We start from the raw sequence: 429124 nt of genomic DNA on the forward strand, positions 1-429124 counted from the left end.
CTCTCCATTGGTGATGTCATAGCTGTGACTACCCTTTATGTCATGTAACTTCTTATGACATACTTCCAGCTCAGATGAGGTCTGAGTCCAGAAAAGATGATGGAGTTTAGTAGGAATTATTTTCATAGATGTAGGTTAGGTTCCTGTGTTGTAGGAGGGAAACAGGCTGAAAGATAGAGGCTTGTCTAAGGCTACTAATACATTTTGGGCAAGCGAAACATGATCAGGTGTCAGTTGGAATAGGTGACAAAAATTGCCCAGTAAACAAACACAAATGGACCCTGCTCAAATGGAAACAATGTTTATATAGGGGCTGTAGCAACCTTTTACTGAAGAGTGTTTGTTATGGCAACCTCCAATTGTGAATGAACTTTTCTAGATTACCATAGTGAAGCTATTGAAATTATGTCCAATAACATAAGTTGTAAACAACTAAATGAATAGTTGGATTGGGAAAATATTACTTTGGATGGTCTTAAAAGGTACGTTTCAAAATGTTGAGATTTATGGGACTGCTGAATTCTGCTCACCAGGCATTTTTCTATCCACGCCAGACCCGACAACTGGTGCCCTATCTGTCAGTGTCTGACCTGGCCACAGTGATCCATGCAATGGTCACCTCCAGATTAGACCATAGCAATTCACTGTGTGCAGGGCTACCCTTGTGCCTGATCTGGAATCTCCAGCTGGTGCAAAATGTAGCGGCTCGACTCCTTTCTGGAATCGAGTGGAGAGAACATATTCAACCAGTACTCTCCCAATTGCATTGGCTCAAAGTTGAAGACCAAATCAGTTTCAGGGTGTTGGTATTAACCTTGAAGGTCCTAAATGGTCTGGGGCCTTCATATCTGTGGGACCACCTCCTCCCCTATGTCACTCAAAGAAGCCTCTGCTCCAGCATGCAAAATCTGAAGATCCCCAGCCCTAGGGAAGTAAAGCGGGCCTCAACCAGAGCCAGGGCCTTCTCAGCCCTGACGCTGATCTGATGGAACACACTCCCAGAAGAGACCAGGGCCCTATGGGACCTACAACAGTTCCACAGGGCCTGTAAGATAGATTTGTTCTGCCAGGACTATGGTTGAGGCCCAATCATCCACAACAAACTGGCCTCCTTGAGCATTGTTTATACATTTGTAGCACCAAGACAAATTTAAATGCTTTATTTAACACTTCCCTCCTCCCCACCACAATTATTGAAGAAGAAGGGCCACTCCTAAGCAGTAAGGTATAGGAAATAAATAACAGTGATTTTAATTATGTTTAGCTTTCTGTATTTTGTTATGGAATATTTTAACTGATTTGAATCTGTATCATTTTACTGGGATGTAAACCACCCTGAGCTTCTTGGAAGGGCAGTATAAAAATGTAATAATAAAATTAAGATGATCTAGAATGTGAGTTTGTATGTTGCTTCTATGAAGAACATAGTTATTCAAAAATACAAGCCCAGAGATTCCAAAATCTTTGGGCTTGTATTTTTTTGAATAACAATGTCCTTCATAGCAAGCATCTTTTGAAACTGAGGAAAGTTATGATGAAGCATTGGGTTTTGAATTGAATTGGGATTTCTGGATTTTATGAACAGATATATATATATATTTGGATTTTCTCCTGTGTGCTGTGGTAATGTCTTTGGTGTTAACTCAGGGTGACAAAGGGATTTTCAGGGAACTCCAGGCCATGAGTGGTGAGAAGAGGAGCCTTCTGTGGCTTACCACCCTCCTGTGACCAGGGACTAGGGTGCAGAATATCCCTGGCAAGCTTTGGGCCTCGGGTGGTGAGAAGAGGGTCCCACCACTGCCTAGCACCCACCCTGGTGAGCTTCAGGCCTTGGGTGGCAAAGAAAGGGGTCTTCGTTGACTCCAAAAAAAGCCTGTCTTGACAGGGAAAGCTACTCAATGGGTTTCACATGGACTGGTGATCCTAGATGTCCTATTCCGTTGTCCCTCATTTGTGTTAAAAAACTTGCTAATGAAGCAATCTAGGTGATGTCACTTCCAGGTGACGTCATCCCCAGGGGGCATAATAGTGAAGCTTGTCCAGCTGATGTCACTTCCAGTATGCCTTGAAACCTGGGGAAAAAATTCAGAAGTGCCTCCATGTTGAAAAGGTTGAGAAAACACAAAAGTTGTGCAAGACTTGTCAAAATACCAGAAAATGGTTTACAAACATTAAAATACATCCAGAATTTTGAATCAAGTTGAATGTAAAAAAAAAACCAAGAACGAACAAATAAACAAACAAACAAATAAATAAATGGGACAGATAGTGTTTTTCAGGCCTCTAATGTACAAATTCTACAGAGAACGTTGCAGACTTTATTAGACTGGATGGTGCTGGATGTAATGGGCTTAAAGTTGTATGAAATCCATTGGGAAGAACAAGGTCTAAAAATGGAAGTTACCATTGGGAATATAAAAGCCAGTGGTTAACCAAAAATCATTCCAGTATTAAAAAGAACAAAGATAGAAAATGGGGGTATCTCTTAAAGTAACAAAAATGGAGATTTAAGATTGATGACATACTAGGTAAGTCTTTCTCAACCTTTTACCTTTGAGAAACCCTGAAACATTCTTTGAGCTTTGAGAAATCCTGGAAGTGATGTCAACAGGCCACACCTTCCTGCCATGCCCCCCAAAGTGACATTTCACTAGAAGTTGCATCATCAAGATATTCCCACAGGATGTGACATCACCAGGCCATTCCCACAGCATAGTAAATGACAGCACAGACATATTTTCATTTGATTTGTGAACAGAACTTTATATCTACCTGCTGGCTCTTCACCAAAGGAAGCCTGCTGTGGAAAGCTGCATAAACAGGGCCAGGGTAGGCCTATGCCACTCCATCACCTTCACCCCCTCCAATGCCAGAAGTAGGGCAAGAGCAGGACTATGCCACTTTGTCATCCCCCCCCCCCGGTGCCAGGAACAGAGCTAGGGCAAGCTTATGCCACCCCATCGCCCTCCTACCCTAGCGGTTAAGTTAAAATTAGAGTACTTATTTCTCAGGATCTATTTGCTATCATGTGCAACAAGTCTCAACCAGCATGGATTTGTTTGGCCAGAGCCCCTTCCCTTTCCACCCCATCCAGGCCCATTTTTGGCCATTTTGGAAGGAGGGAGCAGGTTGACATTATCATATATAGTTATATCTCATCAATATTTTTTTAAATTACAAATATAAAAAATAATTAACCCCCACCCAATTGGAGAAACTCTTCCAGGCTGTCAGGAAGCCCCAGAATTTAATGAAACCCTGGTTGAGAAAGCCTGGACTAGGTACACAGTCTGTTTTTCATAGTGGTTGCAAGGAACTCCCATTTCTCCCCCCCCCCCCCAGAGCCATCCTGATGAAGAGTTCTGGAAAAACTATTTTGTGTAGTCCTACTAAAAGTATTTATTCCTTTCGAAAATAGACTATGTCCCTGTGAATTAAATACTCCTGGCACCATGCAGCCTATCTTATTGGATTGTCCCTTGTTTATTGTCCAGCGAAGGCATATTATACCTCTTATACCCAAATGGAGAAATCATTCAAAATACCTGATCTGCCAATTTTTGTTGAGCCATAAGGATGCCAATGTCACCTTTATTACGGCTGATTTTTTGTCTTCAGTTTTTAAACTTAAACTGTTTGGTGTATCCTGACTATCTCTGTTCATTTTGCTAATCTGCTTTATGCCAATAAAGGTATTGTGTGTGTGTGTGTGTGTGTGTGTGTAAGTATTTAATGATTTGTCTGAGGATTTTCTTTAAATCAAAGTTTCTGTCTATGAGTTATATTTTGGAAAATCAGGATTTAGATATCAAAGAGAGAGAGGGAGCTTGCAGTTGGAGAAAGATAATCTTAAATGTGAATTTGTATGTGGTTTCTTGGATGTAAATACTTTAAGACACACCATAAATGTTGCATAAGAACTATCCTTAATGTCAACATTTCCTCATGTTTATGCAATACTATTGTTTTCATTATAGAGATTTAATGGAAGTTCTTATAAGACAGTTGTTATAGAACTTGAGTTATGGCCTTCCTTTCCTTACTCAGGGGAACATTCTATAATTGAGTAAAAATTCCTGCTAGAATATAATTTTTAATTCTTTGTGTACAGCGATGATCTTAGTGATTCTGGGGCCCTGGGCAAAAGTCCAGGATGGGTGCCTAGAATCAGTGCCACCTCAGTGAGGCCAAGCAGGATGGTAACCTTGCCTCATTCAAGGTGGGCAGGAACTTCCAGCAACACTGAAGACTGTTGCCTGAGCGCCACTTGGGGCAGCATGAGTGGCAGCAGCCGCCTGTTCATCTTTCCCCTTCTTTTGAAGGAAGGCATCGCTGTGGGTGGTCAGGGTCCTTCCAACATAGAGCTCATCTTTTCACTGATCCACTTCAGATTAAAACCAAAATTTATGGAAACCTCACCTCCTTGTGTCTTTCAGCCCAACACAATAATTCTATATACACAATGTCCATTGTTTTGAACTGTTTTGTACTTCCGGCATGCATCAGTTCAGTCTCTTTGATTCAAAAAAATCTATGTTTGTAACATGTTATGTTAGTAACATGGGGCATAAATATTAGCTAAAGTAAACAGTTGCATATTAAAATACACTAAATTTTGCGTTCATCAGTGTAATTCTAAGCAGCGTTCCACCCCTGTAAGCCTGTGGACATCAACAGACTTTCAATGGGCTTGGAAGGATACAACATTGTTTAGGAGTGTGCTGTTATGTTGAACATATCCTGAAGTGAGCTTTCATACCTTGCTGAGTATCTTGCCCTTGCTCTTTGAAAAGGCACCCCTGTATTTTAGCAATATTATTTAAGCAATAATCATAGAAAAAGGATTTCTCAAGTGGCTAGTTTAAGAAATTAAATATAACTTTGAAATGTGTTTTAATATTGTCAATAATTTTGGATAATTTCTACTACATTTGCACTGAAAATAAATTTGCATGCCGACAATTAGAAATAGTCAGCAGCAGACTATGGAGTCAAATGGTAATTTATTTTTAAAAAATCATAACTAGAACTTATTGGCATGAACAAAATAACACAGTTGCAGTTAATATTCTAAATACCATGTAGAAAGTCCTTATGAAAACAAAATTTCCTATTCAAGTTTTTTAATACATGTTATCATTGTTGAATTTCTGGTTTTTAGACTCAAGCTAACCAGGCATCCAGTTTGTTTTTTCCCCTCTACTGGGAACTATTTTCACCAAATATCCCTGATTGTACCCTAGAAATGCAGCTATCTATCCAGGTTTAACAAAACAAAAACAGGATAGTGGAAGGGGAGGGGGAAATGTCTGTGTTCTAGCCTCCAGTGTTCTACTACAAAGAACAGCGGATAATGTGAAGTAGGTCAAGAGTATGAACTGTTCTCTCATGCGACAGTAAACTCAGTGAAGTCTGTCTTGCTTTCTTTGCAACTGACAACGTGGGCTGTAGTCCACAAATGCTTATGCTGGGTTAAAATGTTGTCAGTCTTGAAGGTGTCAAAAGACTTTGGTGTAACAGGCTAACACAGGTACAACTCTGGCATTGCCTTTTCTGTTTCCTTTCCAGAGACAATGCAGACATAAATTTAATGTCTACCAATTTATCTGAAAACATATTAGTGGATCATTAAAATGGATCATTCAGATGGAATGACAATTGATTTATATAATCTCCCTCAGTCTTGTAAACTGGAGCAAAAACAGTTCTGAAAGAGGTTTTTTTAAAAGAGTTTTAAGGCTCCAATCTGATGCCTTTGGAGTTCTCCCTTCCTGAAATGGACTTTTTTTATGTATAATCTTGGGCTATAAACCTCTGCTAATTCCATTTTAACCAGTGCACACATTATTAGATATCTTTTCATTCCAGTAATTCATATGCAAATTTGTGACAAAATTTAGGTACAACTGACAGTCAAAAATTAAGTTGTAGTTACAATTAGTAATTAGAGGAACAGGTAAAGTCATGCCTGAATCCTAAGATTACTTCTAATGTTTATGTTGTTCTTTGAAGCTTCAAATGTTTTTGTGTCACAATGCGGGACTCATAAATCTTAAACAATCTTCCCCTCCCCTCTCTTTGGCATGCAGTTTTCTGAAGCACCCGATAAATGCAGGGATATGGTAACACTATGGTTGGATTTAGAGCATGTTGAATGCTGTAAGAACCAAATACAGTGGTTGGAAAGGGTTGAAAAGCTGCTTCTTGCTCCTGAGAATAAACCATTTATTTGTTTGTTTACATGTATGTCCTGCCACCATAAATCAAGATTATCTTTGGGCCACCTTACAAAATTAAGTACAAAACCCATTGAACTAGCCATAAAATACTGAAGATTACAAGAGGTTAAAAGCAGAAGGGGTTCAGTTACAAAGCATTGTGCTTCACCCTTTGAGTCCCTGATGGAAATAAGAAATTCCAGAATCATGTGTAACCACTAAGAAAGACCCTGCTACATCTGACTTCAGGCACTGAAAGGCAGAAATGGCAATTTTGCAGTCGGCTTCTGCTAAGGCAAAGGACCAATGCCTTGTTTGGAAAGATAACTACAGTGGCTGAGGACCAAATGGATTGATTGGGAAAGAGGTAGGATGGCTGTAGCTTCTCCTTTTCCTTCCAGGATGGTCTATAAGCAAGGCCGTTTTGTGAGATGACACTCGCCTGTAACAAGTACCAACAACTTTTTCAAGGCTCGCCCAAATACTAATCCTCATACACTAGCCCATCCCACTTAGCAAGAGAAAGAGAGTGGATGCCTGGGAACATCCTAGTAGTATTCTGCGATGGGGAACTGATGGAAATTGGCACAACCTTATATATTAGTACTGAATACAAAGTAGAGGCAAATAACATACACTGCAGTTGTTTGTAGTTACTTGGGATTAAACACCATAAACACGGTGGACTCACTTCTGAACATATATATGACGGGTAATTAGGGAAACATGATTAAATCTCTGGCCTAAACACTAATTGTAGGCTTTTAGACTGTTAACTATAGTCAATATGAGACATTTCTGATTTTTAAAATATCTTCCTTCTAATAATATCTATTTCTGTCCCGACAACACACCCACCAATATTTGCCCCACTTGGCCCTCATTGGGGATATGGACCCAACAGGGAGAGGGCATTCCCACACTGGGGACCAATTGTCACTTCCCTGTCCTCCACCTCCTCCTTCGTGGCTGTTCTGGGCACTTGGAAGCACAGGGGAAGAGTTAGCCCTGTTCTGCGGTCCTGCTTCATGGCAGGACTGAAGAAAGACTGTAGCTGGCTAACTAACTCCTAATATTACCACATGTTCTACAGACTATTTGAAGGACCCATTAACCATCTTTCAGCTGAGACACATTTGGAAATGAATCACAGAACTCGTCCTGGTTATACTGTCTGGTTGAACTAGGGGCATTGAATCTTGGAATCCTGCCTAGCATCGTAAAAGGGCTGGATGCCAAGTGTTACATGCTCAGACAATGCATTATCCAGTTTTTCTGTCTTTCCTCCAAGAAACTCAGGGAAGCATACATAGGATTATCCTGTTCTATCCTCATATCAACTGTGTAAAGGTTGAAAGTTTAAGCTAAAAGACAGTAATGTACAGTATTTGCTGGTGTATAAGACTACTTTCCCCCCCTGAAAAACATGCCTCCAAGTGGGGGGGTTGTCCTATACGCCGGGTGCACTTCAGTTGGGATAGACATAGCTGCCCATAGTACTGTAATGTAATATAACAAACTCTATATTTTGAGTGGAAATGTTGGGGGGTCGTCTTATATGCCCAGTCGTCTTATGCGCCGGCAAATACGGTAGTTTAACCAAGCAGTTCCTTTCATGACTGAAAAGCATTTGGACCCAGGTTTCTTTGCTCTAAATGTAACGTTTTTATCCATTGCACCTATAGCTGGTTGAATCATGTAGCACATGTAGCACATGCTATGGGCTCTGCACTTTCAGGGGCCCCGCATAGTGCCTCTCCCCCAGGGCTATTCACTTTCCAGTGTTGAGAGGAGGAAAATAATAATAATAATAATAAAAGAACCCTGTGGGGCTGCAGCCCTTTCCAAACAAATTTGTATGGTGGCTGATACAGGACAATACAAGAAGACAGTCTACCCTGCCTTACTACCTTCAACTTCTGATTGGATGTAGTAGCTGGGGGTAGTGGTGGGGATTCTTGGTTTCCTTGATGCTGTGCTCAGGAGATTTGTTCCTTCATTGCATAGGAGGTTGAGAGGGGACATGTTAGCCCTCTTTAAGTATTTGAAAGGTTGTCACTTGGAGGAGGGCAGGATGCTGTTTCCGTTGGCTGCAGAGGAGAGGACACGCAGTAATGGGTTTAAACTACAAGTACAACGATATAGGCTAGATATCAGGAAAAATGTCTTCACAGTCAGAGTAGTTCAGCAGTGGAATAGGCTGCCTAAGGAGGTGGTGAGCTCCCCCTCACTGGCAGTCTTCAAGCAAAGCTTGGATACACACTTTTCTTGGATGCTTTAGGATGCTTAGGGCTGATCCTGTGTTGAACAGGGGGTTGGACTAGATGGCCTGTGTGGCCCCTTCCAACTCTATGATTCTATGATACCCTTTGCCTCCCCAGCTCCTGCCTGCTTGGAGACATAGTAGCACATGCACGCATATTTATGATTTGTGTTCTCCTGAGGAGCAATGACAAGAGCCCCGAGTTGGCCACCCGCATGCCAGATGCCTGCCTTCCTGCTCTGTTTGGGTTTGGGAAGCAAGCAGTCGGGAGGTCGCCTCATGAGCAGGTTTCTTCCTTCAGGTGCTGATGTTTTGTTTTGCTTCCCTGCTCTGCTCTTTAATCCACTAGTAAGTAATGGTTAAATCTAGGAAGTAGAGACTGAATACTAGTAGTATGCTCCAATGATGTGTGTGTGTGTGTGCGCGGGGGGTACAAATCCCCCCGAGACATTTGTTTACAAGATCACTGTTTGTGTTGAAGGATTTCCTTAAAAGCTGTTTTTGCTTCCCTCTGAGGCAGCAAAAGAATGGAAGGGTTTAGCTTCGTTCATGGCTAATTTGTTGCAAATTTAAAAATGAATCCTTTTTTTCTTTAACTGAGTGTGCAGGCACATGAAAGCTTCTATCTTGAATACAATTTTGTTAATCTTCAAGGTGCTACTAGACTGAATGTTTCTTTGACCTAGCTTGCTCCGCCACGTAGCTTTGTGTTGAAGTATGTGGTGTGATCATAAGCATGTTTGCCTGTATGTTCAGTGGTGCCTACTGCCAAATTAGTGTGGGTTGGGGTGTTGATATAAGTGAATTGACCTAAAAAAGCATAAAGAAATGACTGCAGACATACCTGGATGGCGTGCCTTTGTTCATATAGTCACCATGAGTCAGAAATACATTGATGGAACCTACAACAACTTAGACTGGACCTAATTGCACCTCATTTTGTTGGTAAAATGCTATCAAGTTGGAGCCAACTTATGATGATTCCAGCAAAGGGTTTTTAAGGCAAGTGAGAAGCAGAGGTGATTTGCCATTGCTTTCCTCTGCAGAGTCTTCCTTAGTGAACTTCCATGTATCAATCCTGTTTAGTTTCTGAGATTGATTGCTTATATTTGTATACTGCCCTCCCCAGAGGCTCAGGGCGGTTTACATAAAACGTATTAACAATACATGAAACAATCCATAACATAAAAATAACCATAATAATAATACTAATAACTGATCATTGTAACAGTGCAAACAGTGTAAAGAATGCAACAATGCAAACAGGTCCAGAGCACACTGATGGAGTTCTGGGAGGGAGGGAGCAGAGGCCCTTCAGACGTTGTTGGTTATGTCTGGTCTCAACCAAATGCCTAGTGGAAGAGCTCCTTGCAGGCCCTGCGGAACTGTTTTAGTTCCCTTAGGGCCCTCATCTCCTCCAGGAGCTCATTCCACCAGGTGGGGGCCAGGACAGAGACTGTTATGGCCCTGGTTGAGGCCAAGCAGGCATCTTTAGGGCCAGGGACCATTAGCCGGCTGGTGGTGGCAGAGCGTAGAGTTCTTTGAGGGGCATAGGCAGGGAGGCGGTCCCTCAGGTACACTGGGCCATGACCAGATCTGATGAAATCAGACTATACAATGTCACCTTCCTTCCAAACTCCTGGCCCTCATTAGGATAATTCAAACAGCTTCCTAATCAGCCTGAAAGCACTGAGTCCAGGATGTATTATGTAGCATGGAAAACTCACAAGAAGACTGCCAAAAACAAAGTCTTATTTTAAAATTCTTAACGTAGCATCGTTTTCATAGCGCAAAACCTATTGTATTATTTTCATTTTTCATAGTTCATAGTTCCCATAGTTCTGGCAGCGTTTTATCAGCAAAACTTCTGAAACTAGCTTTGTGATTACTTTTCTGTGTGACGTCACAGAGGATGATCGTTTTTTATACATAAATGTGAACATGTTTTTGGTCTCCTCCCCTTTTCTGCACACAGTCTCTCATATACCAGTGAGAGCTCAGGCACCTGCCGCTAATACTCTGCCTTTGTCAGCAGTCATATGAATATGCCATTTGCTCTAGTAACCAAGCCAACTTTATTGCTGTGTAAATTAGTAGAAATTACCCTGTGGTATGCATGATATTTCTCCACAGCCTTCTGCAAATGCTCCTGAGAAGCATAGTTGCTTCAGGCTATGTGCAGAGGCTCCCATTTTGGGCTTGCCAGTGATTAACTAAACCTTCATGGGGGAAGGGATGGTATGGTGGGGGCTTTTAAGTTTGCATGGGAGCCTGTAGTATGTTGTGATCCATCCTGCCTACTGTCTACGAGGAACAGTATACCTCAGAGGAGGTAAGTTGGTAGTTTTGGCATTCAGAAGTCTGTGTGTCCCCACAGAAAAGTCTCCATGTCCATGAACTACAATTCTCATAAGGCACCAGCAGCATGTGCCAGAGTGGCGGTCAGGTGACTTTGCAGCACAATAGAGGAAGTTCCCCCTTTCACAGTTACAGTCTAAATGGTTTAGAATGCATAATTGCTCAAAAAAAAAAAACAGCATAGAATCAGAGCACATGCACGAAAACAAATGTTTTAAAATGTTTTAAAAAACAATTTAAGAGGGTCAGCTAATTGAGTGCGGAGGTAAGCAGTGTATGCATAATAGGCTCAGGTGTTACTACTAGACTACATATCCAAGAGCAGAAAGTTTGGGACAAGTCACTGTTTCACACAATATGTCACAAAGTGACTTTATTTACATTGCTCTTGACCAAATTATATGTGATGGGGAGATCCACATCTATTTATTTATAGTAGTACTGTTTACTGTGTAAAACAAAGGCTCCCCCTTCCCCAAAAACAATCCACAAGACAGGGGAGCTAATCTTGCCATCTCCTTACTTTATTGTACTCTGCTGTTCTTGAGAGCAGAACCAGGTTGGAAGGGAAAGGCTTAAAACAGAGTGAGGAAAAGAGGAGACAGGGTTTTACTCCTTTTACTCATAGACTGTGTTTTCTGTAAAGCAAAGTAGACCTCTGCTGTACACATGAAGAAATAGGTGCATAATAAATATCTATAGCACATCCCCTGTCCTTCTTTCTAGTTTGGCCACATTCTCCCCCATAATATTCCATGTTACATTAAGGCCCTGACGCTCATCTCTATTATGACAGTTTTTCAGGTAGCCATGGTTATGTAGAACCCACCTTATGTCTTTATAAGGCAATACTGAATATAGCAAATTATTACTTGGCAATAATACAAAGCCAGGAAATGAGGTTTGGATCCAGTTTCTTTTTAAAAGTTATTTACCTCCCCCCCTCCCTTTCCTATCAGCAACCCTTCAGAAACTTTTTCTAAATATGACTTTAAGTACATAAACATATTGAAAAGTGGCACAGGCCTAGACTTTTCTTAAATCTTAATGGTTCTTCAAAACCGTTATGTAAAATAATATGAAGAATACTGACTGAACTTTCTGTTGTATGTGTATATTAAAGATATCAAAATAAAATTTCCTAAGGTTTAACAATTTCAGCAAAGTTATTTTGGAATGGCTCTTTGAATGCAAGCACATATTCATAGAAGAAAGACCTATTGAATTCAATAGGATCGTAAGATTATGTTCTGAATTAATTATAAGCCTGTACTTCAGATACTGAATAGCAAATGGGCTGGACAAGGTAATTTTTTTGTCGCTTAAGTGGTACTACAGTCTTTGCGACTTAATTATCCACATGATATGTTGAAGAATTATCAAGAATCACAACTACAGTTCCCACTTGATAGTTTTCCTGATGTTGATGGTACCCACTGACCCTTCGTTATAAGCCAATAATTAATGCACTAGATCAGCGGTGCCCAGCATGATGACCGTTGGCATCATGACACCCATTGACATCTTTTCTGGTGCCCACCAACTGTTTTTCAGAATTGGCTGGGGTCATGTGGGGCTATGTCAGCAAGATTTCTGACTGAGTACTGAAGATATGTTTGGCTGGGCAGATTTTGAAATAACGGTGCTTTGGCAGCAGCTACCACCACAGCTCAAGAATCTACACTGTGTGATTCAAGTTAAGCTATTGCAATCATGTTGTGGCTGGCTGTACCTCCTGTGGCAGCCATTTTGTTGATGTGCCCACCATGCCATATCATAATTACAAATGTGCCTACAGACTTGAAAAGGTTGGGGATCCCTGTATTAGATTATTCTGTGGACTATGGCACCTGACCTCCTCGGTGGAAGGCCAAGGTGCGGGTTGGAGAGTATTTGATAGATCTTTCTTTCTTATGGAAACTTAGGAAGAGAAGGAACAGGGCTGGATTTTTGCTAGGGATTCTACCACCTATCTTGCTAGGGATTCTACCACCTATCTTTTATTGGATTGGCAGGAGAAGAATAAGGTTCAAACTGAACTCCCACACAGTAGGATTGGTCCTTTCTTGTTCTGTCTTGTCTGGGAGATATAGAATGAGGAGAAGGCCTTCTGAACACTCTGGTATGTTTCAGAACTTTTTGTAACTTTAAATCTCTGATTCAGGAATTTCTGAAAGGATACAAAGATGATTATGCTGGTTAGATATTCTGCTAATGAAAAGAAGAGTTCGGAACAAAGAAGTCAGTATTCATGTGTCTTGTGTTGTGCCCTGAAGGTCACTACACAGGCTCTGATGGCCTGCCAAGAAAAGTGCATTCCAAAGGTAGGGGGCCCTAATAGAGAGGTCATGACACAAGACAAGCAATGCTCAGCATTATAGTTAGCAGCCAAACTATCTCAGCTGAATTTTAAATTAGGTTATCTCAGAACATTGGTACTATTACTCTCAATGAAAATGTGCTTTTCTTTAAAAAAAAATAAATCCGACCATTGCACATTAATAAATTACATTACCAAATCATTTTAAATAAAAACTATTTTAAATGTATGGAAGATCTTGAGCATTCTCATTAGAATTTATTTTAACTAGCCAAAAAGCCCACTGTATGCCTAAATGCAGCGAGTGCTAGCGGGACAGCAGTTGGTGGAGGGGAGGCGGAGGAAGGCAGGGCCATGTAGGTGAAGTGGGCAGCGGTCTCCCAGGCCCTCCCGAACTGTACCTGGATAAAATGAGGTGGGGACGGCAGCATGGAGTGAGGCAGGTGGTCTTTGGGCAAGCTGGCAGCAGCAGAGGCAGTGTAGGCCGATGGAAGAATGGGCAGGGTCGGTGTGGGCCATGAGGTGTGGGAGGCTGATTGTACCCAGAGTGGGTGGTGCTCCGTAGGGACTGGCGGCTTCTCGTGGCATGCGCCCCAAGTGTCATCGGGTGTGTGCGGTGGGTGATAACTTGTAGGCTGTGGTAGTGGTGGCTCAGGGTGGGCCGTCTGAATCGCGGGCGCAGGGGCTTGACCTGGCAGCGGCATCTGCCGGCTTGTGGCGGGCGCAGTAGGCGGGAGGCAAAAGGCAGTGCTGTGTGCTTTCGGGTGCTGCCTCCTCTTTGGATTCCCTGACAGCTTGGGTGCATTACCAGGAGCTCTTCGTGGGCACCACTGCCTCCTAGGAGCACCACTGGAGGCTCCTCATGGCCGGAGGCGGCACATCGCAGCTTAAGTACTGGCTTAAGTGGCTGATGGGGGGGCGCAAGGTGGCGCCCACCTCACATCCAGGTTTTGGGGCGGGTGCTGCAGGGGATTGGCTTGCGGCATCGTGAACACAGGCTGGACAGTGGATATTGTCCCAGACAGCAGACTGCTCATTCTGCCATTTCCCAAATATTTAGAAGCACTATGGTTAAGATTGTAAAATCATATCACAAATTTTTACTATTGAAAATTAGAAGATGCCTGAAAAATGGAGGTTTGTGAGGGGTCGGGGGGAGGACAGTATGAATCTGAAATCCCGAACCTGCATAGATCTCACCATGTTCACGAACCTTTGGGTTCGCTTGAGTTCGTTATCTATTTAGCTGTTTCCAGGGGTGCTATAGATGTGAAGCATGTCTTGGGACTTAATGAACTTTTTCATATGGACACTTCTTGTACTTTGTGTTAGGTGAGATATTGAAGTCAGGCATCACTGTAAGTGTAGCGTCTCCAATGGGGTTTTGTCTGCCCTCAACCACATGGTGGGAGCTGGAGTAGGCGATATATGGTGGTCATCAAACCACCATGTCTCATGACTACCACACCATCATGATGTCTTGTCTGGAGCCCGTACCACCTGAAACCATTTTTTCTAGGCAAGATCCTCATCCCTCTTTCCAGACCTCAAATATCCCTCCTTCTTCGATGGATACACACTTCCATTATCTGGATTATAATAGGAGGGTCATGGATTGTTTCAAGCTGCTGGAGTGCTACCGACATGTGGAGCCCCATGAGTGCATCAACACATTGCAGACATGGTTTCTGGGTATGGGCCACCCTTATTCCCTTATGAATAAATGTAATGCTTCTAAGTGGGCTTTCACTGCACAATGAAGATACCCAAGTGAAGCTATCATGATGATGGGTTGTTTTGTTTTTTAACTATATGCATTTTAATTTTGTGATACATTCATAAATTAGGTAATCACAACTACAGAGTTTACGTGCATCCTAGCTCCCGGTGCATTCCTGGGTGCAACTGGCTTTGCCCCTAGTTGTAGTATAGTGGCTACAGGGGTCACAGTAGGATTGAGGAGATCCAGGACTGAATCCCCCACTCTGTCATGGAAGCTCGCTGATTTGACCTTGGGCTAATCACACACTCTCAGCCTAAACTGCCTCACAAAGCTGTTGTGAAGATAAAACAAAGGACAGGAGAATGATGTTAGCCACTTTGGTTCCTCACCAGGAAGAAAGGTGGGGTATAAGTGATAAACACCCCAACCCTGTACTCTAACAAGGACACTCTAGCCTGCACTCAAGCACAGATTATATAGGAGTAATTTCTGCATATGGAGTCACAATGGGCAAAAAGGGTGCACTTTTTCTTTTATGCAATTGTGAGCACTGCATATAAGATTGACATGTTCAGTCCACATATCTAAAGGACTGCATCTCCCATTATGATCTCATATGACACTCTGATGGTCCCCTCCTGCTCACAGCATAACCCTCCTCTTCCTCTGCTTGCTCAAGGGCATGCTTGGTCACTGGGCCAACTGTGTGGAACAACTTTCCAGAAGATGTTCAAAGATTCTCCCCATTTCTAGAAGGGCATGTAAAATGGCCCTCTTTGTGTGGTTCTTCATCTGATTGGCAATTGTGGCTTGATTAAATTGCTTGGGAATGGTGGAATCAGTAAAGCACTTTATTGTACTGCTCCCAGACTCCCTCATGTTTTTATTGCAACTCCCCCACTCCCAGAATGTATTTATTTTGTGTTTGTTTTCTTAGCCTTGAATCTGCAGGAAATGGTAGGATGAAATGAAATTAATTAGATATACATTTTAATTATCCTGTATATCTTATGCTGTGATCCTGAATTCTGGAGACAGAAATAATTTTTTGCTTCACTTCTAGCAGCTTAATAATCTTCTTAAAGCCACTTCTGCAAATGCAGCTTGTGTTCCAAAGTCTTGTTGCAGCCTTGAAAACTGTTTTCTATATCTACTGCCATTTCTTGCCACTCAGACCTGGGTCCTTCTAATGTGATTTCTAATGTGACTCTCAGGATCTCTCTCCCTGAACTACAAAGCAATTTCACTGCACCTTTGAATGTTGTGGGTTCTCCAACCTTCATGAGCCAATACGTGCCCAACTCTACTGAAAATGAGCTCCTCATGTAGGCAGTTTGTGACCCATTAATGAAGCTTGCTATCCCCTATGAAATAGCATTTCACCAAGTGTCTTGAATACCATCCAAATTGGACTATGAAATGCAATGTAACTTTTTAAAAGAGATCAAAGATATCTTCACAAATCACCAGCATTGGTTGTCTCTGAGTTCATAGGGTCTCACTCCTTAATAAGTGTTTCTTTGAGACCTTATCAGTTCTCAAAGCGTGCTACTTATAATAGTTTAAGCACACAAGAAGAATCAATGCCCCGTGTATGAAACTGAGGCAAAGCCACTCTACCTGCTTTCTCTCTCTGTCTGTATGAGTCAGAAGTTCTACAGTCCTAAGGGGAAGGGAGAGTGCAATGAAATTAGTGACTCTCCACTGCCATTGTTCAGCCACATCTCTGAGGCAAAACTCCTTCAGCTGTATTCTTTTCTCTGAGTCTGTGATAAGAGCACAGTCCTGGGGGACAGGGAAACAGAACCAGAGCATTCCATGTCCGAGGAGAAGCATCTCCAGTTTAACAGTGTTTTGTCATTTTGTGTAAGCCACCTTGGAAAGCTTTCTAGATCAAATGGTGGGGAAGCTATCAGATACTGTAAGGTGCCGCAGCCCTTTCTTTTGCACAAGGACCTTAGCTAATTCACTGGGAATCCTGGTTTAAGATCTGAATCCCTGATACTATAAGGCAGGCCTACACGACATAAAGACCATGAGCAGAAGGTGTCCCCTTCCCCTGTCAATTTGTGCTCCTTAGTGGACACAAACACTCCCAGTTCTTTTCCTTATGAAGGAGGAGCAAGAACAAGTTGCTACCTCCAATTCTGAAAATTCCTGGAGGTTTCAGGGCAATGTCTGGGAGCAGCTGAGGTCAAGGAGGGATGCTGAAATTTATTCCAGAAGAACTGATCTCTGCAATCTGAAGATGTAATGCTGAAGAGCTCCAGCCCCAGAACAGGTAAACCAGAACAGGCCAGTGAAGGCAAACAGCTCCATAGCCATAAATTGTTGTAGACTGGACATCAACTGCTGCCCATTATAACTCCACTACTTCCATAAAGTAGAACAACTTGTATAAAGCCATTTAGTTTGCTGCAAAGAAGAGATTTGAGCCATGGATGCTTCAGTTCACAGTTTAGTCCAGCTTTTCTCAACTTTTTTCCATAGAGAAACCCCTGAAATATTCTTCAGGCTTTGAGAAACCCTAGAAGTGGCACAGTCATGCAGAATATGGTTGGGAAGCACAGCTGTATGTAGGCTTGTGCGATTCGGCTGCGCCTGCGTGGTTGTGCCCGCTGTCACTCCACTGCCGGCACCGCCCTCCCCCCCCCCATGGCGCAGTGCTGGCTGCGCCCGGAGGGAACGGCCACCGAAGCGGCCGAATTGCACAAGCCTAGCTGTATGCACACTCACCCTAGATCCCTTCTCTTCCCACCCACTCCAGACCCATCACTGACCATTTTGGGAAGGGGCGGGGAGAATTGAGATGATCATATATGATCATATCACCCAATATTACAAAACCCTGGTTGAGAAAGCCTGGTTAATCTCTCAGCCACTGCGCTATACCAGTGTAGTGATGAGGTTGGGATTTATCAGTACTTAAAGAAAGTATTTGTTTTTGGAGTGGTCATACCGTTATATTTGTTACATTGCTTATTGGTAAAGTAATGCGAAATGTCACGATCTTATATACTAGTGAGTATGGATTGTTGCATTGTGTGTCAAAGGATTTTGGATGGTCATGGAAAGAAAAAAGAGAAGAATTGGGGAATTGTATGTATTCTGCAATGCTGTTGAATTCTGATCAGGAGATGGCTGCTTCATTACACACACACCCCTCTTTCCCCATTAAAACCCAAATGCCAGAAAACACGAACAGAGATGCGTCTTGGCTGCATGATCCCAAAACAGACCAGGACAATGAAAATAACATTTTATTTTAACTTGGGGAATGTAGCTTTGCGGTCCCGCAGCAACATGGACTGCACCATTTAAAAAAAAATTATCACAAGCAGGAAATGGAGAGGGGAGGGTGCATGTGAGGGTGGGACAATGCTAGTGCGACTGTCGCACATTTCTCCCTCCAAATGGCCTTCCCTTTGGTTGTTTCCCTATGACCGTTTATGCACTGGGAACTTCACTGCCCCAGCTCCCATGCAGGAGAACAAATCGGGGGCAGATGAGGTGCACCAGTCCAAATGCTCCCCTATGTGGGTGCAGGAAGAGGTGGGCCAACCTGCCAGGACTAAAACTCCAGCCTGCAGCCCGGTATGAAACCTCCAGCGCATAAACGATCAATGTGAAGCACAATAAGGAGTGGCAAATCCAGTTTTGGCAACCTCCCTCATCACGTGGCAAATCTGGCCAAAACTTGCACCAACCCCTGCACAGACTTGGGTTGCTGCCAATGTCATGTGGAAGCAGCACTAAAACCCACCAGCAACTAGAGATTGTGTAGGGGCAAATTACTTGTGTGAAAACCATCTTAGATACCTCTGGAAGCTCAGAAGCAAAGTCTTCCCCTGCTCTTTGAGTCAGGCATCTGAGACTCAGAGGTATGTTGCGTTGTAACACTGAGGTATCAGATATCAGAAGCTAACAACTCAATGAAGTTTTGTCATTCATTTTATGAAGCTGTCTATGCCAGTGGCTGTCACCTCATCTTGTAGCAATGAATTCCATTCATTAATTATGCATTATGTGAAAAGCTAATGTTTGCAGCATTGCTTTGTGAGGCTGCCTGAGTTTGTTTATTTTTCCTGAGAGAATGTGAACTACTCAGAGAATGACATAACAAGGCATTTTAGCCCATGATGGACCAAAAGAGTGATAATAAATATTTGGCATACAGCCCCCCCCTACCTAATCTTTATCTTTTATTAGTTCATGGCCTTGGGCTAGTCATTTTTCTCAGCCTTTCTGATCCACCGGCAGCAAATATCAGGAAATAGGAAGAGTAATTGTCTAGGTCTTTACCTTGTACATTGTTTATCTTGAGCAAACTCCCTTGTGTTTATTTAGTACAACTTTATGCTACAAGATGAGGCCCATCCAATGCTTCTGGGAACATGACAACTCAGAAGGATCATGTGGGGAAAAGACTTCCTCCATTTATCCCCAGCATCTAGCATTCAGAGACACCTCCTCTGATTCTGAATGTGCAGTTTCCATGTAGCTGTCATGACTTAACAGGAGTGTTACACTGCCAGAACAGGAGTACATCAGGAAGACCTTTAAGCTGAATGATGATGAAAATGGCTTGTTAGGGTAGGTGGAGCTTATAGCCTCTTCAATCTTGGAAGACACCAATTACTCTTACTAAAATGGTTAGAAAACTCCCCCCCCTTGCCAAGATCCTGAGAAAAATAAATTATTTTCTACCATATTTACATCTATAGCTCTTGGCTCTTCTCTATGTCCAACTTTACCACTGTGCAAAACCTGCTTAGGTAGGAAGGGCTTCTTAGAGAAAATAATTATCTGAATAGTGATTAAGCTACTTTCCCCCTAACTCAGAAAAATAAGACACTGACTGTTGCCTATAGATCTGCCCTCCTTTGTGCACACAGCACAATTCCAACCTACCAGAACCTCTTTATCATTCCCACTCTGTCATTCAAATTCCCATTTCCCTCTCTGATCAAAGCCATTGAAAGTCCTGTTTATTCTACCACCTCTGCCTCACATTCCACTTCTCCCTTCCCCACCCTCTCTCAATGGTCTTTCCTGATCAAACCCATGTGTTGGTCTGTCTAGTGTGAATTCTGAGGACGGTATATGCTGAAAGAAGATCTCCAGTCTGCTTTACCTTGCTTTATCTCAATACTTCTATTATCATTCCATCCCTGCTGTTCTCCCATTTTTGGAGCTTGCTTTTGGCCTGTAGAAATGCAAGACTATTTGTTTAAAAGAGGGGAAAATGATATTAAAATAAAATGATAAATTAATACATTTGTTGCTTTCCATTTCCATACAAACTCAAGTGCCCTGGCAGGGAGGAAACCCAAGTGTCCCCACTAGAAGAATCCATCTAGAAGGGCAAAAGAGGTCATAGTGGATTTAGATCATTTGTTCAACTTCTCTTGAGGAATATATTATGGCTCTTTACACATTACAGAGTACGAGGTTTGGATCTGGGTTTCCCTATCCTGTGTCCAGCAGTCACACATCAGTCCCTCAATTCCTGTGTGCAAAGTGCAAAATTTGAATAACAACTGTGGAACATTTGAAGTAGAAGTTTTAGCCTTCACCCATGCATCATTTTCTTCACACAAAGCTGTCCTAGGGGGTGCTGTTCATTTTATTTTATTTTATTTTTTTATTTCTATACCACCCTATCCAGGAGACTGGCTGTTGGAGAAACCCCTGTATGCTGGTTTTCCCACTGGCTAAATGGACACATGGGAATGGAAAAGAACCCGCAGCTGACATCTGACTGTTATATCTGACCCTGGATTTAACTTGTGAACTCTGTGATCACTAGTGGTTGTTTTACATTTGAAATGTAATGAACCAATCTGAGCCAAGCAAGCAGGAAATGTGAAACCCTTGGGAATGACTGTCAAAGGCCATTTCCATACTGGGGACTTTACTGTTCTGGCTCCCATCTGGGAGCACAAATCTGAAGTGGACGAGGTAACTGGACCAAATGCTCTCCTGCGCGGGGCAACCAGGCCCTGGCTCAAACTCCAGCCTGCAGACCAGCACAAAGACTCCAGTGTGGAAACGGTATAATTGTGACATTCGTGCATTAAATAATGTGAAAAGGTTTATTAGATAAACGGAACTTGAGTAAAAATTCTGTGGACATCTTTATTGCCTTTGACAGTCTGTGATGTGCTTATTCCATATGTCTTCTCTAAACGGTCCAAAATTTTCCTAGTTTGTACTTTTTTTAATTGGCTGTTTTAGAAAAAAAATTCTTATGCTCAAGTTTGCTTTGATGTAACATGTCCCTTTAAGTTCTTTATTTGTATCCTGTCTTTCTCCCCTATGGGGACCCAAAGCTCTCCTCTCCTCCATTTTATCCTAACCTACCTTCTGGGGTAGGTTAGGCTAAGAGTTCATGACTGGCTCAAGGTCACCCAGCAAGTTTCTTTGGCAGAATGGGAATGATAAATAGTATGTTTAAAATGTCTATGAATTTGAACAAAACTAATTTTTCAATGGGGATGGAACACTTGTTCAGTAGGAAGAAATGTACACAGCTTTGATGTATTCTAATAAATTAGAATTGGCCAGAAAGTATTTGTAATGGTCTAATGGTTGCCATACAAAATAAACATGTCTTCAGAGTGTTAGATCCTTTCAGTCTAAAACCATAATGATGACACCATAAATAAGATGGAATGTATAAAGGACTCTTTTATAAAAGACTAGGACATAAAGGTTATTCATAAAAAATGTAATTCATAATGTGTGACAGTTCCTGAATTTCTCCTTATTTTCATAAGTGACCTTTTCAGTTGAGTAAAATTTAATCTATTAAACTTGATTCTTCCAATTATTCTTACAATGCATGAGAATGGTGACATATCCGCCAGGAGCACATATTGATTTATTTTGTTCTCTGTGCTCTATCCAAAGTATCAGAGCTAAGCAGTGCCATCCTAAAACATATGTACACTCTTCTGAATCAGTTGAATTCAATGAATTTAGAGGGGTGCACCTCTCCTTAGGATGGTGCTATTAACCTCTGAACTGTCTGTGAAAAAAGTTAGACTAAAACAGTGATGTGGCATCTAGTGAGCTGTATAAAATATTAGTGATTTGATTTGAATTCTTCACATCCAAGCCCAATGCTTGAACTGCTGCTGTTTCTGCCTCTGCCACCTTGACATCCATAAACATTTATTGACACTACAGTATATATCTCTAAACTCAATGCGTGGATAAGGGGTCACAGCATTGCTTTGGCAGTCATGTACACTTCCTCAGACACAATAAACAGTTAGCTTCTGAATTAGCACAACCAAGTTCTTACTTGAGGTGGGAGCTCAAGTACTTGTTATTTTTGCTCTAAGGTGTGTGTAATCAATTTCTTATTTAATTTGCCCTGTATTTAGTTCTGTTTTTAAATTTTTAATAAAGTATTGCAGCTTCCTAAAAGCTGATGATGAGCTGCAAACCATTAAGTTTGCAGCATACAACTCAATTTTTAAAATTAGAATCCATTAGATGATTAGAAGATTAAATATTTGTGAATGTACTAGTTTTAGAGGCTAACCATGATGGCCTTCAGTCTATCAGCTAGATTCAAGTTGAATAGTACCTCAGCGATCAACAAGAGAAGGTAGAAATGGAGATTTGCCCATTGTTATTTTCTCATCTATAAAATGGGAATCAGAACTTGCAAAAGAAGTGTTATGACAACCTGAGACATGAAGAGGAATGGGAAAGCGACTGTAAGCCGCTTTGAGCTTCCTTCGGGTAGGGAAAAGTGGCATATAAGAACCAACTCTTCTTCTTCTGAAAGTATCACTTGCAAATTGGACCATCTTGGTTGGTAAAAGTCATCAGAGGAAAAAAATAATTTGATTGGCTAATTTTCAGTTCTTCAGAAACAGGGACGCATGGCGAAGACTTTCCTATAGAATCGCCGAGGGTCGGACATGACTGAACAGATAACATCATCATATGTTAAGGAGGGCAGAATACATGGGAGTTTTAAACCTGCACTTTCTAGCCCCTAATTTTTTTAAAAATCTAAATCTGATGTTTATTACTTAACCAGTTATCTGTTGACATAATTACATTTTTAGGAAAAAAATAGTTGGGAAAGTGGTAATAAAGAACCCATTTTGATGTTAATGTTGATAAGGAAATAATGTTGATTTGAGAAGGAAAAGTTATGGAGAAGAATTTCAGTAGTTCTGTTCAGAAACTAGTATAGGACCATGCAAGGTCATACAATGGAGAATCTAAATAAGATGTTATTTTTGCAGGAATATGGAGAGGGATCTCATTGTTCTAGGTTTAAAAGTAGAGAACTATTGCAAAAAGAAAGAATGAATCTAAAACTTGCCTCAAGAAAGCAAATTTAAAGGCAAACTTGTTTATTTGGAAACATCCTACTGAGATAAATGGGACCTGCTTCTTAGCAAGTTTGATTACAATTATAGCCTGAGTAACAACATTAACACGTTAGACAGGATCTGTAATAAATGTAGTAAGCTAGTGGGAAGTAAATGCAATAAGAGTGCAATTATACTCTCCAGGAGAACAGGTCATTCAGCATACAGTATAAATAATAATAATACATGTCCTTCTTCCACACACCTTGGCTTCCTTACTTGATTGATGGATATTACTCAGTGAAGTTATAGAGATCTAATTAATCTATTTATATGAAAATAGTCAACAGCGTTGTTGTTTAGTGCTCCAGTGGAACTTTGATGTAAATTGTTTATTGAGATGCCAATTCCACACTGAGCAATCACTCCATGGTGATGTTTACTACTCATCAAGCAGATGTCTACTAGTATAGGACCATACAAGGAGAAGAGAAGAGATTTCCATCATTCCATAATGATAGAAGAGAGTTCCATAATTTTGGCACCACAACCAGAAGACCCTCTCTTAGCTTGCCAGAAAGTAGGCGCAACCAAAGCAGGGCCCCAATGATGATGTGACAGTCAATTATGTTTGCATGAAAGTAGGCAGTCCTTAAAGTATGCTGTTCCCATATAGGGTTTTAAAGGTTAACATCAGCACCTTGAATTGAGACTGGAAACAAATTGGGAGCTGGTATAGATTAAGTAAGGCCAAAGTGACATGGTCTCTTCAACCATACTATTATCTTCCCTGGGGAAAATCTTTCCCTTCTTCATAATTCGTTAAGGGCTAAGTGGGCGGAGAGTGGGTGGGACCATTCCGAGTGAGGGGCCAATTGGCCCCTCATCAGGACAGACAGCAGGTCTAGCCAATCAGGTGAGGGCACAATCTAGGGCCTCACCAGGACAGGCCAGAAAGGCTTCTAGGCCCTCACCAGGACAGGCCAGAAAGTAATGGGGAAGCGGCAGGACACCATGAGTAAAGAAGGAGGCCTTCCCTTCAGGCCTAGAAGTACACCTGGGGCCTCTTCGAGGTCCCGGGTGTGCTTCTAGTCCCAAGGGGAAGTCTGAGCCGCTACTGGGGGGGAAGGGGGAAGCAGGCCTTCCCACTGGGACCAGAAACGCTGCACCCAGGGGCAATGCCGCCTCTATGTGTCTGCTGGGCAGCCACGGCAGGGGGGGGGGGTTCAAAGCCCGTTCTCATGAACTGGCTTTGAATTTAGTGTTATTCATAAAATTTGCATAGTGGACTGCAGAGATTGCTATATTAATGCCAAATCTAGTAATTTACTATTAATTTCTGCTCTCTTGATTTTTTTACACAGCTAACTGATAAAGGAAATCATTTATACATGAGTTTACAAGGATTATGCTGTGCGCAAACTGATTTTTTTACTCACTAGGATATTTTTAGTTGTGCATCACAGATAAGAAATGCAGTCGATCAACAATTTGAACCATAAGCACTTAATTATAATATGACTATTCTGGGTCAGGATTTGGTTCAGTGTATTTCTTGGGTTATAGAAAACATAACAGAGCTTCTAAGGAACAAAACATAATTAGAGTGACAGTGAAGATACAAGAGGACAGTCGGGCCAGCTACAGCTAAGAAAGCAAAATTCATAACTGTATGATACAGTTGACTTTCCAGCATTTTTTAAAAGCTGTTGATCTTGAGAACTCTTTATTGGAATCACTGAGTTACATAGTATGCTAGATTATTCCAATATAATTTGATAGATTGCTCTAGCACTAGACTAGCACACGTTGGAATAATCCTAGAGTTTAATGTACAGTTTTAAGATCTCTTTTTGTTCCAAAGATAGCTTACACACAGCTGGTTCTGGAGGAACAGAATGTACTTGTGCATTCCTCAGTGTCTCAAAGACAGACTACAGGTAGACAAAGTAAACGGTGAAGGTAAAGGGCACATGTAGATAGCATTACTCATGGTCACAACTATAAAGCAGAAATAGTCATCACCTTCAGCTTGGATGACAATTTGTCAGCGAATTGTGATCAGCGCTCTCAGAATGCTGGGGGGAGGGGATCAGATTTTCAAACACTGCAAAATGCCCACAAATAATAAACTGTAAATATTTTGCATGCAGTCTCAGAATAGTTTGCCATGGCTGTCACTTTTCCTATCTTAAGTGCAATAATCTGCTCAAAGCAGCAGAAGTTTTTTTGGAAGAAAAATTATTTTCTTCTCCAAGGAATAACAACATGCAAAACAGTTTGCCTTTAGATTTGAGATGAGCTCTATATAGCCAGGAAATGGTCTTTCTTTCTTTCATTCATTCATTTTCCTAAGGTTGGCATCTCCATGTCTAAGAAAGCCTTTGTTAATTTCATTTATTTCCAAGTCTGGCAGCTGTGCTCCCATCCAAACTAATATACCGAGTGCTGTCCTAGTGTATTGAAAATCAAACTGACCCAAGCTTTCCAAAGCTTTAGCCAATTTCATTTCCAGTATATTAGTTTGGGTAGAAGCACAACTGCAAGGCTAGGAATAAAATACGGATAAGTTCCTCGTTGTGAAGAGCAAGGGAAGAGGAGGAGTGCTGCCAACTGCGGAGGCACAAAACATGCACACGCAATGAAGCTGTTTTTAAATGAGAGATCCAGTGCTGACCTGTGGTAATGTGATCAAGCATGCGTAATCAGCAGGTACCTAGCCAATTGTCATGACCAACACTGCAGCTTTGCAGATGCAGAATTGTTCACAAGACTGTGAGCACGGCAATCAAAAGAAAAGTCTTGAAAAATGAGCATTTTGAACAAAATAACATCTATTCCAGGATTGGGGTTTTTTTAAATTAATTTTGTAGTGACGTTTTTGGCATTCCTACCATGAAGTATCTGTGCTGGGGCAACGGCAGTTGAAAGAAAGCGTCTATTTTTAAGGGAGATGGATGAGTCTCAGAACTGCAGCAGAAATAGATAAAATCTTTATTATTATTATTTAAAATAAAGACTTTGGGGGAAAGTGGATAGCATACAGTCTAGAGTACAGTTTTTGTTCAGGACGAGTTTTGAACAAAACAATGGTATTAATAAAATCTATTAAGTCAGGGTAAAAGGAGAAGTAAGTCTCTAAAGTCTCTGACCTCTACCTCACAACTAAGGAGGATCTAGGCCAGTGGTTCTCAACCTTTCTAATGCTGCAACCCTTTAATATAGTTCCTCGTGTTGTGCTGACCCCCAGCCATAAAATTATGCAAGTGTTCTTTCACAGGAATTAAACTGAAACTGACCAATGGTGTGAAGATCCATTGGTCATGATTTTATATACATTGTTTTTTTCCTGGGGGTTTCTCTGTTCAGTTCTGCCTCTTGTCCCACCATACATATCTCACACCGCCACCTGAAACATCTGGCAGGAGACTGCGCTGTGCTGGAAGCACTGCTGGAGCAGCTGGGAGATGAGCATGGATGCCTGCAGGAGGAGAGGCAACCGTGGCAGCGCACCCCCCAGCCAAGCTGCTAGCCCTGCTGCGACCCCTGTGAAAGGGTCGTTCGACTCCCAAGCTGAGAACCACTGATCTAGGTGCTTGGTGAGGCATCTCTCCTTTACAAGTTCTGAGAAGCCACTTTTGCCTCACAGAAGGAGCAGAAACCCCATAAACATGGTGGGAAGGCCCTCACCAGAAAATGGACATCCTTCTGCTAACTTTTATAATAACTGCTCTTCAGGTTTTTCTTCTGTGAAATTTCTTACACAAAATGTCTCCACTGGCTTTGAAGAGGACACCTCAGTTTCTTCTCTTTCTCTCTCTTGACCTTCACCCTGTTCTCCTTTTCTGCTGCCAGGCAGCCTCGTATTCAGTCTCTTGTGTAGAAATCACCTCCTTCTAAAAGGCAGTGTTTTTAGACTAAGCCGTGAGGTTGTGCAGGGAAAAACAGGTCACAAAACTTGCTAATAATAAATATTTTTACAAGGCTTACACACCCATGCTGCATTCATTGGTTTTGGTAATCGCTTGAGAAGCCTTTTAATGGCTTTGTACCCACATATTGGCAGAACTGCCTCTTCCACTATGCTCCACTGCCACAGCTTCACATTTTCAGCAGCATTTTTTTTAAAGATTGTTGTTGTTATGTGCGAAGTCGTGTCCGACCCATCGCGACCCCATGGACAATGATCCTCCAGGCCTTCCTGTCCTCTACCATTCCCCGGAGTCCATTTAAGTTTGCACCTACTGCTTCAGTGACTCCATCCAGCCACCTCATTCTCTGTCGTCCCCTTCTTCTTTTGCCCTCGATCGCTCCCAGCATTAGGCTCTTCTCCAGGGAGTCCTTCCTTCTCATGAGGTGGCCAAAATATTTGAGTTTCATCTTCAGGATCTGGCCTTCTAAAGAGCAGTCAGGGCTGATCTCCTCTAGGACTGACCGGTTTGTTCGCCTTGCAGTCCAAGGGACTCGCAAGAGTCTTCTCCAGCACCAGAGTTTTTTTAAAGATGCCCCACTACAAATGGATCAGATTCACAACTTCCTGTTCATTCACAGACATTCTCTGTGGCGGCTCCTACCTTACAGAATGATATGCCTGAGGAGGTCAGAAAGGCCCCTACCTTTCTGTCATTGTACAAAATGTTCAGGAGGGCATTTTATATAGGCATTAGAAGACAACAGGATTGTAGTCTATTGTTTTGCTTTTGTTCATACGGCCTTCCTTTTACTTTGCTGTCTTCTGTTTTTTGTAATCCACTTTCTGCATTGTGGTACATCATGCATTAGTGAGGGTTTTGTTTTTGTTCTTCATTTTTTTATTTTAGAAAGAAAGGAAATAGACAAACAGAAGATAATAAATTTATACATTTATACAATTAAGGATTATTGTATTGTTATATTATCCATATAAAATTAAAGATTATTGCATATTGTGTTATATAATAAAATAGAATAAGCAACAAAATTATCCCTGTCTCCTCCTCATCTAAATCTTAACAATAATGTATATTTAATAAAAAGGTTTACCATTATGTTTTCCACTATATTAATATTTTCCTTATTACAACTTATTCCATTAAACATCTTATTTCCATTTTAGCATATTATTATTTAAACCATAATTAAAAATGTTGCAGATTAAGAAGGAAATAGTAAAAGATATAAATTTTTATTCATCTATTATTTCAAATTGTTTCACGTAAAGTGAACTTTTGCTTTCATAATAAACTCCATCCTTCCTCAGACTTTGAAATTGATCTATTTTTCAAATATGCCATTAATTTCACAATCACAGCAGATACAACCATTTTGTTATTCCAGTATTCTAATCCTGGACAAGTATAATTTTTCCATTTTGCTGCATAAATAGTTTCTGCTTTTGTCACCGTATATTTTGCTATTTCCAAGATTTTTGATAGTTGTTGGGTAATATTCCCGGTAGCATATTCTCACCATCCAGAAGATATTTAAAAGGGATGCTGTCATTCAGTTCTTATTTATATCCAGAAACTAAACTTTGTTGATCTTAAAGGGGTCACTGGGCTCAAACGTTTTCACATCTGTTGTTAATACCTTTATTATATATATATGTCCTAATTTGCTGCTACTTACATGTCTTACCAAGTATGTGATTCCAGTCTTAGCTGTATTTATTGCTTGATCCATGTAATTAACCCTTCCTGGCTACTAACCCCCCCCCCCATATGTAACATTTAAAGAAATCTGTGTCAATGCAACTGAAAGATGCACAGCCAAATCTGCTAAGTCTTTCAGTCTTTCAGATCTGTATGTTAATTTATTGCTATTTACTTGTATCAGGATGCTAATTTACTGCCAGTCACAAATCTTAACTGCCTTAATCCAATCTCAATTATTATCACCCAGTTTCTTATGCATGAAACTAGCCCTTCCAGGCAATTACCTTCCCTCCCCACCCCTATGTAATGGTTGAGGGAATTTTGTTTCCTTGGATCTGAAGAAGTATGTGTGCACATAAAAACTTATACCTTGAATGTTGGTCTTGAATGTGCCACTGGTCTCAAACTTTGTTCATAAATGATTATGTAAACCTTCTTGTAGGTCTGCTAATTCCAGTTTAACTGTTACTTGTTTTTAATCTTTAATTGAATCTGCAATCCAAACCAAATCTGCTGCTTGGTAATATAATTTTATATTTGGAACTCCTAACCCTCCTAGCTTTGTATTAGACAGGTTTCTTTCTTTCTTTGTCTTGTTTTTTTTAATTCTATGATCCAAGTTTTATGGTGCTACATATTGGGTGTCTTCTGCTGTTTGATCAAATTGTGTTTTTAAAAAAATATTTTGTAATTTGCCTTGAGTTTCAGTGATAAAGCCAGGTGATAAATCAGGTAGATAAATTCAAGTAGATAAATGAATATAATAAAATACTAAAGAATATGCTTGAGAATTGGTCTGTAATCTATTTGACTACATTTTTCACTTTTAATAGTAAAAAAAGCCATACATTATTATATTATTAATTGGGTTATTGGTCAAATTTCATTTTGAACACCTTTTTAAGGTCAAAACTAATGTTCCACTTCAATGAATATTTAAGTTATTTTGCACCGTTAACTATGACATCTTTTTTTGAAGTCCAATTAAGTAATTTGTCATTCCTACATTTCATAGTATGTGAGAACAATATGGGCCAGAAAAAAAAAAGAACCAATTCCTGGAATTCCTGTGTGTACTAGGTAAATATTATCGCTGAACCAGATGACTAATGCATGTCAAAAGCTGACAGAACTTCCAGATTTTCTGGTTTGTTGGATTCCATTACCTGCCTGGAAAGCATTCCAGTCTTATCTTAATGCCAAAAATAATGTGATGGCATGTCTCTCCAAAGGCTTTGGGCTCAATTCAGATTTGACAGCTTCACTCAAGTAAAGTGTTATAAACTAAAAACACACTTTTCTGTATGCTACTGGCAAAAGGAAAGAAAAGGATTTTGTTCCTTGAAAAATGAAGCTTTATGAATCACAGCCAAATTGTACAGAAGTTTTATGTTAATCTGTGGGATGTCAGTACAGGGAATACTGCTATTAATAAATCTGTGACAGTTTCCACACAGAAGTTGCCAGATTAACTTCAGCCAGAGGAAATAAGTTCACCGTTTGTTGTTCCAGAACAGTTACACACCAGAATTAGTGACACAGAAGAGGACTTTGCAGCAAAGGTAACTCCACGGGATAACACCTCCCTCCTCCTCTTCCACACACTCCATAGTTATGGCTAGTCATTTTAAAATTGTAGGTGTAAAATCAACCTTGTTTATACCTGTTGAATATAGCTCTATTCTCAGTTACTCCTTTATGAGAAATCCATTTGTTGCTCTATGCTCTGAAGTTTGGGGAAAGGGTAGGAGGGAATAGGTCCTGGAAGAGTCCAGGGAATCTTAGTTATTGTTTACCTCCCAGTTCAAGGAATCTCAGAGCTGGACAGACTCCAGCTGCTTCCTTCTTTGATGAAGCTGTGGGTGGCTCACGTCCATGTCCTGAACAGCCAAAACAAATCCTGCCTCAGGCTTTTCCTTCAGTATTCTCTACAGAACATGGAAGTCGAGCTTTAAAGAAGTTGACTTGCATTTTCCCCTCACGACTCTCACTGGTTTTAAGCACTAGCACTGTAAGAGTTTATAAAAATGAGAGCCCCGTTATCCTAAAAATTTTTCTCAGAGGATGGGAGGCCGGGGTATATCTAGTTTGAGACTTGAGTCATATATTTGAACTAGGGGCCAAGCCCATTGCATTCAGGAATACAATGGGCGCTAGAGTGTGTGTGTGTGTGTGTGTGTGTGTGTGTGTGGAAGACCTCTGTAGATGGCCTTTCCCTCCTCCCAGAAAAGGCTGCAAACTGTAGGCCCAAGGGAAAGGAACTCACCAGCAGGGGCAGCTCTCATGTGGCAGGGATCTGCAGCCTTGGAAGGAAGGAGGAAGCAGTGGGGGATGGAAGGCGATTGGCTGGCTGCCGGACAGACAGGCAAGCTGGTTGGAGGAGGAGGCCCTAAGGGGTAGGATAGCTGCCCTGAGCCGGTGTTAAGCACTGAGTGACACTTAAGCCATGAGACACGCTCTTCCACCAAGGTCTTACCAGAGATATGTGGTACAGATAATAATCTTACTATATGTTAACAAATTTCCTATGGAAAGGAGAAATAAGCACTGAAAAATATGTATGAGCAAAACATAGTAACACATATGAGTTATGTGTGTTACTATGTTTTGCTCATACTTACTTTTCAGTGTTTATTTTTCCTGTCACCATATTTATGACAATATGTTATTAATGCCACAAAGTGCTACATCCATCCCATCCTTGTTTTCTTGCTTCACTTATTAGGATGGCAGTATCGTGAGGTGCCTCGGGCACTTCACATCATCTGAAATGTTTGTTTCATGGTATCTGTCCACTCCTGAATTCCATGGGGCTGAAAATACTTTTATCTTCAACAATTAACATTACAGTTGATTCATGGGAACTTAAGTACCATGCTTCAGGCATGGGATTGTGCTTCAGCTGCGCTGGCACAAGTTGCTGTATGTACTGCTGCAGCTCAAATGGATAGGGTGGAATTACTCATCACATTGAAATGGAATAATTAAAAACAGACCGCCTAGAATTTGGTAGCAAGACAACTGCAATGTTTTACTTCTTGCTACAGCGCAGGTGGTTGCCTCACCTGTACTATGAAAGAGAAGGAAAATGTGGGCTACTTACATGGCACATCTTCCCCAGAAATGTCCCTGAGTCAACTCAAGGGATATATTCTGGATTTTCACTTCAAATTTGGATTGAGACCAGAATGTCTAATTAGAGGCAGCTTAGGTCTCTCCCCATTTCACACAATTTTCTTGACCTAAAATAGCCCTGAGAAGTGTAACATGCAGCTGGTCAGGACATGTGGAATGTTCATGATATGTTTCCTCTATGTTTATTAAACAAGGACCACAGTGATGTGAAGGGCACCTTGATCTGTCTTTATGGGGAAATCTTCCTATTCTTTCAAGCACTTTTGTAGTTCATCTCTGAACTGCATCTATTTTTGTCTCGCTTAGATGTAATCAGTACATTTTATTTAGAAAAATTCCACAGTGTTACCAACACTGCATAATTTTAAGATCCGTTTTCCTCTACATAATGTAACAAAGTAGGCCAGTAATCGTTTAAATAGGAAATATATATTTTTTTCCAGATGCTTGATACATTTAACCATACATTTTGTTTTTGCAGAAAACTCACTAATTACGTAAGGAATAATTTTGAGAACAATTGGACCTGATATTCCAATTAATCTAGCAGTGGGGTGTCAGTTACAATAGCTGCTTTGAAAATCATCCTTCAAATCTTGTAAGTGCTTTTAGCAGCTAGAAACTGGCAAAGCTCCATAATTTATGAATTTGTTTCTGTGTGATTAAAATACCACTACTCCGAGTTTCTAATGATATGCTACATCCACATACTAATACACGATCATGATTTCGAAATTGCAGTTAGCTATGTTGCTTAATTGGAAAAATTCCAGTGGCAAAAGTAGGGCAATACATTTTATTTTGTCCAAATAACATATAACAAATTAGAGAGCTCCAGATTTTTCTTCAAGTTCAATGTTAATTCAAAAAGGGGGATAATTTTGGACAGTAATTTTAATGAACTGATTTATGAACTCTCTGTATAGGAGTAATAATTTCATGTATTTTAAATGCAGTCCAGTGCAATTATATACTGAAGTGTCACCACCTTAAATAAGACTTATGGACATGCAGATGCATTGTTACAGACTAATCAGCAGCATCAGCATAAACCAATATTAGTTCTTTTCCACTTCCCACTAAACTTCAATAAAAATTGCATTTAAAAATCCATCAGGATAGCTCATTATCAGCTATTCTAATGACTTCCAAAAGATTGCAAACAACATAGGCCTTTTATGCATGGATATTTTCCCTTGTTTTCACCATGCATGTCCATTAGGTTTCTTTTTTGATTTGTATTTTCCTCACTTTGACTGTTCATGTTCTTTGAGTTTTCTTTTTCTTTCTGCAGTACTCAATTCACTTTCTGGTTGCTGTTTCCCTGTGTTCTCTGAAAGTAGTTTTGTGGTGGTTTTTTCCCTTGCTTCTCTCCCAAGCCAAAAGTCATTGAAAAGCATACAGATTCCCTTGGATTCGTCTGACTCATGACATGGCGAAATATAGTTGGGTTGAATGGGGGCGAGGTGATGCAGTGTTAGGTAGGGGAAAGGTGGCATGGGATGGGTGCCTGCGGAGGTTGGTATTTCTAGCAATGTGTGAAAGTCAAATCTAGGTGAGAGTGGGTCTAATAGATATGTCAATTCTGGTGACACAGGAAAAGGCCTGGGAACCCCAATTCCTGTGATGGGAAAGTACCAGTGTCTGTAGTATCACTAATAAAAGAAAATGCTTGTTAAATAAGTTAGTTTCATTTTTGTATGTGCAATATGCTAAATAGCAAACCTCTACTGAGCAAAACAAGGATGTTTTCATCTCAGCTGTTATAAAGTCCACCATGTAAAGCAGCAATTCTCTTCAGAGAAAATGATCTGTATGATTTGGACGTGTTCTGGGGAGATCCCCAGGCAACACCAGGATGTTGGCAATCCTGGGACCTGAGAATATATCTTCTCAGTGTCAGAAATGGCTGCCAGGGCAAAGGGAAACCTGGGAAGAAAGAAATCGATATGCAGGCTGTGCACAGTCCTTGCAATGGATCCAGATGTAATAGCTCTTGGCTAGGGATGCCAGCCCCGAGATGGGACCTGGTAGTCCCTTGGAATTACTGCTCATCTCCAGATGACAGAGATCAGTTCCCCTGAAAAAAATGGCAGCTTTGGAGGGTGCCACTCTGTAGCATTGTGTCCCACATAGGGTCAGGGATGCCAGCCTCCATGTAGGACTCCCTACTTTCTTTCTTGCTATTGGAGCATACAGCAGGAGAGAGAGCAGGGGAGAGGGGCTATGGGCTATTAAGAGCCAGCCTCCTTTCTTCCCCCCTCCTCACACAAATTCTGGATCCCTTTCCTTCCCAAAGTTCACCATTTTAGGCAGAAAAACAGAATCTCCCAGTAGCTCTGCAGGAAAGGAACATTCTCCAAGGAGCATAAATACTAACAAGCAGGCTTAATGAGGACTGTGGGGAGAGACAGTAGGCAGTTTAAGTTGGGATACGTATGATCCACCTTCTCCCATCTGGGAAAACCATCAGCAGATTGAACCACTCATACTTGAGGGGAAGGGGAATGAGGAAAATGGCCACTTCCCAAGCATAGCTAAGGCAGCAGGAGAAATGCCAGGGACCCTTTCCATCCCCCCTGCAGACCCCTAGGGATCCCCAGACCCCTGGTTGGGAAACACTGGACTAGTGTGTCAGCAGTGCCTGTTTCTGGTTCTGTTAGATCTAGGCACAGTGATCCATGCCGTAGTTACATCCAGACTGAACTATAGCAATGCACTTTACTTAGACCGTTAATGCACTGGAGGTTTCATGTTGGGCTGCAGGCTGGAGTTTTAGTCGTGGAAGATTGCTCCACCTCTTCCTGCACCCACACGGGGGAGCCTTTGGCCCATTGCACCTCACCTGCCCCCGATTTGTGCTCCTGCACGGGAGCTGGGGCAGTGAAGTTTCCAGTGCATAAATGGTCTTAGAGGTACCCTTTAAGAATGTTCAGAAACTGCAGTTAGTGCAGAATAATGCGGGTAGACTGCTAGTTGTGGGCAGCTACTGGAGGCATTTGCCGCTGATACTAAAGCAATTGCTCTTCTATTTTCCCCAGATCATTAAGATCTTCAGAATAATATCTGCTTAGAATCCCAAGACCAAAGGAGATGAGATCAGCATTTACCTGGGCCAAGGCCTTTTTGACTCTGGCCCCAGCCTAGTGGAATGAGCTCCCAAGGAAGTTCTGGGACCTGTGGGATCTTAATCAGTTCCACAGGGCCTGTAAGACAGAGTTATTCCACCAGGCTTAGGGACGGGGCCCAAAATAAACTCTGGCCTCACCAGTAGAGAGACAGGAAGACTAGATCCTGATGCCAAATCCTCCTGCCTGGAAATATTAGTTTGGGGCATTCAAATTAATAATGTTTTTCTAATTTATTTAGTATGACGTTTTATAAATGTTGTTACCTGTCCTGAGCAACATTGGAAGGGTGGCCTAAAATATTTATATTTATATTTATATTTATATTTATATTTATATTTATATTTATATTTATATTTATATTTATATTTATATTTATATTTATATTTATATTTATATTTATATTTATATTTATATTTATATTTATATTTATATTTATATTTATATTTATATTTATATTTATATTTATATTTATATTTATATATCCACTTCTGAGCCTGATTTAAGGAGTTGGTTTTGTCCTTTAAAGCAGTGGTCCCCAACCTTTCTGAGGGTGGGGACCGGCAGGGCAACTGCCCCACCCGTGCATCACAAAAGTGCCACGCATACGCGATTTTGGCCGCGCATGGTGCATGTGCGCATGCGCGGCCCTGATTCACTCTCCCCGCCCTCCTGCAGTAAGAAGCTTCCCGGGCCGCAAGCTTGCGGCCTGGGAAGTTTTTTACTGCGGGGGGGGGGCAGGGAGAGGGAGCTGCGGCCCAGCGCCATGGCCTTCGCGGCCCGGCACCGGGCCACAGTCCGCAGGTTGGTGACCACTGCTTTAAAGCCCTACATGGCTTCAGACCAGAGAATTTGAAGGACCATCTTCCCCCAGTGTTCCTGTTTGGAAATTAAGATTACAGGGAGAGGACCTCCTTACTATCCCATCAATCATAGAGCTAGTTTGGTAAATACATAAGAGAAAGCCTCTTCAGTGGCAGCCCCATGATAATGGAACAGCCTACCAGGGAGGTGTGCCTGGTCCTCTCACTTTCAGGCTTCGGAAGACACTTGACAACAGTTTTATTTAAAATTGCTTTGATTTTTTTTTAATTGGCAATCCTAATTGAAATGTTTAAATTGTGGCCTTTTAAATTTTTTTAAATAATCATTGTTTTGTTCATATTGTAAGCTGCTTTGAATTCTGCAAGGTGAAAAGGTGGCTAATAAATGTTAATACATAAAATAATTTAAATGCTTCCATAACATCTAGTAACGCAAAAATTTGGTACACATATATACTCAAGTCGATAGCAGGGAATGTTTATTTCTCTCACGAAGAATCTGCTTCGTAATAGCAGCAATTAGCCCGGCACAAAGCAAGCCAAGGCATGAATGGCTTGGAAAGTTTAACCGTGGGTGTTCCAACTAATATCGTATGAAGGGAGGGGGATTTGCAGTGTCAGGCAAGAATATCACACAAATGTTTCACCTTTCCTGCTCATATATTGTAATTCACAGTTTGAGAGCAGAAGAATTTCCAGTCACAGCCAAAAATTATTAAGTTTTTGCAGAGTAAAAGTATTTTCTACTACATAATGAATATAAACACATCTCTTAACATTTGTTTGTGTGGCACATAGGTTAAGCAATTACAAATGCAATGCTAAGACACAATGTTAAACAGTATTAATTGTTCACTTAGGCTATGTTCTTCAGATCACATGCTCCAGAATAAGAGTGTTGATCGTCATCGGACTAGTGGGAGAATTACATTTCCTAACATTCCAATATAACTCTTGAGGCATTTTGGCACATTAGTAAAAATAGCGTTACACCATCTGAATGGAAAAGCTAAATTTTATCAAGCTTCCCAGCCCCTCCTCAGCTTTTTGCTGTCTCGCCTTTGTCTGCCGCCTTTTTGCATGTCTCACCCGCCACATCTGCTGCTGGAAATGGCAGAAGAGAGCAACGTGCCTTATACATGTTGCTCTTCCACCTGTTAATCAATTCAGGCAACCAATCCCCTTCCTCTATTGACTACAATGTAAATTTTGGCTTTTTTGTCTTTCCCAGGGCCTGGGGAGCGGGGGTTTGAGGTACAACCTCCAGGAGGCTCTTCACTGACTGCCCTCCAAATTTCAGAATGATTGGTCCAAGGGATCCATGTCTAGGGGCTCCCAAAGAGGATCCCCCATCTCTCCATATATTCTATGGCAGTAGTCCCCAACCTGCGGTCCACAGCCCGGTGCTGGGCCGCGAAGGCCAGGGCGCCGGGCCATGGTTCCCTTTCCCTGCCCCCCCCCACAGTAAAAAACTTCCCGGGCCGCAAGCCTGCGGCCCGGGAAGCTTCTTACTGCGGGAGGGGGGGAGAGGGAATCAGGGCCTTGCCGCGCATCGCGCATGCGCGGCCACGGCCACACATGCGCGCTGTACGGGCATGGCCGTCGCCCTGCCAGTCCCCAGCCGAAAAAAGGTTGGGGACCACTGTCCTACGGGATGGCCTCTCCATTGGATATAATGGAGGAATGGGGGCACCCTCTTCGGGAGCACCTAGAAGTGGGCCTCATAGACCAATCAGTATGGAATTTGGAGGGGAGTCAGGGAAGAGCTACACTGTAATTTTGGAGGCTGTAACTTAAACCCCCATCCCCCAGGCCCCAGGAAAGGCGAAAAAGCTGGGATATAATGCCTACATTAGGTAAGCATTTCACTAAATTTATCATGTGCAGAAAAGCCCTTGGCTTCCTGTAGGCCAACACAGGGTGTAAGCATCTTTAAGAATCGTTCCAATGTGTAATTCTCTTTGATGAAACTATATGCTGATTCATGTCTGTCAGATTGATTTGGTGGCACATAATAACTTTTGTCAGCTTTGATTGATAAACCAACAATGACCATTCCTGAAAAGGTGATCCATGTCTGATCACATCCAAATTAATTATTTCACATGAGGCTGCATTTGGAAACTCTTTGAATATTGCAATCAGTCAAAAATAAGGTGGCCAGGCTATTATAAAGTGTTTCACTGATTGGGTGGGAGTGGTTTTCATTTTTATACATTTAAAAATTAAAAAAAATCCTGATATGACCATATATGGTCATGTCAAGCCACACACCCTCAATGGCCAATGATGGACCTGGAGGGAGTGGGAAGGGGCGGGCTGTCCTCCATACATGATAGTGACTGTAGTACAAAGAGCTAAGTACTCTAATTAAAACCTAACTCTGTGTGTGTGAGTAGAGGGTGGGGGGTGGGGGTGACAGAGAAGCATAGGCCTGCCCCTGCACTGTTCCTGACCAAGTGGAATAGGCCACTGGGCTGTTTCTCGCATGGAGGGGGGCAGAAGTGATGGAGTAGCACAGGCCTACCTTGGCCATTTTCTGGCAAGGGTGGGGCTGGAGACAACAAAGTGGCATAGGCCTGCCCTGGCCCTATTTCTGCAGGCTCTCCTTTGGTGAAGAAGAGCAAACTGGCAGCCAGCCCAGAGTAAACAAATCATCTGAAAAAGTTTCTGGGCTGTCGCTTCCTGTGCCGTGGGAGTGTCTGGGTGATGCCGCTTCTGTTGACATTTGGGGGTGTAGTAGGAAGGTGTGGCCTGCTGACATCACTTCTAGGGTTTCTCAAAGTCTGAAGAATGGCAAAAAGGTTGAGACAGGCTGCTTATAGAGGTTGGGTGGATCCCTGGAGTATCACTGAAAACGAACCCCTTCCCACAAAACTCTGCCTGTAAGTGATATTGCCTTCTGTGACACTTTAGGACTTTTCTGGTCTCTGTGGGCTTTTCTATAGAAATTGGGAGAAATTCTCGATTTGGAGGGTGATGCTTGGGAAAGTGAAATTTTGGGGGATGTGAAATCACATCCTCTGTGATGGCTCTATAAATTCTCCTAGTTTCTGGATATTTGTTTGAAGTGGTGTTCAGCTGCTGCAATGAAACTTCAAGTAACGCCGCCCCACCAAGTTGCAGCGGGCATTGAAAAGAGAAGCTGGGAGGTGATGAAGTGAGAGATGGTCTGCCTAACTGGGTTCCACCCCAATTACCTTGATGTAGCCCATTTATATCATTTCAGAACTAAAATAGTGTGTGTGTTTTTTCCAGAAAAGAAATCATGGTACTGTGCATATAAAAAGAGATCATGTGTATGGGGAAAGTAAGGATTTCAAGCACACATTTCAAAATAAATGCATCCTACTTCCATCTAAATATCTCAAAGATTAATGTGATTTTCCACAAGGAAGGAATTGGGGAGCTTGTTCTTTCCACGTCTGAACTTGTTTGGCAGTCACTACATAATGATGGGTGGTTAAAACGATAAAAACTCTGAGGCAATATCGCCAGGATGATTAAGTGGATAATTATATATTATTTTGATTTATCATGCATGGCTTCAAGTTGCATCACAGGAGAACATTGTGTCAGAACTTAGCATCTTACTTCCAGTGTTTAATGATTAGAAAATATTTTTGACACTACGCTGTATATATATTTGGATGAGAATCCTCCTGGTTCATTTATCATATATAGCTTATTCATATATGAGATACTGGTCATTCTCCCCCTGATCAGAGGACATCTGAAAAGCTGGATATTCCCATTGGCTGTTCAAGGAGTCAGGGTCAACGTTCAGTCGCCCTCCTTCCTGCTGCAGTTCCTGTCATGCTCATTGCTCTCCTTCCCCAGTCTTTCCCCTGCTTTGATAGGGAGACAGAGTAGCTAGTGAGCTCTGCTACTAAAAATTCCTTTCTCTCACCTTTTCTTGGATTTCTTCTCCTACTCCTTCCTCTTCTTAACCTTTTTCCTTGGTGGTTTAGGTGGCTCTAGACTGCTAAAGAGAGGGAAGGTAGGAAAATAGGGGAAAAGTTGTGGGAGTGTTTTTTGCACGCGGAGCTGTGGTGGCCATTTTGAGTCATTTTTCCCCCCTATCAGCTCAAGCCCGAAGCTGTTCATTTCCTGCTTTGTAATGACGTCCTTTCGGGACCAGGAAGATTTCTCCTCTGCAGATGAGTTGGAGGGTCCTCTGGGGTCAGTGGGTGGAGAGGCAATGGGTCTGGTGAGTGCTGCCCCCTCCCATTGCTGCTCCGACTGAGGCGAAGAAAGCCCACAAAAAATTAGCTTGCCAAAAATCATCCACTTCTGGCAATGGCAGCCACTCTTCACTATGGGCTTCTAAAAAATGGCCAGACCAACCTGGCCGCCAAAAAGCCAGCCCAGCGGCAGATGTCTCTTCTAACACCCCTGAGCAACCTGCTAGGGCATCAACAGATGCTGCTGGGGCTTCTGGTGACACAGAGGACTGCCAGTTGGCAGGTCACATCAATCAAGGGGACAAAAATAATCCCTTTAATGCTGAAATGTTGACTTTTTTTCATAAGGCGATAAGAGAAGAGATAGTGGCATTCTGTCATTCTGAAAGCCCCAGATATGAAAGAGGGGACTCCCCTCACCCTTCCACTAGTTCCTATGGCCAGGACTATGAGGGGGGTTATGACAACCAGAGATCTCACAGCTGGCCCACTAAAGTGGCCAGAAAAAGGGGCTTTTGTGCCTCTGTCCACTATGACTCCTCTGATGGTGAACAGAATAATAAAGATGGATTTGGAGCTTACAATCACCTTTCCCCTCCCCACAACAGACACCCTGTGAGGTAAGTGGGACTGAGAGAAGTCAGATAGAACTGCTCTATTAAGAACAGTTCTAACAGAACTGTGACTAGCCCAAGTTCACCCAGTTGGCTGCATTTGGAAGAATGAGAAATCTAACATGGTTCTCCAGATTAGAGTCCATCATTCTTAACCACTATACCATGAGGGCCCTCCAAAAATTCCATAGATGGTAAACTAATGAGTTTGAAACAGGCAGATTTTCTTTCCCATGTAACTGTTCTGAATTTGTAATCAGTACTTGGCTGTCCATGTTCAAAGAAACAAATGCCACTATTCTCCCAGAAGTTATGTACAGCCTGTGCAGAGAGGTGGGGGAAAAATCCATTCAAAGCAATCCAAATCTTTCCTTAGAGGATTTAACTTGAAACAATCTGTTTGCTTTGTCAAACAAAGTCTTTGATGTTATATGTTCTAGTGTAGTGTAAAAGGAGACCGAATTGGTTGAATTCTGCTAATTAGAGGAACAATTAAGAAAACTTATTTTTGTTTGTTTGCTTAAAGATAGGTGTATTATGAGCAGTCAAATTGTACAATTTGCAAATAAAATGAAATCAAAATGAATGCATGCCCCTGGCTTGTTTAATGGAAATAATGACTAAGATGGAATGTATATGAATGCCCTAAAAATATCTTGCATGGCATGGAAGAGATGAGTTCTATACTTCATAGTCTGATATTCCATAAAGAATTTTAAAACGGTAGAATCCCCGGACATAACAGTCCCAAAGGTTTAACTGACTGGGTGGTGTTGAAGCCATAGCTGTAACCTTAATTATGGTCAACATGAGTGCGTACTCTTTTCTGTCTGGTATTATGATAATGCTCGTTGCTGAAGTAGCAAACCTGTACAAACATATAAGCACACAAGAAAAAAAATGTTATTATTTTTGCACTTTGTGATGTGGTACAGAATTTTGGAGACAGAGATTAATTTTAAGGATGGCAGTAGCGAACTGAACATATTCCCTGCTATAAAATCAAATAGAATGCACACTTCAGTCTCGTATAGTGTGTGTCAAAATTGTTTTTATCCAGAATTCTGTAAAGCTGGAGCGATTATGTTCTGTGTGGGATTTAATCTGTGAAATAAGTCTTTATCCCATACATAATTTGTGGGAAATCTATCATTTTGGAAGAACAAGTGCCTAATTTGTACTCTGCTAATGTTCAGGGGCTACCTTAATACAGCTTATTAGAGAATCCAATTTTACAGTTTCTTGGCTTAACAGAGCTGTAGAACTGGTTTCCCTGGTTAGCTTTCGGCTGGGCTTTCTGGGAGGATTGCCACAGATACATAAAAATGGTACTTTCTGAGTCTGAAGCAAGTCACGTCCCCAATGGAGGCACACTGAAGACACTAACTCTGCCTAAAAATTGTCATCATGTAAGGGGTGGAGTCCAATATACCTAACAAAAAGAATCATTTATTAAGGGGCTTGATTGGAATGCCAGGAGAGCATCCTCAGCGATTCAGATTGTGAAGAAAGAACTGTTGTCTTTTTTGGCAAGTGTCTTGGCTGGGGAAAACAGAATTTGACTTCAAGAATGTCACCTTGACAGAACCAATGCAAAAAGATGGAGACTGAAATCTGGTAACAAGTTTATTGTGCCTATCCTTTAAGAGCATTGTAGAGCGATAAGGTTTAGAACTAGGGAAAGAAGAGTGTGTTTATTATTCCATCCTTAACTCAGTAGTTATTATTTGCTTACTATTAGTATTTCCTTTCTGTAATCAGTGGCTTCAATAAGAATTAAAGTTACATGTGATTTTTTTACAATATTGTTGTAGTCTATGCTAATTAGGGGACAAGAAATGTGATCAGCAGAAGCCTGGTGTTCTTGAAGAAGAGGCCCTAAAACACTTGCTTGTTTGTATTTGTACAATGTTCTGGTGGTGGCAGTGTTCTTATTTCTCTTGAGCATGGTGAATGAAGCTGGAGAACTAAACTTATCCTTATGACATAGTCAATGTCTTGGAATCCAGACCAGCTGAGTAAATTCCATATTTCCTGCTAGAAAAGAGGTGTCTGAGACATTTATTCTACTACTTATAGAACCACCCGGATGATGTATAAGTTGTAAGAGATGTAGATGAACAAGATATACTTTAAGATATTGCTATTAAACATCCTGTTGTCAGTAATATAATTGTTACTAGCACTGTAGAAAAGTAAAAATAGGACTTAGACCACAATCTTAAGCATGCTTACTTGGAAGTAAACTCCACTAAAATCAATGGCATTTATAGTTATATATAGCTAAAATCAGGCTAACAATGGTGTGAAGAGTAACTCTCCCCCCACACACTCCAGACATACTCTTAATTCCAGTTTTCCTGGGGCTCATTTTTCTGCTGTCATGATAAACAGGATGGCATGATAAGCAGAGGATGAATTCAGATTTTAGACTTTAAACAATGGAGATTGCCTGGCTGTTTTTTCTTAGCAAAATCAACAGCACAAATTTACTATTGAAATTCATTATCTCAAAAGACAGGGGAAATATGGGGGAGGATTATCACAAGATGAGGTAGACACCAGATCCTGCAAACAGCACAGTATCTGGAATGATTCTGAGAATTGTAGTTTGGTGAGGGAAGTGAAAACTTTCTGCTGAAAGATTTGTAGCTAATTTTAGATAACTGCACTGTGCACAGGAAAGTGTACACGGTGCAAATATATTAGTCTGTGGTATAGTCATGCCCTCAGTATTCAAAGCTTGTTCTGGGGGGGGGGGCGAGATGGTGGCTTAGCATGTCTGCTTTACAGTGAGCTCCTGATCCAGGCAGGGGGGGGGGGTCGAATGCATTTGCATTTGGCAGAAGCAGGTGAGGTGTGCCAGCATTGCCGAATTTTGCCCCCTAAGGGTTTTCGAGCTCAAGGGGGTCCTCAGCTGATCCACAGAGAGCTATTCTCTGAATCAAAAGCTTGTTGTGAGGTACACTTGGAAACAGCTGATACTGTGACATGTCTGGCACTTACACGACAATGTTGTTCTTATACCATTGCCATGAAATCTCCAAACGACTTCAAGGCCATCCATTAGGCATATCTGAACACCATTAGGCATATCTATGGATGCAACACTACTTAATTCTGAAAGCAGGTTTTAATAATTAAATTGAAATGAGCCAGAGTATCATTTTAAAACAAACAGTAAAAAGTATCTCTTTTTTTAGTTTCTTGGAGAATCAGTTTGTTCAAAGAACAAATTTAATAGAAGCATTTGATAATCTCTCACATGCCTGTTTTAAAAATAATTATTTTAAACCCAGGAGGGGGGGAAGGGCACAGCTTTCAATGCTACCTGCCCTCTTAATCTCTTTTAACTTGATTTTATTGCTGTTTTTCCATCCCTTATCATTCCTCTTTAATTCTGTTATTCCTAATCACATAATTTTTGTTTTCACACATCCATAATCTGGTTTGTATTTTGATTGATCATTTCCTCATATGTGGTATGTCTGTGAGAGGTATAATTTAGGCCTTGTGTACACTGAGGTTTAAATATTTTTTTAGTCAATTTGCATAGAAATGCCTGCAAGGCAATGCACTTCCAATAGGTATGAGATTAGCAGGTTTAACTTGTTAAGAAATGTTTTAAAATATAATCCTATTAATATTTTATTTTACTTTGGTATTGTCATAAATTGGATTCCTAAGCAAGCTATCTAGTAGACCCCTTGCCATTTACAGATTCATAATCCTCAGTTTTACTTGTTTGAAAAAAATGACCTGACCACCTAATATGGCTATCCCCGTGCACATGGGGCCTTCCCGTGGCCATTCTGATCTCCCAGTCTGCTCCTGAATCTAGTGGACACCCCGGGCCTTCCAGTATTTTCAGATTGTTCTTTTTGCAGTGGTCCAGGAATGATATTGCAACAATCCTTTTCTATCAACTGATGAGACACAGCCTCCAATAATTTTGGGGGAGACCAGGTTTATTTTAAACTATAAACCTTGAAATGTAGCAAGTGTATAGGCTTTGTGTTTGCCGCTGTGAGGTATATTTTGTGGCACACAAGTAGAATATGGTAACTGAGGCAGAAATGATAATTAACCACGAAGAGTGTTTTTTTTTTTTAATTTCCAAGTAGGTTTTAAGGAACAGATCAGCAGCACAGGTATCCAGATAGAGAAAAGAGAAACCTGGCTGAAACACATCAATTTAGAGAACAGTTTTAACTTTCTTTCATTCTTCCAAGCATAAACATACTTTCACCAATTAGCTACTGGGCTAGATTCTAACACACTTACAGGCTTCTACCACACTAACCTGTCCTTTCCCAAGAGTCTATGGCACAAGATCTGCTCTAGGCATATGCGATATATATATATTTGGACCATTTTGGGTTTGGAGGGACTTGATTCAGACCATTAAATAGCCATCTGAATCAGCTGATTTGGATTTGGGGCTGGCCAAATTAATTCAGACACATTTGAAGAGATTCAACCAATAAACTCAATGGCATCATTAAAGTCAATTACAATGTTCATGTTTTTCTCTGTGGCCTGGATGGGCGTGTTGAGTTAGAGGCTCCAAACTTTCAGTGCAGCTTGATAACCCTCTTCTCCAAAGACTCCCCAGGTTTCAAGAAGATTGGACTCGGGGGTCCAATTCTAGGGCTACCCAATGAGGATGCCCCCATCCAACCTCCATTATTTCCTATGATGAGAAAAAAAATAGATTCTGTTATTTCCTGTGGTGGCAATTTATGAACAGCTGGGGAACTCTCAGAACCGTAAACAACAGTAAACTACAATCATAAGCATTTTGTCTGTAAGTAAGCTCCAATTATCTTTCTCTCTCTCTAGTCACTGCCAACTTATGGCAGCCCTGTAGGATTTTCAAGGAGAGAAGAAAAGCTGTGTTTTGTATTGTGCTTTTTGCTACTCAAAGGAATATCAAAGCAGCTCAATTGCCTACCCTCCTTTCCCACTGTGAGGCTGAGAGAGCTCTGAGAACTGTGACTGGCTGAAGGTCATCCAGCTGGTTGCATGTGAGGAGTGGGAAATCAAACCTGGTCATTCATTCATTCATTCATTCATTCATTCATTCATTCATTCATTCATTCATATACCGCTTTTCCATATGGCTCTGGGCAGTTTACATAAAATGTCATAGAACAGTTACACAGAACATATAGCAATATAACAGAATACAGTCATGACATAACATGCCAACTAGAACAGTATTTTAACAGTATAATAACACTGACAATCCCTGGGTAGGTTTGGTTTTTCAGTAGGGGGAGGGACCTGTAGATGTTTATGCAGATTAAAGGCCGCTGATCTTAACAACTTCTGGCTCCACAAGCCAGGAGGAGGTGTTCAGAAGTGACTTGCCATTGTTTTCCTCTGTGTTGTGACCTTAGACTTCCTAGGTCATCTCTTAGCAAGACTAACTTCACTTCTGAGATCTGATGAGGCTGGGCTTGCCTGGACTATGCAGCTCTGGTTATTATCCAATCCAGCTACAAAAAGAAATTTTGATACAGCTGCACAAAAATTACACCCTGACTTGGATGGGCCAGGCCAGCCTGATCTTTTAACATAAAAAATAACGGGGGGGGGGGATTTGTACATCCGATGGCATTTTCTAACCATGACTCTAACTCTTCCCTAGCCCTAGAGCCCCCTCTTAAACTAACTACGCTCCAACCTGTAGCGTACCTAAACTAACCCAAACCCTAATCCAAAATTTAAACCCAATATGAATCCCCATTTCCCCCCATATCTTTTCATGAAAAATCATGAATATATTTGTACATCTGAGTGTGTTTCCTAACCATGATTCTAATTCTTCCCTAGCCCTAGTGCTCCCGCTGAAATTAACCACCCCCCAACCTGAACCATACTTATGTTTACCCTCACCATAACAATAAGTTAAAACCTAGTATGACTCCAAATCCCCCCCCTATCTTTTACATGAAAAATAATGGGGGAAAAATGTTTACGTCTGATGGCCTTTCCAAACCACGAATATAACCCTAGCCCTAACGCTCCCTCCCCAACCTGAGCCATACTTAAACTAACCCTAACCCTAAATTGAAACTCATTATGAATCCACATTGTTTTACATAATATTTGCATGAAAAAATATTGTAAAAATATTTATTCATTTAATGGCCTTTGCTAACAAGGACTCTAATGTTTCCCTAGCCATCATGCTTCTGATAAAACTATCCACCTCCTGACCTGAACCATACTTAAGCTAACCCTAACCCTAAAATTAAACCCAATATGAATCCACATTTTAAAATATATTTTACAACTAAAAAATGGAAAAATATTTTTTTCATTTCATAGCCTTTTCTAACCATGACTCTAACTTATTCCTAGTCCTAACGCTCCCTCTGAAAGTAAACACTTCCTGACATGAGCCATATGAAGGAGCTCAGCAGGAATATGATCTCATCCAGGAAACTAAGCAAGGTTAACAGTCATATGGGAGACCACCAAATAAGTTCAGGATTGCTACTACCCAGAAACTAGCAATGGCAAGCCACCTTGAAACATCTCTCGTTTGGGAAAAGCAGCAGGAAGAGTCAGACTGCCGCCCGCTACTGTCCCAAAATTCCTCACCACCCCCCTGGATCCTTCCACCACCACCCGAGGGGGGCATATCAGCCACTTTGGGAACCCCTAATTTAGACAATGCCAAGTAAGTGGACAGAAACTGTGGACAGGGACTGCTAGATGTGCATTTTGTTGATTTTGGGACATATTTCTTAAACAAGATTAAATTATAGCTAGTTAGTAGCTTTGCCTTAATTAGAAGCCAAATTCTCAATCTACTTTTAATGACGAATTAAGAAGAACTAGACCTGGGGCAGACTTCCATTACAAACTCTTGTTCTTTCACCACTACTGAATGCCCTCATTTCCCTAATACATTACAACAATTAAATACCTGCAGATCATTATTTCAGAGATCTGATCACCCTTTTCCTGTTTAGTCAAGAGTGATGTATCTAGCTCAAAAATAATCATTAAAGTGTAATTAATTTCCCCCCCTGATAGGAATCGCCTACATAAATAAAAGTAGAGTTATCTATATAATTTACTGGAGGCTGCCTAATTTGAAACCCTTTTCTGACTTCTGACAACACGACAAGGCTCAGCATGAAGCATTTTTTGCACAACCAGTTCCCATGCCACATTCTTTTCAACAGTGCTGACATTTTAGGATCTCTATGGTTTCAAGAGTCCGTTCTGTAGAGACAGAAATGTTTTCTTACACTGTATTGTTAGAAAGAGTTCTCTGTACAGATAATGCAGCAGAGGTTTGAAAGTATTTTTGGTTTTGGCTCTTTTCCACTGAGATCCTACAAATTTGAGGATCCACTGAGAGGCTGCATTATGTAACAGATATGTCTCTTGTGGGGTTCCACAGAGATTTGTTCGTTCTTCCACATTTTTAAGCATTTGAAATGTCTCGGAGAGATTCTGAATAGATTTTGAGTGCATTATTATGCTCTTGATTCACAGCTCTGTTTTTCATTTCCCTCTAAACAAAGTGTGGCAGTTTCATTTGTGAATTAGTGACTTATGAGAAATGCCAGTTCTATATGAGGCCTTACTACCCTTAAAGATTTGATTTGTAGTTTAGGGCTTGTTAGATCTAGGTCTCCTGAATTTTTAGGTGCAGCCATCAGCTGGAACTTTTCACTATTTTTGCAACTGCATCACCCTTGAAGACAACTTAGAATGCAAAGTTTTTTTATTTATCTGAATCTTCATTTGTTCATTTGTTCATGGAAATGGTGACCAGATTTTATGTTGGTGTTAGCTGCCAGGATCATATAATACCTATATGGCACAAGTTCGATTTCCCCACATAATTTGTAGTCCGTATAAACAGCTCTTACCTTCAAAGTCGTGTACAGCCTGTGTCTAGAACAGCCTTTCTTGACCTTTTCACTGTTGAGAAGCCCCTGAAATGTTCTACACTTCAAGAAACTCTGGAAGTGATGTCAGCAGGCCACACCTTTCTGGCATGCACCCAGGAGTCACACGTTACCAGTCTGTTTCTGGATCAACCTTTAAGGCTATACGCGGCTTGGGCCCTGCATATCTGCAGGACCGCTTGTCTCCTTATGATCCCCCGCAGGGCACTCGGCTCTACGGGTATGAATCTGCTGATTATCCCAGGCCCCTGGGACATTCACCTGGCCTCAGCCAGAGCCAGGGCCAGGGCCAGGGCCAGGGCCAGGGCCAGGGCCAGGGCCAGGGCCAGGGCCAGGGCCAGGGCCAGGGCCAGGGCCAGGGCCAGGGCTTTTTCAGCCCTGACCCCGGCCTGGTAGAACAAGCTCCCGGACGAGCTAAGGGCCCTGTTGGAGTTATCAGCTTTCCACAGGGCTTGCAAGACAGAGCACTTCTGCTAGGCCAGTGGTTCTCAACCTTTTCTTCACCGCAACCCCATCTTTGGTTCTGAAGCCCAGCGGGGACCCAGCCGGAGGACCTGCCAGATAGTGCTGAGGAGGCACTTCCACCGGTCCCCCCAGCCGTGGTTATGGGTGACCCCCAGCAGGAGGTGACTGGAGGGGGACGAGGGGGCTCCCGCTGCCACCGCATCCACATTGGGGTGGGAGCACTGGTGTCCCGCATAGGACCTGGCGGTGGAGACACGGCCGGCGCCCTGGGTGTGCTCGATCCCCTTCTAACCTCCGTCCCATCCCCAGGGCTGTGAGGGTGGAGGCTAGGGAGGGTCCGATCTTGGTCCTGTGCAATGCAAGGTCGATTAAGAACAAGACCTCCACTCTGCAGCACTTCTTTGCAGAGTCGGGGGCAGACCTTGCTTGCGTGACCGAGACCTGGGTGAGGGAGGGGGAGTCGGTGGCCTTGAAAGAACTGGCCCCCCCAGGATTCTCGGTCCTACACCAATCTCGGACCCATAAGAGGGGAGGGGGGGTGGCAATCCTGGCCCGGGAGACTCTTGCCTGCAGGGCTCTCCCGGTGCCAGAAATCAGTGGAGTGGAGTGTGTCGGTATTGGGTGGGGCTCGGTCGAGAGCGCGGCCATCTGGCTGGTATACCGTCCGCCCAACGCGCCACCAGATGCCCTGCCCCGCCTGCTGGAGGCGGCGGCCGCCTGGGCGTTGCAGTTCCCTAGGCTCTTAATCCTGGGTGACTTCAATGTCCACGCGGACTCGCCCACTTCAGGACTTGGTGGGGACCTGGTGTCATCCATGGCGACACTAGGGCTCTCGCAATTTGTTGCCGGTCCCACTCATCACGCCGGCCACACGCTTGACTTGATTTTCGGTGCCGGGATAGAGGTGGTTCTGGAGCCAGCTTTGGCCGTTCCATGGTCAGACCACTATGCCCTGCGGGCCCGGCTTGGGATGCCACCCCCTCCCCAGTTGGGCGGCGGGCGCATTTTTGCCCGCCCGCGGAGACTCATGGATCCAATTGGTTTCCGGAATGCTCTGCGGGGCCCGATGCCTCCTGGCAACTCACTGGCGGCGTTAGTAGAGGACTGGCAGTCCCGTCTGACAGCCGCTATAGATGAGATTGCCCCTAAGCGTCCTCTCTGCCCTCGACTCAAACGGGCCCCCTGGTACACGGGGGTGCTCCGGGAAAAGAAGAGGGAGGTGAGACGACTAGAGCGAGTGTGGCGGAAGACTCGCGACGAAGCTGCAAGAACATCTTATCGCACGCTTATGAGGGCGTATGAGATGGCGGTGAAAGTGGCGAAGCGAGAGTTCTTCGCCACGGAAATCGCGTCCGCAAGCTCTCGCCCGGCCCAATTATTTAGGGTAGTTAGATCCCTTACCGCCCTTCAGGGGCGCCAAAATATTAGTCAATTGGCACTTGGCTGTGAGGCATTAGCGAGCTTTTTTGCGGATAAAGTCTTGTCGCTTCGCCATGACCTTCCTGTCACAATTAATACAGTAAATGAACTGGAGACCTGTTGGCCGTCTTTGGCAGCGAGGTTTGATGGCTTCAGACGGCTCTCTTCTTCCGAAGTGGACAAGTTGCTGGGGTCGGTCAGGGCGACCACCTGCCCCCTTGATCCCTGTCCCTCTTGGCTTCTCAAGGGGAGCGGAGAGGGGATAGGAGGCCAACTCAGGGATATTATCAACCTTTCCCTGAGTTCCGGGGAATTCCCCGAGCGGCTGAAGGAGGCAGTGGTTCGCCCTCTCCTGAAAAAATCAACGCTGGACCCACAGGACCCTGCCAACTACCGCCCGGTGTCGCACCTAGCGTTCCTGGGCAAGGTGGTGGAAAGGGCTGCGGCGGACCAGCTCCTAGCTTTCTTGGATGAAACTTCGGCACTCGATCCATATAAGTCTGGCTTCCGCCCTGGCCACGGGGTGGAGACGGTGTTGGTCGCTTTGCTGGATGATCTCCGTCGCCAGCTGGATAGAGGCGGGTCAGCCGTTCTGGTCCTTCTGGATCTGTCGGCTGCTTTCGACACCATGGACCATGAGATATTGGGCCACCGCCTCGCCGGTACGGGGATACGGGGTACAGCCTTGCGCTGGATACGCTCCTTCCTCCAGAACCGGACCCAGAGGGTTGCAGTGGGGGATGAGCTCTCGCGCCCTTATGGACTCCCTTGTGGGGTCCCACAGGGCGCGGTTCTCTCCCCCACACTATTTAACATCTTCATGCGCCCTCTGGCCCAGCTGGTACGGAGTTTTGGGTTGGGCTGCCATCAGTACGCTGATGACACCCAGCTCTATCTCCTCATGGACGGCCACCCAGACTCCCCCCCGGAACCATTCGCCAGATGTTTGGAAGCAGTGACAGAATGGTTTGAGCAGAGTCGCCTGAAACTCAACCCCTCCAAGACGGAGGTCCTGTGGCTGGGAAGTAGGGGGCGGGAACAGGAAGCGCATTTACCCACCCTGGCAGGGGCGCATCTTACCATCGCGTCCCAGGCCAGAAACTTGGGTGTGACCATTGATGCCTCCCTGACTATGGAGGCGCAGGTCAGGAAAGTAGCCGGCCAGGCATTTTTCCATCTTCGCCAAGCCCGGCTACTAGCGCCCTACCTGTCCCCCGAACACCTGGCCACTGTGATCCATGCAACGGTCACCTCCAGATTAGATTTCTGTAACTCTACGCGGGCCTATCCCTGTCTCTGATCCGGAAACTCCAGCTGGTACAAAATGCAGCCGCTAGGGTCCTCACCGGCACACCTTGGAGGGCCCACATCCAGCCTGTGCTGAGGCAGCTGCACTGGTTACCAATTGCTGTCCGGATCCGGTTCAAGGTTCTGGTTCTAACCTTTAAGGCTTTACGCGGGCTGGGACCCACATACCTGAGGGACCGCCTAGTGCCCTATGCCCCCCGCAGGGCTCTGCGCTCTGCGAGTGAGAATCTTCTGGTCGTTCCCGGCCCTAGGGAAGCACGCCTAGCCTCGACCAGGGCCAGGGCCTTTTCGGTCCTGGCCCCCACCTGGTGGAATGAGCTCCCGGGTGAGCTGCGGGCCCTGCGGGACCCTTTAACATTCCACAGGGCCTGCAAGACGGAGCTCTTCCGCCAGGTCTATGGTTGAGGCTGGGGCTGCCGGGGTACATCGACTGCTCTCCCCCGGGCTTCTTGAACATCGTTGACCTCCTTCTCCTCCACCCCCCCCTTTTTTAGGAATGGGGGTAGGAAGGGGATCTTATTATTGTGCTGCCATGTTGTGACATTTTAAAGTCTTTTAATGGGAGTTTTAATGGGTTTTTAAAGATATTGTAACCCGCCGCGAGCCATTTGGGAGTGGCGGGAAATAAATCGAAATAATAATAATAATAATAATAATAATTGCTCACAGTCCTGCTCCAGGCTGGGCTTGGACGCGTCTTGCTCCCTTGGTTCGCTGCTTCTCTCCTTTCTCCCTTCTTTTAACCATGGGGGTTTCTGCGGAGGCCCTGCTCCTTCAGTTAAAACACTCCAGACAAATAGAAGTCCAGCCCTGCTAGAAGAAATCTTCTACACCTACTCCTTGCTGTTCCAGTTTTCTATTTGCAGGGAGGTTTTAAAGCAAAGGAGCACTCAAAGTTGAAATCCAGTGGAGGGAATAATAAAGATGATAGCTACTTTGGGTCCCCACTGGGGTGAAAGGTCTGGTAAATAAGGTAAATATTTATCCTCAGTCCCTCTTCTGATGATCCCTCGTGCTGCAGCAGCCTCTCTTCCTTGCTTCTGTGAGTGATGCTTGACTCTCCTGGTTTAATTAGGTCTGACAAATCTTCTGACAGAACTTTTCCTCACGTGTGAAGAGGTCTCATCAGTCGTCATGACAGGCTTTGAAAGTGAAAATGATAATAAGACGACCAACAACATGCCTTTTAATTCTCTCTCTCTCTCTCTCTCTCTCTCTCTCTCTCTCTCTCGCACGCACGCACACACACACACACACACACATACTCTTTAAGATCCTGCTGGACTGTTGTGTTGTTTTCCCATGTGCCAGAGAGAAAGTAATAGCAAAACTTTCTCCCTGCTCTTTTGATGCGAGCCAGGCTGCCATCAGTCAGCTGAGACAGGTCAGAATAAAAGTCTAGAAAAGTCTTTTTCAGGCTGGGAACCGGCAGCAGCAGGGAGGGCAATTGCCCGGCCGCGCATGCCACACATGTGCCATGTGCGGCCAAAATTGCGCATGCATGGCTTTGGCTGCACATGCGCAACGCGCATGTGCGGCCCTGCTTCCCTCTCCCCCCTCCCACAGTAAGAAGCTTGCCGGGCCTCAAGCTCGTGGCCTCGGACGTTTTTTACTGCGGGAGGTGGTGGTGGCGGGGAGAGGCAGCCGCGGCCCGGTGCCAGGGCCTTCGCGGCCCACCACCGGGGCACGGCCCGGTGGTTGGGGACCACTAGTCTGGAGAACAAAAAAGAAAGGAAATTTACCAACCACAATTCAAAATAAAGACTGAAGAAATGTTTTTTTTTGAAAAAGAGACTCAAAGGCTAATGATCATAGAATCATAGAGTTGGAGGGCCCTCATGGGTCATCTAGTCCAACCCCCTGCACTATGCAGGACACTCACAACCCTATGGCCTTAAGCCTTCACAGAATCAGCCTCTCCATCGGATGGCTATCCAGCCTCTGTTTAAAAATTTCCAAAGATGGAGAAACCACCACTTCCGGAGAAAGCCTGTTCCACTGAGAAACCACTCTGTCAGGAAATTCTTGATGTTTAGATGGAATTTCTTTTGAATTAATTTCATTCCACTGGTTCTCAGAGAGAACAACTCTGCTCCTGTATATGGCAGTCTTTTAAATACTTGAAGATGGCTATCAGATTCTCCTCTCAGTCGTCTCCTCTCCAGACTAAACAGACCAAGCTCCCCCAACCTTTCTTCCTACATCTAGGTTTCCAAATCCCTCACCATCTTTGTTGCCCTCCTCTGGACATGCTTCAGTTTGTCTACATCCCTCTTCACCTGTGGTGCACCCAGGGAATTGCTAATTGCCGCTGTGGATAGGTGAATTCCCTCCAAGCCAGGCTGGATTCTGGATATTTTTGGTGTGGGGGGATCACTTGGGCATGAAATTGGGGTCACTGTGGGCAGGCAGGTAGTTGTAAATTCTTGCATTCTGCAGTGGGTTGGACTAGATAATCCTGGAGGTCTCTTCCAGCTCTATGATTCTATGAGTTTAGGTACCATTGAAGTCAGTTTAGCTTTAAATGTGTTGCAGCTAACAATCCATTGATATTAATGAGTCTTAAGCACAACTAACTTCTTTTAGTTGGCTTGGAACCCAAATGTATAATAAAGTTAGACCTATGAGTCATGAGATTTTTAACTTAATTAGTTCATATTTTTCCTATTTGTACACAGAGATGCCCTCCCATTTTGTTGTCTGTCTGTATAGGAAAGTATTATTCCAGCAGTTTAACCAGTCAGTAGAAGAGAAGGAAATATATCTAGTCTCAATGAATTTCTCTGTTATTAAAACCTAAATTACTTCACAGCATGTGGCTGCATCAAAAGGAATATCCTGTGCTGGGAAACAGAGGGAAATCTCTACTACTTGTTGATGTTTCATTTCACACAGCTTCATATGGATCAACAGGGATAGCAAGGGAGCAAAAAATGAGAGAATAGACAGGTCATACAGGAGCACAACCACCTGAGGCAGCATAAATAAGACCAAAACCCCAGCAAAACTCAGTTTTATTTCAGAACAAATTCTCAGTGGACTTAAACTGATGGAACCCATTTCCAGCATTTGGCTGAACTTTCTGTCTGTAGTGCTAGTTTAGCTTTCTTTATGTGTTGAAATTTCTTTCCTTCTCCCCCAGGTTTCTCTTTTTACTGTAAGTGGGATAATAAGACTGAGTGATGTTTGTAGTTTTCCTGCTATTTTACATGCCATTGTTTTGATCTCTATTTCCAGACCTCTCCTCTTTTAAAGAGAAAGCAGAAGGAAGAGAGAGTGACCTGGACTGTGTACTCATGATACTTTTTCAGAGACTTAAAAACGCCTGATAGAACTCAGTGCTTGAACTACACACTTGATTTGTTTTCTGTCCTGCTGTAGTCTCTATTCAGACAGGTTCTGTAGATTTTTAAACTATGCAGTCTCCTTCCACCTCCAAACAGCAGGATAAAAAAACATAGATGTGAATCCTAGATTGCCATAGTTCCCCCAGCATCTCAGTGGAATGCTTCAGCAAGAAACCTCTGAGCTGTTTCAAGAAGCAAAGAAGACAGAAAGAAAGAGAGCCAGGCAGCAGCAGGAAAACCAGATGGTACCTGTCAGGAAGCTAGAGTTACCCTTTAGGGTGTGAGTTGCTGGCATCTATCACAGAAATAAACCCTGTCTCATCTGATCCGCTAAGAAATGCAAAGACTCAGGGTATACATCAAAGTATACCTACAGAGAGCTCTATCTTATCACAGTTTTGTCTCCTCCATTGAGTACAGCTCATGGCCTTTTATGTCTTGTTTTTATGGGGTGATTCTTGTGGCTTGGTCATTATGTTGTAGCTGCATGACTTTAATGGTGATTAATTTTAATTTACTTTTGTGAGCTGCCTCAAACAGTTCTCTGGAAAGGTGGCATATAAATTTTGTAAATAAAGAGGTGTTTGTCTTCCTCCTCTATTTTGTCCCCACCACAAACCTGTGAGGAAACTTAGGTTCCCTGAGCTTAATAACAGTGGGGATTTGATCTTGCATCTCAGGCTTTCTCCAACTCTTGTATCATTGCACGGTAGAGGTTCTCAAAGCAGTGTTGCTTTCCCTTAAGTTAAATGGAAAGTTTGAAGCTTCATGGCTGTCCTAATCCTGTCAGGATTCACTGGACTGGGCAGCTGGACAATTTAAGAATTAAGAATTAAGACACCAGAAGAGCTCAGGTACACCCATCGAACTTCCTTGCCACTCAACCTTGTGTACTATACATGATCACATACTGCCCTCTCCCAGCAGCCTTATCTGTACGGCCATCATACTTAAGTTTCCTTTTCTTTAGCTTAGAGTTCTAAAACAGCATAACTATAGTATCATCAGTGAATCTGAAGAATTTGAGAAAGTGAAAGTAATTCACAATGGCATGGGGCAGCAGCTGGATAATTCGGTTGACTAGAGAAAGGAGGAATCAGCTACGTGTTCTCTGATTTGTGCTTCCAGGCAGGGTCAGGTGTGTTGCTGTTGCATGGATCACCATGGCTAGGTCAGGTGACAAGAGGTAGGGCGCTAGTTGTTGTGCCAGCCAGGTGAACAATATTTGCAATCTCTATTAATAAGGAGAAGTCCAACAACTAGGCTCCTGGCGTAGGTCACAGGTTTCAGTTGGATCCCATTCAGTGCCGGGATCCTCACCACCTGCCTCTCAGTGTGCCAGCTCTTGGCTGGATTCAGCTTCAGCCGACTCTAGTGCAGACTGTCAGGCCCCACCTGAAAGGTGGCAATCCTGTTTACAGAAAACAGCTCTTGCCTGCTGATTGTCCACAGCACCTGACACTGAAATATTCTGCTCCTAATTCCAGAGGTTCCATTTGGCTACCACAGCTGCACTCCACCCTGAGGATATGGTCCCAGATTTCAACCTCTGGTCATGTGGAAGACATCTGCAACTTTTATAGGGTTGCCAGCTCTGAGTTGGGAAATACTTGGAGACTTTCAGGGTGGAGCTGGGAATGGGCAGGATTTGGGGTGGGAAGGACCTCAATGGAGCATATTGCTATGGAGTCCACCCCCCATAGCAGCCATTTTCTCCAGGGGAACTGATCTCTGACACCTGACCTGTCTTGTGTGGAAAGGAACTAGGAGTCTTAGTAGACCATAGACAGAATACGAATCAGCAGTGTGACTCAGTGGCTAAAAAGGCAAATGGGATTTTGGGGCTGTATCAAACTGAGTAAAGTGTCCAGACTCTGCTTTGCTGGGTCAGGAGGGAAGCTGGGAGCAGAAGCAACTGCTGGGCACCATTTTAATCGAGTCTGGAGCTTCCTGCAGCCATGGAGGGTGAAGAGTCCAAGCCAAGAAGTCCAGATGCCAACAGGGAGTGTTCAGATCCAGAGTCATTGCTACTGGTCCAAGTTCATCAAGGAGTTTCCAGAACAAAAGCATGGAGTTAGGCTGTGTCAGGCACTGAGCACGTTTCATCTGCACAGTCCTCTTTATGGCTGTGCCTTAAATCAGGCACAGCAGCCCAGCTGGAAGTCATCCTGCAATCAATCACTCAGGCTCTTTTGCACACTGGCAGTTTAGTAAGTGTATGGAGCACTGTCTTTTGCTTATGGTGACCCTAAGCCTATACCAACAGCATCTATGTGCTTGGGGGTGAGTCTGAAGAACTGCTCCCTTCAGAGGCTGTAGCTTTAACAGGACAAAAAGCTCTTGCTTGGGGTTGTTCCATATCAGCTACAGATGGCCAAGCCAGCATTCCTTCCTCCAATAAGTTTTCAGCTCTCAGAAATCAGCTCCCCTGCTTCACCTGAGGAACTGTCATTGCTGGTGAGGGGGCCAAAGCACTGATAAGTTCCCCTGATTTTTCAGAAGTGGTACTGGACCCTATTTAATTACTTATGCCATCCAGGGGTAGTCAACCTGTGGTCCTCCAGATGTCCATGGACTACAATTCCCATGAATTCCACCTGACCTAGCGTTTGCTGGCAGGGACTCATGGGAATTGTAGTCCATGGACATCTGGAGGACCACAGGTTGACTACCCCTGACATAGGCTACTTTGTAAACTCACCTCCTTCATTCCTCTAGAACAGCCTTTTTCAGTCTTTTGACTATTGAGCTAATGCTGATAGAATGTCAGGCTTTGAGGTACCAGGAAGTGATGTCAGCTGGCCACACCTCATTGACATACTGGATGGATCCCCAAAAGTAAGAGAGACAATGGTTGGCAAAGGTTTAACTGATGGGTCCCTCCCCTTTCCACTCCTTCCTGGCCTAACATTGAACATTTGGGGAGGGAGCGGATCAACCTGCCAAAATAAGGATAATTTAAAAAAAAAATAAAACCTTTTTCTTTCCTCTTTGTTTGGAGCTAGAAACAACAGGCACAGGGTAGGAGGGCTATCCCCAGTTGCCAGTTTGAAAACCCCCATGCTGCAGTACCATTGAGGGGCCTTCACGATAACATATGGGGCCATAGTACTGTGGTTAGGAGGCCTTGCTATAGAATAATTTTATATGAATTCTGCTAAGATAGTGACTGCAATGAATTGCTGTTCTCACCCACGTTCTTACAAACATCTCCATGGTAAATAGCACATGGATAATAATATAGCAGCAGAGGAAGTAAAATTAGCAACATTCCTGTTCAGCCAATATCAATAATTTTGCCCAAGCCACCCCCTTTGAGAGGCAAAAACTAGGCTTCTAAAGAAGCTCTGATTCCTTTCTTCAGTGAGAGCTCTTGTTCCTTTTTCTCCAGTGCTAATACTACACTGAAGGAAAAAGTAAATTTACACAGTCTTTTTATCCAAAGCTCTCTAAATGAAACTACAGTATCTGATGTTTTATGCTTCAGTCGAAGCATGAGAGTCAGGAAATGGTTTGCTCTGACTACATTTTATTGTGTTCTGTCTGAACATTAACAGAGAATGCCTTCTCTCTTGTGTACTTTGGAGAATTCTTCACAGCTTGGCCTTTCTCAAACACTTTGGTTTGGACTGGCACATAATCTGATGCTTTTACTGAATGCCTCCTGCCATCATATATAACACTTGAATTCACACAGGAATGGCTCCCCCCACCCTTTACATGCAAGGAAGGTCAGCTCTATGACTTCCTTGGAATTCCTCTTAGAGGGTTGCTGTAGAACAGTATCTATTGTGCTGTGTGATGCTGAGGCCCATTCCTTCTACCCCCCAGTTTTCCCAAAGGGAACTCTCTAAAAAGGTATGATATTTAATTGAAGTCTCCCTCTACTAAACACAGCTAGAGGCACTTATCCTCACCACTAATACAGCTGAACAGCTGCTGCTCTGTACCTTCCCATATAAAAACCTTTTATCTCAGTCAGCTAAGAGCCTGACCTGTAATCCTCTGGTTCAAATCTCTTTTCAGCCATGATAGCTTTAAGGTAAATTGTGGCCCATTCCGCACCAGGATCTCTGTAGCAAATTGGTTGTAGAACGAAAAACGCCATTTTAAATAGTGGAATTCGTTGTTATGCATACCTACCTTTGTAGTGGAATCCAGTTGTGTTTCTATTGTTTCCCACAGGTTTCCGGTCTCGGCAAAAATTGCTAGCCAGGAAGCAGTATTGATGAGCTTTGTCCCGCCCCTGGCCATCAATCAAATGAGCAGCCATTGGGCGGCCGTTATCAAGCTCCTGAAAAGCCCCTTTCCCTTTAAGGAAGGTTAAAAAAAAAACGTTGCAACGAATCAGCGTTGATTCGTTGCAACGGAGAGACCCATCTAGCTAGCAGGTGGTGTTTGAGCTGCCGTTTCATCGTTGCCACACTCCCCCCGAGTGAAAAAAAATAACAGCCCCCCCACACGGGCGTGATTTTCGGCCGAAAATAGAGTGAAAAATAAAGGGAAAATAAACCAGCAAACGGGGCTGTGTGGTGCTTGGTGCTTGGTGACTTAAAACAGTTCTGGGGAGGGACTGCAGCCGGGGAAGCCTCACTGGGTAAACGTTGATCTCCGCTCGCTCCGAGAAAAAAAATGGCGATCGCTTCGCCGGAAGATCAGAGGAGAGAACTAGGGGGAGGGACTTTGCAGAAACTGCAACAATGGTAACGCACAGAACTTTCCTGCTAGTGTTGCAGATTGGTTGCAAGAGTGTAGCGCTTTCTGGAAGGTGAATCCACTTTTTGGGATTTCCCTGAAAGTGCTACAATGAAGCGCTTTTTGCGGATCGGTTTCAGGAGTGTTGCAGATTGTCAACAACATTGTGCATAACAGCAAATCAGTAGCGATTTCAATTTGCAACCATTGTGCAATTTTGAATGAGTGCGGAATGACCCTGTGATTAGCCTGAGCCCTCCATCTTCAGTATGGGAACCCCAATACTGACTTATCTTCTCCCTGATCCGTGTCCAGATTTTGGGCCACCAAAGTACATTAGGCTTTAGAGAGTCATTTTCTCTCCATTCATACAAACGTATCTGCAAATGTAAGTTTCCACATATTTTAGGTAAATCTAAAATACAGTTTCATTGGCAAGACACCGATTAACCTCCTGGGGTATATAAAAGCTTTTATTATTTTTGTAAGATTCAGATTTAAACAGTGAACCTCCCATATAAATAACCTGTTTCTGTTCAGCAAATGTCCTCAGCAGCAGGACTTGCAGCAGATATTGCCTCATTAGGCAGTCAGCGAGAAATGAAAAGTGCCTTTTTCTAGCATCTGAAGTGCTAGAACTTAACCTGATTAGTGTAGTTGCCAAAGTATACATAATATTCTTGAGTTACCTCCAGGCTGTAATCCCATGTTTCTCTCCCATCAACTATTCCCATGCCTTCTAACTCACTGAGTATCCTTGTCTAACACAACATTCCTATTTTTATCCCCACCCCTCTCTGCTGCCCAGTTCACCGTTTTTATAACCTTTCCAAATTCCTCCTTATCCCCTCAAGAACACGTAACCCTGTTCAGCATCCACCTCCCTGTCTCTGCAGAATTATTAAATCAGTCCCTACAGTTTCATTCCTTGCAGACGTCCTGCCAGAGGCAGAGAAAGCTGACTCTGGGACATCTTCCCTCATGCTTCATTTGGTGGAACCAAAGTTGAACTATTCTAGCAAGTAGCAACCTAGATGCTAAGATAGGGTGTGAAAATGAAGGGCAACAGGTAAGTGTATTTCTAAGTGAGAGCAGCCACTGGAAGAGGGGAGAGGGAAAGATCAGTGGATTGCATTTAAAACAGACTTTGCTGCTTTTTGGTATGTCACTTAAGCATTTAAAGATGAAAGTCTTTGTCAGCTTTTCAAGTGCATTTTGTTGCATTGGGGGAAAGATACAACCATGGAATCTTAAGCAGCCTTGCTTGCAAACTGCTTGCTAACAAATCTTTAACATCATTTGCGGTGGTTAAGCGATGAAAGGGCATGACTTTATTTGGAAGTGTTCATTCATGTTGAAGCTGTCTTTTCTTACAGGAAATATCCAGTTTTCTTCTACATGTGCTGTTTTCTGGGGTTTCTGGCATCAGCGACTATTCAACAGAAAACAAGTAAGAATCTGTTTCATTATATTTACTAAAATTGTGGCAATTAAACTATTATCCCATAGTTACCTATATGTACAAGTGTAAAGTGGTTAGCAGTATAACTAGGTTATTGATGAATGAATGATAATGAGGGGTTTGGAGACCAAGACGTATGAAGAAAGGTTGGGGGAGCTTGGTCTGTTTAGCGTAGAGAGGAGACGACTGAGACGGGATCTGATAACCATCTTCAAGTATTTTAAAGGGTGCCATGTAGAGGATGGAGCAGAGTTGTTCTCTCTTGCCCCAGAGGGACACACCAGAACCAATGGGATAAAATTAATTCAAAATAAATTCCGTCTAAGTGGTTTCTCAGTGGAACAGGCTTCCTCGGGTGGTGGTGGGTTCTCCAACTTTGGAAATTTTTAAACAGGCGGAGAGGCTGATTCTGTGAAGCTTAAAGGGGTGTCAGGTTACAGTGGTTGAGCGATAGGGTTGTGAGTGTCCTGCATAGTGCAGGGGGTTGAATTAGATGACCCATGATGTCCCTTCCAACTCTATTATTCTATGATTCTATAAATGAGGGGTAGGACTGTATGGCAAAAATGCCGTTTCATGATTGCCATTTTAAATGGCTAAATTTTGTATTTTTATCTCCCCCACCCACTGTGACGCTTTAAAATGTTCTAAGATAAAGGTATTACACTTCTGAAATCAGAGATTCAAAAATAGTTATAGTGGCGTAGGCCAACATTTTTTTGTTAGAATATTTATTTTTATTAGTTTTAGATTTATTTCCCTCCACTCTCAGCCGTGCCGGCTTGCGGCAGGTTACACATACACATGGAATCTAGCTAATGAAGACAGGGTTCTCTGTAGTCTGAAAAAGGTTCATACTCCTACACTTGACCGAAATGCATCCAGTAGGTGTTCTGACTCAAAGACACAGTGAGATGTCCTTAAGCCAAGTAGTTTTATTCAGGACATTGACTTACTAATTTTATAATTCTTATGTTCTCAGAACAGCCTGTCAGCACTATCTTTAAAAATCTCTATTGTGCAAAGATACTAAATACTTAGCTGTATTAGACAAATAAAATAATTAGAATGGTTTCTTGAGTGGGAGAGGCAGAAGTTTTTGATGTATTTCATTATTTAGTCATATGAGATGGAAACTACCATTTACTATCAGTCTTTGGACTAGACTTATATCAGATTACCCCACTTTTGGAGGGACATCTGGGTTCACCTGGCAAATTGTACTTATGTTGAAATTAATATATTACAATACTATTTTTGCATTCTATGCATTCTATGAAACTTTTTGTTGCTCCATATAGACCAAATCTTAAATCAAGAATTCCCCCCCCCCCCGGTCAATGGTGTCCTGCTTTACCAATGTTAAAATCTGGTCACCTTAGACTAGACAACAGCGTCTCTGTGGGCTGACAAGGTATTTTATTATAAGCTGTGTAAGTCTCTATTTAGTGCTCCAGTGATGTTTTCCTACTGAACTCGAAGCACTGTAGAAATAGAACTTTTAAGTCAACATAAACCAATGTTTAGTTTTCCTTTTTGAATCTTTAGGGAGGGGTTAAGAGGTACACAAATGGGTGGGGAGCTCCCCACCACCAAGTCTTCACAGTTGCTGCTTTGAGTGAGCCCTTCAAATGGCTATAGCATTTCAAATGGTGAAATGGCTATTTGTCCTTGCAAGAGACTTTCTTCTATGCTCTTGTTCACAACCCTGAATGCCATTACCCTGTAGGGTATGTGATCAAACATGGGAGAGGAAGGAGTGGGGACATCTGAAATATGAAAGGCGGAGGGAGGGAAGCCAAGAGCTTTGAATCCCGACTGTTGGTTGGGTTGAGGTAGACTTGGCACTTGTTTGTTTTGAATTAAGTGTAGCTGTTGACTTAGCTAACTAGCTAGCTAGAAATTTTTAAAGGTTTTCCAAACCACTAGAAGTTTCACACTGTAGATTTCTTTATATTAGTCTATGCCTGGGAAGGTAGTTGACTTTCAGAAAAGCAAGGAAGAAAACAGTTATCCACCACAGCTATATATTTCATAAGAAATTGAACACCATATTCACCATTCTCTGAATGTGGTTGCAGTGCCTCATTTGTCTTGAGCTGTGGACTTCAGCTGCACTAGAATATCTTCCCTCTTTTGGGTGTGTCTTTAATTAATTTGTCTTCCTGAATTTTTTGTATCCTAATTCACTTTGAAACAAGCACTCCCTCAGGAATCAGGACAGAAAGCAGTCTTGGGCATCAATAGATGGAGAGTGTTGGATTTATTTTTTAATAAATAAGTGCCGTTGCTCTTTGTTGAGTCACTTGCCTCCACGGAATCAGCTAATGTATCTGATATTCCTTGCAGGGTTTCCACTAACTTTCAGTTCCAACACACAGAGTGACCTTTGCCCAGTTAGAAGGATCGGCCAAGATGACTTACCAGGCAAGTACATACTTGCAGCTACAGATATGCTTCTATCAAATAAATTATTTTATAACATTTTTATGTCTTCCTCCAGTCTTGATTTTGCTTCTTCAAGGCTAGTAGAAATCTCATTTTGTTAGGAAAAAAGCTACTATTTATAGACAATGTTATTCCACTTACTCTATTTCTCAGTCTAAAATTTCCAAATTTACACATTTGTTCCTTTTTAGGCTATGATTTGATCTCACAGTTCCAGCTTGACAAAGCAGCTTCCAGAGGCATTATCCGGCGTGTGGTAGGCTCCACAGATTTGCAAGTGGCTTACAAGTTAGGCACAAATGTAGACTTCAGGATTCCAACTAGGTAATACATCAAATGACTTTTATCCTTTTAAATATGTGTTTAGATGTACTGTCATCTGCCTACTCAGCTGGCCAAGCCAGACACAAAAAACAAATTGTACCCTTACTTCTAAGCATTCTTTCTTTTGCCTATGTATGACGCTACCAAAGATCTGCCTGAACCAGCATTTTTTGAGTGATTAAAATTGTACTTCAATACATAGCAGAGTTGAACAGTTTTTTCCTTATACAGTGCTCCAGTTAGCCCTCTGTCTCTATGCTAACAGCATGATAATCAAGGTAGGTTTGTGCTTGCATATTCATTATCCAGAAATGGCACTGATTTGTACGTATGAAGTACCCATCAACAATCATACACAGTGAATGGAGGATTATCACAAAAATCTTCAATGAAAGGAGTATATTCCTGCACCCAACTACAAGTAATTGCTGAATAGTAGTTTACTGAGTCATATGATAGTGGTCTAAATCCAACCACAAAATCTGAAGCCAAAAAATGGTGGTGGAAGTGTCCACCAGGTCCCTCTGCTGTTCCACTCCTGCCCGCCCCCCATTGCTGTATCAAAGGTTAAGCTGATCCCCAGGAACAATTTTTCTGGGATGCAAAATAGGTGATGGCATTACCTGAAATCATAGTCCCCTCTTAAGAAAATGTAAGTCATTGGAATACTGGATTTGTATACAGGCCACTGAGCATTATACCTGCATTTGAGCTAGTGTTTAAGATTTTATACATCAAAAAGTAATCCTCATGTCATCTACTTTATGCTTGTTTGGGCAGACTTTCCCCATTCAAGCAACATCTGGATGCACGTAGTGTCAACTACTGCCATAACTTTAAGTGTATATTTCCACTGAGTCACTTTCCACCCTGGCCCCAAAGAAAGCTCAATATTAATTTCTTTCCTCCTGCTGCATAGGCTCATAACAGCTTTGCATCTCCAAAAGATCTAAAATGAATTGATTGTATGAATCAGGAAGAAGAAATGTGTTTATGGTATTCTCAGTTTCCAGGTGACCTAACCCTCCCCTCTCCCCTAGCTTTAACCAATGTAATGCAGCAGGATTTTAAGTGCTGGCATCTCAATTTTTTTCAGTGTTTTAAATCTGATAGTGAAATGGCCTGTTTATAAAAATGAAATGTGAAATTAAATTAAATGAAAAGTGAAATGATACCTTGTATCATAACATGTTGCTATCCTTCAATGTTAAAAAAATTTATTCATATTTATAAATCATTTTAAAAATATTGTGGACTTCAAAACTTTTATTTTTTGCCACAAGTACAATACTATGTGAACTGGGAAAAGGACATGGCCACAGTGAAGCACAGCAGGCTGTGGCTACTGGCATCCATTCCAAGCACCCGGCTTATGAGAAATTCCATGAATGAATCACAAAAGGCCACCTCAGAAGAGAGGGGTGTATATTTGATGCAGCTTGAATAACCTGCTTGTGAGTAATGCAACCATTCCAAACATCCAGGCTACTGAGAAAGCCATTACACCTCACTATCCCGAGACTATCATTTATTCATATATGAAGCATGTAATTATTTTTAATATTAGACTAGGATACAACAGTGAGCTATTACGCAGGAAATGTGATTGCTTCCCTGCAAGTTGTTTGGGTTTGACTGAAAGGACTCACTGTCTTTCACTTGCTCCTTAATAGATTGAATGTAGCTCCATCTGGTGGAGTTTCAGTGGTGCTGTTCACAAGCACAAGTGCTGAAAGACTCACTGTGGGCTTTTATAGGCCAAACAGATCGATTTTTACATACTGCTGTAATCTATACCATCAGCTGCATCCAACTCGCCTTTTTCTTGATTTAGGCGGGATCATGTCTCTTTAGGGATCATTAAGGATCATAGGAAACATTAGAGGAGTTGCAAAGGTTAGTTGGAATTATTCCACAATGAACGCCAGGAGTTAGGGTTTGAGCTCATGGATACCATGGTAAATTGATATAGGACTCCAGAGGAATATAAGTGTAAATGTGTTATGTAAAACATATCAGCTAGGCCTTCCCCAAATGGAAAGGAGTCCTATGAGGATCTATTACATAAGCTTATGTATCATTGTTTCACTTGGTCTCTTCTGGGGGCTTTTCTACCTTTTAATGTATCTCTTTCTGTGCTTTATTTTCTATGTAACATTACAGTCTAAGGTAATAAGAAGGTCATCCACTTAGATTTGCACTGTGTGGAGAGGAACTTGTACAAACTCTTTGACTATGAGTTGGATTTTAAAAAATCCTTTTAATATGAAGGGATATTGGGATTATTGTGAATGATTTAGATCCATTATTTCAGCCAAATTCCTGCCTATCACATTCCCTATTTTTTATAAATCTGAAGAAGCAAATATAATGGCAATGAAATGTAACAATAGTAGTACAATATATCTTTCAGTTTTATGTTACTAATCCTGGTGATTTTTCTAACAAAGCATTATAAACTACTTTGGGGATTTTATAGAAGTGTTTAGGTGATTGTTTTACCTTCTGAATTAACTTCAGACAAATATTATGCATAGACAGAAGGCCACGATTAATATGATTAAAAAAAACATTTGGAGTACATTTGGGGATTTCCTCTTTATTGTTTTGCTGAGTGAAGAGCTGAGAAAGAACCTTCACTAGAGGGCATCCAGTATTATGAATATCATTTACAAGGCTTTTGCTGGCAGTTTAAATAGCTTGATATTTTACATTTTCTGTTATCATATAGTTTTCTATCTTAGAGCCCAGAGCCTAGGAGAGTGGTGGACTTATAAGTAAATAAACAAGAATACAAAATGTCAGTCTTGCATCCCTCTGTTTTTCACAGTGCAATTCCAACAACACGTTCTATTGAATGCACCTGACAACATTCTGAGTAGACCTATTTAGGATTGTTCTCTCAACCTTTGTTACTCAGTAATCAATCTCAAAACAGGAAACATTTTATTACCTAAAGCTAAACCTTTAAGGCTGAAATTCTGTCACAGTTTCCTAGCTGTAAGCTCCATCAAACATGATGAGCATCATTCATGGGATCAGGACACAGCAGGATTGTATAGAAGTATGCTAATTTGAGTGTCCAGGAATTGCTGCAATTCTCTGTCTCCTTGTAGACAGTAGGATCTATTCTGTTATGTGCTTAGTTACAAAACTGTAGGCCACCTCCTGCATCCTTGGATGTTCAGACACATTCAAGTAGTAGCAGAATCTTTATGTATAGATTGATATGATATTAATAGTTTTTATCATCTGTTGTGTGAATGGGACCTGTGTGTTTTGTTATGTCTGTGTCTGTATGCTGATCTTGGATGGTAATAAAGCAATTGAATGATTGAATAGCAGAATCATGTTACTCAAATGCATTAGTCATCTGGGTCTTGGTTGTTTCCTAGAGCAGAAGACTGTATCTGTTGTCGAAAAGATATAGTTTTGATTTAAATGCTCAAGTTTGGCTGGACTCCTCTGAGCCTATGCTGTAAGAATCCTTAATCTTTTTTGAGATTGGTCTGTTGTCTCTTTAATTAATTGACAGTTAATTAATTTACTCCCAAAAGATATAGTTCTTCATGGGGAATTCCCAGTGAGAAATGATGTCCAGCTCTAACAGACAGAGTTTAACAATTGTATAATTTTTGAGATTTTTTCCCTCAGTCTCTGGATGAATTTGCCTGTGTCCATTTAAAAAAGAAAACCCTGGAACATTCCTTTGTGCAAATCCAAGGATATGCAGAGTAGTTGCTCAGTCAAAAGAAACCTTGCTGCTGTCCACCAGAATTTTGAGCAAAAAATGAAAAAAAGCACTGGGGTAACTGACCCATGCTGGTTACTTATATATGTTTATATTAAAAGTAAAATATAATATTAATATTAAGTACAATTCAATAACTTCAGACTTATTATTAGGCCCTGTCTATTCTGCACTTGTTATTAGGCCCTGTCTATTCTGCACTGATTGATTCCCATGTGCCCCTATTCTACCTAGGAGCCTGGAATTAGGCATTGTAAACAGTGCACTGAGTAAAACGGTTCGTTCGGAATTCATGGATCTCTATGGTGATAATTGCTATAGACTCTGTGTGTAGAACTGGGCAATGTAACAGTAGAGTTCCAGACAGTGTGTGAGAGCAGCCGCTCACTAACACAGGAAGCCCCACTCAGCTGCACAGGGTCTTGCACATTTTACCATTGCCGCAACTGTATTCTGCTTTGGATGAACGACTCTGCTTCATAGGGAGGGGAGAATTAGAAGGAACATTGATCCATTAAGTTTCAAAGTCTGGCTGGGGGTCACAGTCCATGTACATTGTTAGCCTCAACTATTCCCAAGCTTCACCAGAATTAATAAAACCCTTTTGCATTTGTATCTTATTTTGAAGTGCCAGATTCTAAGCGTTCTAATCCAGCGAAAAGATGATGTGGGAATTGTAACACTGGCACCATGATGCAAAAGTCTAGCATGCAAAATGCTGCCTTCTTTGGCAAACCTCCTTTGTGGAATGAAGTGAATTCCAATTATTATTCAGTGCTTCTGATTTGCATATCTCCAAGGAAACCTTGGAAATTAATGTAAGAATAAAAACTAGAAGGTTATCTGTTTTGTTCCAGTGATTTTCCCATCACCAATAAATAATGCAAAATGAATGAATTCTTTGTCAGTGCTATGCTTTTCACACCAGTGAGAGACAACATATAACATGGAAGTTATTTTATTGAAATTGAGTTTGATATCTTGGGAAACAAAACTGAAAGGCCTGTTTCTGTGCATGACATGTGATTGAAGATCCTATCTTCCCACTGTGTAAGCCCAGGGAGAGAATGGCCATGTGCCTTCTGATAACTTACACAAGAGCCAGCCCGCGTTGGCTTGTTGAATGGCCACTGTTGGTGGTGGAAAGTACTGTCAAGTCACAGCTGGTTTACAGGAACCCCATAGGATTTTCAAGGCAAGAGCCATTCAGGGGTGGTTTACCATTGCCCACCTCCGCATCACAACCCTATATTCCTTGGAGATCTCCCATCCAAACACTAACCTGGATCTTGCTTTGCTTCTAAGTTTCAATGAAAATCAGGTTAGCTTGGGCTACCCAGGTCATGGTGGAATGGCCAGTGCAAATGGTCTGAGACATTGCAGTGAGGGGTGGTATATAAATCGAATGAATGAATGTTTAAAAAGCAACAGTTGCTGCTTCATCTGGATGTTGAATGTGCCAGCAGGAAGCCCATGATTGCTTTATTACATCGAGGATATATATATAATTTAGTAGTGTAGGCTCATGTTTTTTGGTTCCTGCTGTACATTGACAAGAATGTGTGAAACCCTCCTCAGCCACACATCTCATAGATATATTGACTATCATAGCCCCATTCAGTTGTTACATTCTTGGCACTGTGACTGTGTTGACAGAATGAATGTACTAAATGCAATCTTCTCAATATTTGAGAGTTTGTTCGAAATGGGTTGTGTAGATTGTGTGTATCAGATGTCAGGTTTATTTGAGGCCTGGAATGTGTATTCAAAGCTGGTATATATGTGTGTTACTCCTTTCAAAAGAAACAATGATTGCACATTTTATAAGACCATTCAAATGAAATAACTGAAAAGAGCTCATGTCTTAACAGAAGCACAGAACAGCTGTGAAGTTCAACTTGGACCCTAACAAGTTCCTTGAAAGTCGGGTGGGGTATTAAATAATTTGCAACTCAACCTACATTTACCACACCCATGCTAAGTTAAAGTGTCCTGAGAAGTGATGCTGTACATGTCAGTTGAAGAGCTGTGGTGTTAAAGATGTTAAAGCTCATAGCATACCAGTGAATTCAGTCCATGACTTCACTGTCAGCAAATGTATAAATCTCATAAGGAAGCAACCGTGCAGCTATTTCAATGTCAACAACATGTATCCTAGTAATGCTCACTCAACTAAAAATTTGCCTGAAATATTATAGTAATTTTAATAGGTCCATTGTTGTCATTTTTGTCAGCAGCATTACCAACATTGTGTTTACATTACTTTACGTTCACACAAATTAAACATTTTACATAGTACCATAAACACTTCTAAAATCCTGTCAGAACTACCAAAGAGTAAATTTAAAAAGAACCAACTGAAACATCTGCAGAAATAAAATCAGGTAGATGGAATGGTGAAGGAATAAGAATATGTGGGTTAGTTCCTTTGATGAATTAAGAAGTCCATCAAAACAAATCTACTGTTCTGATTTTATGACATGGACCGTTTATGCACTGGAGTTTTCATGCCAGGCTGCAGGTTGGAGGTTTAGTGGCAGGTTGCCCCACCGTTTCCTGCACCCACATGGGGGAGTATTTGGCCCAGTGCGCCTCATCTGCCCCCAATTTGTGCTTCTGCAGGGGAGCTGGGGCAGTAAAGTTCCCAGTGCATAAACGGTCATGGTGATCAAATCAAGTATCGATGTATAGGGCACAAGGCAGGTGTAAATACGATCACACTTGCCTAAAGATATTGTTATAGGTTAACACTGTTACAAGATTGCTTTGATTTAATACCCAGCACTGGTTTGTTGTTTGCAAATTTCTAAGCTTAAAGCCTTGTCTTGGAGTTATTTGTGACATACAAAGTTACTGTTGAGTTCTCTATCTAGTAGGATTGTCGCACTAATGGTACTCTGGGCACCCAAAACTACCAGTGCGCAGATGGTATGTTGAGGCAGTGGTCTCATTATGTTTTTTAAGTGATAATTTGCCCCACACAGGTAATAAATAACCTATGACATCAAGCTTGGATTATTTCCACCCTACACAGGTCTTTATATCCTAATGGATTACCTGATGAGTACTCCATTCTAACTACTTTTCGGATGGCTGGAAATACGCTGCAGAAGTACTGGAGTTTTTGGCAAGTTTTGGACTCTTCTGGAAAAGAACAAGTTGGATTGAAGTTTAATGGACAGGCCAAGTCCCTTGAATACTCATACCGAGGAATGGATGGAAGACTCCAGACAGCAACATTTTTGGATTTGCCATATTTGTTTGATTCCCAGTGGCACAAGGTCATGATCGGTATAGAAAAAAGCACTATCACTCTTTATGTCGACTGCATTATGATACAAACTCTAAGCATAAGGCCGAGGGGAAAGATCAACACTGATGGCTTTACCATGCTTGGCAAACTGAAAAATAATCCTCAGATTTCAGTTCCGGTAAGTTTTCTATGTTTACCTTTGCAAGTAAAGTGCTCACTTTGGTGCAATGTGATATATTTTGTTTCAAGTAGAGCAGTAAGAAATGCATCTTTGATCTTATAGCCAAATAATTATCATCTCTTAAAAAGATTTAATCAACAAAATCTCTTTACACTGAGTATCTGGAAATGTGCTTATTCTAAGCCTTACCAGAATCATGAGGAAAAATCTAAGGAGAGGCATATTTAAAGCATGAGTTGAGAACAGATGCTGGCTTTATTGCACTGCTGAAGATTTAAATATAATTCTTGTCATGATTCAATACTAAGCACAATCAACAGCTTTGCAAATTAACAATGAACATGATTGAATTATGTTATAGCTAAACAACTTATCAAAATTCATTATGAGTTCAGTGACATGAAACATGCAACCAAATGAAAGGGTTGGCCACAATTTTTTTAAAACTAATTTTATTTGTAGGCCACATTACTTCAAAGATGCAGCCTAGCAATAATGTGTGAGAATGGTCAAAATTTAAATCTGCAGTATAGTCTCATGTTTGTATGAAATGATACATTTTTAAAAAGAACTTCTGTGTTTGGAATATATATTCACACATATATGCGTATACGTAGATTAAATAGCTGGAATCTTTGGAAGTAGTACAAGCACCTTGCTTATGACATTGCAACATGGGCAAAATATATGAAAAGATTGTCACTGAATAATTCTGCTCATGTTGGCTTTTGAAGGTTTTTCTGCTGTGCTCTTCTGCCAAGAAAGTGGGACCCACAGCTGTGACACAATGTGACAAGCTTATTTATTTGCAGAGATGAATTGTGATTGGTGTGAAGTATGTAAGAAAAGTGTGAAGTATCTACAGTCAGTGATGGACAGAAAATAATTTGTACCTGCCACGTTCCAAGCAGGCTTGGATATATTCTTGAAAGGTTGTTTTCCCCCCTCAGATAATGAGTCACGCTGCATTTTATGTCCAATAACATAATAGAGATTTGTTTCAGGGAAACAGAAGAGAGACATTCAGGGATGCATGCACACCAAATTTAATCCAGTTCCATCATGCCATATATGATCATTCACTGCTAGTTTACCCCACTTTACAACATTTGCTATTTAGTTCATTAGGATCTACTAGCATTGACATTTTGTGATTAATACAAACAAACTGATCAGGAATTCAACTGGGAGCCAGTGTGGCTGCCGGAGCACAGGATGGATATGGGTCTTCCAAGGTGTTCCAGTAAGAACCCTGGCTGTTGCATTCTGGACCAGTTGTAATTTCCAAAGCAGGAATAAGGGTAGACCCATGTAGTGTGAATTACAGATATCTAGTCTAGAAGTGATCATCACATGGATCACTGTGGCTAGGTGCTCCAGGGCCAAGTAGGGCACTAGTAGCTTGGCTTGGTGGAGGTGGAAGAATGCCAGCTGCACTACTCTTGTGACCTGCCCCTCCATAGAAAGGGATGCATCGAAGATCACGCCCAAATTCCTGGCAACATGTGCAACAGACAGCTCCATCCCACCCAGGCAGGGCAATCACGCTTCCTTTTTTGGACTCTTCCTAAATAGCCACAGGACTTCTATCTTTGAAGGGTTGAATTTTAGATGATTCTGCTTGAGCCACCCCATCACTGCATCCAGACATCTGGCAAAGGAATCTGGGTGGGAGTCTGGGTGGCCATTGATCAGGAAGAAGGGCTGTGTGTCTTTTGCATATTGATGACACCCAAGCCTAAACCTCCAGACCAGCTGGCAAGAGAATGCCTGAAGATGGTGAAAAAGATTGTAGAGATGACTGCCCCCTGAAGTACTCCACATGGGAGTTGGCAGTGGTGTGACTGTCTCTCTCCAACAGCTACCCTCTGTCCGTGACCCCAGAGAAAGTCCCCCATATTCTGGCATCGGTAAGGTGGAGCGCTAAAGGTTCATGATCAAATGTCAAATGCTGCCATAAGGTCATGCAATATGAGCAGTGCTGACCCACCATGATCCAGCTGGCACCAGAGGTCATCCATCAGGGCAACCAGCGCCATCTCCACCTAATAGCTAGTCTGGAAGCCTGAGTGGGATGAATCTAGAACTGAAGCTTCATCCAGGAATGCTAATGATTGGTCTGTGACAGCCATTTCCATGACCTTCCCCAGAAACACTAGGTGCGAGATGGGGCAGTAGGTGGTAGGTTCCCATGGGTACAATGATGGTTTCTTCGACTTCTGGTGAACCATTCCTTTACCTGAGGAGTGGGGAGAGAAGTTTTTGTTGTCTATGCTTTCGGATTCTCAGCCACCTCTTTGGGAGGCTAAAAGCTGTGACAAGGTGGTGGGGGAAAGTGGGAGGAGTCTCCCACCAGGAAGCATGCAATTGCAAGATTTCCAACTGTGAGTTTTCAAGCAGGAGGCAGTGTATGCTTTACAGTCTAATCTGATCCCAAAGGGTTGTGACAATGTTTCAGACCATGTGAATGAGGATCAGTGCCACCGCTATTCCATAGCTGTAGCCTGGAGTTTGAAACTGTAGCTGTGTTTGTAATTGTCCGTAGATGACATGACTTAAATGCATGAAACTTCATACATGTCCTTTGTAAGGTGGTTTTTGTTGACCAACATGCCATATATTTGTTTTGACAACACATTTACTGAGGCACTGGTTTGTATTAGGATCTGTTTCTTGCTTGCATAGGAATATTTTGCATCATGATTAAATACTACTTCTACTGTGTCGCTTGTGCCCTGAGGAGATGGTAAAAGTACAGAGGCTATATAAAAGCATGTTTGCTCCAGATGGGTCTGTTGTAGGGTTGACAGCTCTGTGTTGGGAAATCGCTGGAGATATTGGGAGTGCAGCCTTTGGAGCAGCCCTTCTCAACCTTTTTACCATTGATCAACCCCTGAAACATTTTTTAGGCTTCAAGAACCCCCAGAAGTGGTGCAACTGTGCAGAATATGGCTGGGAAGCATAGCTGTCTACACATGTACCTGAGGTCCCACCCCCTCCAGGCCCATCATTGGCCATTTTGGGAAGATTGGGTGGGTTGACATGACCATATATGGTCAAAGCACCCAATACATGTTTAACATTAAAAATAACTATATAAAAATTAATTAACTCCCCCCATTTGGAAAACCCTTCCAGGGCCATCAAGTCCCCCCCTGGGTTTCATGAAGCTCTGGTTGAAAAAGCCAGATGTGGAGGGTGGAGTTGGGGGAGGGAACTCAGCAGGACATACTGCCATAGAATTTATCCTCCAAATCAGCCATTTTCTCCAGGGGAACTGATCTTGGTTATCTTGGAGATTACTTTTAATACTGGGAGATCCCCACGTGCCACCTAGAGGTAAACCTAGGCTATTGGGTCACAATCAACTGTGTTCATATTCTTTGGTGCCTTTGGATTTCTGTATTGGATTTCTGTGCCTTGTTTAAGACAACTTGGGAAATGTCTTTTCTGTAAGAGGGAATACCTGAGCCAATGCTTGCTTGTGAAAAGAGCTCTTTCTCAGAGGAAGGCAAGCAGCCATTTTGTCTAAATCCATTCTGTGCTCAAGTGTAAGATTCTGTATATAGAGAGAGCCTCTTATAGACCATTTATGCACTGGGATCTTCACTGCCCCAGCACCCATGCAAGAGAAAAAATCAGGGGCAGATGAGGAGCACCTGGCCAAATGCTCCCCCGTGTGGGTGCAGGAAGGAAGTGGGGCTACCTGCCATGACTAAAACTCCATCCTGCAGCCCGGCATGAAACCTCCAGTGCATAAATGGTCTTAATCAACACAGAATAACTTTATTCAAGAGAAACAAATGAACACAAGATGTAACTCATTCCTTTGTAGCAGTTTTCCAGCTAGTTTACCAAGGCATAAATAAAACCTAGGTTGGGAATACTCCAGGTTCTAGTATCCTGGAACATAAAATAGACAAATGAACATTACAAGATCTTCCACAGATTGACCCCAATAACGTCTTGCCCTCTCTAGTAATCCTTGCCTCCTTTGGCTTCTTGGTTGCTACACATGGCCCTCTGTCAAAGGATTTCAGATCCATTGGTGCTGTGGGGGGCACTTTTGGTAGCAAAGAGGAGCTATTCAGTATATTGACATTACCTGGAACTGATGTTGGAATGTCCAAGGGCAATACTCTGACTTTTGGGTAAAACTCTGTGGTAAAATTTGCTACTAACCATAGAGTTTTGCCCCCAAAACAGACCATCACCCCTCCCCCAATTATACCAATGTGCTGATGTTACTTATGAGTGATGTCAGCATGTCACATTAAAATCTGCCAGTTTGGTGTAAGTTGCACCAGGAAAGCTGGGGACCCCCCGCCTGGACCATGGGACCTGGCGGCCCTTCTCAGTCACTATCATTCCCTCATTAGCAAGTTTTATTATGCTCCTTTCTGTATTACCCCGAATGTTTTCACAATCATTCCTTTGGACTGACTTGTTCCAAACTAGAGGATCCCCAGCTCCAGTTAGCTCCTCCCCCCCAACTCTTTTATACAGGTTCAGCTTGTCTAAGAATGTTCCCCAGTGCCTAAAAATTTAAACCCCACTTCCTGGCACCACTTTCTCACCCACGCATTGAGACTCCTGATCTGTTCCAGCTTGGTGTAGTGGTTAGGAGTGTGGATTTCTAATCTGGTGAGCTGGGTTTGATTCCACCCTCCCCCACATGCAACCAGCTGGGTGACCTTGGGCTCACCACAGCACTGATGAAGCTGTTCTGACCGAATAGTTATACTAGGGCTCTCTCAGCCTCACCCACAGCACAAGGTGTCTGTTGTGGGGAGAGGAAAGGGAAGGGGATTGTAAACTGCTTTGAGACTCCTGGTAGAGAAAAGCGGCATATAAGAACCAACTCTTCTTCTCCATCCTGGCACTAATTCTCTGAATCCCAGAGCCAGGAGACAACATCAGGGGAAGAAGGGCTTTCCCAACCTGGATCTGGCAACCATACCCCCAGACACCCTTTGGTAGCCAGTGGTGAGCTTGCAGCCCTATTTGTTATAGATATTTAAGATGAAATGTTTTGTGAAGACACACGTAAATATATTTTAGCTTATCCACACAATAGGGTAGCCCCTTCTAGGTTGGGAAATATCTGTAGATTTTGGGTTGAGACTAATGAGAGCAAGATTTGAGGAGGAGAGAGACTTCAGTGGGGGTATAATGCCATAGAGGCCACCTTCCAAAGCAGCCATGTTCTCCAGGTAAACTAATATCTGTATCCTGTAGATCAGTTGTAATCCCAGGAGATTTCTACCCACCACCTGTCACATAGCCATCCCAACACAACATACATAGAGAGACTTTTCTTTTTTTCAGCCCTTTCAAAAATGTTTGAAGAAGGTGTAAAAACTCACAGAGTTAAAACTGACTCCTTCCAGATGGCTCTAGTGTACACAGAAGCCAGGTCTGCAGAATTTCACTTGGGCATCCCATTCTTAATTCTTACCGACTGACCCCTCGACACCCACTCTTCATTTAGTCTTCTGGAACGAAAAAACTCTTTTTCATAGTGTAGCTTAATATAGCTTAAATCAAACAATTACAGTATATTGATAAAGCGCAGGGCAGAGTTTTTGGTATAACTTGAAGCTTTCAAAGGAAAAACAGCATCAAATATTTGGCAAGGAATATTCAAAAGCAGTTATATGAGCCTGGTCTGTTCATACAGCACAATGAGGTGGTAGAATTAATGTGGGGGTGGGCAGTTTTCACATTTTCTAAAATTAGCACAGCATGTGAAATACTAGGATATGACAGATGTAACCTGTTCTTTACCCCCCAATGTGCCCTTTTGATTTGCTTGCAGAAAGTTTTTTGGGGGAGGGGGCATTAATGAGGAATCTGTTCCTGGACAGCCTTCAAATGTTGGCATGTTTTAGAGCCTTTTCCACATGATGTCGCCTGCATCCTGAGGCTGTCCAGTAGCTGGGTCGAGTTCTGGCCATTTTAAACTCACAATTTTGGGAATCGCAAAAACTGGATTTACATCCCTAAATATTGCATCCCATCGGTGAACAACCAGGGATAAGCCCATATGGGGGAAACATGCGATAGTCTTGACAGCCTTGTCCCGCCCTAGTACCCGCCCTTGTACCCGCCCTCCTGCTCCGAGTAATATTTTTTTTTATAAAAATGGCACGTTCTGCAAAGCTACATTGTCAAGAGTAAAATAAAATCTTCTTTAAAGTGTCCATGGTCTTTTTGGGATCAGGCAGGCAAAACACAGCCCCTTTTCTGTTTTCTGGAGGTGTGATGGGGTAGAGGGAAAACACGGGAGGGGTCTCCCTGTGAGGAGGGCTGCAAACGCGAGATTTACCATCCCTCATTTGCAAGCAGGAATCCCCTCGTGTTTTGCCCCTCCATACGGAAATTATCTGCGTTTATGTTGTCCCTGAAGAGCTGACTCATACCAGCAGCATTATGTTTTCCTAAACAGGCAAAGATTGTTCTAGTAATGTATTTTTCTTTATAAGGAACTATTTATCTTCAGTTTATGCATATATTAAACAAAGGAACAGAGTTAAGCAAATTTTGAGTCGCATATCTTAGAATGCATTGTGTGTGAACACAGCTCATGTAGGGCTTTTTGCCTCTCAGGGAAAGCTGTATACTCCTACCAGAACGATTTTGTCTGTTTTTTTTCTTTTGTTAATTCACATTCTTCTCTTGAATCAAACATATCCAGGAAGCAATTCCAGCTGCATTTCCAATTACTTGGTCCTCTGGCTGGTGTAACCCAGTTAATTTCTTTTGACCTCGGGGACCTTGGTGCTATTCCCACCTCAGCCAGAGAGTCCTCAAGTGGCCTTTTAGTTAATTGTTTCCTGTCAGCCTCAGTTTCCTATTCATAAAATGGGAGAAATTATTTCCAGTCCTATTAGGATCAATGAGATAAGGAAAGGCTTTTATCTATGCTGCGCCTAAAGGAAAGGACAGTGTTAAACAATCAAAGCAAATCATAACTGTTTCAAAACATGCCAAGGGCCGCTCAGCAGAATACCTGTGCTGCTAAATCACTGTCAAAAGATGAATTTCTGCTAATAACATTTGTTTTGTCCTCCCTGTCCCTAGTTTGAAATCCAGTGGATGCTGATTCATTGTGACCCTCAACGACCCCAAAGAGAAACTTGCGGGGAACTTATAAGCAGCATCTCGGTAAGAAGAAAGCCAAAGACCAATCTCCTAACTTTTGGTGTCGATATTTAGAATGCCTTAACCTCTCCCCCTCCTTCAAATGTATTAAGGAGTGTGTGGAAAATAATGTCAGGTGGGGTTGGGGTTTGTCCTTGCCTAATGATTCTGTTCAGAGGCTACATCAAGGTGAGTGTTGCTACAGATATGCATAGAGCTAGCTGCAGGGCAAAGGGTTAAAGAGCTGGTGTCATTCAATCCCTCCTTTCTAGCCATCAGGTTTCCTCCAATCTCCCTTACCCTCCTCCACAGCCATTCATTAGCAGAAAGAACGGTGTGTATTGCAGGCTGTGCCTTTCGAGGGCTTTGGAGGAGTCCTTCTGCAGGAGATTAGATCCTAAAATCCATCTGGGGCAATCGGAGAAGTGTCTATGGCTAGCCCAGCTCCAGGCAAGGGATTTTCCTGCCTCCTAGGGGTTTTCCTGCAAGTCATTTGCCTTTGCCTGTCTCAAGTAAGTTTTGCCTGACTTTTTCTTGTTCTTTCAGATAAGTCAGACAACCATTGAGGTAAGTTTTAAAGGAAGGAGGCTTGCATAGTTCAGAGATTAAAGTGTTTTTGAATACTCCTGGCTGGCCTCTGTGCTCCCCCCCCCCGTTCATTTTTTGATTGGCAATCGAGGTTAGTGCAATGGATTTCTAAGGATGTTATGTCAGAAAATATACAAAAACTATGTTGTCTTCCTATTCACTTCTAGCAGCATCTAGCTGACCATTCTTAGAGGCACAATACTTGACTAGATGGATGTTTGATTTCATACAGCCAGGCAATTTATTGTTTAATTTAGTGGAAACTGCTGTGAAGTATTGTTTAAATAGGACAGAAAGGAAAAGTGAGTTCTATTGTTCTCTGATCTGTGGCCAGAATCATACATGTTTACAGTTGTGCTCAGGGGGACCTTTGTTCCAGCAGTCTACTGAATGCATGCAGGACAGAGGTAGGGCGGGGCAGGGCAGGGCCTGCCATTAGGATCCCCCCATAACCTTCACCAAACCTAAAACATTATCTGAGAAGTGTTTACATCTCTGGCCTATACAATGCTGCCACTTGTCCCTCAGATATGAAATGATGCCCCTGCTGCTTTGAATGGGGTTATTCTGTTCTGTAAATTTTTTTCATTCTGTCCAGTATAAGTTGTCATTTCATATGCATACTTGAAGTGACTTAATATGTATTATCTGCCCCTTACCTTGTTAAATACTCACCCCTGGAATCTGAATCAGGGCCAATAAAGAATGGCAGAAATAAGGGTTTACAACAGGGACATACAGGGATTTTAATCCATTTAATAACTGTGAATAGAGAACAAGAAATTGTTAAAAATATTCTGAGGGTACAAACACCCAACTGTGTGCAACACATGATACTATTAGCTGTTATGCAGAATGGAGATCCTTGATCAGGCTTTCAGAAGCAGGGAAACAACAGAAAATGATAAGAGTGTAATGAAACATTCCATGAATTAGTCATATGTTATATCAAAAATAGTCATCAGTAATAAGATAATTATTCTCTGAAGCTGTAAGGTGTAAGAACACATATTTTGCACACAGAGGATCTGTTTGAATCAGTTCAGTCCGGCTTAAAGGCTTTCAGTTTGTGTGACTATTAAATAACTTCTATCTGGCTATGTCTGTGGTCTGATGCAGGATTAGGCAGCAATTTATATCCCCAGGTTTTTCAATAAGGAACAAGTCTTTCAACCCATTCTTAAAATGTCAACTGGAAGGCCTGAGACAGGGATATTGTTTCCAAAGGATGCCAGAAATCAATTCTAACAAGAAAAATCTGGGACTGTATTGTAGCATAATAATCAAAGGCCGCTGTGGTACCTGAAAGGTTAATACATTTATACAAGCGAAAACATGCCAGAAAAATAATAACTGTGAATGGCTTCACAAAAAAGGACAAATATGTACCATGGTGACCCGTGACCCCCCCTCCCCCCCAAAAAAAGAAAAACCACCACATGAAACTGTTTTATGCGGAAGGCTGAAATGGCTGCTCTTCTGAAATCTGCATTAAGAAAAAAAGTCTGTTTTAAAATACTGTTTGAGAAGGAACGAGACACAACAATTATGGCTAAAACTGGAATTCTCAGCCTGAACAAAAAGGAAAGTGGGTGCCCCTGAAAGCTGCCTTCAGTGTCAGCAGTTCACCTTCTCTGCAAAACGTGTGAGGGCAGAGAAAGGGGCCTGGTGGAGGTTTACTTCACAAAGCACCTATTGTGAAGTTAACTTTGCCTGGCAGTTGGAATTTAGTCATAAAAAGGAAACAGTGACATGTTGTAGCACACGAGAGCCCTCTCCTGAGCTATTCTGAAGAATGAATCAATTGAGCACTCTGGGGTTCCATGGAAAAGAAAACCTGAACGTTTTTCTGGAAATGTTTAGGGTTTATTTGGGGTGGCATTGAGGGTTTGCTTTAAGTTACTTAATAAAGCAGAACTTATTTTTAGAAGAATTTACATTGAAAACAGTTTTACCGAGGGATAGGGCAGGGTGTATTTAAAGCGGAAAAGTCTCAGAACACTGACTTGGATATTTAACTATAATGTTTCTTCTGGGTTGTTTGCAGAGATCTTCTGGGTTATTTGCAGAGATCACTTTACTTTCTCTTGCAGCATTATTATTGGCTTTGCACAGGAACAAAGTTGATGAATATCTAGTCCAAAGAACATTATTGTACTGTACCCCATGTTAACACTTGTTCTGAAATATGCTGCCATCTTCCCATTGCAACATACTTTGTATGCCCCTCCCTATGTATTCTTGAAATTTGGAGTCTGTCCCTCACTCTGCACACACATATGCAGTGCGTGCCATAGCTGTGCACCAAATGGCACCTCTTAATCTCCAGATTATAATTACATTTTGCAAAAAGTGGCATTTGATTGCCTCTGCCTTGAATGATCTGTCATGCATTTAAAATAGTTATTGTAGAAGGAACAGAGTTCTGCACGTCTTTTAGCCCGGGCACCATCTTGGATTTTTGTATTGCTTCTCAGCCTTTTGTCTACGATTGAGCATGTGTAATTATATGGATTAGGAAGAGGTGTTGGGGTGGGAATTCAGTGGAACAAGTGCAACTGTGTGGTACATCAGGACAGGGAAACCAGTCATAGGTAGCTTCTGTCAAAATACCTTTTGGCTGCTATCCCCCCCCCCCCGCTTGTAGCTTGATTTCTAAAATTTCTTTCCATTGTGTAAACCTGTTTTTATTCCTTGCCAGAGAGGCCCCCCAGGACCACAAGGTCCCCCAGGCCCTCCAGGCCCACCAGGAGTTCCTGGCATTGATGGTATAGATGTAAGTGTTTTTTTCTGCATGACGTGGACTGTATAATATTATACAAGCAGCACTTGAAGAATTCCTCTCCACCATCATACAACGGCACTGCTGTCCCTCTGAGTATATTTAACATGTAGCCCTTGAACTTGGCTAGTGTTCTATTAATCGGCAATATTCTGTGCCAAGAACCTAAATATGTATTCCAGGTGATGTACCACAAGGAAAATGCAAAATTTTATGTAAAAAAAAATCTGAATTACGAATATAATGAGATTGTGTTTATTTGTAATAAGGATTATGTGAGATTAGTATTTATAATCTGCAATAAATACCAGATATGACTATTACATTGTAATTCTTCTCATATTTAAAATTAGTAATAGAGGCTTTGTAAGAACACTGAGTTTTTCATTATATGGGAAGAAGCTATCAGGATTTCTCTTGATAATATCTGAATTAGTATTTTACATATGATTCTGTTCTGTTCACATTATCACATGCCTTAAAATGCATTTCATTTCCCTGACTCCTTCTTCTATTTCACTAGGGAGACCGAGGTCCTAATGGGCCCCCAGGACTTACGGTGAGTGTTTTGCATATGTTGACTGAAACGAAATATAGACAGGAAAAAAGTATTGTAGGATCTCTGTGTACAGATCTCACTTTAATTTTTTCTTTAACAAATTCATTCTTGCAGGGCCCAGATGGTGAACCAGGCAAACCAGGGGCCTCTGGAATGCCAGGAGAACCAGGAGCGGATGTGAGTAGAAGTTTCCTTCTCTTGAATCAGTCAGAGCCCTCTCTGTCTTCTGTGTTATACGTGTTAAGGTTGTCTGGTGCAATTCCTGTCCAGGGCTTTAGAGCAGGGGTAGTCAAACTGCGGCCCTCCAGATGTCCATGGACTACAAATCCCAGGAGCCCCCTGCCAGCATTTGCTGGCAGGGGGCTCCTGGGAATTGTAGTCCATGGACATCTGGAGGGCCGCAGTTTGACTACCCCTGCTTTAGAGCATCGTTTTGAATTGGTAGTTCCATAGAATTAAAATGGCATTCTGGTGCAGATGGAATGTGCATTGTTTTCTTTTTTAAAATCTGAACATAGCAGCTGGTGAGCTAAGTAACTGGGGAGTGGCATCACAGTTTACACTGAGATTTCTGAATGTAGGCAAGATGAAGCCATGTTTTGCAGCCTGCCTTCTTTGCTTGGCATAGCAGGGTATAGCAAAACGAATGGGAGATACCAGTAGGAGGAAGGTTGGAGAGACTGGCCCATATTTCATGGCAGGAATCCAGTGTTTATTTTAGCATCAGAACCTGGGAGTAATCCATCTGCTTCCTCTGTCCTTTCCCCCCATCCATCTGATGCTCAGGATGAGATAGCATAGGCTCCCTTGGGGATGAGTAAAGTGAGAAACAGTGGATGTATTTATTAAACAGACCCAAATACCAGAGGTTTTTTTTAGTACAGTTACAAAATCCTGTCTGAGACAGCAAGATGATAGGATTGTTTTTTTTCCTAAGGAAGTCTGTATGTTTCCTGAAAACAATTTTTCTGCTTAATTTTTCATGTGAGTTTTGTGCACACTGAATGTGGAAATAAAATAGTTGAGGTGTAAGTTCATTGTACATCAAAGATTTGTGACTTAGTTTATGCCAGCAGATATTATCATGATCCCAGATCTGTGTGGGCCTCCCATGTGTGCAGAATACCTCCTGTAGTTCAGGTTGGATTTCTAGCCCACTTGGTTTGAGCAGACGAATCATAAGCATATGACATATATACACATCTCCCAGGTCATGTGGCGTTTTAAATACAGGCAACTGGAGGATGTCCTGTTTATGTATCTGGTATGGTTTGCTCTTTCCCCTTCAAAGTGGTGGAGAACAAAGCCAAATGGCTGCCAAATATTTAACCTTTCAGATTTGCTCCCTTTTGCTTCAAAGGAGGGGGAACAAAACTGAAGGGTTAAATGAAGCCCCTTCCTGGGCGCTCCCTGCCCTCTTTCTCCTGTCTGTGGTTAGCCATGGCTGGAAGAAAGGTGGAAGGGAAGTCTGCGGCTGGGGCTTGCCACAGCAGGGAGAGAAGAAGTTGGACCAGTTCAATTTGTGGGCCACCTTGAACTGAACTGCTCTTTTTCAGTTCATGCTTATCCCTAGTATATCAAACATGGACCATCCAATGAATCATTTCCATACACTAAGATTTATGTGGAGTACTTTGTTTTGAGGGGTTAATTGTCAAGGTCAATGTAATGCATAACTGTGGCCAAATTGCATGTGACAATGAGGAGGCGCTTTGTGGCACCTTCCCCTGAAGATTAACACAATTCTATTCCAGCAGAAGCTTTCATGGATTATTGCCTGTTTATTCAAACAGCAGGTTCAAGAGGTCATGAAATGTAGGAAATACAGAGTAAAGTATTATGCAACATTGAAATCTATTCAGGGAAATACAGTTATGACTAGCTATTCACCTTCTGTTTGGGGCAGAAAGTGTCAGGTTTTGCTAAGATAGCCACAATTAACTGTATACATAAAATCATGACTATACACCCCGACAAAATGCTGAAGATTCCAAAGCCTCCTATTGGTGGAATCTCTACTCCCCCAGGGCCAATTGCTGCTCTTGCTCCTTCCTTCAGGCCTGCTATGAAAGGAGCCTCTAACAGCCCCTGACTGAGGGGAGGGAGGTGTTCCTGAGAGCAATGCAAGGGAGTCTGAGGGCATGGGTGTGCTTTCCTTTTGATGGGGGCTGGGGGGGGGGATGCTTTGCCCTCCAGCCTAACCGCTGGCTGACAGGGAGGCCACAGTTAAGCACCTTCTCACAAAATACTGCCGTAGCCGGCCTCACTGCTAGAGGGAAGATGCAGCCAAGCCATGAGTGTCTCTTCACCACTCTCTGAATATTTGAGGCCTACTGTGCAAGATTGCTGTGGAGATTGAAGACATGAGGTCTACTGTAAAGGGTTGTTGTGCAAATGAAACTGTTGCAGGGGTTCTTTTGCTTTCTGTTTCATTTATACAACATCCCTGTGCAGTAGTCCTCAAGTGTTTCATCTCCAAACCAACCTGTGTGGGAGGCCTCAAAGGTTTCTTTTACACAACAGCCCTGTCTGCCACCCCCCACCCCCAACCAGCCAATTCTGCCTGGAGAGCTGATCTTTATAGTCTAGAGCTGAGCTGTAATTCCAGTCCTCACCTGGAAGTTGGCTACCCCTGGGTTGGAAATATTCCTTGAGGTTTGAAATATCTTTTATTTGAAGGATAGTGACTTTAAGATCTGAAACTAAGTCTCCCAGTTAACTGAAATGTTCTCACACTGGTTTATGTTTTTTTAATGGAAGACTGGTGTCCCTTTATTGGGTAAGGATGACTAAGTGGATGAACCCGGGATGGTATAGCTATACTAGATGGACCAATGGTCTGATCCAGCAGAGCACTTATATCTCTGTTCTGATATATCTCAAATATATGTTCCCTCATGCAGATGCATTTCTTTAATGATATTACCAGAAAGTATTCTAGATGGATCTAGGGTTCTAGTCCTTTGCTTTTTGGATTCAAGGCCACCAGAGCATTTCCCAGGTTTGGCTGTGTCTTTGCCAAGTTTGCACCCTTACCCCAGAAACTGAATATTCTGCACTCTTTAGAGTTGTGAACTCCAGGATGGAGATGGAGTCTGGGGAGAGCAGGGCTTGGAATGGGGAAGGACCACTCAACAGTGTATAATACCATAGAGTCTACCCTCCAAAGCAGCCATTTTCTCCAGAAGAGATGGTTTCTGTAGTTTGGAGATCAGTTGTAATTCTGGGAGATCTCCGGGCTCCACCTAGAAGTTGGTACCTCTACCATTCTTGCTTGAAGGGTTTACTGGGGTCTGCTTCATAAGTCATATCAAGTGTATGAGCCATTAGTTTTCCTTTGATAGCCAGTAGGGTGCAGTGGTTGGAGTTTGAGATTAAGGCTATGAAAAATTGGGCCATAGCCAACAAAATGAATTTTAATAGGGAGACATGTAAAGTATCACATCTGGGTAATAGTAAAGTGACACATAGGTATAAGATGGGGGATACCTGACTTGGCAGTCGTACATGTGAAATGGACTTAGGACTTTTGTTGGACAATAAGTTGAATATGAGCCAACAATATGATATGAAGGCCAATGTGAAGGCTATTGTGATATTAGGCTGTGTTGCATGAAGCACAGAATATAGAGCAAGGAAAATTATTATACACTATTCTGCATTGGTCAGACCCCATCACAGTCCAAGAAGGATATTGGCAATGTAGCTTGGAGAAGAGCTAGGATAGCTATGTTTAACTACATGAAAGGTAGACATGTTGAAGGCGGAACAACGTTTCTATAGCAGCTTTAGATACAAAGACTAGGAGCAATGGATTTAAATTACGGGAAAGGAGGTTCCACTTAAATATTAGAAAGCATTTTCTGATTGTGAGGACTGTTTGTAGACAGAAGGTGTTGGAGTCTCCTTTATGGAAGTTTTAGGTGGAGATTGGACAAGCACCTGTCAGGAATGTGTGGTTTTTAAGACTCTGAGAAAGTGGTGGTGGGGGGGGGCTGCACTGGATGGTCCTTTGTGGTATCTTCCAGCTCTCTGTGATCCTATTTCTGAGGCTGAGGAGACGTGTTCCAGTGTTTGCTCAGCCCTGAAGTTCAGTGTGTGCTGTTGGCCAATCACAATTTTTCAGCTTATCCTTCCTCACAAAGTAGGAATGAGGGTTAAATGGAGAAGAAATGATGTATGCTGCCAAGAGGAAGGGTTAGGCAAGAATTTAAGATATAGGTAGTGGTAGTTTGATGGTTGCACTAATGACTTTATATGGATATGATTATCATGGCAGTGTATGAATGTATCTCACAGGCATGGTTTCAAAAAAAAGGTTTTTAAATAATGGGGATGGGCAGAAGGAGAAATTTTCTATTAATGATTATAAGAATCATGTTTCCATTCAGATCTTGTTACTGTTCCAGCTGTCCCGGTTGTCTGGGTCCCCACTCCAATGCCCTGGACTGCCCCTGCTTGCTCCAGGAGACACTGCCCCACCCAACCCAACCCAACTAATGGGGCACAGAACTCTCCTCAAGTATATGAGGGGCCCTGGAGAGCTGCTACTGACAGCGCCAAGGGTGGGCCAGCTTGAAGATATCCCCAAGCCCCAGAGAAACAGTGAAAGGGCTAGATGAGTTCCCATAAACAGCACCTATCTGAGGAAGACATGCAAGAGGCCCCAGAGGACAGAGCCAGCCCCTTGAGAGCAGGCCTGTAACCCGCAAACAGACCCTGAGCCCCCATGTCCGTCCTGTGCCCCAACAACTGCACAGGCATGGAAGGAAAGGACACAGATGTGTGGCTGGTAACCAGAAGGCCTAAGCTACTAGGCATCTAGCCAGCTGTTGGGTGCTGTCACGACCACCCTTTTAAGACCTTGGGGGCAGGAGCATGAGAGCAGTGGCACAGAAGGCAGCTGGGTATAAAAGGAGGGAGAAGGTGCTCAGGGTTGGATGCAAGAGGGAGGAGGAGAGCAGATGACTGATGGGTGAGGAGGAGAGACAGCAAGAGAGATAGAGAAGGAAAGTGATGGAGGGAGGAAGACCAGATGGAGGAGAGTCAGGAGGAGGAGAATAACAATGGTGAGTGGAGAGGGAGAGGGGTGAGAGAAAGGCTGAGAAAGGTGAGGAAAAGTTGGAGGCACAGGGTAGCCAGCTGAAGGGCTGCAGCCTTAGAGAGACCTCAAGGCCTTCACAGCAGTGCTGCTGTAAAACAATTGGTTTTATTTCATTCACTTAGTCTTCAACATTTTTCTGGTTTTTAAAGCACTCGTGCAGCTCTGTTTCTTGGATGTTGTCTGCCCCCCTTTTAATTGTTCATTGTGGTAGAATATGCATTAAAACATGTTTTTTTGGTCACAGTCTGCCAATCACTTCCTCTGGAATAATGAAAATAATGGAATTTCTTCCACAAAGTTGTCCAAATCTATTCATTCTCATATTTTATTATTTGATGGGTCTTGTTTAGAATTTATGGCAACATCTGAGGTCACAATCTAATTTACAGTTGATTTCAGAGGTAATAAAAATATGCTTAACTTGGTTTTTGAACTGTGGCAGTAAATTAGTGGTCATAAAATGCCACATACAAATCACATCTGGAGAATTGTAAGACTGGGGGTGTTTCCGCACAAAGACCAATGTTGCCAATTGGTTCCACAAAGTGGAAATGCTATTTTAAATAGTGGAATCTCAGTGTTACGCATACCTGCATTTGTAGTGGAATCCAGTAGCGTTTCACTCGTTCCTCAAAGGTTTCCGGTCTCACAGGAATTGCTAGAAAGGAAGCGATTTTTTCTGTGCTTGATCCCGCCCCTGGCCGTCAATCAAATGAACAGCCAATGGGCGGTTGTTATCATGCTCCAGAAAAGCCCCTTTCCCTTTAAGAACAGGTTTAAAAAACACACACACACACACGTTGCAACGAATATGCGTTGATTCGTTGCAATGGAGAGACCCATCTAGCTGGCGTGTGAGCTGGCGATTCATTGTTACCACACTCCCCCGAATTAAAAAAAAATCCTCCCCCCTGCATGGGTGCGATTTTCGGCCGAAAATAAAGGGAACTTGCAAATGGGGCTGTGTTGTGCTTGGGGACTTAGGGGAGCTTTAAAGCACTTCTATGGGGGGACTGTAGCTGGAGAAGCCTCACTGGGTGAATAAAGCCTCGCTGGTTCGTTGCTTTCCCTGCTCGCTCCGAGGAAGAAAAAAATGGCGATCGCTTCGCCGGAAGTTTGGAGGAGAGAGCCAGGGGAAGGACTTTGTTGGAACCGCAACAATGAGAACAGAACGCACAGGTCTTTTTCGCTAGTGTTGCAGATTGTTCGCAAGAGTGTAGCGCTTTTCGGAGGGTGAATCCACTTTTCCTGATTTCTCTAGAAGCGCTACAACGAATAGCTTTTCGCGGAACTGTTGCAGGAGTGTTGCAGATTGTGTGCGACATCTTGCGGAACTGCAAATTAGTAGCGTTTACAATAAGAAAGCCTTCTGCTACATTAAACCCGTGTGGAAAGGCCCTGGATCTAGACAACATTTTTCATTGCTTTGTGGGAGATTTGTTGTGTCCTGCTCTAAGCATAAAATGTGAGATTCAACCAGTGATGTTGTTTGGAACATTTAGCATTTTATAAACAGTTTCTTCTTGTAAGCATTATTGCACTAAAACTAAATATCTCATTTTACAAGGGATTGACAGGACCTGATGGATCATTAGGCCCAATTGGTCCAAGAGGACAAAAGGTAAAATGAATTTCCATTATCAGATTTTCTTTCATATTTTGAACCTTACAATTATTTTACAAGTTTTCAAGATTATTTTATTAGCTATTGAGTTAGGGTTGAATTATTGCAGAATCAAATGCTCAGCGATATACATCATTTTTTTCTTTCTGTGAATTGCATAAGAGTTTTTAATCCTTTTAAGAATAGTATAAAATGTATTTACAGGGTGAACCTGGATTGCCTGGAGGCCGTGGACTTCCTGTAAGTCATGGATTTTATTTTATATCTATTTCCAGATCAATACTATGAATTACTTTTTGTTAGAACAGTGAAAAGGCAGGGGACGAACTCTCTCCCTGAAGGAGTTTCCAGTCACTCTAAAATAAAAGAATAGGGTGAAAAGAAGAGATGTTATCTTGAAATAATTACAGGACAGATATAGTTTCTTTCATTTGTCTTAGCTTTTGTAATGCGATTTTCAGAATTGGCCTTCAAAAGAAAGCTTCAAGAATTTAACAGGCATACTGTGGGAATTTCCATAACTAAAGCTCCTCATGTGCCTCTTAAAACTCTCATATTTACTCAGAAGGAAGAGGACCCTGAATGTAAGATACCTACCCCCCATAATGTTACATGCTTACAAAAATTATATTACTGAATGTAACTGTAAGCATGATTGCATATTTAGCCATAGAACACAGAATTAAGTGGTAGGCTGAAGGCAGTGGTGGGTTACTAAATATTTAACAACTGACTCAGGGATATATATACAGTATTTGCTGGTGTATAAGACTACTTTCCCCCCCTGAAAAACATGCTTCCAAGTGGGGGGGTCATCCTATACGCCGGGTGCACTTCAGTTGGGATAGACATAGCTGCCCATAGTGGCCCATAGTAATGTAATGTAACAAACTCTATATTTTGAGTAGAAATGTTGGGGGGTCGTCTTATACGCCCAGTCGTCTTATACGCCGGCAAATACGGTATGTATCATTCCATATATATAATACAAGCTGTGATGGCAAGGGAATCTACCCAGCAACCACTTTGGCGGAAAAACCCAGCTACAACCGCCCTGACTACTAACCATTACAGAATAGAATATAATAGGCCCACACACATTACCTGCAAGTCTCAGGAAGGCCTTGCCCATTTAGTCCTTGATTTTCCAGGGCATTTTGAGGAGGAACCCAAGATCTTCCACAGCCTGGCCTCAACTGAATGTCTAGTGGAAGAGCTGTATCTTGCAGGCCCTGTGGAACTGTGATCGCTCTGTCAGGGCCCTCAACTCTTTGGGAGCTCATTCTACCAGTCCAGGCATGCTTCCCATGGGCTGGGGACCACTAACAGATTCAAACTCACAAAGTGGAGAGCCCTGGTGGGCCGTAAGAACATAGATGGTCCCTCAGATATGTGGGGTCAAGGCCATGGATAGCCTTGAACCAAAACCAGAATGCAATTGGCAACCAATGCCGCTACCTCAGCACTGGCTGGATGTGGGTCTTCTAAGATAACCTTGCAGCTGCATTTTGCACCAACTGTAACTTTCAGGTCAGGGACAAGGGAAGGTTTGTGTAGAGCAAGTTACAGAAGTCTAGCCTGGAAGTCTAGTCCCTCAAACCCAAGTCCCTGCTATTCCCGGCTAAGTCAGTCATCCCTCACTCAGCTCACTTTCTGGAGCCTGGGAAGTGTTGGGGGGGGGCACCGCCAAACAGCTGATCTGAAAGAGTTCTCCCAGGTTTTCCTCTCCAGTAGACATAAATAAGTTTCCTTGAAGGACATGACTGTTTTGGAAGGGTGAATTCAATGAAGGGCAAGGACTCTATCCCAAAGTCACCAGGAATTTAACAACCCGAAATTAGCTTCCGTATTCCCAGGCAAGGTCATTAGGAGCCGACCACTCTTTAAGCAGTCCTGAGATGTTCTTTTCACCTTCAGTGAGACCAAATCACATGTCATGCCATGTTCTAAGGATGAGCAAGCTTCTAGAGAAGTGGGTTGAGATCCTTAGTTAGCTGAGTGGCCTTGGTCCAGTTGCTCCCTCTCTCTTTCCCTCTTTCAGCTTAAGGTTTACACTAATACACTTAAGGTTTTTTTTAAATGAGGAAAGGTAGAACCATGTATTCTGTTCTGAGATATTTGGAGGAAGGGTGGGATATAATTGTGCTACATATTAAGGGAAGGATTAATTTAATTTCTCTGATTTTATGTATATAATGCTTATATGTCCACCTTTCTCCTAAGCATCAACAGTTTCTGAGAGCCCGTTGTCAACTGACTACATGAATATATAATAAAACCCTCTTCCACACATCCATGACCCAATATTATTATTCCTATAACCACAGAATACATGAAGAGAGTGGTGTCAGGATTACACATACTCTTCTCATCCCAGCTCCATGTGTTCATCTTTGCAAAGCCCTTTTATGTGTGACTACTCAGTACACACATAGGAGTAATCCTGGCATCCTCTCCCAAACACTCATTTGTCATCTACACTGGACTTGTTCTTTTAGCTATGAACCACCATCTCACCATGAGTCACCATGAGTTGGAAACGACTTGATGGAACATAACAACCCAACAACAACCATCTCATGACATCTCACCTAGAAAAAAATTGTCTAGACTTATTTTTTCAGTCATCCCAAAGGTAGGGATGGAGGTGTACTTTAAAGTTGTAACTGAAGCGAGACTGCTGAACTAAAAACAGTATCTGTTGAAAGATTATTACCTCATAAATTCAACATTTACAAAAATAACATTATCACTGTGTTCCAAATACCTAGACACATTTTGAATGAATGTTCCTAATGTTGGCATGTAATGACATCTAAGTGTACACAAATATAAAAATACCCTAAATTTTTAATTTTGTTTGCAGGGAAAAGGAACTCTTGGATCTCCTGTAAGTTGTACCTTAATAGCTATCAACAGTTAATCACATTATTACAATTCAATGACTTAATGAATTTAATCTTCATGTCATGAACCTATTTGTAGATACTATTTTAAGATGTAATCTTTTGTTCAAGCTCTTTTTGGGCAACTTTTACCGTTAGGAAGCTATTCATCTCCTAAGATTGGCTGTTTCATATACTGTTTCATCAACTAAGTTAATACTTTTTCCAATACAGGGTCCTCCTGGTATAGCAGGACTCCCTGGAGAAGTGGGCAGAGTTGGACCATCTGTGAGTATCCAGTAAACCATTAATCTATAATTTATTTGCCATTTATACATTAACATGGTTGTGTTCCATCATCCATTGATCCTAAGCAACCCATACTTATATCCTAAATGGGTTACTGTCATTACAAGGGTGCAGTCAAGCAATGGCAGGCAGGTGAACCCAGTCTGAGCCCCACTGTGTAGATTTGCTTGCTCTGTGGACTTACACAAGAGGCAGCTACAATTACTGCCTTCACTTCTTTTTGAAAAGCTTTATCTCACAGGATGAGAGGAACTGACTAAAAGGCACAACAAACACAAGCATTTAGCATACTATATAGTTTTAAACAAAGTTCTCTATAATAAGCAGGTAATATTATTCGCATTTTCTGAGCACACAACATGTCCCTTAGTAACTGGTCCTAGTTGTCCTTCCTCCATCCCATGATATCACTAACCACCAGGGCATCTCCTTCTGCCTGTTTGTGTGCTGCTGGCATGCTTAGGCCAGTGCCTGTGTACCACAACTTCTCTCCCGTGGGCTGGGTTCTTGGGGATGCAACATCAGGCCTGTTTCATAAAGTGACTCAACTAGAGAGATGACGGTTCACTGTACAACCATGTAGGTGAGTTTCACGTGGTAAGTTTCTAATATGAATGCCTTACCATTATTCAGGAGGATTTAAGCCCCCACCATCAGTCTCCAAAGGAAGGAGCTAGATTAGTATGATTAAAACTCTTCCAGCTGGTGCAGGCTTGAAACTGATTCACTTGCGTTGCAAATGGCCACATATTTACTTTAATGTGCTGGTTTGCTGGATACAGCAGTATATAAATAAAATAGATAAATTAAATACTTTTTAATTCTATCCTTCCTCTGGGGAGCCATAGTGGCATACAAAATCCCATGTCTCCCTCACAATAACCCTGGGAGGTGGGTTAGTCTGAAAGGTGGTCCTGGCCCATGGTCATCTAGTGCAGGGGTAGTCAACCTGTAGTCCTCCACATGTTCATGGGCTACAATTCCCATGAGCCCTTGCTAGCATTTGCTGGCAGGGTCTCGTGGGAATTATAGTCCATGAACATCTAGATGACCACAGGTTGACTACCCCTGATCTAGTGGGCTTCATGGCATTCTGAAGATATGAACCCAGGCCTAGTCCAGAACTTACTACTATACTGAACCTCCTTTGTGAAAAGTAAATGAAATGTAGCTCAGTGGAGCTTCTAATATCCCATGCCTAACTCTGAGTGTTGAGTGATTCAGTTATTTGTCTTATAATGACTGCAGCAATGCATTCTAAGACTTTAATCATAAAATTCCATATTAAATGGTTGTATACCCTTTATGAAAGCGAATTAAAAAGGATGATGAGTGATATGGATCACTACAACATTTCTTCCTCCTGTCATAAAAGTTATTTCTTTTTTTGTATTTTCTGCAATATGAACGTTCTCAAAGTTTGAGCTCTGGAATTTTATTATTGGTCTCTTTTGTGGTTGCATCATGCTTATTTATAACAAGCTTCAATATGTCGCTGTTTAATATCTCATTAAAGTGAACTGATAACACTTGTTTTAGGGTGATTCTGGAAGAAGAGGCCCCCCAGGACTACCAGGACCTCCCGGCCCTAGGGTAAGTTAGCAAATTTAATATCAGAATCCCTTTAGTCATCATGGCCCCTGATAGAGCCAGCCTCCATGAATCTGTCTAATCCTCTTGCCTGTGGCCAACACTAAATCCCCTAGCTTCTACATTTTAATCACTCATTCATTGTAGATGTATTTCCTTTTGTTTGTTCTGAATCTATTGGCCGCCAAATTCACAGGTTGCCTTTGATTTCTAGAATTTTGGGAGAGGGAAAATAAGTTATCTGTCTACTCTCATTGTCCCGAGCATAATGTTGTAAACCTCTCTTATGTTGCATTTTAAGTCATCTCTTTTCTAAACTGGAAAGTCCCAAACTCTTTCTTCATAGGAAAGGGTCTCCAAATCTCTTAATGAAATCTTTTTTGAGATACAGTGACCCAAATGGCACACAGCATCACAAATGAGGCCTCTCCATATTGGCTGCTTGATTTTCAATCTCTGTCCTAATAATCCCCAGCATAGAGCTTGCCTTTTTTTTTTTTTTACTGCTGTGGCATACTGGATTGGCATTTTCACTGAGCTCTTTACTGTGACTGCAGGTCCTTTTCTTGGTTTCAGCAAGTTCAGACCTCATTAGCATGAACACACACCAATCCATCAAAGTCAGTATTGTCTGCTCAGACTGGCTGTGACTTTCCGGGGTCCCAGGTGGAGGACTTTCATATCACCTGCTACTGATCCTTGAACTGGAGATGCCGGTGGCTGAATCCGGGACCTTCTGCATACCAAGCGATGCTGTACTCCTGAGCCATGGCCCCTTGCCTCCCTACTTGAAGTTGGGGGGTTTTGTTCCAGATTGCATCACTGTACACTTACCTACATTGAGCTTCATTTGCCACATTGCTGCCCACTCATTTACTTTGTGAAAATCCTCCTGGAGCTTTCTACAGTCTGCCTTAGTTTTCCAGAATAATTGCATATTATTTGCAGAAGTGGCCCCAGTTCCAGATCTTGTCTGAACAAATTAAATAGCACTGGCCCCAGTACTGATCCTTGTAGGACCCCACTTCTTATTTCCCTCCATTATGAGAGCTGTCTGCTTATTCCTATTCTCTACTTCCTGCCTGTGACACCCCCCCCCCCCGAGCCAGGGAGCACACCAGAACTCTGAAGCTTGCTTCACAGTGCCAACTCCTGACATTAGCCACCACTTTGTAGCTTGGCCAGTTCCTCTCTCATCTATTCCACCCATTCCCACCTAGGTGCTGGACCAGGATTCTTAGCCTGAGTACTTCTCTGCTCCTTCCGCTTGTATCCTATGTGCTGCACCCTTTCTGCAGGGTTAAGGCCGTTTGGAAGCCAATCAGCCTGAGTCAGGAAGAAAACAGCCCTTCTGGCTTCTTTCTTTGTCAGGAGTGGCACTGTTTAAGCTTCCAGGAAAACTTGGTGCACTAAGCCTGACACCCCAACTTTCAGCCAGCTAGCTGCCTGCCCTACTTTCTTCAGCTGGGGCCTTATATCTCTTTCCCTGCTCACTTCTAGTACATGTTTCCCTGATACAGCTCCTGAGTTGGCCTTTCCTCTGAAGAATCCTTTGTTCCACAGGCAACTAGGCCTTCCTCTTGGCTGCTCTGCCCTCGCGGTTGCCGTTTCCCCTGGGTCTCTTCTCAGCTCTGCAATGTGGGGGTTGTCTTTTTGAGGGCTGTGCCATCTCTTCACCCCTCCTCCTCAAAAGGAAGTGTATTCTGGCTATGATAATGCCATTTAATCAATTTTGAACCCACAAGAGGACCTTTCCTCATACCCCATGACTGCTAATCTTACTCAGGAGTTTTTACTGAAGTACTTTGTCAAAAGCCCTTTTGATGTTTAAGTGCAAGTTGTCTATGGGGTCACCATTATCTACATATTTGTTCACTTTCTCAAAGAGCTCCGAAAGGCTGGTAAGCCAGAAGTGTTCTCTGCAGAAGCCATGCTCATTTTATCTCAGTAGGGGCTCTTCCTCTATGTGCCTAATAATTCTATCTTTATTTTCAGTATCTACCAATTTGCCTGAGGCAGGAGTTAGACTGGCTGCCCTGTAATTTCTCAATTCCTCTCTGAAACCCCTTTTTTAAGAAACTGGGGTAACATTTGCTACTCTGCAGTCTTCTGGTACAGCAGCTGATTTTAGTGAAAAGTTACATATACTGGCTAGTAGAAAGAAATAGTATATATAGCAATAAACAAGAATGGTTAGTAGAAGGAAATGGTATATAAAGCAGTAAACAAGAACTGAGCCAGAGGCAGCAAGATGCATTGGATAAAATCTCCAGGCTCTGATTCTCTTCCCTATCTTCAACGGATGGCTTCATAGGGCTGGGAAATAAGGACTGTGGAGAATAGACAGCTGGGACTATGAGGAAATACATTGGTTCAATTATTTTGTTCCGTTTTCTGTCACTTTTTAAAGTCTTGTTAATCTTTTTTACTTCAGGGAACTGTTGGGCTTCATGATGGAGATCCACTGGTAAGATATTTGTCTTCCTCTGGGAGAAAAGAGTGTCCCTGAAACTTATTCCTATTAACTTGTGTCTTCCTTTCCAGTGTCCCAATGCTTGTCCGCCTGGCCGACCAGGATACGCTGGACTAATAGGCATGAAGGTAAGAGAATCTGCAGTGCCTAAATGTGTTGTGACTGTTGACAAGTACTAATTAGGTCATGGTGGTTGCTGCAGACCTGGAACTGGCCTACTATTAAAATTATGGCTACATTGCTATGGAAGGCCATGCTAGATCTGACAGGAATAGCAGATCTCTGTCAGCTTTTAAAGACAAACTAGAAGAAGAAGAAGAAGAGTTGGTTCTTATATGCCACTTTTTTCTACCCGAAGCAGTTTGCATTTGCCTTCCCTCTCCTCTCCCCACAACAGACACCCTGTGAGGTGGGTGAGGCTGAGAGAGCCCTGATAGTACTGCTCGGTCAAAACAGCTTTATCAGTGTTGTGGCCCAAGGTCACCCAGCTGGCTGCATGTGGAGGAGGATCAGGGAATCAAACCTGGCTCACCAGATTAGAAGTCCGTGCTCCTAACCACTACACCAAGTTGGCTCAGCTACACTCTTACTGCGCCCAGGCTAGCACTGGGGATCCTGTGGGGAAAACATCTTCACTTAGTATCACTAATTAAAAGCACAATTTTTCTTTTAAAGGAAAGTGCTGGCACATGTCTCTTCCCCTCCCCCCTCCCCCCCACCCCATAAAGTTCCATGATGGACAGTTCAGTTTGCAAAGTTGTGCAGGGCAATGGATCACAGATCTCCCAGCATCTCCTCTTTTTGTGCTTGAAGCACCTGGGCAGGGAGGTCTCTGCTTTCCCCATGGCTTGTAAAGTCCAAAAGGATGTCCTTCATTTCAGTGTTCTTTTTTCCTTTCTCTCTGTACTACCCTGAATTAAGCAGTGGCACAAAGGTCAAAGGACAGCTCCCTCTGACGTGGCTTTGCTGGTTGACCTATATCAGCCGTTTCAGGCTGTATCTCATTTCATTTGCTTATAAGCAGATTAAGAGCTTGAAGCATTTCCCCAAATTAAATGTGTATTAGGGAGTTTAGAAAAACTAGAAGAGTGATGCCTTAAGCATTTGAAATTAGACTTTTAGTCTCTCTGGTGCTTACCTAGTTCTAAAAGGCAGAATTCAGGAATTAAGATTATAAATAAAACCTGCAATTTACAACCTCACAGCTATAAACATTCACAGCATTGCTCCTTTGCCTGGCGAATGCACCAGGATGTAAACGGTGTGTTCAAATCTTCTAGCAAACAGCGGGCAAAGGAGGCCAGATAACATAGCCTGGAATAAAATTACATGATTGGCTGTAAGACTGTTTTATTTTCAGATGTGACAGAACTACATGCTAGGTTTTGGTCTTGTTTTTTAGGGTCACAAGGGTGCAAAAGGGGAGGTTGGTGAACCAGGAAAACAAGGCCACAAGGTAAGAAGAAATGGGTTATTAATGAGTTAAAATTATGTGGAGAGACAGTACGGTAGTTTATAGAGAAATCATCAATTTCATCATGCATTCATTAAATAGGGGATAATTATCATCCATGGTTGCTGAAAAACTCTTCCAGTAGATATAGCCCACATTCTGCTGCACTTCTGATCAGCTTTGTTTGAAAAGAAACAATACTCCACACATTGCGCCACTTACTCCATAGCATTCGTCCTCCATGGGTTGGTGTAAGAGTGTACTAAGTGTAAGAGAAACTAATATGCAGTAGGGTTGCCAACCTCCAGTGTTACCCAAATTGCTGGACACGTGTCCTAAAACACGTATCTTTGAGCTTGTGGGGAATATTAGCTCAAATGCTGCGAGAGGGGGGTAACTTAGCGTTATCGGATCGTTACCTTTGTATATGAGGGTCGATTGCACCCGTAGGAACTCAAGGCAAACACAGATGTAAATGGTGAAATATTAATATAAGCTTTTATTGAAAGGAAAATGACAAAAAGACACACTAATAGCTAACACACATACAAGCAGTCATATAGAGAAGGGGGAGGAAGAGTGGAAGGCTTGATAGTTACCTGTCCAAGGAGTGGTGGGTCAGAGGAAGAAGCACGAACCAGCGTGGGAGGTCCCGGGTTGGAAGACACTCAGAGTGGCTGTGTGAAGCCACAGTTTTTATAGGATTTTTGGGAAGGGGGCTATGTGACAAGGCTCAGGTAAGCATGTGCTGGAAGTTTCCAGGGTCCCCAGAGATTAGGACAATACCTGGCCAAGTGGGGGGGGGGGGTGATGGCCGTAAATGGATTTGGATAAAGGTATTAATGGCTCTGAGGAAGAGAGCCATCAGGTCTAGCTGGCAGGGTGTGGGGAGGAAATATCCCGTGGCAGAGGGGCCAAGTGTGAAAAATGTTGCAAGACAAAGGATTTTCCTAGGAGCCCTTAGGCAAACAGGAGGAAGCCAGTCCACTCACTTAGAAATACAATGGGGGGGGGGAGCTGATGCAAGCTTGAGTCCAGAGGCACCTCTGGGTCAGGCAAAGGCTGTCATTCCAAACCTAAGGCAGAGAGCAAGATTTCTAAGATGGAGTCTGGCCTGGCTTGGCTGACCCTAGCAGTGTCATGGCTTTAGCTTAAGCCTAGACTATTGTGGGGTGCCATTGGTTATAGAAGACAGTGTGCCAAGGCATAAGGCAGGGATCCTGCCATGCATAACACCAGGTAGCACCTAGGGATCTCCCATTGTTACAACGGTAACCAGATGACCTAGATTAGTTCCCACACCATCCAGTGTCTCCAACCTCCACACCTCCAGGAATTTCCCAACCCAGAGCTGGACACCCTAGCTGCATGTATAACCAACATACTACAGATGTACATTTGCAAACAGGTGCGCTCCCTGTCTCTTTATATATATATACATACACACACACACACGCCAATGAATAATAAAAGGTTGACTCTTTCAGTCTTTGAATGTTCTGGGGCTGATTTATTGTGTTTCATGTTTCCTTAGGGAGAAGAAGGTGAACAAGGAGGCATAGGTGAAGTTGGAACTCAAGGCCCTCCAGTAAAGTATTTCCTTTTAATTAATATTTTAATTATTTTCTGTTTTGTGGGATGGCTTGTCCACTAAGTAGCCTAGGCAATTGTCCAGCATGCCAGAAGTTGCTGAATGCCAACCAACAAGTCAATCACGCTGCATCCTGCCTTCTGTTCCTTGCCTGGCTACCTTCCTGTAGCATTGAGGAGGTTCTGCTGGCTCCTGTGAGTGGTAGAGGAGCTTGATTCCCCCTTCCCTCAGGTAATCAGGGCAATCAGATGTTTGGGGCAGTCCAGCTCCAGTCCTCTTCTTTGTTCCCTCTGCCTCTCTTTTCCTGACTGGGGGTGAGGGAGGAGGCAGGCAAGAGCTTCCTGCCACACTACATAATGATGTGGGGAGCAAGGAAGGTGGGTGCTGCTGCATCCTGCCACTGGAGCTTACCCAGTTGCCAGGAGGTGAGCAGGTAAGCAGAAGCTTCTCACTGAGGCATGGAGGGAAAGAAGGGTGAGCTGTATCTTCCTACTTCTGTAGGATGCAGTGGTGAATAAGGGGGATGAGAAGGGTGAGAGAAATCTTCCTATCCCTCTGCAATGTGTTTGGGGGAAAGAGAACAGGGCACCATTTTTCTCCTCCCTACAGTGTGGTTAGAAGGCTTATGGACACTCTGACCTCGGGCATTCAAGGCAAGCTCTGTTTCTTCAAAAAGTTCCTTACGGCCTAAAGCACCTTCCTCTAACTCGGGCTTTCTCAACCAGGGTTTTGTGAAACCCTGGGGTTTCTTGATGGCCCTGGAAGGGTTTCTTGAATTGGCGGTAGTTAATTTTATGTATCTTAAAAAAAATGTTAAACATTTATTGGGTGATATAACCCTATATGGTCATGCTGATCTATCCACTCCTCTCAAAATGGCCAATGATGGGCCTGGAGCAGTTGGGAAGGGGAGGGGCCCCAGGTGGGCATGTACCCAGCTATGCTTCCCAACCATATTCTGCATGATCGTGCCACTTACGGGATTTCTCAAAGCCCAAAGAATGTTTCAGGGGTTTCTCAAGGGTAAAAAAATTGAGAAAGGCTGCTGTAACTTAAAAGGCTCTTCCTCTAGAAGAAGTTGGTGGAAGGCTCCTTAGGCTAAAGTAAATAACAAACTTTGCTCAGTGAAGTGGTAGGGTCAAGGTGGGATCTGCTATACTATATCCAGTGCAGGTATGTGGGTGCCTGAATTTAATTTAACTTAGATCCAGATAAAACTGGTCATGATTAACATGACCTTTGAAACCATTGTGGTAAATTAATTGCAACCATTGTTTTCAGAGGGAGTTTTTGTGTCTTCCTTCTGTCTGCTAAAGTGAGCATAATTTAGCTTTGTTGAGATGAGAACATCTTGAGTTCCTAGACTGAATGGATGGCCAAGGTAAAGGAGAAGATGATTAGACAAATGGGCAATGAGTGTGTTACTAATGGGGAAAATTAATGAGCCGTTAGAAAGGTGGAATTATTCCTCTCCCTCAGATTATTGTAACTCCTCTGCTTGCTGAAACTATTGTGTAACATTGTTTGACCTGGATTAACAGGCACACCTGTACTATTAGTCTCTGTTCTGGATCTCATCTTAGTGCTGTTGTAGAGAACATAACCTTTAGTAGCGAGCACCTTTTGCTATCTCTAAAGAAAGATGGTCTGAAATGAATGTGTATATATGATGAATCAGGGACACCGAGTACATGGCCATAATATATTTTATGTTTTCAGGGACCTCCAGGCTTAAGGGGTATAACTGGCATTGATGGACCTAAAGGTGATAAAGTAAGTCATAGCAATGATACCTTTGTTAGTTATAACTTTTTTGTCAAGTCTGGTTATGAAGCAAGTTGTTTCACCAAATTAATGTTATAATGAATTAAATATGGTCCATCTTGTTTTGTTTCATTATTTGCACAGATTTGTCATTGTTTGTTTACTGCCTTTTACAGGGTTACCAGATGCTCCCTTTTTAGAGGACACGCTACCTTTTTTTGGTGTCTATCTTCTTTTGAACTCTTTAAAAAAGTGATGAAAATATCCAATTTTGGGGTTCGAAGGTTAGGAATATTCCTAGTTAGCAGCAGTTATCAATTAGTAGTTTAAATAGTAGAGGTATTTTAAATGATATTTGTCATAGTGATCCCTTGTTTAAATAGTCAGTCAGGAAATATTTCTTTGCTTCCAAAATATAGTAGCTCTAACTTTTGTTAGGCATACATTTGTATTTCTATGTAGGGATGTACAGCTGTGTCCTTCCTTTAAAAATTCTGACTCTGCATTATCCATATACTAGTTTCAAAGCCCTTTCCTAAGAACGGGCCTTGAAAGGGTCCCCTCCCCTGACCTGGCAGCTTAAGGTGGCATTGGACGGCAGCTCGCAGCCAGATCCAGTGGGGTGGGTGGTGGCTGGGCAGCTCGTTAGCAGGGCCTACAGAGCTCCTTAGCAGTCAGCTAGTCAGCTCCTTAGCAGTCCTTGAGCAATGAGCAGGCTGAGAGGCCCTCATCAGCAGGCCCAGCCTAGCAGGCCAAGAGGCCCTCGTAAGGAGGCCCTCCACCACAACCCTTTGCCCAGGGCCTCTCCCCTTACCTGCTGCTGGCTCCAGGCACTGAGGCATCTAAGAGCAAAGAGACTAGAGTCCTGGGACGGAGGGTGGGAGCTGCAGGGGCAGGGCCAATCAGAGCAAAGCTGGCTGCACCCTGATTGGCCCTATTCCAACTTGAACAGCCGGACACGTCCCACCCCCTAGGCTATTTCAGAAATATATAGAGGAACAGCAATGGATAAGGATGATTGGTTACATTTTGGTATTCCTGTGTAACTGAATGTTATTATATCAATAAAATAAACTCTTAACCTGGATCCTGGATGTTAAGCTGGTATCCAGCTCTCCCTGAAATATATGAATAATATGGACTTTTCATGGGTGGGATAGGTAGAGAATAAATAGCCCCGATTTAGCTGCATGCAGGTATCTCCAGTCAAATAACTGACAGTGGGGCTAATCAACAGTTGGGGCTCAGAGAGCCAAGAAGGGGAACACTCAGTCTAGCTAATTTCTTTTTGACTGAACAGATGGTCAGTAGGGCAATAACACTGCAGTCTTGGCCCCCAGCTTTGGCCAGGTACCCTTCATGGTAGCACCGGTTTACAAGTATGTTTCCTTATTGTTTGAGATACACATGCTACTAGCAGGATCAGAGTGAATGTATAATATGGAACACACTATTTTTACATATTTAATGATCCAAACCATGCCTATGAAAGGAATACAGAGTAGCTTAATACTGTAATCCTGTCAGCTAACATTTTGTCTTAATCTCATGAACATCTCTACATTTGTATTTATTTATATTCTGCCTCTCAGCAAAGCTTTCAAGGCTGCTTGGATTTTTTTAAAGCATGTATTGAGAATACAGCTCTTCTGAACCTCATTTTCAAATGCAGAAACGAAAATTCCCTTAATGTATAGCTGCCTGTATTCATATATCCTGTAACTTGGGGGCCCAGTCATAAGAGACGGTGGGGATTCAATGAATATACTCCCTAGTTGTTTACTTCTTGAGGCACTGTGAAGGGAATGGAATTTAAGCCTCCCCCTTTTTCAGTCAGAAATGGTCTGTTGAGGCAAGCATATAGGTACTGATGCATGTAGCTGTATGTTTATCCCAGTGGGGCAAATTGTGGCTCCTCAGGGCCATTTTAGATTAGGGAAACTGGAATGTTGGGTAAGACTTAAATCCCTCCCTCCCTCCTACTTGTACTGTGGTCCATATCAGAACAGGATCTGGAAAACATGATTTTTATAGCTAACTCTGGAAGCTCAATTCTTCAAGCAAGCACATATTGAATTGAATTTTATTTAAACTGTCTTAACCTGAGCAATATAAAAGAGTGTCACATATAAATTTGCTCTTAATTTCTCTTCTCGCATCACAGATATTAGTCTGCTGTGATACTTCAAATCATTGCATTTTCTAATATAATCTGATTAGAGGTAATATTTGACTGGACAGGAAGAAAAAAAATCCTAATTAATTTGGAGCCTTTTACTTCCTTGGACTTCAATTCTGACTGTCACTATGGATGTGATCCAGATAGTTATTTATTTTATTTTACAATGTTTATAGTTAAGTATTCATTTAATCAGGAAAGACTGGAACAACTAACTCTCCCAAGGAAAGTGGTGAGACTTCAGTGAACAAATATTGTGCTGAATTTCCATTATCATTATCTTGAGATTGTTTTCACTATTCATTACTATCAGGCAATAAGAAGACATCCTGGATTCCTTATCTGTATGATAAGTGCTCTTATTGCAATAATGAACCATGAAAAATTTCAGGCATCCTTGATAGTGTTGCCATCAAACCTGTGTTGGATCGCTGTATACTCATATGTCAGTTTTAAAACTGGCTATGGAACAGCCTTGCATATCTCAATCTTTCAATCAGTATTCTGCTGTTCTATACTTTGTTTACAGATTTATTGTGATTTTCTAAATGCTACTGTTCAGGGCAGAGGTCCTCCAAGTTTTTGAGGCTATGGGAATCTTTGGAATTCTGACACAAGGCACCAACCACAAAATGGCTACTACATATTTACTATTCCGTGTTTGGTGGTGCTAACCACAAAAAAAGCTGACAGAACCAGCACTAACCACAAAGTTTCTGGGAATGCACAACTCTAATAATAGCTCTTTACCATTTCAGGCACAAGCCCTGCTTAATAGGATGCTTTTTTAAATGAGCATTTTGTTTAAAAATATTTGCTTGCATACACACAACCTAACTTCAATCAATCAGTGATGATCTTTATGCTCTAGTAGCAGCAGGTGCTGAAGCAATTATTTTTTTGTATTTGCACAGCCAATCAGAAGCCCTGCTGGGTAGAAATCCCACTTGAACCAGCTCTATCAAAAAAACCCCACATTTGGTAGATGCAACAAAATGTCTTGGCAGATGATGTTGTGCCTATGGACACCTCATTGGAGATCCCTGGTTTAAGAGTATAACTACATTAGCTAGACTTTGGAGAATTTGCTACAACAATATGTTTTTGCATGACCCTTACTCTCCAGAAGATAAGAGAGAATTCTGTACTTTATTGCTTGTGGCCTTCCTGTGTTTCAACTTTTTTGACACCAAAGGATGTTTTAATTCCACGAGGAAGCTATTTTTTCATGTTAGGAGATTAACTGTGAAGGCCCATGCAGATCTAGACTGATCTAAGCTCATGGATTTTGGTGGGCTTGGATTGGAGTAACGCTGTTCAGGATTGTGCTGTAAGATATTTAACTTTTATTTATGCTGTTTGCCTGTCTCCTATGCTGCTTGAAAGAAACCAAAATTACTTTTCTGATTTTCCAAGCTGTTCATCAAGTGACTCCTCTTGATCTCTCTGAATCCCTTATTGATCAAGAGCGAAACTCTTTTATTGAAGCCAACAGAGTTATTTTCTTGACTCATCACACTTGCTGTTATCATTACCCTTACCATTTACTCGTTATCTTGCCAAATTAAATGCGTATTTCTCTGAGATACTCTTTTTCGATTACTTCAAATCTTCTGTTATATCATTGCTGTTTTCTTTTCCTGCGCCTTGCATGGTTGTCTCACAAAAGTTCAATTTGCTATAATTTTGTAGAATAGCACATTCATGTGTTACGTGCAGGGAACAAAGAATGAGTAAAAAGCAGCAATGGCTTGTGACCAAGGAATCTATTTAGAAGAATCTATTAGCCCGTGCCCTATACTCAGTAAAACCATTAAGGTTGAATGGGATCATTTGCAAGTAATAGTCATATGGCAACCTGCTATTGTCAGTCTTGTGTGTGGTTTTCAAACGTTTATGGTTTGGATTCACAGTAACTTTCCCACTTGTCTGACCCCTGTCACTCAAAACATCAGCCAAATGCTGCTTCTGGCCACAGAAACAGTATTTTGGGCAGCATTTGGGACTGCAACAGGAAGGGAGTTCAAGAAAACAAGTACCGTCAATTCCTTGTGATATCACAGTCCCATGAAAAAATAAGAATTATCCAGGCTATTCAAAATCCAATAAAGAATTCTTTAATTAAGGTACGTTATGAAGAATAATTGCTGTGACACAAGATTGGAATTCAGTAGACGGTTGTTACAAATAAATTTGTTATAGTATTATTGTTTCAACAGAGCCATAATCACTGATGAAGATAAGGAAAATGGGGGAGAGTTTACCTGGGAACCCGTTTTGATTATGTGTAATTATTTTGTATGATTAAGAATATTTACTATTATTTGGATAACTATAAGAAGAAATTAAAGAATTCTTTATTGGATTTTGAATAGCCTGGATAATTCTAAGAAAACAGGTTGAAATTTTCCCCCATGGAAATGCTCCCTATGGAACTAGGCCTTTGTTACGTTACCATCGTAAAGTTTGTCTTGTAGTTCACCTTTGTAGTATGATTGTCATGCCTCCTTTGCTAGCTTCCACATTGTATTGGTAATCACCTGAATTGCGTTAATCATGCCAGTATCCTCATCCCTGATGAAGGGAAATTTCTGGCAGTGTAAGTATTATCCTCATTATTTAGGTGGACCATAGGATGTCTCAGTGTCCCATATCAATATGGCATTGGAGCTGACCATATGCTGGCAACCACATTAGAAAGAACAAGTGGGAAGCATCTCATTTTCTCCTCCTCCACTATTTCTTCTTTCTCTTTCCTGAAAGCCCCCATAGTTTTGCCAATTTTCCTGCTTCTTTCTCTCCTTCCCAACCAACAGTCTATCTACAGTCCAGTTATGTGGTGCCAGCCAATGGGCCAGGCCTGATTGTGTGGTAGGGAACCCTCAAGGACTTGTAGAGGAGCGCCTCACTTTCCCCTGTATTCCACTCCCTGCATGATTTCCTCTTTCATTACTCCCAGCAACCTCCATATCCTCTCCGATTTCTCTGCCTCACTTTCTTCTTCATCTTTGTCATCTTCTTCTTCATCATTGTCTTCTTCTTCTTCGTCATTGTCATCATCCCTGCCTTTTATCTACCTTCCATCTCCAGCTGTATTTATTATTTATTCATTTATACCTTGCCCTTCTCCACAAGGGCTAGAGTAGTTTACACTGTTCTTCTTCTCTTCTTCTTCTCTTTTTATCTTCGTAGCAATTCTGTGAAATAGATTAGGCTGCAAGTATATGGTTAGTCCAAAATCACCTTGATAATTTCCGCACTGGGAACTTCGCTGCCCCAGCACAAATCTGGGATGGACGAGGGGCTCTGGGCCAAATGTTCCCCCATGCATGAGCATACTCCGGCCTGCAGCCCAGCATGGTGGCTCCAGTGCAGAAATGGTCCCTATGAGCTTCCATGACTGACTCAGGATTTGAATGTGGGTCTCTGAAGTGCTAACTGCTATACCACACTGGTTTTCATAGGGTGGCTGACGTTATGCAGTATCAAAGAGCTAGGCCATGTGCATCATGCCAGTTGAATGGTATCCAGTCACCTAGTGGTTGCTGCTAGGCCTGGCCCTGATGAGACCTTCTTCAGTGACAAAACAGTCCTAGGAAGGGCCCTGCCCCCTTTCCCTGCCTTTTACTCACTAATGCCAAACCTAGAATGCTGTGGTTGCCTAGCACTGTCCACTGAAGGCTTGTGTTTGTTAAATGGATTAAAAAAATGATTTCATATTTTTTGGCAAACCTGGGATGTTAGGTTTGTGGAAAGAACTGTCTGATCCATTCATAGCTCCAGTCAGTGGATTTAAGTACCCTCAGAGTTGGCCAACTTTGTGGTTAGAATATCCAAGTGTGTACGTCTGTGTGGGGGAAGACTTGTGTATGTGAATTAGAAATTCCATCTCCTTCCCATTGTTACACCTGGAATGCCTCTAGGCCTCACCAGTCACCTTGAAGCCCTGCTACAGTGGCAGCAGGGATTGGGAGCCACTCTAATCAATATAAGTATGTTGTCTGCATGTGTACACACAATGTATATATTTTTTTATTTTGGGGGGAATTTACCCCCCCCCCCAAATGTTAGGGTTTTGTTTTAAGATTTCAGATTTTTCTGCAAACCTGTAGGGTCCCTCAGATTTGCAGGGAAATCTATTTAGTGTCTGTGTGACCCAGATCCATGTAAGTATATACCCACAAATTGGGGGGCATATGTGGCTATTGTATAGGTATAATGATGATGTAGAGCCTTCTCAACTTTAGCATTTAAGTATATAGGATATGAGTATTTGAGCCAAATGTAAGACACCTCCTCCTCTGATTGTCCTCATGGGAAGGATGTCATATCCTAATCTTGTTCTTTTAAAATATATCCTTTTGTAGGGTGCTCGGGGTCTTGATGGAGATCCTGGTCCTCGAGGTCTTCCTGGGGCACCTGTAAGTACACCTGTGTGTCATTGAGCTTTCTTAGCCCGCTGTTAGCATCCAGGTAGGATTCACAGCTAGGAGTATTAGAGAAGCTGTCCCATCCTTCCTTTTTCTGGAGTCTATCTCCCCTTTCATGTTTCAAAAGCCTTTAGCCTAACAAATCCCAGGCTGCATGCTGAGGCATCTAGCATGCTGTGAGCAGACTGCTAGTCTGCCATGAGAATTAAATAATAACTAAGGACTCCCGTGATTCCAAAGCATTCACCCACAAATAAATGGCTTTGCCTGCTTCCAACCAGCCTCTGCTGGGGGTGGTTAATTCTTTTGTGTCTCCCTCAAGGGTGCTTGGATCACTTGGTTGTTCCTGATGTGGAAGTGTAACAATTCCCCAACCTCAGCAGAGGCTGCCTGTTTCATCTCCTTATGTCATAGCTCTAACCTTGCCTCCTTCCAGTCAAGAGGCATTCTAAGATCAGTGTGCCACAGAACAGCATAAGGTGGTGCAGCCTTCCAAGGATAGGTTGTTCTTACTCCTGCATGCTAAAATGAAACTATTGGGGGGCAGAAGAGAAGTAGATCTTGTTTACCAGATACATAGGAAAATACTGCTTGAGCATTTGTAGCTACTGATAAAAACTTGGAAGTGTGTTGACTGTATCAGTGGGGAACTCTGAAGGAAGAGACTTCCCTAGTGCCTTGGGTGTGGTCAGTGTCATGGAGATCCTCTGGGAGGAAAGGGCAATGAGGGCCTGATGTGTTCTGCTGACAGCAAGAGCCCACTTGTTAGGTGGCTTCAGAAACAGCTCACTTGTACACAGGTACCAGGTTTCCCTCTGCTGCCTCAAACACTCTCTACAGCAGGGGCTCTCTACAGCGTTTGCTGGCAGGGGGTCATGAGAATTGTAGTCCATGACCATCTGGAGGACCACAGGTTGACTACCCCTGCTCTACAGGGCTAATCCGCATGCAGAAACTTCCTTCTAACCTTGCTTCTGTATACTGACTGAATTCAATCTTCCTCATAATGATGCTGTGTTGACTTTCCCACTCGTATGTGCTGTTGGTCCCTAATAGCCACGATCGCCTCTCCCATCCAAGATCAACTCACTTTCCCCCATCTCTTTACATTTCAGCTGCACCCTGGAGGTTCAGAGATACTGGGCAAAGGAAAACTCAAATTTGAGTTTCAAGATCTAGGCTGAATGGATGTCTGCAGTGCAAGGGAAGGGAGAAGGAGAACAGCTTGCTCGAGGGCCCTCAAAGCTCTTAATCCGTGGCCCCCATTAACCTTAGGAAAGTTTCTTACATGGTGTGTTAATCTTTGCTTTTGCAAAGGGCTTTCACATCCTACAGGTCAAGTTGAAATACTTCTGTTCCCCAAGAAGGCCGTAATAATCTCCTTTCAGTTTCACTACAAACTTTGAAAACCTTAAATCAACCTCAAAGGTTTATTCCCCACTCCACCTCGGAAGAGAAATCTGTGATGGTTCTGATTTGTCTTCATTTTTTCAGCTAAAGTTGTCCTCAAACCTTGTGTTTTATAATTGAACACAGCATGTTGATAACTTGGCTTTTAGTTTCAGTTGCAATTTGTACCATGAGCCATATTTCACTTGGGGTCATCTTTGCCAAGGTTATAATAAAACTTTAAAACCCTGGAGCACAGGAATGAATTCTTCCCCAGGGACCTTTGTGGATTTTGAGATGAAATGTCTCTGTTCCCAGTTTATGTCATCATTTGAGATTTCAGTAACTCTCTGGATAAAACAGCGTTTACCTGGCCTATATCAATTGCCACTACAACTTTTATGTACTTAACAGAAGGAAGTGGATTTAGAGTGAGCTGACAAATGTATGCATTTGTTTGCAGGGTGATCAAGGGCAGAGAGGTGCTCTGGGAGAGACAGGGCCAAAAGGGGACAGGGTAAGTTCTTATATAAATGGAATAATTGTCTAAGTAATAATATCGCATTACTGTCACAGACTACAAGCCTGTTCTTATGCATGTTTACTTGCAAGTCACTTTGTTTACTGCAGTATAATTTTGTCCCAGCCTTTTCTTCAAGAAGTTCAGAGTGGCAAGTATCATTGTACTTTCTTATATATAGTCCTCACAACAATGATGTGATTTGAAGCTGAGAGAGAATTACCCTCCCAAAGCTATCTTGCTAAGTGAGGATTTGTACCTGGGGATCCTAGGCTAGATCATGGTCTCATACTCTTAACACCACACTATGGAGAAAGCAGGAAGTCCTCCTACACTCAGCAGGACTTGCTTCCAAACAAACCTGCATACGGTTAGCATTTCATCCAAACCAGTCTGCATTCTAAGGACTGTTAAAACCATTGAAGTCAACAGGGAATACTTAGGTGTGTGCTGTTACTGGCTTTGAGAGGTGCCATTTCTTTCTTCTAGATATGAATCTATTAATACATATGACACAATTTAACTTTTTTTCTTTCCCTGTAGGGACCACACGGTATTAGGGGAATTACAGGGCTCCCTGGGCCTAAAGGAGAAAGTGTACGTATAGTGCAATTATTATTACTGTTTACTTCAATTATTATTTCCAGTAGCTGCTGCAGTAGCAGCAGCGTTTGTGATTTGCATTGCTATCATTCTTAGTCCTCTATCAGAAGGGGGGGGGGGAGCGGTGATTAGCTTGATAACAACGTGTGACATATGATGCCATTTTTCCTGAAGGGCTTACCAGGAATTGATGGCCGTGAAGGGATCCCTGGCATGCCTGGAGCAAAGGTACTGAAAGTTAGCATATTAATGTTTAAATTATAATTTTCTTTTCTGAAATGGCAAGTTTCTCCCCCACCCTTCACAATCCTGTCTTACTTTCAAGAGATTCAAGCGAAGCCTGCCTTAGCATGTTCACAGCCCACATAGTCTAGCTCAGGCAAGTAAGACCCATTCTTATAAAAAATCAGGAAGCTCTTCTGAAGCCAGCTTGGGTTCAATGTTTGGCAGAAGACAGAGCCAGCTAGGTGTAGTGGTTAGGAGCGCCGACTTTTAATCTGCGCCGACTTCTAATCTTGGGCTCGCCACAGCACTGATAAAGCTGTTCTAATCGAGCAGTAATATCAGGGCTCTCTCAGCCTCACCTACCTCACAGGGTGTCTGTTGTGGGGAGAGGAAAGGGAAGGCGAATGTAAGCCGCTTTGAGACTCCTTCGGGTACAGAAAAGCAGCATATAAGAACTCTTCTTCTTCTCCTCCTCCTCCTCCACCTCCTCCTTCTTATACCCAGTGTGGTGATCTTGTTTGATGGGAAGGTGGGTTACCTCTCTTGGTTGAATGACGTCCCTGTCATTTAAATTGTTGTAGATTATGGGGTATGTCAACTGTCTTTCTTCACTGCTCCTCCCAATTACTTTTGCCTGCAAATATGAAGTTTATGTCACTAAAGGTAAATCAGTCGAATTTGCAGAGTTTATCTTCTTTTTCCTCCTGATAGTAGCAAAATAATCATTAGACCAGAATGCATCTGACCATATCTATATGTCAAAAATTTTGTTTGGATTTAGAGCATTTATTATAATTTCTAAGTTGGACATAGGTTAGATCAGATTTCAATTTGTTAACATATGACCACACATGCTATCAGGAAGAAAAAGAAGATAAACTCTGCAAATTCGACTGATTTACCTTTAGTGACATAAGTCTTGCATCTTCTTAATCAGGTTATTCTAACTACCTCCTTAAGAAGATGCAAGACTTATGTCACTAAAGGTAAATCAGTACCCAGCTTGCTGGGGGGTAAACGGTAATGACTGGGGAAGGCACTGGCAAACCACCCCGTATTGAGTCTGCCATGAAAACGCTAGAGGGCGTCACCCCAAGGTCAGACATGACTCGGTGCTTGCACAGGGGATACCTTTACCTTTTACCTTTAACTACCTCCTTAAGAATAAAGAAAGCCCAGTTTCAATCAATGTGCATTATTTTTGCCATGGGGTTGCTTTGTATTTTTTGCTCTGATGATGATGAGTTTGATGCCTTGGGCAAGCCGAAATGGATGCAATACAATGAAGTCCATCTGTACACGTACAGTAGAGTGATCTAGAAGTGTAAGGTGGAGAAATGGACTGTGCCATTCCAGACAGCAGGAGGGTAGCTATATAATCAATGCAAATGAATGAACAGGAAGCAAGACCAAACCTTGCTATTCACATGCAGAGCTAATTTCCCCCTAGCAGGGAATTATTGATTTAAGGGAACTTTGCAGAAATGTCATCTCTCACCTGCGGTCTGAAGTGGTAACATTCCAATCTATCACCTGAGCACCTCTGCCTGCCCATGTAAGGCTCCCCTTACCTTCTTTTCTCTGAGCTCTTCAGTAGGAATCCTTATTTTCACCTAGCATTTTCTTTGCTACATGGTTAGATACCGAAGTTATTGCTTGAATTTGTAATAACTCTTCCAGTGTTACACTGAGCAATATATATGGGTTTGTATACACACATATAATATTGCTCTCCAGAAGCAGTCAGTCATCTTACATAAGTAACTAGATTAAAAGCCCATTGTACTTGTAAATATAACAGGTGCTAGAAAGGGTGGATGAGAGGAGAGAGTTCTGTGAATGAAGAAAACAGTTCTGCAAGGAGGGAGAAAAGAAGGGAAGAATGCAGAGGGGGTGGAAGGCAGGTGTAGGGTAAGGAGGTGGGCCAAAGTTGGCCGAGTTAAAGAGTGAATGGAGAAAAGAGGGAGGAAGGTAGCAGCAGATGGAGAGGAGTGAGGTCACAAAAGAAAGAGAAAGATAAGGGTTTGAGAGGGCTCCTGGCCCCTGCCCAGCCCTGGCAGCAGCACGGCTTTCCCCCCAGAGTCCCTCCTCCCCCCCAGCTGCGGCGCAGCCTTTCTGCTGGGCCCAGAAGCACACCTGGGGCCTCAAAAAGGTGGGGAAGGCCTCCCTCCCCCTCCCTCCCCCCTCCCCCCCTCTTCCCTCCCCCCTGCAACAGCGCGGCCTTCCTGTCAGGCCCAGAAGCAAACCTGGGTGTGCTGCTGGGCCTGGTGGGAAAGCCTCCTTCCCCCCGGCCTCGGCGTGACCTTCCTGCCGGGCCTAGAAGCACACCACTTCTGGGCCCAGGGGGAAGGCCTCCTTTCCTCCCTCCCCCCCAGCCATGGCGTGGCCTTCCCCTTGGGCCCAGAAGCACACCCGGGGCCTTTTCGAGGTCCTAGGTGTGCTTCTGGGCCCGGAGTTAAGGCCTCCCTCTGTACTCACACTGTCGTGCCTGGCTGGAACTCTGTCCTGTCCTGGTGAGGGCCCAATTGGAAGGAACTTTGCGCCTTCCGATTGGGCCCTCACCTGTACCAGCCCTGCCCACTCTCTGCCCACTTAGCCCTTAACCAATTATTTATACTGCTCCCCAAGCGGTTTAAAGATGATTAATATTTGACTAATGCTAAAAACATTTTCTTTCAGGGTGAACCAGGAAAAACAGGCCCTCCAGGTGATATAGGGATTCAGGGACTGCCAGTAAGTATCCTCTACCTTTAAAACCTAAATCATAGTTTACAAACTAACCTGAAACCAAATGCTTATTGGTTCTGTGTTTTACTGTAATGGTAGATATGAGATTGTGTTCATGAAAGAATGGTGTGGTGGAATTTGGAGGAATGGATCTTGGGGGAAATGTGATTATAGGGGATTGGACATGGTATGAGATGGGTCTTGTTGCTCATATTACCACTGCCGGAATCCAGTCTGGGCGACTGCCATAGTTTTGTATAAAGTGTGGATTGTCCGATGTGAACGCCTTTGAGCAGCTCCTACTCCGGGCCCTCTGTACTACTGAGGGAAAATGTTAGATGCTTTTATTATCTTAAATATTGATTGACCATGGGTGTTTTTACCCGCAAACTGTATTGAAGATGTTTTAATTTGACAATTTTTGTGAACTGCCCAGAGCCCATTTGTCAGGAAGGCCAGCATATAAGCTTTCATGCAATGGGATTGAGACCATAGATAAATATTTCTTATTTTGCAGAGTGAGGAATAGCAGTTGTGGAGGGTAGTGGTGACTGATTATCCTTGTAAAAATATTAAATATAGTAGTATAAAATCAACTATAACAATATTTTATAGCCAGAAATGTTTGTCAATATCTATAGCATTTTAAACAATGTGGTTTCCCCTCCCCCAGGGTTTACCTGGCTCTCCAGGAGCAAAAGGTGTTGCTGGCCCAAAGGTAAACTATTCTACATCATTTTACAGAATTTGCCTTTTGTCTTTTCTTTGAGGATAGACCCAGCCTTTCCCTTTGCTGCATACTGCCATCCTAAGCAATTACATTTAAAAAAATCTCAGTGACTTCAGGAGACTTAGAAAGGTTTAACTCTCTTTAGGATTGCACTGATAATCATTTTTAGATGCATTAAGAACCCAGAGGTTCTTCCTCTGGGATCACTCTAAGTACAACAATCTGCAATCTGACAAATTAATTCAGCATAAGCATTTTTTTACCTCACTGTATTTCCTTTTGGTATGGGATTTAGAGGGAAATAAAATGGCCAGTATTGTAATGCCCCATCTATGGCGTGGCCTCATCTGGAATACTATGTGCAGTTCTGGTTCCTGTATGTGAAAAAGGACAGCAGACAGCAGGAAAGAGTATGGAAGAGGGCTACTGAGCTGATTCAAGGGTTGGGGACCCTTTCATATAAGGAAAGGCTGAAGAGTCAGTGAATTTCTGGTAATGAGAAGAAATTACTAAGGGACGTTTATAAAATTATGCATGGGATAGAGAGAGTGGACAAAGAGATCTTTTCCCCTGAAACTCTAGAACTCAACATCCAATGCTGAGGGGTTGTAGATTCAGGATAAACAAAGATAACTATTTTTTAAAACTTATCACGGATGATATTGCATTGTTAGAATCACTGTCAGCAAACCCAGATGAATGACTGCAGAGAGTGAGCTGGGTGTGGTGGTTAAGAGCAGTGGTTTCTAATCTGGTGAGTTAAGTTTGAATCACCGCTCTTCCACATGCAGCCAGGTGGGTGACTTTGGGCTAGTCACAGAGCTGTTGTCACAGTTCTTCTCAGAGCTCTCTCAGCCTCATCTACCTCACAGGGTGTCTATTGGAAGAGGAAGGGAAGGACATTGTAAGCTGCTCTGAGACTCCTTCAGGCAGTGAAAAGTGGATATAAAAACCAATCTTTTCTAATATAGATGAAATCAGTAGATAGCCAGGAGAAATTGGTTCAGAGGTTGATGAGTTCTTAGAAGTAAAATATCTGATGAATGAAATCAGAGGGAGACCGAGATCAGAATATATGATTTAATGTATGCTTTTTCATTTTCATGTAACTCTGCTAGAATGGCCTGATAGTATTTGGCTTGTTTCTTTTTAACAGGGCAACACAGGTCCTCCAGGAATACCTGGCTTGATGGGGAATTCGGGTAAACCTGTAAGATACTTTCTACCTCCAGTTTCCTGATTTTTTTTTTAAATTATAATGTTTGTATTTTGTGCTGAATCAATTTTGAAGCATGTTCTATTTCTTGTAACTATGAAAACAGGGTGAACAAGGGCCACAGGGAGAACAAGGCACATTTGGACCCAGAGGGCCACCTGTGAGTACTTCTTTACTCTTTGGTTGTTTATATTTTAGATCTAGATTGTCAGATCTGTGGCAATAATGAAGGACATGCTGGCATAGTTCCAGTAATGGGCAGGTAGAAACAAGAATGGACTTAGTGCAATTCTACTTGTGCGAGATCCTGGCTCTTTCCTCCCTATCTTTAAATAGGACAGGGTCCTATTAAATAAAAGAGTAAGGCCACCTGGGGAGGAGTTAGGGCGGGCCCTGTCCAGGATAAAAACTCAGAGGGCCCAATCAGGAGCCGTGAAGTGTCCATCCAGAGCCAAGCAGCCAATGGGGAGGCGCGCAAAGTGCCTTCCTATTGGCCCCTCACCAGGACAGACCAAAATTCCATTCACCCAGCCCAGTCTGGCTGCCAGTCAGCTCCTGACCACCAAAGGGAGAGGAGGTCAGCAGGGCTGCCAAGGGGGATGAGAACAGAGGCTTGTCAGATGGCCGGGGGTTAGACACAGCCAAGCCATGTGTCTTTTTTCTTTGCAACTCTCTGCAGATTTGAGGCCACTGCACAGCGCTATTCTGCAGAGGAAGCTGGCTCTTTTGTCTCCTGTTTCATCTGCTCAACAACCCTGTGCAGTAGGCCTCAAGTCTTTCAATTCAACAACAATCTGTGTGGGAAGCCTTAAATGTTTCTTCTCTACCACAACCCTGTCCAAAGTAGCCCTTTCTGCCTGGGGAGCTGATCTTTATACTCTGCAGGTGAGCTGTAATTCCAGGAGCTCTCCAGGCCACACCTGTAGGTTGGCTACCCCTGGGTTGGAAATATTCCTGGAGGTTTGGAGGTGGGACTTCAAAATCGTACAATGCCTCAGAGTCCAGCCTTCAAAAGAGCCATTTTTCCCTGCAGTTGGTAGGTAGTGGTGCAGGAGTGTCCCTCCTGGCCTATGGGTTATGGCCAGCCCTTATTAGAAACTGTTTGTATTCTGGGGCACAGACAGGCGGACCAGTATCAGTCCTGTGAGTCTGGAAAGTGCAGGAAGATCTAAATAAATATTTACAGCCTGAAACTAAATAGAGAACAAGTAAATGTCTGGAGACACATCGTAACTGAAATAGTAACTGGCAAATAACCTTGGCCTGGCAAATAAAAAAACAGTATTAAAAACCTTACTAAGGTCAAGACTGCTGTGCACAGACAGTCTTCCTCTTAGGGTTGCCAGCTTCCCTGTGAGGCTCGCTACCCCACCTCCCTCATGGGGAGTCTGCTATGGGGAGAGAAGGGGAAGACGATTGGAAAATGCTTTGAGACACCTGAGGCCTGCTGGGTCACTGCGGCCCATTCCCAGTTCTTTCAGATCTCCCACAGCCCCACATACCTCACAGGTTGACTATTGTGGAGAGACAAATGGAAAAGGTGTTTGTAAACCGCTTTGAGACTCCTTTGGGTAGTAAGCAATAGGGTACAAAAATCCGTTCTTCTAAGGAGCAACCATGAAAGAAGCATGTGGGCACATAACATTTTACCAACAGTGAAAATATGGGAGACAGAAGGAACAGGGTGGACACCTGTGTACTGTGACTACCCTATGTGTGTTAGGGCAGAGGGACATTTCGGTGAATGTGGCCTAATTCACACAAGAAGGGAAATGATGCAGAACTGGGGGGAACTGGTTGCCATGTAATCTTCCCCTAAGAAGAGTCTCCAGTCTGATTTCCCCTTCACATATCTGAGGACATGGCTCTGGAAAGCTCATCTGTAACCACTATGCCACAATTCCCAAAGGTCAGTCCTCTCCCACAATCAACGAACATTCCACACCACAGGTTCTTGACACCCATATCTCCACACCCATGGCCTCATTTGCCACCATGCCACCACAACCTCCCACACAACACACATGACAACCCCATGCCCTTACAGACTGGACAACTCCTCCCCTTCCTCTTCCCACTGCCAAGCTCTAGCGCCCGTTGTATTCTTGCAGACAACGGGCTTTGCCCCTAGTATATAATAGTGTACATGAATTAGTTGCACAAGATAGATTCAAATGGGTAGCCATGTTGGTCTTAAGTAGCACAATAAAATAGAGTCCAGTGGCAACTTTAAGATCAACAAAGATTTATTCAAGGCATGAGCTTTCAAGTGCAAGCACTCTTTGTCAGACTAAGAACTGATTACAAGCCTTTAGGAATACAATTTCTAACAACACCATAGCTGACCCAGCCACCAAACTGTGCCAATTTGTTCTCACCCATAACCACTTCAGATTTGGTGATGACTTGTTCCTTCAGATCAATGGTACAGCCATGGGCACCCGCATGGCACCTCAATACGCGAAGATCTTCATGGCAGACCTGGAGCAAAGCTTCCTGAAGAAGATCTCTAGTCAAAGTGGGCATTTTGGCCTGTATCAAACGCATTGCATACATGTCCAAGATATTTTTGTTTTACTAGTTTCCAATTTAAAATCTTGAGCAGTTTTCTCAGTACTGCAGTATGTACTGATGTATAATTCAAATAATTTTAAATCCACGCTCTACAATACAATGCCTTAAGTCAAAACTCTTAATTTACACCTAGAATCTTGTACAATGCACCAAAGAGACAGAGAGAAAAGAAATCCATACATCCACATCAAACAGTATTCTCGTAGTCAGCAGAATGACTGAACATGTGGTACCAGCCATTGACTTGAAGGAGGGCATTTTGGAGTGCAATAAGTCGCGACACACTGATATTAGGTACAAACAAGGCCACAGCTTTATTACCTCCCCATGGGAGGGTTGGTGCAGCATGGGAGAGGAAGCCTGACCTCGCAGTCAGTGGACTGCACCAAAACCCATGGCTTCCCGAGGTGCCCTGGGGATCTGCACCATTCCCAGCCAGGAGAGCAGATCTCCTTGCCTACTGAAGTCCACCCTACAGGGGGCAACCGATGTGGGGGGAGCCACCAGGTGCCCACCTGCTTGGGCTGCCACTCAGGCCACCTGGCAACGAGCCCCTGGCCTCCCAGCTGGGTAACCTGTGCTCATTTACCTGCTGCCTCATTTTGAGGCCCTGAACTCCAGGGATTCTGACTACATACTGGACTCCCTGCCAACAGTCTCCATCCCATGTAAAACCCACAGCTGTGATGAAATATTAACCATGAAACATCTACCTAGAGGCTGTTTACACATGATAGGGTGGGAAGGGAGGGAAGCTGCTCCATGGAGAGCTGGGCGAAGAGGCTGTGACCCATGTGCATGTTGCCTTTATAGGCGTTGTGGGTCCCGCCTGCCTCTTTACACTGTGCATGCCGCATGAGTGCAGCACACACCCTGCACAATCTGGGAGGTGGTCACGTCCTGCCTCCAGCCTGCCCTCCGCCCCATCAACTGACAGCACAGTTGATTCCTTGCCGCACATTTTGTGTGGTTCCAGGATGCATTTTAGCTATTCTGCAACACGAATAAGCATCTCATCAAAGACATTTCATGCCAAAACTTTATCTAGATTTGTGTGTGGAATCGGTTGTATTTTTGAATGATCTGTTGTACTTCATCCAAAGGTGAAACACTAAACTGTCAGTCAGTTCTTCTCCCTTTGGTCCAGCGAAAGCAGATAAAGAGGCTGTCTCTGTTCAGACAGTGTGTTTATTATTTTACCCAATTTGAGTGTAAAACATGTAAGCTTTGAAATGGTTGAACAAATCCAGTTCTGGAAAGAGATCTGCTTTAATTCCTTCACTGTAAATGGCTACTGTGATAGAAATCTAATTCAGAGAAGCAGAACTCTTTTGGACTCTACAACTCTAGTAGCACAGGATTTCCTGGAAGGAAGAAAGTGGTGGTGTGGGGGAATAGGTTGCAGGAAGAAGGAAGGTATAGGAATAAGAGCAGTATAGGCTCTTGGGGGCTGAATTGTTTTGTTTTCCATCTTTACATGCTTTCTATTGTAAAAGTAACTAAGATAACACAACTTGATAGTAGTCATTTCCTGGCATGAGCATATAAAGCCATAGTTTTGCTGAGTACACTATAAATAAGCAATTTTTATGAATATTGGGAAGCAATCTCAGGCTAGCTGGACTCTACAAAGGGGTGGTTAATATGGAGGCATGAAGTGGAAAAGAAGAAGGAAAGAAACTGTTCATTTGGGCTTTCTCAGCAGAAAATAATATGGAGTTTTGGGGGCCAAACTAGACTTTACTGGTCAGCTTCTTTCACATATAACACACGAGGAAGAGCAGTGTCTGGAGGAATGGTATTAGAGGGAAGGAAGGTTCAGTGCCCCTCTCTTGTTACCTCTTCTACTGTTAATAAAGTCACCAATGCATTTTTGCAAGAAGAAAAACACACAACCACCATCCCATCTAGCCAGCAAAATGTAAACAGGGATCCTAAATATGCCACATGGCATGTTGAACATTCTTATTGACACAAAGGAAGTGGTTGAACCCATCTTTAATCCTACTTAAGGTTGAAGTGGAGTAAGGATACTTCCAGCTCACATCAAACTAGCTACAGTTTTAAAAATCATTCCCGAAGGCTGGGAGAATTAATTGTATGTGACCCTCTTAAGCTCTTCATAAGTGTCCTTCTGTCCTTCCACTGCCACCTGGTGCCCAATGTACCACATAATGCAAAGCTGATGATGTATATGCATGAGCCCCTCATCATGTTGCCTGAACACATGGGCAGAAAGAGCAGGCACAGTGCACTGGTCCAGCCCTCATGCAGCTGGTTGGCCACTGTGTGAAACAGGATGCTGAATTAAGATGGACCATAGGGCTCTTCTTCTGACAGTGATCACATGGGAGGAGAGGCTAGCATGCTCATGCCTGCTGTCTGTCACCATGCATTCAGTTAGCTTGTGAAGGGATTGTGTGTACATGCTACTGTCACATCTCACTGTAGGCTGGACTGCTTGAGATGATAGTTACCCAGAAGTTGTGTGTGTGAGAGAGATCAAATGGCTTCAGCCTTTGATTAAATTGATCCTCTCCTGGGTTAAAATTGCTGCAGGAAACAAACAACACAGAACTGTCCTTCAAAGATATTCTGCTTTTGTCATTCTCGTGTTTTTTTCTTTTACAGAAAACAGTTAAATGTATTCTAGATGTCAATAGTGTCTGCAAATGTACAAATAGATACATTTAAAAAACCCTTTTGGGATTTACAGTATTTGCTGGCATATAAGACTACTTGTTTCCCCTGAAAAACATGCCTCCAAGTCCTATACGCCGGGTGCACTTCAGTTGGGATAGACATAGCTGCCCATAGTGGCCCATAGTACTGTAATGTAATGTAACAAACTCTATATTTGGAGTGGAAATATTGGGGGGGTCGTCTTATACGCCCAGTCGTCTTATACGCCAGCAAATACGGTAATAATTAGCATCAGCAGTGCATGCACTGCTATTGTCTCCAGTGTCTGGGGGCATAAGAAACGCCTAAGACAGAGAAGTGTGGCTTATGGCCTGGTAGTACTGTACTGCAGTGGCCAAGACTAGGTTGAGTCTCATGAATCTGCCTCTATCCCTTTTCTTTGTCACCTGCCATCTTTCTCCCCTATGTCACCTTAATTGTGATCTATAGAAATATGGCCTCCACAGTTGTGTGCCTTCCATGTTCCCTGATGAATTCTTGTCTCAAAAGCCAGGACTCCAGACATTTCTAAACCTACTATGCAAGTGTTTGGTACTAAGGAAGCAGTACTGGGGTACTTCCGCCTTTCAGGGACCTGCTACCCATCAGGAAAACTTTGCACCTCATGCCAAGGGAATCTGTGGAGAACTTGCTCACCAAACCCCAAGGACTTTCCCCTTTCCTCTTCAAGCTCTTGTTCATGATGCAATGGCTTAATAGTGCTTCTGATATTCTTTAACGTTTACAGCAATTTATGATCATGAGTCTGTTTCCCAAATGTGATTAACGATTTCCCATGCTTGTGGGCATTTCTGTGGTTAATTAAGGACAAAGTAGTTTCCTAACAGGATATTGTGGGATAATCTTCTAAACTATGTTCTAATCCCTTAAAAGGCAAGTAAGGGTTTGTAAAATCAGCTGTCCAGAGAAAGTGAAGGTGTCACGCTGTGTTAATGATTGCCAACACCCATTGCTAAGCCGAAAGAGGCATGTTATTCCAGAGACCAGCAAGACGTCTCACTGGAATCTCTTGCTTTGTATAAGCCTCCAGGTTTTCAAAACTTCATGAAAAACTGTGGTAAAACTCGACTGCTGTTTCAAATTCCAGTTTACACAATGTGTTCGCTTCCAACTAGATTTACTGTCTAGTGTTAATGCTTACTTGAGGGTCATTCGTTTTATTTCAAAGGATATTTCTTCCCAAAGGAATATATATCAAATTGCAAATGTGCAACCTGAGTGTGTCATGCCTATTTAATCCAAATAAGCCAGTGTGTGCTTTAGACTGTCCCTTTACATACTTCAGCATGCTGGTCCAATACAATGACAGACTCGCTGGGTACCTTGTCACCAGTTGGTTCATGATAAGATGTTCCACCAGCCTCTCTCAAATCAGCATGCTTTCACATATCCTGGTTTAGCCTCATTTACATCAGATCTAAAAACCAGGCTTTGCAAGGGGAGGGGGATGGCTCAAATGAGAGAGGTGCTGCATTGGTTCAATCGAAACAGGTCCAGTGGCCACACATAATGTTATGATGCACAGCCTTACCTAGTTAGACATGGAGTGGGGGATAGGATGTGAGAGTGGCAAAATTATACGCAGTCCTAGACCACATGTTCTATTGTAGCTGGCATAAGGTTTCAATCAAAAGATAAGAGTACCATTTTAAAAACACATCAAAGTTCCAGGAATTCACCAACATGTTTAATACAGCAAAGCAAGATCCTGACTAGATAACATATTGCCATTACGGGGATTCGCCACAGACTCCTGGTTCCCCAGTCACATTCGAAAGCCATTGGGCCAAAAGCATAAAGGAACGGGTAGGGGGAATCCTAGTGTTCACTTTGCAGGTGTTTAGAATGGTTCTACTCTGCTATCACAGACAGTAGGATGCAGACAAGCTTTGCACTGATTCAGATGCTTGTGCAAAGCAGCCCTCTGCAGGCAAACAAAAAGGCATCAGGCTGTTTGTTTGCAAGTAAGGAGAACTGGGGTTCAATTTTAACTTCTGTTCAAACTTATTGTGTCACAAGATTCAAACTTGCACTTAGGGAATCAAGTGGGTAGCTGTGTTGGTCTGAAGCAGCACAACAAAAATGGAGTCCAGTAGCACCTTTAAGACTAACAAAGATTTATTCAAGGCGTGAGCTTTTGAGTGCAAGCACTCTTCACAGGGTTTTTGGATTTACTCCTATGGGGAGGAGTAAAACAATCCATTGGTCCTATGAAGTATGCCTTCTGGTTACAGTAAGAACTGTGTGTATGATGGGAGCGGGAGGAGAAACCTCATCTCCAAAAACAACAGAATAGGATTTTAATGCCTTAATTCAAAATATAGCTTCTTGCCTCTCATATTTCTAGCTTCATACATCTTTTGGAAATTGCTCTGCATCATTACCAAGCTCAATTTGTGGTTGAAATCCTTTTAACTTGCTGTTATGATTGTTCCAAAGTATTAATTCTTAAACATCAAAGACATATCCAGTTATATTTGCTTGAATCCTGCCAACTTTTCTACTGGCATAAGAGGGAGGAGATGGGATCTCTCCTCCCTCTTATAGCGACCTCATTCTGCATGGCCCTTTTCCGGCACTGGCCCCATGATTCCAAGCATGAAGAAGAAGAAGAAGAGTTGGTTCTTATATGCATGGCTTTTGGGAGGACCAAAAGAGACCAAAAGTTTGTTATGTAGAGAGAAATAGTTAAATTAATGATCCATCTTGCAAAACATAGTAGCTCTCTGGAGTGTGTTCTCTGTTTTGCTTTTTATTTTATTGATTTACAAAACCTCAGTGCAACTTTAGGTCAAGGTTTCACAATGGTGAACAGGAAACTGTTACGTGTAGATTTATTAAAATTTCCAATATATGCCATCTTCAAAACATATCTGTATATACAACAGCAGACACACTGACACTAAACCAGAAGAACTCACCAGGGACAGGGATGGAAGCAGATTGACCAATCATACGGCAGCTGAAATGAATACATCTTTAGCTAGGCATCCTTAGACACACCAACTAGTGTGGCGTGCAATCGATACCTTGACGGATGTGAATTTCCAGAGCTCAGGAGTGGCTGTGGAGAAAGGCCTGCTTCAAGGCAGAGCTACATTTGCCTTGACATAAGATAGTATAAATGCAAAGCTATTTGCATCAGTGATGTGGCTTCCATCCTGAGTCATGGCCAGAGTTGTTCTTTACATACGTAAATCTTATGTATATGATATACTGTTATGATAAGTTTTACTCAGAACTCATGTTGGATAGCTAGCACAAGGTCCATTCATGCATTTTGATGTAGCAAAGTCAATACAGGAAGGCTTTATCAACACATTTTCATGGGAGGAGATTTCTGTATCTGAAAACCACTGTAATATTGTCAGGATGTGATAATCCTGCTCTAATTGAATGCTCTCAGCTATATCTATTTTTTATAATGTCCTTCTTCTAAGGGCTCAAGACAGCCAACATGTTTATGTTGTCTGTTTTATCCACAGAACAAATCTATAAGGTAGACTAGGTGGAGAGGTACTGATTAGCTCAAGGACACCTTGTGAGATTTTTGGCTGAGTAGGGATTTGAACCAAGTTAGGGTTCGTCTTAATTTGGCATTCTAACCACGTTGGATATGCTACAGCCAGTGGTCACAGAGGCCTATCCACATAAAATGATGCAGCCATCCAATACAGTAGGACCCAGAAGAGCACTGTGATACAGAATCAGGGATGACAGCCTCCAGGTGGGATCTGGGGATCCCCCAGAATTACAGCACATCTCTAGACTACAGGGATCTGTTCCCCTGAAGAAGAAGAGTTGGTTCTTATATGCTGCTTTTCTCTACCTGAAAAAATGGATGCTTTGGAGGGGGAGCTGTATAGCATTGTACCCCACTGTGGTCCCTGTCCTCCCAGGATCCACTCCCAAACCTCCAGGGGTTTCCCAACCTGGATCTGACAACTCTACCCCCCCCCCCCCATCACTGGTGGCCCATGAGATTTGACAACCCTATGCAGACGTATTCCACATATGTATGTTTGCTTCTGTTCTAACTTAATAAAAATACATTTTGCTTTAATTTGCTTCCAGAGGAAAATGCTCCTATGCTATAACAGTGCTCTCTTGTTTTTTGAAAGGGTAGCAGAGGAGAGCCAGGTCCTGCAGGTCCACCAGGCATACCGGGTAAATTGGTAAGCAGCCAGTGCCTCTTTCTATCTGGTTCATGTTTATTTTCTCAAGTGCTGGTGTCCCTCATTCACTTGTGAAAGGAGTCAAAAGGGAACATGAATAGAGCTGCTGTTTTAGCTTTCCTTATCCCAGCTAGGGACTCTACTGTAATCACATTTTTCTGATTAGGAATCCCAGGAAACTCTTTTTGGAGCGGGCAATTTTTATGCAGTCCTATGAAGGAGAAAAACCGGAAGTCTCTCTTTGTATATGGTGTTTAGAGAGGTTATTTGCTTGTTTGGAAGTGCTGTTCAGTTTTAAGAAGCAGAAATACTGAAAGACTAGCCCCCACCCCTCCAGCTTTTATTTGGCATTCATAGCTAGTGACCATGAATGGTTTCTTTCAGATGATTCAAACGCCATTTACATGATGTCTGCTCGAAGGCAGCCTGAATATTTGGGGTCTGAAAGAGCTCACTGTTAGAGAGGAATGCCCGCACACTAGGGGAGAGGGGTGATAGTATTTTTAGCACACCCATGAAAAGCAAGAAACTGCTGGTTTCTCACTGCCATAGTGAAGTGCCAGAGACAGCTCAATATGATCTTCCATTTAAAAGAAAGGGGAACAGTCACTGTTACATTATGTCCTGCAATTCATAGTAAGTCCATAACTTGCTTCACGGAGGCTAGCTAATGACTAATAACTATCACTTTATTTCATCTAAAAACTGTCTTAGAGTCTGTCTCCTTGATTCTTTGCACAGGGTGCCGAAGGTGACCTAGGCCTCCCAGGTTTACCTGGACCTCCAGGACTACCAGGTGCTACAGGTGACCGGGTGAGTGTACAATTTCCCAGTAGGAATTAATGCACCTCATTCCAGCATAAATCTTCTCACCAAGAATAACTATTTAAATAACTCACAAAATTCTCGAATCCACTTATGAAGCAAAACTGGAAAAATAGTACTAGCTGGTTATAGCTTATAGTTTTATGTCCCTGAAAGTTATTGCGGTGCCACCATCAAAATTGTCCCCTTGGATTTTTCTCCACTTCTCCTTCTGCTTTAATGAAGCTCATAAAAAATTCTTTTGTATATGTTTATTGAAGTTTTCACACAAATACCGTAAGTAAAACAGTGCGATATTTTTGCCCATTCCATCCTTCTGAATCCCACATACAAATCTGGTTTCCTATTGTAGCTCTTCACACCATGACTTCCATGATCTTTGAGAGCCATCCCATGTCAGTAAATGAGCATGACTTTCATGAACTTTTATTGTTTCATCACCTGAATATTAATATCACCTGGACCTTTGTAGAAAGCTTGCAAATTTTGATTTTGACATAATTCTGTTGGTATTTTGGAGAAATCCGCCATTTCTGTTGTATCCCGTATGCTGGATAATTTTTAGTATCTGCTTTCATATTAGTCAGAAGCTTAGTCTTATTGATCCTCTGACAAGCAGCATCATTATGGCTTTTACCTGGCAACATGCTTGGAGGTCCCATGGAAATCACTTCCTAGGACATAACTTGGAAAAAGTTCACTCCCAATCAATAGTAGTTGGCATTTAGCATTTACTAGCATTGTTTTGCATGCTTCATTGCATCTGAGATTTCTACAGTAACCTTTTATGGGGTCCCGAGACCAGGGGAGGCTGGCACACAGGCTCAGCCTCCTCTAATTTGAATCTGGCCCAATGCCCAAATGCTCCTATGGCTGCACCAATAAAAGGAGGGCATTCCAAATGCCGTACAGCCATGCATATTGACCCCATTCTGAGATAAGTACACTATCCAAGCATGAAAGGGCCACGTCATAATGAAATAGTTAAATAATGCAAAATGTAAAGTTCTGCATTTAGGTAAGAAGAATCAAATGCATCACTATAGGATGGGTGAGACTTGTCTTGGCAGTAGTACATGTGAAAAGGATCTAGGGGTCTTAGGAGACCGTCCACTGAACATTAGTCAGCAGCATGACTTGGTACCTAAAAAGGCAAACGGGGTTTGAAGCTGTATTAAAAGAAGTAGAGTGTTCAGATCACGCAAGGTGATGTTATCAATTTACTCTGCTCTGGTAAAACCTCACTTGGAGTACTGTGTTCAGTTTTGGACACCACAACTGGAGAAAGATGAAGAGAAACTGGAGCATGTTCAGAGGAGGGCTATGAACATGGTGAGGGGTTTGGAGACCAAGTCATATGAGGAAAGGTTGAGGGAGCTTGGTCTGTTTAGCCTTGAGAGAAGACGACTAAGAGGTGATATGATAACCATCTTCAAATACTTGAAAGGCTGTCATATAGAAGATGGAGAAGTGTTGTTTTCTGTTGCCCCAGAGGGTCGGACGAGAACCAATCAGTTAAAATTAATTCAAAAGAATTTTTAGCTAAACATCTGGAAGAAGTTCCTGACAGAGCAGTTCCTCAGTGGAACAGGTTTCCTCGGGAGCTGGCGAGTTCTCCTTCTTTCGAAGTTTTTAAGCAGAGGCTAGATAGTCATCTGACAGAAATGCTGATTTTAGGAACTTAGGCAGATTGTGAGCGGGTGGGCTGGTAGTTGTGTGTTCCTGCATTGTGCAGGGGGTTGGACCAGAGAACCCTGAAGATCCCTTCTAACTCTATGATTCTATGAAATGTCTGGGTGCCATATGATGGAGCCACCCACTGCTTCCATAACTTGCGCGACCACACTGCTGCCTTTCTGCCTGCCATATCAATCCTGGTTGAGGACACAGCCTTGTACCATTTGCACCAACCAGAAGAGCTGTGCTCTCAGGAGCAGGAAACAATGAAATGAAAAGCCTTGTCCATAGCTGCTGATAAAGTCACCCTTCTCTCACATTCACCTCTCTCTCACTTTTTGCCCAAGTGGTAATCTTTTTTTTAGAAACATTTATTGGCATACAATGATGATCAAGGTATTTGGAGGTCCCCAAAGGATGTCTTGGGAGGTGACGGTAGTCATTAGCTCCTCCCAGCACATCCCCATGCTCACAGACCACGTGACTGAGAGTGGTTCCTCCAACCCCAACACTCTCCCTCATCAGGATGAAACCATGTAGATCCAAGCCCAATGTATGATGCCATGGGCCACTATCCAGACACTGCCCCGTCCAGTCAGAACTGAAAGAAAGGGAGGTAGCTAGTGGAGTAAAGCGGGTGTTAATAGAGGACTTAATTGTGGATCTCCAACGCTGATGGCCCGGATGCAAGCTGGAGAGAGCCTAAGCACCACCACTTCTTTGGCAGTCTCTATGCAAAAGGAGGAGCCTCTTGTGGCGCAGAGTGGTAAGGCAGCGATATGCTGTCTGAATCTGTCTGCCCATGAGGTTGGGAGTTCAATCCCAGCAGCCGGCTCAAGGTTGACTCAGCCTTCCATCCTTCCGAGGTCGGTAAAATGAGTACCCAGCTTGCTGGGGGGTAAATGGTGATGACTGGGGAAGGCACTGGCAAACCACCCCGTATTGAGTCTGCCAAGAAAACGCTAGAGGGCGTCACCCCAAGGGTCAGACATGACTCGGTGCTTGCACAGGGGATACCTTTACCTTTACCTTTATGCAAAAGGAATGCACTCCAGAGACCTTGGGATAGATTTGCAGGGTGCCCAGCCCAGTCCACAGTATTCTGGTGAACTGGAACCTGGTAAAGAAGGTCCCATCTACCTGGATGAGGAAGGGTCCAGTGATCCAAGGCCTTATGGCTGTCCCCGTGCAGTTGCCTGAAGGTGTATGCAAGCTTGCCACCCCTTCTGGTCCACTTTAGACTGCTGTAAAACCACGTGGAGCTCCAACTCACATGTGGTGACATTTTAATAATTAAGGGCCTGAGGCATCCCAGCATGATGCCATGACTGTTATGTAAGGCTCCTGTAGAAGATCAAAATGAAGGCAACCCAGAACAAGGTGACATTGAACTCCAACCAACAAATTGTGAGCAGCTGCCTGAAGAGCCTTTTAAGGATAGCAAAAGAGATGGGCCTGAGGGTATCAGATGGTGAGGGGGGACTCTTCCTCTAGCTTTTGACCACCTGCTGAGAAATCAAGAAATTACAGGGATTGGCAAAGCCAAGGGCTTTGTTGTCGATAGAGATGGCTCCTAGGTGAATGCTCATGATTTTGGGAGCTGAATCCTTCTTCCTAGGAGGAACAAGGCAACGGAGCACCATGGCTTCTTAAGATCTGAGAATCAAGAGCCAACTAAGGCAACTTCCTGGGTCACAGCTTCCTAAGTAAAGGAAACTCTCCTTCCTTATACCTCCCAGAAGCCCTGCCCCAGCAGACCCAGGCACCCAATTCATTGCCCAAGCCATGGCTAGAGCCGGGTAATGTGCCCCTCAGTTACGGCCAAGGAGCAGAAGGGGAAATTACTTCCTTTTCACTCTCTTCTGAGCCCTATGGCTACAAAGCAACCCTGTGTGTGTTTTTGTTTGTTAGACAAATATTTGTGAAAAGGTTGCTGAATTTGTGTTGACAATTGCTTTTTAGTTGTATATGTGGTGAGATGGTTTTATATATATTTTTTAAAAATACACTTATGCTTTACTCACACGTTTTGTTACAGCCAAAGGGTTGGCTACTGCAGTCTACTCGCACAAAGATCATGACTCTTCTCCATTTCCTCCCCCCCCCCAGTATTCCTGTCTGCCCCTGGGTGGCAGGACTCATGTGGAGTACTAGCTAGGTGGGTTTAATTTGCTGTAGAAAGGTGAAGGAAGGGGATAAAATTCTTCTGTCTTTAGCACAGCTCTGCTATTACTCCTTATAAGTTCCACAAGCCCAGGAGTCAACCTTCTCAGGGCAGATGGGACTGTTGTGGAGGTGAGGTGAAGGCCCGGAAGAATCTTGACTATGAGCATCATAGTTTGATCCCAGCAATCTTTGATAGAAGTTAATGTCTCTCTTTTGAGCTGTGTGCATAACAAAATATTTTGAGTCCATGCCACTTGATGTATTTTTTCAGATTCTCCCTCTTTCCACATCAAAAGCAAACTGCCATCTGCCCATTAAATGATATGGAGAAAATACTGCCCGTCCCATCCTGTTTTAAGTTATGTTTTCTCCACTTAAAATTTTAGGATAACAGTGTTTTAAATGTGGAAGCAGGAAGTTCTCATGATGTAGCAATAGCAACATGGGACTCAACAAGAAGCACTGCTGGAAGAGGGAAATGCATCAGAGGTACCAAGGCTGACATTTCCTCTGCATTTTCAGAACTGTCTACAAGGGTTTTACAAACTGGATTTCCTTACTTGGGTCTATAGGACTTGAGACCACCAGGAGGCTCACAGCATATTGCCCAGTTTTGCCACCTAGTAGGTCTTGATATCCATCATATTTTTGCAGTCCCAGGCAGGCCTCAAAAGTAGGGGTGTTGTTCCATGGCAGGCTTCTCTGCTTCTCTGGTTTTTTGATAGTTGCATTCTTGTAGGGACCAGTGGCCCCAAATCAATATAATAGTCCAACCACAATGAAGAAACCAGCTGTGTCTCTATACTGAAAATGTAGCTGATATTTTGATGTTACTCTTTTAGAGCTTCTCTGAACTCAAATCCCTGCATAACATTGCTGTGCAAACACTGTAGGCATAAAGCTGGCTTTACAACAGCTTCAACTAGATTATTCTTGACAGATGTGTCTGGGGGGCAAATCTGTAGTGCAAACTTAAACTAATTTAATAGTAATTCTTTCAGGGGTTTCTGGGAACTGTAGTTCTGCAAGGAGGCTAAGGAGCTCTAACAGCATTCTCCTTGCCTTCATGCAATTATATTTTCCAGTATTCTTTGGGAAAGTTATGAAAGTGTAACTAGGATAAAACCAATGTGATTTTGTACTGTAGATGCCCCTAGATGTTGATTGTGTAAGGATTGGTCCACATATACAGCAGAATTAATAATTAAGGTCTAAGTAGAATGGATTGTACCACTTTACACTGAAGGGGTACAATATAATGGGATACTCCAATGAGTATGTGTGTGGGGGGGGAGTGGGGATCCTTGCAAGTACAAGCATTAGAGAACATTAGGAAAACTAATACATCGGATGGGGGAATGGTTGAAACCTTTATGTCTGATAGGCTGAGTTTTTATTTTCTATTTGAAAAGAATTTTTGACATGGGGGAAATGATATGCTCTACTTGTAACTTGAGAGCCTCTTGTGGCACAGAGTGGTAAGGCAGCAGAAATGCAGTCTGAAGCTCTGCCCATGAGGCTGGAAGTTCAATCCCAGCAGCCGGCTCAAGGTTGACTCAGCCTTCCATCGTTCCGAGGTCGGTAAAATGAGTACCCAGCTTGCTGGGGGGTAAACGGTAATGACTGGGGAAGGCACTGGCAAACCACCCCGTATTGAGTTTGCCATGAAAACGCTAGAGGGCGTCACCCCAAGGGTCAGACATGACTTGGTGCTTGCACAGGGGATACCTTTACCTTTTATCTTTACTTGTAACTTGAGGTAGTACAGTCCATTCCACCAGCTCAGAAATCTGCCAACTCATTCTGTTGATCAGATCTACAAATAAGGCATGTCTGTTCTTTGCTCTTTGTGTATGTGTTTTGTGGAGAGGCTGTCCTTTCTGGTCCATCACAAAAAAAGCACACATGAAGCTGCCTTATCCTGAATCAGTATAGACTGCCCCTCCCATAATGTCCCCTAAAGCAGGGGTAGTCCACCTGTGGTCCTTCAGATGTCCATGGACTACAATTCTCCTGAGCCCCTGCCAGCAAATGGTGGCAGGGGCTCATGGGAATTGTAATCCATGGACTTCTGGAGGACCACAGGTTGACTACCCCTGCCCTAAAGAACTCTGGCTATCTGGCTATCAAGATCTGCTGAGGATCCCTGGCCCCATAAAATCAGCCTAAACCAGGGCCAGGACTTTTTTGGCCTTGGCCTGGCTTGGTGGAATAATCTGATGTGAGCAGAGCCCTGCAGGACCTTAAACAGTTCTGCAGGGCCAGCAAGATGGAGTTGTTCCTCTGGGCCTATGGTGGAGGCCTTCGGGTCCATTCAGTTTCAGCTGATCTCCCTGTCAGTTTCCATCTAGTCATCTTGATTAGAGAATTGATATTCCTCTATACTGCTACCTCCCTCTTCTAGACAAAATTTAGAACCTGGCAAGATTCATAATTGTGACAAGCAATGCTATATTTTGCATTGTCACAAAGTTTATATTTTGTGTTTGTTTTTGTTTTTAGAATTAATGTAAGATTCTATATGTACATTTTTGTATTGTATAAATTTGTATATTTTTTACTTGTTATAACCATCCCTGAACTCTTGGAAGGGCAGGTTAAAGTAAGCAAGCAAGCAAGCAAGCAAATAAATAAATGGTCAGTATTGTCAATTTTTTAAATGGGAGACCTTCCCAATTTGTCTCACGAAAATAGATTTCTGATTATTGAGAAAGTTTGCCTTTAAGAGCTGCATGACAGAAAATCAAGGGCAGAAGCTTTTCCTGATATGAAGCTTCCTATGTTAAATGTGTTTATACAGCTGTAAAAAAGGCAGGATCCCCAGCAGATGAAAAGGTGGCAACCACAAATACCAAGTTTGCCCCAAGGGCATCTTGAGAAAATAGACCAGTAAACCAAGCCAAATGGTAAATGAGTCACCCTTGAAGGCAGTAGGCTAAGTGGAGGTACACAGGAACTCTGGAGTCTGGACACAAAGACAAGGAGGAAGTGCTGAGGTAGATAAGAGTAAACGCTAAATTTACATTGAAAGGCTGTCAGGGGAGCACCTCTTCACAAAATTATGCATTTTTATTCTACCTGGAAATGTGCATTTGCTTCTTAAATCTTCTGAATTCAAATGTGTGAAGATCTGAACTGCCCTAAGGAGTCCGACGCCAACCTAGAAAGCAGGCTTCTAGGACAGTAGGCTGAAGCTACCGAGGGAAACTTTGAACTCAGCCTTACTCTGGGCAACAGTAGGGAATTTTTCCTTCTTCATCTCTGTCCCTCATCCTTGGTTCTTTGCCTCTAATGCAGTATATACACTTTTAACCTCTTTACCGATATAGCGCTTATTGTATCTGAATTCATTTAAAAATTCAGTGTTGCTTTTATTTCTTAACTTTGTGTTTATGAAAGAGTTCTGCAATGAGGATGTCATGGTTATCATATCCAGTGATTCTCATGCACACAAAGCCATTTAACTTCAGTACGAGGGACAGCTCCAAGTGCTTAAAGGGAGCTGCATTGCCCATGACCTGCAAACCCTCAGCTAGCCTAATCACATCAGAGCTCAGAAGCTAAGCATTTGGATGCTTAGTATTTGGATGGGAGACCACCAAGGAATACCAGAGTCATTGTTAAGAGGCAGGCCATGGTAAACCCGCTCTGAACATCTCTGGTCTTGAAACCATACAGGGTTGCCATAAGACAATTGCAACTTGATAGCAATAAACAAACAAAGAAACAAGTAGTCCATGGACATGAATGGAAAGGTAGCTTTCAGAGGGAACCTTGTGTGCATCAAAACAATACATACAGAGCTTAGATTAAGGGGAAGGATTTCCCCTGAATTTGCCTATAAAACGTGTATATAGATATGGAAGAAGAATGTACTTCATTTATAAAAAACATATAGCATGCCTTTGTGGATTCTTGGGCTTTGGAACCAATTGTTAACCCCCTGGCCCCCGGGTTTTGTATGTATACAAGGCAACTGCATAATCATGACCATATTTAGCTCCATACATCACCTTACCACTTCTTTCCTGCCCCTGTAAGATTTTAATACAAATACACTATTTCAAAATTATAACTTTATTTACATAGAGATGCATGTTCATCTGACTGACCCAATGTCTAGTGTCACAAAACTGTCATCTGCATTTGCATTGTTAGCAACACCAACCCAAGACATCGCAGTGAGGGGCGGTCTATAAATCAAATGAATAAATGAAATATAAACATAATTCAATAAATGGAACTATTATAGAACTCTGATTTTATTGAATTTATATTTGTTAATATTGTTTTAATTTTTTAAAAGTAATCATCTTTTAAAATTCCAAATAGGGTATAATTGGAGAACCAGGACCCAAAGGAGAACAAGTAAGTATATATCTGTGTTGTTTTTTATGTTTCTGATATTGTCATAATTCTGCAAGAATACCTGATACTAACCTCTTGTTCTAACACAGGGTTCTGCTGGTGGAGAAGGGGAGCTAGGAGGAAGAGGAGACCTAGTAAGACCTACTTTCCATTTCGTACAGTTTAAAGCTTCGTATACATCTAAAACAGACAAAATTGGAAGGTTCTCCCCTCATGACATGGATGAAAAGATCATATTTCATATTTGAAATGAGTGAAAATGAACTGGATATCTCGCAATAATATCACTAAGTGCTAAATAAGACAGCTGAAGTAATAGATAAATTCATAAAGAATAAATTTATATTAGGTTTTCATGGCCATATTTGTTGTAGAAGACTCTGGGTTGCATCCAATACTGTACTGGCACAAGTAACCTTGTATCTCTTCCACAAGCATCCTAAACTGGATATCCCAGGCAAGTCCGATCTTACCAGATCTCAGAAGCTAAGTGGGGTCAGCTCTGGACAGCATTTGGAAGGGCAACCTCCAAGGAATATCAGGGTTGCGATGTGGGGACAGACAATAGCAAACCATCTCCAAACATCTCTTGCCTAGCTGCCAGACAATCTTAGGATCTCCTGGCTACATTACACACATGCCATGCAATAAACAGACAAGAATGAACAGTCTTACATAAGTCTTACATAAGCAGGATACTCCTTGCATTGGAGGAGAGCTCTGACCACTGTAAAAGCGAGAATATTGTGGTTCTTTCTGAATTGGCTCTTGTACAGTGAATAGGACATGCTAATGGTAGATGAATACTCTCTCTTCAGCATTGCTGTTTTGAGGCTAATGGTATGAGTTTTGAGGCTAATGGAATGAATAGTATGAATTTCTTGTTATAACTTTTCATCTTTTTGGGGATTTCTTTGCACATGCCAGGAATACTCCTTTCTTCTAATATTTAAGTCAACATAGTCATATACCATCTTGACATAGTTTATCTTGTTTTGTTAGGGTGACACGGGTTTGCCAGGCCCTAAAGGATCTGTAAGTATGATGAACTGCATTGTTACGGAAAATTAAAGGCATAATAAATCAGCAGAATATATCAAAAAGAAGATGGTTGTTTGGTTTCACAAATGGAGCTTAAATATTTAGTTCCCTAAGCAAGGAAGTTAAGGCAAATGTGATCCATCATTCATTTTTTTATTTTTAAGCTGTAAACTGCTGGAGGGGTTTGCGAAGTTAGAAACATGAGCACCCCCCCCCCCCCAGCTGTCTGGGGATGGAAAGGGAGCACATAAAGAGAGAGGCAAATTAATAGTGTGAGAATGCAAGAAGGAACTTGCAGACTGAATTGAGTCTGTGAATTGCATTTTTGAAGAGGTCATATATACAGGGTTGTGCATCTTCTATGCATGTCACACAGTACACTCACTGAATGTGGATGTAGAATGTAGTCTAATAGTAACACTACCTTTTTTTCTAATAAAAAATAGCAAGGAATTTCAGTGTGTGTATGTATATGTATATATATGTATATATGTCTGCTTGATGGCTTAGAAAGAAAAAAGGGATTAGCTTAGTTGTTGGTGTATATGAACAACAAAGACTATAGGATTTGGAAAGAATGAAAAATGAAAAGGGACTCTCCTGATGATATAATAGTTTTAGGAGGCAGCAATAAAGCAGAAACAGGGGCCCAGATTCAGCTCCCGTTGAGCATCTGAAATGGCACAGAATATGCTACTGTTTATAGGCTGTTGCATCTGACTCAATTTTACGATGCTTTATAAGTACATCTCTGTGATGAGTAGACCTTTTCAGACAGTCCAGGTATGTTTAATGCCTGACCTGGATAGGCCAGGCAAGCCTAATCATGTCTAGGAAGCTCAGCAGGGTTGGCCCTGTCTTTGCTCGTTGGAAGGACTCCAAGGAATGCCGGGGGGGGGGAGGCACCTCCAAACATCTCTTGCTCAGCAGCCAGACAATCTTAGGAACTCCTGGCTATATTACACATATGATAAATAAATAACTAAGCAGCATGTTTAATGAACACATTGCAGGAAGGCATGAGATTGCAATGGAGAGCTCTCCCCTCCAGATAGATATGCATACAGCTCTGCTTCTATGCTTATGGAAGAGTGCAGATTGGGTGTGGAGTGTAAAGTCCAGTTGTACAAATGAGAGGCACCAATATGTGAATTAGGCAAAAAAAACCCCTGGATGTCCCAGCAAGTGGGGGCCATGCTCTCTCAGGCTCAGCGGGGACGAGAGTCAGGGCAGGGGAAAGAGTTAGTGGTGCCTCTGTGGGGAGGGCAGAGATGGAAGATACTGGATCAGCAGGCATTTGTCCTGGAATGAGTTAAGCCTGCTTGTAATGTGGGAAGAGGCTTCTCTGTGTGCTGGGGACTACAACCTCTCAGTGCGAGGGATCACTGCACAGGTGCACAAGTGCATTGTGTAGTAGATAATAAACACAAATGTTAATTTTTTATTTAAAAAATTAAAATAGTAACAATTATGCTTTTGTCACTAGTGGCTCATGTTCTACAGAGTAGCAGCAAACAGTTCATAAAAAAGAGGCTGCCTTTTTGCAGTATACGAAGAAGGTATAAAATTCAGGAGATTTAGTTTCAGGTTAAGTAGGATTATTTGAGGCTTGGAAACACGACAAATGCAGGTCCCTTGTGGACTTGTTTGATTTCCATTATTTTCAACACTGAATCGTAACAATAACATCTTTGCAATATCTTTCCTATATATGTATTTTTACTCCAGGAATACAAAATACTGTGATTAGAAATCCAGGCATCAGAGTTTTGTATTTCTCTGAGACGCAGAAATAGTTCAGGTTATTTCCCCTTCGCTCTACAAGGGCAGCCGTTTGCAAACATTTGTAACACCAATTTCTAGCTTATCTAATATTTATTTCCTTCACAGTTATATTTATAGAATGCAAAAATTGAGAGCTTAAAAGCTGTTGTGGTTTATGGTCTTCTGGGTAGTTAAGCTGTGTTTAAATATTTAATATATTCATGGGGCTTTTGCAAAAGTTTAGAATTGCTTCAGGGATTCATATTGCTTAAGTTATGTATCGGCACGGAGGTACCTGGAGGGAAAAGCGAAGGCAAATGCCGCTTGCTGTGCGGATGTCTCTTTCTTATCTGTTCTCGTACTGTGATGCACGTGTACAGCCCTCCTTTATAGCAACGCCACCTTTGCCACCAAAATGAAATGAAACTGAAACTGAAAGCCTCAGATGAGGCCATTGCTGCATTCTACAATTTTTCTTAATTACTAGGGCTACTTTGAATCTTAGTTAAAGAATCAGAACCAATTTGAATGCTGAGATTTGAATGCGGCCACACTCAAAAGAGACAGGCAAATCACCATCTACTAACTAACCTTTCCATTTTCCACATGCTGTATTATCGCTCAGCAAAACACAGGACTAAATATGAAATTATACCTAGGGTTGCCAGCTCTGGGTGGGGAAATACCTGGAAACTTTGGGGGTGGAGCCAGGAGTGGGGGGATTTGGGTTGGGGAGGGAGCTCAGTGTATAATGCTATGGAGTCCGCCCTCCGAAGCTGCCATTCTCTCTGGGGAAACTGGTCTTTTCAGTCTGGAGATGACCTGTAATTCAGGGGGAGCTCCAGGTCCCAACTGGTGAGTGGCATCCCTAGATAGCCTTCCTCCAACCTAAGTAGACAACATAGGAGACTCAAGAGGCCACTTGCATTGGAGGAAGTCTCCATAGATTGGAGGAGGGCTTCAAACCTCAGCCAAAAGGAAAACTGGGCTATAAATATTTTAATAAATACACTTTGCTCAGAGAAGTGTAGGATAGGGGATAGGATCTACCGCTGTTACAGTGGGTTACCTAGGACATTGTGGAAGAGTAGCCATTCGTAGGAAGGAGTAATATGCTCAGTACATGTCATTTTTAGGTTGGGAATCCTGGTGAACCTGGGTCACGTGGGCCTGAAGGCAGTCGTGGTTTGCCTGGGATAGAAGGATTGCGTGGGCCACCTGGACCTCGTGGCATGCAAGGGGAACAAGGGACTCCGGGGCTACCAGGAAGCCAGGGTCCAGCTGTGAGTAACAACTTCCTTTTACTCATGTGTTTATGTAATTGGCCTGTTACGTGACAAAGCTGATGGCTGTATTAGAAATGAAAAATACATATGGAAAGAATACCTCTTTATACGTCTCTCATCTTTTTGAAAGCAGCAGCTTTTAATCCATATGGTGCAGGCAACAATCTGCTAAACCTTATTTGTATGGAAGTGAACTGGTAGGGAAGGGTATGAAAGAATAAGTAGGAAGTCATCATGTTCTTATGCAGGGTTGGTGCCTTTTTTTTAAAGGTGGTGTAGCAAGTTGGTTGTTCCTGCCTCTGCTACTCTGTCATTGACGGTAGCATCTGATCCTGTGTTGGATGTCACACCATTTTTATCCTGGTACTTATACACAACATATGCTGTATCTGGAGAGTGGAACAGTGGGATGTAATCCATCCATATAAATAAATAAATAGACCTGCTCAAAAGAACCTGAGCTGTGGATAAGATCATGGTATCATCATGGGTATTGCTATTTTGCTGTTTAGTGAATATATGCCAGGCTTCCTCCAGATGGCAGTGTCCATAGTTAATCCAACTGCATTTTGTGGGTACATTGATCATAGCATAAATTCAGAGGAATGCAAGATACTAGCACTAATACTGTGGGTTACAAATGCTTTCATTTTGTAATTTGAATGTCTAGAAAGTTAACATGAGAAACTAAAATGCTTAGTTAAATTAGGGTTGTCAGGCCTGGCAACCAGAAGGAGGGTTGGGTGTAGGGATGATGTTACAAGTGTGATGATGTCACTTCCAGTGAAAATCTGGAAGCTGCAATGGTAGCTCAAGGAATTTCCAGAAACTCGATGGTTTTACCATAGAATTTCTGGCAATTCCTACAGCTGCTTCTATCATTCCTGGGTTTTCCTAGAAAGTCACATCATCATGTCTGTACTGCTGGTAAATTTTTTAACTCCCCCCCCCACACACACACACTTGCAGCAGAGAACAGGAGCTCAGGGCAGTGACTAGGGGCTTGGCAGTACCAAGCTAAGTTTATCTGTGATAGTGCAGTACCCAAACTTATCTGTAGCACTAATTTTGCCATGTCTCCTAAAACAATGCAGCTCGGTGGAACTTATGACTATTTTGCACCAATAAATACTAAGGCTGGATGTTGAGTTCTTGTTGAAAGAAACATGTATCCATTTGTGTGTTCAGGAAAATACGAAAGGCTGAATGGAATCGGGGGGGGGGGGATTGTGTGTATGTGTGGGCGGCTTCTGCGGCTGCATGGGGGCAATGTGCCCCACTGCTGAAACTCACAGCAACTGAGCCTTCAAGGAGTTGGAGACCCAAAATAATCTGGCTATGATCTGTACTGAATGCAGCAGGATACTGTATTACTACATCCTTTCCCCTCCTATGGATTGTTTCCTTCTCTGCAGTGCTTCCTGTACCTCTATGGTAAGGACAGAGGCAAATTGCAGACAAGCTATAGAAGGAGTTCATGACTGAACAAGGGAAGCAGTGCTCTCCTCCCCTTTTCCTGACTCCCTGTCGCTCCATGATTGTTGGAGGTGCTCTGGCCAGCAGAAGTAAAGGTGGAGGCATGGTTTTCAGCTGCTGGACTGAACCTTTCATCTTAACAGTGTTTTCATTGCCAGTAACCTGCAATGTGCGTCAATGCTTATTGAATGATTTTAATAAGATTTTTATTCCAGGGTAGAGGGCCAACTGATGCACACATTAAGCAGGTTTGCATGAGAGTAATGCAAGGTAAATAACACCTCTATCTACTTACATGGCTAGCCAGAAGGCTGTGCGTGCATTGTGTCCTTTGTCTCGTGTCAGGGAATGCATTAAAACCAGACATTGATTGTTAAATTCCCTTTGGTAATATTTTGCATAAAGCAACTCAGATGGCAAATTTGGGGTTAACTAAATTCAGTTAGTGAAAATGGTATAATCGATTTAACTGATCACCTGAGCCAGCTTGTTGTAGTGCTTAGGAGTGCAGACTTCTAATCTGGGAAGTTGGGTTCGATTCTGCACTCCCCCACATGCAACCAGCTGGGTGACCTTGGGCTTGCCACAGTCCTGATAAAGCTGTTCTGACTGAGCAGTAATATCAGGGCTCCCTCGACCTCACCCACCTCATAGTGTGTGTGTTGTAAGGAAAGGAAAGGCAATTGTAAGCTGCTTTGAGACTCCTTTGCGTAGAGAAAAGCGGCATATAAGAACCAGCTCTTCTTCCTCTTCTTCTTCCTCTTCTTCTTCTACTACTACTATCATTTTTTTCATGTATATTTGCTGCATTGGTGGCCCTCATAAGCGCAGAATGATAGGATACAAATGTTGTAGACTGAATAGAGCAAAGCCTGAGTCCCATGGCACAACAAAGGTTTACTCACACTGAAGTGTGCATGCCATGGAAGTTTACACCTTGAATACAACTTTGTTGGTCTTAAAGGTGCCACTGGGCTCTAAATTTGTTCTGCTGCTTCAGACCAACCTGCATCTAAATCAATAAACAGTCCTTCATGAGGTGGGTGAGCAAGAACCACAAAGCGTGGGGTCTGGTGAAGCCTTAGGGGGGCGGGGCCTGAGTCCTCTGGGCATTCCGTGACATCAAGGGCCAATATAAAATCACCAAGATTGCATGAGGCCCATCTACGAGATAGTGCCACTTGTTACAAATCTCTGTGAGAAGCTGGATGTAAGAGTAAAGGATTCCCTCCGAGCATGTGGGAGCTCAGCTTTTGATTTCAATCACCCACAATACTCGAGGCCCAGGGAACGCAATGGCATGTGAAGAATACAGTGGGGTCATTGTTTGACCTGCTTTCTTATGGCACCAACGCATAAGAGCGCCCTAGACTGCCTGACAGCTGTCATCCTGGAGAGCCTCTGCAGTGCCAGACCGTCGATATAATTAATGCCAAAAGAATGAGCGATGATAAATAACTTTACTGAACCATTAATTTTTAATTTGCAATTTACATTTTATGGAGCTTAAGAAGTCATTTTTATAGGGTTTAGAAGGAGGTTGAAATTGGTCGTGTTCAAAGTTTGCCCTGTCGTTATAGCACTCCTGCCATTCAATTAAAGCAGCGAACAATTTCCTTAAAGCAGGGGAATTAATAGACAGTGGTGGGGTTCAGCAGTTTAAAATATGCTGAGGTATGTGGGAGGGCAGCTAATTATCATTCTTTTTCTGGGATGGATAAGGTTCATCCCTTGAACATTTGTTTCATTCTTGATTTATATTTTAGTACTTAGTTTCTGGCTGGGATTCATTGTGTGGAAAGAAGTGGCCCAGCAGGTGGATGCTCCTGAGCACCTCCCGAGGGATATTGGCCTGATGCAATCCAGGACATTAAGAGGCTTGCATTGAGCTCTGTGGTTTGATTTGAGACAGTCTCTCTTGCCACTACTCTTTTTCTTAAAATAAAATGAATTGGCCAATGGAGTACAGCACGAGTTTCCAACAAAATATATTCCTCTCTTTTTATCAGACCAGGGTTGTACTTAGAAAAGGAAATTCAGGATTGCTAGATAATGCAAAGCAAATTGTTACCAGCTTCAGTGCAGCATTCACACAGGTAATTTGCAGGCACCTGAAAAAAGTGATAGTGAAAATGTTTGGAAACTTCTATGCCGATCTCTCTCTGGCCCAAATAGAATTTGAATCTTTTCACAAATCCCAGGGTGCAACAAGTGTATTCTCTCATAGCTCCTTTCAAGAGCAACATTATTGTGTGAATAATCTTCTCCCGACTACCCACTTGAATACTGTATCCCTTTTCACCTTATTTTCTGTAACTATTATATGCTAACTCCTGATGGTCCCATCTCCAAGCCTGTAAATCTTGTGCTACCAATTTCGTGGAGGTGTCTAAGCTAAGGAATTTCAATGTCAGGCCCATAGGCCCCGTTTGGCAATTCTGCACACTCCACTGGCTTTGATTAGAATAATGAGAATGTTGTGCTGTAATTTTAAAGAAGAAAATCCTCATAGATACAGAGGCTGGTTTGAAAACATATTGACAATTGCCGGAAGGCAAGAAGCAAACTCACAACCAAAAGAAGCCCAGGAATAATTGCTTTCCGATTATGTAAATGCTTACAAATAACAATCCACAGCAGCCTTAATTTTATCATTCCTCCCTTCACTCTTTGAATTTCACAGAACAACTGGCTCAGCTGGCTGCCAGCCTCCGGAGGCCTGAATTTGGTGCTCCTGGCCTCCCAGGCCGACCTGGACCCCCTGGGGTCCCTGGATCCCCTGGAGAAAATGGCTTCCCAGGGCAGGTTGGAACCCGAGGACTGCCTGGCCTTAAGGGTCCTCCTGGTGAAATCGGCCTGAAAGGGATCAAAGGTAAGAGACTCAGGCTCCAATCCTTATACTTGGGGGTGACTCCCAGTGAAGTGGTCAAATGCCAGATCCATTTTAGCTTACCCATATCCCAGTGCTACTAATATGTTAAGGGGGTGGGACGTACCAGCCTACAGTTGTGAGATGGTGACAGTGCTAACTCAGCCCCCTGCCTCAAAAATGAAATGACCTCATGCACTCAAAGGGTAATATAGCCGCCCTGAGCCACAGTGGAGGGGCGGTATATGAATACAATGAATGGATGGATGAATGAATGAATGAATATACATGCAGCCCTTCAAATCGAAGAAAGGGAATACACTCAAACAACATGCTTTGACTTTATGTGGATAGCCACTGATGTGAGGTGGGTGATATAAAGCAAAAATTTCAGTGTACTGCGCAGAGGAACCATACTTTCCAGTATTATGCTAGAAATCTGTTGCCAGTTTAATTTGATTGTTCTCTTCTGACAGTGCAATAAAACAAAGGAATGACACGCAACAAAGGCAGATTTCTTGATCTGTCAAAAATACGATAATGTGCCAAAAATAGATTTTTTTAAAATCAACTCACCGCTTGTAAAGGAGTATCCTTCTATGGTCATATTTTACTTTTGACTTGCAATAATGAACTTTCATATTTAGTAGATATGAGATATTTTATGGTACCAAGTGATAAAACTGTTGCGGCGACAGTAGTTTCTTCTCTAGCCAAGATCTGTAGACAGCAAGTGGCTTTGAAGAGGGTGGTTGTCCTCTTCTAAAGCATTTAGAGCTGCAGAAAAAGGCCTTTACTTAGAATCAGGCTGTTAAGCCTCCTTTCCCAACTAGGATGTTAACTAGAGGGCACAGATTTCCCTTTGTGCGTGGAGACCAGCTAATGCAAGTGTGGGCTCACACACTTACCACTGAATCAGTCTTCTATGTGGGAAAATCCAACAGTAGCAGAGGTCCACTAAGCCCCTCAGGTGGAGGGGCTTTTGGCAGTGGCAGCCAACTTACAGTGACCATGTATGGTTTTTCAAGGCAAGAGACATTCAAAAGTGGGTGGCTATTGCTTGCCTCTGCAATGTGACCTTGGATTTTATTGAAAGTCTCCTATCCAAATATTGACTGGGGCAGACCCTGCTTAGCACTTCTGAGATATGATGAGACTGGGCTAGCTTGGCTTATCCAGGTCAGGGCCCAGCATATTCTGCCCTCACCAGAGCCAACTAGTGTAGGTAGATCTAGGGGTCTAAGTTCCTTCTGCCCCCTGCATCCATTATAGAGACTGTGTTATCAGCTGAGGTGCTACCATTGCCCTTTTATGCCACAGTCTCTGTTTAATCCAAGTGATCTGCATCCATGGGGCCTTGTGCCATGTCTCATAAGACGAGGTGCCAAGTTAGGACACCACAGGAGATCTCCCACTGCCACCCGCACTGCATGGTGCACAGTCACTCCCCTGGTATTACATTGGGTTGGATCTAGATTAAATTGTTGGTTTCCACCAATTTGCTCTTTTCACTGCAGACACTTCTGATACCACTCCTCATGGTCTCCTGCCCTGAAGGAGTGGCACTTCATGCAGGTCAGTCTGGGATATTTCCATTCACAAGCAGGGAGGTCTTTGCCAGTGTAAGTGCATGTGTTCATTGGGCCTTCAGGGGCTTGAAGCCACACTTGCATAAATAAATCCATGTAAATAAATCCATCCATGTGAACTTTAGGCAGAATCCAGTAAGCAGCACTTGAAAATACACCACATGTAAATGTAGTGGAATAATGAATGAGCCTCTTGTGGCACAGAGTGGTAAGTGGCAGAAATGCTGTCTGAAGCTGTCTGCCCATGAGGTTGGGAATTTGATCCCATCAGCCGGCTCAAGGTTGACTCAGTCTTCCATCCTATCGAGGACGGTAAAATGAGTACCCATTACTGCTGGAGGGTAAAACAGAAATGACTGGGGAAGGCACTGGCAAGGCCACCCCGTATTGAGTCTGCCATGAAAACGCTAGAGGGCGTCACCCCAAGGGTCAGACATGACTCGGTGCTTGCACAGGGGATACCTTTACCTTTACTTTTAATGAATAAACATGTAGAGCTGAAAAAGGACATGTGCTTAGAGCACCTGGTTAATGTACATGGAGAAGAAACACAAACCTTCAGATACATGCCTCACAGATGGAAAAAGTAGACAAAGATGAAGAATGATTGTATAGGAACTAGAAATGAACAGAACGAAGTATGCTCGCACTCAGAAGCTTAGATCTTGAAGAAGAGCTGCACAGATCACGTTGGCTTATCCAGGTCAGGGCCCTAGGGGTCTAAGTTCCTTCTGCCCCCTGCACCCATTATACATTGGGATATACATTGCATTGTTATAGAGATGATAAAAAACCTTAAGATTACCATTTCCAAACTAAACTGTTATCAGCAACATTTTTTGTGTTGCTTTAAACCGGATAGAATCCCTGTCCCCTGCATGCATTTTCTGTATTTTAGATAACCAGTACTGGATCTTTAGGATACTGTTTTCTTTCCATTGTTCAGCATACACCAGCCTGGCAGCTGATGGCTACACACCTGAACCCATCAGAATTTATGGCATGGCAACAGTTATACCTTTGCATGGTCACAAAACATTACATGTGGTCTTTCAGCTACATTACTGTCAATGGCTTGCACTGAACTATTTATTAGTTTTGCTAGCTAGCTGGTTTCCAGTGACTTTCAGTACAGAACATGTCTTGACACAGCCTGAATGCCATGTTTTATTGGTCTGTTTTAGGTGAAACTGGTGAAAAGGGGGAAAGAGGGTTCCCCGGTCGAGGGCCCAAAGGCTTGCCAGGGACAACAGGACTCCCAGGTAAATGTTGACCACTGTTTGGGGATCAGGTGTCCAAGCAGTCCTTATGCAACTGTGCATTAAGATTGATTGTAGCTTTTAAGAACATACAGGAAGTGAGTGTACTGAAACAACAACTAGCTTTCCATGTAATGCTTTTGAACAGTCATATTTATGTAAATGCACAATCTCCTTAGTTTCTCCACTTTTGCAAAAGCATCTTTCGATCTGGAAAGTTTCTTCACTTCTGTTCCAGTTCAGAGGTCTACATAGTAGAAGGCAGTGTTCATTTTAAGATGAGGATGCCTGATTTAAATTGTACTAATTTGACTGACATAATTTGTATATTATACAAATAATTTGTGAATTATGCCAATTAAATATCTGAATTGTTGTGTTACCTACTAGTCGCTTTGCAATTAGGAGTGGGAGATTGGTTTTCCCAGACTTAACTTTGTTACCTGCAATTTTTAAAACTAACCTTTGAACTCTGGAGGATATTTTTCATTAAAATAACAATTGGGGGGATCACTCCAGTGTGAGAGTCTGGAATATTTATGTGCTCCCCACCCACTAATGCAACCAGATTGTTTCCTTTTAATTTGAAAGGGCATTTTTAAAAATTTATTCTTACTATTTTTCAGTTTTGAAAATATGAAGTGTGTTTGGCTATTCTCAACCTTATAGAGCTAGAGGGGTTCTCTCTGATAGGAACCTTAGGGAAGTAATCCAAACAGGGTCCAAGGTAGCTGCCCGTTTTCAACAGGAATGCTTCTTCGATGCTTACTTCCTTGATAAGGTGATGGCTTATACAATTAAATGTATTCCGGAATGGTATGAGCTATTAGCCAAAGTGACACACTTAGACGTATATTTAATTGTATAAGCCATCACCTTATCAAGGAAGTAAGCATTGAGGAAGCATTCCTGTTGAAAACGGGCATTTACCTTGGACCCCGTTTGGATTACTTCTGATCACAGCATAATTCTTCAATTTCAACATTTCTTGCAATAAATAATACAACAGAAAAATTTATTGGATTGAAAAAAAACAAACATCTTTATTAACCAGCTGCAAGATTTCCTTTTCTTTTGCTTGGACACTTCGAGGAATCAACAGTTCTTTGGCTTAGTTAATGAGCCAAGCAACTACTGGGTGACATGACCAGATATTGGATAAAACTTGGCCAAGTGAGTGTCACATTCCAGTCGATTTCTCAATTAAACAGGCTTGGCATTTCAGCAAAAGCACTTTTATTGATACAGCAGAACAGAGCTCATGATACTTGTCAAAATTGATTTCTTAGGCATATGCAGATCAACGTATTTCCTAATCAACCCACCCCACAATGACCCACGAACAGCCCCCAAGAGAACAGAGGGCCCCTGTTGATACTCCCCAGGTGCCACATCCGGTACTTCACATCCAGGCCAGGCTACAGATAACAAACCAGCCCCACTTGTCTTTTGGGGTGATTCTGACAGCACCAGTCTAGCTATTAGTTACACAAAGTTCAAAAGCACAACAAGATATAAAACAGACCAGAGAAGCCCAAAGAATGTACCCTTCCCCTCCTTTCCACTCCCACAGCTGTAATTATGGCAGGATGCTGTGGTGCTTGGAGATCCTGACACTGGGCAACCATTTTAAGACTGCCAGTTCAGCTTCTAGATTTCAGCCAATGAAACTGATGGGCAATAGGTCCAGACACACAAAAGGAAGTACTACTTTCCGTAGAGTGATTCAAATGTGGAATTTGCAGCCAGAAGATGTAACGATAGCTACAGGAACAAACTGCTTTAAAAGGGCACTAGATAGAGTCATGGAGGATAAGTCTACTGATGGCTATTAGCCATTGGTGACTGAGGGGAAGTGCCATTTAGAAGCAATTAGGATAGTGGACTAGATGGGCCACTAGTCAGATCCATCATGGCTCTTCTTAATGTTCTGATGATATATCAAATGTGACTGCAGTTAGGCTCAAACTCAATAAGTAGTTTAAAAGAGCAAGTGGGTTTATCACTTATCGTCAGGATATACACAATGTATAACAGTTTGTGTATCCTTCAGGTCTGATTTTGGTTGGCCAGCATTTCAAAACTTAGTGTACCGTAATTTACTGTGGAGCGCTGCAGATATAGAACTCCTGGAAGCTCTTTTTCATGTATGTGACACAAGTGCCCTCTAGTGGGAATTGTGGTAAAGATCCTTTGCCGGTTAAAAGTTAAATTTTGAGTCTCAAAGTCCTATTTTTGTGAATCATAATGTTCTAAATTCATTCTTCTCTGGAAGTTACAAACACTTATTAAAGTATACTTACTAAATAGCCATCTGTGAAACTTCAGTAAGTAGAATTGTTTTAAATTGCTTAGCAGCCAAGTTATATAAAATGTTTCTCTCCTTCTCCCCTCATCGGTATGCTAAATTTTCTACATGAGCAAAATTAGTTTCAGATTTCTTCTCACTTTGAACTATGGAGTCACAGTAGCTGGCAACTGGGGGGGAGGAGGATTTGGTCTTAATTCTCCCCCAGAGGGAGGGACATAGATCAGTGACAGAGCATGTGCTTTGCTTTGCTTACAGATAGTCCCATATTCAAGGATTCATGAGTATGAATGGTCTTTGCCTGAGGTCCTGGGAGATTATTGCTTGTCAGAATAAATTGTACTGGGCTAGATGGACCAGCAGTCTCACAGCATGAGACAGTTTCAGATGCTAAAGAACTTCCCCCACCTTTACCGGGGGAGAGGGGACTCCGGCTTCAGCCTCCGTGTCTGCCACTATCAGGGCTTAGAGGAGCTCCAGGGTTTTGCACCGGTAGTCTGACTCAGCTGGGCTCATTATGCACGGCCGCCAAAACGGCGATTTCGGGTCACATGGAAAACGCGGAGGGGGAAGATGCGAAGCACACCTGTTATGCACGGGGCGGGGCGCAACGGCGGCAAAACCCAGAGTAACCGATTATGCACGCGGTGATCCGGGCGCCGCTTATGGTTGCGCCCCGGTCACCTGGAAGCTGCGCTTTCTTCTGCATTTCGCAAACGCGGCTTTTTCGGCGGCATGCACCGAAGCTGCGGCCGGTTGCAGCCGGCACCGTGTGTTATCGGTGATTTTAGTCGCCACCATTCCACCCCGAATGTGCGCTAAAACCCCCGTGCATTATGGGTCCTGAAGACAAGTCTATGTGCTTTTGCTGGACGTCTTAATGTGTGCTGGTGTGAGGGAAGGAAGACTTGAGTGTGAGATTTAAGTCCCTCCTGTCAGAGGAAAAGGAAGTATATTTTTGTAAATTCCATTTTTCAACATGTTCAGATGGCAGTTTCACCTTCCAGACTAGCACCTCCTCCTAGTGATAAGGAAAACCACCCAGAAGAATGGCTTCCTGGAACAGTCATTAGCAAAAGCCACTCAGCTCCTGGAAACTAACACTACTCTAACAAGAATAGTAATAAACTTACATGTGGAAAGTGCTGTCAAGTTGCAGCCAGTTTATAGTGACTCTATAGGGATTTTAGACAAACAAACATGGTTTTTCATTGCCTACCTCTGTGTTGCATTCCTGGGCTTCCTCAGTTGTCTCTCACCTGAGTACTATCAGGACGACCCTGCTTAGTTCTGAGATCTGACAAGATTGGGCTAGCCTGGGCCTGGCAGATCAGGACAGCAATAGCCCTGCAGGCATTAAACAAGGGAAGGACAGAGTAGATTATGCATTTACTAGTTCCACACTTGCCCAAGAGTGCCACCAACACCAGGACGCTCCAAAGGATGGGTGGACAGTCCTTTGGAGGTGCCCAAGAATAGGCATTTATGATTAGTAACCCTTCTTTTTCCTACGCCCATAGTCAGAGGGAAGTCTTTGCTTCTAGGATGTGAAAAAAGCAGCTCTTACTTCTTAGGTCAGGCTAACGCAGTACACATTAAGGAGCTCATTGTAGAATTCTGTGCCTGAAAGCTCCTGTTGGCTGTGGCCACTTTGTGATATTTAGTGAATGTATATATTGCAGACCAGGTGGCAGCTCTGGATTTACTCTCCAGGAGATCTTCTCCTGAAAGTGGCGGATGAAAGGGCTTCCCAGACAGGGAAGGCAGAAATCCTTTTGAAGGAGCTTTGCTTGAATGCCCTCAGTGGTCCCCAACCTTTTTATCACTGGGGACCACTCAACGCTTGACAATTTTACTGAGGCCCGGTGGGGGGGAGGGGTAGTTTACTCCTCTACTCTCAACCACTGCCCTAACGCTCTCTGATTGCTATGGTAATGTTTAAACATCCCTTCAAAATAAGATACAGACATGCCACAACAATGAACATAAGGAACATTTTATTTTCATGGAAATTTTAACTCATGACAATGACAAATCAATGGGAACCCTGAGCTTGTTTCTCTGCAATGAGATAGTCCCATCTGGGAGTGATGGGAGACAATGACACCCAAAGTGTGTTGTAAAGGGCGGGGGGGGGGGACAGCGTCCTTCGCAGTCTACCTCCAATTAGTCGACGGACCACATGTGGTCCGCAGCCCACAGGTTGGGGATCGCTACCCTATATGCTTCACAAGTAGCTTTCTCTCGGGTTTTCTGTTATGGTCATCTTCCAAGACTTTCTTTTACCCTTGAAAGAAACAAAGTGTATTTGAGCCTGTCCTTATTCTTAGGTTTGTTAGCTTTTGTGATAGCACTTTGGGCCTTCCCTTCCCCTTCCAGCTTGGCCAGTCTCGGAAGAGATAGAATAGAGCCTTGTACCTTCTGAAGCGCTCCCAACTCCAAATAGAGTAAGGTGTAGCCCAGGTGAAAATGCATTCCTCAATGAGATTGCTGCTCTTGGATTCCTCAAGGGCACTGATTGCAGCGGAGGGAGGCATGATGAGGAAGCTGGGTTGCTGGGCTGGTGATGACTGAGTGCAGTCCTTTCCAGTCTCTTCTCCCAAAATGGGGGCTGCAGCTTGGAAAACACTGCAAAATACCACAGGCTGGGAGTAGGCAGTGGTGACCAGATTACTGAGGTCATTTGTCTTCTGATAATTCTTCCGGCCTGAAGGCAGAAAGGACAGACTGGGATGTCTACTTTTGCCTACTTTTCCTGTATTATGTTGTTTCCTGACTAGGAAGCATGAAGGGAAGGGGGAGGAGCAATAAGAAAATAAAACATTTTCAAATAAAACTGAGTGGTATAGTGGTTAGAGTGTCAAACTAGGATCTGAGACCCAGGTTCAAATCCCCCCTCTGTCATGGAAACTTGCTGGCTGACTTTGAGCTAATTGCACTCTCAGCCAGACCTTTCTTCCAGGGTGGTTGTGCGGTAAAAATGCAGGAAAGGAAAATGATGCTTTGGGTTCCCATGGAGGAGGAAAGCAAGGTACAAGCTTCTAAATAAACAAACCATAGAAATCTGTGAATTCAGATGATAAACACCAATAAAGCAAGTGCTCTTATAAAGACCCTTCTTCCTACCCAAATGTCTTTGATCCCGCCAGTGGTTATCCTGGACTCCGTAGAGTTATAAGTGGGACCCTTGTTGTGTCCAGGAGGAGATGCTACCCTGGAAGAGGAGGCTGTCCTTTCCCCCCCTCTGTTTAATGTTCGCTTCTAAAGGATATGAATGTGCTGAATTAGTTGTCTGTGGTTTTGCAGGAGAGCCAGGCAAGCCTAGCTATGGCACAGATGGACGAGACGGTGAACGAGGCCCACCAGGAGAGGCTGGTCTGCCTGGAGTCCCTGGCCCTCCTGGCCCTCCCGGCCCCCCTGGCTATTGCGAGCCATCAGCCTGCACTGTGCAAGCAGGGCTACGAGCCGGTAAGAATGTGAAAGGGCCCTGAAAGGGGAAAGGAAACGGCCCTTGTCATTGGCAACAGTGTACTTACCTGCACAGACAGTTGACAAGAAAGAAAACAGAAGCACAGCATACTGTAAACACGGAGAGAATCCGATGAGGCTTGACAGACTTTAGATGCACCGGTTGTCCCTTTCTTCGCAACTTGTGTAAACAGCACATGGCAAACAAATTTTTTAAAAAACAAAGTGGTGCTTACAAAAATTATACCAGATGGCTTTTATTTCTTCTCATGGTGAAAGGCAGCTGTCCAATTCTTTTTATTTCTGAAGGACTTCCTTTTAAATACTTATCCTTTCCACCTACTCGTGTTGTACTACATCAGAGAGAATGTTGTAATTCAGCTGTAGCTGTTATGGTCCATCCCTTTTGTAAATTAAATTAAGGTAAGGTGCATTCATTTTGCCATACTGGTGCTATGTGTTAGCCAGCCATGCTTGCCCCTGTCATTCTGATTTCAAAGAGTCAGACATGGCTGCCATGTAAAATCATGCCAAATACCTTTCCATGCTGTAAAACACTGTGTGCGTGAATGCTAGGTCACCAGGACTATATTGTGTGAAATAACCCTGACACCCAGGGGCAGTTTTTAATCCTCTGCTCCAATATGTATCAAATCCTGTTTCATATGACACTGTCACTATTTCTGCCATGTGTCCTTGTCTGAAATCAAAGAGGTCAAAAAGCCACTGGTAAAATAATTTTAATCTTTGGAAACAGCTGTGTTTATTTATTTTGAAAGATCTTAAATACATCTTTGGTTGTAAAGAAAAAAGTTGAAATAAATAAATGTTTTTTAATCCTGTGCATTTTTTGTATGAATGGTAAATAAGGCTCAAACACTTCTCTAGACTTGCCTTCCCTGAAATTTCTTCCATCATTCTTTCGGTACTAGTTTCATTTCTCAGTGAAACCAAAGTGTATTGTATAATTCAGTGTTCTTTTCCTTTAGTTTGTAATTTTTTGGAATTATATATATTCTCAGATTTGATGTCTTGCAAGACAAAAATAAAAGTGCTTTTATTTTAATCATGATCACTACCCCCTTTTCTATGTTGCTATTAGTATTTTTTTTAGCAAAAGAAAACTTGGTTGGGAACCAACTTGGATTGAGTTGCCATCAGGAAGAATCAATCTTTTCCTCTGCATGCTTCTCCATTTCCACTAGCAGCCATCATCTTTAACACTTTTTGCTCCCTTATATAAAATGGAAATGGCCTCCTGGGAGGAGACTGTCCGGGGCCCTGTCCGTCCAGTGCATCCCTCCTGATTGGCCAGCGACCATACGGCCTGCCCACCACAAAGCCCGCAAGGCCAGTAGCTGCCATTTGGCCACTAGACATCACCAGAGACAGAGGTCAGAGTCAGGGCACTGGTCTGGAGAGTGGGTGACTGAGGGGCCCGCCTGCTGTTGCCCTCGCTGCCAGAAAACCTCTGCTGCTTGGGAGTGGGCACTGAGGCACTGACTGCTGCTCTGGGTCAGGGGCCAAGTGACTGCTTGCTGCCCCCAGAGCTCTCAGCCCCACTTCTCTCATAGGGTGTCTGTTATGGGGAGAGGAAGAAAAGGGGATCTTAAACTGCTTAGAGACAACTGAGGCCTGCTGGGTGACTGTGGGCTATTCCAGTTCTCTCAGAGCTCTCAGCCCCATTTCTCTCATAGGGTGTCTGTTATGGGGAAAGGAAGAAAAGGCGATTTTAAACTGCTTAGAGACAGCTGAGGCCTGCTGGGGGAATGTGGACTATTCTAGTTCTCTCAGAGCTCTCAGCTCCACTTCACTCACAGGGTGTCTGTTATGGGGAGAGGAAGAAAAGGTGTTTTTAAACCGTTTAGAGACATCTGAGGCCTGTTGGGTGACTCAGGGCCATTCCCAGTTCTCTCAGAGCTCTCGGCCCCACTTCTCTCATAGGGTGTCTGTTATGGGGAGATGAAGGGAAAATGTGTTTGTAAACTGTTTTGTGATTCCTTTTGGTAGTAAACAGCAGTGTACAAAAATCAATCTAAGGGGCAACAGTGAAAGAAGCATGTGGTCACATAACATATCAACAGTAAAAAAAATGGAGACAGAAGGAGTAGGGCCACAGAACTGGGAGGAATTGGTTGCCATGTAATCTCCCCCTATTAATAGTCTCCAGTCTGATTTTCCCTTCACATATCTGAAGACATGGCTCTGGAAAGCTCATCTGTAACCACTATGCCACAATTCCCAAAGGTCAGTCCTCTCCCACACTCAACAAACATTCCAAACCAATCTAAGATTCTTGACACCCATCTCTCCACACCCACGCCCTCATTTGTCACCATGCCACCACAACCCCCCACGCAATGCACATATTCAGCCTCATGCCCTTACAGACTGGACAACCCCTCCCCTTCCTCTTCCCACTGCCAAGCTCTCTCTATCTTAATCACTTTCTTCCTTTCTACCTCCCTCTCTCTCTGCTATTCCCCCCTGCTAGCGCCCGTTGTATGAACTACAGCGGCCTTTAATTCTAGTACATTTATAATAGGAAATATAATTCTGAGACTTTTTCAGAATGGAGGTTTATTTCATAACAAGGAAATGGATAACATTTTTATTAATCGCTTAGAATGCAGTCGCAGTGAATGTAGTCCAGATTGATTAGGATCAGTAGCAGGTAAGTTGTATCTCTACTGACTTTTAATTTTGAATTGTGTCTCTGAAAACGTTGCATACAGCTAATGTAGTATGTACCTCATTGTGGCCATCATCCCTAGACAGGGCTCCATTTCTGAGCTGTGTCATGAGAAACTTGATTCCTCAAGTAATTTATTTTGCACAGTTTTTTTTAGACATGTCAGACACATGGTGTAAAAAAATGAACTCCAGTGACTACTAGTGAACAAGCATGTCTAGGTATCTTCTTGAAAAAGCAAAATAGATTTGGTTGTTTCTCTTTTTTTTAAAGAAAAATTGTATTGATGTCCTTGTAGCGTGTTTGTTTCAGGCACAGAAAAAGAACTAACAAATACCAACACCTTTGCGATCACAAAAAACACAGCGATTGTGTAATGGCATGCATAAGCTCTTATAATAACCTATTTATATATACAGTGGGTCTGGTAAGTAATAGGTATTTAACTTGCAGATTCTGTAGGCAGGACGGTTTCCGTGCAATGTTTCTATTGTGCTGACTTCTATAAATTGCTAACTAACTTAAATATAACAAAATCACATTAATTAAATTTTATGATCCATGGGAGAGAAAGGCCTTTATTTCCTTGAGAGTACTGTTGTGTTGGATCCTATGCTTGCCTGAGCAGAAGAAACTTGATGCGATAGATTTTCTCCTTTCTCCAACAACTCTATGTGACCTTCAAAAGGAATTGCCAGAGTGATCCTGTGGATCACCAAATAGGAGGCAAAATTGCCACACTGCAGACTTGACCAATGGAAATGTTAGAAAAAGAAGTAACAGCTTTGTCAGTGCAAGATCAAGTTGGGGGTAATTGCACCCAGTTTTCCAAGATACAGACAGAATCCTTTACTAGATGCGGTGGACTTGTAAAAAAGCAAAAAAAAAAAAAAAAAGGAAGGAGGAAGGAAGGAAGGAAATATATGGGAAAATGCAGAATTTATTAAAATTTAAATTCCCTGTGGAAATTGCCTAACAAATTATTAACAAATTGCCCTAATGCCTAACAAACACTGCAGGAGCTCTAAGAAGCCTATTTGGATGAACAGAGAACTTCAAGAGGAACTAAGAAAGAAAAGGAAAATGTTCAGGAAATGGAGGGAAGGACAGAGCTCTAAAGAAGAGTACCTACAGGTTACTAGGCACTGTAGATCAATCATCAGAAAAGCCAAAGCTGAGAGTGAGCTAAGATTGGCCAGGGAAGCCCATTGTAACAAGAAAAGATTTTTCAGTTACGTGAGGAGCACACGTAAAGTAAAGGAGGCAATAGGCCCGCTGTTGGGTGCGGATGGACAAACTCTAACGAAAGATGCAGAGAAAGCAGAAAGGCTTAGTGCCTATTTTACATCTGTTTTTTCCCCACAGATCAAAGTGTTTAGGCACATCTAGAGATGGCTGTAGCCAAAGGATAGTGTCTGGGTGGCAGGTTAACATGGATAGAGAGGTTGTCGAGAGGCATTTAGCTGCACTGGATGAGTTCAAATCCCCTGGTCCAGATGAAATGCACCCGAGAGTACTCAAATAACCTTCCAGAGAACTTGCACAGCCCTTGTCCATCATCTTCGGAACCTCTTTAAGGACTGGAGATGTCCCAGAGGACTGGAAAAGAGCAAACGTTATTCCGATCTTCAAAAAAGGGAGTAAGGATGACCCGGGAAACTACAGACCAGTGAGTCTGACCTCTGTTGTGGGGAAGATAATGGAACAGATATTAAAGGGAGCGATCTGCAAACATCTGGAGGACAATTTGGTGATCCAAGGAAGTCAGCATGGATTTGTCTCCAACAGGTCCTGCCAGACCAACCTAGTTTCCTTTTTTGACCAAGTAACAGGTTTGCTGGATCGGGGAAATTTGGTTGATGTCATTTACTTGGATTTTAGTAAAGCTTTTGACAAGGTTCCCCATGATGTTCTGATGGATAAGTTGAAGGACTGCAATCTGGATTTTCAGATTGTTAGGTGGATAGGGAATTGGTTAGAGAACCGCACTCAAAGAGTTGTTGTCAATGGTGTTTCATCAGACTGGAGAGAGGGGAGTAGCGGGGTACCTCAGGGTTCGGTGCTCGGCCCGGTACTTTTTAACATATTTATTAATGATCTAGATGAGGGGGTGGAGGGACTACTCATCAAGTTTGCAGATGACACCAAATTGGGAGGACTGGCAAATACTCCGGAAGATAGAGACAGAGTTCAACGAGATCTGAACACAATGGAAAAATGGGCAAATGAGAACAAGATGCAATTTAATAAAGATAAGTGTAAAGTTCTGCATCTGGGTCAGAAAAATGAAAAGCATGCCTACTGGATGGGGGATACGCTTCTAGGTAGCACTGTCTGTGAACGAGACCTTGGGGTACTTGTGGATTGTAAACTAAACATGAGCAGGCAGTGTGATGCAGCGGTAAAAAAGGCAAATGCCATTTTGGGCTGTATCAACAGAGGCATCACATCAAAATCACAAGATGTCATAGTCCCATTGTATACGGCACTGGTCAGACCACACCTGGAGTACTGTGTGCAGTTCTGGAGGCCTCACTTCAAGAAGGACATCGATAAAATTGAAAGGGTACAGAGGAGAGCGACGAAGATGATCTGGGGCCAAGGGACCAAGCCCTATGAAGATAGGTTGAGGGACTTGGGAATGTTCAGCCTGGAGAAAAGGAGGTTGAGAGGGGACATGATAGCCCTCTTTAAGTATTTGAAAGGTTGTCACCTGGAGGAGGGCAGGATGCTGTTTCTGCTGGCTGCAGAGGAGAGGACACGCAGTAATGGGTTTAAACTTCAAGTACAACGATATAGGCTAGATATCAGGAAAAAGTTTTTCACAGTCAGAGTAGTTCAGCAGTGGAATAGGCTGCCTAAGGAGGTGGTGAGCGCCCCCTCACTGGAAGTCTTCAAGCAAAGGTTGGATACACACTTTTCTTGGATGCTTTAGGATGCTTAGGGCTAGTCCTGCGTTGAGCAGGGGGTTGGACTAGATGGCCTGTATGGCCCCTTCCAACTCTATGATTCTATGATTCTAAATTATCAGAAGTTTTGGAAGATATATTTGAGTATATGGTGACAGTAACTAGAATCATCTTTGTAGCAAAATGGAAATTAGATGTCTGTCCAAGATTAGAAGAAATGGAACTTAAACTTGTCACTTATGCAGTAATCAGCCGAAGAACGTCCATTTCTGAGGTATAATGAAAGGGGAACATTCCTGTATATAATTCTTTTTGTATTATACATGTAAATATGAATTTAGATATTGATATCACATTTTTTGTTTAACAGAAAAAAGCCACTAAGGAAGGATTACTTCTGAAAATGAAGTAATAAGTCTAGGCACCCCTTCTGGCTGGCTCAGTTTGAATTTTGAGTTAATATGTAGTCTTTGAGTTAATACATAGTTATACTACACGAAGAGACTTTGTGATTTTTTTGGAATAAATTTGTTTATTGTTTGTTTATCGGACTGTCATTGTTGATTCTCCTTTTGACATATGCAGTAATGATAAAATTAGCAACTTATTTAAGAAACATCAATTTTGAAATTTGAGGACAGAGTGTTTATTATGTAAGAAGCAGACAAACTTAGAATGAGAAATAGTTAAAAAGCTAAATAAATGTATTGCAATGCATATAAACTTATTACAATGCAGAATCAGGATGAGAAAATCTTTTGAATATAAAGGTTTAAGAATGTGGATTTGGAACAAAAACTTCTCTTGATAATAGACTCTTTAGAACTTCGATATATTGGAAACTGGCTAATATGTAGAAATAACAAAATATGTGATACAGACCATGTAATTACACTGAAATTAATTAATATAGTTGTAAAGTACATCAGTTATGAAATTTGCAATTGTTTGAAGTAGGAACTATTGTATTTTGTAGATAATGTCTTGAGGATTATAATGAAGGGGATTTGGGGGAGAAATATTTGTTCTATACCTGGTAGTATTGTAATGATTTTTAATATTCGTAGTCCCTCTTTTTCTTTTGTGCCCATTTTATACTATTATCTTGTTTTTCAAAATAAATATATAATAAAAATACTAGCCTTCTGCACACACAGCAGTAGGATCTACCTTACTGAAACTAATCCACTTTTTCCCAGGACAATTTGTTTAGGATGAAGACATGGGGAGGGGGGAAAGCATCACTCTTAAAGCCAGTCTTCCATCAATTAACTTTTATTTTAACCATAGCAACACCATATAAATAACAAAGTAATCTGAGAAGAGAATGAAAACAATTTTACGAAATTTAATAACATAAGACAAATGTACAAGGAGAAGAAATGCAAAGTCCATCAAATGACTCAGGACAGGATTTTACAGTGTCTCTCTAAAGAAAAAGGTAACTACATATTCAAAATTGTAGTTGCACAAGAAACACACTTGGTATTACCAGTTCAGTTCAATTAAATTTAAAATTAATTTAAGACTTAAAGAACCAAGTAGATAACAATCACTTGAGCATGTGCAAAAATCTGAATCTTCCACTGGTGAACAAAAGAACCTTGTGGACAAATAGTGAAGGCTATATTGAAAAAGGTTATTCAGATATTAAACATAACAATAAAATAATGCTGTTGTCAACTTTTGCATATTGATGGCAAAAAAAAATTGAGTAAATAATTTAAACGCATTTGCGTTCTGAAGAGAAATCTAAAAACATACTAAGGCCGTAATCCAACAGGGTCAAGTAAACCTACTAAAATCAATGGATTTTAGCATGCTTAACTCTGTATTTCATTGCAGCATTGATATTAGCTGGAAAATCTGTAACTAACTTTGGTCTACTTATTATTAACACCTTTCCTTGCAAGCTGGATTCCATTCAGTATTTCCAACTCACCTGAAAAACCCCACCCATCATCATCATCATCTGAAACTCTGTTAAGGTTATCAGATATATTGAAAACTAGCTTTAATAGTACGGCAAACATTCACTTCCATCAACTGCAATTGCATAAAATTAGAAAAATGCAAAGAAAAAAAATCAAGGTCCCCCCCCCCCCAATAGCCTGATGCACTCAGGCCCGTATTACTCCTAAAACCATATATGCATTTTATACAAAAATATTATTATTAAAACATTGATATCAAAGATAAATGGGTGCCGCATCCTTTACTAGGCATATTTATTTATTCAATATTTAAATAGATTGACTGCTCCCATAGTGTTATGGCAAATTTGGGGGAAGAAGAACTCAACAGAATCCTTCATGGGTGATATTCTCCCATATACACAAAGCTGCAGTTATAAGAGGAGCAAGAACATGCCCGTGGTTTTGTTACTCTTATTTGTAAGCTGCATATATATATATTATATATATATATATATTAAATTGGGAATGATCCAACCAAATTTCAGCACTGTCATCTCTTCTGTTCTCATGGGGAAACATAAGCAAGTGCTTAAATGATGCGACACTGGGAGAATTCAGCCAAAGGTACACTTTTCAAACATTTCAAAAATGTAATGAACTATAAATTCTGAGACAGAAATTTAATGATAAACTTAAAGAAAAAAATGGAAACTTGGTATAAGGTTTAAAAAAATCCTATGTAGTGCATTGTTTTCTGCCTTCTATACATTTGTAGACTGCAGTCCATAGTAAATCATATACACAATTACTGATGTGCTGCATGCCACCTTATGGACCTTAAAGTGGTAGAGCACAGACCCTGAAGAGATTTGCAGTGTTCACAATTAACTAGGTTATCCCATTTGGGGAGACAAAACTAAATAATTCTATACACAGTGTTCATTTAAGACATTTCAGAAGACCCTTTAAGTAATTTTGAGGTGGTAAGACTTCTATTATATTTAAAACAAGGAATATAAGAAGCACATCTCATTGTATTTTATTACTAAACTAGAATAGTTACAGTAGCTTCCTTAACCTTTCCTGCTCTCAAGATACAAGATCATGTAACCGTACAGAAAAATTGTACAAGGTTCCACACGAACTACCAAACTGCAATTAGTAAGTGTGGGTAAAGAATAAAGGAAGTATAGATAAGAACTTTGAGCAAAATGCTTTGTCCACTTACAGCAATGGGCTTAGAGTAAAAAATAAAACATCTCATGCAAATTCTGGAAACACAGCATTTATTTTTTATGCCAACAGCCTTACAAAGCACTGTGGTTTTTGTGGCTTGCAACCATAAAATCCTACATGCCCATCATTGTCTATTAGATTGTAACCATTGGCTGTGATATAGAAAAGCACACTTGGGAGGCAGAGAGAAGCTTCTGCATGCAGAAGGCATCTTCTATGACACACAATCATCTTGGGCAAGGTAGGAACACAGAGAAAATCCAGACCAGCGGGATGATGCCTGCAGTCTACAGGGCCTCACTCATGGACCTTGATCCAGAGATATGCTTGTGCCATGGCCACTGCTTCTCTGCTAGCAAAAAGATGGTGAAAGGAAGAGAGGACCTCTGGACCGAGACTTCCTCCCCGCATCATCCCAGGTGTTCAGCATTGTCAGAACAGACTACCATGCTGATCACTGTCCATTTGTCAGTGTTTTTCGGCAATGCAGGGGCAGCACTGGAGAGATTATCTCATGGTAACACTCACTTCCATCATTCCCAATAGGGAAGCCTGCAAGCAGAAACTTCTTGATGTGCATGGATGTCATAGCCTGAGTAAGCTGGATGGTAGTGTTCATTTTGCTTTTTTAAAAAACTATTTTGATATATAAAATTCTTAAAAGAGAAAAAAAAAACTAATCAAAATAGAAATTACCAACAGGAGATTTTCAACTTCGAATGACTAACAGAAGCTGCAGCTGTGTGTGGTTTTTGCACACACAAGATAAAAAGGACAAACCTGAGTGTGTGTCTCAGATCACAGTATGGCCTTGGTTAAATGCATATCTACGACATTTTCCTGAAATGTCTTCAGACACCGGCTGCCTTCAAATGCCAAGAACAAACCTTTGTTTGTTTTAGGGCAGGTGCCAGTGCAGTTTGTCACCCTCTGTACAGACTCCCTCATTCCTCTTACACACAGAGAACACAGAAGGCTTCTGCTTGGAGCGCTTTCATCCAGCTCCAGTTAGCTGGGGTATCTAATGGGAGTTGCCTGGACAAATGTTAATGCTTCCTCCCCACAAAGTGGGATTCGAAACCCCGGTTTGTGGGAGAGATGCAAACCCTAATTAAGCTAACTGCTTGCATGAGGACACCACCACAAAACGGAGAGTGCCGAAAGAGAAAGAATTTGCACGGCCTCGCACTGTGTAAGGAAGGTGGGAGGCAGCAGGCAACACTAGCAAGCTGGGGTCAAGAAAGACATCTGCAGAGAGCCATAAGAAGAGAATGACTTAATGGCTTGAGAATTGCATAAAAATACTAGAACACAATGATATGTAAAAACAACCCTTTTTTAAAAAAGGAAAGCATTAGACAATGAAAGTGATTCAAATGTACATCTATCCACTTCCTATTAAAAGTTTCAAAATGGCAAAAAATATTTGCAAGAAATATCATACTTAGAACAGATAAAAATATATCTAAATGATGTGAGTGAACAAATATATTTCCACAAAATATATAAAATTTTCTGAGAAATTCAAGTAAATGAACCATTATATAATATTGCTCAGTACCTTATTAAGGTTTGTTCAGCTAGCTAAAATCCAAAATATACACACAGCACCAAGTAATATATCACACCAATTGATCTGTATAGTTTCCTAAATGGAACATTTATACAGAATCTAATTACTGTAACTTCCATGAAAATACAGCACTTCTTAAAATCTTACAGTAAAGTCTAAAATAAATTCTAAGTTAATTATACTGGGAAGATTTTCAATTAAATTTGGAATCACCGGAGAAATTCAAATAAGACAAATTGAACAATTTAAAGGGGAAAATATCCCTGCCAAAGATTCTATAACAGCTGACCGACACAATGTCCTCCTATAAGGAAAATATATAGAGACAGTGTCTTGGCTAGACTGGATCCTGTTACTTCATCAAAATGTTGCTGCACCTTCTTAAAGGAGAGGTTTATATAATCTTAATGAAGATAAAGTTTCATTTGCAGGGACTTTAGTGATTTCTGACAAGTCTTCCACAGTTCAAATGCCTTAATATTTAATTCCTTGCTTTTGTGTTTTAAAAAAAATATCTAAAACCTTGGGAGGTATAGGTCATCCTGCCATCTGACTTTTCTTACATAGGTCCAAGTTGTGCTGGACTGCAAGTGTAGCACTGAAGAGAAACTGGTTGGGCTTTCTAGAGCAGGTAACAGATGGGTTCATTGCTAAGCACTTACATCTGCCCAAGGGCCAGCATGGAAAGGAATGGGAAGAAAAAGCTATTCCGCCACACTTATGTGAGAACAAATCATGCCCTAAATCAGGGGTAGTCAAACTGTGGCCCTTCAGATGTCCATGGACTACAATTCCCAGGAGCCCCTGCCAGTGAATGCTGGCAGGGGCTCCTGGGAATTGTAGTCCATGGACATCTGGAGGGCCGCAGTTTGACTACCCCTGCCCTAAATGAAGCTTTGGCATGCAGAAGGTCTCAGAACTAATCTCTAGCAGGTGTGAAGACTTTGGAGAGCTGCTACCACTTGGTGTAGACAATACTACACTAGATAGACCAATTGCCTGATTTGATATAAGGAAGTTCCATAGATGTTTAGTTTTTCTAAATATATAATTCTCACACTTGTGAATACAGACTTTGAGGATCTAAATGCCAAGAACAAACGCCAGAACTGTGGAACGTGGCTAAAAGTCACATCAAGGAGCTCTAACATCATTCAGTAAAGGAATGATTGCATTTGTAAACTTGCTGCAGCTTCCATTCCTCGAAACAGTTTTGACCGATCAACATTTCTGCCAGGAATAGCCTCAGGAAAGACCATTGTTTCCTAGACTGATTTTGACTGTAAAGAACTAGAGTTCTACATGGCAGAACTTCCCCATTACTAATGCTCTACTTACAGCTGACATAACGTTCACTGTGTATTATCTTATTCTCAAGGGAAGCAAAACATCCGTTTGCCCCAGCAAGTGGCAAACTAAAAGGCTACATACTGATGCCACTGTGCATTTTCCTGAGTTATGAAACTTACTTTTGCTATGATAATCATATTTGATTGCTATTAGTGAGAGGGGCAAAGGCAGACACCAGGTGGGCGCATATCAGCTACAAATGCTGGAAATGGATCTTTCCTGCCTTCCTGCAGCAGTCTAAGTAAAGTCACTGCTACAGAGCAGTGGAGCCCAATGGATGCTCCCCCACCCCCCGACAAAGTATGAAGGATGTAGCAAGGAGGCAGAATTATGGGCAAAATTGCATTCCAATTCCCTTTTGTCCTTATGGAGCCTCTTATACAAGAGGATGCTCTGCTAGAAGATGAGGGAAGAGGGGTGATTCTCATGTTTTCTCCTCCTCAGTGAAGTCTCATGTACCATATGGTTTTTGGTGCACAAGGGTCCACTGATCATTGGAAACACTGTTTTTGAGCTGCTATGGGAAGACAAAGGCAAGGGAAGAAACATTTCCTGATCCTGCCCTGCTGTTTATCAAGGTACTTGCTGGCCCTTTGGTACTTATCACATTACATACTTCTCATCAGTCAGGACCTCTCCACACACAATATCCTAAATATCAAGGGTAACTTAGGAGGTGAAAATACGAAGCCTGCAATTATACTTTTGTAAGTCACAGGACTAAAATCAGCAAGAGGTTAACAAGGACATCATGACACAAGAAAATAACATTTCATAAAGAAAAGTAGTCTAAAATCTTAAACATATGGAATGCACTTAAAGAAAAACTCTGAGAAAAATGGCTCCACTGAGATACCCTGAAAAAAAATAACTACACAATGTAGTGTATGTAGACAAAAAACCCCACCAAGTATTTTAAAGCTTAAATTTGAAAGTAAGTGTTGGATTGGAAGGGCCGGATGAGGAAGGGCTAAAACAGGAATCACAATGTCTTCAAAGAGAAGATTTTCATTTCCTGGCTGTCCGTGGTTGAGTCTGAGAAGCATGATAATAGCAGTCTGCTGGGTTGCACCTTCCAGTTTGTCCAGGAGGGCCTTGTGAACCTGGTACTCCTGCAGTTCCGGGTGGACCTGGCCTACCTGTGACTGAATCAAAGAGTAAGAAAATAATAATAATAATAATAAACAAAAAACAAAACAATAATCGAAAACCCTGCAATTAAGATCTATCCCTGATATATTTAATTATTTGATCAATTTATAATGTTGCCTTTCTTTCCCACTAAGATGCCCCAAAGTGGTTCACAATTAAAATCACAAATTAACCACCACCATCGTATATCACCATATTAACTGGAGTAGCTGTAAATTTATGCTCGCTTGGAAATAAGACTGGCACCATTTTTATCTTGGGAGAGATCATCCCACAGTTTGGGAAGAGGGCCACTGAAAACAGCCTCTCCAGAATTCCCCAGCTGTCAAATCCCATATAATGCTATTTCCCATAAGCAGTCCTTCCCCATTAATCCAAAAGTTCAGGTGTTTGATCATTTGGACCCAAGTCATTTAGAACTTTATAAGTCACACAGCATTTGTAATTGAATGCAGAAACTTAGGGGCTTTCCGCACCGGGATCCTTATAGCAAATTGTTTGCTGAACGAAAAATCGCCATTTAAAATAGTGGAATTCGTCATTATGCATACCTGACTTTGTAGTGGAATCCAGTTGCGTTTCTATCGTTTCCCAAAGGCTTCCGGTCTCAGCAAAAATCGCTAGAAAGGAAGCGCTATTGCCAAGCTCGTCCCGCCCCTGGCCGTCAAGCAGCCAATGGGCAGCCGTTAGCATGCTCCCAAACAGCCCCTTTCCCTTTAAGAAAGGTTTTTTTAAAAAAAAAAAACACACACCCATTGCAACGAATATGTGTTGATTCGTTGCAACGGAGAGACCCATCCAGCTGGCAGGTGTGTTTGAGCTGTCGTTTAATCGTTGCCACGCTCCTCCTGAGTGGAAAAAAAAAATTCCCCCCCCCCTCACGGGCCCGATTTTCGGCCGAAAACAGTGTAAAAAATAAAGGGAAAATACATCAGCAAACGGGCTTCTCTGTGCTTAGTGACTAAACAGCTCTGGGGAGGGACTGAAGCCGGGGAAGCCTCTAAACAGAGGCTCGCTGGTGGGTTGAGCCCCGCTCGCTCGGAGAAAAAAAAATGGCGATCGCTTCGCCGGAAGATCAGAGGAGAGAGCCAGGGGGACGGACTTTGTAGAAACCACAACAATGGTAACGCACAGAACTTTCCCTCTAGTGTTGCAGATTGGTTGCAGGAGTGTAGCGCTTTCCGGAGGGTGAATCCACTTTTGGGGATTTCCCTGAAAGTGCTACAAGGAAGCGCTTTTTGCGGATCGGTTTCAGGTGTGTGGCAGATTGTCAACGACGTTGTGCATAATGGCAAATCAGTAGCGTTTTCAATTGGCAACCATTGTGCGATTTTGAAGGCGTGCGAAAAGCCCCTTAGTATTAAAAATATTGAACCTAGGATGTTTCAAAAGTGAACGCTTCACAGGTGATAAAAATCCTAAGGAATTTTACTTTTTCTCTGGTTTATGTCATCTATGGCAGGGTTAGTCAACCTGTGGTCCTGGCAAGGGCTCATGGGAATTGTAGTCCATGGACATCTGGAGGACCACAGGTTGACTATCCCTGATCTATGGTATAAAGTTTGGTGTCTTACCTGATGGGCCAGGTGGACCTGGTTCACCTGGCAGCCCAATTCCAGGCTCCCCTCGTTCACCTTTCTGTCCTCTGTAGCCTAGAGAAAGAAAGATACAAAGAAAAGAAATAAGAGTGCCTGGTAATTTCAAGATTATCTTCTTCAAGCTACCTTCATAGAATACAGCAATCAAAAAATGCCATTACCATTAAGGGTGCCAGCCATTTAATTAATACTTTACCTTTAATTTATCAGCTGAAATTTTTCTATCAGAAATGAACAGATCTTAGACTAAAGTCATTTCAGATAGATCTACTACCTCCTGGTTTATATTTACAATCATTAAGAGAGATAAGAAATCCCTTTTGGATCACAAAAGCATGCATTACCATAGCACATATATATATTCACATCCTCGACACTTGTTTGCCTCCCTAATAAGTTTGATGAGGAGCTGCCAGGGAATGACCATAGTCTATGGGGAGGGAGGGTCATGCAACACAGGAGATGGAAAAGAATGGCAATATGTGCTTTGCAGTCTATGAGTTTACAGCATTTTGGCATATCCAAGCAAAAATCAGAAAAGAATAAAAAGCTTTAACTGACTATAGAAAGAGCATGTGGGAGCCAGTATGACCGTTTATGCACTGGAGGTTTTATGCCGGGCTGCAGGATGGAGTTTTAGTCGTGGCAGGTTGCCCCACCTCTTCCTGCACCCACATGGGAGAGCATTTGGCCCAGTGCACCTCATTTGCCCCCGACTTGGGTTCTTGCATGGAAGCTGGGGCAGTGAAGTTCCCAGTGCATAAACGATCTATCATACTGTAATTGAACACAGTCTCATGTCCCGACGCCTGCTCAGTCCATGCATCACTAAAGGCCAAAGAAGAAATTGCAACCCTTGCATGGAAGCTTGGGGGAAGCGCACGACATTTCTACATGGGGGCTGTTATCATGCCCTGCTTGCCAGCTGGGATTTTAAACATCACAAAGAATGTCATGCTGCATACAGACCCACGATGTGATGCAGACAATCCACATGATGTGGGAGGAGGGGGTCTTGTGTATTTATTATTTATTGTAAACTTCTCTGAGCCTGCTTGTGGGGGGGGGGAGCGGTACATATATAAAAATAAATAAATAGTAAACAAACAAATAAATGTGGCACTACCGAATAGGGGGGTTCATTGCAATCCTTTGAGACTTTATGTCAGCCTTTCTCAACTTTTTTACCATTGAGAAATCCCTGAAGCATTCTTCAGGCTTTGAGAAACCTGAGAAGTGGTGTGATTGTGCAGAACATGGCTGGGATGCATAGTTGTGTACACACTCACCTGGGGCCCTCCTCTCTCCACCCCTCCAGGCCCATCACTGGCCATTTTGGAAGGGGTGGGTGGATTGACAGGATGACATATGATCATATTGCCCAATAAATGTTCAACAAATTAAAAATATCCAAAATAGTTGCCATGTGGACCTGGCAGCCATTGCTGTAAGTGCTGCCACCCACCTATGCCAACTTCTGCTCGACCTCCCCACCCTGAATGTTCTGTGTGCCAGACTTCCTGGTTGCAGTCCTTGCCATCCTTGCTGGCCACGGTACCCCCCGGGGGGGGGGGGAGGATCACCTAACCCTAACCCTAACTCCTCAACATGTGGCAGAGAGAAATTATGAAAGGGAACTGGTGGCTCCAACACAGGAGAGGGCCCTTTGCTCAAAATGTGCTTATGTTCTTTATGCTCTTTGGTTCCTTGAATGTTCCTTATATGTTCTGTATGTCTTCCTTGAGATTCCTGGATTCTCCCTTATATGTTCCTTATGAGTTCTGTGCAGAGCAGGTGCAGCTCTTGCCCTGAGTGGGGTTTGCAGCCTCAGCCTATGCTGATTCTAAATGGGAGCAAGGTGAATCATCCCATTTAAAAAGGGGAGTGGGGGGACAGGTCTGTGGTTGCTTGTTCTGATAGCCATGTGGGACACTCAGGCTTAGAGGCAGAAGGGCCCTTAAGTGCCAGATGTTGGAGAGCACTTAGCAGAGATGGGCTGGTTTTTGTTTTTATTACCCATTTTAATTTTTTTTTATTTGAATGTGGGGGCATGGCAGGGGATGTGGCTCACTGACATTACTTCTGTGGTACCCCAAAGACTGAAAAATATTTCAGGTGTCTCTTCACAGTCAAAAGGTTGGAAAGGCTACTCTAATGAAGTTCAGCAGAATTGCACTGTTACTGAGAAATGAGGATTTCTCAGCTATACTAGAAACAAACCTTTTCCTAATAATTATGGATGAGGAAATGAACTTAGACCCCATTAAGGTGACAAGAAGGAATAGGTCTGCCAAAAGGAATATTATTTTATCGGCATCACAGACAGTGTTCAATATTGTATTCAAATATTTGTAGTCTATGTATAATTCTTCCATTTATTTTATTTCACTTTGTAATAGCAACCTTTTAGCTATATTTTATAACTTTTAACTGATTTCATTTTCTCTATGCCTTGTGGACAAAGTGAGACTGTAGTTATTTGTTACCTGGAGTGATGTGTATTTTATGCTTGTTATGGCTTCTGCTTCAACAATAAACTATTGATACACTGTTAATGTTCTCTGAAGTGGAACAATCTTTTTTAAAAGAAAAAGAATTTTAAAAGGAGAGGAATGAAGGAACTTGCCATCTAAGATCATCATGGATCCGTCATGCAAAACACTTCTCTGGTCTCAATGAACAGGAAAAAAATGTTTAAAATATAGTGGCAGGCATGATTCATTCAAACTCTTGCATAGGTCATAATTTAAGTCCTATCGCTTTAGAGAATTTGAACAGAACAATTCCTGTGGCAGTTCTCCTAAGATCTGCATCTAATTTTGGAAGTAGCTATGTGTAAGTGGACCATCTGTGAAGACTGTTGAATCTGGAAACATCTGGAAAAGCAAAGCTGAAATGGAAACCTCTGTTTCAGGTTATGACAATGAAACTAACACATATTCATTCAAGATGGGTGCGTAGGGAGGTTGGCTGAAGTTCATAATTGTTCTGCAAATGCTCTAGTTCCATATAGCATCATGCATTCCTTGGTAAGGTTAAGCTTAACCTCTGTGGCACTTGACAGAGGGCTAGAAGATATTTTAGAAGGGGACACGTTCTATAATTACAAGAAGAAGAGCCCTGAAGCAACATTTAGTTGACAGCACTCAGTACTAAGCCTTTGCTATTGCTTACACCAGACTACCTGTAGCGCCTTGTTACACTGAGCTAACTGGAAACAAGCAGCTAAGCAAAATGTTAGCATGGCAGGCACCACGTTGGACTCCAGAAGCCAGCAGGCACAGGCAAGCCTGTAGAACATGATCATGATCAGAACGGCAAAGGGGCCTAACAGACCAAGATATTCCTGACAAGGGAGAACACTTTCTTTGCATCTGTTCTAGCCTGTTCCCAGTGTTAGGCAGGACATTCTTTCCTAGGGCTGTTGTACTCTGGCTGAGACAATTAGAGGAACACAAATGCAAAAGACAAACTCATAATAGCTTTTGCTAATATGATCTTAATTCTAGTAGGGTCAGCTGGGAGGGGGGGATGGGAACAAGTCATTTCACATGGGAATTGTTCTCCACACCATTCTCAGGGCCAAACCTCAGGAAACTGAAAGCAAGAAAGTAGCACAACTTTGAACAAAACTGAGATCTAACGAGAAATGAAGCACAAAATGCACACAGTCTTCCTATTAATTAACCAGTTGGTAGTAGCGGGATAGTCATTTATTGTTGTCACTGTGTGGACCCTGAAGCACGAAACCCACAGTTGTTTGTTGTTAATGTCCTAACCATCTGGCTTGGAAGGACTTTGTCATCAGAGCGGAGAAAAAGGAAATGCAGCTTGGTACAATACACATACAGGGAAACATGCATGGCATGGCATGACAGAGCAGGCTTTCATTTGAAAAAACACACAAGCAAGCAGGCACTGAGATTGGCAAGAGATTCTCTGTAAAGTTAAGAAAAGCATGTTAGTTGTGAAAGGTGTGTCCTATTAAGTAGAAATGTAAATTGTTATTTAGTGATCTTCAGTTACCATGATGCATTCTTTATATGACTGTCAGCCAGAAATGTTAAGCAATTTGTTTTCATTGCTTGTTGTAACTGTGCTTGCCCCCCGTAACCAGGGCACCTATTACGTTTCCCACTTGCTGTGCCACCTCTGTTCACCTTACAATAGGAAACATTGATCAAAGCTAATACATTCACAAGAGGATCATCCGGCTAATCACTTATCTTTTGAATTCCTATCTGCACCATCCATAAAGAAAGGAAACAATGTTCATAACAAATCACCTTCAGAACTCCTGTTCCAAACCATATGTACAGAATGAACATCCCAGACACAGAATCAATACAGATTTGGGGCACAAGACTGAAATTCAAGTCATTCAAGAAATTTAATAGTACAACAGTCAATCTACTCACATTTTATGGTTATGAATACTGTAAACAACACTTAGGTATATCTGAATAATACACAGACAAATATTTTGTATGCTATTGAGTAACAATGCAGCAAACATGTAATAACACATTTCATCAATGGCTTTCAAAGCATCCATTTTATTTTACATAATCAGAACAGTAAGAAAAACATTTAAATGTTGTATGCAAACATCATTCAAGAACAACCCAAAATAGATGTCTAGCAATAACACAATTTTACATGAGGTATATGTTATTAAGAAGTGCCATGATTAAACTTCTGGAGTTTAATTTCACAGTCTACCTGAGCGCATTTCAGGGAACCTCGTCTACGTGAGGTGAAAGAGCTATAGCTCTAGAACCAGGCTGTTAGTCAATTAAAAGACCACGTCCTTTGGTTTCTACTGGCTGGTTAGAGCAAGAATGGCTGCACTACATAAGGCTACCACAAGGGTGGGATGAGGCTCACGAGAGTCACGGCTTCGTAAACTCCTGTCTCTGAAAGCTTATTAGAAATCAAGGAGGGAACAATGGAGCCTCATCACACCAATGAGCAGTGCTTACTATCTCCAAGTGGTGATATACTTTGGGATGTTTACTTTATATTTGTACCACCCTTTTCAGCCAGGGTGGACTCCTAAAGCAGCTGCAGTTCATCAAAAGAGAGACCGTCTACTACAGTGTTAGGAACACATGGTTGGGTGTGTATTCCTGGTGGGGAGAGAAGAAACGTCTCCAGTTTACATTATTTCTTCCATTTTGTTTTTGTTGTATGAAATCAGCAACTGGTCTTAATTCAAAATGCAGAGATTTTGTGCCGGCTCTTGGAGAGGATGGTGGAAGGAGCATATCTGAGATATCTGCCTGTTTTCTGGAGACAGATAGCGCTGGGAAACTGGAGCATGTCTGGAAGTGGGGTGCATTGCTAATAAAAGGTAAACATGTCTCTGAGGTATGTTTAGAAGAAGCCTTAGAGAATGGGACAATAGTCAGAAACTGAGTCATTACTGGGATCATGAGAGACAGTGTTGTATATTTGAAGACAAAGAAGAGTTTGTTTTTATACCCCGCATTTCACTACCCAAAGGAGACCTGAAGCAGCTTACAATCACTTTCCCTACCTTTCTGCACAACAGATACCCTGTGAGGTAGGTGGAGCTAAGAGAGTTCTGAAATAACTGCTCTGTGAGAACAGCTTTATCAGTGCTGTGGCGAGCCCCAGGTCACCCAGCTGGCTGCCTGTGGAAGAGCAGGGAATCAAACCCAGCTTGCCAGATTAGAGGCTGCTTCTTTTAACCACTACACCAAGGTGGCTCTCAATTTTTGTTTTACTTTGTTCAGATTCAGGAAACCTTTATTAGCATAGATGTTTTCCTTTTTTTATATTTCTGTGTTTTCTCTGTAAACTGCTTTGAATCTCCGGTAGGGAGAAAAAAAAATTTTTTTGGGGGGGGGGGGGAATCCAGTGACAGCAGATAAATGCATTAACCTTTTTTTCCTCCCTACATAAGGAACAGCTTTTACCAAATATTATAGCATTTGTTAGAATCTGGCAGAACACTAAGAACCTGCTTGTGCCATTCATTGGCTGGCACGAGGAGCACATCACTCCAATACGCTACCCCCAAGCTGTCAATAGCTGCTAACTTCTGGGCTGTAGGCATCCTTGCCCATGGATTAGAGATTCCGCTCAATAAAATGAACCAGACAACGCAGTTGGCCTTTTGTGTGGAGATTTGGCAGCTATTCCGGCACTCAGGAATAGATGAAGAACTTTAGCATGAGCTATTTTCACAAAGACAGCCCAGTTTTTTCTGTACTTGTGAAAGTTTTTAACAAAGGGGGCAGCTGAAATCACAGAAATGGCTGCAGCTGTCCCCACAAAAGTAGCCAGTTTGCACTTGCACACTTGAGTATGTGATAACAATAAGAAAACAAACATTGCCTCTTTGCTTTTGTGAGCTTTGGTTATGCCTTTAGAAAGGTGAAATGGATATTGAGTTCCTCTACATGGAGCTGACTGAAATGGCCACAAAGATGTCTAAAAGCTTCTTTTGAACCGTGTTGAAGGCATAGAACCTAATTTGTGGCCTATGAAGGGTCCCTATATCTCTGAAACCAGAGTGTCAATCTGCCTTTTCCTGTCTTCCAGACACAGAGGCCAATTTAGCACAGGCAGAAAAGGCTGAGAAGGAGCTCATATGGAAGTGGGGCTAATCCACATGATGCCAACACCAGACCCTCCCGGCCCTGCCCCAGATTGGGCCCTTGTTTGCCCCACCTGAAGGGAACATGATAGAATTCATGTTTTCTTTTTAAAAGTTGAGGCCAACGGGGCCTATCTAGCGGAAGGCCCGTATGGACGGGGAAGAGCCTGGCTCCTCCCCATCCTACAGTGGCACAGAGGGGGCAAAAAATGCCCTGGTCGGTTTTGCTGTGCTTTGCCCACTGTGGGGCAGATCAGGACTTTTGTTTTGTAATTTGTAGAAAGGTGGGATTGCACTCCTTCTTGCAGTATAGCCCTCCCTGCCCCACCCCCCACATGGCAGAACCTGTTCACTACAGCTCCATTTCCTGGGGAGACTCATTTCAGCAGGGGACCAGGGGTCTGGCTGAAATGTGTCTCCTGTGGGGACACACTTCAGTGCAGGAGCAGATCTGGCACTGAAACGTATCCCCCATGGGGGCACAGAAAGCTGCAGAGCATAAAGGTCCACAGGACCGCACTAGCCAGAGCCTGGCGCAGCCACCACTGTGTAAACTTGGCTAGAAAGAGGCAAACACCCTTTCCCTGCACTATGCCAAAAGAGAGCTAACATTCTCTTACTGTTTGATATACAGGACAGATTGCCAATACATTTTACTCATAACTGGTAACATACCCCTCCTGCTGCCCTATACCATGTTAAGGGAGCATGTATAGATCTTGAGGGATTTCAAAAGGAGGCCAGCATAAACTACCACAGAGACACAGGAGTTTTTGTTTAAAATCAGAGTCTGACAGTGCAGTCTTAAACAAGAGTCATACCTTTAGCCTGGAGAGAAGACAACTAAGAAGTACTTGAAACACTGTAACATAGAGGATGGAGAAGAGTTGTTTTCCCAGAGGGGCAGACCAGAACCAATCGGATTAAATTAATTCAAAAGAATTTTTGGCTAAACATCCTGAAGAAGTCCCTGACAGAGTGGTTCCTCAATAGAACAGGCTTCCTCGTGAGGTAGTGAGTTCTCCTTCTTTGGAAGTTTTTAAGCAGAGGCTAGATAGACAGAAATGCTGATTTTATGAACTTAGGCAGATTGTGAGTGAGTGGGCAGGAAGGGATGTATCAGTGATTGTCTCTTGTGGCCCTTTCCTTGCATATCCAGGAAATTGCTAATTGCCCCTGTGGATAAGTGAATTTCCTCCAGGCCAGGCTGCATTCTGGAGATTTTTGGTAGGGGGATCACTTGGGTATGAAATTGGGGTATGAAATTTGGGTCACCGTGGATGGGCAGGTAGTTGTGAGTTCCTGCTTTATACAGGGGGTTGGACTAGATGATCCTGGAGGTACCTTCCAACTCTATGATTCTATGATTCTTAGCTCATTAGGATTGCACTGCCAGAAGCTCCAGGCCTTCCTCTACCTCACACCTTGACAAAAATTAACCCAGCTTTTCTCATATATCCATCTTTGTATTGGATAACTCACAAATGCAGGACATTAATGATGCAAGCTATCTTAAGAATGCTTGGCAAAAATACTTTTTTATCCTGTAAGCATATAAATCTTGGAGGCATATTTTCTGCATGAAGCCAGTTCACAACCACATCATTAATCTGTAAACCAGCTATTCTGGTAACACAATTCACAGATAATGTCCCTAAAGCTCCAGGGTTAGTTGACACAAAATTATCTTCTCCATACAATGAAGGGACATAGTAGTAATGTTTAAGCTCACTAAATAGGAACAAGTAAAGCTGACCCACTCCCTCCAACTTGAGATGGTTACGTTTCTAGCATTTTCTAAACTTCTCCAGAATCACACATTAAATTAGGGCCAGTGGAGCGAGGGTGCACATGTGGAGGGTACTTTAATGCAAGAAGGCATCTGAAAACTTTGGATCCCCCTATGATTTCCTGGATTATGTGGGAGTGCCAAGTGCTACAACTTGACAATGTGTACCCAACTATCTGTGCAGAGCTGTTTTCTGCACTCTTCTGTTAGGTTTCCAAAAAGATCACTGATTGGGTCACAGAATTCACAGAGGAACAGCCATGAAGGGCAGAGACAAGAAAATGAAACCACTTTCTTTCCTCAACAGTGTGTTTTCCATCTGGATCACTCTGGCTACATCAGATCAAATATGTCTTGGCAATATTAAACTTGTATGTATATAAATTGTATGTAAATACAAGAATTCTGCCAAAGTTAATTATATGTAGCTTAGTGGTAGAGTTAGGTACATGCATAGCTCTCATAGACTAATTTTAATATTAATAGGAAAGGTTAACTGTGTTTGTATCAAGCCCGTGCGTCCCTGAACAAGGTAAATAGTCATGTGCATTCATGTTCAGTTGCTACCATGAATCCCTGAAGTGCTGGTTCTTTAATACTAAAACTGAAAGTGACAAGAATTCTGCATCTCTCTCTTTTCATTGTTTGCTATGGACGAATGGATGCCAGCAGATAACATGGAGAAGGGCCATAAGGCTCCTTCAGTGCACGTCTATTGATTAGTATACTAGATTAATCCATCTGGAATTTTTCAGTTGCAGATGTAAGGTCCAATTTCCAGGTTATACACTAGTATTAAATACACAATTACAACTCCAGAGCTGGTAGCAGGAGTAGCTATGTTAGTCTGATGCAGTAAAAACTGGTGAAGAGTGTTGTGGCACCTGAAAGATATATGGAACGGTGGCATGTTCAAGATAGGCTTGAACCACCTTTGAGAGAAGTAGGAAGCATACAACAAGCGCTGGGTCTTTGCTGCTGTACATTTATCGGCATTAACGGGTGAGGTACCACAAAACTCTGTTAGGTTTACACTGATATGAGAGTACTTTCTTCACTAAGCTCTGAACTCTGATAATACTTTTTACAAGGAAACGGAAAAGCTCATCCGCCCCTCCATAGCTGATTAGACAAAAATAGCCCTCTTCTGAATTACTGAAGATAATTAAAGAACTGCCTTGTTCTGCATTTAAGGAAGAGCAACTAATGAATGGCATTTCCCCCCACAGAAATGGGCCTTACAGGTTGTGTGTCTACAAAGAACCAAATCCCTCCAAATCCAGTTGGGACTTCAGTTGCAGCTTGAGATTTTAATTGCTGACTCACATCTCACAAAGGTGCACTTGCTTTTAACAATGTATTACAGACATGTTTTAAAATGTACCCTTTATGTGGAGAAAAAACAAATGGGAATATGCTGTATAAAGTGTAAGTGGATCTACGTTTAGTTGGCCTGACTTTTGTTCAGTCACATTAAAACCACAGTGATTTTGAAGGTATTTTATGTTCAGCTGCGCAGGACTGCTCTTGTCATGGACTAAAGCACTACAAGCAGCTTCCATTATTCCTCCCTCTAAAGCACAGTTCACAGTCATCATTTGGGCAAACATGCGGCCGGGAAGGGATTCACATTAGCGTAGCTTAAGCTATCCACCGTGTGCATTCTTATTAGACAATCTGGAAGAATCATTCAAGTTGACCATTTTACAGCACGTTGAATATTCAGACGCTGAGCAAACCACTCAATGTTTAAAAACTCTAGTCCCTTTTAATGCTCTCCTCGGTCCTTTAGTCTGGTTCTTCTCTTCCTGAGCTCATCACACTGTTCAGTCAAGGATTTGCTCTTATCAGTCTCTCTAGCCTTTATTCTTCTCCTCACAGCTTTCCGTTCCGCCCCTCTTCAGGTTGCTTTCTTGTTTCTTCGTTCCAGTCTCACTTGCTCTGACTCCAGAGCAGACCAAACTAACAAAAGATAATAATTAAGAACTACCTATATACACACATGGTTCATTATTTACTACTCCAATAACCTTCTTTTTTTTTTACAATAATCTTTATGGCATGTACTCTAATTATTCCCTCCTATAAATGTAAAATGACAATAAAATCTGATCCCAAAGATACATATAGTAAAACAAGGAGGAAGAATGATTTATTGGCAGCTGCATTTTTATTTTAAAAATGGGGGGGGGGAGTAAATCAATGTATTGTCTAATACAAAGTACAAATTAACATATAGTCCCCTTTGCAGGCATTACATTTCACTACTCAGGTAGAAATAAGCACTATGTACATCTCCCAAATTTTGTCTAAAAGGGGCAACATATGTATATTTAGTCTTGGTACATGTGTCACCCTTCCAGACAAAATGGGTATTCAATACTGGGAGGATTGTATGTAGTGCATTCTCTCCATATACGTGGCGAAATCTAGTGACTGAAAGGCTAAGTATGTTGCAAATCTAATTAAAAGGGAAGGATAGATTTCACTAGAGTCACAGTATAGTTTCATCATTTGCTTGCTAGAAAGTGATTTTTTTCCTTAGCAGATTGGAGACACAAGGTCTCAGGCCCAGCAGTCAAAATCTGTAGGATAATTTCCTCATTGCTAGAAAGTTGTTGGGCCTGATCACTGGGACTGAAGGCAAATCTAGAACTTCAGCAGGCTTAAGAGTATCAGTAACCTAATGTTATCAGTTATTAGGATTATTATGCATTGATTAGAAGTGTTTAATGTACAAAAACACACATCTATCAAGGGTTAATATATCGGTCTAGTCTGTAAAACAGTAGTTTCGATTTAAAAGTTAATTATTAGGAAGCTACATATTTAATTCTACCCAGCTTTGACAGTGTTTGGAAACTTTAAACATCAAATACATATAAAATGTATGTCTGGAAGTCCTACCTGGGGGTCCAGGTTCTCCAGGTGGCCCAGGTAATCCATCTTTTCCTGGAAGACCCGGTTTTCCGTGAGCTTGGGAAGCTAACATGGCAGCTGGCAACTTGAGCTGAGAAACAAACTGAGCCATTCTCTCTGCAACAATGAGAGATTTTTTTAAAAAAAAAATGCATAAATAGTCTTTGGGTTTTCATAAAATGAAAAAGTGGCCACCACTGAACTCTATGTTTTTGAACTAGTTGAAATTTGAATCTTCCAAATTACTGCTAGTCATTCAGTCATCTGGCAAACCAAAACAAGTTTAACAAATTTTAATATCTCTCCTGATCATTAAATAGCTTGATGAGTTACGACACAGTTACGACACAGATATTGCAGTTACATAAGGAAAAATGTCTCCAAGGGAATAATGACAAAAAGGTTGAAAATTCTGAAGTCTCTCTCAAAATTAAGGAATAAGATATGACACATTAAAAGTCAACCCTAAACAGTCTCTGGATATCCTAAAATGCTTTAGCCATAGAGCAAGTCTAGCAATATTTCTCCTTTATCTTCATCCTATTAACACAACATAATTGTATCTGAGTGCAGAAAGCCCCAATTTGACTAGTGGTCCATCTCCAACATCCTATCTTACACTATGGCAAACCAGTTATTGTGGGTGGGTAACAACTGGGCATAGAGGCCAAACCCCCCCCCCCCAATGTTGTCTCCTAACTGCTATTCAGAAGTTTTCTGCAAACTCTGTATCTGTCTATTAAAACCTACTGGTGATGTAGTAGAGGTATTCAGCCACTTCCTGACTGCTGTGGTTAAAAGGCTGAAAATTAACACATTGAAACTGAACTCTGGAAAAACAAAGGTAATGCTGGTTAAAAAGGCAGAAATTTTGATGGACACTGTGTTTCTATCCTTTGCTGGGATTCAGCTGATCTTTGTGGACTAAATTAAGAGCCTATACGTTAATAGGCTTTTTTCCCCGAGAAGAGCCCCTATCTTGACTTGGCCAATCTGGCCACCTAGAACCATGCTACAGTAACATTGAGACTTGGCTACTGTAATGCATTTTACCCTTCAAAATCAACTCAGAGATTCCAGCTGGTGCAGAATGCTATAGCTTTGTTCTTATCAGGAGCTAGGCAGAGCAGAGGTATTACACTCGTTCTGCAGTCTCTTCATTAGCTACTTATCAAGCTTCACTCAAGATATTTGGCTATCACATACAAAGTCTTTCATGGCCTTGGATCATCATATTTGCAAGACCGCCTCTCCACTTAGGTTGTGCCATAATGAATTTGCTCATGTGTTGGGGGCCAAGACCAATAGCTGCTCATACACATGCCTCCTTTGTAGTGGCCCTCAGTTTGACCCATTATGCACGGGGGTTTTAGCGCACATTCGGGGTGGAATGGCGGCGACTAAAATCACGGATAACGCACGGAGCCGACTGCAACCGGCTGCAGCTTCGGTGCATGCCGCCGAAAAAGCCGCGTCAGTGAAACGCGGAAGAAAGCGCAGCTTCCGGGTGAGCGGGGCGCAACCAGAAGCGGCGCCCGGATCGGCGCGTGCATAATCGGTTACTCTGGGTTTTGCCGCCGTCGCGCCCTGCCCCGTGTATAACCGGTATGCGTCGCGTATGCGTCGCGTCTTCCCCCTCCGCGTTTTCCATGTGACCCGAAATCGCTGTTTCGGCGGCCGTGCATAATGGGCCTTGGTGAAGGTCAAGAAGGCGCCTATGCTCCTGGTGTTTTGCCAACTCTGTAAAACAGAATTGTTACAGAGGGCATTTATAGAAAGGGAAGAGGGCTATATTGTTAGAGATTGGCCCAGGAAATATATACAGTGTTCTTTCTGATGTAATACCATGTTCTAAATTGGTTTAATAATTATGCTTTGTTCAGAAAACAGCTCCATTTCAAATTTCTGCTATTCCTAGCCCTATTGCATTATTTATTAGACATATCATTCCATAGACTCAATGCTTTTTGAGTCTCAGTGAGACTATAAATGGCAAATAATACATAGAATTGCATAGCATATTTTGTGGTCCGAAGCTCTAAACTCTTTTTGTCAACCTCATTTATTGACATGCAGCATTAATTGCCCAGAATAAGATCAGTTGGGAGAGGAACTGGAAAAATCACATGTGCCTGCACACTGCCTTATATGTCCCAAGGCAGGCTGCACATAAATCCTGAACTCTTAGCCTTGGTCAGTTCTTCAAGGCAAAGATGTCAGCTGCATACCCAGAAACAGATATAATTTGGTCATGTAAATTATTACATCAGGCCTGCCTAACCTGTGACTCACCAAGCTGAACACAGCCTACCAGCTACATATAACCCCAGCAGCCTCAGTTTTGCTACCTGCTTGGAACTTCAAGGACAGAAGCATCTTCAAAAAACTAGCAAGCCAAAAAATATGGCTGGCAATTAGCTAACTTTCATTAACTGAAATTATAGATGTGCCTTATGTCAGGGGTAGTCAAACGCTGGCAGGGGCTCATGGGAATTGTAGTCCATGGACATCTGGAGGACCACAGGTTGACTACCCCTGCCTTAGGTGATCTTTCAAGACCTTACAATTTTTACTATCCAGCTTGGTGTTGTGACGAGCTGGGTTTGATTCCCCACTCCCCTACATGCAGCCAGCTGGGTGATATTGGGCTCCCTACAGCACTGATAAAACTGTTCTGACAGAACAGTACTATCAGGGCTCTCTCAGCCCCACCTCCCTCACAGGGTGTCTGTTGTGAGGAGAAGGGAAGATGATTGTAAGCTGCTTTGAGGCTCCTGGTAAAGGAACATATAAAAAAACAACTCTTCTTCTTCTGCTGCTTCTGCTTTCTCTGCTTCTGCTTCTTCTGCTTCTTCTAATTTCTCCCTTGCATTTAACAGTCTTTTGAATGCTAAGTTATTGAAGACTATTACTACACTAACAATATCATTCAGATTTGCATTTTAAAAAGGCTAACTTTTCTGTCCATTTCTGCATTAAAATCCACCTATTACACACACAATCCTAAATTGCCCTCTGAGTTACCACGTGTTTTGGGAATTCCAGGTTACAGTGATTTAATCTGCCAAGGTAGAATCTTTTTTGGGCTGCCCAATGAGGAAATTTGTGCATTTGTTTTTTACCCATGACCACCATTTTGAATTATTTATGCATACCCCTTTCCTCATCACCATCCTCCCTCTCCCCTCCCTCCCTCATTCAAAAAAATCTGCCCTTGCTTTTTTAAAAAGGGTGATCGCATTACAATGCTGTTTCTTAGTATATAAAAAATCAGTTTTGCACAGCAGCATTATAACACAATAACCTATGTTTTTTTTGTAAAAAAATTACATTCAGTACACTATGGAGGGAAGGAGTGCAGAATGGTGGAATTATGGGGCACAACAAAAAGAAAGATGCAAGCAGGCACCATTATGCAAAAATAAAAGAAAGAAAGAAAGAAAGAAAGAAAGAAAGAAAGAAAGAAAGAAAGAAAGAAAGAAAGAAAGAAAGAAAGAAAGAAAGAAAGAAAGAAAAGGGGAAGGGAGGCTGTCTCTGTCAGACAAAGAAGTGGAAAGCATATTATGAATTTCAGCCTGGGAAATGAGGGGAGGAAATCCTAAATAAGGAAAACCCAGAATCAACTCATAGCACCCAAAAGAAATCCAAGTAAGGCTAAAACAAGGTATGACTCCTAATGTGGAAACAGTTTGAGTATGATCCATACACTTCTAGAATACTTAGGGATCAATACTATTCACACTTAGAGGGGCATAGGCTTTTCTGAACACAATAGAATTTATTTCTGCGTAGACATGCATAGGATCATCATAGTCTGGCAACTAAGGCTACAATCCTAAGCATTCTTACTTGTATATCTCGTATATCTCGTGGAATTCAATGGGATTTACACTGGAATTTACATGTTTGGGATTGCACAACATGAATTAGCCTTTCTCTTTTTTTTCTACCTTCAGTCTTTTTTCTAGACTGCAGTCCTAAACCCACTTGCTACAGAGTAAATCCCAAGGAATATGAACAGGACTATAGTGTGCATGTTAAATAAACCCAGAAAAAGATGCTTTCAAATGTTACATTCTAGAAGTGAAATAAAGAATTAAGTGAACATTTACAACTCTAGTAAAATGATTACATTTTGCTTTCCTCACCTTCAAAAACTCTAAGAACTTCTTGTCTGATATATTTTTTCATTTCTTCAAATGAAATGGAATCAGCCTGATGAATTAATTTAAAAATGGTAAATATAAGGATAGATGTTTTTAGTATCAAAAAAAATCAAAGCAAGATTATAAGTAAGACTTATAAGTGTTTGGCTATCAGATCAATATTTATAAATATAACAATGAAAAGACGAAAATTACAATGACAGTAGATGCAGTAGATTTAAACTTTAGTTTTGATTTAAAAATTAGGTCCTTTAGGCTTCTTCCTGGGCCCGCTGCCTTACCGGTAAACCCGGGACACCTGGATGGCCCTGAGGACCTGGTGATCCAGGGTTGCCCTTGTCCCCACGTGGCCCCATAGATCCTAGGGATCCTTTGTCTCCTGGTACGCCAGGTTTTCCTCTTTCGCCTTGTGGCCCCCTGTCTCCTGGTATGCCTTGATCCCCCTGTTCAAAAAAAAGAGAAGGATTTTTGTTGTTGTTGTTGCAGTAGCTGTTTGACTCTCATTTGTCTTCCATTTGTTGAAATCTGAGTCAGGGATGCTGAGAACTATTTCATTAAACTGCTGCACAAGTACAAAGAGAAGTTACCGACAGGCTACAATGCTACGCTCCTGTAGCCACACTAGCAGAATTATCTGAGCTCTACAAAAAAGAAAATATATGAATATATGAGGCTAGAATGACAATGACAATCAAGTCTTGGTTTTCTAGACAGATGGAAACAAACAATCAGCTTCTTCAGGTTTGTTTCTAATCAAAATTCTTGCTATTTTCTGTAATGATGGTGCCAGAGGTCATGGAAGATTTTAAGAATGTGGAAAAAGTACTTTAAAAGCAGCAGAATAACAATAGCAACTGAATGACTTGAAAAGGGGTACATGGGTTAAGTATACAAAATGCTGCAAGAATCTCACAAAATGCTATATAATGCGGCTCTTTAAATTCTAGTGAGCTACAGAATGGTGACATTACTTTTGTCCTTAGCTGAGCAGCGGCAACATGATGGGGAGGAGAAACTGGATGAAAAAAAAAGTGGCAATCCTAACTGTGCCATTTGATGAGACAGATTTTACCATCTCTTAACAAATGTGAACTCTGAAGCAGTGATGATGTGCAAGCACAAAATATAGCCTAGTTCCACCAATAACTGGCATCCCATGAATAAATATGCTGCTGAGTTGACATGTAGCTCCCATAGAATAAATTTTCAACCTGAAACTGAGACAGAAAGAACAGGAAACCTTATGTGGATCCATCCTTCTTCCAAGAAACCTTTCCTTTATTAGAGGAAAAGCCAATTAAGTTGGTGGAAGGCTCCATAGTATGGAGGAGGGCTTCAAACATACAGTGGGGTGATAGGATACTATTAGGATTCACTCCATGGAAAGCAACGGCTAGTATAGTTACTAGCATACAGGATATGGATGTCAAGAAAAACAGTCATAGATGTCAAGAAAACACAGCTATGAGGTTCTATTTTGGCCAAAGAATACTACCCAACGAAGCTGTTCAGCCTTAATGGTAAAGTTCTGTTCTATTTGTGGCAGATATGTGAAATAAAATGTCTCAGCAATTTAAACAGTAACAGTTTTCATAACTTCAGGTGGGTACCCATGTTGGTCTGAAGCAGCAAAAAAGAAAAAAAGTTTGAGTCCAGTGGCATCTTTAAGACCAACAAAGTTTAATTCTAGATAGAATCATAGAGTTGGAAGGGGCCATACAGGCCATCTAGTCCAACCCCCTGCTCAACACAGGATCAGCCCAAAGCATCCTAAAGCATCCAAGAAAAGTGTGTATCCAACCTTTGCTTGAAGACTGCCAGTGAGGGGGAGCTCACCACCTCCTTAGGCAGCCTATTCCACTGCTGAACTACTCTGACTGTGAAATTTTTTTCCTAACAGAATTTTAAGAATATTCTCTCTTATACCCACATTCGCTGAATTTTCAAAAATTATTTTATATAAGCCAATCTACATTTTTCAGGTATATTAACTGAAAAATTATTTCCCAATCTATATAAATATTACTTTTCTTCTTCACATTTGTCATTAAAACATAAATGGTTGCCACAAGCCATTTCCATTTTTGTGGCTGTACAAAAATTAACTCATTTACTAAAAAGTTTTAAAAAATTATTTGAGATTGTTTAACTGGTAGAACCCCCTTCAAGGATTGCTGCCTTGTTGTGGCAAGGGGGCTTGCGTAGTTCAGTGAAGCTATGAGCTATACCGTGCAGGGCCACCCAAGACGGACAGGTCATAGCTGAGAGCTCTGACAAAAGGTGATCCACTGGAGAAGGAAATGGCAAACCACTCCAGTATCTTTGCCATGAAAACTCTATGGACAGTTCCAATAGGCATAACGATATGACGGAAGGTGTCCAATATGCTACTGGGGATGAGCAGACGGCTAGTACGAGTAGCGCCAGAATGAATGAAGCGACTGGGCCAAAGCCGAAAGGACGCTCAGTTGTGGAAGTAACTGGTGGCGAAAAGACAGTCCGATGCTGTAAAGATTTTTATTCCATAGGAACCTGGAACGTCAGATCCATGAATCAAGGTAAGCTGGACGTGGTCAAACAAGAAATGACAAGACTGAACATCGACATTTTAGGAATCAGTGAACTAAAATGGACAGGAATGGGTGAATTCAATTCAGATGACCATCAGGTATACTACTGTGGACAAGAATCTCGCAGAAGAAATGGAGTAGCCTTCATAATCAATAAGAGAGTAGGAAAAGCAGTCTTGGGATACAATCCCCAAAATGACAGAATGATCTCAGTTCGAATCCAAGGCAAACCATTCAACATCACAGTGATCCAGGTCTATGCCCCAACCACTGCTGCTGAAGAGGATGAAGTTGATCAGTTCTATGAAGCCCTACAACACCTTCTAGAAGCAACGCCAAAAAATGATGTGCTTATCATCATGGGGGATTGGAATGCTAAAGTAGGAAGCCAAAAGATAACCGGGATAACAGGCAGGTTTGGCCTTGGAGTACAAAATGAAGCAGGACACAGGCTGGTAGAATTTTGTCAAGAGAATACAATGGTCATAGCAAACACTCTTTTCCAACAACCCAACTCTACACATGGACATCACCAGACGGTCAACACAGAAATCAGATTGACTATGTGCTCTGCAGCCAAAGATGGAAAAGTTCTATCCAGTCAATAAAAACAAGACCAGGAGCTGATTGTGGTTCAGATCATGAGCTTCTTGTTGCAAAATTTAGGCTTAAATTGAAGAAAGTAGGGAAAAGCACTAGGCCTCTCAGGTATGAACTAAATCATATCCCCGACGAATACACAGTAGAGGTGACAAATAGATTTAAGGAATTAGATCTGATAGACAGAGTGCCTGAAGAACTATGGACGGAGGTTCGCAACATTGTACAAGAGGTAGCAACTAAAACCATCCCAAAGAAAAAGAAATGCAAGAAATCAAAATGGCTGTCTGAGGAAGCTTTACAAATAGCTAAGGAGAGAAGGGAAGTGAAAGGCAAGGGAGAAAGAGAAAGATACACCCAACTGAATGCAGAATTCCAGAGAAAAGCTAGAAGAGATAAGAATGCCTTCTTAAATGAACAGTGCAAACAAATAGAAGAAAACAATAGAATGGGGAGGACCAGAGATCTTTTCAAGAAAATTGGAGATATGAAGAGAACGTTTCATGCAAAGTTGGGTATGATAAGAGACCAAAATGGTAGGGACCTCACAGAAGCAGAAGAGATTAAACAAAGGTGGCAAAATTATACAGAACAACTATACAAGAGTGAGCTTAACATCCCTGATGACCACAGTGGGGTAGTTACTGACCTGGAGCCAGACATCCTGGAATGTGAAGTCAAATGGGCCTTAGAAAGTCTGAGCAACAATAAAGCTAGTGGTGGTGACAGCATTCCAGTTAAACTATTCAAAATCCTAAAGGACGATGCAGTAAAAGTGCTACACTCAATATGCCAGCAAATTTGGAAAACTCAACAATGGCCACAGGATTGGAAAAGGTCAGTTTACATTCCAATCCCAAAGAAGGGCAATGCCAAAGAATGTTCAAACTACCGCACCATTGCACTAATTTCTCATGCTAGCAAAGTTATGCTCAAAATCCTACAAGCTAGGCTCCAGCAATATGTGGACCGAGAACTTCCAGAAGTACAGGCAGGATTTCGAAGAGGCAGAGGAACTAGAGATCAAATTGCCAACATACACTGGATCATGGAGAAAACTAGGGAGTACCAGAAGACCATCTACTTCTGCTTCATTGACTATGCCTTTGATTGTGTGGAGCACAACAAATTGTGGCAAGTTCTTAAAGAGATGGGAATACCAGAGCATCTTATTTGTCTCTTGAGAAATTTATATGCAGGTCAAGAAGCAACAGTGAGAACTGAACATGGAATCACTGACTGGTTCAAAATTGAGAAAAGAGTTCGGCAAGGCTGTATACTGTCGCCTTGCCTATTTAACTTGTATGCAGAGCACATCATGAGAAATGCGGGATTAGAGGAGTCACAAATTGGGATCAAGATTGCAGGGAGAAATATCAACAACCTCAGATATGCAGATGATACCACTCTAATGGCAGAAAGTGAAGAGGAACTAAAGAGCCTGTTGATGCGGGTGAAGGAGGAGAGTGCAAAAGTTGGCTTGAAACTCAACATCAAGAAAATAAAGATCATGGCATCCGGCCCTCTCAATTCCTGGCAAATAGATGGGGAAGAAATGGAGATAGTGACAGATTTTATTTTCCTGGGCTCCAAGATCACTGCAGATGGGGACTGCAGCAAAGAAATTAAAAGACGCTTGCTCCTGGGGAGGAAAGCTATGGCAAATCTAGACAGCATCCTAAAAAGCAGAGACATCACCCTGCCAACAAAAGTGCGTTTAGTCAAGGCTATGGTATTCCCAGTTGCAATGTATGGCTGCGAGAGTTGGACCATAAGGAAGGCCGAGCGTCAAAGAATTGAGGCTTTTGAACTCTGGTGCTGGAGAAGACTCTTGCGAGTCCCTTGGACTGCAAGGCGAACAAACCGGTCAGTCCTAGAGGAGATCAGGCCTGACTGCTCTTTAGAAGGCCAGATCCTGAAGATGAAACTCAAATACTTTGGCCACCTCATGAGAAGGAAGGACTCCCTGGAGAAGAGCCTAATGCTGGGAGCGATCGAGGGCAAAAGAAGAAGGGGACGACAGAGAATGAGGTGGCTGGATGGAGTCACTGAAGCAGTAGGTGCAAACTTAAATGGACTCCGGGGAATGGTAGAGGACAGGAAGGCCTGGAGGATCATTGTCCATGGGGTCGCGATGGGTCGGACACGACTTCGCACATAACAACTGGTAGAAAGTTCTTAATTTGAAGATACTGACAAAATTGTAGAGCTAAATCACTATTTTATTATAATTCTGAGAAGTGCATAATGGTATGCTTCTTAAACAATCCTCAACTGGATTGTATCCAAAAATTGCTTTGCTAATGTGTTTCTGCACGATGCAAAACCAGCATGCAGGGAGATACTTGCAGACCTAGCCTTATTATATATTTAAATTTTTTTTGCTTTACAAAAAACATTTTCAGTTGGCCACCTCAGTAAATTCCTTTAGTGCTTGCACAAGAGCTGTTCATCAGTGCCTTTGTTGTACCATCTTTATCCAACTCAGTCAGTGGGGATTGTTTAAAAGATAAACAGACTGCATTGTTTGACCTGAACAGCTAGACAAATTTATGAGGAACCAAATTCCCGCTATAAAGATATAACTTACTCGTTCTCCTTTGGGGCCTCTGTCACCAGGTCTTCCCATCGAACCCTAGAAAAGGGAAGACATTGCAAAAACAGCAGTTATGTGGTTAAAAGAATATCTGAATTAATCTTCAACGGTGGCCCAAAGCAGTAGTTTGAAATGAAGAATTACAAACTTTATGTAAATCCGAACTCATAAACCATAGCTTTCCTACCTGAGGACCGGGCAATCCATCCTTCCCATTTATGCCCTAGGGGAAAAAATAATAATCATATTCTTTAAAAAATAGCTTTGGATCTCTGATATTGCAAGCAATTATTATCTTAAAACAAAAAGTGCTGAGTGAAATGTCTACACTTTTTTCTTAGCAAAACCAAATATGTACAGGCCTAAAGCCTTAGGGGAATTGTATGAAAAATCTGAGCTGATTAGATGAAATAGTTGTGATTATTTATGAGGATGCACTATGCTTTGCAACAGAGACAGCAGCTGCTGCATGGAGGCAGCACTTTTTGGATGAGAAAGCAATACACTGTTTCTGCCCAGACACCTGGATCACAAGGATAAAAAAAGGCTCACAGGATTTTGGAAGACACAAAACCCCTGTGGAATTTTACTTCCAAGTCCTCAGGTTGCTGACTTTGCAATGTGTGAAGAGGCTTCAGGTGAACCTGAGTTTTCAAGCCCAACATGCAATGGACAACAATCTCTGGGAAATATTACTTAAGAACTTAACATATCTTGTTTGTTTGTTTGTTTGTTTATATGTCACCCTCCCCTGAGACTCAGGACTGTTTACCTAAAAACATAGAAAATAATACACGGAACTCAGCTTTTCACATATCAATCTTTAACTGCTCCTGCGGAGCGTATTAAATAAAGGAGTAAGGGCTAAAGGGGAGGAGGCAGGGCGGGCTCTGTCTGGGATAAAAACTCGGAGGGCCCAATCAGGAGCCGTGAAGCACGGCTCCCCATTGGCTGGTTGGCCCAGCCTCGCCTGGGCCGGCCGGGGAGTTGCTGCTCAGAGGAAGAAGCCTTCCCCAGCGGTAAGTCCTCCGGCCGGCTTCCCCTCACCCAGGGAGCCTTCCGACGGGCCCTGAGGCAGGCTTGCCAGCCCCTGGGCCCGGCAGTAGGCCGCAAAGCCTGCCGCCACCTTCCTGAGCCTTCTGCCAGGCCCTGGGGCAGCCAAGCCTGCCCCTGGGCCCGGCAGTAGGCCGCAAAGCCTGCCGCCGCCTTCCCGAGTCTTCTGCCGGTCCCTAGGGCAGCCTTGCCTGTCCCTGGGCCCGGCAGTCGGCCGCAAAGCCTGCAGCTGCCTTCCCGAGCCTTCTGCCGGGCCCTGGGGCAGCCTCGCCTGCCCCTGGCACTAGGCCGCAAAGCCCGCTGACCCCGTCTGGAGCCTTCTGCCGGGCCCTAGGGCACCCAAGCCTGCTCCTGGGCCCAGCAGAAGGCCGCAAAGTCCCTTTTCAGGCCACCTACCTTACTCTATCCCTGCCTTCCTCCCAGCATTCCCTTTGTCCTTCCCTTTCTTCCTTCCTCCCTCTCTCCCATCTGCCTCTTTCTCGCTACATGTTTCTCTCCCTCTTCTTCTGTCTCTATCTTCCTCCCTTTCTTTCTGTCTTTCTCTCTGTCTCTCTTTCTCCTTTTCCTTCTTCCTTCGCCCGATCTCTCCACCTACCCACCATGCTAGGGCCTGCTGTATTTTGGCCAGAGCGGGCTTAATATCTAGTACATTTATAACTTACATTTATAACTTATGAATTAAAGACCTGTGATTTTATAAGATTAAGAAAACATGCTGGGTAAAACTACATAGGATTACATATAGGTTTTGGTGCTGGGGTTTTGTATATCAAAAGAATTTTAAACGGTCATAGTAATTCCTTCTGAACAGTTTATATGCTTTCCATTTGGGGATTGCCCAGCACTGAAAGTTCTCCTGCAACATAGCAAGAGGGGGATAGCTATTCAAATATGTCTGAAGACAATTTCCATTTAACTATATTGTAAATTACTTACTGGTGTTCCAATTGGTCCTTCTGGCCCAGGGAAACCAATGTCTCCGACAGGGCCCCTTTCACCCTTGAGAAAAGGAAAGGTAACCATAAAATCGTTCTGATGACTGAAAATGACCAGAATGCGAGTATCACAAACAAAGCCTCCGTTGTAGGCATACTTACTGGTTCTCCAGGAATCCCTGCTGGGCCTGGAGCACCAGGCTTTCCCTGTAGAAATTTAAACAAACATGACTTAAAATACAAATTTGGACTATATTATAATTAAAGTTGATTTAATAAATTTAGTAATATTAAATGCAGACTACGAAAAAACTGGTTTAATGAAATTCTTTAATTATAAGACCCCTGGAGGTATCTGAAAATGATTTGAAAATCTCCATAGGTATCTAATCCAAAAGGGATACATTCAAAATGTACTGGGATAGATAGTAGATGACAGAAAATAAGCAAAACACTACTCACTTGGTGAGCTACCACATTTCTTTAGGATAGCTCTGTGACGTAGAACACTATTCATTCTCATATTATAAAGGACGGATTGATATTAAGAGTCAATTAAAAAGTTTAGGAAAAATCATGTGGTTCCATAATATTTCAAAATGCTTGGAAGAAATCACATTTGGATCCCCTCTGAATCTTCCCCTCATATGAAAAGTCATCAAAAAATTTAGGCTAGCCATGCTCTTCTGATGTGGGGAAGCAAAAATGCAACCTACTCACACATTTAAGTCCCCAAGTAGCACATCTTCAATTGACCATATTGTGAATCACACAGAACAATATCTGAGACAAAATTGATTTATTCATAATTTTTATATCATTTGTCTCCTTAAATTTCCAAAACATTTTACATACAAAAAAAATATTTTTTTACTGGTCTACTCTTTCCCCCACATCCACAGCTATTAAGACCAATAAACTAAGGATGGAACTAAATTGAACTGAATTGTGGTTTGCAAACTGAAGTTTATGATGGGTCTACTATCTTGAATTTTTAAAGCAGTTTTGGGCAGTTCATAGTTAAGAGACTTTGAGTCTCTTAAAATTTCTGCTTCTGTACTCTACAAAGCTGCAAAAATGGCTAAGTGGTGGGGAGCAGCCTGTTCCCTGCTGTTGGCTGTTTTGGGCTTTCTTTTACTGTTTTCTGCAAACTTTGGGGAAATACGTCAAAAAGGTTCAGATCCATCCAACGAACATGAATAATGAAGTAATTTAAGAAGCAATGAGGGAATGAGATCAAGGAGAAAATACACCATGGGTTGGCATCTATTGTTGTACTGAGACTTGATAGGTCTTATAAGTTTAGCATAGAATCAATTAGGTGTAGAGTAGATTCTTCCCACAAAAAAGGGTGAGGTTTTAATCTTAACTAGCAAGAAAGCCCATTGCAAGCAGGAATGCAATGGGACACTGGGAGGTGCAGATCTCTCCCTCTCCCTCTTGCTGCATGTCTCTCAGTGTGCCTCGAAGTAGGAGGCATAGCAGGTAATCAGGGTTGGTTTATAGGAGTGAAGGAGGGCTGGTGTGCAGTTTGGGGCAGCTCTCTGTGTCTTTCTCTCTCTCCTTCCATCTCTCTCTGTCTCTGGTGCATCTGAGAGGAACGTGGCTAGCGTCCAGGGAGGGAGGGTGGGAGATGTAGGGGCAGGGCCAATCAGGGTGCAGCCAGCTTTGTTTTGCTGGCTTCACCCTGATTGGTCCTATTCCAATTCAGAGAGCTGGACATGTTCTACCCCTCAGGCTGTTTCACAAATATATAGAGGAACCATGGATAAGGATTAGGTGACCATAAGAATGGCTATTGGCTAATCTATATAATGGAGAACATTCTATTCTGAGGGCCATTCCGCACCAGGATCTATGTAGCAAATTGATTTCGGAACGAAAAAACGCCATTTTAAATAGTGGAATTCGTCATTATGCATACCTGCCTTTGTAGTGGAATCCAGTTGCGTTTCTATCATTTCCCACAGGTTTCCGGTCTCGGCAAAAATTGCTAGCCAGGAAGCGATATTGCCGAGCTTTGTCCCGCCCCTGGCCGTCAATCAAACGAGCAGCCAATGGGCGACCGTTATCATGCTCCCAAAAAGCCCCTTTCCCTTTAAGGAAGGTTTAAAAAAAAATAACACACGTTGCAACGAATCTGCATTGATTTGTTGCAACGGAGAGACCCATCTAGCTAGCAGGTGGTGTTTGAGCTGCCGTTTCATCGTTGCCAGTGAAAAAAAAAATACCCCCCCCCCTGCACGGGCACGATTTTTGGCCGAAAATAGAGTGAAAAATAAAGGGAAAATAAACCAGCAAACGGGGCTGTGTGGTGCTTGGTGCTTGGTGACTTAAAACACCTCTGGGGAGGGACTACAGCCGGGGAAGCCTCACTGGGTAAACAAAGGCTCGCTGGTGCGTTGATCTCTGCTCGCTCTGAGAAAAAAATGGCGATCGCTTCGCAGGAAGATCAGAGGAGAGAGCCAGGGGGAGGGACTTTGCAGAAGCCGCAACAATGGTAACGCACAGAACTTTCCTGCTAGTGTTGCAGATTGGTTGCAAGAGTGTAGCCCTTTCTGGAGGGTGAATCCAGTTTTTGGGATTTCCCTGAAAGTGCTACAACGAAGCGCTTTTAGCGGATTGGTTTCAGGAGTGTTGCAGATTGTCAACAACGTTGTGCATAACAGCAAATTAGTAGCGATTTCAATTTGCAACCATTGTGCAATTTTGAACGAGTGCGGAATGGCCCTGAAAGTATACAAGAGGTCGAACTTGGGGGGGAACTTCAATTCCTTCCTTCAGAAGCAACAAAAAAACAAGATGGAGTAGATTGGAACTAGCAAGATGAGTTACACTGTTGTTTTCTTTACATGTAATCCTTTCCCTGTTTCTGAAGTAAAAATTTTTTGAAGTTAAACACACATGGGTCAGTGCTGCATTATTCTGCTGTGCTTCATTTACTCTGCTAAATTTCCAACAAGACTTCATTAACTAAATACTTAACACTATGGATGAAACTAATTGCATAGTTCTTATTCAGTCAGAATGCTTAATGATACTTTATATGCGGAGCAAGGCCTTGGGTGTACCCACAGAGAAACCTGTGTATGATTAACCTAAGTGGCAGCTTCACACCTGATCCTTAATGTCTTAGACAGTAGATAAACCATGATCATAAATCAACATGGCAGGAAAGCATTAATATAGCTTTATGAATTAGACAAATTACCCTCTCTTTTTCTTTCATATTATATATTTATTTTAGGGAAGTTACTAACATTCAACTACTTATTCTTTTTGTTTCTCGGTGGCTTCACATGAATGGAAAGTTGTATAGCCTCAGTTGTGTGTCTGGATGTTTTTAAAATTTATGACAGCCATTCATAATTAAAAAGCAATTCCTGAACTGCATGGGAGCTGTTCCAATTTAACAGCAAAATGTTAATTTGCATAAAAATTACTTCATTATCCTGAAGGCTGAATCTCTCTTTTTAAAACAGAAATGTAATTAAAACAAAATAAAAAAATCTATTTATTTCCCTTAGTAAACCATTATATTTATCTACACAAATGGCCAAATCAAAATATCGGCTTATTGTCATATTTACTTGTATACAGCACTTTTATTGGCTTTGGGAAAAGTGGTTTCTTGAGAGTCCAGTTGCAACTAGACATTAATGCAAACAACCACTGGGTGTCTCCTCCTCCTTTCTTTTCCTCAACATTCACAGTGCTGTCTTAGCCCTACACAGATTTACACTCTTTAAAGTCTACTGAAGGCAAGGGGCTGAGAAGAATTTAACTCTGATTAGGACAGCACAGAAAGTAAAGCAACACGTCAACACAGCAACATATCTTTTGTCTTCTTCTAAAAATACGTTTGTTCACACTTTTAAATTGATCTCTTTCTGTAATGCTTTCTCACACTTTGAACAGCAGTTTGCTTTCACATTCTCCCAGTTACAGCTAATGAGGACAGCACAACGAGGACAACAGGTATAAAACTTGTGTCACTAGGTGTACATGAGAACTTTATTCTACTGCCACTAATTAAAATCCTATGATGTCACAGAAGGTCTAGGAGCAGAATACCCTCAGTGCCAATGATGTGCTGATAAAAAGGATTGAGGGAAGGGCTGGGTAGTAAAGGAAGCTGGGAGGACAATGAGAATGCAGGGGAAAGGTGGCTGATAATATGTTTTTTACATGAATCTGTTTTGTGTGTGTGTGTGTGGCCATTGTAATATCATAGAATGTTAAATATAGGGAGACAGCATGGGGTACTGGTTAAGAGCTGTGGCCTCTAATCTGGAGAGCTGGATTTGATTCCCTGCTCTTCCACATGCAGCTGATTGGATGACCTTGGTGGGGCCCAGTCACTGTCCTGTTAGAGCTATTTGCACGTAGTAAAGTTAGAGCTCCCTGAGCCCCACCTACTTCACAAGGTGTCTGTAATGGGCAGAGGAAGGGAAAGTGATTTTAAGCAGGGTATAAAAAACAACTCTTCTAAATAAGTGTAAAGAAAAGCTTTGGGAGTGGGATATGGACTGGGTAAACAATAGATGATGGTGACACTTCACTCTTTTCTCTGCAAACTGCCTCTAACAGCAAACCTCCAAATATGTGTTTGTCACTTCAAACATATTCGGAATTTCTCAGAAAGGAGGGAAGGACTGTGTACTGCTAGAAGGAAAAAGTGAGGTCTCAGTCCAAGGTATTTATTTTCACAAATTAGTCAACATGTGACACTTTTCTAGTAGAATTTACTAACGTGTCCTTTTTTTACTATCAAGTTGCAGCTGACTTGAGTTTTGAAGGCGAGAAACTTCAGAGGTGTTTTGCCATTGTCTACCTCCAAGTTACGACTCTGGTATTTCTTGAAGGTCTCCTTTCCAAATACTGGCCAGAGCTAACCATGCTTGGCTTCCAAGAGCTGAAGAGATCAAGCTAGCCTGGATTATCCAGGTCAGGACACTGTATTATATACTTACCATTTTATTCCCTATATGAAAACAGTGTCTTTAGCCGACATACTTACAGGTATTCCTGGTATTCCCGGAGGACCTGCTGGGCCACGATCTCCCTTTAAGAGATTAAAGAGATGCAAGGAGATATCACTGTACTGCGATATTTTGTGTTAACAAGGTCAAGAACTGATTGAGCCTTTGACATAGCCAAGGAAGCTTAATGAGCATAACAAGAGGTGAATAGAGCCTCTATTAGGTGCTTTCTATCACTTGTGTTTGGTTTGACAACACTGCCTAAGTTACTCTCATCCACGAATCTCTTTTCTGGTGAACTACATTGACAAACACTTCATTGGGCTGCACTTGAAGATAATTCATATCTTAGGAAGTGATATGACAGCCTTGAAGGGCTGTCACATAAAGGATGGAGCAGAGATGTTTTCTGTTGCCCCAGAGGGTAGGATCAGAACCAGCAGGATTAAATTAATTCAAAAGAAATCGTTCCGGATAGTTAAAGTGGTTCCTCAGTGGAAAAGGCTTCCTCAGGAGGTGGCGGGTTCTCCTTCTTTGGAAGTTTTCAAAGCAGAGGCTAGATAACCATATGACAGAAATGCTAGTTCTGTGAACTGAGGCAGATTATAAATGGATGGGCAGAAAGGATTATGTCGGTGCTTGGCTCTTGTGGCACACCCAGGGAAATGCTGATCATCACTTTGGGGTCAGGAGACAAATTTCCTCCAGACCAGACTGGCCAGGGATTATGGTTTGGGGAGGAATCATCTGGGCATGGAATTGGGGTCACTGTGGTTGACAGGTAGTTGTGAATTTCCTGCATTCTGCAGGAGTTTGCACTAGATGACCCTGGAAGTCCCAACTCTATGATTCTATGTTTCTATATGCTACAACTGTGTGGCAGCCTGACTGCTGTCAGAGACTAACTAATGGATGCACATTTTACCTATGTTAAAACAGCTACATTAACAGTTTATTCTCAAGTCTGATTCAAGGTGTTGGTTACACCTTTAAAGATCTTAATGTATCTGAAAGACATATCTGGCAGATCTGCTTATCTGGAGGACCATCACTCCCACACGCCTTGGTGAGTCAACTGATCATCATCTTTTAGTCCAGAGCCCCCCACTGTGGCACCTGTGGTGTCTGTGAACATCATTCCTGGTGCCTGCTAAGTAATTGGGTTGGACAAAGTGGAGCTTTTGCCCAGCAGGGGTTCTCACCAGCCACTGAAACTCTTTGGCTGAATAGAATTTAAAACATTTCAGCAGCAGCTGCCACCACTGTACATGGATCTCCACTCTGTGACTGAAGGTAAGCTGTGGATAGGCAAGAAAATATTTTAAAACAATATGTTTATTTTAAAAGTCATCATGTTAAGCGGAGCTGCTGCCTGAAATGTTTAAATGTTTCTGGGATTATGCATAGCTGCATTTCCTGACAATTTGCCTCCTGTGGCAGCCATTTTGTGGTTGCTCATCCTAACCTGCGTAAAATTTTTAAAAGAGTCTTCAAGCTGGGGGAATACAGGTGGTCTACTTGGCAGCTACTAGGCCCCACTTCGTCTTTAGAGTGACTGCTGATGATTGCCTGAGGAGATGAAGGGGGCACTATCTATAGAAGGTTCTAGAGGGGACTGTAAGGCCATTTTATTTGTGAGGGCTTTTCATGGGGTTTAAACTGCAGGCATTTTCTTGGGGATGAAGTTAATGGGATTTCTTGCATTGTGTGTGTGTTTTAATTTTGGAACTGTAAGCCACTTTGAGCTATAAGGTAAAGGCAGGGTATAAATAAATCATAGAATCATAGATGAATATAATATAAATAAATGCGATAGTGCCTAACACTGCTTGCATCTATGAACAAATACAGGAAATCCATGAAGCCTAGTTGGGAGAGCCAGTTTGGTGTAGTGGTTAGGAGTGCGGACTTCTAATCTGGCATGCCGGGTTCGATTCTGCACTCCCCCACATGCAGTCAGCTGGGTGACCTTGGGCTCGCCATGGCACTGATAAAACTGTTCTGACCTAGCAGTGATATCAGGGCTCTCTCAGCCTCACCCACCTCACAGGGTGTCTGTTGTGGGGAGAGGAAAGGGAAGGCGACTGTAAGCCGCTCTGAGCCTCCTTCGGGTAGAGAAAAGCGGCATATAAGAACCAACTCTCCTTCTTCTTCTTCTCTTCTTGGTCAAGTAAGGTTGTATCATAACAGTCACACTTGCAGTGTAGGACTGTTTCAGCCAGTCTAGCCAATGGCATCTCTACTGGCTTATGAACAATGAACCAGTTTCCTGCTTTGAGTTCTATTAGCAGAAGTTGCATTTTTGCCAGGGACACTTCCTCTGAGACAGAAAGACTTTGTGGAAGCATGCAGAACCAGCTTTTTTTAAAAATTGTTGAGTGATATATAAATGGAGCCTCAGAGGGGAAGAAGAAAATAGCAGCTACTGTTAACAGGTCCCCTACAAGTGGCATTTTAGGGATATTTTGGGCTGTGGGAAGAAAGGAGAGGTAAGAAAGTTACAGCCTAGAGGCTGCAAAAACATTCTGTGGATCCAGCCCTAAGAATACGTTTCCATTCACATTTACACCAAACATACTCAAGGGTTGTCATACCATTCATAAGAGAAGCTGCAATGTTAGTTCTTCTGCTAGAGAGCAGCAAAGAGGTGGCTCATGTGCCCTCATCGCCTCCTTTCACACAGCATTGTGACCTTTTGTGTATGCAGGCACATAATATTTGATTTGGTTGTACAGCGGTCTCTAGCTAGTCGTGTTGCCCTCTACTGTAATAGTTCATTGAGGAAATTGCTTCTTGCCAGCACCAGCACATACTGTGCATTTGCAAAAGCATCATCTTGGCCAATGAGTAATACATGTAGTGAACAGAGGGCTCAGGTTTATTATTAAAATCCTACCTTCTCTCCTGGAAGGCCCTCCAGTCCTGGTAGTCCCATGGGACCTGGTTCACCCTTGTAAAGAACAAAAGCTGTTGCTTCAGAGCTCAACTTCCTCAATGCATAAAGTTAAACATTCAATCTGAAAGAATTTCATAAGCTGCTAAGCATGCTGCTCACTTGGAGATGAAAATGATTGCCCCATTGAGTGTTTTAATGACCTGAGAATAAAAAATTGCTCCCGGAATAAGACTATGCTTATTTTCCGAATAAACATCTCAGTTTTGATTAAAAATCCTAGTCAGGGATGAAAAACTATTTTAATGGGTATTGCTGATCATGGTCAGTTTTTTCCTGATAAGCCAACGACAGGGCCGTTGCCCCCACTGAGACTATACATGTGTGTCTGGGCTATAGAGGGGGGCTCATATGATGGAAAGTTCCTTGATACAACAGAAATTCCTTCTCTGGAAGATGTCAGGGAAAAGTGGAATAACGTAGCCCTTTCCTTAACATACTAGTTTTTCCAACATAGAAAGTTATTGTTACTATTTTAAATATGGAGAAACGTTCATCATGACAAGCCCCTCTGCAGTCTGTAATGGTTACAGATCAAGTACAAGTTTACCATCTTTCTGAGAAATGAGAATAAGGTGCTTCCAAAATCCTTTAACAACATCTGTATAGCTTGTATTATGTAGACTTATACTTGTTCATAGGCAGCTTGAATGAGCTTTGCATAGAACAAATGAATAAAGATAATGCTTCATATATATGCCATATAACATGTCCCCCATACATCTTTTCCATTTTACTGCACAATTCAATCAAGCAATGTAAAGTAAAAATCTTTAATCTAAGCAAAGAAATAATCTCTAGGCCAATAGGAAAGTCTGTACAAGTCCTGAAAACCCAAGGGAAACCCTACATTTATTTACTTTATTTTATTTATTAATAATTTGAATTCTTATCTGCTGCTCCCAGCATTTAGTGGGTTGCAACAATAAAACCCCCAGTGGCAGCGCTCAGTGCCAGATGGCAGAGAGTGGCCAATTAGAGGCCCACTGGCACCCAACAACCGCCGTCCCTCCATCTAGGGTGGTTCCCAGATGGTGCTGCTTGCTGATTGAGGGCTGCCTTGACTGCAAGAAGGCCTCTGGGGAATCAGATGGACCAAATATCCCCCTGACTGTAAGAGAACAGCTCCCCACATGCTGCGCCCTGCTCCTGTAAATAAATAAAACTGTGGCCTTGTTTACTCCAATGCGTGTGTCCGAGCGTTCTTTCAGCCCCAATCCTGACCGTCTGCTATGCAATAAAAACAATCCCCACCTTAAAACTTTAATCCTCCCAGATGGCGAATGCTAAACCTCATCCTCTCCCCCCAACTCAACAACTCCCCCACCCCGTTTGCTGAAAAACAGTCTTTATTGAACAACGCTAATTTGGGGGTGAATGCCTCCACTTTACTTGGAACATCTATACTTGTGTATACAGATTTTCAGATTTCAGGGGCTTTTGGGATTGCTGTAAGAACAAAAACTGGCATGCCAAAACAGTAAGAAGGTGGACTGGAAGTGAAAATATTTATACTCTGTTTTCTTGCCTCTGAGCAAATTACTGAGATAGCTAACAGATTAATTAATAACACATAATAAGAACATGCCTTAGAAGACAATAGAACTAAACATAAAACACATCATGAAAACAATTAAAACCAAAAGACCATAAGATGTAAAACAATACAAACAAATGGCAGGAAGAAGGAATTTCCCCCCTGTCTTAAGGGCCTCTCTTTCTTTTATTATAATCAGGATTTTTTTTTAGGCAGCAATTTTTGGGCTCATGTCCTTCCCCAAAATGTCAAGCTTCATTAAATGTCATACTATTGCTTCTCTACAAGTAAGCAAACCTTTGCTTCACTGTACCACTGAAGAACAGAATTATACACTACTTTTATCCCTTTGCATAAAGAAATTACTCTGAAAGTAGGCAGTTTGGCAAATGTTTAACTACCAAATTTTTGAGAAACATTTTAATAATTTTTCATCTTAATAAGTTACATACCACTGCTCCAGGGTCACCTTTTGGGCCCTGGAAGAAGCAGATTTTACAAAACATAAATAAAATCAGAAAGCCATCATCAGAAATAGTCAATAGAAATAGACAGACGGATAAGACAGCATAATTCTGAAGTACAATCAAACCATGCTCAAATGTTGCACTAAATCAGCATTCTGTACTGTTGCACAACACTTAGGGGTATCTCAGATGAATTTTCTAGCACAGAATGCAAACAAAATCATAAAGAGAAATCAATTCAGCAGCACTATCGTCAAAAGAGCTCTAGAGGGCCAGGGAGGTTACGTAAGTGCACTAGGTGACACAGCTTCCATATATGACCATATTTCCCAAGTTGTATAAAGTATCTGCAAGTTTGCCCTCCATACACATCACATCTGTTACTCTGAAGTAAAATACTAGGACATTGCTACTGTACTGAGCCATGGGTCAGAAATATGAACTGGTGCTTTCTTCTAGTACTAGCCTCAATCAATCAGCATTAAATATGTAGAGAAACTCCTCAAAATAATGCTTTGTGACAATCAGATAGCCTAATAAAAGTATCATTTGGTCCTGTTTGCTCACATTTGCTGATCTGTAGCAATGTGAACTGATCAGCAACTGACATTCCAAAATTGGAACTGTTGGAAACAGTAGGATGTTGAGAATATACGTTTCCCTTAATGCTCTCTGGAGCATTATATTTTCCTCTCTGGAAGATTTTTGCAGGGGGACAATACTCTATTTCTGTTCAAGTACCATACTTTCATAAATGTTATGACTCCAGGGATCACACCCTTGTTTTTGAAAAGTAAGCCAAGATATGGGCAAACTACTTTTAACATCTCCTTCTCATCAGATGTGTCTGGGACATTCATTGCATGTGTGGCTCCCCGATGGGGCAAGTTTGGATCACGTAAAAGTTTTGGATCACATAAATGGCATAGGGGGAGTCTGAAACATCACCCCCCTGTTGCCATGGTCCTGGTCTGAACTAGGTCACTACAGCACTTGTGAACTTGGCTCCCTGCAGCTGCCATGTGGAGGATGTACAATCTAATTTGGACCATAGATTCTAACTTCAGCTGAGTGTAGAACTATTGTTTTTAACATATTTGGGCTGTATTTTTATCTATATGTACTGTATGTATATGCTCTGACTTGATTAGTGTTTTTCAGATCACTGTATCTGGAAAGACTGCATGACTTTTGATGCAGATAATGTTTTTTGCATTTCTTGTAAAACTGGCTCTACAGAGGCTTTCCCTTGTCTCTGACCTGGAAACTGCAGATGGTGCAAAATGTAGCTGCTAGGGCCCTCACAGAGTCATCCTGGAGGTCCAATGTCCAGCCTATGCTGAGGGAGCTGCATTGGTTGCTGATCAGTTTCCGGATCAGGTTCAAGGTCTTGGTTCTTACCTTTAAAGCCATCCATAGCCTGGGCCCCACTTATCTGATGGACTGTTTATCTCCTTATGCCCCTTGCAGAGCTCTTTGCTCTGGGGGTAGGAATCTGCTTGTTGTCCCTGGTCCCCAGGAAGTACGCCTGGCCTCGACCAGGGCCAGGGCCTTTTCAGTCCAGGCCTCAACCTGATGGAGTGAACTCCTGGAAGAGCTGAAGGCTCTGTCAGAGCTGTCAATATTTCGCAGGGTCTGCAAAATGGAGCTCTTCTGCCAGGCCTTTGGTTGCATCTGAGCTAGGAAGAGTGGCTCCTTCCCTATACAGGTCTGGTAGGTATGTTTGGCCAGTTATTGCTGAATTTGCCTCCTGGAAGGCTGTTGGCTATATGAATGGGGGTTGCGGTGGGAATGGGGACATCCTGCAGATCACGTTTCTGCCGCTGTCTGGACTGTGTATATTGTTTTTATGTGGTGTTTTTTTTTAGATTTTTATGTAAACTGCCATGAGCTGGCTAGTACCAGGAGTTCCAGAGGTTCCTCTACATTAGTTTTGTGAATGTGATCTCCATTCAAGGAGTCAGACCATATTCGTTGATGTACATGTAACCTGACCAGAGGCTATATGAAAAGTATGGTCATGTTTTGAAATTCAGTTTACTGTACATTCAGGCCAATACACAGTATATAGTGCTGAAATACTTACAGGAGCTCCAGGTGGACCAGCAACATTGGCACCCCCCTGCAATGGGGAAAACACTGCATATGAATTCATGGAAAGTAGTCATTAACATAGAGTTTGGATTACAGGCTATTAAATACCTGTAGTTTATAGAGGCTGCTCATGCCATTTCTTTCATTGTATGGCACACCCTGAAAAGTGGGAAGGAAAAGAATAAAACATTAGAAGGGCTAAATCATCTCAATCTGGTTTGAGCAAGGACAGCTGCCAAACAGTTTGTGGCCACTCAATTGGTAGTCTGGTAGAGTTTCGTTTCCTTCTGTTTTGCAACTGCGTTTACAATTCTCCTCCAGGGTAATGGGTGATTGGGTTAAGTAATTACATGGCATTGGGAACAACAACACTGTGACACCCATAATACAGTGCAAATTATTTATTATTAATTATTATAATTATTTATTGTATGGTATATGTGTAATATAGCCAGGAGAGCCTAAGACTTTGGTTGCCAGGACTTTGGAGGTGATTTGCCATTGCTTGTCCCAATGGTATTCCTTGGAGGTCATCCTTCCAAGCAGGGCTGACCCAAGTTGGGTCACATGGTATGAAAATGCACGTGTACAAAATAATGTTAATAACATGGACTTAGGTGAACACCAAATTACAGGATTTAAAAAAATGGTTATTTATTTATAAATGGCAGATTGGTTTGCTCACTATTTAATTGGCTATCGAGTGGCACATAGCAATTTCAGTGAGAAAGGGAAAATTAGGATTCCCGTTGTGCTGTATGAGCACACACATGCATAAAAACTACTGACTGCATTGCCTTGTTTGTATGTATGGGGGAGGGGGAATAGACTTCAACTGCTCATCAACAGCTGAACTGTGCAATAAAAATCTGGGTCCCATCTCATGAGTGGCAGATAATGTGAGCTCAACTGGTAGGTACTTGAGCATCTACAAAGAAGTCAGTTCTACTGAAACCAGTGGAACATTTCCATTTAAACATTTGTCATGTCCAAATCATACAGTTCACTTACTGGTGGTCCAGGAGGTCCAGGTTTTCCAGGAACACCTTCATTTCCCTGCACCACAAGAGAAATCACATGCTGTGGATGCCTTTTTTGTGCAACATCATGTGATCACACTGATTTGAAATACAGAGGACCCTAGAGCTGGAAGAGCACCATTCATTTTAGTGAAAATTATACTCAGTGATGTCCTAAAGGTCACTCTATCCATTTGATAGCATCCAATAAAAACAGACAAAGTAAAATTATGCCACATTTGAATATTATATCTGAAAAGAACATTCTAACAGCTCCAATAATAGCACTTTGCTTTTATTTAGCGTACTTCAGAATGTTCAAGGCACTTCATATATCTTGTCACTGATACCCTTATTACAGATGTGTCTGAGGGTCATGCTAGACAAGACGTGGGGGATTCATAGTCAGATTTTCCCAGCATTCAAAAAAAGTAAATTGCAGCTGTATGGGGTCCCAGTTCCAATTGGGCTGTACAGGGAAGAGAGGGGAGGGATCAAATATCATAACTAATATGCTCCCCTGGGCTATTATTAGCCCTGGGACGGAACACGGATATATACTGCACACACCTACAATTTACATTTTAAAACACTGGGAAGGCATTGATCTCATAGGGTCTTTGTCTAGTCTGACCATCCAAATAGTGATTTGTGAAGGTGAATTCCAACTAGTGAATTCCTGACATAGATCACATTTGACATTAGCAGTAGCATATGTGGAAAGGGCCTAGGAGTCTTAGTAGGCCACTCACTGAACATGAGTCAACATTGTGACTCGGTGGCTAAAAAGGCGAATGGGATTTTGGGCTGTATCAAACAGAGTATCATGTCCAGATCACGGGAGGTGATGGTACCACTTTACACTGCTCTGGTTTGGCGTCACCTGGAGTACTGTATTCAATTTTGGGCACCCCAGTTGAAGAGGGATGTAGAGAAACTGGAGCGTGTCCAGAGGAGGGCAACAAAGATGGTGAGGGGTTTGGAGACCAAGACGTATGAAGAAAGGTTGGGGGAGCTTGGTCTGTTTAGCCTGGAGAGGAGAGGATTGCGTGGGGATTTGATAGCCATCTTCAAGTATTTAAAAGGCTGCCATATAAAGGATGGAGTGGAGTTTTTCTCTCTTGCCCCGGAGGGATGGACCAAAACCAATGGGATGAAATTAATTCAAAAGAAATTCCGTCTCAACATCCGGAGGAAGTTCCTGACAGTTAGAGTGGTGGAACAGACTTCCTCGGGAGGTGGTGGGTTCTCCATCTTTGGAAATTTTAAAACAGAAGCTGGATAGCCATCTGACAAAGAGGCTGATTCTGCGAAGGTTTAAGGGGGTGGCAGGTTACAGGGGATGAGCGATAGAGATGTGAGTGTCCTGCATAGTGCTGGGGGTTGGACTAGATGACTCCTGATGCCCCTTCCAACTCTATTATTCTGTGATTCCATGAATAAGGTGCATTCAATTGTTGTTGACTATCTTAGCCACTATGCTAACCATGCAGGACCATGAATTACAGCTACCAATTATTATTCTTTGGTTTGACAGATGGTGACACAAATAACATTTACTATGATTGTTGGGGTTATCTTACCCTCCCTTCCATGGCAATTTACAGAGTCTAATTGCTCGCAGCAGGCAGTTGTTTGGACAACTGCATGTAGACTATTCTGAGGACTCAGTAGTCTCAAAGTTATGAAAATAACTTCCAATTGTGGCTGTTTTGGCATGGGTGAATGCTGTGGAGGGGAAAACAAGAGCCTTCCTTCCCTTCAGTGTTGAATTGTGCTCCTATGCAGTATAAACATGCCTTTGCTGCAGCTGCTGTGTGAGTTCAGGGGAAGCATGCTGGGTCTAGGGAACCCCAACTCTCCAAAAATGTGATCTGTAGTTTAGCCCTCCGGTGAAGATAGCTCTCACTATTTATATTGTATATTCGAAGGTTTTATCAGCGACTGCTTCACAGTGGAACAAAGGAACTCATAAGGATGCGAAAGACTGGGAAGTTCTGTTGACAATTTTAAGGAATGTTTGTTCTCTAAACATTCAATTGCAGAACATTTTAATTTCTTGCAAAACAAAAACAAAAACAGTGGACCACCGTCAGTTCACCCTGACAAAAATACCCCTGAAGTATATCAAACAAAATTAGAAGATTCATTCTCTCCCCCCTCCCTTGAAATCAGTTGTGCTGATAGAGACTTATGCATAACATAGAACAGATTGTTGTGGCTGAATATTTCTGTTGCCTTGGGCTCCAACACCTAACGGTAAATTTCAGAACCACAGATGGGCTGAGGACACCTCAGGGATGCTCCCTCCTGTTCTGTGAACACTGAAACCTTCGGAAGACTCTGAAGTTGAAATTGCCGTGAGCCTATCTGCAGCACACTTAAATTATTCTATCAGCAAGAGCATACCTATTTTAAGGCCCAAATCTGTCTTTTTAAATATGGTCCAAATATTGTACTTGACTGTATTTAAAGCGATAATCTTTGAAGCAATAATCTTTCAGCAAGCAGGTGGGAATCAGAAGTAGTAGATAAAAAATGATTTCTGATTTCCTCTCAGAACTACCCAGTAAACAGAAATTGTGATCATGGGGGCTGGGGTAAAGCAATGATGGCGGAAAGTCTGACTAAATAGAATATGTACACCAGCCTCACAGAACAGAATATTTATGAGTTCAATAGGACAGACATGACTTCAATCACAACGGTGGCATGTGGGATTGTGATGCCTCTCTCCCTTATATACCCTTTGATCTTTGTTTGGATAGGCCTGCTCGTACTGGATACAACACCATTATAACATCCAAAGAGTTCCTTAGTGAAAGAAGCGTAGATGTCAATAGCCTGAAAGCAGATGCATTAGTTGAATGACACAGAGAGAAAAAGACTGATGTCTTTTTCCAGAGCTGTAAAGAATGGTATGGGTAGTGGTATGGGTTTAGAAGAATTTTGACAAGGTTAGAAAAGGCTATGGGATGTTTAAGTATTTTATGACATAACTATGCATGGCAAAATAGATGGATTTTTATTAGCGTAAATTCTCAGATTAGGGTTAGGGTTACCATAGGCATGGCTCCATTTTTATTGGTAGTGGGAGGGGAGGGGAAAAGAAAAGACTATGGAATGTTTAAGAATTTTATGACATATTTATGCATGTAAAAATAGATGGATTTATATTAGCCTAAATTCTCAGATTAGGGCTGAGCCATAGTCATGGCTCAATTTGTTGAGTTAGTAGGTTTATTGGTAGTCGTAGGGGTGGGGAAATTTTTGTGACATGGTTAGGAAAAGCTATGGGATGTTTAAGTATTTATGGACATTATTGTGATTGTAAAAATAGATGGATTTTCATTAGCATAAATTCTCTGATTAGGGTTAGGGTTAGCATAGGCATGGCTCCGTTTGCCAAGTTAGTAGGTTTATAGTAGGTTTATAGTCTTCTGGGCCAGATGAATTGCATCCAAGAGTACCAAATGAACTTGCAAATGTAAACTCTGAACCTCTGTCCATTCTTTTTGACATTTCTTGGAGAACAGGTGAGGTGTTAGATGATTGGAGGTGGGCAAATGTTGTCCCATCTTCAAGAAAGGGGAAAAAGAGGATCTGGGTAACTATGGACCTGTCAGCTTCACATCTGTAGCTGGCAAAATTTTGGAACAAATAATCACTCGGTCCTTGAGCAGCTGGAACTGAGAGCTGTGATTTCTAAGACTCAGCACGGGTTTTGCAAGAACAAATCATGTCAGACCAATCTTATCTCTTTTTTCGAGAAAGTGACTACCTTACTGGATCAGGGGAATGGTGTGGACATGGATTATCTGGATTTCAGTAAAGCATTTGATAAGGTTCCACATGATATTCTTGTTGACAAGTTGGTCAAATGTGGTATGGATCCTAATTCTATCAGGTGAATCGATAACTGGTTGACAGATCGTACCCAACGGGTACTTGTTAATGGTTCAGCATCCTCCTGGAGAAGAGTGACAAGTGGAGTTCCCCAGGGATCTGTCCTGGGGCCTGTGTTGTTCAACATATTTATAAATGATTTGGATGAGGGATTATAGAGGGCTAAACTGAATAAAATGAAGTTCAATAGGGATAAGTTCAATGAAGTTCACTGAAGTTCAATACAGATAATAGGGATGAAAAATGAAGTTCAATAGGGATAATAAGGATAAATTCTCAGGTTAGCAGAGACATGGCTCTATTTGCTAAGTTACTAATTTTATTGGTGGTGGTAGGGGAGGAAAAAAATTTGTGACATGATTAGGAAAGTCTACGGGATGTTTAAGTATTTGTGGACAGTATTCATAATGTAAAAATAGATGGGTTTCCATTAGCATACATTTTCAGTTTAGGATTAGAGTTAGGATAGGCATGGCTCCGTTTGGCGAGTTAGTAAATTTATTGGGAATGTTAAGGTTTGGAAAGAATCTTTGACAGGAAATGTTATGGGATGTATCATTATTTTTGGACATTATTGTGTATGTAAATGTTGATGGATTTATATTACCTTAAAATCTCAGATTAAGGTTAGGGTTAGCAGAGTTGAGCCTCTGTTAGTGGGTAATGGTAGGATTGGGGAAGAATTTGTGACATGGTTAGGATGGTCTTTGGGACGTTTAAATATTTTTTGACATATTTATGCATGTAAAAATAGATGGATTTATATTAACGTAGATTATCAGATTAGCGTAAATTAGGGTTAGGGTTAGCATAGGCATACCTCCATTTCTTGAGTTAGTATATTTGTTGTAGATGTTATGGTTGGGGAAGAATTTGTGACAAGGTTAGGAATGGTTATGGGATGTATCATAATTTTTCGACATTGTGCAAGTAAAAATCAATGGAATTATATTAGCATAAATTCTCATATTCGAGTTAGGGTTAGCATAGACATGGCTCCGATTGTTGAGTTAGTAGGGTTATTGGTAGTGGTAGGGGAGGAGAATAATTTGTGACATGGTTGATAAGGCTATAGGATGTATCATTATTTTGGATATTATTGTGCATGTAAAAATAGATGGATTTACAATACCGTATATTTTTATATTAGGATTAGGGTTACCAGAGTTGAGGCTCCATTAGGGGAATTATTAGGTTTATTGTTAATGGTAGGGTTGGGGAAGAATTTATGACATGGTTTGACCTAACTATACGTGTAAAAATAGATGGATCTATATTAGCAAAAATTCTCAGATTAGTATTAGGATAGGTATGTCTCCATAGGTTTCTTTGTAGTGGTAGGGGAGGGGAAGAAGTTGTGACATAGTTAGGAAAGGCTATGTGATGTTTAAGAATTTTTTTGACATAACTATGCATGTAAAAATAGATGGATTTTTATTAGCGTAAATTCTCATGTTAGGGTTAGGCTTAGCATAGGAATTGGTGAGTTAGTTGGTTTATTTGTGATGTTAGGGTTGGGGAAGAATTTGTGACATGGTTAGGAATGGTTATGGGATGTATCATTATTTTTCGACATTATAGATGGAATTATATTAGCATAAATTTTCAGAATCGGGTTAGGGTTAGGATAGACATGTCTCTATTTTTTGAGTTTATAGGTAGGGGAGGAGAAGAATTTGTGACATTGTTAGGAAAGGCTATGGGATATATCATTATTTTTGGTCATTACTGCCCATGTAAAAATAGATGGATTTTTATTAGCATATATTCTCAGATTAGGGTTAGGGTTAGCATAGTTGAGGCTCTGTTTGGGGGGTTAGTAGGTTTATTGGTAGTGGTAGTGAAGGAGAACAATTTGTGATACAGTGACTATGGGATGTTTAAGTATTTTTTGACGTAAGTATTCTTGGAAAACATCTAGATATTTAACTATACCTTTTCGCCCTTTGTTCCTGGTGAACCTGGATGTCCAGGTCTTCCTATTGCTCCCTGAAAAACATAAAATTGATTCACATTAAAAAGAAACTTTAAAATTCAAATTTGGATGCTAAAAGTTTGGCAGTTAAACTGTATTACAATTGTTAGTTAACCTTTTACCTATTATACAAATATTATATGGGGTGAAACTTTTACTAAAATATGGTTGGAGAAAGTCTTTTTTTTCCTGAATGCAACTTCCTTCTCATTTTGAATGCCAGCCTCCATGTGAAACCTGGGGTTCCCGCAGAAATTTCAGTTCATCTTCAGACTACAGAGATCAGTTCCTCTGCAGAAAATGGATGATTTTTCTTCGGGAAGGTACTCAATGGCACAGTACCCTATAAAGGTCCCTGTCCTCCCTGGGCTCCACCCCCAAATTTCTAAGAGTTTTCTGACTTGGATTTGACAAACTCACCCTCTGACAGTGGTAGGGTTTCCAGGTCCATTGGCGCTGCCAGCAGGGTGTGGAGGGTTCTTCCTGGGACTGGGGAGGAACACTGCAACATGCTGGAAGTGATGTCTGTATGTCATAGACACTGGGGGTAATCTGCTGTATTTTGGGCAAAGCTCTATGTTAGAATTACTTTCTAACCATACAGTTTTCCCCCAAATCAGAGCATCATGCCCTGATGATCCTGGCATGCTGACATCACTTCCAGGTGATGTCAGCAAGTTGCAGTGCTCTTCTGGTTTGGGAAGAGTTATAAGGGGGGCAAAGTATACTTGGACATCGGGGGAGCCCCACCTGGACCAGGGGACCTGGCAACCTTATTTGTAAGGTGCCTCTAGCAACTTTATCCTCACATTTGTACTATAGCTGCTGATATAACTGACATATCTAAATGCTGCTTATTATAATTGGTCAAGAACAATGGATGTAATAATTATTTTTCTAGAAATGGAATGTGGAGAGTTATTTATTCTTCGTTTATCTTTCTCCAGGCCTGCAGAATTTAGCTTGGTTATACAATTAAAAAGCTTTAATGTCTATGGTCATTCACATTGATCAGTGTGGCAAATACTTACTCCAGACATTGTTGGTGCAATCCTAAGCAGAGTTATACCCTTTGAAGGCCACTGGATTTAGAAGTTCATAACTCTGCTTAGGAATGCACTGTCAGTCACTGTGATGCTGCTTTCTACTCATACAGAGTTCCTGTCACCCTCTGAAAACTCTCTTTCAGGTTCTGTGTTATCAGTAGATCAGGATGTCACAAACTGCCCTTCTTGGTCTCTTTGGAAATATACAGAGAGCCATGGCCACTTCACACCTCTCTCACATTCTTAGAGACATCCACATGCAGGGTTGCCTGGCTCACTTTAATAATAAGCTCTCACTAACGCAGTGGTATTGGGGTTCATTGTGCAGTCAGTTTTGCAGTCAATCACTGCCACTATATGTTCATATCCTATAATTTATGTAGATAAACTGAGATACTGAACTATGTGTGTGTGTGTGTGTGTGTGTGTGTGCGCATGCGTGCGTGCGTGCATGCAGCCCACAGGATTAATCAAAAGAAGAAAACTTTTGCACAGTCCCACTTAGTCAGGAATCTCACCCTCTACTCCTAAGCTGCCAGCTTCTGCTACGGTCAGTTTTAATGGCTGCTTTCCAAGTCCTCCACTCCCAACATCCCATCAGCGGTCACTGGCTGCTCTTAGAGAGAGGTGGAACTAGTCTGTCCATCACAAGCACTACCTTTATATGTGGCATGTTTTTTAGACTAGGCCTCAGTGACCTAACAATCCAAGCAGAATACATTGGCCTTGTGATGCAGCCTGCCAGGTCCTTTCAAAACTACCATAGACCCCCTTTTAGTGTCCCAAACAAAAACAAAAAACAGAACTTTAGCAAGTTCCTGGAAATAAATTCCTTCCTAAATCGAGTTATTCCAGTCTGAGCCTCTCCATAGGACTGCCCTGTTCAAGGCTCAAAACCTGTTGAGGCTGAACTGAATCATGCCTTATGTCCTGGCTTATTTCTTCTCATCCCATTTTTATCAAGAATAGGGCATACCCAAGGATTTTTAGCATTATGGATATCAAATTACTTTGCTGCACCCTTCTGCAGAGTGGATAATCTACCCCCTGCACCACAGGGAAGCCACTGCTCACCTTCCCCGCCCCTTGTGGTGAGGTGGGAAGCTGACGCCACTTTCCTTGCCTCCCCCCCCTAGTGCAAGGCAATGCAAGGCAGGATGAGACTGGAAGCCACCACGTGCCCTCTCTCTCCTATATTTTGGCATCCTCCATGTCCCCCACCATGACATGGCACAACTCAAAGCCACTGACTGTCCTCTTTGCTCCTTGCACCATGATGGAAGTACAATGAGGCAGGAAGCTGTTACCTGTCCTCTTTGCCCCTGAGGAGTGAAACTGCCACCTGCTCTCTTTGTCCCCTGCAGCAAGACAAGACAGGAAGTAGCTGCTCAACCTCATCATCCCTCTGCACCACATCATGGTGAGGTGGGAAGCCACTGCCTTGCTCTCCTTGTTCCTGCACTGTGGGAGAGGGGAAAAGCAGGCTCTTTGCAGGCTGTTCACTAGAGGCAGGAGTACCACCTAGATCTCCTACTTGCTGTGGCAGCCCCAAGGCCACAGGTGGGCAGATGGGGAGACAGGGCCTGTAGAGATCTCTCGATCTCTGGAACCAAGGTGCACCTAGTGGATGTACTAGTTCTGGTCAAGGAAGAAAACTGAGACACTGCACACTTACATGAAATAAGTGTAAGTGCAGTACAAATTCTGGTGCAGTCAAGTGGTTCCTTTAGAACTGGCAAATGGCTCTCTTACAAAATGACTTAACTTGAACGATTGTTAGCATGTTTAAGAGGAATTAGGTTTTTATTTGTAACATTTCAGTGATTTGGGCAAAATGAATAATTCTGTTGGATACAATTCACAACTCTTTGAATACACAGTTAAAGGATAACGCTGCCATATGTGGACTATAGTCTGTGTTTTTCTTAACTTAATATCATAATTACATATTTCCTCTTCCCCCACAGTGACCCACTGTGTCCGGTGCTTGAGAAAGGAGATCAGCCCCTGAAGGGCTATTCCACATGTGGTTCCCAATCTAGTAAATTAGATCCATGGAAGCCTGCTTCTGCATACAGATATCAGGGCTGCCATTTAAGACTTTAAATTGGTATAGATGGTCCTCATAAACTTCAGTATAACCCCTTTTTATGTAACCAATGGATGGGAAGCATTCCACCAAGCACTTAATGATGCCAGCCATTTCAGCCAGGGACCTATTCAGTTCTTATTGGCAAACATGGTAGAGAGAAAGTTCTGGGGAAAGAGTCTTTCCGTCAGTGGATTCATCAGTACAGGAAACATCATACACTTACAGAAGATCCGGGAGGCCCCGCAACACCAGGAAGTCCTGGAATACCCTGAAGACCCTAAAATGAAAAGGAGAAGAAAAATATTTCTCTGTGAAATAAATCAAGACGTTTGAGAGGGTTACTTATTGTTTATACCAGTGCCCTATTTAATATCCTGTAAAAACTTGGACTGATGTTAAAATCCACACAGTAGGAAATAGGAACGTAGGGCTTTTTAATAGCCCCAGTAGTTTGTAGTGATTAGCGATAGGACTAGGCAAGGGGAACACAAATTTCAATCCATGCAAAAGTCACTGGTTGCCCTTGGGCTGATCATTCTCAGTCTAATATGCCTCCTGAGGTTAATGTAAGGAGGAGAGAGCTATCTATACTACCTGGAGCCCCTTAGAGAAGAGCAGGATAAAATGTAATGAAGAGTTAACTGTATACATAATACATGGATCACTCCATGTTGACTTACTACAGAACTGCCTACCTTCCCTCCTGGGCTGACATTTGCATTTTTACAATACTCTTTGTTTAAAGTCTCGGCTTAAGAACCTGATGTATTAAATTTATCTTCATTAAAGACAGATGATTTACTTTAAAACAGATTACATTTAGTAATCAACGGTGTTATTGACACATCCTTTCAATATGATTTAATCTTTTGATTTGGTAACTCTGCTGCAGCAGACATCTGCATAAGGTTTCAAAATGTGCAATGCTAAGCATGACATTACATGAGGGGGTTCTTTCCCCACAGGATTTTTAAAAGCAAGGGAAGCACAGGCACAGCAGCACGGAAGGGGAGGGTCCTTCTCCCACATACTATTTTCATAGAGCCACTTTAAGCTGCTTGTCACCATTGGAACAAGCAGGAAAACAAATGTGTTGTTCTGCCCTAAGTTATATCTTTCCCATTGATATGATGACTTTTTAGGTCACACAATAAATGCCTCTGACTTGATGAGTTGTAATGGCTTACAGATTAATTGCCCCCCCCCTTCAGCAATGGAGAACTATTCACACACACTTTTTGATGATGCCTAACCACTGCTGCAGTAGGACACTGCTTGTTAGCTTCTTGAGTTTTTTTTTAAAGAAAAAAAGGAATAAAGAGTAGATTTCCTTTACAATACATAATGGAGATAGTGCACCCATATCCATTGATCATAAATCTATTTTATGTTCTGCAACGTCACTTTCCTACCTATCCACCAGCAAGATTCATTTGAATAACTACAGATTGAATTTCATCAGAGATGAATAACGAAGAAAGCTGAATGCAGCTTTCACTAGTCACATTGCTAGGTTTCAGAACTCAATTTGGAAATAACACATTCAAAGCTTTTTTAAAAAAAACCCTTTGAATCTTGCATATACTTGTAAATAGGCCTCGGATAATGTTGATCTGACTTGCCATTTCCTGTTGGTAAGGCCTTCGGACGTTACAAAGGCCACCAGGCAAAATGGACTTCCACACAACCCATTAAACGTTCCCTGACATAGCTTGATTATGCACTGGGCCTTGTTTAAAAAAAAATCAGTCTGCACTTGATGCTGGTGCCATTCTGATGTCATTCACTGACTCTGAATCTGCACCGCTCAAGAACCACCACAGAATCACTTAATGTATCCCCTGGTATATCTGGGAGTGGATTTCCTGTCAGGATTGTAGAATTCCTGTCATAAATTAGCCTGAGTCCCTCCATGTCAGTTATATGGTTTTATATTGCTTGCCTGGCTGCCCCAGGTCCTGTATCTTTGCTAGTGTTAACAATTTGTTTGGATAATCTTATCTCATGTTTGGGGCCTCTCGGAAGAGCCTGGGTTTGTTGTCACCTCTTCAAGGCTATGAGAATGTATGTCTGTTTTCTTTACACATGTGGTTATTCTCTTGCTCCCCTCCCTTGGGAACTGTCAAGTTTTGGGCGGGAGAAATGTATTGATAAGCTGAGGCAAATCTGTACTCTAGTCAGATTTGACTTTTCAGTCCTATGCCTTGTAGTAATTTCCAATAAAGCTTTCTTTAATTAAGAAGCCTGTTGTGAGTTCTCTTCAAGCTTGACATTTCCTCTGCTTAATCGGAGAAATGTATGCCTGTTGCCCCCTCTTCCAGGAGCATACGTGCTGTCTCTTTGACCGTTTATGCACTGGAGGTTTCATGCTGGACTACAGGCTGGAGTTTTAGTCATGGCAGGTTGCCCCACCCACACGGGAGAGCATTTGGACTGGTGCATCTCAGCCGTCCTCCTGCATGGGAACTGGGGCAGTGAAGTTCTCAGTGCATAAACGGTCTTTGGGATTTTCTCTCCCCCTGGCCACGCCTCCAGCACTGACACTGTGCAAAATCTTGCTAAATGGTTAGTTTTAGCGAGGATCACCTTTTGAAACTGTAAAGAAAGCTGTTTCCACTTCTGGGTTCAACAGTTTACTGAAAAGTTTTCCAGCCTTCATCTTGTCTTGTATAATAATTACAGAATGGAAATTGCTTTTGCTTTATCATCCCCACATCAGTCTTCTGAGAGTCAGGACTGAGAATTACTGTCTGAAATAAAAAAGAGCCTTTCTTTGCTGTAGCTGCTACACTTTTTAATGCGGGAATCCTCCCCCCCCCCTAATTACCCTCCTGGATCTTACACTGACACAGTGCAACTTTCAGACATCTGCTGTGCTGTGGTTGCTTATTTGGTTGCTCATCTGTTTATATTTGAATACTTTCAAAGAAGAAAGAGTAGTTGAAGGTTTCAGCCTACTTCCATATGACATCTGCTTCATGCCGCGGTTGAGAAATTTCCCAAGGGATGTCCTCTGCCATTCCCCCCTTTCCCTCTCGTCTTGGCAAATTCTTTTTTTAAATTAAGAGAACACTGAACAAGCCGTTTCCTGAGGACTGTCCAAAAGGTTCCCCTCCCCTCCCCTCCCCTCCCCTCTCCTCTCCTTCCTCTGCTCTCAAATGTGCTGAAAAATCATCTTCATTAACATTCCAGGCGGGGTGGGGGGGAAAGAACATGAGAACAACCTCTCAAGCTTCCTCAGAAGACAATAAAGATCGCAAAAACAAAAGACCTCATTAAAAATAAACTATGGTGAGACAGACAGATATTCTGGATTTGTCTGCAGATATGTGTGTGTGTGCATGTGCATGTGCGTACATTTTCTTCCATGCAACACAGAAGAGCTTGTATTTCTTGCAAATACCAGAGATTTGCCATTTCTCCTTAAATTGGTAGCTTTCTGTGCAACACAGGGGAGAAGGGGTGGTGGTGGAGAGAGAGAGCCAAGGGAAAGGAGAGCAATGACATGTACACCCCCACCTACTGCCCAACCAATGAATGTTGACTGAAGTGCTGCCACAAATAGGGGTTTTCCTATTTCTGTGCAATGCCTGCTTTTGGTGCAGAAAGGAGCACTCAGTAATCACACTTCAGAATTGGGACTAATAACATTTGCAGGCCCAAGGGCCGGATCCGAATAAGAATTAATTTAAGATCGATGGTTCTTATGAAGCTAAAAAAATGGTGAGTGCAGAATGTATCATACTCCTTCCCATAGTGGGATGGGGAGGAAGGAGATAGCTATGCTTCAGCTCCTCCCTTACCACCCCTTTGTCCCAGTCGTTGGCGATAAAGTCAAAAAGGGGCAAAGGGAATTTGTAAAAATTTCTCGGGGAGGAAGCAGCCTGGCTGTGATCTTTGCTCCCTTCCCCTTTAAAAATAACCCTCCTCTAAAAAGTATCTAGTGGTCATGATGCAGTGAAAGCTGAGATACATTGGAAAGATGCACCATTACACTTAGTTGCTCTTGAAACATTATTTCTTTCAGGCTGACTAATGGAGCCACGGTCTGAGGTGCACTCTCCTGGAAATAACATTAATTTACCCACTTGCGGTACGCTAAGTTAACAAAATGGCTAAAATAAAAAAGAAATGCTGAGAAGCAAGGGATTGCCCAAGGACCAGATGAATAGAGCAGCAGTATTAGTCCTGCTTAGCAGGTGAATGAGTCCTTATGGCATCCCACTGAACCAATAAAAAGTTTTGGCCAGAATAACCTTGCTCTGGAGACCCCTAAAAGACTGAGTGCCAATTATAAGTGGCCGTTTATTATTATGTGCTCAGTTGCTTCTTGATTCGTAGCAGTATGGAGCTGTTAAGAGTTCCTTGAAGTCAGTTCTTTGGAAGTTCTGCTACTGTTACATTTCCTGCACCGAAAAAGTCTAATAAGCACACAATGCTTGGCTGCCAATGTTAGGTCCTTAAAATACAGTGTTACATTCTGGTTTACTTTTACAACCTAAATCACTATCAAATTCTTATTTACTGATGCATCTACATGGTACAATCTGTTTCCTGAATTCATTAAATCATGGGGATTTCATGACTTTAACCAGCTCACATGGGGACATAATAAGCATAAGTTTGTGAATCACCACAATCCTTGCCTACGGTCCACACATACTACTTTTAATCCCATCAGAAATTACACCCAGACATCAAAACTGCAGCTGAATGGGCACAGATGTTCAAGATCCAGATGACAGTTTAAAGTGTATTTGTGTGCGTGCACAATTATTATTGGAGTCCTACTTAAAATAGCTCTCCCAAGAAACAGTCCTGTATGGTACCAGATTATTGAAGTTTTTCAAATGAGAACACCAAAAACGCTTTATTGTTGTCAAGATGAATGACCGCAAACAAATGTCCTATCTGAAAACAAACCTTCCAAAAATTATGCATAGTGATAAGTTGGAAGGTTTCTGACTGAATCTCTAATCCAATTTGCTGTACTGCGTCAATTCTTCATACTTAAAGATACTTAGTGGCAATGATTCTACACTGCCCCAGTCTCCTTATTCTTAGGTATATAATAATAGCAGCTGGATAAGTCATAGCTATTTCGGAAGCTTGGAGAATGAACAGAATTAGTTTCCCTTGAATTCTTTCACCATTCACCTCTGAATAACTGGAACAGAACAATAATCATGGTTTTTAGTCCTATTTACCTCATCACCTTTTTCTCCAGGGAGACCAGGAAATCCACGTTCACCTTTGCTTCCCTAAGATGGAACAAAGCAGCACTGGATAGTTAGTACATCCTGTTATCAGACCTGCTGGCTTATTAAAGCCATTTCATCAGGCATGTTAGTTAACTATGCTAGCATACGCAGGAGAAAAACACCTTGGGCAAGAAAACAAGATTCTAACCAAAGATCTATGGCCCAGAGGGACAAAGCCAAGATTTACTAGAGTACCTAGTTGCAGCATGAATTCATTCAAACATTAAGTTATACACCATTATGTGTTAAGAGGCAAAGGAACCAAATGATTTAAATCTATATGTGAACAAGCCCTCAGATGAACTTGAAAAACTACTGTTCTGTTGCCCAGATCTTTCTGAAAGAGATGACTATTTGCCTGATGTATTAGTCTCCTTATATTTCTAAAATCTGTCAATAAAACAAGAACAGCAATCCATCATGAAAAACGCAAAGGCCCATGGGCCTTTACTTAGAATACTTGTATTAGACCATGGTTCTAGTTCAAAGGCTGATTTTAGCAATGAGAAAGTTTTGTAATGCCACATTACACATTACACATTAGCTCTCCTAATTTTATCAGTGTTTCATATTCAACAAGAAGCTATACAGAGTTCTTGTACTTTGTCATTTCAACCAGGTATGACTGGAAGGCACAGGATGCAGAAGTCTTGTTGGTCTCTGTCTGGATGGAATTCAATTGAGTAAGCAGAGCCGTGGCGGAAGAAGAAGTGTTAAGAGGGTCTTGTGCTATAATAAATACATGAAAGTAACATTTCAGGAACTCACCTTAGGCCCTTCTCTGCCTGGAATTCCTGAGGGACCTCTTGGTCCAGGATCACCCTGGTAATTCAGAACAAAAAGAAATGATGAGCAGAAATTTTAGCAAAAGCAGTCAATATGGCAGAGAGCCACAATGGCACCCATACCTTCCTGGCTTCAGGGCTATCCCTGCCAGACAAGCCTGCTCCTCGAACACCAGTCAGTCCTGGAACCCCAGTCTGACAGTTTCCACAAACATTCTACAACAATAGAAAATAACACAACAAAACAAAACAAAGTGGTCATTCTACCAAAAAGAACAGCAAAGTGAGGTAGAAAGGACAAATTAGATGTGACAAGTGGGATTTGTATATAAGGAACAGGAGGGGGGCAGATTTAGCTATTTTGGTCACATATAAAAATCAGACAATCCCATGCACCTTGCTTTACATGTGAATGGATGGACACACTGTAGGCAACTGAAGAGCATGCCAGAATCTCCACTATTGGGTTGCGCCAGCGGACCAGCCTCAATGCCTGGCTGGTGTGAGGGCATCACCTTTGAAGGGATGTATGCCAGCCAGTTGATTGGCAGCTGGCCCTTTAATGTCCTGTTCCTACCAGTTATTGGGAAGCAGCTTTGGGACAGGAGTAGGGAAGCACAAGTGTATTCCACTACCAGACCCAGGACCCACTGACAGCTTCTCATGGTGATCCCTTCCTCTGGCAATTCTGGTGGTGGCGGAAAGTTACAGGGCCTATGCCTGATCTGGCAAGATCCTACAACAGGATGGAGGTAGGAGAGAGGGGACAGTGAAGAAAGAAGAGTGAATAAAGAAGATAAGAGGAGAATGTATGCAACCTAAACCCCTTCCCTTCCCTGAACGAGGACACAAGATAACCCTGGAGTCTCAGCCCTTCCCCATCAACGTGGGACAATTATCTGTAGCCCTAATAAAACCAAGTTTGCATGCTGAAGATGCACCAGTTAAAACCTACTCATATTGCATCCAGTAGGGAGAGGGAACTCCTCCAATGAGGGCTAATTGCAGGTTTCCCCCCACCCCATCCTCCTTCTCCTCCTTTGTGCAATTTATGGGTACTTGGCAGAAGATAAGCTGCGAGGGGAGGAGGCCAGCTGAACATGCTCCACTGTGGGAACAGCACCACTTATCTCCCATGGCTGGCCCACTCCACTCCAAGCCTCTTGTCTGCCAGTGAGCGGGGGAGGCTGGCTGACTGTACTCCACATTGCTGAAGGCGCACCACCAGAACTGGTTGTCCAGCTCCTGTGGCTTTGCCAAAGTGCTTCAGAGCTCCTGCCACTGGCAAGCAGGGAACGTTGGCCGGCCACAATCTGCAGTGTGGTGCTGGGCCAACACACTTTGTGGGAGTCCTCTTGGCCACTGGGGTGTTGGAGATGGCAACCGGATGTGCCCTGCGGTGCTGCGCCAGTCCAGGCAGCCTGGTTTCCCAACTGGGCCACCATGCTTCCTGGTGTCATGTGCCACCCCTGGCTCATGTCAGCTTGGCTGTTTTCTCCCATCTTGGAATTGAACCAACCTAGCCCAAGCAACCCCCCTCCTGCTTATTCTACACTTCAGAGATACTCTATGTTCTTATCTGTGTTCTTTCATGTTCTTTCATGTTATGCAATACAATTCTCTAGTGGAGCTAATACTGGCTGTCTCCTGTTTTGGCATCCTGTTAGATCAAACATGAGTTCTGTGGGAAAGTGGATTCCCAGCTGAATGTGGGTTTGAGGGGGGGGGGTGTTCTGTTCGAGAGTATAACTAGTCACACTCTCTTTTGTTCTTTGTCTTTGACAATGTTTATCTGCCACTGATTCTCCTGTAGATGTTGCCTTCCCCCAATAAAGACTGACTCAGGTTTTCCAATGTCTGGGACTCCTGTGTGTTTGTTCTGAGAAATTTTTGGAACTGCACCCCAGAGTCATGACACCCAGCCTCCTGTTCACCATGGAGCAGGAAGAGGCTGGCTGGCCCTGATAGCATGGCTTGCTGGCTGGGTCTCCCCACACTGTGGGAACCCTCCAGTCCACTAGCTATCTCACTGACTGGGCCACCATATTCCCAGGCCCCCTGTTCACTGGGGAACAGCAGGAGGTCAGCTGGCTGTGCTTTGGGCGCTGCACTGGCCTTGGCAGCCTGGCTCACCAGTTGGGCAGCCCTGCACAGCAGTAGCCCTCCTACCTGCCCCCCTTTTTTGAAATGGGCTTTGATACTAATATGCATACATATAAACAAGTGTGTATTTCACCCCATCTAGTTTGGCAGCACTAAGTTTAAATGCAAAAATACTAAACCAAACTGGATATTCAAAGCTAGGCCGTTAATAATATGCACACTTATAAGAATCTTGTCCCATTGGATTCATTAGGACTTATTTCTGAGTAAGCAAGCTCTAACGCTGTGAGTTTTGTGCTATTTTTCACCAACACAACCAAATGCATTTATGGGAGAGAACTACATTTACAGTCAGAGTTTTTGATGTTTCCCCCCAAAGCTGCTCATGCTCCTGTGATGCTAAGCTGCATTTTAAACTGAAAAGGGGGTAGGTTTATCAGCAGTATGAATGCCTTATGTGAAAATGAAAAAAAATGTTGCTTAAAATAAATAAAGATAAATGGTAAAATTGGTCCACACAAATATTAGTTCAGTTTATAATACAATGTGTGGAAACTTTCTGGTGTTTCTGGTTTAGGACTTCTAACTTGCTTTGAAACCTTTTGCTGTGGTTGACTATGACCTGGTGGTGCTTTACACCTACACAATGCCCATTTATAAGAAATGCAAAATCAATATTTTCATACAGTGTGATTACCTTCAGAAAGGCACCCATATCTCCCAGAAGCGGAAGAGCAACCTGCAGCAAAGCAGAGTTACAGAGCTGTAATCCTATTCAGTACGCTAGGCATTCATTGTTTAAGACAATAGTCTATAAAAACAGCACCTTTGGAGATATAACTTACAATTCACTTGCATAGTATCAAAACACTATATATTGTCTGGTAACATATTATGTATTCTGAACATTCCAACTAGATCAGTTTGCATAATTGTGTTCATCCATCCCTGAACTCTTGCTCTGTATCCCCATTCTGTCTCCTCATCCATCCAAGGGCCAAACCAATAAAAACCTTAACAGCCACCATGGCCGAATAAAATCAGAGTCCAGTAGCACCTTTAAGACCAACAAAGATTGTGCTTCTTCAGACCAACACGGCTACTCATTAGGAACTATGGCAGAACGTTAACCATCATCATCAGATTGTCGTCTGCTCCAATGCTTCAGCATAAACCTTCTACAGAAGGAGGAGGGAAACCACAATAGTATCTAGCAGCAAATCAAGGAACAGGTTCAGCGTGTGGCATGGGTGGGTGGGGATGTGTGCGAAAGATCTTAGGGGTACAGTGTTGAAAAAGAAATGAGAATTTACATAGATTTACAGGTAAATATGGGAAGGATGAGAATTGGGAAACGGCATAGGCATTTCAGAATGTAGGAAAAAATATATTAAGCTGTTTCAGAATAAAAGAACAGGGGAAAACAAGTTTCAAAAAGAACAGGAAAAATGTAGAAAAACTGGGATAGCAAGGAATTGCTAGATAATGGGATAGCAAGGAATTGCTAGATGCAAGTAATTAAATTAAATTGCACTTCTCAAACAAATAAAGCCCTAACTAATGGAGACTCGGGACCTATTCAAATGTTGGCTTTTTTGCATTCAATATCTAAAATAAAATTTTCAGATGGCAGTGTCGTATTGTAAATGTATCATCTGTAATATCAACCCCTAATTACCAACAGAGGCCTTGGTCAGTATACATACTGGATCACCTGGAGGCCCTGGAAGTCCTGGCTTTCCATCACGTCCTGGAATACCCTGTTAAGAAAATGGTACTGCATTTTATATTCTTATTTTTGACAAAGGGAGCATCTTGGTATTACAGTCTTTGCAAAGCCAGTACTTACATCAATACCTGGGTTTCCTGGCGTTCCGGGTAATCCGGGGGGTCCTCTTGGGCCCTGAGGAAGAGCAAGTTTGGTAATCAAGAACTAAATCTATATCTATATATTTCATCCATCCTTTGCCATATATATCTTACCTGGATCCCTGGTTCCCCACTAGGTCCTCTGATACCCTGTAAGGGAGAAGAAGGGAGAGAGAGTATTTTTCCTATCACACAATGGTTATAAGACATTGATTTTGAACACATCATTAACTTTCAGTTGTGGTGGTGGGATCTGCTTCAGGTTAATGTAGCAGCAAGAGCCTGATCTCTAATTGTCTTAGGAGATGGGGGTGGAAAATAAATACAACAACAATAATAATAACCCAGTTACAAATGTGAAGCTCTAATATATGCACATTAATTTAGGTGTAATCTCCACTGAACTCAATGGAATTTACTTTAACATGCATAGGATTAATCTGAAAGTTAACCTCCTGACAATCTGATGTTAATATTTTACTCAACAATGACAGAGAAAAAAACTGGTCCCCTCCTTCCTGGTGACTTTTCCTTCTGTAAGTCAAAGGAAGTTGTACTGTTCTCCCAATTGGGGCCTAATGTTGGGGCCTAATCTGTGGTGATACATCAGTAGTAAGATATAACTAAAAGCAATCACAAAATCAGTCATGAAGATGTATGTAGGAATGAGTGGATTCTGCCACCAATGCCATATTTAGAATTTGATCTCACTCTATTCCTGTAGTTTTCATCCAACAATCTGTTCAGTTTTGAGGATCTTTTTTGCAGTAGGAGACACAACATTGAAATGTCTATACTGTTTATCACAGTGATCCCTGACTCATAGTAATGTATATGCAGGTATTCAATTTCTCCCCAGTGTTATAGTTTGGCAAGCTTATGGAACATCTGGATACACTGTTTTCAGTATCCCTGAAATGCAGAATCACAGAAGTTCATACCCATGCCATTAAGAAAAATCACTTTGATGTCCATGGCCTCCTTATAACCTGGGGGGGGGGAGAAACAACAACCTAGGGTGGGAATATGAAATGTCAGACTGTTCAGCAAAAGAATTACAAATTGGGTCTTGGGGGCAGGGTAGATGGACACCAAGATTCAATTGCAGCACTAACTTCAAAGGGATTTTATGCTCATCCCTACTAGATTAGATTTGTGCATGCAATGGAAAGAGATGGTGGAATGCTGTGATAGTAATGTGGTCTGTACTATTTAAAAATGTAGGTTAGAAATATGTTTGAATGTGTCCCCCCTCCCCCACAAAAAGATCTGTAAAGAGATATCAAGGGGCTAGGTTCCAGCTGAGAACCTTTGTAACTATGCCCTTTTTTTTGGACAGGAAGTATTAAAAATGTGACCCCCTTCTTGAAATGGATCTGCCAACTCATTCTGTTGCATGTCTACAGCATTCTGCAATCCACATACAGCTATTAGTTTGAAATGTGCCAAAAAGGTGTGAAAAAATAGCTTTCCCCAAGTCTGCTACAGCACAATAATCAAAACATATGTTCCCGTAACTTTCATGTCCCTTGCAATGATTTAATAATTTTGGCAAGCGGAAAGAATGCTATATCAGTAAACAAATTTTTGAATAAGACTTGCTACCAAGGTTGTATCCTCTGAATGACTATGCCATGAGAAGATGGTATTCCCTTTAACACCTGGCATAAAATCACTCCATTTTCTATACTTACAGGGGAGCCTTGGATTCCAATCCCTACAGGACCCATTTCTCCAGGGGGCCCTTGTACCCCAGGAAGCCCTCTCTCTCCCTGAGGAGAGAAAGCTTTGTGTAAGCCTATTTAAAAGCACACATTATACAAACAATTTGAAAACAAAAATCAAAACAGCTTGTTCTTACCTTAGGTCCTCGTGGACCTGGTGTTCCAGGAGAGCCAGCTGGTCCCTAAAATACAATGAAATATGGGCTACATGGGAATTTGACAGTCATTGTCTGAAGTCCTAATTATTTTAAACAGTTAAGTTTACAAGAAATTCTTTCCAGAATTACAGTCACACAAATCCAAGTCAATGGTCTTAGAAGATTGCAGTGTAAATATATCATAATTAATTAATTTATTCATGTTTTAGTTATAAAAATCAAATGCTAATCATATTATTTCTGAGTTACATTTGGCAGGAGGGGGATAAGCCATAAAGGAATGATAAGAGAAGGAACGGGGAGGATGTGGCTTGCTTACTTGAGTAATTCAGAGTGATCTATTCTACAGGTACTTCTTCTTCTTCTGATCTTTGCTTACAGAGGGTTTTAGAGGGTTCATTTGCAGTGCAGCAAGAGTTTATGTTGATGACTGCATGGTCTCATCTATGGAATAGTTTAATGATACTTACTGGTTTTCCAGGGAGGCTCAATCCTGGAGGCCCAGTATCACCTTTAGAACCTGGAGGTCCAGGGGGACCTATAATTCCTCCAGTTTCCCCCTGTGTAATACACATGAAAACAATTTCATAGAAAGAAGGTAACTAAAAGTACCCTGTCCTAATTAATATATCAGCATTTGGCTATTTATTCTGGATTTGCATGTATGCTGGACTTCCACTTCAACACCAACTGTTATTTCACTTAGACAGCTTTCCTTTTAAAAAGGTGTTCCCATAAAAGGACAAATATAATCACTTCTTCAGATTTGTTGCTTTCCCGACTACATCCCTGGCAGACTTTATTTTCTTATTCAAAACTCTGATAACTCATTACACAACAACTAGTCAATTGGAACATTTCTACTAATGAGAATTTTATTTGAGTCTGTTCAATAGATGAAATGTTTTAATAGCTAGAACTGCCAATGCTTATTCTGTTAAGAAAAAGGACTCTCCAACAGTAAACAAGCACTGCTGCCCTCCTTTGGCAGACAAACCAGGTGTGCTTTTCCTGTAATATTCTATTATTCTAACCTAAGGTCTTGTGAACTAGAACCCATTAGGAGATCACAAAGAATAAGGTAGAATAAACCTATATAAAATAAATCTTTAAGGTGCCACAAGATTCCTGTTGGTTTGTGCTGTAACAGAATAACATGGCTGCCCCTGGACTATAATGTAAACCGCTCAGAGCCGAAAGGGAGGGCGGTATATCAATATAAATAAATAAATGCTTGCTCCATGGCTCACTAGCAATGAGAATGTTCTCTGTGGCAGTTCCAGGAAGGAGCAGAATGTCACCTGAGAGTAGCAAGGAAAGAACATTTCACGGAGAACATGGGGACAGCCTGTGGGATGAGACCAGTGGCCCATCTGACATGCAGTTTTGCCCAAAGGTCAAGCAGTTATCCTGAGTTCTCTGTACTTTTGAACAAAAGTTTATTTAATCTCAAAACGTACCTTTTCTCCTTTCATCCCTGGGTTTCCAGGTGTTCCATGGTTTCCTGGTAAACCCTGGTTAATTAAAAAAAAGTACCCTACTGTTATATTTGTTTTCTTTAGATTTTGTCTTACCTGCTAAGTTAAAAGAAGCCTGTTTGGAAGAACTAAATGACAGAGTGTGCCTCACTAAGTTTTCTATCCTTGCGACAGCAAGCATCCTTGAAGTGCTGACTAAAAAGTGAAACATTTTATTCTTAAACATTTTTACATTCCATGCAACAAAACCTCTTGCTTACACATGGCTTAGAAAAACTGAACATATCTGTAACTAGCAAAACATACTCTATTTAGAGTCTTGTAAGTCAAGAATCCAAAATTTTATTTTTAACCATATTTTATTAAGTTTTCATATTAAAAGAAAGAAAGAAAGAAAGAAAGAAAGAAAGAAAGAAAGAAAGAAAGAAAGAAAGAAAGAAAGAAAGAAAGAAAGAAAGAAAGAAAGAAAGCATAGCAGTTACAGAGAATATTGCCTTAGACATTGGAGGGCTGCAGTTTTCATCTTAACCATATTGTATAATACATCCGAAAACTACCCATTCAAATAGTGCAGGTAGAAATGCCAGTGGTCCTTAAATTCTTCCAATGGTCTTCTGTTTACTAAATTAGTTAATATAGCCATCTTAGAGTTGGGGCAGGGGAGTGAGGCAGGAAGCTAGATTTTCATAATGCAGTATTTAAAATGGTAGGTAATATGCTCTTGGATTTATTTTTTAAATGTAATGAAAGCAGATGCCAGTTATCAGAGGCTGGTTCCTTCCATCTTCTGTCTTTTCCTACAACATGAAACACTATTTTCTTCATTCTTTTTTTTCTCCAGTCATCGTTTTTCTTCATTCATCAAAATAGTTTTATACATTTAAAAGGCACAATTTAAAGCATTCAAGATTATCACAATGCTGATTATAGGTGCTCTTAGGGAAGGGAAATAGTAGAGGAGAGAAATGAGATGGCCGCTCAAGTCCTTGCTAGCCCCTCGCTTCTTACACACACACACCGTTTGTGCCATATGTTAATTTTGGAGGAAAAAAATCAATTATTTCCATGAAAAATTACAGGATTTTACTTTTACTTTTTTTGTAGATCAAAATTTTTAGCCTTCTTAACACTTGAAGAATGAATTGACTACATTTACCTCCTTGGAAGGTGGTGGGTTCTCCATCGTTGGAAATTTTTAAACAGAGGCTAGATAGCCATCTGACAGAGAGGCTGATTCTGTGAAGGTTCGAGGGGTGGCAGGTTACAGTAGATGAGCGATAGGGTTGTGAGTGTCCTGCATAGTGAAGGGACTTGACCCAGGAGATCCCTTCCAACTCTATGATTCTATTTTATGATTCTAATATTAATAGAATCCTCAAGGTTGCATTCTGTATGGCTAAAATGTGTGCCTGTGACATTGTCTTGTGCAAATAGCATAGAGCGTGTATTAAATCTGAGCAAAAGGAAAGAACCCAATGCTGAGCAAGAGGATGACTATGAAAGAGGACAGAGATCAATTCTTTTTTCAAATTCAGTAATTAATTGCATATGTTACTTTAATGTTACTGCTCATTTAGCCTACAGGCCTTGAGCAATGTCACACTAGATACATCAAAAAAGAAAAGTAATTTAAATAACCAACCAGCTACTGTGCTTGAGGTCCTTTGAATTTAATTATGTGGGCAAAAAATAAAATTAAAATGTCTACAGCCAATATAACACCTAAATCCAAGCCTGCTGAAATTTACTTAATCCTATCTGATATAGACAGCTGCTCCTCATTAGTGCAGAAAACAGAAATAATCCACAGATCCCTAATACTGCAAAAAGGTGCCACATTCTAGTAAGCCCCAAATATCTCTCTATCCAGAAGCACAGCCAAAATGTCTATCAGAGTATGCAGTCCTTTGCATTTGACTCGGTATTACTTGAGAAGGGATAGAGCTTAATCTCAGTCATTAAATGCAAAAAAAATATTGCTAGTTGATTTCCTGACCTAAGCCTTTATGAAAAGGAAGCAACAATTAAACAATATAAGGGGTATTAAATAAAATTGTCCCCTTTTGCTAACGGGAATAAGCTATGACAATCATTTTAAGCAGCTGTTTATTTTGTAACTGCTTTTAAGTAATAGATTGGTATGGATGGTAGAAATGTTGGAGTGGATCCAACTATTCACCAGGAAGCCTTCTAGAGATGGAAGTTCATCCCCATTGTTCTTAGAACAAGTTCACCCATGATTTTCATATACAAGGCCATCTTGTATATGGATTAATTTGTGTCATTCATATAGTGAGTAAGATGCTTCAAGTGCAATCCATCCATAGAACATATAAGAGAGTTAGTGTTTGTGAACTTAAAGCAGTTGGCTCTCTAGATCTTCATACCTGATCTAGTAGTGAGGGCTGTTTTTTCTGAGATAGATATAAAGTGCAAGATAACAGAGTACAAAACAAATTGGTAATTTGCTTGTTATAAAAAGGGAAATGTTCCAAATATGACTTTTTCGTTCAAATACACGTAATAAATACATTATAGTTTTACTGACAGAAAGAACTAGGCCCAACTCCCATGCATATAAATAGGGAAAGTGATGTTTTCTTTATAAAGAATATAAGTTATGTGTGTTTTTTGTACATGTTTATCTATACTAGAATGTAAATTACAAAACACAACTCTGAATGCTTTACATTCTCAAGATTCTACTTTATAGCATTGACACATCACTCATGATATAGCAGGACTGTATGTTGGAACTCCTTCCTGACTCCTACACTTTTAAAAAAGGTCTGAATGTAACATATATACATGCAACTACATACACATGGGACTCTTTCCGTATGTTAGCGACAAATGGGCATGAATGTTCTGCTCTAATCTTAGTAGAGGCTCATAGTTGGAACATAGTTGGAACATATCTGTAACTAGCATTCATGATTCCAATCTCTCTTCCACACATTCAATTAAAAACTGAAAGGGCTTTAGTTATATTGCAAAATATTAATGTTTTTGTTTCCACAATCCATTATACAGGCTATTCCAAGGTTGGGGAGAGGGCGTCAAAATGGGATAGGATTATACATTCTTACTTGCTAGACCATCATGCTTTTTGTATTGCTAGCAAAGGATGGACACAGAAAGATTATACAATTTACATCAAATCGATGCAATCTCAGGGGCTCCACACCATCACACTTTTCTTCACACTCCTTATCAAAACACTGTGGTAAAACTAATATTTTTGACCAGCTAGCATTTCACATTTTATTGCAAAAGTGGAAGGTCAACACTTACAGCTTCTCCTGGTTCTCCTCTGGGTCCAATTGATCCTGGGGGTCCCTATGGAGTAAAACACAAATCAAGGTTATATTACTACTATCTTTAAGGGCTAAAGAATGGAACACAAAGCATAAGAAAACTATTATTTTCCCCCAAATTTATCTTTATGGCATAAAAATTAAATAAATAATTTCCTTTAATAATTTCCTTAATGTACAAATATGCAATAGTTCCTTAAAACTCAAACTGAGGCACCTAAACTGGCACCCGTGGATTGCACTAATGACTTGCGTAAGAGCAAAGTTACTTCTGCTTCTGCAGTGGAGGGAATTTTTGCAGATTCTCCCTTCTTGATGCAGAAACAACTTTGGGGGGAATCAGCAAGAAGGAAGAGGATATACAGATGTGTTCTGTGAGTGGAGTTCCTCTCACAGTTATCTGGATTCATTCAGCTCTTGTGATATCTTAGTCAATGCCTATGCCAGGCTTTCTCAACCAGGACTGTTTCCACACTGGGAAATTTGCTGCCCCATGTGGGAGCACAAATCCAAGGCAAATGAGGTGCACTGGGCCAAATGCTCCCCCATATGGGAGCAGGAAGAGTTGAGACAACCTCTATAAACACCTAGTTTATAGTTTATCCTACACCTAGGATCCACCTAGGATCCACCTAGGTAATTATCTGCTCGTCAGCGTGACATCTGTAGCTGGCAAAAGTTTGGAACAAATAATCAAACACTCGGTTCTTGAGCAGCTGGAACTGGGAGCTGTGGTTTCTAAGTCAAGAAAAAGTCGTCAGAAGTCACCTTATCTGTTTTTTCAAGAAAGTGACTACCTTGGTGGATTAGGGGAATGCTTTAGACATAGTTTACTTTTGATAAGGTTCCACATGATATTCTTGTTGACAGATCGTACCCAAAGGGTACTTATTAATGGTTCAGCATCTTCTTGGAAAAGAGTGACATGTATAGAGGAGGGCAACAAAGATGGTGAGGGGCTTGGAGACTAAGACATATGAGAAAAGGTTGGGGAAGCTTGGTCTGTTTAGCCTGGAGTATTTAAAACGGTGCCACATGGAGCAGAGTTGTTCTCTTTTGTCCCAGAGGGATGGACAAGAACCAATGGGATGAAATTAATTTAAAAGAAATTCCATCTAAACATCAGGACGAAGTTCCTGACAGAGCAGTTTCTCAGTGGAACAGGCTTCCTCAGGAAGTGGTGGGTTCTCCATCTTTGGAAGTTTTTAAACAGAGGCTGGATGATGGATTTGATGGGTTTGATGGAGAGGCTGATTTTGTGAAGGTTCAAGGGGGTTACAGTGGACAAGTGATAGAGTTGTGAGTGTCCCATATAGTGCAGGGGGTTGGACTAGGAGGTCCCTTCCAACTCTATGATTCTATGAACCTGTACCCCAGTGCAAGGCCTCCAGTGTGGAAATGGTTCAGGTCACTATTGCAAAGCATTCTGGTACTGAAATCCCTCTGCTGAAAACTGTGACTATCACTAAAGCTCTATTAGAATGAACTCTGGTGATTTTTGGCAGTGGTTTATGAACCAATTTCTAGAGTGGTTGATGAGTTAAGGGGTTTGAAATTCCAGTGTTGAAGCAGTGTTGAAGCAACCTTTCCTTGGTTTGAGATGGAATAACAAACAAAAACAACTTCTTTCTAAGTCTGAAGATGGGTTAGACAAGAACGAGCACAGAACCAGTTGCCAGTTGAGATGAAGCAATTAGATTATATTTGGCAAAAACTATCTTATATCTGTGTAGAGAAACCCAGAGAGGGGGATGGGGAACCAACATCACCTAGTTTACTGGACTGCCTATCGGGGTATATTGAGGGTTGCAAAAGAACTTAAGACCTCTGAGGCTCAATTGAGTTAGGGAAATAGGCATCCTTGAGGTTGAAACAGCTCTCACTATGCACCACGCTGAGCCTCTTGGGATCAATGAACTCGGACACCCCAGAGATTAAATATGGAAAGAAGTCTATCAAATTTCTTCAGAACAGTGGTGTACTAAGAGTAGAACCTAGCTCTTCCTTAGTAGGGGGGTATTTCTTCTATTGACTGTTTAAAGCCACCGCCTGCCACATAGCAAGAAATACAGAAGGGGAGTCTGTCTCATGATATATGAAGGCTAAATACATTATTCTTAACCAGCAGGTAGTCCAAGATTGGTGAGATCTTCTTGTATGGAAAATGCCAACAGTATGCCAAATAGGCTAAGAGCTAGCCATGTATAGGGAGAGAGCAGCTGAAGAATCCATAATTCACTCCATAGAATTCAGTTTTTATCAGTAAAGAGGCAGTAAGAAAGGGAGGTCTCTGGAATCTTTTATTTGAGATGCTTCAGGTAGGGATCAATGGTATATCCAATTCACCCAAGTTAGAAGAATCATCTGCACCCTCAGCTTTGTAAACTTCTGACTGTGGTTGCTCCATTTGACATTCTGGTGCTCACAAAGGCAGAAATATACCTGTCATGCTTGATGGTGGATATCAACTTGCACCCAGCCTCCTGACACCACTAACAGGCAGTTTGTTCTGACAGGAAAGAAATGCATCACAAAAAATTGCTGACAAAGGCTATCTACAAGAAAAATGTGGAGACACGAGAAAATAGAAGTAAAAGTGCAATAACTCACGCAGCTGGAAAATTATGAGCGAAGGTCTTTAATCAATGCTGCTTCAGCAGCCTCTGAAAGTTTACTGAGAGGGAAATCACAAGTCATCCCCCTTGGGAATATGTGGCGGCACATCGGCTTGAAAGGGCAGAAATGTTCACACTGAAAAGTTTAGGTCTAGAAAGTTTTAAGGATTTCAGCAAAATATTCAGAAAAACTGTCAGGAAGATGTGCATAGTATTATTTGCTTACTTTCTTCATTTACACCCTGCCTTCCTCTCCAATGGGGGCCTGAATTGGCTTATTCTCCATTTCGAAGGACATGAATGTTACAAACATTGAATTGTACTGTAGTGATGTCTGGAAATCAGTATTGGTATGAAACAGAAATACAAAGTTCTGAAATATTATTCTGTACAGTTTACCAAATATAATGCACATACTTGTAGGCCAGGACTTCCAATAGGCCCAGGAGAACCAGGCTGTCCAGTTTCACCCTAAACAAATGTTTTCCAGAAAGGCAAGTTAATTTCTACATAGATTAAAAAATGCATTGCATAAATCCTCACAGACTGTATGCTAATGATTTTCTCTGCAATAGAGGCTATTCTCTTTAATGCTTTTGGTTCCCAGCATGCTAAAGATGCAGCTTGATACCAGTCAAACCCCAGGCCTACTGAAGTCAGCAAAACACTCCACATTGGATGCTGACAAAGAGACCTTGAGATCGTGATCTCTCCTGCAGAACCTTCAGCAGGCTTTGGAACCTTCAGCATTTTGACAGGGTGTACGGTCACGATTTTATATATATAACACAGGTTGGGGAAGTCAGCTGTTTAACCCCAAGGTCTATCTGCAAACAATCTATGCAATCATCAATCTGTAAACCGCTCAGGGAGCGGTATAAATAAAAGAGTAAGACTAAGGGGGGTGGGCTGAGTCCAGGATAGAAACAGGGGCCAACAATTGGCCCCTTGGCCCCAGACTGACAAGAATTCCAGCCAGTCGGGTGAGGGGCCCTCACCAGGACAGAACAGAGTTCTATCCTTCCTGACCTGCCCACCTAGCCTACCCAGGGGCAATCTGGAGACATTGCTGCCAGTCTGCTCCTGATCACTGCAGGGAGAGGAAGTCAGTAGGGCTGCCAAGGGGGATAAGAAGAGAAGCTTGGACAGGCTGCGCCAGCCCTTTTCACCCCAAGGCTGTCCAAACTGTCATGTCCAACTGTAAATTGCCTCAGAATCCTGACAGAGCTGGCAGGAGGCTGGTGAATGTGCTCCCTCCCCCTCCCTTCAGGCCTGCTGCAAAGGAACCTTTATTAGCCCCTGACTAAGGTGTTTCCGAGAGCAACGCAGGGGAGCCTCAGGGCATGGGGGTGGCCATTCCTTTTGAGGGGGGGATTTCTCCTTCTGCCAAACAGCTGACAGGGAGGCCACAGAAAAGCCCCTTCTCACTTAAAATACTACTCTGGCCGGGGGTTAGACACAGCCAAGACATGTGTCTTTCTTCTTTGCAACTCTCTGCAGATTTGAGGCCACTGCACAGCGTTATTCTGCAGATGAAACGATGCTGTTGCAGAGGTTCTATTGTCTCCTGTTTCATCTGCACAACAATCCTGTGCAGTAGGCCTCAAGTCTTTCAATTCCATAACAACCTGTGTGGGAGGCCTTAAATTTTTCTTCTCTGCCACAACCCTGTCCAAAGTAGCCCTTTCTGCTTGGGGGCTGATCTTTATACTATGAAGATGAGCTGTAATTCCAGGAGCTCTCCATGCCCCACCTGGAGGTTGGCTACCCCTGGGTTGGAAATATTCCTTGAGTTTTGGAGGTGGGACTTCAAAATCGTACAATGCCTCAGAATCCAGCCTTCGAGGAGGCCGCAGGTGCGCTTCTGGCCCTGGGGACCAAAAGCACACCTAGCGCCCATTGTATTTACAAGTACAATGGGCTTGGTCCCTAGTAACCTACATAAAGTTAATGATACAACTGTATAATTATAGTTTACTTATGCAGGACCTTTGTAAGCAGAATATCCCTAGGTAGATTTCCCACAGTTCTAGAGGCAAGAAGGGAGAACCCAGTAAGGAGATACTATCTTACTTCCCCAAAGCTGGAAAACTATGTAAACTGGACATCTATCATCTGTTTACCTGTAATGGCATAATTTTGACATCCATGTAACTTATAAAAATGCCCAAGGAATCTTGTCAGTCAAAGTATATATAAAATATTCAAATACGCACATGAAAGCAAGTTTCAAATCTATCTATATCTATATCTATATCTATATCTATATCTATATCTATATCTATATCTATATCTATATCTATATCTATATCTATATCTATATCTATATCTATCTATCTATCTATCTATCTATCTATCTATCTATCTATCTATATATAGAATGAAAAGAGATCACAATGAAAGGTTTCAACACTTACTGGATCCCCCTTTTCTCCTTTTTCAGAAGCATCTCCCTATGACAGAGTGCAAAGTTTTAAAATTTATACGGACATTTGAATACACAGCAATCAGCCAATTAATGAAAGCTAGTTTTTAATTAACATTAATATTAAATTTAAGAATTATACTGGTTTAATGAAATGTAACACAGACAACAAGCAGGGGGTCACAGAACCTTGCAAGGAGCACCTCTGTTATCTGCCCTCATGTCTTCATAAACTCTTTGTAAACAATGACCAAATGGAGCTGTATCAGCAACCAGGCCAGGGCCTCTTGTGTGCTGTGGAACCCGGAAAGACTTGCAGGGACTACTTCATTTCCCCCTCACTATTCCTCTCCCCACACTATTTTGTCTTTCCCTCCTCCTGGCAATCCCTACATCTTTACCTATCCATTTTAAATGGATAACCCCGGTGTTAAAAAGTTTTCCTGGCTGTTCTGATTCCATGCTGGTAAAAATGCTATTGAAGGATGAGATCCCTGAGTTGTCAGCTGTTACAGAAAAGTTCTGTGCTGCCTCTTGTAAAATTCATTGCCTCATGGTTGGGTGAATTTTCTGTGAAAAAAAAATATTGGGATTGTCCTATTTTATTCTAGTTTTATGAATAAGGGATTTCCCCCTCCTATTTTATTCTATTTGTTTCTATATTTATATTTTATTATTGCTCTTTGTAATTTTCGAAGTATAAAGGACTAAGCCCAAGTTTTATTATCTACACTGAGTCTATTGTCCCTTCTACATGCAAGATACTAATATTAGAATAAAATAAATAAAAATAAAGCTATTACATATATTAAAAGCATTGTGAAGTATGTTAGACCAGTGGTCCCCAACCTTTATTAGGCTGGGGACCGGCAGGGCATTGGGCCGCGCCCGCAGGGACTGCGCGGGCCATGCCCACGAGCCGCGCCCGGCCGCGCCCGCGGGCCGCACCCGCGAATCGGGCCGCGCCCGCGGGCCTCACCCGTGGATCGGGCCGCACCTGCGGGCCGCGCGGGCGCGGCCCGGCCCTGATTCCCTCTCCCCGCCATCCCCGCAGTAAGAAGCTTCCCGGGCCGCAAGCCTGTGGCCTGGGAAATTTTTTACTGCGGGGGGGGGCGGGGAGAGGGAGCCGCGGCCCGGCGCCATGGCCTTTGCGGCCCGGCGCCGGGCCGCGGCCCGCAGGTTGGGGACCACTGTGTTAGACTATGTGTTGGTAAGCGGCCTAAGGTCATCCAGCAAGCTTGCATGGCAGAGTGGGAGTTTGAAGCAGGGTTTTCAGATCCTAGTTCAACACCCTAAGCACTGCCTAAAAGTATAGTCTAACAATGGTACCCTGATGGAATTGAATCAGCAAACTTTACTATCCCATCCAATCCTAAATATGCTTGCTCAGAGTAAAGGTCTATTGAGTAGTATGCAAGTTTAGGATTGCAACCTTCAATTCCGTTCTCCTGCAGAACACAATGACACTTCTTATGTTACCTCATTGGCACCTTCCTCAGACTACAGAATTAATGTAAACTCGAATGTGTTTGGGGAGCCAAGAACTTGCCTACTTCCCATGCTAGCACTACCTCGTTTTGGAAGGGAAAATGCTATACTGAAAAGTAACTGTCCATGCAGTATCTTAAGATTCAGTGGATACCAATGTAGTGCAAATGGATGCGACATTCTGACTGGAGTACTGGTTATTTTACTTTTTAAAATGGGCTCTTTTACTTGTGACATGGCAGCTTCCTCTTATGAAAAGACCATTAAAAAAAAAACCAACCCAGAAATATATTATAAAAAGCATTGGTTGTAGCTTCAATTGCTGTAGCATTTCATAATTTATCTAACCACCCAATTAATCCTGCACAAGATGCCCTGTAGCTTAGGATCAGTTTTTCAACATCACTGTTATAAGGAAGAGGACAGCATCACAATGGTTTAAATCATAATATTAAATAAATATTATAAATATAAATATAAAAAATAAATATTAAATAAAATATTGTTATTGGTGTGAACCCTAAACTGTTTTGGGAGCCGATCTGGATGAAAATGTATAAGTAATAAATAAATATGTAAAGCTGCTTTTAAAGGTTTCAGCTGGAAAGGGCAAATTATGTTTAACTTACTTGATACGCAAATAAATGCACCTTCTGCACCCCAGATCTCTGATTAATTATTTACCTTTTCACCTTTTGTGCCTTTCAAGCTCATTTGTTCTTGATGACTCTTAAGAAAAAGGACATAAACTGTCATCGTCAGGTAAAGGCAAAACATAACTTTCCTATGCTGCCTTCTTTCTAGCTACCTTATATTGTTTTCCACAAAATATGACTAAAATTCAGGTCATACTGATGACAATTCGAAAATACTTTTATGTCTGATTTTCCATTGGAACAGGAGGGCCTGCATTCTGAAATTTTCATAATCAAAACCTTTTAACATATATATCGACTGCTATTTTCAAGTGATTGTGTTTTTTTAAAAAATAAATAATTCCCAGAAGTTTATATACTAATTTATTCTCCCTTTGTAAATAGCCACAAGACTACAATTGAGTTGATCATAGGTGAAAGATGAATCGATGGCTCAGGACTGATTCACATATGTGCAGAAACTACTAAGCAACACATTTACTTAATTCACGTCTGCACTGCCCATTCAAAAGTGCTGGGGGTGGTTAACTTTGGCTAAGAACAAAGCAAAAATAACCACATTGAACAAGACTAAATCAATCAAATTGAAGTCACCCCACACACCCAATTAAATGTCAGCCTTTTGAAGAAAGTTTCACAACTCTTCAAGGAAGCACATAATCTTAATATACAAGTAGATCATATATTAGAGAGCAACAATTGCTTCTTCTGTCTTTTAAAGAACGTACAAGTAGGATCACTAGGTGTGTGTGTGTGTGTGTTAAAAGTATTTCTACATACCTAGAAAGGGCAGCTGTTTACACAGGGTGAGGAAAAGGGTTAACCCCTCTTCTCCAATATTGTGGTTCTACTCCAAATCCCCTTTACTCTGTCTACTATTTTAAAAAAGATAGAGCTAATGCTATCATGGAGCTCCAACAACTATAAAGAGGGAAAGAAATTTGTCAGCAGGCAACATAATGGTCAAATAATTTTTATTGTCTAGTTTTATTTGTCTTATCTCAGGGGCTCAAGCCCTTCTGATCTGTAGAACTATTTTCAAATTCTACTACTGCGCATTGTATGCTGTGGATTGATTTATCACACAAGGCAACAGTTTCATGAAGCAGTGACTTTTGATTTTTCTAATAAGGTTTCCAAGGAGGGCCAAGTTCCAAAATAAAATGAAGTATGATGCTTTAGAAGCTCTGCCCAGTTCCATTTGCTTAAATATATTTGCCATGAAAAAAAAACACAAATTCAAGAAATACAAGGTACACTTTTTTCTTTGATGAACTTCTGTTCTATAATGCAGATTACATGTGAAAGAAATGGGCCTACCCATAGAATATAATCATTATGAAACCTCAACAGCTCAGCCACACTTCAAGGACAGGGCACAGCATAATGCAATACTGCATGTTTAAATTGATTTAAAGACAAAGCAGTTATTTAAAAAATCAAGCTTAAAAAATATAATTTTAATGTAAATAATTCCCCTGAACTTGGAATAGGCTGGATTAGAAATCAATAATGCATTAAAAATTAATCAAGTTACTTCCACTAAAAATGGACAAGCTTATCCTACGCTTCATGGGCATTTATCTCCTCAAAATTGCTTTCCTGACATCCTTCCCTGATTGACCATTCCATTTTTCCAACTTTTAATAGCATATTTGTTTTTGCTGCTGCTGTGTTTTATCGTTGGTATTTTACTGTCAACATTTGTTTTATAGGTTTTGTTTGATGATTTATCTGAAGTCTTTTTATCCATGTTGGATACTTAAAAAAAAGGGAAATAAATATTAAAATAAAAGTATATCAGAGAATCCCTCCAATTATGGACCCTCTGCCAACTAAAACCAAACACAGGTCCTTTCTTTGAACTGTAGAGAAACATCATCACTCTTTAATGGGACAATCAACAATTAACAAGCAGGTGGACAGTTGGGCGGACAGTTGGCTATTTATGCTGGCAAACAGGCCACAGCAACAATGTGTTGGCTAACAAGGGGCAGGAGCCTAAACTTTTCCTGGGTCATCCGAACCTTAAGATACTCTAACGGCACCCTGGATATCCCATCCCAGACCTCTGCTGGGCCATGTGATCCCTTGCCATAGAGTCTACCTAACTAAAGATCAGCCCATGCCACTACCTGACCTTGAGCTCTTTGGACCTATCTGTCCATGTTGGCAGCACTCAAGGCTGATGCCTCTTCCTGAGGCCCCTCCAACTGAGGGAGTACCATCCCTCTCCCTCTTCTCCTTTCCCTTGTCCCCCGCCAGCTGTGACAAATGAAAAAGATTTGCATAAAATTCCCAGCACAATGTAAACACTCAAGAAACACATTAACCGTGAAGACCCAGAAACATAGGGTGAGAAGGCGGGATGCTGCTCCCTGGCCTGCGGGGGAGGAAAGAGGCCACCTGAAGCAGGTGGTGCTATATAAGCGCCACGCTTAGCTCCTCCCTTCCTCCACAGCTTCTGATGCGGAACCTCCCTGCCACGCATGCTCAGCCCTGCCAGGGAGTGTCTCTTGAAGTGCACCATCCCCCTCTGCCCCACCCCATCACTGGTGGCTGTGGTAAGCCGTGGCCGTGCTTTCCTACTTCCCTCATCGCAGTAGACAAAGTTGTGATACAGAACTATGTGTGGACCTGATGTTTAGGTTGTTCCTCACTTGAACATTAACATGCAGCTTGTCTTGGCCTCATGCTACTTTAAAAAAAACGGAATAGACTGGGGAGCTTAAAATGTAACTGCTGCCTTTCAGTGCAATGAAGTACTTCTGAGCTCTCTTTTAAACTCAGCACTTAGCAATGCACGGCAGAGTGATTTTCAAAATGGTATGAACATTTTATTTGCTCATTAAAAGCACCATTGGAAAAAAAAAACATTTCTCTACATCAGACTGACAAAGCAGAAACGAAACACAATACTTTTAAGAATGCATATACATTTTAAATATTGGAAATGTTTTCTAATGGGAATGTTTCAGTTCAATAAATCCATTTAGATCAGGTAACTGGTTGCATACCCTAAAGAAAACTCTAAATGAGAACCTATTCAAAAGGTATCGTGGGCTCTGCAAAGATAAAGATGAGTATTTGAACCATAACATGCCTGGTAACTGACAAGGGTGCTACAAATCCCTACAGGGGAGCTCATAGGAGAAAAAACAAGGGCTAAAAATATGAACTAGCAAACTGACTGTTTGACTGACTCCTATTCCTCCTATTCCTCCTCCCACTGGTTGCTACTCTTTCTGCCAGAGGCAACAAACTGAGGTGCAGTAATACTATATAAAAAAAAGAACATTGCCAATGTTGATGTTTAATTGGTGGGAGACTTCTTAGGCATATGGTCTATGCATATAAAGGGCAACTATTCATTTTAGTAATTCCTTAATATCTAAAAATGGACAACATTTTTTTCTGTGCCCCCACCCCACCCAGTATATTGCTTCAAGTTTCATTGATCTATCCCACAGCTTGAAGGGTTGGATCAGCCCCGCTTTGTCTGAGAGCTGGAGTTCTGGTTCCAGAGAGTCTAGATATTTAAATCTGAAGTTTGGATTGGTAAATCATCTCTTCTATCAGCCTAAATACTAAACTTAGCACTCCTTTCCTGGCTACCGGCTCACTTGAAAATAAGTAATTAAATGCTTCACATTGGACAGCTGAGAGGAAGAGTATGCTAGTGTACTGTAAGAGGATTTAAAAGATGATTAATTTCTTTTTTTATATATAAAAAATATTTAGTTCTTGAAGGCAAAACAGCTGGCCCACATTTTGCCAGAAGATATTATTTGGGAAACATGAGAGGACTTAGGAATTTGTAGAGCCTTGTGGCAGTGGGAAACATGAATCTCACAGACAGATGCATCTCAAACCCAGAGGACCTTTGCTATGGCTCTTATAACCTGTCTCAGAGTTAAATAATGTGAAATTAGGAGGCTGCTATAAATAGTGCCAAATATACCAAGAATTATTCTGAGAAATAAGGAATGCATAAGGAAGAGGAAAATCCCTGGGTAAACACATTTTTGTAGTGGTACCAAGTGTAGTGAATGCAATGGATTGATTGCTTTCTTCATTTGCTACATCACCACTGACTCCTCCTCCTCCTCCTCCACTGGTGCTTGAGGTAGCTTGCAAGAATTCATAAAACAAATCACACTATCATAAAAGTCCATGCCCATATGAATACAATTGTAACGCTTATTTAAAGATTTCCATAAACACCCATTTAAAAAGTCCACTGGGGAAAGGTTTACATTTCTAAACTCCAACAGCACCATAAAAACCACAGAGATTAACTAAATGAACTCCTAAACAGGAAGATGTTTGCTGCACTAGTTATGAAAATAACCTGTGTGCTGAAAACCCTGGGGATCCACAGGAAGGATCAGAGATTTCTCAGTGTGAAGAGCATCAATGGTGCACAAATTCTTACAGGAAGAGACACACATAATCACGGACCTGTCTCAGAACCTTCCATCTTGGAGATAGATTATTGGAAGATTAGTGGCAGAGAAACTCCAGAAATTCTTGGATGAGATATATGTCCTTGGTCTTTTTCAACTTCATTTTAGGCCTGGGTTCAGGACTGAGGTCTTAAGTGTTGCTTCTGCATGAACTCCATCTTAACATGAATAAAAGCAGGGCCCTCTATTGTTGTTGCTAGATCTGTTAATAGGTTTTGATATGGTCAACCATGCTATACTGATGAGATGCCTAAAAGATGGCAGTGGAAGATGTTGAATCCCTTGGGAGCTGACTAGTGATGGTTGAGTGCCACAAGGCTACATGTTATCTCCCATGTTGTTTAATATCTGTGTAAGGACCTTTAATGAGTAGGTAAACACACCAAGTGTTATCAGTATCGATAACTAGCTGGCTGCTGCTGTCTCAGTTTTGGTCCAGTATCTCTGAATGTGTTGGTCAAGTGGCTGAGGAAGAACAAAACAAAACTGATTCCAGACAAGACAGTAGTGATGCTGAGTGGAAGGGGCTTGCTTTTCTTACTATTAATGGCATGTAGCATTTGCTGAAAGCATTTGTTAAAAGCATATACATTTTGCTAAATCCGGGTCTCCTGTTGGAAGCAGGTATACATGACAACAGAAAATGCTCCCCCACCCCAACCACATCTAGGTAGCTGGCTCCCTATTTGCAAATTATTTATCTCGCCATGCTGATCCATGTTTCAGTAACCTCAATGCTAGATTACCCTAACATTTTCTACATGGTGTTGCCCTTGAAGATAATCTGGAAGTTGCCACAGATGCAAGGTTCAGCTGCCCATTAGTTACCTGGGACTATATCACTCCTATTTTGAGGTCCCTTCATTGACTATTGGTTGGTTTCTGGGTCTAATTCAAGATGCCTGTGTTCAGCTTTTAACCCTTTCATGACCTAGAGCCTACATATATGAAGGACCACCTCTCTGGGCATATTTTCATATAGCAACTTAATTCTTCCTAGCAAGGTCTCCTGGCAAAAAGCATCCTAGTCTAAGGCACAATTGGCAACAGTCTGGGACCAAGCTGTCAGTGGTTTCCACGTTCATCTGAAACAGCCTCCCAGAAGAGATCAGGGGGTTCCTGCACTTCTCACTTTCTGACAAGCCTGTATAACTGAGGCCCCCCTCCCTGATTTTTAATGTTTTACACCAGTTAATGCTTGTTTTATCAATTGCTTTTTATGTTGTCATCTTGGATCCTGAGAGGCTCAGAAGAATGGTGGATTCATAAAGATTTTAAATTAATAAACTATAAATAAAAAAAATAAATTAGCAAGAGCTTTATAGAACTTGCTCCCCCACCTGTGCTTCATATGTGATTGAATGTCAAGGGGGTAATTTAATGCCTGAATGGCTTTGTAAAAGTTCTCATGACATTCCATTCTCTTTGTTTCCTTCCACATATAAAAGAGACATAAGTACATGAAGTCATGTGAGACAGTAAGCATGCATTGCCTTCATCTTTGTATAGGTGCATTAAATATCCATACCTGGTAATACAGTCCTTTAAAGGAATCTGGATATCCTGGCACAGCTGGAGAGCCCTAGAATGAGGAAAATACTTACTTTATAATTTAGATAATATTTGTGTCTACTTGTATTTCAAATTAATATTTTAAATTCCATAAAATAGATGATTTGTCATGTTGAATACAAAAATATTGGGAAAATATCAGAAAATATATTCTTAAAAAAACACTCTGCTGAGTCTGAGAATTGAGAACCATTGAATTATACATTATATCAACAAAAATGTAATTAGTTTCATTGCTCTAGCCAGTTATCTCATTGTCAAAAAGATGTGCACAAAAGAACCTTGTAAGTCTTGCTCAGATATAGCATATATATATTCTTAGTAATTAAAGATACAACCCTGTAACAATTTCTGTAAGACATGCCTGATATCCAAGCTTACCTCCGGCACTACCAAGAAAATTTTTAACTGTTAACTATATCATCAACCTTGGGATGGGTTATTTTGATTGTCAGCAGCTCTTCAAAGTACTGGATTGATTTATTCCTTTTAATTATTTATAATCCACTGTCCCCCCTGATGGGGGTCCCAGTGTGGCATTCCAAATGGCTTCTCCCTTCTCCACTTCTTCTCTCCCTTCTTCACAGCCACCAGGCTGTGATGGTGCTTTAAGTTAAGAGTGTGGGATGGGCCCAAGGCCCCCTGGGAGGCTCCGGAGGTTCGGCAGGGAATTCAAACTCAATTGTCCCAGGTCCTAGTCTGACCAAGCCACACCAGGGAACATATTCATACAAATCATGCCCTTATGTCCCCGTTCCATTTTTTCTGATCCTTTGAATTGCATTATTGTGCTTTGTGGCTCTGAGGGCTTCTCCATACAGTTTATAGCCTAATGTCTGTGGGCTTCCTATTGCCTGCACCTCATACTTACATTCTTCCTTGATCTCATACATTGAATCTTGACTGAGAGGCATTCACAAAAGAAAGCAAAATGACAGTGCAATTAAAAGTATCACGAAAACAGTCAGCCTTGGAATTATCCCCTTTTCAACTGAATTCTAAGAAGCCTTTTTATTTCGTTTAAGAAAACTGTCAGTTTCAGAAAAGAGTGAACTGTCCTGGGAGACTAAACAAGCCTCAGCAAAAGCTCATACACTTTAGTAGCTGACTGTCCCAAGAGAAATATCCTGAGAAAACTTCCCATTCTGAGACGGTGTAGTCAGGACATGCTAACAAGATTCATCATAGCGGAAGCCTTCTATGACCAAATTTATAAAACTTTCAAAATTTATAGATATGTAAATAGATGTCATTTTGAGAACCAAAGGAAACAAAACAAATGATGCCAGCAAAGTGATTTTGAAGGGGAGAAAAGATAAGTTCAGGAAAAAAGGGACACCACCTGCTGTTTATATTGATTTAATCCAGGTATAAAAGTTAGTTTCTCTCATGCCCCTGAAAGGCCCCTGTTTGTGGCTGCCTTCCACTGTCTCAGTGGAGGGTGTAAAAACCAAGGTTCTTCCATGTGTCAAGGGTCCGCTGAGTCTCAGAATGGGAAGAGTTAAAAGTCACCCACGCCCTCTGCCTCCCCGGTTAGCTGTCCTAACAGAAAAAGAGAGAACCTGTCCCAGTTAACAATATATTTATATAATCTATATTTTAATGATAAATGAAACAACCAGAACGGACTCTAGATTTTGTTCCATTTTCAAAGTAGACCAGAGTAGAACCAAAAAGGTTAATGTCTCTTGAGAACCCAACATTGCTGGATGGGAAATTGCTAAAGTGGAGCAGGCTGTTAGCAATTGCTTACTGAGTTTCATGGTTGTGAGAAGGCTAAATTGAGAGTTGATGAGATTAGTAGCACTTTTCCAAGAGACTCTGTTGTCCCAAAGATATGCATTCCTACATTGGGAGGGGAGAGAGGTGCAACATGCCCTGTAATCTCACTAATCTAATATAAAAAGCCCAGGTAAATCATGGAGATCTGACATCCGGCTGACCTCCATGTTTTCTGCTTGGGAGCAGACCATGTACTAGGGTTGTGGGATTCGGCCACTAAAGCAGCCGTTCCCTCCCCTAGCAGCCAGCTCCATGCTGCAGGTGGCGGGAGGTGTGGGTGCGCCGGTCGACACACGCACACAGGCATGGAGCTCTGTTTTTTGTACCCCCTTTTTCCTACCAAAGTGTCTTACAATCACCTTCCCTTCCTCTCCCCACAACAAACACCCTGTGAGGTAGGTGGGGCTGAGAAAGCTCTGTCAGGACTGCTCTGTGTGAACAGCACTAAGGTCACACAGATAGCTGAGTGGGGAATCAAACCCAGCTCTCCAGATTAGAGGCTGTCACTCTTAATTACTATGCCATGCTGGCTAAATAAATAAAACAATGCCTATGTGAGTCAGGATCCCAACCAACATTCCCATGCAGACATCTCTTATTCTAGCCATTGATCTATACCATAAAATCTATAGATGAAGATTCTTCATTACAAAGTATATGGTTATTTGTTTCGTTATCAATTTGTATACCACCACTATTGACAAAAGCCACCTTGTGGCAGTTCACAGAATAAAATAATAAAATTACCATATAATGCCCCTCCCCCATAAAAGCCCCATACAAACAAATGAACAACATACACAATAACAAATGGTGGCCTACTTAGGTTCTATAGCCCTTCTGAACCCAACCTCACTGTTTCAGCCTATGGGTCTATGCTGATGACCCTAGGCAGAGATAACCTGGGGGTCTTGATCGTTAAAAAATAGAGTGGGATTCACAGATCAAAAATCTGTTCACCGGCCTGGCCTCAACCAAATGCTTGACAGGAGAACTCTGTCTTACAGGCCCTGCGGGACTCAGAGAGCTCCGTCAGGGCCCTCATTCCACCAGGTTGGGGCCAGAGCCGAAAAGTCATAGAGCGAAGAGCCCTGCGAGGGGCATAAGCAGACAAGCAGTTTCTCAGATAGGTAGGGCCCAGGCCCCATGTAGCCTTATTATTGGAAGACCAGAACTGATATCAGACAGAATACGGTAATTTCATTCCCACTGTTTTCCCAACAATCATCTCTACAGGCAATAGTTTCTGGAGTGACATAATGTATGATAATAATGGTATTTAGAAATAGCCATATGGAGCACAAAGTAGAAAAATAAGCTCAAAAGTTTACTCCTACACACACACACAAACACAGACACACACTTATTTCTAACATAATTTTACTTTCATGAAAACTTAAGAAAAGCCTTGCTGGATTACATCAGTCATACAACTAATTCAGTATCTTGTCTTCATATAGTCGCTAACGAGTTACTCTGGAGGGCCAATAACAAGGCACAGAGGCTGAGGCCTTCCCCTGAAGCTGCTTCTTGTCATTGTTATTCTGAGGTTTACTACTTCCGAATGTGGAGGCTCAAGGAGTTACCATGGCCAGTAGTCATTGATATACCGATCCTCCATGAATCTCTCTTATCCCCTTTTCAAGCAATCCAATTCTGTGGCTGCCACTTCCTCCTTGGGCAGTGAAATCCACATTTTAATCACTTGTTGTATTAACAGGTATTTCCTTTTGCCCTTCCTCACTATAAAAAAGAATGTCGGGGACTTGTATCCAAGGACATATGCATTTCTTTCTATTTCAGGCCTTTAGGTCTACAAAGGTGCCCTCTATGATACAGCTTGAAACACTGACGCTTCAAACACCTATTCTGTGTCCTTATATCATACACCAAGCCAGGCATCAAGATTAATTCTAATTTGAAGAAAGAATTATGTTAATTTGAAGCAATAGTATGAAGAATGTGACACTAATTCAGTGATTTTGTTTTGCCAACTAAAGTCAGATGGCTGTCCTAAGGCAGGCATAGTCTGGCTCCGGTACATCATGTTGAGAAGTGTCTTAACAAAGCCATAAATGAGGCAAATATGAAACGACAAGGGAGTGTGATTTGCATTTTGACACTGAAGCCTTTCCCAGAAAGCTCCATCTGTTCCACAAGAGTGCAACAAATGGGCAAGCACCCAAGTACCCTTCTGCTCCTTGCTCACATACCAAAAACATGATTCTGCAATATTCCTACAAAGGCCTCTCCTGAAATGCCAAAAATGTAATATTTTTGAAGGACAGCTTGCAAGCTCATTTGGTTGACAGAGGTGCTGATTTTCCCTGCGAATGGTGGCAATCCCTGAAAGGGGGTCCTTTCAAAACTCACTACAGAATTTGAAAATTTAAGAGGGGGGCGATTGCTGTAAGGAATCCTAAAAGTTCAGCACAAGAAGCAATTCAGACACCAGTCCAAGTCTATGGATGCAGGGCAGGTAATCCCTATCAATTTGGATAAGCACATTTTTCCCTTGGATGAAAAAATGGATGCTGCCCCTACGAAGAGGACTAAAGACAAAACTATGAGTTAGGCATAGGGCAGGCTACAGATCATTTAGGAACTCACTGACTTCCACAGTGAACACAACAGTGGGAAGCTTCTCTCATAGAATCATAGAACCATAGAGTTGGAAGGGACCTCATGGGTCATCTAGTCCAACCCCCTGGACTATGCAGGACACTCACATCCCTATCGCTCATCCACTGTAACCTGCCACCCCCTTAAGCCTTTACAGAATCAGCCTCTCTGTCAGATGGCTATCTAGCCTCTGTTTAAAAATCTCCAAAGATGGAAAACCCACTACCTCCCGAGGAAGCCTGTTCCACTGAGAAACCGCTCTGTCTGTTAGGAACTACTTCTGGAAGTTTCGGTGGAATTTCTTTTGCATTAATTTCATCCCTTTGGTTCTGGCCTGTCCCTCCAGGGCAAGAGAGAACAACTCTTCTTCATCCTCTATATGGCAGCCTTTTAAATACTTGAAGATGGTAATCAGATCCCCTCTCAGTCGTCTCCTCCTGTCATCACTTCTCCCCCCTCCTCTTTTGGCTTGGGAATGAGCAGGAAGTTGAAGCTGCAGCCCACTGTTTGCATTCTGACAGTAAATATTATCTTTAATGTAATTTCCTTTGTTATTTCAGCCACTAAATTTCATGGCAAAAACTCAAAGCACTGGGAGGACATCCACTGTAAAATTACAATTCCTTGGTTCTATGAGTACTGCATAGTACTATGGTTATGTCCAACATTGTGCAGCAGAAAGATTCCATTCAGCTTAGGCTTGTATTTTGCAAGAATTTATAGTAAAGGCCATCCATCCTGATATTTGATTCATGATTACATGGCTGTTTGCACCCTACATCAATATGCCACTGATCTTTCCTGTCCTGTAATAAAGTGACTCCGTGGTGCATCAAAGATACATACATCCACTTTGCCATGACACAGTACAACAAAGAAGTCCATTATGAGCAAGTTTATTCAGACCTTCAAGCCTCCCTCGAAGCAATGTGATATATAGTTATTCAAACTAAATACAGATTCCATAGCAAGCTTTGTCAAAAATTTCCTGTGTGATTTTTTATGGCTCACCGATCGGATGATCCCTGGGCTGCCAGCTGGCGGCTGACACCCACTGGGGGACCTCAAGGTGAGGGGAGTCGAGGGCACTGTTACCTCAACAGTATGATGTAATTTTGGTGGGGAATCCAGAAATGCTCCATTCCGCAATTCCTACTGAGAATCCATGCTCAGTTCCTACTGTGATGATAACCGAAAGAAGTTCATTATATAAAACATATTAAAGTAGTGCTCAGCAGAAGAGACTCCTTAGAACAGGGGTAGTCAAACTGCGGCCCTCCATATGCCCATGTTCTACAATTCCCATGAGCCCCTGCCAGCATTTGCTGGCAGGGGGTCATGGGAATTGTAGTCCATGGACATCTGGAGAGCCACAGTTTGACTACCCCTGCTTTAGAATATCCAAGTTAAACCTCTTCACCTCTTCTGAGCTTTGTAAGTGTCCTTTGTAAGTGTGCTTCCTCTTCTAGTTCATTGTTCCTAAGCATTCCATGCAATAGGACATGCATTATGAAACTAAATTCTCCCTTCCATTCATGGGTATTTCTGTTTCAGTGGAAGTGGAATGGATCAGTACAGTCGGATCCCGTCTGATCTCAGAAGCTAAGCAGGGCTAGTGTGCTGGCCAAGCAGGTCAGGTATGCTGCTGCCACAGCAGCAGTGCTGGTTCAGAGGAGTGACCTTGAGCTGGAGCAGCTGCTGAACACAGCCTGAACTGGAACTAGAGTTCCTGCAGCACTGAAAGAAGTGTCCCAATTAGCAGAGTTGTAAACAAGCCAAGAAGTCAACACCAGGGGATTACCAGAGTTGAGAGTGTCCTAAAGCAAACCGAGAAGTCTGAGCCATATAATCAAGGTACCAGTCACAGAGTTTCCAGATACAAGGTCAGGTTTCCAGTCCGGGGTCATCAGGAGATTCAAGGTATGCAGGTGGAGCCAGGCTGTCTCAGGTTGATACACAATTGCTTCCACAGCCTGTTCCTCTGGGGTCTGCCTTAAATCCAGTGTGCCATTTGTTTCAGAGATTGCTTCTTGCAAGCAACGACGCTGGCAGATTTCTGCCTATTCCATGGTTCTGTCTTAAATTTCCATCTGTACCTATGAGCTGGAGGAGGGGAGTCAGAACTGTCAATGTCTGAAGGCTGACTAATTGCCTCTGACTGAGCATTCTCCATCTGAAATGCCCTGCCGCTCGTTTCTGGCTGGGCTGGAAGCTGATTAATTTCAGGTGCCTGCACTGTCTCTGCAGACATGGACAACTCTTCCTCAGAGGATCTCTCAGAGCCAACAGGAGGGCTCTAGCGACAACTAGTACTGGGATGGAAGACCACCGAGAAAGACTGCAGAGAAGTCCATGACAAACCATCTCTGCTTCCCACTAGTCTTGAAATCCCCTTGCATAGGGTTGTTATAAGTTGGCTACAACTTGATAGCGCTTTATGTACACAAATACTTTTCTGGTCCAGGCATCCAGAAACCATGAGATCAACCTTTCAAAAGCCAGTCCCACTCTGATAACATCTGCCACTTTAAATGCTTTTGCAAAATTGATCCTTTATGCATACCACTGAAATGCTCAATTATATTACGTTTCTGTATTTTTGGTGTGTGTCTGCAAATGTAATGAAGATAACTGAATCGCAAACAGAAAGTAGCCCCTTGCTGAAGTTGTACTCTAATTATGTCCCCAAACTGCTCATACATTTTGGGGAAAAGGCAAGGAATATACAGATGCAATTGGACAGGAGTTAAATATATTCAAGGTACAATAAGACATCTAATTAAATTTTCATTTTGTTCCTAACCTAGCAGATGGCTTCTTAAGCTTTGTGCCACATCTGCCTTTACAGCCATTATGATAAGATTGCAAAGACTAATGGGCCACAACATGCTGTAAATTAAATCAATATAATGTATAAGATACACTGCTAACATATTGGTACCCTAAAATTTCTGGAAGTCTTTCACAGGATTACAGAAATAAAAATTCAAAAGCAGAGTCTATTCATCTAGTCATCTGGAAAATATTTCTGAGTCACCACTTCCACCCACGCCGTGCCTCCACTGGTAAATGGAATGTCCCCCCTCCTCCCCACAACACTGCAATGAAACATGGAGATTTCTGGTGTGGTTTGTTGAACAGGGCAGCAACCTCAAAGCGAAACTGCTAAGAGCCACAAGAAGCATGACATCTACATTAATGAGATGAAATAAACCAGGGGTAGTCAAACTGCGGCCCTCCAGATGTCCATGGACTACAATTCCCAAGAGCCCCTGCCAGCAAATGCTGGCAGGGGCTCTTGGGAATTGTAGTCCATGGACATCTGGAGGGCCGCAGTTTGACTACCCCTGAAATAAACCAATGATGCTCTTGCAAATTATTTTTAAAATAACCAATTTGACCAAACATTAGTATCTATTTTCCCCGCCCTCCAAAAGTCTGAAATACTCACAGCCCATCAAGCCTTAGACTTCCTATTTGTTAGTGCTGTAGTTTTTGTTGAAAAGGGGTGCTAGTACTCATATATACGGTTGTGCCAATTTCCTACAATTCCCATCTCCCTCTTCAGGTCTTCATTAAGCTGTTCCTGAGGGTCCACTCTGTTTTTCAGGCTGAGCCAGGCAGGCTGGTGCATGAGGATCAGGACTTGAGAAAGCCTTGAAAAAGGTGTTGGTCTTCAGCTCTGGTGATTACTGCCAGGAAGAAAGCCCTGGCTATAATTAAATTATTAATTGACAGTATTCATCTACTTTTGTGATTCTCGCAGAATGATAATTTTTCTAGAAGCATGGGAAATCAGCTTTCAAAAGCAAACCGCTGTTTGCTTAACTGTTCTTGTGTCATGGATACATGTATATTGAATTGCGAATAAATCAGAACTAGGCATAATTAATATGCATACTAAATAAATATTCCTACTCCAGGCTACCAAGAGGGGGGACTGAATGATAGAAAATTCTAGGGCCCATGTCTGCTGGATCCATTCAAAAGCCTTTCTATTTGTTTTACAGTTAATGAGGTCCTGGTTGCAGCCAATGGGGGCCCAGGAAAGCCTAAGCACAGTAAAAGGCACTTTGACTATCAGCTGGACTCCTGTTTCTGCAAGACTGAAGCAAACTTGCCTAATAGATGATGCAAAACAATTGGTATGGAGCCTATTACTGTTAGGTGAATTGAGAACTGGCTGGCAGATCGCACCCAAAGGGTGCTTGTGAATAGTTTGCCATCCTCTTGGAGAGAAGTGACAAGTGGAATGCCTCAGGAATCTGTCATGGGCCCTTTGTTGTTCAGCATATTTCTAAAGGATTTGAATGAAGGACTAGAGGGGGTATTGATTAAATTTGTAGATGACACTGAACTGGGAGACGTAGCAAACACTGCAGAAGTCAGAATCAGGGTACAGAATGATCTTGACAGGCTAGAAAACTGGGCTAAAATGAATAAAATGAATTTCAGTAGGAATAAATGCAAAGTTCTACATATAGGTATAAAAAATCAAATATATCATTATGTATTTGTCATCTTAAAAAAAGGAAATTGGGGAATACCAATATTAAAGAAGTAATTGTCCATTTTGTTTACCCAGAAAGTGTGCATAGCTGTGAGATAATATTTCTCTCCTTCCATGTGAGAAAAAGTGTCAGAGCATTTAGATATGGAGTTATTTTATTTGAAATAGACTGGCATGGATTGTTCCAAGCAACATTTTGGGTATTTAACTATTACTTCTTCAATACTGTTATTTGTCAATTTCCAATCTTCTGATGTGGAATCCCATGAAATGGAATTGGCTACATAGTCCTGCCCTACAGAGAATGACAGAAGAGGCAGGGAGGTGGCCAGCAGAGGAGGCCGAGACAGTGGCTACGCCAACCCCAGAGGCCCAGGCAGCAGTCTCACTCCCTGTCTTCCGAGGAAAAAAGTTTTTTTTTCAGACGACAATCTCTTTTGAAGACTACCACTACATTTATTGTTAGGCTTTCAACTGTACAATAAGAATCAAAACTCATCAACATACATTTTAGGCCTATTACTAAGAAGGATACTCTTTCCAGGTGCAAGTCTGGAGATCACAGCTTTGTGAATTCAAGGCTACGTATTGGTCTTTATTTTTTCCCACATAGAATTTTTTTAACTTTTGAAAACATGATACAGCCATTTTAAACATGAGATTTTAAAAACAAAAAGAATTAAACTCTGACTGGGAAAAAAAATAAAGACCAATGGGTAACCTTGAACTTACAACACTATGATCTCCAGGCTTGTACTTTACTGACTGAACTATCTGATCCACAGTTTGAGGCCTATAAATTAAATACAAAAGGTTCTCTGGTGTGTGTGTGTGTGGGGGGGGTTTAAAGAAAGCAATGCAATTCTTTGGTAGATTTGTATTTTTTAAAAAGGAGTCCAATTATACTACATTCCCTTAATTAAAAAGAAACTGCCAAGAAAGGAACAAGGTGCAGGCTCTCAGCCCCCACTGCTGTATGAAGCACGTGTCTGGAAGAAGAAGAGAGAAGGAAGTGGCTGTAGGTAAGAAGGGCTCATGTTTAGTTCTTCTGACACTAATGCCAAACCCTGATTCTTATAAGACGTAAGAGGGCGTGTAAAGCAGAAAAAATGCTTTTGCAGTATGGAAGCTAAGACAAAATGAAGGTGGGAAAACCTTCCACTAGAATGGTAGCCCAGAAGTGAAAGCAGCTTTAAGACTACTCTCTCCTTACAGTTCCAAAAGACACCTCCTGCATGAAACTGACCAATGAGCAGAGACCAGCCAGAACTGCAGAAAAAAAGGAAGAAAAAAATCTTGGCAATCCGGTTATTCTCATTAGTATACAGAATTAAACTCTGCTATTTGGAGGACAAAAATCCAAGAAAGAAGATATGTGCAGAGTGTGGTAATAGGATGAAAATGGAATGTGAATGAGTTTCAATTCAGTGAGAACAGAAATTAAGCTGTGAATGCAGAAGTACCCAGGTCTCTGGAGGATATGTATAACTTGAGTCCCTCAAATCACTTATCTAAGCATTGTGTACATTTTTGTAATCTAATTTAAAATTTTAATTTGCTTTAAATCTCTCCTATGGATCTTTACCACCCCACTCTCCTAGGCAGGTGCTGGAAGCTTTAAAAATGCCTTGCTAATTAGTTTACAGATCAGTGAAAAGAAAGAGACGAAACATCTACTGCCATATGGCAGAAGACCTTTAAATGTTGCAGGATTAATGTGGGATGTCTAAGTATGTATCATACTTGTTTTGATCAGACCACTCACGTATGCTTCTGCAGCTTGCCTGCCTGCAATATTTCTGATAACTGACTGTTCCTATAAAAGCTATCCTATTTCTTAATCTGTGAGGCCAACTTTGAAACTTCAAATACTCCTAGCAAGCTATTCCATTTAAACTTTTCTATATTGTTTTATAAGGAGAATGTGACTGCAGAAACGGTAGAGGGAGCTGCTGCCCTATTTTAAAGAACACAGCCTCTTGGGTAGTTTCAGCGAGGAAACTAAGCTGTATTATGATGAGATTTCTAACACTGAAATAACAAAACAGTCTTAAACAATAAAAGAAACAAACAGAACCCAGGAATTTGGCATCAGAAGGAATTTGCAACTGTTGCGCATAATTACTGATTTTTTAAACAAACAAATATATACCCTAAGATACAAGAAAAAAATAGTCTGAGTGAAAAAACATGGCTTCTGTACAATTTGGATTTGTCTGGTGAGAATTAGGCATAAAATAAGTCCAAGTTAGCTGCCCTCTTTCCTCAGCCAGTTTGCTTTGAACCAATTATGTGGTGTCTGCAATCAACTGAAATGCTCTTAAATCATTCAACAGCTGCCAGAAACAGAGCCCTGGGCTGATAAACCTCAGCCGGAACAAACAGGGTTACAGATGGCCTAAATTTTACTACACAAATTCTAAATGCAAATTCAAGTCACAAAATGTATTAACTTTCTACTCAAAAGCTGTTTTACAGGTCTACAACCTCTTGCCACCACAGAGTCGTTTCACTATTAGGATTCCTGGTCAGCACTGGACCGTTCCCCAGAACTACCAGTCCCCCTCCATACTTGGCTTCCCAAGCATACCCTCACAACAATCCTCTCGGGCACATTTTATGGTGGGGTGGAGAATGGAATCTGGTTCTTCCTGATTTTCTAACTCGCTCACCACTATATGACCCTGGCTTTCATGGACTGAGACTAGAAAATCCACATGGCTGGATGTGGCGTGTCTTTTTATTAAACATTTGGCTTGACTTCAAGTTCATTAATGATCCCAATTTTATAAGTTTCTCTTAGGGCAAGTTCTCTTCTTTTGGGCCAAACTTGGGTTGGATGAAATATGGGGAAATTTATGATAAACGTGTGTTTTGTTCCCTATGTGGCATGTAGCAACCAGAGAGAGGGGAGATATTTAGACTGGAAAAGCAAGTGTTAAACAGCCCCCTTTCTCAGCACCTCTGACACCAACCTGATTTGCATCCGGTACAGCTGCTTTGAACTTAAAAAAGAGAGCCCAACTTCAATGGAAGAGTGCTGCCTACCCCTTGCTCAGGCTAATCCCATCTGTGTTCTCTTCCCCCTCTCCTTCAATCCCCCTCCCCACCATCATCATCCTCCCCCAGCTACATACAACACCATTCAGTCCTGATAGAGGGAGAAAGAGCACAATAGAGCACTATGCATTCTACCACCATAGCATCGTTTTGTGTTGATGTCTATGGAGGCTACAAAGGTGCCATGCTTTTTTCTTAGCATTTTAAAAAGACTAAACATATTTAATGCTTTGCGACAGCAAGCCATGCTTACCATTTCTATAATGCAGAAGGGAAAATGTAAGACTCGTACCAGGAAAAAGCTCAGCACATTTCCTTATCACAGTTTTTTTTAAGCATCCGTGTTTGAGTAAACCTTAACCTCCCAGTGTTTTCCATTCTGCTGGGTTTTTTTATCGTAAAAGATTCTGCCTTAAACTTATAACTGTATTCCCCGAATAGTCTCAATATATCTATGTCAAGTAGAATTATTACTCCCTTGTTTTCAAGGTGATAAATGGGGGCATGGGATGGGTCACTATCTTTGTTTTGTTTTCCACAGATATATTTATGTTGTTTGTTCTTTTTGTCTGTACTTAAGTGAAGGCCTTGTGAATGCCCATTTATTCATCCTTCACTTCACAACTGCATTTGTTACTGTGTCCAGCAATATCCTTGCTGCAAAAGTCTAATAGCCAAAATCATCTGAAGCTCAGAATAGACACAATTGTATACTGTTCCTCTCCTTGACCACGGAAAAACTGAAAAAATAATTTAAAATCAGTAGAAATATTGTGCATTAAATTATAGAAGTTCCATAAAATCCTCTTGGAATTTTTATGTTTATATATTTTTAAGGAGCAAGAAGCCTGTCGGACCTCAACCAGGGCCAGAGCTTTCTCTTGTCCTGGCTCCCAGCTGGTGGAACAAGCTCCCTGAAGAGATCAGGGCCCTGCCTGAACTCCCACAATTCCTCAGGGCCTGTAAAAAGGACCTCCTCCACCAGGCATTTTGTAGAGGCAGCCCGACCCAACAATATCCGCTGGCCCTCCAGACATCCCCTCACACATGATCTGAACCTAAGCTGATCTCTCTATGGATTTATATTAGACTTCGTTATATTAGACTTTATTGTTGTATTTTAAATTATTATAATCACTGCTGTTCAACTTGGAACCCACTGTTGTGACTGTTATTGTGATTACTGATATTATGATTCTATGTATATTCTTCACAGTTTGTGTAAACCGCCCTCGGCCTCACAGGACAATGGTATAAAAATGAATGAATAAATGAATGCTGAACATGAATAACATAAGATGAGCTCAATCTTGGCTTATCAAGCCCATATTTGTCCTGCCCCATCTAGTGAATTTTCCTAGAACAGTTTCATCCATTGCATTAATTTCATAGCCAAGTTTCTTATAAATATATATCCAAGACCTTTGTTAAGGACCTTCACTATGGAGCTAGCAGAAGCTGTTGTCCCTGGATTCCATGCTACATCTTCTGCCAGGAGGAGAGAGGAAGAGACTCTTATGTTTCTCACTCCAACTACTATTTCCATTGATCACAGGACCTTTTGACCTACTTGGCTATAGTGTTTAACTGGGACAAATTGTTGTGTTGTTGTTGTTAGGTGCAAAGTCGTGTCCGACCCATCGCGACTCCATGGACAATGATCCTCCAGGCCTTCCTGTCCTCTACCATTCCTCGAAGTCCATTTAAGTTTGCACCAACTGCTTCAGTTACTCCATCCAGCCACTCATTCTCTGTCGTCCCCTTCTTCTTTTGCCCTCAATCGCTCCCAGCATTAGGCTCTTCTTCAGGGAGTCCTTCCTTCTCATGAGGTGGCCAAAGTATTTGAGTTTCATCTTCAGGATCTGGCCTTCTAAGAAGCAGTCAGGGCTGATCTCCTCTAGGACTGACCGGTTTGTTTGCCTTGCAGTCCAAGGGACTCGCAAGAGTCTTCTCCAGCACCAGAGTTCAAAAGCCTCAACTCTTTTACGCTCTGCCTTCCTTATGGTCCAACTTTCACAGCCATACATTGCAACTGGGAAGACAATAGCCTTGACTAGACACACTTTGGTTGGCAGGGTGATGTCTCTGCTTTTTAGGATGCTGCCTACAGTGGTATCATCTGCATATCTGAGGTTGTTGATATTTCTCCATGCAATCTTGATGCCAATTTGTGACTCCTCTAATCCCGCCTTTCTCATGATGTGCTCCGCATACAAGTTAAATAGGCAAGGCGACAGTATACAGCCTTGCTGAACTCCTTTCTCAATTTTGAACCAATCAGTGATTTCATGTTCGGTTCTCACTGTTGCTTCTTGACCTGAATATAAGTTTCTCAAGAGACAAATAAGATGCTCTGGTATTCCCATCTCGTTAAGAACTTGTCACAATTTGTTGTGCTCCACACAATCAAAGGCTTTAGCATAGTCAATGAAGCAGAAGTAAATGTTCTTCTGGAACTCCCTAGCGTTCTTCATGATCCAATGTATGTTGGCAATTTGATCTCATTCCTCTGCCTCTTCGAAATCCTGCCTGTACTTCTGGAAGTTCTCGGTCCACATATTGCTGGAGCCTAGCTTGTAGGATTTTGAGCATAGCTTTGCTAGCATAAGAAATTAGTGCAATGGTGCGGTAGTTTGAACATTCTTTGGCATTGCCCTTCTTTGGGTTTGGAATGTAAACTGACCTTTTCCAATCCTGTGGCCACTGTTGAGTTTTCCAAATTTGCTGGCATATTGAGTGTAGCACTTTTACTGCATCGTCTTTTAAGATTTTGAATAGTTCTACTGGAATGCTGTCACCTCCACTAGCTTTATTGTTGCTCAGACTTCCTAAGGCCCATTGACTTCACATTCCAGGATGTCTGGCTCCAGGTCAGTGACTACCCCCTCGTGGTTATCAGGGATGTTAAGCTCACTCATGTATAGTTCTTCTGTATAATTTTGCCACCTTTGTTTAATCTCTTCTGCTTCTGTGAGGTCCTTGCCATTTTGGTCCCTTATCATACCCATCTTTGTATTAAATGTTCTCTTCATATCTCCAATTTTTTTGAAGAGATCTCTCGTCCTCCCTATTCTATTGTTTTCTTCTATTTGTTTGCACTGTTCATTTAAGAAGGCATTCTTATCTCTTCTAGCTATTCTCTGGAATTCAGCATTCAGTTGGGTGTATCTTTCTCTTTCTCCCTTGCCTTTCACTTCCCTTCTTTCCGCAGCTATTTGTAAAGCTTCCTCAGACAGCCATTTAGCCTTCTTGCATTTCTTTTTCTTTGGGATGATTTTAGTTGCTGCCTCTTGTACAATGTTGCGAACCTCCGTCCATAGTTCTTCAGGCACTCTGTCTATCAGATCTAATTCCTTAAATCTATTTGTCACCTCTACTGTATATTCATTAGGTATATGATTTAATTCATAACTGAGTGGCCTTGTGCTTTCCCCTACTTTCTTCAATTTGAGCCTAATATTAAACACTGTAACTTGCCTCCTTATATGCATGTGCCAACTTATGATGACTCTATAGGCAAGAGACTAACAGTGGGTGGCATAGTGACCCTGCAGTCCCTTGCTAGTCTCCATTCAAATACTAACCATGTCTGATCCTGCTTAGATTCCAAGATCTGGTGAAACTGGGCTAGCCAGAGCCATTCACAGCTTCTCTGCCTCTCAAAAAAGAATTAACATCTGGACCACAGATATGAGTTTACAGTTCCCAATGCCTGCAGCAACTGAAACCTAGATAAAAGACTGCTTTCGCACATGTAGTTATTTAGCTGGGTTGAAGAAAGGAAGCATGCGGAGAAAGGATAAAAGGAAGGCAAAATTGTCCTGGCCCTCTTCTTTTTATGGTGGAACGGAAAGAAAAGAAAAGAAAAAGAACAACAACAATGGAGGTGGGTAAACCTTGAAAATGTTTCATGGATTTGCTCTTTCCAGAATATATTAGTGACTGAATGAAGAACTAGGTTCAGTCTACTCATCAACTGTTCTCCAAGACTGGTACACATACCAGGCTACTGAGTCATCACAGGCGCCATGTAATGATACTCTCTGTGATCCCCCAAAACACTCAAACCCAACCCAAAAACCAGATAAAAGGAAATAATGTGATATGATTGGCTTCATAGGCCATTATATGACCAGAGACCCCAGAATTTTGTTCCCTGAGCCCCACTTTCAGCTACCCCATGTATTTACAAATAGCTGCCCAAACTTTACCTATGATCCCGTGCCCCCATGTTTGAATCTTTCCCAGACAGGTGCATAGGGTATAACACAGCTTTCTCTTTCTGTTGCTGTATGTACAAAGGTCCATAGCATTAGGGGTACTCACATACCTGCCAATATGGCTAACTTCCTGTTCATCAATAGTCATCAGGCCCCTGATTAGTTGGCTACTCAACTTTTCTTAACTTGGTTTTGTGAATTGCAGGAACAGCCTAGCTGCATCATCAGATGCTAAGGACCAATAGCTGACGGATCACCTGGGAGTCAATCTGATCTCCTACTAGGGATTTTTTCCCCTTGTACTCAGCAAAAGGATTTTTTTTGGGGGGGGGGGGGGTCAGGAGCTGACTCCCATCTGATCTCTTCTGATTTTTCATCCAGGAACCTTTGTTGCCTCCTAGACTTTCTGAGAAGTACCAAATGCAGCAGGAAAAATAAAAAAATCCAGGAGATTTCCCTTCTCCCCACTGTAAACTGTCAGTTTGGGTTACAAAGAAATGAGCTCTTTCTCTTCTTACTTTTGCAATGGGGAGCTCAGGAGCAGTGTTTCTGGACAGTTATGGTCTGACAGAGATATGGGATGTATGCCCAGGCTTGTAATTCTCTATATTACCCAGGCACAGTTCTTTCCTAAATGCTTGTGGATGCATGCCAAAAGAGGAAGGGCTCTATTATATTAAAGAGGGATCAGTCCTGGTGCAAGCTGTACACCAATGTGAGTATGAATTATACCCTAACATTCTAAATATGGAGTAGCAGAGTCTTGGAAAGACAGAAACAGAAATATCAGCAGAACACAAACAGATCTATCTATTACTCTCTCACACAAAGCTGAAAAAGATAAAAACCTCCAGAATAAAATTCACAAAGGATTATATATAATCAATCCCATTAAAATAATGAAAGCCACCTATTCCAAAAGAATGTGCATAACCTTTGTGAATTCTGTGAATTTGTGAGCCTCCAGACATCATGTAATCAAACTGGATATGGCAAAAAAAAAATGGATTCCACTGAATCATTAACATCATGATGTTTTTCCAGAGACTGCCTCCATTCCATGCTTTGAGGAGTCCTCAGAGTCAGAAATATGATCAAGCTCAAATTCTGAACTGTGAATATCTTGTAAGGGGAAAAAACAACCCCAAAATGCTTAGATCTGAATTAAAACCTCTGGCGATGCATATTACAATTCCTTTCATACACTTATGTATTTCTTAATCTTCTTTAATTCTTCAGCAAACTCATTTGATCTACAGTTGAATGCTCTTTCCAGCATTGGGCATAATCCTCTCCACCATTCAGACAGTTGGCAAGCTCATCGCACAGCCCTTCGTCTTTGAAATTACCCCTCTGAGAGAGAAATTATCCCACTTTAAACACACAGCATCATTGGTCTGAGTAAACTGAATTAGCAATATCCCTCAGATAATGCACATAGCTTGCTTTCTTGAAATGCGAACAAATTCCGCTCTTTCTACAGCAGTTTCAGAAAGTGACGCAGCTTGCCAACCTGTACCATTCACCTCCCCCCCTCCCCTTCCGCCGCAACATGAGCCTGGGCTTATCTCACTGTTTTTGTTTCACGTTGTTGCACCTGCTGGATACCAGAGAGAAAATAGCTCTGCTCTGTTAATTTAATGTGTGGCTCTTGGATCACCTGCTACAAATCCCTGACTCAACTGAGTCTTGCACTCTCCCTGCTGGTTACTTACAGGAGGGCCTGGTGGTCCTTGTTTCCCGGGTAGGCCGGGCTTGCCTCGTCGACCCTGGAAACAAAAGAGGGGGTGGGGGAGAGATTATCAATAAACATTAGTGGCTAGGACAGAATTGGATTGAGAAAGTCTTTTTTTTTCTCTTTGATGAACATAATTGTCTGCAGAGTTTATTAATAGAAAGAAAAAGATCTAGCAGCATGACTGTGAACCACAGCTTGAGCATCCAGCAACACTAACCAGGAGTCGCTTTCTGCAACTAGAATGCCATTTGGAGGCAAACGAGGCAGAACTCCATCCCATTTGTTTTCAGCCCACTCACTGACCCCACCCAAGCTACATCCTAGAGGTCTGATAGATTGACTTAAGGTACCCCTGCTACCTATCCAGAGCTGGATTCAGGTATGCTAAGGCCCTAAACCATGTCAAGCGAAATAGGCCCTGCAGCACTACCAACGATGTGTAACACTTGACATGTAGAATTTTGTTTGTTTGTTTTTGAATGTACAGTTCTCATTATGAATGCACAGGCTGAATGTACAGGCTGAAACTGTAGTTTGCCTACGTTGTGTGTAAATCCAGTTTTGACCTCACCATGTGAACTCCCAGAATGGCTTACGTAACATTGACAGCTGGACTGAGGCAGGTCAGCAGCACTGCTCATGTTGTTATGCCTCATGGGAGCATTCAATATCATAAGATTTTCGCTCACTACCTTGTCGATGTTGAGGTAGGTGGGTCAGCACTACAGTGGCTGGCCTCCTTTCTTCAAGGTCAAGGATAGAGTGTTGCCATGGGGAAGAAACAAGTGCCCCACTGACAGTTCCACTGTGTGGTCCTCAGGATACAATTATCTTCCTGATATTATTTAACATCTACATGCAACCTCTAGCTTAGCTGGTCTGGAGATACGGGCTTGGGTGTCACCAGGACACTGATGACACCCAGCTCTATCTGTTAATTAGTGACTAGTTGAATACCTGCACCCAAATCCTAGGTCAAGTCTCTGGTAGCCATGGTGGAATGGCTTCAGCAAAGCTGTCTGAAGCGCAACCCTCTGAAGGCAGAGGTCCTGTGGCTGGGGAGGGCCCAGAAGAAGGAAGTGCATCTTCCCTGTCTTGACAGGGTACAGTTGACAACTGCACATACTGTCAAGAATTTGGGAGTGACCATTAATGCCTCCCAAGGAGCAGGTCAGAAAAGAAGCTCCCCAAGCATTTTTCCATCTACACTAAGCAAAGCTACTAGTGTCCTATCTGTCCCCAGAACACCTAGCCACAGTGATCTACATGATGGTCACATCCAGTTTAGGCTTAGGCTCACTCTACATAGATCATCCCTTGGTCTTGAGTCAGAAAGTACAACTGGTACAGAATGTGGCTGCCTGGGTCCTCATGAGGACCTGCTGGACAGATTATATTAAACCTTCTCTCCAGCAGCTGCATTCAGTACTGGTTGAATTCTGGATCAAGGTGCTGGTTTTAAGACTCACAGCCATACATGGTCGAGGACCTGCATACCTGAGGGACCACATCTCCAAATATGTCCCCTGAAGAGCTCTACATTCAGCAAATTCCCAATTGCTAGTGATCTCTGGCCCAAAAGAAGTGTACTTGGCCTCAACCAGAGCCTGAACCTTTTTGAATGAACTGCTAGCTGAGACCCAGGCTCTTTTGGAGCTCTCAAGGTTCTGCAGGGCCTGCAGTCTTCTACCAGGCATTTGGTTGAGGCCAGGCATGATGTACACAATAGCATCGATACAAGCCTCCCCCACCCCACACTATTATCAACATCATTACTGAAGCCTGTATACTCAGGAATATAGAAACTAGTTGTTGGGCTCCTGGGTGCCGCCTGGCTTGGCTGGGTTCCCTGCCCCTCTGAGGTGATGGTGGGGGGGAATGTTCCGAGAAGCCAAAAGGGTCTCAGAATGAGAAAGGTGACCAGAAAATGGCTACCCTTACTCTCCAGAGCTGGAGTAGTTGCCTCCCTACATCCAGGTCCCCCTTCTTCCTCAACCGCCATTGGTCTTCCCCTTTTCAATCTTCCCCCGCTCCCTGTGCCAGCCCCCCGAGCTCAGAAAGGGTGTGCATCTCCCTGCCCCACCCTTCCAGCTTATGCACTTTTGGCCAGGGCCGTGCCTGGTCTGGAGCTGCGGTGCTTCCCCAGCCTGGTCTTGCCACTGGCCTCAAGACACTGCTCCTGGTCCCGCTTTAAGCGGGGCTGAGCCACTGGCAAGGTTCCCTCAGAGTGCAGCTGCCGCTGCCAACCAACAGGACCCAAGCATGTCAGGTAAATGTGGGAACAGCTTACAACTTCATATAATGCCTTCCAGGTGCAAGGGATGGGTTACTGTCGCAGCGAGTGAGTCGAGGTGCTTGGCCCCCGACACTAGAATAATGAGAAATCAGATCTTTTAAATAAAAATATTTTTTTCACTTATTCATGGTTTTATTGTCTTAAACATATCTGTATGGATTTTCTGATTGCTAGCAACCCCGAGACTTTTGTAAGAGAGAGGTGGCTTATAAGTCCAATAAATAAACAAAATAATAATAAAATAATAGCAGAATCATTAAAAGATAGTTATCAATAATAACCAGCAGGAAATAACCGCTAAACACTGCTAAATATCCCATAAAATTGAGCAGCTGGCATCATTTAAAAATCACAAGCTGATGAAGGTCAACTCAGGTTTGCTGTGATAGGCCCAAACCCAGACAGTCTGCTATGCCTGTATGTTTTCTCATCTCTTCCCTACTCACCTTGCATGCAGAGTCCATGCCTGCCAGGTCTAAGGAGCTTTCAAATAGATTACCATGACAACATCATGCAGGAGGCTGGGGGAACAAATTAGCTTCCCACAAACTAGGATTCCAAACTGAGATTACAATGATGTTTGGAATCCTGCCTCATGTGAGACAAACAAAATTTCCCAGGTGCTCGGGGGTGGGTGGGTAGTTGGGAGGGCGGGGAAAGGTATAGACCAAGTTTTCACCATCCTGATGTCCCTGCTGTGACTTGTTGCTCATTGTCTCCAGTGCTAAGAAAGGGACTGTGGATTTATCCATGTTCCCTTATCATGAGGCAACAGGCAGGCAGAGTCACACAAGCCCCGGGAAAGCAATGAGAGGGTGAGACGAGGAAAATGATTAGTGCAGAAATGGTCAAAGAGGCTTACAATCACCTTTCCTTCTTTTCCCCACAACAGACATCCTTTGTGGTAGAAGACACTGAGAGAGTTCTGAGATAATTGTGATTGGCCCAAGGCCACCCAGCTGGCTGCATGTGGAGGGGTAGGAAATCAATCCTGGCCCTCCAGATTAGAGGTCACTGCTCTTAACCACTACACCAACCTGGCTCTCTCCAAGATATCTTCCAATTATAACATTGCATGATGATTCTGTCTATAACCTGTCAGAGCGAAAGCTCACCTCTTAACTACTGTAGTACAGCATCTCCAGGCATAATAGGAGTCAGTTTGTGGCACTGCCTCTTTCCCATATTCTCCACCAAATTCTTGCCAGGTACAACTGCATATATCTTGTATATATAGTGGCTGCTGCCCTTGCACTGGATGTCTGGAGGTAAATTTCCAAGTAACAAGTCCTCAAGGCTGTGCTACAATGAGGGACCTTTTCAACAATCCCCTCCCCAAAGCAGATGTGCTTCACCATACTTATAATTAACAATTTGTTTTACAAACTATGTTTCGGAGAACAGCAGTGCAGTTCTATGTGGAGTTATTCCAGCCTTGCCCCACTAGTTTCAGTGCATCTAGTGGGAGTAACTCTGCAAAAGATTTTGAAAGGTTGCTAACATAGGCAAGTCCAGTTAAAAGACATAATTTGCAGAGATTCTACATGCAGTTTCTGGGATGTAAAACAGCAATGTAGTTGTTACCCTATAAAACAGCCACAAATACAAATGTCCTACACTGTTTTCTCAGGCTGATGTTCAGCCATGCCAGAAGCAAACTGAATTATGTGCTTCCTACTTATTGATCTCCATTACTTAAGTCATCTGTCACCTGCTGAGATTCACAGTCAGCTCAACCTTGATCCCAAGAGCTAAGCAGTTCTATGGGAATCCAAGACCGGAAAACAGCAGCTTAAAATTTTTCAGCAGCCATGTGTCTCCTGCGATCACTTCAAGTGGATGCATTTCACATATGGCCATGCATTTTTATGGCAAGTTGTTGCATTTTAACTTAAGACGCTAACTTCTGAAAGTTTCATTTGTTTTTAAAAGTTTTATTCGTTCCTGGAGATAGAGAAGTGTATATTTTTAAACCCAGGCTGGCTATATGATTTTTAAAAAAAATCTGGCTTGTTTCATTTCAACCTGCATTTTATGGATTATTTCTTATTTGCCTTAATCATGTACTTGGCACTTTGGAAGTGAAATGTGTTGTATACCTTTGGCCTCATTCACCCTCAACACGGATATCTCAGCAGACCTAATAGGGGAAATAAAGCTGAAACAGAATCTGGCCACAGAGTACCTTACAGTCACTTGAGTCTTTGATTCTGATCCAAAGATCTATGTGTACTACAATATGCATGCAGAACTTCATGTGTTTTAATCTCTTCCATAAACTTCAGAGACAGCTGAAGAGTATGCAGAGAAGGATGAGACTCACCACCAGTACTGCCATAGTGGGCAAAGGAGCAAGGTCCAATCAGCATTCCTGCTAGCAAAGGAAGCCCCTGGACTAGGCTCCTAAAAGATTTAAACTTCCCTGGAATTACCAATTAAGATTCCAACATTTTAAACAGATAAATGAAACACAAACACACCCATACAGAACATTACATCTAAACCGCAGTAAATAGATGTCAAATTCATTAAAATTTTAAAAAGCCTCACTGTTTTGTTAAACCCAAGCAGTGACGACTGTTCCAGGCTGTTATATTAGGATGCATTACAAGAAGAATGATGCTTCCAATCAGAACAGTCTCAACAAAGTAGCAGGGCAATGTTAAGCCAGGGATGATGGGATTTTTATTGGCAAGCACAACTGTGACTCAGGTGCTAATTACCACAGCAATATATTACAGAATATCCTTCAAGCAAGATTTTTACATTTGTTAAGATAGTTGGTGAAGGATTCTGTAGAGTCAAAGTAGACATCACAGTAAATGGAATATTACAGCCTACACTTATTGTGGTGCAGGTTATGCACCTACTGAAAAATACAACTATTATTTTCTCCAGTGCGGTTTCTGTATTGATTAGTGTTATGTGCAAGTATGTGGGTATAGATACACACAAATATGTATATACTAGCTTCAAAGCCTGTTCATAAGAACTGGCTTTGAAAGGGTCCTCCTCGGCAGCTTCCCAGCAGCTATCAAGGCCACTGGGAAGCGCTGAGGGTGAGAGGGGGGTTGGAGGGGTAGAGGGAGCACCTCCTGGGGGGCTGGGAAGCACACCCGGTGCCTGTGCAAGGCTCCAGGTGTGCTTTGCTGGTCTTTGGGAAGAGAGAGCCCGTGTGTGCTTTGCAGGCCTTTGGGAAGGGCTCCCTCTCCCTGCCGCCCCGGCAGCTGGGCCTCTAACCTGGGCCCTGCAAGTGGAGCGGCGGAGACACAGACATGCCTGGCTCTAACAGCCAGGCACGTCAGTGAGGCAAGGGGTGAGGGCTTGGTGAGGGAGGGTGGGAGCTGTAGGGGCAGGGCCAATCAGGGTTCAGCTGGCTGCACCCTGATTGGCCCTGGAGAGGCCGGACCGTCTGTCCCCCAAGGCTGTTTCACAATTATTAAGAGGCACCAAATGGATAAGATGGCTAACAGGTTGGATGGTCACTCAAACACCAGTATAAGACCAAATACTTTGACAGAGTTTGTTTCCAAACTTCTTTTCTTTTTCACAAATGACTTACTTTTTAATCATGCTTTTGTCCTCATCCATTCCAATCAAGTGCTACTATTATGAAATGAAACTTGAGGGCCATTCTGCATCTGGAATGGCTGCTTGCAATAGCGGAGGAGAGGGATGCGCTATACACGTGACTCTCCCCTCACCTGTCAATCATGCCAGGCAGCCAATAACCTTTCTCCCTGTTTTAAAGGGGCCACAATGCAAACAATTTTTTTAAATTAAAAAAATCTCCATTTCTATGCCTATGCCTCTGATCATAGATGCACAGTGCTTATTTTAATGCCACCCCTTTTGGAATAACAAGCCTTGAAGCTGAAGAAAAGTAATTTTTTTCCATTTTGGGGGGGGGGACTTGAGAGACATGCTATGTGCATCAACTCCCATATTAGCAACCTGATGTCCCTTGGCTAATGTGGGGCGGTTTGGGGGGTGGTGGTTAGTGGGGGTTAGTTAGTGCTCGCCTGTTGCCTAACATTGATAGTGTGGATTGGTTTTAATGGTTTTAACTATGAGTTTTATTGTAATTTTTATCTTGTAAACCACCGTGAGCCTAAGGGAATGGCGGTATAAAAGTATACTACTACTACTAATAACAACAACAACAACAACAACAACTGGTGAGGGGCAATTTCTTTTTGCTCTGCCTGGATGAATAAATGAGTATTCGTTGCTCCAAACAGTTTGCTACAAAAAACAAAACAAAAAAGCCCCATCCCTGGGAGAAGGGAGAGGGAGGTGCTAATTTGCCTCCACACTATATAGTTGGAGGAATCCAGCTTTGTGGATTCCCCAACTAGCATTTTAAAATGGAGGATCTAGCTGCTGACTTGTTGCTGGGAGGCTGGATGCTGACAAAGTCATTAGAAATGCCAAAAATATGATGTCTGCAAGAGGTAAGTATCTCACTATATTTTCTGGGTGCTGAATGGCCCTGGATTCCCCCAACTATGTAGTGCTATTAGCCAGCAAGCCACACTCTAAGGAAATGTGTGGAGGTGAAGTAGCATGATCTCTGCCTCCATACTTGCACCCACCTCCCTCTCCCTTCTCCCAGGAATGGGGCTTTTTTTGTAGCAAACTGCCTGGAACAACAAATACGCATTGATTCATCCAGGCAGAGCAAAAAAAAAAGTTTACTCCCACCAGTTGATGCAAAAAGCATGCCTCTCAACCCCTTCCACCAAAAAATTAGGAAAAAAATAAATTTTCTTAAGCTTCAAGGCTCATTATTCCAAAAGGGGTGGCATTAAAATAAGCACCAGTGGCTCACTGGGGATTTGTGTGATTTAGGGTGGTAAATCCAGTTTTCTGGATTCCCAAAATCAAAATTTAAAAATGGCCAAATCATGGCCTGGCTACTGGATAGCCTTGGTATGTTGGCAATGTCATGTGAAGGGAGCTATATATGTCACCAACATGCCAAGGCTGTCCAGGAACATTTTCCTCGTGTGGAAATGGCTAATGTGTTCAGTGCAGAAAAAGGAGTAGATAAATCACATCAATATAAATATTTTGACAGATATGCTCTGATGTTCATTTTAAAAGACTGGATGTGTCTGTGTGCAAGGCTGTGCAACTTCTATGTTACAATTTCTGTATAAATCTCCATGTGCCAAGTAGAGAAATGCTGTCAGAAAATATAGCATGTGCTTTTCACCATTGTTTAAAACAAAGCTACATAACATCTGAATGCTAAACATAAATACCACAGCATATTACAACATACTTTCAGTTCCTGTGATGGTTTGAAAATTTGTGTAGATGATATGAAATGCATACAATTGATATATTTTTGGCTGATAAAAGCTTCTGTTGTGTAAAAACTATATTATATGATATGCTCTCATGTTCTTATCTAGGGATGGGCATGAACAGGCTCATGAACTGAAGTTTGTGATGAACATTGGCCAATTTGTGGTTCGCCAAGTCAAGTTCATGGCAGAACTTTGTAGCTGTTTGTGGTGGTTTGTGGCAGTTCATGAATGGCTACAATACCAGACAGTCTTTGTTAAATCTAAAAGTTTACAAAACTTCAAAACAAAGGGAGTGAGGAACTTGGAGGCAGGTGGAAGAAGCCTGAATCCAGCACCCCTTCCTCCTGTCTTTAGATTGCACAAGATCTGTTCTATATATTACTGAACCTGTGCCTGTCCTAATGACTGCCTGTCAGGTGAAGTTTCAGGAGGTTCAGGAATGTATAAATGGATCCTGGGCAAGCTAGATACACCAAATTCATAGAAGACCTCTGGCTGGCTATCCTCTACCTGCCCTCCAAGATGATTGGATTTACAGGGTCCAAGTTATGGCCTTTCAAAGAAGATGCCCTAGGAAAGTGTTTTCTGGGGGGGGGGTGACAGGGGGTCAAAGCTGCATGTTATTTAAATTCAAGGCTGCTTGATTAGGGAAGAAGAAATGGGATTTATTGCTTTCCCACATTATAATTGTTATTTTAAAGCAAACATTAAGGCTGAGACACCCTTTCTGAAATTGTTTGGTCCTTGGGTATCCTACATTCTCAAGGACTATCCTAGACTACCCAGCAGGAATTATGCTTCATCTAGTTCCTCAAGTAAAAGTGATGCCATTTGGGTGGGAGGGGAAAGATAACCAGGCAGCTGAAGCCACTTCTTTGAAGGGCAATGACATCTCTTTCAAGATGACATCTCACTTTAAGATGAATGTGAGAGGACTGAGAAGATTCTGAAATGCTGTCTTTAGACAAACAATGAATCATATCCACATTCAGGAAATGAACCATTTAAAAATAGACTTATAAATCAAAATTTGTATCCATATGGCATGTATACTTAGTTTCATTTCTATATTTTAGTTGATAAAATGTTTACGTAGGCTATATCCCATTTGAAACTGTAATTTTTTAACACTGAAATATATAGTTACTCCGGTAACTCTCAATACTTAGATCTATTCATTGTAGCTTACTTTCAAGAAAGTAATCCCTTTTAGGATGGCAATGTAAGACTGGAAAAGAGACCTACTGGCCTAGAGTATTAAAGGTCATTAGAAATTTTGAAGGGAACAATCTGTAGAATAAAGAGACTGGACACTGGACTGAAATAAGTTGAAACTGGAAGAAACAAATTTAAGGAAACAATAATAAAAATATGATATAAATAGATTGGAAATGTAAGAAAGAACAGAAATGGAACAACAGAGAAAAGATATGCAACTAATATGTATTTAAGATTTGGGGAATCAATAACTTCTTTAAAACAAGAAGTAAAAGTGTTGCCAGACCCTACTGGTCAAGGCTGGGGTCCCCTGCCTCCAGGCCTTGTCCCCCTAGCCAGTGATCAACTAGCTGGCAGGGGGACTTACCAGGAGAAAGAGAAAGCCCAGGCTTCCTCACCAGTGGCACACAGGAAGTGATGCAACCACACCAGCGACATCTGGCCAATACTATAGTACCTAGGCAAAAACTCTATGGTAGAAGTCACTCTACTAAGTGGCACTGGGCAACCCAGTCTGTCAGTGGCACACTCGCACCACAGCAGGAAATCGAACAGCCCTAATATGGACAGTCCTAAGGGGTGAAGCAGCCTTCTGAAGAAGGAAACTAGAAGAGGGGAGTATACTAGGAGAGGCAGTTTGATAAATGCGAGGGCCCTAGGATGTGAAGGGCTTTATAGATAATAACCAGCATTTTGATTTGGGGCAGGAAGTGAACAGGTATGTACTGAGTGGCTGACCCCAGAGAGAAGTCATATTGCCACATTATGTTCCAATTAGATCTTCCAAGATGTCAGTGTACAGCATGTTATAGTAGTCCAGTCTGGACATCATATAGCATGGATCAGTGTAGCCAGGCCAGCAGGATCTAAATACACAGCCAACTTACAAGCTACATGTAACTGAAAGAAGGGAATTCTGGCAACAGCACCAAAACACTTATCTATTAGCAATCATATAAGGCCTGGTCTACACCACCAGTGTCGCTGATTTGAGAAAATCAGGAGAAAACAGCTAAACCTCAGAATGACGTGTTAAAATCAGAACTTCTGCTGGGGGTTAGGTATGGAACACCGAATTGTTTATTAGGTTTCCAGGCCTTCAGTTGCCTGTTTCTAATATATTCTTTCAGGTACAGAACTTATTTCACAATATAACTGGTAGTGACACACAATCTTTAAAATAGGTAAAGCTTATATTCTACAGATTGTAAATTTTAGAATGTATTTCTATAATAACGTGTGCATGTGCATGAATAAATGTCCCATTCTAAAATAATGTCCTATACAAAAGAACAAGAAAAAGAATAAATATGATTAAAAATATCTCAGAAGTAATAGAGAAAATATATGTAGTTGGTTAAAGTATATACCCCAAAAGGCAATAAAGAACTATTTCCTTTCTAAAGCTACATTTCTGGCCTTTTTTTTCTCTGTGTTTGGGAGGGGGGGAGGTTGGTAAAGTTTGTTGATAGTAGCAGACAGACAATTTAAATGGACCCTGACTAGAAAATGCATCCTGCTGAGTGACTGGAAAAGAAGACAATTTGTTTGCAATGGGAGCAGGGAGCACATAGACTGCATTAACACACCAAATGAGTATTTCCATTTTCTTCTACTAAGAAAGCACTCATTCACAACTTCATTTCCAAAGCAAGCATATACTAATTCCTAGCTCAAGGACAGATAATTTGGCTGAGGAAAAGGAGTGTGTGTAAGTTACTAATTTAAACTTTATTTTCATCTCTGCTTTTAGTGTCTTTTCAGGCATTTCATAATCTTTGAGAAAATTCTCCACACAATAAAAACTTCTCCATGACATAAACATGAGACAATTGTAAAGAACTATACCATTATCATTTTCCTCTAGTGATTTTTTAAAACTAGAATGACTTCGATGAGGAAATCAAATACCTTTATGTTTTGATAACAGTACTTAAATTAAACATTATTTTAACCTCCTTCCCTCTCCCCCACAAAAATTGAGATATGCTTTTTTGGCAAATGAAATGTTCAGACTTGCTACTTTTATTTAATGAAAGATAGTATTACTACTTTTACTAATACTACTAGTATTAGGCTGATCCTACATTGAGCAGGCGGTTGGGCTAGACGGCATGTATGACTCCTTCCAACTCTATGAACTTGTTGTAGTGGTTAGGAGTGTGGACTTCTAATGTGACTAACCAGGTTTGATTCTGCACTCCCCCACAGGCAGCCAACTGGGTGACCCTGGCCTTGCCACAGCACTGATTAAGCTGTTCTGACTGAGCAGGAATATCAGGGCTCTCTCAGCCTCACCCACCTCACAGGCTGTCTGTTGTGGGGAGAGGAAAGGGACGGTGAATAAAAGCCGCTTTTAAACTCCTTCAGGTAGAGAAAAGTGGCATATAAAAACCAACTCTTCTTCTTCTTCTTCTTCTTCTTCTTCTTCTTCTTCTTCTTCTTCTTCTTCTTCTTCTTCTTCTTCTTCTTCTATCATTCTGAGCAGTCAGCTGAATATTTATTCCTCAGACATTTCTCTCATCCATATAGCTAGGTGTACAGACACTAGAGAGTGCTGCCACATCCCGAATACTGAGGATCTAAATGGGAATTATGTCTGAGGTAATGTAATGGTACTCCTTCTAGAGTTTTATCAGTATTAGAGTATCTGTTCAGGACCTTGGGTTTGATATAACTGTAATCTAGTAATATTTTTATTTTCTCATCTAACCCTTCTCAAGACACACATCATTAAACAATTAAAAGCATATAAAACATAAACACAGCAGCTAAAACACTGAGGAAATGTCAGCTGATAGCCCCAATAATAGCCTCAACTCTGATGAACTGAGATTAAAATTTCCCTTCCCATAAATTAAAGAACCTGTACAAGTATTTCTTTTTACTATGGTCAGTATTTAGGGATCCAAGACACATTCACAAGTATTGGTTGCAAATGTGAGGCTCAGGCTATTAAAATCGGTACCTGTTTCTCAAGTCTACTTCAAATTGCTGATTCAAATTTTCCTGCACTCATATAGCACATTCCTTTTGCGTACCTCAAAGTGCTTAATTGCTAGACACAACATCCCTCCAACATCAAAATCTAGACCCAAGTGGAAAGACAGACATTTGGGTGGACACAAAGAAGTCTATTTTTTCTTGCTCAAAACACCTTTTAGATTAATAGCTCTGAAACAAAGAAGTATGCTTTGGGGCACAAAAATATAGAATTAGGCAGTGTTTCACATATCCTGTGAAATTTGCTTATATATGACATGACCCCAGAGACTGGCTAAGATTATTACTGCTCAAGATGCCCAGTATTTCTCACATTTATATCTGTTTTGCTATATATTTTTGCTATATATGTGGCTGGGAGGCGGGGGGCAGGATCAGGAAGCGTGTTTGCCCACCCTGGCAGGGGCGCAACTTAGCATCACGTCCCAGGTCAGGAATTTGAGTGTGAGCACTGACGCCTCCCTGACTATGGAGACGCAGCTTTGCTGGCTGCACCCTGATTGGCCCTATTCCAACTCGGACAGCCAGGACACTCTCCACCCCCAGGGCTGTTTCACAAATATTAAGAGGAACAATGAATAAGGATATTGTAAAGTTCTACAAACAGACTCCCTTTATAGATGTATTTTCATATTATTTTAAATTTTAACTACGCATTTCTAGTTTTAAAATATCTGAATATCACTTATATGCTCTTATTTTGTAAACACTTTACTGGAAAATAAAGATTCAAAAGTGGCTGGATAGTTTAAGGGGAAAAATGCGTAGGTGTTCCATTCCCATTGACTTTGATTAATCTCAGGCCAGAATGTGTCAAAGAAAATTACTCAGAGATCATTTTCAGAGTAGAAAACTAAGCGAATCTTGCTCACCTCTAACCTTCTAGTTGGGAAAACTTCTGGAAAATAATGTCTGTTCCGCTTCCATTAATTGTTCTTATTTAACCAGCCTTTTTAACTTCTTTCAATTAAAAAACAACTAATGGCTTCTTCTGAACTAGGGTCATAACATTATAACCTGAAAACTTCCACAAAGTTCTACCAAATGCAATCAGAGTACTGGCTCATTTTGTTCCTCCATTATACGCTGTCGCATAAGGACTGCTAAACAGGATTCTTAGGTTATATGTGCTTCTGATATGCTTTTGAAGAAGAAAAAGAGGAGGAGGGGGAGGAGGTTCTTATATGCCACTTTTCTCTAACAAGAGTCTCAAAGCAGCTTACAATCACCTTCCCTTTCCTCTCCCCACAACAGACACTCTGTGAGAGAGCCCTGATATTACTGCTTTTCAAAGCTGTGGCGAGCCCAAGGTCACCCAGTTGGCTGCATCTGGAGGATGAGTGGAGAATCACCAGATTAGAAGTCGGTATTCCTATCCACTACACCAAGCTGGCTCTCCACAAACCACAAAAAGCTGGTACAATACATGATTAGGCACATCTACATCTCAAACATCCTGACCTAGATGGTTCAGGCTAGCTCAGGGTTGCTATGGACACATACATTTCAAGCAAATTCTATTTTATATCAGTTTAATTTTCTCATTTCTTCCAAAGAATCTTGGGATAATGAGGAGGACAGTTCTCAGGGACACAAAATATAAATGATTATATAAATTATATTAACATTTATTGTGCACAATCTATAAAGTTAAAAATTAAAAACACAGACAAAGATTGTAGGCTAATCATTGAAATCACATAATTATACACCATACATTTCTAAACCTAATGCGTTTTAACCCCAAAATAGGTGTTTCTCAGAGGTTTAATCCTGAACACACATGTGATACAGTAGAAAATGCAGCCAGTGAGAATTTAAAAGTTTAAAAATTCAATTTATTCTCTATGAATAACAAGATCAATTAAAATGGAGCGGAGAGATGTTCATTTATTAAGTGTTAAGTCTCCTTCTCCATGGCTGCTAAAAAGTTCTGGTGTGTGTCAGTTGCTTCTGTGGATAAATGAAAGCAGGAGACTTACACTTGATCAATGGACATCTATTTGTTCCGTTTTAATTATCTGAGAAAAAATTATCTCACTGGCAACATTCTGGATTAAACCTCTGAGAAACACCTATTTGGGGGTTAAAATGCATTAGGTCTAGCATTGTATGGTGTATATTATGTGATTTCAATAATGAGCCTATGGGCTTTGTCTATGTTTTTAATTTTTAACGTTATAAATTGTGCACAATAAATATTAATATAATTTGTTTATATATATTTTGTGGGCACCTAACCTTTGGGGTTCCCAACTTCTTGTTGGTTAGGTTTATTGCTTTTTGCTTTTTGTAACACTGCCCCTTTTTCATTTTTTTTAGGACAGTTCTCATGTCCAAGGCCTGGCTGACATGTGAAATTGTCTGGGCAGCAGCTATTTTTCCTCCTATGCATCCCCTTCTGTCTTATAGAAATGTACATCCCTTGATTTACATAGAGCTTGACACAATTAAGTTGAACATATCTTTAGCCTACTTTGTGGCTACAGTGGAAATACCTTTTCTTCCCCAGTTGCTTCTGCACAATGCTGCCCAGCTGTCTTTCAAGTTGTGAGGAAGTGTCTTCATCAAGACCCTTATTATGTAAATTCAGACAGATCAGAGGATCATAGTGACTCAGTTGGAGAAACTCATATCCTTATCCATTGTTGTTCCTCTATATATTTCTGAAACAGCCTTGGGGGTGGGACGTGTCTGGCTGTCCAAGTTAGAATAGGGCCAATCAGACTGCTTCCACATGACACAGCTGCAGGACAGGCCCACTTCCCGGCCTGCCGTGGATTGGGCCCTCATATGCCCCAGGCTAAGGGAACATGGAAGAATTGTGTTCCCTAAGCTCGCTGCAGAAGCCAATGGAATCTGTCCTGCAGCAGTCCCATGGGACAGGGAAGAGCTGGGCCTTCTAGGCTCGGCTCCTCCTCATCCTATGGTAGCCCAGAGGGGCAAAAATGCCCTGGCTGGCTTCGCTGTGCTGTGGAGTGGACCAGGGCATTTTCTTTTTAGTTTGCAGGAAGGTGGAACTGTGTTCCCTGCAATCCCGCCTTCCTGCAAAATAACCCCCCCTCTGTGCCCCCCCACAGTGGAACCTATCTGCCATCGCTGCGTTACCCAGGTGGACATGTTTCAGTGGGGCATCAGATGTCCTGCTAAAATGTATCCCCCATGGGGACACAGAAAACTGCAGAGCTTTATGCTTTGCAGCACTTTACTGCCGGCAGCCCGGCACAGCCACTGTTGTGCAGAATGGCTCAGAAAGAGAATGCCACACAGCTTGAAGGAGGCAGTTGTGAAAGAAACCATTCCCAGACCCAAATATCTATAATCTAATAGCAGATACCCTAATTGTGGGCAAGTTCCTTAAGTGAATGGTAGTCATGTAAATCCAATTTTCTGAAATGAAATGTTTTTTTTTTTTAAGATCCCTACAATATGTGCATATCACCTTTCCTCTTGACTTAAGTCAGATGGCCTGGATCCGTTTCCATCAGTTTCTGCAGTCTTCATACTAAAGCTTAGAAATAATCAAATTTGACTTCTTGCTCAGCAGACCATAGTTACAAGCAACTTACCTAAAAAGGTTATACTGAGATGAGTTAATACATAATGGTTATTGCTTTAGTTACTCACCCTTTGACCTTCTTTCCCAGGTGGACCTTGAGGGCCTTCTATCTCTAGTACACCCTGTAAACACAAACATTTCAGAAAAGTAATGTATCTCATGAATGTGATCTAGATATGTACCATCAAAATATTTAACAAGTCTTCAGTTACAGAAGTCTTTAGTCAACACAAAATACAGAATCCAATGGAAGGTAGTTAAGCCTCTTTTCCAAGACACTCCAAAAACACCAACAGTTCTCAAACCATCTCCATAATCTTAAAATGGGACCAATTAAGTCTCACCAGATGAGATGCAGTAGATACTTGACTGGCTCTTCCAGGGCCTTTATTTAAAAGCAGCCATTGATATGTTTAGATGTTAAAACTGTTTTTTATACTCTATTTCCCCTAGAAATCATACATGTTATGGCCAGAGTTTAAGATATGGGCATAATTAAAAGATGAGAATTTGTTAATTTGATTACTATGTTTTAATGGGGTGTTTTAGTGTTTTTATTGTATTTATTATTGTAAAGGCTGTTTGCCTTATGTGTAAGCTGCCCCGAGCCGACTTGTCAAGAGGGGCGGGACATACGTTTAATAATAAATAAATAAAAATTTGGAGGCCTATGCACACTCTTTCTTTTTTATTCATTATCCTTTTATGCAGAAACATGACCCACTGATAACCATAAAGCTAATTTCCATTAGGACTATGGCCAAGAGCTTTCCATCCCTAGACCCTGAAAACTGTAAAATGTGTACAATATTACATGAGGTAGATTCTGTGACAGCACAGTGAATAACACCACAGTTTTCTGTAAAACATCCTGTACAGCAAATATAACACTTTTAGATAAAGAATACACTCGATCCAAAGAAGACAACATTCTGGAAACACTCACACAAGAACTTGTGCCAAGGTTCAGAGTACGCAGAAATAGGCAAGCTCTTCAGTACTTCCCATGCTTGTGCTTTAACAAGCAGAAGGATCTCTTTGGATTTAGTTTTACTTTTATCACTTGCCATTTTAGTGTGAGGTGTCAAATAGCCCTTCTGGGAGTGGAGGACACTTTCAGCATTCAGAAGCTCAGCTTTGGGTCTATCACAATACCTGTACATATTTAGTCTGACTGGGATAGAAAGCAACCTACAAATTCATCCTTACTTGGCATGTGGCATTAGAACTGTGAAGTAAATTATTTGCTGAATTTGTATGTGGAAAGGACTATGGAACTTGTCTAGGCCAGAGTGAGCAGCTTCTGATTTTGTTTTCTTTGTATGGAACATGTTATCCGATGCTTCAGTTGACTAGGCCCCAAGGAGTAAGGAGCCAGCATTCCAAGTATCTGTTCAGTAAGCAAATCCTAGGTCCTTGTGCTAGTGACTGACTTAACCCTTGGCTTCTGTGTAAACATTTGGTGCCATCTGGATGAGTATTTTATAACTCCCAAAGGGATAGGCCCACAGGAACGTAGAGACGGACGCTCATTTTCCCGGGGAACTGAACGCTGTGGATCAAGTGTCAAGAGAAATAGCTTTCATATACTTTACAAGAGAGATCACTGTAGCACCTTCCTTCACCTGTCACTCTTGTGACATGACATCCAGGCTTAATATTTAGATACCAGAAAGGAGAGAGGAGTTTAGCCAACTGTGTCATTCAGAGAAAAGTCCCTGACTTTTTAAATGTCTAATTCTGCACCTTGACAAAATGGTGAAAATAATGTGGTAATCCCTGGACAGCCCCCGTGATACTCCTTAAGAATATCAGACTTGAAGTAGCACATATTGCTGCAATCTCTGTGCTGTCATTAGTTAAGTAATTTTAACTTTGGGAAAATAATTGACTTCAGGGATCTCTTGTACACATGCAATTAAAACATTTAAATAAACATGCAATTTTCATCTCAATTATGAAGGTATTTTCTTGGTAGTAAGTTAAAATGATTTTTTTTATATTACTCTCCCCCTACATTACAAATTATAACAGTGGTTCTAGTCTACATTTTATTAATATGTAAGACTGGGGGGAAAATTCTATTGTCAGGGTTTTTTTAAACCGCTTTGTCAGGAATCCTGGCAGTAAGTAGATAGTATTGGCAGAGACAGGGTCACTGTTAGATTGATAGCTTGGTGCAGGAGCTGTAATGTTTTGTATTCTTTACAGCATTGTGTCACATTACTGATGCTGAAAAAATATATTTTTTAAAAAAAAATATGGTAATCCTCCTTTCAGTTTATTGAATATTGGGCTTCCCATTACTATCTTTATTATAGCAAAGTAGATGTACAAGTTTACCACATAAGATAAAAGCCATAATTTTCATGACTGAAGCGGAAAATCTACAACAATTTAACTCCAAGGTTGTCCCACTGAAGTAATTGCTGGATATGTAAGGTAGAAAACAAAATTGTGTATTATTTGAACATAAAGAGCTTTTGCAAATAATCGTTTCACACAATATGAAGACAAAAGCACTTTTCAGATAGCTGAATGCATAAATACAGACCAAATGCATCCCATTTCCCTCTTAATATTTCCGGGATAATAGTGTTCCAAATTGCTAGGTGAATATTTTGTTTCAGTTGAAGAAATTATCAGTGCCTTCAGGTACCTAATTAATTATTCAGAAGCAATTTTAGTAATAGGCATCCAGCCCTTTCCAAACAAAACAATATTCTAAAAGTCAAAACTGCTTTCCTTTCTGCTAGCTATCTTGTATACTTACGCTAAGGGCAGCTGGTCCTGGAGGCCCTATATCACCCTTAGGAAGAAACAAATAACACAGTAATTATTGTGGCACATGCTTTTATGGATCACGGTGTACTTGGTTATACATACAAAGCAGTCATCTAGTTGGGTAGGAATATATAATGCAGTCTGGGGCAGGGGAATGAGGAAGTAATGCCAAAGGCCAGGCAAGGTAAGAGACAGCAATAGGTGTCATATTATTATGGCAGTTAATAAAAGGTCCAATCAAAAGGAGTAGAAGACAGAGTTGGTGTGACCATTCCCAATGAGAAACCATGGCTTTATGAACAGGCATAATCTTTAAACCACTCGGGGAGTGGTATCATATTTGGCTAAAGCTGTTGGGGGCGGAGAGTGGGTGGGGCCTGTCTGGGATTGGGCCCAATCGGAAGGCGCTTCATGCCTTCCAAATGGGCCCTCACCGGACAGGCCATGGCAACCCGGGAGTTCTAGCCAGTCGGGAGGCACTTCGTGCCTCCCCCCCCCAGGGAGTGTTGTGAGGCGCCGCCAACACTTTGCTCTTGGCTGCTGCAGCTGCGGCTCCTGCTCCCAGGCCCTTCCTCACCGGGACCCTGACGACAGGAACTCCGGTGAGGAGTGGAGGGCGCTGGCCATGTCTTTCCCATGGCCTGCCAAGCACAGGGAAGCCGCGGACTCGCTGGGGGGGATGGCTTCCCTGCAGCCCGCCAAGCCTACCCACTGGCTTTCCAAAGTGGGAGGTGTGTTTGGCAGGCCGCGGGGAAGCCACAGAATCGCTGGAGGGGAGGAGGCCAGGGATGGCTTCCCTGTGGCCTGCCAAGCACACCCAGCACCTTTTTAAGGTGGTGGCTGTTCTTGGCGGGCCGCGGGGAAGCCCTGGCCCCACCACGAGTGTGTGGCTTCCCTGGACCCCACCAAGCACACCCGGGGGCAGGGGGAAGACGTGCACTCGCCAGGGGGGGGGGCTTTCAAAGCCCAGTCTTACAAACAGGCTTTGAAGCTAGTAAAATAATAAAATAAAACAAAGAGATTTCTGATGAGGGATAATTACTAACAAATTTATCTATTAAATGCTGCCAACTGAGGGTGAAGGAAGTTTTCATACACAGTCCTGAGCATTACAATGTGCTTGGATGTGCTTGGAAGGAGGTGGCAAAGAACAGAAGGATGTTGTTTTCCAATCAACAGGGAACATCAGCTCTAGGGAAATGGGATCCCTGACAATAGACTGCCCACTGGATTCCTGAACACCAATTGAGTGACTGTTTTTCAGTGTTCCATAAAGCCTAAGAATAATGCAGAAATAACTGGACTGAACAGTGCAATTCTAAGGGTGATTCTGCACCCAGAAAATATAGTTGAAAGGCTTACCTTTTGCTGACAGCATTTTTTGGCATTTTACATGAAGTTATTATTATTATTGAATTTATTACCCGCTACTCCCTTGCGGCTCGTGGCGGGTTACAACAGTATAAAACCCCATAAAATACATTAAAAAAACCAATTAACATATCAATAGTTAATAACTACCTGGCAAGAGCGGCTAATCAGTTACCCATTCCCCCCCTAGCAAGTGGAGAGGGGATACTGGTGGTACCCATCTCTAATCCCAATCCTCAGTTCCCGGGGGGGCATAGATGTTAAGCCTGGTCTCAACCGTAAACCTGGCGGAAGAGCTCCGTCTTGCAGGCCCTGCGGAACGATGGAAGGTCCCGCAGGGCCCGCAGCTCTCCCGGGAGCTCATTCCACCAGGCAGGGGCCAGGACCGAGAAGGCCCTGGCCCTGGTCGAGGCCAGGCGTGCTTCCCTAGGGCCAGGGAAGTTGTCAGCATCCAGTGTCCCAGCAGCAAACCAGCGACTACAGCCTCCATTTTAAAGTGCTAGCCATGTAGTGCGAGTGAGAGGAGAGCAACCAGCAAACATATGCTAAGGAAAGGTGTGGAGGTGAAGTAGCGCTATCTCCACCTCCACCACCCACCCTCGCACCCACCTCCCTCTCCCTTCTCCCAGGGATGGGGCTTTTTTTTTTAAGCAAACTGCCTGGAGCAACAAATATGTGTTAAATCATCCAGGCAGAGCAAAAACAATTTCCACCCACAAGTTAACACAGAAAGCATGCCTCTCTACCCCCCCCCCAAAAAAAAATTGGGAACAAGGTTACTTTTTTAAAGCTTCATGGCTCATAATTCCAAAAGGCAGTAAAGTAAGCACTAAGCATCTATGATTACATGCATAGGCATAGTAACGGAGAAGTTTTACTTAAAACTAATAATTAGCATGCATCACAGTCCCTTTAAAACAGGGAGAAAGATGATTGGCTGCCTGGCTTGATCGACAGACAAAGGAGAGTCACGTGTATAGTGAGTTCCTCTCCTCCACCATTTCAAGCAGGTGTGCGGAGTGCCAAAACGCGCAAGAAGGTGGCAGAGAAGAGCGAGAGAGCCAGGAGATGAGGAATGGCCGGAGGCACAATTTTTTATAGTGTTATGGCATTGCACTGGCACAATGCTGTTTTTTTCAATGTGCAGAATGGCCCTAAGTGTTATACTTAACAGGTAGGATGCTGAAATTATTTTTTAAACCGTTCCCTTCATTAACCTAACATTGCCTAGATTTTTGACAAATAATATACTTTTTGCAAGCATGTATATCCATACACAAATACCTTTTCACCCTTTGGACCAGGTGTTCCGTGATCACCAGCATCACCTTTCAACCCCTATAGAATGGGCAAAAGAAACAATGAACATGTTTAGCAGGATATTAACATTTGTCCTGCTAAAATGAAGCACTGGACCCTCCTTAAAATTCCAATTAAGGCTATGTATCTTCAGAAAAAAAATATAACCGGTCATGTTAATTACTTGAACAGCCATCAGTTATGAAAAACAACTTGGAGGTTTGCTTTGGTGAATGACCAACAATGCAATCCTAAATACAGTAACTTTAGTCAAAGTCCCTTGATTTCAATTTGTTTAGGCCGGAGTAACCCTGCATAGAATTGCATCCTACCCTACCCATCATTTTTATTATAACCCTTTCCCCAGAGAGAAGAAAATTGTTAGCTTTTGCTACACTTCCTCAGTACATGGCTGCCAGTGGTAGGGAAGGAAGGAACGCTAAATATGGGGGCAGTGAAAGGTAGGCAGGTTGGCTGGTGTATGGGAAGGAAAAAAGGAAGCAGGAAAGGGAGAGGCTAAAGGGGCTTTCAGAGAAAGGAAAGGAAAAATGCAGGGAGAGTAGAAAATGAGATGCCCCCTGCAAGTCCTTGTGGTCCCCTGCCTGTAATAGTAACAATTTATTCCATAGGCCACAAAATCTTTTTCTAAACTGACTGGGTTATAATTATAAAGTTAGAAAAAGACACACCATTGTCATATCAATGTAGCTGAGGGAAACTAGGACCATTAAATGCTTTAAAGTGTCATTCTAACAGAATTTACAATTCCAAATCCTCCTTTCTGCACCTTCAACCATTCCTAATGCTGTTGCTTGATTTCCAGAAACAGGAAAGAGGGAAATCTGGCTCTAAAATGATAAGCATTAAGCAACATCTGTGCTTTGGTGGGCATTAAATCAGCAAGTGTTCAAAATACTCATATTTGTGCAACTTCACTTCCTGCAGAAATTACATTAATTCACCATCTGGAAGAGACATAATTTAGTGCTATGTGAGCATTCAAGTGCCCACTTTGGATTAAACGGTAGATGTTGTAAATGCTTCCGAGTTAGCTTTGATTTGGCCCATATTTTGCTTGCCAATAATTGAAGAGTTAATCTAAAGTAGACTTCACTCTGTCAAAGGGGGAAAAGACCAACACCTCCTAAAAAGGAATATACTTCTCTATGTCGTATCAATGCCAGCTCATGAAATAATATAAATGTAAAACAAGATTCTGAATGGATGCTTAAGGTAGATGACTTATTATGAACAGTAAAAGGAATGGGTTAGATGGTAACTCCAGAGAATGAATGGAATGATATATTTTGCTAGAGAATTCAGTGATCGTATTTACAGGAGAGGTGGAATTTATGAGATGGCACACAAGTACTTAATTTGGAAAATGAGACTCATCAGACCATGCTGAAAATAAAAGCTTGATCATTTTAAAGCCCTTGTCCCTAGTTGACCTCAGTTGTTAACTAGTGAAGGGAAGTTATTTTTCACTTTGGTCAGAGGCCCTAGCTTCTACAACACACTATATGATTGGATGGGATACTAATAAATATATTAGAATTCTGTAATATGGTATATACCTGTAGACTGGGAATAGCCATGTCTGACAAATAAATTTTCAGCTTTCCCTCTGGCAGTACGAAAGACCAGGCAATGTGTACCAGTGGTCATGAGGCAATAGCCTCTCAACTCATAAGCCTGAACTGTTATTTCAAAACATCAATTTCACATACATGTGAGGAAGGGGATAATATGTTGTAATATTAGCTTATACTGGGGGGAAACTTAATCAATGATACACCCTTGTGGTAAGTGTTTCTCCACCCTTTTTGTAATCTTTGCTCACTTTGTATAGCTCCTCATTTGCATTCTGTTTTTCCTTAAAGGTTAACTTAAATCTGCTATTTCAATTTGGATTTTAGCTGCAGACTCAGCTATCCAACAAAGATAACTGTCAATTAGTAAACTGCCTGGGGTTTTCTAATTTAAAAGGGTCTTCTTGAGAGACCACTGTGTGTCACGTAAGGAATAAAACACCCAGAAGGTCCTAGCAGTGGAATTTACTAGAACTCCTTTATGGAATTACAGCAGGCGAAAGGCAGGAGCTTGAGCAGCGAATGAACTGGGAAAGAAAAATCCCTTCCTTGGAAGGGAGAGAAGAATCTGGGTAGGGTGTTCTAGAGAAACGTATATTGCCATCTCGGAAAGGAACAGAATGCCACAAAAGGCATCCTAAGAATGACCCATGAATTCAAGTGGGTTCAGCAAAGTTCTTAGGCAAAGCAGCCCGTACCAGAACGTGGACTACTCTTCTACATATTAACCACTCACCCTGAATAGCTTCTTTTCAGACAGCTAGCCTTCAATTTATGCTGAAATGCAACACCATTAAAAATCTTTCAGATAATACCTTTGCTATATGATACTTAGCTATGTCCCAGCCCACCCACTTAAGAAGAACCTGTCCAGGCCCCCTTTCTCTTGATAATAGGGAGTAGTTCATAAAGATAGTTTAAAAAAAAATTGCTCATACTCTTCCCTATATTAGCATTCTTAGTCTTGGCTTTTCTTAAAGAATTTCCTTCTTTGCCTGACTAAATATTTTGATGCCCAGGCAAACTTCCCATTATGTCCATTTGAATCCACTGAGGTTCTGGCACTCTTTCCTGTAATACTTACTGTATGGAGGTTTGCTAAAACATTAACCTATGTGGTAGGTAGTGTAAGTTGCTCAGTTACTACCTCTCACACTTGACAAATCAGATATATGAATCAGATTATCTCCTTGATGAGGACATATTACAGAGGTGTTCCAGCCACTGCCTATGGAACACATCCTCAGAACCCAGTAGCTCATAAGGCTCACTCACAGGGATTGTTGGGCACTGACAGAAAATATGTGAGAGCGACGTTGGGTCTATGAATCAACCCTCTGGAGGGGATGTTATTGAATAACTGAGGGCCTGTATTCATTTTCTTTGGAAAGGACATGTGAAGAGTTACTACACTGCAAGATTCCAAATGCAATAGTGCAAAGTATCTCATATCAGGACATTTGTATTTAGGAACTATCTATCACATTGTAATATTCAAAAGTCTACTCTGTATTTCATTATCATTCCAGGACACCAGATTCTGAAGTAGTTTGAGGCTGTCTTTTACTTAAAACTGTCTCTACACACAGCAAGACGTGGCCGCGTCCCCTCTCCCGCCCGCCACGCCGCAAAAACACTCCAGTCGTCGCCCCCAGGGCCACACGCCCAGAACCGGCCGCCACTGACCCATCCTGGAGCGCCGACAACGACCACCTCACCCACCCGCCGGCCAAACCTTGGCCCCCCGCGCCGGAGGAGCTGCGTCAAGCCCGCAGCCTGCCTCCTGCTCTCCGAGGCCGCAAGCTGCCTCCCGCCCACTGCAAGTTCCTCCCTGCCCTTCCAGAGACAGGTAGGCCGTGGCCCGGGGGGGCACTCACCGCCACTACACAGGCCGCCCACCGCCCGGCCTCCGATCCGAACCCGCTGTGCCACGAAACTCCACCGCCCTGCTAGCGCCCGCTGTCTTAAAATTACAGTGGGTTTGATTTCTAGTAGAATCATAAAATCATAGAATCATAGAATAATAGAGTTGGAAGTGACCTCATGGGTCATCTAGTCCAACCCCCTGCACTATGGAGGACACTCACATCCCAATTGCTCATCTACTGTAACCTGCCACCCCTTTGCCTTCACAGAATCAGCCTCTCCGTCAGATGGCTATCTAGGCTCTGTTTAAAAACCCACCACCTCCCAAGGAAGCCTGTTCCACTGAAAAACCACTTTACCTGTCAGGAATTTCTTCCAGATGCTTAGATGGAATTTCTTTTGAATTAATTTCATCCCATTCATTCTGGTCTGTCCCTCTGGGGGAAGAGAGAACAATTCTGTTCCATCTTCCATATGGCACCCTTTTAAATACTTGAAGATGGTTATCAGGTCCCCTCTCAGTCATCTCTTTAGGCTAAACAGACCAAGCTCCCCCAACCTTTCTTCATACGTCTTGGTCTCCAAACCCCTCACCATCTTTGTAGCCCTACATGTTCCAGTTTGTCAACATCCCTCTTCAACTGGGGTGCCCAAAACCAAACACAGTACTCCAAGTGAGGCTGAACCAGAGCAGAGTAAAGCTCCTGTGATCACCTCCTGTGATCTGGACACGATACTCCGTTTGATACAGCCCAAAATCCCATTTGTATTTTTAGCCACTGAGTCACACTGCTGATTCATGTTCAATGTATGGTCTACTAAGACTCCTAGATCCTTTTCGCACATGCTACTGCCAAGACAAGTCTTCCCCATCTTATATTGGTTTATTTGGTTTTTCCTACCTAAATGCAGAACTTTCCATTTGTCCCTATTGAACTTCATTTTATTCATTTTAGCCCACTTATGATGATAATGGTGATTATGTAGCTGTGGGTGAGATGGTGAGGCAGAGCCAAATTCACCCAATAAGCTGCCACTGCAGAGTGAGCATTCAAATCTAGTTCTCCCAGATCCCAATCCGTCACTGTAGCCATGGTTCCATGCCACCAAGGAATGGGTTCTTGGTGGATCATGTCACCAGTGTGAGCATAATATTATCTACATTTCACAAAATGGGTCATGGGCTCAGGGAAATCACCTGAATGAAACAAAAGCTACTAGTAGCCTTCTGGGTAAATATCCCCCAAAAGTTGAGAGCATCTACTAAGCAGTGCCTTCAGGCAAAGAACCAAGAGCTTCCTGGACCTTTTCTGCACACAATAGATAATGCACTTTAAATGCACTTTAGATGTAGATTTTCCTGTTCTGCACAGGAAAATCCAGCTGCTAAAGCATGTTGAAAGTGCATTATCCTATGTGTGCGGAATGGGCCCCTTTAGACTTTGTGATAGTCTAAAGATGCTTGTCCTGCTCTCTGGCACACATTCTTGGACCAGCCAATAGGACAAGTACTATAGCAACTTGGTTTCTGTTCAGACTATGGAGACTATCTCCATTTAGGCCTGTAATTATATACTATTGAAAGTGGGGCTGCAAAGAAACATGGAGGAAAAGGGAAGGTTCTAATGGCAAGTTTTAAACATTGGATTCCGAGTACAAAATAGAAGTGTGATGCATCAATTGAAAAGGGAGCACAAAGATTAAAAAAAAAAACTATTCCTCTTTAAGCTACATGGAAAGTGGGGTTTAATTATTTTCTGGTCACTGTTTGCACTAATTTAAATAGCAATATATTTAACCTTGGCTATCTTTTATACATAAGCACCCTTATATATGTCTATTTTTGTACCAGACAGCTCTATGTAAGTACAAACTGTAGCATGAAAAGACACATTTAAATATACTCCCTGATTCTCAAGGACCTACCCTGAAAAGGTTTGAGATAATGGATGCTCCAACATCTTTCCTTACAAAAGTGTCTTTGTGCTCTCCGTTTGCATTATTAAGCTTGAAATGCCAAATAGAGTAATGACAGCTGGAATTTTAAGGAGGAAGTGATCATGTCAGCTAACACCACCCTCTGACCTGCTTTTAAAATTAGATTTCTTTAAAAATCCATCTAATCCTGGCTTCTTGACTTTAATCAGATCTTAGAAACTGTCTACACAAGGAAATAGACAGCCTTGAACTAACAGCCATTTCTCCTTTATCGCTCTGTGAATAGGATTTGTTCCTCAATTATGCTGAGAGCTTTCCTTTCAGTCTCGTGTAGGTTTAGCCAAAAGGCATTCTTAAATTAATTGTGAAAGGTAGGAGATGTACTTAAAAAAATAAAATTGAGGGAAAGGCTAAATACGGCATAAAGGAATTCTTAAGGCAAATGAACCTTGTACAGAAATGTATTCAGCCCAAAGAAGATATTTCAGATCTCACACTTTTTTCTCATTTCAAAGCAGCTAGGGGTGGGGGTAGCTCTTTCTTCCCATGCCATTTCTCCAATCTAACCAGTCCCTCCCCTGGGCTAACAGCAGTTGCGGGAGGGGGAGGCAATTTAGACAAGGGAAACACAGTCCTGGAGGACCAAGTTAAGTATCCTCCATTCTCGGCATGCCTTCCTTGATCAAGTTAGCAGACATATTCTGGTACCTTGAAGCTAAAAAGAGGGCAGCAGAGTGAGACTTCCAGCAACCTGTTGTGGGTATTCCAGGCTGTGTGGCCGTGGTCTGATATTTTTAGGCCCTAACATTGTGTCAGTAACTGTGGCTGGCATATTCACAGGTAGGATACAGCAAGATGCCAGCCATAGTTACTGGCAAACCCTCAGGGACCAAAACAAATTCTGAAGAACTGTTTATGTTAAAATGAGAAAATAGTTGTTTTCAGAGATGCTTATCATTGTTGGCCATTTTCCCAGATGGCACCTGGACATAAAAAGCTTATTGTGTGTGTGTGTGTGTGTGTGTGTGTGTGTGTGTGTGTGTGTGTGAACATCTTTGGAGGGAAAGGTTGGGGGAAAAGAACTGCATTGACAAGCCAGATTCGGCTTTGAACATCTTGGACAGAGCTGCTTTGAAATAAACGCTTGCTCTTGAAAGAAGCTGTTGTTTTTGAGTCTGTCATCCTGAAAAAGGAAGCAAAATGGCAGTTGCAACATGAGAGGCATTAATCATAAGTATTGAATTTAATATAGCAGCTCCTTCCTGATGTGCTCTGTGGCTCTTTTGGAACTCACAGCTTACTTTCAATTATCACTGAATTTGAGTGAGTATTCTTTTAATTCAAATTCTTTGCCTGCACTCTGCACCTTTTAATAAAAAATCCAAATTTCTTTTTGGAATCACAAAGCATGTGTTCGGTTCCCCAGGGAGAAAAAGTGGATATCGCAGCATTAATTCTTTTTTCTCTCTTTTTTTTTTGTGTTGCGTGGCTGGACTCTCCTTATTGGACAGTTTCACACCAGATGTGGTTTTTTTTAATTGTAAGGGGAGATTCCAGCTGCATTTACTGTCAGGTAGCCATCTTGCTGAACATTCTTCTGTCTTCAACCTGTGAAGTTGTGTTCAGCATGGCAAAATCATTTCACATGATGAGGGTTGGGAGTTGTGGCCTACAATCACTGTAGAGGTAGTCCATAAACACCTAGTTTCTTTACATGAAACCAAATTCTCTGGGGAAGATTAACTGCATCCAAGGTTATTAAAAGAACATGCAGATGTAATTTCTGATCGTCTGTGCATTATTTTTGACCATTCTTGGAGAACAGGTGGCGTGGCAGAAGACTGGAAGCATACAAATGTCGTCCCCATCTTCAAGAAAGTTCTGGGTAACTATCAACCCATCAGTTTGACATCTATAGCTGGCAAAATTTTAAAACAAATCATCAAGCAGTCGGTCCTTGAGCAGCTAGAGCAGATATAATTACTATTATATATAATATAATTACTAACAGTCAGCATGCCTTTCACAAGAACAAGTCATGTCTGCCTAACCTTATCTCTTTTTTTGAGAAAGTTACTACCATGATAGAGCCTCTTGTGGCGCAGGGTGGCAAGGCAGCAGAAATGCTGTCTGAAGCTGTCTGCCCATGAGGCTGGGAGTTCAATCCCAGCAGTCAGCTCAAGGTTGACTCAGCCTTCCATCCTTCCGAGGTCGGTAAAATGAGTACCCAGCTTGCTGGGGGGTAAGCGGTAATGACTGGGGAAGGCACTGGCAAACCACCCCGTATTGAGTCTGCCATGAAAACGCTAGAGGGCATCACCTCAAGGGTCAGACATGACCTGGTGCTTGCACAGGGGATACCTTTACCTTTACTACCTTGCTTGATCATGGGAATACTATGGACATAGTTTACCTTGATTTCAGTAAGGTTTTTGATAAGATTCCACATGATATTCTTATTGACAAGTTGGTAAAATGTGGTATGGATCATATTACTGTTAGGTGGATCGAGAACTGGTTGACAGATCGCACCGAAAGAGTGCTTATGAATGGTTCATCATCTTCTTGGAAAGGAATGATGAGTAGAGTGCCACAGGAATCTGTCCTGGGCCTTGTGTAGGTCAACATATTCATAAATGATTTGGATGAGGGAATTGAGGGGGTACTTATTAAATTTGCAGATGACACTAAATTGGGAGGGGAAGCAAACACACCAGAAGACCAGAATCAGAATACAAGATTATCTTGACAGGCTAGAAAACTGGGCTAAAATGAATTTCGAGAGTGATAAATTTAGGTAGGAAAAATCTTCATTTAGGTAGGAAAAATCTTCATTTAGGTAGGAAAAATCATATGCATCATTATAGATGGGTGAGATTTGACTTGTACATGTGAAAAGGATCTGGGGGTCTTAGAAGACCAGACACTGAACAGAGTCAGAGTGTGACCTGGTAGCTAAAAAGGCAAATGGGATTTGGGGCTGTATTAAAAGAAGTTTAGTGTCCAGATCATGTGAGCTGATTTTACCACTTTACTCTGCTCTGGTAAGACCTCATTTGGAGTACTGTGTTCAGTTTTGGGCACCACAACTGAAGAAAGACATAAGGGAGGGCTATGAAGATGGTGAGGGGTTTGGAGACCAAGCTGTATTAGGAAAGGTTGAGGGACCTTGGTCTATTTAGCTTGGAGAGAAGATGACTAAGAGGTGATATGATTGTTGTTGTTGTTAGTTGCGAAGTCATGTCCGACCCATCGTGACCCCATGGACAATGATCCTCCACCATTCCTGTCCTCTACCATTCCCCGAAGTCCATTTAAGCTCACACCGACTGCTTCAATGACTCCATCCAGCCACCTCATTCTTTGTCATCCCCTTCTTCTTTTGCCCTCAATCGCTCTCAGCATTAGGCTCTTCTCCAGGGAGTCCTTCCTTCTCATGAGGTGGCCAAAGTATTTGAGTTTCATCTTCAGGATCTGGCCTTCTAAGGAGCAATCTGGGCTGATCTCCTCTAGGACTGACCGGTTTGTTCGCCTTACAGTCCAAGGGACTCGCAAGAGTCTTCTCCAGCACCAGAGTTCAAAAGCCTCAATTCTTTGATGCTTGGCCTTCCTTATGGTCCAACTTTTAGAGCCATACATTGCAACTGGGAAGACCATAGCCTTGACTAGACGCACTTTCGTTGGCAGGGTGATGTCTCTGCTTTTTAGGATGCTGTCTAGATTTACCATAGCTTTCCTCCCCAGGAGCAAGCGTCTTTTAATTTCTTTGCTGCAGTCTCCATCTGCAGTGATCTTGGAGCTCAGGAAAATAAAATCTGTCACTACCTCCATTTCTTCCCCATCTATTTGCCAGAAATTGAGAAGGCCGGATGCCATGATCTTAGTTTTCTTGATGTTGAGTTTCAAGCCAACTTTTGCACTCTCCTCCTTCACCCACATCAAGAGGCTCTTTAGTTCCTCTTCGCTTTCTGCCATTAGAGTGGTATCATCTGCACATCTGAGGTTGTTGATATTTCTCCCTGCAATCTTGATCCCAATTTGTGATTAATCTAAGCCCGCCTTTCTCATGATGTGCTCCGCATACAAATTAAATGGGCAAGACGATATGATAACCGTCTTCAAATACTTGAATAGCTGTCATATTGAAGATGGAACAGAGTTGTTTTATATTGCTCCAGGGGGTCAGACCTGAATGAATGGCCTGAAATTAATTCAAAAGAATTTTCAGCTAAACATCCAGAAGAAGTTCCTGTCAGTTAAACAGGAGGAGGTGGTGTGTTTTCCTTCTTTGGACAGAGACTAGATAGTCATCTGACAGAAATGCTGATGTTATGAACATAGGCAGATTGTTAGTGGATGGGGAGGAAGGGATGCTATGCTAGGTCGATAGCAGCTAGCTTGTATTTTTTAAAAGAAAACTTTAAATATCTAGCTGTTCTGATGGTGGGAGAAGCACTAAATCTTCAGCAAAATGGCTACTCAATGGTAAGGGCAGCCCTGCTTCAAACTGGCCAATAAGGAGAGACCAACCACACTGCACAATATGGGTTCCCAGGAATGGTAAAAGGAGGAAAGCTGACAGAATCATTATGCTTTTGAATTACCTTCACCTTGGAAATAAAATGGGGGGGGGGGACTGCTGCAATAACACATTTAAAAAATCCCATACAGTGAATGGAAAACTAACTGAATGCTGAAGGGAGCAAATTCCATGCAGAAAGAAAAAGAAAGTCTGATAGACCCGTGGAACGAAAGTGAGTTGACATGCAGAAGGGAAAAATACACCCAATGGGAACACACAGTAAAAGCAAAGGAAAACACCAGTGCATAAAAGACCGGTGTCTCTCAAGTGTTCTGAATTGCAAAGCAGAAGCTGAACACTGAGAAGGTGCAAAGAATTCCTAAATGCAAGTTGAGCTCCAAGCAGGATTAACTAAAGCAGACAGCAAATGTCATCCATCTGAAGGCAGGGAACTAAACTTTTGGAAATTAATTCAATGCCCCAAGCAGATTGCCCTATAAAGAAAACACTATTTCATGCTGGATGACTGAAAAACAACAAAGAATCGCCAGGGAAAGAAAAGAAAGAACATCAGTCACAACAAAATGAAAGCCTTGATCCCAACCTGAGAGTTCAGAGTAAGTACTATCCAATAAAATTAAAATATTTATGTGGGAATCTGGTATAGCTGATAAGACAATGGTTTATATATGAGAGGACAAAGATTAATTCTTATCTTCTACTTTATAATAAAACCAGGCTAGTCAGATGCATTTGGGCAATGGTATTAAATGAGGGAGGCACATTTATCCTGGAAGTACAGCAGAGCACCTGCACATCCTCTTAATTATTTAGTCGTGTCTTCCAAGTTTCATCTATATACTGAATGGGCTTGGTGGGAGCTAAGAGAAAACAAGAGTGTATAGCCAGATGCTGGCCCCTCTCAGCATCAGTTTAATCTTAAATAAAATGGAGACTGTGTTGACACCTTTCCATAATCAAGGTGACTGAAATTCAATGCACAATTCTTAGGTATGCCTAGAACTTAGAAGGACTCTCAATGTAGCTCTAATCACTCCTGTGAAAGCAGAGGGATTCACAGACTGTCCACACAGTGATTTCCCCAGCATTTTCTATGCCTACCCTACTGGCCACTATCACCCTTCTCCATACCCCCCCGGGGGCTTTAAAAATTGGTTACTGCTATCCCCAAGTTTGAAACCTCATTCTGCCTTGAGTGATCTGTTGCCACTCACACGCTCTCAGCCTAACTCGGCGCACAGGGCTGCTGTGAGGATAAACTAGAGGAGAGGCAAACAGTGCAAGCCACCCTCAGTCCTCATTGGGGAGAAAGAAGAAGAAGAGTTGGTTTGTATATGCCGCTTTACCAGGAGTCTCAAAGTGGTTTACAATCACCTCCCCTTTCCTCGCCCCACAACAGAGGTGAGGCTGAGGGAGCCCTGATATTACTGCTCAGTCCAAACAGCTCTATCAATGCTGTGGGGAGCCCAAGGTCACCCAGCTGGCTGCATGTGGGGGAGCAGGGAATCAAACCTGACTTTCCAGATTAGAAGCTGCCATTCTTAACCACTACACCAAGCTGGCTCTTGAGATATAAATGACACATTTCAAACCATTTCACTTCAACTGCTTAAGCTCTGCTCCAATATTTCATCAAACAGTTCTTCATAGTTTAACAATAGCAGGCTTAGAATTCTGACCTCAAATTTCTGTCTGAGGTACAGCATGGGAGCTTAATATTATAACATGAATAAGAAGTGTTGCCTGTTCATTTGTATTACATTGTCATGGCAGTAATAATCCAAATAAATCAGATTAAGAACTAAATCTACTAAAACAGACTGAAAAAACAAAACTGTAACAAAAGCAGCAATCTTGGAACATCATTTTAGAATGTTTATCACTCTAAATTCATGTTTGCCTATTTTATTCCACTGTAAGATACTACAAGAATCCTTCAGCTTAATAAGATAAAAAATGCTGGAAGCAAATAAGTAGATTGCAGATACGTGCAGGGGACAGTTGTTGAATTGGTGTCTAGTTTCTGAGCTTGAGAATATCAAACAAACCTGACATAACACAGGCTAAGGATAATGGGTTTCTTCTTTAGTAGTGCTCAAAAGATGCCTTGCAAGCCAAAGAACCTGTAAAGTACCGCATATTCCTGGCAGTCTTCCCAAGTGCTTCTTCCCATGGCTGGTTTTAAAGCTGAGCAGGTGCTGAGTAGCCATTTCCACGCCTATCATTCCGAATACCACCATCTTTATTTTAGAATACAAATACTAAAGTTATAAATCCTGGAAATGACAAGTCAACTCACCTCTCTTCCAGGGATGCCGTCTGCTCCTTTCTCTCCTTGCTCACCCTTTTCCCCCTATGTAAAAAAGAAGAAGCGTTGCTTTTACATTTCTCAGGGGGGAAACATTTCTAAGTGGAGAACCATCATGGAGAAAAACTGAACTGTGGAAGGCCGTTTCAATATGGTGTGTATCTACACAGAGGACAGTATGCATTGTTTCCCATCCAGTATAATTTAACTTGGACAGAAACTGGTAGCAGACGATGTTTAGTACCTTGACTCAATGAATACCAAAATATTGAGTGAGGCTCCAAATGTTACACCTGGCAGCCGGAACTAAGCAAGAGAATACATTCAAATAAAGCTATAACAAAATTTGCTGGCTATATTATCATAGTTGAGGACAGGGGGAAATATCAGGCATAAAAGAACTACAGCATCAATCCTCACTTCTATCAGCTGTACACTTCTTCCAACCATTGCTTCATTAATCTCAACAACTTCTGCCCGATTATACTGAGACCAAATAGCTGGTCCAAAAATCAGTGGCCTACTCTCAACCCAAACAAAGAAATGACTGGAACTAGTCAAAGGCTTTAGACTCAAAGAACCAATGAATGCAGCTGTATATTTAAAAAATTGCACAACAGTTCACTAAATCCCTGTTAAAAATAATTGTGCAGGAAACAGTGCCAACAGGTTTAGGAAAAAATGTGCTGTCTGTCCCTTTAATAGAGACTTAATGTACAAAAATGGGCAGCTGAAACTTTTCATAGCGCAGAAGTAAATAGCATCCCATTAAGCCTCTATTAAAAAGAAAGGACATTTTTTCTCTCTCCAGGGAGTTGGCAACCCAGTGAAGAATAAATAAAATTGCTGTGAGTTAGCAATAGAATAGCAATTTCTTTACAAAACTGGAGGCTAGCAAGAGGGAGTGCATAATAATGAATGAAAATAAAACAGACAGGGGTCACTGATCTGTATTCATCAGTCTTAATACTGTTTGCATGTCCTTTTAGACAAACATCTGCAAGATGGTACTTCTCAGCCTTGAATCTGTTAGCATAAATTAAACATTCAAATGATCAGGAACTGGCACAGAACATAAGAAAAGGTCTGCTGGATCAGACTAGTGGTTCATCTAGCCCAGGGGTAGTCAACCTGTGGTCCTCCAGATGCCCATGGGCTACAATTCCCATGAGCCCCTGCCCAGCATTGTTATCTCTCACACTGGCCAACCAGTAGCTCTGGACAGCCTACAGCAGGATGTAGAGACTGAGGACTTCCAATGATGTTGCCTCCTGGGATTCAATGTATCTGAACAATTATGTGGGCACATGAAGGCTTATACCCAAAATTAAACTTTGTTAGCCTTAAAGGTGTCACTGGACTCAAGCTTTGAGCCTTTGATGGACTTATCCTCCATGACCATGTCTAATCCCTTTTAAACCTGCCTACACTTGCTGCCATCACTATACCGCAGGACAGATAGGAAGCCTAACTTTATGTGCAAACATGTATTATAAAAATATTGCACCCTGTTCCTTTACTATAAAGCAGGATAGGGAAAGAATGGTTTGGAATGGAGGGTATGGGATTTTAAAAATGAATGAATGGCAGTCATTCTGTTTGTGGGGAAACCAGAATACAGGTCCCGTAGAAAAATGATGGATTTGGGAAGCATTAAATGCCTTCTTCCCTGCTGCTTTTCTCCTTCAAATTTCCTTCCTAGGATTTCTGATAGCCAAGAAGAGAGGTTTTGGAATTTATCGTGCACTCACATGTATTGTTAAAGTAGATCTCGAGAGTTATCACCATGCAATCTCCTGATGAACAGTATCAGTACACCCGCCAAGCTAATTTTAAATTAATCCTGGCCTGGCCTCTATTTTATAATGATTTGACCCAAAAGACATGACTAAGCAAAAACATATACCCATCAAGAACATGATGCCTCATTAAATCGCCGCAGTGTTGAGTACGGCCACTGTTCAAATGGGAGCATTGCTCTGTATAAACAAGAAGAAGAGTTTGGCTTCTACCATGCTGAAAGTCTAAGGATGCAGTTTTACTTACACAAAGGTGATCCTTGTAATCCCATTGGCATCCTAGCAGTCATGATTTAGATATAAAGTTGTGCCTGGTTTGCTTTTCAAACAAATCATGAGAAAAGCAATGGGAAATGGAACTAAAAGTTTTGGTTTCCTGGGTAGTAAGAATAAATGCACTGCAAAAGAGTGGATGGCGGAATAATCAGGGAAGACCAGCTCTGAACATATACTATGGAGCTCCACAGAGAGAGCTTTGAGTCCTCTCGAGTGCTACTATGTAGTATTTGGCCAGACGGACACAGTTCAGCCACACTAACCACGTGTCTTTGCAACTCACTTAGCAGAGACAGTGTGCAAGACTCCATCCCCCCCCCCCCCCACACACACACAGACAAGGTTGGCATCCTGGGGTAGAAGGGGCTGAGAACATCCAGTCTTTTACTAGGCAAGAAGGTTGTGGACACTGGTATACCTTCAAGTGGATGCATAGTCACACCATCTCACAAAGCATCTCTACATTCATCTCGTGTCATCTTCACTGGAGAAAAGTACCCTTGTAGAAAACTGTGGCCATGAGTCCAATTCCTACCCATGAAGTTGCTTAAAGAAGGCATACCCTTCAACTGGCAACAAGAAAACAACATCCAAAACAGAAGGAAGAGGTCAGACTAGAACCCACACCTCACACTTGGGAACAGTCCTCTAACCACCTGCTCAGCTGTAACAGTACAATAGCACGACACACCATAGGTGTCATTGGGGAGTGTGTTTGTGTAAAGTGCTGCCAAGCTGCAGCCAGTTTATAGCAACCTTATAGGGTCTTCAAGGCAACGAGCAAGTAGAGTTGATCTACCATTGTCTTCGTCTGCAAAGTCTTCCTTGCTGTTTATTTATGTATTTTATTTATTCGCACATTTGTATGATGCCCTTCCCCAAGGGCTCAGGGCAGCTCACAACAGTTTATAGTAGGTTAAAACAATTCCAACATTTAAAACAAATAGTTTGCCTTTAAAAACAAACCCATTATTCTCTGCCATTTCTCCAGCAGAGAAGAAGAGGAATAAAAGTGCTTTGTTAGTACATTCATCGAGTGCAGTTTCCAAGCAGGTCCCGGCATTCTTCATTTATGTTGGGAGGCCAGCAAGGTGATCGTGAATGTTTAGGCCTCAACCCTCCAAGTACAGACTTGTCTAGTTTCTGAGATTTGACATGATTGGGCCATAGTATGCCATTCCAGAGCCCAGGGGTCTTTGATACCATCCCTGTTTATGAGGATGGGCACAACTACAAAGAAAGGAAACAACTCCAGGGAAATGCATAAGTATAGCAAACCCTTGTTCATTTCAAGGTACAAATGGGATGGATACCAGTTAGCCGAAAGAGTGCCAGCCACAGCTGATGTTGTCAACCATCAAAGATGATCCTTTGCATTAGGCCAGTTATATTGACTAGCTACCCCACATAGCAATCATTTCTGTTGGCAGCCCACATTCAGCATTCCTCTGTTGCAGTCAGTGAGTTCATTACTTAAGAGCCAGTTGGGTGTGGTGTTTGAGAATGGTGACCTCTGATTTGGAGAACACAGTATGATCCCCACTCCTTCACATGCAGTCAACTGGGTGAGCTTAGACCAGTCACAGTTCTCTCAGAGCTCTCTCTCAGCCTCCGCTACCTCATAGAGTGGCTGTGGTGGGGAGAGGGAGGGTGGGTGACTGTAAGCCACTTTGAGAGTCCTTCAGGTAGTAAAAAGCCGAGTACAAAAAACCAGCTCTTCTTCTTCTATTCATCTGAGCAACCATGATCGACTCCTGTCCTGCAGGCTGCCTGGCTTATAAGACACAATCAGGGATCAGGAGGAATGCACAGCCTGTCCCACACCCTGCCAAACAACACGCATGTGCAAACCATGAGTGACCCTCTCTTCTGCCTCCCAGCGGATCGGGGTGGAGGTAGGAACCAATTCCTGTGTACTGAAGTCCAACAAAGCAGAGACAGAGCTGTGACACAATCCACACTTTTATTGACCAAGACCAGTCGCAGAGTTCTGAAAACAAAGATTGGGTTGCAGTTTACAGTGCAGAAAGAACCTGGGATAAGGTGCAACAAATGTCTTGGCAGTCACACAGCAGAGTAAGATGCCTCTCTTGGTCATGTTGCCTCTCTTGGTCATGTTGCAGATTCAGGAGGAGACTGGCATTCCGCCACAAAATGAATTCCTCTTGGCCTCTACACATACAAGAAGTCTGCCTGCAAAGAATCCAGAGACACAAGGACATCAATGAATACTATTCCACAACAGTGGCACACAAGTTTGCTCCCAAACTCTGAATCCAATGGTTCTGCTATTCTCCCAGAACCCCTCCCCCTTGGGGGTGAGATGCACCTCTTGGGGATATGGTATAGCCATGGACCCAGTACTTACCTAGTCTTTGTATTGAAGCAGCATCTGTATCCTGCATGGTCAGCTGGGACCGCTCCATTGGCCCTGATCCTGCAATGCAACATGAGCCATTAATGTGTGGCCAGCAGTAGTATCGTCAACAGCAGAAAGGCTGGAAGTGACCAAGTCTGTGGCCTTCCACATCCTTCACTTGCAGTGATACAGTGGAATATTATTCCCCTGACAATGCTGGGAAAACATCTGCAAGTGGATTGACACCGTACCAAAAGGTGACAGCAGATTTTTGTGGGGTGATCATTTCTGGGGCAATAAGGTTAGGCAGGAGGACATATATTTCAACACTCTCAGCTTGGGGCAAGGTCTCCTGTCTTATGCTTACCTGCACAGATGCATTGTCCTTGTATCCCCAACTGGCAGAATGGAGACACCACTTTGGTGTTTGAGTTCTGAGATGGTATACCTGTAAGGGATCTGAATACAACAGTCTTAGGCATAGGCGACGATGATGTTTGATTCTTTCTTTGGTTGTTTTTGCAAAGCCTCCAATCTTTGGAGTTACCATCATCAAAGTCTCATGAAGTATGTTCTGTGTGTGTCCAACATGAGATAAGAGAGATATTATTATTCATGTCCTATTGTCTAGCTGGGATTTATGCAACCCTTAGAAGAGCTCTGACTGGCTGTCAGATCAACCTCTTAAGCTGCACCAGGCCTGGGGGAACAGTTGGAGGTGGAGGAGGACAGCTGTGTTTTCCCTCAGAATGTGCTACATGAGATTTTTAAAGCTACACTAGGTTATCACCAAGGTAATGTCACATTGGTGCTGTGCCATGATGGAGGCTGAGAATGCTCAGGATGTCACCCTACCTACCTCCAGTCGGCCCTCCATACTGTCCAGATCTAAGCTACTCTTGGTGTTACACCTGAATGGTGTTGACACAGCACAGTTGGCACTAACATAGATCTATAGCTAACCACAGTATCTCTGAGCTAGGCTATCTGTAGAGGCAGGGTTCATGGTGGTGCTCTTACTTTTGAATGAGTTGATTCAAGAAGCTCAGTGTACAAAGAATCCTTTTTAGCTCACCTTCCCGTTGTCTCCATGGATGAGTTTATAGTGCAGAAGGAAACATAGGCTGAAAACATAAAAACACTTTCCTGGGAGTAAGTTCAATGGAATAAAGTGGGATTTACATCCAAGTAGACCAGTTTAGGATTGTTCTCATACATCCTGCGCAAACAACCCAACACAGCAAAGAATTGCATTTCAGTTTGTGGTGCACCCACGAACTAATGCACCCATGAACCATCATGAACAAAAACCTTCTCGCGAGCCAGGGATCACCAGAGCCATCTCTCAAGTCTAAGAAGACTGCTTAGGAGGGAGTTAAAGGCAGACCAGGCAAACCAAGAGTTTCCAAAACGACCCTCATGGCAGCTGGGATGGCATAATGAATAAGGGTACTCAGCCGAGGAACCCACTGGCTATGGTGGAAACAGACAAGTGCAGAGCACACGGAGGTGTTTTATTTAACACTGTACTTGGGTCTGAAGTGCACCCAACCGCTCACAGCTACCCTCTCCACAGTTGAAACATGCAAGCAGTATCTGAGTGATGGCAGAAAGATGGGTACGCTCTGACTTTTGATGGGGGCTCTCCAAAGTACCTTCATGGCAGCAGGAAGGGAATAAGGGCACTATGGGGAGAGTGCAGAAATGTTTCCAAAGGCTGGACTGAAAATGGGGCAACATGATCTGAACAGGTGACACTAGGCACTGGACTGGGAGGCACCAGAAGGGGATGTACTTGGAGCAGCAGGAGGGACCTGGGATGGAATGATACCCCCACCCCCAGACCATAGTCTCTGAAAACCACTGTTGTCATAAGATTATTTGCTGAAGAGTTCTAGCAACTGCTGGTATCTCGATGTTGCTAAAGCTCCAAGGACAGACAGGGGAAGAAGGCTCTGAGACCCCTGGTGATGCACTATTGGGGCAGGACTGGGTTTCATGCCAAGGGACAGGGGCCTCTGGATCTCTACAGGGAGAGTTCTTCTTCCCTCTTTGAAGAGTACCACTTCCACCCTTATGGTGGTCACTTAGCCCCTGTGCTCAGTGTGAGCAGAGGAAGAGCAGACCCAGGTCCCTGATTCCAGAAAACTCCCAAACCCCCACCACAGACAGCAGAGGAGATCACTAGCAGAAGAGATGGGAGGATAGAAAGGCACCCAATATCTAAGTCCCTGCACTCAAGCATGAGCACAGGAAGCACAGACCTAGATTTCTGGGTTAAGAAATCTTCCAAACCTCCACAGCAGACAGCAGAGGAGATCACTAGCAGGATGGGGGAGGGAATAGAAAGGCACTCAATAGCTAAGTCCTGTGCTAAGCATGATCCGAACCATGCCTCTGGGATCGCCTCCCCCACTTTTGTCCCCCAAAGGAGTTTAAGATCGAATGAGCAGAACCTGCTCACAATCCCTGGCCCCAGGGATGTCAAACTGGCTTCAATCAGGACCCAGGGCATTTTTCGCTTGGCGGAACACTTTCCCTGGATTGATCAGAGCCCTGTGGGACTTGGGACAGTTCCTCAGGGCCTGTAAAACTGAGGGCATTTCCGTACCCATTAAATGTAACAAAATGCTTACCTTACGTAGTTGTTATATTCCGGCCCCTACATATGACATCACCAACATCCAGTGTCTGGGCAGTAACTAGTTGGGGAATCGCATAAAGTGGATTTACCGACCATTTTAGCACTAGCTACCGGAGAGCAACCAGCAGGCAACCAGCAGACGGGAGGTACGGAGGCTCAAACATGCTAGTGTCACCGGCCTCATCCCACCCTTGCACCACCTCCCTCTCCCTTGTTTCTGGGGACGGGAATTTCTTTTTAAAAATAGCTAACTTCCTGGAGCAACAAATAAGCTGACAAGCATGAAGGCAATGCCAGAAATAAAATAATTTTTTTTCAACGTAACACAAAGCATGCCTCTTGAAAGCCCCCCCCCCCAAAAAAAAGATCAGGAATGATATTAGTTTTTAAAAGTATCAAAGGACTCGTGATCCCTTAAGGGTGGTGTTCAAAAAGCACTATGAATCGATGATTCTATGCATAGGCATTTCAACGGAGAAGCATGCATTAAAAAAATTAATTAGCAGGCATCGTGGGACCTTTAAAATATGAAGAAAGGAGGTTGGTTCCTTGCATTGATTGACAGGTGGAAGCACAATGTGTATGAGGCATGTTGCTCTCTTCCGCCATTTCCAACAGCCGTTGTGGAGAGTGAGACGCACAAAAAGGCACAAAGGCAAGACAACACAAAAGGTGAGGAGGGGCATGGAAGTGCAAAAAAAAAAAATCTAGCACTTTGCCATTCAGCTGGCATAACGCTTTTAAAACTGATTTGCAGAAATGCTCAGAGTTTTTCCACCAGGCCTATTGCTGAGGCCAGAAATGACACTGAAATTCCCGTCTCGCTGCTCAAAACATCAGCCAAGCTTGACATCTTCATCGCCCCACTGGGAAATTAAGGTGATTTTAAATTAGTCTGATTATAGAATGTTTTAAAATGAATATGACAATTGTTAATATGACAATTGTTATAGTGTGTTTATCTATCTATGTTCTTATCCGCCCTGAGCCTTTGGGGAAGGGGAGGTTAGAAATAAAATTTTATTATTATAATATATGATAGGTCTAGAAGTAAGGGTGGGGAGGCGCCATAGCTAAGCCTCTGTGCTAAAAGTCCACTGCACCCTAATCCCAAACTCCAGCAATGGGCAGCTGTTGAAGAAAACAGCAAACAATACATCAGCTCTGCTAACTCTATGCCTCTCTTTTGCTTCACCAGCCAATGGAGGAGGAGGAGCTCAACATATTGCCTTCTGAGCCCACAGACCACAATAGGAACTTGTGGGATCTGTGAAAAGCCCAAGACAAGCCCACGCAAGCAGGGTCAGAGATTTCAAAATATCAGTAGCTTCCCAGACCAAGAACATTAGAATGGGTGTTTCACAAACACTGTGGAAGTGCTGTGGAGTCAGAGCCATCATTTGGGGAACCCCCCTAGCTCAGAGTCTGTGCTAGGTACATTCAACAGGCCAGGGACAACAATGCAGTGAGTGAATGAAAGGAAGGGAAGGTAGCATAAAGGACAAAAACAGAGAATAAGGAAACAATCTTCACCAGCCCCATGTTTTCAGTGAATGCAGTGCATTCTTCTTCCCTTGAAGTCTTTATTATTTCCTTAACCCTGCAAACCAAGCCAGCCTGTTCAGTTTCCTTCCCGCAACTCAGATTTCTAAGAGGAGAGAGACTTTATTCCAGTACTGCCATCACATATCACATATATTTCCAATAATTGCTGGATCAAACAACCAGCCTACTCATAGAAGCTCCTTTTATTATTCTTGTATGGCTTCATTCCTATGGATTTATTCAGCATGGAATCTGAGGCTTTACAGGGCAGTGCACAACCAGTGGGTTCCTAGAGCTGTTTAATCTGCAAGGCAAAAAGTCTTCTTTGCCATGAACAAGGGACTACAATGGTTTATCCCTCAAACCAGCTGCTCTGAGTTTTCTTTGGTTATTTTAAACTTTTATTTTTACATTGATATGAACCGCCTCGAGCTGGCTGGCTGGGACTGGCAGTCTATAAGTGTAATAATAAATAAGTTGAATGGTGCCATTACATGATTGCTTTATTGTGACCCAAGCTTGACCGTTTGCATGTTTCTCTGTGTGTGTGAAGTACTGTCTAGTTGCTTCCAAATCATGACAACCCTGTGAATTAATTGTTGGAATAAGCAAGCTCTGTAGCATGCACAATTCGAAAGCATATGAAGGGGCATCAGAGGAGATATGCATTTAGCATAGTTAGAATAGGAATTTCCTGATGTTTTTATTCTAAATAAATTAGTGACAGACTGACTTTCACAAGGTCCCTCCCCCTTTCTCAGACTTACAGACACAAACTCCTTCCCCCATTCTTCCCTGCCCTTGCCCTTCATACCTTTCACTTCCCTGATCTCCTCCCTGGTCCATCCCCCTCCCCCTCTCTCAGATGCACACATACACACACAGAGAGACACACAAACGCAAACTACTTCCCCCCATTCCTCCCCCCCCCATTCCTCCCTGTACCTCTTGCTTCCTTGACCTCCTCTGTGGTCCCTTCCCCCTCGTTCAGACACATGCCCAGACTCCTTCCTCTCTCCCACCCCCCCTCTCCTTACCTCTTGTGGTGGCACTGGTCCAGCCTCCTTCTGCCCAGCCCCATGACTGCCCTGGCCCCTTCTGGTGTGCTCCTTGGAGTGGGACTATGGATGTCATATCCGTATCCATTTCCGTCCCAGGGGGCACACCAGAAGATTTGTTCTGCATCAATAATTCCCAGTGTCCTGAATGGCTCAACTAGAGACTTCCTGTTCCTTTGAGCACACCCTCCCTGCTTGCCTCTAGAACAGACAGAATGAAAGAACAGAACTGTTATTTCTATTTATTTATTTATATTCGTATTTATTAATCACCACTCCCCAACCTAGCCAGTTTGTGGTGGTTTACAATAAAGATCTTAAAAACCGACATAAAACATGTCATAACAACAATCCTATACTAGCAGCAAAAAAACAATTTGAGGACCTCCCCTCTCCCAGCCGCCCATATAGCTCCATCAGGGCCCTCAGCTCTTCCAGGAGCTCATTCCACCAGGTCGGGGCCAGGACTGAAAAAACCTGGCCCTGGTTGAGGCCAGGTGTGCCTCCTGGAGACCGGAGACTACCAGCAGATTCATACTCACAGAGTGAAGGGCGCTGTGAGGGGCATAAGGAGACAAGTGGTCCCTCAAATATGTGGGACCCAGTCCGCAAATAGCCTTGAAGGTAAGAACTAAAACCTTGAACCTGATCTGAAAGCCAATTGGTAACCAGTGCAGCTGCCTCAGTATAGGCTGGACATGGGCCCTCAAAGATGACCTCGTGAGGACCCTAGCAGCCGCATTTTGCACCAATTACAATTTACAGGTCAGAGACAAGGGAAGGCCCACATAGAGCTAGTTACAGAAGTCTAATCTGGAAGTGACTTTTACATGGATCACCATGGCCAAGTGTTCTGGGCAGGTAGGGTGCTAGTAGCCTAGCTTGGCACAGAAGAAAAAACTGCTTCATGATCTGAGCCTCCACAGATAAGGAGGCATCAAAGATCACCCCCAATTCCTGGATGCAGGCACAGCCATAAGCTGCATCCCCATCCAGGCAGCGGAAGTGTGCTTCCTGGTCCTGTCCTACCCAGCCAAAGGTCCTGAGTTTCAGACAACTCTGCCTGAGCCATCCAGACATGGCAAACAACTCGTGGTTGACCACATCAAATATGGCCGACAGATCTAAAAGCATGAGGATACCCAATGTGTCTCAATCCAGCAGTGGGTAAGAGAGTTAGACAGGAATCTCTCTCTTCTTTCTTTCTATAAAAAGTTGTCTCTCTTCTAAATAAAACTATTTTATTCTTTTAAGCATCCGGATGCTTTGTCCTCTTTGCATATTTATACTCTGCTAACATAATGACTCAGGTTTACAATTTACTATACTGATGCAAAATGTCTGGACTGTATGCTAGCAGAATTGTTACATAGTCATTTTGCTGTTTTGTAAATTCCATATAGACCTATAGTCCATATGTATTCTCAATGTCCTGCAGGAATAGATGATGCAATCAAAGGATGCAGATTCAGTATTTCCTTATTTGAATATTAGCATAACAATATTGCCATGTATCTGGTAGAAGGAAGCACCACTGAGACCTGAAATCAATGGGAAATTGTTAAAAAAGAGATTTGATAAGCACCTGTCTTCACTCTGACCAGCAGATGAGCCATATGGCACTTAAGGTCACTTCCAGGCCTAAATTCTATAATTAGCCTTGTATCTTCATGGTTGCCAGTTTGCAACTCTACATAAATTGGATCCAGATAACAGTAATACAGTCATTTCCCATTTCCCCTCCAGATGTTTGAATTTAACAAACTGGAACACTGAGCAGAAGACACAGGCCTTTAGGCCTTTGTTCTGGTTTGCACGCAGAGATCTGGTATGAAGGCTATCTGGCTTTGAGGCATTCTCCAGTTGCATTCGTGCTGATTGAACTAGAGGGCTTCCAGAATTACTCAAAGCATTTGCTAATACTGTTGTATCAAGTGAGTGTGCGGGGGTGGGAGGGGGCAGCAAATGAAATAAACACAATAAAGATAAATGGGAGGTAGACATCTATCTGACAGATTTACTTCCTCCTTCCCAACACACATTCACCACACAATCCTCTTTCCCCTGAGAATTGGAATATCAAGATGGAAGTATGTTCTTTCTCCCCTTCCCAGACATTTGGAGAGGGGGATATAATGCCCAGGGGGATGGTGTGTCAGAACGAGCCCTGGTGAGGAGCAGGTAGGGAAAATAAGAGAAGCATAAGTTGCTCGGTCAGTATCTAATAACAGTTGAAATCTGATTTCAGATTTGATGTTTCCTTAGCAGGATAACTTGGGAGGCCTTACAAGAACAAGAAAGCAGCCAATGTGCTTTTCTTTTGCGAGGGAGGCAAGTGAAGAGCCAATCTTTCCCTGTCAGCCGTTGACGAATGGCATTACTTTTGCAGAATGCATTTTTAAAGATATCAACATTTTCTGTGGCTTCGGCAGACTGCTGCTATTGTTATAGCAGATGCTGTGCAGTGATTGCAGCCGTGTCAGAGGGGTGATGGACTGTGAAGCCTGCACAGCAACATCTGAGTTCTGCAAACTCCTGTCCCAGGACGTGTTTGCAGAAACACTGCCTCGCCAGGACCATTTTCTCCCAAGTTATTTCATTGACATTTTTACACGACCTTTTCCCTTTTAAACTTAGGGCAGCATGAATGGCTTTCCCCTCCACAGACACCATTTTGCATTTTACAACAAAGCAGTCAGACTGATTATTTTTCCTTGACTGGCTCAAGGTCAGCCAGCGAGGGACACGGCAGCGCGAGGATTTGAAACCTGGGTCTCCGGAATCTAAGACCAATACACTGTCCACAACGGCCAGTCACAATGGAAAATCTATCAGCCTGCACAGGGGACTCCTTGGGCTGACTCAGATACCCGTGAAAGCAATTGAGAGGAGCAAAAATGGCGCAAATAAGTATCGCTGTGGGGCATCCACCACTCAACAAAAGTGAAATGGGGTCATTTATCACCCAGGCCTGTTGATGCAGTTGGTTTGCATTTGCCCAAGGTCATCTGCTTCCATGGGTCACAGGTGCAATTGGATAACTAACAACTGATGTACGTTTGTGTATGGCTGAAAGCAAATTGCAGATTTCAAACAACTGTGCACTAAAGCAAATATAGCAGCAAGCCCATTACAAAAGCAAACCTTTCTTCTGGTTTAAATAGTCCATGAAATGCTGTGAAAGTATATACGTAAAGTGTATACCATGCTTGCTAAGGAAATTGGTTGTCTAGGCAAGGATACAATGTAACTTCTAACATCTGTTAGGATATATATACATGCATTACATATATAATCTGTTTAGGCTGTATGATATTTTTTTCAAGCAAATGAGTTCCTGTAATTAAATATCTTGTTGATAAACCATTTTCGAAAGCTGGAATCCTTATGAGAAAGCCTCATTGAACACAGTGGTACTTAGTTCCAAGTAATCATGCATAGGATGAAGCTGATGTTTTTGTTTTCACAATTTGAAATTCCTTTTTAGCTGTGCATCTCTATTTCGATTAAACGTGTCATCCTCTCTCTAGCATCACACACAACATTTACTCAGAAAAGTCAAGAGTTGCCTGAGAGCCAAGGAGTTAATACAGGTTTTCCTTTCATATTTTGTCTCAATTTCCATTTTCTTATGTCACGTGAACTATTATTAAACACTGAAAAATCAATAGCGCATTTTAAAACACATGCACTAAAGGCCTAGCATTTATTGCTAGTAAGACTTCATTGATCAATATATATATGTTAGATTACCTACTCACCCCCTCAACAGAGTATCTGATCCTAGATATTTGCTGCTTCAAACTGAAAACAATCCTTACCTTCTGATAAGAACTTAAAACATTTTAATGGTTCTCAGAACAAAAACAAAGTGTTACAAGTTTGTCCTCCCAGTTCTAAGAGATTTATTGATTATATTCAAATTATATTCAAATAGCCTGACAGAGAGAAAACAGTTCCGCAGGGCCTGCAAAAAGGAGCTCTTCCACCAGGCATTTGGTTGAGACCAGGCATAACCAACAACGTCTGAAGGGGCCCTGCTCCCTCCCTCCCGGAACTCCATCAGTGTGCTCTGGACCTGTTTGCACTGCTGCACTGTTATAATTATCGGTTATTAATCCTATCGTTACAGTTATGGATTGTTTTATGATTGTGCTATGGATCGTTTTATGTATTGTCCAGTGGTCCCCAACCTTTTTATCACTGGGGACCACTCAACGCCGGGGACCACTCACCGGGGACCACTCAACGCCTTTTACTGAGGCCCGGTGGGGGGGGGGTTGTTTACTCCTCTACTCTCAACCACTGCCCTAACGCTCTCTGATCGCTATGGTAATGTTTAAACATCCCTTCAAAATAAGATACAGACACGCCACAACAATTAAGTGTGTCGTAAAGGGCTGGGGGGGGGAGAAGGCGTCCTTCGGGGCCCACCTCCAATTAGTCGAAGGACCACATGTGGTCCGCAGCCCACGGGTTGGGGATCGTTAGTTTAGACGTTTTATGTAAACCGCCCTGAGCCTTCAGAGAGGGTGGTTTATAAACAAACAAACGAACAATAGGTGTGCTCTGCTAACTACAGCTATTCAATCAGATATTCAATCATCCATTCTCCTCTGCGTTCTGAACAAAGCAGCCTTTTACCACTAATTTCACACTGACTGGCCTACTCCATGGCAACATGCTGCGGCCTTCCCTGTGGTGGGATATGGCTGGTGCAAGAGCAGCACCTCCTGCCGGTGCTGAGATGAGTCCTGTTTCATCCCGTCACCTGCGAAATGACACAAGTAATACCTTGTCCCTTTTCCCGTTGAATATGACATCTCTGGGAGGGGGTGATCCAAAGATCTGCACTCACGCAAATGACCCGCTTCTCTATCTTTTATCCCTATGCCATCCAGACGTAGAGAGTCAGAGAAAGTTCTGAACTAGTGTCTGAGATCAGTGAAAGATGGATAGGGATTAAAAAAAACTGAAACAATTAAGTCAGGAGCTTCTCTGCATGACTAATAGACCATCTCAGGCAGGCAGGAGAGAAATGAATTGGTGAAAAGCCTCTTTCAGAAACAACGCTTAAAAGACGCTTAAAGCACCGAAGAGGCAGTTCACCGTGCAGAGCAAAATCAGTTTTGCGGAGTAAATTGACTCTTCTGTGCAGAGATAAGAAAAACAACGATGTATTTAGTGAGTTTTCATCAGCTTATCCATCGTGCAGAAGAGGTCCAGGACAGATACATTCATAGTCAGAAAGATGACTGATCGAGCAATGGGTGTTGGACCTTCTTTGGATGAGGCTGACAATCCAGGAACATCGTTTGGGAGTATTCCAGGATCCACTGCTGCTCCTGGATGGTGAGGCAGCACTCATGGTGAACAGGGCCTTTTAAGAGCACCAAACATGAGAGTTCCTTGGAAACATATTAAGAAAATGCATGCAGAACTGGAATGTTAAGTTGTTGTCGGGGCCTGCTGCCAGGAGGTTATTTTTACCTGGTGTGATTTTCACAGGTTGCTAGTAAATCTCCACAGCCAATTCGAAGTGCTGTCTGAAATTGTCTGGAATTGCAAATATCTTAAGCAAAGTAGTTTCCCATGCAGCCTCCCAAGTACTTCAGCCATCAGAAGTCCTTCTCCAGCCATGAAAGGGAAGGCTTCCTAATAGACTTGGAATGCTCTCTCAATGGCCCGCGTGTTTATATTGTTTCTAAACTGATTAAACTCACTCTGGTAATTATCTCAGGAGGAAAGTTGATGGCTTATCAGGTTAAAATTCCCCTCCTCATCAACAACGCTGTGAGCATACGCTGGTTACCTGTTCTTGCAAAATGAGTCCCTATCTCCATATACGCTAATTAAATCAGCAGGAACAGCCACACAGATCAAAGGCTGAAAGAATGGGGGGGGGGTGAAATGGCTCTTCCTTTTCCAAGCACAGCTCCATTGAGGAGTCAGAGTTTCTTACATCCCCGTGTCCCTCCTCACTTCACTCCACTGACTCACATGGCTATTCCTCTGCAGAGATCATATCTCTCCAGGAATGATCTTTCTGTGTTTTGAAAGGGAATGGAAGAAAACCGGGGGGGGGGGGGGGGGGCTTTGTATGTTTATTGTGCAGGAGAATCTGGATACAGACCAGTATCTCCAGTGCTCAGAACAGACTTTCTATCTATCTTGCAAATTAATGGAGATGATGATAGATAGATAGATAGATAGATAGATAGATAGATAGATAGATAGATAGATAGATAGATAGATAGATAGATAGATAGATAGATAGATAGATAGATAGATAGATAGATAGATAGATATAAATTGCTATATAACTGGGCCTCTTTTTCTCCACCCCCCTGCTCCATAAATGATTAAGAGCTTGCAAATTTTCACTCTTCTGCAATTCAAAAGCACAGATCCAGCTCTGTAAGCAAAAGCTCTAAAAAGAAAAGTGCAAAATAGCTGGCAAATTCTACAGACCCCAAAGATTACTGCACTTGAGTCCTGCAAAAATTAGAGCTGTTATTCAGACAAGATGGGAAAGAAACTGATGTTTTAAAGCCAAGAACTGTCATCACATGGCCATTCACAAGTACCTTAGTCCGTAAGGCATTCTCACACAGATGTTGCTTTGCATTAATAATCTCCCTTAGACATCTGTTCACGAAAAGGATGGTTGTGGGGTTAATAAGAGAAATGCACTGTGAGGAATTGCATCCAGGCCAGTTTCCTCATCCCATCTGTAGTCCTAACTTGCTTTATGTTAATTGTGTATCCTCCTTCCCCTCTGCTTCACACCCATTATTTCTCCATTGCCAATTGCAACCATCTTAATTCCTGGCACAGAGACTAGAAAAGATGCACCTAAATTATCTTAGGGTATATTCTAAAACTTAAATCCATTGTATTGGTTTTTAACTTACTGTGTGAGCTACCCTGAGACCATGAGAAGAGGGGCGGCCTATAAATTGAAACATAAATAAATGAATTAAAACATGTTTTGAGGGTGCAAAGAACATACTGCAGGACTTCCCTACTGTTCCTATGTCCCTCTGGCTCCCACATCAGAGCGTGATACTGTTTGAGTAATGAAAAGCAAGCGGCTGACTGAACTCAGCTATTAGAACAGTTGTTATATAGTACTTCATTACCAAAGAACTTCCTTGAAATAAATGCTATATATTGATTTGTCCAGACAACTTAATTGACTACAAAACAGGAGTAAAGAATGTGGGAGAAAAGAAAAAGAATGTCATCCATTTGATCTCCCAGAGATTAGCATGTTTCGTGTTCTGCTCTAATTGAGCAATGGGATGTTGCTCAATTTTTTAAAAAAGTCTCTTCCCCAATGCTATCTAATCAAACCTTGAGGCAGATGTGTCAATTAGTGAAATCAGAGCACTATAGATCTCAGACTGCAGGAACATATTATTGGGATAAATGCTAGTGTAGCCATCACATAAAAAGGAAGAATGGACTAGTTGACTGGTTTAAGCATTCATTTACTTTCATACTAGTTAATTTTGGGCAGGGTATCCATAAATAGAACTGAGATCAGCAGCCCAAACTGTCACATTTTTTTCAGTTTAATTTTCAATCAACTGCTAAACTCTTTTCATTGCATTCATTGCATGTCATTAATGTATAACATTTATATTCCACTTTTTTCCCCATCATAAAGCTCCAGGTAGCATACATGGTTTCCTAGCAGGTATCCCATACAGGCACTGACCAGACCCAGGTCTGCATAGCTTAAGACCTACCATGTACCTTCTACCCATAATCAAAACACTACAACAGAAGCTGTAGCATTACAATACAAACACTACAATATAAGCTGGAGCACTGAAACTAGGGTATAAACTGCACGGAGCTTTTATTCCAACCCCAGATCGATTCAGTCCCTGCCCTCTACACAGAATGCGATTTCCGTTTGGATTTTGGGCAATTTAAATTTTCCTTCTGCAGCAAAAAGGATTGATCCGGAGTGACCCTACCTTTATTGTGGGATATCTCAGACTGCTGCTAATCCTGAATATATTCAGAAAATCGCATTGTTTTGAATCTGGCCATTTGGCTGGTTGTTGACCTGTTCTCCAAAAAGGTGCACTTTGTTTCCTATGTCTTACCGACCCACCCCCACCACCATAGTGCACCACCTGGCTTTATGTTTACCAGCACATATTCTGGCTACATGGCACCCTGATCAAGGTGGTCTCCAATTGTGGGATTCAGTTTGTTGCCAAGTTCTGGCAGGAGTTGTTGAAATTGCTGGGGGGTTAGTTCTGGATATCATCCTGAAACCAATGGCCAAACTGAATGGGTAAATCAAATCCTTTAGTAGTATTTGTGGTGCTTTAGCAGTATTTGTGGTGCTTTATTAACTACCAGCAGTATGATTGGACTGAGCTGCTCCTTTTCATGGAGTACACACATAACAATGCAGCCCACACAAGTAATGGGATGTTTCCTTTTGCGGTGATGGGAAACCATTCCACCCTGACTTGGGAAGCCCCCCATGATGGGCCCCCAGACTTGCATAAGTGGCTTTAGCAAATTCAACAAGCCTGGCCACAGCTGGTGTTTACTTTGGAAGGTGCCAAGGAGGACTATAAAAAATGGGCAAACTGGAAATGGCTCCTGGAACCTGCCTGGCAGAAAGGGGATTAAGTGTAAATTTTCACTAAACACCTCAGATGTCAATAACCTTCCTGCAATCTGCAGAAGTGGTTTGTGGGTTCCTTCACAGTTAAGTCATCAACACTGTTAGTGTAGAGGTTAAGTTTCCCAAAACTTAATAAAAGGTGTGCCCTGTCTTCCACAGCAGTTAGCTCAAACAAGCCCCATCTCCCAACCAGTGGCATCCTGTACCCAAATGCCCCATTCCAGTGTTTGTTGATGAGCACAGGAACTAGGAAGTGGCCAAATTCTGGACAACATTCCCTAGGTGCTTTGGTCTTAGCAAAGGTTCATAGAAGATTGCTTCAATGTGTCTTCAATAAAGGAATTTTCTTCAACAAAGTCTGCTTATTGGGAGCAATGAGCTAGACTCTCATAATGTGTTGCTAAAAAAGGGGAGAATTGCCAGATTCTGTGCTGAAAACACAATTGGATGTTGATTAAACGCTTTTTTTCAGAAGAAATAAATGTTTGAGATTTTACAATCATAACAAAGATGTGAAATTTATTGTCTTTTCAAATGATATATAAATTCAAAAACTTAAAAATGTACATTCCTTGGATTTGTTTAGAGAAGATCAGATGAAATGGTATAACAGCAGCCAAACCAGCACATTTTCAGTTTACTCCATATATAACAGGAAGAAGAGGAAGTGTGGAAGTAGAGCAAATAAGCTGTGTTTAAAGATACTATGAACAAACCAAATTTTGATGTGAAGTCTAAAAGCAACCTATTTTATCACTCCTGTATTGCACTGCCCCCTGCTCATCCCTTTTAAAACGTTTTTGATGGTCATATATTATTTATCTGTCTGTTTGTTTGTTTATTTATATTTTTCAATTTATTTCCCGCCACTCCCTAAGCGGCTTGTGGCGGGTCACAATGTCTTAAAAACCCCATTAAAATTCCCATTAAAAGTCTTAAAATCCATCATAACATGGTGGCAGCAAAAAAAGATATCCTTCCTACCCCTATTGCTAAGGGGGGGGGGGAGCGGTGAAGAAGGAGGTCAATGATGTACAAGAAGCCCGGGGGGGGGGGGAGCCATCGGTGTACCTTGCTGACCCCAGCCTCAACCATGGACCTGGCAGAAGGGCTCCATTTTGCAGGCCCTGCAGAACGCTGAAAGATCCCACAGATACTACTTTATATGGAGAAAGATGATATTTCAGAATTTTGTTAGCAAAACACCAAGAAAGCAAAGTAAGGCATCTGTCAGCCTGATAGCAAAATGTTCAAAAACAAACAAGCCCCCTGTAGTTAGGATCCTTTTTCTACAAGGGAAAAGGTAATTCCTTTTTCAGACATAATTCTTAGTGTGAAGGGGGAAGGTTGCAAACCCCACTCCCATTGGATGATACTAGGCTGTCACCCTCCAGGTGTGGTCTGGCGTTGTTCTGGGATTCCAACTGATCTCCAGACTACAGGGATCAGGTTCCCGGAAAAAATGGCTGCTTTGGAGAATGGACTATACCCAGCTGAGATCCCTGCCTTCCCCTAGCTCCACCATAGATGTCTAGGAATTTCCCAACCTGAAACTGGCAAACCTGCTACATTTGAAATAATAAAAATTGTGCTGAACTTTTATCAAGTAACTGTTCAAGCCTTATAGCCAGCTCGGCAAAATTCTACCACTGAAAGACCACATGGTAATTAGGACTGTCTTTTGGCTTTCTTGCTAAATTGCATGTATTTGCTGATGCTAATATTCTCTCTGCATGTTTATCAATAAAATACCTTTTTATTATTTAAATTCTTTTAATTGCTATAGTCTTGAAAGTTCAATGATACTACCATATGCCTAGATACTAAAGTAAGATTATTAGCCTAAAGAAGGAGGATACTGATTGATGGACTACCCCCCCACCCCGCAAATAAAAGAACCCACACAGAAACTGGGTTCATGTATCTGCCCATGGGTACACCCACCCTACTGTGGACAGAGAATAACTTATAGAGGCTGGTGACCATGAAATAACTCTGTGATTAACTCCCCCCCCCCCCCGGAAATAGTTGGAGCACACAAGATCCTATGTAATTTGAGATGTTTTGATTCTCCCAGGTGAACAACTTATTTGCTTTTTAAAACACATTTGTATTCAAATACATTCCAGCTGTTTCCTTTTTAAAAGTCTGGATCATTTCTGTAAGTGGCAATATCATTATCTTTTAAGGACCGCAAAGCACTCACCAAGTTTTATCATAATTTGGGCTCTCCTAAAGCCATACTGATTTTGCTTCCAAAGCCATATCATTATTAATATTATAGTGGTTGCACAGTTTTTGAAAGTCTGCTGTAGAGTGAAGGAAAAGCCAACTCAAAGACTGTAGCCCGAGTGGCAGTAGCAGCTGGAGTCATGACCTGTCCAAATAAAATGCAACTGTAAGAACAGGGATATTCTAGCACAATTGCTGGGGAGTCACTTTAGAAGGGGACTGCAGAATTATTTAAAAATATGTTTGCTTAAAAACAGATTGCCTAGAAAAGACCATCTATCTCAAGACTGTTAGCAGTAAAAGATGTAGACTCTCATTCTCCCTTTATTACTATGTCAGTTGTGATTCTAAAGGAACTGTTTCTAATTTGTTGTGTATTGTAGCTATATACTGTAGTAGGAGATATCTGTAGTAGGAGATATCTGTAGCCAATGGAAGAGGAGATTGAAACACAACAAGCCATTTTCTAAAAAGCAGTTTACAATAATACACAGAAGGCAGATATTCCTGGGGGTGGGGGGAACCAAGAGCTATAGGCATTCTTGATTCAGATAGCAACCAGACAGCACATTAATCTTCTAAAAAGACTTAATGCGAGGTATGCGGAGGAGAGACTCAGCATGCATGCTGCTACTACACTGTCGCCATCTTGGATCTGCTTCTTGTATCACTGTAGGCATGCAAGACTTATGGGGATCTCTGTCTTATGGTTTCTGATTCTTGTGCTGTTGTGAAACACATGTCAATTTAAGTGTCTTGGTGCAAGTCTTGTTCAGCTTTTATATAAGCAATTTGTTACTCATGTAAGACAAGCAAAGCTCACTCGTTTGGCTATTCTGCCAATGCCGATTCTAACTGCACAACAATCAAGTCATTGTTCTATACCACTCCACTACAACGATCTCTGCTAAGTGTAATAAGGTTGCCGTATCACCGCTAAAGCCTAATTTAAACATTCATCAGACCCAACGCAATTGCACAGGGCTGTTATCAAGCACCAGAAACACAAAGGCAGCAGTCAATCTGTTACCTCTCCATGGAATCCTATGCACACAGCCATCACATTCTGCACTACTACAGAGGCTGTTTTCAAGCTGTTTCAGGGCAACATCTGTTGATGGACCTATGGCTCACCTGGTGATTGCAGGTGACACAACAGCATTGGCTCACAGTGGTGAAATGACCTTGACTGGATTACGACCCTGCATCAAGCTGCAATGCTTCTCTAGTGGTCTAGAACGCTGTTGATCTAAATGCTGATTTGACAGGGTGGGGGATCCACAGGATGGCACTATTATGCCCATTAGACTTAAATAATAATTTGGGCAACCCTGAAAACCATGCCTACTCTGCTTCCAAAGCACATCAGTATATGAGTGGTTGCATATTTTTGTACAGTGGAAGAAAACCAAAGACTGTAGCCATAGTGGCAATAACATATATACTGCATATGTACAGTAAATTATTACCAGCAAAGTCAACACTCTGCAACAGAGATTAAAAAGTTATTTTCCCTAGCTAGACTTTGGTTGAAATTTGAGCAGAACATACACATCCAATTTAGACAGTCATTGTCACAGTTTTGAAACAGCCTTCTTATTAGCCTGAACACTACATGACGTGTTGTGAATTTTTTTGTCTTAAACATTTCAGCAAGCAAAAGTTAAGAACATAGGAAGAGCACAGACCAATAGTTCATCTAATCCAACAACCTGTCTCACACAGTGGCCAACCGGTTCCTCTGGGCAGCCAACAATCAGGCATAGAGAGCAAGGATTTCTCTTGATGTTGCCTCCTGGCTCTGGGATGCAGACAGTGCCTTTGAATGTGGAGGTTCCCCTCAGTCACCATGACTAGTGGTCATTGATAGACTTACCCTCCATGAATGTCTATTCCTGTAGCCATCAGTACATCCTCTGACAGTAAATTCCACATTTTAATCGCTCTCTGTGTAAAGTAGTACAGTTTCATACATGAAAGAGTAGGGGTTTCATACACAAATGAAATGTAACTTTTCAAACTAAGAAGTCTTTCTTCGGTAACACCAAATGGCAAAATTCAGCAAAGCCTTCTAAAATTGTTTACCTTTTCACCCGTTTCTCCTTTGTCCCCCTGAAATCCATGTTCACCCTGCATTTTGGGGGGAAAGGAAGTCAGTCACATGATGAAAGTTTCAAAAAATCTGTTTTAACATATCATTTAAGTAACATTTCCATAATTACATTTGCTTTCCAGACAACAAAGATCCAAAAAGGGTTGATGTGGAGGGCAGACTCTGTGGCATGATATCTCACTGGGGTCCCTCCCCATTCCCAAATCCTGCTCACTTCAAACTCCTCTCCCAAATCTTTTGGAATTTTCCAGCCTGGAATTGGCAACCCTACTCTCCATGCAGTTCTGCTGAATGAAACCAACTGCACTGTGCTAGCTCTTCAAAGAGGGGTGGGGGAGCACCCCTTCAAAGGGGTGCTTTGTTTCCCTTCAAAGGATGAAGAAGAAGAAGAAGAAGAAGAAGAAGAAGAAGAAGAAGAAGAAGAAGAAGAAGAAGAAGAAGAAGAAGAAGAGTCGGTTCTTATATGCCGCTTTCCCCTAACCGAAGGAGGCTCAAAGCGGCTTACAGTCACCCTCCCTTTCCTCTCCCCACAACAGACACCCTGTGAGGTGGGTGAGGCTGAGAGAGCCCTGATATCACTGCCTGGTCAGAACAGCTTTATCAGTGCTGTGGCGAGCCCAAGGTCACCCAGCTGGCTGCATGTGGGGGAGCGCAGAATCGAACCCGGCATGCCAGATTAGAAGTCCGCACTCCTAACCACTACACCAAACTGGCTCTCATGATGACAATGCAAGGGGTGTGTTCATCCCTTTCAATCAGCAAAATGTCACAGAAATAAATAATTAAATCCCCCTTCCTCCCATTCAAAGGTAAGCCTTATAAGGCTTCTATTAACGTTTTAAAAACTCTTATACAACCCAATCACACATTTGTCAGTGTCCCCTCTCGCTCGACCCCATCCCTATTCGGCATATCCTACATCCACAATCTAGACTAGACACTGTTTGCTGATGAATGGAGTTAGCATAAGTGACACCTTCCATGCAGTTGGCCAGCAATGCTCCTGTAACGCAACACTTCAGTATATGTACCATTTTTTCTCCCCAGGAAGCAGTTCCCCTATTACTATGTTAACCCTAAATTTGCATTACCAGTAGTTCAAGGCCAATGCTTTCCAATCATAGTCTATGTTTACAGATCACTGATAATCAAGGCTTTATGTATTGTATGATCGGTCATACATAAAAACAACAGAATTTGGTATGAAGTGTTAAAATAGTGGGTGTATAATTCAGCATGCTGAAAACCTCATTTTGTTTAAATAAAGCAAGTTTCTTGCTCACGGGCTATGAAAATATGCTTTAAAATGTATGTGAAATACCTGGTGAATTCGCTAGCACCTCTGGGAAAGGCAGTAATATTTCCAGTGCTGCGCATAGTTTACTGCTGTTCCACATAAATAAGAGAAGCAGTCAAAAGTTTGTAAAATAAGGGAATGCTTTCTGATCACAGATGTGCTCAGCTTGCACAATTTATGTTTGGAGGCATCCAACTTTTCATGATGCAGAACTTGAGTCATATTGCTGTGCAACTTTGTAATTTTTTGTAAAGAAAGCACACGTATTCTTAATGACCATAGGCTATAACAGCATGAATTCATCTTGTTTTCCCAGGGCTCTTAAGCAGGCAAAAACAAAACAATGCAAATGCCTGGATAGTAATATAGCCCGGACACTTTAAAAAACACCAAAAACCAACAAGCTGAGATTTCAGACTTTCTGGAGACAACAAACGGGATTTCACAAGGGAAAAGGGACAGTCTAGTTAAACCTGGTCTGATGCAGTTTGTTCTGTTATTACACAATAACTCCAACCTTTTATTTACCAGATAGGCACAAAACATATTTTGTCACATCCATTATGCTCTACAATATTCCTGATACCGCTTAGAAGTGGGAAGGCCATTTCTTCACAAGCGTATTATCAAACCACAGATTACGTGTTCTAAGATATAGCTGGAAGGAAATGGAAGTTATCCAGTTTCCCTTGAAGCCATCTGTGGACCACACCTTGGATTTATTTGTGTATTACTCACATATAGATCCTTCCCTTCCATCAAAGAATTTAGCGTTCAGAGAGTGATTTGGTTTTATGCTCACAACAACACAAGAGGCAGGCTGAAAGGCAGGGATGCAGAAAAGCTGTCCAATGAGTTTCATAGCCATGAAGGGAATTAGAATTTTTGTATCCAGAATGCAGCACACTCAGCCACTAGATGAAAACACATTGGGATAAAAGAGAGAAACTGGAAACTTCAGGATGGACCTAAATGTCCATCTCTCCAATGTCTCTCACCTTCTCTCCAATGTCACCAGGAACACCAGGGACACCTATCAGACCGTTTTCTCCCTGAAACAAAATATATGGTAATTCAGTGATCTGTCACTCATTACCCAAATATAAACTATTTATATTTGCAAGTAAGAAGAAGAAGATGTAGGTTCTTATACGGCTCTTTTCTGTACCAGAATATAGGCACACCAGGGTTCAGTTTATTGGTCACAATTCTTTGTAAAATATAAATGAAATCCAGGAACCAGATTTTAAATATACATATGAAACATGTGATGTCATACATAACATGGTGTTCATAATAAACCTGTAAAGGCATGTCACCTGCAATCATTGTAGAACCATGTTTTTTTTTCCTCCACAACTTTCTCCTGTACTTCTAAGTTTGCCTTGTTTTGTCTGTCTAGCAATGCAGGATTCTGCCATGTGGACAGATACTTTATTAATGTTGGAGGACATGTAATGCAAACCAGAGTGAGTTTGAAGCTGGTTTGATTCATTCTCCACATCCAAAGTAGACATGCTGCCTCAATGGAAAGGAATTTTTCAATAGAATTAATTTCTTCTTTTATTTATTTGTAGACTGCTTCAGTCATTATGTTTGTGGTTAAAATAATGGGTTTAATACTTTAAGTTTCGTGTGGAATTGCAAAATGACAATGACTACCAGAAACATGGCAATACATATCTCATGCAGTCACTCTTTAGGGGGCCAGGACTAGTCTCCCCATCTATTGAGTGTACACTTCCAGAAAAATCTGAGTTTATCCATAGTAGGTTGGTTTTTATACCACACTTTTCTCTACCGGAAGAGTCTCAAAATAGCTTCCAATTGCCTTCCCTTCATCTCTTCACAACAGACACCCTGTGAGGTAGGTGAGGCTGAGAGAGCCTTCATGTTACTGCTCTTTGAGAGCACTACTACCAGAGCTTTGATGAGCCCAAGGTCACTCAGCTACCTGCATGTGAAGGAGCAAGGAATCAAATCTGGCTTAGAATCGTAGAATCACAGAGACTGTTTATGCACTGGGAACTTCACTGCCCCAGCTTCCATGCAAGAAAACAAATCAGGGGAGAATGAGGTGCACCGGGCCAAATGCTCCCCCATGTGGGTGCAGAAAGAGGTGGGACAACCTGCTACGACTAAAATTCCGGCATGAAACCTCCAGTGCATAAACGGTCAGAATCATAATGTTGGAAGGTACCTCCAGGGTCATCTAGTCCAGTGGTACCCAACCCCTGGTCCGTGGACCAGTACCGGTCCGTGGATCAGTCGGTACTGGGCAGCGGCTCCTTCTCGTCCTCCTCCCCTGGGCTGCCCTGCCACTCTGCTGCCGGATCACCTTTAGTGCTTCTCCAGCGGCTGCCATGGCTGGGGCTCCCCCTCGATGTGGCACTGCACAGCTCCTGCTGGCAGCACCCCCCAGTGGGCAGCAGGAAGTCAGGGGCGCAAGCAGGAAAGCAAGTGGAGCAGGGGCTCAGGCAGTGGTGACGTCCCTTGGCAAAAGATTACCCCCCCCCCGGGCCTCAGTAAAATTGTCAAGCATTGACCGGTCCCCGGTGATAAAAAGGTTGGGGACCATTGATCTAGTCCAATACCCTGTACAATGCACAATGCTTGTCGCTCTTAATCACTATACCATGGCTCACTATACCATGGCTCATTGGCAGAGCATCTGTTTGACATGCAGAAGGTTCCAAGTTCAATTCCATCCCTAGTTAAAAGGATCACATGGTAGATATGTGAAAGATTTCTACTCAAGACCCTGGACAGATGTCACCAGAGTAGACAACACAGACTATGATAAATCAATGTTCTGACTCAATATAAAGTAGTTTCGTATATTCATGTGTTCAGTTTATGAAATGGATCATTTGGTTATCTTTACTGATCATATCACCAACCTGCTGAAAAAACTTACTAGACATCAGAACACCTACTAGGAACACCTACTAAGCAATATTGTGCAAGTACCAGTTGAAATATTTATCTACGTTTTCACACATATTTTGCGTTTATGATTCCCTGAACATTTTTAAAACAAATACCCTAGTGATCTACAGAATGAGAAACAACCAAGTGTGCTTGGATACTTTTTTTTTTCAAGTTTTCAAAATATTCAAAGAGATGAATAACCTCTCATGGTTCATTAATTTAGAAAATAAAGCCCAGTCAGTTGTATATTTTGATCATCTGCAACAACACAATAAATTGGTTTTCCACAGATATTATAGTCTTGGGTAAAACCAATTTTTGTAGCTCTGTCTTGCTCAAGAGATATATTGCCTAAGAAATATTGGCAAAGATCTAAAGAGGCCAGTGTGTGCCCCAAAGCATTTCCCCATCAGGATTTTCTGGATGTCAAGCCCCAACTGCAGTTTCTCATACATTAGCTATGATGGGATACGGCCTATTGATGTGCTGCTGGGCTCAAGGAAATACAGTAGAAAAACGGATCAGAAACACCTCAGTTGGGATGGAAGCTCTTCAGATCCTGCACTTATAATCTTGTTTAAAGCATTTTAGTCTTACCAAATTATCAACAAGAAATAGATCTGGACTCTAATAAAATCCTGGGCTCTAGTACAGGAAGGTTTTGTGTTACTCAATGGATGGCACTGAAATAATACCTGTAATAGAATAATTGTCTTCCCCATAACAATGGGGATGTGAAAGCTGGACCCTGAAGAAGGAAGACAGGAGAAGAATAGATGCTTTCAAATTATGGTGTTGGAGACAAATGCTGCAAATACCATGGACAGCCAAAGTTACCAACAAGATAGTTTTAGAGAGGAGCAAACCAACTATGTCATTAGAACTATGTCATTAGAAGGGAAGATACTACAGCTAAAGCTCACTTACTTTGGACACATCATGCGACATTAGAAAAATCATTAATGCTCGGCACGGTCAGCAACAAAAGGAAACGTGGTCGCCAAAGGATCCGCTGGCTCGACATGATCAAAGCCGATACAGGGATGACCATGAACCAACTAAAAGAAGCAGTCAGAGACGGGTACACGGCGAAGACTTTCCTATAGAATCGCCAAGGTTTGGAAACGACTGAATGGATGACATCACATTATCAATTATTCTAATTGTCATGACAGAATATTAGGGTACTGTTCAAGGGAGGTGTGTATAATTATGTACACAGAAACATTGCAGGTTCTCTAAATAGATCTTCCAAGTTAGACATGTTTCCGTGAACTAAGTGATGCCTAGACATATATATATTAATCAATATTGGACTTAAACAGCAAATACTCCACCTCTATATAAAATCCATAGCAGTCATAAGATCAGCAAAACCTCACTGGCTTAGGATACACTGCTTGCCATTAGTTAAGATGTTAAAGTATAGAATAAATAATATAATTTTAATATACAATTTAATATTTATCAAAGATGGAAATCACCCTCCACTTTATACTGTCCTATTCAGGCAAGGGTCAATATGTTTAGAAATGCATGCCTCAGCTACTTTCCAGTCCTTTTAGGGGTAGACTCATGTAAATAGACAGCATGCCACAACAATTCCTCAACATAACTTCTGGTGCAATCCTGAAAGTAACATCATCACATCAGTGCAATGCTCTATGATTCCCCTAAAACTTTATGAGTTTTAACACAGAGTCTTAGAATAACACACTAATGCAATGTTGTAACTTCTGAATTCACACAGAAAATGTCTTCACGGCATTAGAACACTGCCCATTTCTCCCTCATTCTTCTTTTTTTAAATAATTTTATTATTTATTATTATATGAAGCATTTACAGAAAAGTAAAGAAAAAAAAGTGACCAGCTGATATGGTTTGCTATCCTCTTTTAACATACATATTCAGTTCCCATCACATATTAATCCTAATCTAGAAGTTTTTACCATCTTTCTTAGCAAAATGATTGTTAATACATATGAGAGTATGATCTGTTATAAGAATATATTCTATTATTATCTTAAGTGATATAAGGTCAGTCCCCTTCATAAATTGGCCCTAACCTAAGAGTTACTGCTGCTGTCTTGTTAATACATATGAGGTATAGTTTGCCACCCTCTTTTAGCATACATATTGGCATACATATTCAGTTCCCATCACATATTGATCCTGATCTAGAAGTTATTACCATCTTTCTTAGCAGAGTAATTGTTGATACATATGAGAGTATAATCTATTATAAGAATATATTCTATTATTGTCTTAGATGATATAAAGTCAGTTCCCTTCATATATTGGTCCTGACCTAAAAGTTACTGTTGCTGTCTTTCCCACAGGAAACCAGGAGAATGCTCCACTGTTCATCACATCCTTCAGGTGGTCGCAGAAAATGAAATTGTGTTTTTTTCCATAGTAACGCCTGATGATTCCTACATAGAGTATTTTTAGTTGTCCTTCTGTCAGGGCCAAAGAAGTCTCTTGCTTGATTCTTGCTTGCAGTCGCCTTTAAGTAGGCTCTGTATACTTTATCAATCTGGATCTCTTCCTCTGGTCGCACAGAGATATCTCCTGATAGCTTCCTGCGTGCTGTCGCCTTTGAATAGACTCTTTTTATTTTGTTGATCCAAATCACTTCCTGCTCTAAATAGACTTCCAGGTTTTTGGTGCTTTCCTTCTTTAAATCTGTTTTTCCAAGTTCTTCCAAGGTGCTTTTGATTTTTACGTCCCTAGCTCTTTCCCCCTCCTGTTGATTAACTTCCAGACATTGAATTCTCGTTTGAAGTATTGTTGGCTGAGTTGTGTTTTCATCAGCTGTTTTTTCCAGACCGTCAGTTCTGTCTAAAAGCTCTTTCTTAGTCTTTCGGATTTCCTTTTCCACCTTATTGACTGCTTTCAGTATCTTTGAGTTCCCTTCGCATAACAAATGGAAAAGCTGTGCCTTAGTTAATTTTTCCATAGTTCTAGGCAGTCACAAACTATAAACAGAAAGTCTCGTGAGGTCTCGCGGGAGCACGAGCGATCCAAAATTATCAGTTTGTCGATCTCCATATCAAGTCAGCTTCCCCCACTGAATTCTCTCCAACAAAACTTTAAAGTCTCTCTTTTCTTTAAGCTATCTCTTTGTTTGGTTAGTGGGTATAATTAGCTGGGAGCCTCTCACTCGACGAAAGAATTCACTTGTAAATTGGTTGAGGGGGGGGAAGAGCTTGTGGGGAAAGAAAAGGAAAAGCCAGAAAACTCACAGTCTTTACTGTTGTAGACTTCGGCTCCTGTCAGTCTGGTAAAAGATGATCTGGGAAGAATATAGGGTCAGCTGGTCATTTCAGGCTTGGAAAGTTATTTACGACAAGGGTGCCATCATGACTTTGAGCACATGCCGTGGCGATCCGGAGAGCTTAGTCTCCCTCCCTCTCCACGGATCTGTAGGACCCTCAGGATGCCGTTCCCGGTTCCTGGGGCGACCGGCGAGCGAGATTTGCGTATCTGCCAGGTCTGCCAGGTGCGGTTGCTCCTGACCCTCAGCATGGCTTAAGAGCCGGACAGAAGCCCAGCTGTTATGGCGCCATCTTCAGTCGTCTCTCCTCCCTCATTCTTCTTGTGCCATTCCACTGAGCACTGGTAGGAAATCCAGACTGCTGACAGGAGGTCTTCCATCGTATCAGGAGGCCGGCAAGCCTTTCTTAAGCATCCAATTCTATGATTCTAGCACTGTGTGTGAACCTTGGGGTACTTGTGGATTGTAAACTAAACATGAGCAGGCAGTGTGATGCAGCGGTAAAAAAGGCAAATGCCATTTTGGGCTGTATCAACAGAGGCATCACATCAAAATCACAAGATGTCATAGTCCCATTGTATACGGCACTGGTCAGACCACACCTGGAGTACTGTGTGCAGTTCTGGAGGCCTCACTTCAAGAAGGACGTGGATAAAATTGAAAGGATATAGAGGAGAGCGATGAGGATGATCTGGGGCTAAAGGACCAAGCCCTATGAAGATAGGTTGAGGGACTTGGGAATGTTCAGCCTGGAGAAAAGGAGGTTGAGAGGGGACATGATAGCCCTCTTTAAATATTTGAAAGGTTGTCACTTGGAGGAGGGTAGGATGCTGTTTCCGTTGGCTGCAGAGGAAAGGACGTGCAGTAATGGGTTTAAACTACAACGATATAGGCTAGATATCAGGGAAAAAAATTTCACAGTCAGAGTAGTTCAGCAGTGGAATAGGCTGCCTAAGGAGGTGGTGAGCTCCCCCTCACTGGCAGTCTTCAAGCAAAGGTTGGATACACACTTTTCTTGGATGCTTTAGGATGCTTAGGGCTGATCCTGCGTTGAGCAGGGGGTTGGACTAGATGGCCTGTATGGCCCCTTCCAACTCTATGATTCTGTGATTCTGTGATTCATTGTCACTTACTCTGGAGTTCAGTTGTTGACTACAGAAGCACTCCAGGCTTTACCAGTGTGACAGCTGTGAGTCAGTGATAATTTACTTTAGCCAGCAGGAAATGAGCAAAATGTAATGTGGGGAAGATTTCTTCCTTTGGCAATGGTGGGTTTGAGTGGGTATGAGTTCCAATTGGAAATTGAGCCAAATTCGCACAGAGACAGGTCAAGGATACCCAGGTATTTTGACCACAGATGGCAACACAAAAATCTCCCCATTTTTAACAAGCACAATAAATTATATTTGGTGTCTGGTTATATTTTTTAAATCCTGACTGTTAATATATTATCATTCAGTTAAACAAGAAGAATATTGTTATACAGTATGGTAAACTCTGACCCTATAAAAAACATTCCTTAAGAGACTATAATTGTCAATTGTCTACATTTTGAAGGAATTCCTGTGGTTTCATTTTGTCTTTTCTTTGAGAAATTCCTGAATTTAAAATAGTTCACAGACACTACAATTCTTGGCCCAGTCACTGAAGAAGTCCTTTGTCTTCTTTAATGATAATTTGAAGTCCAAGGGCCATGCTGCAGCTACTATATTGCTGGTTCTGTTTTATCTTGGGTGTTGTATCATGCCAGACAACAGATAATAGACTCAATAATGTTAAAGCATTTCCTATGGCCTTGTTTATCCCAACATTGGTGTCGCGTCTTATTCCAGCATATAATGCCCTCCTGCATGTCAATAGGAATTAGCATAGCTGATTATAAGGAATCAATTAACAATTGCACGAGATAAAAGCTAAAGAACTTATACAATATCTTTTATTCCATAATCATGAAATTGTTGTTCCACCAGCAAATGTGGTTTGTGACCATTTCCATACTGAAGGTTTCATTCTGAATTGCCCTTTTAAAGTGCCATCTTTTTCATCTGATTCCACACTAAAATCCACCTTTCCAGGTGCAGACATGAATTGCCTTCTCACTTATCCTGCAGCAAGGAAATTCCTGATTACAGCAAGTTCATCTTTCAAGGCAGAATTTAATTTGTGGCTGCCAAATAGGGAAATGCTTGTATTCGTGGTTTTTCCCATGGCAGCCATTGTGAGTCATTTGCACATGCCCCCTTCCTCATTGAGGAAAGGTCCATACCTTACACCAGTGGTCACCAATCTTTTTATCACCGGGGACCGGTCAACGCTTGACAATTTTACTGAGGTCCGGGGGGGTAGTCTTTTGCCGAGGGCCATCGCAGCCACCGCCTGAGCACTTGCTCCACTTGCTTTCCCGCCGGTGCCCTTGACTTCCCGCCGCCCACTGGGGGGCGCTGCCAGCAGCAGCTGCGAAGTGCCATGCCAAGGGGGAGCCCCAGCCATGGCGGCTGCTGGAGAGCACCAAAGTTGAGCTGGTGGCAGAGTGGCAGGGCATCCCGAGGCAACAACCAGGGAGGAGGACAAGGAGGAGCCATGGCCCGGTTCCAACTGATTCACGAACCGAGACCGGTCTACAGACCGGGAGTTGGGGACCACTGCCTTACAGGATGCCAAGACAGTCAAATAGACAACAATAATTGTATTTAAATGAAGAATTTACACTGTAATAAAGCTTGCAAAAGGCAGAAGCTGATGAATTTGTTGAGGTTAAGTTTCTGTGAACTGAAAAATAATATCACACAGAATTCAGTTGTCCACAGTTCTGCACAATACAAAATTACTTCCTAATATGGGGGAAAATACAGCAGCCTTCTCAGCATGTAAATGGGAATCAAAATGCTATCTAATATGTATTGCAGCAATTTAAAATATGAGTATTTCATGAAAACATATGCAAACTTCTTCCTTTCATATTCATTCATCCATCATGTCATTTTGTGAATAATACTGCCAGTCACTGGGTTTGTTGCTGTCAGCCATTCAGTTGTGTCCGACTTTTGGTGAGAGTTTTTTGAGTCACCCTTTTTTGGTAGAGGGATGAACACATATTGTTTCCAGTCCTCTAGCCAGTTATTAGTTTCCCAGAGTTTCTAGAACAAAACTGTAATGGTTTTGATTGGTACACATCTCAGCAGATCCATGGGTATGATGTCACAAGGTACTGTTCTCAAAAATTAAGAATCGATGTGAAATGATGTGTCTTACATCTACTGACCAACCATTTGCCGATAGGATCATTCTCCAGTTATTGACGTCATATGACCAAAAAGAAGGTAGGTGAGAATGAGAGAGAATGACTGGCCCAAGGTCATCCAGTAAGCTTCTTAGGAGAAAAAGAATTAGAACCCAAGTTCTTTTTCATTGCCCTGTCCTCAGACTGGTATTGAATCTTATTAAGAAACAGAAGATGTCAATATTTCCAGGAGAGTTACAGAGTCCTTATGAAGAGATGAAGAGTTGGTTCTTATATGCCACTTTTCTCTATCCGAAGGAGTCTCAAAGCAGCTTACAATTGCCTTCCCTTTCCTCCCCCCACAGCAGACACCTTGTGAGGTAAGTAAGGCTGAGAGAGCCCTGATATTACTGCTCGGTCAGAACAGCTTTATCAGTGCTGTGGTGAGCCTAAGGTCACCTAGCTGGCTGCAAGTGGGGGAGCGCGGAATCAAACCAGGCATGCCAGATTAGAAATCCGCACTCCTAACCATTACACCAAGCTGGCTCTGAAGATGATCTGAATGCTGAGCCCAATTGCTCTGGGATGCTTGGAGATAAATGGAAAAGAGATTACATAGATCTCTGTTTTATACAAAAGAAAGTTTATTTCTAAATGATGTTAAGATTATTGCACTACTTTCTGAAGTTGTCAAATGAAGAGTAATAGTTTTAGCAATTTGTCATAACTCCACAATTTAGTGCCTCAGGGCAGGGCTCCTGACTTTCTTGCACTTTGTTACATGCCATGCACATTGAAGGTGCTAATAAATAAGAGTGTTAAAGTAGACAAACATAGTCAAGGAAGAAGAACAGAAAAAGTCAGATGGGTCATGACTGTAATTCAGCATGTTAAAATATAAAGATAATATTAGATTCATCATAAAAGAAGCTATCTTACATGTAACAATAAAATATTTACTACTGCATAGGTTTTTGGATTATCTGGCCCAAATAGAATCTTATTCATGATTTGCCAATTATTGCCTCACTTAATAATTAAAATGACAGATAATGCGGGTGATCATTGAAGCTACAATGCTGCAACCCAAAATCTCACAATTTCACCAAGCAGTTTCATGAGCTTAACAGGTCATGAAAGAGCTCTACAGTCTACAGGAGAACTCAGAACAGGAGTACTAATAAAGTTAAGCTCACACAGGAAGATGGAGAAAGCTTTTCATCCCAACACCAGCCCTGCAGTTCTCAACTAAATCACAATTTAAAGTATGTGACAACTAGCAAAGTAATTCAAGGTGTAGTTATATATTATGCAATTTTCTGTTGGGCAAAGAATTATGTGATATATTTTATATTTATATGTTATGAACATTTATATATCTGAAAAATCAGATTTCCCTGGTTAGGGACCATTGGCTGAATGAATCCCTCACCAACAGATAAAACAAACTGAAAAACATTATTGAGACAGGAGGGTAAGATAGGCTACCCCTGACCATTGGACATTGTTTCTAATTAATGAAAGACATTTGGGTATTTGAATTTAAGGGTCACTCTAATTCAAGTGTGGATAATACTTCTCCCCCATCATCTTATTTATTGTGTTGTATCCATGAGAAGCAAGAGTAATCCGTGACTACCCCAACCCACTTCTGATCTCTCTTTCTCACCACAGATGGGTTAAAGGGGACGTATTATCATCCATACCGCTCCTGTAAGTTTAACATTACAGGGTTGAATCCAAAATGCTATTAACTATTGTTGAAACTGACAGCACAGGGCTTTTCTGGCTCCCCCCTCTGACTGCAGCCTAATTAATACCCTAAAATTCTGCTGCTGGGAATCTTGTTAGGTGCTTTCTTGTACACTGTTGGGGGTGAGCTGAGAATTGTTGGTTATCTTCTATCTATATAAAAAGTGACTGGTACTTCCCATGATGTGCTGAACATTCCAAAGACTCCAAAGGGAGCCCCGCCTGCCAGGAGCCTTTTGAATGTTCAGCACACCGGGTCCAAGGAACTGGCCAGCCCCTCACCCAATGGGAAGCCCCTTTTCACCCTGCAGGGGTGGCGCCAGGACCAGGGAGCCAGCCAGTGCCTGTCCCAAGGGGGAGAAATGCTGGCTGGCTCTTTAACTCCCCCGCCCCCATAGGGTGCAGAGAGAAGACTCTTTGCACCTGTTCCCTTTCAATCTTCCCCCCAACCTAGTGCTTGGTTTTATTAACTGTTAATACATGTTTGTTGAATATGTTTCAGAAATAGAAATAATAATCAGAACTACCTTTTTACTCTTCATTATGAAATATGCAAGAATGAAAATAAATCAGCGACAGTATAAAGCTATCAATAAGGCTTCCCTTCTGCCAGAGTTTATGAAGATCAAACACATACAGTCCATGAGATGATAGGCAGGAATCTTACCTTCTCTCCAGGTAACCCAGGGATTCCATTGTCTCCCTTTGGACCTTCTTCGCCCTACAAAATAAATTATATAGAAATCTGTCCAGTTGGCAAAGCTATAAATTATCTTACAATCATTTTAGTCTGCTAATCATGAATGGCAAAACAGTATCACAACCACAGAGAGGCACAGATTCCAAAGAAATGGAAAAAAACAATTTTACATACAAGAAAAGGAATAAATTAGAAGAGAAATTAAACCTTGAAATTGAAAATCTAAGTGGGTTTTTTTCTGCCAAATGTTGATGGAAAATATTGAATATTCTCCCACTTAGCACATGGCAGAGAATTTCATTTCCTCTTCATAGCACACACTTAAAAGTCAGTACCAACTGTCTTTCATTAGGGCATTGCAAGTGTAAGCATCCAACTATTTCATTCATGAAAAGATTATTTACGAACTCTTGTTCAAGTGTTCCAGAGCAATGTTAAACTTAACATGGTGTTATTACATCAGTTTTCAAGCAGTCTAAATTATCAAGGTAACATACCACTGACATTGTAAGTAAAAACCACTGCGCCAGTCCTTCTACACTTTGGAGCAATTATTTATTTATTAGTGGGTTTTTTAGCCACTAATCACACAGAGGGTCTTGTGGCAACATAAAACACTTGAACAACAGTATAATAAGTATGTTAAAACACATAAAAATCAGATAACACATATACAATATTAAGATACATGACTAAGCACAATACCAATATCAAACCAGTCCCAAACATCTGTTTACCCTCCCAAAGTCAACATAAACAAGCCCTGAGGAAATGAAACAAGTCTCACAGGGCATTCCACAGGGTACAGGCCATAACTGAGAAAGCTCTTCCACTGGTCATAGCTAACCAAAGCATCCTGGTTTGGTTGCCTGGTCCCAGGATGGTTTGGTTAGCTGTTACCAGTGGATGCAGCTATTATGGCCTGCCTTGACTAAAGCTACCCATAAGTTCAAAGCAGTGGTGAGACTGAATCTGGGGACATTCTGATTTTATTTCCCCTCATCTTTCCAATGTGCACAAAACTTTTCTATTGTTACCTATTGTTATACCATTGCAAAATAAAAAAAAAGCCCAGTGTTAAACTTACTTGAAAGGTTAATATTACTTTCACCAAGGCTGGGCTCCTCCAACTCTCCTGTTTTGGGCAGAGATAAGGAAATATCTCTGTCCTACCAGTTCTAGTGTACTGTTAAGAGCCAGTTTGGTGTAGTGGTTAGGAGTGCGGACTTCTAATCTAGCATGCCAGGTTCGATTCTGCACTCCCCCACATGCACCCAGCTGGGTGACCTTGGGCTCGCCACGGCACTGATAAAACTGTTCTGACCGAGCAGGAATATCAGGGCTCTCTCAGCCTCACCCACCCCACAGGGTGTCTGTTGTGGGGAGAGGAATGGGAAGGCGACTGTAAGCCGCTTTGAGCCTCCTTCGGGTAGGGAAAAGCGGCATATAAGAACCAACTCTTCTTCTTCTTCTTCTTAATTAGCAAGGAGATTTAATCCTTTGTTCTGAATTAGCTGAAAAGATACTGGCAGGTATGGAAGTAGTCTCTCTGTAATGTAAACTATAATTGCTTGCCCACCCATTCTTACTTATTTTCACTTTTTGTACTTTCTTGTGTACCTTTCTCCCTGGCAGACCTGTGTGAGGTGGGTGGGCTGGTGAGACATGTAAAGACCCCACCAAACAACTGATCCTCAGGTGAATCAAGCCCAAATCACTTCAGGTTTCTCTGATTCAGCCCATTATAACCTTGAGGGACTGCAATACAACTTGGATAAGTGTGAAAAATACCCAAATAAGCTTTGATTTGAGTTTTTCTCAGGGACAACCAGCAGATTCGTACCCACAGAGTGAAGCAGAGGACATAGGCACACAAGTGGTCCCGCAGATACATAGGGCCCAAGCCTAAAGTGACCAGATTGTCCTACTTTTGGAGGGACATCTGGGGGTACCTGGCAAAATGCACTTATGTTGAAATTAAAAAATATATATTACAATACTATTTTTGCATTCTGTGCGTTCTATGAAACTTTTTGTTGCTCCATATAGACCGAATTTTTAATCAAGAACCCCCCAATCAATGGTGTCTCGCTTTACCAATGTTAAAATCCGGTCACCTTGCCCAAGCCACATATAGCCTTAAAGGTCAAAACCAATACCTTGAACTTGATCCAAAACCAGACTGATAACCAATGGAGATGACGCAAGACTGGCTGAATATGGGCCCTACTTTAGTGCCATTTTTCCAAAATACAAGTATTTTTTAAGAATATTTCTGTGCCAGGCCTTCGTAGTTCTGCTATTCAGAGTTCTGTCCCTTCTCCCCAAACTACTACATCCAGGTCCTAACATGCTGTACCTTTAGGTCACACCCAGACAGAGTTGCCAACCTCCGGTTGGGCTGGTATATTCTCCTGGAAAAAATGGTAGTTTTTGATGGTAAAATCTATGTCATTATACCTTTCTGGGGTTCTTCTCCTTCCTGAAACCCTTCCTCCCCCACCTATACCTCCAAAGAGCCAGGAATTTTTCAACCCTGAACTGGCAACTCTACCTACCCTCAGCCCTAAAATGTTATGATTCATCACAAAATAATTATGCTTCCCTTTCTTGATGAATGTGGCTTACATCTGCCAGGCTTCCCAGTGCCATCCTAACAGAGCCAGTTTGGTGTAGTGGTTAGGAGTGCAGACTTCTAATCTGGCATGCCGGATTCGATTCTGCGCTCCCCCACATGCAACCAGCTGGATGACCTTGGGCTCGCCATGGCACTGATAAAACTGTTCTGACCGAGCAGTGATATCAGGGCTCTGTCAGCCTCACCTCCCTCACAGGGTGTCTGTAGTGGGGAGAGGAAAGGGAGGGTGACTGTAAGCCGCTTTGAGCCTCCTTCGGTTAGGGAAAAGCGGCATATAAGAACCAACTTCTTCTTCTTCTTCTTCTTCTTCTTCTTCTTCTTCTTCTTCTTCTTCTTCTTCTTCTTCTTCTTCTTCTTCATATACTAAGTATAGTGGACTAATGACATTTGCCTTGTTTAGGATGAGATAACTAGTGTTGTTTATAGTAAAAAAAAAAAACCCTCCATATTAGAACAAGGTATGTGATCTTAATAAAGTTGAACTAAAGGGCCTAGAGAAACAGGAGGTGTTGAGATGGAAGACTAGGCTTATTAGGAAAGCTCCTGAGGGTGGGCAACTCTTGTTTCAAATCCCCACGGTTGCTAAAAGCAATGTATAAGTGATGGAAAGCCATCAGCTAAGGGAAGAAAGTTCATATTTTCTAGTCATCGCTTTCTATAAATAAAAGATTTCTGTAAGCCACTACTCCTTTAGACACACCAAATTGCCTCCACAAGCCACATCCCACAGCTTTGATACCTGTCTCCTTCAAATCACAGCATTCATTCGCAGGAATTCAAAAGGCTGCACCTGTAAAAACCAGCTGGCAACACTTATTTACTGGCATGTGAGGGGGGGGGGGATGAGCAAATCAAGCAAAATGAATGACACATGGATGAGCAGCTGCACTCCATCCAGAAATTCAAATCCAGTGAATTGAGATAATGATGTTTAGTGCTCCCCATTCAAACAGTTTTGAATGCAGGCATGTTAAGCTGGGTCTGCCGCTGGCAGCAGGGCCAGATCCTCAGTATCATATTAGCAAATGGCCACCAGTGCTTTGGGGTGAGGGAGCAGGAATGACTCATGTCAGCTTCTGTGACCACCCACAGAATGAACATTATATTGGCGTTTGCTTCCTGTGTTGCTCCCAGCTATTTTAAGAGAGCTCTGAACCATTTCTTTATCTCTCATAGTGTATTTTTACATGTTGAATACTTGGAATTCATGCAGTTCTATGTCATATAGAAAAGGACATCTAACTTACAAGCTAGAAACAATGCTCAATAGACATCACTGCTTCATATCAGTAAATCAGCTTCCTTCCTTAAGCCTTTAAGATAACTATGTGCACAGCACATTAGATTATGAAATTATGCCTGTTGTGACTTCAACAGAGGATGAAATCTATGTAATGATAATAAATTCAATGTCTGGAGTGACAAGCAGTTGGCCTGTTCATTTCTGTGACACATTTTCACCTTTTATCTGATCTTTTATTAATTTTTTTAAAGAAGAGTTGGTTTTTATGTGCTGCTTTTCTCTACCCAAAGGAGTCTCAAGGTGGCTTACAGTTGCCTTCCCTTTCCTCTCCCCACAACAGACACCCTGTGGGGTGGGTGAGGCTGAGAGAGCCCTGATATCACTGCCCGGTCAGAACAGCTTTATCAGATCATGGAACCATCTTTACCTAATGCCAATGAAAGTTCAGCTGCCTAGTTTGATACATTAATTCTTGGCAGTAATCGTGTATATTGAGAATTCAGTAGTCACATTTCCACACATATTGAATGAGCTAAAGTCAGTCAATAAACAGAATGTTCTAATCAACACTATCTTGTATGCACCACAATTTCCCCTCATTTTAGAAATGATGACTACAAAATAAATATGCAGGTTTTTAAAAATGCAAGCAAGTTGATTAAATGTATGAGTTCCTGTAAGACTTGAAAATACTCAGGTTTTACCATAAGTAAATCTGAAAGACAATCTGAAAGACATGGCATTGCTCTTTATGAACACACTAGCAAGAAAGCCCATTGCAACCAGGAATGCAATGGGCGCTAGGACCCAGGGGACACCAGGAGGTGCTTTTTTTTCCTGCTGCGTGGAGCTGTGAAAGGCTCCTACAGGGTTTTTTTTTTTCTGCTGCTTGGAGCTGGGAAAGGCTCCTACAGGGTTTTGTTTTCTGCTGCTTGGATCTGCGAAAGGCTCCTACAGGGTTTTTTTTCCTGCTGCTTGGAGCTGTGAAAGGCTCCTGCAGGGTTTTTTTTTTCTGCTAGCTCTCGTGGGCGTGCCGGCTTGGAGCTCCTACAGGGGTTTTTTTTCCTGCTGCTTGGAGCTGGGAAAGGCTCCTTCAGGGTTTTGTTTTCTGCTGCTTGGATCTGCGAAAGGCTCCTACAGGGTTTTTTTTTCTGCTGCGTGGAGCTGTGAAAGGCTCCTACAGGGTTTTTTTTTTTCTGCTGCTTGGAGCTGGGAAAGGCTCCTACAGGGTTTTTTTTTCTGCTGCTTGGATCTGCGAAAGGCTCCTACAGGGTTTTTTTTCCTGCTGCTTGGAGCTGTGAAAGGCTGCTGCAGGGTTTTTTTTTTCTGCTAGCTCTCGTGGGCGTGCCGGCTTGGAGCTCCTACAGGGGTTTTTTTTCCTGCTGCTTGGAGCTGGGAAAGGCTCCTTCAGGGTTTTGTTTTCTGCTGCTTGGATCTGCGAAAGGCTCCTACAGGGTTTTTTTTTCTGCTGCTTGGAGCTGTGAAAGGCTGCTGCAGGGTTTTTTTTTTCTGCTAGCTCTCGTGGGCGTGCCGGCTTGGAGCTCCTACAGGGGGTTTTTTTCCTGCTGCTTGGAGCTGGGAAAGGCTCCTGCAGGGTTTTGTTTTCTGCTGCTTGGATCTGCGAAAGGCTCCTACAGGGTTTTTTTTTCTGCTGCTTGGATCTGCGAAAGGCTCCTACAGGGTTTTTTTTTCTGCTGCTTGGAGCTGTGAAAGGCTCCTGCAGGTTTTTTTTTTTCTGCTAGCTCTCGTGGGCTTGGAGCTCCTACAGGGGTTTTTTTTCCTGCTGCTTGGAGCTGGGAAAGGCTCCTTCAGGGTTTTGTTTTCTGCTGCTTGGATCTGCGAAAGGCTCCTACAGGGTTTTTTTTTTCCTGCTGCTTGGATCTGCGAAAGGCTCCTACAGGGTTTTTTTTTCTGCTGCTTGGAGCTGTGAAAGGCTCCTGCAGGGTTTTTTTTTTCTGCTAGCTCTCGTGGGCGTGCCGGCTTGGAGCTCCTACAGGGGTTTTTTTTTCTGCTGCTTGGAGCTGCGAAAGGCTCCTACAGGGTTAATTTTTTTCTGCTGCCTCTCGTCGGCGCGGCGGCTTGGAGCTCCTACAGGGTTTTTTTTTTCTGCTGCCTCTCGTCGCGCTAGCGGCGAAAGGCTCCTCCGGGGGTGTTTCTTTTTTTTCTGCAGCTTCTCGGCGGCTGGAGTCTTGTGTTGTGTTTGCGGCGGGGGCTTCCTTGGGGCCGGCCTGACGCGGTGAGAGACGCTTCGCGCCTCTCACCACGTCTGGCCGGGAGCAACTGCGAGCCGCGCTGAGCGCGGCTCGCAGTTGCTGGGGCTGGGAATCGGAGGGACCAATCGGCAGGCGCTTCGCGCCTGCTGTTTGGTCCCTCCGGTTGTCTGTCATGAGGAAGGGTCCAATCCGGACCCTTCCTCATCCCGGACACATCCCGCCCCAGAACCCCTTACTGTTTTATTTAGTCCGTGGCGCCCGCGGCGCCACGGGCGGTGTACAGATAAGGGACAAAGCCCGTTGCATTCAGGAATACAATGGGTGCTAGATTGGGGTGGGGTAGGGTGGAAGAACTTTGTGGAAGGCCTCTCCCTCCCCCCAGAACCTGAAAAGGCTGCAGGGAATCATAGAATCATAGAGTTGGAAGGGGCCATACAGGCCATGTAGTCCAACCCCCTGCTCAACGCAGGATCAGCCCAAAGCATCCTAAAGCATCCAAGAAAAGTGTGTATCCAACCTTTGCTTGAAGACTGCTAGTGAGGGGGAGCTCACCACCTCCTTAGGCAGCCTATTCCACTGCTGAACTACTCTGACTGTGAAAAATTTTTTCCTGATATCTAGCCTATATCGTTGTACTTGTAGTTTAAACCCATTACTGTGCGTCCTTTCCTCTGCAGCCAACGGGAACAGCATCCTACCCTCCTCTAAGTGACAACCTTTCAAATACTTAAAGAGGGCTATCATGTCCCCTCTCAACCTCCTTTTCTCCAGGCTGAACATTCCCAAGTCCCTCAACCTATCTTCATAGGGCTTGGTCCCTTGGCCCCAGATCATCCTCGTCGCTCTCCTCTGTACCCTTTCAATTTTATCTACGTCCTTCTTGAAGTGAGGCCTCCAGAACTGCACACAGTACTCCAGGTATGGTCTGACTAGTGCCGTATACAATGGGACTATGACATTTTGATTTTGATGTGATACCCCTGTTGATACAGCCCAAAATGGCATTCGCCTTTTTTACCGCTGCATCACACTGCCTGCTCATGTTTAGTTTACAATCCACAAGTACTCCAAGGTCTCGTTCACACACAGTGTAACCTGGAAGCGTATCCCCCATCCAGTTGGTATGCTTTTCATTTTTCTGACCCAGATGCAGAACTTTAGACTTATCTTTCTTAAATTGCATCTTGTTCTCATTTGCCCATTTTTCCATTGTGTTCAGATCTCGTTGAACTCTGTCTCTTTCTTCTGGAGTATTTGCCAGTCTTCCCAATTTGGTGTCATTTGCAAACGTGATGAGTAGCCCCTCCACCCCCTCAGCTAGTTCATTAATAAATATGTTAAAAAGTACCGGACCGAGCACCGAGCCCTGAGGTACCCCGCTACTCACCTCCTTCCAGTCTTATGAAACACCATTGACAACAACTCTTTGAGTGTGGTTCTCTAACCAATTTTCTATCCACCTAACTATCTGAAAATCCAGATTGCAGTCCTTCAATTTATCCATCAGAACATCATGGGGAACCTTATCAAAAGCTTTACTAAAATCCAAGTAAACGACATCAACCGAATTTCCACGATCCAGCAAACATGTTACTTGGTCAAAAAAGAAAACTAGGTTGGTCTGACAGGACCTGTTGGAGACAAATCCATGCTGACTTCCTTGGATCACCAAATTGTCCTCCAGATGTTTGCAGATTGCTCCCTTTAATATCTGCTCCATTATCTCCCCCACAAGACAGGTCAGACTCACTGGTCTGTAGTTTCCCAGGTCATCCTTCCTCCCTTTTTTGAAGATTGGAATAACGTTTGCTGTCTTCCAGTCCTTAAAGAGGTCCCGAAGATGATGGACAAGGGTTCTGCAAGTTCTCTGGAAAGTTCTTTGAGTACTCTCGGGTGCATTTCATCCAGCCCAGGGGATTTGAACTCATTCAGTGCAGATAAATGCCTCTCGACAACCTCTCTGTCCATGTCCACCTGCCACCCAGACACTATCTCTTGGCTACTGCCATCTCTAGATGTGCCTAAACCCTTTGACCTGTGGGAAAAATAGATGTAAAATAGGTGATGAGCCTTTCTGCTTTCTCTGCATCTTCTGTTAGAGTTTGTCTATCCGCACCCAACAGTGGGCCTATTGCCTCCTTTACTTTATGTTTGCTCCTCATATAAGTGAAAAATCTTTTCTTGTTACAGTGGGCTTCCCTGGCCAATCTTAGCTCACTATAAGCTTTGACCTTTCTGATGATTGATCTACAGTGCCTAGTAACTTGTAGGTACTCTTCTTTAAAGCTCTGTCCTTCCCTCCATTTCCTGAACATTTCCCTTTTCTTTCTTAGTTCCTCTTGAAGTTCTTTGTTCATCCAAATCGGTTTCTTAGAGCTCCTGTAGTGTTTTCGTCTTTCTGGGATAGTCATTGATTGAGCATGCAATAGCTCTTGTTTGAGTAGTGCCCACCCTTCACATGCTCCCTTCCCTTCCAGCATTCTCGTCCATGGTATGACACTCATCATGTCTCTGAGTTTATTAAAGTTTGCCCTACGAAAATCCAACATCCGCGTCTGGCTACAAGCTTCCTTGCCCTCCATCTCAAAAGGAATTCTATGAGGACATTGTCACTCCCCCCTAGGGTCCCCACCTCCTTCACCTCCTTCAACAACTCTTGCCTGGAACTCACCAGCAGGGGCAGCTCTCATGCAGCAAGGATCTGCAGCTTTCATGTCTCTGAGGAAAGTTGAAGGAGGGGACAGACAGGCAAGCCAACTGGAGGAAGAGGCACTCAGAGGCAGGGCAACCCTCCTGAGTAGCATTTAAGCTATGAGACAATTCCTCCTCCAAGCCCTTACAACAAATATTAAGTAGAACAGACAGGCCAAGGACCAAATGTCCAGGAATGCCTTTGAACATTTAACACAGCAAGCAGAATTTGAAGGCTCGAGAGAGCCTCGGGGGGGCGGGGGGGGCCTGGCCGTCTTCTCCCGGCCGGCGGAGCGGCCTCGCTGCATCTACGACGCGGTGAGGCCGCTCCGCCGGCCGGGAGAAGGCTCGAGAGAGCCTCGGGTGGGGGATGGCCCTGCTCCCAGGCCATCTAGCGCCCATTTCATTCCTGAGTGAAATGGGCTTTAGATCTAGTGTAAAATAAAGACTTGAAATATTTTACTCTTAGGTGTGTGACAAACTTACTCTTAGGTGTGTGACAAAAGCTGCATATGTACAAGTAATTTTTCTAAACTATCTGACTCAGCTATACTTAGAAACTAGATTTGGCCCTTTTTCACTCTCTGTCATTCATGCGATATATGCCATACTTTTCCCTATGGTTCTCCTATGGTTCTCATTCTTGAATTGTGTGGCACTGACCTGTTACTACCTCATTTGATGTCACAGGTTTAAGATGACTGGAAACCAGTTTCTGTGCATTTTCTACATGTTTTGTGCCCTTGCCTGCAGGGGTGAGGCCAATGGCAACCACAGGCAGGGCTTTTCTAAAGGAGGCCCCTCTCTGGCCTTCCCTTTGAGGCTCATCTGGCATCCATCCTACTCTGTTTTAGGTTCCAGGATGAAGCATTTCTTTTTACCAAGCTTCCACCTGGGGATCTGATCAACTGTGTTCACAATCCTCTTCGGGTCTGTGGGCTGTAATAATTTTGAATTTCTTAATGTCTTTATCCTCTGAATTTAATGGACTTCTATGTTCTGGGTTTTTAATGGTTTGACTTTTATGTTTTTCTGATTCTACCACGTCCTAATGTGGGAGTCACCTCAAATAAGTCCCTGGAGAGACAACATATACATATTTTAAATAAATAAATAATATGAAGTGGTTCACAGCCAATAATAGAAGGAGCAGCTAAGAGCCAAAGGACTAGAAAGGGGATATAAAAATAAACAGGATGGTACAGCATGCCATGAAATAGTGAGTTGGAACAGAAGAAGTCTGACAAAAAACATCATATAAGATCACAGTGTTCTCTGAAGCTGGCAGAATGAGGTGCCTCAGGGCATTTTGTCTCTCTGGGATCCTGATCCTCTCACTTCATGCAGAGCACACAGGGAAGGAGGAAGCAGCATACCCTCCTCCTTTGGCTTGTATCCTGCACAAAATGAGAAGAGAACCTCTCCATGAGCCAGAAGAGGTAGTGGTGGGCAGGGCAACAGCTGACTTTTTCTCCTCAAGCAGTGAAAAGGCTCCTGCCAGCCATGGCATACTGCCAAGTTACTCATGAGTAACATTAAGAAGAGACATAGCAACGCATTCTTCAGGAAATGGATAGCACTGCATGATCTGAATCCCAGAGGAATATGAACATCAACCTCTCAGGCTGTCCTTTGCCTTGCTAAATGAAAAGAGAAATGGCTGGGAAGAAAAATAAATAAATAAATGTTTCATATGAACCACAACATCTCAAATGCCAGATGCACTGGGACACATTCAGTCGCTTTTCCCCTACAGGCCCGGGTTAAAAAAGAAACACCACCTTGATACACAGCTAGTTTGCTACCAGAGCCAAACAAGATGTGACAGTTGTCTGCTCCACTCTCTTATAAAGTGAGGGTGGTTGGCTAATCTTTTATATCAAAAGCAGTGCATGGGTGAGGGAACTGAACTTTCCTCACACTTCAGGCTCTTTTTTCCCCGTGCTTAACTGACTTCCAATATTGGTGCTGGCCCGGAAGAAGTAGCAACAGCCATAATTTAGCTGTCTTCACCCACACATCTCTTTTGGTGCAAAATTAGGCACCTCTTCCCTTTATGCAAATATACCATATATACCAGACACGTGAATCAAAAATAAGTGGCTCCCTGATACATCTACTTTGATATATCAGAGTGGCTCCCTGATACATCAGTCTTACAGTGCAACCCTTACCAAGGCAACTTGGAACCCTGCTCTAATCTACTCAATGGAGCTTACTCTAGAGTTTACAGGTGTTGGAGGCAGAGACATTGTTGTGAATGTAATGATATGATTTCTGGGTTTTCCAGGATGGTGTAGCATAGACTTTCTGATGATTCCAAGAGCTACCTCTGGAGCTTCCATGTTTTCCCCAGATGTTTTTGTTGTTTTTTTCACCTGCCACCACTTAAAGTCTGAGAGGACAACAGGAGCTCAGGGTAGGGGATGTTCTGCCCCATCAAGGGGATTGGGGGTCCTGGTTTACTCCCAGGGAAACATTCTTATGACTGTACCAATAGTCTGATTTGTCCCATAATGATGGCTTGGTACAGATGACAAGACATGGAGCCCAGGGATCAGATCTCATAATCCCTCTTCTCTATACAAGCAGTTAGTAAGCCAGAGTGTATCAGGGTTTCAGCAATGGTTTACTCCCAATTACAAATGTGGCTTGCAGGGCAAGAGCCTGGAGGGAAGGGTGAGAAGGAAATGCATGAGAATGCCCTAGGCCGTTTCAAGACTCATTTAAATCATGACAAACCATGGCTTTTACAAAAAGAAGACAGAAGAAGGGGAAGCATAGTGTGAGAGCCAGCATAGTGTAGAGGTTAAGAGCAGTGGCCTCTAATCTGGAGAAGTGAGTCTGAATCCTTCACGTACAACCAGCTGGGTGACCTTGGGACAGCTCTCTCAGCCCCACCTACCTCTCAGGATTTATGTTGTGGGGAGAGGAAGGGAAGGCGATGGTCAGCCACTTTGAGATTTCTTCAGGTGGGCATAAAACCCAACTCTTCTCTTTCTGATTCCCTGGACTCCTTCAGTATTAGAGCCAAACCAAGTCTATAGTTGCAATTCTAGACATCTCCTATGTATGCATAAACCATTCCAAACAATGGGACTTCTTCTGTACATGTTTTGCCATCAAGATGCCATGTTTTAACTGCGGTGTTTTGCTTTGCTTTGCTTTTTTATGTCAATGCAACCTAAGATCCCAAAGGAAATAGTGTAAGAATGAATAAGACAGGAAGAAAAGGTCAAACAAAAAGAATACAGCATAGGTCCATGGGAAGTAGACTATGTCAAACTCATCTGGAAAAGATAATTGGTTTTCTGGACAAGGGAAATGCAGTCAGTTGAGTCTATTTGGATTTCAGCAAAGCATCTGATATAGCACCATATGGGAGATTACTACTTAAATTGGAAATCATGGGCTGTAATGTGGTATCATAGAAAGATAAGGAACTGGTTAAAACAATAGACAAAGAGCTGTATGGAAAGGCAATTTTTCAGGTTGGACAGTGATATACAGCAAGAGTATCCAAGATAAACCATGGAAAACTAATTTTCATTAGCAGCTTTCATGCTGGAAAAAGGGTGTTGATGATATCTGATACACAGCTGGAATATGATGGTAAAATTGGGAGGCATCATTAGCATAAATGAAGGCCATATATGGGAACATCATCAATGGGACAAGATGTAATTATTGTTCAGAGTATTAGCCATGGGATTTGATAAAGTGTAATAAGTACTTTGGTCTGTATTTAGAAATTATGAGCTGGAAATGAGCAAGAGGAAAACTACCTCTGAGTCTTGGTAAATAACAAAATTACTAAGGGCCACTGACATTATTCACCCAAATGATGAATTTCAGTGTGCAGAGAATATGCAGATATGCTTACATGATTAAAGAGCCTTTCATGATAAAAGGAGGGGAAAGCAGTGCTTTTCTACATTAGCAAGACAGAGACTAAGAGTAGACAATACTCTACAAAGATATGAGGAAACACATTTATGGAAGCTGTAGAAATTAAAAACGAACGTGGGTGTAACAACCAATGTGTTGTGTAGGAAAGCACTAAGTTGGGAATCAGGATATTCTCAGGACGACAAGAAGCACAACATGGTCACAGATAAACCCATACCATGAATTAAACAGCGGAATCAGAACCATATTGGATACATAGTTTAAAAAGGTTCTAAGAGGCAAAACAAAAGTCTGGCTATATGGGCAAAACCATGGCCTGACACAGAGTTGTAAGGATGCCTTGTGGAGCAGGGTACAGAAAGAAAGTAGCCAAATCAAAATACAATGGACTAAAGCAAATGTAAAAGAGGGAGCTGGCATCCAAAAACTAGTAGTCCTGTTGCTTTCCAGAATGTTTTTGATGGAACATGCTAGGCTAAGTAAAATGGGTCTCTAGAAAAACTAAAGCCTTCCTGAACTTTTTCTATTGTTGGGCCAGAGGGCCAGTAAGTTGGGCCAGTAAGTCTCCCTGTGACTAAAACCCTTAAAGGCACCTACCCTAAATACATGTCTTAGACCAAGAGCTACAATGGCAAAAATGAAATCTTCTGCAAAGTATCCATGGCCTTTTTTAGGATCAGGCAGGCAAAAACAGCCCCCTTTCCTGTTTTCTGGAGGTGGGAAATGATCTGGGAAAGGGAAATGATCTGGGAAAGGGATCAGGAGCTTCCTTCTCCCGATCATACAGAGGTCTGAGCACTTTGTTTTTAAGCCAACCACTTACACAAAAATGACTTTTTTGGGCTCCAGGGACCATGTCCAGCCTTCTCATGGGGGGGGGGGAGCGATCAGGCAGCCTTCTCCTGATCTTACAGGGTCTGAGCACTTGTTTTAAAGCCAACCATTAGCACAAAATGACTTTTGGGGCTCCAGGGACAATGTTCAGCATCTCAGAAATCCACCCTGACAGAAATAAAGTACAAAAAAACATGAATTCCAAAAGCAGGGGAGAAAGCTGTATCATTCTATTGTTTCTCAGCAGTGTTGATTTTTATTTAAAATGCATCTGTGTTGTGGAATTACCGAATAGTAACATAGAAGTGCCTTTAAAAAAATTTTTCGGGGCTGGGAAGAAAGTTTCAATCCATGAAAGAACTGCTGTATCGAAGAAGAAGAAGAAGAAGAAGAAGAAGAAGAAGAAGAAGAAGAAGAAGAAGAAGAAATGCTGCTTTTCTCTACCCGAAGGAGTCTCAAAGTGGCTTACAATCGCCCTCCCTTTCCTCTCCACACAACAGACACCCTGTGAGGTAGATGAAGCTGAGAGAGCCCTGATATCACTGCTCGGTCAGAACAGCTTTATCAGTGCTTTGGTGAACCCAAGGTCATCTAGTTGGTTGCATGTGGAGGAGCACAGAATCAAACCTGGTTTGCCAGATTAGAAGTCCGCACTCCTAACCACTCCTCCAAGCTGGTGATTGGTGTCTTGCTGTAATTGACAAGCCAAGGAGTGGAGGGAGAACTTTGTTTTGCTTTCCCTTGCAGCCTCATCAGGAGGCAAAAAGCTGCAGCAGGGTAGAGGGAAAATGCAGGAGGGTCTCCTGTGAGGAGGCTGCAGATGTGAGGTTACCATCCCATGTTTATAAGCAGGAAGCCACTCACGTTTTACCCCTCTGTGCAGAAATGGTCAAATTATACTTTAAACAGGTCACAGCTTTATAAGAGGTCTAGTAACAAAAAAGGCTGATGGGTCAAGGAGTATCCACAGTTATTAAAGCAGACAGCAAAATCATAATTGGGAGTTTCAAGCTGTTTTTGTATTCCATTTTAGTAACTAGTTGTTAACAGATTTTTTCCCCCTGTCATTTCAAACAGACCCATTTTAGTAACCAGCTACTATGTATTGGGTTAGCAAAGAATAGTTGAACCACAACTGAAGAAAACTGCTTTCTTCTGGTTTTCACTTCTTATAAGCTGGTTTCATGTATTGTTTGTATGTTTTTATGTAAACCGCCCTGAGCCTATTAAATAGATAGATAGATAGATAGATAGATAGATAGATAGATAGATAGATAGATAGATAGATAGATAGATAGATAGATAGATAGATAGATAGATAGATAGATAGATAGATCCCTATAGCATTAGAACATTCCTGCCCCAACCCTGGAAATGGATGAAAAAGTCGACCTTTTAAAAATGCCAACCACAACCATATCACCAGTGGGGAACTCATCCCAGAGATTCCTGATCTCCACCAAGAAGATAACATTCCTAGGAGAGAAGCTATCAAATACTTTAGGCAGTAGATATGCATTTAGTCTCAGCAATGGCCAGCTAGCATGACTATAAGTTCCCTGCTTTATTACTTAAACACTGTCAAGTTTCAGTTAAAAATGTAAAGTGATTTGATTGCAAATTCTATTTTGGGAAGATCAAGTAGCTGTTAGAAGGGAGAAAATCAAGGGGGAAAAAGGCATTTAAAAATGTTGTTTGCCTATGGATGCACAAATTTGTCCATTCTGATTACCAAAGAAAGTATTTTTAGCAGTGAAAAGAGACATTATACAAAATTCAGCTATCATATCTGAATATTTGTTTTAATAAGATTGCTGTTAATGAAGCACATTCTAATAACAATGAACTCCAGTGTCCTTTAGTAGGCAAAAGACAGTTCTGGAATATATAAAAACAGCTCAACCAATAGTTGGGTTTTGGTTGTCTTAAATTATGTTCAGGGCATGAGACTAAAGTACACCCTGCAGCAACCAATTGCTACTGTGATATCCTTAAGTCACCCGACATGTTAGACAATTTCCTTTTGTGGTTTTGAAAATATATATGCAGACTAACTCCATGAATGTATATAGAAAACGTGCATTTAATAATGTATAGCTCTAGCAATGAACTATTGTATTTTGAAAAGTAACCCATTTTGAAAAGATCACCAATTAGTTGTGGCATACATATAAGACTCTCCATAACAGAAAGTGGAAGCTGCCTTCCTTAATATAAAATATTAAGTTCACCAGACAGTGAAAAAACATTGCATTGATGAATATATAACACTTCAGAAATGCACCTTGACATGCATAACCAATGCATATCCAAGGATATTTTAAAGTGGTCAGAATAAGCAGAGGGAAATATGGATGAGGTGCAACACAGAATGATCACCATGTAATATTTTTCTTCCAGTGTTTTTTGAAAGCTTTGCAAGATGAAAACTTCATAAAACGAAAATACAAGTTGTCAGTAAAAAGTTGTCAGTAAAGGTCTTTATGGAATTGGTTTCTTACCTTTTCTCCTTTCTGGCCTGGTAAGCCAGCTACTCCTGGCAATCCTGCTTCTCCCTGTTTAAAATAAAGCCAGAATTGTCCATTCTGAACTTTAAATAACAAGCCAACCTCTACATGGACAGTGTCATCTAAGGCTGCCAGTTTCCCACTGAGGATTCCATGCTGCCACTCCTGTGGCGATTGGAAAAAAAACATTTTAAAAATTGTCATTGGGCAAAGGCATGGTATCACTTCTGGGGGAAATCTGGAAGTGTTTTAAGCCGCCTTCTAGAAATTGCTAGAAACACTGTGGTTTTACCATAGAGTTCCCTGAGATTCCTAGAGAGGCATCACATTAATTTCAGGGTTTCCCCAGAAGTAATGTCATGTGATCATCCAGTGTTGTGCTACATGTCCTCATCCTCCTGGACTTCATTCCTGGCAACCCTAGTTATTCTATCCTAAGTCCACCAATGATTATGTCTTTGTAATTCCATTGACTTCAATGGATTTAGAAGTGTGCAACTCTGCCTAGTACAGTAGCCATATCCAGGTAGTGACATTCCTGGAGATTTGGGGGTGGAGCCATAGAAGGGCACAATTTGAGAAGTAGAGGGAGTTCAGGAGAGATGTGACACCATACAGTCCACCTTCTGAACCTGCTTTCTCAAGGGGAATTGATCGATGTGTCATGTACCCATAGCCTGGGTACATGCCAACCACTTAGAGGATCCATGAGGTGGTCTGCCTTTCCCAGGGAGCTCTCCCAAACTCCCTTCCCCACTTCCTTGTTCTTTCCACCCTCTGAAATTATCATTTATGGTTGGCACTGTTTAATGTTGTAATGCAAACAACCTTGCCTAGCTCTTTGTGTTTCGATGCAAAGACATTTGAAAAATGATTTAACTTTGGGAATACTTTTGGGCACACAAATTCCATGGTTGGGGAACTGGGGGGTGAGGGTATATCTGTTCCTTGAATATTCCATGAGAAGTCTTCAGCAATGTTTCTCTTGTAATGGCAAGTTCTGTAGTTGCTCCCCTAAAATCCCAATAAATACTTTTGGACTCCACACTGTAAAGAGCCTATATCTGCTTTGGTGCCCTTCATGGGTGTGCATCCCAGGGTCATGACACCATGTCAACTGGAGACCAGCTGTAATTTCAGGGGAACTCCGGGCCACACCTGGAGGTTGGAAGTCTTGCTCCTCAAGACTGAATTGGTAGTATTCTAAGCTTGAAATAATTCTGACAGTTATGCTTGTGTATGCTTAAAATATTACAGAACAAACTTATCTTTAGGGTTGCCAGCTCTGGGTTGGAAAATACCTGTAGCCTTTGGGCGTGGAGCTAGGAGTGGGTGGAATTTGGGGCAGGGAGTTCTGCTATGGACTCCACCACCCAAAGCAATCATTTTCTCCAGGGAAACTGATCTCTGTCACCTGGAGATGACCTGTAAAACCAGAGGATCCCCAAGTCCTACCTGGGGACTGGCATCCCTACTTACCAGAAGGATGCTGCCTGAGCACTTTCTAGCTCAAAGTTGCAATTATTTCAGTTTCCTTACACAGAATCATAGAGTTGGAAGTGACCTCCAGGGTCATCTAGTCCAACGCACATCACAATGCAGGAACTCACAACTACCTGCCTACATTTACCCAGGAACTGGGGTTTTATTGACTTTTCCCCTCAACCAGTTTATTTTCTTGGCCATTCATGATTGTATATATTTCTGACACAGAGCCTCCTCCTTACTTTCCTTCCCTTCCTATTCAGCTGCACCTATATTGCCAATTGTGCGGGGAGAGGGATATTCTGTCCCTTTTACAGACTCTTAAAAGTATGCTATTTACCAGATACTATTATTTACCTCCATGCCATGAAAACTTTCAATTGTACACTTCCACACATTGAGATTTTAATAGAGGAACAGAACATGTTTTGCAAGCCTGTTAGCAACCATATTTACTGCATTTTAACAGTGTGCTTCATTGTAGTTTTTCAGCCATTCTATAGCATGGCAAATCATCAAGGTACATATTTCTTTCAAGAGAATTTCCCGATCCAGATTTGGTAAACCCTATCTTGTCTCCTGACTCATGATACCCCCCTCTGAAGAAGAGATAGAGATAGAGATAGAGAGAGAGAGAGAGAGAGAGAGAGAGAGAGAGAGAGAGAGTTTTTTTTTAAAAATCACACAGAAAACATAAAGAACCATACTCAAAGAACTTGTGCATCAGCCGCATTCTATATTTGGAACCCTAAATATTGTTAACAGCAGTTTTTAAAAGACATTTTCTAGGCTTCAGAATTACGGCAAGGTTTGAAACCGTGATGGGAAAAATAACTTTAAAATCCTACCCATTTTCCCTGGGCTGACTCATGTGTATCACACTTGAAAGTACCAATTACAGTCTAAGATACTGGAAGAATAAAATCAGAATATGACCACTTATTTAGTGCAGAAAAATGTCTGCTGTAGTTTAACATCAGTCACATTTATGAAAATAGTGTTCACCTTACATTAAGTAGATGGAAACATTAGCACTGGCATGTAATATATTTTCTAAAATGATGCTAAGTGACCCACACACTTAGACTTTCTAAGGCAAATTAGATTGGCAATATCTGTCTTGCTGTCTGTCTATCTAAATTGACATCACTTCTTTCTAGGAAACACCCTACGTTCAACTGGCAAACTGTTTTTGTCTTTTTTACCTCAGAAGTGATTTATTATTGCCAATGGTACCTCCATGTCCCCACCCCATAGAATTTTACCAATTTTACTCTATACTGATGGCCCCATCTATATACATCTATATGAGAGAGAGAGAGAGAGAGAGAGAGAGAGAGAGAGAGAGAGAGAGAGAGAGAGAGAGAGAGAGAGAGAGTGCACACATTAGACTGAGAGTGCGGTATGTCCAATGAGAGCCCAAATAAGATTGGGGGAAAGTAGAGGAAATTGGTGTACTTTCCAGAAGGGCCCTGCTCAAGGTCCATTACCATGATCTGTTCAGGACATTTCTGAAATATAATATATTTTTTCATTCATTACTTCTGAGGTATTATGTATGTAATAGGATAATGTATACGTTTCAAGTTTCCAGGTTTGTTCTAGGCCCAGATGTCACTTCCAGTTGAGCCACTTGCAGCCTCACTTGTGCTGGTTGTTCCCCATTTTGTCCCCTTTGTCTTTTAAGTTAAAGATTATGAGAGTACTGTCTTCCATCTTCTGCACAGAAAATTTAAATCTAGCGACACTGCTCTTCCCTACTAGCCAGTCTCTCTTAATTGTGTGGTCCGGTTCCTGTGCTCCAGTTAGGGATGAACTGCCACATACTGTGTCGGATCTGTAGCTAGCTATTCCAGGAAGCAGTCACTTCTATTGTCTGGAAATTTCATCTCTGCAGCATACCTTGGAGTGACATTTATCCAATCAATGTGAACAGTTTAAATCACCCTTTATTACAGTTTTTATCTATCTTCTAGATTACTCTGATCTCCTTTAACACTGAACCATTAACTGACAATCTGGTGGTGGAAAGTGGCGTTAAGTCATAGCCAATTTCCAGCAACCCCACAGGATTTTTAAGGCCAGAGACGAGCAGAGGTGAGTTGCCATCACTGGCCTGTGTGTAGCAATCATGGGCTTCCCAGGTGTTCTCCCAACAAGGGCCAACCCCGCTTAGGTACCAAGATCTGATGATATTAGGCCAGCCTGAGCTGGGCCATCCGGATCAGGGCAAATGGCAATCTATATGAGGGGTATTCCCTTTTATTGTGATATATTTTGTTCCCTTAGTCATTACTCACATTCCAGGCAATGTTTGTCCTAGCACATTGATTTCCCAAGGTTTTCTCATCTTTATTCTGTGCGTATTCATGCTTGATTGCCCTGACCTAGATAGTCCAGGCAAGCCTGATCTCATCAGATCTCAGAAGCTAAGCAGGGTTGACCCTGGCTAGTATTTGGGTGGGAGACCTCCAAGGAAGACCGGGGTCATGACACGGAGGCAGGCAATGGAAAACCAACTCTGAACGTCTCTTGCCTGATGACCAAGACTAATAATATGTTTGGGTTGTTGCAATTTGTTTTGTATAACGGGCTATTGCAGGGCAGCATAACCAGTGTGAGCTGTTGGGGTGCTATTTTCATATCTGACCAGAAGGAAGGTTTTATGAAGAGTTGTCTCTTTATTTGATTTTGTACTTCAGTACTGAAACCCTGCTGTTCTCCATAGCAGGGATCCACCAGGGCTTATACCATTTTCTCACCTTCCATATTTTTGCTCTCAAGACATCACTAGCTCTTTCATAGAAGAGTGGAAATTAAAACCAGGATCCTGCACATCTGAGATCAGATCTCTGGCCCTTACATTATGCTATGGGATGTCAATGCTGTGTTGGAAATTCCTGGAGATGTGGAGGTGGGGAAGGGAAGGGTGGAGGGAAGGGACCTCAGCAGGGTATGATGCCATAAAGCCCACCCTCTGAGATAGCCATTTTCTCCAGGGCTGTTCATCTCTGTAGTCTGGAAATCAGTACTAACCAGTGACAGCTAGCATAGAAGGGTTGTCATTCTCCAGAGATTATTTGGAGAATGGCAACCCTTCTATGCTAGCTGTCACTGGTTAGTAATGGCCACGGCCGATGAGCTTTAAGGCCACAAGAAATGGGCCCAATGGCCTGGGTGATCTCAGGAAGTGGCTTTCCTATCTGTTATCTCTGGCCACACCAATCCAACAATTTCAAACCATTCTTTGGCTATCTAGCCTTGGCATTGTTCCTAGCAGAAGCTACAGCTGTGCTTGCAGACCACATCTCAGTCGCAGTGCATGTCTGTGGTATACAGGGTTCTAGGGGGGAAATGCAAAGGAAAAATGTTGGCATTTCTCTTGTGTGCATTTATGACCTTTTTTATTTCTATATGCAAATCTCCTGCGGGCTTTTTTCATGTACACTTCTTTTCAGAAGATCCCAGGTTCAGTTTCAGCATCTCCACTTAAATAGAACAGGTTGTCAGGGATGTTATCTCTGCATGAGACCCTGGAAAACTGCAGGCACTCTGAGTGAACACTACTGACTGATAGACCAAGGGTCTGATTATCTGGCATTTCATTCATTCCAATGGCGCAGGTTTTTAAAAATTAAAGTTGATCTTGCATAATTCCATTAAACATTCCCCCAGTTCCCACTGTACTACACAGGAGTACAGAGTACATCACTGGCAGTCTTCAAGCAAAGGTTGGATACACACTTTTCTTGGATGCTTTAGGATGCTTAGGGCTGATCCTGCGTTGAGCAGGGGGTTGGACTAGATGGCCTGTATGGCCCCTTCCAACTCTATGATTCTATGATTCTATGAAACGGCCTTGTGTAGATAGCCCCCCAGTGTCCTCCAAGTTAGTCAGGTAGTTGATTGCATAAACTGGTGGTGAGTTATTAGAGTGCTGAAGTAGGACTTGGAAAGCCCATCTTGTAATTTCCAGTCTGCCATGGAAGCTTACTGGGGCTAGTCACATGCACTCAGGCTAGCTTATCTCACAGGGTTATTGTGGTGATAAAACAGAGGAGGAGAAAAATGTAAGCTGCTTCAGGTCCTCATTGGGCAAAAAGTCAGGGAGGAATGAGATAAGTAAACAAATAAGTGCCACAAGTTGTGCAGTACAATTCATGGGCTCCAGGCCATTTTTTGTGCATTAACCATGTCTAAAGTATTAAAATCTACAAAGCATAATTTATAACCTCCCATAAAGTTAAATCTCAGCTGAGACTTAGGGAAGAAAGAAACTGTTTGCCATCTGGCATATCCATACCTCTGATAAACAACGTTATAAGTAAAAAAATATTCAGCAGCAGTACAAACTTAATACAGATTTCATAAGGCCTGAACAAAATGAATTAATACCTTGTTTGGATAGCACAAGCATTTTTCTTCAGGTTTTCGGTCCATGATTGGAAGCGCATGTATTTCACCCACATGAACAGTGGATGGTGATGCTGCAGTAGTTTTCAGGTGTTCTTCCAAAGGACACTGAAATTTTAAATGTTGTTTTGATTTAAGCCAGCTTCATCCACACAGATCAAAATACATTTCCTACAGTGTCTTCTAGAATGCTGTGGCTGCAATCACTATAAAAACTGAACTCAACACCAAGACTGATTTGTTTGTGCTTCATACAATATTAGGAAGGATTAAACCTTTTAAAGAGTCTACCTTAATTGAAAGGAGCTAATAAACATAAATAATGTAATGATGTGGCTTGTTTGGATATGAAAAGTTAATTGGTAACCCACCTTGTTCACCATATATGATCTCTGAAATCTTTCTGTATTTCATGTTTATTACCCCAAGTGACATATTCCTCATGTGTAATGCATACACAAATTCAACCATTTTCTTAAAAACTGGCTCTAATTCAGCAAACACAGACAGATCTAAGTTTAGCCTTGGTATCAGCGTAATATGGCATGTAGCCAGCTTGGTGTTGTGGGTCAGGGTATGGCCTCTAAACTGAAGAAACGGGTTTGATTCCCTGCTCCTCCACATGCAGACAGCTGATTGACCTTGGGCCAGTCATAGTTCTCTCAGAGGCCTCTCGGTCTCATCTACCTTACAGGTTGTCTTTTGTGGGGAGAGGAAGGGAAAGGTGTTTGTAAGCCACTTTGAGACTCCTTTGGGTAGTGAAAAGCACGGTACAAAAAAAACCCAGCTCTTCTTCTTTAAATATTTTTAAAATCTGGTTTTCTAGTCAATATTTACAATAACTGGTTTGTAGGCCAAAATTGACCCACATCCTTATCCAGCCATATTTACAAAGTGGAAATGGTGGGGGCACAGTAGGTTTACCAGCCTCCAGGTGGGGATGGGAATTCTCCCCAAATTACATCTAATTTCAGGATGACAGAGATGTTTTTCTGAAGGAAACATAGAAACCTTGTAGGGAAGATTCTATGGCATCACATCCCACTGAGTTATCTCCACTTCCCAAATGCTGCCCTCCTTAGGCACCACCCTAAGTTATCCAGGAATTTCCCATGCTGGAGAATGTTAAAAGGATATGGATGGAGAGACTAGGCTTCTCAATAAGGATTCTGTATAGATATTTGTGAAAGTATCTGGTTTCCTCTGGAGCCCATACGTAGCTCTCTCCATAATGTACGTTCCCATCTTGAGAGACAATCGCATGCAACATGAGTTTCAAATAGACACGGTGGAGAAAATGTGCACCCACATTAGTTGAATATACAGATTTCCCTTACTGAACTGGAGCAAATGACCGTCTGGTTCTTTTCCCAACAGCCATCTTGTTTCTTCAGAGTGTCTCATGTTTTTTTGTGATAAAAATAACCATGTAATATAGAGTTCCGTTCTGAAGAAAGGGCATTCTGATAATACCACAGAATTTTCTTACGTTTCTTACGTGCTAGAAGGAATGTACTGATGTGAACAAACTTGCATTTTTATTTTAATAACTTACCATGTTCTCAAATAATTCACAACAAGTCTCCAGAGCCGCTAACTGAGGATTGCAATATAGAACCATGTGGCCAAGTTCAATCTGTTTAATAAATACAGGAATGTTTATCAGCAGTATAAGGCAACACATATTTGACACATTTTTAAAAACTCCATAACCACAAGTCATCACAGAGGTTAACTTAGGCTGCAATGTGCCTAAGTCTGCACTGGATTACTGCCATAAATGTTTTAAATTCATTGCAGTCTGCCATTTTAAAATACGGTATCTGACTGTATTATACCAGTTAGCAAAGCAAACCACAGACTTTAATTCAAATTTAACAAGTGTTTGGAGCCAAAAGGTACTTAACATTAATTTTATTTAACTGAAACATATGTAATCCAGCCTCCCATATTTAAGCTCACACGACAGCTTACAACAACAAAATTATATAATATAAATAAAAGCATAACTACCTAACTTAAAATGCTTTTAAAGCTGAAAAATCTACCATAGCAGATTTTATAGATCTTTGCCTTCTTTTGATCAATCCTTCTGGACGTAGTTCAAGTGCATGCTTACAGGAAAAATGGCAAATATGCCAGGTTGGAGCAAGATTTTTTATAGCAATACTACTGCTATTACGATTACTTCTACTACAGCAAATAATACTTAAAGCATATCTTTGCCATTCTATACTGTTAAGACATTCTCCTTCCAGTGGCACCAATTTAGGGCAAAAATGAACACGATTGCACCCCTGTGACTGCCATGGGGATGCTGCCATCGTTTTGAAATGCCACAAGGCTTTTAATCAATACCTATGGGAGCATAAGTGCACTAGATAGGAAATTTGATCCAGCTGGCTTTTTTGCTCAATCTTGCCAAATTCTCCTCCCTAGTACAGACTGGATCCTGCATGTTTTACACACATGCAGGTCCAATAGTTCTCCAGCCCAACTTCATTATGGATAAAGGCCAGATCCAGGTTCAGAAACTCCTGGAGTCTTGGGGATGGAGGACAGGGAGCTCAGTGGGGTTCAGTGCCACAGAGTCCCCCTTCTCAGGTATCCATTTTTCTCCAGGGGAAATTCTCTGTTTAGTCTGGAGATGAATGTAATTCTGGAGTAATTCCTATTAATTTTACAAGTTAAAATGCCCTATAATGTCTGAATATGCTCTCTATAGACATGCATGTCTTTTATGTACAAGAATAATTCATTGGCACCATAAAGAATGTTTGAATGAAAATCTTATATTGTTCTTTGCCTTAGCAAGGAAATTAAATTTCACAGAGACTGGAACTAACATGATTAATTATGATACCTGTCAGTGGTTCTTCCTAGTCACCAATATATAATAGATGAATTAAAACATAAAACTTTTATTTCTAACCATGGAAGGCTGTGAGATCTAAGAGCTGGTTTAGAAAAGAATTTCTAAAACTGCAATTTTCAGTGACATTCTAATGTACTCTGTTTGAAATGCTTGAAGCATTATTCTCCGTAATTGTGTGGAGTTTGTGCCAGATTAGTGACCTGTTCATCTATTAGTGGTGCAAAGTGAGTGTATACTTTCATGCTCCTCTTATGCAGTGTCCCTGGACTACATCCAAATATCCATGCGGGGGCATAACATTCAAAGTGGGTCCCAGAAGTATACAAATCATACTGTTTATTTTCCCCAGTTCAAATCCAGGAACTGACCATATAGTTGTGGACATGTGTAAAATGTCAAGCCCACACAAAGATGACTTGGAACGTGGCAGGTGCATCTTTTCTTTTCACAGGACGGGCAGCATACAGGGCATTCTAGTCAACAGGAGGATTTGTCCTGTATGCATCCAAGGGACCAATTAAGCTAAGTTTGTTTGTTTCTTTTCATGGATACTGCTTGTTTCCAGTGCTCCAGCTGTATGAAATCATAATGTACCCGCTAGAAAAAGTTTTTCTTTGTAGACTTCAATATTAAACAGATAATTTATGCATTATGGACATTTTCTCTCACGGTCACTGACACTTACATCTACTGGCTTGCCATCTAAAGAACGAGTTGCAATAAGAAGCCTTCCTTGAAAGTCAGGGCTGGTGGTTGCATCTGTTTTCCTTTGCTCAATTAAGCTACAGTCCACATACAAAGAAATGATCCGCGGTTGTACACTGACGCCAAGCTTGTGCCATTGCCGGTCAAAGACAGGAAGGATCTCACGGCTTTTGAAAGTGTAGCGCAGCGAATTCCCCTGCGGAGACCGTGCAACATACTCCACCACTTTTTTAGAACCATCAATGGCAATGTGAACCTGGGGAGGGGGGGGGGAACCACATTTGTAGAAAAAAAAAAGTTTCAAAGCAAGTACGGTAGTTACGAACCAACCAAAACAGACACATCCCTCAATCAAAAATGGGTTGCGTTGCTACAGCCAGGAGTGGTTTAATGATTTGGGAGGCCTGTAGCACCAAAGCCAGTTTAAGAATGTGCAGGGCCCTAACAGAGCATAACTGCACCAGGAGCAGCTAGAATGGGGGTGGAGAGACCCCTCTACAATGGAAAGGGGTGTCACTCTGAGTGTCCTTTAAGGAAGGAAAATTGGGAAGGAGGGAGGCTATGACCCTGATCCATGGGGAGGAAGGTACCACATGGAGCCCTTGGAAGTGCCCATAAAAGTACCACATGGAGCCCCTGCAATATATGAGAGTACTTGGTAAAAACAGCCACCCCCTCTGCTAGCAAAAGTGCCTTCAGCTGGGCACAAAATATCCACTGGAGTGGAGACACCCTTTCAAATATTCTCCCATGCAACATGATCACTGCACATCATTTGAGAACCCCTTATGGTTTAATTTGTGTTTCATTTCTTATATATCTGTTTCCTACTGCTCAGATTTAGCCTCACAGCCATCCTGGGAAATAGCCCACACCAGGAATCCTTAACCAGAGCTCCCCAGTTCCCGTAAGTTTGGCCGCTGACATCACTAGAAATTACTGGAGCCCAGTTCCCTTGTTGTTCTCCAGGCGTAGTCTCTTTCTTCACAATGGAAGTGGTAAATGTTCCATTGATGGATTGACTGCCCCCCCCCCCGCATCTTACTTCTGTGCTCACTTCTCTGAAGGGGCATGCCACCACTTCTAGGGTTCTTCAAAGCCTGAACAATATTTCAGGGGTTCCTCCACAGTTAAAAAGTTGAAAAAGGCTGGCTCACACACTAACCATTGCAGTGCTATCTTACAGAAATGCCACTGTGTTTATATATAGCTCTGAGTTATGTAATCACCACCAAATTGTTCTAAAGGATCCAAGCCATCTTGAATCCAGAGGGAAAAGATATTCCCTCCTGCAAAGCTGTGTCTACCACTCTGGCAGGAAGGGGGGAAAGCAAAAACAAATTAAATGGAAAAAAAGCAATCTGTGCAAACCTGTGGCATGTTATGCTGATCTAAAATTTGCAACAAATACCACCGTTCTTTCTTGCTGTTTCGTCTGACACGGAATGTGGCTGTTAAAGAATATTCCACTGGAAGCCCATTTGGAAACACTTGTCTGAAGGATGGGGGAAAGATTGTTCTCATTAGTTTGACAGCATTAATTGATGTAAAATATGAAAACAAACATATGTAAAAACACAGGACCCAGTTCTGGCCTTCCTCATATTCTTGGAATTGTACAGTTTTTGAGACACAGTTCCTTTTGTTGAAGCCCCCATAAAATATTCTGTTGTTGCACAAAGTAAGGTCCATTTGTGAGCATAATGTAGATCCCTGTACATTAGTTTCATTTAGATATGTTCTTGTGTAGGGCAAGAAACTTTCTCTTAAATGAAAACTTCATTTTCTGGACTGCTAACATTTCACACAGCCAAAAATTTACAAACTGACCTCAATGGAATCTTAGTCCAAGAAAATCCAAATTCTGCTAATTTTCTTATTAAGATTACTATTTATGCTAATATTTAATTTATGCTAAAATTATTTGTGCTAATAAGTCATACTGCACTATGAACTTCATTATCCATGTATGTGCATTCTCTTATCAGTTCCAAGGTAGGCTAATAAAGGTTTTAAATAAATAAACTCATTGGTTGTACATGAACATACCAAGTGGGCTGATTGGGATCATGAATACCAGCTTCTCTGTCAATGAGTTCAAGGGTCATGCTTGTGACCACCGCCGCTATATGTTATATGTAACTTTTAATTGGGGTTTTTATGGGGATTTTATTGTGTTTTAACTATTTATGTTGTAAACCGCCCTGAGACCTATTGGGAGAAGGGCGGTCTAAAAATTAAACAACAACAACAACAACAACAACAACAACAACAACGCTACATATGCGCTCCAGGGTTGGGAAATTCCTAGGGAATTTGAGGGTAGAACTTGTCAAAAGAGGAGTGTCAGTCTACAGGTGGGACCTGGGGATCCTCTGGTTTTACAGCTCATCTCCAGGCAACAGAGATCAGTGCCCTTGGAGAAAATGGCTGCTTGGAGAGTGGACTCCATAGTATTAGTTTCCATTCCACCTCAAATCCCATCACTCCCAACTCCACCCTGAAAATCTCCAGGTATTTTCCAACCCAGAGCTGGCAACCCTATGTGGAGGGCAGAGCTTGGGAAGGAGAGGGATCTTGTTAGGGGTGTGATGGCATAGAGATCATCCTTCAAAGTTGCCATTTCCTTTAAAGCATTGATCTCTGTAGTGTGGAGATCAGTTTTCATTCTGGGATAAATCCAGGCCTCACCTGGAGGTTGGTTTCAGGACACTCTGAAATGTGCATAGGTTCCTGTATGTGTGCTCCTGGAAAACAGAGAACTTTGCATTCTGCATACTGGAGCCTCTGTGTCTTTGGAGCCACAGACATAGGCTCCATGCAGATATGACTCTTGAACACAAGGCAGTGAAAGGCGGGACCACCTGTCACGTTCCCAGTTAGCCCTCTCCAGACATTCCTTTATATTCAAATGAACCCCTGAGCAGAACTAAGCAAAGTCCCATATCTAATTATCTGCACATTTGGTATGTGCCCCAATCTATTTTCATAACGGAGAGGGCGATTCCAGAAGTGCCAAAATGATGTATGAAACGACTTCTTCGATCTTTCACTTGAGACCAAGGCTTGTCAAATGTTCGCTGAAGGCCACAAGCAGGAAACACATATTCTCAGTCGTGTCTGCTGGCAGCAGTTCCCGTCTGTTGGTTCTCCACCCCACCCTACAGAGAAGGGCTCTGATCTTTCACTGGGCAAATATTTGGGCAAGGTGCCTATAAGCACTGTGCATTTGTGATAGACTTTAATTTTCAGCCCAGAGCAGTCATAAGAGCAACAAACACACGGCTTAAGCGCTATTTGATACATAAGACTTGAGTTGGCCTCCTGCCCGAGTGATGAATTTCACCCCAAATGATCTTTGATTACAATATGAAAAGAAATGCAGCTTTTAATTCATAACAAGCATGTTATCTAACGTCATTTCTAAAACAAGCCAACAACCAACACCCCCAAAAGGTTACCACGACCACTCTTTTCACATTTCTTGGCAATGGCCCATCTACAGCACCATCAAGAGGGAAATTCACATGAGCAAAAGGTGAACAAGCTCAGATGCTTCTTTAGAGCAATTTAGCAGAAAACATCTTGCTTGCTCACTGCTCAAATGCACACCAGCGCTCATAGACAAGGGAAGAAAATTCCCAGCTGCAATTGACCACCTGAACTCCCCAGTCTCAAAAAGACTACCTTCACCATAACAACATCAAAACACAGGTCTTAATTAGTGGATTTGTTCCAAAAGGGCCTTTTATGCACGGCAGCAGCTACTGTGCACTGCCGCCATGGGATTGCAGTGGGGCAGGATGCCCCGCCATTCCCCGTGTATGCACAGGGGCGGGCCATGCTGGGCTGCCCTGGTGTAGTGCATGTGGACGCGCTGAAAGCCAGGGCTAGAAGGTAAGCCAGAGTGGCGGGGGGAGGGACGTTTAGATGGCCTGGGGGGGAGGGCAGCCAGGCTCCCTCCACATGGCCAGGTGGGGGCAGGGGGTCACCCCTGCCAGCTCCTGGGCTTCACGGAGCCCACAGGGGCATGCGATGTTCCTACAGGGACACCGTAGGGTCAGGGCTGGGTGGGCCGACGGGCCTGGCGCTGACGATTATGCACATTGCCGGCCCGCCGCAGCCCCAGCTTACCCAGGAAGCTACAGAAGATCCCGCATTTGCTTAAGGCGGGCCTTCAGTTGCCCTGGGCTGGGAGGTGCCCGTGCTGGCAGCGGCAGCAAGTGTTATCGGTGATTTTCCCCGAAGCACTGCTGCTGCCAACACGGGCATTATGGCCTGTGCATAATGGGCCAAGGAACCACATTTTTATGAATTATTGATGAATCAGACTGCATCATTTCTGTGTATAATTTGCCATTATTATTTAGGGTTGCCAACCTACTGGCTATGGTGGACAGTTTGCCACTGAGGCCCAACAAGGTTGCTGCTAAAATGGGTGGTGGTAGGGAAATGGGAGGGGGGGAGGGGAGATGTCAGTTTTAGAAGAAAAAGAAGAGCTGGTTTTTTGGATGCTGCCTTTTATTACCCGAGGTAGTAAATCAGCTATACTTCTTTTCCCCGCAACAGGCACCCTGTGAGTTGGTGGGGCCGAAAGGGCTCTGAGAGAACTGTGACTAGCCCAAGGTCAGTCAGCAGGCTGCATGTGGAAGAGTGGCAAATCAAACCTGGTTCTCCAAATCAGAGGCTGCTGTGCTTAACCACTACATCAAACTGACTCTCTTAGCCAGAAGCGACATCCTCACAATGACATTTTCCCCATCCCGCCCCCCCCCCCCCCCCGGCTCCCTGAGAATTCAAGGCATCAGCATAGAGATCTCCTGCAATTACAATTGACTTTTAGGCAACAGATATCAGACTCTCTGGGGGGGAAATGGCTGTTTTGTGAGGTAGTCTTTATGGCATTGTAACCCATTGAAGTCTCTGCCTTCCCAAACCCTGCTCTCCTTAGGCTGCACCCCCAAAATGTCCAGGTATTTCCCAAAGCCAAGGTGCCTATGAGGGCAGCCAGCGACCTATACAAAAGGTGCAGGATAAAGTGGTTGCTTGTGTTCCTTTTGCTTCTCTCTCAGCAGCCTCCTGTCTATGGTAGCTGGCTGCTGGGTGCCACAATCACCACCGCCATTCTGCTTCAAGCAAAGAATCATGTAGCTTAAGCAGAGTAGCTGTTCTGTGTCTTCCCAGCTTTGATTTCAGGGAGAGCTGTCCCAGCAGCTGTTAATGTTCAGATTGGGAAGCATTAGGCTCAAGGAAGAGCCTCTTGTGGCGCAGAGTGGTAAGGCAGCGATATGCTGTCTGAATCTGTCTGCCCATGAGGTTGGGAGTTCAATCCCAGCAGCCGGCTCAAGGTTGACTCAGCCTTCCATCCTTCCGAGGTCGGTAAAATGAGTACCCAGCTTGCTGCTGGGGGGTAAACGGTGATGACTGGGGAAGGCACTGGCAAACCACCCCGTATTGAGTCTGCCAAGAAAACGCTAGAGGGCGTCACCCCAAGGGTCAGACATGACTCGGTGCTTGCACAGGGGATACCTTTACCTTTACCTTTAGGCTCAAGGAAGGGAGATATGATGGGACTGAGGGTGAGCTTATTTCCCACCACCATCAGACATAAAAACATGGTGGATTGCGTTTCAAGGAAGGTATGCAAAATGTGCCTAAATTGGGAACAAAAGGAATGCTCCAACTTCTATACTTTCCATATCTCCTACTCTAACTCCCGTTTTCCATATCAGCGAAGGTGGAGGAAAGAGTATTGATATACACTGCCAATATTTTATTGACATGCATTGGTCTGCAATCTATGGGACACACTCCAAGCGGCTCAATACAGAATCAACTATGGCTGTCTCATTTCAGCGATGCAAACAGGTTTTCTTACATGGACTCTGTTGATCACTTGATCTGAATTTTAACTAGTTGGACTCTTTAACTGTAGAAGTTTGCAGACCCCTGATCTAGCCATATGACAAATTATGCAGTGCTGGCAGTAACCCTGAGGCAAAGCAAAATGTCAAGGTCTCAAGCTGTGCTCAGAATGCCATACATAGTAAGAGTTGTGCACATCAGAGAGAGTATATCAAGTGGTGCCCAATGTGAATCTAATAAGAAAGACTTCCCATAAACAAGTAGCACGACTGGCCCTTATCAGAGGCCTGTGATTGGTCCTTTTGTTCACTAATTGAACTGGGAACTACTGAATCCTTAACAAGGGTTTGGGGTCAGTCTCTGCTTCTGAGCTCCCGGTCTCTAAATGTCCACAGACATAACAAAAAGTCTTCCTTCAAATTATTAAAAGTCTCATAGACAAAACTCAAAATTTGTGTATAGAGAGCTAAGATGGTACGGCAAAATCTGGCTTCTTGTTTAGCCTTTTTACAGGAATGTTAGCACCAATAGGTCCACATAACATTTTAAAAAGTTAATAAAACATTTCCAAAAAGCAAACATGGTTGCCCAATTCTGTACTGGACAGGGCTCCTATGTCCAAAACCCACACTAGATTAGAAACTTTTCACTAGCACTCTCCGCAATGTTTCTATTTGTAAATAAAACAGACACTAGGAAAATCAGTCTAATTAATCATGGAGATGCAATTCTGACTAGGGACACATGGGAAGGGAAATAGAGATTTAACCCATCAGGTCTCAGATTTCACTTATCAAAAGTAAGATCTCCATGCTTTTAAAGGGGGGAAACACATCAAAGGCTGTCTTTTTCCCATTTAAATGTTAAAAGCACAGGAAAACTAGGGTTTGATGAGCACACACAGGTGGGACCTCATGAGTTAATCTTAATTTTCCTTCCATGCATTCCCAATCTGAATGCCTAAAATTGTGCATGTGCTATTTAACATTTATAGATGGGTGATTGGGATCTCTATTTTGTACTTTACACTTTTCATATGTATTCACATTGCCACGCTACAGTCAAGTTCAACCCTCTCTATGCGTTTAAGATTTTATACTATAAAAGAGAGCTACTAATTTTCCAGGCATGCCAACTTTCCGATTATCCAAGTCTCAATGAGTTGCAGTAGCCTTTGCCATTTGGCTTGGAGGGTGGAATACAAAGCATATCCTTTGAGACAATCTTAAATGACTTATGCTTAACTGGATACCAATTAATTGGCTAAAAATTTATTCTTGCTTTGGCATACTGTCCCTCTATAGAGACCAAACAGATCACCTGTGCTGATTGGGTCTTTGGCTCACAATATATTTGCCACATGTTAGTATAAACTGCCTACAATATGAACAGAATTTGACACTGGCATGCCCTTCAGTTAACTAATTAGCAGCAAATAGAAATATATGGTTGTTGTCAGTCCTTGATAATAGCTTTTTAATGTGATAAATCAACAAAACAATTAATGTCTTCAGCTCTGTTGGCCTTGTGGATCTGGTCATACGTGTGGGTGGGAGAAGCAGAGTATATTTTAGAGCAGGGGTAGTCAAACTGTGGCCCTCCAGATGTCCATGGACTACAATTCCCAGAAGCCCCTGCCAGCAAATGTTGGCAGGGGCTTCTGGGAATTGTAGTCCATGGACATCTGGAGGGTCGCAGTTTGACTACCCCTGTTTAGAGAGAGAAAGGTCCTTTTCAATGCCAGCTGCCAAAACAAATTATAACCTCAGCTTGGTTTAATGTGCTCATGATGGGCAGTGAGACCTAGAACAGCATTATCTCTGTATCTTTTTGTCCAAATCTACTGGTGATGTGGTAGAGGTCCCAAATTGTTGCTTGTCCACTGTAGTTCAATGTCTAAGAATGAAAAATAATTGAAAGTAAATCTGGATGAGACAGTGGTAATGCAGGCTGGGAAGGCAGAGATCTTGAAGGACACTGTTCTTCCCATCTTTGATTGAATTCAGTTGACACTTGCTGTCTCCATTCAGGGATTACACTGGATCCAACATTATTGCCGCAGAAGCAAATTAGTGCGGCTGCAAAACAAAAACAACTCCCAGCTTAGTTTATCCCAGAAAAGGGTCCTGTAATTTGATACAGCCAATGTGGCCACTTGGATCCATGCCACAGTAATGCAGAGAATAGATTGCTGTAATGCACCTAAGTCTCCCCTCAAAGTCAACATGCTGAACCCCATCAGGCCACTGCCAGCAAACTCTCTGTGTTGGCAAAGGAAGAGGCAGGGTCAGGGGTATGGCAAGAATTAGTTGGCTCTCTAAGCCAGCCCAGCCTAGGAATGCCCCACGCAGAACTGACATAAAGTTATGCCATCAAGAACTGCATCACAGCCCACAGGTTCCTTTGCTCCAGAAGAGACACCCGCCCCCCACATGCCCTTACATAGCACAGGATACAAATTATATCCACAGCCTAACATATGCCTGACCAGTGCTCACCAAACACCTTCCCCCAAGCCCAACTCAGCTTCCCTGAAGTCACCCAGCAAATGTAGAGAATAGCTATTAAAAATAAAGCAGAGCCTGTTCAAACTTCAAACTTGGAACACCACCACAAGAAACATAGAAATACAGAGATGGAAATGATCTTAAGAGTCATCTAGTCCAACCCTGTATACAATGCAAGAAATTCACAATTCGCCCCCATTCGGCCAGTGACTTCTATGCTGAGGGGAAAGCAAAAACCTCCAGAATCTTAATCAACCTGTCTTGGAGGAAACTTCCTTCCAGGCTTCAAAGTGGCATCCGCATTACCAGCATTATCAGCTGGGCAAGTAAGGAAGGGCCAAGAGAGTCAAGCACTGGGTCATCTCTTCCTGCTCTACCTCTCATGATTTCCTAAATTCAGAGAAAAAACATTGTTGTCAGATGGCCATCTAGCCTGTGCTTCAAAACCTCAGCAGAAAGCAGGCTCATCATCACCAGAGGAAGCATATTCTACAGAGGAATTGCTCTGTCAGGAAGCTCTTCATAATTAGGAGTGCACACAAACCAAACCATGAAGCGAAATTTGTGCCCTGTTCATGGTTTGGGAACTGAAGTTCATGATGGGTGAGAGTCTCTTTAAACCCCTGCTTTCAGCTCCATCAGAAAGCCACAGAAGTGCTGAATGGCTGGGAATGATCCCTGCAGTTCGGCTATTTCAGGCTTTTTTGTGCAGTCCCTTTAAAGTTTAAAGGGATTGCACTAGGTGCACTCTTTCCCCTCAGCTGTTTTTGCTGCTTTCTGAAAACCTTGTTTAAAGTGACCGCACTCTCTTTAAACAGTCCCTTTAACCCTAAAGTTCAGTCCCTTTAACCCCAAACAAGTTTTGTTGGGTCCACAAACCAAATAGTTTGTCGAAGAGCGACCCAGTTTATTTTGTGGTTTGGTTCATGGTTTGGTCACAAATCATGGACTGAACCACATTTTTGCGGTTTGTGCCCATCCCTATTCCTAATGTTCAGATAAAAATTCATTTGATTTAATTTCAGTTCATTAATTCTGGCCCAAGTTTCTGGGACAGCAGAAAACAAGGAGAGGAAGAGCTTCTGCCTCTCCCACCAAGCTATTTTCTGACATGAAATTGCTCTGTGTGTGTGTGGGGGGGGGGGGGGGGTTACTTTCATCTCTTTGCTGTTCCATGTTCACAGAATACTCCAGATGAAGATAGGTCGGATGTAGACTGTCTTATCATAGTAAGATTTTATTCTATCATGCTTCTTTCAAAGTTCTTAGCATGTCTGCTAACACTGTCTTTTCACTGCATCTACATTCCACTGGGCAAATATGGATATAGATTCCTTCCACTGTTTGTAAAAATGGATTGGGCTTTCTTTAAGATAGCTTCAGTGCTCTATAGAATCATATAATTAGTATTGCACAGATTGTATCCAAAGGCTTGACAGATCATACCCAAAGAGTTCTTGTTAATGGTTCAGCATCCTCTTGGAGAAGAGTCACAAGTGGAGTTCCCCAGGGATCTGTCCTGGGTCCTGTGTTGTTCAACATATTAATAAATGATTTGGATGAGGGATTAGAGGGGGTGCTTATTAAATTTGCAGACAATACTAAATTGGAAGGGTAGCAAACACAACAGAAGACAGAATCAGAATATAGAATGATCTTGATAGTTCAAGAAGTAAGCTAAACTGAATAAAATGAAATTCAATAGGGAGAAATGTAAAGTTCTGCATTTAGGTAGGAGAAACCTTAAACACCAGTATAGGATGGGGGAGACTTGTCTTGGCAGTAGTATGTGTGAAAAGGATCTAGGAGTATTAGTAGACCATACATTGAACATGAGTCAGCAATTTGATTTGGTGGCTAAAAAGACGAATGGGATTTTGGGCTGTATCAAATGGAGTATCGTGATGGTACCACTTTGTTCTGGTTTGGCCTCACTTAAAGTACTGTGTTCAGTTTTGAGCATCACAGTTGAAGAGGGATGCAGACAAACTGGAGAGTGATGGTGAAGGGTTTGGAGACCAAGACGTATGAGGAAAGGTTGGGGAATCTTGGTCTTTTTAGCCTGGAGAGGAGACAACTGAGAAGGGATCTGATAACCATCTTCAAGTATTTAAAAGGCTGCCATATAGAGGATGGAGCAGAGTTGTTCTCTCTTGCCCTGGAGGGACGGACTAGAACCAGTGGGATGAAATTAATGCAAAAGAAATTCCGTCTAAACATCCGGAAGAAGTTCCTGACAGTTAGAGTGGTTTCTCAGTGGAACAGACTTCCTTGGGAGGTGGTAAGTTCTCCATCTTTGGAAATTTTTAAACAGAGGCTGGATAGCTGATTCTGTAAAGGTTCAAGGGGGTGGCAGGTTACAGTGGATGAGTGATAGTGTTGTGAGTGACCTGCACTGTTCAGGGGGTTGGACTAGATGACCCAGGAGATCCCTTCCAATTCCATTATTCTATAATTCTATCATTCTACACTTAAGCATGGTTTTTGGATTTCCATTAATTTCAAGTAAGTGTACCAATGGACAGACCTTCAGTTCTGTAAAGCATTTTTAAACACTGATAAAGATTATTTGGTATAAAACAGGCAAATGTATGAAATATGTAAATTGTTATTAAAACATTTAAAAAATAAAACCCATTCTTGGTCTTCTGTTAGACAATGAACAAGTGTTAGGCTATGGATTTTTAGAACAAAGTTCTATCACCAAGTAAAAGTTATGAATATTTTTTCCTGAGTTCTAAATTCATGACTATTATATTACAATATATATATTATAATACCTTTGAAGACAGTTTGGAAGCTGTAGATGATTCAGAATTTAGCCACACACTTCTGAGGAGGTTTATAGGGAGTATATGACATTGGTGCTCTTGGTCCTATATTAGCTGACAGGAAGTTTCACACTAATTTCCAGATGCTGTTGATGCATAGAGCCAATAAATAGCTTGTGTGCTGTGTGCCTTGCTCCCTTCGCTAGTTGATTGTAGGAAATAGTAAAGCCCTAGTTGACTCATCAGGGTTTTAGTGGCATCTAAGTGGAGAGTTAGTACTATGACTGTTTTTAATGAGCTATACCTTTATTCATGTATTGAGTATTTTATTTTAAGATTTTGTTACAATGCATTTTTATGTTATAATGCATTTTATTATGGTGCATTTTTACACACATATACTCTTGGCAGAGTTTAAATAGGCAAAGAGGGGTCAAGCACCAGGCTGCTTATAAGAATAAAATACTTTTAATTCGAAGAGAAACAACTTTGTAAGAAAGAGGAGAGAGAGAATTAGTTCTAACTATTCTGTTCATTCAATCTGTTCTGCAGGTAAGCAGAGTGGAAGTATACTCATAGGAGCTGGATTTCTGCAACTGAGCCAATCAGGACACAGAAGTGATTATTTGAGAAATATCAGGAAGTTCCTGACTTAAACATGCTAACTACACATCTCTGATGCCCCCTGCAGGACATTCCCTGTATTCTGTTAAATCATGCACAATACTGATCTTGGATATTTCACATATACTACTATGAGAACTTCATCGCTTAGTTGCAATTAATGTTAAGTAAATAATAAATATACCATAAAATGTGAATGTGAACAAAAAAGTTCTGATAAGGCATGTCTACTAGAAATGTTGGGTGGCAGACAGTGGCTCTTTTCTTATATAAAGATGCATTCCAATGTAATGCATTGATATGGACTTGCAGCTGGTTCTTGTAAGTTGCTCCCTGCTGTTGTGTTGTTACTTTTCGGAACACTCCTTTGTTGTCTGAATTTTTTTCCACGTTTGCTGCTGACAGTGACTACAAGAAAGATTGTTCTCAAGACGTTGCTTTTCCACAAACAACCTGCCTCAGTTTGAATCCTCTCTGCAAACACAAAAGGCTAAGATTTCAGAGTCTTGATCTAAGGTGGCTTTAAATACATCATCACCCGCCATGGGACAGAGGTTGCTCACGCCAACCTCACGACCACTGACCATCAAATTATTTGTAATGTGACAGGTGATGGTAGGTGTCAGCTGGAAGAAGCAATGTCTTCCCATAAATGCCAAACATCTCTCACTTCACTCTCAGGAAATGTAACTTGGATCATCTTTCTCTTCCTGGAAGACATTCAGCAAGCTAGAGGCCTCATTGATACTTGTAAATACGGAAGTTAATCATAAACTCTAATTTGGGCTCTTTCAGTGTGGAAGAATTGGTGTTCATAAGATTTATAAATAGCATCTTTTTTCCATCCGTGCTTTTAAAAGTAAAATCTAAAAGGTAAATAAAGATTGGCTTACTAAATTTGATACGGGGACCTCTTACTACTGCTTCACAAAAATAGCACTGCATCTCCCTATAGCTGAATGATTACTATGTTAAATGTTTATTGATAGCTAGGTATGAATGCGCAGAACATTTAGAAAATCTGGAAGAGTCATGGGACTGGAAAAGGGAGCAGAGAAAGGATAGTCCAATACATCGTCTCTAGGACCCACTCTCCATACTTCAGTTTTCCACTGATTAACCCACACAATTGAGGCCGTAGGATGTGATGCATCATTCTGACCGACAGGAAAAATCCTTTACCTCCAAATATGTCAACCAGTTGTACCCATCCATCGGTTGCTGACTACGTCACTGAGCTATAGATGACACTACCCCTACTAACCTTCTTGTCCTTAGTTCTGCTGAGGCTCTCATTTACATAGTTGTTGGACACAACTGAGATTTCCGTTGTATGACTAAAATTATTTTTAAGGAATGCAATTTCTACTTGTTTCTTCAAAATATTCTTATTAATTACTAATATTAGTTAGTTAAAATATTTACATCCTGTCTTACCCCTGAAAGGCCCAATGCAGCTCGCATAAAAAATGCTATTGCGTCCTACTATTATATTAAAAACTTGCCCACCATTAATACTATAACACCTTCATTATGATACAAAAGGCCCGCTAAAAACAATAACATGCTATCTGAATAATGCTATTTTATAGGTCCTTCTAAACTAAGGTGACCAGATTTTAACATTGGTAAAGCGGGACACCATTGACCGGGGGGAGGGGTTCTTGATTAAAAATTTGGTCTATATGGAGCAACAAAAATTTTCATAGAACGCATAGAACGCAAAAATAGTATTGTAATATATGTTTTTAAATTTCAGCATAAGTACTATTTGCCAGGTGCTCCCAGATGTCCCTCCAAAAGCGGGACCATCTGGTCATCTTATTCTAAACACTAGTCAAGGTGGCACCCACCCTGAACAGGCCTTTTCAAAATGTCAGAGCTGCAAACAAAATGCATGGAGCTGAGCTGGTACAAATACTTCTAAAGGAACAGCTCAGTACATGGTATGTGCTGATAAGAATGTAGCCAGCACACAGCTTCATATGCATGAAAATGTTCCCTCAATTATGTCAGTCCAACATTTAGCTTTAAGCTTCTTAGAACACCTTAAAATTGAGCCCAGAAACAAATAGGCAATTAATGGAGTTTTTGGAAACATACTGAATAAAACCACATGTCCATCAAAGTCAGTACTGTCTGCTAAGACTGGCAGTGGCTTTTCAGAGTCTCAAGATCTTTCACATCACCTACTTCATGGTCGTTGGGAGATACCAGGGAATGAACCGGGGACCTTCTATATGCCAAGTAGATACTCTCTACCACTGAGCCACAGCCCCTCCTGTCTCATTTAACAAACAGGAAGTCACACTAATGGAAATTTCCAGATTGGCTTTAAAAGCAGCCTTGTGTAGAGCATATTACAATAGGCCAAATCTGAGGTTACAGTATCCTGGATCAGTGAGGCTGGACCATCTGAATTTATAGGTGAAATGACTGGCAAACAAGATACACTTGGAAAAGGTAGTTACAAGATCAACGTATTTCTTCTACAACAAATTTGGGTATTAAAGTACTTCTAAACTTTATACATTATTTAAAAAAAAACAATTTCCCCTTATCCAGATTAAGCAGATAACTCCCATCTAGGAAAACAGTCTCTCTCCTGACAGGATTAAGGCCCAAACTAGACATACAATACTTAAAAAGCTGTTGCATCTGGGTTTCTGCTGCTTCATCTGGACAGGAAGAGATAGGTCCCACCCAGGGAAAGGGTGGAGGGCCGGAACAGGACCCACAGGCTTGGCATCTGTCGGGCAGGTGGCCGATTCCGCCACAAGCTCTATCAGTTTCGCCTTCAGGATCAGGAGCCAAGTTGAGCTTTAGATTTTAAACCTCACTAACTGATCAGCTTCAGCTCAGCAGCCTTTAGTCCTTGGAGAGGTTACAAACCAAGATTTACTTTTGACTTGCAGGCGGGTCTGATGTTAGAAGGAAGATGCATAAAGCTGGATGGCTTAAACATGGACACAGCTTTTAGTTAACACAGAATGGTTGGCAACAAAACAGGCACAATTATTTGGAGAGAGCCTAACCCACACATTTTTGGCTTAGTGCACTAAGGTGCCACCTGTCTCCTTCCTGGAAGACAGGTCACCCAAAAGGCACTGAGCCTCCCTAAGGGAAGTGTTCCAACCTGATGTGCCAGAGAGAGGCACAGACCTCCTCTGACACATAGGCCACCTGGCTCAGCGAGCGTCCAGCCTTCCCATTCGGGTTGACCTAGCTCGCTCCAAGCTGCCTCCCAATTAAGGCCCCAAGATACAAAGTTTGATGCCCTCATCGAACTACCAATTAGACTTTCTCCCCATGCCATTTTCCCCACAAATGTTGTGACAAAAGTGAACAACTTGATAACAACAAACAGCAATCCACTACTCGCAGAGCAGGGAGGGTGGGTGGGTTCCGTCTGCTCTCTGGCTTGCTTCCGGGGGAAAGAGGGTGAACCCACGCTTGCCATGCCTTAAATAGGCACAACGAGCATGCGAACACTGCCCACACTCTCGTGCCTCTCCCTCTTCCCCCCGCCCACCCGGAGCATCAAGGACACAAGGTGTCCCCTTCCTCCTGCCCCGCCAGCTCGGCAACAGAGGCTTTGGGGCTTAGGTAAGTTTCCCAACCTCATTTACAGACACAATTTCAGATTTAAAAGACCAAAAGCTGGGCTCCCTCCTACCCTCCATCCCAAAGAAATAAATTTAGAGAAATCAAATATCATGCATGCCACGATATTTCAGAGAATGATTGGAGTGGATTACATCTTTCCTCTGCGATCCTGTAAAACTGCATTTTTAATAAATTTTAAAGTTTAAGATTTATATATTTTAAATGCTGTAAATTTGTAAAATATGTGCTTTTATAACTTTTTAATGGGTTTCGGGGGAGGACAGGCTAGAAATACAATAATTAAGTAAATAAATAACAAGTACAAAATTAACTACTTGTCATCCAGGTCTAATCTTGGACGAAGTATAAAACAGCAGAAAAACACACACAGCAAAAAAAGTGGATGACAAAGAACAGTGTCTAATTTGTATGGGACTATTGCAGAGTGCACAGAGCAAAATGCAGGATGGTTGCGTACAACAGGAACTAGAGCTAATCCCCTCCCCCACTCCAGTGTAATTATGAACTGTACTGGAGGTGTTTGCTCATCTCCAACAGGTGCACATCAAGGGAAGGAGTAGAGGGTGTGGTTGGATTTTTAGTGGGCAAATAATGTAATATCTCCATTTTTATCTGTTTAGGAAAGGATTACAGATCTGAGTGGGAAGAGGGTTACAATTGTACTTGTAATCAAGACAAGACATGTAACATGGCAGTAATAATCATGGTCATTTAAGCAAGAGGTCATAGGATGAAAGCAACTGCACCTGCATCCAGAGACAATGATTCATAGCGTTTTATAGATGGTTTGGAATAATATTCACCAATATCTTGAAGACTGGAATAACAATGGCTGTTAGGTAAAATGTTCAGATGCTAAGATTTGAATATTGTAAACTAGTGGAGCGTGTTAGAAAAAGTGTACTAATGTAGCATGATGAACCCATTTGGTTTGAGCCACTATAGCAGCCCATGTGATTGTGAAGCACCAAACAGAAAAATTTGGTTATAAATCTGACCTAAATGTTAGGCCCATTTATTGATCATTAACTAATCAGCACTTTTAATTTTACTTTAACATTAACAAGCACAATGGCAGTGATTAATAACTTTCCTGTATTGAAATCAGTGGGTTGGACTCTGCAGAGTTTCCACAAGCCCAAGGACTTCCTTTCATGGAGCACCACAGCAATGTTTAAACTACTGATCTGATTCCACAAAACCAGTTAAGATAATAGCGATACCATTTCAGGATAATGTAGAAATCAATATATTCGTCTGTCTGTCTCTGTCTCGCTTGCTTGCACTCTGTGCCCCAGCTTGTTAGGGAAAAATCTGAGATGAAACTAATATGTAGTAAATTTTAAACAATAATAATAATTAATAATTAATAATTAATAATTAATAATTAATAATTAATAATTAATAATTAATAATTAATAATTAATAATTAATAATTAATAATTAATAATTAATAATTAATAATTAATAATTAATAATTAATAATAATAATAATAATAATAATAATATTTTTAGGCTGCCTTTCTCTAAGGACTCAAGGAGGTTCACATAAAACAATCTCCATGAAGATCCCCTTTAAAAAGTCTATCTCCAACATTTAGATTTTATATGTACTTGTATTTTGGATGTTATTTTACAAAACAGTTTTAAGCCACCCCAAGACCTTCTCAGAGAGAGGCAAGCCTATTAGCCATGATGACTAAAGAGAATCAGATAACTAAAGGGAACCTTTAGTTCAGAGGCAGTCCTGCACCTCTGAATACCAATGGCAGGGGGCAACACAGGGGGAAAGCCTTGACTTCTGGTCTCAGTTGTTGGCCCTCCCTCCCTCGTTAGTATAGGAGTTTTAGGGGCTCTTTTTTGTTGGTTATGTAATGGAATCTGTTTTTTGGTTTGTCACAGCTGATGGGTTTAAGCATAGGGAACTTTGTTTGGGGGGATGGCCAAGCTTGCACACTGGCCCCCCAAAGGTGTGGGAGCTCCCATAAGGGGTTGTGTGGATGTGGGTCAGGTACTCCATCAAGGGGTGAGAGGGCTGTGATAGGGCTGTGAGGTGGCCGGGAACCAGCCAGAGGCTGACGTCCACCAGGTTCCTCCAGTAGTCACCTCTCATTGTACAGTAGGGTGTTTTGGGGGCCTGTATGCCTGATGGGCTCACCAGGGGAACCGTGGCAGGTGCCTGCTATCAGGTACTGCCTTTGTGGTCAGCTGGCCACAAGAGGGGAGATCTCCCCATGCTGTGCCTACGCTCATTATAAAGCTGTGGCCAAGGTTCTGCCAAATATGAGGTGTCAAAGTCCTTCTTATGATGCGAACAATATCCCCCTGCACAAGCAATTATAATTTCCAATCATTCCTAATAATGGGGATGGAGTGAACACATGTGCAGCTTATATGCGTGCAGGTGCTATGTGCATGTTCAAGTGTAGGAGAGGGCAGGGCCAAAAGACTCACTCCCTTGTGTTGGCCCTGTATATGGTATATATAGTGCTAAAGAGTCATACTTGGAAAGAAGTCTTTCTTCTCTATCCTATTGTCTAGATAAATTTTATGTTCCTGAAGAAGGAAAGTTAAAGGATTTGGGGGTTGCTTGTTTGTTTTTTGCTAAATAGCAGAGAAGGGATAACCATGAACTGGTTTCAGCTTGGCTAGATGACCGGCAGGAGATATGCCTTTGATCACTGCTGCCTAAGGTGAGAAGTAAAACCTCTTTGTAAGGACAAACTACAGCAAGCTACCTATATTTTGAGACATATGCTGTTTTAAAAGCTTGTGTTTACTGTTGAACTTGTACTTCTGTTTATTTATACCTAGAGTGACATGTCCTCTTTCAGCCCAGTGTCTGTCATGTGACTGCTTATCTTCTGCAGCAGAAGTCCTCGTGCCTTCAGCCACACACAAATATACTGCTTCCCCCTCTCTCAGCTGGTTAGCAGTTAGCTCCCTTGGTTGCCTAGGTTACCATTGTCATACCTGCTGTCCCCTTCTCTACATTCCACATTAGTTCCCATTTTAAGCTGATGTAAAAGTCAGAGGGGGGTCATAATATGAGCCTCACTCGCCAATCTAGAATATGCCCAACAAAGCGTCTGTCCCAGAGAACCTTTACGATCTGACCATTAAAGTAGAATATACAGAGGGGAAAGAAGCAAGTTTTATTGAAGCAGAGTTGAAAAACTGCAGGGGGGGGGAGAGCCAGGTAAAGAATATACACAGGTTCATCAAATGCAAATGCATTTGGACAAATAAGAGAATTCTGAGTTTACTGAAAGAGTATCTAGTCTGTTGTCAGTTAACCCCCAATTGCAATAGCATTTTGTTACTTCACGGAGAACTCCAACAATGGTCTTCAAGCTGAAATCAAATATGATACAAAGAGAGAGAGACAGAGATTCCTGTGCTAATTGGTCTATTGTCAGATGGAGATCTGCTACTGCTACACTGGGGGTCTAAACTTGCTGCTTCTTCATCTGTCCTTTTGCTTCCTCTCCTCTTCATCCTACCAGTTGGGAAAAAAGCATGCCACAGCAGCCAGAGATGGGAGAAAGATGCACTGTTTCCATTTTACATTTAAAAGAAAAAGGACTTGGTAATGAGAGCTTGTTTCCCATAAGAAGTTTGCTGTGGAATAGTCGTGACTGGGCAGGTGAATGAATGAATGAATGAATGAATGAATGAATGAATGAATGAATGAATGAATGAATGAATGAATGAATGGGGACAAGACAAGCATATGATCATTCTGTCCACTGGCATATGAGGAAAAGATGCTACTATCAATTCAGAATCATAGAATCATAGAGTTGGAAGGGATCTCCAGGGTAATCTAGTCCAACCCCCTGCAGAATGCAGGAATCACAGAATCATAGAGTTTTAAAGGGCCATACAGGCCATCTAGTCCAACCCCCTGCTCAATGCTGGATCAGCCCAAAGGAACTCACAACCACCAGCCCAGCCATGGTGACCCCAATTTCTTAACCAAATGATCCCTCCACCAAAAATCTCCACCAAATCTCCAGAGTCCAGCCTGGCCTGGAGGAAATTCACCTATCCATCCATCCTTGAGGGCTTGTTGGGGGGTCTATTGAGGTTTTTACTGATTTATGTTTTTATTATTTTAAGCCGCCAGGAGTGTCTGGAACGTAGCGGGATATAAATCCAAAAGTAGATAGATAGATAGATAGATAGATAGATAGATAGATAGATAGATAGATAGATAGATAGAGAGAGAGAGAGAGAGAGAGAGAGAGAGAGAGAGAGAGACAGAGACAGAGAGAGAGAGAGAGAGAGACAGAGACAGAGAGAGAGAGAGACAGAGACAGAGAGACAGAGAGACAGAGAGACAGAGAGAGACAGAGAGAGAGAATAAACTGACCCTTATAAATATGGAACATGTGTTCTTTTCATTTGCGAAATAAACCAAACTCCATAGCTTTGACACTGAATGATATCTAGGCTCTAGACCTCCCCGAACTTGGGAGCCAAAGGCCACATATATATAATTTAAATTCTGAGAGGAAAACTTGAAAAACAACCACTGAGGAAAACCCAATTGAAAACGGTTCAATCTAGAGGCCGTTCTGGTTGTTCTCATATACATATATATATAAAAGAAGAGATAAGAAACATTTATTTGTATTTATTGTGAAATTGTTTAGTATAGCCCGGGATAGGTTCTGTTTTCTGTTACAATAATTTTGAACCGTCCCTTTTTTTTCGTGGTGTACTCTTAATCTAGTAAGAGTCCAGCAGTTCAGGTGCGAAGTGTCAGGCCATGTGGCTGAGTGCTCTAAATTCTTAATGGAAGCGGTGACACTTCAGCCTGCTGAACCTATGAAAGATTCAGGTGCCTGGAGAGAGCAGCAGTCGTGGTCCTGTATTTGCAGACAGCAAGGCAGAAATCTCTTGCCCAGTTAATTGTGCCTTCTAGATGTCTCACTTGGGAATACTTTATTCATTCCAGTTATTTACTATATATGTGAAGAAAAGGGGGGAAATCCATTCACCTTTTTAAAAAGCTGAGTCGGTTAACAGTGATTAAAATTCGATTTGGATGTATTTTGAAACAAGGATGCCTGCCCACATTCTACCAACACACTAGACCAGGGGTAGTCAAACTGCGGTCCTCCAGATGTCCATGGACTACAATTCCCGTGAGGGCTCATGGGAATTATAGTCCACGGACATCTGGAGGCCTGCAGTTTGACTACCCCTGCTCTAGACTCTGCAGGAAACAGACTTCCATTCATGCTGAACTCTGTTAATTCTCTCCACGATTGTGTGATATGACCTTTGCCAAATGAAAGTGATCTGAAAGTGTCTAATTTACTTAATGCTTACACTCTGATCCATTTGGGAACCTTTGCAAAAAGTAGAGCATGATCCATTTTTGTTTATGCAAAATTAAATAAACTTATTCCTAAAAAATGTACTCATATCTTTATCTTCCTCAGCTAGGAAATCTGCTTTGTGGCAGAATGATAAGATTGGCAAAGAGCTAACCGGAGTGAAGTATCAGGACTTCAAGAGTTTTCATAATTGACCAAGCCTTAAGGAACATCAGGATGTTTAGAATATGCTAAGCAATTGAAAGGCTGTGCTGTAAAAAGTCCTGACTCTCACATTCCCATAAAAGACCAAACCACACAAGAAGCTGGAGATTTTTGATTATATACCTAGAAGTAAATTTCGCTGCAAAAAGCAGACATGGAAAGAGATGCTGTTGGAACTGTGTTGGTCTGAAGCAGCAGAACAAATTTAGAGTCCAGTGGCACCTTTAAGACCAACAAAGTTGTATTTGAGGTATGAACTTTGGTGGGCACGCACACTTCCTCAGATACATATGCTCACAAAACCTCATACCTCAAATATAACTTTGTTGGTTTTAAGGGTGCCACTGAACTCTAAATTTGCCTTGAACCTAAAAGAGTGCATTGATAGGGGGCAAACCAAAAGTGAGGAAGAGGCTCATCATATCCCTAGAAGCAGTGTGGGGGCAGCCTGGATTGTGTGACAATATGAGATAGGGTAGCAGAGCATATAATGAAGGGTAATGAAGCTGAATGGTAAGGCAGAGAGACTTTGGAAAGGAGAAGGGGGAAATAATTCTAATATATTTAAATTGCTTTGAACTCTGGAAGGAATTGGGGGGCTACTTGAAAAAAAGGAAGACGTTCTCTAGCATTCACTGCCCAACTGTCTCCCTCTTTTTGGGTGTCTCTGGGCTCAGGAGTAGCAGAAGAAAATGGGTGTAGTTCTATGGATGGTGGGCAGCAAACACTGAAAGAAGCTGCCAGGTATTCAGATGCTGCATCAACAGTGCCAGGGGCAACCTCATTCACCAATGAGCTCAGTTTCTTCCTACATAATCCTATACATGCAGATCTGTGCCCAGAAACTGTCACATTGAATAGCTGCACTAAAAGTACACTTCCATATACCATTAGGTGGGTACCACATGGTGTCCAAGTGTGGTCACAATGATGTGGCTATGTACCAGGTTTAAAAAAAAACCACGAAAATTAATTAGGTGCTAAGTATAAATATCAGCACTGGTTATTGCCACACATTTCCAATTTACATGCACAGTAGTTATCACAAGCAGGGATGCATAGAAGCAGCCACCACATCTGTGGAATATGGGAGGCACCATCAGTTACCCAGGGAAGAGTCACTTACTTATGATCATACTATCAGTTCCGATCAGTATATCTAGTCTCAGTGGTGTTTGGCTGCTAAGTAAGATTCAAAATGAACTCGGAGAGCTATAATGGTGGGCAAGGAAAACAGCAATAAATGCCTTATAGTGCCATCCTTGTTGGAATATGCAAGATCCACAGTGTGCATGATTTAAAAGCATATCAAGCATATCTAGCAGGGATCATCAGAGGAGATGGGTTTTTAGCATAGTTAGAAAAGGAACTTCTTGATTTTTTTTTCAAATATTCTCCTCCAGTGTCCTCATTGGCTTAATAGGAGACTTCCTGCTCATTGGAGCATACTTCCTCCCTGCTTGCCTTCAGCACAGACAGAATGAATTTTTAAAAAAAGTTAGACAATTAGTTACTTCTCTCTTTCTCCCCTCTTTCTAAACAAAGTTGTTTTACTTCACAATAAAACTATTTCATTCTTTTAAGCAGTGGTCCCCAACCTTTTTTCACCGGGGACCGGTCAACGCTTGACAGTTTTACTGAAGCCGGGGGGGGGTAGTATTTTGCCGAGGGACATCACTGCCGCCTGAGCCCCTGCTCCACTTGCTTTCCCGCTGGTGCCTCTGACTTCCCACCGCCCACTGGGGGGCACTGCCAGCAGCAGCTGCACAGTGCCATGCCAAGGGGGAGCCCCAGCCATGGCGGCCGCTGGAGAGCACCAAAGGTGAGCCGGCGGGAGAGTGGCAGGGCAGCCATCGAGGCAGCAGCCGGAGACGAGGACGAGGAGGAGCCTGGTACCAACTGATCCATGGACCGGTCTGGGGGTTGGGGACCACTGCTTTTAAGCACCTTGGTGCTTTGCTCTCTTCATATATTTTAACTCTGTCAACAATCCTAAGAACACTTTCCTGGTATTAAGACTGATTGAACAGACCTGAACAGATTCTGATTACATCTGCTTAGGATAGAATAATTACAGGACCATTCTAAACTGAGCTACCCTCTTCTAAGTTTATTGAAGGTTTAAAATGCTTCAGCACTGCTTAGGATTGCAATATTAGTTACTAATCACCTTTTTCAAAGCTACAAATTGTCCCCTAATACCAAGTAAATAGTATTTTACAGTGCTAGGTATTGTGTTTTAACTGTCTATTTTATCTTATTTTAACGTGCTATATACCATCCCAAGATGACTCGAACAAGAAGGGTGGTTCTACAAGTCCAATTATAGATAAAAATAGTTGTGTATGGTTACCGTGTAGCGAGGAGAAAGCACCCTACATATTCCCAGACTGTTCACATTCTTGGCAGTCACAGAATTCATTCTTCTTAGATCCTCTTTTAGATGTTATTTTTCTGTGGTAGGCATGGATATTTTGTCACCTCTGCTTCTTTAAGCCTCTGAAGGGAAATGGTGGGTACCTATACCGTGTCTCTCCTTGTGGCATATAAAGCTGCTGGAGGCTATTTCCAATGGAAGAAATCACATGCATGGGAATGAGACCCAGCCTATGATTGTAAGTAAATTTTTCGAAACTCAAATACACATCTGGGGCTAACGCTGTGTTATACACAGTTTGGCAATTCAGCTTCTTATGCATTCACTATCTGCTTTTAAAGAACAAACCCCTCAGAATTTCATATATATCTCACAGAACCTTCATAAAAACTATAAAACCACCTATTTCTAAACTCACACAGTCTACTATCAATCCAAATCACAGGAGGGTAATAAATATAGCCCAGCATCCAATTCAAAATAGATCAACTGGAAGGCATCTACAATTTGTCTCATTTTACCTATGCTGAAGAGACTCTCAAGAGCTCAGAATGATCATGATCAGGAAGAGCCCTATAGCTTGCACCCTGCCTTCACTTATGCCACGGTACCAAATGGCAAAGACAGCTCATAGAAAATACCAAAGTAGGACCTGAATACTGCTGCCCATGCTCCAAGAAACCTCAAGAACCTAAGGTTCTACTACCATCAATTTTTAGGTGTTCCCTTTGTCACCTTATATGTCAGAAAACAGGGCAACAGTAAAGATTCCCAGCAACCTCAGGGCCTGAACACTGCCTATTCTGCAAGCGAAACTCCAATGACAAAAGAAGCAAGGGCAATATAATTCCCTTTCGCTTCCTCACTGCAGCCCACCAATCTGTGTATCTTACCCCCCCCCCCCAGGTCACCTGGCTTAACTTTTTTCAGGGGATATAAAGTGACTCTTCTCTCAGCAGAAATTTTGGCAGATTGCAACTGCATTGATTCATTGCAACGGAGAGACCAATCTAGCTAGCAGGTGGTGTTTGAGCTGCCGTTTCATCGTTGCCACGCTCCCCCCGAGTGAAAAAAAAATACCCCCCCCCCGCACGGGCTCGATTTTCAGCCGAAAATAAAGGGAAAAATAAAGGGAAAATAAACCGGCAAATGGGGCTGTGTGTTGCTTCGTGCTTGGTGACTTAAAAGAGCTCTGGGGAGGGACTGCAGCCGGGGAAGCCTCGCTGGGTAAATGAAGGGTTGCCGGTGCGTTGATCTCTGCTCACTCCGAGAAAAAAAAATGGCGATCGCTTTGCCGGAAGATCAGAGGAGAGAGCCAGGGGGAGGAACTTTGCAGAAACTGCAACAATGGTAACGCACAGAACTTTCCCGCTAGTGTTGCAGATTGGTTGCAAGAGTGTAGCGCTTTCCGGAGGTTGAATCCACTTTTGGGGATTTCCCTGAAAGCGCTCCAACGGAGCGCTTTTTGCGGATCGGTTTCAGGAGTGTGGCAGATTGTCAACAACGTTGTGCATAACTGCAAATTAGTAGCAATTTCAATTTGCCACACTCCTGCTACAAAGAATCAGTGTGCAATGGCCCCCAAAATTGTTTCAGTTTGTGCTCCCTGAACCAAGGTCGGGGGGGGGGGGAGCACACCTTGCCCAAACCTTTCATGGACTTTTGTCTGGTTCAGTTTGGGGATTGGCTGGTAGCCATTTTAGGCTGACAGGAGACAAGTGCAAATGTCCTGCTGACATCCTAAAAAGGTTGCAAGACACTTCAGCATGCCAGTTCACTTCCCATGCTTTCAACAGTAGTTAAGGGAACTGGCATGCTGAAATGGCTGCCACAGTGCAGTCCAGCAGACCCCAACCTGATCATGCAGACACCTCGCTTTCTGCATGATCGCTTGTTTGGTGGAGTCAGCTGGGCCTGCACCAGTCATCCCAAGATACTCCAAGCTGATCGTGCAGAGAGCTCAATCTCTGTGATTAGGTATTTGGCGGGGTCTGCCTGTCCTACACCACCCAGCCCAGCATACCCTGAGACCATCCTGTGGAGAACTCACTCTCCACAGGGTCAGCTGCTTGGCAGGAAGCCATTTTAGCCTGCCATTTGGCTTCCCCCACTTTTAAGCAGGGGGAAGAGAACTAGTTCATTTCAGAGGATTGGGTGATCAGGGGTTCAAGGTTCAGGTAAACCAGAATCCTAAGCTAAACCAGAACTGTTCAGTTCATACGCACCCTTAGTGTCTATTAGAGTCTTTCTCAACCAGGATTTTATGAAACCTTAGGGTTTTTTGATAGCCCTGGGGTTTCTTGACAGCCCAGGAAGGGTTTCCCAAATGGCTGGGATTTAATTTATTTTTTATATTTCTTAAATAATGTGTTAAACATTTATTGGTTTATGTGACCATATATGGTCATGTCAACCTGCCCCCCCCCCATGGACAATGATGGGAGGTGGTGGGAAAGGGAGGGGCCCCAAGCAGGCAAATATACAGCTATACTTTCCAACCATATTCTGCATGGTTGCACCACTTCTGGGTTTTCTCAAAGAATGTTTCAGGGGTTTCTCAATAGTAAAAATTTTGAAAAAAGCTGGTCTATCAGATGCTTAGAACCACTACAGGGATCAGTATAGCATTGGCTACTTCTTTATTCAAAGATTTACCAGCCTGAGGCGAATCTTGCTGAGCAGCAACCATAATTAATTATTTAGTTATGGCAACACATTCTTGCCTTGACTTCTCATGAGGGGCAGTATTGTGAGGGTGCTTTCCCTTTCTGCCAAATCATTAATGTGGCCTAATGTATAAGCTAACAAGAAAATTGATTTAAATTCAGCATGTTTATATATAGATGTCATGGTGCTGTTAATCTTTTCAAAGCAGGAACTGAAAAGCATAGTGTTGACAGTGGAACTAGTGAAAATGACTTCTTAAGAGTCACTTGAGGGAAGGCATCTAAGCTGTTGTATAACTGTGATAAATGCAAATACATTTCCTTTCCTTTATAGTCTAAGATGACTTCTTTAAAAGTCTGCTTTGCAAAAGCTAGACATTTGAAAGAATGAATATTTTGATAAATTACTTTAGACATTATATCTGTACAATATTTTAATTAATTAAAATATAATAATTAAGATTTTAATTAAGATTTTAATTAATCATGAAATAATCCTTAGCTAGCTTCTGTCTAATGGGAAACAATCTTTCAAATCCACAAAATTAGGAAACAATTTTTCAAATCCACAAAATTATCAAATATTTATTTTTGTATTTTAAAATGCTTGGGTTTTTAAAATGTCTCTTTCAGATAATATGCTCCAAACTCTCTCAATATGTCATTTTTGTATACCTGATTCTATCAACAACCCCCAGAAGCCAAACAGTACTCATTTGTTTCAACTAATCAGTACAGGCCTTCAAAACTCACACGGCAGGAAAGAACATTGCAGTTCATCTGATTAAGAGTTCGATATATACAACTATTATCACTGAAATTCCTTCTCACAATAGACTAGTAATGCAGACATTATAAGCAGTAGCCATAAAACTGAACACATTAATCAAAACAAGAAACGGAACACATTAATCCAGACAAGAAACTTCAAAAACAAATGAGCATTAGCCATAAAGCTGCAGCTGGAAATTTATCAAAGTGTAAATTTCTGGATTCCAGCGTAAAAAAAAAGATATGAAAATTATTCTGCAGCCTTGTTAAATCCCTTATGACGGTTGCCAACACTGCAAACAGCAGGATGAGCTCCTTCATCTGAGAAGCAATGGCCATTGTGGAAATGTAGTCACAGAGACAAGAAGCAGGACAGTCTGAAGTCTGAAACACCAAGAAGAATAAAGACTTATCCAAAAGGTGTGTAATAAAATTAATAAAGGATTTTTTTTTTTACAATGTCCTTTCTTTCCTTCTTTTATTCAGTTCTAAGCATTCTGCCAGAATGGTGTCCAGATACAATCTGTTTTCAAATCACAAATTTTTCCTCACTGGCGAATCCTAAATGACAAATAATCATTATTAATATTCCATAACCTAAATATATTATTACAAAACATTTTTAATGTTTTATGTCAGAAATGGCTGATGGGGGTTGAAGCTGGCAAGTTCTGTGACTATCAGTGCAGTCTGCTGATGGATTGCTGGTTCAAATCCATTGATTTGTTCCAGTGACACAATAAATAATACAATCCCTTGGTAGTATTCTCTTCTATCATTATTATACCACTTAATTATGGGTGGTCCATAAGACAAATGATTAAGGATGTGCACATCTTTTTTAAAGATGACTCAAACATTTCTGTCATTTGGATAATACAATCATATGAGAAAACCAATGAATAAACACATTCAATAATTTCCCCAAATGGAGGAGTTAGGGAATTTGAGATTCTGGAAGCAGTTTTAAACTCTCTCTCATACATTTTACATCAGTCATGTTAAATATTAAATACAAATTAATTTTGACAATTAGCAACTTCTAACAATTATGAGTATGTACTGCGGATCTACATGCACAAAAACCCTTGGGAAAAAATGAAGGGAAAGTCTGCCAGGAAAGCAATTAGACATCCCACAAATGGTTTGGTTCACAGAGTCAGGAGAGTCTTACTGCACACATTTCTCAGATAATTGTTTAATGTTATTTTACAAGGCAGGAATATGTAGCGTTGGATACAGACTGGATAGACCTCAAGTCCCCAAGTCACCTGTAAAAACTCTCTGGTTAACATCAACCATTAGTCACTGCCCTTTTATGCATGTACAGCTTTTAGAAGAAGAAGAAGAAGAGTTGGTTCTTATATGCTGCTTTTCTCTACCCGAAGGAGTCTCAAAGTGGCTTACAATCACATTCCCTTCCTCTCCCCACAATAGACACCCTGTCAGGTAAGTGGGGCTGAGACAGCTGTGAGAACTGTGACGGGCCCAAGGTCACCCAGCTGGTTGCATGTGAAGAAATGGGGAATCAAACCCAGTTCTCCAGATCAGAGGCCGCTGCTCTTAATCATTACACCATGCTGGTCCTTCAGGCTCACATGCTGCGTGGGGGGGCACTGTCAGCACAACATATCTTAGGCTGCTGACTCACAGCAGTAGCAGCACAAGGGAGCTGAAGCCAGTGGTGCAGAAGGCACGCTCTTGGCCAGCATCTGTCTCTTTTTCCTGAGCTTGCAGCTGGATGCCATGCCTTGGGGAGGCTCAGCAACCCAAGGCGGAGCTCCTGAACATGCTGAGTGCCCTGATCCCACAGCAGGGAAGGGAGCACTTTTGCCAGCTCTCCAGGAGTTCATGCAGGATCAGCTACAGAGGATGAGGAAGAGGGGGGTCATTTTGCCCAGCCCATCCTACTCAACCAGGCCCTTGCACTGGCTCTATCTCTCACTCTGCTCCAAGGTGAAAGGAGAGTTGTGAGCTTCCAAGCTTTCCTGTTTAAAGAAAGAGGCACAGTGAACTGAACACAGTGTCTCCCTTCCTGAGGGCATGCATTTTTAAAATTGTAAATTACACTGTCTCAAACACACACAATGTTTAAAACTTTTCCTGGCACTAATTCCCTGTTACTAATTTTCCCTCCAGCAATCCAAGTTTATCAAAAAAGTCATATTGCCAGACTAATCCTATCTATAGATATAGATATAGATTTCATGGATATGCAACAATGGAGTTTGATTACCGATGAAGGGAGGAGGAATGGTGGTCTGAGAAGTGGGAGGAATGGCCTCAATGTGGATGTTGGAGAGGCCTCCAAGGGAGTGGAAAGAAAGTGTGTGGGAGAATCCATAGGAATCATTATGCACCTTCATCTTGGAAGTGAAACATGGGGAAACAGTGATGGGAAAGTGAACTGAGCACTGAAGTGATCAAATCAATGCAGAACAAAAAATAAAGCAAAATGACATGCAGAGTATGAGCCTCTTGTAGCGCAGAGTGGTAAGGCAGCCGTCTGAAAGCTTTGCCCATGAGGCTGGGAGTTCAGTCCCAGCAGCCGGCTCAAGGTTGACTCAGCCTTCCATCCTTCCGAGGTCGGTGAAATGAGTACCCAGCATGCTGGGGGGTAAACGGTAATGACTGGGGAAGGCACTGGCAAACCACCCCATATTGTGTCTGCCATGAAAACACTAGAGGGCGTCACCCTAAGGGTCAGACATGACTCGGTGCTTGCACAGGGGATACCTTGACCTTGACATGCAGAGTGAAAGTAAGGTGAAATGCAGAATGGAAAAGAAAACCCAAGGGACATGCTTAGCAAAAATGCATGAAAGGCCACTGTGAAATTCACTACAGTTCTAGGTCAGTCACCTAGTATTCCTCACAGGTTTGGTAGGAGGATTAAGTGAAGGGACATTAGTTATAGTCCTTTAAAGAATCAAAGAATAAAATGCAAATAAAATAAAATGGTATTTTAAAACCTGTGTTAGCTGACCCAAGCGATTCTCTGTTACGCGCTATTTCCATGTGTAGGAATTGGGGGAAGATTGTCAAGCCCTGCTTCAGTTGATTGCTTGTATGGAGTAGTGGTTAAGAAAATAGGTCAGTGTAATAATGCAAGAAAAAGGAATGATGTTTTAAAAATGAAAATTGAAATTTAAACAAAATATTTTTATATTTCTAGATAAGACAGTGCCATCCATTTTCAATCACATTCAGCAAAGCTTCAGGTGAACCAGTTGTAGTCCCAAAATGGTATTCTCCAAGAAACTAAACACTGGCTGCTTCCACATCAAGGTGATTTTCCACATGTCTGGTTGCTGATGCGATTCAGAGTGAAACTCCTTGGCAATGGAGATTCCAGGCAGCACAGGGGAATCTATTTTCTTACCATTTTTAGCCATAGTCTCCCTTTCACAGCAGAGGTGCATTGAAGCCCCCTGCCCATGCTGTGTTCTCAAATGAACCCCAGGATTGTATGGCCACCCTGTTTTAATTCCTCCCCAGAAGCATGACTGACACTGCATTGCAATAATATAACCTTTTAAAAAAACCTTTAAAAAACCCTCCACATGTTTGCAGACACCTCCAATGATTCCCACTTCCCTCACTGTAAGGCAGGCTGAGCTGTGGGTATTTCTTTTCTTCTTTAAATTCATGAGCATGATTAATGCTGGATATGAATAATGCAATACCTGTAAAACCTAAAAAATACAATCAAAGTTGCCCTCTAATGAATCCTCCCCTTTGTTTAAAGGATAGGTGATTCTCTTCTGCAGGGGACTGGCCCCTTGCAGACATTAAGTGAACAGCGTAACTAACTAGCTGTTTCCCCTTCACATACAAGAAACTGTTTCTGCTAATAGCTTACTGTCTGGGGGAAATTTTTTTATATATACATTTAAAACAATGCATGTGTGTGTGTGTGTGTGTGTGTGTGTGTGTGTAAGGAAAAGGATGTTGATGGTCTGTGCATGAACAGAAGGCAACATGATGTAGAAACATGGGGAAAAAACACCATTCAGATGGCTGAACATGGGAAATCTCTGCTGTAAAAGCAACCACTGTTCAGTCCCTAAGTACTGTAAAATCCTACTGAGATAGCAATGATCACTTGCAGATTTATTCACATTGTCCATGGCAATGTATAACACTTTAGTATCTTAATTTTAAAATCTAATCTATCCGTTCAAGTTACTAATGCAACTCATCAATAAAAATATGGAAATTGTGTGCAAAAACCCACAGTCCCATGGTGAGGGGCATCAACATTAATAAACCCCTCAAGAGAAAAGTAACCACACCTGAATTCTATCTCCATACATATGTGTATAAAAATGTCACTACATTGTATCTTTGGAAAGCACCATATTTACAAATATATAAATAGCCACAAGCCCCATTGAAAAATAAAATGGCCTCACACAACAGACGTGGTACAGCATACTTCACAATCACTCATGCTATAGCTGAATGAGTAAACTGTAAGAGGATATTTGCCAAGCTACTTGACACTTTCTAGTCAGCTTAATCAGATACCCTTTCGTTTCCTGTAGTGGGGAGACCAATGTTCTGCTACTCATAGTATACTCAGGGTCTATTTACATATCCTAAGGGAAGAGATGAACATACAAGTCATGTTACATCTGGCTTCACTGCTGTCTAAAACTATATAAGCTGACACCTTGTAGAAAGAGAAGACAATTTAGTGGAAAACGATTTATTGAACACAGTACCTGGGCAATTGAGATAAAGATGTTCTGCTGGCAGACATTTAAATTCCTGGACTTCTTTCTTTATAATCTGGCTGTATTAAGTTACTGTGGCAGCAATTCAACAGGGTACATAAACAGACATTATGTGCACATGACCAACATTTTTGGCAAAGTTTCCTAATCAAATGTTGTCCTTCCTCTTCCCATAGACCCCACAAAAATGAAATGTCAAGCAATTCAGAAAAATAGGCAGTCTGGTGACAGATTTTTTTATTTAAAGAAACGGATTTGGTACCCACATCTCCAATGCATTTTTGTACCAAGGAGTTTAGGGATTCTCCCGGGGGGAGGGAAAACTTCTGAACAGGAAAATCTGTAAAACATTTGTATATGTATCTGAACACCCATCTGGATCGAGGTTAAAGCTATATTCTATTTATTCATCCCTTTATTGGGGGCAAGGAAAAATAAAACAGATGTTTATAAAACTTTGAACGTACAATGAGGATACTTTTTTGAATAAAACAACAACATTCACAACTTTTTCCATCTCATGCGTCAGATCTTACACAATGAGGCTGAAAAATCAAACCACTGACAACGAAATTCAGAAGCAGCACCAAGTTACACTGGCTAGCCATCCTCAAATGAGCAAGAGACAACTACTGTTGGTGAAAGGCATTCCCTTCGTAGCCATCCACATAAAAACATTCTACAGAACATTCTCCAGAATGTATCTGAAATAATAATCTGCCATATGTGAATGTCTCTGCTGTTGATAGACAACTGTAAATTTTGCATACAAGTCATCCCTACAGGGATAGATTGAAAAATTGAATCCAGTTTTAATCTTATTCCAAGCAGTCAACATACTAAGCCATTTCATTCCCACCACGATTAGATTTTCATTTCATTAGCTAGTTATGGGAATAAGAGCTAAGCAAGAATCTAACAAAGTTCTTAACAAAAGCTTATTGGCTGAAGCCTGCAAGTAAAATAGACATTGGAGGAAAGTGGAAGCTCAAGGGAAATATAACATGGAAGGAAGACAGGGAGAACCCAACAAAAAATATCAAAGTTAGGGACCCATAAAGGGGTATGTAACAATAACATACTGTATTACTTACTGAAATTCTCTGATAAGAGGCACACTCCCCAACTTAAAACAAGGTTTTCCAACTCCACATGAAATCTGCCTCAAAGAAAAGCTTTCAGCCAAATTGAAACCTGCAAAATATGATATAGCGATATTATTTATTGATCATAAAATACAATTTTAAAACCCTGGATAAAATTATTGATGTATTGAATTTTCTAGATTAGCAATGGACATGCTGTTTCAAATCCCACAATTTTAATCACAGAATGTGTAAATCTCATTTTCTCTAAGGCATTAGTGTGAAATTCCCTTAGCACTGGATTTTGCAACTTTTGAGGAATACACTAACTCTTTTCTCCCAAATAAATGAATGAGAATAAAAGTGCTGTTCTCTAAACTTAATGATAGCTCTGCTGCTAATAATAATCACATCTGGAAAGGTGAAAGAAATGGAAATTTCAGGGCCAAACTAGAGGTAACTGTGCCCTCGTGGATCCCACAAGGATGTTGCTACCACTTCAAAGTAAGTTGAAAATATGATGTGGACCAGACCCACAAAGGGGAAACTGAGGCACTCTTGTTCCCCTTCAACTATGCCTTATCACATGCCAACATAGCTGCCTCTTATGACTGTTTTGGCAAAAGAGATCATGCTGTGGGCCTTTGCTGTACTTTAAAATGAATTTAAAATAACTAGTTTGTCCTCAATGTCTGTGCTACAGCCTTTAAAAATTAATTGTTCTTATTTAATTTCTAAAAACATAAAGGTACATTTAATTAAAAAATTAATATGTATATATTGAACATTTTCTGTTTTAAAACTCACCTGAAACATCAGCATTCTCTTTGTAGATGTGGCTAAACGGATGTTCTTCCTTTTTCAATAGTGGGCACACATTATCTATAAAATATGTACATATAAAATTTCATAATATTTTTAAAAAGGAATATATTTCTAATCGCTACACTACCACTAGTTTCACAATAATTTGAAGAGCTTAAAATAACAAAAAGTCATTTTTTAATATGCAAGGATTATGCCAATAACTCACACAAGCCTACAACACAGATTACTTCACCTGTTTTACGGCAATCAAATAAGATCTAAGGTACAGAAGCTGGATGATCCCTGACCTGGATAGACCACGCAAGCCCGATTTCATCAGGTCTCACAAACTAAGCAGGGCATCTTTAAAGAGGTAGATATCACTGGTTTTGTCTTTTTGTGTTTGCTGTTCCCGTGCCTGCTGTAATTTTCCTTTCAGCTTTTCTGACTTGTATTGCAGAACTGATTTGTATATTATTTTTATTGTGGATGCCATTAAAGGTTTTTGTATTGTATTGTATTGCAGGGGCATCTTGACTAGTATTTGAATGGAAGACCTCCAAGGAATACCAGCATCATGATATGGAGGCAAGCAATGGCAAACTACCTCTGAAGTCTCTTACCTTAAAAAAAAACCTATGGGATTGCTATAAGTCAGCTGTGACCTGATAGCAAAAAAATGTAACAGAATCAGAAAAAGAAATGATAAAATTGTTCTCAGAGTTATTCTATTTCAGACTCCTGGTGAAGATCCTGTAAATGAATGCTCCTTCCATATTAGAAGGTATCCAGTGCTGTCCTAAAAAGAGGCCTATTATAAATGGAGTTTTCCCCCTCAATTTCACTGTGTCAGGTTTTCTTTTTCATTCTGTATTGATTTTCCTCTCCTTAGCACACAGTTCACTTTCTGATTGCTGTTTCCCCATATTTTCTGAGAGTAGTGTTCTGCCAGTTTTTCCCTTGCTTCACTTCCAAGCTCAAAAGCAGATAGATTCTTTGGATTCACCCCCACCCTATCCCTGCATCTTGGAGGCCACTCCCCTGCCCACAGTGAGCTCATTCCTCCCACTCAGCACATTGTGCCACCCCCCCCCCCTTCATCAGTGTACAAGTTCCTCTATTGCTTACTATTTCCAGCATGTAAATGGGGGAGAGGGTATGACAGGACGCATGAGTCTATCAATCTGAATTAATTGCTAAACTTGGATCACGGTGAAAAATTATCTATAGGAAATGCTAAGGCTGATTCTCCATCAGCAATCTCCTTCATTGCCACACAAGTGCCAACTTCCCCCCCCCCCTCATCATTTTACTTATTTTTACCAGCAGCATGAGACTTGTGATGATTTGGGGCAATTGCTAGTCTCAGGGGCTTTCCGCACTGGGATCCTTGTAGCAAATTGTTTGCTAAACGAAAACTCACCATTTTAAATAGTGGAATTCGTCGTTATGCATACCTGCCTTTGTAGTGGAATCTAGTTGTGTTTCTATCATTTCCCACAGGCTTCCGGTCTCAGCAAAAATCGCTAGAAAGAAAGCGCTATTGCCGAGCTCGTCCCGCCCCTGGCCGTCAAGCAGCCAATGGGCAGCCGTTAGCATGCTCCCAAACAGCCCCTTTCCCTTTAAGAAAGGTTGTTTTTTTTTAAAACACACCCGTTGCAACGAATATGCGTTGCTTCGTTGCAACGGAGAGACCCATCCAGCTGGCAGGTGTGTTTGAGCTGCCGTTTCATCGTTGCCACGCTCCCCCCGAGTGAAAAAAAAAATCCCCCAACCACGGGCGCGATTTTCGGCCGAAAACTGTGTGAAAAATAAAGGGAAAATACATTAGCAATACATCTCTGTTGTTTGTGCTTGGTGACTTTAAACAGCTCTGGGGAGGGACTGCAGCCGGGGAAGCCTCACTGGCTAAACAGAGGCTCGCCGGTGCATTGATCTCCGCTCGCTCGGAGAAAAAAAAATGGCGATCGCTTCGCCGGAAGATCAGAGGAAAGAGCCAGGGGGAGGGACTTTGTAGAAACCACAGCAATGGTAACGCACAGAACTTTCCCGCTAGTGTTGCAGATTGGTTGCAGGAGTGTAGCGCTTTCCGGAAGGTGAATCCACTTTTGGGGATTTTCCTGAAAGCGCTACAACGAAGCGCTTTTTGCGGATCGGTTTCAGGCGTGTGGCAGATTGTCAACGACGTTGTGCATAACGGCAAATTAGTAGCATTTTCAATTGGCAACCATTGTGCGATTTTGAAGGAGTGCGGAAAGCCCCTCAGTTTGCAAGGGGGGGGGAAGTGATAGGGGAAAAATGCTTCTCTGGCAGCTCTCTGAGAAGCCTCTTTGCAAACTCTGAAAGGGGTGGGGTGGCAAGAGAGGGGAAAGACGAGCAATGAAAGAGGGGGATGATGGAAGGTGGTGACTCTTTTCGATTTTTCACAGTGGCCAATAATAAAACAAAATCCAACAGAGGTTGGCAATAAGAAAAGAGAGCTCTGCAGCTGGTCTAGTCAGTTACAAAAATAGTTTAGTCTGTTTCAGGATTTAAATTCTTTTGCCTGTGTTCCTTTGTGTTCCCTTTTATTCAAGGAATTGAACAATGGAGATTTATATGGAAGGCACTTGATGCTATTGTGCAACTGCAATAGGCTATTGTGTTAAGTTTTTAAAAACAATCTTTGGATCCCCCCACATGTTACAAGTGATGTGCCTACCCCAGTTTCCTTAAAAAACAAAAAACTATGTTGTAGCTGCAGAAAAAAAATAAACCAGAGGAAAAGAATGATGCATCTGGCAGGCACAGAACTCTGAATTTAAGCTTAAAGGCTTGACTGCTCGGATTCTCTGCAGTACGCTGTGGGTGCATAATAGGCTAGAGTTACACCCTTCTAAATCTGTTGAAATGAATGAATTTTGAAGTAACTCAAGTAAGGTTTACACTGTAATTCTTTTTATTAAGTTACACTATTCAAAGTATATTGCCAACGCTGTAATAAGAAGCCTAATTAAACATTATTTCAGCTATCTGTGTTAAAAGTAAATTTATCTGCACTGTGACAAAATGCTCCAATGCTATTCTGAAAGGACAGTTTTTCCTCTGGGCTGGGGGGAGGGGCTGCTAAGCCCCTATTCACCTTCCCTTTCATATGTTAATTGACCTGGTCAGGAAGCAGGTGCCTGAAGTAGGGAAGGGGAGAGCTTCTTCTTCCCAGAATTCCTAGGTGAAGGGCTTCCTGTAGGAGGGGGCAGGAGAGTATATCTCATCCTGATCATAAGAAGGAAGGGGCCTTTTTGGTTTTTGGCTGTTGGTCTTTGCCCGCTGATCATCAGGGAAGGAGCCTGCTCATGGAAGAAGGGTTGAGCAGCCATCTTGGACATGTGAGCAATGCATGGGAACCTCTTTAAGCAAAGGTGCCTGTCCTCTTCTTAACATCAGATAGGATATGTTTAGAGGAGGGACAGTTTCTTTTGCCTAACTCTGTACTTTGCTAAAGATCTGTTTTTTTAAAAAAAAAATCTTGTTCTTTTCATAATAAAATCTTGTATAAATTGGAAGTGGGCCATGGTTCTCTGATCCACGTAGTGCTCCCCCGCCTCAGAAATGGTAGTGGAAGTGTAAATGGAAGACCCAGAGGGGTGAACCCTTGCAGTGCTCAGGTGCTGGGGCTGTGGGAGACCACAAAAGCAAGGCCTCACAGGTGTGGAAGGGGCATCTAGGGGTCCTGGCTCTCTAACTGCAACCCTCTACTTTAGCCAGGTGGTGGCAGCGGTTACCCAGAGTTTGTTTTGCCACCAGCCAGAACAGGGGGTGGGCAAGGAGTGACCGAACTGGGGCTGCGACTGGGCCCAAACAATATGGAGTATAAGAAAGTGCAAAATTAAGCATCTGATTTCAGTGGAGGAAAATGAAGTAGAGGTTTAACTTGGCCACTGAAAACAAGGGAAATATAAAGTGCCTAATTCTGGCTGAGTTACATCCCAAAAAATATTTGCCACTTTGTGATAAAATGTATAATCACATATAGTTGTACATTTTAAAAATACATATGTAAATTCTTGAGATCAGACTCTGCAGTATCTGTTAATATTACAACAATGAATGAAAACATGTAATTGGATTACCAGATCAAGAGCCAAACATTATTTACCGTGAAGACAGAGGTTTTGTCACAATGCTGAGTTAATGCTGTTAAACTTTGGAACAATGTTAAATAACAAAATCATAACCATTCTTTTCTAAATATCTCTGCTAGACATTTAGCTCTACAATAGGAATTGTTTAAAATATGTTAATGCATTTCTCCCTCTTGAATAAATTAATGCTGCAACTCTGAAAATACTTTCCTAGGAATAAGCCCCATAGCATAGAATAAGACTATTGCTGTGTAGATCTGTTTAGGATTGCTCTAAGAGTTGTAAAGTATTCAAAGTCAAAAGAACAAACTATAATAGTTAACATAATAAAGCATGTTATGCAAAGGATTGAATAAATCCAAAATTTTCTCAATTTGCTAAGCCTTCTATAAATTGTTAACAATCAAAGGCCTTAATATTAATAGGGTGAATCCCTATTGACTGTGGAATGGTATTCATATATGAAAAACTTCCCCACCTCAGCAGTCCAGGGTTAGGAGTAGTAGTAGTAGTAGAAGGAGCAGGAGCAGAAGAAGAAGAGTTGGTTCTTATATGCCGCTTTTCTCTACCCAAAGGAGTCTCAAAGCAGCAAATGTGCCCCTGTGAGATGTTGGGTGCCTGGGATCAATGTGGGAGACAAAGGCATTTTCCAGACTGCACCCTTAAGAGGCCAGGCAAACCTTCCAACCACAATGGCCCTGTCGGATTTATTGGCTCTTGCCAAGGAAGACTCGTGTGCTTGATACAAAAATGTTTTGAAAATGGTGGCCAGGGGTGTGCTGTCATTTGCTACGGAGATTGAATGAAATAATGGGAAAGGAGGACAATGGCTGCTAGTGTCAGGCCTCCTAACTGAAATATCTGTTTGTTTCAGCACAGGTGCCTTCCAGCAGTGAAACATTTCCATGCTGGTATGGGATGTTTTCTTAGAAGCCACCCAAACGCAACCTTTCTGGGCAGGTTAGGGGGACAATCCCTGAGAAAATGTTCAGATTCCAAGGAAAAGACTATCTTGTGAATTCATTTTGGAATTAAAAAAAGAATTGGGGGGGGGTGAAGAAGAACTGGGGCAGCACTGGGATGTTAACAAAGTTGTGTGGATGCAAGAAAGAAAAGAAAATGTCAGGGAATGAGAATGGAATGTTAAGGCAGTCTGGAAAACACCCAAGTGAAGGCCTGCAGTGAGAGCGGAGTTTCCCCCCTCTCTTTTCCACTGGCAGAATAACTTGCCTCAGCCCAAGAACACGGCTATCATCCACCCCAATATATATTTTTTTTATTTGGAAACCATCCATAAAGTCAGGGTACAGCTACAGATCCCAAGGACCTCCCTAAATATTTAGTTACTTAGTGTCCTTGATCTGTTTTCTTGGGGAAAGGTCACACTTTTTCCTGGGGCCAGATGATAGCAGGCCTCTTTCTTCTAAGCATCATTGAGTCACATGTGGCACTTTCAGTTGCTGGAAGGTCTGTGATCTCCAAGGCTACAATATATACCTTGCGGATAACAAAACGGCAGCACCCAGCATTTCACTCCTATGAGTAAACAAGTCATGTCCGTGAAAGATGTGGCTCAAAGTGGCAAGTGATCAGCTTCTTGGAAGAGAGAATATCGTGATTCACTGGAGGATTTCATGTCAGGTCTGTTCATGGGTCAACCTTTGCTGGTTGAAATTACATACAGTTAGGAATTTTCAGTACTGAAATATTGTTTAAAGGAGAGACCACATGTGAATCATTTGTGCCGAGCATGGGCCTACTTATTTACTGCAGATGGAATCTGTATTGAATTTAATATGTGAAGTCCCTAAGAAAGATTGCCAAAACATGTTAGGGGTTTTCCAAAATCCCATAAGGTGGAAAGGGAGAAGATCTTGCATAGTACTAGTATCGGTATGTACCAGCAGAACAGCACAGTCAAGAAAAGGTTGCATGGAAAATTAAATACTTGAAATCATAAAAGTGTTTCCAGTTCTCTGGCTACTGTTGCAAACATGCATGAAGTACGCTTTTCAGAGCAAATATATATTCTGCCATACTCTGAGAGCCCCCCAACTTTAACATGTCATTAACTTTTATATCTAAAAGCAGTCATTTCAAACTGTTAATGAGCTGGCTAATAAAGGCATTTTGATCTGAATATAAACGCTTAAGCCAAAATTAAGCAGAATTGCTAACTGTATTGGCTCCTCTCCTTAGTCTGTGGAGGAGTTCACATTAAGAAATAAAAGGTGTGTATAGATTTGTCTCCTGGGTATCAATTATGAGGTTGAGGGACTGAAAAGAAGCTCTCTTTTATTTCATTGTTATCACAATGCCATAGGAAGCATGCTCCATACAAAATGCTCCATACAGGACCCTCAGCCCTGCTATGGATGAACTACAATATTTAAACAGTCTGCCAGTTTGCAAGGCCACTCTCTGTTCCAGGTATTCTGCAACTGCTTCACTGCTCCCATTTACCGAAAAGATCTTCCTAATGCCATCTAGAATAAACACTGTCTAAAGCTCAACACAGTGTGCCTGTAAAAATCATAGAATCATAGAGTTGGAAGGGGCCATACAGGCCATCTAGTCCAACCCCCTGCTCAACGCAGGATCAGCCCAAAGCAGCCTAAAGCATTATATTCCATCTCTTAAGTTCATAATTTTAACAGGACTCTGCTACTTGCATTGATCCATCAGTTCATCCCCTTTAAGCCAGAATGGTGTAGTGGTTAAGAGCAGCAGGCTGTAATCTGGAGAAATGAGTTTGATTCCCCTCTCCTCCACATGCAGTCAGCTGGGCCGGTCACTGTCTTGTTATAGCTGTTATAGCTGTTTTCACAGAGCAGACCTATCAGAGCCCTCTCAGGCACTTACCTCACAGGGTGTCTGTTGTGGGGAGTGGAAGGGAAAGCGATTGTAAATCACTTTGAGACTCCTTTGAGGCATGAAAACCAACTCTTATTTCTTCCGTTCTGCTGTCTTTGAATATAATATTCTCAGTGTCTCTGTTCAGCTCTGGCTTCACTATTTGACTCTCCTGAACACCCATTTATTTAGCCTCAACCACACTAAATGCACATAACCTGCTCCTGTTTCAGGACCTTAATAAGCATAGCTACCTAGAGAAGCACAGGAATAACAAGGGGCTTTGTCAGGAAGGCTGCCAAGAGCCACCATGGGTCTCAGAGAAAGATCCCATCGATTCAAAGCAAACATCATAATAAAACAAATTATTTGGTTACCTGATACTGTGCATAGAATAATCATTGTTTATTAGGTAAGAAGATACAGTAAAGGAAAAGAGACAGGGATATTAAAGAAAAGACTTTTAGAAGAATAAGAAGAATGAACAAGAGATATTAGTCTCTCTTAAAAGAAAAGAGGCATATAAGCCAAGATTCCAGAGCAGTGGTTCTCAACCTTCCTAATGCTGCAACCCTTTAATACAGTTCCTCATGTTGTGGTGACCCCCAGCCATAAAATTATGCAAGCGTTCTTTCACAGAAATTAAACCCAAACCGACCAATGGTGTGAAGATCCATTGTTCATGATTGTATATAAATCGGGGTTTTTTCTAGGGTTTCTCAGTTCAGTTTTGCCTCTTGTCTCACCATGCCAATCTCGCTCTTTTCTACTGCTCCAGATGGATGAACGCTCTATCTCGATCTATCCTGGCCAAGCTGCTCACCCTGCCGCGGCCCTTCTAAAAGGGTTGTTTGACCCCCAAAGGGGTCCTGACCCCCACTGCTCCAGACGGCAGTGTTAGTTTTGATGGTGGCACAGTGTTCTTTTAACAGTCTGACATGGCTGTCCCTTGAGAACCTGTCTGTACTGTGTTTGACTTTCACAACTGCTTACTCCGTTTTGTGCCAAGATTTCATTAATGCTTAGTCTAAAAGTCCCCTCCTCAGCGCACAGGTAATAGCCACTCATAGCTTTGTCCAGCTGCACAAATCTGTCTAATTCCCTTTTAAAGTTTTCAGAACCCACAGATGTGACTACTTATCATGGTTTATTCGATACAATAATTACGAAGCCTGTGATGTAGGATTTCCTTTGGCTGTCCTGGACCTACTGCCAATCAAGTTCACTATGGCTGAAATAGAGCAGTGAGGCAGAAAACAGATCTCACTTTTCATTTTGTTCACATCATTCATAAGCTTAGAAGTGTCTACATTTATATAGCCTATCTGGCTGTAAAAACCTTCATAATTGTGTTTTAAAAAATCCAGAAAGGGACAATTTTCCTTAACTATTTCCTGGCAAGTCGATTCAGACAAAAATGCCCATTAAAGATTCTGAACTGTTTTCTTTCTATCAGCCCGGAATGCTTTCTACTACTATATTATCTACACTGTTTACACAGCTTGTGCCTCTCAGTATTTCTTTCTCTAAGTCATGTATCTAATTTTATAATTTTATATTTGCCAATTCATAAAAGTCTACCGATATAAGACACGCATCTGACATGTGATGAAGTAGTCTCTCTGGTTCACAAAACCTTAATGCCACCATATTCTTGAGTAAATAAAAAGAAGTCGGTTTAGCCCTTCTGCTTTTATGTAGAACAAAACCAGGGGCAAAATAGGGTGCTGCTGATATGCTAAAAGACAGGCACTAAGATTTATTTATATTTATGTGACATAATTGTTTTAAAAAGTTAAGCTGTTTCTCATGTAACACTATGCCAAATGCCCACAGCAGTGAAGTTACATTTACAAAAGGCCAAGTATCAGATTTTCCATTAATACATTAATAATGAAAACAGATTGATTGAACAGTGTTTAAATGCAATTAAATCACTTCTAATTACTGGGCAGAGGCAGTTCTAACTAAGATTATATGCTTTAATTAAATCTAAAACAAGATCTATTGAAACCTAAAAACATAAATTGTAGTCGCATGCTTAAGCTACAGTATTGTTTATATGTACTGTTTAACCAGAAAGGAACTATCTGTTTCACAAATGTAACCTATAAGGAATAATGCTAATCACCATGGAGGGGAAAATCACCTTTTCACTACTTTAATAAAATGATTGCTGGTTTTTTGTACCCTACTATTTACTACCCCACAGAGTCTCAAAGCAACTTACAATTGCCTACCTTACCTCTCCTTACAACAGACACCCTGTGAGGTAGGTGAGGAAGAGAAAGCCCTGAGAGGAACTGTGACTGGCCCAAGGCCACCCAACTGGCTGCCTGTAGAAAAGTGGAGAATCAAACCCAGTTCTCCATCTTAGAGGCCACTGCTCTTAACTATTACTACTACTACTACTACTACTACTACTACTACTATTATTATTATTATTATTATTACTTCGATTTATAGCCCGCCACTCCCCTAAGGCTCATGGCGGGTAACAACATAAACATCCTACAGAAACAAATACACCAACCAACCCGACAGCCGCGGCATTCCCAGGGAGGAGACAAGGGAGCACTGCATATATAGCCCTGAGAGGGGAAGGGGGGGCCAATCTTACAAGGAGGCGCTGGCCTCAGCCATAGGCCTGGTGGAAGAGCTCCATTTTGCAGGCCCTGCGGAAAGCTAATAAATCCCGCAGGGCCCGCACCTCTTCTGGGAGCTCATTCCACCAGGTAGGGGCCAGGACTACATTACAATGGCTTTCATACCACACTGGCTTTTTTGGAAATTTAATATCTTTTGGAAATATTAACTTGACTATTCATGTTAATAGAGGTTTGCTAGTCTAGGAGTAAGTATGTTTTAACTAGAGTTGCCAGCTACAAGATGGAAAATTCTGGGAGAGTTGGGGTTGATGCCTGGAGAAAAGGTTTGGTGAGGGAAGGGACCTCAGCCAGGTAGAATGCATCCAGCAAAGCAGCCATTTTCTCCAGTGGAGCTGACCTTAGTAGTCTTGTAACTTCAGGACATCTCCAGACCCCACCTAGAATTTGACAACTTCTCAGTTGAGAAGGAATAAGACCAACTATATGTTCACCAGGTTTTCTGACTTCCCAGCTTTCTTTTTTATGGAGATATAAGAGGAAAGGTTTAGTGACTAGTTGGGAATTCAGAGAGCCTGATATACATCTAGACTTTTGTCCCCTTGTTCTATGTTCTTGGTGGCCCTGATTGCTATACATCTGGAAGCTACAGATAATGGCTTCCCAAGATATTTGTAGAACTTTTCAGTGTTGGATTTGAGCTGAATCTGAATGTATAAAACTGCAATAACATACCACAGAGTTCGCACTACATAATAAATATAATAAATATAATAAATATAATAAATATAATAAATAATACACCTGTATATAGTAATACAACTCCATTCAAAGATGCAGTGTGATTGTGCATATAGTTGTATCAGGATTATTTTCATTGTGTCTTGTCAGTACACAGGTAGCCCAGTCTCATTTGATCTTGGAAGCTCAGCAGTTTATTGGGAGACCACCAAGGAAGTCAAGGCAGTGGTCCCCAACCTTTATTAGGCTGGGGACCGGCAGGGCATTGGGCCGCGCCCGCAGGGACCGCGCGGGCCACGCCCACGAGCCGCGCCCGGCCGCACCCGCGAATCGGGCCGCGCCCGCGGGCCGCGCCCGGCCGCGCCCGCGGGCCACACCCGCGGATCGGGCCGCGCCCGCGAGCCGCGCCCGTGGATTGGGCCGCACCCGCGGGCCGCGCGGGCGCGGCCCTGCCCTGATTCCCTCTCCCCGCCCTCCCCGCAGTAAGAAGCTTCCCGGGCCGCAAGCTTGCGGCCTGGGAAGTTTTTTACTGCGGGGGGGGGGCGGGGAGAGGGAGCCGCGGCCCGGCGCCATGGCCTTTGCGGCCCGGCGCCGGGCCGCGGCCCGCAGGTTGGGGACCACTGAGTCAAGGGTCACTTTGCCTGGGCAAGCTGTGACAAACCACCTCTGAATATCCCTTGCCTTGAAAACCCTGGAGGTCCCAGAAGCTGGCTGTGACTTGACTACACTTCCCACCACTGTCAGCATACATGAAGGCTTGTCCGCATCAGTCAGAAGCTGCACAAAAAAGGATCTTGACTCAGTCTTATGGATGGTCACGCCACAGTTGCTCTTCTGCAGCATTTTAGCAAGGCCCACACGGGCATCAGTGGTAATATAAAGCGGAACTGAAGGCTGTGACAAATTGTGCATGACACCATTCCTGGATTAGTTTTAGGAATTTTCCCAGTTGAACTGGAATTAAAGAGGTGTTTATTAAAGACATTCCAGATCATTAAAGCAAAGGGACAAGAAAAATCCACTTATTCCTGGTTAGGGTTGTAGTGCTTTCTTTTCATACCTTTTAAGGCCAGGGAAGAAAGCATGTGGAACTACCTTAGAACTACTAGTAGAAAGAGCAGTACAACTGTGCTATCCTTGCAATGTAGCCTGGCTTTAAAGAGAATCAACAGCTCCACCTCTCTCTCTCTACCTCTGTTCTCTTCAAAAGACCTTTGCATGTCAACAGTTGTCTCTGACGGCCTTGGAAAAAGATACAGTGCATGCTAATTTTTTTTTTAGCAGCCTTGCATTCTACTAATTAAATGTAGTGTAACAAGCAAAATGTTTGAAACTACAAGATCGCAGGCTATATTGTACATCTATAAATGTTGTCTGACACGGAGCCATAAATAGAGTGTGAGTTTTAATTGAAAGTCTTGGGAACATTAACTTTTAAATGATGCACAATGTGCAGAATTCAATTTGTGTAGACAGTCAGTGTCTGAGTATACTAGTGAGTAATACCCAAAGTAAATGGCTGTATTTATTCATGAATAGGCCCACTGAAGTCAGTATTCATTACGCTGTTTTAGGAATGCGGCTGAATTTAAACACTACATGGAAATTACTACAATATATTATTGCAGTAACATCTGGCATCTTCTGCACTATTGACTACAGTATTTTGACACATGGTATTCTTGAGTAACAGAAAGTTACATTTTCAGTCTCTATACCGGGCAGTATCCTAGCATTTGTGTGAGGAAGGTACAGGTTTTCCCACGCTCCTTTATTTTAACTCTTATCCCTCTGAAATGATCATTCCTGGGAATGCAGGATTTGTGCAGAAGAACAACAATAAAGGTCAGCAAGATGGACTGAGGGGATGGAATTGACCTTTTCCCTCAGCAGAGTTGTCTGCAGAAGATGGAGAAAGAATGATTTCAGGTCCTTGTAGTCCTCAATCTAGTTCTCACAACCCACATAGCTGTTGCTCTCCACAACCCCAAGAATCACCTGTCCAGTGGCTGGATGAAACTATAACGGCAGAGAGGAATGCAGGGAAATGAGGCTTCTGTGCAGAGAACTGAAGGTTACGGCCCGTCCTAATTGATAGATTTCAGCAGTAATTTGCAGTATTTTCAGATTTGGGATCCATTCTAACCAGCACCCTGAAATATAGGAGTCCCCTTTTAATATTTAAATATCTTGACCACATGAAAAACAGGAGAGGGGTTCTGTACTGGCATTTGGGAGGAAGACCTTGTACACTGGCTGCAATTCTGCCTTCTGCACAATTGAGGATGAATAGATTTCTCCTATTTGATTTCTTACTTTTGCCATTTTATACATTACATTACTCTAAATGGCTGCCAGTTTGTTACCTATCTTCAAAGCCCACTAAGTACTTGGGATCCATGCACTGGAAGGACTTTCTTTTCCCATGTGAACCTGCATAGCAGCTCCGCTCATCCAAGTGGGATTTTCTCCTGGTCTCTAGTTGTATATTCATAAGATCTGCCAGTGCTTGATCTCAAACTTTCTCTGTAGCAGCCCTGATGTTGTGGAACAGCCTCATGGGGAGTCAGGAAAGCACATTTCCTCATTGTTTTATGAAAAGTGTGCATGGCTGAATACTTTAAGAGGGCATTTTAGGACATCTGAATTGCTTTGAGGCTAGGTGGTCTTTTTATTTTCTGGTTTTGAATGTTTATTGTTTAAATGTTTTGTCATTGTAATTATGGCTTTAATTCCATTGTCAGCCACTAGATCCTTTGTTAAGGAGAAAAGTAGGATAGAATCTTTTACAAATATTCAATTTTCTTTTGATCCAAAACTTCTCACTGTGATGCATTACTGTCTGGTTTCTAAAATTAATGGTCATGCACGGTTTGTCACATCATTCAGTTTGTTCAAATGATTTACAGCTTTCTCCCTTCTACATTAAGAAATCGTGGTTGCGACTCACCAGGGATGCCCGTTGATGTGGTGGTGAGCGGGCCGAAAGGAAGCAACAGGCACTGGCAATGCTTTGCATGCCAGCGTGTGTCAGCGTTGGGAGTGGGGAGGTGAGGCTGGAGTGGCTATATAAGCCGCCACGTGGCTCCAGCCCACCTCTCCATCTGAGCGGCCACCAGGGACAGCTTTCTCTCCCGCCAACCCTGTATTCTTTGTGTTTGGTGTGCTGGTTGCACACAAGTTTGTTAAATAAGTTTCAGTTAGTCACAGCTGCAGTTTTGGGCACAGGGAAGACCCTGTTATCAGGGAGTTCAGTTTGCGTACCGGATCCCCTGGTGGATTGGGAACCTCAATAAGAGGTTGGCAAGAGGCACGTATGGCTGACCTGGCTGGGAGGCCAAGGGCTCGCTGGCCAGATGGCTGAAGGAAAGCCAAATGAGGTGGGTGCTCCGTTGGCCCCCTCTTAAAAAGCCGCTTACCCACGGGAAGGATTCCCAGAAGGCAAGGGACCTGCACTCTGGGCTGGAAATGATGCGGGTGCCAGGCCAACCTTCCAGGGGGATGTTGTTCCAAAATAAAGCTGTGGCCTATTTTAACACCAAACATTTATGAGTTGTGTCTTCTTCCGGGCTGAATTCTAGCCTGCAAGTCAATGCACACAAAGGAGTGACACAAAGCAAAATGTGTGACTGCATCAAGATTCTTTTTTGTGAAATGTCTTACTGATACAAATATTGTGCTGAATACCACCAAATAAAAAGAATCTTTATATGTTCAGTCACAAGAAGATTGTGTTTTTGCACTGATTTATCAATGTGCACGTGCATAGGTTCACATAGACCGTTTCCGCACTGGGAACTTTGTTGCTCAGGCTCCCATGCAGGAGCACAAATATGGGGTGGATGAGGTGCACCAAGCAGATGCTCCCCCATGCAGGAGCAGGAAGAGGCAGGGCAATGTGCCCTAACTCAAACTCTAGCCTGCAGCCTGGTATGGAACCTCCAGTTCAGAAATGGTCATGGAGCTGCAACTGAACTAAAGGAACTGGACACCACAGCACATATACCTCCCCCAGGGGGGGAGGGGATGTACAGATTTCTTACAGTCCAAGTAGTTCAAAGTTGCCAAATACATGGAGAAATTTAGACAAAAAACTTTGAAACATCCCTGAGTAACGTTTAAAGATAAAGGAGCCTTCCCCTTTCTAGCATCCAATCTCCTCAGTTGTCCTCTCTAATCCTTTGCACAGCTGCCATTTAAAATAAAACATTGGAAATCCATTTATTGATCTTCAAGCTTTTCAGTCATGTTTGTTAGACAAGAAAAATGTATGTGGAGTGAAGCTAATATTTATAGAATGATGCCCATAATAGGCATTTGGGCACACAACAATAATTGTTCTCAACTATAAAGAACTCCTAACATTTGACTAAAATGTATAAATGAACACTTTTAATTATTCCTGGCTCCCTCAGAGGTCCTGACAATGCTGTGAAAACATTGTGTTCCTAAACAAACCTAATCCCTGAAAAACCAAGGAATAAAACAATTACGAGAAACAAGTTATCTTTAGTCTATTTAGGCTTTAACACATGGCTGCTGACAACCCCATGAGCCTCAGCACTGTAACCCAATCCTCTCTTTTAGATTTGTGATATTTTATTTTTAGACGTAATCACTTCCCTCCAGTAAATGGCTGTTATACCAGAAGCTCTGCAGAAGCAAAAACTGGAAAGGAGCATTGCTGTTAGCGTAAGCTTAGGCAGGCTGCTATGAGCAGAACCAGTGTCATCTGCCATTTTGCAACATCTCCTTTCAGCTTGCCATTTCCTTAATTAATACAATATTAGCTAATTAAATGAAGTCATTCCCCAGGCTCAATCAGGATGCTGAGCAAAAAGCAAACCTTTCTTCATAACAGCCCACACATGTGATCTTCCTCTTTCTTTTGCATGAGTAATTGCCTCCATATTTCAAATATATGACACTTTAAAAATCAAGGTTAATTGGGAGGTTTCTGTGGAGATCCAAGTGTTCCTAGAGTCTTTTCGATTCACGTAGAACACCACGAATGATTCGTAAGGGCCCCAGCCTGTAACAGCTTTAGACCCACAGGAAGTGAGCGCAGCAAAACAAAATTATCCAGAGTAGGCCATGTAGAGGTGGTATTGGAGAGAAACACGGTAGACCCAGGCCCGCTCTGTACGCCGGAAGCTGTTCCGGGCTGCCATTGGTGTGGTGCTATGGAGCAGTTTACTGTGTCCCTCTGGGAGACACCTTTCAGCTCTGGATCCACTCCATTGCTTTGTGGCAGAATAGTTCCTCTGTGTGTGGAGGAGGGGTTATTTTGCAGGAACGTAATCCCACCTTCCTGCAAAATAAAAATGAATGTCCCAATCTGCCTTGCAAAGTGCCACAAAGCCAACCAGGGCATTCTTTGTCCCCTCTGGGCCACTGTAGGGCAAGGAGGACAGGCCATGGGACAGGCCTCAGTGGCCCGCACAATTAGCTAAGGGAACTCAGATTCCATGTTCCCCTAACCTGGGACAACTGGGTGCCCGATCTATGGCAGGTCAAAGAGGGGGTCTGCCTGGTGGCTTTGTCATATGGAAGCGGGGATTAGCCCTGCTTCCATATAACACCCTCTTGGCCTTTTCCACCCATGCAGAATCAGTCCCAGTGCTACATCCTTCTTTCATTGATCACTTTAAAGGACTTAGAAGGGTATGTTTTTTCAGGATTGCACTGAAAGAGAAAGAGGAAGGACCATGTGAATGGGAATCAGTGGAGCCAAAAGGGCAATCCATGATGGAGTGACATTCACCAGACTGTGGAGCAAAAACAAAAGATGTTTTTTTAAAGAATTGGATGAGCAGTGCTGTAACTCTTCTTTTACATATGTCCACCTCAGCTATTTTTTCTGGCATAAGTAACTGACCTTCCTCCCTGTTTTATGCTGAACTGAAAACATTTTACTTACTTGCAGTCTAGCTACCAGACATACACACTTTAAGACATCCATTAGTGTGGATGACACAAATTGCAGGATGTCAACATTGTTTTATAATATTTTCATTATCACCAGTGATGGTCAACATTTTTCATTTCTGATCTTCAGTAAGGCATGCTTTAAAAAGGTAAAGGTATCTCCTGTGCAAGCACCGGGTCATGTCTGACCCTTAGGGTGATGCCCTCTAGCGTTTTCATGGCAGACTCCATACGGGGTGGTTTGCCAGTGCCTTCCCCAGTCATTACCGTTTTACCCCTCCAGAAAGCTGGGTACTCATTTTACCGACCTCGGAAGGATGGAAGGCTGAGTCAACCTTGAGCCGGCTGCTGGGATTGAACTCCCAGCCTCATGGGCAAAGCTTTCAGGCGGCTGCCTTACCACTCTGCGCCACAAGAGGCTCTTATAATAAATATAATAAATATAATAATAAATAATACACCTGTATATAGCTGCTGGGATTGAACTCCCAACCTCATGGACAGACAGCTTCAGACAGCATTTCTGCCGCTTACCACTCTGCGCCACAAGAGTGGTAAGGCAGCAGACATGCAGTCTGAAAGCTCTGCCCATGAGACTGGGAGTTCAATCCCAGCAGCCAGCTCAAGGTTGACTCAGATTTCCATCCTTTACCTTTAAGGTATGCTTATACATTACCAATTGCCTGGATTCTTTGACAGAGAATCTTCTGAAATAGACATGGGGAGCAATTCTAAGTGGATCTTCATAGATCCCATGTTATTCAGCAAAGCTTACTCCCAGCAAAGTGTCCTTGAGATTGCAGCCGTCTTCAAGTCTACCTCTTCAATGACCTAAGTAAGGATATTTTCCCTCCAGAACTCTGTAACTTCACACCTTCAAAGGGCAAGGGAAGGGTACTATAAATGCATTAGGAAGTTACCTTTCCTTTCTGTAAGGAGCTGAGATCAGCAAGTTTGTGGAGCTTTTGCCAGTTTATGAGTTTAGAAAAAACCTCTAATGTAAAGTCTGCTTACTCAGAATTCTTATTCCTTTACAACACAATTGTTATCTATAATTTTATAGGTATTCCAATATTGCATGGAGACCCAACTTAAGTGAGGTCATGTTTTTATTTGGGGAGGGGGGATTAGCTGCTTTGAACACTTTTGAGAATAAAGGGTCTATGAAAAAAATTAATTTAAAAATCCTTCATATGTTACTTGTTCTTTTTAACGTTTAGAAGTGACAACAAATATCATCCATCTTAGCCAATGGAAGATGAACTGTTTATAGGGCTTGATCCAAAACATCCCATTTCTGTCCCAAAGTGAATTCCATCAAACTTGATCATTTGTCAGAACTCAAGTCTAGACATACATTCAAACTTTGACATATCCCAAGAAAGCATCATATTATTATTTCATAAAACACTACCATAATTTCTGAAATCACAAAAAATCATCAGTTTCTGAGAAGATGAGAACTGTTGGAACAGGCACAATCTAGAAAGAGATGGGGCAAAAGGAGGGAAATGTGAGAAAAACATATTTTGGGGAAAGAGAGCGATGGCGATATAAAAATATATCCTAAATAGGACAAAGACCAAAAAGTAGAAAAATGATAAAGGTTATGATATATGACAAACCTCATTTATCATTTCCTTTTTGTACTTCTTCAAGGCTATAATTTTTAAAAATTGGACATATTTTCCAACTATTATTAGTTCTATTTTTATCTCATCCTTCCTCCCAGAAGCTTGAGGCAAGTATACACAGTATCCTCCAACCATTTTCTCCTCACAACCAATTGGCTATGAGAGAGAGAGAGAGAGAGAGAGCAACTGTCCCAAGGTCAACCAGACAGCTTCATGCCAGCATGAGAATTTCAGCACAGATCTCTCAAGTTCTAGTCCATCGCTTTAACTACCACATAACACAGTCATCTTTTAAATGCGTAGGGAGCACATTTTATCTGTCACTGCATGTGCAAACTTCCTAAGAAGAATTATTATCCTTATCCAAAGAAAGGCTGCTCCTAAGCACATTTGTCTACTTGAAAGTCAGCCTCATTTGTTTTGCCTGAACTTACCTCTAAATAAGTTTGATTACAGTTTAAAGCTTGTGGTGCAGGGCTTATAGAACCAGGGAACACAGGACTGCTGCACTCATAAATGTGCTCAGTTTCCAGGCCTTGGGTTGGGTGCTTTCTGGATGTGTAACTTAAGAAAATGAGGAAGTATCAGTGGCAGCACAACATAACTGTAAATGATTACAAGTTCATTCCAAATGTAGCCTCCTCTGTGTGGTGAGGAAATGGAAATATTGCTCTTAGACACCTTGGGTGGAAACATCTTTTAATAGAGAAGTTTAATTAAACACTTCCCAGATTAGAAACTTTATGCAGTTTCCACAGGTCTGTTAGGCTCTCTATACGCTTCACAGTAATATGTAATTTCGTACACAGTTGTATCAGTCCATGAAAAGTAATAGGATACTCCTTGGTTGGCGGCTGTACTGCTGTCTGAATAAGCCACCTTTGGCCTTGTGCTTTCCGTAGCATTATGTTATTTGTCTCTGCATCAACATCAATGTGACATGCTAAAAGTACATACCTGTATTGTCAGTGACTGCCATACAATGCGAAAGAGGGAAACAGAGGACTGCCAACCAAAGCAAAGTTATGAAAAATCCAATGGCCTTCATCTCCTCTCGGACACATGTGAACAAATGGCCAGAAATCTGAAACAAAAAGGGAAAAGCACCATCTTTTGACTCACTTTTGACAGGCAAAATACTTCACTGCATGTTCTGAAAGGTGCAGTTTTGTAGATGAACCGAAGTCAATTGAAACTAGTGGGTCAGTCTGAACAATACCCTGTCCAGTTGCATGGTAGAGAACAGGTAAAGGGGGAAAGCATCATACCTGCCCACCCACCCAGCATGCTGGCTGTTTCCACTCATTGCCATATATAGTGTTACTTGGCACAAAGAGACTATAGACACAGCTGCAGTCCTACATCTACCAACCCATGATCAGCTGAGTTATGCATTTCTAAGACTGTTGAAGTCAAAGACTATAGAAGAGGCGTAAGAGGCCATACTCTGGCTTAATTGTGCTTGGGATGGTACTGCTAATCTAGTGTTTTCCTGCTTGTAAAGAATCTATGGGTGCCAGATTGGATAATACATTTGGATGTCCTCTGGAGAAGATTAATGTGGCTGGTGTTCCAAGAGGGTGAGAATGCAAGGTGTGCTCCCCTGTCTTCCCACTCCCCACTTTGGGTGCAGAGGCCATATAGTCTGCTTCTGCTTAGATTTGCAGCTTTGATCTTGTTTTATATGAGAAGTCCAAAAGAGCAGGGTCTCTTGCAGTTGGAGTAACAAAAATGTGAGCAAATTTTCTTCAGAATATTCAACTTTAATTACATTTTTTGGGGTCATTTCATTTTCATGAGATTTTATTTTTGCTGTCTAAGAGAGAGTAATATTTTTGTTGAAGAGCCTTGCAGTCAAATGACTGCTATAAATGTTTTCAAATTCAGCATGTATTGGCTTTGTTTAAATTCTCTGAAGTCTGTACACTTGGAGCTTTTGTGCAAACATCTGTAATATTTAGCAGTACTTTATTCTCTTTTTTCAATGACTAGATTATATTCCCCCCTCCACAATAACAGGATTTCTTTTTTAAAGAATCATCAGTTATACACAATATTTGTCATATAAAATATACAAACTAATTTTAAACTTATGAAAAAGCAATGAAAGGTATTTTCTGCCACCATTTTTAGATTAATGAGTAATAGATTTTTGACACTGTTCAGTCATGTATTTTGGTCACAAAGCCACTCAATTATAATTTGTTAGTAATAGCTGATTTACATTTTTATTTTTGATGCTTAATCTTTGATACTTCGAGCTAACCAGGATGCAATCACTATGGGTAGGGTGACTTGTAGTCATTATGTTAAACTGGGACATTGACCATATCTGTATCTAGAGAAAAAAGGGCAACCTTTTTACCCCTTAGAAAATATGCAAATGTGTGGGACAGCCTATTTTGAATACAAAAATAGTCCAGTGTATCCACCACAATATCGCTGTCCTTTTGAGACAAGGATTTCTTCTAAAGCTATCATAATGAACAGGGAAGTCAGATTTCAGCAAACTATAGCAAAAACACCGCAATAAAATATCTTTTCCCAATAACCCTGTAACAAGAAAATGGATTTAGTATTTCAAAGATAAACAGCTGCTCCAATGATGCCATCATAGTGTTCATATGATTTTTGCCTTTATAAGGTCAACAGCCTTAAAAGGGTAACTTTTGGAAGACAGATAAACTGAAGTGAAAAAAGTAAATTCCAGTAGAGGTCCTCTGTTTTATCCTCTGATGTTCTACTGGCCACTTGTAAAACTGTTTGAGGCCGGGTTTTTTTAAAGTCAAAATCATGTCTATGTTAAAAAGATTGGCTCATCTAATAGAGATACAAACCCAAGATTACAAAGTATTCTTAGATGGATTGATCAAAAATATCTCCAAGGAGATCCAAGATGGCAAGGAAGAAGTCTTCAATAGGAATGATGGATTAATAACAGTGACTGATGACAGCTTTAAACAAGGTGGAAAACCAACAGCAGAAGAGAAATCTGAAATTCATATCTTCAAGGAGATCCAAGATGCCAAGGAAGACGTCTTTAACAGGAATAATGGATCAATAACAGTGGCTGATGACAGCTCTAAACAAGGTGGAAAACCAACAGTAGAAGAGAAATCTGAAATTCTGGAGACGGAAAATGGGATGCCGGAGTTCTGCAGCCCAGATAAGGACACCCTTTTTAAAAAGACATACAGCCATCTCAAAGCAACAGTGTACAAAAATCAATCAAAAGAAATATGGATCTGCAGTGAAAGTAACCGATTTAAAGGATCTCTCTGGGGAAAAAATTGTATTGATACTGGAGTCCAGGAGGTGCAACGGCCTCAAGATTTATCGATGCATACTCTGCGGGAAAGAGTACAACTGCACTTTTTACGCCTAAGGCCAATGGGACAGAATATAATTTTACGGGAACGACAAGATGTAGCAAGCCTCGAGATGAGAACCCCTTAAGAAGACCGAAAGCTCATATTGTTTTATGTTTAATGTTATACTGTATTCTATATTTCCATTTTTATGAAAAAGGGGAAGCAGTGTCTCTTTCTCTCTTGTTTTTTTTGTCTCTTTTCTTTTGTAGGCATATAGGTAATATAAAAAAGTAAATTCCAGGCAAAGCTAAAATACACTTGAATTCAACTGGATGCAATGGATTTATTTATTTAATTAATTTATTCATTGGCTGCCCCTCATTAATAACACTCTCGGGGCAGCTAATGACATTAAAAACCCATACAAAAGGAAAATGTAAACCATTAACAAATAACTATTAAAATTTTAAAACTCAGTTCCCTTTAAAAGGGGACACTGCAACATGAGGTCAGAATAATCCCAGTTTAGTTTTTATATCCAGGATTGGGTGGGAGGGGAGGCAGAGAGGAGGAGAGGCCATTCTGATGACATTCTGTGCAAGCACTGGTCTCAACCATATGCCTGGTGGAAGAGCGCCATTTTGCAGGCCCTTCAGAACATTGACAGCTTTGATAGTGCCTGGATCTCTGCTGGCAGCTCATTCTACCAGGCTGGAAACAGGGCCAAAAAGGCCCTGGCTCTGGTCAAGAGGAAACACACTTCTTTGGGGCTAGGGACCACTAACAAGTTGGAATTCGCAGAATGCAGTGCTCTTCAAGGGACATAAGCCAAGATTCGATCCTCTTACATGTCCCCAAATGCCATTGCTATTCACTGATTCTGAGCTCAAACATTGGGAGGAGACTTTGGAACATCACACTAAAAGTATCTTCAAGCCCTTTTTGCACACTGTAAATGTGTGAATAGTCAGTGCAGCAAAGAAAGTACAAGTAGGATTGCCTGCTCTAGGTTGGGAAATTCCAGGAGATTTGGGGGTGGAGCCTGGGGAGGAAATTCACCATGGATTGTATGTACCATAACATCCACCCTCCAAAAACAGCCCTATTCACCAGGGAAACTGATTTCTGTCATTTGGACTCAAGGTCGCCAGACAATGGCTGGCACCTGAAGGGAGTTGGAGGATGGACACATGGGGTAGGGCACTGTTAATGTGATATCATGGTGTCAATTTGGGAGAAAATTTGAAAGTGATGTCACATTAGGAATTGCTGGAAGCTTTTGGGGTTTCCATGGAGTGACATCAGGTTGACAGCAATTTTTTGACATAGTTTTTCTCCTGCTGGCTGATGGAGTGGCTGTGGAAAGCAAGGGGTTGCCAGCAGAAGGCCTCCCACTACACTGGAAGCCCTGGAAGTCCTGTCTGGAAATCAGTTGTAATACTTAGAAGACCTGCAGACTGCATTTGGAGGTTGGCAACAGGCATTTTAAAACTGAATTTGCATTCTAGTTCAAAGGACCATATTGGAAGTAGAGAGATGAATGATGCAAACCCATTTTTAATATCATGCCTGAAAACGGTTTAAACATTTGTTCTATTTATTACCTTTTTAATTTCAGAACAGGAAATAGAAATGCTGTTGGTTCAACCTTATGAGAGAATGCTTTGAGAACATAGTGAAATTCCCCTCTGGCAATCTAGTCGTTTGTAGCCATGACTAACTAGTAGACTAGTATAGTGACCAAATGTTTGCACACAAGGTAGTCAATGTGGATATAAGATCTGAGCAAAATTGTATTGTCACATAAGGCCAAACTTTGCATAATACTGACAGATTGCAACTGATCTCCAAACATTTTTGTTTTGATGGTAGGCTGCTAGTTTCCCCTTATTGTGTGATGCCTTGTTGGCATTATCATACAATGGAAATTCACACAGCACCTGGATGAACATATGTGTTCATTCTGTGGCTGCCTCACCTACAATGATTCCAGGAAACTTGATCTTTCAGTATAAAAAACATGGGTCAATATTGACAAACTGGCCCAGGGATATCAAATACGCTGACAACAGTCATCTCCACGTGGCCATCCACCTCCAGGTGGCTGCAGAAGTTCTTTAAATGACTGAAAGAGAAGAAAGTGGGGAGACATGGATGTGCCCCACCTTTGTTCACAGCAAGCCAGGGGTGGGGTCACACAACACACACTATCCAGGAAATGTGCTTGCAAGAACTGCTTATGAGACATAGAGAGTAATTACACATTTTGCTGGGTGGAGAAGAGAGGCATGCCCAGTTCACTATCTGAGTAGAAATATGCCCACTCTCCAGCACACAAGTACAGTGCTTGGTTTCTAAAATGGAAGGAATGGTGCCCCAGCCCCTCCAGCCAGTTTACAGTAGTGGTTAGGTGTGCGGACTTCTAATCTGGCATGCTGGATTTGATTCTGCTCTCCCCCACATGCAGCCAGTTGGGTGACCTTGGGCTCACCACAGCACTGATAAAGCTGTTCTGACCGAGCAGTGATATCAGGGCTCTCTCAGCCTCACCTACTTCACAGGGTGTCTGTTGTGGGGAGAGGAAAGGGAAGGCAAATGTAAGCTGCCTTAAGACTCCTTTGGGTAGAGAAAAGCGGCATATAAAAACCAACTCTTCTTCTAATCTGCATTGGATGTTACTGTATCGTTATCTACCCATGAGAGAGAAATATAAGCACTGAGGAACCCTTACAATAGCCAACTATTTTCAGGCAGAGCGCCTATGTTTAATAGGCACCTATCAAGAACATGTCAGCAGGTGAAGCTTCCCCCATTTTTGCCCTTGCATGCCAAGGCAAGGTGGGAAGACTCTCACACAACAGATAGTTACAGCGCAGACGCTGTAGCAGACACCCGCTCATTCCCAACCTTCCTTTGTCTTGGGTGTATCTCAAGTGTAAACTCCAGCACTCAGGCTGGCCTTTTGTCTCCTTCCATTCGGACAGGGAGTTCCAGGTGGGTTCCCAGGAAGAATGTGTGGAAACAACCAGACCTTATAAAATAATAATGATATCATGCTTTTTAGACAGAATTTAGAAAAATTAAAGAATACATTATTAATGCAATCTTATTCAAGGCAAGCAGCAGATAGCAAATGAGCTAACTGACTTGACTCTTAGACTTAGTTCCAGGAGGCTCAAACTTAGTTCCTCGCAGAAGCAGGTTGCATTTCAAAACCTTCTCTAGAGTGCTGCAGCAGTTTCTAGATGCAACCAGGGAAAATCCACGCTAGCATAATAAGCTTTTCCGTCAATAGACCCAAATATAGTTTTTGGCTTAGTGGGGTAAGGTGATCACTTTGGCCAATCAATGGAATCCTCCAAAACATTATCTCATCTCTCTCCCTTGCCCCCTCCTTTAATCAAACTCTAGGTTCTCAAAGAACGAATTGCACCAGATCATGTAGAGTCCTTGAGGATGATAAGAGAACTAGCCTCTAATGGGGAACCCCTGTCAGATGTAACCTCTCTGCATATCACACATGAATCTTCAGGTAGGGTTGCTTTGCCTGACACACTCCAAGATTTTAAGCTAAGGTGACCAGATTTTAACATTGGTAAAGTGGGACACCATTGACGGGGGGGGGGGGGGGGGGTTGTTCTTGATTTAAAATGTGGTCTATATGGAGCAACAAAAAGGTTCATAGAACACATAAGGTAAAGGTAAAGGTATCCCCTGTGCAAGCACCGAGTCATGTCTGACCCTTGGGGTGACGCCCTCCAGCGTTTTCTTGGCAGACTCAATACGGGGTGGTTTGCCAGTGCCTTCCCCAGTCATTACCGTTTACCTCCCAGCAAGCTGGGTACTCATTTTACCGACCTCGGAAGGATGGAAGGCTGAGTCAACCTTGAGCCGGCTGCTGGGATTGAACTCCCAACCTCATGGGCAAAGCTTTCAGACGGCTGCCTTACCACTCTGCGCCACAAGAGGCTCTTCATAGAACACATAGAATGCAAAAATAGTATTGTAATATATATACTTTTTAATATCAACATAAGTACAATTTGCCAGGTACCCTCAGATGTCCCTCCAAAAGTGGGACAATCTGGTCACCTTATTTTAAGCGCCTCACAACTACAGTAAAGCCATGCTGCTTTGTAAACTCAGTCTTTGTCAATTCAAGCTGTGTGCTCAGTAAGGATGTTTGATCCAAATGAGATGTTGAATTAGGATCCAGGAGATCCAAATTTCCATTTGCCATGAAATGTGAGCAATCTTGGCACAGCCAGTCAATCTAATCTACTTCACAAGGTTGCTTTGGGGTTACGATGGAGAAAAAGAGAGTCTCATGTACACTGGTCTGAGTTCCCTGGGGAAAGGGTGGGGTTAAAGTGTATTAATAAAATAAATTAGATGAATCCTTAACCGCTTGGGAAAAGAGAGGCCCTCTTCCATGACCTGACTGCAATGCAGAGTTAGCGATCCCAGCTGATTTCCGGATTACAGAGATCAGATCCCCTAGAGAAAATAGCTTATTTTGAGAGTGGACTATACCATATGAGACCTTGCTGTAGTCTGTCTCCTTCTCCAGCTCTACCCCTCACATCTCCAGAAATTTCCAACCTGGAGTTAGCAGTCCTACTTAGAGTTCCCTAGTAGTTAAGAAGGTCAAATAACCATAGTACCAATAAGGATACAAGCAAGTTAAAGATTGATGCAGGTGAGTGAGTTTCGTAGTCTGATGAACAGAACAAAGTTTGAGTCCATTCTGGGCGTACGCTTTCATATGCATGCATACTTCATTAGATACCATGCACACAAAAAGCTTATCCCCGGAATTAAACTTTGTCTAAAAGGTGCTGTTGTGATCAAACTTTGTTCTGTGGCTAGATGGATTAGTCTGAAATAGCAGAACAATGTTCAAGTCCAGTGGCACCTTAAAAATCACCATTTAATGCTGGGTATAAGCTGGTGTGTGCATGAGCACTTTGTCGGTTACATTCTCAGAATAAATTATGTTGATCTTAAAGATACCACTGGACTCTAAGGGCCATTCTGCACAATGACCAATGTTGCTAAATGTTTGCAGTAAGCAGAAACACTATATTTAATAGTGCAATTTTATCATTCCGCACACCTTCAATTCTAGTGGAATATAGAAGTCCCAGTAGCGGTTTATTCATTCCCCACAGGTTTCCGGTCTTGCCGGAATCGCAACAAAGGCGGCGATATTTTTCCGCACTTCTTATCACCACTGGCCATCAATCAAACAGGACAGCCAATGAACTGTTGTGTTCATGCTCCCGAAAAGGCCCTTTCCCTTTAAAAACTGTTTTTTAAAAACCCAAAAACACCAGTAGCAATGAGTATTTGTTCATTCGCTGTTTCAGAAAGACCTTTTTCGCTGGCGTAGGAGCTGGCACTTGATCGTTTACACGTTCTTCAAGTAAAAAAAAAAAATCCCCCCCGCCATGGGTGCAATTTCTGGCCAAAATTACAGGCAGTGTTGAACAGGGGGCTGTATTGTGCTCGGGAACTTTAAAGACAATTGCAGAAGGGAGCTTTGTTTTACTGTTAAGCACTTCTGAATTGCTTGTGGAGGGACTTTGGCTGGAGTAGCCTCGCTTATTCGTTGCTTTCGCCAGTTTAAGGGGGGGAAATGGTGATTGCGTCTCTGGAAGCTCGGGGGTGAGAGCTAGGGAGGGACATTCTTTCTACCACTATTTTGAGAACGCACATGTCTTTTGCTGATGTGTTACGGTTTGTGCTCAGAAGTATAGTGTTTTTTTCAGGGGGAATCCACTTTTCTGGATTTCCCCCAAAGCACTATAAATTTCCGATTATTGCTGGAGTTTGGCAGGAGTTTTGCGGTTTGTTTACGATGTCATGCGGAATGTTAAATTAATAGCGTTTACAAAAGATAAGACTTCGGCTACATTTAAGTTGTGTGGAATGGACCTAACTTTGATCCTACAGACTGAAAGCTGCTTTAGGCCATTCAAGCACATAATCAATTTTCTCATGCAACACTGTATAGCAGGGGTAGTCAACCTGTGGTCCTCCAGATGTCCGTGGACTACAATTCCCATGAGCCCCTGCCAGCATTTGCTGGCAAGGGCTCATGGGAATTGTAGTCCATGAACTTCTGGAGGACCACAGGTTGACTACCCCTGCTGTATAGGCTCCTCAAGCTGTGTTAAAACAGATATGCATTCAAGCTTCTTGTTAATTCCCCCATGGCTGACTCGGATCTGGGCCATGGTCTGCATGGAAAAGGAACTTCAGCTTTCTCCCATGCCATTTTCCAAAGTGAAGCCATCTTGTGCGCATGTGCTATTGTGCCTGTTGAGAAAACGCGTGTGTATTTCTGTGGGTTTCCCCTGTGGGCCAAACAGCACACCTCCCCGCCATTTCAGCTTGGGAAGACAGCACAGGAATTAAGGTTTCCCCACAAGCACTGTGGTTCTAAATCTGAATCAGGCACTACACGCTTGGGAATGGAGAACCTGCAACTCCCTTTAGACATTCATAAGCGAGTAGGGACCCCCACATACTCTGTAACAGGTGACTCAGTTACCAGCCTTCCAAGCGTCATAAGACACTCACCCATTCCAAAACATTGTCCGATGCCCAGCCCATATTACCCTCTAAATGCATCGCCTATAAAAAAGGAAGCAAGAAGAATTTTGTACAGAAATGGGAGCTTCAGCCAATGCCTATCTCATGAAGGAGGAACTCTCTCTTATCTGTGTAAGCATGCAAGTCACCAAGCAACAGGCAGTCTTACGGGGCCAGCTTAGGAACATTTCCATTGGAAAGGGCACCATGTTGTCATTAGTGTTTAATGACACACACATGTTTAGCAGAGAACACTGTTCCCACCATTTATCTCTATGTCAGGAAGCTCTTGACTTGCTAAATGTCATCCAGCTGTTAGAGGTGCAGGAGGGAGGCCTGCAAAATTGGTGGCAAGTCTGGCCGCTGGTCACGTCAAGAGCCTGAAGCCACTGCTACTTTTGGGGACTGCTTCCCTGCACAGAACCTTCCTATTTCTATTTTAAGCCAGTCACATCCTGATCAACACCCAACACCTTTTCCATTGGGAAACTGCATCCTCTGATGCCCTCATCCGGGCCATTTGAATGTCACAAAGGAAGCAGGAACGTACCATGTCAAAGGGCCTCCTGAAGTCGGGACAACTCTACGCATGCAGGTGCCAGTGTGGAGTGGCTACAGAGTGAGGATCCCACAGATTGATACAGTTAAACAGATTTGTTTTAGGTAACATGGGAAGAATGGAAAAGGGCTTAGGACAAAAGCACATGCCTATTCAAAGCCATCTGTAGTTAAATCTTATTAAAATTACCCCTAAAGACACAGGACAAAGAAGGAATAAGAATGTGCATCACTTTTTAACTTTGTCCTCGGTTAGGTCAGGCCTTCACCAGAATTTAACCACAGCAAGAGAGAAAGAGAGAGAGAGAGAGAGAGAGAGAGAGAGAGAGAGAGAGAGAGAGAGAGAGATTGTGAGTGCAACACTGATTTTTCATAGACGTTTGCTTTTTTTCAAAAGGACATCCTTTGAAGACATCGTGAGAGCTAGCAACACAACTAAGAACTTTCTGCTCTTTCTCATAATGGCCAAAAAGGGATTCCAAGCCCCTCCCCCCAAAGATATCAGTCCTAACAGCATCTGGAACCCACATAGCTACCATGGAGGGAGACGTGTGGGATACCTATCTGGAAGTTATGAGATACGATGAAAAGTAGAATTGTGAAGGCATGTCATGAACAAAGTGGTACTTAAGTCTTTAAATACGCCTCTCCCCCCTCCCCCTTAGTAAATGAGAAACAAAAATGAGGAGCATGATACAATCAAATGTAAGCATCTCTAAATCCTACTAATGTCAATAGCACTGTTTAGCATGTTGGGTAGGGCTGTGGCACAGTGGTAGGGCATCTGCTTTGCATGCAGAAGGTCCCAGGTTCAATCCCCAGCGTATCCAGTTAAAAGGATCAGGAAGTAGGTGATGTTAAAGACATCTGACTGAGACCCTGGAGATCTGCTGCCCGTCCGACAGTATTGACAATGACAGAGACCAGTGATCTGACCCATTATGAGGCAGCTTCATGTGTTCACATGCTCAAAGCATCTCCCTTTCACATGAAGCTGCCCGATGCTGAATCAGACCATTGTGCCACAAGGTTGGTGTTGTCTGTGCAGATGGGCAGCGGCTCGCCAGGGTCTCAGGCAGAGAACTTTTGCAAAACCAACTACCTAAATCTGTTAGCTGGAGATGCTGGGGATCAAACCTGGGACCTTTTGCATATAAGTCAGAAGCCTTACCAATGAGCCTCAGCCCTATCTTGCGCTGAATCATGGCCCCTCAGTACAGCGGCACGTATAAGCACCCAAGCCAGTCATGACATTATGCATTACAGTAGAATAGCAAAACCTTAAGCACTCAGGAAGCATGTAAACATGACAGGAAGGCTAAAATGGGAAATCTAGCAGCATCTTTAAGTTGGGGTGGCCGAGTGGGGGGGGGTGTCATTTTTTAAAGGGCAATAGTCTCCCATCTTGCTAGCTATGTGCCTTGCAGGTGAAATTCTTCTCTTGACCCAGGCTATATGAACTCCAGTAACAACAGAACAAGATCTTTATAATGGCAAAGGAGAGAGGGTAAGTTTTGTCTGCAGGAGTGCTGTTAGTCTACAAAAGTGCTCTAGTCCCTCGTGGGAGATGCAGTCCTTTCTAATCTCCTGCATCTCAGTAAGACTTTCTTTTCTTTCACCAGATGCCCCTGTTCCTATACACATTTCAAGATAATAGACCTATGCTGATAGGCAGACGGATACAACGCATCGGCACTGCATATACAACTACGGATATTTCTTTAGAGCCATAAACCCTGGGGGGGGGGGGGAGAAAACCACAAGAGCACCGTGTCAGTCTGTAGACATCTGAAGACTTGTCTCTTAAGCTGTTCTTTCTGCCCCAAGAACAGTGCTTGTAGTTGAAAGAAAGATATTTGAACAAGCAGTGACCTATTCTCTCAGCACAGAGCTACACATGCTAGACAAGACAGACGCATACATAGATCAACATAGGATGTATCAGACCATTTAGAGAGGGCTCCCGTTAACTCTGGCAAAAACCAGCGCAAACAAGCCAGCCAAGCACACAATCCAGGGGGGTCTACGCTGGGTGTAAATCAGCTGAGTGCAAGCAAGAGGATCTTACCTTCAGTGCCGTGTGTTAAGTTCTCCCAGAAGCACCGTAAATGCTTGCCATGCAGCTGCTGAGGAAGAGTTGCTGAAGTGAGTCTCTAAAGAGTGGGAGAAGGGGATGCAGCTCTGTCCTTATTAGTCGCAGAGTGTGACCCTCCCACTCAGCAAGCACAGAATACAACTGCTAAGACAGGACAGCCCCCAGCTCTGGCACCAGGTTGGGGGGCTTTTTTGTTGTTGTTGCTGTTGTTGTTGTTCTTGTGGCTGCTGCCACCGCTGGTGCTGCGAAAGCACACACTTAAGAAGTTGCAAATCTGGCCATAATATTAAACGGGTTAGGTATGGATTGCAAAAAGCTGTGTCACAGATAAGACTGCCTGGGGTTTTAACCGCATGAATGAAAGGGTGTCTGGTTTCAGCGTGCTGACTCTGAAGTACTGTACATGATACTAGCATAACAGCAGGGGAGCCGATTCCCCCCCACCCTCCCCGCACATTGAGTGTAGCCACATCTCATTAATTTTATATAGTTTATCATAAATTTAAAATCAACCAAGCCTTGGAATGTGCCTATTTATGGCACCGATGCTGCAGAGAACAGTGGCGGGCTGGGGTTTCGTTTGCCTTTTCAAGCCCCATCATATAAAGCCAGGGTGTTCTTACACGGCCGCTCTCATCTGTCTGTGATAAAACCGTGTGACACTCAGCCTCTCCTGCTAATTCTCCCTTGAATATGCTAAACTGCTTGCCTGGGCCTTCCGAGTGCTCTCCTGACAGCTCCAAGTATCGCCTCTAAGCATTTAACTAGAGGATAAAAGGAGAGGGAGAGAAAGAAAATGACTGCGGCACATACTCAGTAAGACGGAAGGGCAGGATCTTGACATGCCTCATTAGTATTTACTTCTTTAAGTAAGAATTTCCCTCAACCCCATCCAGTACTTTTCTGACCACCTTGCTCCCACAACTAGTTAACCCCTCTCCCCGCGGTCGGTTCCTCTTGCTAACTTCATTCACTGTTTACACCCGACTCCTTCAATTCAGGTTGGTTTTCTTCTTTTTTGTTATTGCTTATGCTAATTGTAAAGATAGTATTACATAAGCAAATAAGCAATAGAAGAAGAAGAAGAAGAAGAAGAAGAAGAAGAAGAAGAAGAAGAAGAAGAAGAAGAAGAGTTGGTTCTTATATGCCGCTTTTCCCTACCCGAAGGAGGCTCAAAGCGGCTTACAGTCGCCTTCCCATTCCTCTCCCCACAACAGACACCCTGTGGGGTGGGTGAGGCTGAGAGAGCCCTGATATCACTGCTGGGTCAGAACAGCTTTATCAGTGCTGTGGCGAGCCCAAGGTCACCCAGCTGGTTGCATGTGGGAGAGCGCAGAATCGAACCCGGCATGCCAGATTAGAAGTCCGCACTCCTAACCACTACACCAAACTGGCAATACAGACAACATCCCGTCTGCCCATATGAATCCACCTGCATGTGCAGGCCCTTGAAGGAGGCCCTACTCAAGTCTGTGCCCTGTCCCGGTCTGAATTATGGTAGGTCATCAGAGGGTACAGGGCATTCTTGGCAGTGGTGCCTTACGTCAGATCTCTTTGTCTGTAGAAGAAACCAATCAGATTTCCCTGCTGTTCTATAGATGAAGACTTCACTAGTTCTAGTATGCCACCAGCCATGGTCATCGATCTGGAAGTCGACGTGGACTTTAATGTAGTTAAAATGAGACCGGATTGCCTATCACTCTTTAGTTATTGGAAAGGCTGCTTAACTTCCTTCTGCTGCCAGGAGTCAGACTGGTCCCATCTCTACAAAGCAATGCAAATGAGGGAAGGGGAGATTACACCATTGGTTTTCTTGTTGATATCTAAATAGCATATACAATTTAATAGCTCCCAAACCTTGATATGTAAGTTCACTTATTTTAGTACAGCTCAGTTGCGCTAAGTCTAGCCCTTTCATGGACATGAATAGATTTCCCCCATTGCTGTTACTTCTTCCTCCCCTAGCTTATTCTGCCCTGCATTATGGCTTCTGAATTTTGGTTTAACAAGGAAAATGTCTAAAATTAACTCTGGAACTGGAGCATGCACCACTTGCTACAGCTTTCAGCTCCTTCAGCTCCCCTGTTAGTTATAGATACATGCATCTGCATCAACAGATCGCTGCAAAGAAGCAACCTTGACATGATGGTTGGTTTAGTGAAATTAATAGTCTTTGGGTGCAGTGTTTTATGGGTGCATACATACATCCCTACACACCAGTGAAATACCACCCTATACAATCATGTCAAGATGGTTTTTTGTAGTATTTTATCAATATTTACACACACACACAGGTGATACAATCATGAAGGGATATGAGTGAACTAAGGTTGTCATCAACTGTCCACGGAGTTTGTACAAAATTTTGGAATCATAGAATAAAAGAGTTGGAAGGTACCTCCTGGGTCATTCTAGTCCAATCCTCTGCACTATGTAGGACACTCACAACCCTATTGCTCATCCAACTGTAATCTGCCACCCCCTTGAACCCTCACGAATTCAGCCTCTGCGTTAGATGGCTATCCAGTCTCTGGATAGGAAGTCTCCCCTATCCTATATTGGTGTGTATGGTTTTTCCTACCTAGAAGCAGAACTTTACATTTGTCCCTATTGAATTTCATTTTATTCAGTTTAGCCCTCTTCTCAAGCCCATCAAGACCATCCTGTATTCTCCAAGACAGTGGTCCCCAACCCCCGGTCCGGGAACCGGGACCGGTCCGTGGATCAGTCGGTACCGGGCTGCGCCTCCTCCTCGTCCTCCTCCCCGGCTCCTGCCTCTGGGGCTGCCCTGCCACTCTGCCGCCACCTCACCTTTGGTGCTCTCAGTGGTGGCCATGGCTGGGGCTCCCCTCAACATGGCACAGCACAGCTGCTGCTGGCAGTGCCCCCCATCAGGCAGCGGGAAGTCGGGGTGCCGGCAGGAAAGCAAGTGGAGCAGGGGCTCAGGTGGCAGTGATGTCCCTTGGCAAAAGACTAACCCCCCGGGCCTCAGTAAAATTGTCAAGCGTTGACTGGTCCCCGGTGATAGAAAGGTTGGGGACTACTGCTCCAAGAGGATGCTGAACTATTAACAAGTACCCTTTGGGTACGATCTGTCAACCAGTTATCATTCCACCTGACAGAATTAGGATCCATACCGCATTTTACCAACTTGTCAACAAGAATATCATGTGGAACCTTATCAAAAGCTTTACTAAAATCCAGATAAACTATGTCCACAGCATTCCCTGATCCAGCAAGGTAGTACTTTCTCAAAAAAAGAGATAAGGCTGGTCTGACATGACTTGTTCTTTCAAAACCCATGCTGAGTCTTAAAAATCATGGCTCTCTGTTCCAGCTGCTCAAGGACTGACTGATAAATAATGGAATAATTGCAGATACCTAATGTAGCGATCCCCAACCTGTGGGCCGTGGACCACATGTGGTCCTTCGACTAATTGGAGGTGGGCCCCGAAGGACACCTTCCCCCCCCCCGGCCCTTTTCTTCATCTCCCCCAGCCCTTTACAACACACTTCATTGTTGTGGTGTGTCTGTATCTTATTTGGAAGGGATGTTAAAACATTACCATAGCGATCAGAGAGCGCTACGGCAGTGGTTGAGAGTAGAGGAGTAAACTACCCCCCCCCCACCGGGCCTCAATAAAAGGTGTTGAGTGGTCCCCCGTGAGTGGTCCCCGGTGATAAAAAGGTTGGGGACCACTGACCTAATGCATTGGTTCTAGTTTAGAAAAAGACTAGGTAATTTAGAACTGCAGGCTGGGAAGACATTCAGATGAAGTAAATTTCAGAAGCATTCTCAGTGTCTCTGTACTGTTCCACTTTCGGGGGTTGTATGAAAGCTCTGCCCGTGAGGCTGAGAGTTCGATCCCAGCAGCCGTCTCAAGGTTGACTCAGCCTTCCATACTTCTGAGGTCAGTAAAATGAGTACCCAGCTTGCTGGGGGGTAAACGGTAATGACTGGGGAAGGCACTGGCAAACCACCCTGTATTGAGTCTGCCATGAAAACACTAGAGGGCATCACCCCAAGGGTCAGACATGACTTGGTGCTTGCACAGGGGATACCTTTACCATTACCTTTATGCCACGGACATAGACAACAACCAAATATATGCATGCAAGGAGAATGCTGGAGCTCAATAATTTTAGCAGGAAAGTTTGTGTGTCCAATTCTTGTTGACAGTAATTAAAGCTGTGCCAGGAAAATATGAATTCTTTGAACTATGTACATTTTATAGACAGGGTAAAGAATTTAAATTTTCTTGGCACTAAAAGAAACAAAAAGAGTTGATTGTATCCAGAATCTTTTGTCTTTTTACCAAACCATTTCTGCTACTTGTTATAAAAGGCAAAAACAACATATAAAATAGAATTCTCACCCACAAACAAAGGAAAAAACAACCCCTGCTGGCTCTGCATTGGGCACAATCTGAAGGCATTCGGCAGCTTTGCTGAAATTAATGACATTTTGGTCTGGCCACGGTAGGGATGTCAGTTCCCAGGTAGACCTTGGGGATATCCCGAAATTACATTTCATCTACAGACCAATGAGATCAGTTCCTCTGGGGAAATGTCTGCTTAGGAAGGTGAACTTCATAGTATTACGCAGCACTGAGGTCCTTCCCTGTCCCAAATCCTGCCTACTCCCAGCTCTACCCCTAAAGTCTCCAGGTATTTCCTGACCCTGGGCTAGCAACCCTAGGTATAGCAGGCTATCTGAGAAGCCCATAAATGTCATTTCAAATTTCTCCAGGATTTAGGAAAACAGGATATGGACTTAACTAAACAAATAGAGATCTATTTGAGGCATACCCAGGAAGAGTTAAGAAATAAATTACTAAAGATGTAAAAACTAAGAATAAAATTATCTTGGCCTACATTAGAAGCAGAAAACGTGTCAGAAATGCATGGCTGAAGTATAAAAGAGATGCCACAAGAAAACAGGGTCATTTTAGAGGAAAGCTGTGGAGGCCAGCATAGCATCTTTAGAACAGTGGGCCCACCTCTGAAGCATCTGCCCCTTGCTCAGTGCAAACATACCTTTTGTCTCTAGGCACAAGCTCAGGAACAATAATATTAGTTCTGCAACTCTGTGGGCTGCCAACCTCCAAGGGGGACTTGGATTTTCCCGGAATAACAACTAGCCTCCAGGTGACAGAGATCAGTTAGAGAAAAGGGTTGCTTTGGAGAGTGGCCTGTATGCCATTACAAATCACTCACTTCCCCCCACCCCTGAAGCTTACCATCCTCAGGCTCAGCCCCCAATATCTTCCACCCGTGATTTGGCAGGCCTTGCTGCAGAAGTTGTCTGTGCCCAACACTTCTTGCTCTGATGTCAGACATTTAAAAAACTCATCCTCCAAACCCCAGAGAATCCCCCTCCCACTTTTAAAAGTGATAAATGGATAGTTGCCATGGAACAGCTTGAAGGGGTAAGGGGGAAAGAAACCATGACCAAAATCCCACATCAGCACAACTGAGCAGCAAGACTGATGGCTGAACAATTGATTTCTGTACCAAAAGTCAACAGAAAATCAAGTTCATGCCATGGCTGAGAAATCAACTGTGTATTTTTTGTGCTGCCTGGTCTTCACTGTTGTAATTCCAAGAGATCTCCAGGCTCCACCTCGAGGTAAGCAACTCTGTATTATACACTATACCTGCCACCCTTTGACCAACCCCAGCTTGCCTCCAGAATCCATAATGGGATCAAGTAAATTTTAAAAATCATTCAAACGGGGGGGGGGGGGAAGAGACTGCTTGCATGAAAACAAAGCACGCTGGCCACCATTACACAACTGTTTTTCCCTACAAATGTTACCATGTGCCCCATTGAACCTTAAATCATAAAGTATGTTTAGATGCTGGAGGGGGAGATGGAGGAGGTTGGGGGGGATGTGGAGTCCTCATTTTTGTCTTTTAACTTTTTGGAGCATCACCAGAAAGTGAGTACTGCTGTTACTGCAAATCTGCATGGCAATACGATCACAATCCAAAATTTTAAAAAAGAGGAGGGTGGGAGGAGAGGCAGAGTATCGGTCGGAGTTGATAAGTCATCACTGGAGGCAGGAAGGGAGGAGGAAGCAGGCCTGAATCCTGAGCTTCCTCACTGGATAAGTGTGAATTCCCTGCTGGGGGAGAGGGAGAAATCGCCACTTCCAAGGATTCTCAAAGGGTGGGCCATACAAGCAAAACATTCAGATCTGCTCCTTAAGAGCTCAGTTTTTGTGTGAAAGATTTGTTATTCCATGGCACTTTAGGGAGGCCCTTGTGCATTTTTCATGAAACAGTCTACCATAGGCACAGGTAGGCTTTTGAACCCGCAATGAGGAATATTGCAAAAAGGAGGCTGTGACAGCATCTGTATCTATATGCATGCAAGGGTCACTGTGCATCTATATAGAGACCATCTGTGACTCCTCTATGCGCATACAGAAATCTTGAATGCTTGTAGCACTCTTTGGTGATCAAAAAAATCCCACAAAACAGACAGGGCAAGGATGAATGTTTGACAGGCATCCAAGTAAGCGGCTGTTTCTGGTGGAGTAATAAAGCTGACACAAGCCTGCCACCTTGTTAATGATTCTGTGCCGAATGATGTAACTGAAAGTTTTCCTAGCAAGGAAAGTCCTGACAGCAAAAACTTGCTTTTTAAAAATAGAGCATTTGTGTTGTTGCTGCTGTTAAATATACAGGAGCAGAGCTAGATAAAGGAGAAAAATGGATTCTCATAGAGAGAGGAAGTTGGGGTGAGGGGAGCAAGACACAACTGGATGACAGGGAAACAAAGTGTAGGCCTAAAACTGGCGGGGATTATTGCACAGAAGGCCTTCATTGCTTTTGGCAGGAAATAGAAGATGTTATATAGACACAAGCCCAGTTCTTGTGCTATAGTGAACACACAGATCACCCATCTGCATACCCTTGATTCTCCTTTAGACACTGAGATATTGATTATCATGTTAAAGTCAGTGCATGTACAAATGAACACGTGTTTTAAACCCCATATCGATCCAGGGACTGCTGCCCAGTTTTATCTGTAAAGTGTATAAACACCGTCTCTTTCTTACAAACAGGTCTGTATGTAGGTTGCATGCATGTTCTAGGCTTGCCAGCTTTGGGTTTGGAAATACCTGGAGACTTGGGCGTGGAGCCTGGGGGAGGGCAGGGTTTTGGAAGGGAAGTGACCTCAGGAAGGTAGAACGCCATAGATTCCACACTTCCATTTTCAACTTCCATTTCCTTGGGCAGAAGTTATCTCTATCATCTGGAGATCATTTGTGGTTCGGGAGATCTCCAGGTCCCACCTGAAGTGTTCCCTGTAACATGTGAACAGGGCTACAGGTGAAGTCAGTGGCTGGGAGTAGTGGTATGGAACAAAACAAGAAGCTACTGTGGCCCAGAGTGAGGGTAGCCAAGATGCCTTTACAGTCTGCAGTCCCTGGGGTTGCCAGCTCTGCGTTGGGAAATACCTGGAGACTTTGGGGGTAGAGTTAAGAGTGCACAGGATTTGGGACAGGGAGGGACCTCAGTGGAGTATAATGCTGTGGAGTCCACCCTCCGAAACAGTCATTTTCTTTAGGGGAACTGATCTCTGTCGCCTGGAGATGAGCTATAAAACCAGGGGATCCCCACATCCCACTTGGGAACTGGGATACCTATTGACAGCCAAGGTTATCATGTCCTGGCTGGGATATTTCTGGAGATTTATGGGTAGAGCCTGTGGAGGGCAGGGGCTGGACCTCATCTTTAACCGCTCCTGCGGAGCAGATTAAATAAAGCGCTAAGGGGTGGTGGGGAGGAGTTAGGGCAGGCCCTGTCCGGGATAAAAACTCGGAAGGGCGAATCAGGAGCCGCTTCACTCAGGGGCCAAGCGGCCAATGGGGAGCCGCGCAAAGCTCGGCTCCCCATTGGCCACTTGGCCCGGCCTCACCTCGGCCACCAGGGGAGTCGCCGCTCAGTCTTAACTAGACCTCCGAGCTGGTGAGTCTGCCCGCAGACCTCTCCTCCCCGTTGGGAAAGGAGCAGGGACGCCACGGCATCCCTCTTCCTTTCTGCCCACCCCCCCAACTACCTTCCCACAAACAGCCCTGCCGAATGGTCGCCGCCCTTCGCCGCTGCCCTTCGCCGCCCCTCGCTGCTGCCGCTCGCAGCTTCCCCATCGCCGTCCCTGTTCGCCGCCCACTGCTGCTGCCACCGGCAGCTCCCCCAGTGCCGCTGCCCTTCACTGCCCGGAGCTCGCCTGCTGCCGCCGCCCTTAGCCGGCCCTTGCCACTGCCGCCTGCACCTCAAACAGCGCCGCCACCCTTCGCCGCCTGTTCCTGCTGCCGCGCAAAGATCACCCTTCGCCCTAGCCAACTCGGAGCTGCTGCCTGGTATGTGCCGCGCCATTCTCCTGCCCCGGGAACAGCCTGGCCGCTTCTGTGACGCGGCCAGCCTGTTCCCGCCGCTGACAGAATGCCCCTGCTCGCCCCTTCCTTACAGCGGTGGCGCCCCAGCCCCTGGGAAGCCTTCACCCTGTGAGGGCTTCCCTGGCCAGAGCGGCCCTAGCACCCATTTTAGGCCTGCCTAAAATGGGCTTTATTCCTAGTCAGGGTATAATGCCATGGAATCTGCCCTCTAAAGTAGCTGTACTCTTCAGCAGAGCTGATCTCTTTGGTCTGGGGATCAGTTGCTGTTCTGGAAGATCTCCAGGCCTTAGCTGGAGGCTGGCAACTCTACAGCAGTTTTGGGAAGCTGAAAGATCAAAGGAGGAGTGGAGACAGAAGGGGCAGCATTGAATCCTTTCTTCTCAAGCTACTTCCCTCTGTAGAAACTCTCAGCTCCTGTCCTCCTAGTGAGGATGAGAGGCCACATCTTTTCTCCTGTATGGGAGAACAGCCAGAGAGAGAGAGAGAGAGAGAGAGAGAGAGAGAGAGAGAGAGAGAGAGAGAGAGTCCCTGTAGCCTGCCATTCCTGCTCATAAATTCACAGCATCCTGAGGCTGTGTTTGGTTTTGCGTTTGTTTTATAGGCAGGCTGGGCAGCAGGGGAACACACAGATGACTGGATGTCGGATCAAATTTGGATTTCAGTAACTGAAATAAAAATGTCTACAGCAATGCCAATTCAGAAATCCTAACATTGCCCATTCTTTGTTTGGTTGTTTTACTATCTTGGGCTGACCAACTAGTATGTCATTTATGTCCATATCCTCACAGATGTTTCTTATATTAATTCTGCCTTCCGATTGTTTCTATGTTCATCATCAACAGCAACAGAAAACACATGACATGCTTCCTCCAGAAATCAGAGAAGATCCCTCCTACGAGTGTTATTAATTGCAGTGTTGTAAGACATAGGATATGTCACAGACCAAAAACATTAATGCATTGCAACTTAGAGCTTAACCAAGACATGTAAGCTAATATGTAAGTGAAAGCACCATATTTAGCTAGGAAAGAAATGTTGCTTCTTAACAATTCTTTTCAGGCCACACGGCCTGTAAAATGGAGCTCTTCTGCCAGGTCTTCGGTTGAGTCCGGGGCTGGGAAGATCTCGGGGCCTCTCCCTCCAGGCTGACCTTTAACATCTGGTCCACCCCTATAGCCCTGGGACATTAATATCTTGGGGCTGGGTGGAGAGTGGGGGAAGAGGCTTTTGTCACCGCTGTTGGGTTATTATTGAGCTATATTGGATTTTAATTATGGGTTTTATTGAGGATTTTATGTTATTGTGACTCACCATGAGCTGTTTGGGAGTGGCGGGATGTAAATCTCTAAATGAATGAATGAATGAATGAATGAATGGAGAATGATGTAAGCTCCTTTGGGATCCTATTGGGGAGAAATACAGGGTATAGATATTGTAAATACATAGATACACCTTTGTAGAAAGAAGGACAGCTTTGTAAGTTTACAGGTAAAGGTAAAGGTAAAGGTATCCCCTGTGCAAGCACCGAGTCATGTCTGACCCTTGGGGTGACGCCCTCCAGCGTTTTCATGGCAGACTCAATACGGGGTGGTTTGCCAGTGCCTTCCCCAGTCATTACCGTTTACCCCCCAGCAAGCTGGGTACTCATTTTACCGACCTCGGAAGGATGGAAGGCTGAGTCAACCTTGAGCCGGCTGCTGGGATTGAACTCCCAGCCTCATGGGCAAAGCTTTCAGACAGCTGCCTTACCACTCTGCGCCACAAGAGGCTCTTCTAGTTTACAGGTAAAAATCCACAATCAAGTTGTTCACTTTTTCTCATACCATATGCATCCATCCATGGGACAGTAATGGACAAAAATGGCTTCACCTGGGGTGGAGATGCCACCTCTGGGAACAGACCACAACTTCTACAGAAGGAAGTAGTTTTACAACAATTTGTAAGGCTAATTTCTTTTACCCAGTTGTTCTCCAAAACCAATATTGCATGTGTGGTACATCAGACAAGGATAAATAAACAAAACCTACAATGTCATTTTATTCCGCAGGCAGCACAGGAAAAGATAAAAATGCTGTTGAGTTATTTTTCTTTTAAAGTGCTTGAGAATCTCTCTATACCTTTGAATACCGACAGAGAGAGAAGACACTACTTTATAACCATGACATTTTTTTTATTAGTTAAGTTGGACTCAAGATTTTATCTCTGGCTTTCCTTTGTTGCAAGTTCAGAATCAAACATGCAACTCTAAAATCCCAGCACTACAGAGGCAAGAACTATTTCTCCACATCCCCAAGGACATTCGCACTTTTCGATGGGAAAAAACAGATCATTACAAAGAGAGAACTGCTCTGCGCACCCGTGGCCATGAATGGGGCATTCATGGCATCACTCAACAAATTGTACAAGGTGGGGGGAGGAAGTGTGCAGGAAAGGGGAGAGAAAGAGAAGGTATCCGTCTAATGAGCTTTGAAAACAACTTACCCCAAATGTCTTGAGTCAGTCTATGGATATTCTTTTGTTAGAGTTCTATTTAAGCAGTGAAGTTAACTATCCATAGATCTTTCACGGTCTTTAGATTTTAGGTCACAAAAGATGCATATGAGGGTTGCAGGATGACCGAGTGTCACTTGTGGTGCCATGTTAACTTGACATCAAGGCCAGGCAGGATGGCTAAGCCTCCCACTATGGCAGGAGACCTCCCACCAGCAACCCTCTCTTGCTGCTCTTGGGGAAAAAAATAAACAACTCTCCCAAGACAAGAATCACTGGAAAAGAAATGATGCTAGGAAAAGTTTTCCACCTCTCTTGCAGAAAATGGCTGCTTTGAAAAGTAGACAATATGATAGTGTACCCCACAGAGGACCCTCCCCTCAACTCCCCCCCTCAAAGTTTCCACCTTCAAATCTCTAGGTATTTCCAAACCCAGAGCAGGCAATCCTACCTCCACACTTCCCATATGTGCAGTGGAATCCTAAACAGGGTTGAAATGGATGTTTCAGGTGGCAGTCTTAATTATTTAATTGGTGCCAAAATCTCACTAGAATATAGTGCAAAAGGCGTGGTGCTAAGGCTGAGTTCTGGATTAAAAACAGAGTATCTTTCCACATCTAAATAATCTCCTGCCTCGCCACACATTTTTAATTCTGGAGCAGGGATTTGATTCTGTGGCATATATTTATGCAAAGTATGTGTACTTAAAAACACATACACACCATTTACAAGCACGGAAGAAAAAGATGCTTTCATGCACGCACAAGCACCAAAACCCCCACTTCCCCCAATAAATTAAGGTGCTTGTAAAAGTTGAGTAAAGTATCGTATTTACTCAGACCCAGAAGATGTGAATCTTCCTGCATATCTCATCTCTGGAAACTTCTGGCATAGCTCCTGATTGACTTCCCCAATCAGAGTTCTGGAAGGAAGGAGACTCTGCTAAATTGATCTAATTGAAGATGGGGGAGGGCGAGTACAGCAGAACCCAAATATATTTTATGCCAGACTCATTCCCATTTATATTTAAATGTTCAACCATATATATTTTAAATGTTTTCATAGACCGATTCTGCACAAAGGTGTAAGATACACGCCACCTCCTGCTTGCAAATGCACAATAGGAAACCACGCATTTGCATGCTTCTTGATGGGAGATACCTCCTGTGTTATTCCACCATATTGTTGTGGCTTTATGCTTCCCAACGAAGCAGTGGAGAAACAGGAAACATGGACAACTCAAAATTTTCCCCTGGCTTGTCGGGTTGTCAATCAATGAAAGCCACCAATCCATTATTTGGGGGACTCAAATTTCCTCCCCCTCCCGAGTCCTGAAATTAATATACAAAAAACAAAAAAACACTTCCGCATTCAACAGTAAAACATTTTTTTTTTTAAACTTGCTTCCACGTTGCTTCGGGATCACGACACAACAATGAAACATTTCCTTAAATCCCTTTTCGAGATTCTTTGTATAATGGTCTCTCTTTATGCTTGGTTAGATTTGTGATAGGCTGGCCATGGTAACTGGACCCCAATGATTCTGTGTGAACACTAAAGTTTTAA

General features: G+C 42.3%; 2 protein-coding genes across 5 annotated transcripts; one reads left to right on the forward strand and one right to left on the reverse strand.

Annotated features, from left to right (window-relative positions):
* Window positions 1-42324: 42324 nt before the first annotated feature.
* Window positions 42325-151598, forward strand: COL9A1 (collagen type IX alpha 1 chain). Of its 2 annotated transcripts, none has more exons than XM_077307542.1 (38): window positions 42325-42356; window positions 61287-61360; window positions 63722-63799; window positions 64012-64144; window positions 70930-71326; window positions 78413-78496; window positions 79019-79039; window positions 81762-81836; window positions 82366-82401; window positions 82516-82578; window positions 89073-89126; window positions 89334-89369; window positions 91996-92019; window positions 92249-92302; window positions 93863-93916; window positions 96348-96380; window positions 96458-96514; window positions 97789-97842; window positions 99374-99427; window positions 101150-101203; window positions 107741-107794; window positions 109656-109709; window positions 110256-110309; window positions 110490-110543; window positions 113220-113273; window positions 113941-113985; window positions 115154-115207; window positions 115320-115373; window positions 124612-124665; window positions 125407-125478; window positions 133666-133701; window positions 133791-133835; window positions 134704-134736; window positions 137643-137789; window positions 139484-139538; window positions 141952-142140; window positions 144911-144988; window positions 150600-151598. In XM_077307542.1, the coding sequence occupies exons 1-38, from the start codon at window positions 42340-42342 to the stop codon at window positions 150782-150784; spliced, it is 2769 nt and encodes a 922-aa protein (XP_077163657.1). In that variant the 5' UTR covers window positions 42325-42339; the 3' UTR covers window positions 150785-151598. The 2 variants fall into 2 exon arrangements, with proteins under 2 accessions (XP_077163657.1, XP_077163662.1); XM_077307547.1 differs by lacking the exon at window positions 42325-42356 and adding an exon at window positions 60765-60979.
* A 10338-nt stretch (window positions 151599-161936) lies between these two features.
* COL19A1 (collagen type XIX alpha 1 chain) lies at window positions 161937-417072 on the reverse strand. 3 transcript variants are annotated; one of them, XM_077307559.1, is made up of 50 exons: window positions 416634-417072; window positions 405057-405183; window positions 386217-386291; window positions 385419-385518; window positions 354197-354320; window positions 352806-353081; window positions 350801-350881; window positions 349228-349353; window positions 343342-343395; window positions 327280-327333; window positions 316430-316483; window positions 314107-314151; window positions 291444-291497; window positions 279191-279244; window positions 276525-276560; window positions 273820-273873; window positions 258338-258391; window positions 240385-240438; window positions 234419-234463; window positions 232239-232274; window positions 230239-230292; window positions 227184-227228; window positions 223872-223925; window positions 222882-222971; window positions 222391-222435; window positions 222224-222301; window positions 220644-220679; window positions 220510-220563; window positions 220367-220420; window positions 219358-219399; window positions 216681-216773; window positions 216541-216594; window positions 215719-215772; window positions 210735-210788; window positions 207334-207387; window positions 201485-201529; window positions 200582-200632; window positions 200466-200501; window positions 198365-198391; window positions 196319-196372; window positions 193461-193505; window positions 188603-188647; window positions 188442-188504; window positions 186640-186675; window positions 186447-186491; window positions 180968-181129; window positions 180669-180735; window positions 176509-176637; window positions 165164-165241; window positions 161937-163582 (listed from the first exon to the last, which is right to left on the reverse strand). In XM_077307559.1, exons 2-50 carry the CDS (start codon window positions 405145-405147, stop codon window positions 163446-163448), a joined length of 3348 nt encoding a protein of 1115 aa, XP_077163674.1. In that variant the 5' UTR covers window positions 405148-405183; window positions 416634-417072; the 3' UTR covers window positions 161937-163445. The 3 variants fall into 3 exon arrangements, with proteins under 3 accessions (XP_077163674.1, XP_077163682.1, XP_077163692.1); XM_077307567.1 differs by lacking the exon at window positions 216681-216773; XM_077307577.1 differs by lacking the exons at window positions 161937-163582; window positions 165164-165241 and adding an exon at window positions 169554-175563.
* Window positions 417073-429124: the final 12052 nt, after the last annotated feature.

Source organism: Paroedura picta, chromosome 1, assembly GCF_049243985.1.
Source record: "Paroedura picta isolate Pp20150507F chromosome 1, Ppicta_v3.0, whole genome shotgun sequence".
Lineage (NCBI taxonomy): Eukaryota > Metazoa > Chordata > Lepidosauria > Squamata > Gekkonidae > Paroedura > Paroedura picta.

What these genes read in the sequence shown, in the direction of transcription:
- COL9A1 (XM_077307542.1), top strand. An exon ending in AACTTATAAGCAGCATCTCG is followed by an intron (nt 78,497 to 79,018) that starts GTAAGAAGAAAG and finishes TTGTTCTTTCAG; the next exon opens with ATAAGTCAGACAACCATTGA. An exon ending in AAGGAACTCTTGGATCTCCT is followed by an intron (nt 92,020 to 92,248) that starts GTAAGTTGTACC and finishes TTTCCAATACAG; the next exon opens with GGTCCTCCTGGTATAGCAGG.
- COL19A1 (XM_077307559.1), bottom strand. Translation starts at nt 405,147, where the DNA reads ATGAAGGCCATTGGATTTTTCATAACTTTGCTTTGGTTGGCAGTCCTC. An exon ending in ACGGCATCCCTGGAAGAGAG is followed by an intron (nt 279,245 to 291,443) that starts GTGAGTTGACTT and finishes CCCATTCTATAG; the next exon opens with GGGTTGAAAGGTGATGCTGG. An exon ending in CAGGTCCACGAGGACCTAAG is followed by an intron (nt 222,302 to 222,390) that starts GTAAGAACAAGC and finishes TTCTCTCCTCAG; the next exon opens with GGAGAGAGAGGGCTTCCTGG.